General features: G+C 34.2%; 40 protein-coding genes, 7 long non-coding RNA genes and 1 pseudogene across 60 annotated transcripts in view; 11 read left to right on the forward strand and 37 right to left on the reverse strand.

Moving 5' to 3' along the window:
• Nucleotides 1-10,396: 10,396 nt before the first annotated feature.
• On the reverse strand, nucleotides 10,397-17,385 carry LOC124444251. The gene is made up of 3 exons (XR_006947911.1): nucleotides 17,281-17,385; nucleotides 15,467-15,606; nucleotides 10,397-10,843 (listed from the first exon to the last, which is right to left on the reverse strand). It is a non-coding gene; the product is annotated as an uncharacterized LOC124444251 (long non-coding RNA).
• LOC124444247 lies at nucleotides 12,234-13,142 on the forward strand. Its single transcript, XR_006947907.1, has 3 exons — nucleotides 12,234-12,265; nucleotides 12,366-12,539; nucleotides 12,958-13,142. It is a non-coding gene; the product is annotated as an uncharacterized LOC124444247 (long non-coding RNA).
• LOC124444246 lies at nucleotides 14,070-16,240 on the forward strand. Its single transcript, XR_006947906.1, has 4 exons — nucleotides 14,070-14,406; nucleotides 15,103-15,190; nucleotides 15,486-15,575; nucleotides 15,972-16,240. It is a non-coding gene; the product is annotated as an uncharacterized LOC124444246 (long non-coding RNA).
• Nucleotides 17,386-17,737: 352 nt separating the features above from the next.
• Nucleotides 17,738-18,452, forward strand: LOC124444248. Its single transcript, XR_006947908.1, has 2 exons — nucleotides 17,738-17,866; nucleotides 17,972-18,452. It is a non-coding gene; the product is annotated as an uncharacterized LOC124444248 (long non-coding RNA).
• A 12-nt stretch (nucleotides 18,453-18,464) lies between these two features.
• Nucleotides 18,465-19,415, forward strand: LOC124444252. The gene is made up of 3 exons (XR_006947912.1): nucleotides 18,465-18,703; nucleotides 19,142-19,247; nucleotides 19,323-19,415. It is a non-coding gene; the product is annotated as an uncharacterized LOC124444252 (long non-coding RNA).
• Nucleotides 18,836-28,344, reverse strand: LOC124444235 (stress-70 protein, mitochondrial-like). Of its 2 annotated transcripts, XM_046994821.1 has the most exons (21): nucleotides 28,070-28,344; nucleotides 27,743-27,879; nucleotides 27,249-27,334; nucleotides 25,875-26,405; nucleotides 25,674-25,793; nucleotides 25,017-25,154; nucleotides 24,809-24,870; nucleotides 24,147-24,327; nucleotides 23,868-23,953; nucleotides 23,584-23,782; nucleotides 23,366-23,472; nucleotides 23,105-23,267; nucleotides 22,890-22,982; nucleotides 22,546-22,755; nucleotides 21,630-21,857; nucleotides 21,343-21,447; nucleotides 21,144-21,261; nucleotides 20,626-20,720; nucleotides 20,401-20,493; nucleotides 20,010-20,150; nucleotides 18,836-19,923 (listed from the first exon to the last, which is right to left on the reverse strand). In XM_046994821.1, exons 4-21 carry the CDS (start codon nucleotides 25,911-25,913, stop codon nucleotides 19,885-19,887), a joined length of 2,217 nt encoding a protein of 738 aa, XP_046850777.1. In that variant the 5' UTR covers nucleotides 25,914-26,405; nucleotides 27,249-27,334; nucleotides 27,743-27,879; nucleotides 28,070-28,344; the 3' UTR covers nucleotides 18,836-19,884. The 2 variants fall into 2 exon arrangements, with proteins under 2 accessions (XP_046850777.1, XP_046850778.1); XM_046994822.1 differs by lacking the exon at nucleotides 21,343-21,447 and having other exon boundaries at nucleotides 21,144-21,175; nucleotides 21,733-21,857.
• Nucleotides 28,345-33,205: 4,861 nt separating this feature from the next.
• On the reverse strand, nucleotides 33,206-34,818 carry LOC124444249. Its single transcript, XR_006947909.1, has 3 exons — nucleotides 34,347-34,818; nucleotides 34,195-34,264; nucleotides 33,206-33,448 (listed from the first exon to the last, which is right to left on the reverse strand). It is a non-coding gene; the product is annotated as an uncharacterized LOC124444249 (long non-coding RNA).
• Nucleotides 34,819-34,874: 56 nt separating this feature from the next.
• On the forward strand, nucleotides 34,875-37,505 carry LOC124443509 (sialin-like). The gene is made up of 6 exons (XM_046993963.1): nucleotides 34,875-34,916; nucleotides 35,279-35,507; nucleotides 35,803-35,836; nucleotides 36,189-36,388; nucleotides 37,089-37,176; nucleotides 37,471-37,505. Exons 2-6 carry the CDS (start codon nucleotides 35,382-35,384, stop codon nucleotides 37,503-37,505), a joined length of 483 nt encoding a protein of 160 aa, XP_046849919.1. The 5' UTR covers nucleotides 34,875-34,916; nucleotides 35,279-35,381.
• Nucleotides 37,506-40,822: 3,317 nt separating this feature from the next.
• LOC124444242 lies at nucleotides 40,823-46,770 on the reverse strand (annotated as a pseudogene).
• Nucleotides 46,771-55,214: 8,444 nt separating this feature from the next.
• Nucleotides 55,215-62,791, forward strand: LOC124443510 (vesicular glutamate transporter 1-like). The gene is made up of 8 exons (XM_046993964.1): nucleotides 55,215-55,857; nucleotides 56,257-56,487; nucleotides 58,895-59,094; nucleotides 59,780-59,867; nucleotides 60,643-60,761; nucleotides 61,114-61,269; nucleotides 61,994-62,126; nucleotides 62,685-62,791. The coding sequence occupies exons 2-8, from the start codon at nucleotides 56,442-56,444 to the stop codon at nucleotides 62,789-62,791; spliced, it is 849 nt and encodes a 282-aa protein (XP_046849920.1). The 5' UTR covers nucleotides 55,215-55,857; nucleotides 56,257-56,441.
• Nucleotides 62,792-62,818: 27 nt separating this feature from the next.
• Nucleotides 62,819-66,162, forward strand: LOC124444241 (polycomb group RING finger protein 3-like). Its single transcript, XM_046994829.1, has 12 exons — nucleotides 62,819-62,920; nucleotides 63,025-63,747; nucleotides 63,941-64,038; nucleotides 64,109-64,214; nucleotides 64,321-64,426; nucleotides 64,502-64,557; nucleotides 64,649-64,708; nucleotides 64,786-64,966; nucleotides 65,061-65,091; nucleotides 65,332-65,430; nucleotides 65,503-65,583; nucleotides 65,672-66,162. Exons 2-12 carry the CDS (start codon nucleotides 63,642-63,644, stop codon nucleotides 65,720-65,722), a joined length of 975 nt encoding a protein of 324 aa, XP_046850785.1. The 5' UTR covers nucleotides 62,819-62,920; nucleotides 63,025-63,641; the 3' UTR covers nucleotides 65,723-66,162.
• LOC124444237 (stress-70 protein, mitochondrial-like) lies at nucleotides 66,107-73,077 on the reverse strand. The gene is given in 17 exon segments (XM_046994823.1): nucleotides 66,107-66,630; nucleotides 66,718-66,858; nucleotides 67,087-67,179; nucleotides 67,313-67,407; nucleotides 67,834-67,951; nucleotides 68,032-68,136; nucleotides 68,319-68,546; nucleotides 69,168-69,377; nucleotides 69,512-69,604; nucleotides 70,727-70,889; nucleotides 71,080-71,186; nucleotides 71,298-71,496; nucleotides 71,582-71,667; nucleotides 71,861-71,871; nucleotides 71,874-72,040; nucleotides 72,523-72,584; nucleotides 72,731-73,077. Coding segments are annotated over 17 exon segments (2,061 nt in total). The 5' UTR covers nucleotides 72,821-73,077; the 3' UTR covers nucleotides 66,107-66,537.
• A 507-nt stretch (nucleotides 73,078-73,584) lies between these two features.
• Nucleotides 73,585-87,037, forward strand: LOC124443511. The gene is made up of 26 exons (XM_046993965.1): nucleotides 73,585-73,876; nucleotides 73,985-74,072; nucleotides 74,546-74,641; nucleotides 74,715-74,882; nucleotides 75,083-75,200; nucleotides 75,436-75,653; nucleotides 76,022-76,051; nucleotides 76,551-76,891; nucleotides 77,113-77,389; nucleotides 77,630-77,973; nucleotides 78,291-78,447; nucleotides 78,638-79,516; nucleotides 79,782-80,143; nucleotides 80,312-80,471; nucleotides 81,162-81,559; nucleotides 81,667-82,437; nucleotides 82,594-82,735; nucleotides 82,991-83,110; nucleotides 83,216-83,266; nucleotides 83,669-84,018; nucleotides 84,590-84,761; nucleotides 85,494-85,553; nucleotides 85,707-85,778; nucleotides 86,106-86,183; nucleotides 86,264-86,328; nucleotides 86,508-87,037. Exons 1-26 carry the CDS (start codon nucleotides 73,832-73,834, stop codon nucleotides 86,535-86,537), a joined length of 5,592 nt encoding a protein of 1,863 aa, XP_046849921.1. The 5' UTR covers nucleotides 73,585-73,831; the 3' UTR covers nucleotides 86,538-87,037.
• Nucleotides 87,038-87,523: 486 nt separating this feature from the next.
• On the forward strand, nucleotides 87,524-89,837 carry LOC124444240 (keratin-associated protein 4-7-like). Its single transcript, XM_046994828.1, has 3 exons — nucleotides 87,524-87,903; nucleotides 88,128-88,623; nucleotides 89,273-89,837. The coding sequence occupies exons 1-3, from the start codon at nucleotides 87,651-87,653 to the stop codon at nucleotides 89,502-89,504; spliced, it is 981 nt and encodes a 326-aa protein (XP_046850784.1). The 5' UTR covers nucleotides 87,524-87,650; the 3' UTR covers nucleotides 89,505-89,837.
• A 1,186-nt stretch (nucleotides 89,838-91,023) lies between these two features.
• On the forward strand, nucleotides 91,024-93,519 carry LOC124443512. Its single transcript, XM_046993966.1, has 2 exons — nucleotides 91,024-91,286; nucleotides 91,660-93,519. The coding sequence occupies exon 2, from the start codon at nucleotides 91,660-91,662 to the stop codon at nucleotides 93,517-93,519; it is 1,860 nt and encodes a 619-aa protein (XP_046849922.1). The 5' UTR covers nucleotides 91,024-91,286.
• A 2,211-nt stretch (nucleotides 93,520-95,730) lies between these two features.
• Nucleotides 95,731-98,767, reverse strand: LOC124444982 (thioredoxin domain-containing protein 12-like). Its single transcript, XM_046995686.1, has 10 exons — nucleotides 98,681-98,767; nucleotides 98,540-98,609; nucleotides 98,266-98,352; nucleotides 98,070-98,129; nucleotides 97,834-97,894; nucleotides 97,633-97,685; nucleotides 97,049-97,122; nucleotides 96,816-96,885; nucleotides 96,205-96,291; nucleotides 95,731-95,941 (listed from the first exon to the last, which is right to left on the reverse strand). Exons 1-10 carry the CDS (start codon nucleotides 98,693-98,695, stop codon nucleotides 95,877-95,879), a joined length of 642 nt encoding a protein of 213 aa, XP_046851642.1. The 5' UTR covers nucleotides 98,696-98,767; the 3' UTR covers nucleotides 95,731-95,876.
• Nucleotides 98,768-98,783: 16 nt separating this feature from the next.
• On the reverse strand, nucleotides 98,784-106,032 carry LOC124443513. The gene is made up of 31 exons (XM_046993967.1): nucleotides 105,885-106,032; nucleotides 105,741-105,795; nucleotides 105,418-105,470; nucleotides 105,051-105,124; nucleotides 104,708-104,777; nucleotides 104,516-104,596; nucleotides 104,284-104,401; nucleotides 104,114-104,166; nucleotides 103,954-104,027; nucleotides 103,807-103,876; nucleotides 103,596-103,682; nucleotides 103,446-103,505; nucleotides 103,106-103,166; nucleotides 102,971-103,023; nucleotides 102,805-102,878; nucleotides 102,602-102,671; nucleotides 102,455-102,541; nucleotides 102,315-102,374; nucleotides 102,170-102,230; nucleotides 102,025-102,077; nucleotides 101,876-101,949; nucleotides 101,722-101,791; nucleotides 101,448-101,540; nucleotides 101,277-101,339; nucleotides 101,135-101,195; nucleotides 100,957-101,009; nucleotides 100,745-100,818; nucleotides 100,592-100,661; nucleotides 100,248-100,334; nucleotides 100,004-100,060; nucleotides 98,784-98,947 (listed from the first exon to the last, which is right to left on the reverse strand). Exons 1-31 carry the CDS (start codon nucleotides 105,970-105,972, stop codon nucleotides 98,784-98,786), a joined length of 2,268 nt encoding a protein of 755 aa, XP_046849923.1. The 5' UTR covers nucleotides 105,973-106,032.
• Nucleotides 106,033-116,895: 10,863 nt separating this feature from the next.
• Nucleotides 116,896-135,353, reverse strand: LOC124443516 (interferon-induced very large GTPase 1-like). Its single transcript, XM_046993968.1, has 7 exons — nucleotides 135,230-135,353; nucleotides 132,167-132,278; nucleotides 129,861-129,991; nucleotides 124,441-124,584; nucleotides 123,291-123,389; nucleotides 122,009-122,158; nucleotides 116,896-121,658 (listed from the first exon to the last, which is right to left on the reverse strand). Exons 3-7 carry the CDS (start codon nucleotides 129,967-129,969, stop codon nucleotides 116,896-116,898), a joined length of 5,265 nt encoding a protein of 1,754 aa, XP_046849924.1. The 5' UTR covers nucleotides 129,970-129,991; nucleotides 132,167-132,278; nucleotides 135,230-135,353.
• Nucleotides 135,354-136,740: 1,387 nt separating this feature from the next.
• Nucleotides 136,741-182,675, reverse strand: LOC124444980 (interferon-induced very large GTPase 1-like). Of its 6 annotated transcripts, XM_046995682.1 has the most exons (14): nucleotides 182,551-182,675; nucleotides 176,230-176,360; nucleotides 175,320-175,454; nucleotides 175,104-175,226; nucleotides 171,263-171,421; nucleotides 154,787-155,038; nucleotides 153,319-153,363; nucleotides 152,508-152,552; nucleotides 151,500-151,596; nucleotides 149,469-150,508; nucleotides 148,763-148,987; nucleotides 147,892-148,035; nucleotides 147,165-147,215; nucleotides 136,741-142,911 (listed from the first exon to the last, which is right to left on the reverse strand). In XM_046995682.1, the coding sequence occupies exons 2-14, from the start codon at nucleotides 176,336-176,338 to the stop codon at nucleotides 137,999-138,001; spliced, it is 7,338 nt and encodes a 2,445-aa protein (XP_046851638.1). In that variant the 5' UTR covers nucleotides 176,339-176,360; nucleotides 182,551-182,675; the 3' UTR covers nucleotides 136,741-137,998. The 6 variants fall into 6 exon arrangements, with proteins under 6 accessions (XP_046851638.1, XP_046851639.1, XP_046851641.1 ...); XM_046995683.1 differs by lacking the exon at nucleotides 175,104-175,226; XM_046995685.1 differs by lacking the exons at nucleotides 175,104-175,226; nucleotides 175,320-175,454.
• A 1,289-nt stretch (nucleotides 182,676-183,964) lies between these two features.
• On the reverse strand, nucleotides 183,965-191,519 carry LOC124444367 (interferon-induced very large GTPase 1-like). 2 transcript variants are annotated; one of them, XR_006947947.1, is made up of 2 exons: nucleotides 191,287-191,519; nucleotides 183,965-183,977 (listed from the first exon to the last, which is right to left on the reverse strand). XR_006947947.1 is itself a non-coding variant. In XM_046994963.1 (2 exons), the coding sequence occupies exon 2, from the start codon at nucleotides 189,651-189,653 to the stop codon at nucleotides 187,560-187,562; it is 2,094 nt and encodes a 697-aa protein (XP_046850919.1). In that variant the 5' UTR covers nucleotides 189,654-189,908; nucleotides 191,287-191,519; the 3' UTR covers nucleotides 186,541-187,559. The 2 variants fall into 2 exon arrangements, 1 of the variants encoding a protein (XP_046850919.1); XM_046994963.1 differs by lacking the exon at nucleotides 183,965-183,977 and adding an exon at nucleotides 186,541-189,908.
• A 4,426-nt stretch (nucleotides 191,520-195,945) lies between these two features.
• Nucleotides 195,946-211,943, reverse strand: LOC124443517. The gene is made up of 7 exons (XM_046993969.1): nucleotides 208,943-211,943; nucleotides 208,552-208,611; nucleotides 204,428-204,571; nucleotides 203,279-203,377; nucleotides 199,908-200,057; nucleotides 196,493-199,555; nucleotides 195,946-196,223 (listed from the first exon to the last, which is right to left on the reverse strand). Exons 1-7 carry the CDS (start codon nucleotides 211,818-211,820, stop codon nucleotides 195,946-195,948), a joined length of 6,672 nt encoding a protein of 2,223 aa, XP_046849925.1. The 5' UTR covers nucleotides 211,821-211,943.
• Nucleotides 211,944-219,542: 7,599 nt separating this feature from the next.
• Nucleotides 219,543-231,825, reverse strand: LOC124443518 (interferon-induced very large GTPase 1-like). The gene is made up of 8 exons (XM_046993970.1): nucleotides 231,566-231,825; nucleotides 229,620-229,712; nucleotides 228,075-228,110; nucleotides 227,349-227,492; nucleotides 225,523-225,681; nucleotides 221,097-224,462; nucleotides 219,869-220,984; nucleotides 219,543-219,811 (listed from the first exon to the last, which is right to left on the reverse strand). The coding sequence occupies exons 2-8, from the start codon at nucleotides 229,627-229,629 to the stop codon at nucleotides 219,543-219,545; spliced, it is 5,100 nt and encodes a 1,699-aa protein (XP_046849926.1). The 5' UTR covers nucleotides 229,630-229,712; nucleotides 231,566-231,825.
• Nucleotides 231,826-233,214: 1,389 nt separating this feature from the next.
• LOC124444362 (interferon-induced very large GTPase 1-like) lies at nucleotides 233,215-243,980 on the reverse strand. Of its 2 annotated transcripts, XM_046994957.1 has the most exons (3): nucleotides 243,739-243,980; nucleotides 241,531-241,668; nucleotides 233,215-240,098 (listed from the first exon to the last, which is right to left on the reverse strand). In XM_046994957.1, exons 2-3 carry the CDS (start codon nucleotides 241,658-241,660, stop codon nucleotides 235,273-235,275), a joined length of 4,956 nt encoding a protein of 1,651 aa, XP_046850913.1. In that variant the 5' UTR covers nucleotides 241,661-241,668; nucleotides 243,739-243,980; the 3' UTR covers nucleotides 233,215-235,272. The 2 variants fall into 2 exon arrangements, with proteins under 2 accessions (XP_046850913.1, XP_046850912.1); XM_046994956.1 differs by lacking the exon at nucleotides 243,739-243,980 and having other exon boundaries at nucleotides 241,531-241,970.
• A 43-nt stretch (nucleotides 243,981-244,023) lies between these two features.
• On the reverse strand, nucleotides 244,024-269,473 carry LOC124444374 (WD repeat-containing protein 76-like). The gene is made up of 16 exons (XM_046994972.1): nucleotides 269,462-269,473; nucleotides 250,421-250,902; nucleotides 249,955-250,086; nucleotides 249,761-249,874; nucleotides 249,260-249,306; nucleotides 248,807-248,927; nucleotides 247,748-247,855; nucleotides 247,498-247,541; nucleotides 247,231-247,384; nucleotides 246,833-246,991; nucleotides 246,607-246,725; nucleotides 245,975-246,073; nucleotides 245,589-245,738; nucleotides 245,357-245,407; nucleotides 245,047-245,149; nucleotides 244,024-244,484 (listed from the first exon to the last, which is right to left on the reverse strand). The coding sequence occupies exons 2-16, from the start codon at nucleotides 250,442-250,444 to the stop codon at nucleotides 244,326-244,328; spliced, it is 1,584 nt and encodes a 527-aa protein (XP_046850928.1). The 5' UTR covers nucleotides 250,445-250,902; nucleotides 269,462-269,473; the 3' UTR covers nucleotides 244,024-244,325.
• Nucleotides 250,710-268,983, reverse strand: LOC124444375 (NEDD8 ultimate buster 1-like). The gene is made up of 16 exons (XM_046994973.1): nucleotides 268,978-268,983; nucleotides 257,612-257,767; nucleotides 256,756-256,841; nucleotides 256,525-256,631; nucleotides 256,267-256,376; nucleotides 256,120-256,196; nucleotides 255,609-255,716; nucleotides 255,475-255,526; nucleotides 255,285-255,385; nucleotides 254,961-255,049; nucleotides 254,529-254,634; nucleotides 254,249-254,304; nucleotides 254,142-254,172; nucleotides 253,671-253,827; nucleotides 252,955-253,151; nucleotides 250,710-250,992 (listed from the first exon to the last, which is right to left on the reverse strand). The coding sequence occupies exons 2-16, from the start codon at nucleotides 257,721-257,723 to the stop codon at nucleotides 250,903-250,905; spliced, it is 1,479 nt and encodes a 492-aa protein (XP_046850929.1). The 5' UTR covers nucleotides 257,724-257,767; nucleotides 268,978-268,983; the 3' UTR covers nucleotides 250,710-250,902.
• On the reverse strand, nucleotides 261,920-268,264 carry LOC124444380 (WD repeat-containing protein 76-like). Of its 3 annotated transcripts, XM_046994979.1 has the most exons (11): nucleotides 267,796-268,264; nucleotides 266,162-266,582; nucleotides 265,622-265,736; nucleotides 264,968-265,099; nucleotides 264,772-264,878; nucleotides 264,271-264,317; nucleotides 263,773-263,893; nucleotides 262,722-262,829; nucleotides 262,490-262,533; nucleotides 262,222-262,376; nucleotides 261,920-261,985 (listed from the first exon to the last, which is right to left on the reverse strand). In XM_046994979.1, the coding sequence occupies exons 5-10, from the start codon at nucleotides 264,847-264,849 to the stop codon at nucleotides 262,277-262,279; spliced, it is 498 nt and encodes a 165-aa protein (XP_046850935.1). In that variant the 5' UTR covers nucleotides 264,850-264,878; nucleotides 264,968-265,099; nucleotides 265,622-265,736; nucleotides 266,162-266,582; nucleotides 267,796-268,264; the 3' UTR covers nucleotides 261,920-261,985; nucleotides 262,222-262,276. The 3 variants fall into 3 exon arrangements, with proteins under 3 accessions (XP_046850935.1, XP_046850936.1, XP_046850933.1); XM_046994980.1 differs by lacking the exon at nucleotides 267,796-268,264 and having other exon boundaries at nucleotides 266,162-266,639; XM_046994977.1 differs by lacking the exons at nucleotides 264,968-265,099; nucleotides 265,622-265,736; nucleotides 266,162-266,582; nucleotides 267,796-268,264 and having other exon boundaries at nucleotides 264,772-264,957.
• A 9,373-nt stretch (nucleotides 269,474-278,846) lies between the features above and the next one.
• LOC124444365 lies at nucleotides 278,847-291,908 on the reverse strand. Its single transcript, XM_046994961.1, has 35 exons — nucleotides 291,846-291,908; nucleotides 291,702-291,754; nucleotides 291,542-291,615; nucleotides 291,395-291,464; nucleotides 291,184-291,270; nucleotides 291,034-291,093; nucleotides 290,694-290,754; nucleotides 290,559-290,611; nucleotides 290,391-290,464; nucleotides 290,183-290,252; nucleotides 290,031-290,117; nucleotides 289,891-289,950; nucleotides 289,746-289,806; nucleotides 289,601-289,653; nucleotides 289,452-289,525; nucleotides 289,298-289,367; nucleotides 289,024-289,116; nucleotides 288,853-288,915; nucleotides 288,711-288,771; nucleotides 288,531-288,583; nucleotides 288,320-288,393; nucleotides 288,167-288,236; nucleotides 287,823-287,909; nucleotides 287,579-287,635; nucleotides 281,941-282,001; nucleotides 281,733-281,859; nucleotides 281,582-281,651; nucleotides 281,308-281,394; nucleotides 281,131-281,190; nucleotides 280,893-280,953; nucleotides 280,693-280,745; nucleotides 280,107-280,180; nucleotides 279,912-279,981; nucleotides 279,307-279,393; nucleotides 278,847-279,042 (listed from the first exon to the last, which is right to left on the reverse strand). Exons 2-35 carry the CDS (start codon nucleotides 291,739-291,741, stop codon nucleotides 278,978-278,980), a joined length of 2,367 nt encoding a protein of 788 aa, XP_046850917.1. The 5' UTR covers nucleotides 291,742-291,754; nucleotides 291,846-291,908; the 3' UTR covers nucleotides 278,847-278,977.
• On the reverse strand, nucleotides 291,802-301,184 carry LOC124443519 (thioredoxin domain-containing protein 12-like). Its single transcript, XM_046993972.1, has 6 exons — nucleotides 301,174-301,184; nucleotides 293,206-293,353; nucleotides 293,060-293,114; nucleotides 292,737-292,789; nucleotides 292,372-292,445; nucleotides 291,802-292,098 (listed from the first exon to the last, which is right to left on the reverse strand). Exons 2-6 carry the CDS (start codon nucleotides 293,288-293,290, stop codon nucleotides 291,802-291,804), a joined length of 564 nt encoding a protein of 187 aa, XP_046849928.1. The 5' UTR covers nucleotides 293,291-293,353; nucleotides 301,174-301,184.
• Nucleotides 295,560-323,803, reverse strand: LOC124444359. The gene is made up of 17 exons (XM_046994953.1): nucleotides 323,560-323,803; nucleotides 318,947-320,652; nucleotides 318,339-318,398; nucleotides 317,339-317,473; nucleotides 316,162-316,413; nucleotides 314,934-314,978; nucleotides 314,128-314,172; nucleotides 313,114-313,210; nucleotides 310,483-311,516; nucleotides 309,776-310,000; nucleotides 308,526-308,584; nucleotides 306,958-307,226; nucleotides 305,442-305,935; nucleotides 304,915-305,058; nucleotides 304,786-304,836; nucleotides 301,439-301,597; nucleotides 295,560-299,974 (listed from the first exon to the last, which is right to left on the reverse strand). The coding sequence occupies exons 2-17, from the start codon at nucleotides 320,520-320,522 to the stop codon at nucleotides 296,238-296,240; spliced, it is 8,382 nt and encodes a 2,793-aa protein (XP_046850909.1). The 5' UTR covers nucleotides 320,523-320,652; nucleotides 323,560-323,803; the 3' UTR covers nucleotides 295,560-296,237.
• A 3,518-nt stretch (nucleotides 323,804-327,321) lies between these two features.
• Nucleotides 327,322-335,662, reverse strand: LOC124444369. The gene is made up of 31 exons (XM_046994964.1): nucleotides 335,632-335,662; nucleotides 335,482-335,541; nucleotides 335,142-335,202; nucleotides 335,008-335,060; nucleotides 334,842-334,915; nucleotides 334,636-334,705; nucleotides 334,490-334,576; nucleotides 334,350-334,409; nucleotides 334,205-334,265; nucleotides 334,060-334,112; nucleotides 333,911-333,984; nucleotides 333,757-333,826; nucleotides 333,483-333,575; nucleotides 333,312-333,374; nucleotides 333,170-333,230; nucleotides 332,992-333,044; nucleotides 332,780-332,853; nucleotides 332,627-332,696; nucleotides 332,292-332,378; nucleotides 332,034-332,090; nucleotides 330,428-330,488; nucleotides 330,220-330,346; nucleotides 330,069-330,138; nucleotides 329,796-329,882; nucleotides 329,600-329,659; nucleotides 329,362-329,422; nucleotides 329,162-329,214; nucleotides 328,579-328,652; nucleotides 328,386-328,455; nucleotides 327,783-327,869; nucleotides 327,322-327,517 (listed from the first exon to the last, which is right to left on the reverse strand). The coding sequence occupies exons 2-31, from the start codon at nucleotides 335,528-335,530 to the stop codon at nucleotides 327,453-327,455; spliced, it is 2,085 nt and encodes a 694-aa protein (XP_046850920.1). The 5' UTR covers nucleotides 335,531-335,541; nucleotides 335,632-335,662; the 3' UTR covers nucleotides 327,322-327,452.
• An 8-nt stretch (nucleotides 335,663-335,670) lies between these two features.
• Nucleotides 335,671-338,192, reverse strand: LOC124443520 (thioredoxin domain-containing protein 12-like; the record flags this gene model as incomplete). Its single annotated transcript, XM_046993973.1, has 11 exons — nucleotides 337,998-338,192; nucleotides 337,852-337,906; nucleotides 337,529-337,581; nucleotides 337,163-337,236; nucleotides 336,746-336,815; nucleotides 336,555-336,635; nucleotides 336,319-336,436; nucleotides 336,149-336,201; nucleotides 335,989-336,062; nucleotides 335,842-335,911; nucleotides 335,671-335,717 (listed from the first exon to the last, which is right to left on the reverse strand). Coding segments are annotated over exons 1-11 (783 nt in total), but the record flags the coding sequence as incomplete, so codon positions are not given.
• Nucleotides 338,193-344,738: 6,546 nt separating this feature from the next.
• On the reverse strand, nucleotides 344,739-364,577 carry LOC124443521 (interferon-induced very large GTPase 1-like). Its single transcript, XM_046993974.1, has 4 exons — nucleotides 364,085-364,577; nucleotides 353,445-353,588; nucleotides 350,694-350,852; nucleotides 344,739-349,579 (listed from the first exon to the last, which is right to left on the reverse strand). The coding sequence occupies exons 1-4, from the start codon at nucleotides 364,485-364,487 to the stop codon at nucleotides 344,739-344,741; spliced, it is 5,547 nt and encodes a 1,848-aa protein (XP_046849930.1). The 5' UTR covers nucleotides 364,488-364,577.
• Nucleotides 364,578-364,622: 45 nt separating this feature from the next.
• On the reverse strand, nucleotides 364,623-368,145 carry LOC124443522 (interferon-induced very large GTPase 1-like). The gene is made up of 3 exons (XM_046993975.1): nucleotides 368,035-368,145; nucleotides 366,051-367,081; nucleotides 364,623-365,936 (listed from the first exon to the last, which is right to left on the reverse strand). Exons 1-3 carry the CDS (start codon nucleotides 368,141-368,143, stop codon nucleotides 364,623-364,625), a joined length of 2,454 nt encoding a protein of 817 aa, XP_046849931.1. The 5' UTR covers nucleotides 368,144-368,145.
• A 12,016-nt stretch (nucleotides 368,146-380,161) lies between these two features.
• On the reverse strand, nucleotides 380,162-400,305 carry LOC124443523 (interferon-induced very large GTPase 1-like). The gene is made up of 14 exons (XM_046993976.1): nucleotides 400,122-400,305; nucleotides 399,857-399,967; nucleotides 399,591-399,628; nucleotides 399,324-399,434; nucleotides 398,452-398,544; nucleotides 396,909-396,944; nucleotides 396,183-396,326; nucleotides 393,800-393,943; nucleotides 392,234-392,368; nucleotides 390,786-390,929; nucleotides 387,905-388,048; nucleotides 386,304-386,447; nucleotides 384,005-384,163; nucleotides 380,162-382,815 (listed from the first exon to the last, which is right to left on the reverse strand). Exons 5-14 carry the CDS (start codon nucleotides 398,459-398,461, stop codon nucleotides 380,162-380,164), a joined length of 3,714 nt encoding a protein of 1,237 aa, XP_046849932.1. The 5' UTR covers nucleotides 398,462-398,544; nucleotides 399,324-399,434; nucleotides 399,591-399,628; nucleotides 399,857-399,967; nucleotides 400,122-400,305.
• Nucleotides 400,306-407,622: 7,317 nt separating this feature from the next.
• On the reverse strand, nucleotides 407,623-410,475 carry LOC124443524 (interferon-induced very large GTPase 1-like). Its single transcript, XM_046993977.1, has one exon. The coding sequence runs from the start codon at nucleotides 410,473-410,475 to the stop codon at nucleotides 407,623-407,625; it is 2,853 nt and encodes a 950-aa protein (XP_046849933.1).
• Nucleotides 410,476-410,759: 284 nt separating this feature from the next.
• LOC124444371 (interferon-induced very large GTPase 1-like) lies at nucleotides 410,760-418,785 on the reverse strand. 2 transcript variants are annotated; one of them, XM_046994968.1, is made up of 3 exons: nucleotides 418,691-418,785; nucleotides 416,657-416,794; nucleotides 410,760-412,453 (listed from the first exon to the last, which is right to left on the reverse strand). In XM_046994968.1, exons 2-3 carry the CDS (start codon nucleotides 416,784-416,786, stop codon nucleotides 410,760-410,762), a joined length of 1,824 nt encoding a protein of 607 aa, XP_046850924.1. In that variant the 5' UTR covers nucleotides 416,787-416,794; nucleotides 418,691-418,785. The 2 variants fall into 2 exon arrangements, with proteins under 2 accessions (XP_046850924.1, XP_046850923.1); XM_046994967.1 differs by lacking the exon at nucleotides 418,691-418,785 and having other exon boundaries at nucleotides 416,657-417,042.
• A 102-nt stretch (nucleotides 418,786-418,887) lies between these two features.
• LOC124444373 (WD repeat-containing protein 76-like) lies at nucleotides 418,888-427,784 on the reverse strand. 2 transcript variants are annotated; one of them, XM_046994971.1, is made up of 17 exons: nucleotides 427,130-427,531; nucleotides 425,500-425,614; nucleotides 424,853-424,981; nucleotides 424,659-424,772; nucleotides 424,158-424,204; nucleotides 423,701-423,821; nucleotides 422,670-422,777; nucleotides 422,439-422,482; nucleotides 422,172-422,325; nucleotides 421,776-421,934; nucleotides 421,567-421,685; nucleotides 420,896-420,994; nucleotides 420,510-420,659; nucleotides 420,276-420,326; nucleotides 419,966-420,068; nucleotides 419,268-419,416; nucleotides 418,888-418,903 (listed from the first exon to the last, which is right to left on the reverse strand). In XM_046994971.1, coding segments are annotated over exons 2-17 (1,650 nt in total). In that variant the 5' UTR covers nucleotides 425,602-425,614; nucleotides 427,130-427,531; the 3' UTR covers nucleotides 418,888-418,902. The 2 variants fall into 2 exon arrangements, with proteins under 2 accessions (XP_046850927.1, XP_046850926.1); XM_046994970.1 differs by lacking the exon at nucleotides 418,888-418,903 and having other exon boundaries at nucleotides 418,976-419,416; nucleotides 427,130-427,784.
• Nucleotides 427,785-428,530: 746 nt separating this feature from the next.
• On the reverse strand, nucleotides 428,531-435,862 carry LOC124444366. Its single transcript, XM_046994962.1, has 32 exons — nucleotides 435,793-435,862; nucleotides 435,583-435,668; nucleotides 435,443-435,502; nucleotides 435,101-435,161; nucleotides 434,966-435,018; nucleotides 434,799-434,872; nucleotides 434,596-434,665; nucleotides 434,449-434,535; nucleotides 434,309-434,368; nucleotides 434,155-434,215; nucleotides 434,010-434,062; nucleotides 433,861-433,934; nucleotides 433,707-433,776; nucleotides 433,434-433,526; nucleotides 433,263-433,325; nucleotides 433,121-433,181; nucleotides 432,943-432,995; nucleotides 432,731-432,804; nucleotides 432,577-432,646; nucleotides 432,241-432,327; nucleotides 432,054-432,110; nucleotides 431,698-431,758; nucleotides 431,495-431,621; nucleotides 431,347-431,416; nucleotides 431,066-431,152; nucleotides 430,870-430,929; nucleotides 430,632-430,692; nucleotides 430,431-430,483; nucleotides 429,861-429,934; nucleotides 429,628-429,697; nucleotides 428,998-429,084; nucleotides 428,531-428,732 (listed from the first exon to the last, which is right to left on the reverse strand). The coding sequence occupies exons 2-32, from the start codon at nucleotides 435,638-435,640 to the stop codon at nucleotides 428,668-428,670; spliced, it is 2,154 nt and encodes a 717-aa protein (XP_046850918.1). The 5' UTR covers nucleotides 435,641-435,668; nucleotides 435,793-435,862; the 3' UTR covers nucleotides 428,531-428,667.
• Nucleotides 435,863-440,146: 4,284 nt separating this feature from the next.
• LOC124444363 (interferon-induced very large GTPase 1-like) lies at nucleotides 440,147-471,856 on the reverse strand. The gene is made up of 4 exons (XM_046994958.1): nucleotides 471,846-471,856; nucleotides 462,455-462,621; nucleotides 447,699-447,853; nucleotides 440,147-445,085 (listed from the first exon to the last, which is right to left on the reverse strand). The coding sequence occupies exons 3-4, from the start codon at nucleotides 447,832-447,834 to the stop codon at nucleotides 440,422-440,424; spliced, it is 4,800 nt and encodes a 1,599-aa protein (XP_046850914.1). The 5' UTR covers nucleotides 447,835-447,853; nucleotides 462,455-462,621; nucleotides 471,846-471,856; the 3' UTR covers nucleotides 440,147-440,421.
• LOC124443525 (interferon-induced very large GTPase 1-like) lies at nucleotides 468,884-477,436 on the reverse strand. Its single transcript, XM_046993978.1, has 5 exons — nucleotides 476,848-477,436; nucleotides 476,452-476,515; nucleotides 475,066-475,179; nucleotides 474,328-474,378; nucleotides 468,884-471,435 (listed from the first exon to the last, which is right to left on the reverse strand). Exons 1-5 carry the CDS (start codon nucleotides 477,325-477,327, stop codon nucleotides 469,145-469,147), a joined length of 3,000 nt encoding a protein of 999 aa, XP_046849934.1. The 5' UTR covers nucleotides 477,328-477,436; the 3' UTR covers nucleotides 468,884-469,144.
• A 42,316-nt stretch (nucleotides 477,437-519,752) lies between these two features.
• Nucleotides 519,753-536,019, reverse strand: LOC124444360 (interferon-induced very large GTPase 1-like). 2 transcript variants are annotated; one of them, XM_046994954.1, is made up of 6 exons: nucleotides 535,998-536,019; nucleotides 535,764-535,814; nucleotides 535,464-535,566; nucleotides 534,758-534,906; nucleotides 532,221-532,358; nucleotides 519,753-525,610 (listed from the first exon to the last, which is right to left on the reverse strand). In XM_046994954.1, exons 4-6 carry the CDS (start codon nucleotides 534,819-534,821, stop codon nucleotides 520,776-520,778), a joined length of 5,037 nt encoding a protein of 1,678 aa, XP_046850910.1. In that variant the 5' UTR covers nucleotides 534,822-534,906; nucleotides 535,464-535,566; nucleotides 535,764-535,814; nucleotides 535,998-536,019; the 3' UTR covers nucleotides 519,753-520,775. The 2 variants fall into 2 exon arrangements, with proteins under 2 accessions (XP_046850910.1, XP_046850911.1); XM_046994955.1 differs by lacking the exons at nucleotides 534,758-534,906; nucleotides 535,464-535,566; nucleotides 535,764-535,814; nucleotides 535,998-536,019 and adding an exon at nucleotides 534,142-534,751.
• Nucleotides 536,020-536,198: 179 nt separating this feature from the next.
• LOC124443527 (WD repeat-containing protein 76-like) lies at nucleotides 536,199-541,584 on the reverse strand. The gene is made up of 12 exons (XM_046993979.1): nucleotides 540,940-541,584; nucleotides 540,464-540,595; nucleotides 540,268-540,381; nucleotides 539,767-539,813; nucleotides 539,314-539,434; nucleotides 538,289-538,396; nucleotides 538,042-538,085; nucleotides 537,775-537,928; nucleotides 537,380-537,538; nucleotides 537,153-537,271; nucleotides 536,482-536,580; nucleotides 536,199-536,244 (listed from the first exon to the last, which is right to left on the reverse strand). The coding sequence occupies exons 1-12, from the start codon at nucleotides 540,961-540,963 to the stop codon at nucleotides 536,199-536,201; spliced, it is 1,167 nt and encodes a 388-aa protein (XP_046849935.1). The 5' UTR covers nucleotides 540,964-541,584.
• Nucleotides 541,585-543,180: 1,596 nt separating this feature from the next.
• LOC124444378 (NEDD8 ultimate buster 1-like) lies at nucleotides 543,181-548,533 on the reverse strand. The gene is made up of 14 exons (XM_046994975.1): nucleotides 547,986-548,533; nucleotides 547,143-547,228; nucleotides 546,922-546,994; nucleotides 546,664-546,773; nucleotides 546,511-546,587; nucleotides 545,930-546,037; nucleotides 545,796-545,847; nucleotides 545,606-545,706; nucleotides 545,282-545,370; nucleotides 544,853-544,958; nucleotides 544,573-544,628; nucleotides 544,466-544,496; nucleotides 544,206-544,362; nucleotides 543,181-543,687 (listed from the first exon to the last, which is right to left on the reverse strand). Exons 3-14 carry the CDS (start codon nucleotides 546,984-546,986, stop codon nucleotides 543,485-543,487), a joined length of 1,155 nt encoding a protein of 384 aa, XP_046850931.1. The 5' UTR covers nucleotides 546,987-546,994; nucleotides 547,143-547,228; nucleotides 547,986-548,533; the 3' UTR covers nucleotides 543,181-543,484.
• A 3,598-nt stretch (nucleotides 548,534-552,131) lies between these two features.
• LOC124443528 (WD repeat-containing protein 76-like) lies at nucleotides 552,132-554,927 on the reverse strand. The gene is made up of 6 exons (XM_046993980.1): nucleotides 554,580-554,927; nucleotides 554,271-554,390; nucleotides 553,227-553,334; nucleotides 552,973-553,016; nucleotides 552,707-552,860; nucleotides 552,132-552,466 (listed from the first exon to the last, which is right to left on the reverse strand). The coding sequence occupies exons 1-6, from the start codon at nucleotides 554,925-554,927 to the stop codon at nucleotides 552,338-552,340; spliced, it is 903 nt and encodes a 300-aa protein (XP_046849936.1). The 3' UTR covers nucleotides 552,132-552,337.
• Nucleotides 554,928-555,021: 94 nt separating this feature from the next.
• LOC124444383 lies at nucleotides 555,022-556,356 on the reverse strand. Its single transcript, XR_006947949.1, has 5 exons — nucleotides 556,265-556,356; nucleotides 556,018-556,192; nucleotides 555,681-555,875; nucleotides 555,215-555,346; nucleotides 555,022-555,134 (listed from the first exon to the last, which is right to left on the reverse strand). It is a non-coding gene; the product is annotated as an uncharacterized LOC124444383 (long non-coding RNA).
• Nucleotides 556,357-560,920: 4,564 nt separating this feature from the next.
• On the reverse strand, nucleotides 560,921-564,282 carry LOC124444376. The gene is made up of 10 exons (XM_046994974.1): nucleotides 564,151-564,282; nucleotides 563,930-564,079; nucleotides 563,617-563,791; nucleotides 563,356-563,513; nucleotides 563,099-563,272; nucleotides 562,506-562,875; nucleotides 562,068-562,272; nucleotides 561,759-561,961; nucleotides 561,529-561,616; nucleotides 560,921-561,363 (listed from the first exon to the last, which is right to left on the reverse strand). The coding sequence occupies exons 5-10, from the start codon at nucleotides 563,126-563,128 to the stop codon at nucleotides 561,030-561,032; spliced, it is 1,230 nt and encodes a 409-aa protein (XP_046850930.1). The 5' UTR covers nucleotides 563,129-563,272; nucleotides 563,356-563,513; nucleotides 563,617-563,791; nucleotides 563,930-564,079; nucleotides 564,151-564,282; the 3' UTR covers nucleotides 560,921-561,029.
• Nucleotides 564,283-567,572: 3,290 nt separating this feature from the next.
• On the forward strand, nucleotides 567,573-568,699 carry LOC124443529. The gene is made up of 3 exons (XM_046993981.1): nucleotides 567,573-567,612; nucleotides 567,984-568,072; nucleotides 568,235-568,699. Exons 1-3 carry the CDS (start codon nucleotides 567,573-567,575, stop codon nucleotides 568,544-568,546), a joined length of 441 nt encoding a protein of 146 aa, XP_046849937.1. The 3' UTR covers nucleotides 568,547-568,699.
• Nucleotides 568,700-572,124: 3,425 nt separating this feature from the next.
• Nucleotides 572,125-575,617, reverse strand: part of LOC124443530 (interferon-induced very large GTPase 1-like) — a 12,629-nt gene continuing 9,136 nt past the window's right edge. Inside the window, exon 3 of the mRNA XM_046993983.1 lies at nucleotides 572,125-575,617. This exon is cut by the window's right edge and continues 1,291 nt beyond it. Coding sequence (XP_046849939.1) covers nucleotides 572,125-575,617 — 3,493 coding nt within the window.

Below are 575,617 nucleotides of genomic sequence, written 5' to 3' on the forward strand. Positions count from 1 at the left end.
AATTCTTACACAAGCAACACTAAAAATCGCAAACTTGCAGTTTTTATTTGTAGTTAATGAGCGTACTCCGTAATAAAACATTATTACTTACTAAGAGCAGCAAGATATTTTAACTGAAAGACCATGTAATTCAAATATAGACAAGCTTGTATTTTTGCACAATTAAATATTTTAAAGTTGAAGAGAAAAACTTTGATCAAAGTCCAAGTATACGCCCAATAAAATAATTCAAATTTCCAACTATATATTACTTCCATTAATTAGAGATATCGCTTGTTTCGCATGTCTTTATTTTGCATTAGTTTATTTTGGTCTACAAGCAAATACCAAAGAACCATTTAATTTCTTTATTTAACAACTTTACATTAACATTAATGAGTTCTTGGAAGAACCTCCCACTCATACAACTAAGTACACGTCACCAAATTACAACTCCTATTGATATGTAATATATCTTGAAGAGCCTCATGCAGAGTGCTTAACATTAATATTAGTCAATTTTTCTGTGGTATGTTTTGAAATGTTAAAAAGATGTTTAGTTTGAACTTTAAAGTAATGAATTATATATCTGTAAGCAGACTATATTCGTTGTATAGAACTGAAAGTTTCTGTACACGTCTTTATTCTATCTGCATGGACGATTACGTGATTCGCGTTGTTTTTGTCGGTCCTCACACGATTGTTTTGGCGGTTTACTTTAAAGTCTTGACATTCAACAGGGCATAAAATCGACGTAAATTTGTTATTTTAATTTCTCGAGCAAGTTTCGATTAAACATTATATGTTGTTTTCCTAAGTCTTCATACGATCTATGTGCAACATTTTTTTACATTTTAATGAATGTAAATTCAAGTACCATGCAATTCAAATATCGTATCACCCAGACTTTGCAGCATTTTGCTATTTAAATTTATAGTTTATGATTAATCTTTATTGTTAGATTCGTATTAGTTATCATTTCAATAAATTCTTACAGAAGCAACACTAAAAATCGCAAATCTGCAGTTTTTATTTGTAGTTAATGAGCGTACTCCGTAATGAAACATTAATTCTTACTTATAGCAGCAAGATCAACCTAACTGAAAGACCATGCAATTTAAATATAGACAAGCTTGTATTTTTGCACAATTAAATATTTTAAAGTGAAAGTGAAAAACTTTGATCAAAGTCCCAGTATACGCCCAATAATATAATTCAAATTACCAAATATATATTACTTCCAATAATTAGAGATACGCCTTGTTTCTTATGCCTTAAAATTCTACAAACAAGTAAATTTGAAAATCGGTGTTCTAATCATTTGACAAAAACAAGCTTTGATAAATATATAGGTTCTTCTCCAATTAACATAACTACATTTAATTCTTTTCGCGATCTTATCTCTGCGATCTTATCCCTCAACAATTATACTTTTCAAACGAGCTTAGCTACATATGAAGTAGCAACCATCAAACAAGTTTCATTTGAAAGAAAAATTTTGTTATACCTTATGATTTACTCAGCTTAGTCCTAGACCTTTGACACGCTTTAGTAAACTTGTAATGCTTATATAGAAAGGCACCTTGGATATGTCGGGGTTTTAAGGCTGGTTGAAACCAATTTGCCAACTAAAGAACCTAAGTTATAGAATTTAGTCATTGGACTTTGATCAAATGACCTTGTTTAACAAAGGATGTTTGATAAAGCTTTCAAGTCCTAACATAATCAAGAGAAGGCAAGAGATTAAAACGGAGAAGCAACTCGACCATCATCCATACTTTTTTACAGTTTTCCTAACATCATGTATGTAAAACCAGGGAATTATAAGACTGTAACTCATACCTTATGATAGCATTAGTTTATTTTGGTCTACAAGTAAATACTAAAGAACCATTTAAGTTCTTCATTTAACAACCTTTACATTAACATTAATGAGTTCTTGGAAGAACCTCCCACTCATACAACTAAGTACACGTCACCGAATTACAACTCCTATTGATATGTGATATATCTTGAAGAGCCTCATGCAGAGTGCTTAATAACATTAATATTAGTCAATTTTTCTCTGGTATGTTTTGACATGTCAAAAAGATGTTTAGTTTGAACTTTGAAGTAATGAATTTTATATCTGTAAGCAGACTATATTCGTTGTATGATGTCCCTGATATGTTCCTTATCAATTATTCCACTATACCCATGGTCAATAACAACATCTTGAGATGTCAATGGGTCATTTTCTATCTGTTGTAAAAGTTCAGAGTTCTTCATTGTGAAGTGATCATCAGTAAGTTTATTGAGATCAACAGGTTTGGTAAAAAGGTTGTAAATGTTAATTTATTATTAAAGCAGAAGCAAAACGACATATATTTAATAGTTTAAGTTACATAAAGAGCGTTGTTCTAGACCATGTGGTGTCGAGCAGAACAGAAGATAAAGTGTGAGTAAGTGTAAAATTAGCATACAATAAGTAGTGCATACCAGATCATGTGACTAGTACTATGATGAGATATCTTATACTTAGTTTAATACACATATAATGTATCGTCATTCCTAACACTCCCACTTGAGGATATCATTATTAAACAAGACTAAAGTTAATTGATTTCAGAAACTCCCAATTGTTCTCTGAATTTTATAAATTTTTCCTTGGATAGACTTTTGGTCATGATGTCGGCTAACATTTGATCTGTAGGGCAGTACTTCACATCAATTGACCCATTCCCAACTTTCTCTCGAATAAAGTGAAATGCAATGTCAATATGTTTGGTGCAGTTATGAAACTTGGCATTCTTTGATAGTTCGATAGCTCCTTGGTTATCTTCATAAATAACCAATGATTTTTCTGATCTTACATTCACATCTTGTAGGAGCTTCTTCAACCACACAATTTCTTGTGTAGCTAAACTTAGTGCGACGTATTCAGCTTCGGTTGAAGACCTTGCAATACATGTTTGCCTTTTGCTACACCAACTTACGGTGCTTCCTTTGACTTGAAACACATACCCAGATATTGATCTTCTGGTATCCAAATCGTTTCCCCAATCAGCATCAGAATATCCAATATTCATTTGCTTTTCTCCATTAGCTTTAAATACTAGACCATGATTAATAGTCCCTTTAATATATCTTAAAACTCTTTTTACTCCTTTGAAATGTTCCATTCCAGGTCTAGACATGTATCTTGTCAGAATTCCAACTGCACTTGCTAAATCGGGACGTGTTGCAGTAGAAACATATGTAAGGCATCCAATCATCTTTTGGTACTCTTGAACATTAATGGGCTTTTCATCTTCGGGTAATGCACAAAACTGTTTTCCTGCTTCCATTGTTGTACTGACAGGTTTACAATTTTCAATTTTAAATCTCTTGAGAATACCTTCAAGATATTTTGGTTGGCTAATGGTCAGCTTTCTTGACTTCCGGTCACGTTTAACTACCATGTCGAGAACATAGTTCACTTCACCCAAGTCTTGAACTTTAAATCGTTTGCCAATTAATAACTTTTCTTTATTTAACATATCGATATTGTTAGAGAAAAGTAAAATATCATTTACATGAATAGACAGGATGATAAAATTGATTCTTCCATCCATTGCTTTGATCGATTTCATATACAAACATTGGTCTGAATCGGCTTGTTTGTACTCACTTGTCTTCAAGTAATAGTCTATTGAGGAATTCCAGCATCGAGCCGCTTGTTTTAAGCCATACAAGCTCTTTTTCAGTTTGAATACATGATTAGAATTACCTTTATCAACATACCCATCTGGCTGACGCATGTAAATCTCTTCATTAAGATATCCTTGTAGAAACGCTGACTTTACGTCCATCTGATGAACTTCCCAATCCAGAGAGTTAGCCAGACCAAGTAAAGACCTCATTGAAGTGTTGCGTATCACAGGCGAGAATACCTCCTGGAAATAAACTCCCGCAGCTTGCGAGTATCCTTGGGCTACCAGACGCGCTTTGAATTTCTCAATCGATCCATCAGCATTCCGCTTGACTTTGAAAACCCACTTACTTCCAACTACATTCTTTCCACTGGGTAAAGCTACCAGCTCCCACGTTTTATTCTCCATCAGTGAAATTTACTCAGCATCAGTGGCTTCAATCCATTCCTTTTAATGATCACATGACCGTGCTTCATTAATGTTCCTGGGTTCATTAATATCTGCAGTGAGATCATCTGCAACATATACCTCTTCATCGGGGTATCTAACAGGGGGTCTTCGTTCTCTTCGCGAATTCAGATTCTTAACTTGTTGCATAAAAGTTTCTTCATACGTTTCTCCCACTGGATTATTAGGTTCAGGATGAAAAATATTATCTTCTCTTACAGCAAGATCATCATTTTCCACGTTATCATCATCAGTTTGCATAAAAGGTATCTGTATCTCAAATGTATTAGCAGCGTTTGAATTTTTATTGTCAAAGTTGTAAAACTTCCATTCATCAAAAATTACATCTCGGCTCTTGATGAATGACTTTGTTTCTGGATTGTACAATTTGAATCCTTTTGTACCTTCAGGATAACCCACAAATATGCATTTCGACGATTTAGCGTCTAATTTCTTCCGTTTGATATTAGGAATATGGGCATAAGCTAAGCAACCAAATACCTTCATGCTTGACACATCTGGCTTATATCCAAAGAAACATTCAAATGGTGTTACCTCTTTCACAGCAGTAGTAGGACTTCGGTTTCTTATATAGGTTGCTGTACTCACAGCCTCAGCCCAGAAATCAGTGGGAATGTCTGCATGAGCCATCATCGATCGAGCGGCTTCCAATAGTGTCCTGTTCATCCGTTCAGGCACTCCATTTTGTGCTGGATTGTGGGGGACAGTGGTTTGATGTGTTATGCCTTTTTCTTTCAAGTATGAATTGAATTCTTTAGAACAGTATTCACCTCCATTGTCAGTGCGCAAGATATTCACCTTCTTTCCAGAATTCTCAGCATAGTTTACAAATTCCTTGAACTTTTCCAGGACTTGGTTTTTCTGTTTGATGAAATATACTTGTGTATATCGGGAAAGGTCATCAATAAATGTGACAAAATATAAAGATTTTCCAAGAGATGGTATCTCCATTGGACCACACACATCACTGTGAACAATTTCGAATGACTTCTCTTCTCGGTGAGGGACGTTCTTTGGATAGGGAGTCTTATGTTGTTTCCCCACAATACATGATTCACACACAGACTTGATTTCATCTTCTTGAAAATTATTCATTCCTTTAACCATATTACCTTTAGCAAGTTTCGAAATGTTATCATATTCCAAATGCCCAAACCGACAATGCCATAATCCTCCCTGAGACATTTTCTTCGCAACATTGACTTGCTCATCACCGATAGTTTTTAACACAAATAATTTTCCACACATCTCACCTTTTGCCAATAACTTTCCATTTCTTGAGATTAAGCATTCATCTTCTTGAAACTTTACTGAGGCGCCCAATCTTGTCATTGCTCTTACAGATAACAAGTTTTTTCCTAATTCTGGAAGATACAGTACTTCACGAAGACTAATATTTTGGGTACGACCATTGATATCTGCCAAAATATTGTATGATCCTTTTCCATACGCTGATATGGTTCGATCATCTCCTAGGTTTACAATGCATGGCTTCTTGAAATCCACATAATCATATAGACAGTTCTTTTGGTATGTCATGTGCTGAGTCTACAATCCAGTGGACATTATCTCCACAGTTGGATGTAATTAAAGCTTCTTGATCAAGATTAGCTTCATCTTTCTCTGCACAATGGACGGATCCCTTATTTTGATCACCATGTTGTTGCTTATTACCTCTTCTATAACGTTCTGGACAGTCTCTGGCAAAGTGTCCCTTTTTCTTGCAATTGTGACAAACTCCTTGAAATTGTTCCTTATAATCCCTTCGTTCTTTCCCTTTTCCATGAGTTGATTTGTCATTGTTGAATCTACCTCTTTGAACGGAATAGGCATCCTCATCCTTCCTTTCATCACCCATTCTGTCCACATCATTCAACAACATGCCTTTGACTTTTTCAAACGTTAAGCTATCTTCCCCAACACCTAATATACGCAGACAGGAAGCAACACAGAAACAACATCATCGCATTGAAAATACACTAATTGACACTCCACTAAAAACTATTATCCAGTCTGCCCCAACTACTTCGAGACTTAAATCACGAAAACCTTTTTATAACTCCAAGATTTAATCGTTTGACCTCAACAATACATGGAAGGAACAATGGTCCGAAAATAAACCAAGGGGTGCTGATCAAATTAAAGATCCAACAAATGTCCCTCTCCCTGGTTTCAAGAAGCTAACTCGTAAACAATGGAGCACTTGTAACCGAATAAGATCGAAACAGGGCAGAACAGCAAACAACCTGTACCGATGGGACTCACAAACTTGCCCATCATGTAATGCCACCAACCAGAATATGGACCATATCATCCTGCAATGTCCGTTCACACGCATTGAAGGCGGCTACGCAACAGTGCATAAAGCAGATAATGACTTCGTAAGATGGCTTGATGAGACACACATGGAGGTGTGACTACCATACGAAACTACTACTAGTATATCCTTGTATGTTGCCATAGCAGAAACTTATATTATTATCCTTTCTCCTCTAACTGGTTTAAGATAGACATCTTTGTATTGCATTAGGCCAATGTTAATTACTACCTCAACGTCTTTATTTACTTTTTCTTTTCTGGTGACTTTACTTTTCCATTCGCTTCCTTTAGCTTTCATGAAACCTTAAAAACTTTTTACTTTACATTTAGTATCTTGCAGACCTGAAAAACAGATAAACTAAGCAATTGGGATATTATTCTAAATGAAATCAGCAAAAAAGCACAGTAATATTTCATACTATGCTCATGATACAATATCATGTCATAAGCATTAATTACAACATTGAAATGTACTGAGTTTTTGCCAAGCTTTCTTTAGCAGCATATAGCACTTCATCATATGTGAGATATCTTGCACTTTGCCATGCAAAGAATTTTTTCAGTGTTTATAATTAAGTTTATATAACCAAAAGAGATAGAATTGTTACAAGCTAATATGTTTCGAGCTACTGTAGAATTTCTGTGCATATTTCTAAAAAGCTACTTATATCTGTGCTACTAAAAGATAACAAGCTAAAAAAATTCACATTTGACTGCTGCCTATTTGCGCAACAGAGGCACATCTTCCCTCAGAATGGTACATCAGATTTACCTCCATGAAAATATGTAAGTTATCTTGGATAAAAAGAAAAGTAGGAATTAATATGTTCTCTGTAAATCAATAAAATTTGTTCTTTAGTTTCTAGTGAGTGGTAGCTAAATAACTGAAGTTCATTAATAAAATTGCGTCAATTGCTGTTTTCCTAGTTATATACCTTTGTGTTCAGCATAATAAATACACTCAGGGCAAGTGAATGATTCATCCTCAGAATAAGCACTTATGCAACCACTAGCTGAACTGTAAACACCAGCCCTCAAAATCTCACTTTCACAACCACATTGTGGGCAACTCCGTTTATGTGCCACACCAGCACCGTATCTGTCTTTAATCACTACAATAGTGAGTGAAAAGGTATTCTTACATTTTTTACAACTAGATTTTTATAACTTCTCAATATTTAACATATTTAGCGGTTAAGTATCTCTGGTGTATTTAGGCTTTGATCATGAGAGTAACGTTAATAATGATTTTGTTTTACTTTCAACCTTTTAAAATAAAATCAACCTTTTTAGATAAACTTTTTAAAAGAAATAAACATTTTAAAATTATATGAACAAGTGTAAATTAACGTACTCTCAGTTATATATACTTGGAACTAAGCGCGGGCAACATTAATCTCGAATTGCAACGAATTTTGTAACGAGTTTCTCGTGGGAGAGACGAGTAATTATCTTCTGCATATCAATTCTGATTGGACAAATAACATCACGTTTTGAACGATCTAGTCGATGGTGCACTGCTATAGCGTTGACACCAATGAATTGAGACACTCCTTTAGCCAGAAGTTGTAAAAGAGCCTAAGTTCTTGAAGGCAACCTGGGAATCGGGAAACTGAGGAGTAGGAAAACCATTTTAAGGAAACTGAAAAATCAGTGAGCATACAAGATTCAACCATGTTGAAATTAGTGTTAGAAAAGAATTGAGTCACGTCAACAAATTGGTTTATTTTTTATTATTTTCGACGTCCGTTATATCCACAACGACATTAATATAAATAATAATAATTCAAAAGAAAAATGCATTCTTTCTGCACAACATTTTTCTCACCAGAGCTGTGTGATAACTTAATTGTGATGAATAAGAAGCATACTGCAGGGAGTCAACGAGCTCTTCTTTATTCATACTTTGTGTTGCACATGAAAATATTAAAAAAAACTTTTTTGATGTTTTTAATTCCATCCATTTACAATTAACATTGGTACTGAGATGTTTGAAATGATTTGAGCTAGTTGAAAAAAATGGTTATTTACAATTAGAGGAGCAACACAAGTAAGAGTCATGTACAATGCCAATGCTTCCTCCCAGTTTGTTGGTTGTGAAAGTGCAAGTGTTGTTCTTGCATATTCAAAATACTCTTGGTACTCAATACTTGCTGAAGTAAAATATGTTGTTCGACGTATACGATTTCTGCGTTTGGAACTTTAAAAATCAAATTATCGATCCCATTGTGCTGCTCTGGGAGAAAAAAAGTGAATTCGGTCTTCCGGAAACGGTGTCATGTCTTGACCTTATTCCAATGATTCTTAATAAAATTAAGATGCCTCTGTATGACGTCAGCGAAGCAGTACCAAGGGCATTCCATGTGAAGTTCACTTGATTATTCCAAAATTTCCTGTGACTCCATATCAGCAAAGAAATTTCTCCAACAATTGAATGAAGTCTACCATAATACGACCACCGAAATTCAATATGCTGATTTCGCGGTGAAGCAACATAATGATGAGCATCAATCGTCTCTCTAAAATAAGACCAACTAGAAGCCACTAACCTATTTTCAGTCCCTAAATAACTTATTAGTTGAACTAGACAGCCTTCAAATTCTCTAATCGCTGTGACAAACATGCGTGCAACATTGTCAGTTGTTGGAACGGGTGACGTTAAGTCAAAGTATCTTCCTACTGAAACATCAATGGCGCCATGAATCGGAAATACCCAAGGCTTTAATTTATCATATCCGTCAAAGTGCCATGCTTGATTACGTCGAGGATTTTTATATACTCTTCTTTTAAGACGATGTTTCCTTCGAAGCTCTGTTCCTTCAGGATCCATTGTTTAAGCAAGTCTTGTACAATGGCTCGTGGAACGTTCAGTCCTTCCATTGCAGACAACGCCAAACCGCTTTGTAGCTCATGGAATTCTCTGGACCAATAACTAGCTCTCTTATTCTTGTCAGAACCCTCTGAAATGTATTATTGAAGTTGGGAGAATCTTTTACATGTCGACGTTGAAGACCATAATCTTTCAAGCGTCTGAGAAGTGTACTGTAACTCATGTTTCAACCGTGGTGCTTCGATAAAAAGCCAAGGATTTCATTGTACTCATACCCACAACTAAAATAGTAATTTATAGTCGCTTTCTCATTGAATTCTTCTCTTAGCTCTTCAGTAGACGACTCGCTGTTTTCAGATTGCAAATCTTAAAATATAAATGACAGTTCAAGCAATGTTCGAATTTCCTCTCCGGTATAAATGCGGTCCAAAAACATTTTCATTTACTTGAAGTTTTGGTTATTGCCGTGAAGTTTTGTTTGTTGCCGTGAAGTTTTGTTTATTTCCGTGGAGTTTTTGTTGCCGTGAAGTTTTGTTTGTTGCCGTGAAGTTTTGTTTGTTGCCGCGGAGTTTTGTTTGTTGTCGCGAAGTTTGTTTATTGCCGTGGAGTTTTGTTTATTGCCGTGGAGTTTTGTTTATTGCAGTGGAGTTTTGTTTATTGCCGTGAAGTTTTGTTTGTTGACGTGAAGTTTTGTTTGTTGCCGTGAAGTTTTGTTTGTTGCCGTGAAGTTTTGTTTATTGCCGTGGAGTTTTGTTTATTTCGGCGTGAAATTTTGTTTATTGCAGTGAAGTTTTGTTTGTTGCCGTGAAGTGTTGTTTATTGCCGTGAAGTTTTGTTTATTGCCGTGAAGTTTTGTTTATTGCCGTGGAATTTTGTTTGTTGCCGTGAAGTTTTGTTTGTTGCCGTGGAGTGTTGTTTATTGCCGTGAAGTTTTGTTTATTGCCGTGAAGTTTTGTTTATTGCCGTGGAATTTTGTTTGTTGCCGTGAAGTTTTGTTTGTTGCCGTGGAGTGTTGTTTATTGCCGTGAAGTTTTGTTTATTGCCGTGAAGTTTTGTTTATTGCCGTGGAATTTTGTTTATTGCCGTGGAATTTTGTTTGTTGCCGTGGAGTTTTGTTTGTTGCTGTGAAGTTTTGTTTGTTGCCGTGAAGTTTTGTTTATTGCCGTGAAGTTTTGTTTGTTGCCGTTGAGTTTTTGATCACCGTAGTTGATCAAGTGTGGCAGCTTTGTGCCCCACTATCTGGGCAACCACTGCATACCGTGTGGTTAAGAAGAAATTTAACTTTGAAAGAAATTATAATTTCCACATAAAGATGAAAACAATATAAATGGATTGTTTGAAAACCCATTCATCTAACTAACTATACGTAAAAAAATCTCCCTGAGTAATAAGGGATAAAATAAAACAAGGATTATTTTTAATCTGACCATATATAAATTTTGCCACTAGAATTTCCAGCGCCAAGAATGCTCTTTGTCGGATGAAAAACATTTATTGATGTGATTGTGGTGAAGTTTGGATCAAACTTTTCCAACAGTGGGGACGTTTCCATTTGTTCCACATGATAAAATTGAATCTATAATTAGAAAAACATTCATATATGTTTATAAAGTGAATGGTTTGAACTTGGGAATATCGTTACATGTTTGTGGATGTAGATAGTACAGGTTAGTAGAGTTAATACGGCTAAAGTTGTCAAAACGTCAGTCAACAACAACACCAACAGTCTTCTCATAAAGCAACAGTGCTTTTAACAAAAAAATAAAAATGTACCTTAATCCTGTATCGTGAACATTAATGGAAAATACCATTATGGTTGAACAGTATAAAAAAAGCAATGTTCTGGATGCGCAATGAAATGCTACCAAGTTTTTAGACAACGAAGGTGCTAAATAGCTATGAAGTCTTTATCTACGGTACGTCTGCCAACCAAAAGTAAAAGCATTGAAATTTCACGTCTCAAATATCCATCAATACTCGAGGAAAAAAAACTGTTGTTTCTGAATGGATGAAATTATACTTGTTTAACGTTACGAGAGTGTGGTCTATACATGATGACGTCATCATCTAACTTGCTTGCATCCTAAATGAAAAAACCTTTCTATGTACTAACTTGTCAAGCTCTAAATAATGGATAAGTTTTGATGTTTCTAGCAAGTCTTAAACGAAACAAGACTAATATGAACAAAATCCTCAATGGTACCAACAATTATTAGAGAACGGTTTAATTAGAAAACAACACTGCAACTGTTTGTTACTAGAAAAGGCATCAAAAATGGAGAGCAAAGCAACACAAACCAAATCAACGAGTCTCACCACATTTAAAATTCCAATGCTTCTAAATATGTCATCAGCTGCTAAAATTGTTTAATCACAACTTGGATGAAATGGATGAACTCATTTTGAAACATTTTGCAACAAACACACATGATTACAAATGCTAATTAAACTTCAATCAATTAACTATTGATTTGAAAAAAGTAAAAAACTACACCATAGTTGATGGTTCAATATCCAAAATTTAGCACTTTATCTTGACTAGAATTTTAGAAACAATAGAAACACCTTTGAAACTTTGATTATAAAATTTTGGATCCAATAACAATTTTCATTTACAATTTTCAAATGAAACTAGAAGACAATATTGAAGAAATGTTCTATTGATTCATCTGTAATTTCTTCGTTTCTTCGGCATCAATTTCTTCCTTCACTTAAAGCTTAGGTCAGCGAGAGATATCCTCGTCTGTATCGATATTATAATGTAAATCTTTAATAAACTGTATCCTGCTGCAATTGTTGTCAACAAGAAAGACATCGCAGTAAGTAGAGTTTAAAAGATTTGGTTGATTTTCTCAATTCGAAAGGCATTTTATTTCTATTAGAAAGCGTCGATCCCACTTCTAGTTTCATTAAGTATCGTAGCCTCTTTAAATGACTGCATGAAGATAAATCGGTAGAATAATAATATCATATCCAGAAATCAGGTTGATCTCGAATGGTAAGACGATAACAATTTATGACAATCTACAAAAAGTTATATACTTCGCTAAGTCCTGCGCATCTAAAATATTTTCAATTTTGAATTTAACATTGAGCAGTTGATCAAGAATGAATTCTGAAGGTGAAATTGAGGAGGAAAACCAAAATGACTTAACGAAGCTTCTCACGGAGGAATCTTACGAACCATCGAAAAAACTTCATGACAAAATGGGTAGATTTTTAGGTCCACAATCGGATGGCGAGGCACACCACGATGAAGAAATTGAACTTTGGTAAGAACATGCTTATTGTATAATTTGTTCACGATAGACTAAATCATTAGTTTGATGGCTTAAAAACTTGCTACTTCCAACTGAAGACTTCCGTCATAGGCATTATTTATACCCATGTTCTATTCGTCCATTCACATTTGCGATAAGTGAAGTAGACTCGAGTTGAACTGTGTCCCACAAAGCGTGCTTTTTATCAACAAAATTTTCACTTTCTCTATTCATCTACACAATTAAAGCGCTTAGAATCCAATAGAAAATAACTTGATGGTTGATTAACAGCTGAGCATGCGCTGAACCTTTCTTATCCCATCAAATCCTTCCATCCACATGTAAAATGACGATTATTTCACCCTGTTTGAACACCATTCAATCCTTCCATCCACATGTAATAACACAATCGTTTCACCCGTTTCAACAGTGAAATAAGTGACGGAGAAGCGACAACGCAAACTAGGATATCAAGACCAGTCACTGGGATACGGATATTTCGAGCAATCCCTAAACGTTTCATAATTTTAGTTATGATTGCACTGGCTAATTTCAACATGTATTGCATAAGGATGTGTGTGAACGTGACCATTGTAGCAATGACGCACGGAGAAGATGACCAGCAAAACACAACGGAATCTCGTTTATCAAGAGACGAGGCAAGAAAAGAATGCAATGCTTGCTCTTATCCATACGTACATATAGATGAGAAGCTAAAGTTTAGATTTAGACTTCAAATTCGACTTCTTGTTTACTGCTGCAGTTTTTCATCACAGCTTTGGCAATTTTGATTTTCCTTCGCAAATGATACAGTATGTGGCGGCGGTAGTATGTGGTAGTATGTGGTAGTTGATAAACAGCCAAGTACGTTAGTATGTGGCGGCGGTATTGTACGCTCGTAGTTGATACACAGCCAAGTACGTTAGTATGTGGCGGCATGATTGTACGCTGGTAGTTGATACACAGCCAAGTACGTTAGTATGTGGCGGCATGATTGTACGCTGGTAGTTGATACACAGCCAAGTACGTTAGTATGTGGCGGCATGATTGTACGCTGGTAGTTGATACACAGCCAAGCACGTTAGTATGTGGCGGCATGATTGTACGCTGGTAGTTGATACACAGCCAAGTACGTTAGTATGTAGCGGCGGTATTGTACGCTGGTAGTTGATACACAGCCAAGTACGTTTGTAATTCATCTAATAGTCTGTGAAAGTCAGGAAATTTTACAAAGCATTACGGTAAAAACCACCGACTAATGTCCCATTTATCTCTTTAAGGAGCCAGAATTCCACTGGAGCACACAACTTCAAGGTAAGTCGTCTTCGTTGAATGCACGTGAAAAATATATCTGCTGTGGGTAATTGGAGTTTTGTGCACAGATAAATACACGGAGGTGGAGGGGGGAGGGGGGGGGTTGTGTAAAGAAAAGTAAGTGCACAAGAATGGAATGATTTGCTTCAGATCTTAACATTGTGTGGTGGCGAACAATCTATTTGACCTCGTGACAATGTCGCGGAATCATTCGTATGTTGTAATAAGAAATTATTTTTGAAGTTTACTAAATTCATCTAATATTGCTTATGGCAGTACTCTAATGCCGCCAGCATGTATTAGCACCATGTAATAAAATGTCATATCAGATGCAATCAACTGGTAACAATGATAGACGTTTGCAGGTACAATTCTGGCGTCCCTTTACTGGAGCTATACTGCTCTTCAAATACCGGCAGGATTGCTTTGCGCAAAGTATGGCAGTTCATTTCTACTTGGTATTGCAATTTTTGGCTCCTCGGTTCTTACGCTTTTCACACCACTGATCGTTAGGGCGAACGTCAGTGCCTTCATAGTACTACGGGTACTGGAAGGTGCATTCTTGGTAAGGTATAACTTTTTAGCTTTATGAAAGCTTATTTGATAGTGTGTAGCAAACTATAGAGATGAGATTTTAGTCGTTGAATGTGCTATATATACCTTTAAATTGCGACGACTTTAGTCAGTTTTATTCCACAAAACAATTCAGCATGCACATGATAAGACAGTTTTATCTTAAGGAAAATTCCATTCAAGTTTTCATAGTCACCCTAAATGCGTTTTAAACATAGTTAATGCTGGGGCATTTATGTGAAAGTGTGTAGATAGCCACGACAATATCCGCTAAAATTTTTCGTCAATTGTTTGGCCTAAATGTACGACAATCATTAAGTCCAATCGAAAATTGCTCGATTAACCTGGTTTGTCTAACAATTTGGCTGCCCTCCTTGCTTGGTAAGCCTATGGAAGTAGCAAGAAATTTTTTTGCATGTTTGTTGACGTAGATTGTCCAGGTTAGTTGAGTCTCGAGAAAGAATGTTGATGTTGATGTTGACTGTGACAGCACTTGAAGATGATCACCGCTAAGGTTTTTGAAACGTCAGTCAACACCACCAAGAACAGTTCTTCCCAGGACTTTACTAACCTGGATGATCTACGTGTACAAACATGTAACGATACTCCCGGGTTCAAACCATTCATTTTATGAAGAAAAATCTCGATATTTACATGAAGTTGTACATGATGTGATTTTTTTCCACAGGGTTTGGTGGCGAGTTCAAGCATTGATTTAATAAGCAAATGGTCACCTATTTACGAAAGGAGTATTTTCGTCACCTTTTCATATGCAGGTGATTGAATGATCGTAATTTATGAAGTCATTTATGTTGTACATAAATGCTTTCGTAAGATACATATAAAGTATGTGCATCTGATAAATCAATATAATTTTCAATATTATATTAATTTGCAGCGCTAGCTGTTGAGCTTGCACGCGCAACGGAGCTTTAGTTACGTACTTTCGAAATTTGTGATTTCGTCAAAAACATTTAAAGCGCTGTTTTATGAGTAGATTTTGATTTCTACATCTTGCATAAACAAACGTCGTCAACAATTTAAAAACTTACCCATGATCCTCTCATGCAGGTCTTCTGTGGGGAACAGTTTTTGCGAACTCAATAAGTGGTCTTCTGGCCGGTAGTTCATACGGATGGCCGTCCGTTTTTTACTTCTTTGGTAAGTTTTCATTCATCGCTTCTTCAAGGATCTAATGAAAATAAATCATTACGTCATAAATTTACAAAACAATTATCAAAGAATACTAGCATACAGAAGATAATCTTTTATTGCTTTCGTTCAAGTGCCATTAAAACGCCAGTCACACAGTGCAGAAAATAGGAAAATCCCTACCCTTGAGTGGCAGATATTTCATTAGAATATTTTTTCAGCCATTTCGATGGAAGGGGAATTGCCTGTGTTTTCAACACTGACTGTTGAATCATGACGTATTTCGCAAAACAAAACAACTGGAGATAACAAAAGTGATGATTACTTAGCAAACCAAGTTAAAAAGTTGCTCTAGCTGCTGCACCTAAACGAGAAAATATTTTTTCATTTTTGCATTTGTTGAAGGAGCACAAGGAGTACTCTGGTATTTATGTTGGCTGTATCTGGGGGTGGAACAACCAGCCGATCATCCTACTATATCTCGATCTGAGATACAAAAGATTGGAAAACACTGGACAACTAAAGTAAATATCTTAAAATGACTGAACAATATTACTTGAATTTAAATATTTGATTTATTTTCTTTATTTATTTATCATATTCTGTTTCTTCATTCACTAGACAACATAAATTGAAGTGAAACAATACAATACATGTAGTGAAACTAATTAGTTTTAAAGTATGACAGATCAGAAAGAACTATTTATCTGTAACATAACAGTTCATCTGTGTGTATTTACAGTTGAAATTTCGTGAAATTCCATGGAGATGTATGCTCACATCGATAAGAGTTTGGGCAATCATACTTCCCGTCTTCATGGATTGTTGGTGTTTCTACACATTTATGTTTTCATTTCCAAGCTATCTCAAGGATGTTCATAAACTAGATATAACAACGGTTCGTGGACTTTTTATGATTTTTCAGGCTGAATGTATATATAAACAAAGAACTTAACAAATGTACTTTAAACCACTTTTAAAAAAGATGTATTAATGGAAATTTAAACTAGCAACGCTATTTGTAATGCTATGACTTAAAGGAATGCAACAACCCACATCTGTTTCACTGACAGTTGTCTAAACCAATAACAAAGGATTTCATATAAATGTTAGCTTTGCAAATATCTGTTACATCTCCGAGCAAATTTAGGCTACCCACATGTACTCTGTGTACCTATTTTTAAATTTCAATTAAGAGAATAATCTTCTATTATAACCTCAATGAATTTGTTTTGTCATAAGTTCAAATGGTTGGAAATAAGACCTATGCATGCAATAAATTGAACAAAACAAGTTGTAAGATAAGATTAATGAGAAGAGTAAATGAAAACATTTGAAAAACATCATGAACTTATATCGTTTTTTTCTTATACAGATTGGTTTCACTAGTTCCATTCCTTATGTAGTAGCTGGACTTCTCACACCTGCATGGGGATTTTTCATAGATATGTTGAGAAAACGAAAATATTTAAGCACAACAAATGCCAGAAAACTCTCTTATTTGTTTGGTAAGATTTATTTTACCACATGCTTTTTCATAAGTTTGCAACCATAATAATTAGTATGACTCTCTTAAAAAGTGTTGACTCTTGAGAGAAGTGGTTGAGGGAACGAGAATAAAATGTTGCATAAACCATCATTATGAGAAGTAACTGTATTCTTAATATTATACCAACATCATTTCTAAGCTTTATTTAAAATAAATTTTACTCACCCCCTTAGCAGTTGTACTAAAATGGACATGAAACTTCATGGTAACATAATGTTGATTTTAACTTTCTTCTGAAAGAAGTTTGGAACATTCATTTGAACATTAGAATATTCCTACAAACTTTCAAGTGTTTTTTTTAGTTTGCATGTTCAAAACTTACGGAAGATAATCTGATTAGTCAATATCTATATATGTTAGCCAATCAGATCATTTTCTGTAAGTTTAAAGATGCAAACTAACAAACATTTGAATGTTCAAATGAATACTCAAAACTATTTTAGAGATACACAAGGTGAAATTGACAGTATCTATTCTCCAATATTGAATTTTCGTGGTTCTCTTCATACTTTAGGTGCTGGAATAGGTGGAGTCTTTATCTTTGCCATGGTTTATGCATCTAATGCCTCAACTGCTATTGTCATAGCAACCATAGCAATTACAGTATCAAACTTTAGCTAGTGGTCCAGGAGCAAACTTGGTCGAGCTTGCACCAAAGTATTCAAGTGTATTAATGGGTATTTCTAACTTTGCCTGTAATATCACTGGTTTTATTTCACCAGAAGTGGTTGGAAGTCTTACAGAGCACGGGGTAAGAATAAATGAGCTTTTATAACATTTCAATTAAATCCAATAGCATATTAAACATGCAATTAGCCATTAGTAAAAGTATAAAAATAACTTACATTTCTTGTAGAATATTCATCGTCAATGGTCAATTGTATTCTATATCACGGCTGCCATCGAGGTTTTTGGAATGCTCTTGTATCTTGCATTTGGTTCGTCAGAAAAACAACCATGGGCTGATAATTGAGTCGTTCATTCACTTTCTGAAGTCTCTGTGGCCTCCCAGAGCATTTTTATGTTTTATAATTCATCGTTCTTTTATTTTTAATCACTATAACATTCAATATTTAAAAATATTTATTAAATTTTTGTTCCAGTACAGTTGTTTTTCTTTGCACGCATTGTCCCACACCACGTGCACCGCAGTGCAGCAGCAGTCCAGTATCCACTGACTTGGATATGATGTTTTAGTCACGTGATCTAATTCGGTAACTTTGTGACATTCATTTATACTGATCATACACTTCTTCTTGTAGTCATTTCACTCATTTGCAATCTTCAAAACATTTAAAATTTGTAAATAGAGACAGTAATAAAATATCAATGAATGACTTGAGTCTCGACTTAATTTGTCAAAAAAGACAGGTGCATGTCTTGTCAACAACACTAGGTACATGTCATTGTTATCAATGATTAATCCAGGTTCCTTCATCAAATTTACTAAATCATAAAAGCCACTCACTCATGTTATTTAAATCAGTTAAAATGACTGCAAACCTTGGTCAGCCAAGATCTTACAAGCTAAGCCCAAGCATGGCACACATGCAAAATGATGGATATAATGTCAATGACAACCATAGAGGTAAAGAATTGTCATCTTTTTTTCTACTATAGAATAGTTGCTATATATGTTGATATTTTTTAAGTATTTTATACAACACAAACAAACCACTACGTCTGTCTTAAGAGGTCATAGAAAGAAGAATTTGACAAATTAGCACTGGTGAACTATAACCATTTATTTAATAACAGAGGATTTCACGACATTACAAGTTGTCTTTATGTTGTGTTTAGAAACCAAGGTCAATCCAAATGAAATTACTAAATTCACACATCACGTGTCCAGTTTGCCAAGGATATTTAGTTGATGCTACAACAATAACTGAATGTCTACATCAATAACTGAATGTCTGTTAGTATTTCATCAAGTGTTTCACAAACTGCTAGTCCAACACTTATGTTGCCATCATTGGTTAGAGGGTGATAATGGCACAATTTTCACACTTGGCTATGTTTTAAGTTTGTAGAAGTTGTATTGTGAAGCATTTTGAGAGAGTTCGTTGCAACTACAAATGTCCACTATGCCATGAGCTTGTGCATAAAACAAATCCTTGGTATAATCTTAAGTAAGGAGAACCATTTAATTTTCATTTAAGTACCAGAGGTGGGCAAAATTTGATCCTATGCTTTTCAACTTCCAGAACCAATTGTGTTCATCAGGACATAGTTAATAAACTGGTACCTGATTTTGCAGAAGGTTAATGTTTTTACCTCAAATTGGTGACATTGATTTTCAATTTACATGCATACCACTTTAATAGATCAATATTTTATTTCATCCTTCTCAGCTGAAGAAAGACGCCAAATAGTTTTCTACAAAAGCAGGGGACTCGCCATCCCAGACAAAGGTTCGAGAGTGTATTTTCATTCGTTTGTGTTGTTAGATGTCTGATAATTCTAATGATCATAATCCTGATTACTACAGTGATAAAACCAGACATACAGAGACCTCAAATTAATCATACTACAGTTACAAAAGCAGAAAGTACCTACTCTCAATCACACTCACAACAAGTACAAGAAGCACAGAACCTATTGAAAATATACTAGAATACTACATTGAAGATGAGAATGATGATATTACCATGCAACTTGAAATGAAAAGGTTGGTGATCAATACCAAATTCCGTTTATTGAGTGTATGTTACTAATAAAATGGAGACCGTTTTAGTTTTCGCCTTGTTTTTTTTCATGTTCAGGCTGTTAATTTATTTGCGAGCCATCCTCTTCTTCCGAAGCCATCTTGGAAAACGAAGGAAAGTTAAATGGGACAAGTGCAATAATTTAAATAAAGCACCGCACTGACTCGACTTTAAGAAAATACGTACCTTTTTATAAGCCATCTCAAATAATTTGAGTGACTTCTGTTGTAATTCATTACATCGCTCTTTAATTTCTTCCGCAGAAGAATTCTCGGTGTTTGCTAACACCGCGTGTACTTTGGTAATTTCCTCCTTCAAACTGGCAACCTAAGCAATACCATATAAAGTAATAAGCAATACCATATAAGATAACAAGCAATACCATATAAGGTATTAAGCAATACATATAAGGTATTGTCATGGATTCGGAGATTAGTTAAAGTATTTGAACTGTGTCTCTTATTGTTATAGTATTAATCGATGGTCTTTTTCAAAAAATACGTCAAAAACTAGTAGCTCGTAAATGAATTGTTTTGACTTAGATCACAGCTAAAGTTCACGTTGAAGTGAAACTAACCTCGTCTTGTGGCAACTTATCTTTGAACTCTTCAATTTTCGATTCTGTGTCATGTAAAATGCTTTCAGCATGGTTGACTGCTTCAGTTTTTTCCTAGTGAACGTGTAAAAAACATATTGAAAAGGCTGAAGAGAAACTCTATACAAAGACATTTAACATATGGTTAACGAGTAAACTGTAGCTATCCTTCAGTTCAACTACAACGTCAGTTCCTTTCGTGTTCACCTTTCTTTCTCTGTCACTTTCTGCATACATTTCAGCTTGTTTAATCATATTTTCAATCTCATCTTTGTTCAAACCACCAGAAGATTGGATGACAACTGTACAAATAATCAAATAATGCAACAGTAACTCACCTAAACACTATAGCTGTTGAATAACTGATCACAAAACCAAAAAACATGCACACAACAATTGATGATGAGTGTACAACATAAAATAAATTTAAACCAAGGAATGCTGTCAAACATATTAATTAAATGCCTTTAACCCCTCGTTGTCCCTTTAGCAGATCTGCAACAATCACTGAACCAATTGAACTGTGATTTATATAAGATGTGATCCATATTAATGTAGAAATTATGAGTACTTGTATATTAACAAAAAATGAAGAGTGCAAAAATCAGTTAAAACTATTAGTTTTCTTAAAGCCTGACTTTTTCACGTAAATATTTCAGTAGTAAACTCTGCTACGCTGACAAGATTTTCGTAGTCATTCAAACCGTTAGCCATGACGTACTTACTCTGTTGTTCTTTTCCAGTTCCCTTATCACGAGCGAACACGTTGACAATGCCATTAGCATCAATGTCGAACGTGACGTCAATTTGTGGTATACCACGTGGTACAGGTGGGATGCCAATCTAACGGGAACGATGAAGATTAGAAATATCAAATACATTGACGTTGTTCAACAAAAATAAGCAAACATTCGTAATACTCACCAAAGAAAACTGTCCCAAAGTTTTATTATCTGCAGCCATTTCACGTTCACCTTGACAAACCTTAATTTCAACTTGCGTCTGACCATCAGCTGCGGTGGAGAACACCTGCAAATGTATAAAAAGTACAATGCTTAAACTCGATCAAGTCAATGGCAATTGAGCTTCATAGATACACTGCGATGATTTCAATCACATCATACGTATGTAGTGTACAAGAGAAATTTGCTATGTTAAAGTGGTGTAAATTACAAAGGAATCTTGCTGAATTTAATGGTAAAATACTGAACCTGGCTCTTTTTCGTAGGGATAGTCGTGTTTCTCTCTATGAGCTTGGTAAAGACACCACCAAGCGTCTCAATGCCAAGGGATAAAGGTGTAACATCCAACAGAAGAACATCTTTCACATCACCAGCAAGAACTCCACCTTGAATGGCCGCTCCTAAAGCAACAGCTTCGTCCGGATTCACAGCCTTACTTGGCGAACGACCAAATATCTCCTTCACAAGTTCTTGCACCTAATTGATTCATTAACATTCCTTAGTTCTGCTATGGGATCCATTGAAATAAACCAGAGATACAAGGATTGTAAAAGTTTCAAACAAAACACTGCTTTTTGGACACTAATAATTTAGATGAAACTCAATCATCTATCAACAAAAATACCGGTATATAGCTGTGAGATTAACCAAAAATATTGTTTCTTTCTTACGCACGAAAAACTTTCTACGCCAAAGAACCGATATTTTTGGTTTTATTTTTCCACTTTGACGTCCTCCAAACGTCCACCTTCCTTTAAAGTTTCAAAATAGTTCAGTTTCTTCTTTCCATTTAAAACCACAAGAAAAGGGTCCAATTTGGGAATATTTCAAAAAAGAAAACAAAAAACAAATTTGTAGTGTGAGGTCTGTGACAGAATGCAATCAGCACAGTACATAGCAAAACCACAGATCTGTGAAAACACATAGAAAACAAGCACACGTTGACTTATGCTGAACTGGACAACTTTCTGGCGTCTACTCGTCATATTCATAATTCGATCAATGTAGCACTACATATGCATTGTTCTTCCTTTTATTGTTTTTTTTTTGAAATAAAAATGGACCGAAATTCAATAAACTGAAAACCAGATAAAATTCTGGAGTCACACAGCTCAACACATCGACCAAGTCAAAACAAAATATACAGATTAGGTCAAACTGATACCTTAGGCATCCTTGTCATACCACCAACCAACAACACTTCTCCAATATCAGACATTGTACAGTCAGCGTCCTTCATACATTTTTTACAAGGTTCAACAGTTCTTTGAATCAAATCAGCAACAAGTGACTCGAATTTCGCTCTTGTTAATTTCATGTTCATGTGCTGGGGTCCTGACGCTCCAATAGTAATGTAAGGTAGATTGATATCCGTCTATAAAGTATGATAGAAGTGAAGTTACTTTTGCAATGCCATTTAAAATAAACTGTTAATGGATAAATTAATGACTAAACATGCAATCAATCGTTTTCGTGCAAGCAATCAAATCAATTATTGTGTAAACAAACTTGTATGGACGACGATAACTCAATCTTTGCTTTTTCAGCAGCTTCTCTTAATCTTTGAATTGCCATGTTATCCTTCGTAAGATCAATTCCCGACTAAAAATGAGAGCTTAATTTATTCGATTAGTTAACTTAAGTTATAAAAATCAAGGTTCTTTAAAATAATTGTACCATTTGATATTTCTATTTTAATACTGGGCAGATGAAATATTTCATACCTCTCTTTTGAATTCCTTTACAAGATACTGAAGAAGAGCATTATCAAAATCCTCACCACCCAAATAAGTATCACCATTTGTTGCTTTCACTTCAAATACACCCTTTTGGATTTCCAAGATGGACACATCAAATGTACCATCACCAAGATCATAAACAGCTAAGCTAAATAATAAAAGCAGATGTCATTAATACATAATTTTAGAAACCAAAAAATTAACACAACTAGCAATTTTAGTCATATATCATTTCATCCAACATACATTTTATCTTCTGCTCTATCCATTCCATAAGCAAGTGCTGCAGCTGTAGGCTCATTGATGACACGAAGGACATTCAAACCTGCAATCTGGCAGGCATCTTTTGTTGCCTTAAACAAATAATCCATGGTTATCATAGAAACAGCCATTAAACCTGAAGACTTGAACTTTGACATGACTGAGACATGACGATATCTTTGCTTTGACAAATTTTATGTTACCTGTCTTTGAGAATCGTTAAAATACGCAGGTACAGTGACAACTGCATTTTGTACACTTGTGTTCAAGTAACTTTCAGCAGTTTCTTTCATTTTCATCAAAACAAATGCACCAATTTGACTTGGTGAGTACATTTTCCCTTGAACATCAAACCAAGCATCGCCATTTGATGCCTTTACAATTTTAAATGAAAGGTTTTTACTGCAAGAAATATATTAAAGGGAAATTCAGTTACAATAAAAAATATTCTTTTTCATGAAGTGTTTAACAACAAGCATATACATACAGATCTTTTTGAACTTCAGAATCATTAAAGCGTCTTCCTATGTATCTTTTTGTCGCATAAAGGGTATTTTGGGGATTGGTCACTGCCTAAAAGTTCACAATTAAATCCATCACTTTGGCACTTTTTTTGCAATGATTCTGCTGGCTTTTTATCAACAAAGACAATCAAATAAATCAGGCATAAGTCATATAGATTAGGCTAATAAATGTTGCTTATACAAAAGACAGCATCAGTTACAAATCAGAGTCTGTATAAGAACCAATATTGGCTTTTTTATACCTGTCGTTTTGCAGGCTCTCCAACAAGCACCTTTCCATCTGATGAAAATGCTACAACTGATGGAGTTGTCCTTGCTCCCTCAGCATTTTCAATCACCTTAGGTGTTTTGCCTTCCATAACAGCAACACATGAGTTTGTTGTACCAAGATCAATGCCACAAACTGCTCCACGTACATCAGAACTTAAAGTAGATGAAATTTTGAACAAATGAAAAACTAGTTGGACTTGTTACAGAGTGGGTAAAATTAGTTGCTCATTGTACTTTTAACAGAATTGTTAGCACATTTATAAAGTCACTTGAACATCAAAATTAATGAATTGTATTGATAAAGAGAAAATACACGATAAATGTTTTACACTAAGTTTTTGCGAAAAAAAAAAAAATAAATGAAGGGTCATAATCCATACACAGATAATTCATTACATAATTGAATCCAAAAACAAAAGATAAAAATTCTTAAGAAAAAATGCAGCGTCATGTTAGCTCATTCAGTTTAATTTTGTCGAAAACAACTAACTGAAGCAATTTTTTGTAACCATATAATGGAGCACAAACTCCTTTTCAAAAAATTTCAGCTGCAATGGTAAGCTAGTTGTTTTTGCGTTCAACCTTTCAATTTAATATAATTAATTGGTAGTTTTTAAATAAACTTTTTACTTACGCATACGATCTGAATGGTGCATTATGAGTGGAGATTGTTTGACTCAATGTACTTCTATTAATCTAAACAAAAACAAAAAATCTCAGTAGTCAATGATGATTTTGAGGCCATACTTCAAGCACACGAAAACAGAACATGTGCATAAAGTGCCCATCAAGCCAAAACATATTTCAGAATCTATACAATTTTCCAGCAATTCTTTTCTTACCCTCGAAAACGAACGTGTGATATTTGCACACCGCAAAGTACTGAGAGCGTTCTTTGCTGAAAATCTCGATAAACCCATTGCAAAAGACATGATTTCACGCTGTACAAATAACCACAGTAGACTTCGGCAATTTTGGTTCTGATGCAATGAAATTTATGATAGGATATGAACTTGCGTAACCAGTATCACAAACTCGGCCCAGTTTCCCATTTGCAACGACTCTTTCTGACTCTCTTTGCAGTGGTTTTAACTTGAAAAACGTATATTCTCCAGTTTCACCGTTGTATTGACACATGTGTTTGTCTTAGTGAAAAATGGATAAATCTATTGCCGTAATACGAACGTGAAAACTCTACTAAGTAGTATGTAGGTACTAAGTGATGACATGTTTATCACATATCGATTGTAATCACGCTCGCCCCAGGGTGACGTTACAGCTATGAAGTAATTCAATGCAGTACATACTTTACAAACACAGCAAAAGCAGAACTGTTACAGTCCTCGTAGACGACAGTAAAGCATACGAGATTGCGCATTAAAATTGCATGCATGGGCATTTGACAAAATGTGTTATTGAAGTAGATGGATAGATGATGTAGATGCATAGATGAAGTCTTAAAGATTTTCGTTGTCATTCAAAGCGTTAGCCTGACGTACTTTTCTGTTGTTCTTTCCAGTTCCCTTATCACGAGCGGACACGTTGACAATGCCATTAGCATCAATGTCGAACGTGACGTCAATTTGTGGTATACTACGTGGTGCAGGTGGGATGCCAACCTAACGCGAACGATGACGATTAGAAATATCAAATCCATTGACGTTGTTCAACAAAAATAAGTAAACATTTGTAATACTCACCAAAGAAAACTGTCCCAAAGTTTTATTATCTGCAGCCATAATTTCCACCTGCGTCTGACGATCAGCTGCGGTGGAGAACACCTGCAAATGTACAAAAAGTACAATGCTTAAACTGGATCAAGTCAATGGCAATTGAGCTTCATAGATACACTGTGATGATTTCAATCACATCATACGTATGTAGCGTACAAGTGAAATTTGCTATGTTACAGTGGTGTAAATTGCAAAGGAATCTTGCTGAATTTAATGGTAAAATACTGAGCCTGGCTCTTTTTCGTAGGAATATTCGTGTTTCTATCTACGAGCTTGGTAAAGACACCCCCAAGCGTCTCAATGCCAAGGGATAAAGGTGTAACATCCAACAGAAGAACATCTTTCACATCACCAGCAAGAACTCCACCTTGAATGGCCGCTCCTAAAGCAACAGCTTCGTCCGGATTCACAGCCTTACTTGGCGAGCGACCAAATATCTCCTTTACAAGTTCTTGCACCTAATTGATTCATCAACATTCCTTAGTTCTGCTATGGGATCTTTTGAAATAAGCCAGAGGTACAAGGATTGTGAAAGTTTCAAACAAAACACTGTTGTTTGGACACTAATAATTTAGATGAAGCTCAAACATCTATCAACCAAAATACCGGAATATAGCTGTGAGGTTAAGCAAAAATATTGGTTCTTTTTTATGCATAAAAAACTTTCTACGCTAAAGAACCGATATTTTTGGTTTTATTTTTCCACTTTGACGTTCTCCAAACGTCTTTTGCGCAAATTAATTTAAAAACTTAGAAAATAAAATGCAACTATGAATATGCTTATGCGTAATTTCTACTTTGCTAATACATTTTGTCCAATGTTGACAACGATCACCGCGCAGAGACGTAACGACGAAAACCGCTGCTGGACTGCGGCTTCGCATGCATGTACACAATGGCGATCGAACAAGAGGCAAAATACACACATTTAAGGCATTATTTCTTGAGTTAAATTTGAATTGGAAACCTAGGATTTCGCGAATGAGGTAAGAACAATATACACTTTCATATGAGTGATAGTTGTGTTAACGTCTGACTACTCCTTTAAAGTTTCAAAATAGTTCAGTTCCCTCTTTCCATTCAAAACCACACGAAAAGAGACCAAATTGGAAATATTTCAAGTTATTAGGTAAGGAATATATTTTGAACACTTTGTTAGTCATTTTATCAGACATCAGAAACAAAACAATTAAAAAAATTTGTACTTTGAACAAATGTCTCTACTTATATATGGCAAAATTCGTATAAATCAGACGTACCTGTGTCGAGAGGAGTGAAGAACTTGTTCAAATCAGAAATTTGTCAATATACCGTAAAACGTCTTGAGAAAAGTGACGCTACCTGTTCCAATGTAATTGCTTTTAGAATTTGTGAAGCTCCTTATCATAGCAGACGTAGAGTCGCAGTCAAACACTGCAGGTTGCTTTCTAAGATAAAAGAAATGTTGATGAAATAGAAAAAATTTTATTCGTTGGCAAATAATTAGTTATGCTACTAGCAACTGTTGCTACGATGCAAGTAAAATTTTTAATTAAAAACAGTGGATTTCGGTAAATGGACAACTGTTTTTACATTTGTAGTTCACCCATTTGATTTAAACTCTCCGAAATTATGTCTTCTCATTTGTATTTAGCATTTCCTTGACATATAAAATTAGCATATCTTATAAAACTTAAATAGTCTGCAAGTGAAGAATGTCAAGTCACGATAAAACTTTTACGAACATAAACTATTCGTAATGACAGGAGCAATACATACGGTCGTTTCTACAAGAACTAGCTAATGCAAGCCTGAAAATTCAACTAACAATCTTATATTCTATAATAATAAATTACGTCAAAATGGTTTCCATCTTAGTTTTCAGGGTGTTCGCCTCGAAACACTGCTTATTCTTTCACTTTAATATAATAGTGTAAGAAATAAATCAAATTCGTATTCTTTTCTTCCCCGAATGACAACTGACAAATTTGCACTATATAAAATAAAAACAATAAAACGCCTGCGTTGATTGGTTGATAGCTGGCCTCATCAATTAAATCAATCAAAGAGTATTTGCAGATGAATCATGAATACATGTTATAGGAAATATTTAAACCTTTGCTTTGAATTTATCTTTATTACATTATTGTTAGTTTATAAAAGAAACATAAAGATGTTTTTACCCTGATCTGCTTTCGAGTACTCCCAAAGGTCTCCTCGGTTTTAACATTTCCACAATAAACATCTTTTATTTCTTAATTGAACATCTGCAAATCATGCAAAGTACACCGAACGGAAAAATTTGTTTCCTCCTTAGAAACGTACGTCAACTTGAAACCTCCACAGCAGCAAACGTGACTATGGCACTTTAATAAGTTGCCACAAAATGAAAATTTTGCTGATTCAATAGTGTTTTTATTGAATAGTGAACACAAAAGGTCTGTCCATAAGCTAAGAGAGGACGAAAAGTAGTGCGGCAAAACCTGGGCCTTTTTATCGAACACAAACACTAATTATGTTGGTCCTAGCAGCTCCAATTCTTAAGACATAAATGACTTGAATATGGAGCCAAAGAGTTTGGACAACTATATATATATGATAAAATGGTCGAATAAGACATATATAATTAATTGGAACAAAATAAGCATAATCCGTAAAAGGGCATCTTGTAACCTCAAATAGTGTAACCTAGTGTAACTCATAATGTAACCACAAAGTTATAAAACAAACAATTACGCTGCAATATTTCGGTTTTATTTAAAAACCATCATCAGAAAGAATGACATATTTACAAGTTGCCAGTTAATTGTACATATATATACATAGTATGTATATATATACAGGTGTTCCGTTACAATACGAGAAAATTTAGGGGCTGTTTACATCGCGGGTAGCCGGGATTCAGCCAAGCGTCAAATGATTTTCGCAAATGGAAAAGATTTAATACTTATCATCAGATGAATGTTCTTTAGCACTTTCACAATATTCTGATTTAATAACTATACGCATAACATTCAAAATCGAACAACAAATTTGGCCTTATTTGAGATATACAGCAGGCATTACTTGCGGCGCTTAACAAACAGTTGTAATTTTTACGCTTGAAGTTTAGACTCTTTTTTAATGCGTCGAAATGATTTTACGCCTCACTGAACCCGGTTAGCCGGGATCATGTAAACAGCCCCTTATTGGCTAGACTTACGATTGTTAATTATCGAAACCCAAATGTTGTTCTAATTGTTGCTATAAGTTTAGAGAAACGTGTGAAATCCTTGCTAGTAAATTCTAAACTTGATCCCAAATTCAGTTAGCAATAACTGTAAAATTTTAAATTCTTAAAAAATGTGTTTCGCGTGAATTGTCGTGTATGACAACATAAGTTTTCAATATTTAATGATAGAGATTACGATAAATCTTCATCTTCAATGCGAGAACTGAAGCCTGAACTTTTAAGTTTTGGGGAAAGTTTTAGAATTTAGTTCCCCTGACAGTTGAAATGCCAAGGCCCTTATATCGGAGACACTCAGTTAAACCCTGGTCCTTCAAACTTTAGGGGGAAGGTTGTCTTAAAAAAATAGTAACCACGAGGTTGATAAATAATAAATTATCAGCTGAATTTATAAATAATTTATTAATGCAAACTTATACTTTGTAGATTTTACCATTATGTACAGGGTGTATCAAAAAATTCCAAATCAAATTTGGGGTTCAATAACACAGAATACATTTGAAAAGTCGTTTGGTTTTGAGCCTTTGTTAAGTCTATTTATTTACTTTTCAAAAGACATGTTGTACGAATCTTTCAGTTGCGAAATGAAGGAGTATTTCTTTACAAATAAAGTTCATAAAAATTACAATTTTCCGCCATTGGGAATTCCATTTTTTTTCTTTCAAATTTACTCCCATATTGCTTTCAAATGCTAATCATCACTTCAGACTTAATGCAAACTTCTTCTTGTATTGTACACTTTACAAACGCTGTGGCTCCAATTAAGAATGGCAGAAGGCACATTTCTTGTGAAAACGTTTTTGAAACCGGTAGCTCACAAAACACGCAACACGTTCAAACAAAGATTTCCAGAACGACAAACTTTGGCCTCAGTATCATCTGGTACACTGGTAAAACGTGCGTAAATTTGAGCAGAATGGAACAAGCCTAAATCGTAATAAAATTATGTAAATTTTATTCGAAAACGAGTTCTTAAATGCTAAATTGCATTATCTTTTGTCTTAACGTCTCATTTTAAGTTCCATTAGCGGAAAAATCTTATTTCAAGCAACAAATTTGAACAGAAGACTGCGTGGTTAATTTAGATAGAATCGTCAGTAAAGGGTTATAAACAGAAGCCTTCAAGAATTTAAGGTTTTGCAAATGCTTGTCCCTTGCCTAATGCCAGCAACATTATTCGTTTGAATTCTTCTGGATTTTCCATATGACAGACAGGAAAAGTGATGGTCTGGGCACAAGCGCTGACTATAGGGAAGTAAATAGTATGGTGAGGTTCTTTTCCAAGCAATCATGATCGAAGTTAACTAATACAGAAAGCTTCTGGCCATCTTATGGTTAATGCTTTTGACCCGTAAGCAAACCCAAGACTGCACTTGTGGAAATATCAGCAGTTTGACTGCGCTTGCATTCGTTCCATTCATCAGTGCTTTCAATGTCATCCCATGCCACTTCTTCATCGAAGCCTGCAATAAACTCATCTTCGGTCGACATTATGAAATCGTGAAAGTTGTCAAACACAGCTTCCTCTTTGGTTCTTCGACTTGAACCTTGCTCGGAGTAATGTGGGTAGAGAGTGGAAACAACAAAATTGGCATCGACTTTGTTTTGCTAACAGATGAATAAATTTTGCCTATTTCAGTATTATCTTCCAAAGCCTTGCAAAGACCAAATAACTCTATCCCTTTCTTAAATTCCTCAAGATATACCATTCGCCGACTAACTATGTTAACCCGAACAGTGCCAATGATGTCCCTGATATGTTCCTTATCAATTATTCCACTATACCAATGGTCAATAATCAGTCTACTGTAACTCATGTTACAACTGTGGTGCTTCGATAAAAAGCCAAGGATTTCCTTGTACTCATACCCACAACTAAAATAGCAATTTATAGACGCTTCCTCATTGAATTCTTCTCTAAGCTCTTCAGTAGACGACTCGCTGTTTTCAGATTGCAAATCTTAAAATATATATGACTGTTCAAGCAATGTTCGAATTTCCTCTCCTGCATAAATGCGGTCCAAAAACATTTTCATTCATCCTCAAGATATACCATTCGCCGACTAATTATGTTAACACGTACAGTGCCAATGATGTCCCTGATATGTTCCTTATCAATCATTCCACTATATCCATGGTCAATAACAACATCTTGAGATGTCAATGGGTCATTTTCTATCTGTTGTAAAAGTTCAGAGTTCTTCATTGTGAAGTGATCATCAGTAAGTTTATTGAGATCAACAGGTTTGGTAAAAAGGTTGTAAACAGATTAATGGAAAAAATCTGGTGGTGGTCCACCTTGCACAAACACTTACGGCAGCTATTTTGCCAACAGTAAAAAAGTGCCATTGTGCACATTAAGCATAGAGTCTGTGGGACATCCACCAGGAAACAACTCTTCTTTAATAGCATGAACTGCCAAAGTCAAAAATTCTTTGGATATTGCACCGCTATCTGTACCACATTCTCCTGAGAATTGCACAACCAATTTATGTTTAGGTGAAATTTTTTTGCAGCTCTTTTCCATATATTGATAATTCTTGTCAAAGAGGTGCCTCTCCTGATAATGATGAAGAATTGCTCGGTGTCATCAACAGCTTTGCTTAAATGGTTCACAAAACTTTCACTGGTAGGCATTGTGTGTGCCTTGCAGGAGAACTGGTCTGGACGTACGTACTCCTCGTCCAGACTTGTCTGGATTTTATAGCTATCATCTCATCATCACCTATTACACATTGTTTCTTTGCTACTGGTTCGAATGAGCATAGATCGCAATCGTTGAGGTCATCAAGACTCTCTGGTTCTTCATCTTGACTGATATCATGATTCTCACTTTCTTCAAAATCGCTTTCAGTACACAAGTACTAAAAGCTTGTAGTCCAGTGCCGCCGGCAGGCCCGGGGGAGGTGGTTGCTGTTTTCCATCTTCCCTCAGAATGGTACATCAGATTTACCTCCATGAAAATATGTAAGTGATCTTGGATAAAAAGAAAAGTAGGAATTGATATGTTCTCTGTAAATCAATAAAATTTGTTCTTTAGTTTCTAGTGAGTGGTAGCTAAATAACTGAACTTCATTAATAAAATTGCGTCAATTGCTGTTTTCCTAGTTATATACCTTTGTGTTCAGCAGAATAAATACACTCAGGGCAAGTGAAGGTTTCATCCTCTAAGCACTTATGCAACCACTAGCTGAACTGTAAACACCAGCCCTCAAAATCTCACTTTCACAACCACATTGTGGGCAACTCTGTTTATGTGTCACACCAGCACCGTATCTGTCTTTAATCACTACAATTGTGAGTGAAAAGGTATTCTTTCATTTTTTACAACTAGATTTTTACAACTCCTCAATATTTAACATATTTAGCGGTTAAATATCTCTGGTGTATTTAGGCTTTGATCATGAGAGTAGTGATAATAATGATTTTGTTTTACTTTCAACCTTTTAAAATAAAATCAACCTTTTAGATAAACTTTCTATAAGAAATAAACATTTTAAAATTATATCAACAAGTGTAAATTAACGTAGTCTCAGTTATACATACTTGGAACTAAGCGCGGGCAACATTAATCTCGAAATGCAACGAATTTTGTAACGAGTTTCTCGAGGGAGTGAAGAGTAATTATCCTCTGCATATCAATTCCGATTGGACAAATAACATCACGTTTTGAACGATCTAGTCGATGGTGCACTGCTATAGCGTCGGCACCAATGAATTTAGACACTCATTTAGCCAGAAGTTGTAAAAGAGCCTAAGTTCTTGAAGGCAACCTGGGAATCGGGAAACTTAGGAGTAGGAAAACCATTTTAAGGAAACTGAAAAATCATTGAGCATACAAGATTCAACCATGTTGAAATTTGTGTTAAAAAAGAATTGACTCATGTCAACAAATTGGTTTATTTTTTATTATTTTCGACGTCCGTTATATCCACAACGACATTAATATAAGTAACAAGAATTCAAAAGAAAATGCATTCTTTCTGCATAACATTTTTCTCACCAGAGCTGTGTGATAACTTAATCGTGATGAATAAGAAGCATCCTGCAGGAGTCAACGAGCTCTTCTTAAATTCATACTTTGTGTTGCACATGAAAAAATTTAAAAAACGTTTTTGATGTTTTTAAATCCATCTATTTACAATTAACATTGGTACTGAGATGGTTGAAATGATTTGAGCTAGTTCAAAAAAATGGTTATTTACAATTATGCGTCACAAGTAGCAACATAAGTAAGAGTCCTATACAATGCCAATGCTTCCTTCCGTCGCTTTCTCATTGAATTCTTCTCTAAGCTCTTCAGTAAACTACTCACTGTTTTCAGATTGCAAATCTTAAAATATATATGACTGTTCAAGCAATGTTCGAATTTCCTCTCCTGTATAAATGCGGTCCAAAAACATTTTCATTTACTTGAAACTCTTGAGATGTTAACTAACCTTCTTTTTACATTAGGACGAAAAACTTGAGGATAAGGAGTAGCATTGATTTGAGGGCACATTCAAGTGTGCTTTGCATGTTTATGTCAGAATTCTTTTGGTTTTACGCGAATGTTTTACTTTTGACAGAAGTCTTATGATTTTGACTACTATGTTTTGCTTTTGACATAAATATTTTGGTTTTGACACAAATGCTTTGCTTTTCGCGTAAATGCAATTAAAATTTGACTCGAATTATTTGCTGAGGTGAAAATTTCGGGCTACCGTTATGTTACATTTCAATAATCGGAATTGAAAGAATTGCCAGCGAGAAAAATTTTTGAAATTTAATTGTCTGCAGCAAACACGTGGTATACTGTATTGGTGTAAAATCATAAAAATCTCCAAACCTCGCCGATTCTCCGTTCAAACTGTGGTTTGTCCCAATTATAATAATAATAACATTGATAAGCGTATACTGTGCTAAAACAGTACAGCTCCAAGCATTGTCAATAAAACCAGAACAATAAACAATAATGTAAAATATATGCATTTATAAAAATAAAAGAATTTCTTGAGTAATAAATTATTCAAAAACAACACAAGGGACAAAGCTAAGTATAAATAGCCGTTAATGATCAAAATAAATTCAAAACTTTACCTGAATCATTATTACTTTCAAGTGTTATTCTGGTTACTGGACGTCGAAGCGGAAGAGGTCGATGGCGCACCTGAAATGTTGAAAACAAACAAAGAAACGCAAATAAACTTTAAATTATATTAAAATATGAAACATCATCAGCAGAAACTCACAGAAACCACACTTCGAACAAATTCCAAGTGCTTGCGACCTCTTGTCCACAGTTTGAGCAAAACTTTCTTACAAAGCAAAGATAAAAAACGATCACGGCTACGCGATGGCAATATGGCGATGATTTGGTATTTGATCTTGTACTTCCACCGAGATAGCACTTCCGCCGTGACCCGTGGAATTTTGTTTATTGCCGTGGAGTTTTGTTTATTGCCGTGTAGTTTTGTTTATTGCCGTGTAGTTTTGTTTATTGCCGTGAAGTTTTGTTTATTGCCGTGAAGTTTTGTTTATTGTCAAATGGTAAGACGATAACAATTTATGACAATCTACAAAAAGTTATGTACTTCGCTAAGTCCTGCGCATCTAAAATATTTTCAATTTTGAATTTAACATTGAGCAGTTGATCAAAAATGAATTCTGAAGGTGAAATTGAGGAGGAAAACCAAAATGACTTAACGAAGCTTCTCACGGAGGAATCTTACCAACCATCGAAAAACTTCATGACAAAATGGATAGATTTTATCTCCACAATCGGATGGCGAGGCACACCACGATGAAGAAATTGAACTTTGGTAAGAACATGCTTATTGTATAATTTATTCAGGATAAACGAAATCGTTAGTTTGATAGCTTAAAAACTTGCTACTTCCAACTGAAGACTTCCGTCATAGGCATTATTTATACCCATGTTCTATTCGTCCATTTACATTTGCCATAAGTGAAGAAGACTCGAGTAGAACTGTGTCCCACGAAGCGTGCTTTTTATCAACAAAATTTTCACTTTCTCTATTCATCTACACAATTAAAGCGCTTAGAATCCAATAGAAAATAACTTGGTGGTTGATTAACAGCTGAGCATGCGCTGAACCTTTCTTATCCCATCAAACCCTTCCATCCACATGTAATAACACAATCGTTTCACCCGTTTCAACAGTGAAATAAGTGACGGAGAAGCGACAACGCAAACTAGGATATCAAGACCAGTCACTGGGATACGGATATTTCAAGCAATCCCTAAGCGTTTCATAATTTTAGTTATGATTGCACTGGCTAATTTCAACATGTATTGCATAAGGATGTGTGTGAACGTGACCATTGTAGCAATGACGCACGGAGAAGATGACAAGCATAACACAACGGAATCTCGTTTATCAAGAGACGAGGTAAGAAAAGAAAGCAATGCTTGCTCTTATCCATACGTACATATAGATGAGAAGCTAAAGTTTAGATTTAAACTTCAACGTCAACTTCTTGTTTACTGCTGCAGTTTTCATCACAGCTTTGGTAATTTTGATTTTCCTTCGCAAATGATACAGTATGTGGCGGCGGTATTGTACGCTGGTAGTTAATACACAGCCAATTACGTTTGTTATTCATCTAATAATCTGTGAAAGTCAGGAAATTTTACAAAGCATTACGGTAAAAACCACGGACTAATGTCCCATTTATCTCTTTAAGGAGCCAGAATTCCACTGGAGCACACAACTTCAAGGTAAGTCGTCTTCGTTGAATGCACGAAAAATATATCTGCTGTGGGTAATTGGAGTTTTGTGCACAGATAAATACACGGAGGTGGGGAGGTTGTGTAAAGAAAAGTAGAAGTGCACAAGAATGGAATGATTTGCTTCAGATCTTAACATTGTGTGGTGGCGAACAATCTATTTGACCTCATGACAATGTCGCGGAATCATTCGTATGTTGTAATAAGAAATTATTTTGAAGTTTACTAAATTTATCTAATATTGCTTATGGCAGTACTCTAATGCCGCCAGCATGTATTAGCACCATGTAATAAAATGTCATATCAGATGCAATCAACTGGTAACAATGATAGACGTTTGCAGGTACAATTCTGGCGTCCCTTTACTGGAGCTATACTGCTCTTCAAATACCGGCAGGATTGCTTTGCGCAAAGTATGGCAGTTCATTTCTACTTGGTATTGCAATTTTTGGCTCCTCGGTTCTTACGCTTTTCACACCACTGATCGTTAGGGCGAACGTCAGTGCCTTTATAGTACTACGGGTACTGGAAGGTGCATTCTTGGTAAGGTATAACTTTTTAGCTTTATGAAAGCTTATTTGATAGTGTGTAGCAAACTATAGAGATGAGATTTTAGTCATTGAATGTGCTATATATACCTTTAAATTGCGACGACTTAAGTCAGTTTTATTCCACAAAACAATTCAGCATGCACATGATAAGATAGTTTTATCTTAAGCAAAATTCCTATTCAAGTTTTCATAGTCACTCACTAAATGCGTTTTAAACATAGTTAATGCTGGCGCATTTATGTGAAAGTGTGTAGATAGCCACGAGCATATATCCGCTAAAATTTTTCGTCAATTGTTTGGCCTAAATGCACGACAATCATTAAGTCCAATCGAAAATTGCTCGATTAACCTGGTTTTTCTAACAATTTGGCTGCCCTCCTTGCTTGGTAAGCCTATGGAAGTAGCAAGAAATTTTTTTGCATGTTTGTTGACGTAGATTGTCCAGGTTAGTAGAGTCTCGAGAAAGAATGTTGATGTTGATGTTGACTGTGACAGCACTTGATGACTACCGCTAAGGTTTTTGAAACGTCAGTCAACATAACCAACAACAGTTCTTCTCAAGGCTCTACTAACCTGGACGATCTACATGTACAAACATGTAACGATACTCCCGGGTTCAAACCATTCACTTTATCAAGAAAAATCTTGATATTTACATGAAGTCGTACATGATGTGATTTTTTTTTCCACAGGGTTTGGTGGCGAGTTCAAGCATTGATTTAATAAGCAAATGGTCACCTATTTACGAAAGGAGTATTTTCGTCACCGTTTCATATGCAGGTGATTGAATGATCGTAATTTATGATGTCATTTATGTTGTACATAAATGCTTTCGTAAGATACATATAAAGTATGTGCATCTGATAAATCAATATAATTTTCAATATTATATTAATTTGCAGCGCTAGCTGGTGAAACTGCACGCGCAACGGAGCTTTAGCTACGTACTTTCGAAATTTGTGATTTCGTCAAAAACATTTAAAGCGCTGTTTTATGAGTAGATTTTGATTTCTACAGCTTGCATAAACAAACGTCGTCAACAATTTAAAACTTACCCATGATCCTCTCATGCAGGTCTTCTGTGGGGAACAGTTTTGCGAACTCAATAAGTGGTCTTCTGGCCGGTAGTTCATACGGATGGCCGTCCGTTTTACTTCTTTGGTAAGTTTTCGTTCATCGCTTCTTCAAGGATCTAATGAAAATAAATCATTACGTCATAAATTTATAAAACAATTATCAGAGAATACTAGCATACAGAAGATAATCTTTTATTGCTTTCGTTCAAGTGCCATTAAAACGCCAGTCACACAGTGCAGAAAATAGGAAAATCCCTACCCTTGAGTGGCAGATATTTCATTAGAATATTTTTTCAGCCATTTCGATGGAAGGGGTAATTGCCTGTGTTTTCAACACTGACTGTTGAATCATGACGTATTTCGCAAAACAAAACAACTGGAGATAACAAAAGTGATGATTACTTAGCAAACCAAGTTAAAAGTTGCTCTAGCTGTTGCACCTAAACGAGAAAATATTTTTCATTTTTCATTTGTTGAAGGAGCTCAAGGAGTCCTCTGGTATTTATGTTGGCTGTATCTGGGGGTGGAACAACCAGCCGATCATCCTACTATATCTCGGTCTGAGATACAAAAGATTGGAAAACACTGGACAACTAAAGTAAATATCTTAAAATGACTGAACAATATTACTTGAATTTAAATATTTGATTTATTTTCTTTATTTATTTATCATATTCTGTTTCTTCATTCACTAGACAACATAAATTGAAGTGAAACAATACAATACATGTAGTGAAACTAATTAGTTTTAAAGTATGACAGATCAGAAAGAACTATTTATCTGTAACATAACAGTTCATCTGTGTGTATTTACAGTTGAAATTTCGTGAAATTCCATGGAGATGTATGCTCACATCGATAAGAGTTTGGGCAATCATACTTCCGTCTTCATGGATTGTTGGTGTTTCTATACATTTATGTTTTCATTTCCAAGCTATCTCAAGGATGTTCATGAACTAGATATAACAACGGTTCGTGGACTTTTATGATTTTCAGGCTGAATATATATATAAACAAAGAACTTAACAAATGTACTTTAAACCACTTTTAAAAAAGATGTATTAATGGAAATTTAAACTAGCAACGCTATTTGTAATGCTATGACTTAAAGGAATGCAACAACCCACATCTGTTTCACTGACAGTTGTCTAAACCAATAACAAAGGATTTCATATAAATGTTAGCTTTGCAAATATCTGTTACATCTCCGAGCAAATTTAGGCTACCCACATGTACGCTCTGTGTACCTATTTTTAAAATTTCAATTAAGAGAATAATCTTCTATTATAACCTCAATGAATTTGTTTTGTCATAAGTTCAAATGGTTGGAAATAAGACCTATGCATGCAATAAATTGAACAAAACAAGTTGTAAGATAGAATTAATGAGAAGAGTAAATGAAAACATTTGAAAAACATCATGAACTTATATTGTTTTTTTCTTATACAGATTGGTTTCACTAGTTCCATTCCTTATGTAGTAGCTGGACTCTCACACCTGCATGGGGATTTTTCATAGATATGTTGAGAAAACGAAAATATTTAAGCACAACAAATGCCAGAAAACTCTCTTATTTGTTTGGTAAGATTTATTTTACCACATGCTTTTTCATAAGTTTGCAACCATAATAATTAGTATGACTCTCTTAAAAAGTGTTGACTCTTGAGAGAAGTGGTTGAGGGAACGAGAATAAAATGTTGCATAAACCATCATTATGAGAAGTAACTGTATTCTTAATATTATACCAACATCATTTCTAAGCTTTATTTAAAATAAATTTTACTCACCCCCTTAGCAGTTGTACTAAAATGGACATGAAACTTCATGGTAACATAATGTTAATTTTAACTTTCTTCTGAAAGAAGTTTGGAACATTCATTTGAACATTAGAATATTCCTACAAACTTTCAAGTGTTTTCTTTTTAGTTTGCATGTTCAAAACTTACGGAAGATAATCTGATTAGTCAATATCTATATATGTTAGCCAATCAGATCATTTACTGTAAGTTTAAAGATGCAAACTAACAAATAAACATTTGAATGTTCAAATGAATACTCAAAACTATTTTAGAGATACACAAGGTGAAATTGACAGTATCTATTCTCCAATATTGAATTTTCGTGGTTCTCTTCATACTTTAGGTGCTGGAATAGGTGGAGTCTTTATCTTTGCCATGGTTTATGCATCTAATGCCTCAACTGCTATTGTCATAGCAACCATAGCAATTACAGTATCAAACTTTAGCAAGTGGTCCAGGAGCAAACTTGGTGAGCTTGCACCAAAGTATTCAAGTGTATTAATGGGTATTTCTAACTTTGCCTGTAATATCACTGGTTTTATTTCACCAGAAGTGGTTGGAAGTCTTACAGAACACGGGGTAAGAATAAATGAGCTTTTATAACATTTCAATTAAATCCAATAGCATATTAAACATGCAATTAGCCATTAGTAAAAGTATAAAAATAACTTACAATTTCTTGCAGAATATTCATCATCAATGGGCAATTGTATTCTATATCACGGCTGCCATCGAGGTTTTGGAATGCTCTTGTATCTTGTATTTGGTTCGTCAGAAAAACAAACCATGGGCTGATAATTGAGTCGTTCATTGACTTTCTGAAGTCTCTGTGGCCTCCCAGAGCATTTTTATGTTTTATAATTCATCGTTCTTTTATTTTTAATCACTATAACATTCAATATTTAAAACTATTTATTAAATTTTTGTTTCAGTACAGTTGTTTTTCTTTGCACGCGCAGTCGCACACCACGTGCACCGCAGTGCAGCAGCAGTCCAGTATCCACTGACTTGGATATGATGTTTTAGTCACGTGATCTAATTCGGTAACTTTGCGACATTCATTCATACCGACCATACACTTCTTGTACTCATTTCACCCATTTGCAATCTTCAAAACATTTAAAATTTGTAAACAGAGACAGTAATAAAATAATAAAATCAATGAATGACTTAAGTCACTCAACTTAATTTGTCAAAAAAGACAGGTGCATGTCTTGTCAGCAACACTAGGTACATGTCATTGATATCAATGATTAATCCAGGTGCCTTGATCAAATTTACTAAATCATAAAAGCCACTCACTCATGCTATTCAAGTCAGTTAAAATAACTGCAAATGTTGGTCAGTAAAGATCTTACAAGCTAAGCCCAAGCATGGCACACATGCAAAATGATAGATATAATGTCAATGACAACCATAGAGGTAAAGAATTGTCATCTTTTTTTCTACTATAGAATATTTGCTATATATGTTATTTTTTAAGTATTTTATACAACACAAACAAACCACTACTTCTGTCTTAAGAGGTCATAGAAGGAAGAATTTGACAAATTAGCACTGGTGAACTAAAACCATTTATTTAAAAACAGAGGATTTCACCTGATTTTGCAGAAGGTTAATGTTTTTTCCTCAAATTGGTGACATTGATTTTAACTTACATGTATACCACTTCAAAAGATCAATATATTATTTCATCAGTCTCAGTTGAAGAAAGAAGGCAAAAGTTTTCTACAAAGCAGGGGACTCGCCATCCCAGACAAAGGTTCGACAATGTATTTTCATTCATTTGTGTTGTTATATGTCTGATAATTCTGATGATCATAATCCTGATTACTACAGTCATAAAACCAGACATACAGAGACCTCAAATTAATCATACTACAGTTACAAGAGCAGAAAGTGGACTACTCTCAATCACACTCACAACAAGTACAAGAAGCACCTTCAGAACCTATTGAAAATATACCAGAATACTACGCTGAAGATAAGAATGATGAAATAACCATGCAACTTGAAATGAAAAGGTTGGTGATCAATACCAAATTCCGTTTATTGCCTGTATGTTACAAATGAAATGGAGGCCATTTTAGTTTTTGCCTTGTTTTTTTTCATGTTCAGGCTGTTCACTTGTTTGCGAGCTATCTTCTTTATGCGAGCTATCTTCTTCTTCCGAAGCCATCTTGGAAAACGAAGGAAACTTAAATGGAACAAGTGAAATACTTTAAATAAAGCACCGCACTGAATCGACTTTAAGAAAATACGTACCTTTTTATAAGCCATCTCAAATAATTTGAGTGACTTCTGTTGTAATTCGTTACATCGCTCTTTAATTTCTTCCGCAGAAGAATTCTCGGTGTTTGCTAACACCTCGCGTACTTTGGTAATTTCCTCTTTCAAACTGGCAAACTAAGCAATACCATATTATGTGTTAAGCAATTCCATAGAAAGTAATAAGCAAAACCATATAAGGTAACAAGCAATACCATATAAGGTTTTAAGTAATACTATATAAGGTATTGTAATAGATTCGGAGATTAGTTAAAGTATTTGAAATGTGTCTCATATTGTTATAGTATTAATGGATGGTCTTTTTCAAAAAATACGTCAAAAACTAGCAGCTTGTAAATGAATTGTTTTGATTTAGATCACAGCAAAAGTTCACGTTGAAGTGAAACTAACCTCGTCTTGTGGCAACTGATCTTTGAACTCTTCAATTTTCGATTCTTTGTCATGTAAAATGCTTTCAGCATGGTTGACGGCTTCAGTTTTTTCCTACAGAACGTGTAAAAAACATCTTGAAAAGGCTGAAGAGAAAACTCTATACAGAGACATTTAACATATGGTTAACGAGTAAACTGTGGCTATCCTTCAGTTCAACTACAACGTCAGTTCCTTTCGTGCTCACCTTTCTTTCTCTGTCACTTTCTGCATACATTTCAGCTTGTTTAATCATATTTTCAATCTCATCTTTGTTCAAACCACCAGAAGATTGGATGACAACTGTACAAATAATAAATAATGCAACAGTGACTCTCTAAAATACTATAGCTGTTGAATAGCTGATCACAAAATCAAAGAACATGCACACAACAATTGGGGATGAGTGTACAATAGAAAATAAATTTAAACCAAGGAATGCTGTCAAACATATTAATTAAATGCCCTTAACCCCTCGTTGTCCCCTTTAGCAGATCTGCAACAATCACTGAACCAATTGAACTGTGATTTAAAAAAGATGTGGACCATATTAATGTAGAAATTATAAGTACTTGTATATTAACAAAAAAATGAAAAAATCAGTTAAAACTATTAGCTTTCTTAAAGCCTGACTTTTTCAATTAAGTATTTCTGTAGTAAACTCTGCTACGCAGACAAGATTTTCGTTGTCATTCAAACCGTTAGCCATGACGTACTTACTCTGTTGTTCTTTCCAGTTCCCTTATCACGAGCAGACACGTTGACAATGCCATTAGCATCAATGTAGAAAGTGACGTCAATTTGTGGTATACCACGTGGTGCAGGTGGGATGCCAACCTAACGTGAACGATTAAGATTAGAAATATCAAATACACTGACGTCGTTCAACAAAAATAAGTAAACATTCGTAATACTCACCAAAGAAAACTGTCCCAAAGTTTTATTATCTGCAGCCATTTCACGTTCACCTTCACAAACCTTAATTTTAACTTGCGTCTGACCATCAGCTGCGGTGGAGAACACCTACAAAGGTATAAAAAATATAAATGCTTAAACTGGATCAAGTCAATGGCAATTGAGCTTCATAGATACAATGTGATGATTTCAATCACATCATACATATGCAGTGTGCAAGTGAAATTTGCTATGTTTGTTACAGTGGAGTAAATTACAAAGGAATCTTGCTGAATTTAATGGTAAAATACTGAACCTCACTCTTTTTCGTAGGAATAGTCGTGTTTCTCTCTATGAGCTTAGTAAAGACACCACCAAGCGTCTCAATGCCAAGGGATAAAGGTGTAACATCCAACAGAAGAACATCTTTCACATCATCAGCAAGAACTCCACCTTGAATGGCCGCTCCTAAAGCAACAGCTTCGTCCGGATTCACAGCCTTACTTGGCGAACGACCAAATATCTCCTTCACAAGTTCTTGCACCTAATTGATTCATTAACATTCCTTAGTTCTGCTATGGGATCCATTGAAATAAACCAGAGATACAAGGATTGTGAAAGTTTCAAACAAAACACTGCTGTTTGGACACTAATAATTTAGATGAAACTCAAACATCTATCAACAAAAATACCGGTATATAGCTGTGAGATTAACCAAATATATTGGTTCTTTTTTATGCATCAAAAACTTTCTACGCCAAAGAACCGATATTTTTAGTTTTATTTCTCCCCTTTGACGTCCTCCACCTTCCTTTAAAGTTTCAAAATAGTTCAGTTCTTTCTTTCCATTCAAAACCACAAGAAAAGAGTCCAATTTGGGAATATTTCAAAAAAGAAAAAAGGAAACAAATTTGCAGTGTGAGGTCTGTGACAGAATGCAATCAGCACAGTACATAGCAAAACCACAAATCTGTGAAAACACATAGAAAACAAGCACACGTTGACTTATGCTGAAAAGGACAACTTTACAGCGTCTATTCGTCATAATTCTTCCTTTTAAAAAAAATGGGCCAAAATTCAACAAACTGAAAACCAGATAAAATTCTGGAGCCACACAGCTCAACACCAGACCAAGTCAAAACAAAATATACAGATTAGGTCAAACTGATACCTTAGGCATCCTTGTCATACCACCAACCAACAACACTTCTCCAATATCTGACATTGTACAGTCAGCGTCCTTCATACATTTTTTACAAGGTTCAACAGTTCTTTGAATCAAATCAGCAACAAGTGACTCAAATTTTTCTCTTGTTAATTTCATGTTCATGTGCTGGGGTCCTGACGCTCCAATAGTAATGTAAGGTAGATTGATATCCGTCTATAAAGTATGATAGAAGTGAAGTTACTTTTGCAATGTCATTTAAAATAAACTGTTAATGAGATAAATTAATGACTAAACATGCAATCAATCATTTTTGTGCAAGCAATCAAATCAATTATTGTGTAAACAAACTTGTATGGACGACGATAACTCAATCTTTGCTTTTTCAGCAGCTTCTCTTAATCTTTGAATTGCCATTTTGTCCTTCGTAAGATCAAATCCCGACTAAAAATGAGAGCATAATTTATTCGATTAGTTAACTTAAGTTATAAAAATCAAGGTTCCTTAAAATAATTCTGCATTTGATAATTCAATTTTAATGCTGGGCAGATGAAATATTTCATACCTCTCTTTTGAATTCCTTTACAAGATACTGAAGAATAGTATTATCAAAATCCTCACCACCCAAATAAGTATCACCATTTGTTGCTTTCACTTCAAATACACCCTTTTGGATTTCCAAGATGGACACATCAAATGTACCACCACCAAGATCATAAACAGCTAAGCTAAATAATAAAAGCACATTTCAACATTATTCAATATTATCCAATACAATCCAATATACAAAATACCAAATAATATTAGCAATACGATAGTAAATTGATGTGAAATTCTTTTCCATTTATTTAGTTTATTGGCATTCATACATATTATTAGTTACGTATGTCTTCAATACATAATTTTAGAAACCAAAAAAGCAACACAATTGGCAACTTTAGTTGCATCATTTCATCCAACATACATTTTATCTTCTGCTCTATCCATTCCATAAGCAAGCGCAGCAGCTGTAGGGTGATTGATGACACGAAGGACATTCAAACCTGCAATCTGCCCGCATCTTTTGTTGCCTTAAATAAATAATCCATGGTTATCATAGAAACAGTTATTAAACCTGAAGACTTGAACTTTGACATGACTGAGACATGATGATATCTTTGCTTTGACAAATTTTATGTTACCTGTTTTTGATAATCGTTAAAATGGGCAGGTACAGTGAGAACTGCATTTTGTACATCTGTGTTCAAATAACTTTCAGCAGTTTCTTTCATTTTCATCAAAACAAATGCATTAATTTGACTAGGCGAGTACATTTCTCCTTGAACATCAAACCAAGCATCCCCATTTGATGCCTTTACAATTTTGAATAAGAGGTTTTTCCTGCAACAAATATATCAAAGGGAAATTCAGTAACAGCAAGAAACATTATTTTTCATGAAGTGTTTAACAACAAGCATATACATACAGATCTTTTTGAACTTGAATATCATCAAAGTGTCTTCCTATGTATCTTTTTGACGCATGAAGGGTATTTTGAGGATTGGTCACTTCCTAAAAGTTTACAAATAAATCCATTACTTCAGCACTTTTCTTTGCAATGATTCTGCTGGCTTTATATCAGCAAAGACAATCAATTAAATCAGGCATAAGTCATATAGATTAGGCTAATAAATGTTGCTTATATAAAAACAGCATCAGTTACAAATCAGAGTCTGTATAAGCACCAATATTGGCTTTTTTATACCTGTCGTTTTGCAGGTTCCCCAACAAGCACCTTTCCATCTGATGAAAATGCTACAAGTGATGGAGTCGTCCTTGCTCCCTCAGCATTTTCAATCACTTTAGGTGTTTGGCCTTCCATAACAGCAACACATGACTTTGTTGTCCCAATATCAATGCCACAAACTGCTCTACGTACATCAGAACTTAAAGTAGAAAAAATTTTGAACCAATTATCAAAATTAATGAATTGTATTGATAAAGAGGAAATACAATGGTAAGCTAGTTGTTTTGGTGTTGAACCTTTCAATTTAATATAATCAATTTGTATGTTAGCTCATTCAGTTTAATTTTCTCCAAAACAACTAACTGAAGCAATTTTTTGTAACCATATAATGGAGCACAAACTTCTTTTCAAAAAAATTTCAGCTGCAATGGTAAGTTAGTTGTTTTGGTGTTAAGACCATTCAACCGTTCAATTTAATATAATTAATTGGTAGTTTTTAAATAAACTTTTTACTTACGCATAAGATCTGAATGGTGCATTATGAGTGGAGATTGTTTGACTCAAAGTACTTCTTTTAATCTAAAGAAAACAAAAAAAAATCTCAGTCGTCAGCGATGATGTTGAAAAGCCGTACTTACACAGAACACGTGCATCAAAAGTTCATCAAGCCATATTTAAGAATCTATGCAATTTTCCAGCAAATTTTTTCTTACCCTCGAAAACGAACGTTTGATATTTGCACACCGCAAAGTACTGGGAGCGTTCTTTGCTGAAAATCTCGATAAACCCATTGTAAAAGACATGATTTCACGCTGTACAGAAAACCACAGTGGTTTTCCGCAATCTTGGTTCTGACGCAATGAGAATTTATGATAGGATATGAACTTGCGTAAGCAGTATTACCAACTCGGCCCAGTTTCCCCATTTGCAAGGATTCTATCTCGAGTAATCTCTACTCTGCAGATGCTAATAAAATCCCAATGGAACTTCAACTTCAGGTACGTCTCGTTCAATTTCCTAATTTTAAGCAAAAATAATGTTTTAAGAGCACTTCTTATTTACCTAAAAGATGAGTTAGTCGATAGCTTTTATACCTTAAAGATCGATAATTATATGCATTACATAAATCACAGTAAGGTTCTACCAGCAAACGTTTGAAAAATTCCTTCGACAGCTTTCCGCTTCAAGTTGACTCGGATTTACCTCTTAATACGTTATTTTGAAAACGTTTTAATTCCAGTTAACTTTCAAGTTTAAACTTTGTTTTTCATATCAATTTTAATGAAAAGACGTTTAATAATGTAATTTGAGGTAGCTACTGTGTGCGCAATGAACTATAAGGAACTCAAAAAATTTCTAAACAAAATATATATTTGCGATCGGCCACGACTTCAATTGCAAAAGTTGTGATTATTTTTGTAAATCATTCTGTTGAGTGTTGTTGTTCTGATGTTAAATGAAAAACTAAGAGCTTCGTTGTCTTTAAAAACTTAACTATAGCTGGATATACTTAAGGATATATTACAACTGAAGAACTTGTAAAGATTTTAAGTTAAAATTTAAACATTATTCATCAAATGCCTTAAAAATGTTCGAAGGTTTTTGTAACTTATCACCATTAACACATTTTGAAATTCTCAAACATATAAATGTCTATGAATGTATACAAAAGAAACAGTGCAAAACATAATTCTTTGAAAATTTAGTGTTAGACAACATTGAGCCTACAATGTTAGTCTTTTTAAAAAATTAACGTCTACTTGTAGATTTATGACTACGATTACGAAAGTAAAAAACGCACGAAAGATGATGACGATGCCTTTGATAATGTATTACTAATAATAGAAAAAAAGCAAATTAGAGTCACTGCTGCCACGTATCTAAATTCGTCAATTAGATGTATAAAGAAACAAATTCTACACGCAATAAAACGATAAACAACATATCTGATTGTTGTTTTACGTCGTTATACACCAGTATGAGTTTGAATTGCTAGCATATGACAAAAAAAGAATGAAAATAGCAAGAGCAATTGAAGGTCGCTTCGCCCATACAAATTGTTTTGTAAAACACACGTCAATACATGATTGGCTAATGTGTATGCAGTGGTATGCCACGTTTGTCAGGTCACGCTGTGCGTTAACGTTAATATTCAAACATTATTAATCTCACGCCCTCCACAAATGTTCAAATATTTTATAACTTATCCTATCAACACATTTTGACATTCTTAAACATATAAATGTCTATGAATGTATAAAAGAAACAGTGCAAAACATAATTCTATGAAAATTTAATGTTAGATAACATTGAGCCTGCAAATTCGGACTTAAAAATTAATGTTTACTTGTAGATTTATGACAACGATTACGATGACGCACGAACGATGACGACGATGCCTTTGATGATGTATTACTAATCATAGACAAAAATCGCGAAAATAAGCGCCACTGGTGCCACGTATCTATATTTGTCAACTAGAAGAATAAAGAAACAAATTCTACTAGCAATAAAACGATAAACAACATACCTACTTGTTTGTAAATATAGATCGTCCAGGTTGGTATAGTCCTGAGAAGGACTGTGTTTGTTGTTGTTGACTGACGTTTTGACAACCTTAGCGGTAGTCATCTTCAGAGTCAAATGAGGAGTAAACGTCAGGTTAGCTTACTTCATTGTATTGCGTGTACAGGAAATGTTAGGGTGTCAATTGTGTATTGTCATTGTGTATTAGTGTGAAACGTTTCTGTAATGATATGAAAATGAAAAAGACATTAACAACATAGCATTGCATGCATAATTAGAAGATATGACACATGTCAGATTAAGTGATATTCTGTAAAATTAAAATACTTCGATCAGACAACGGTGGTGAGTACACTTGTTAGATGTTTGAAAAATATCTAAGGGATATGGGAATTCAGCATCAGTTTAGTGTTCCAAGAACGCCACAGCAGAACAGAGTTTCTGAAAGAATGAACAAAACCATTCAAGAAGCTGCACGATCTATGCTGAACAATGCAAAACTACCAAAGAAATTCTGGGCTGAAGCAGTTCATACTGCAGTCATCTTAAGAAATCGAAGTCCTACTGTATCCGTGAACGGAGTTACACCTTACGAATGTTTCCATTCTAAGAAACCTGATGTTTCGCATCTGAGAATTTTTGGTTGCACAGCTTACATGCACGTTCCTAAGGAAACGAAAGAAGAAATGGGACTCCAAAACCAAGAAATGCACATTTGTTGGGTACAACCTCACAAGTAAAGGTTATCGACTCTACGACGCTTCAACTGGTAAAACTCACATATCAAGAGACGCGCTCGCCCCAGACCATTTGTCCCAACTCTTGCTAATAGAGGGCTCTGTTGATAATGTATTACTAATCATAGATAAAAAAAAGAAAATAGAGTCACTGCTGCCACGTATCTAAATTCGTCAATTAGATGTATAAAGAAACAAATTCTACACGCAATAAATCGATAAACAACATATCTGATTGTTGTTTTACGTCGTTATACACCAGTATGAGTTTGAATTGCTAGCATATGACAAAAAACGAATGAAAATAGCAAGAGCAATTGAAGGTCGCTTCGCCCATACAAATTGTTTTGTAAAACACACGTCATACATGATTGGCTAATGTGTATGCAGTGGTATGCCACGTTGTCAGGTCACGCTGTGCGTTAAAGTTAATATTCAAACATTATTAATCTCACGCCCTCCACAAATGTTAAAATATTTTTATAACTTATCCTATCAACACATTTTGACATTCTTAAATATATAAATGTCTATGAATGTATAAAAAAGAAACAGTGCAAAACATAATTCTATGAAAATTTAATGTTAGATAACATTGAGCCTACAATTTCGGACTTCTTAAAAATTAATGTTTACTTGTAGATTTATGACAACGATTACGATGACGCACGAACAATGACGACGATGCCTTTGATGATGTTTTACTAATCATAGAAAATCGCGAAAATAAGCACCACTGGTGCCACGTATCTATATTTGTCAACTAGAAGAATAAAGAAACAAATTCTACTAGCAAAAAAACGATAAACAACATACCTACTTGTTTGTAAATATAGATCGTCCAGGTTGGTATAGTCCTGAGAAGGACTGTGTTTGTTGTTGTTGACTGACGTTTTGACAACCTTAGCGGTAGTCATCTTCAGAGTCAAATGAGGAGTAAACGTCAGGTTAGCTTACTTCATTGTATTGCGTGTACAGGAAATGTTAGGGTGTCAATTGTGTATTGTCATTGTGTATTAGTGTGAAACGTTTCTGTAATGATATGAAAATGAAAAAGACATTAACAACATAGCATTGCATGCATAATTAGAAGATATGACACATGTCAGATTAAGTGATATTCTGTAAAATTAAAATACTTCGATCAGACAACGGTGGTGAGTACACTTGTTAGATGTTTGAAAAATATCTAAGGGATATGGGAATTCAGCATCAGTTTAGTGTTCCAAGAACGCCACAGCAGAACAGAGTTTCTGAAAGAATGAACAAAACCATTCAAGAAGCTGCACGATCTATGCTGAACAATGCAAAACTACCAAAGAAATTCTGGGCTGAAGCAGTTCATACTGCAGTCATCTTAAGAAATCGAAGTCCTACTGTATCCGTGAACGGAGTTACACCTTACGAATGTTTCCATTCTAAGAAACCTGATGTTTCGCATCTGAGAATTTTTGGTTGCACAGCTTACATGCACGTTCCTAAGGAAACGAAAGAAGAAATGGGACTCCAAAACCAAGAAATGCACATTTGTTGGGTACAACCTCACAAGTAAAGGTTATCGACTCTACGACGCTTCAACTGGTAAAACTCACATATCAAGAGACGTGTTATTTGACGAAAGCTCATTTAATCGACGAAATAAATCTACCATAGTCAAAAGTGGATATATTAAAGATACCGTGACCGTAAAACTGAATGATGAACTATTAGAAGACAATGAAGAACACGAAGTCAATGAAGAAATGGAAGATAGTTCCAACAACAGTATGATAGATGAACAACAACAACCACGACGATCAGCACGAATACACAAATCTCCTGATAGACATGGTGTGGTGATCATAGGTAATTGGTGGCAGAACAATGTCGCTAGCATTGATGATGAATCTATCCGTCACGATGAACCACTCAATATTAATGAAGCTTTTGATAGTCCAGATAAGGCGAAATGGAAGCAAGCAATGGACAGTGAATATTCTTCCCACACGAAGAAAAATACTTGGACATTGGTTGACTTACCTGAAGATCGTAAAGCTATAGATTCTCGATGGATATTCAAAGTAAAGTACAAAGCAGACGGCTCAATTGAACGGTATAAAGATCGGTTAGTTGCCAAAGGAGACTTACAAGAATATGGCTTGGATTATGAAGAAACATTTTCTCCAGTAGCGAAATATACATCAATTCGCTCTCTCTTGGCAATTGCTAATCAGTTAGATTTGGACGTACACCAAATGGATGTGTCAACGGTGAACTTAAAGAGGAAATATATATGAAGCAACCTGAAGGATATGAGAAAAAGGGACAAGAACAGAAGGTCTGTAAATTAAACAAAAGCATAGACGGCTTGAAGCAATCTTCGAGATGCTGGTTTGATAGCATTGATCAGTTCATAAAGAAATCCGGTTACGTTCAATCCAATTCTGATCCGTGTCTGTACATTAAACGAAAGGGAGATAATATAATGCTTTTAGCGTTATACGTCGATGATTTGATTCTTGCAAGTAACAAGAAAATTCTAGAAGGAGAAAGGTATTTTGAAGAAACGCTTTGAAATGAAAGATCTAGGTGAAATTCATTTCTGTCTGGGGATTCAAATTCAACGAGAAAGGAAAAGAAACAGATGCGACTTCATCAATCAAAGTATTTGACGAATTTATTGAAGAGATTTAGAATGCAAGACTGCAAACCTGTTGCAACTTCCGTTGAGCTAGGAACCAAGTTGTTGAATAATGAAAGAGAGCCAATGAACATAACGAAATATTAAGAATTAATTGGTGCTTTAACGTATGCAGTTACAGCGACAAGACCAGACCTGGCACAAGCACTTTCAACAGTTAATCAATTCTGTGCTAACCCTAGCCAAGACCTTGAATGCTGCCAAACGTATTTTACGTTACATTAAAGGTACGATGAACTACGGCATTTGCTTTGATGGACATAAAGAATTTGAAGTCAAATTAAGTGGATTTGTTGATGCTGATTGGGATGTGATCCAAATAATCGAAAATCACATACAGGATACCTATTCATGATTTGTGGTAGATTGGTAAGTTGGGCAAGCAAAAAGTAAAGTATTTTAGCTCTGTAATCTACTGAAGCTGAGAATGTTGCAGCATCACAAGCATGTCAAGAAGCAACATGGTTAAGAGGCTTACTACATCATTTAAACTTCACTCAAAAGGACCAACTATCATAACAGAGGATAATCAAGGAGCAATAAGTTTGTCAAAAAATCAGAAATACCATCCAAGAACGAAACACATTGACATAAAATATCATTTTATTCGCGACAAAGTACTGAAGAAAGAAATTGCACTTGAGTATTGTACGTCACAACAAATGGTTGCTGATATGTTAACGAAACCATTAGGAAAAACTGTATTTCAACGAATGAGATCTAACATGGGAGTAACAAACATTTAAAGGAATAGTGATCAGTTTATGTTTTTCGAAAGGGAGTGTTAAGATATGAACATCAAACGAAAAGACATAAACAACATAGCATTGCATGCATAATTAAGTAGATATGACACATGTCAGATTAAGTGATATTCTTAACTTGTAATTGTACTATCGTTGTTCACTGATACTTAACTTGTTATTTGTTCCATAATAAAATCATAAATATTTCACGTACAATATGAATGTTATTGCCGAATCACGAATAATTTAACATTTTTTAGTTGTGATGTGTGATTTAGTTGTGATGTTTTTATTTGTAATGTGTGTGTCAATTGTGTATTGTCATTGTGAATTAGTGTGAAGTGTAATGTTTTTAGTTGATCGTTTGTTTGTATTGTGAATAAGTCGTATTTAAGGTGCCGGTAATTGCTGTGATCTGTTCAGGGAGGTTTGTTCCAAGTTGGTATACCAACTTTCTAATGTAAGCCGTTGTTTATAGTCAGTACTGTAAGTAATGCATTTTGCCGAGTCAATGTCAATGTTGTGCTTTGTGATTTGGTGATGTTCGGCAATGTGATTAGTTTTGCCTTGTTTCTTTGTAGCTCGTTTGTGTTCAGTAAGTGTTATGTTTAAGTTCCTGCCAGTTTCCCCGAAGTAGGAGGCGTGGCAGTCGGAGTAGTTTATTTTTTAAACTGCACCTTGTCGTTCGTTGGGTTGTTCTTTGTCCTTTATGTTCGTTAGTACTTGTCGTAACGTTGTGATTGGTTTATGTGCGACACGTATGTTGTATGGTCGTAAGATACGCGAGATAGTCTCAGACGTACCTTTGATGTAACGTATCGTTGCTGTTGTCACCGAGTTGTTCGTTTCTTTGGGTTTGTTGGGTTTGTAAGTGATGCGTTTGATGAAGTCAGAGTTATAGTTGATTTTTGTCAAAAACACGTTTGAAATAGTTGTTTTCGTTGTGTAGAGCGTTCAGTGTATCACATATGATTTGTGCACGTCTTGTTAATGTTCTGATTGTGGTGGCTTTGTGTGATGTAAGGTTGTAAAATGATTGGTCTAAGTCGGTCAGTGTGTTTTGGTTTGCGATAAACTGTTGTTGGTAGTTTTTGACTGTTCTGTTTTACCAAACAGTCGAGAAAGGAAGAGTTCCGTTTTCTTCGACACTTTGGTAAATTGTATGTGGCTGTTCTGTTTGTTCATGTGAGTGTGAAAGTCATCAATCTCGTCCGCATGTAGTGCTGTGATTGTGTCATCTACGTAGCGAAACCAAAAAGGTAGTGCATGTTTGTAAGTCGTGAGCGCCCGTTCCTCTATAGATTGCATTACAATTTCAGCAACTACAACAGAAACGGGTGAGCCCATTGCTGTTCCATGTAATTGTTTGTAGTGAGTACCTTTGTACTGGAAGTAAGTCGAGGAGAGGCAGAGCTCCAGTAGCTCCATAATGTCTTCTGTCGGTAATGGCAGTACGTCTGTAGTGTTTGTATTGAGGGTTTTTGTACAAGTAAGTGCCAGATTAAGTGGAATACTGGTGAACAGTGATTTCACATCAAAAGACACTAGTATATAGTTGTCCGGTATTTGTATAGTGCTCAGTTTTTTAATGAATGTTTCAGTGGATTGTATATTGTGTTTTGATCTGCTTGTAAGTGGTTGCAGTATGTCAGTCAAGTACGTTGAGAGTTCGTAAGTAGGCGAACCACAGAATGATACAATTGTTCGCATGGGTATTTGTGGTTTGTGAAGTTTTGGTAGTCCGTATAGTCTGGGTGGTCGTAGCACTGAACATCTAAGTCGATAGCAAATACGGTCGGATATAATGCTAGATTTTCTCATAGAGAAGATCTTGCTGTTAAGTTTGCGTAATAGTGATGAAGTTGGGTCTCGTTTGAGTTGTTCGCACGTTTGTCTGTCGTTAACATGGGTGTCCATTTTGTCGAAGTAATCATTCCTGTCCATGACCACAGTCACGTGTCCTTTGTCTGCTGGTAAAATGACGATGTTGTTGTCGTGTTTTTAGTCGTTTGAGTGCTTCTTGCTCGTCCTTTGTCAAGTTGTTGTCACGTATAGAGGACGATTGTAAAGCGGAGGCTACCCTGCTTCTGATTCGTCTTTGGTTGTCTCTGACAAGTCTCTTTGATACGCTAGGACAGCCTCGACACTTGATACTATCGTCTCAGTCGGGATTCGTCTAGGTGTTATGGAATGTTTTAGTCCGTCAGATAGTAGTCGTGTTTCAGTTACCACGGACGTACTGCCATTACCGACAGAAGGCATTATGGAGCTACTGGAGCTCCATAATGATGTTTCTAGCAAGTCTTACACAAAACAAGACTAATATGATCAAAATCCTCAATGGGACCAACAATTATTAGAGAACGGTTTAATTAGAAAACAGCACTACAACTGTTTGCTACTACAAAAGGCATCAAAATGAAGTGCAAAGCAACACAAATAAAATCAAAGAGTCTCACCACATTTAAAATTCCAATGCTTCCAAATATGTCATCAGCTGCTACAATTGTTATATCACAACTTGGATGAAATGCCATTGTCATTATTGATTTCGGAACATTTTGCAACAAACACACTTGATTACAAATACTAATTAAACTTTAACCAATTAACAATTGATATGAAAAAAGTAAAAAACTACACCACGGTTGATGGTTCATGATCAAAAACTTAGCACTTTATCTTGACTAGAATTTTAAAAATAATCGAAACACGTTTCAAAATTTGATTATAAAATTTTGAATCAAATAACAATTTTCTTTTACAATTTTTAATTGAAATTAAAAGACAATATTGAAAAGTGTTCTATTGATTCATCTGTAATTTCTTCGTTTCTTCGGCATCAATTTCTTCCTTCACTTAAAGCTTACGTCAGCGAAAAATATCCTCGTCTGTATCGATATTATAATGTAAATCTTTAATAAACTGTATCCTGCTGCGATTGTTGTCAACAAGAAAGACATCGCAGTAAGTAGAGTTTAAAAGATTTGGTTGATTTTCTCAATTCGAAAGGCATTTTATGTCTATTAGAAAGCGTCGATCCCACTTCTAGTTTCATTAAGTATCGTAGCCTCTTCAATGACTGCATGAACATAAATCGGTAGAATCATAATATCATATCCAGAAATCAGGTTGATCTCGTATGGTAAGATGATAACAATGTATGACAATCTACAAAAAGTTATGTACTTCGCTAAGTCCTGCGCATCTAAAATATTTTCAATTTGAGTTTAACATTGAGCAGTTGATCAAGAATGAATTCTGAAGGGATATTGAGTAGGAAAACCAAAATGACTTAACGAAGCTTCTCACAGAGGAATCTTACGAACCATCGAAAAACTTCATGATAAAATGGGTAGATTTTATGTCCACAATCGGATGGCAAGGCAAACCACGATGAAGAAATTGAACTTTGGTAAGAACATGCTTATTGTATAATTTGATAGTTTGATGGCTTAAAAACTTGCTACTTCCAACAGAATACTTCCGTCATAGGCATTATTAATACCCATGTTATATTCGTCCATTCACATTTGCCATAAGTGAAGTAGACTCGAGTTGAACTGTGTCCCACGAAGAGTGCTTTTTATTAACAATATTTTCACTATCTCTTCTCATCTAAACGATTAAAGCGCTTAGAATCCAATAGAAAATAACTTGATGGTTGATTAACAGCTTAGCATGCGCTGAACCTTTCTTATCCCATCAAATCCTTCCATCCACATGTAAAATGACGATTATTTCATCCCGTTTGAACACCATCCTATCCTTCCATCCACATGTAATAACACAATCGTTTCACCCGTTTCAACAGTGAAATAAGTGACGGAGAAGCGACAACGCAAACTAGGATATCAAGACCAGTCACTGGGATACGGATATTGCAAGAAATCCCTAAACGTTTCATAATTTTAGTTATGATTGCACTGGCTAATTTCAACATGTATTGCATAAGGATGTGTGTGAACGTGACCATTGTAGCAATGACGCACGGAGAAGATGACCATGCAGCATATCACAAATGTCACGTTCATAAAGAGACGAGGTAAGAAAAAAATGCAATGCTTGCTTTTATCACTTGCTACATATAGATGACAAACTGAAGTTTAGATTTAAACTTCAAATTCAACTTCTTGTTTCCTGCTGCAGTTTTTCATCACAGCTTTGGCAATTTTGATTTTCCTTCGGAAATGATATAGTATGTGGAGGCGGTATTGTACACTGGTAGTTGATACACAGCCAATTACGTTAGTCTGTGGCGGCGGTATTGTACGCTGGTAGTTGATACACAGCCAAGTACGTTAGTATGTGGCGGTGGTATTGTACGCTGGTAGTTGATACACAGCCAATTACGTTAGTCTGTGGCGGCGGTATTGTACGCTGGTAGTTGATACACAGCCAATTACGTTAGTATGTGGCGGCGGTATTGTACACTGGTAGTTGATACACAGCCAATTACGTTAGTATGTGGCGGCGGTATTGTACACTGGTAGTTGATACACAGCCAAGTACGTTAGTATGTGGCGGCGGTATTGTACACTGGTAGTTGATACACAGCCAAGTACGTTAGTATGTGGCGGCGGTATTGTACGCTGGTAGTTGATACACAGCCAAGTACGTTAGTATGTGACGGCGGTATTGTACACTGGTAGTTGATACACAGCCAAGTACGTTAGTATGTGGCGGCGGTATTGTACACTGGTAGTTGATACACAGCCAAGTACGTTAGCATGTGACGGCGGTATTGTACGCTGGTAGTTGATACACAGCCAAGTACGTTAGTATGTGGCGGCGGTATTGTACACTGGTAGTTGATACACAGCCAAGTACGTTAGTATGTGACGGCAGTATTGTACGCTGGTAGTTGATACACAGCCAAGTACGTTAGTATGTGACGGCGGTATTGTACACTGGTAGTTGATACACAGCCAAGTACGTTAGCATGTGACGGCGGTATTGTACGCTGGTAGTTGATACACAGCCAAGTACGTTAGTATGTGACGGCGGTATTGTACACTGGTAGTTGATACACAGCCAAGTACGTTAGTATGTGACGGCGGTATTGTACACTGGTAGTTGATACACAGCCAAGTACGTTAGTATGTGGCGGCGGTATTGTACACTGGTAGTTGATACACAGCCAAGTACGTTAGCATGTGACGGCGGTATTGTACGCTGGTAGTTGATACACAGCCAAGTACGTTAGTATGTGGCGGCGGTATTGTACACTGGTAGTTGATACACAGCCAAGTACGTTAGTATGTGACGGCGGTATTGTACGCTGGTAGTTGATACACAGCCAAGTACGTTAGTATGTGACGGCGGTATTGTACACTGGTAGTTGATACACAGCCAAGTACGTTAGCATGTGACGGCGGTATTGTACGCTGGTAGTTGATACACAGCCAAGTACGTTAGTATGTGACGGCGGTATTGTACACTGGTAGTTGATACACAGCCAATTACGTTAGTATGTGACGGCGGTATTGTACACTGGTAGTTGATACACAGCCGTACGTTAGTATGTGGCGGCGGTATTGTACGCTGGTAGTTGATACACAGCCAAGTACGTTAGTATGTGGCGGCGGTATTGTACGCTGGTAGTTGATACACAGCCAAGTACGTTAGTATGTGACGGCGGTATTGTACGCTGGTAGTTGATACACAGCCAAGTACGTTAGCATGTGACGGCGGTATTGTACACTGGTAGTTGATACACAGCCAAGTACGTTAGTATGTGACGGCGGTATTGTACGCTGGTAGTTGATACACAGCCAAGTACGTTAGTATGTGACGGCGGTATTGTACACTGGTAGTTGATACACAGCCAAGTACGTTAGTATGTGACGGCGGTATTGTACACTGGTAGTTGATACACAGCCAAGTACGTTAGTATGTGGCGGCGGTATTGTACGCTGGTAGTTGATACACAGCCAAGTACGTTAGTATGTGACGGCGGTATTGTACGCTGGTAGTTGATACACAGCCAAGTACGTTAGTATGTGGGGCGGTATTGTACGCTGGTAGTGGATAAACAGCCAATTACGTTTGTAATTCATCTAATAGTCTATGAAAGTCAGAAAATTTTACAAAGCATTACGGTAAAAACCACGGACTAATGTCCCATTTATCTCTTTAAGGAGCCAGAATAGATCTGCTGTGAGTAATTGGAGTTTTGTGCACAGATAAATACACGGAGGTGGGGGTTGGTTGTGTAGAATGGAATGATTTGCTTCAGATCTTAACATTGTGTGGTGGCGAACAATCTATTTGACCTCGTGACAATGTGCGGAATCAATCATATGTTGTAATAAGAAATTATTTTTGAAGTTTACTAAATTCATCTAATATTGCTTATGGCAGTACTCTAATGCCGCCAGCATGTATTAGCACCATGTAATAAAATGTCATATCAGATGCAATCAACTGGTAACAATGATAGACGTTTGCAGGTACAATTCTGGCGTCCCTTTACTGGAGCTATACTGCTCTTCAAATACCGGCAGGATTGCTTTGTACAAAGTATGGCAGTTCATTTCTACTTGGTATTGCAATTTTTGGCTCCTCGGTTCTTACGCTTTTCACACCACTGATCGTTAGGGCGAACGTCAGTGCCTTCATAGTACTACGGGTACTGGAAGGTGCATTCTTGGTAAGGTATAACTTTTCAGCTTTATGAAAGCTTATTTGATAGTGTGTAGCAAACTATAGAGATGAGATTTTAGTCGTTGAATATGCTATATATACCTTTAAATTGCGACGACTTTAGTCAGTTTTATTCCACAAAACAATTCAGCATGCACATGATAAGATAGTTTTATCTTAAGCAAAATTCCATTCAAGTTTTCATAGTAACTCACTAAATGCGTAGTTAATGCTAGGACATTTATGTGAAAGTGTGTGGATAGCCACGAGAATATCCGCTAAAATTTTTCGTCAATTGTTTGGCCTAAATGTACGACAATCATTAAGTCCAATCGCAAATTGCTCGATTAACCTGGTTTGTCTAACAATTTGGCTGCCCTCCTTGCTTGGTAAGCCCATGGTAGTAACAAGAAATTTTTTGCATGTTTGTTGACGTAGATTGTCCAGGTTAGTAGAGTCTCGAGAAGGAATGTTGATGTTGATGTTGACTGTGACAGCACTTGATGACTACCGCTAAGGTTTTTGAAACGTCAGTCAACACCAACAACAACAGTTCTTCTCAAGAGTCTACTAACCTGGACGATCTACGTGTACAAACATGTAACGATACTCCCGGGTTCAAACCATTCATTTTATCAAGAAAAATCTCCATATTTACATGAAGTCGTACATGATGTGATTGTTTTCCATAGGGTTTGGTGGCGAGTTCAGGCATTGATTTAATAAGCAAATGGTCACCTATTTACGAAAGGAGTATTTTCGTCACCGTTTCATATGCAGGTGATTGAATGATCGTAATTTATGATGTCATTTATGTTGTACATAAATGCTTTCGTAAGACACATATAAAGTACGTGCATCTGATGAATCAATATAATTTTCAATATTATATTAATTTGCAGCGCTAGCTGTTGAAATTGACGCGCAACGGAGCTTTAGCTACGTACTTTCGAAATTTGTGATTTCGTCAAAACATTTAAAGCGCTGTTTTATGAGTAGATTTTGATTTCTACAGCTTGCATAAACAAACGTCGTCAACAATTTAAAACTTACCCATGATCCTCTCATGCAGGTCTTCTGTGGGGAACAGTTTTGCGAACTCAATAAGTGGTCTTCTGGCCGGTAGTTCATACGGATGGCCGTCCGTTTTACTTCTTTGGTAAGTTTTCGTTCATCGCTTTTTCAAGGATCTAATGAAAATAAATCATTACGTCATAAATTTATAAAACAATTATCAGAGAATACTAGCATACAGAAGATAATCTTTTATTGCTTTCGTTCAAGTGCCTTAAAACGCCAGTCATACAGTGCAGAAAACAGGAAAATCCCCTTGCGTGGCAGATATTTCATTAGAATATTTTTTCAGCCATTTCGATGGAAGGGGGTAATTGCCTGTGTTTTCAACACTGACTGTTGAATCATGACGTATTTCGCAAAAACAAAAACAACTGAAGATAACAAAAGTGATGATTCCTTAGCAAACCAAGTTAAAAAGTTGCTCTAGCTGTTGCACCTAAACGAGAAAATATTTTTTCATTTTTTTCATTTGTTGAAGGAGCTCAAGGAGTCCTCTGGTATTTATGTTGGCTGTATCTGGGGGTGGAACAACCAGCCGATCATCCTACTATATCTCGGTCTGAGATACAAAAGATTGGAAAACACTGGACAACTAAAGTAAATATCTTAAAATGATTGAACAATATTACTTGAATTTAAATATTTGATTTATTTTCTTTATTTATTTATCATATTCTATTTCTTCATTCACTAGACAACATAAATTGACGTGAAACAATACAATACATGTAGTGGAACTAATTGGTTCCAAAGTATGACAGATCAAAAAGTACTATTTATTTGCAACACAACATATTTATTTTATTTTCTTTATTTATCATATTCTATTTGTTTATTCACTTGACAACGTAAAACAGTGTAAGTAGTGGAACTAATTGGTTCCAAAGTATGACAGATCAAAAAGAACTATTTATGTGTAACATAACAGTTCATCTGTGTGTATTTACAGTTGAAATTTCGTGAAATTCCATGGAGATATATGCTCACATCGATAAGAGTTTGGGCGATCATACTTCCCGTCTTTATGGATTGTTGGTGTTTCTACACATTTATGCTTTCACTTCCAAGCTATCTCAGTGATGTTCATAAACTAGATATAACAACGGTTCGTGGATTTTTTATGAAAATTGAATTCATTGAAAGCATGATGTTAATGCAAAATCATGATCATGTAGATGTTACGGTAGTTTATACATAGCGCCCTTTCAAAGGAACAAAAAGTTTATTGAGTTGGTACTAATGTGAGTAATGTATAGTTTTAAGCTATACATTACATAACCTATACATTATACAAGTTTTAACCATATAAAAGGAGAGAACAGCTAATCCACCAATCAGCCACCATCTGTATTATTGATCTCTATGTTCAGGCTGAATGTATAAATAAACAAAGAACTTTAACAAATGTACTTTAAACCACTTTTAACAAAGATGTATTAATGGAAATTTAAACTAGCAACGCTATTTGTAATGCTATGACTTAAAGGAATGCAACAACCCACATCTGTTTCACTGACAGTTGTCTAAACCAATAACAAAGGATTTCATATAAATGTTAGCTTTGCAAACATCAGTTACATCTCGAGCAAATTTAGGCTACCCACATGTATGCTCGTGTACCTATTTTTAAATTTCAATTAAGAGAATAATCTTCTATTATAACCTCAATGAATTTGTTTTGTCATAAGCTCAAATGGTTGGAAATAAGACCTATGCATGCAATAAATTGAACAAAAACAAGTTGTAAGATAAGATTAATGAGAAGAGTAAATGAAAACGATTTGAAAAACATCATGAACTTATATCATTGTTTTTTTTTTCTTATACAGATTGGTTTCACTAGTTCCATTCCTTATGTAGTAGCAGGACTACTCACACCTGCATGGGGATTTTTCATAGATATGTTGAGAAAACGAAAATATTTAAGCACAACAAATGCCAGAAAACTCTCTTATTTGTTTGGTAAGATTTATTTTACCACATGCTTTTTCATAAGTTTGCAATCATAATAATTAATATGACTCTCTTAAAAGTGTTGACTCTTGAGAGAAGTGGTTGAGGAACGAGAATAAAATGTTGCATAAACCATCATTATGAGAAGTAACTTTATTGCTTAATATTATACCAACATCATTTCTAAGCTTTATTTAAAATAAATTTTACTCACCCCCTTAGCAGTTGTACTAAAATGGACATGAAACTTCATGGTAACATAATGTTGATTTTAACTTTCTTCTGAAAAAGTTTGGAACATTCATTTGAACATTAGAATATTCCTACAAACTTTCAAGTGTTTTCTTTTTAGTTGCATGTTCAAAACTTACGGAAGATAATCTGATTAGTCAATATCTATATATGTTAGCCAATCAGATCATTTTCTGTAAGTTTGAAGATGCAAACTAACAAATAAACATTTGAATGTTCAAATGAATACTCAAAACTATTTTAGAGATACACAAGGTGAAATTGACAGTATCTATTCTCCAATATTGAATTTTCGTGGTTCTCTTCATACTTTAGGTGCTGGAATAGGTGGAGTCTTTATCTTTGCCATGGTTTATGCATCTAATGCCTCAACTGCTATTGTCATAGCAACCATAGCAATTACAGTATCAAACTTTAGCTAAGTGGTCCAGGAGCAAACTTGGTGAGCTTGCACCAAAGTATTCAAGTGTATTAATGGGTATTTCTAACTTTGCCTGTAATATCACTGGTTTTATTTCACCAGAAGTGGTTGGAAGTCTTACAGAGCACGGGTAAGAATAAATGAGCTTTTATAACATTTCAATTTAATCCAATAGCATATTAAACATGCAATTAGCCATTAGTAAAAGTATAAAAATAACTTACAATTTCTTAGAATATTCATCATCAATGGGCAATTGTATTCTATATCACGGCTGCCATCGAGGTTTTTGGAATGCTCTTGTATCTTGTATTTGGTTCGTCAGAAAAACAACCATGGGCTGATAATTGAGTCGTTCACTCACTTTCTGAAGTCTCTGTGTCCTCCCAGAGCATTTTTATGTTTTATAATTCATCGTTCTTTTATTTTTAATCACTATAACATTCAATATTTAGAAAATATTTATTAAATTTTTGTTGCAGTACAGTTGTTTTTCTTTGCACGCACAGTCGTACACTACGTGCACCGCAGTGCAGCAGCAGTCCAGTATCCACTGACTTGGATATGTGTTTTAGTCACGTGATCTAATTTCGGTAACTTTGTGACATTCATTTATACTGATCATACACTTTATCTTGTAGTCATTTCACCCATTTGCAATTTTCAAAACATTTAAAATTTGTAAATACTGACAGTAATAAAATATCAATGAATGACTTAAGTCACTCGACTTAATTTGTCAAAAATAACAGGTGCATGTCTTGTCAACAACACTAGGTACATGTCATTGATATCAATGATTAATCCAGGTGCCTTGATCAAATTTACTAAATCATAAAAGCCACTCACTCATGCTATTCAAGTCAGTTAAAATAACTGCAAACGTTGGTCAGCCAAGATCTTACAAGCTAGACCCAAGCATGGCACACATGCAAAATGTCAATGACAACCATAGAGGTAAAGAATTGTCATCTTTTATTTTACTATAGAACATTTGCTATATATGTTGATATTTTTTAAGTATTTTATACAACACAAACAAACCACTACGTCCGTCTTAAGAGGAAAGGCATAAATCTGTTCCACAACAACTTATGCTATGTTGCCTAAACTTACCTTTGTATCATATGATGTATTATTTTATGTTAAGTCCTGATGTCCACCAAGCAATTCAGGAGGAAAAGATCAAGGAAACTCATACCGACTGTACCTGAAAAATGGAAGGAAGAATTTGACAAATTAGCACTGGTAACTATAACCATTTATTTAAAAATAGATGATTTCATAACACTACAAGTTGTCTTTGTGTTGTGTTTAGAAACCAAGGTCAATCCAAATCAAATTGCTAAATCCACACATCACGTGTCCAGTTTGTCAAGGATATTTAGTTGATGCTACAACAATAACTGAATGTCTACACTCATGTTAGTATTTTCACATATTTCACAAACTGCTAGTCCAACACTTGTGTTGCCATCATTGGTTAGAGGGTGATTATGACAAAATTTTCACACTTGGCTATGTTTTAAGTTTGTAGAAGTTGTATTGTGAAGCATTTTGAGAGAGTTCGTTGCAACTACAAATGTCCACTATGCCATGAGCTTGTGCATAAAACAAATCCTTGGTATAATCTGAAGTAAGGAGAACCATCTAATTTTGTTTTAAGTACCAGAGGTGGGCAAAATTTGATGCTATGCTTTTCAACTTCCAGAACCGATTGTGTTCTTCAGGACATAGTTAATAAACTGGTACCTGATTTTGCAGAAGGTTAATGTTTTTTCCTCAAATTGGCGACATTGATTTTCAATTTACATGCATACCACTTTAATAGATCAATATTTTATTTCATCCTTCTCAGCTGAAGAAAGATGCCGAAGAGTTTTCTACAAAAGCAGGGGACTTGCCATCCCAGACAAAGGTTCGACAGTGTATTTTCGTTCATTTGTGTTGTTATATGCATGATAATTCTAATGATCATAATCCTGATTACTGCAGTCATAAAACCAGACATACAGAGACCTCAAATTAATCATGCTACAGTTACAAGAGCAGAAAGTACCTACTCTCAATCACACCCACAACAAGTAGAAGCACCTTTGGAACCTATTGAAAATACACCAGAATACTACATTGAAGATGAGAATGATGAAATTACAATGCAACTTGAAATGAAAAGGTTGGTGATCAATACCAAATTTCCTGCAGTTGAAAAATTTATTCATTGACACTTGATCATAATATATTGCAATGGATCATTATGTATATTTTAGTGTTGATGAATTCACACTTGAAGATATAGAGGTAGCAGTTTGGTACAAGAGATTCAATATACAACAGTTCAATAAGACAGTTTAAGGCAAACTTCACTTCTGCACTTAATAAGTCATTCATGGAAACATGAGCATCATATTTTTCACTTCATGTTGACAATTGAAAATACAAATGGTTGCTTAATTTCACTCAAGTAGTTTAGGCGAAGACATGTGCTTGTTTTGATATGCTGCCAATTCTAACATGCTATATGCATTGGTTTTATTGCAGCCATTGAAAAGAAAATTTGTCCGTTGCTCGAATCAGGTGACAATTGGATTACTTCAAGCATTCTTAGCAAAGAAATTGAATCTTGAAGCTGCAAATCAGGTACCAGTATACATCTGAGTATGTTGATCACGTGAGTCAATCAAATATAAAGCTTTTGCACTTTATTTTAAGATTGAAATAATTTGTAATGATATGGAAATGGGATCAGACTTTACTTTGCAGTTTATAAAAGAAACTATTGCCGAGGAAGAAGTGAGTTTCCACCTTAAGAATTATCAATATAATTATTCTGAGAAATCTTCAAAGTTTACTCTGCTTTTCACATGTATTTCGTTTTCAGGACAGCAGTAAACCATTGCTTTTGTATTATGGTCTCAGTGATATATACTGAGCATAAACTAGAGAAGAGTGAGGAAAGTGTTAATAAAAGTGATGTTCAGGCTGACTCTTATCATTTCCGAACTCAAGTAATGTTAACAAGATGAAAGAACAAGAACACTTTACTTAACATTGACCTGTAGGAGAACAGATGAATTAAATCTAAATCAGCATGATAGTATCAGTTGCTCTCGCGACTAAAGTAATTTATTCCTAGTCGTTTTCCACTTATATAAACCAAAGAAAAGAACAAAGAAAAGTTATTATTACATAACTCAAAGGTCTTACGTGCCTTTCACGTTGATTACCACAAGCGAAAGAACTTAAGTGTGCGCTTGAAAACTTTTCATGCAAAGCTTCAACTTGGAACATCAACTCATTTAAACTCTTGCCTGTCTTATTGTATGCCAGAAAAAGTTTAATGTTTATATATGGAATCCATTTATCATACAATTCCTTTTTCATTACTATAAACAGTAAACAATGTGCCCCCGTTTCCAGGAACACGAAAAACAACCCACATTATTTTTCATGAAAAAACGCTACATTACCAGAAAAAAACTAGGTCAGCATTCTTTAACAACACCGAAGCAGCTAAGTTTTGAAACGCACGATAAATTGTTAAGAATGAAAAACGACCGCTGTAAATAAAGAAAGGTTTTACCACAAGTGACATGTGCTATCACTAACTCTGCTCTCAAAACTCTGGCAAACATAACAACATTCTTGCTTTAAGCACGGACGTCTGGATCTTCTTATTCGTTTCGCTGGTTTCATAGCACATCCTTCGTTTATTGAGTGCATGTTACTAATGAAATGGAGGCCGTTTTAGTTTTCGCCTTGTTTTTTTTCATGTTCAGGCTGTTCACTTGTTTGCGAGCTATCTTCTTTGTGCGAGCTATCTTCTTTTTCCGAAGCCATCTTGGAAAAACGAAGGAAAGTTAAATGGAACAAGTGAAATACTTTAAATAAAGCACCGCACTATCTCGACTTTAAGAAAATACTTACCTTTTTATAAGCCATCTCAAATAATTTGAGTGACTTCTGTTGTAATTCGTTACATCGCTCTTTAATTTCTTCCGCAGAAGAATTCTCGGTGTTTGCCAACACCTCGCGTACTTTGGTAATTTCCTCCTTCAAACTGGCAACCTAGCAATACCATATAAGGTGTTAAGCAATACCATATAAGGTTTTAAGTAATACTATATAAGGTATTGTCATAGATTCAGAGATTAGTTAAAGTATTTGAACTGTGTCTGGTATTGTTATAGTATTAATCGATGGTCTTTTGCAAAAAATACGTCAAAAACTAGCAGCTTGTAAATGAATTGTTTTGATTTAGATCACACCAAAGGTTCGCGTTGAAGTGAAACTAACCTCGTCTTGTGGCAACTGATCTTTGAACTCTTCAATTTTCGATTCTGTGTCATGTAAAATGCTTTCAGCATGGTTGACTGCTTCAGTTTTTTCCTAGTGAACGTGTAAAAAACATATTGAAAAGGCTGAAGAGAAAACTCTATACAGAGACATTTAACATATGGTGAACGAGTAAACTGTGGCTATCCTTCACTTCAACTACAACGTCAGTTCCTTTCGTGCTCACCTTTCTTTCTCTGTCACTTTCTGCATACATTTCAGCTTGTTTAATCATATTTTCAATCTCATCTTTGTTCAAACCACCAGAAGATTGGATGACAACTGTACAAATAATCAAATAATGCAACAGTAACTCTCCAAAACACTATAGCTGTTGAATAACTGATCACAAAACCAAAAAACATGCACACAACAATTGGGGATGAGTGTACAACATAAAATAAATTTAAACCAAGGAATGCTGTCAAACATATTAATTAAATGCCTTTAACCCCTCGTTGTCCCTTTAGCAGATCTTCAACAATCACTGAACCAATTGAACTGTGATTTAAAAAAGATGTGATCCATATTAATGTAGAAATTATAAGTACTTGTATATTAACAAAAATGAAGAGTGTAAAATCAGTTAAAACTATTAGTTTTCTTAAAGCCTGACTTTTTCACATAAGTATATTAGTAGTAATCTCTGCTACGCTGACCTGACAAGATTTTCGTTGTCATTCAAACCGTTAGCCATGACGTACTTACTCTGTTGTTCTTTTCCAGTTCCCTTATCACGAGCGGACACGTTGACAATGCCATTAGCATCAATGTCGAACGTGACGTCAATTTGTGGTATACCACGCGGTGCAGGTGGGATGCCAACCTAACGCGAACGATGAAGATTAGAAATATCAAATACATTGACGTTGTCCAAAAAAATAAGTATACATTCGTAATGCTCACCAAAGAAAACTGTCCCAAAGTTTTATTATCTGAAGCCATTTCACGTTCACCTTGACAAACCTTAATTTCCACTTGCGTCTGACCATCAGCTGCGGTGGAGAACACCTACAAAGGTATGAAAAGTACAATGCTTAAACTGGATCAAGTCAATGGCAATTGAGCTTCATAGATACACTGTGATGATTTCAATCACATCATACGTATGTAGTGTACAAGTGAAATTTGCTATGTTACAGTGGTGTAAATTACAAAGGAATCTTGCTGAATTTAATGGTAAAATACTGAACCTGGCTCTTTTTCGTAGGAATAGTCGTGTTTCTCTCTATGAGCTTGGTAAAGACACCACCAAGCGTCTCAATGCCAAGGGATAAAGGTGTAACATCCAACAGAAGAACGTCTTTCACATCACCAGCAAGAACTCCACCTTGAATGGCCGCTCCTAAAGCAACAGCTTCGTCCGGATTTACAGCCTTACTTGGCGAACGACCAAATATCTCCTTCACAAGTTCTTGCACCTAATTGATTCATTAACATTCCTTAGTTCTGCTATGGGATCCATTGAAATAAACCAGAGATACAAGGATTGTGAAAGTTTTAAACAAAACACTGCTGTTTGGACACTAATAATTTAGATGAAGCTCAAACATCTATCAACCAAAATACCGGTATATAGCTGTGAGGTTATAATATTGGTTCTTTTTTATGCATCAAAAACTTTCTACGCCAAAGAACCGATATTTTTGGTTTTATTTTTCCTTAGACGTCCTCCAAACGTCCACCTTCCTTTAAAGTTTCAAAACAGTTCAGTTCCTTCTTTCCATTCAAAACCGCAAGAAAAGAGTCCAATTTGGGAATATTTCAAAAAGAAAACAAAACCAGTTTGCAGTGTGAGGTTTGTGACAGAATGCAATCAGCACAGTACATAGCAAAACCACAGATCTGTGAAAACACATAGAAAACAAGCACACGTTGACTTATGCTGAAATGGACAACTTTACAGCGTCTATTCGTCATAATTTTTCATTTTAAAAATGGGCGAAATTCAACAAACTAAAAACCAGATAAAATTCTGGAGCAACACAGCTCAACACCAGACCAAGTCAAAACAAAATATACAGATTAGGTCAAACTGATACCTTAGGCATCCTTGTCATACCACCAACCAACAACACTTCTCCAATATCTGACATTGTACAATCAGCATCCTTCATACATTTTTTACAAGGTTCAACAGTTCTTTGAATCAAATCAGCAACAAGTGACTCAAATTTTGCTCTTGTTAATTTCATGTTCATGTGCTGGGGTCCTGACGCTCCAATAGTAATGTAAGGTAGATTGATATCCGTCTATAAAGCATGATAGAAGTGAAGTTACTTTTGCAATGTCATTTAAAATAAACTGTTAGGGGATTAATTAATGACTAAACATGCAATCAATCGTTTTTGTGCAAGCAATCAAATCAATTATTGTGTAAACAAACTTGTATCGACGACGATAACTCAATCTTTGCTTTTTCAGCAGCTTCTCTTAATCTTTGAATTGCCATGTTGTCCTTCGTAAGATCAATTCCTGACTAAAAATGAGAGCATAATTTATTCGATTAGTTAACTTAAGTTATATCAATCAAGGTTCTTTAAAACAATTCTATCGTTTGATATTTCAATTTAAATCAGTGTGCGAATTAGTTCCGAAAAAACGATGTGCAATTTTTTTGACAAAAGTGTTTCTTTAGATGCATAATCAAATCGATATTACGTTATTTATTATATAGCGCTAATTGCTAAATTAATATTTTTAAACGTGAAACAAATTCATATGATTTACGACAGTGTTTTTGGTTACAACCGCTGATCCAGTTACAAATGTATGAGAGAAATTTTTTTCGCATGTTATTCTCTCCTCTTTTTTGTGCAAACTTTACAGCGCAATAAATTCACCACTTGAACAAGAAAGACTGGAAAGTGAAAAGAGAATAACGGAATATACTTTTGCTTTCTGATTATTAACAGCAACATTCTTGATATTTACTCACGATAAAAAACATCATATTTATGTTATATTACAAAAAAGTATGGCTGATCAAGGCTGCCAGTTGGGCTTAATATTTTGAGCCAAATTTGGCTTAATATTTGAGCCAAATTTGGCTTCTTTTTCTCACGTTAGGCTTATTTAAACTCAAAATTCCCTTTGGTTTATTTCTTTAAATTTGGCTTATTTAAGTTTTTTTTGTCTTCTTTTAGGAATCAAAATGTTGCGATTTTACTGAAAATACTCAAAACAGCTATGATGCCAAAAACAGTACGTAACGGTTTACAAACAATGCAAATGCAAAAATTGACATTAATAATGTATTACACACCTATTGTCATAAGCATATAAGCACCAAGTATGTTGACTGTTGACAGACTTCTCAGTCTCAGTGACAACATCTTTGAATTTGATGACATTGTGCCAACATACATGGATTTTAATGTCGTGCAGCACACTCGTTTATAAAGTAAAGATCAGTAAAGATTAAGCTTGAAAATTTTTTTCAATTTATGTGGTAGTAATCAATAAATAAGTTTTTTGCATATCGTTTGAAAAAGTGATGTGCAATTGTTTTCATTTTAGCTAAAACGATGTGCAAATTGCACATTGCACACAGTTAATTTGCACACTGATTTAAATACTGGGCAGATGAAATATTTCATACCTCTCTTTTGAATTCTTTTACAAGATACTGAAGAAGAGCATTATCAAAATCTTCACCACCCAAATAAGTATCACCATTTGTTGCTTTCACTTCAAATACACCCTTTTGGATTTCCAAGATGGACACATCAAATGTACCACCACCAAGATCATAAACAGCTAAGCTAAATAATAAAAGCACATTTCAGCATTATTCAGTACGATAGTAAATTGATGTGAAATTCTTTTCCATGTATTTAATTTATTGGCATTTATACATATCATTAATTATGTATGTCATTAATACATAATTTTAGAAACCAAAAAAGCAACACAATTAGCAATTTTAGTCATATATCATTTTATCCAAAATACATTTTATCTTCTGCTCTATCCATTCCATAAGCAAGCGCTGCAGCTGTAGGCTCATTGATGACACGAAGGACATTCAAACCTGCAATCTGGCCGGCATCTTTTGTTGCCTTAAATAAATAATCCATGGTTATCATAGAAACAGCCATTAAACCTAAAGACTTGAACTTTGACATGACTGAGACATGACAATATCTTTGCTTTGACAAATTTTATGTTACCTGTCTTTGAAAATCGTTAAAATAGGCAGGTACAGTGACAACTGCATTTTGTACAGTTGTGTTCAAGAAACTTTCAGCAGTTTCTTTCATTTTCATCAAAACAAATGCACCAATTTGACTAGGTGAGTACATTTTCCCTTGAACATCAAACCAAGCATCGCCATTTGATGCCTTTACAATTTTAAATGAAAGGTTTTTACTGCAAGAAATATATTAAAGGGAAATTCAGTTACAATAAAAAATATTCTTTTTCATGAAGTGTTTAACAACAAGCATATACATACAGATCTTTTTGAACTTCAGAATCATTAAAGCGTCTTCCTATGTATCTTTTTGTTGCATAAAGGGTATTTTGAGGATTGGTCACTGCCTAAAAGTTCACAAATAGATCCATAACTTCAGCACTTTTCTTTGCAATGATTCTGCTGGCTTTTTATCAACAAAGACAATCAAATAAATCAGGCATAAGTCATATAGATTAGGCTAATAAATGTTGCTTATACAAAAGACAGCATCAGTTACAAATCAGAGTCTGCATAAGCACCAATAATGGCTTTTCATACCTGTCGTTTTGCGGTGCTCCAACAAGTCTTTCTCCATCTGATGCAAATGCTACAACTGATGGAGTCGTCCCTGCTCCCTCAGCATTTTCAATCACCTTAGGTGTTTTGCCTTCCATAACAGCAACACATGAGTTTGTTGTACCAAGATCAATGCCACAAACTGCTCCACGTACATCAGAACTTAAAGTAGATGAAATTTTGAACAAATGAAAAACTAGTTGGACTTGTTACAGAGCGGAAAAATTAGTTGCTCATCGTACTTTTAACAGCCTCTTTAGCACATTTATAAACTCACTTGAACATCAAAATTAATGAGTTGTATTGATAAAGAGAAAATACATGATAAATGTTTTACAAGTATTTGGGGAAAAAAAATAAATGAAGGGTGATAATCTATACACAGATAGTTCATTACATATTTGACTTCAAAAACAAAAGATAAAAATTTTTGAGAAAAAATGCAGCGTCATGTTAGCTCATTCAGTTTAATTTTCTCCAAAACAACTAACTGAAGCAATTTTTTGTAATCATATAATGGAGCACAAACTCCTTTTCAAAAAAATTCAGCTGCAATGGTGAGTTAGTTGTTTTGGTGTTAAGACCATTCAACCTTTCAATTTAGTATAATTAATTGGTAGTTTTCAAATAAACTTTTTACTTACGCATAAGATCTGAATGGTGCATTATGAGTGGAGATTGTTTGACTCAATGTACTTCTATTAATCTAAACAAAAACAAAAAATCTCAGTAGTCAATGATAATTTTGAGGCCATACTTCAAGCACACGAAAACAGAACACGTGCATAAAGTGCTCATCAAGCCAAAACATATTTCAGAATCTATGCAATTTTCCAGCAATTCTTTTCTTACCCTCGAAAACGAACGTGTGATATTTGCACACCGCAAAGTATTGAGAGCGTTCTTTGCTGAAAATCTCGATAAACCCATTGCAAAAGACATGATTTCACGCTGTAAAAATAACCACAGTAGACTTCGGCAATGTTGGTTCTGACGCAATGAGAATTTATGATAGGATATGAACTTGCGTAACCAGTATCACAAACTCGGCCCAGTTTCCCCATTTGCAACGACTCTTTCTGACTCTTTCGCGTTTTATACAGTGGTTTTATGGCCCACTGGAAAAACGTATATTCTCCAGTTTCACCGTTGTATTAAGAAGCAGAAAGGCAGACACATGTGTTTGTCTTAGTGAAAAACGGATAAATCTATTGCCGTAATACGAACGTGAAAACTCTACCAAGTAGTATGTAGGTACTAAGTGATGACATGTTTATCACATATCGATTGTAATCACGCTCGCCCCAGGGTGACGTTACAGCTATGAAGTAATTCAATGCAGTACTTACTTTAAAAACACAGCAAAAACAGAACTGTTACAGTCCTCGTAGACGACAGTAAAGCATACGAGATTGAGCATTAAAATTGCATGCATGGGCATTTGACAAAAATGTGTCATTGAAGTAGATGGATAGATGAAGTCTAAAACATTGATACACCATCCCAAATGAAGGGAAGTGAGTAACGATATAAGTTCTCTGAGGCAACTCAAATTTTTGAATTTTCCCTAAACTATTTTTAAGCACAAGACACGCTTTTATGAATCTTTTTTTTTGTTTTTTATAGCGGGTACCAATGTCATGGAGATTATTCGCTTGACTAAACCAACCTTGAAAAACCTATGTGGCAATTTTTTATATATACAACGAAGAAAATCTTTAGTAAATATCTTACGTTTATCGCAAGACACTTTATGAACTTTTACAGAGGGAGCAGGAACTTCAAATGTGTTTTATGATGGGTCAATGGACGATGAGATGAATGAAATAAGACAAACCGTTTCACGATGTTTTAAAGAATCGATCATTAATAATATTCTGAAAAGTTATCAATAATTACTTCATTAGTGTCTTGATAATTACCAAAAACGGATGCATTAATATGAAAAAATGAATGCCAAATTCCGCAGCAAAATTCCTTCTTGAAAGGCGGAATCGTGTAAGTATGATTACATACCTATTTCTTACGTCTTTATTGAAGGAAAAGCAGGTGAACTCTTTGCTACAGCAACTTTCAACAAAAATTATTATTAGTTTCTTTATATAGTTCTTCTTCTCCAAAAAAATGCAAGTTGTCAGAATTCAATCGTTTGGTTTCTTCGCTCTTATGACAGCAAATTTTATTCTATGCAAAGGTAGTAATTTTATGAAAAAACTAGGAGGGTTTGAAAAACCTTTGCGATGTATATTATGAAGCGTTCCCTTACTTTTGTTTCAAATGATACAGACACTGAAACCTGAATGAATTAATCAAGGAGGAAATTACCATAGAATTAACCAATAGAATTACCATGGAATAAACCAATAGATTTATCATGGAATAAACCAATAGAATTACCATAGAATCAACCAATAGATTTACCATGTAATCAACCAATACAATTACCATAAAATTAACCAATACAATTACCATAAAATTAACCAATACAATTATCATATTAGAATTTACCAATTTATCAATGTTGACATAACGCGACATTACTGTCATTTCAAGAATGCCAACTCAAGAATACTAATTAATTGATTTTTCACTCGACTACCAAAAAACCCTAAACCAGAAAGATTTGATTCAAGTTAAAAAATAAAAATGTTTGTGGTTGTTTTTCAGTTGTTAAGGCAGATTATTGGCGACAAGTTCGCTGGCCATGGGCTTACAATTGGCGGAGTAATGTCCTAAGAAGACCAAGCATCACACGTAGCTACGGTAGTGAACATTTAAAAACGGTGATGATATCTTTCACAACATTGAAAAGTTTGTTTCACTTTGATTTATTCAGGTTTAGCAAAAAATATACAACATGGAAAGGCTGATTATGAAAACCAGGCAGAAAAAAACCAGAAGAAAACAGAAACGAATCATTGGACAAACAAAAAAGATATCATTATTAGAAACACAATGCTATGGCCAGATAGAAATGTGTACTTCGCTTTTAGCCCAAGCGTTGGTGAGTGAGGAATTAAAGATGTTATATAAAGAATTCATTTTCACGGCACCAAACACCACAAAACAGTACAATTCAAACACACCTCATTGCTATCAAATGATGCGCATCAACCATATGCACCGATCTCTTGGTTTATAGCATGTGCTCATCTTCTTTTACATTGCACTAGATAATACGCACACAATAAATAATTTTTACAGACAGTGAAAGTCGGCAGGAAGTAAAATCTGTTTTCCGAGAATGGGAGGGCAACTCGTGTATAAAATTCTTTCCAAGAAGAATGGAACCACGATACATTGAGTTTGCATACAATGGAAGGTTTGTGTTGGTTGTTCGTTACGTTTAACGCGTCTTTGATTGTAAGCAACGTGAGATAACATGCTGATATTGTATAAAGAACGTGTAATAAGTTGAAAATAAACTTTCTTTCAAAGATATTTATAGCAAAAAAGCATTTAACACGAAATATTTGCTTTGAAAAACTATTTTAACATCAAGTTGCCACAATTCATGGTTGTGTATAGCATCGTCAACTGATCTGATCCTTTTTAAGATGTCACGTAGGAAAGCAAAAACCAAATGCCAAGCAAGTCATTTCCATTGGAAGCCAAGGTCGCATTTGCTCTCGAGGAGCACTGCTCAAAGGCATAGGACAAGCTGTTGGCGTTCATAATCTACCAGACGCCTACAAGCGATACTTTAGACCGCAGGAAACTAGTCTATTGGCAGAAGAAGTGATTCGTCAAGCGACATATTTATATAAATGCGATGGTAAGATTCGATTTAACAAACCATTATCCATAATAACACACAAACTTTAATACAGTACATATCTGCATGCACCACTATTTAACATAAGCTTGATCTTCACAGTCACAGTTTACTAAAGGTACAAAAAGACACCTGTAACATTTTCTAAGGTAAAAGTGCACTTTACAGGTTACATACAGTTTACAAATGTAAAGTTTACATGTACAGTTACATATGTACAGTTTACATAAAGTTTACACTTGTAAAGTTTACACACAGTTAACACATATGAAAACTTTACATAAATTTATAGACACTTTAAATACCCTGACTAAACAGAAAAATTGGGAAACTCGGCAGTAATTAACTAAATGAATTTGTTTTTATAGATATATCCTCTAATGACCAAGATGAAGGAGGTAAAGATACATTTTAAAAGAAAAGACGAATACACTCACGAATATCAATATGGCTTATATTATATGGTGATTGACTGTCCAAAGTATGGACAGCACCAGTAAAATGAGCTCTTTAGATTTTTGTTCAAATGGTTGACAATAGATCCATAAACCTTCAAATTAACTGTTATGGTATAACAATTGATAAATGTTTTCACAAACATTTTGAAGAAGCAACCAGCGCAATCAACGTTGCTGTTTCTAAATATCCATGCAGAAGATCCTCTTTTTTACTGCCTCTATAGATACACTTGCTGACCCTTTCTATCAAACATGTTTTAACTATCTCGACGTTGCTGTTTCTAACTAAAAATATCCATGCAGAAGGTCCTCTTTCTTACTGTCTCTCTAGATACACCTGCTGACCTTTTTCTATCAAACATGTTTTAACCATCTCAGAGTTGCTGTTTCTAACTTAAAATATCCATTCAGAAGGTCCTCTTTTTTATTGTCTCTACAGATACCCCTCCTGATCCTTTCTATCAAACATGTTTTAACTATCTCAACGAGCAACGCGCACAGGGAAATGTTGAGCCCATAAAGTGGAGAAACGACTTGGCACAAGAAGCTCAGCAATGGGCCCAATATCTTGCTGATACTAATTACTTGATTAAAGATCCTGCCGCAGAGAACATGAACGAGGGAGAGTTGATAAGCTGGTCGAAACCTGCACTCGATAAATGCGAAATGGAAGAGAATGAAAAGTGTTATTCTTGTCGTCAAGCTATCGATACTTGGTACAAGAATCAATGGACATTAAACAGCAAAAGAACAAATGGCATTGAGGACTCGTTCTCCAAGGTAATAAGCAATGACTTTAATGAGATTTGTTGTGAATGTCAGCGTATAATATACTTCCCTGTATTACCTTCAGTTAAAGTTGTAAGTTTTTTGATATTGTTTTGATAGAATATTTCAACTGAAAAAAATTTGTGGATGAACGCATTCTACAGAAACCCAAACACTTCAATAATTCTCATACATGCCGTGATAGTTTGAATTGATTGTGTTGATTGATTTAGATAATTGCATGGTGGACTAAAGATGTTGGATTCGGAAGTGCAGTAAGCAATAAATACGGAAGGATAGTTGTTGCACGATATCGACCGAAAATAAATCCGGAAGAAGATTTACAGTCAATCGGTGTTGAAAATACAGACGAAAATGTTTATGTAAATCCGACGCAGTTTGAAATGCAATCATACACAACAAGGCCATCTGACAGTATGACAGATTTCACAAAACATGCTAACGAATATGATTCGAAGCAATCAGAAGCTGACACAACAGAAGAGCCTGGTATGATGATTATTTCAGTCTAAACTCTACGTAAACAAACGTATGAAAAAGAAGAAAGTCAAAATGTGCATGAGCTTCAAATGAATTAAACTTATCTACATGTTTTGCAGTGTTTGAAGTTCCAAAATTTTTATCATTATGATTTTTTCAGTCCCTTAGAAACACAATCCAATAACATAATTGCATACGTGGCCGTTGAAGGGGAAAAATCTGTCATAATCTTTTGTTTTCTCACCCAAGGTTTCTTTGAAAACGATTGTTTACGAGAGCACAATATGAGGCGAATCAAACACGGATCCCCTCCTTTGGTGTGGAGTTCAGTATTACAAAAGCATGCACAAGAATGGGCAAACAAACTGGCAGCGATGGGTACAGTGAAATCGGATCCTGAGGCAGAAACACTAAACGAAGAGGGGGAAAATCTTGGATGGATTTTACCCACTAAAGCAAAATGTGCATATGAAGGTCAAACGGATTGCTACAACTGTGCAAGTATTGTAAAACATTGGTACGATGAAATGAAGAACTACGATTTCGAAAACGGAATGTCTTCAAACCAAAAACCTGTACGACATTTTGTGCAGGTAATGAGATCACGTGCTTTAAAGAGCATGCCAACAGGAATATTTAAGAGGAAAATATGACTCTTCAACGTTTACATGATACTCCAATAGCAAACCATTGCCATTTGCTTGGCTCAATGTTTCCATAGCATCTCAAGTAATAAAATCTTTTATGATATCGGATTTTGAATAAATCGATTTTGTTTTGAAAAGATATAGTTGATTTTTTTGAATGTAACAAGAGCCTTTGATCTTCTCTCTGCGTCGTTTCATCATTGCATGTCGAAATGTTGAACAAAATATTTAAATGCTATGAACTCTTCAATCAATTATTCCAGATGATATGGAGGAAAACGAAAGAATTGGGTGTGGCTACAGCTGAAAGTCCAACGCGAGGCTTGATTTTCGTGGCACGCTACAATCCGCGTGGAAACGTAGAATCGTCAAATAGCTATGAAGATGAAGAGGAGTACGAGGACAACGTGAGACCAGAGGGTATAAATAATCCTATATTGTATTACAAGTCATATCACCTAAATAAACGATTGAGTAACTGGACAATTTGAGATAGTTTCTAAAGATGGTTCTCCAATCATATTATTTTTAAAAAGGGAGTCTTTCACGAAGTTTTTAGTTGATCAAACATATCATAACAAATGTAAAGCATGGTTTTTTCATTTGTTAGGCACATCTTTAACTAGTTTTGGTGTCATTGGTGGTGAAGCAGTAAAGCCAAACATTATAAGCCTACCACCTGTTAAACGTCCAGGGACGTATTTGTCTGGTGCTCTTGCATCAGCTTTCCCAGCAACAACTTCAGCTCCCCCAGTTACACTTACAGTTCCTTCATCACCTCTAACTCCTACAACAACCAATACATCACCTCCAACTTCTACAACAACCGATGCATCACCTCCAACTTCTACAACAACCGAAGCATCACCTCCAACTTCTACAACAACCGATGCATCACCTCTAACTTCTACAACAACCAATTCATCACCTCCAACTCCTACAACAAACAATGCATCACCTGCAACTCCTACAACAACCAATACATCACCTCCAACTTCTACAACAACCAATGCATCACCTCCAACTTCTACAACAACCGATGCATCACCTGCAACTCCTACAACAACCAATGCATCACCTCCAACTTCTACAACAACCAATGCATCACCTCCAACTTCTACAACAACCGATGCATCACCTGCAACTTCTACAACAAACGATGCATCACCTGCAACTTCTACAACAACCAGTGCATCATCTCTAACTCCTGCAACAACCAATGCATCACCTACAACAAACGATGCTTCACCTCCAACTCCTACAACAAACGATGCATCATCTCCAATTCCTACGATAACCGATGCATCACCTGCAACTCCGACTATAACTGATGCATCACCTACAACTCCAAATATCGATTTGCCTACAACAGCCCCACTTTACCAAACATTACCTAGTCTCGTTTCAAACGCATACTTTCCACCAAATGGAGCAGCATATACTCCTCTACTCGGTGATGCTTTGATAGGAGTTCAACCACAAATCATAGGTAATCTTTATGTCCACCTCACGCTTTAATATTTAAACATTTACAGCTTTCGTCAGCGTTTATGAGAAAAATATCCCAAAAGGGTTAATAGCCTTAAAGAGTTTGCCTTTGATAGAATCGTTGATGAAATACAAACGCCGACCAGGACCATAAATAGAATGTTGATTCATATACTCAGTTGTGCCTGACTGAGTTCTTTTGGAAGTGAATTTGTTGTAAATAAAATAAGCATTTAACAAACATCCAAAATCGTCATCTACTTTAGGTGGGAAGCCTGATGCATTTGTCCAGGGCTGTATTGATGCTCACAACAACTACAGACAAAGGCACGGAGCACCTCCATTAACGTGGAATGTGGATCTACAGATTAGAGCTCAGGCATGGGCGGATCAGATGGCTACAACAGGCATCCTCTCCCACGATATGAAAGGAATAAATAAATTTAACGACGGAGAAAATATCGGCTTTAATAAAAGTGAAATATATAAACCATTATGCCAAGGAGTTCGCTCTCCAAATTGCTACCATTGTAGCGAAACGGTAGATTTGTGGTATTCAGAAAACCAAAACTACGATTATCAGCGAGCGACAAGCACCAATGGCAGAACATATCTTCACTTCACCCAGGTAAGAAAAAAACATAACAATAAAAACAAAATGATGACATATACAATGTAAAGCTAACGGAAATAAGACTATAGCTCTGTTTCTCGTGTAAAGTCACCATTGCGGAAAGTTATGGAATCACTTAAGATAAAGAATTTAAATTTGTCTTTACTGTTGTGACATTTGCAGCTTGAATGGATGGAGACAAGTAAAATGGGTGTCGGCGTAGGAGTACGTAAGGTCTACGGTTTGAATTTAAAGACATCCTTTGATATTTACACGGTTGTAAAATATTCACCAAGAGGAAATTATGGATATACCGATGACTATTTGAAGAATGTAAAGCCAGGTATGGGTTGAATTACTTGATTTCTTTCCCGAAGAATAACTCACAAAACACCATCCACATTCATTGACATGATCTCTGGCTTGCTGGGTATGTTAGTTTCTTTGCGTGCATGATGTTTTGTTTGCACTCACTATCAGGAACGCTTGCTTAAGGAAGGAGTAGTTGGATGGAATGGATTTTAACGGTTCTAGAATCGAATGCTCGATAAAAGTAGCCATTAGACAGCCCGTCATTTTGTAGTGCTGTAAACCTTATCATCAGCTTTAAGATTGAGGATTAGTTGGATGGAGTTGATTTTATAGATTCTAGAATCTACTTCTCCATAAAAGTAGCCATTCGACAGCCCGTAATTTTGTAGTTTTGTAAACCTTGTCATCAGCTTTAAGATTGAGGATTAAGTGGATGAAGTGGATTTTAAAGACTCTACAATCTACTTCTAGATGAAAGTAGCCATTCGATAGCAAGTCATTTTGTAGTTTGGCAAAAACCTTATCACCAGCTTTAAGATTGAAAATTTTGCTTTTATAGTGTTCAATCAAAATTCAGGTATTTCCACCTCAATAAGACGCGATCTAACTTTTGTAATATCTGTGTCTGAAGTTTACTGCAATTATTTACTTGCAAGATGACTTTTAAGTCGACTACACATACTTAAATTGTTTTGTACTATTTTTTCGTCAATAAAACCAGAAAGAGGAGCGCAAGCATTCATGACGTTTATTCAAAAAACTCGCACGCCATATAACTTCAACCGAGATTGCCTTGCAACCCATAATACATTGCGAGCTCAGCATGGTGCACCTTTGCTTACATGGAGTATCGAGTTAGAGCGCCATGCCCAAGAATGGGCAGACAATCTGGCAAAACGAGACGTTCTTGAGCACGACAGAGTTGGTATGAAAAAGTACACGGAAGGTGAAAACATAGCTTGGCTCACGAGTGAAAGAAAAGTCTGTGAGACGGAACTTTCTGGCGACTGCATACCATGCAAAAGGATCGTACTTTCCTGGTACAACGAGGAAGGCAATTACGACTATTCAAAAGGGAGAGCAAAAGCACAAGGACTGCCTGTTCTTCATTTCACTCAGGTATGTTGAAATGCAGCAACTACAAAAGCATTTGAAGATATAGTCGCAGCCTGACAAATCAAAAATAGAGTATGCAATGGAAAATTACACAAGCTTATCTCATTTAGATCGTATGGAAAGCAACAACAAATTTGGGATTAGCTTCAGCTGTCACCCCGACAAAAAAGGTTTTGTTCGTCGCTCGCTATACGACACCAGGAAACAGAGGAAACACGCAGGCATTTTTGGACAATGTCGAGCCAAAAAGTACTTCTGCAAATGCTTCAACCATAACATTCACAGGTGATTTTTTCAAAGCCAACAATGACATTGAAGGCAACGCTAAAGATGTTGCCCAACAAGAAACCATCAATTTACCGACCATTACAGCTTCCATCATTCGTCCTTATGATATTTCTCATTCAACACCAACAACGACTTCCGTCAGCAATTCTTCAACAGTTAATGATGTCAGAGATAACGATAAATTTTTTGGTGAAAGGGATTTTCGGATGCGCGAAGATTTTGCAACTTTTCAAAACAATTTTGCGAATCTAGATTACTTTGCAAATGATTGCCTTTCGACACACAACGAGCTGCGTGCAAAACATGGGGCTCCACCATTGAAATGGTCACGTGAACTGGCCAAGGATGCAAGGAACTGGGCCGAATATCTGGCGTCCACAAATAAAATGGAGCATGACGCCAAGATATATGGCAAAAAACATGAAGGTGAAAGCATTGCCTGGCTTATTCCGGCCAAGCCGAAATGTTCACAAGCAGATGAAAAAAACTGTTTCATGTGCAGTGAAATAATCAAGAAATGGTACAAGGAGGTGGACAATTATGATTTTACATTGGGAGCATCAAAACATGGATCAACTGAGCATTTTGTCCAGGTAATGCAGCAATATAACATTTGTAAAGTAATGTAAAATTCATTATATTTTGATAGATTCTTAGCAATGTGCTTTTAAGCGAATTTTATCTATGTCAACCCTGCTTAAAGCTTCTGTAAAAGTTATTTTTTCATTTTCCAACTCGAATTCCCACAGATAGTATGGAAAAAAACACGCGAAATAGGAGTAGGAACGGCACTTGGCAACGACTACGGACTCATCATTGTCGTAAGATACGCACCTAAGGGAGGAGAAAGCGAGGAAACGCGAGAGTTTATTGATAACGTAAAGCCACAAGGTAGGTAATTTATGCAAACAATGAGAATAATTAATACAAGGATGAAACTCTGTTTAACGACCACAGCTCAAGCTGTCATTGGATACATTTTTCATTTGACTCTTCCCTCTTTATTACCATTGGAATAATGAACGAAAATTAACCATTGAATGAGACATGAACCGATATATTTAATAAGATAAAAACAATAATATGAAGTACAGTTCTTATATCATTTAAAATTATTTCGACAATATGAAACGCTTGTTTCTACAGTCGTGGATTGCGAAGAGGACACGAGGAAGAAAGTCAAATGTAATCATTGGAAAAAAAAAGGATTCTGTGATAATTTCAAAGAAAGTATGAAATTGATATGCCCAGTGACTTGCGCATTGTGTAAGTTCTACGTATTTATCGTAATCAACTACTTTATAGTTTGCTTGTTAGTGACGTAAATCCAAGTGACTAAATTTTCAATATCTTATCGTTGATGGATTTTAGGTCCTTCAGAACATGACAGACAAATGAAATACAACGATTTTTCTGAGAAAGGTAAGCGTTTGCACTTTATACCTTTTTTCTTGATACTTGATGAATCTTTCTATGAAATTGCAACTTCAAGCAAACCTTTCCTTGCTATTTCGAGCAAACCTTTCCTTGCAACTTCAAGCAAACCTGTCCTTGCTATTTCGAGCAAACCTTTCCTTGCAACTTCAAGCAAAACTTTCCTTGCTATTTCGAGCAAACCTTTCCTTGCAACTTCAAGCAAACTTGATTCGAATCACAGCAAGATAAAACACACTCCAAAAAACATAACATTCGAGTTGGCAAGAGACGAGTTTTAAAAGTAATCTTGTCTCTTCTTACTGGAATCTTGAGTTTACAAGATGATGTTTTTTAGACTATGTTCTATCTAATATTGCAAACATATAAGCACTTAATTTTTTTATCAAGATGGTATGGATGAATTTGAGAAGGACTGTCTTGAGGCACATAACGCTTATCGTACAAAACACGGAGTCCCGCCTTTACAATGGTCAAGAAAATTAAAAAACGCTGCTCAGAAATGGGCAAATTATCTTGCTACAAAGGGAGACACATTGCAACATGATGAAGAAAAGCCAATAGATCAAGGGGAAAACTTAGTTCACTTTACTCCACCTTCAGAGAAATGCTACGGAAAAAAAGAGCCCGGATGCGTACAATGCCGTGAGATCGTAAAAGACTGGTACGACGAGGAGCCCGATTTCGACTTCAGACAAGGACACAGGAAACCCGGTACACATGTATTGCATTTCACCCAGGTGAGCATTGGAAACCATAGATATTAACAAACAAATACCTCGGAGATCTTTCAGAGACATCCAAAATGTCTCCTCGGTTTTTATAAGTCAGTGCAAACACAGAAAACATGTTTGATTTCTCAAATGTTAATGTCATTCTCACAAGTACTTCTTACGGACGGCAATCTTTGTTCCCAAGAGCCTGGCTTATCGGTGGCCGTGCACATTTGTTAACGTTTGCGAATGTATCGTAAATACAAAAGACGTCTGTGTCTGTATGATTCTATCTATATAACATTTACAAAAATGCCGCGGCATTTTTACGACCAAATTGGTGACTTAGCTAAAAAAACACTTCAGGCTTTATTTCCATGGAACCGTTTCGTTTTTTCTTAAGTTTGACGGGTCTGCCGGTGATTAGTAACGGTATCGAGAAAAAGCGCAAATACTTAAGAAAACAAAACAGTTTCACGTTCTCAAGCACACAAATCGATAACTTCTAGACACTATATCATAAAATGTTACATGAATACTAAATCATACCATTCATCTTTCCCGGAAATGCGTGTGAAATTCTCTTTCTCGTACCCAGGTCGTCTGGAAAAACACACGATACGTGGGTGTGGCAACTGCAAAAAACAAAGATTGGTCAATAGCAGTAGCAAGATATTCACCAAGGGGGAATGTGATTGGACAGTTCTGGGATAATGTAAACCCTGTAAGTGGCATGGACATCAAAAACATGAACATGAATTCAATTAAAGGTTGGTGCAAACATCGTTTTCTGATAAAAATAGGACTGGATTCCATATTTTAATCTGTTGACTAGTCTGTCTATGAAGGGTTGGGTTATTGTATTGTTTATCCACTTCATCTAGATAGCATGTGTTCCGGCGAAACTTAATATACCAAAAGCCGCAATGATGTTGATTGCTTTATGGTCTGCGACATGACAACTTTTTCTCTTTAAATATGACAGGAATTGAAAAGCATTCACCTTCTAACACACGAAATAAGCAATCTCTTATATTCACCGAAGGTTAAAAGGAACTGGGGGGAACAAAGGACACAGACTGTGTCACACAGTATCAAGCTATAAAAGATTACGACTCACTCAGTCACAATAGTTGAACTTCAAAAGATGTGAATAGTTTTAAGTGTTCATAAATTTTTAACTTGGGTTGTATTAACTTTTTAATTTTAGGTACTCTTAGGTTTAGAATTTTTATAGGAGGTCCTTTTTGAAAATCATACGTTCCATGAAAAAAAGTTTTCTTCAACAAAGATTACTATTTATTATTATTAATATTACTAACCCAGATCAGATATTCTACTTTTTTTTGAGCATGTTGTGTAAAGGATAACTGCAATGAAACGTTGGAGGGGGGAGGGGAGGGGAGGGAGGGGAAGGTATCCACGACCTTGTTCCTGTTGTTCAAGGTAATTTGAATACGAAAGTTTTTACCCTAAAATTTGACACTCATTTTGTGATGTAGATGCTTCTGAGGAAAGTGAGTCCAAGGTTCCATATCAAAGAGTTTATCCTGAAAACATGGGTAAGAAGCAAATGTATTCCATCGAAAACTGCATAAGCCTTTAGATTAATTTTCACGCTACAAACGCGTGTTTTTACTGATGACAACGTGAAAGACGACGTTTCTGACAGCGTAGTCAACATATTGATGTAATTCTTGATTATTTTGATCTAGAAGTAAAGTATTATGCCAAAAATTCTCCATACAGTGACGGCAAGGTGACCATAGTTGTAGATAAGTCACCAGGTACGTGTTGATTTGTGAAGCGCTTTTAACTATATCCCACAATGCCATGCGTCTCTACAAAAAGATTATTACTCTCATAAAATCTTGGCTAATTTGAAAAACGTTTTTTTCGGTTACTTTTCGGTTCCAGACTTCCAAACGTCGTTCTCAAACGTAATTTCCCAAAATTTCTTTTTTTGAACACATCGGTCAACATCCGAGTTAAAACCAGACACCAAATCCTCGCCATATTTTTTGTTGTCTTTTCAAATAAGAAACAAACAGGACAAAAACCCATAACTTCTTTCCTTGAGATACGCTTTAAAATTTAGTTGTTTTTATTTTTAGCCTACGATGATGGACGAGTTCGGGGAACAGGTCCTTATACGGTATTGTCATACGGTCTAGACGATGACAGTTTTACAAGTAGGTTACAGAACTCAAACCATCAGTTTGAGAGACTATGAAACCGTAGAAGTTTAAGCTTCGTCATTGAATATTTTTAGACGATGTCTTAAAGCGTGATGGGAAATTTGAAAAAAAGTTGACTCCAATTCGACGTATAAGTAAGGTTTGTGATGAACATGTTCTTCCCCAATCATATCCTACTAGCTAATATGGACTGTCTTTAGAAAATAAGGAATGACTGAGGACGGGGGGGGACAGAATGGTAAAGAATGCTTTTACTTCTTTCTCGAGACATTCAGTCATTCGTGTAAATAAATGTTTTGGTGTTTTGTATATATATAGAGGAAAGTTCATGATGAAAAAGGACGATGAAAACTCCATTTTGAAAAAAGAAGAAAAATGGTCGAAAAAAATGTGAGGAGAGTTTGATGATGATTACGAAAAGCATTTTGTCAAAACTGACTTCGATGGAAAACATCGCGTCCACCAAAGGTCCACCATTGTTATTTTTCTTACAAAGAAGTCTTTCATAAAAAATCTTTCAATTCGTGCAATGATCATGATCTATCGTAAAAGAACTGCATGGTCATAAAACAGAGCGACCATCGTGGCATTTTGTACATTTGTCTATAGCATCAATATAAAGTATACCACAACAGCAAATACCAAATTACTTTACGCAACTAAACCTCAGTGATATATATCATACATACTTATAGAGTATTTTCTCAGAAGTTTATGAAGCGTATTTTATTCCTACAGTGAGCGCAACAGTTTCTTTCGTAGAACTTCTAGCAAAATTAGATGTTTAGATAATTTTAAAACTTTGTTCAATACTATAAATAAATAAGATGAATAATCAATCAACAATATTTTGTGCTCATTGTTGTATAAGTATATTGCTGCTGAATGATGAGGGCCAAACATGCCTTTATTTCCGTTTAAAATTTCCCACAAAACCACACGACTTGAAGACCATCCCAAGAAGAGCATCGTTTTATTTTATGCAACTATTCAACAAACATTAACATCGTACCCTCAATGCAAGGGAATGCTGAACTACCAAAAAAATTCGTTTGCAAAACGACCCATAAACAACGCGATGATTCAAAATTTGATGACAGGATGCAGAAAGAGAAATGATGAAGCTTTCTAAAGATCAGCATATGTAGCTATTGGCTGTCAGAATAAAACTTACGGCCAAAACTTAGCTGTTGTATAACCATATAAAACCAGAAATCATAAACACTCGGAAACAGCAATGTATGTGTTAAGTTCTATTGTTTGTATAACACATTCTTAAGCCGTGACTTTTGAAGACGAAAATAAACACCATCCTTCTCAGATTACTAGAAAACAAGTGGTCTCTTGTTTCATTGTAAGGGATTAAAGACTATCGATGAAAATCTGCTCGTTGAACAAGACACTGTTAGTCTTCACTTCTTAAGAATTACTCAAATTGTTTGGCTGTCAATTGGTTGGGACATGTCAAAATTCTCGTTAACAGAAATCGTGCTTATGGCGTTCTTTACTGTATGGTGTTTAAAGCCTTCGCTAGAGGCACGCATGTGTAAAAACGCTTACAACGACCCAAACTGTCAAAGACAACATAAAATATGCTGTAATGGCGTTTGTAATGCCACTTGCATCGGGAAACGCTGCCGTTGGGACATTCAGTGTAGTTCCCGTAAAGATGGCCACAAATGTTGTAACGGCATTTGCAGAGCAAGCTGTGAAGGTTAGAACATTTTTTGATGTAATTTATGCCTACAGATTATGAATAATGTCTCACAAATCGGGCACTTGACAAAAATAGCATGTGTCGCTAATTCCCAATTCACAATTTCGTGTTATTTGTAAGAGCTGCAAAAGTTAGATATTGATGTATTCATCTCAATCTTGAAATATAACTCCCCATGGGCATAAATAACCTTTCTTAGCTACAACTTTGCATCCTTCAAGGACATCCTTGCCAATCAAACCAGAACTGCAAGGGCAAGTCGTTGAAATGTTGCAGTAAGGTATGCCGAAAAGATTCTTGTCTTGGTTACAGTTGTAACAAGTATCGACCGTCATATCGAACGTGTCGCAGACACTTTGGTCAGCGGATGTCCTGCTGTAGTGGACGATGCGAGCTCTCTTGTCTCGACAAACCATGTGTACAGAATGAGGACTGTGGGGGATGGGGAAGGAGGAAAATGAGCTGCTGCGATGGCGTTTGTAAGAAAAGTTGCCTCGGATCCCGATGCGACAGACAATATGATTGCAACTCTAATCGACTCGATTGCTGTGGCGTGTTTGGAAGCAAAACTTGCCAGAAATCTTGCCTTGGTCAGCAATGTTCTTTGGATGAAGTAAACGAATGTGGAAGACGAAGGTCGGGAAGGCTCTTCTGCTGTGGAGATGGTACATGTCGAAGAACATGTCTAGGATCCATTTGTTTCTCTGAAACATATAGGTTTGTGTTCCTCTTTGTCTTTGAAAATTTCAGTCTACTTTTCCGCCTTTGTATTTTAGTATGCGGAAGAAGTTTTTCACAATGATCTAGAACCCAATCCCCAATCAAACTTATGTGTCAAGGCGAGGCAAGGACGCCATCTTGAAAGGTGGCAAAAAGCAAAACTCAAAATGAAAAATAGTTAAGAGAAAGTTTAAAAAACCAATCCTATCAAACATTTTAAAAATCAAACCTAGACTATCAACTCTGCCACTCTATACGTATCAACTCAGGAAAAGCAGATATTAGTCGTAAATATCGTCCGTTTTGCCACGTTTTAGGATGGCGACTTGCCTCCCTTGTAACTGTAGAATTTCGGCGGAGTCATATATCTAGAAGATTGGGTTCTAGGTCACTGGTTTTTCACTTTATTGCTCGAGTGGTGTTCATGCCGTGTGAGTTAAATATTTAATTTCCATGAAAAATTATTGTCTGCAAAACTGGCGAAAAATTTTACTGTTAACTGATTTCCAATCATCATTCATTCATTCCAGTTTTCTTGAATAATCGATCTTGGACCACTGGCCAGAACTATTTTCCGTGATCGATTTTCATGAGATATCCTTGATTTTCCTATAATTAATTGTCATTTCATTCAATAATTTTTTAGAGATGACTGTAAATCTACCGGCAAACTTCTCTATTGCTGTGGCATGGGTCAGAAAAGATGTCGTCTCAGTTGCAGTAGTCTGCCGTGCAAGAAAAACGAAGATTGCGGAACGTTGATGTACTACTGCGGCAGCAGGGATCAGCGAAATATTTCCGCTTGTCGTATAACTCAAGTTTCAGACTTGAAAATATTTCATGACGTCAACTTGCAAAATTTATATCTTGACGACTGAAAATTTCACCACTGATTATTTTGTCATGCTTATAGTGCGTTAAGAAGTATTGTATTTGATTTTTATCGTAATGGCTTTAAATTTCATGTGGAAAAGCCGATGGTATGACATTAGTTTCATCTAACTCAGATTACTTGAGTAAGATTAGCTGTAAGTTATCCTGCAAGTACTGTTTTCATTTAACTGTTTACTGGCCAGTTATCTTAATCGTGAAGTAGGTAACGCCCCTTGGAAATGCTCTGTGACCTAAGTTCATTAACAAGTAACCAATTAGCTATATAGAATACCCTTGTACTGAGGAAAAATCTATAATAAAGACTGTAATAAATCGTAGTCGAGTTGCATTCACTGTTCACGGAAGTTTCCCTTTCAAACTGTATGCATTAAAAACCCCAATTATTATCTTTATGTCTCGTAAACCCTTTTTCCTTTCACCCAAACATAATAAAACTGATCTTTGATGTAAAGAAGTGTTCAACGATACTCTGACATCCTCTATCATCCACCCAAACAGAATACATATGACGAAAAGAAGTGGCCATCAATACTCTGACATCCTCTAACATCCTCCCAAACAGAATACATATGACGAAAAGAAATGATCATCAATACTCTCACATCCTCTAACATCCTCCCAAACAGAATACATATGACGAAAAGAAATGATCATCAATACTCTCACATCCTCTAATATCCTCCCAAAAAGAATACATATGACGAAAAGAAATGATCATCAATACTCTCACATCCTCTAACATCCTCCCAAACAGAATACATATGACGAAAAGAAATGATCATCAATACTCTGACATCCTCTAACATCCTCCCAAACAGAATACGTATGACGAAAAGAAGTCATCATCAATACTCTGACATCCTCTATCATCCTCCCAAACAGAATACCAATGACGAAAGAAGTGATCATCAATACTCTGACATCCTCTATCATCCTCCCAAACAGAATACCAATGACGAAAGAAGTGATCATCAATACTCTGACATCCTCTAACATCCTCCCAAACAAAATACATATGATGTAGAGAAGTGATCACCAATACTCAGATATCCTCTAACATCCTACCAAACAAAGCAAAAAAGTTTCTAACGCCCCTAGATATCACAAACTCCCCTTCCAAAAAAATGCACACACAATAGTTAATGGTTAGTTCCATCGCAAACAGTTCATTTTTTAAGAGGAAGCCAACATGAACACATTGTTTTAAATTTCAAGAGTGTCGACTAACATGAAACGAGTGTGGGGTTAAGAAGTAGAGCGATCATATATTCGCACCAAACACACAGCGCCAACAATAGTGTCATTCATGTAATAAAAATCATGAATGCGACAACATGCACGAAATAATCTCAGAAAAAAATGAAACGACAATGCAAACGGATTGTGCTAAACACGTTTATGATTGAACAAAGGCAACAAATTATCTTTTTCGTCTTCACCCTCATCATAAATAGCAGGTCGCAATATCGCTCCATTCAACTATTACACGCGCACGTGGTCATCACCATGGAGACGCACTGGTATGCTATTGAAGCGGGAGAAATAAGACGCTATGTCTGTCACAAGTTTGCCAGCGCGCAACGCAGCAACAGGTAGTGCAATTTTTCACGAGGACATTACATTTATAATCTATTGTTCTCATAAACGTTTGTTTGAGTCGTAAACACATAAGAAAACACAGATAAGTTGACAAAACTGCGTCCAAAACAATCATTTGGAAAGAATAGAATCCCGGTGGTTGGCAAAAAAAAATAGCAACTTGAAAGGTTAGTGACGATCACGCACACAGCACGTTTCCAGTCGGTTTTATCCTGCGATCAATTCATTTGCTAGCAACGTGCGGTGTAGCGTTAAGGTAGAACTAAAACTCAAACGTGGATTTAAATCGTACAGGAAATATGCTTAAACTCGAAAACAGAACTTGCATAAGGAAAACACAAAAACACGACCTTGCTATTTTTCAGAGCTGCATTATACCAAATTTCACGAAGGATAATGATGAACTTTTCATAGAAAATCATCCACAAAAAGCTTCTCTCCATTTACGAAATGAAATTGTTTATCTGACGTCAAACCGTATGCCCAATCGTTAGGGGTTGACTGACACACCTTCAAACAGCAATTTTTATGTATATATAGATGTCCTCGATGTTGGAGTCGACAAGCCACATAAAGCGACCGATGAACGCCTATATGGTTTGGTCTCGTAAGGAGCGTCGACGAATCGCCGAAGAGTGTCCGCGAATGCTGAATTCCGAGATCAGTAAGAGACTAGGAACGGAATGGAATCTTCTCTCGCCCGAGAAGAAAAAACCGTACGTTGAGGAAGCAAAACGACTTCGTTTGGAACACAAGAAAGAACACCCAGAGTACAAGTATCAACCAAAACGTAAACAGAAGGGAAGGAGTAAGATGAACTCCAGAGTTGTAGATCATCCATTTATCGAAGGTTTAACGCCTTATCAGCCAATGAGCATGCCGGGAAAATTTGACATTCCCTCCCCTCCCATGTTGTTTTCTTTAACCCCTTTTACAAAAAACCATTCGTCTCGCAGACTGTCCCCAATGATCCAAGGATATCCATCAATTTTTCCTCCATGTCATCCGGCTCAAATTGTGGACTGCCACGATGCTCATTTCGAATATGATAGCAAAATGATGGAGCAGAGCAGCAGACAAGGGACAATACAACCGCTGCACACAATGCCTGTTGCACCTGAGAAAAATTACCAGATGAGTCAACACCAGGAAGCTGTACATGAAAAAGGTAATCCTGGAAACCATAGGTTTCCTCAACTCAAACAGAACGCTTGTCCGAGTGATTTTGTTAAGCTTGGAAACGAGCACCCCTTACGTGAAAACTGTCACCGTTTACGTGAGAACGAATGTGTCATGCGTGAAAACGAGAGCAACATTCGAGAGCATAAAGACGACAGAGTTCAAAGAACAGAAATGGCATTGCACGCGCCATCCATAAAACAGGTCGAAATCCGTGAAAATACAGTAAACAGTCATTCAAGTTTTTATTTAACAAACCCGAATCCGCGACACAATGCAGTCAGCGGCAGTTACACAGATATGAAACACGAAAATGGCATGGATTACTGTAAAAGTTTTGAAAAACATGGTTTGTCAACAAGTCAGCCGGAAAACGACGACGGAGAGAAAATCAAATTATTCTACAACAATTCAAGAAACAATGGCTCAATCTACCATGACTTTTCAACGTCTATCAACGAAAAAAAGTGTGAGAAACTAACAAATGATGATTTAGCAACAAAATCCGCAGCGCAAGAGCAAACGTCAAGAGGTTTTGAGAGGATTGGAGCAGAGAGCTCATTTCTACAAAGCTCGAACACAGCTCTAAAGCAAAACAGTGGATGGCCACAGGAAAACACAGTTTGCACACAAGCGCTCAACTATGACGTGAATGCAAAGGTTTATAGAGAAGTAAACGAATATTTCCGCTTGGACTGTGAAAATCATCGTATGGTGGGAGATGATGTTGCAGTTAAAAATCAAAAGGGCCGTGACGTCAGCAAAGATTATCGCGTTTTAGGCCAAAACAACGTCAAGAAAATACAGGATAGAGACTTCAACGAAAACGGGGATTATCTGTATGGAAAGGATTTGCGATTAAACGATCAGGATTACCGTGCAGCAATTGAAGGTTATCGTGTAAATGAGCAACATTGTCGAGCGTTGAACGAGATTCAAGGAATCAATGACCAATCAGGAGTCATACATTCGCACTTTAATGGCCACATTCATCCAATCAATTGCCCAAATGATCGTGATATGAACGTTGATTTTCGCACAAAGAATTACCCAATGAACGCGCAAGATTTTCGATTTTACTCTCAAGAATCACGTGGAAAGAGTCGAGAAGAGAGGACCTCCGATCCAAGACAGGATTTTAACGGCATGGGCACGATGTTAGGAATGTCAAATGGGTTTTTTCATTTCGCTAATCAAGACTCGACACAAGTATACCATTGAATAATGCAGTCATATTATTTTGGTCACTCTTTCACAACAATGCGATTTGAAGTTGAATCTTTAGCGTTCGGAGCTTCTACACCATTTCCACAAGAAAAAAAGGGAAAAAACAGCACTGAATACTTTTCCGAACAGTATTACGTATGTCAAACATTAAAACTGTGCTCAAATTATCATTGTGTCTGATCAACTGCAGAGCAACGGTCATATAGTGCATACATGAAGTATCTCCTTTGAAGTAACAATTCCTCTCATTATAGTTATAATTGAATTAAAGATAGCTGAAAATTTGTAGTATTTTTACTCAACAAAACATTGTATAAATCAATACACAATGATTTAGTTAACTTATAAACATGCCTCTGGTAAAGAATTTAACATTTGCACGTTCAAAGAACAACAAAGTCACCCACATCCTCCCTTGCCTGGGACCATTTTCGGAAGCTATTTAAGTCAACAAGTTCTCACCTCACAAACCTAAGCAATAGAGTGTGCAAGGTATTCATGGATTTGGTAATGCATAAAAAATATGTCAGTGGTCAACAAAAAAACATGCATACCGAAAATTTATTTAAGCCCAAATTAGTATTCTTGCTTTATTTTGTCACATGATGAAGTTAATTCAAACTGAGCAGTTTTGAAAGTTTTATAAAGTTAAATTTAAATGAAACATTAATTTTCACAAGGTTTAACTAGTTTAAAGAACTTTAACATTGTGATTGCCTTGTATAAATTAATAATCAATGATATGTATAAAATTAAAGTGATAAAACACGCCAAAGATTTGCCAAGCAGAAAACAAATTTTCATGATGAATATCACAGCCTAACATAAGATTATCAACAGAGCCACAACATAAAAATTAATAAGTAGAAGATTTTTGATGATGTTTTTGTCTTTGACATTTTCATATTTACACGAGGCTTCAAATATAAGCAGATAATTATACACTTATAGGGCATTAACTTACTTTAACAAATTTTCTCTTCTTTTCCTATCTATTAATTTGTATACTTATTTATTTTAAGTGTAATGTCTTGTATCTCCTTCATCTTATCCTGTCATCCAAACTTTCTATCTTTATTTGTAATTTAATACCCTGTAAATATATAATTTGAAGCCTTACCTAAATACATACCACTGTATATGAAAATGTCTTAAGTTAAAGTAAAAACACCTTCATCAATAAAAATCTACTTATTATTTTTTAATAACCTTATGTTGGGCTGTGTAGCTAATATTCAACACAAATTAAAAAAGCATGCAGCTACAAAAAATTAACCAAACAAAGACTTACCATGATTCTTTAGAGTATTTTCAGTTATACCAATCTTAGAATATTGGACAGTCATATGAATGTTAGAACAAAGGACAGTTGTGCCAATTTTAGAAGATTTGACAGTCATGGTAAAGTTGGAACATGAGAATAGTTATACCAACGTGAAAATACAGGGAAGCTATACCAACGATATAATACTGAGCTCTTACACCAATGTTAGAACATTGAACAGTTACACCAATGTTAGAACACAAGGCAGCTACACCAGCTTTAGAATACAGGACTCAACAGGACAGTTACACTTTCTTGGAAAGTCATACCAACGTCCAACCATAGGATACTGTGCAGTTATACCAATGTTATCATGTTCTATCTTTCATGTCATGTCAAGAGGTCGTTGGCGATCCCATAAGAAATTTAGAATAAAGAAACCAAAAAGAAACATGTTTATTCACAGAAATTGAATATGATGAAAATATCACGGAGTTTTTTGCTTACGCGACTTTAATTTCGCGCATTTTTCATAATTCGCGAGAGAATCGAGAAATTTAAGTCGCGTTAAATAACATGAAAACGAAAACGCGGTCAACAACTGTGCCATTCCAACTCCACTCGTGCTAAGCAATTTTTAAATAAACATATTGATTTTAAAATCGTGCGTAGTGTACTTAATGTCTAATTTTTTGTTTTTTTTTCTGTCTCCGTTTATATGTACTTTTTTCTCTATCTTTATGTCTACCTTTATGTCCACCTTTATGTCTACCTTTATGTCTACCTTTGTGTCTACCTTTATGTCTACCTTTATGTCTACCTTTATGTCTACCTTTATGTCTTCCTTTATGTCTACCTTTATGTCTACCTTTAGGTCATCCGACAAGATCAAAGAAAACCGCCTAAATTACATAGATTTGAAATAAAGTTGGAAACAAGAATAAAAATACGAAAAACGTATTGATAAATGTACTTGATAACACAAATGGCTGTTCACACGACTATAAATATCTAAACGAATATAAATGTTAATAAAATTATCGGTCCATCTGAACAAGCAACCGTAAAGAACTGTACGGCTTGTTAATTAAAGTTCGTCTCGTTGCAATTTCATCTTGAATTTGTCCAGTGCTTTTTCCATGGACTGAATAACTAGAATTAGCAACAAAAAAGTCAGCATTCAAAAAAGGTAGAGCGGACTTTTTTGCAAAACAACATTGAGAGGGAGCAAGAGCTGAATTATTTGAAACCATGCTTTCTTGAAATTTGTGGGAAAAAATTAAAATGACATTTGCGTTTTTAAATAAGAAAAATGCTTTGTTAGATCGTCCAACATAGCGGCCGTGACGTACTTCCACACCAAGAATTTTACAAAGGCAGAATTTAAAAGATGTAAAATCAATAAAAGAACTCACGTGTTACGGCATCCCAATAGTAATATTTATTTTCCTTATACATGCTTTCCGTGTTGTAAATGTCTGTCCTGATTTCACCAGATGGATCTATTTGTTTAAAATTTCGAAAATTTTGTTAAAGTACACACAAATCTTTACCAAAGTGTCAATTTTGTAATGCATATATAGTCACAGAGAAAAACTTTTAGAATTGCGCAGTATTATTTTTTTATAGGAAATAAAGGCAACAAAAGGCGTGCGCTGATTGGTTTATTGTTGTGTTTTCATTGGCTTTTGCAAACGGATCCGAGGTCAGTTTATTACATTAACCAATGAAAATTTTCAAAACAATCATGAATTCATGTTGAAGGAAAAATTTAAATATTTGTTTTAAATTTATCTGTTTCGCATTATTATTACTTTATAAAAGAAATAAAAAATGTTTTTCGTGTTTGCGCAGGCTTATGAAAACCTAGGAGACGTTTGTGAGAACTCTCTAGCACGTGTAACTCCCGGCCTTGGATATTTGGTTTGCACTGATCAGCTGTTGAGTTCTCCCAAAGGTCTCTCCCAAACGTCTTTTCATCTTCTTAATTGAAGTGTTAAAATCGAGAGGATTTGAGATAACCTACCGATGAAAAATATCCGTGGTATGTATGATCCATCGATATCAAACTTCTCGTCGATGTATTCCTCTTCGCCCTTTTCAATAAAATAAATAAAATTCTTACCACAACTTACATCTACCAGCTTCTCTTCCTCATCTATTACAACATAACATTTTCTTTATGACCAATGGAATCATGACAGAAAATATTTAACTGACAAAAAAAGGAACTGAATCACTGATGAAGGATAAAATTACCTCTTCATTGACCATGACGAATTTTTCACTCAATTCTGCAAACTTTTCTGATGAGGACAATTTCTTTTTCAATGCTTTGCAAAAGAAGATAAAACATAATTTTTCCAAAACCAAGAGTTAAAAATCTAAGAAAGATGACTGTAAGTGAATATATAATTTTTATCGAGTCGTCTGACAATTTCTAAGAATCCATATCAGCGAAGTAGCTTGCTGCAAATTTTATTCTGCATGAAAATTTTTCTGTTTCCTCACTTCGTGAGTAAAAAACAATAAATTTCTAAATAAATGAACAATAATGATACTTTAAAATTTGTACAGCACGACCTAAACTTGCGGGCTCGCTTCGCTACTGATCGATGTCAAAGATTTACGAATTGCTGTAGTGACATAAAGAACATAATTCAGTTTGTCCATGTTATCATCACAAACGTATTCACACAATCCTGTGATCCGTAAAGTATTCATTTATGAGGGAATACTAAACTTTAAAGATGAATAACAATGATGTCATTTGCCAATATATGAAACCAATTTTTAAAGCAACTTCACAACGCAAAAACAATAAATAACAGAATCTTAGCTACCTTTGCAAGCTTTACACCACGGCTTGTGAATGATCAGCAACATTAGCATATCCCTAGAGTGCACAGAAACATCTCTGTTAAATATCGTGTGTTGGGTTGCATGAGTGATATAAACATAGAAAACATAAAGTAATTTTTCATTATATTTTACATGAAATATTTCTAGGTGAATACAAATTAACATTTAAAATATTTATTTACCTTTTCTTTGAGAGATCAACCCCATCTTTATAGCTCACCCAGTTCACGTTTTTGCCAAAACCTGATTTATTGGTAAAAGCATTATTTGATTTTAGTTTAAAACAAAAGATACTGAATCTTTACAGTTCCATACGACAACTATATCATATTTGAGAAACTAATATACTTATGTCTATATCGAGAAGAAGTGATCGGAAATTTATTCCAACGCTTTTTTATAACAAAAATCCACCTACCATTGTCAATCGATTTTTCTTTACCAAATCGCAGCAGTGCATCGTTCATAAGACGTATGACTAACAAAACGAAAATTTAATTTGTGAACACACACATTCTCTAAAGGATAGAGTAGGACAACTGTAGGATCTAAGAGATCACTGATCATGTTGATTTCTCAATCACGATAAATTATGTGATATAAGATATACTCACTTGAAAGCTCGTTGCCATAAGAAAATTTATACTCAACATAATCTGGTTCCATATTATGAAGATCTTGTTGAACTTTTCCAGTAGGATCTGAGAATACATGATTTGTACAAAATACAACATTTGCCAACTATAAACTATTGAATTGATTTTATGCATTATAGAAATATATAAAATAATAGTTTGTGTGTGTTTAAATTTCCATTTTCAAGTCAGAAACCACTTCATAACAAATGACTACGGACTTTGTCACTACAAATATTGTGCAACCACATACCTAAAATAAATAATCTTGGAAAATATCTTCCATCGACATCAAACTGATCGTCTTCTGGTTCTTCTTCATCCTTTTGGAATAAAACAATCATGTTGACTGCTTTTGTATACGAGAAAATAAAGGATAGAAAATGGCCTTAACCTGTAGGTTTACCATGACAAAATCCTGGGCATATATAGGAAGCTCTTTTGATTGATTGAATACATTTTTAAGTATCCACACGCAGGACAAGACGATTGGTGAATTATGAGAAATATTGGCTTTGCCTAAGTAAAAATAATGCTGCATTGTAATAAAATATAAGATAAAGTTTTGATAGTTTTGACAGTTTTGAAAGAAAGACATACGAAGTTGAAGCTTCACTAAGAGCATTTTCCATGTTAAGCCATTCATACTCCATTCCAAAACCTAATAAGAACAATTTAGATTTTTATGTTCCCATTGTTACATCTACAAACTACTATCTTATATGACAAAATTTCTACGATTTTTCACGGTATAAATAGTACAGTCATGACATTGTACATCATAGTACAGTGATGACAGTGTATATCACAGGACAGTCAAGACAGTGTACATCGGAGTACAGTCATGTTGGTGTACATCGTAGTACAGTCATGATAGTGATACAGGCATGACAGTGTACATCGTTGTACAGGCATGATAGTGTACATCATAGTAAAGTCATGACAGTGTACATCGTAGTACAGTCATGTTGGTGTATATCGTAGTACAGTCATGATAGTGATAAAGGCATGACAGTGTACATCGTTGTACAGGCATGATAGTGTACATCATAGTACAGTAATGACAGTGGACATCGTAGTACAGTAATGATAGTGTACATCATAGTAAAGTCATGACAGTGTATATCGTAGTACAGTCATGATAGTGTACATCGTAGTACAGTCACGATAGTGATACAGGCATGACAGTGTACATCGTTGTACAGGCATGATAGTGTACATCATAGTACAGTAAGGACAGTGGACATCGTAGTACAGTAATGATAGTGTACATCATAGTAAAGTCATGACAGTGTATATCGTAGTACAGTCATGATAGTGTACATCGTAGTACAGTCACGATAGTGATACAGGCATGACAGTGTACATCGTACAGGCATGATAGTGTACATACATCATAGTAAAGTCATGACAGTATACATCTTAGTGCAAGTCATGATAGTGTACATCATAGTAAAGTCATGACAGTGTACATCGTAGTACAGTCATGATAGTGTACATCATAGTAAAGTCATGACAGTGTACATCGTAGTACAGTAATGATAGTGTACATTGCAGTACAGTCACGATAAAGATACAGGCATGACAGTGTACATCGTAGTAGAGTCGTGATAGTGACACAGGCATGACAGTGTACATCGTAGTACAGTCATGATAGTGACACAGTCATCATAGTTATACCAGTCATCATAGTGATACAGTCATGATGTCACTGTACCTCTTTCCAATGAAGGTGCGGGCAATTTAATAACGACCTTTTTCATAGAAGCAACAACTGGAATTTAACATAGCGTTAGTATGATGAATTATAAAATGTACTTAGGTAATCTATATCTACAAGCATGTAACGATGCTCTCGAGCTCAAACAACTGACTTCATTTTTAAGAAAAACATTTTTAACTTTTGCATATTGAGCGAGGTACCACATAGAAAGGACTACTTTTGCGAACTCTTATTTTACCGTCTATTCCATGTTGATAAAAATATTTCGCTTTCTTATCACGTCTGTTCTCATTGATCACCTCTATATCTACATTGCCTCGAGAATCTATGAAACAATCACAAAAGGCAGGGAGATCATTAATGTCGCCGAGTTGTTAGATTTTCTTGTATTTATAAAAATGAAAAGATAAGAAAAATAGTTTTGCATGATACAAGGGAAATCATAAAAACTTCTTATATGCAAAAAATTGCCTAGTGGGGAAACATTGGGACAAAGTGTGACACATTTCAGGTACTCCACCAAAAATTATAATATGTGTGTATTGTACAAAAATCCTTCTCATCAAAATGAAATTCCCTTACCTATAAAGAAAATTCTTGGCACGTACGTTCCATCTATGTTGTACTTCTCATCATTTGGAATTTCATCGTCCTTTAAGAAAGAAAGTAAACAATAAAGAAAGGCAGAGATGCTACTTAGTAATAAGCAATTAAAATAATAAACATTTAAAATACCTCAAGATTGACCATGACAAAATATTTGCTGATTTCTGCAATGTTCAAAGACATTGCAAATTCTTCTTTTAAATCTAGAAATATATTTTAAACCTTGTCACCATTGAAGTAAGACTATAGCATTTGCTTTTGTGACATTTCCCTGTGACATTTTGTTGTTTTTTAATGAAAAAACTGAAATCAATTTTTCATCTTTAAGATTACTCACGTACCTCTGCTGAACTGACACCAGCTTCGATGGAAAATCATCATGATTGGCTTGTTGCTAATAAGATATGTGTGCACATGTATTACAAATTTGGGTGAAAGGTTTTTTCCATTGATAACACAGTGATATGTTTCATTAAAAGAAAACTAAGTCCTGAAAACATACATAGTTTAAGAACTTACAATTCCTCAGCAATGCCATAGCTGTCGTTCAACGATGTCCATTCAATCTTTCCTCCAAAACCTGTGTATTTTTCAGAACGATATGAATGAACCAACAAATACCATCTAACTGATTAATGAAGACAAAAACAGGAACTTTCACCTTTTGTTCGATCATTTTCAACGGTTTCTTGTCTTTTCAAAACTTTTTTCATAGTTGTAACAACTAAAACAGTTTACATGCATGAATATCAAGTCATAACACAAGCTATATCTATTGCTCATGTTAACAGACAAAAGAATGAGGAGATGGAAACTTATTATACATGTGTACCTTGCTCAGCATTTCCATATGAATAAATGAAGTCATCCTTATATTCAGGGCTTTCGTTGTAAAACTCTTCCATTATTTTTCCATTCCGAGGATCTGTTGTAAAAAGAAAAAAAATTGAGTCGTTTGCAATAATAGAAAGAAACCAAAAGTTTGTGTGCTCGCAAAGTACGTTTGAAGACTAGGTTCTAATTCAAAAATTGGCAATACAGTAATGGACTCACAGACATTATAGTATCAATAAAGAAAATTTCAATGAGTAGAAAATTGTACCTACCAAAGAAGTATAGGCGTGGAACATAAGCACCATCAACATCAAAATCATCTCCCAACTTTTCTTCATCATCCTTTATTTAAGAAATTGCAATAACCTAACATCCACAACTAAAAAATATCCTGTTCATGTCCGTGTGAATGTAATTATAACATACCTCGACATTCACCATAACAAATTTGGAACTAAGTTCAAGAATTTTCTTCGACTTGGAAAAATAGGACTTTAGGACTAAAACAACAGAAATAGCTTCATGAATGCAATCCAACGTCAACATAACTCAAATCATTAATTGAATTCACTCACTTTTGCAAGCTTTACACCAAGACTTGTGAATAATCAATAGCATCGGAATATTTCTTAAAGAAGAAAATATCTTCAGTTGAAAATATTGAAGTTTGACTCAGCAATTTTATGTTCTATATAAAAACCATCTTTTGTCTTCGTTAACCTTTCTTTAGACAAAATCAATCCACTTTCCAAATTTTCCCACTTTATTTTCTCTCCCCATCCTACCAGAAAATGAATATTTCAAAAAATATACCCATATATCATTTCATAGGATAATTTAATGCAAAAAATCTAATTGTTCACACCATTGTGCAATTTGGTGGATTTTTCCTCTTTTTCGATAACAATTTTCATACTTCGAACAACTAAAACAAGAGATAAAAGTCAAACCATGTTTTCCAACCATAAACATCAAGAAAGAATGTTAGATAAGTATAACACTAACTCTCATCTGCTTCTCCATAATAATACTTCACGTGAGGATAAGCTGTTCCTTCATTCCATACTTCGTCCATGACACGACCACTTGGTTCTGAGAACAAAAAATCAATTTTGATTTAAAAAATAAAATTTAAAGGTCCACATAACTTACCGACAAACAATATTCTTGGAATGTAAGCACCGTCAATTATAAATTTACTGTCTTTTGGTTCTTCATCATCCTATAAATTGAATTAAGTGAACTAAACATCAAAGTTTAGAGTTTTAAAGATTGAGATTTACAATATATTTACAATGTAGCAATATTTGTCCATTTTTTACGATACAATACAAGAAAAAATACTATGACAGTACCTCAGTGTTAACCATGACAAAATGTTTGCTTAGATTCAGTATTTCATCAGATGCAGCAAATTTTGGTTTTAACTCTACGAAAGAAACACCACAAGTATAACAACAAGTATTAAATTTTTTATATTTTGTTAGTCTTCTTGTTCAAGGTGATGTTACGTTAACTTACGTTTACAAGAACCACACCAAGTTTTATGAATGATAAGCATCATTGGTTTGCCACTATTTGTAAAACATATAAAGAAATACCATTGTGCTACTTCAGTCTTCAAGATAAATTATTCAACTACGTTTTTAATCGCACCTTTTTCTAGATTCCTCTATGCCGTCTTTAAATGTGAACCAGTTAAATTTTTCACCAAGTCCTGCGATTATATGTTGAAAAATTCAGTAAAGACTGTCAAAGTTAAATTGATAAGAAAAGTTACTTAAGATCTTGATGATTGATAAGATTTATTTTTACCAAAAATGTGTTCTTAAATAAATTCCTAAAACTTAGCAAAGATAGTCAACTTGTTGAATAGAAGTGTTTACGATGTTTTATAAAATTATGAGACACTGATCAATCTTGGGTAAAAAGAAGAGACAATTTGTGGCACCTAATACCTCATCCTAAATTATAATAAAGAACAAGATACACTTACCTCTGTGAAGATTGTTGGAACTAAATTCCATTTTCATGACTTCCTTCATACTGCGTACAACTAATAAAATTCATAACATTCAAATATGTAAAATAAATTGATGTAACCAAACATCTTGGTCAAGCAATATTTTCTAAAAGAACTTCATACTGTTTTTTGGTTCTCCATAATAGTATTTGGTGTCGGGGAAGGATGTTCCTTTGTTCCATATATGATCCATCACTTTACCACTAGGTTCTGAAACACAGTAAGCGTGAACTTACAGGAACAAGATAAGAGAAAATTTATCATCCTTTGTCTAAAGTATATTCCATCTAATTGTTGTTGTCATGATTTTATTCATCACAAGTGTTCAACATACCAACGAAATAAATTCTAGGAATATATGCACCATCAACAGCATATGCTTTATCTTTTGGTTCTTCGTCATCCTAAATGAAAGAAAGAACCAAAACACCAAATCACTGCATGCAAAACAAAGAATTCTCTCTCATAACCATTGATATACCTCTGTGTTGACCATAACAAAGTTTTTACTCAGTTCTTCGATTTCTTTTGATGCAGCAAACTGTGGTTTTAAAACTGTAAAAATGGAAAAATTTACACTCCTTATTGTTGCCTTCCTATTTATAACTTCTTCAGTTGTGTTTAAATATAATAATACTTACTTTTGCACGAACTGCACCAGGATTTGTGAATTAAAACCATGATTGGCTTTCCACTTCAAAATTATGAACACATCAAGTTTGTTAAATATATTACTTTTTTTTATAAATTTGACAATTTGTAGAAGTTTTCATAGTTATTCGAGATTATCAATCCCACAAATGTAAAATACCTTTTTCTAGATTCAACTTCGGCGTTAGCCATTGTCGTCCAATTTATGTTTTTATTATAACCTCGGTCAAGTGAAATGTTTTTTTCTTGTTCAATAACAGCCTTCATACTCTCAATAACTAAAAGTAAAGAAAACATTTTGCTAGATACACATTGGTCTTGTTAGATGTATTGCAAAACAGTGCAAGCGACAAACTATGTTTAAACTGAATTATTAGTTGTAATATTCTCACCATCTTCAGCTTTGCTGTAAAAATACTGGTATTTTTCTCGCTTTTCATTCATTATGTTTCTAAGAAATTTTCCATTTTTACCTACAAAAGACGAAGATTTACAATGACCATACAAGCTACCTTTCTGAAAATTACATTTCGCTTCTGGTACGATTTTCCCATATTTACGAAAGGAATATGCATAGTTAATACCATAAAAGAAAATTCTCGGTACATATTTTCCATCAATATCGTACTCTTCTTTTTGGCTTGCTATTTCATCCTAATTAAATAATATTACATGTATAAATGCAAATCTTTACGATATAATTACATATCTTTAACACAACTTTCAACGTTGTATTCAAACAAAAACTTCTTCAAGAATAAAAAACAATGAAATTATTGTATTATTGTATTAAGGACCCCCTGCAACATCACTCTGATGACATTTCTGTTACATCATTTCACATGATTTTTAATCAACGCATATTTTTCCAGAGATACAATACTTAACAAACTTATTTACAAGACGATAAAATAATATAATACATACATTGGTGTTGATCATCACAAACTCACGACTGAGTTCTTCAATTTCGTCTGATGACAAAAACTGCTCTTTTAAACCTGTAAAAATCATCAGTAAAGACCTCTGTAAAACATGCCTTCGGTAACCAATGGGGTAGCTAGCTTGCAAGTTTGGTTGTACTATGTAAATACTTCAGTGTTACTGTCTTTAAAACTCTAGATTTGCCAAAGAAAAAATTGATGCCAATGGTCTGACATTTTAGAACAGCCAAAATAGCCGACTATAGCTACGCCTTAAATGGTAACATTGATGGTGTATGCAATAAATAGTTTGAGCAAACATTTGGAATTCAGCAGAAGTTGAATTTTGACTTTATATATAAACAACCTACCTACGCAAGCTTTACACCAACTTTTATGTATGATCAACATTTTGGGTTTTTTACTAGATGTGAAGAACCATAATTTTTTTAAAACATATTAACGTTCTATTTTAACTAAATACGAGCTCCTTGCTAATCTAAAAGCTCTTTCAAATTTACCATTAAACAGAAAATCCGCAGGAAAAACTTATCTGGATTACTTAGTAATTAAACTGCGTGACGACTTAAGCAATTCAAAATTTTGTGTAAAGATAGTAAACTGGATATTTTTCCTTTGCGGGCCTTGCAGCATTCAAACTTCAAGTGTAAAAATTGTTAATTTGATAATGAACCTTATACGCATCACAGTTTCATCAAGTGACTTCCAGTCGATACTGCTTCCAAAACCTGAAGTAAATGATTGTAAATTACATATACACGGTCATGGAAAATGTTTCAAAGAAAGTATCTTCAATATTCAAACTTTACACACATACCATTGCTAAGAATTTCTCCTGTCACTTTTGTGATTGTAAGAAGAGTGATAATAAACCCTAGTAAGACCTGAATGTTGCTAATCTTCATGTTAAATATAAAATAATTTTAGACGCTGATAACAACAAACATCTAATTCGCCACAGCAAATATCTGTGTTTATATGAAAGGAAATCTGTTAAAGTCAACCCAAACAAAGGTTTGCGTTGAATAAGTAAATAAATCATGTTGCTGGTGGCGTTTTTATCTGAAATTTACATTTCTTAAGAAATACAAAATCATAAGAAGCAAAGCACGTGGCATATATTGTTAATACAGGCCACAAGTTGTTAATATTGAAGAAAGGCCTTTTGTATGTAAACGAACAAATTACAATTGCGTGCGTCCAAGAGAATCAACGAATCGATGTAGTCAGTTGCAGTCCTGTAATCTTGATCTTAAAAAGCTTTTCGTCGTTAGAGTCCTGTTTCAAGCCTATGTGTACATATGAGTAAAAAACATATCCAAAAAATATGTTACGAAGAAGTTGAAAGATGGACTAAAGATGCTGTAGCTACTTGACGCCAACTTTTTACGCTGCCAGTAAATGGATTTTTATAAGTAGTAGTTTGCAGTTTGGATAAGGTTTATTTATTTTCTGATAGTATTATGTGAGATCAACCATTACTTAGACTGATGTCAGTGATGGTAACAACACATAATTAAAGTAATTATAACATATAGTTTTACGGCACTATTTTCTGATTGCCTTAGAAAGATTGTTTAAAGTGACTTAATAACTTTTTCAGTTGAATTGTAATAGTTACTTTTTTCTATAGATATCTAATTTTCTCATTATGCAATGATTTTCACTATGAGATCTCGTTGAATAACAACTAGCTTATAACTTGGTTAAGAAATTTTATTAACAAGTGCAAAATCCTGCTACAGTTGAATACACGTCTTGAAGAATATTTATGTAAGGGTCCCAAAGTTTGCTACTTTACTTAAAATGTCGATAAAGACCTCTTTTCCTAAAGCTTATTATGGAATGTGATGTAACAGCGATGATATTTGCATATAGTTAACTAAGTTAAACATTTCCAAAAAGGAGTAAACTACCACAAAGCAAAAGAAAAAGTTTTTTAAGTGAATTTAAATGTTTACTAGAAACTATATGGTAGCAAAAACTTCCTGTCATGACAACTTTAAATGAATCTTCACATAAATGTTGCATGCGCTTGACCATGCGCATGATCAATAAATCACGCCCCAAATTCTACTAAATATACATATTGAATAACGTCACATGTACTCATGTCAACATGTTTATAATTGTTTATTAAGTAAAGTAAATGACAGGATATATATAATAGTGAAGCTATATACACAAAATTAAAAGTTACAATGTTTATAAACTGACATTATCATATAAAGTCTTACACATTATGTATCATATGTATGCAGTTGAGTAAAAAGTGTTTTAAATTTCTAAATACAATTTACATGTGCAATTTTTTTGATCATACGTATAGCAAGTGTCTGTGCATGTCTATTACATGTCTCAAGGGTCGAAGAACAGCGTTGGTTTAACTTTTTCTACATTTCAATCTGCTATCATATTCCTTTAATCAGCACATATTAAAGTGAAATGATTGAAACATGAAAACATCCGTAAGCATACCAAATTTCAGAAAAGTTGTTAAACTAATTTATATTATGCTCTCAAAATATTTCGGTGTCTTTCAAATCAAAATGTTTATTGTTTAATGATAATTGATGAGCAAACAACTCTGTTGTCACACGAACCTCCAGAGCTTAACACACTTTTGTCTTCTTATTTATCATAAGTTTCCTTTTTTCATTTCAGAATCCATCAAATACATGTTTACCTTTTGAAAAACATTTCATGGACATTTTATAAATCCTCTCTTAAAACATGAGTATGTAGTTCTCAATATATATTGTTTGCCTGTCGACTGGATTTACGATGTCAAATTTCAGCTTTGGTCGTAACAGTTTATCAACTCTTTATCATTAAATAAACGTACATTCGACTTTTATGATGTTGTTGAGGTTTTAAAAAAACTTATTTCCATGGCTTTGTAAGTAAATATGAAGCTCTCTTGAACATCATTCTTTCTTTGACTCCAATAGGTAAATAATTCTGGATAGAATCCTATTGACATTTGTGGAATTATACTTAGTTAAAAGTTAAAATTAGCTTGGAAAAAGTTAAACATCGTTTCCTTTAGCTTCTATGATCTGACTTGTCGTACCTGAGCAACAGTGTCCGGACATTCTACCAATAACAGACGCATCTGTCCTTACTTGAAATGATTGCCTTCAAAAATATCTTGGAATTACTATTCAATCTTTGATTTATCCCAATGTTGCAAATGCATGTTGGTCATTTTTATATTTGTTCTCTCTCTGAACTTTTTTCTTTGTTTAATCAAATGTTATTTGCAGCGTTTTAAATTGGTGCTCTCTGAGTTATGACATATCAATTAAAATAATAAATTTTAGTGATCGTTTTTAGCAAAGGTTTTACTGCCCAAATGTCAACATCAAAATTTTTTGATTAAAGGAATACAACAGCAAATATCAAAGAAGTTTTCTTCAATAGCGCTATCTACTAGGTAATAATTATTCAAACGTTTCAAAAAAATTGTAGGAAAAGATGCGATTTGGCTGTAACAAAAAAATGAAAGAAAACGGTTATTCAAAGATTATAAAATGTCATTTTCGAGATAGAAGTTTTATCCCCATTTACATGTGTTTGAAAATGTTAGCTATTATTCAGTGGAGAGCACTATTTGATTTTTAAGAACCAGACAATGTCAACGAGACTTAAAAATTAGCTGACGATAAGATTGTGATTTATAATACACATAACATAATTTTTGTTCCTCATACAGTAAACTACCGACAGTGATAAGATTAAGACATGGTGTATGGTTAATACAGGTTATAAAATAATTGCAACACTATACATGTGTAGCAGTGATAAATCGCTGGCCGATTGCACAAACCTCGTGCACTTTATACATAACAACTATTATTTCAACTATTCTTTCATTTTCAACATTATTTAAATCTTAAGCCTTATTTACTCGATCTATTGTTCATTATGTAACAATCTCTATATGACAACTTTTTACTCTTGTAAACGGCACAGCAAGTATTTTCCAAATTGCCATGAGTATAACTGAAAAATAAAATTCGCCCTAAAAAGCGGTTGGACGACTATTTCTTAACTTCGCCAAATTTTTTTGACGGCCGTTTATGCGGCCAATTTTTGTGTGTGAAAGTGACACACAGTGTTAGTGACATAAAAGCTTACATGCCTGTTTTTTAACAAATGTATTTGTAACCTAAGAATTGTCAAATTCTTCTAGTTGACACGAGCAAATAAAAGCTGTCCTATAAAAATTGTTCGAGTAAAACGAAGGTTTTAGAAAAGATTTGAGCCAAATTGGCTCACAATCGGTCAAGTTTTTTGTGTAATTTAAAACGAAATTTCAAAAAAATGTTAAGTGTTTAATAATATACATGAAAAATTTCTCAATTCTGATTGGTTAAAAGTAGTGCAATTTTTCCTAAATACCGGTGCAAAAAAGCAAAAAACCAGTGCTGATTTCTCAAAATACTGCTCCTGATTGGTTGTTCAAAGGAAGAAGTAATGTAAGAGCCAATCAAAATAAAACATTTCAAAGGCGGAAAGTTGCATTATTGGAAGCAAAGCAATTAAAATGGCTGGCGTAAGTTTCAAGTAGATTTCTTTTGGCGACCGAGTCAACAATTCATCGTTTGCAAGACGTTTCTGAACAAAAATATGAACGCTGCTAAAAGTAGATTCCTTGTTCTAGCTGCAAGTATGGAAACCATGGTGTTATAAAAAACATTAGCCAACTGAAATAATTGAAAAATGCGAGCCGGTCGATATTAATAACTTGCCCACATTTCTTTCTCCATCTTTATATAAATGTTGAGGAAATAAGTTTCCAGCCTTGGTCTGAGGTTTTTTTCAAGATCCCGTTGAATATCACGTTCTTCAAAGAAACGCTTCTCAATTTCATCAAAAATAGGAAAAGCACGGGCAAATGAGAATAACAAAATGTCACATATCAATGACTTTTTAAAGTTAATGGAATGTTTCTCTGTTTCTGTTTCAATGGTTGAAATGATTACATCATATATTTGGGTAAGGTCATTAAGAGAACATCTAGTTGCACTTCTAGAAACTTGATATTGCTTTATCTTTGATCGTATTTGCACACAAAACAGCCTCGTGTTTGTAATTCAAGAATATATTTACAACCTTTTTATAAAAACCAAAAGTAACCATATCTTCAGCAATGATGGGAGTGGAAATCCACTCCGTTTATAAAAGTGGAAATCTTGTAATCAACCGGTTGCAGTTTCTTTAGCATGTCAGCGTTTAGATCAGATTTTTCTTGAAGAAGAACCGACACCATGAACTCGTTGATGTCATATTTTGTTTCTTTACATTCAGGAACATCCTTGATCCATTGTTTCCATTCTTCTTCAAACTCAGCTTTACATTTTTCCACATCATTTGTATTTTGAACTGATACTAAATTCTTTGCTTTATCCAGAAGTTGCTTTTCATATCTTTGTTTCATCTCTTGAACATTGTGTCGTTGCTGCAGATAATTGAAGGCTGCTTCACAGCTTTCTATGACAGACATTTCTTGATTTCGCTTGTATCTTAAAATTTTACGCGACAAATCTTTTCTCCATTGTTCAAGAGTTGATCTATCTTCACTATTTTCAAAATACGTCTCCATTGCTTGCTCCATTTCCTCCTTCAGTTCGTCTGCCTTTTCGATTATACGTTTTTTACTTTTCATCCAACAATTCTGTTTCAATATTTCTTTCAATTTGAGTCATTTTAATTATCATTAAATTTACCGATTCCTTAAAAAGTTTTTTTGTCTAAACATGTGTAAGCTCTGACTTCGATCACATTTCGAAAACTGAAAATGAAGTTTTCCTTCAGTATGGCTTCCCAAAGAATTTTAACTCGATCACGAAATGAAGAAACAGTGAGGTTACTCACTTCTTTTGAGCACATTAACAGAATTATATTTTCCTTCACCTTTTGTAAAGCATTGCCATAATTTGGGCTTATTGGAGCCATAGGAGGATTTCCTTTAAGTAGATTTGGTATGTAGAACACGTCTTTGTTTTCATCAAATATGATGATATCATCAAACTTTTAAAACTGATCATTGCAGTTTTCTTCTGAATACGTATTGATTATTGACACTGAAGGTCTGACAGCTGACCCAAAACGGAGATAACACGATAATGAATTGGCAACTTTTGCTGTTGGTGTAGCTGATGTCACGATTATCAATAACATGGGTGAAAATAACAATGTAATAAAAGAGTTTTTGGTGACAGCTGTCCATGCTTTCCTGAAAATGAAACTCGTGAAAGAAGAGAAATCTTGTAAAATTGTTCATCAAAATTTTGCTGCTACTAATGTTGCTGGGGCGATGGGGCGGCAAAAACTAAAACAAGATCTAGACGAAATGGCAAAGCTTGCAGCTTCAGAAGAAAACTGCAATGATCAGTTTTAAAAGTTTGATGATATCATCATATTTGATGAAAACAAAGACGTGTTCTACATACCAAGTCTACTTAAAGGAAATCCTCCTATTGCTCCAATAAACCCAAATTATGGCAGTGCTTTACAAAAGATGAAGGAAAGTATATTTTCACCCATGATATTGATAGTCGCTACACCAACAGCAAAAGTTGCCAATTCATTGTCGTGTTATCTCCTTTTTGGGTCAGCTGTCAGACCTTTAGTGTCAATAATCAGTACGTATTCAAAGTTTGAGGTAAATCTAAGTTGATCACTGACAGGAACAAGACTAGAAAAAGCACCACGAGAAATTTTTTGTCGACAAGTTTTAATCTAACACTAGCTAATTTTTCCGTGGTAAATTATCCTACAAGTAAATCACCGCACAAAATAATTTTAAGATCATTCTATGAACTAAATATAGCTAACTCAAAAAAGTAAACTCTTAATTTACAAAGTAATGAAAATGACATAGAATTCTGAATCCTAGATAAGATCTATAAACTGTAATATAGTTTTGGTATGAGGGCACATACTGTAATTTTTAAAAACAATTTGGGCATAATCTACGACAGCCAAAAAGGAGTCACTTTTTTCTTAAGAAAATAAGATCAATAAGGCCACTTATATAAGAATCTGTTTAAGCTAACTTGAAAGATGTATGTTCTTGTATGTGAGGTTGCATACTCAATTTAGTAAGTAAAGAGTTTGTATGAAGTGTGTATGCTAAGTTGACAGGAAGTGAACTGCAGACTTGAACAAACTCTTTAGCTACGTAAACAAATGGCATTGATAAGCATGTTCTCTATTGTCAGTAGCGTTATGAACATTCATGACTCTGGGCAATGTTTGTTTGCTCTACGTATCCCAAAATATATAATGGCTTTAAAGTAAGTCAATATTTCATGAAAATATGCTTATACAGTAGTACCAAACATCAACGTATATCAGCGACACTTTTCTGCATGGGGAATTCGTACGCAGGTCGTAGCATAGACATCGAAGCATTCTCATCCAGTTTACTCAATTTTTCAACTGTGACCTAAGTAGCTGTAAGTTTTTGCAATTTTATAGAAAATGTGTAAAGAGGAAATCCTTCTACTAAAATTAGCGAATTCTACGAATAAAAATAGCTCGATCACACCAACACATTCAAAACCGACCACTAATGGTACTCTAACTCTGTTGAATACGTTTCAAGCTCTCGCCAATGAGAATATATGTCCCTCTCCAGAGAAAGAAAGTCAGATTCAGACTCAATTTGCTGAATATATATCTTTCCACAAATCCAAATCTGAAGTGATACAAAAAAAACCAAGGAGTAGAACACTCCATTTCATCAAAAAAGCCGACTTTAAAAGTAAAATTTAGAACAAAGAATAAGACCTTGATTATTGGGGACTCAATGGTGAAGCACATCAACCAGCCAAAGATTAAAAGAGCAGCGCGTGCACAGTCTACAGTGTTGATAAACAGTGGAGCAAAAGTAGAGGACGTCCATACCAAGATGAATGAAACACTACGCAATAAAAATTAAGATTCAATTATTATCCATGTGGGTACCAACAATCTGGTGAGTGAAGATGCTGAAAGTGCTGCATCCAAAATGAAAGAGCTAATAGTTGATGCCAAAAAACAAGTCAAAAGAGTTGCTGTATCAAGCGCAATTAAAAGGTATGATGGCCGTGTTCAACCAAACAACCTGACTAAATTGACAAAATTGATAAGAACCTGCTAAACAGGTGTAACCTTCATTTAAACATGACTGGTGATAAAGCATTAGGAAGTGCATTTTGCACTTATTTCAAGACAGCAATATAATGCCAAAATAAGCATTTTTTAGACCAAAATTATCGGACAAAAAAGTGAAACGATTACCTGCAGTTTGTACGTCAAACATTAAGACAGGTCTAACTGTTGAAAAACCAAATTCGATTAATGCAAGTAGCAATTTTTCATATGATCATAACAAGATTTCTAGCAAAAGGGTTTTAAATTAGTGTCCTGAAAATAGCCCGTCTCCCATAAATATTGATGAGATAAGGTGCTCCTTATCAACGGGTCATATTGATTTAATAGCCTTTAATGAAACTAGGCTTGACTCAACCATTAGCGATGGTTTGATGCATGTAACTGGATATGATTTATTCCGAAAAGACCGATCAAGGAATGGTGGAGTTTGCATTTATTTACGTAATACCATAAACTACAAAATAAGAAATGACCTTATCACATCAAAAGTAGAAGCAATTTGCATTGAAATCATTTAGCCACAAAGCAAACCATTATTAGTTGCCACAATTTACACCCCACCCCCCCTCCCAGTGCTCCCTCTAAGTTCTTTAATGAATTTGAAAAAATATGCAGTCGATAAATAATGAAAATAGAGAAATGTAATGAAACATAAATCACTTTACGAAACCTATCAGCTTACTCAATTAATCAATCAGGCTACACGAGTCACAAAGTGCTCCAAAAGTCTGATTGATCACATAGTCACAACTGAAAAATACCCGAAACAGGAATTATTCACACAGGTATTAGCGACTATGTTATGAATCTTGCAATCAGGAAAATTTCCATATCGAAAAGTGAAAACATCATGGAAATAAGGAACATGAAAAACTTTAATGAGCAAAAGTTTCTTGATGAACTCAGGGAGCAACCATGGGATTTTATATATTTCTTCCCTCATGATACTAATGCTATGTGGGAAATTTGGAAAGGTCTATTTCTTGAGATTTTTGACAAATATGCACCCATTCGAAATAAAAGATTGGAGGAAAAAATCTTCCGTGGATGACAAAGGACATAAAAGAACTAATGAAAAATTGAGACTATTTGAAGCACAAGGCAATGAAAACAAATTTAGAAACAGACAGGCTGTGTTACAGGAAAAGCAGGAATAAAGTAAGTATTTAACTAAAATATACAAAAAGACTACTACTCTTCAAGGATTGTTGGTCAAAAACAAAACCCTAAACAGGCCTGGAAGACTATTAATAAATTATTAGGAAAACAAATGAATGAAACAGTTATAATTGAATTGATCAGTGGCGTTACCAGGATTTTTCGAGTGGGGGGGCGCAAACTAAAAGCTATTTTTGCAGGGAGGGCATCAAAATTTGTCCTACGTCAGTCGAAAGCGAAATTGCCCTAAAAATTGCCTCTGCACTGAGAAATTTTTGAGACATTAATCACAACATAAATAGTTTTAATTTTTTAACTTCCGAATTAAACATGAGCGCATGTGTAAATTATTGGTGTTATAATGTTATGTAGATTGATTATTCATTCCAATCAAATGTTTTCATAGACTCATAGAACTACAGTATTTCTATGAACCTTAGACTTAGTTAATGCTATATGTACATTTTTGTGTTTACAAGTTTCTGTCTATGTGCGTACTGTCTACAATCTCATACAAGTTTGGTGATGTGGTGTGATTTGGCTCATGACAAGCATCGCAATATCATTCGTTTTTCCCTGCTCACATGAAATATTCTAGAAGTATTATCCTTTTTTTTTCATTTTTAAGCAAGTTAAAAAACTTCACCACGCTGTTAAAAATGCGGAAAGCGTAATTGCAATGCAAACTAGTTTGCAGAGATAATAAAATGCTTCCCTGTACAGCAGTAAAGTTGTGCAAATTCCGTAAGAGTTACATTAATGACATGCGCTTCTTTTTTAAATTTCTAAAATTCTAATGCTGCATCTTAAGACCCTTTTGTAAAATTCAAATGGAAGAGGGGGGCTTGGGGGACACTGGGGGTTTAAACCATTTACTTTAAATTTGTATGATGCTGGACGAACTTGAGTTGCCCCGTTAGTAACAAAATATTTAAGAACCAAGTTTGCATTGTATGCTGCAGATATAAAAGATTTTTCGATTGTTATGCCTTCAAAATAATACAAAGTACAGCAATATATCACCGAAAATTTGATTGCTTACACATGTAAAAAGAAAATTTAACAATAACAAAGTTGTGACCATGGATATACCGGGCGGGAAGCGAATTCTTAATATAAATATTAAAGACAAGCAAAATGCTTTTAAAAGAGCCATTTAATACAAAAATAAAGTATAAAAAAATCTTAATTTAGAAGCGTAACGCGTTTCGCCTTGACTCTCAAGACATCATCAGACAGTATTAAATTACAAGTATAGAGGGATATATATATATAATAGCTACTTACATAATATTAAATTACATGATGGGATGAAAACGTGAAAGTAAATATGGGATAAGATGAAATGACGTGGGATATGTAGAAACACGAAAGAAACAAAAACCACACACAATCATAATGTATACAGACATGAGATTTTAAAAATATATGCATCGAAACGGTCGCTGATCCTTCGCTGATGCTTATTTCACATAAGCAGTGAAATTTGAAGAGCTATTGCGCACAAAAAAATGTCAATTATGCTCTGAAATACGGGGACAAGCTAATTAACATGTTGATTAAAAACGGTCATTTTAAAAATATTGATTTCCATCACTGCTTAAGCGGCTAGATGAATTTATTTAGAAAGTACTTTTCTCAGCTCCATATTCAAGTCGAATGAGGAGCCAGCTCCATATTGACGAATGTTGAGCCACAATGGAGCTGACTAGCTCGTCATATATCCCACCGCCATTATCTTTTGCTATATATTTAAGGAATACTTAATTTAAGTTACATTAAGATCAACTAAAATGTTTTTCAGTACTAAAATTTAGTTCTGTTCTGTTCAGGTGCCATGCATGATGCATGCTTGGGCTACCATGTCTCTCCAACGTTGACGGTTACGAGCACAGGCAAAGATTTCTGCAGTGTTGGCGATTCCGGTAACTTTCTTAACTCTGTCCAAATACGTTATGCGTTGACGGCCTCGTGCTCTTTTCCCTTCGATTTTTCCTTGCAGCGCAACACATTCCAGGCCTTCCTTCCGAACTACGTGGCCAAGAAAACGAAGTTGTCTCTCGATTATTACGGAGAGTAGTTCTCTCTTCACACCGGCTCTTCTCATAACCTCTTCATTTGAGACGTGATCAATAAATGACACTTTCAACATCCTTCTCAAAAACCACATTTCTGCTGCTTCTAAGTTTTTCTCCAGGTCAGCAGTTAGAGTCCAGGCTTCACAGCCGTAAGTCAAGATTGACCAAATGTAGCATTTGAGTAATCGTATTTTGAGTGGCATTGATAAGTTTCGGTTGACAAAGATGGATCGCAAGTCTTGAAATTTCAATTTTGCAACAGCAATTCTCTTCTTCACTTCCTTTTTGCATCTCACATCGGTCGTCAGCAGACTTCCAAGGTAGTTGAAAATTTAGTAACTAAATAAAAACAAAATAAAAGTTACACAGACATTTCTGAGGGAATAGAGTATAAATCACCACTTTAGCAATGTTTTCAACACATGTTTATAGTTTGTATTCCTTCTTCAGTTGTTCTATAGCTTCATCGAACGTCACTTTTTTCCAAGCCCGGGGAATATCGTGTGCTTCTGTTCTCCCATAATGTTTTGCCAGTTCTTTTGAGAACTTTACCATGAACCATTTCCAATATTTGAAGGTTTCAAATGAACGATCGGGAGGAATTGACCAGGATTTGTAATAATTGTTTACTGACTGATAATCTTTATAGAAATACTCTTTATTGTTTGTATCCGAGAGTGTAAATTTCAAGCGTCCCGCTACCCTATTTGGGCAGGTTTCATGAGATAATATCTTAGTTTTTTTGTTGTGAAAACCAATCAAACCTAGAGGACGATGCAATTTTGTCGAGTGCTTTGGTAGAGTGGTCAGATTATGATAATTGTCTGAAGGTTTCGAATGGTCATTAGTTTGATCACACAAAACTTGACAAAATGGGCAAAGAGCTTGACATCCAAATATTGATGTAAAAAGCCTTTCGTAAAGCGGTGGCTGCCAATTAATAATAGTTTCACTATCTAGTTCAACATCAACTAGAGATTGTATAAAGTTAGAAACGAGCTCCGGAACTTTCATGTCAAATAAATAAGGTTCTTTTAAATCTTCATCCATTGTAGCCACACCAAACATTTCTTTCGTGATGGCAAGAGAAGAACACTCTTTCACAAATCTTTCAATCCATTTTGTTATATTCCATTCCCTCTTTTCTTGTTTGAGTTTATCTTTTACGTGTTTGTTTGTGACATCAATGGCAGATAAAATATCTGACTTGAGCTTCTCTCCCTTTTGCTTTAACAACGTTTTGACCAGAGATGATTTTTTGTTCAGGCAAATTTTTTCAACCGATTCCTTCAGTTTTTCTTTTAGAAATTTAACAGGATTCTGAAAATAAGGAACAAACAACTCAAAGTTACCTTTTTTCCCCAGCTCAATTAAAACACTGGCATGGAAAGAGCTTTTATTTTGAAATATGCTTTCTGAAACAAGCTTTTTATGAACTTCAATCGCAATGCCCTCATTAAGCTCCGACTTGATAGGCTCTTGAAGAACATTTACAATTGACGTAGCGGCTGAAACTTCTTTATCTATCTTTTTAAAATGGTTGATAAAATAGATTTCCAACGTTGGTCTCAATTTTTCTTCAAGGTTACTTCGATGATCATGCAGTTTGACGTAGCGCTCCTCCATTTCTTCAAAAATAGGAAGAGCTTGTGCAAATGAGTGTAACAATATATCACATATTAATGATTTTTCAAATTTAATGCTATCTTTCTCTGTTTCTTTTTTGATTACTGAAGTGATTTCATAATACATTAACACAAGATCATTTTTAGAGTATCTATCGGAATTTATGGAAATCTTTTCTGCAAACTGTTGCCCGCTTGTTATAGCTTTATCTTTGATTTTAGTGGCATGAAAGACGGCCTTGCCTTTGTTATGATCAACAACATTTACGATTTTTGCTGAAATACTGAAAGAAAGCATAGTTTCATCAATGGCAAAATCCTGATCCAAAAATGTAGACAATTTACTATTGACAGAACTCAGTTTAGATTCCATATCATCTTTCAATTCAGAATTTTCTTGTAAAAGAACCGTCACCATATGCTCGTCAACTTTTTGTTTTACTTCCTTGCAAGGAGGAATCGTATTGATCCACTTTTGCCATTCTTTTTTAAACATTTCTTTAAATTCTTCTTCATTTTTTATGTTTTGACCGATGACAAAATTTTTTGCTTCATTCAGAAGTTGTTTTTCATACATTTGTTGTTTCTCTGTAATATGCTGGCGTTGCTGCAGATAGTTGAAGATGTCTTGACAACTTGCTAAGAGAGATATTTCTCGATCTCTTTTGTATCTTTTAATTTTAACTAGCACGTCTTTTTTCCATTGTTCAAGTGTGGATCTATCTTCACTATTTTTAAAAAATTCACGAATCGCTTCTTCCATTTTAGTCTCCAGTTCATTCGCTTTGTTAACTATGTCGACTCTACAGATCACCCAACAGTTCTCGAGTTCTTTTTGTGTTGAGCATCGTTTAAATTTTCTATGGATGCTTTGTTCAGTTTCAGCTATTCCATTGATCATCACTTCAACTGATTTTTCAAAGAATTTTTTATCTAAAGCAGCATAAGCTCGGGTTTCGATCGCATTTCGCAAATGGAAGATTAAGTTTTCCTTTAACATGGCTTCCCTAAGGCTTTTAACTCGATTGCAAAAGGAAGAGAGAGTGAAATTGACCATTCTCTTTGAACACATTTCCTTAACTATTTTTTCCTTCACATTTTGTAGGGCTTTGCCATAATCTGGGTTTATTGGAGCCATAGGAGGACTTCCTTTCAAAAGACTTGGTATGTAAAACACATCTTCCTTTTCGTCAAATGCAATGATATCATCCAACTTTTGAAGCTGATCTTCGCAGTTTTCTTGCGCCGCAGCAAGCTTAGCCATTTTATCTAGATCCTGTTTTAGATTGCGCCGATCCATCTTTTCAGCGTCAGTGGCAGCAACATTTTGATGGACGATTTTACAAGATTTCTTCTCCTTAACAAGTTTCATTTTCAGGAAAGCATGAACAGCCATTTCCAAAAACTCTTTCATTTCATTCTGATTTTCACCAAAGATGTTGAGAATAGTTACATCAGCCACACCAATAGCAAAGGTTGCCAATTCATTATCGTGTTCTCTCAATTTGGGATCAACCAATCCTCTCAAACCCTCAGTATCGATGATCAATATATAATCAAAATTTGAGTCGTATTTAAGTTGTTCACTAACTGGAACAAGACTAGCAAAAGCACCACGAGTGCATCTTCGTGCACTTACAGGAAATTCCAAACCAAACATTGTATTCAACATTGTCGACTTTCCTGAACTTTGAATACCTAACACAGAAATTACGTAAATTCTAGCGTTGTTTGTTTTGCGTTCCAATATTTTATAAACAGCATCAAACCAATCTAATGGCAGGTATCTTGAATCACCATCTAATAGTTCCAAAGGCTCTCCTGAAAGAAGAATATTTGCTGCAGCACAAGCATAATCAAATGTTACGTCATTCTTCAATTGATAAAGTTGAGCAAGTTCTCTAAAAATATGCTCTAAACCAAACGAAGTATGCGATATTGATGCTTCCAGTTCCTTTAAACGCTCTTCTTCCTCACATTGCAAATTGTAATTTTTGCCTTTCTTTTGACTATATTGTTGAAGCAGTTTTGTTATCACAGAGAGCGACACCTTATCTAACAAATACTTCACTTGATGTAAACTTCCTACTAGTTCATGCTCATTCATGACAGCAAGAGATTTAAGAAAATTAAGAACATTTTCATCCATTTTGGCCAAAGATTCCATTTGAGCCTCTTTTTCCTTTTCCAAGTCTTCTTTCACTTTAGTAAGATCGGTAACAGTTTTAATGTTGCGACAAAGACTTGGATTGTGCTTCTTTCTTTCCAAATCTGCCAAAGCAGGAACGTGAAGCTGTAGTTTGAACAATTTTTTTGCTTTTTCATTGCCCCAAGGAAACCAAGTTTCAACAGTTTTTCCAAAATCGACATAATCTTTTTCATCATCCAAATAAGCGCCATTTTTTTTTGGCCAGAGTCCAAGGTTTACCAAAGATTTTACTTCAGTTTCATTTATTTTTCTCTGGATGGCATTGCGCATATTTTGTAAAAATTTAAACTCGCTCGACTTTTGCGATTTTGTAAACAATGATAACTTTGCAGAATGTTCATTTTTCAAGCCGTTGTAGAATTTCTTAGCTTCATTCCGTCTTTTTTCGTTAAAAATAAGTATTATTTTACCTTTGCAAAGCAAGGCCTCTTTCAAAAAATTTTTCGTTCGCTCGTCGGGCATTTCTGAGGGCAATAAAATACACAAAATGTTTGATATTTCTCGAAGTATATCAAGTTGCTTCTTAAACTTTTCAGCATCTCCACGTAAATTGGCAAAACAGATCTCATTTTTTAAGGTGTTCTTGTCACATCCACCAGGAAGATACCACACAAGTTCTACCAAACCATTTACGAATTTTCTCTCAACATCGCCACCCTCCATGTTTTTATGAAAGAAGAACTCATGATCACCATTAGCGTCGCTGATGATCTTATTCATCAGAGAAGATTTAGACATGGTCACATTACCCACCCGGATAAACGACACTACAGGAAATGGATGCTCAGTTACGTAGACTTCTTTAGCAGAATCTTCCGATGAAGCACCTTTCCAAGATTTTTTTATTTTTTCTAACGTTGAATGTAAGATTATTATGCGCTCTTCTGGCGTTTCAGGATGAGGTAAAATGAAAGGAATACTAAGCTGACAAGCACTAAGTTTAACAGCTAGATCTTGCCGTAAGAAAATATCAGAGCAATGAAAAATCCCTATTAAAGCATCCACAGGGTTAATCCTTTCCACACTTTCAATTTCATTTCCACTTTCGCTATCGCTGTCTCTCGCATCAGAACCAGTGTCTTCAATGTCTTCATTTAATTCATTGGAAACTTCACCCCTTTCGTTTGAATTTAATGGTTTTAAGGTAAATTCACGCACATGGTAGTCAGCAATCATCAATGTTTTAAGAATATAACCAGGGATTTGGTCAGTAGAGGTTAGATTATCGCCAGTAAACATGTGATTGTCTACAGTGCGTAAATGTTTTAAGGTAAGCTTTGACTCAACATTTAAGTTCAAACTAGCGCAGAGTTGTGATAATGTTTCTCCCAGTTTAGCGTTACTTTCTTCTGACCCTAGTTGAGATAAGAATAAACAAAAAATTGTAATTGCTCTTTATTCTTTGTTTAAATAAAATACAACAACAGAAGACTGGGGTGATTTACGTACAAGCCTGCAAATTAAAATTTGGAATCAATCAACGCTTTTGAAGTAAAGGCAAAAAATGAAAATAATTAAATGGTCAAATTTGAGTGTTTTCAAAACAAAGTGCATATCTTTACATCTTTTAATATAACTCTCCGTTAATATACGTATTGTCAATAAAATCTTCATGTTTAGAATTATTTCCTTTTTCGTCTGCAGCAATTTTATCTGCAACGTAAGATTCGTAAGGCTGCACTAGATAAAATCTCTGAATACGTACCTTCTATACTTTCTCCGGCATCTTTTGTAGAAGGTCCATTTTGCTTCTTAACGCTTTCATCTTCAACATGTTCACCGTGTTTGTCATCCTTGCTTTTATTTTCTTTATTAAAATCATGAGAATTATCTTCCACCATGGATTTACTTTCAACTAAAGACAAAAATATTATTGTGTCTACGGTTGATATATTCATAGGTTGATATATACATATTACATATATAAATAGCCATGGTATCCGTAATAACCATGAGAAGCATACAATTTTAGATAGTACAAAATAACATCCCATTTTCTTGATATTCAAGATGAAGCAAGAGTTTAAACACAGAGTAGGCAATATTTCGTCTTTATTCGGAAGACATGTGCATTATGAAGCAAGCTTATTTTTTCCGCTTATAAATAACTATATAAACGTTTCACAACGCAAAGCCCTCGCCTGCTTAATGTCATGTAGAAAATTTCACATTTACATACATGGCGCACCATTCACATTAATTACTGATCACAAACCACTGGTGATGCACATTTTAAACAACTCAAAAGCCAAACCCTCCAACTCGATTGGAACGTTGGAATCTTCGCTTACAACCATACAACTTAACTATCCACTATTAGACCTGCAAAACCAACCCAGCCGACTACATCTTTCGCCACCCAATACAAAACCAACCGTGAACGTGGCATTTCAGAGGAGTATGTGTCACTTCTAACTACATCTGCATGCCAATCCTACTGCAATGACATCCAAGATGCGACATTAAACAATCCAACGCTTCAGAAGCTCGCTGAACTACTAATGGCACTCAGTTTCTCCTCACGCAGCGTCATTTCTTTAAAATGTTAAATTTTAACGAGAAGTTTAAACCAAGCACTTTAGTATAGTCAATACAAGGTGTAAACTCCACGAGTTTCGCCACCAAATACAAACTTTGAATTTTTTTTTATTTAATTTGCCATTCGTACTCCTAAAAATCAGCTTATCTGCAGTTATTTATCTTTTCAGACATTAATGATCAGAAAGACGCATGCGCATCCAAGCGCGTAAAGAAAAGACGTCCAAGCGCGCGAAAATGACAGTCAGCAATCGGATACGCTGACTTTCAGGGTTTTCCATCCATGCATTACGTTTTTTATAAAGATGAGTTTAAAATCAAGAAACACACAAGTTGTAAGATTTTTATACGTCCCCTATTGTCTTTCCTACCACATGCATATCTATAGAAAAAGACTTAATAGAAGTCATACCACGTTTTAACATTAGAGGGTTTCTACACGCATTTACCTTCAACATTTTTGGTGTTGCAGTCTTGCTCGTTTCTCTTCTTTTCATCAAAATTATTCAAAGTATTTTTCTTTGTGATTTGCATAGATTCTCTCATATCTAGAAACAGAATCCTCATTTTTACTTTTAAGTTGTTGGAGAAACAATGTTGCATAATTTTCTCAGCTTCTCTAACAAATTTCATTCTATTTCAAGAAATAATTAGTTGTAGGGAAAGGAAAAGACTTAAGGTACGTTTACAGACAACAATTTAGCGGGCCGACACTGACGCCATATTACGTGTTCTTTCCATATTTTGGAAAGTAGCCCGACTCAAAAATCGGATGAAAATCTGTAACAAACTACAGATTTGATCCCGATTTTTACTTTGTTACTATAGCATCTGAAACAAGAAAATTATGATTATCGAAAAATGAGTATAGAAATGTCTTCTGTCAACACTGAAAAAGAAAGTGTTAAAAGCGTTGTTGTTTCTTATTGAAAATCAAAAGCTGCAAAGATTCAGAAAACGAAAAAAGTCAATTTTCTTAAAAAAGAAATACGTAAAATTTAAATTTGCTCTCACTCTACCCAATATTTTTTTTCTCTTTATTTGTTGGGGCAATAATAATAATAAACATTTTCTCCGTTGCTGCAATGACAAGTTTTAATTTTGCTTTGATATTGTTCTTTGACCTGTTTTTTTTTCTTTTTCTGCTTTCGAAATTGCGTAAATACATCGGGTGCATTATTGACACCAATGATTTACAAACAGTGATTTGTCTTACACGACAAATGTTCCATACATGGCAAGAGTCACGTAATATGGCGTAGGTGTCGGCCCGACAAATCGTTGTGTGTAAACCTACCTTAAACAATCACAAAGAGTCTAATTCAAATCAATTGCTAACTTAATGCACTTCAAAACTGATATATAATGAGAAAATATATCTTTGTATGGTAAAAAGTTTTCATGTAATATAGGCTTTGGCATTCACATGGTCAAAAAAGTGTGTCCAATGAAAACATCCATGCTGCTTCATATCATAATCCATACTTTATAACATAACAAAAAAAGATTTGCGCTGAATTGAAGCTACTAAATCTTTTAAAATCGAATTCAAATGTTGTGCCTTGTTCAACATTTTGTTTGTTACTCATGAATACGTACACTTCATACACTCTCCGTCATCTTGAAAGGATTTTAAGTTTTCTTCCATGACGCTTTTCTTTTGATTTCTATTGGCGTGAGTGCGTTCCTTGTCTTCTTCATCGAAATCATCCAAATTCTTGCTGTCAATTGTTTGGCTGGATTCTAATTTAACAACATACACAATAAGTCTCTTCTCGTAAGTTTACGAATTCAGACGCGGATCCAGAAGTGCACCCCTTCCTGAGCTCATATGATTTAATAGCTTTTTAAAGAAAATGTCATTGCATTCCAACATTTTCAAATGATGCACCCTTCCCTGGATGAAATTCTGGATTCACCTCTGGAACTGACCAAATCAGCCGAAAAACATTTTTTAAAGTTTTTTCTCAACAAGTTTTAATCTAACACTAGCTAATTTTTCCATGGTAAATTATCCTACAAGTAAATCACCGCACAAAATAATGTTAAGATCATTCTATGAAACTAAATATAGCTAACTCAAAAAAATCAACTTTTAATTTACAAAGTAATGAAAATGACATAGAAGTCTGAATCCTACATAAGACCTATAAACTGTGATATAGTTTTTGTATGAGGGCACATATTGTAATTTTTAAAAACAATTTGGGCATAATCTACGACAGCCAAAAAGGAGTCCCTTTTTTCTTAAGAAAATAAGAACCAATAATGCCACTTATATAAGAATCTGTTCAAGCTAACTTGAAAAATGTATGTTTTTGTATGTGGGGTTGTATACTCAATTTAGTAAGAAAAGAGTTTGTATGAAGTATGTATGCTAAGTTGACAGGAAGTGAACTGCAGACTTGAACAAACTCTTTAGCTACGTAAACAAATGGCATTGATAAGCATGTTTCCTATTGTCAGTAGCATTATGAACGCTCATGACTCTGGGCAATGTGTGTTGGCTCTACGTATCCCAAAAAATATCATGGCTTCAAAGTAAATCATAATTTCATGAAAATATGCTTATACAGTAGTACCAAACATCAACGTATATCAGCGACACTTTTCTGCAATATATTAGGTTTTCAAAAGAAACTTAATATAGAAATAAGCTATATTCAAAACCTCAGCATTTTAACTAAATTTTATTCTTATTGAGCCCGACTACTTTTTCTTTAGTTTTATCAAAGTATTTATGACATTTAGTTTTTTCAACAGGCACATGTGAAGAACATTTCTTATGAATATCAAACATTGTATGAATATGAATAGATCTAATACTTGTTCAAGAGTCGTTGATACTTGTTACATTAACAATACAACATTTTGAAATGGGACAGACTGGCTTTTTAAAACCATAGCAATATGTTCGTGAAATGTCTGACAAATGCTTGAACTTACGGAAAACTTTTTTAGATACTTCCTCCTCATTTGCATTTTGATCTGACATTAAATTGTTATATGAATGTTTTATGCAGTGCGGTGTTTGAAATTAAATGAAGATATGATCTTCGCACTTTGTTGGACAATTTAAGCAATTGTCTCATAAACCTGAAAAAATCAGGTGACTCAACGGGAATCGAACCCATGATCTCTGCGGTGCCGGTGCAGTGCTCTGACCAACTGAGCTATGAAGTCACACAGTGGTGAGCAGGTCAATTTTGTTGGGCTCATGTTTTCTCGTGAAATGAATGTTATATGAATGTTTTATGCAGTGCGGTGTTTGAAATTAAATGAAGATATGATCTTCGCACTTTGTTGGACAATTTGAGCAATTGTCTCATAAACCTGAAAAAATCAGGTGACTCAACGGGAATCGAACCCATGATCTCTGCGGTGCCGGTGCAGTGCTCTGACCAACTGAGCTATGAAGTCACACAGTGGTGAGCAGGTCAATTTTTTTTTTTAAATTGTCCAACAAAGTGCGAAGATCATATCTTCATTTAACATTAAATTGTCTTGGAAAATATTTCGAGCACTAAAGTTAAAATTTTCCTTCAGTATGGCTTTCCAAAAGCTTTTAACTCGTTCACGAAACGAAGAAACAGTAAGTTTGATCAACTTTTCTGAACACATTAACTCAATTATACTCTCCTTTACTTTCTGCACAGCAATACCATAATTTGGATTCGCTGGAGCCATAGGAGGACTTCCTTTCAATAAATTTGGTATGTAAAACGTGTCTTTGTTTTCGTCAAATGCAATGATGTCGTCAAACTTTTGAAACTGATCTTCACAGTTTTCTTGTACAGCTGCAAGCTTTGCCATTTTGTCTAGATCATGCTTTAAATTTTGCCAATTCGCTGTAAAATTTTCCTCGGTGTTCGTAGCAGAAACATTTTGATAAAGGATTTTGCAATGTTTTTTCTCTTTTAGCAGCTTTATTTTAAAAAAAGCGTGAACAACCATGTTTAAAAATTCTATTATTTCATTATGCTTTTCACCAAACATATTGACAATCGTAACATCAGCCACACCAATAACAAAAGTTGCCAATTCAATGGAATGTTCTCTCACTGTTGGATCAACCTGTCTTCTCAGTCCTTCAGTATCGATGATCAATAAGAAGTCCAAGTTTGAGTCCGATTTAAGTCGATCACTAATTGGAACAAGGCAAACAAAAGCGCCTCGAGTGCACTTTCTCCCACTTACAGGAAATTCCAAGCCAAACATTGCATTCAACATTGCCGACTTACCAGAATTTTGAATACCTAATACAGAAATCACGCAGATTCTAGCGTTATTTGTTTCGCGTTCCACTTCCTTATAAACAGCATCAAACCATTTTAAAGGTAGGTAACCTGAATCACCATCTAATAATTCCAAAGGATGACCTGAAAGAAGAATCTTCGCACCAGCACTGGCATAATTATTGATTACAAAATCGGAGAGTTGATGAAGTTGAGCAAGCTCTCTTATGACATTCTCCAAACCAAATAAAGAGTATGATATCAATGCTTCTAAATCTGTTAAACGATTTTCTTCTTGAGATTGTGAATCAAGCATGTCATTGTGTGTTTCTTGTAACTTTGGACGACATTGTTGATGCAAGTTTGCCATCGCAGATAGAGAAGCCTTATCAAATAAATACTTCAATCGTTGCAAATTTCTGTTCAGCATTCGTTCATTCATCACAGCAATGGAATTCAGGAAATGACGAATTTCTGTATCCATCTTCTGAAATGATACCATCTGAGCCTTCTTTTCTTTTTTTATACCTTCATATGGTTCATTTAGATCGTTTTCTCTGCACGTGTTTTCAATGTTGAGACGAAACTTTGGATTATGTTTCTTTCTTTCTAAATCCGCCAGAACAGGTATATGAAGTTGAAGCTTGAACCACTTTTTTGTTTCTTCAATCCCAAAAGAAAGCCAAGTTTTGAAAGTTTTGTCCCACTCAATATTAGCTTGGTCATCATCAACATAAACTCCACTTTTCTTTGATAGTAACCTCACCTTTTCTAAAGATTTCACTTCTGTTTCTTTTATGTTGCTCTGGATTGCTTCGCGAATACTTTTCAAATATCTGTAATCGGATGTCATCAATGATTTAGTGATGGAATATAATTTTGTTGAATGTTGACCTATAACGCCGTCGTAGTAATTTTTCACTTCTTTTCGCATGTTTTCATTAAAAATTAGTATGATTTTGCCATCGAACAGCAGAGCATCATTCAAAAAATTTATCATGCATTTGTCGGGCATTTCCGAGGGCAACAAAATGCACAAAATGTTTGATATTTCACAAAGTATATCAACTTGTTTCTTAAGATTTTGGGCATCTCCCCGTAGATTGGCAAAACAGATTTCATTTTTTAACGTGTTCTTGTCACATCCTCCTGGAAGATACCACACAAGCTCAACCAAACCATCAACGACTCTTCTTACAAAATCACCACCTTCCATGTTTTTATGAAAGAAGAATTCATGATCACCATTACCATCACTGATAATTTTATTCATCAGAGATGATTTGGACATGGTCACATTACCCACCCGGATAAATGACACTATGGGAAAGGGATGTTCTGTTGCGTAGACCTCTTTAGCCGAGTCGTTGATTGAGGCACCTCTCCAAGACTTTGTTATTTTTCCCAACGCTGAAAGCAAGATAGTTTGCTTCTCCACTGGATCATCAGGATCAGGTAAAATAAAAGGAACGCTAAGCTGACATTCGCTAAGTTTAACAGCTATATATTGTCGTAAGAAATTGTCTGAACAATGGAAAATTCCTAACAAAGCATCCATTGGGTTGATTCCTTTCAAAGTAAATTCACGCACATGGTAGTTGGCCATCATTAACATTTGAAGAATATATTTTGGAATTTGGTTACGTGAGGTCAGTTTATCTTCAGTAAACTTTTGCATATCCAAAGTGCGTGCATTTTTTAAGGTAAATTTTGCCTCATGTTTAAAGCTTTGGGAAAGTGTGCCCGGTTCATTGGTTGGTGCATCACTTTCAAAGAATGAATGAAGTTTTTCAACACCTAAATTGAATTAAAATAAATAAAACCACATTTCAAAAATTGAGGGAGTCAGCAATGTTAGGTTTATATCATCAAAGCATTTTTTTTTCCGGCAAACCAATGGGATCAATATCTCTGATTTACTTAACTTGCAACAGTTATCAATTGTGTAACCAATTTCATAACAGTTGGATAGTGGAGTAGGGACAAATTTTATATATGAATGTTATATGATTTATGAAATATCCTTAAAATCAATGAATATAAGCCTTTTTCTTAAATTGTCGAGTCTATCTACGCCATTGACATTTATTTTGAATATCAACCAGCACTTCCATCAATTATTCCGTAAATGTTGACGCAATCAGGCTCTCCGTACAAATAATCAAAAATTACATATGCGCAAAGTTGCAGCAATCTTCATCTTTTCGCTTTTTACTCTTACATATGAGTATAAAGCAGTATTGTCAATGCATATTTCATGAACACAACAAATTTTTAATAAAATACTTAGACATGTTCAACATCTTATGATGCCATCTTTAGTAGATATGATAATGTGTTATAAGCTTTAAATTTGTTACATTTCTTTGAGAAAATTGTTACATTTCTTTGAGATTAATTTCTTTGAGAAAATTGCATATGAAAGTAATCAGTCCGGTACAAATGGCTACAAGTATACCGCTCCCCCCCCTCCTCCCCAAATAAACGTTTGAGTTGCGGCATATCAAATAAATTTGAATCAGAAAACTTGAACGTTAGAAAGTGGCAAACCGGACGAACTACATTTACAAACATGTAAAATTTCATGCCACAACTAAAAGATTGGAGTCAATAAAGGTTACTGTGCTCTTGCTCATATAAACAAGTGATATTTTCTTCAATCAAAGCAAAGAACTGTAATACGTGAATAGTATAAAACAATTATTTAACAAGTATTGTAATAATACTAGACCACGTTATTCATAAAGAAACAGCAACTGCTGCATATTACACGCAACTACATACTTTTTCTAAGCTCTGTGTTATCGTCCAGATTAACTCCGTGTTGTCGTCCAGACGCATCATCTTCTTTCACGCTATCATCTGTGAACTCATCATAATGTTGTTCTTCCATTGTTCATTTGAATATACATTAACTACAAAGACAAAAAATTTTGATGCAATAAATCAATTTAAAGTTCTCGTATAAAACTATCAGTTGCATCTTTTTGCTGAGTTTCAATCCTATACAGTACCTATTAGAACGAACTCAGATTGCAAAATTTTAAGCAATTTGAACATTTCATGAGGCATTCGATATACCGGATTTATTTTAAAACATACCTCGAAAAGGACGCGATTGCGATTATTAAAGTGAGGCATTTCTTAAAGAGAGGCTTTTAACTCAAAAGTTTTTAATAATAACAACAGAAGTACAAAATAGGAACGCAGCAAAATATATATTGAAAAAATATGCATTATAGCAACAATAGTATAGTAGTGAGATATGACCTTATTAATGACTTATTGGAAAAGCACCTCATTTATATTTCATGCATTGATGAAAGCCACACTTTTACGATTAATATGCAATTCAACTCACCAACTATATTAATTAGAGATACGCCCTGTTTCGCAAATATATTAATAACCAGGACAAGCAGACAATTTTAAGTAAAACAAAATAAAACAAATTTGCAATGCTAAAACAGAAATACTCTTTCGATAGTTCGGTTTTTAAGATCTGTTGAAATCAATTTGTCAGTGCAAAACACCCTATCTTTAAAATCTATATAGTCATTGGTCTCTACTCTTAAAGACATTGTTTACCAAAGGAGCCTCTCTTAAGCTTTCAATTCGTATAACTAAGTATACGTCACCAAGTTACAACTACTATTGATACTACTCTGCTCATGAAGAGTGCTTGGAAAGCCTTTGAAACGCTTTAGTAAACTTGTAATGCTTATATAGAAATGAACCTTCGATGTGTCGGGTTTTTAAGGCTGGTTGAAACCAATTTGCCAACAAAAGAACCTAAGTTTTAGAATTTAGTCATTGGACTTTAATCATATGACCTTGTTTAACAAAGGATGTTTGCTAAAGCTTTCAGTTCCTAACATAGTCAAGAGAAGACAAGTGATTAAAATTGAGAAGCAACTCGACCATCATCCATACTTTTTTACAGGTTTCCTAACATCATGTATGTAAAAACAAAGAATTATAAGACTATAACTCATACCTTATGAAAGCATTAGTTTATTTTGGTCTACAAACAAATACTGAAGATCCATTTAAGTTCTTCCTTTAACAACCTTAACATTAACATTAATGAATTCTTGGAAGAACCTCCCACTCATACAACTAAGTACACGTCACCGAATTATAACTCTATTGATATGTGATATATGTTGAAGAGCCTCATGCAGAGTGCTTAATAATATTAATATTAGTCAATTATGCTCTGGTATGTTTTGACATGTCAAAAGGATGTTTAGTTTGAGCTTTGAAGTAATGAATTTTATATCTGTAAACAGACTATATTCGTTGTATAGAACTGAAAGTTTCTGTACACGTCTTTAATATATCTTCATGGAGCATTATGTGATTCACGATGTTCTTCTCGGTACTCACGCGATTGTTTTGGCGGTTTACTTTAAAGTCTACACATTCAACAGGGCATAAAATTGATGTAAATTTGTTACTTTAATTTCTTGAGCAAGTTTCGATTAAACATCATATGTTGTTTTCCAAAGTATTCATACATACTTTGAGCAACAGTTTCTAAACATTTTAATGAATGTAAATTCAAGTAACATGTAATTCAAATATCGTATCACCCAGACTCTGAAGGCATAGTAATATGGAGACGAATTTTGTTCAGAAAGAAAATAAATGAGCTGCTGATTTAATATCCTCTTCATAAAGATGCTTCCATAAACTAGTAATGTTTAGTAATTTAGATTCGAAATTAAGGCTCTTAGGTAATAAAGTAAATGGTTTGAACCCGGGAGTATCGTTACATGTTTGTAAATGTAGATCGTCCAGGTTGGTATAGTCCTGAAAGGACTGTTTGTTGTTGTTGACTGACGTTTCGACAACCTTAGCGGTAGTCATCTTCAGAGTCAAAAGAGTCACAGTCAATTTTTGACTCTGAAGATGACTACCGCTAAGGTTGTCGAAACGTCAGTCAACAACAACAAAAACAGCTCGTAGGTAAGTTGAAATCGTTTTTACAAAAAAGTATTTTAGTTTTAGAATCGGCTAAAAAGAAGCAACCTGATCATTATGCGTCAAACCTTCATATGTAGCATAAAAAAAAACACAAAACATACCTTGTTTTAGCATCGATTCTTAACGATCCATGAGTTATGCTTTACAAATACATATCAAAACTGAAAGTATGGCTCTTCTTCAGCGAATTGATTCATTAAACATTAATGAGTTCTAGGAAGAACATTTCAGTTATGTAACTATAACTATGTCACTAACCAAAAATTTTTACTCATCTAAAGATGTCCGCAAAACAGCCTCATGCTGATGTAGAGCGCATGATTACTTTGAAATTTGTCAATAGAGCTTAAGTGTGCTTTTTGCCATGTTAAAGCAACCACTTTGGTGTGTACTTCAAAGCTCCGACAGTAAACAGAGCATTTATGGTATTAATTGCTTAAATGATCGAGTGATAATGTAAAGCATGGTTTCTACATTGCAAACGCTGTAATATTTGTGAATGTGAATTTAAAATGTACAACTAAATATATGTAAGACTATCATGAGGAATTTCAAACAATTTCTATACTTATACAAGTAACTGTTTATAATGCTTACCTAAAGTTGAATATAACTAATTGTCTTAAGGAAATATTTAAAGTTGCTACACAACGAAGTCTATTTTTGATAAAATTAATTCCTCAAAAAGTTATCCCTTTTATAAATCTTTGAAACAACATTTACTGTCCTACAAAAGAAGTCACCCATAGCTTTTTCCTTGTTCATAGTATCCTTCACGTTGATGTTCGTAAACGCCTATTTAAGATGTTTACTTTATGTCATGTTGTATATGTTGAAGTTTTGTTTCTTACAGCCAACTACCTCAAAAATTTAAAGTTGCTAAAGTTAGGATCATATAAAACTTCAAACTTCTGGCATCAATGATATCTTACATAATTAGTTTAAGCTACAATATAGTATCATCAAAACGGGTTTCATTTAAAATGAAAGTATCCGTTAGCTGTAGATTTGTCATGTTTATATGCCAGAAAATATTTGCGAATGCGATATTGATTTACAAGTAGACAGTAGCAACATTTTTATATAAATGTAGATTTGTTGAATTAAATATCCCTTCATATAAATGTTGCGCGTGCACACGAGAAACAAAAATCGCCATACTAAAGCATCACCATGAACATAAACTGAACATATTTGCATGAACATAAATATGTCGAAACATAAATATGTTCAGTTAATATTCATGGATGCTTCAGTAAACTTGTAATGTCAGAAATGCAAATTCGAAATCTCGTTTGTATTTTTTAAATTACACTTGTTATAGAATTTGGACTTTGTAACAATACACTCAGAGTGACTTTACGCTTAATCGTTTCATTTATCACTGAAACATACCCGATAAAAAGTGAGGCTTCAGTAAACTTGTAATTTCAGGAATGCAGTTTCATAATTTGCATTTTGTAAATTACTTTTCTTCTAGAACTTGGATTTAATTTCAAATCATATCAGCTTTTCTCTTACTCTCTCCCATGCATTAAGATGAATTCATAATAGAAAGCACATGCAGATTTTTATTAAAGATAATTTTAAGAAATGTAAAATGAAACACAAGCTTTCATTGTGGTAATAAAGGTGACTATAATTCAAAAGTCACATATACTATTGGAAAAATGAGTTCAATTTAAGATAAAAACATCTGAACATCGATTTGTAATGGATTTTCTGTCTATCTTCATGGCGATGCTTCGGTAAACTTGTAATGTCAGGAATGCAGTTTCGAAATCTCGTTTGTAATTTTTAAATTACACTCATTTTAGAATTCGGACTTTAAAACTACTGTTAAAAAGACTGCATGCTTAATCTTTTCATTTATCACTGACACACACCCGATAAAAAGTGAAAGATAAAATAAAAGCAACACAACCACATGAATAGCAGGTGAATAATTGCGATTAAATTTCATACCTTAATTCAGTATCAATTTTTTTTACCCATGTGAGTTTCGTTGCATAAGGGCATTTAGATAACGAACAAAGATAAAGCAAAGTACGACTTTCCTTCAACAAACTGTTTCATGAACATTAATGACTTTCACGTAGAACATCTCAATTATATAACCATAAGTATACATCACTGACTAGCAACAATTATCATTTAAATAAAAATACATAACTAAGAACCTTATGCAGAGAGCATGATAATATTGGGACTAGCCAAATGCTGAAAAACAAGTGCATTGATAAAAAAGTCGAGATCTTTTCACTTTCTTCTTGATTGTTGCCTAAAGCTTATTTCTTTTATGCTCGTAGACATCAGCAACATATTCTCTCATAGATATAGGCAATTGAGCCATGTTTGTTGTATGATACAAAAGAATATTTTATCAGTGCTATTGTGAGCACCAAACAATATGAGCGGGTGACATTGTTTATGAGTCTCAAGAGTATGGCGGTGAGTGAAACTTTAATATATCATAATCCTTGTCTTAAATACCAAAGTCTTTGTCAAGGAAATTGTCGACAAAGAAACCGTCGTCATTTTTTACTTCATCATCTGGAGGAAATCCTGTTTTATCACTCTAATCGTTGCACCAGGTGTAAAATCTAAATCTTCCATAACCTTTATTGCACAATCGATGCCTGAAGCTAATTTCAAAAACATTCACAAAATGGTGGCTGGTGTTCAATACATGATGTCTTCATGAAAGAAATTTTATGTTCAGCATTTTTTTAAATATCCTTACAGACATCATCCATTTTTCTCATGTGACGTGTTGGCCTTTCATCACTGCCCCAAAATTCAGCATGACATTTTTGCGCTTCAAATCAGCCAAAACTGGGCCATGTTGTTCTAGCTTTAGAAGTTTTTTCACTTTTTTCACTCTTTATTTAACGAATTTTCAAATTGTCCATCCAAGCAAAAATTTCCAGACTTATCATCATGAAAATTAAATGCTTCTGTAATGGTCCAATACTTCACTAAAACTTTTGGTTCAGCTCCTTGTCACTCTTGTTGGATAATGAAGATAATACATATAAAAATGTATCGGTTGGGTTTGTCATGCTTTGTAGTAAAAGAAAATTTCGGTGGACCTTCATCCTCCTCATCTTTAAAGTTTTTCATCGCTTAATAACCTATTTTCACATCAAAAATCAATGATTTACCTTAATTTGTCAACTTTTGATTAATTGAAAAACTTTATCATCTTTTTGTCTGGAATTTGTAAAAGCAAGGTCTATGATCCAGGAGAGTATTTCCATCTGTTCAGCAAAAAAAACTGGAATATCAAAATTCTACACAGACAATGGGAAAACAAAGTTTACTTTTCAAAATAATCATGTCAGACCACCGGCACAATACCACATACAAGCTCCACAAAGCCATGCATTCATGATTTTGCTTCTAAATTCACCATCTTTCATAATATTTCACTATTGCTATCACTGATAACATTATTCATCAGAAAAGATTTAGAAATGGTCATATTACCCACCCCGACGAAGCGGACTTCGGCAAACGGATGTTTTGCAGCTAAAACTTCGTCGGTACAATGCTTATAGTCAAAGCAACTCTCCAGATTGCAAATTTAGTGAGCTATCTAGTTGAAAAAATTGCTAGACCCCGGACAATCAAAAGTTCTTTTTGTATTACATAAACATGGCATGCGTGCAACAAACACGAAAGATGATTTTATATTATCTAAGATTTTCTATTTTAACTTTAGCTTATGTGACGCTATAGAACATTAAGACTACGAACATTAATTTAGGAAATAATTTGGTACATTTACATAAAAACATTTAACAGACTTGCAAGCTTCTGCAAAGATGAAAATAGAGCTATTTTTTCTCTTCCACAACGCTAAAACAGCTAAAATATAAGATGTTTCAAGAAAGGGCTCAGTACGACCCTCTCATGCAGTGTTTGCTTTGACTAAGAAAAATCCAATCAAAACACGTTGTTTCCTTTGATTTAGGGCCCATTCACACTAACATTTTAAATCGACTCGAAATCGATTCGAGTCCGTTTATGTGGGTTAATGTGAACATTTGCAAGTGATGTGAAAACGAATTCGATCCGAACTAACTTGGGTCACTTGAGAAGGTGGTCTCGAATCGGATTTGTTTAATCTGCATGATAATGTGAACATGCAACACGAATAGAATCAGATCAATCTTGATCAATCACATGTTTTTAGCTTAGTAACTAAACTAAAGTTTTTGGCTGTTTTTTGCGTTCTTTTTGTATTCTCATAAAAGTATGCCCATTGCAGTAATCTCCGCCATTTCTATTCGTTAAATATTGTTATAATCAAATATTCAAAGATGGTCTGAGAAAGGCGCCAAAATTTAATGTCAATCATGTGAAGCAAATGTAAACATTAATTTTACTTAAACTATAGATTCTAAAGTATGTACCCACAATACCCTATAATTAGACTAAAATACCTGCTAATCCATATCCATCCTTTTGAGTTTCTTATAATACTATGCTATCAAGCGAAAAATAACGCGGACAAAACTTTAAATGTGAACACTCACGTTTTTTCATTTAAAAAGAATCGAATTCGAATCAACTAATTCGATTAGCAAATGAATTAAGTGTGAATGGGCCCTTAATCAGTCAATAAGTGATATTATCTTTTTGTGGTTTTTATATCAGCCATACAGGTGTCTCAACAAAAAAAAATCGTAATATTTTATTGTTATCAACCGACATGGTGGATCATTTTCCCGTGAGTTACACATGAAAAATATGAATATGATTCAAATGTTGTACAGGTATTGTGGTTGTATTGTTTCATATTACGACATTTTGCAACGAAAATACCGGTTATGCAATAACACGTATTCGTGTAGATAATAACATGCTTACATTTTATATAAATTTTTACATGTTTAAGAAAAGTAAACGATAATTGATATATAGAAGTATCATCAGAAAAATTAAATATAGTTACAATTAATAATTGACGGTCTCATACGTTATTAAGACTCGTACACAACATACATCATACGAAATTACAATCTAGAGAATTATGCTTAGTTACAAGACTTTAAAATAAAAATTATGTGCAACAAATAACGTTAAGAAGGACTACTTTGCTGCTTTTCTAATTAAATTGAAGCAATTAATTGAAGTCTATAAGATTAAATTATGGGTCATGTTATTAAAGGAATATTTTAGCGACAAAAGAATTTGTTGAACAAGCCACAGCACTTTTTGTGAGAGAAACATATATCACGACAAAATTCCAAATGAAAGTTTAGCAACAAAACATTTTATCGATTTCAATCATAACAATGTTCTCCTTTCACCAATAAGTCAGTATAATATTGCTTTGTCACCACGACCTCCATAAAGAAAAGGGTCTTTGCACGTAATGTTGAAAGCCACAGGTTATTTATCATAAATAAGATGTAAAGTCTATTTTGACTCTCACCATTGCCGTTTGTTGTTTTTTTATGTTGTCAATGTGATTAGTTTTCGTCATAGTGAATATGTTATTCTGTTTGTCTTTCTAACAATTATAGCTAAGACCAAGCACAACAAATTAAATTGTATTTAAAATTGTTATTTATCGTTACATTATTTATTTAATGTTTTGGAAGGTAAATTACTTGTAGTTTATATAGTCACGAAATGAATATTTAACTGGATGTATTTTAATAAGTACAGATTACATAGTTAAGGTTGCTAAATTATATGTAGTGTTCTAAACAAATTGATCGCCATATTTCATGAACGCATTGGTAGGTGTAACAATACAAAAATTTAATCACAACAGTTTTAGTATACTTCTTTAAACATTTATTTAACAAAAAAAACATCAAATGATTCCGGTACTGATCAAATTATATTTCAACAAAAACGAGGTACAAAAAGAGCATTGATTAAAAATCGACTTCAGACGATGTTTTTGATGAAGATTTTTATAAGTCGTATTCCTCCTTCAGTTGTTTTACGGCCTCACTGAAGGCCACACTTTTCCAACTCGAAGGTATTTTTGCTTCCTTTGCTTCATAATGTTTCGCCAGTTGTTTCGAGAACTTTACCATGAACCATTGCCAATACCTAGACGCTTCAAAAGAGAGATCTGGAGGAATTTTCCACGATTTGTAGTAATCGTTTACTGACTGATAATCTTTGTAGGGATGTGGTTTCCAATTTGTGTCAATGTTTTGAAATGTTCCATCTCCAGCTACAAGAAATGTACAAATATCGGAAATCAATATCTTGGTTTCGGAATTGTAATGACCTGCCAAACCCAGAGGACGGTGTAATTTTGTCGAGTATTGCTGGTGTATTTCTGTCACGTGTTCACCATCGTCGGAAAGATTTGACTGCTCCATAGTCTGATCACACAAAGCTTTACAAAATGGACAAACAGCCTGACACCCAAGCAATAATTTTGAAAGCATTTCGTGGGGTGCTGGCTGCCAATTACTTATAGTTTTACTATTCAGTTCAGCATCAGTAAGGGATTGTACAAAGTTTTCGACCAACTCACGAATTTTTTCGTCAAATATATCAGTTTCTTTTAAATCTTCATCCAATGTAGCGACAGCAAACATTTCTTTCGTGATGGCAAGAGAAGAACACTGTTCCACAAACTTTTTAATCCAATTCCTTACTTTCCAAATCTCATTTCCTTGTTCGATTTCATGTCTAGCTTGCTTATTTGCCACTTCAATGGCAGAAAATATATCTGACTTCAGCTTCTCTCCTTCAACTTTTAACAGATATCGTACCAGTTTCGATTCTTTGTTCAAGCAAAAGTCTTCGACGTATTCCTTTAATTTATTTTTCAAAAATTGAACAGGATTCTTCAAATAAGGAATAAACAATTCAAAACTAGGGTTTTCTCCAAGTTGAATCAAAACACTGGCATGAAAGTGAGCCTTGCTTAGAAACATGCTTTTCGTGGAAAGCTTAGTAACAACTGCTTTTACAATGCCTTTGTTAAGTTCTGACATTATAGGCTCACGAAGCACATCAACCAATGACGTGGCCGCCAAAACTTCTTTCTCCATCTCTTTGCAAAGGTTGATAAAATACTTTTCAAGCCTTGGTCTTAAAGTACTTTCAAGATTCCGTCGAGTATCACGCTCTTCAACATAACGCTCTTCCATTTTATCAAAAATAGGAAAGGCACGGGCAAATGTGTATAACAGTATGTCACATACTAATGGTTTTTTAAACTTCACGTTTTGTTTCTCTGTTTCTTTATCAATGGTAGAAATGATTTCATCATACATTGTTATAAGATCATTTTCAGTAAATCTAACAGCAATGTTGGAAACTCTCTCTACAATTTGCTTTCCTTGAGAGATAACTTTATTTTTGATATTACTTGCCCTTGACACATCATCGTGTATGAACCAATTATACACGTTTTGGACCACTTTCAAACCCCTCCCTCCATTAAATGAAAGCACATTTCTATCAATGACAGGATCAGCATTAAAAAAAGCAGAAATTCTATACTCTTTTGGCTTTAGTTTCGTGATCATGTCAGCATTAAGATCAGAATTTTCTGCTAGAAGAATATTAAGCATATATTCATTGACATCACGCTTTACTTCCTCACAAAGGGGAACTTCGCCAATCCATTCTTTCCATTCTTTTTGAAATGCTGCTTTACATTCTTCTTCGTCATTTGTTTTTTGAGATGGCACTAAATTTTTTGCTCTGTCCACAAGTTGTTTTTCATAATTTTTTTTCATTTCTTCAACATCTTGTTTTTGCTGCAGATGGTGGAAGGTTGCCTCACAATTTTCTATAACAGACGCTTCCTGATTTCGTTTGTATCTTTTAATTTTATCCATCACGTCTTCTTTCCATTGTTCAAGTGTTGATCTATCTTCACTACTTTCAAAAAACGTCCGCATTTCTTTCTCCATTTTCGTCTTGAGTTCTTCTGCCTCTGCAATTATACGTTTTTTACTGCTCATCCAACATCTCTCTCTTTCTTCTCGTGTAGTGCATATTTTCAAGTCTCTTTCAATACTTCTCTCAATTTCAGCCATTCCATTTACCATTAGTATTACTGATTCTTTGAACATTTTTTTGTCTAACGATGCATAAGCTCTGATTTCGATCACATTTCGGAAACTAAAAATGAAGTCTTCCTTTAGCATGGCTTGCCATAGACCTTTAACTCGTTCACGGAATGAAGAAACAGTTAGCTTGACCACTTCTTTTGAGCACATAAGTTGAATAATATTCTCCTTTACTTCTTGCAAGTCTCTACCATAATTTGGGTTTATCGGAGCCATGGGAGGACTTCCTTTCAATAGACTTGGTATGTAAAATACGTCTTTATTTTCATCAAATGCCATTATGTCATCTAATTTTTGAAACTGATCTTCACAATTTTCTTGTATTGCTGCAAGCCTTGCCATATGGTTTAGATTTTGTTTTAGATTTCGCCTATCCATCATTAACTTATCTGCAGCGTCATCAGCAGCAACATTTTGATGGACGATCTTGCATGATTTCTTGTCTTTCACAAGTTTCATTTTCAAGAAAGCATGAACAGCCATCGCTAAAAACTCTTTCATTTCATTATAGTTTACACCAAAGATATTGACAATCGTGACATCAGCAACACCAACAGCAAAAGTTGCCAATTCATTATCGTGTTCTCTCACTTCTGGGTCAGCCATTCCTTTCAGACCTTCAGTATCGATGGTCAACACATAATCAAAATTTGTGTCACATTTAAGTTTATCACTAAGTGGAACAAGACAAGCAAAAGAACCACGAGTACATCTTCCTGCACTTACAGGAAACTCTAAACCAAACATTGTATTTAACATTGTCGATTTACCCGAACTTTGAATACCTAACACAGAAATGACGTAAATGCTAGCGTTATTTGTTTGATTTTCTAATTCTTCATAGACAGCATTAAACCATTTCATTGGTATGTAACCTGAATCACCATCCAGCAATTCCAAAGGCTCCCCGGAAAGAAGAATTTTTGCTGCAGCACCTGCATAATCATTTACTGCAATATCAGGAAGCTGATAAAGTTGGGCAACCTCTCTAATGATATGCTCCAAACCAAATGAGGACTTTAATATCAATTCTTCCAGTTTATTTAAATTCTTTTCTCCCTCGGTTTGTGAATCTTGATTATCATTGTGCGTATTTTTGGTAGGTTCTTTAACAGAAAGTAATGCCCGACGATATTTTTGATGTAAATCTGTCATCACAAGTAGAGAAGCTTTGTCTAATAAATACTTCAAATGATGCAAATTTCTATTCAGTTCCTGTTCATTCATTACAGGTATGGAATTAAGGAATTTAATAACACCTTTGTTCATACTATTGAAAGATTCGATCTGAGCCTTTTTTACATTTTCCAGTTCTTTGTATAATTCATTGACAACTTCTTCTTGTTTGATAGTGGGACGAAATTTTGGATTATGTATCTTTTTTTCTAAATCTGCTAAAATTGGTACATGACCTTGTAGCTTAAACAGCTTTTTTGCTTCTTGAATCCCATCAAAAAGCCACGTTTCCACAGTTTCTTCCAATATGATAGAAGCTGGGTCCTCATCAATATAAACACCACTTTCCTTTGAGTGGCATTTGAGATTTTCTAAAGATTTCAGTTTACTTTCTTCAGCATCTTTTGTATTTTTCTGTATGACCTGGCGAATACTTTCGAAAAATTCATATTTGTTTGGCTTAAGTGCTTTTGTAAAGAAAGATAATTTTGTACCATGATACTTCTTTAAATCTTTGTAGTACTTGTTCACTTCTTCTTGCCTTTTTTCGTTAAAAATCAGCAGTGTTTTACCTTTGGATAATATAGCTTCTTCCAAAAAATTCCTCGCTTGTTCGTCAGGTATTTCAGAGGGCAATAAAATACACAAAATGTTTGATATTTCTCGAATTATATTAACTTGTTTCTTGAAACTTTGAGCATCCCCGCGTAGATTGGCAAAACAGATTTCAGTTCTTAAGGTATTCTTCTCACACCTACCTGGAAGATACCACACAAGTTCAACCAAACCATCTACGATTTTCCTTTTAACATCACCACCTTTAATGTTTTTATGAAAGAAGAATTCATGAACACCATTAGCGTCGCTGATAATCTTGTTCATCAGAGATGACTTAGACATGGTCACATTACCCACCCGGATAAATGAAACTATGGGAAAGGGATGTTCTGTTGCGTACACCTCTTTTGCGGAGTCTTTGATTGAGGCACCTCTCCAAGACTTTATTATTTTTCCCAACGCTAAAAGCAAGATAGTTTGCTTCTCCACTGGATCATCAGGATCAGGTAAAATAAAGGGAACGCTGAGCTGACATGCACTAAGTTTTACAGCTAGAATTTGTCGTAAGAAATTATCAGAACAATAGAAAATCCCTAATAAAGCATCCATAGGGTTAACTCCTTTCACAACTTTACTTTCTTTATCACTGTCACTATATTCGGAATCATCTTCATCTTCCAAACTCTTACTTTTGACTTTATCTGATTCAATCTCATCTATATCCTCATCATCGCTATCACTTACATGAGTACCATCATTTGATTTTAAAATAACTTTACTTTTTTTTAATGGTTCCAGTTTAAATTCAAGTGCTTGGTGATTAGCCATCATTAACATTTTAAGAATATAATTGGGAATTTGGTCAGGAGAAGTCAGTTTGTCGTCATTAAACGTTCCAACAGAACGTGCATGTTTTGATGTAAGTTTTGTTTTAAGACCTAAACGTTCGCATAGTTCAGATATTGCCTTTTGTTTTGTTTTATGAGAAGTCTTTTCTGTTTTATTGGAAGTTACGCCCAATTCGAAATCCTGACGAAATTCTTTTGGGCCTAATTGAAGAAATACATAAAGAATGACCTCCAAAAATTTAGCTGTTATATTTATAGTTTGTGTACTACACAGCACACGCCTTACAAATAACGACTAAGATTAATTTTACCAGTAATTTTACCTGTGATTTTGTGTGTTAAAAATCAACCAAAAATTTTCAAAATCTCAAAGCAAGGCGATACTGTATATTGCGCAAGAAAGCAAAACTTTATGCCACAGTTTGACACTGTTTCAAGGACCCAAACCATTAAAATAATAGATTGATCAATCTAAGATAAACACATGAACTTGGGATAAACAAATTATTGTGGCCCACAAATTTTTTTTGCAAAGTTTTCCAATCCAGCTTAATGCGATAGATATTTGCAGCCGCAGGTACAAACAAATTTAGTGCGCACTGATATGCTACTCTCAAATGTTAGCTATTGTAGTTTGCGGTAATCTTCATCAAAAATACAATTCCATTTAAGACACAAACGTTTCTCTTTCATTTTAGCTTTAAGCTGCTTATGTTCATATAGATAAGAGACGTCATTGGTTTCAAATTTTACAAACACGTTTAATTTACTCAGAGAAAGTACGAAATTGTGACCAGGGTTACAAGATGCTATTTAGGGGGAATCTTTCCATGTTTTTACTGGTTTCGGTATAATACTGATGATTAAGCGTAAATCGAAAATTAAACTATTATGGCTATATTCAAGCCTTGATCAACAATTGTTCTAGACAATTCTATCATTTTTATTTCTTTCCTTGTTTTTTTTTTATCTTTTTATCTTGTCTTTTTTGAAAATTGTTGTTGTTATTAACAAAAATTTTCCAAGTAAATTAATGTGAAGTGTTAATGAAGTACCCATATCTCCCTTTCACAATCCACTTGCATTGGCTTTGCAAATAGTTTAAAAAGGCCAGTTTTCATGCCGGTTATAAAACAAGACACTCTGGCACGAAATGGAATTCGGTAGTCATCTTCAGAGTCAAATGAGGAGTAAACGTCTGGTTAGCCGTATTTGTTATCTGGTTCTTACGTCATTGTATAGTGTGTACATGAAATGTGTGGGTGTCAATTGTGTATTTTCATTGTGAATTAGTGTGAAGTGAAATGTTTTTAGTTGTGATGTGTGATTTAGGTGTGATGTTTTTAGTTGTAATGTGTGGGTGTCAATTGTGTATTTTCATAGTGAATTAGTGTGAAGTGTAATGTTTTTAGTTGATCGTCTGCTTGTATTGTGAATAAGTCGTTTGTAAGGTACCGGTAATTGCTGTGAACTGTTCAGAGGGATTGGACATGTCATGGACAGGTATGATTACTGCGAACAATTGGACACCCTTGTTAACGACAGACAAACGTACGAACAACTCAAACGAGACCAAACACCATCATTAGTACGCAAATTTAACAGCAAAATCTTCTCTATGATAAAATCTAACATTATATCTGAACGTATTTACTATCGACGTAGATGTTCAGTACCACGACCACCCAGACTATACGGACTACCAAAACTTCACAAACCACAAATACCCATGCGACTAATTGTATCATTCTGTGGTTCGTCTACTTACGAACTATCAAAGTACTTGACGAACATAATGCAACCACTTACAAGCATATCAAAACACAAGCTACAATCCACTGAACCTTTCTTTAAAAAACTGAGCACTATGCAAATACCGGACAACTATATACTAGTGTCTTTTGATGTGAAATCACTGTTCACCAGTATTCCACTTAATTTGGCACTTACTTGTACAAAAACTTTCATTACAAACACCATGGACATACTTCCATTACCGACAGTAGCCATTATGGAACTACTGGAGCTCTGCCTCACCTCGACTTACTTCCAGTACAAAAGTAATCAATACAAACAACTACGTGGAACAGCAATGGGCTCATTCGTTTCTGCTCAAACCGCTCAAACTGCCACGCCTCCTACATCGGGAAACCTGGCAGGAACTTAAACATAAGACTTACTGAACACAAACGAGTTACTAAGAAACAAGACTAAACTAATCACAATGCCGAACATCACCGAATCACAAAGCACAACATTGACTGGGACTCGGCAAAATGCATTACTTACAGTACTGACGTACAAATTTCCTGTACACACAATACAATGACTTTTATGACTTTTACTGACCTGACTTTTACTCCTCATTTGACTTTGAGATGACTACCTCTAAGGTGGTCGAAACGTCAGTCAACAACAATAAAAACAGTCCTTCTCAAGACTATACCAACCTGGACGATCTACATTTACAAACATGTAATTATCAGCTTTGACAGTAACGTAGCAAGCAAAAAATGGTTGGTCCTACTCTAGAAAAACGATTAGGAAGAACAGTATAGCTGTAATTTTCTTTTGTACAAAGTTTTCTATTTGGTCACTGTTTGGTAAATAATTAGGATAAACGTCTTAATCTTTCTTTACTGTACGTCTCTCTGTATAGCAAAAAGAGGTAATCAGTTGGGCGATAACAAAAACAAAGTCTTAGTCTGTTTAGAAAAATATACGAAAAACAGAATGTAATTTTCGTTTTTTCTGATGGTTAAACGGTGGAGAACATGAGTTAAGTCACAATGCAATTAGCTCTACAACAGCTCAAGCATATCCATGTCAATGACAATCATGCAGTGATTGAAGCAATCCCTTGGAACCACTGAAGTTGTTTATCGTGTTGAGGCTATGATTGTATATACTGCAGGAACAACAGCTGGAGCATATCTATGCCAATGACAATCATGCAGTGATTGAAGCAATCCCTTGGAACCACTGAAGTTGTTTATCATGTTAAGGCACCGATTGTATAAAATGCAGGAACAACTATTGTTACAAATCGCATAGCTCACAGAAGCTGTCTTGGATAGCACAAAATCATATACCAACTACGAAAAATTGCAAGAAAAGACATCTGCCATGATTTTATGTTACTAGCATTTCCCAAGGATGCAGCAAAAACAAAAGCCATTTCCGATAAAAGCCATTTTCTGGGAAATCAAAATTTTTCTAAATTTTACCGTTATCTAAGTTTTTTTAAATAAGAAAACGCTTGTGCAATATCATTTGAATGACATTATTTGCAGTCAAATTCTCTGACGATATTTTGGATATCTGCTTCGACTTTATGCTCCGACGATATTTGGGATATCTGTTTCATGGGAACTATTATTTTTCCAAAACGTAGTGTTTCTGCACAAAATTGAGAGAAAAACAGCTAAGGTACATCGCGAATTGACACCAACTTCAAAATATCCTGCATGTTAGAATAAAAAGCGTCTCCCTCGAAGTGTTTACTACTGAATCAGCTCTTGAAAATGGTTGTCGACTGAAAAGAAACGCCATTTACAGAAATAACTTTAACAATCCTTGCGGCTCTCGGATAAACTTAGCCGAAATGCAGAGACGTTTGTCTGTGGAGCCCAAAGCAAAAAACTGTGGCATAATGACCTCTTCCTGTCGTTTGGCAATTGGTAGGGTATGTCCCTTGAAAGATAATGACTGGATGCGACTTATATTTCTCTCTTTGTTTACTCAATAATACTGACATGAAAAACAGCGTTTGTATAATATATTTCATAACCTCTGGTCGAATTATATAAGCATCAGTCTTAGTGTCATGCAGACCCTTTCATCTTACGGTGAATTCATCTGAGAGGTAAGCAATCGGGTCTGGTCTCCAGCTTATGAAAGTTAGGAGTTAGTGAGTTGATCTCAAGATGAAGAAATCGGTTTTACATTGAGCAAACAAGGGATTAATGATGTTTGATCTAACATCTAGGCGTTGCTACCCGAACAGAAAGAACTCAAGGAAGTCATAATCTGGGCAGCTGTTTCACTTGCCTAAAATACTATCACGAATATGTCTTACTTGATGCACCAAGTTAAATGATCCTGAGCAAGTTGAATGAGTTAAAGAGAATGTGCCCTTCTTATAAGATTCATGTATGAACCGATGTAGTGTTGCACACGTTCAGGAACACAGTTAATGAGGAGCTTGTTTGTCAAAAGAGATTGAATGGCTAAAAAGGCCCATTTCAGTTCAAGAAAATCGATATGAAAACGTTTCTTTATAGTATTTTCATTTGGTTTGTTGTTGGCATCGAACAGACCCATGCATATGCAGCCTTGCTTTGATGCATCCGTGAAATATAATATTTCTTTTACGTATTTCGGGGTACATAAAAGTTGCAGTTCTATTAATTAATTTAGTCGTAAAAAGTTGCTAAAGCAGTAATTAGACTTACCATCAATGTCCTTTTCTTTTTCCAAAAGAACGTTCTTCCGATTTTCTTGACCTATAAACATTTTTTGAAATTTTTTATAATCCAGCTTGATGCAATTGGGATTATTTCCAGCACAAGCAGCAATTAGATTATCTGGTGCACCTTGATAGACCACCTTCAAAATTCAGCCAATGTTGTTTACAGTAATTATCATCAATAACAAAAATGGAATTTAAGGAACAAGAGTTTTGTTGTCTTTTACTTCAACTCAAGCAGTTTATGTTCATATAAAGAATGAAAATTATCGTTCTTTTCAAATTTTACAAGCACTTTTCATTCACTCGGCCAAGGTAGACACAAAATTGTAACCATGTTTAAATAATCCTTTTAAGGCGAGGTCTTTCCCGTGTTTTTACCGATTTGACGTGAGACGTTGGCAATTTTACGTCAGTAGAATGTGAAACTTATAGCAAAGCTTAGTTATAAATTGCTCTTTGACATCATGTTTATTCACTTCATCGTCTTTTCATTCTTTTCTTGACGGTTCTGTGGCTATTATTAATAAAATATGTTCACTTTTTCGAACAAGTGAAATATTGGGATACAAAGATGCAACACTCACACCTCCCTTGCACAAGCGACTTTGGGCCAGGTGTATGATGCAATCCAGCACGAAAAGCAATCTGCTATGTTTTTAAACGCGATAAATTTTCCTATATTTTCTCGTTCATAACAAATGAAAACGTACCCTTTACATGATCAATCCTATCTTTTGAGGTGTTTACGTTTTCCTCTTTGACGATATTATCTGCGACGTTTTCCTCATTTTTCTTTTCTTTGTCAAAATCATTCAAATCATTTTTCTCCGTGGTTTGGTTAGATTCTTTATCAACTAGAAACGGAAATTTTTTTTCTAACTTTAAAAATTTTTCGTGAAACTGTGTTACAAACTAATGGATGTACAACAGGGCCTGGGAACTGTTGTCAAAAACATGGATGCAAAAAAAAAATTTTGGATGAAAAACGTCCACTTGAAAAATTATATTTATTACTCGCTGCCTCCTGATTTTTGAATGTCGTTTCAATACAAAATACAACCAGGATAAACAACCACCGAAAACTAAATTATTAAGATATGCTCTAGCGTTATAAGTAATGCACTCATTTATACGAATTGCAGCCATTATTCCAGCAAGATATTTAGAGCTTTTCACTTGTTTTCAACGACTAAAAAGACACGACGTCATTTCTTATATTGAAATATTTTCCATTTCATTGCGACGAAATGACGTCATGTAATTGGCAAATGAAAACCTTAAATATTTTGCTGGAATGATGGCGGATGTAAGGACGCAGAGCACACTTGAGTGAGCCTTCTGTATAGTTATTATTCTGTGATATTGCAGTGAAAATTTTAGGACATAATAAAATTTATAAAAAGCGCTAATAATGGTTTTCGCTTTGGTATTAAGCAGTTTTTCTCTGCAGATAATAATACAAATTATACAAATTACAGCCGAATAAGGGTTGAAGAGAAAATATTGCTGTGTACTCATATTTATGTCAATGACGACAGTATTCATTTATAACGCTTGAGTATTTCATCAAAAAGGCAATACCTTGTAAAAATTTCTCTAAAAGATCCAAACGACCTATACTGATTAAGGCGTCTGCCAATTTTTTTATAGTAGCATCTTTTCCTTTTTCCTTTTTCCAATGCAACAGCATTTGAAATGCCTGAACATTTGAACGAAATGATTCCAGTTCAGAATCAGTTTGTAATTGTCGAGTGGCATGATGTTCATAACAATTTTCTTCATCTGTTAATTCACCAGGTAAACTATCTAAAAAGTGATAAAAATAGATTAGTGCGGACAATTTATCTACCAAAAAGAAACAAGTCTTGCATATTGGGTCTTAGCCAAAAAAATTGCAACAGTTTCGCTCTACAAAGCATTTATGAAAATTTTTTCTTTCACATTTAGTCAAAGTGTACAAGTGTTCTTGAATCTAGTTCTCATTTCATGCATACTTTGCCAAATAAGTAAATTTACTTATTGTAAACTATCTTAAGGAATTATGGCTTTTGCAAAATACTGATATAAGTGATTGCCATTAAAATTTCAGCATACATCTAAAACGTATTTTCGTGGAAATTGCTTGCTTTCAATTGATTTCAAGTGATTACCCTCCCTCAGTAACGCACCTTCCACCGATTATATCTATTAAGTTATAAAAAATTCAAACATTTTTTGCTATATGACGTTCGATATTAAGGATTATGGAAGCATGAAACATTATAAATGTTTGCATATTATAAATTACTTTTTTCAGACGGAAAGCCACAGTTGCTATTTTTGGGTTCTATAAAGAACTTCCCATCTCTTAGATCAAATATCTCCAATGCTTTATACAATTTTAAGCATATATAGGTTCTCTTGCAGCCTATGATATCATCATCATCATCATCATCATCATCATAATCATCACTATCATCGTCATCATGATCGTCATCGTCTTCGTCATCATTTATTTCGCACACGGCATAAGCAAATGGCTGCCAAACATTTTCTCGATCCTTTAAATAAACAAGACTTCCCGAGTCACCTTCCTTGAGAAAAGAGCCATCACTTTTCACTTTAACAGCATTTTTGAAAATCGGTTCCTTCGAAGTTTTACCAAAATATGAATAACTCCGTTCACTTATGAAGCCCTTGGTGTGATTACTTGTACGAACTTCGACAAAACCCTGGCCATTTCGTAATCTTTCATAAAGCTCTTTGTTCATTTCTTTTAATCTTAACGCAAGATTCTCCATATCATCTCCACCGAGACGCTGAAAATCTTCTTTCTTTCCAACTGGAATAGACATAAAATCGGTCTCATCATTAAACACACTAACCGTATTGCAGGGAAAGGTACCCAGTTGTTTCTCCTCTTCCCAATTGGGCGGTTGGCAGAAATATTTGTTACAATTATTGTTATTTCTGGCATCAACAGTATCAATTATTTTCGAAACATCGCTTTCCTGATCTTCCACTCGGTGACTGACACAACCAATATGTGCACAGGTCAAAGCGAAATAGTTTTTATCTTTACTACTGAGCATTGTTAGCTCACAGCTAATATCTCGAAACGTATTTAATAAACAAAGATGACCATAATATGTTAACTTTAATGGTTTCGATGCTGAACTTCGTAATTCGATGAATCTTGAAGCTTTCCATCCAAATTTAGAATCAATCCTTTTTTTTATATTGTCTTCCAACATTTTTTCCTGTTTATCAACTGTAATAAATAAATGTTCATAAGGTATCTCTTGGTTTGGAACAGATATTCTAACAGCTCCGTTAATCCGCACGAAACTAAATAAGGCAAAATGAATAAATATAAGAAAGAGAAGCTGATTATTTGTCCGTGTTACATATTATGTTGTCGCTCTTTCTAAAAATTTTGAAGAGAAAGAAACGTTTTAGAGTCCTAACATGATTTGTCGTTGTTGCTCTTGTATGACGTAAATGTGTGAGTTTTTTTAGATGTTTTATTCATAAAATGGCGTTGTTTTTGCCAGCATAACGGTAGTTAACACCAGCACGGAGAGGATACGTAAAAACCACTCATTACTTGTAATGAAGAGTGTGATCTGTATTCTTTATTGATAAATCTAAATTTAACATAGACCTTTCAAAAGGGAAAAAACTTTTTATAGAAACCAACGATAAACATTAACTAGCCTAATAATTCTTCATCTTTCAAAAATAATTCTTAAACACGGTTGTGTTGGTGCTGTGTATGTTAAATGTGATTGAATAATTTTTCTGTAGATGACATAATGGTTCATGAGAAAATTGTAAACAAACGTGACAGAATCTCGCTTAAGATTTTCAGGAGTTTACAAACTGTTTTCGCTTGAACTATTGAAAATAAATTCGTAAAAATACACGGGGTGTGTTACATTGTCAGTCAGGAAAGTTGCCATCGAGTGCTTACAGAAAAAGACAAAATGGAACAGAAAAAACTATTGCCAAAGCACAGAAAACTTTATGAAAGCTTCCATATTCATTATTGTATAAAAAAACAACTATTGAATTCGATTTTTGCATGATATAATGAAATATTCAGACCTTGGTCAATGCTTTCCGCCTGAGCTTTGCTTTGGTAGGTAATTTTGACCTCTGTTTGAATAATTCTTGATATCATGCTCAACCTCATCCAATAATTGTGAGCTAATTGTTTGTTAAGATCAAATGCCTAAACAATATGAAGAACTAAATCTCCACCTCGCAAAAGTTGCTATGAATGAAACTTCATCATTTTTTCTTAGTTATGGAAGATAACAAAATATAAAAATTTTACCTTTGGAGGGTATTGACAATTTCATCTCGAATGTTGTAATCGTCGTTGAGGAACTTTTCTTTAAAAACTTCATTGGTGTCCGTCACATTTTCAGGTTCTAGAAGAATATGGAATATTGTCTAAAACGGTCTTAAGATAGAAAATTTTTTGGAAGCAAAATGTTGAGAAAGTTGCAAACAAAAAAAACCACAGTAACTTTAACTGAAAGAAAATGTTCGAGACTTTTTTTTCGCACGAGTTCTACTTTCAGCGTTTGCCTTTGAATCAATGACATAGCAGCCCCCATAATTTTTATCCTGCTATACGTAAGTAAATTGTACATCTTTAGTATTAGTTTTTTCTTTAGAAATTTTTGTTCTTGCAGTGAGTGAACATATATGCATAGCATGACAAAATTTGAGGGCTGAGGGCTTTAAGCATGGAATGCTTTAAATCTTGTGTTATCTGAGTTATATTTTGACTTTACCAATGGCTAGTGATTTTTCCAAAATTCATTTTTCTGTCACACAAAACCCACAATGCGCTCTCCATAGCAGTAATAGATTTTCATAAATCATTATATTAATGAACGTAAAATTGTCATTGAAAATTGTAATTACGTAAATTTCACTATGAATAACAGAGCTGTAGGGGCAGAAATTCACTCCAGGAGACGATGGAGCAAAGCGTTCCAAATTGCCGACCTTTTTTTTGCAGCAGTGTGCCGAAACTTTTGCATGTTTGCAACAGTGAAAGTAGCATATTTTCAATAAGATTAGATCAAAATGCTCTACTGTGTACTTGTAACTCATTCAAATTAGTCGCCACTCATTATTTTATGAAGAAGAAAATAAACTAACTGGATTTTTACACTAGCTGTTGTCTGAATGTTGGGTTGAAAAGCACTTTATTATGAAAAATTAAGTTGGAATGATTTGAGACAACCATTATCAAAATTTGCTTAACCCCAGGTGAATACAAAAAAATTTCCGTTCAGCACAGTTTTGACAAGTTTAGAAAAGACTATACCTGTTGTATGTGTTTGGCTGTCCATATTTGTATTTTTATTTTTATCTATGAAATAGAAAAAATTACATGCTTTTTACTATTGCAATATAAATCATAAATTCTAAACTTAATGCCCATGATTCAACCGAATAATTGATCATGAAACCTAACAATTACAATGTTTATCCTTTATACACCTTGAGTGAGGGAGAAAAATAATATTACTGAAATAATGTTTTTGATATTATTTCTTATTTTCAGAAAAATTTCAAGAAGACATTTTTCCGAGTCCTTATAATGGCACAAAATGATAAATATACAGAAGGATCACTGAGGTGTGCAACGAGTTCTCACGTGCGCCATATTATTCCATCTGGTAAAAGGTTGTTTTTAACCATTTAAGTGACATGATGTCATTTCTGAGTAATGAAATCAAGAATGATATGCGCGGCACAACATGCACATAGACAAAAACATGAAGTGTTCACTCTATAGTGATCTTATCTTTGTCTACAATAGATAAATTTCCCAATGGAACCTGTAACTTTTATTGCTTCTTAAAACTGTCTACATGAGCTTTCAATTTACGTGTATCTTACAATTCATCTAATTAATCCACTGAATTAGCAAGGGTTTCTTAAAAAAGAAGACTCCATATATATTTACTTTGACAAGGAAAGAGGTGGCCCACAATTAATTTATAATACATTGATCAAACCATATATTATCGCAAATTAGAAATTAGTTATAAATTATTATACAAAGTAGATTATTTTGTTTCATATTAAAACTAAACAAAAAAACTTTGATAATAAATATCCCTACATATTACCTTCCAGCTGGCGTGGGAATCCCTGATGAGTTCTTTCGCATTCGTCTAAAATAAGACGGGAAAAATTCAATTCATAGTAAAAAAAACACTTCTTGAATGAACAACGTTAATTAAAATTAGCAATCATTTATCAATCATTTATCTGACATCATGTCATGAATGCTTAGTTTAAAGTTCAAATCACAATGTTTAATATTTATCAATAAAATATACGGATACAAATGTTAAAGTTTTAAGATTCCTTTAATTTAACCAATTTATTGAACAATTACTGTTACAATCTGAATATCGTGCCAGCTTTTTGTAATATCAACAATATCCAGTAAATAACTTGTCTCGGTCCAAAAAGAAAAACTCGCTGAAGTTGTAATTAGGTCTTATAAATAATGGAAATAGTTTTGTACACAGGACTTTCAATGTGGCGTGTCCTAGTTGTACGACTTGTAGAATATGTTTTTTATACATTTTAAGTGAGCGTAAAAGCTGTATAAAGAATTGATCAACAATATTAGCCATTAATAATCAAAAATATAAGTATTGTGGTATAATACGGAATGATTCTGTTTTACATTTGTATTCATGCTTGCGCGTTTTTGATAAACCAATGTATATATATAATAAACCAAGTGAGTTATAATAATTTGAGAAACATATTTCAAAAAGCAAGTATCCTTGACGTATTTCTATTCGCAGTTAATTTTAGATGGCAAACTGTTTAGCTATATAATTTATCAATGTGATGACTGTATTAGAAAGCGAATCCAAAAAGTTCTGCGTAGTGGCGATGGTTTTCAGATTTTATTATGTAATTTTTGGCCTGTAAATGTATGGTTTCGATGCATAGAGAATTTTCTATCGTTAAAATTGAGATGAATATAAAGTCAGCTGATTGACAAACAAACTTTTCACGGGTATGCAGCCAAAGCAAGGTTCCAAAATGTTTTATCATATTTGGAGAAGAGCATCGTATAAATAAACATAAAACAACTTGTTATAAAATGAGAATGTTTATGAGTCAAACATTAGATACGTATTAGTACTTTTTCGATTTTTTATTTTATAAATTTGTTTATTTTCGGAACGATCTTCGTTTCATTATTGGTGAAACTTACTGCAAGCGAAAAAATTTGACAGCTTTTCCTAGCTCACCGTTTAAAAATTGATTATACTTACATCAAAATGCTAATGTTGGTGTTGAGCAGAGTCCTTAAGCGAAGTGACACATATTCTAACGTATACTTTAAAATAGAAACTATCACAACCGATATATAAGATGTATATTTGCTATGTTTATTAAGATACTCTTCACAAATTGAAAATAAGTGCTCCAAACTTCATAAACAGATCAATTATTTTTTCTGAAAATTTAGCACTGAAAGTTTTCTTTGAGCGAAAGAAAAAAGTCATTAAAACATTCTCTGCATTTCTTTTCAATTTCTTTACAATTAGACAACAAAAATAATGCTACCTTGTCGATGGCCAAAGGCATTTAAATTTTTAACTAACATATTCGCGGTGGCATTTTTTCTTTCTGTTATTTTGCACTTCAAAAGCATTTCCAATGGCAATTTATTATTTACAGAGCATATCTTTTGCAAATTTTCTTCTGGTATGTCCAGCATTCTAGCAAGCTCCAGCCATTGAGGATATATCTTTTCAGCAATTTCCCAGAGATCACTATCTTCGGGAACATTACTCACTACTGTAGCATCGGGATGTCCTAGATGTACAACAAGGTAATAGTTAACAATTTATAATGCTACTAATATATGTGATTACTTTCAATGTCGCTGATATCCCTTTCATTGTAAATATAACATTTCGACATGCCTCACGATTTCAAAATTTGCTAAACATACTGGTGACCCTTACTACACCTTGCGCAGAAAGGTTTGTTGACTATCTTAAAATTAACCTGATTACATGAGGCAAACTAGCTCCCAGCCAGCAATGTCGCTGCGATATTTTAACGAAGATTTGTCGTTAATAAAAAATTTAGAACATCTAAAACAGTATAGAGAAATTATTTAATACAACCGTCTTGTGGAGTTGAAAACTAACATCAAACAGAAGAGAAACGAAACATATTTAGTAACTTTTGTGAGAGAACATGACATGTTGGTCACCGGGCTCTTCAAAGCCATGTTTATACGACTTACAGGTTTATAGCTGACCTGGGACCAAGTAGCTGGCGTAAACATTAAACAAATCAAGACTGACCTAGTACAGTGCCACATTAACTAATGGGAACACTGGGATTTTTTTCATCCCAAAAATATTTATTTCAAAATGAGACTGAAATTAAAAAGACAAAGATGCATTGCAAATACAAATGCTGCTGAGATAATCATAATCAATCAGAGAAATGAGTCCTAGGCAGTTGTATAGCAGTCAGTTATTTCAAATGAGTGATCTTTTCGAGATAACAAAAAATGTTTTGGTTTTTCCCCTTAAATATCCATCACTCAAACCTTTCTTCACACTCGAGACTAAATCTGTCTTCAGTTTAGAAATACCTTTCCATTCCAAGCTCACTTCCATGCCATAATGCTCACTGCTCCCTTTGATTATGTAAATTATCCTTTCACTTGAAAGCAAAGCCACCTTTCCATTTGCATGATGAACAAGACGAAACAAACCATCAAATAATTCTGAAAAATATCCTGTATTCATCAGCATTACAGACCATTTTATTTTAATTTCGTTGGTTTCAATGGAAAAAGTTTCAATAACAAGCTGTGATTTGTCCTCTTTAAAATAAAAACCTTTGATAGTGTTGTCAAAGGGAGTGTAAATGACTCGAGTGTATGCATTGATTCCTTTAACCTGTGAATGAAATTTCATCTTTTTAACAAAAGTGTTATCCAACTTAAAAATGATGAGTTCGTAAGATTGGCCTGATGCATTTGTCAAAATTGCTATATTTCCACAGGATGAAATGGACAAACTTTTCACTTCATCATCAACTGGTTTACCTTTAACTTTTCGTACAACAGACTTGATAAAACCACCTTTAACTTTTTGTTCAAAAGACTTAATACGTTTACCTTTACCGTCACACACATATATATTGATTTCACTTCGTTTGCGTCTTGAACTTTTAACTGTAGCAAGGATCACTTTGTCATTGGGCGTGGCAGCTAGAAAAATCTTACTAAATTTTTTATCATTAAGAAAATGCAAAGAACAATTTTGAACAATTCTGTCTTCCAAACAAAGTTTCAACACATAATTGCCATTTGAATGGTCTTTACGATACAAAAGTAGATATACCATGCCATTTTCATCAACGTTCATGCATTTTACTTGTCTATTTTCAACATTCAGACTTTCTTTACACCATGTTTGAAACTTTTCGCTCTTGCTGTCAAGCTTTTGCAATTCATTTCCATCGAAAACAAGTAATTCCCCTTCTCTGTTTACGATCATTTTCTTGTTAAAGAAATCAATATTCTTACGAAGGTCAGTTGTGTACCAAGGTAGTGACGTGGCAGTAATTTCCTTGATGTTTTTGAAATAGAAAGGATGAATCAACTGCTTGCCATATTGAATCAAGGGCCACTCCATAACATACATTCTCTTGTTAGTGTGCTTAAATATGAAATCGGCCAAATTGACGTTGATACGTATTACACTGTCAAAGATTTCGTCTCCTGGGTTATTTTGAGATTCGGCCTTTATTTCCGCGACAACCGATGAGTTTAATTCTTTCAAGCATCGCAACAAATCTCTTGTCGCTGACTCACAGTTATCCAAGTGTTGAAGAATAGCGCTTGCTATGCGAATCGTGCTTGCTGTTATCTTATCTTCGATGCTTAAAGACGCATCCTCAAATGCTTTTTTCGCCCTCTCTCCAGCTAGTTCAAACAACGGTTTAGATTGAGATAACATTGTTGTTAGCAATGTTGACGACGATGGTTGCTTTGCAGCACACCCTTCCAAATGTTTTAGCTTTTCAACTCCGTCTTCAAAGTGCAAAAAACTGTGCCGAAGATTCCTTGGCGAATCCTCGCGAAGATTTCCTGACGAATTTTCGCGTAGTGTCTCCAATTTGTTCTTGAATTCATCAATAAAATATGTTCCATTTTTGCCTTCCCAAACATCCACAACTATGCTCAAAGCGGATTTTATTCTTGCTTCCATCACCATTAGAGACTGAAAGTTGTGCTCAAAGAAAATAATGTATCCTTCACAAAGGATAATAATGTGCAAATGTTTTTTCTTCTACAGAATATTCTAGACAGTCTTCATTACAGTCATTAGTAGATAGCAGGCCAGTCTATAATGTGTTTAAGTATTCATTGTTAGAAAAAAATAGAAACACAACAAAATTTTCTTTACATGTTTAAGTAAAGTCCTAACAGCATTTTTCATCGCAAATTTACGATCGCTTTTATTCAATATTGACTTTACCCCACCATTGATGTAAACATTAACCAATTTGGCTGATAATTTACTCAAAACTAATCAAATGTACACATTTTGTCCTGCATAAAACATAAATAAACATTCAATAACATCTGCAAAAAAACAAAAAACTTTGAAATATTCATAGGAAAGAACGGAAAACAATAAGATTTTGTGAAATTTTAATTAGATCAGTTGATGACTTTGCACCACTCGGCCACAGTATTGAAACAGACAGTAGGTTCATTTTACTGTGTAATCTGCCGTATAATTAATTAGATTACTGGCTGCAGCTAGCCACCTAGCTCACGGCTCCTGTTGGTCCGAAAAAGTAATTTACAGGCTACCACTATATTAATCACATGCGTAATAAGACATGTGTGTAATAAGACACAAAAAATTTCTACAGAATGGGACTACTGTTTGTTTCCATATTGTGGCACGGCAATTATTTTCAATAACTCTTAAAATTGATGCATTATCCTGTGCACAATGATTATGAAGGGATGCACCATAAAAATGGTCACCTTTGAAATCTGCTGACAGTAAGAGTTTGCATGGTTCAACAGTAATTGATCCCCAGCAGTATTGTATACCATTGCATTTACGTCTCCATCGTGGTAAATTGCTGTTGAATCATGCTACTTCTCAATCTTGACTGATATTAAAGATGACCAGTTTTTATACACTCAGAATAACTTGTTTGATCTGTTAGGAATTTTTGAAATACTAAAATTTGTGTTTGCTTCCCCCAAATTGTTATCGTTTCTGCCAAGTCAAGGGAAATCCACAGTGGGGAAACCCCACAAACCGGCGTAAGAATGCAAAAAAAGGTAGAGAAACCTATATCACGAGACTTTATGAACGTTGGATGGCCAGTACGGATATTTTAAACAAGGCAGCCATATTGGCCGGGGATATGGAAGCCCCTAAAGTAATTAAAAGGGTTTAAATTTCATTTATTTCATATAAAGGGTTTAAATTTCGTTTAAATTTCATGACTACTGTGAAAATTGCAAAAGAATAGTGTTAAATTATTTTCTCTACAACTATTCTTGTTGTAAGCGGGCCCCCTTAGGTCAAGATGCTCGTTGGTTCTAGTCTGAGTCTCTAAAGTAATTAGTATTACTATTCCTTACTTACCAATTTTTTCAAAAACTTATCGTTGGCTGCATTTTGTACGATAGAGTCCATAATCCCTTGTCTATTATTATCATTTTTTCTAGATTTATCAGCAAATATTGTAAGAAATCAATATTGAAACGAATAATCTTACATAAAGTGTATCCCATGCTCTAAAATATAAAATTGATTTAAATACGGTGTCTTTGCAGATATCACTTCACACAAAAGAATATTCTATTAAAAGACCACTTATTATAGATATGAAATTTTCTAGTATTTCCAAGCTGTTTTAACTGAACAAAAGGTAAAATAAAGGCATAGAGTGTAAGTAAAATTCAAATGATTAGCCACTGTTTCAAGTTTTCCTGAGCGATCACAACTGTAAATAAGTTAATGCTGATCAAAACCACACTCCACTAGAACAAAACTTTCAAATGTATATTCAACTTCACTGGTCGACTTCAAACAACCTTCCATTAATAAAATGTGTGTGGAAAATCTGTCAACTAAATGATTTTGTTCACATTGGTAAACCCAGTGTGTTCTATTGTTTGCGCTTTGAAGTTTTAAAGTATTAAAATTTGAGTTTGTTTTCGCAAAATTTAGTGGGAAATCATTTGTGAACGTTGTGTGGAGATAACAAAAACATGGCAGCCATATTGGTCGGGGAGGTACAAAGCCATGGGGATTTATGTACGAAGATACTCAAAAGCTGAGTTACTCACACCGGGTCTGGTCTTCAGCTTAGGAAATTGGGAGATAGTAAGTTGATCTCAAGGAGAAGTAATCGGCTTTTTCATTGATCAAACAAGGGATTAATGATGTTTGATCTAGCATCAAGTCATTGCTACCCGAACAGAAAGAACTCAAGGAAGTCATAATCTGGGCAGCTGTTTCACTTGCCTGAAACACTATCACAAATATGTCTCCCTTGATGCACCAAGTCAAACGATCCTGAGCAAGTTGAATGAGTTAAAGAGAATGTGCCACACTTATATGATTCATGTATGAACTGATGTAGTGTTGCACACGTTCAGGAACACAGTTAATGAGGAGCTCGTTTGTCAAAAGAGATTGAATTGCTAAAAAAGCTCCTTGCAGCTCAAGAAAATCGATATGAAAACGTTTCTTTAAAACATTTTCATTTGGTTTATTGTTGGCATCGAACAGACCCATGCATATACAGCCTTGCTTTGATGCATCCGTGAAATACAATCTTTATTGTACGAATTTCGGGGTTCATAAAAGTTGCAGCTCTATTAATTTAGTTAATCGTAAAAAGTTGCTAAAGCAGTAGTTAGACTTACTATCAATGTCCTTTTCTTATTCCAAAAGAACGTTCTTCAGGTTTTTTTTGACCTATAAACAATTTTTGGAATTTTTTTCAATCCAACTTCATGCAATGGGGATTTCTTTGCTGCACCAGCAACAAATAGATTATCTGGTGCTCCTTGATATCTCACAGTCAAAAATCAGCCAGTGTTGTTTGCAGTAATTATCATCAATAACAAAAATGGAATTTAAGGCACGAGAGTTTTGTTGTCTTTCATTTCAGCTTCAAGCTGTTGATGTTCATATAAAGAATGAAATCATCGTTGTTTTCAAATTTTACAAACACTTTTCATTCACTTGTCCAAAGTAGACACAAAATTGTAACCAGGCTTAAATATTCCTTTTGGGGGCAAGGTCTTCCCCGTATTGACGTGAGACGTTGGTGATTTTACGTCAGTAGAATGTAAGACTTATAGCCAAGCCTAATTATAAATTGTTCTATGACATCATTTTTATTAATTTTTTTTGTAAATCACTTTTCTTTCAGAACTTAGATTTAAGCTTATTTTGAAATCATAGAAGCTTTCCTTCTACTCTTTTCAACGCATTAAGATTAATTTTTGATAATAGAATGTACATGCAGATTTTCATTAAAGACAATGTTAAGAAATGTAAAATGAAACACAAGTTTTAGTCGTATTAACAAAATTGACTATAATTCAAAAGGCACTTATAGCTTTAGGAATATGAGTTTAATTTGGGATAAAAACATTGAACATCGACATGTCGTGCATGTTCATTTCATCTTCATGGCGATGCTTCAGTAAACTTGTAATGTCAGGAATGCAGTTTCGAAATCTCGTTTGTATTTTCTAAATTACACTATAGTTTTAGAATTTGGACTTTAAAACTTCAGTTAAAGTGACTGCATGCTTAATCTTTTCATTTATCACTGACACACACCCGATACAAAGTGAAAGATAAAATAAAAGCAACACAACCACTTGAATAGCAGGTGAAAAATTGCGATTAAACTTCATACCTTAATTCAGTATCAATTTCTTTTGATCCATGTGAGTTTCGTTGCATAAGCGCATTCGGATAACGAACGAAGATAAGGCAAATTAAGACTTTTCTTCAACAAACTGTTTCATTAACATTAATGACTTCAACGTAGAACATCTCAGTTATATAACGACGTTTACATCAGTGACTAACAGCAATTATCATTTAAATAAAAATACATGACTAAGAACGTCATGCAGAGTGCATGATAATATTGGAACTAGCCAAATGCTAAAAAACGAGTGCACTGATGCAAAAAATCGAGACGTTTTTACTTTTTACTTAATTTTTGCTTGAAGCTTAATTCTTTCATGCTCATAGATATCAGCAACATATCCTCTCATAGATATACGCAATTAAGCCATGTTTATTGTTTGATACAAAAGAATATTTTATGAGTGTTATTGTGAGCACCAAACAGCATTAGTGGGCGACATTGTTTATGAGTCTCAAGAGTATGGCGGTGAGTGAAACTTTAATGTATCATAATCCTCGTCTTAAATACCATAATCTTTGTCAAGGAAATTGTCGACGAAGAAATCGTCGTCATTTTTTACTTCATCATCTGGAGGAAATCCTGTTTTGTCACTTTGATAGTTGCACCAGTTGTAAAATCTAAATCTTCTATAATCTTCTAATTTCAAAAACAATTACACAATGGTGGCTGATGTTCAATACATAATGTCTTCATGAAAGAAATCTTATGTTCAGCATTTTTTTAAATATCCTTACAGACATCATCCATTTTTCTCATGCTACACGTTGGCCTTTCATCATTGCCCCACAATTCAGCATAATATTTTATCATTCCAAATCAGCCAAAACTGGGCCATGTTGTTGCAACTTTAGAAAATTTTTCACTTCTTTCACTCTTTCTTCAACGAATTTTAAAATTATTCATCCAAGCAAAAATGTCCAGAGACTTATCATCATGAAAATTAAATGCTTCTGTAACGGTTCGATACTTCACTAAAGCTTTTGGTTCAGCTCCTTGTCACTCTTGTAATACAAATAAAAATGTATCGGTTGGGTTTCTTGGACCTTGTAGCAAAAGAAAATTTCGATGGATCTTCATCCTCTTCATCTTTAAAGTTTTTCATCGCTTAATAATCTATTTTCACATGAAAAATCAATGTTTTACCTTAATTTGGCAACTTTGACTGATTGAAAAACTTTATCATCTTTTTGTTTTGAATTTATGAAAGCAATGTCTATGATTAAGCAGAGTATTTCTATCTGTTCAGTAAAAAAACTGGAATAACAAAATTCTACAAGGACATTGGGACAATAAATTTTGCTTTTCAAAATAATCATGTCAGACCAACGGCAAGATACCACATACAAGCTCCACAAAGCCATGCATTTATGATTTTGCCTCTAAATTTACCATCTTTCATATTATTTCACTAATAACATTATTCATCAGAAAAGATTTAGAAATGGTCAAATTATCCACCCCGACGAAGCACACTTCGGCAAACGGATGTCTTGCAGCTAAAACATTTTTGGTAGAATGGTTATAGTCAAAGCAACTCTCCAGATTGCAAAATTAGTGAGCTATCTAGTTGAAAAAATTTCTAGACCCCAGACAATCAAAAGTTCTTTTGGTATTACATAAACACGGCATGCGTGCAACAAACACGAAAGATGATTTTATATTACCTAAGATTTCCTATTTTAACTTTAGCTGATGTGACGCTATGGAACATTAAGACTATGAACATTAATTTAGGAAATCATTTGGTACATTTACATAAAAACATTTAACAGACTTGCAAGCTTCTGCAAAGATGAAATATAGAGCTATTTTTTCTCTTTCACAACGCTAAAACACCTAAAATATAGGATGTTTCAAGAAAGGGCTCAGTACGACCTTCTCATGCAGTGTTTGCTTTGACTAAGAAAAATCCAATAAAAACACGTTGTTTCCTTTGATTTAGGGCCCATTCACACTAACACTTTAAATCAATTCGAAATCGATTCGAGTCCGTATGAGGGCTAATGTGAACACTTGCAAGTGATGCTAAAAAGAATTCGATCCGAACTAACATGGGCCAGTTGAGAAGGTGGTTTCAAATCGGATTAGTTTAGTCTGCATGATAATATAAACATGCAACACGAATAGAATCAGATCAATCTTGATCAATCAAGTTTTTAGCTTTGTAAATAAACTTTTCGTGCGGTCACACATGTCACGTGTTCGTTTTGCTGTGTTTGCTTGCAGTAATATTTTACAATTTTACTTATAAGCAAGAAGTAACGCTATGCGATACCTTGCATCCTTTTGAAATTATTGCAGAATTTTTTTCGTATTACCCTCGATCCTTTGGCTGTTTTTTGCGTTCTTTTGGTATTCTCTTAAAAGTATGCTAATTGCAGTAATCTCCGCCATTTATATTCGTTAAATATTGTTATTATAAGAGATTCAAAGATGGTTTAGGAAATGCGCCAAAATTTAATGTCAATCATGTGAAGCAAATGTAAACATTAATTTTACTTGAACTATAGATTCTAAAGTAAGTACCCACAGTACCCTATAATTAGACTAAAATACCAGCTAATCCATATCTATCCTTTTGAGGTTTTTATAATACTATGTTATCAAGCAAAAAATAATGCGGATAAAACTTTAACTGTGAACACTCGTATTTTTTCATTTAAAAACGAATCGAATTCGAATCAACTAATTCGATTAGCAAACGAATTAAGTGTGAATGGGCCCATAATCAGTTAATAAGTGATATTATCTTTTTGTGGTTTTCATATCAACCATGCAGGTGTCTCAACAAAAAATATTGTAATATTTTATTGTTATCAACCGACATGGTGGATCATTTTCCCGTGAGTTATACATGCAAAGCATGAATATGATTCAAATGTTGTACAGGTATTGTGGTTTTATTGTTTCATATTACGACATTTTGCAACGAAAATACAGTTTATGCAATAACACATATCCGTGTAGATAATAACATGTTTACATTTTATATAAATTTTTACATGTTTAAGAAAAGTAAACGATTATTGGTATATAGAAGTATCGTCAGAAAAATTAAGTATAGTTACAATTAATAATTGACGGTCTCATACGTTATTAAGACTCGTACACAACATACATCATACGAAATTACAATCTAGAGAATGACGCTTAGTTACAAGACTTTAAAATAAAAATTATGTGCAACAAATAACATTAAGAATGACTACTTATGTCGCTTTTCTAATTAAATTGAAGCAATTAATTAAAGTCTATAAGATTAAATTGTGGCTCATGTTATTAAAGGAATATTTTAGCGACAAAAGAATTTGTCGAACAAACCACAGCACTTTTTGTGACAGAAACATGTATCACGACAAAATTCCAAATGAAAGTTTAGCAACAAAACATTTTATCGATTTCAATCATAACAATGTTCTCCTTTCACCAATAAGTCAGTATCATATTGCTTTTCCACCACGACCTCCATAAAGAAAAGATCTTTCCACGTAATGTTGAAAGCCCACTGGATATTTATCATAAATAAGAGGTAAAGTCTATTTCGACTCTCACCATTGCCTTTTGATGGTTTTTTGATGTTGTCAATGTGATTAGTTTTCGTCATAGTGAATATGTTATTCAGTTCGTCTTTCTAGCAATTATAGCTATGACCCAGCACAGCAAAATAAATTGTATTTAAAATTGTTAATTATGGTTACATTATTTATTTGATGTTTTGGAAGGTAAATTACTTGTAGTTTATATAGTCACGAAATGAATATTTAACTGGATGTCTTTTAATAAATACAGATTACATAGTTAAGGTTGCTAAATTATAAGTATAGTTGTAAACGAATTGATCGCCATATTTCAGTAACGCATGGGTAGGTACCAATAACAAAAATTAATCACAACATTTTTAGTCTACTTCTTAAAAAATTTCCGGTACTGATCAAATTATATTTCACCAAAAAGGATCTAAAACAGAGTTTACAAAAGAAAATTGTTTAAAAATCGACTTCCGGTGATGTTTTTGATGAAGATTTTTATAAGTTGTATTTCTCCTTCAGTTGTTTTACGGCCTCGCTAAGGGTCACATTTTTCCAACTCGAAGGTATTTTTGCTTCCGTTACTTCATAATGTTCCGCCAATTGTTTCGAGAACTTTACCATGAACCACTGCCAATATTTAGAAGCTTCAAATGAGGTATCTGGAGGAATTTTCCACGATTTGTAGTAATCGTTTACTGACTGATAATCTTTGTAGGGACGTGGTTCACAATTTGTGTCAATGTTTTGAAATGTTCCATTTCCAGCTACAAGAAATGTACAAATATCGGAAACCAAAATCTTAGTGCTGATATATTGATAACCTGTCAAAGCCAGAGGACGGTGTATTTCTGACGAGTTTTGTTGGTATGTTTCTGTCACGTTTTCACCATTGTCTGAAATGTTTGATTGTTTAATAGTCTGATCACACAAAGCGTTACAAATTGGACAAACAGTCTGACACCCAAACAGTAACTTAAAACGCCTTTCGCAGAGTGCTTGCTGCAAATTACTAATAGTTTCACCATCCAGTTCAGCATCAGTAAGGGATCTTTTAAATCTTCATCCATTGTAGCGACACCAAACATTTCTTTAGTGATGGCAAGAGAAGAACACTTTTTTACAAACTTTTCAATCCAATCCGTTACTTTCCAACTCTCGCTTCCTTGTTTGATTTCATCTCTAGCTTGCACATTTGCATCTTCAATGGCAGAACAAATATCTGATTTTAGCTTTTCTCCTTCATCTTTTATCAGAGATCGCACAAGTTTTGATCCTGTGTTCAAGCAAAAGTCTTCCACGTATTCCTTTAATTTATTTTCCAAAAATTGAATATGATTCTTCAAATAAGGAACTAACAATTCAAAACTAAGGTTTTCTCCAAGTTGAATCAAAACACTGGCATGAAAGTGAGCCTTGCTTAAAAACATGCTTTTTGTCGAAAGCTTAGTATCAACTGCTGCTACAATGCCTTTGTTAAGTTCTGATTTTATAGGCTCACGAAGCACATCAACCAATGACGTGGCAGCTAAAACTTCTATCTTCATCTCTTTGCAAAGGTTGATAAAATATTTTTCCAGCCTTGGTCTTAATGTTTTTTCAAGATTCCATCGAACATCACGCTCTTCAACATAACGCTCTTTCATTTTATCAAAAATAGGAAAGGCACGGGCAAATGTGTATAACAGTATGTCACATACTAATGTTTTTTTAAACTTTATGTATTTTTTCTCTGTCTCTTTATTAATAGTAGAAAGGATTTCCTCATACATTATTTTAACTTCATCATTAGTAAATCTAACAGCAATTTTGGAAAAACTCTTTGCCAACTGCTTTCCTTTAGAAATAACTTTATTTTTGATATCATTTGCCCTTGACACACCATCGTGTATGAACAAATTATACACTTTGTGGACCATATTCGAAACATACCCTCCCGTAAATAAAAGTATATCTATATCAATGACAGGATCAGCATTAAAAAAAGCAGAAATTCTATACTTTTTTGGTTCTAGTTTCGTTATCATGTCAGCATTAAGATCAGAATTTTCTGCTAGAAGAACATTAAGCATATATTCATTGACATCGCGCCTTACTTCCTCACAAAGGGGAACTTTGCCAATCCATTCTTTCCATCCTTTTTGAAATGCTACTTTACATTCTTCTTCGTCATTTGCTTTTTGAGATGACACTAATTTTTTTGCTCTATCCAGAAATTGTTTTTCATGAATTTTGTTCTTTTCTTCAACATTTTGATGTTTCTGCAGATGGTGGAAGGTTGCCTTACAATTTTCAATAACAAACGCTTCCTGATTTCGTTTGTATGTTTTAATTTTAACCATCACGTCTTTATTCCATTGTTCAAGGGTAGTTTTATCTTCACTGCTTTCAAAAAACATCTGAATTTCTTTCTCCCTTTTTGTCTTGATTTCTTCTGCCTTTGTAAATGTACGTTTTTGACTGCTCATCCAACATTCTTTTCGTTCTTCTCGTGTAGTGCATCTTTTCAAGTCTCTTTCAATATTTCTCTCAATTTCAGCCATTCCATTTACCATTAGTCTTACTAATTCTTTGAAAAGTTTTTTGTCTAATGATGCATAAGCTCTGATTTCAATCACATTTCGGAAACTGAAATGAAGTTTTCTTTTAGCATGGATTTCCATAGATCTTTAACTCGTTTACGGAATGAAGATACAGTTGGCTTGACCACTACGTTTGAGCACATTAGTTGAATAATATTCTCCTTTACTTTTTGCAAGTCTCTACCATAATTTGGGTTTATCGGAGCCATGGGAGGACTTCCTTTTAATAGACTTGGTATGTAAAATACGTCTTTATTTTCATCAAATGCAATGATGTCATCTAGCTTTTCAAACTCATCTTCACAATTTTCTTGTATTGCTGCAAGCCTTGTCATATGGTCTAGATTTTGTTTCAGATTTCGCCGATCCATCATTAATTTATCTGCAGCGTCATCAGCAGCAACATTTTGATGGACGATCTTGCATGATTTTTTGTCTTTCACAAGTTTCATTTTCAAGAAAGCATGAACAGCCATCGCCAAAAACTCTTTCATTTCATTATAGTTTTCACCAAAGATATTGACAATCGTGACATCAGCCACACCAACAGCAAAAGTTGCCAATTCATTATCGTGTTCTCTCACTTCTGGGTCAGCCATTCCTTTTAGACCTTCAGTATCAATGATCAACACATAATCAAAATTTGAGTCATATTTAAGTTGATCACTAAGTGGAACAAGACTAGCAAAAGCACCACGAGTACATCTTCCTGCACTTTCAGGAAATTCTAAACCAAACATTGTATTTAACATTGTCGATTTACCGGAACTTTCAATACCTAACACAGAAATTACGTAAATGCTAGCGTTATTTGTTTGCTTTTCTAATTCTTCATAAACAGCATTAAACCATTTCATTGGTATGTAACCTGAATCACCATCCAGCAATTCCAAAGGCTCTCCGGAAAGAAGAATTTTCGCTGCAGCACCAGCATAATTGTTCGTTACAACATTCGGCAAATGACAAAGTTGGGCAATCTCTCTAATGATATGCTCCAAGCCAAATGAAGACTTTAATATCAATTCTTCCAGTTCATTCAAATTCTTTTCTTCCTCGGTTTGTGAATCTGGCTTATCATTGTGCGTATTTTCTGTAGGTTCTTTAACAGAAAGTAATGCCCGACGATATTTTTGATGTAAATCTGTCATCACAGATAGAGAAGCTTTTTCTAATAAACCCTTCAAATGATGCAAATTTCTATTCAGTTCCTGTTCACCCAATACAGCTATAGAATTAAGGAAGTTAATAACACCTTTGTTCATACTATTGAAAGATTCAATCTGAGCCTTTTTTTCATTTTCCCGTTCTTTGCATAATTCATTGATAACGTCTTCTTGTTTTATAGTTGAACCTAATTTTGGATTATGTATCTTTTTTTCTAAATCTGCTAAATTTGGTACATGACCTTGTAGCTTAAACAGTTTTTTTGCTTTTTGAATCCCATCAGAAAGCCAAGTTTCCATATTTTTTTCCAATATGACAGAAACTGGGTCATCATCAATATAAACACCACTTTCCTTTGAGTAGTACTTAAGATTTTCTAAAGATTTCAGTTTACTTTCTGCATCTTCTTTTATATTCTTTTGTATGACTTGGCGAATACTTTCGAAAAATTCATATTTGTTTGGCTTAAGTGCTTTTGTAAAGAAAGATAATTTTGTACCATGATACTTCTTTAAATCTTTGTAGTAATTGTTCACTTCTTCTTGCCTTTTTTCGTTAAAAATCAGCAGTGTTTTACCTTTGGATAATATAGGTTCTTCCAAAAAATTCCTCGCTTGTTCGTCAGGTATTTTAGAGGGCAATAAAACACACAAAATGTTTGATATTTCTCGAATTATATTAACTTGTTTCTTGAAATTTTGAGCATCCCCGCGTAGATTGGCAAAACAGATTTCAGTTTTTAAGGTATTCTTCTCACACCTACCAGGAAGATACCACACAAGTTCAACCAAACCATCTACGATTTTCCTTTTAACATCACCACCTTTAATGTTTTTATGAAAGAAGAATTCATGAACACCATTAGCGTCGCTGATAATCTTGTTCATCAGAGAAGATTTAGACATGGTCACATTACCCACCCGGATAAATGACACTATGGGAAAAGGATGTTCTGTTGCGTAGACCTCTTTTGCCGAGTCGTTGATTGAGGCACCTCTCCAAGACTTTGTTATTTTTCCCAACGCTGAAAGCAAGATAGTTTGCTTCTCCACTGGATCGCCAGGATCAGGTAAAATAAAAGGAACGCTGAGCTGACATGCACTAAGTTTTACAGCTAGAATTTGTTGTAAGAAATTATCAGAACAATAGAAAATCCCTAATAAGGCATCCATAGGGTTAACTCCTTTCACAACTTTACTTTCTTTATCACTATCACTATATTCGGAATCATCTTCATCTTCCAAACTCTTACTTTTGACTTTATCTGATTCAATCTCATCTATATCCTCATCATCGCTGTCACTTACATGAGTACCATCATTTGATTTTAAAATAACTTTACTTTTTTTTAATGGTTCCAGTTTAAATTCAAGTGCTTGGTGATTAGCCATCATTAACATTTTAAGAATATAATTGGGAATTTGGTCATGAGAAGTCAGTTTGTCGTCATTAAACGTTGCAACAGTACGTGCATGTTTCAATGTAAGTTTTGTTTTAAGACCTAAACGTTCGCAGAGTTCAGATAATGCTTTTTGTTTTGTTTTATGAGAAGTCTTTTCTGTTTTATTGGGAGTTACACCAAATTCGAAATCCTGACGAAATTCTTTCGGGCCTAATTGAAAAAAAAACATGTAGACTGACCTCCAAGAATTTAGCGGTTATATTTATAATTTGTGTATTCCACAGCACATGCCTTACAAATAACGACTAGGATTGATTTTACCCGTAATTTAGGTATACCTGTGCTTTTGTTTGTTCAAAATCAACCAAAAATTTACAATAGCTCAAAGCAAGGCGATACTGTATATTGCGACAAGAAAGCGAAACTTTATGCCACAGTGTGACATTGTTTTAAGGAAACCCAAACCATCAAAACAATGATTTGATCTATTTAAGATAAACACAGGCAGTTCGAAAAACAATTTCAAGGAGAAATAGGTCATACTAAATATCGTAAGCTATTGCTTGTGAAAAAGGAAATTTGACTTCAACAAGTTTGCATCATTGCATGTCCATATTTTAACCGCATGTGTTCCAATTGCTGTTTAGCTTTGTCATTTTTGTGCGCAACCTTTTTCCAAAGTCCAAATCTTTTCGGCTCAAAAATTTTCATGCAAAGTTTTTCAATCCGACTTGATGCGATAGATATTTGCAGCCGCAGCTACAAAGAAATTTAGTGTGCCTTGATATGCTACTCTCAAATAGTAGCTAGTGTAGGTTTGCGTTAATCGTCGTCAAAAACACAATTCCATTCAAGACACAAACGTTTCTCTTTCGTTTCAGCTTTAAGCTGCTTATGTTCATAAAGATAAGAGTCGTCATTGGATTCAAATTTTACAAACGCGTTTAATTTACTCAGCGAAAGTACGAAATTGTCACCAGGGTTACAAGATGCTATTTAGGGGGAATCTTTCCATGTTTTTACCGGTTTCGTTATAACGCTGAAGATTTAGCGTAAATTGAATATGACACTATAATGGCTATATTCAGGTCTTAATCAACAATTGTTCTAGACTATACTATCATTTTTATTCGTTTCCTTGTTTTTTTTTTCTGTCTTTTTTGAGAATTGTTGCTACTATTAACGAAAATTGTCCAAGTAAATTGGTAAGAAGTGTTAATGAAGTACCCATACCTCCCTTTCACAATCCACTTGCATTGGCTTAGCACGTAGTTTAAAAAGGCCAGTTTTCGTGCCGGTTATAAAACAAGACACTCTGGCAAGAAATGCAATCCGTCAGCTATGTTGTGAGACCAGCATAAATCATCTCATATCTTATGGCTTATTACAAATGTATACGTACCTTTCACAAAATGGACGCTATTATTTGAGGTGTTTTCCTTTTCCTTCTGAATGATGTTATCTTTGACGTTTTCAACGTTCTTGCTTTTCTTGTTTTTCTCTTTTATGCCAATATCAGCCAAACTGTTTTCCTCCGTAGTTTGCTTAGAGTCTCTCTCATCTGCAGACGAAAAAGCTTTATCTTAATTCCTATTATTTTTTGGCAAAAATAGGTTACATAATATTATCAGCTTTAAAGTAAATAGTTTGAGCCCGGGAATATCGTTACATGTTTGTAAATGTAGATCGTTCAGGTTGGTATAGTCCTGAGAAGGACTGTTTTTGTTGTTGTTGACTGACGTTTCGACAACCTTAGCGGTAGTCATCTTCAGAGTCAAATGAGGAGTAAACGTTAGGTTAGCCGTGTTTGTTATCTGGTTCTTACGTCATTGTATTGTGTGTACAGGAAATGTGTATTGTCATTGTGGATTAGTGTGAAGTGTAATGGTTTTAGTTGATCGTTTGTTTGTATTGTGAAAAAGTCGTTTGTAAGGTGCCGGTAATTGCTGTGATCTGTTCAGGGGGGTTTGTTCCAAGTAGATAGTTTGTCTTGTTTCTTTGTAGCTCGTTTGTGTTCAGCAAGTCTTATGTTTAAGTTCCTGCCAGTTTCCACGATATAGAAGGCGTGGCAGTCGGAGCAGTTTATTTTGTAAACTGCACCTTGTCGTTGGTTGGGTTGTTCTTCGTCTTTTATATTTGTTAGTGCTTGTCGTAACGTTGTGATTGATTTATGTGCGACACGTATGGTTGCAAGATACGCGAGATAGTCTCATACGTGCCTTTGATGTAAAGTGTCGTGGCTGAGTTGTTCGTTTCGTTGGGTTCGTTGGGTTTGTAAGTGTTGCGTTAAAGAAAGTCAGAGTTTTAGTTGCTTTTGTCAAAAACACGTTTGAGATAGTTGTTTTCGTTGTGTAGAGCGTCCGGTGAATCACATATGATTTGTGCACGTCTTGTTAATGTTCTGATTGTGGTGGCTTTGTGTGATGTAGGGCTGTAAGATGATTGGTCTAGTAGTCGGTCAGTGTGTGTTGGACTATACCAACCTGGACGATCTGCTTTTACAAACATGTAATTATCAGCTTTGCCAGTAACGTAGCCAGCAAAAAATGGTTGCTCTTACTCTAGAAAACGATTAGCAAGACTACTATAGTTGTAATTTTCTTTTGTGCGAAAATTTTCTATTTGGTCACTGTTTGGTCAAAAATTTGGACAAACGTCTTAATCTTTCTTTACTGTACGTTTGTCACAAACGTGCAGTTGTCCCAATATTGAGAGAAATACATCTAATATACATCGCGCATTGAGTCTAACTTCAAAATATCCTGCATGTTGGAATAAAAAGCGTCAATGCTTCTAAATCTTTCAAACGATTTTCTTCCTGAGATTGTGAATCAAGCATGTCATTGTGTGTTTCTTGTAACTTTAGACAATATTGTTGATGCAACTTTCCCATCGCAGATAGAGAAGCCTTATCAATTAAATACTTCAATCGTTGCAAATTTCTGTTCAGCATTCGCTCATCCATCACAGCAATGGAGTTCAGGAAATTATGAATTTCTGTATCCATCTTCTGAAATGATTCCATCTGAGCTTCCTTTCCTTTTTTTATATCTTCATTTACATCGTTTTCTCTGCTCGTGTTTTCATTGTTGAGACGAAACTTTGGATTATGTTTCTTTCTTTCTAAATCCGCTAGAACAGGTATATGAAGTTGAAGCTTGAACCACTTTTTTGTTTCTTCAATCCCAAAAGAAAGCCAAGTGTTGAAGGTTTTGTCCCACTCAACATAAGCTTGGTCATCGTCAACATAAACTCCACTTTTCTTTGATATTAACCTCACCTTTTCTAGAGATTTTACTTCTGTTTCTTTTACATTGCTCTGGATTGATTGGCGAATACTTTTTAAAAATCTGTAATCAGATGTCATTAATGATTTAGTGAATGAATATAATTTCGTTGAATGTTGAGCGATAACGCCGTCGTAGTATTTTTTTACTTCTTTTCGCATATTTTCATTAAAAATGAGGATTATTTTACTTTTGGACAGCATAGCCTTTTCTAAAAAATCTTCCACACGTTTGTCAGGCATTTCCGAGGGCAGCAAAATGCACAAAATGCTTGATATTTCACGAAGTATGTTAACTTGCTTCTTAAAATTATGGGCATTTCCACGTAGATTGGCAAAGCAGATTTCATTTTTTAACGTGTTCTTGTCACATCCTCCCGGAAGATACCACACAAGTTCAACCAAACCATCAACGACTCTTCTTATAAAATCACCACCTTCCATGTTTTTATAAAAGAAAAATTCATGATCACCATTGCCATCACTGATTATTTTATTCATCAGAGACGATTTAGACATGATCACATCACCCACTCGGATAAATGACACTATGGGAAAAGGATGTTCTGTTGCGTACACCTCTTTTGACGAGTCATTGATTGAGGCACCTCTCCAAGACTTTGTTATTTTTTCCAACGCTGAAAGCAAGATAGTTTGCTTCTCCACTGGATCATCAGGATCAGGTAAAATAAAAGGAACGCTGAGCTGACATTCGCTAAGTTTAACAGCTATATATTGTCGTAAGAAATTGTCAGAACAATGAAAAATTCGCAACAAAGCATCCATTGGGTTGATTCCTTCCAAAGTAAATTCACGCACATGGTAGTTGGCCATCATTAACATTTGAAGAATATATTTTGGAATTTGGTCATGTGAGGTCAGTTTATCCTCAGTAAACTTTTGCATATCCAAAGTGCGTGCATTTTTTAAGGTAAATTTTGCCTCGTGTTTGAAGCTTTGGGAAGGTGTGCCTGGTTCATTCGTTGGTGCATCACTTTCAAAGAAAGAAAGAAATGTTTCAACACCTAAATTAAAATAAAATAAATAAAACCACATAGCAAAAATGAAGGGCGGCAGCAATGTTAGGTTCATATCATCAAAGCAATTTGTTTTACGGCGAACCAATGGGATCAAAATCTCTGATTTACTTAACTTGCAACATTTATCAATGGTGTAACCAATTTCATAACTGTTGGATGGGGAGAGGGGACAATTTTCATATACGAATGTTATATGATTAATGAAATATCCTTAAAATCAATGAATATAAGCCTCTTTCCATAATTATCGAGTCTATCTACGCCATTGACATTTACTTTGAATATCAACCAGCACTTCCATCAACTGTCCCGCAAATGTTGACGCAATCAGGCTCTCCGTACAAATAACCAAAAATTACATATGCGCAAAGTGCAACAATCTTCATCTTTTCGCTTGTTACTCTTACATATGAGTGTAAAGCGGTATTGTCGATGCCTATTTCATGAACACAACAAACTTTTAATAAAATATTTTGACATGTTCAACATCTTATGATGCCATCTTTAAAAGATATGATAATGTGTTATAAGCTTTAAATTTGTTACAATGAGTAACATTGCATTAACATTGCAAGTATTTAATAATGATTGCATAGAGTATTTTCACTGTCCGCCAATTAACTTTTGACTTCGTTGTTTACTAATTTTACAGCTTTCTCACTTGAGATAAGCTTTCTTATTTCTGCATGGTTACCTAGGTAAAGCTTAATTGCTCTACCCTCTTGTTGTAATTTCATACAACATTAGCCATCGTGCTCTGGGGTGAGAAAACGTTAAGTAAAAAGAATGTATTTTTTTTAAAATTCAAATATTTACCAATAATGTTGGTATTACATTGGCAGAACGACAAAAGCTTAAAATGACAGAGAATTTAAGTACATGGTACAAATTAATCAGTGGGTAATAAATGGTCGTACCCTTCACACTTTCTCTGCCATCTTTTGAAGAACATTTCTTTTTCTCAACGCTTTTATCTCCATTAACATGTTGAAATCTTTTTCTTTCGTCGTTTTTATTTCGTTTATTCACATTGCTGACAACTTTAAAACCAATAAAGTAGGCTTAATTACTTGTGTTTCCAACAAACTGTTCAGCCTGTTTGAAATAATTTTCTACCTACTTATCATACATACCATTCTCAGATTTTCTTTCAAATGATGATAAATTGAAATTGTTCTTCTGGAATATTTTAGTGTGGCTTCTTTCTTCACTTGTTTGTCTTTCGTCCAGGTTATCTGGTCGTTCTCTTCTGATGACTAATTTCCAGACTAAAAGTATAGTTTCTCAATTTCTAAATTTCCGGTAAAATTGTATGTTGCATTAGTTGTAGCATTTACTCAAATTTCTTCTTATAGCACCTCGTCATGGGTTCGAATCCCGTTGAGTCACCTGAATTTTTCAGGTGCATGAGACAATTGCTTAAATTGTCCAGCAAAGTGCGAAGATCATATCTTCGTTTAAATATATAATGTTATAAACTTGAAAACAATTTTCTAATCATTATAAAATAATCAAAAAGTAAAAACAAAATTTTCTCAAGTTTTAAAAGCAAATGAAAACCAACTGCAATATCTTAATGCGCTCGGTCATGCAGTTTAATCTTCATATGATAGAATCCTTCATTTCGGTTTATGACAGTTTAAGCAAATGCTTATTCTTACAGTCACAATCAAAACGCCCAACATCAGCAGAACAGTAACACATTACATCCTTAAATCATGACGTATGAAAACATCCTCTTATGCGTATCAATAAAATGAATATATAACGAATATATAATATTATATCAAAAATTACTAATCAGCTTTTACGAAGTCAACACAAAAATATTTAGTAAGATTTCATGTCACAACTAAAAGACTGAAGTCAATAAAGGTTACTGTGCTCTAGCTCATATAGACAAGTGATATTTTCTTCAGTCAAAGCAAAGAACAGTAATACATGAATAATATAAAACAATTACTTAACAAGTATTGTAATAATACTAGACCACATTATTCATAAAAAAACATCAACTGCTTCATGTTACACGCAACTACATACCTCTTCTAAACTCTGTGTCATCGTCCAGATTAACTCCGTGTTGTCGTCCAGACGCATCATCCTCTTTCACGCTATCATCTGTGAACTTATCATAATGTTGTTTTTCCATTGTTCATTTGAATATACATTAACTACAAAGACAAAAAATTTTAATGCAATAATTCATTTTAAAGTTCTCGTATAAAACTTTCAGTTGTATCTCTTTGCTGAGTTTCAATCCTATACAGTACCTATTAGAACTAACTCAGCTTGCAAAATTTCAAGCAATATGAAAATTCCACGACGCATTCCAGATACCGGATTTATTTTAAAACATGCTTCGAAAGTGACGCGATTGCAATTATTAAAGTGTGGCATTTCTTAGAGAGGCTTTTAACTCAAAAGTTTTCAATAATTGTGTTTGAGTCAAATTATGTTATTGAGTATATTCCAGTGAAATCAATTAATGAATATGATGAACAATTGGTAGGACATTATGCTCCCATTCAGGTTTCATAATTGATTGTAACATTTCTCAATAAAATTTCGCAAGAAAGCAAAGTTTGAGAAGTAGTCTGGGATAAGAATGCTAGAGCCAAAAGTTACAGTTATTTATCAAAGCAGGACCACATCTAAAGCATGAGCGACAATTCTTCCAGACGATTTGACCCGAATTAGAGACAAAAACACTCATTTAAATTCGATTACAAAGAGCCCTTGCTCGCAAAGATATAATGAATAACGCGCAGATTAATATTTCCACTTACTTATTGAAAGAATAAGTAATGTAATATTTTCACATGCTGTTGTTTTACTTGTTTATCTCATAATTTAAAAATATTAGCAGGTTAAACAACCAAGAAATGCCTGAAATTTGCACTTATAGAGTTGCTTACAGCGACTGTGTTATTTAATTAATAATTTATTTATCATGACTGCAGACTGCTGTGAGTTACAATCTAGCATTTATACCTGCTTTGATAAGATTCGTCTTTTCATTAGAATTTACTTATCACGACAAAGCTTTTTTGCTTTAAGAAGCAATACGATCATAAGCGATCCATTTTTTCCCTTTGCAGCGTAATGTACACAAGCTTGAAGAATTAATACCATAGCTCACACCTTGTTGTGTTGCCTTAATCAACCTACAACCTTCGAAAATGTTGCTTCAAGCCCATATCATATTTAATGACTTATTGGAAAAGCAGCTCAATTATTTTTCATATATTGATGAAAGCCACCCTTTTACGATTAATATGCAATTTAACTCACCAACTATATTAATTAGGGATACGCCCTTTTTCGCAACTATGTTAATAACCAGGACAAGCAGACAATTTTAAGTAAAACAAAATAAAACAAATTCCGAAAACGGACATATCGTTTTCTTGATATTCAAGATAAAACAAGAGTTTTAAAAGAAAAGATGGTTTAATATTTCGTTTTTATTTTATAGACATCATCAGACTAATAGTTTACAATGAAGACTATTACACTTCCCTCTTGCACTTAAATCACTTCCCCTTGCTAACATATTATAGGCTTCAAATTTCGTCTAAGGCCTGTGTCTATGGAGCCAAGTTACCCGGCTGAGCGAGTTACTCGCTCAACCGGGTTTGACAAAGTGAAACCGGTGTGTAAGCGAGTTACACAAACCGAGATATCGGCAAGGCAAGTTACTCGGATGTGTCATATAAACGATTCACCGGGAAATGCATTTATTTTATATAAGGGCCGAGTTACCCGGCTAGGTGAGTAACTCGCTCAGCCGGGTAACTCAGCTCCATAGACACAGGCCCTTAGAAGAATTTTGAAGCCTATAATATGTTTGCAAGGGGAAGAATTGTATAGCTTTTACATTAGAATACGTACATTAAATTTATTCAGCGCTCTCATCTTATATCAATAATTAAGAAGATACTTCAAATGCCTTTAAAGTGCACCATAAATCACTTCCGCTTGCAAACATATTATAGGCTTCAAAATTTTTCTAAGGGCCAGTTTCCATGGAGCCAAACTAGAGTGCTTAATAACATTAATTTTAGTGAATTATGCTCTGGTATGTTTTGACATGTCAGAAAGATGTTTAGTTTGAACTTGGAAGTAATTAATTTTATATCTGTAAGCAGACTATACTCGTTGTATAGAACTGAAAGTTTCTGTACACGTCTTTATCTATCTGCATGGAGGATTATATGATTCACGTTGTTCTTCTCGGTCCTCACGTGAATGTTTTGGTGGTTTACTTTAAGGTCTACACATTCAACAGGACATAAGATTGACGTAAATTTGTTATTTTAATTTCTCAAGCAAGTTTCGATTAAACATGAGATGTTGTTTTCCAAAGTATTCATACAATCTTTTTGCAACAGTTTCTAAACATTTTAATGAATTTAAATTCAAGTACCATGCAATTCAAATATCGTATCATCCAGACTTTGCACCATTTTGCTGTGTAATCTTACTTTTTATTATTGATCTTTGTTGTTAGATCCGTATCAGTTATTCTTTCAATAATTTCTTATAGAAAAAACACTAAAAATCGCAAATCTGCAGTTCTTATTTGCAGTTAATGAGCGTACTCCGTAATGAAACATTAATTCTTACTTATAGCAGCAAGATCAACTTAACTGAAAGACCATGTAATTCAAATATAGACAAGCTTGTATTTTTGCACAATTAAATATTTTAAAGTGAAACTGAAAAACTTTGATCAAAGTCTAAGTATACGCCCAATAATATAATTCAAATTTCCAACCACACATTACTTTCATTAATTAGAGATACGCCTTGTTTCCTATGCCTTAAATTTCTACAAACAAGTAAATTTGCAAATTGGTGTTCCAATCATTTGACAAAACAAGCTTTGATAAATATAAAGGTTCTTTACTAATTAACATAACTACATTTAATTGTTTTCGCGATCTTATCTCTGAAATTTTATCCCTCAACAATTATAATTTTCAAATTAACTTAGCTACATATGCAGTTGCAACCATCAAACAAGTTTCGTTTGAAAGAAAAATTTTGAAATATCTTATGATTTACTTAGCTTAGTCCTATATCTTTGAAACGTTTTAGTAAACTTGTAATGCTTATATGGAAATACACCTTCAATATGTCTGTTTTTAAGGCAGGTTGAAATCAATTTGCCAACTAAAGAACCGTCGTTTTAGAATTCAGTCATTGGGTTTTACTCATATGACCTTGTTTAACAAAGAATGTTTGCTAAAGCTTTTAAGTCCTAACATTGTCAAGAGAAGACAAGCGACTAAAACTGAGAAGCAACTCGACCATCATCCATACTTTTTTACAGGTTTCCTAACATCATGTATTTAAAACAAAGAATTATAAGACTATAACTCATACTTTATGAAAGCATTAGTTTATTTTAGTCTACAAGCAAATACTAAAGAACCATTTATGTTCTTCATTTAACAACCTTACATTAACATTAATGAGTTCTTGGAAGAACCTCCCACTCATATAACGACACCGAATACGCGTACTCATATAAGTACACGTCACCGAATTATAACTTCTATTGATATGTGATATATCTTAAAAAGCTTCATGTAGAGTGCTTAATAACATTAATAGTAGTCAATTATGTTCTGGTATGTTTTGACATGTCAAAAAGATGTTTAGTCTGAACTTTGAAGTAATGAACTTTATATCTGTAAGCAGACTATACTCGTTGTATAGAACTGAAAGTTTCTGTACACGTCTTTAATCTATCTTCATGGAGGATTATGTGATTCACGATGTTCTGCTCGGTCCTCACGTGATTGTTTTGGCGGTTTACTTTAAAGTCTACACATTCAACAGGACATAAAATTGACGTTAATTTGTTACTTTAATTTTTCGAGCAAGTTTCGATCAAACATCATATGTTGTTTTCCAAAGTATTCGTACAATCTATGTGCAATCTTTTTTTTACATTTTAATTATTGTGAATTCAAGTACCATGCAATTCAAATATTGCATCACCCAGACTCTGAAGGCATAGTAATATGGAGACGAATTTTGTTCAGAAGGAAAATAAATGAGCTGCTGATTTAATATTCTCTTCATAAAGATGCTTCCATAAACTAGTAATGGTTAGTAATTTAGATTCGAAATTAAGGCTATTAGGTAATAAAGTAAATGGTTTGAACCCGGGAGTATCGTTACATGTTTGTAAATGATGATCGTGCAGGTTGGTATAGTCCTGAGAAGGACTTGTTTTGTTGTTGTTGATTGACGTTTCGATAATCTTAGCGGTAATCATCTTTAGACAGTCAAAAGAGTAAGAGTCAATTTTTGACTCTGAAGATGACTACCGCTAAGGTTGTCGAAACGTCAATCAATAACAACAAAAACAGCTCTAAAGTAAGTTGAACTCGTTTTTGCAAAAAATATTTTAGTTTTAGAATCAACCTGATCATTATGCGTCAAACCTTCTTATATAGCATAAAAACACAAAACATGGCTTGTTGTAGCATCGAATCTTAACGATCCATGAGTTATGCTTTACAAATACATATCAAAACTGAATGTATGGCTCTTCTTTAGCGATTTGATTCATTAAACTTTAATGAGTTCTAGGAAGAACATTTCAGCTATGTAACTATATAATATATATATCACTGACCAAAAATTTATACTCATCTAAAGATGCTCGCAAAACAGGCTCATGCTAATATAGAGCGCATGAATACTTTAAAGTTTGTCACTGGAGCTTAAGTGTGCTTTGATGCCATGTCAAAGCAACCGTTTTGGTGTTTACTTCAAAGTTCCGACAGTAAACAGAGCATGAAATTGATGAATGTTTTGGTATTAATTGCTTATATGATCGAGTGATATTGTAAAGCATGGTTTTTAAATTGCGAACGCTGTAATATTTGTGAATGCGAATTTAAGATGTACAACTAAAAATATACAAGACTATCATGCTGAATTTCAAACAATTTCTATACTTATACAAGTAACTGTTTATAATGCTTATCTAAAGTTGAATAAAACTAATTGCTTTAACACAATATTTAAAGTTGCTACACAACGAAGTCTATTTTAGATAAAATTAACTCCGCAAAAGAGTTATCCCTTTTATAAATCTTTGAAACAACATTTACTGTCCTACAAAATAAGTCACCCATAGCTTTTGCTTTGTTTGTAGTATCCTTCACGTTGATGTTCGTAAACGCCTATTTAAGATGTTTACTTTATGTCATGTTGTATATTTTGAAGTTTTGTTTCTTACAGCCAACTATCTCAAAAATTTAAAGTTACTAAAGTTAGGATCATATAAAACTTCAAACTTCTGGCATCAATGATATCTTACATAATTAGTTTAAGCTACAATATAGTATCATCAAAACGAGTTTCATTTAAAATGAAATTATCCGATAGCTGTAGATTTGTCATGTTTATATGACAGAAAGTGTTTGAGAATCTGATTTTGATTTACAAGTAGACAGTAGCGACATGTTATATAAAAGTAGATTTGTTGAATTAAATATCCCTTCATATAAATGTGGCGCGTGAACACGAGAAACAAAAATCGCCATACTGAAGCATCACCATGAACATAAACTGAACATATTTGCGTGAACATAAATATGTTCAGTTAATGTTCATGGTGATGCTTCAGTAAACTTGTATAGTCAGAAATGCAGTTTCGAAATCTCGTTTGTATTTTTTACATTACACTTGTTTTAGAATTTGGACTTTGAAAATATACACTCAGAGTGACTTTACGTCTTAATCTTTTTACTTATCAGTGATACATACCCGATAAAAAGTGTTGCTTCAGTAAACTTGTAATTTCAGGAATGCAGTTTCATAGTTTGCATTTTGTAAATTACTTTTCTTCTAGAACTTGGATTTAATTTCAAATCATAGCAACTTTTCTCTTTCTCTCTTCCAATGCATTAAGATGAATTCATAATAGGAAGCACATGCAGATTTTTATCAAAGACAATTTTAAGAAATGTAAAATGCAACACATGCTTTAATCGTGGTAATAAAAGTGACTATAATTCAAAAGTCGCATATACTATTTGAAAAATGAGTTTAATTTAAGATAAAAACATCTCAACATCGATTTGTAATGCATTTTCTGTCTATCTTCAAGGCGATGCTTCGGTAAACTTGTAATGTAGGAATGCAGCTTCGAAATCTCGTTTGTATTTTTTAAATTACACTAACTTTAGAATTCGGACTTTAAAACTACTGTTAAAATGACTGCATACTTAATCTTTTCATTTATCACTGACACACACCCGATAAAAAGTGAAAGATAAAATAAAAGCAACACAACCACATGAATAGCAGGTGAATAATTGCGATTAAACTTCATACCTTAGTTCAGTATCAATTTTATTTATCCATGTGAGTTTCGTTGCATAAGCGCATTCAGATAACGGTTAAGATAACGACAAAGTAACACTTTCCTTCAACAAACTGTTTCATGAACATTAATGACATCCACGTAGAACATCTCAGTTATATAACTAAGTATACATCATTGACTAACAACAATTATCATTTAAATAAAAATAAATAACTAAGAAACTCATGCCGAGTGGATGATAATATTGGGACTAGCCAAATGCTGAAAAACGAGTGCATTGATACAAAAAATCGAGACGTTTTTACTTTTTACATGGTTTTTGCATAAAACTTAATTCTTTAATGCTCATAGATATCAGCATCATATCCTCTCATAGATATCAGCAATTGAGCCATGTTCGTTGTATGATACAAAAGCATATTTTATCAGTGCTATTGTGAGCACCAAACAATATGAGCGGGCGACATTGTTTATGAGTCTCAAGAGTATGGTGGTGAGTGAAACTTTAATATACCATAATCCTCGTCTCAAATGTCATAATCTTTGTCAAGGAAATTGTCGACAAAGAAATTGTCGTCATTTTTTACTTCATCATCTGGAGGAAATCCTGTTTTGTCACTTTGATACTTGCACCAGTTGTAAAATCTAAATCTTCCATAATCTTTATTGCACAATCGATGCCTGAAGCTAAATTTAAAAACAATTACTAAATGGTGGCTGGTCTTCAATACATGATGTCTTCATGAAAGAAATCTTATATTCAGCATTTTTTTAATATCCTTACAGACATAATCCATTTTTCTCATGTGACGTGTTGGTCTTTATCATTGCCCCGAAATTCAGCATGATATTTTTGCGTTTCAAATCAGCCAAAACTGGGCCATGTTGTTCTAACTTTAGGAGATTTTTCACATATTTTCACTCTTTATTAAAAACGAATTTTCAAATTATTCCTCAAAGCAAAAGTTGCCAGACTTATCATCATGAAAATTAAATCCTTTTTAACGGTTCGATACTTCATTAAAGCTTTTGGTTCAGCTCCTTGTCACTCTTGTTTGATAATGGAGCTAATACATATAAAATATTGTATTGGTTTGGTTTGTCATACCTTGTGGTAAAGAAAATTTTGGTGGATCTTCATCCTCCTCATTTTTAAAGTATTTCATCGCTTAATAATCTATTTTCTCATCAAAATTCAATGTTTTTCATTAATTTGGCAGCTTTGATTCATTGAAAACTTTTTAATTTTTTTGTGTTGAAATTGTGAAAGCAATGTCGATGATCCAGCAGAGTATTTCCATCTGTTCAGTAAAAAAACTGGAATAAAAAAAAATTCTACACAGACAATAATACAAATTTGGCTTTTCAAAATAATCATGTCAGACCACCGGCAAGATACCACATGCAAGCTCCACAAAACCATTCATGATTTTGCCTCTAAATTCACCATCTTTTATATTATTTCACTATTGCTATCACTGATAACATTATTCATCAGAAAAGATTTAGAAATGGTCATATTACCCACCTCAACGAAGCGCACTTCGGCAAACGGTTGTTTCGCAGCTAAAACTTCTTCGGTAGAATGCTTATACTCAAAGCAACTCTCCAGATTGCAAATTTAGTGAGTATCTAGTTAAAAAAGTTACTAGACCCCAGACAATCACAAGTTCTTTTTGTATTACTTAAACACGGCATGCGTGCAACAAACACGAAAGATGATTTTATATTATCTAAGATTTCCTATTTTAACTTTAGCTGATGTGACGCTATGGAACATTAAGACTATGAACATTAATTTAGGAAATGATTTGGTAACAGTTACATAAACACATTTCACAGATTTGTAAGCTTCTGCAAAGATGAAAAATAGAGCTATTTTTTCTCTTTCACAACGCTAAAACACCTAAAATATAAGATGTTTCAAAAAAGGGCTCAGTAAGACTTTCTCATGCAGTGTTTGCTTTGACTAAGAAAAATTCAATCAAAACACGTTGTTTCCTTTGATTTAGGGCCCATTCACACTAACACTTTAAATCGACTTGAAATCGATTCGAGTCCGTATGAGGGCTAATGTGAACACTTGCAAGTGATGCGAAAATGAATTCGATCCAAACTAACTTGGGGCACTTGAAAAGGTGGTCTCGAATCGGATTAGTTTAATACGCATGATAATGTTAACATGCAACACGAATAGGATCAGATCAGTATTGATCAATCACATGTTTTTAGTTTAGTAACCAGACTTTTCGTGCGGTCATACATGTCACGTGTTCTTTTTACTGTGTTTGCTTGCAGCAATATTTTACAATTTTACTTATAAGCAAAAAGAAACGCGACGCGCCTTGCATTCTTTTGAAAGTATTGCAGCATTTTTTTGTATCACTCTCGATCTTTTGGCTGTTTTTTGCGTTCTTTTGGTATTCTCGTAAAAATATGCCCATTGCAGTAATCTCCGCCATTTATATTCGTTAAATATTTTTATTATCAAAGATTCAATGATAGTTTAGGAAAGGCGCTAAAATGTAATATCAATAATGTGAAGCAAATGTAAACATTAAATTTACTTAAATTATAGATTCTAAAGTATGTACCCACAATACCCTATAATTACACTAAAATACCTGCTGACCCATATCTATCCTTTTGACTTTCTTATGATACTATGTTATCAAGCGAAAAATAATGCGGATAAAACTTAAACTGTGAACACTCGTGTTTTTTCATTTTAATAAGAATCGAATTCGAATCAATTAATTCTATTAGCAAACGAATTAAGTGTGAATGGGTCCTTAATCAGTCAATAAGAGATATTATCTTTTTGTGGTTTTCATATCAACCATGCAGGTGTCTCAAAAAAAAATATATCATATTTTATTGTTATCAACCGACATGGTGGATCACTTTCCCGTGAATTATACATGAAAAATATGAATATGATTCAAATGTTGTACAGGTATTGTGGTTGTATTGTTTCATATTACGACATTTTGCAACGAAAATACAGGTTATGCAATAACACATATCCGTGTAGATAATAAAATGTTTACATTTTATATAAATTTTTACATGTTTAAGAAAAGTAAACGATAATTGATGTACAGAAGTATCGTCAGAAAAATTAACTAATAATTGACGGTCTCATACGTTATTAAGACTCGTGCACAACATACATCTTACGAAATTACAATCTAGAGAATTACCCTTAGTTACAAGACTTTAAAATAAAAATTATGTGCAACAAATAACGTTAAGAATCACTACTTATGCTGCTTTTCTAATTAAATTGAAGCAATTAATTGAAGTCTATAAGATTAAATTATGACTCATGTTATTAAAGGAATAATTTAGCGACAAAAGAATTTGTCGAACAAGCCACAGCACTTTTTGTGACAGAAACATATATCACGACAAAATTCGAAATGAACGTTTAGCAACAAAAAATTTTATCGACTTCGATTATAACAATCGTCTCTTTTCACCAATAAGTCAGTATCATATTGCTTTTCCACCACGACCTCCATAAAGAAAAGATCTTTGCACGTAATGTTGAAAGCCCATTCGATATTTATCATAAATAAGATGTAAAGTGTATCTTGACTCTCACCATTGCCATTTGATGTTCTTTTATGTTGACAATGTGATTAGTTTTCGTCATAGTGAATATGTTATTTTGTTTGTCTTTCTAACAATTATAGCTAAGACCAGCACAACAAAATAAATTGTACTTAAAATTGTTAATTATCGTTACATTATTTATTCGATGTTTTGGAAGGTAACTTACTTGTAGTTTATATAGTCACTAAATGAATATTTAACTGGATGTTTTTTAATAAGTGCAGATTACATAGTTAAATAATAAGTTGTATAATTATAAATTATAAGATTACATAGTTAAATTATAAGGTTGTTAAATTATAAGTATAGTTCTAAACGAATTGATCGCCATTTTTCATTAAAGCATTGGTAGGTAACAATACAAAAATTTAATGACAACATTTTTAGTCTACTTCTTTAAACATTTATTTAACAAAAACACATCAAATGATTCCGGTACTGATCTAATTATATTTCAACAAAAACGAGTTAAAACAGAGTTACAAAAAAGAAAATTGTTTAAAAATCGACTTCAGGTGATGTTTTTGATGAAGATTTTTATAAGTTGTATTTCTCCTTCAGTTGTTTTACGGCCTCATTGAAGGTCACATTTTTCCAGCTCGAAGGTATTTCTGCTTCCTTTGCTCCATAATGTTCCGCCAATTGTTCCGAAAACTTTACCATGAACCATTGCCAATATTTAGAAGCTTCAAATGAGGTATCTGGAGGAATTTTCCACGACTTGTAGTAATCGTTTACTGACTGATAATCTTTGTAGGGACGTGGTTCCCAATTTGTGTCAACGTTTTGAAATGTTTCATTTCCAGCTACTTTAAATGTGCAAATATCGGAAACCAAAATCTTAGTGTTGATATAGCGATAACCTGTCAAAGCCAAAGGACGGTGTATTTCTGTGGAGTATTGTTGGTGTATTTCTGTCTCGTTTTCATCATAGTTTAAAAGGTTTGATTGCTCCATAGTCTTATCACACAAAGCTTTACAAAATGGACAAACAGCCCGACACCCAAACAATAACTTTGAACGCCTTTCGTGGGGTGCTGGCTGCCAATTACTAATAGTTTCACTATTCAATTCAGCATCGGTAAGTTCTTGTACAAAGTTTTCGACTAACTCACGAACTTCTTTGTCAAATAAATCAGTTTCTTTTAAATCTTCATCCATTGTAGCGACACCAAACATTTCTTTCGTGATGGCAAGAGAAGAACACTGTTCCACAAACTTTTTAATCCAGTTCGTTACTTTCCAACTCTCGCTTCCTTGTTCGATTTCATCTCTAGCTTGCTGATTTGCATTTTCAATGGCAGAAAAAATATTTGACTTCAACTTCTCTCCTTCTTTTTTCAACAAAATCGGATGAGATTCGATCCTGTGTTCAAGCAAAAGTCTTCCACGTATTCCTTTAATTTATTTTCCAAAATTGAATAGGATTCTCCAAATAAGGAACAAACACTTCAAAACTAGGGTTTCCTCCAAGTTGAATCAAAACACTGGCGTGAAAATGACCCTTGCTACTAAACATGTTCTTTGTCGAAAGCTTAGTATCAACTGCTGTTATAATGCCTTTGTTAAGTTCTGACATTATTGGGTCACGAAGCACATCAACCAATGACGTGGCAGCCAAAACTTCTTTCTCCATCTCTTTGCAAAGGTTGATAAAATACTTTTCCAGCCTTGGTCTTAATGTTTTTTCAAGATTCTTTTGAATATCACGCTCTTCAACATAACGGTCTTCCATTTTATCAAAAATAGGAAAGGCACGGGCAAATGTGTATAACAGTATGTCACATACTAATGGTTTTTTAAACTTCATTTTCTGTTTCTCTGTTTCTTTATCAATAGTAGAAATGATTTCATCATACATTGTTATAAGATCATTATTGGTAAATCTAACAGCAATGTTGGAAACTCTCTCTGCAAACTGCTCTCCTTTAGAGATAACTTTATTTTTGATAACATTTGCCCTTGACACAGCGTCGTGTATGAACCAATGATACATGTTTTGGACCACTTTCGAACCCCACCCTCCAATAAATGCAAGCATATTTCTATCAATGACAGGATCAACATTAAAAAAAGCAGAAATTCTATATTCTTTTGGTTTTAGTTTCGTTATCATGTCAGCACTAAGATCACAATTTTCTGGTAGAAGAACATAAACCATATATTCATTGACATCACGCTTTACTTCGTCACAAAGGGGAACTTCGCCAATCCATTCTTTCCATCCTTTTTGAAATGCTGCTTTACATTCTTCTTCGTCATTTGTTTTTTGAGATGACACTAAATTTTTTGCTCTGTCCAAAAGTTGTTTTTCATAATTTTTTTTCCTTTCTTCTACATCTTGTTGTTGCTGCAGATGGTGGAAGGTTGCCTCACAATTTTCTATAACAGACGATTCCTGATTTCGTTTGAACCTTTTAATTTTATCCATCACGTCTTCTTTCCATTGGTCAAGGGTAGATTTATCTTCACTGCTTTCAAAAAACATCTGCATTTCTTTCTCCATTTTCGTCTTGAGTTCTTCTGCCTCTGCAAATATACGTCTTTTATTGCTCATCCAACATTTATTTCGTTCTTTTCGTGTTGTGCATCTTTTTAAGTCTCTTTCAATACTTCTTTCAATTTCAGCCATTCCATTTACCATTAGTTTTACTGATTCTTTGAAAAGTTTTTTATCTAATGATGCATAAGCTCTGACTTCGATCACATTTCGGAAACTGAAAATGAAGTTTTCTTTTAGCATGGCTTGCCATAGATCTTTAACTCGTTTACGGAATGAAGAGAGAGTTAGCTTGACCACTTCTTTTGAGCACATTAGCTGAATAATATTTTCCTTTACTTTTTGCAAGTCTCTACCATAATTTGGGTTTATCGGAGCCATGGGAGGACTTCCTTTCAATAGACTTGGTATGTAAAATACGTCTTTATTTTCATCAAATGCCATTATGTCATCTAATTTTTCGAACTGATCTTCACAATTTTCTTGTATTGCTGCAAGCTTTGCCATATTGTCTAGATTTTGTTTTAGATTTCGCCTATCCATCATTAACTTATCTGCAGCGTCATTAGCAGCAACATTTTGATGGACGATCTTGCATGATTTCTTGTCTTTAAGAAGTTTCATTTTCAAGAAAGCATGAACAGCCATCGCCAAAAATTCTTTCATTTCATTATAGTTTTCACCAAAGATATTGACAATCATGACATCAGCCACACCAACAGCAAAAGTTGCCAATTCATTATCGTGTTCTCTCACTATTGGGTCAGCCATTCCTTTCAGACCTTCAGTATCAATGATCAACACATAATCACAATTTGAGTCATATTTAAGTTGTTCACTAAGTGGAACAAGACTAGCAAAAGCACCACGAGTACATCTTCCTGCACTTACAGGAAATTCTAAACCAAATATTGTATTTAACATTGTCGATTTACCGGAACTTTGAATACCTAACACAGAAATGACGTAAATGCTTGCGTTATTTGTTTGCATTTCTAATGTCTCCGTAGTGTCTCCAATTTGTTCTTGAATGCATCAATAAAATATGTTACATTTTTGCCTTCCCAAACATCCACAACTATACTCAAAGCTGATTTTGTTATTGCTTCCATCACCGTTAGAGACTGAAGGTTGTGCTCAAAGAAAATAATGTATCCTTTACAAAGGATAATAATGTGCAAATATTTTTTCTTCTACAGAATATTCTAGACAGTCTTCATTACAGTCATTAGTAGATAGCAGGCCATTCTAGAATGTGTTTAAGTATTCATTGTTAGAAAAAAATACAAACACAACAAAATTCTTTTGACATGTTTAAGTAAGTTCGTACAGCATTTTTCATCGCAAATTTACAATCGCTTTTATTCAATAATGACTTTACCCCACCATTGATGTAAACATTAACCAATTTGGCTGCTAATTTACTCAACACTAATCAAATGTACACATTTTATCTTGCATAAAACAAAAATAACATTCAATAACATCTGCAAAACAACAAAATACTTTAAAATATTCATATAAAAGAACGGAAAATAATAAGATTTTGTGAAATTTTAATTAGATCAGTTGATGACTTTGCGCCACTCGGCCACAGTATTGAAACAAACAGTAGGTTCATTTTACTGTGTAATCCGCTGTGTAATTAATTAGATTACTGGCTGCAGCTAGCCACCTAGCTCACGGCTCCTATTGGTCAGAAAAAGTAATTTACAGGCTACCACTATACTAATCACATGCGTAATAAGACATGTGCTTGATATCTCACAGTCAAAATTCGGCCAGTGTTGTTTGCAGAAATTATCATCAATAACAAAAATGGAATTTAAGGCACAAGAGTTTTGTTGTCTTTCATTTCAGCTTCAAGCTGTTGATGTTCATATAAAGAATGAAAATCATCGTTGTTTTCAAATTTTAGAAACACTTCTCATTCACTCGTCCAAAGTAGACACAAAATTGTAACCAGGTTTAAATAATCCTTTTGGGGGCAAGGTCTTCCCCGTGTTTTTACCGGTTTGACGTGAGACGTTGGCGATTTTACGTCAGTAGAATGTGAAACATACAGCCAAGCCTAGTTATAAATTGTTCTATGACATCATTTTTATTCACTTTTTTTGTAAATTACTTTTCTTTCAGAACTTAGATTTAAGCTTATTTTGAAATCATAGAAGCTTTCCTCCTACTCTTTCCGATGCATTAAGATGAATTTATGATAATAGAAAGCACATGCAGATTTTCATTGAAGACAATGTTAAGAAATGTAAAATGAAAGCTTTAATCGTGGCAACAAAATTGACCATGATTCAAAAAACGCTTATAGTATTAGAAAATATGAGTTTAATTTGGGATAAAAACATTGAACATCGATTTGTCATGCATGTTCATTTTATCTTCATGGCGATGCTTCAGTAAACTTGTAATGTCAGGAATGCAGTTTCGAAATCTCGTTTGTATTTTCTAAATTACACTTAGTTTTAGAACTCGGACTTTAAAACTACTGTTAAAATGACTGCATGCTTAATCTTTTCATTTATCACTGACACATACCCGATAAAAAGTGAAAGATAAAATAAAAGCAGCACAACCACATGAATAGCAGGTAAATAATTGCGATTAAACTTCATACCTTAAATCAGTATCAATTCTTTTGATCCATGCGAGTTTTGTTGCATAAGCGCATTCGGATAACGAACAAAAATAAAGCAAAGTAAGACTTTCCTTCAACAAATTGTTTCATCAACATTAATGACTTCCACGTAGAACATCTCAGTTATAAAACTAAGTATACATCACTGACTAACAACAATTATCATTTAAATAAAAATACATAACTAAGAACCTCATGCAGAGTGCATGATAACATTGGGACTACCTAAATGCTAAAAAACGGGTGCATTGATGCAAAAAATCGAGACGTTTATACTTTTTACTTATTTTTTTCCTGAAGCTTAATTCTTTCATACTCATAGACATCAGCAACATATTCTCTCGTAGATATAGGCAATTGAGCCATGTTCGTTGTTTGATACAAAAGAATATTTTATCAGTGCTATTTTGAGCATCAAACAACATTAGTGGGCGACATTGTTTATGAGTCTCAAGAGTATGGTGGTGAGTCAAACTTTAATATATCATAATACTCGTCTTAAATACCATAATCTTTGTCAAGAAAATTGTCGAAGAAGAAATCGTCGTCATTTTTTACCTCATCATCTGGAGGAAATCATGTTTTCTCACTTTGATAGTTGCACTAGTTGTAAAATTTAAATCTTCTATAATCTTTATTGCACAATCGATGCCAGAAGCTAAATATAAAAACAATTACAAAATGGTGGTTGGTGTTCAATACATGATGTCTTCATGAAAGAAATGTTATGTTCAGCATTTTTTTTAATATCCTTACAGACATCATCCATTTTTCTCATGTGACGTGTTGGTCTTTATCATTGCCCCAAAATTTAGCATGATATTTTTGCGTTTCAAATCAGCCAAAACTGTGCCATGTTATTCTAACTTTAGAAGATTTTTCACCTCTTTCACTCTTTATTAAACGATATTTCAAATTTTTCCTCAAAGCCAAAATTGCCAGACTTATCATCATGAAAATTAAATGCTTTTTTAACGGTTCGATACTTCATTGAAGCTTTTGGTTCAGCTTCTTGTCACTCTTGTTGGATAATCGAGCTATTACATATAAAAAAAATGTATTGGTTTAGCTTAATTTCCTTTTACCATACCTTGTGGTAAAAGGAAATTTCGATGGATCTTCATCCTTCTCATCTTTAAAGTATTTCATATCGCTCACTATTCTTTTTTCTCACCAAAAATCAATAAGTAAACTGCTATAGTGGCGAGAATCTCTCGTCCATACGCAGTTTAAAAGAGATTTGACTCGACTCCAATCCCTGTGGGCTTGGTGTCGAGTCAATCGCCATCCAGTAAACTGCTATAGTGGCGAGAATCTCAAACCGCCATCCAGTAAACTGCTATAGTGGCGAGAATCTCTCGTCCATACGCAGTTTAAAAGAGATTTGACTCGACTCCAATCCCTGTGGGCTTGGTAGCTCAACAGGTAGAACGGCGGACTAGTATGCCGAAGGTGCGAGTTCAAATCTCGTCCAAGTCACATGTTTTTCATGTGCATGTAAAAACCGTGTTAGGATTAATATATTAAGTATATACTCTGATGATGGCTTTGGAATAAAATCAATAATATACTTTGATTTGGCAACTTTGGATTAATTGAAAATCTTTATCATCATTTTGCCTGGAATTTGTGAAAGCAATGTCTATGATCCAGTACAGTATTTCTGCGAAAACAAATTTGATCCGAACTAACTTTGGCCTCTTAAAAAGGTGGTCTCGAATCGGATTAGTTCAGTCTGCATGATAATGTGAACCTGCAACGCGAATAGAATCAAATCAATCTTGAACAATCACATGTTTTTAGTTTAGTAACTAGACTTTTCATGCTGTCACACATGTCACGCGTTCTTTTTGCTGTGTTTGCTTGCAGCAATATTTTACAATTTTACTTATAAGCAAAAAGTAACGCGACGTGACACCTTGCATTCTTTTGAAAGTATTGCAGCATTTTTTTCGTATTACCCTCGATCTTTTCGCTGTTGTTTTTGCGTTCTTTTGGTATTCTCGTAAAAGTATGCCCATTGCAGTAATCTCTGCCATTCATATTCGTTAAATATTGTTATTATCTAAGGTTCAAAGATAGTTTAGGAAAGGCGCCAAAACTTAATGTCAATCATGTGAAGCAAATGTAAACATTAATTTTACTTAAACTTTAGATTCTAAAGTATGTACACACAATACCCTATAATTAGACAAAAATACCTGCTAATACATATCTATCATTTTGAGTTTCTTATGATACTATGTTATCAAGCGAAAAATAATACTGATAAAACTTTAAATGTGAACACTCGTGTTTTTTAATTTTCAAAAAATCGAATTCGAATCAACTAATTCGATTAGCAAACGAATTAAGTGTGAATGGGCCCTTAATCATTAAGTAAGTGATATTACTTTTTTGTGGTTTTTATATCAACCATGCAGGTGTCTCAACAAATAATATCATAATGTTTTATTGTTATAAACCGACATGGTGGATCATTTTCCCGTGAGTTATACATGAAAAGCATAAGTATGATTGAAATGTTGTACAGGTATTGTGGTTGTATTGTTTCATATTACGACATTTTGCAACGAAAATACAGGTTATGCAGCAACACATATCCGTGTAGATAATAACATGTTTACATTTTATATAAATTTTTACATGTTTAAGAAAAGTAAACGATAATTGATATATAGAAGTATCGTCAGAAAAATTAAATATAGTTACAATTAGTACTTGACGGTCTCATACGTTATTAAGACCCGTACACAACATACAACATACGAAATTACAATCTAGAGAATTATGCTTAGTTACAAGACTTTAAAATAAAAATTATGTGCGAAAACTACCATTAAGAATGACTACTTATGTTGCTTTTCTAATTAAAATGAAGCAATTAATTGAAGTCTATAAGATTAAATTATTACTCATGTTATTAAAGGAATATTTTAGCGACAAAAGAATTTGTCAAACAAGCCACAGCACTTTTTGTGCCAGAAACATATATCACGACAAAATTCCAAATGAACGTTTAGCAACAAAAGATTTTATCGACTTCAATCATAACAATCTTCTCTTTTCACCAATAAGTCAGTATCATATTGCTTTTCCACCACGACCTCCATAAAGAAAAGATCTTTGCACGTAGCGTTGAAAGCCCACTCGATATTTATCATGAATAAGATGTAAAGTCTATTTCGACTCTCACCATTGCCGTTTGTTGGTTTTTTTTTATGTTGTCAATGTGATTAGTTTTCGTCATAGTGAACAATATGTTATTTTTTTCGTCTTTGTAACAATTATAGCTAAGACCCAGCACAGCAAAATAAATTGTATTTAAAATTTTTAACTATCGTTACATTATTTATTTAATGTTTTGGAAGGTAAATAACTTGTAGATTATATAGTCACGAAATGAATATTTAACTGGATGTCTTTTAATAAGTACAGATTACATAGTTAAGGTTGTTAAATTATAAGTATAGTTCTAAACGAATTGATCGCCATATTTCATTAACGCATTGGTAGGTAACAATACAAAAAGGTAATCACAACACTTTTAGTCTACTTCTTCAAACATTTATTTAACAAAAAAACATGAAATGATTCCGGTAATGATCAAATTATATTTCAACAAAAACGAGCTCAAACAGAGTTACAAAAAGAAAATTGTTTAAAAATCGAATTCAGGCGATGTTTTTGATGAAGATTTTTATAAGTTGCATTCTTCCTTCAGTTGTTTTACGGTCTCACTGAAGGTCACATTTTTCCAACTCGAAGGTATTTTTGCTTCCTTTGCTTCATGATGTTCTGCCAATTGTTTCGAGAACTTTACCATGAGCCACTGTTAATATTTAGAAGCTTCAAATGAGGGATCTGGAGGAATTTTCCACGATTTATAGTAATCGTTTACTGACTGATAATCTTTGTAGGGATGTGGTTCCCAATTTGTGTCAATGTTTTGAAATGTTTCACTTCCAGCTACTCAAAATGTACAAATATCGTAAACCAAAATCTCAGTTTCAGAATTGCAATGACCTGCCAAACCCAGAGGACGGTGTGATTCTGTCGAGTATTGTTAGTGTATTTCTGTCTCGTTTTCATCATCAACTAAAAGGTTTGATTGCTCCATATTCTGATCACACAAAGCTTTACAAAATGGACAGACAGCCCGACACCTAAACATAACTTTGAATGCCTTTCGTGGGGTGCTGGCTGCCAATTACTAACAGTTTCACTATCCAGTTCAGCATCAGTAAGGGATTGTCTGACATTAGCTTCTCTCTTTGTTTCTTCAACAAAGATCGGATGCGTTTCGATCCTGTGTTCAAACAAAAGTCTTCCACGTATTCCTTTAATTTTTTTCCAAAAATTGAATAGGATTCTTTAAGCAAGGAACATACAATTCAAAACTACCGTTTTCTCAAACTTGAATCAAAACACTGGCATGAAAGTGAGCCTTGCTTAGAAACATGCTTTTGTCGAAAGCTTAGTATAAACTGCTGTTACAATGCCTTTGTTAAGTTTTGATTTTATAGGCTCACGAAGCACATCAACCAATGACGTGGCAGCCAAAATTTCTTTCTCCATCTCTTTGCAAAGGTTGATAAAATACTTTTCCAGCCTTGGTCTTAATGTTTTTTCAAGACTCTATTGAATATCACGCTCTTCAAGATAACGCTCTTCCATTTTATCAAAAATTGGAAAGGCACGAGCAAATGTGTATAACAGTATGTCACATACTAATGGTTTTTTAAATTTCATTTTTTGTTTCTCTGTTTCTTTATCAATAGTAGAAATGATTTCATTATACATCGCTTTAAGATCATTATTAGTAAATCTAACAGCAATGTTGGAAACTCTCTCTGCAAACTGCTGTCCTTTAGAGATAACTATATTTTTGATATCATATGCCTTTGACATATTGTCTATGATAAAAGTATACATAGATTGGGCAATGTCGAAATAAGCCCTACCATAAATGAAGGCATATTTCTATAAAGGACAGGATCAGCATTAAAAAAAGCAGAAATTCTATACTTTTTTGGTTGTAGTTTCGTTAACATCTCAGCACTGAGATCAGAATTTTCTGGTAGAAGAACATAAACCATATATTCATTGACATCACGCCTTACTTCCTCACAAAGGGGAACTTCGTCAATCCATTCTTTCCATTCTTTTTAAAATTTTGCTTTACATTCTTCTTTGTCATTTGTTCTTTGAGTTGACACTAAATATTTTGCTCTTTCTAGAAGTTGTTTTTCATAATTTTTTTTCATTTCTTCAACATCTTGTTGTTGCTGCAGATGGTGGAAGGTTGCCTCACAATTTTCTATAACAGACGCTTCCTGATTTCGTTTGTATGTTTTAATTTTAACCATCACGTCTTCTTTCCATTGTTCAAGGGTAGATTTATCTTCACTGCTTTCAAAAAACGTCTGCATTTCTTTCTCCATTTTCGTTTTGAGTTCTTCTGCTTTTTCAATTATACGACTTTTACTGCTTATCCAACATCCCTTTCGTTCTTGTCGTGTAGTGCATCTTTTCAAGTCTCTTTCAATACTTCTCTCAATTTCAGCCATTCCATTTACCAATAGTTTTACTGATTCTTTGAAAAGTTTTTTGTCTAAAGATGCATAAGCTCTGATTTCGATCACATTTCGGAAACTGAAAATGAAGTTTTCCTTTAGCATGGCTTGCCATAGACCTTTAACTCGATTACGGAATGAAGAAACAGTTAGCTTGACCACTTCTTTTGAGCACATTAGCTGAATAATATTCTCCTTTACTTTTTGCAAGTCTCTACCATAATTTGGGTTTATCGGAGCCATGGGAGGACTTCCTTTCAATAGACTTGGTATGTAAAATACGTCTTTATTTTCATCAAATGCCATTATGTGATCTAACGTTTGAAATTGATCTTCACAATTTTCTTGTATTGCTGCAAGCCTTGCCATATGGTTTAGGTTTTGTTTTAGATTTCGCCTATCCATCATTAACTTATCTGCAGCGTCATTAGCAGCAACATTTTGATGGACGATCTTGCATGATTTCTTGTCTTTTACAAGTTTCATTTTCAAAAAAGCATGAACAGCCATGGCCAAAAATTCTTTCATTTCATTATAGTTTTCCCCAAAGATAGTGACAATCGTGACATCAGCCACACCAACAGCAAAAGTTGCCAATTCATTATCGTGTTCTCTCACTATTGGGTCAGCCATTCCTTTCAGACCTTCAGTATCAATGATCAACACATAATCAAAATTTGAGTCACATTTTAGTTGTTCGCTAAGTGGAACAAGACTAGCAAAAGCACCACGAGTACATCTTCCTGCACTTACAGGAAATTCCAAACCAAACATTGTATTCAACATTGTCGATTTACCGGAACTTTGAATACCTAACACAGAAATGACGTAAATTCTAGCGTTGTTTGTTTTGCGTTCCAATTTCTTATAAACAGCATCAAACCATTCCAATGGCAGGTATCCGGAATCACCATCTAATAGTTCCAAAGGTTCTCCTGAAAGAAGAATATTTGCTGCAGCACCAGTATAATCAATTGTTACGTCATTCTTCAATTGATAAAGTTGAGTAAGTTCTCTAAAAATATGCTCTAAACCAAACGAAGTATGCGATATTGATTCTTCCAGCTCTCTTAAACGCTCTTCTTCTTCACATTGTGAATTGTAATTTTTGCTTTTCTTTTGACGATATTGTTGATGCAGTTTTGTTATCTCAGAGAGCGACACCTTATCTAACAAATACTTCAGTTGATGTAAACGTCTTACTAGTTCATTCTCATTCATGACAGCAAGAGATTTAAGAAAATGAAGAACATTTTCATCCATTTTGGCCAAAGATTCCATCTGAGCCTTTTTTTCCTTTCCAATGTCTTCATACACTTTATTAAGATCGGTAACAGTTTTAATGTTGCGACAAAGACTTGGATTGTGTTTCCTTCTTTCCAAATCTGCCAAAGCAGGAACGTGAAGCTGTAGTTTGAACAACTTTTTTGCTTTTTCATTGCACCAAGGAAACCAAGTTTCAACTGTTTTTCCAAAAGCTTCGACATAAGCTTCTTTATCATCCAAATAAAGGCTTCTTTCTTCCGGCAAAAGTCTAAGGTTTACTAAAGATTTTACTTCACTTTCATTTATGTTGCTCTGGATGGCATTGCGAATAGTTTGTAAAAATATAAACTCGTTTGTCTTTTGCGCTTTTGTAAACAATGATAACTTTTTGGAATGTTGATTTTTCAAGCAGTTGTAGAATTTCTTAGATTCTTCCCGTCTTTTTTTGTTAAAAATAAGAATTATTTTACCTTTGCAAAGCAAGGCCTCTTTCAAAAAATTTTCCATTCGCTCGTCGGGCATTTCCGAGGGCAATAAAATACAAAAAATGTTTGATATTTCTCGAAGTATATCAACTTGTTTCTTGAAGTTTTGAGCATCTCCACGTAAATTGGCAAAACAGATCTCATTTTTTAAGGTGTTCTTGTCACATCGACCAGGAAGATACCACACAAGTTCTACCAAACCATCTACGACTTTTCTCTCAAAATCACCACCCTCTATGTTTTTATGAAAGAAGAACTCATGATCACCATTATTGTCGCTGATAATCTTATTCATCATAGACGATTTAGAGATGGTCACATTACCCAGGCGGATAAAAGACACTACAGGAAACGGATGTTCTGTTGCGTAGACTTCTTTAGCAGTATCTTCCGATGAAGCACCTTTCCAAGATTTTGTTATTTTTTCTAACGTTGAAAGTAAGATTATTACGCGCTCTGCTGGCATTTCAGGATGAGGTAAAATGAAAGGAACGCTAAGCTGACAAGCAGTAAGTTTAACAGCTAGATCTTGCCGTAAAAAAATATCAGAGCAATAAAAAATCCCTATTAAAGCATCCATAGGGTTAATCCTTTCCACACTTTCAATTTCATTTCCACTTTCGCTATCACTGTCACTCGCATCAGAACCAGTGTCTTCATTTAATTCATTGGAAACTTCACCACTTTTGTTTGAATTTAATGGTTTAAAGGTAAGTTCACGGACATGGTAGTCTGCAATCATCAATGTTTTAAGAATATAACCAGGAATTTGGTCAGTAGACGTTAGTTCATCGCCATTAAACATGTGATTGTCTACAGTGCGTGCATGTTTTAAGGTAAGCTTTGACTCAACATTTAAGTTCAACCTAGCGCAGAGTTGTGATAATGTTTCTCCCAGTTTAGCGTTACTTTCTTCTGACCCTAATGGAGATAAGAATAAACAAAAAAATTGTAATTGCTCTTAATTCTTTGTATAAATGAAATAAAACAACAAAGGACTGAGATGATTCACGTACAAGCCTGCAAATTAAAATTTGGAATTAATCAGCGCTTTTGAAGTAAAAGCAAAAAATGAAAATAATTAAATGGTCAAATTTGAGTGTTTTCAAAAACAAAGTGCATATCTTCACATCTTTTAATATAACTCTCCGTTAATATACGTATTGTCAATAAAATCTTCATGTTTAGAATTATTTCCTTTTTCGTTTGCGACAATTTTATCTCCAACGCAAGTTTAGTATGGCTACACTAGATACAAACTCTGAATACGTACCTTCTATACTTTGTCTGGCATCTTTTGTAGAACTAACATTTTCCTCCTTAACGCTTTCATCTTCAACATGTTCACCGTGTTTGTCATCCTCGTTTTTATTTTCTTTATTAAAATCATCAGAATTATCTTCCACCATGGATTCACTTTCAACTAAAGACAAAAATGTTATTGTGTCTACGGTTGATATATTCATAGGTTGATATATACATATTACACATATACATAGTACAAAAATAAGATCCCGTTTTTTTGATATTCAAGATGAAGCAAGAGTTTAGACACAGAGTAGGCAATATTTCGTCTTTATTCGAAAGACATGTGGATTATAAAGCAAGCTTATTTTTTTCTGCTTATAAATAACTATATAAACGTTTCACAGATATTTTAGAATTATAGCAAAAAAAATCTCAGCAAAGTCAAGTTTCACCGTTATTATTGAAAGCAAAGAAAAACAAAATTTTGAGGTAATAATTTCTTTCAGGAATTCCATGGATGACAAGGTGAGTACTGCAAACGTTGGTAAAAATTGAGTACTCTGGGGTGTTTCCCACAATATACTGATTTACCAATCTATTCCACTCCATAAATTGTTAACGATGATTTAAGTAAAACAAATCTATGTTCAGTGGTTACGCTGCTGTTTTATAATAATTTTGTAATATTGTGCAAGGAAGGTGGGTGTCAACAAAGCTGTCGACACAAGAAAAGCTTCCCACATTAAATGATAAAAAAGACTGAGTCACACAGTGAAAGCCTTTTTTCAAAAGTTGCCGAAAATCATCTGCGGAAAACACTGGTGCGACATTACCACATTTAAAGTCGTGAAATGCAAGAAGGGGAAACAGGCGCAACAACGAGTGGATGACGGATTCAAAGTATATCTACGGTAAAGAGCAATCACAGCTAGACTTTGCCAGACAGTGCATGGTTTACCGTCAAAACTGGTTCGTCATGCTCATTTCTTTACGTTGCGTTGTGTTGTTTGAAATGGGAAAATTCCAGAGAGGTATTCAGGCTATCAAGATTTTGTAAGCTTCATCATCAGTCAATAGACTACAGCATTGTAGTGAGAGATGTCATATTTAACACAGTTAGAAAAATGGAAAGAAGTAATTAGCCGCTAAAGCTTGTGGAAAATTTGATGGAAATTAGTGATCGTGTAGTTCAAATGATACATCTCCGAAGTGATCGAGATCAATTAGAACGAAAACAGCAACATTTTTCTCAGCTAGTCGTACTAGTGACAAGAAACAGAACGAGGAAGAGACAGAGGTTCTTGGATACCAAACAAAACTCGGCTTCTATTCGGCTTCGCCAATTAGCGTCTTCATGGGAATTTAATGATGTTGACAAAGAAATCAAAGCTCAAATCATTATGTTGTCAAAGAAGATTATGGATCGTTGCTTAGCTACAAAAACTGCGAAGGAACTCGTTCTCATTACGCTAAACATTAATTCAGTTCACTCAACAACAAACCGCATCTCTTCGAAAGAAGTACCCTCCACCCAACAAACAAAGATTCCCAAAGCACCAACCACATCATACAAATTTATGTGCTTAACTACAAATACATGTCCCAAAACACACGCTCTTGTTGAAAAATGCTCACACGTTTTTCAAGGCATTGGGAAACTACGGAATGTTGAAACAAAAGTGCATATTACCCAGAAACAAACATAATCAAGAACATAATAATAAAACGACATAATCAAAGATGTAACACACCCCACACCATGGGTGAGTTGTTAGGTAGGCACCCCGAAACCTGAAAATCTCAATAAAGACCGTGTTAGTGTGTATATGCAGTTCCTAACTGCGCTATTTGCCGAGAACGCTATCCTTCACCTACCATACATGATATAATTCATTCAATCAATGCCGCCAAATTTTTTAGTAAACTCAATTTACAATCTGGCAACCACCAGCTATTTCTAGTACCAGAATCAAGACACATCACGACGTTTACCACTCACAAGAGGCTGAAGCGATACAAGATGGTGTCTGTGGAGCTTTAAACATAAGTGATTACATCATCATCTTTTGCAAGACAAAAGCAGAACATGACAAAGATCTAGAAGAAAATTTTCATGCAACGTTTGAGTGAAAGTGGACTAACGCTAATTCTAGAAAAATGCGTTTTTGACAAATGTTACCTACACATAAGAACTGCGTAGTTTTCTTGGAACAGTCAACTACGTCTCCCGTTTTATTTATGACTTTTCCACTGTCACAGATCCACTTCGTGCACTCACTTATCACGGAACAAAAAGGAAATGCACACAAAAACATCAGCATTCCATCGATGAATTGAAATGTCGTTTAACAACCACCCCTACAATGGCATACTTCGATCCAAACAATGCCACAGAAGTAATTTTTGATGCCAGTCCTGTTGGCTGAGGAGCTGTTCTAACTCAAAAAACCCCTCCCTCCACAGGTAACAGCGAAAACAAGGTGATAGCCTATGTCAGTCGATCTCTGTCTTCAGTCGAACAACGTTATTCTTATACATAACGCGAAGCCCTCGCCTGCGTAATATCTTGTAGAAAATTTCACATTTACATACATGACGCACCATTCACATTAATTACTGATCACAAACCACTGCTGATGCACATTTGAAACATCCCAAAAGCCAAACCCCCCAACTCGATTGGAACGTTGGAATCTTCGCTTACAACCATACAACTTAACTATTCGCTATTAGACTGGCAAAACCAATCCAGCCGACTCTATCTTTCGCCACCCAATACAAAACCAACCGTGAACATGGCTATACAGAGGAGTATGTGTCACTTCTAACTACATCTGCATGCCAATTCTACTGTAATGACATCCAAGATGCGACATTAAACAATCCGACGCTTCAGAAGCTCGCTGAACTACTAATGGCACTCAGTTTCTCCTCACGCAGCGTCATTTCTTTAAAATCTTAAATGTTAACGAGAAATTTAAACCAAGCACTTTAGTATAATCAATGCAAGCCATAAACTCCACGAGTTTTGCCACCAATTACAAACTTTAAACTTTTTTTATTGAATTTGCCATTCGTACTCCTAAAAATCAGCTTATCTGCAGTTATTTATCTTTTCAGACATTAATGATCAGAAAGATGCATGTCCATTGATCATTACTCAAACGTCCAAGCGCGCGAAAATGACAGTCAGCAATCGGATACGCTGACTTTCAATGATTTCCAGCATTACATTACGTTTTTTATGAAGATAAGAGTTTAAAATCAAGAAACACACAAGTTGTAAGATCTTTATACGTCCCTAATTGGCTTTCCTACCACATGCATATCTATAGAAAAAGACTTAATAGAAGTCATACCACGTTTTAACATTAGAGGGTTTCTACACGCATTTACCTTCAACATTTTTAGTGTTGCTGTCTTCCTCGTTTCTCTTCTTTTCATCAAAATTATCCAAATTATTTTTCTCTGTGATTTGCATAAATTCTCTCATATCTAGAAACAGAATCTTCATTTTTACTTTTAAGTTGTTGGAGAAACAATGTTGCATAATTTTTTCAGCTTCTCCTACAAATTTCATTCTATTTCAAGAAATAATTAGTTCTAGGGAAAGGAAAAGACTCAAGGTACGTTTACACACAACAATTTATCGACACTGACGCCATATGACGTGTTCTTTCCATATTTTGGAAAGTAACCCGACTCAAAAATCGGATGAAAATCTGCAATAAACTACAGATTTGATCCCGATCTTTACTTTGTTGCTATAGCATCTGAAACAAGAAAATTATGATTACCGAAAAATGAGTATAGAAATGTCTTCTGTCAACACTGGAAAAAAAAGTGTTAAAAGCGTTGTTGTTTCTTATTGAAAAAATCAAAAGCTGCAGCGATTCAGAAAACGAAAAAAGTCAAGAATATCTTCTTAAAAAAGAAATACGGCAAAATTTAAATTTGCACTCACTCTACCTAATATTTTTTTTATTTATTTGTTGAGGCAATAATAATAATAAACATTTTCTCCGTTGCTACAATGACAAGTTTTAATTTTGCTTTGATATTGTTCTTTGACCTGTTTTTTTTCTTTTTCTGCTTTCGAAATTGCGTAAATATATCGGGTGCATTATTTACACAAATGATTTTCACACAGCGATTTTTCTTACACGACAAATGTTCCACACATGGCAAGAATCACGTAATATGGCGTAAGTGTCGGCCCGACAAATTGTTGTGTGTAAACGTACCTTAAACAATCACAAAGAGTCTAATTCAAATTAATTGTTAACTTCATGAACTTCAAAACTGATATATAATAAGAAATTATATCTTTGTATGGTAAAAAGTTTTCATGTAAGATGGCTTTGGCATTCACATGGTCAAAAAAGTGTGTCCAATGAAAACATCCATGCTGCTTCACATCATAATCCATACTTTATAACATAACAAGAAAAGATTTGCGTTGAGTTGAAGCTACTAAATCTTTTAAAATCGTATTTAAATGTTGTGCCTTGTTCAACATTTTGTTTGTTACTCATGAATACGTACCCTTCATATACTCTCCATCATCTTGAAAGGATTTTCTGTTTTCTTCCATTACGCTTTCCTTTTGATTTTTTTTGGCGTGAGTGCCTTCCTTGTCTTCTTCATTGAAATCATCCAAATTCTTGCTGTCAATTGTTTGCTTGGATTCTAATTTACCAACATACACAATAAGTCTCTTCTCGTAAGTTTACGAATTCAGAGGCGGATCCAGAAGTGCACCCCTTCCTGAGCTCATATAATTTAATAGATTTTTGAAGAAAATGTCACTGCATTCCAACATTTTCAAATGATGCACCCTTCCCTGGATGAAATTCTGGATTTACCTCTGGAACTGAACAAATCAGCCGAAAAACATTTTTTAAACTTTTTTTCTCAACAAGTTTTAATCTAACACTAGATAGCTTTTCCATGGTAACGTATCCTACAGGTAAATCACCGCACAAAATAATGTGAAGATCATTCTATGAAACTAAATATAGCTAACTCAAAAAAATCAACTTTTAATTTACAAAGTAATGAAAATGACATAGAAGTCTGAATCCTAGATAAGACCTATTAACTGTGATATAGTTTTGGTATGAGGGCACATACTGTAATTTTTAAAAACAATTTGGGCATAATGTACGACAGCCAAAAAGGAGTCACTTTTTTCTTAAGAAAATAAGAACCAATAAGGCCACTTATATAAGAATCTGTTCAAGCTAACTTGAAATATGTATGTTTTTGTATCAGGGGTTGTATACTCAATTTAGTAAGAAAAGAGTTTGTATGAAGTATGTATTCTAAGTTGACTGGAAGTGAACTTCAGACATGAAAAAACTCTTTAGCTACATAAACAAATGGCATTAATAAGCATGTTTCCTATTGTCAGTAGCATTATGAACATTCATGACTCTGGGCAATGTGTGTTGGCTCTACGTATCAAAAAATATCATGGCTTCAAAGTAAATCATAATTTCATGAAAATATGCTTATACAGTAGTACCAAACATCAACGTATATCAGCGACACTTTTTTGCAATATATTAGGTTTTCAAAAGAAACTTAATATAGAAATAAGCTATATTCAAAACCTCAGCATTTTAAATGTGAATGAAAACAATTTCACATAGAACACTAAAGATACAAAAAACACGTATTTATTTCAGGAAATTCTCATTTCATAATATATTCAGCATGCTAACTCTGAGACTCCTTATTGATAACTGATCACCAAAGAAGAATAAAACATTTCAAATATATAAATTTCGACGAGTACAACAACTCGATGGCGAAAGCCGTTGATCAGCTCTGTACTCAAGTCTTAAAGGCAAAAGAGAAAAGAAAGCTGGAAGAAGATATGAACAAAAAATCGGTTAAAACAAAAGAAAGCGGAATCCCATTGACTGGTACATTCTGAAAAACGCTCTCGCTAAAAACGTTGAGAAGAAAATAAACAACCTACTCCATAACCACTGCAAGAAACTTAAAACCCTCACCAGAAACAAAACACTTCCTTTCAATCAAAAACAAACCGTTACGAACTTATCATCACACAAACCCAAGCCTGAAGAACTCGATATACTCAAGAATGGTCTCTATTTTTCCATCAAACTACCGAAGCTCAATGAAGCAGACATCCTTTCAACATTTGATCGCATCCATTTTAACATCGCAAACAACCTGAACAATCAAAAAGACTATACTTACATCCGGAACAAACTAATCTACTTTGCACAAAGCAACACCTCTTCATATCGTCCCTCACCATCTGACCTGAAAAACATTGCATCTTAAAGAACATCAAGAACAACAAGAACCTCATTATACTAAAACCAGATAAAGGCAACGGAGTTGTAATCATGGACAGAACGGTATACAACAACTCTTGCATGGAAATATTAAATGACAAGTCTAAGTACAAAATATTAAAAAATGACTCCACTCATTTAAGAGAACGTAGATTACAGCGTTTCATTAGAAAACTTAAGAGACAAGGATCCATAACAGACTACGTATACTCGAGCATTTTCCCCAGAGAGTCACAACCTGACCGTTTTTACGGTCTTCCTAAACTATACAAACATAAAGATAACAAAACTGCTCTTTCTCTCCGACCTATAGTTTCTTCCATCAATTCTTATAACTACAACCTTGCTAAGTACTTATGCAACCTGCTCAACCTTATCATACCAAACGACTACACGACTAAAGACTCCTTTACTTTTGTTGACGAACTTCATAACCAGGATATTAACAACAATTACATAGTTTCGTTAGACGTCCAAAGCCTATCCACTAACATTCCACTAAATGAAACCATTGACATTGCATTAGACCTTATTTACTTACATCAACCTAACCTCCTCATCAACCGATATGACCTCAAACAACTTTTTCTTATTGCCACAAGCCAAACACACTTTCTACTAAACGGAAACTTTTACGATCAAATCGACGAAGTTGTAATGGGTTCTCCATTAGCACCATTACGAGCCAATATTTTTATGGGTCACCATGAAAGGAATTGGATAAAACACTACAACGGACCAGACGTACTTTTTTACAGACGCTACGTAGACGATATTTTTTGCATTTTTAATAACGAAAACGATGCCTCATCTTTTTTCAGTTACCTGAATCAACAACACAAGAACATTAAATTTACTTTGGACAAAGAACATGACAAGACAATTACCTTTCCTAGACGTACTTATAACTAAAAACTCTAAATCCAAAACCTTAAATACGTCAATTTTCCATAAGAAAACATACATCGGACTTTTATTGAATTTTTTTAGCTTCACTCCACAAACATACAAGACAGGACTCATAAAAACTCTTTTTCATCGTATTAAAAAATCGACAACACACAGACAGGCTATCGACGCGACCAAAAAGAATTTATTGGCATTCTAAAACGTAACTCATACCCCCTGCATTTCATAAACCAAGTAATAAAAACATGACAACGACACTAACTCTAGCACAACTAACAATGAACAAGACCACACACAAGCAAAACCCCAAATCAATTACTTCAAGCTACCTTACATTGGCCACTACTCACAAATCACAAAACAAAAACTACATAACTTGGTCAGACGTTACTGCAATAACTTAGACATAAAACTAGTATTTTCTTCTTTTAAAATCGAAAACTTCTTCCGCTTTAAAGACCCCATCCCTTTCCTCTTGAAATCCAATGTGGTTTACGAATTCTCTTGTGCGGGATGTAATTCTCGCTACATTGGCGAAACCAGCCGCCACCACTCCACACGGATTAAAGAGCATACCACTTCCGATGAAAACTCTCACATAATTAAACACCTCCTCTCATCACCACACTGCAAATCTATATACTCACAATCATGCTTTCGTATATTAGACAGTGCCCACACTCCTTCTTCTTTAAAACTAAAAGAAGCACTGTACATCAAAAAACTCAAGCCTAATCTAAACAAACAAATTCAGCATATCAGTACTATCTTTAACTTGTAAATACTTAACACCTCAAATCACTACAAAATTGTAAATAACTTCCACTTCCATCCCTTACTTCCAATCTGATACAAGACATGTCAATACACCTGTCTTGTATCAAATTTCTTTATATATTAACTCCATTCTAATATTTATTCATTATACTGCACTGAAGATGGCATAAGTTTGCTTAAACATGTCTGCATTAAAAAATTTAAAAAAGTTGTCGTTTGCGTTAAATGCATCATTTCAATCACGCTATTACTAAATTATGGAAGTAAATTTGAATTAACCATTTTAAATTACATCCGGTAGTGTCTCTGAAAGTGAATGATTGGGAATATGTGTTGCAGAAATGGAATAACGCGACTTTTAACTACAGACATATAGCAATTCTATATGTCATAGGCGTACGGGAGCTATAAGTATATAGTCTGTGGCGTTGTAAATATTTTACCCATCTCTAATAAAATTTCCGACGTATTTTCGCCAGACCAAAGTTAAAAAAAATTTTCACAACTTTTCAATCTTCAAACTTTCCCGGTGAGCTGAGCTTCTGCTTAAAACTTATGATATATTTTTTTTATCTTGTCAATTCAACATCTTATCGTCCGCCGTCTCGTTGATATTTACGTTATTTCTCATACGTAGATATAGCTACATACCATTAACAGGTTCTTCTTCACATTTTGTAATATTTACACTTTCCTCAAATATTTTCAAAGCTAAAAACGAAACAAAACTTTTTTAATTTTTGGTCAATCAATCTGTTACATCAATTCGTCAGATTTTGCTAAATTTTATTCTTAATGAGCCCGACTACTTTTTCTTTGGTTTTATCACAGTATTTATAGCATTTAGTTCTTTCAACGGGCACATGTGAAGAACGTTTCTTATGAATATCAAACATTGTATGAATATGAATAGATCTTACACTTGTTCAAGAGTCGTTCATACATGTTACACTAACAATACAACATTTTGAAGAGGGACAGACTGCCTGTTTAAAACCATAGCAATATGTTCGTGAAATGTCTTACAAATGCTTGAACTTACCGAATACCTTTAAGAATTCTTCCTCCTCATTTGCATTTTGATCTGACATTAAATTGTCTGCTTTATCCAAAAGTTGCTTTTCATAACTTTGTTGCATCTCTTCAACATCTTGTCGCTGCTGTAGATAGTTAAAAGTGGCCTCACAACTTGTTATGACAGACATTTCTTGACTTCGTTTTTGCATAAAAATTTTATGCATCATGTCTTTTTTCCATTGTTCAAGAGTTGTTGATCCATCTTCATTATTTAAACAAATTGTCCGCATTTCATCTTCCATTTTTGTCTTGAGTTCTTCAGCCGTGTCCACAATATATTTTTTACTTTTCTTCCAACATGTATCACGTTCCTCTCGTGTTGTACATCTTCGTAATTCTCTTTGGATTTCTTGTTCAACTTCAGCCATTCCATTTACGATTAGTTTAACTGATTTTTCAAAATAGTTTTTCTCCCTTGATATATTGGCTTTGACTTGGAAAATATTTCGAGCACTAAAATTAAAATTTCCCTTGAGTATGGCTTTCCAAAAACTTTTAACTCGTTCACGAAACGAAGAAACAGTAAGTTTGATCAATTTTTCTGACCACATTAACTCAATTATACTCTCTTTTACTTCCTGCACAGCAATACCATAATTTGGATTCACTGGAGCCATAGGAGGACTTCCTTTCAATAAATTTGGTATGTAAAACATGTCTTTGTTTTCGTCAAATGCAATGATGTCGTCAAACTTTTGAAACTGATCTTCACAGTTTTCTTGTGCAGCTGCAAGCTTTGCCATTTTGTCTAGATCATGCTTTAAATTTTGCCAATTCGCTTTAAAATTCTCCTCGGTTTTGGTAGCAGAAACATTTTGATATAGGATTTTGTAATTTTTTTTCTCTTTCAGCAGCTTCATTTTCAAAAAAGCGCGAACAACCATGTTTAAAAATTCTATTATTTCATTATGCTTTTCACCAAAGATATTGACGATCGTGACATCAGCCACACCAATAACAAAAGTTGCCAATTCAATAGAATGTTCTCTCACTGTTGGATCAACCCGTCTTCTCAATCCTTCAGTATCGATGATCAATAAGAAGTCCAAGTTTGAGTCCGATTTAAGTTGATCACTAAGTGGAACAAGACAAACAAAAGCGCCACGAGTGCACTTTCTCCCATTTACAGGAAATTCCAAGCCAAACATTGCATTCAACATTGCCGACTTACCAGAATTTTGAATACCTAACACAGAAATCACGCAGATTCTAGCGTTATTTGTTTCGCGTTCCACTTCCTTATAAACAGCATCAAACCATGTTAAAGGTAGATAACCTGAATCACCATCTAGTAATTCCAAAGGATGACCTGAAAGAAGAATCTTCGCACCAGCACTGGCATAATTATTGATTACAAAATCGGAGAGTTGATGAAGTTGAGCAAGCTCTCTAACGATATGCTCCAAACCAAATAAAGAGTATGATATCAATGCTTCTAAATCTTTCAAACGATTTTCTTCCTGGGATTGTGAATCAAGCATGTCATTGTGTGTTTCTTGTAACTTTAGACGATATTGGTGATGCAACTTTGCCATCGCCGATAGAGAAGCCTTATCAAATAAATACTTCAATCGTTGCAAATTTCTGTTCAGCATTCGTTCATCCATCACAGCAATGGAATTCAGGAAATGACGAATTTCTGTATCCATCTTTTGAAATGATTCCATCTGAGCCTTCTTTTCTTTTCTTATATCTTCATATGGTTCAATTACAACGTTTTCTCTGCTCGTGTTTTCATTGTTGAGAGGAAACTTTGGATTATGTTTCTTTCTTTCTAAATCCGCCAGAACAGGTATATGAAGTTGAAGCTTGAACCACTTTTTTGTTTCTTCAATCCCAAAAGAAAGCCAAGTTTTGAAAGTTTTGTCCCACTCAACATTAGCTTGGTCATAATCAACATAAACTCCACTTTCCTGTGATAGTAACCTCACCTTTTCTAAAGATTTCACTTCAGTTTCTTTTATGTTGCTCTGGATTTTCTGGCGAATACTTTTCAGAAATCTGTAATCGGATGTCATTAACGATTTAGTGAATGAATATAATTTTGTTGAATGTTGATCGATCACGCCGTCGTAGTAATTTTTTACTTCTTTTCGCATGTTTTCATTAAAAATGAGGACTATTTTACTTTTGGACGACATAGCCTTTTCCAAAAAATTTTCCACACGTTTGTCAGGCATTTCCGAGGGCAGCAAAATGCACAAAATGTTTGATATTTCACGAAGTATATTAACTTGCTTCTTAAAATTTTGGGCATTTCCACGTAGATTGGCAAAACAGATTTCATTTTTTAACATGTTCTTGTCACATCCACCAGGAAGATACCACACAAGTTCTACCAAACCATCAACGACTCTTCTTACAAAATCGCCACCTTCCATGTTTTTATGAAAAAAGAATTCATGATCTCCATTACCATCACTGATAATTTTATTCAACAGAGACGATTTGGACATGGTCACATTACCCAGCCGGATAAATGACACTATTGGAAAGGGGTGTTCTGTTGCGTACACCTCTTTTGCCGAGTCGTTGATTGAGGCACCTCTCCAAGACTTTGTTATTTTTCCCAACGCTGAAAGCAAGATAGTTTGCTTCTCCACTGGATCATCAGGATCAGGTAAAATAAAAGGAACGCTAAGCTGACATTCGCTAAGTTTAACAGCTATATATTGTCGTAAGAAATTGTCAGAACAATGGAAAATTCCTAACAAAGCATCCATTGGGTTGATTCCTTCCAAAGTAAATTCACGCACATGGTAGTTGGCCATCATTAACATTTGAAGAATATATTTTGGAATTTGGTCATGTGAGGTCAGTTTATCCTCAGTAAACTTTTGCATATCTAAAGTGCGTGCATTTTTTAAGGTAAATTTTGCCTCGTGTTTGAAGCTTTGGGAAGGTGTGCCCGGTTCGTTGGTTGGTGCTTCACTTTCAAAGAAAGAAAGAAATGTTTCAACACCTAAATTAAAATAAAATAAATAAAACCACATTGAAAAAATGAATGTTGTCAGCAATGTTAGGTTCATATCATCAAAGCAATTTCTTTTACGGCAAACCAATGGGATCGATATCTCTGATTTACTTAACTTGCAACAGTTATCAATGGCGTAACCAATGTCATTGCTGTTGGATGGGTAGAGGGGACAATTTTCATATATGAATGTTATATGATTAATGAAATATCCTTAAAATCAATGAATATAAGCCTCTTTCCCAAATTATCGAGTCTATCTACGCCATGGACATTTACTTTGAATATCAACCAGCATTTCCATCAATTATTCCTTACAAATAATCAAAAATTACATGTGCGCAAAGTTGCAACGATCTTCATTTTTTCGCTTTATACCTTTACATATGAGTTTAAAGCAGTATTGTCAATTCATATTTCATGAACACAACAAATTTTTAATAAAATATTTGGACATGTTCAACATCTTATAATGCCATCTTTAATAGATATGATAATGTGTTATAAGCTTTAAAGTTGTTACATTGAGATTGATTTCTTTGAGGAAATTCGGACATAAAAGTAATGAGTGGGGCACAACTGACTACAAGTGTACCGCTCCCCCCTCCCAAATTAACGTTTGAGTTACGGCAACTCAAATAAATTTAAATCAGAAAACTTGAACATTAAAAAAGGAGATGTAATAAAAGTTGGCATAATATGGGGTTTTAAAATCGTAAATGCGTAAAAGCACTATTGATTTGCGCATTTAATTAAAAGGACAATTTTCTTTAAAATAGGCATGTTTTGACATCTCATGATGCCATCTTCAGTACGAGTGAAATAATAAATAATACAAGGTTTATATAAAAGTAATATGATACATAAATTACAACAATAATAAGGAAATAAGATAAATTAATGGGGAGCGTCCGAGCGTATTACAAACTAAATATTGCATTGAATTTAAAAACTTGAACATTGAGGTCAGGTTTAGTTTTGTTGATTTGGAGTGCTTCTTTGACTTTAAGGGTGAATGAGGTGTCGGCATTGTCGATGATTTTGAAACAAGAGGGTGAATAGTTGGTTTTACATAAGTGAGATTTAAGAAGGTGTCGGTAGATATAAGAGTTTTTGTCTTTTGTGGTATGTTCCCTGATTCTGGTGGATAAATGGCGCGAAGTTTCGCCAATGTATCGGGAATTACATTCCGCGCAGTTGAATTCATATATCACCATTGATTTAATTGAATCAGGGATTGGGTCTTTGAATGAGGTTGAAAGGTTTTTCATTTTGAAAGATGTGAAAATTAGTCGAATGACAATATCTGTACAGAAGCGTTTCATAATGTTTGTACATCTGTGCTGTGTGTGTCGTGAGTAATATCCGATGTATGGTAATTTGAAGTATAGAGTTGTTATTTTGGAATTTTCATTTGTGTTCGTCGGGCCAGATATTTCGGTGTCTAGTTTGAGGTTGTTGCTTAGTTTGTTGTCGAGATATCGTTATACGGTTCTGTTAATAAAGTGTAGTGGGAAAGAGTTTCGTAAAAGAGTGGATGTGATGTTTTTTATGTCTCATTGAAAGCCATTGTTCGTATTGTTAAGTGTGTATGCTCTGTCGATTAGTGTGCGTATCTAAGTCCGGTTTTTTATGAAAGTGGTGTGAAACTAAAACAGTTCATCAGAAGTCCTGTGTATGTTGGTTTGTGATATGTAGATGTTGTACAGCTGTCATGGGATTTTGTTAGTAAAATGTCAAGAATTGGTAGTTGATCTTGTTGTTCAGTTTCAAAAGAAAATTTAATGTTTGCGTGATGTGTGTTAATGTAATAATAAAACTTCATGGCCACAGTTTCGTTCGTAAAAAGACAAAAATATTGTCAACGTATCACTTGTAAACAGTTGTGTGAGGTCTGTCCTGTTTATACTGAACCTGGAGTTGTGAGTTAATATTTCGTCAATTGGTAGGTTGATGGTTTCATTAAGTGGTATGTTAGTAAATAGGCTTTCAACGTCGTAGGAGATGAAGAATTTGTGACAAGAAGTTGATGAGTTGAAAGATGTGAAGTCGCCGAGGAGAGTGAAAGAATCTTTAGTGGAGTGGTCATCTGGTATGAGTGGTGTTAGTGGAAACATGGCCGCCGTTTAAAATACACCGATTCTAGAACTCAAAACAGGGGACACAAACACCAGAGGGTCCAACATCGAGTGGCGCTTCTGTTATGTATCTATTTTGTGCTTGTATTATTTATTATTTCACTTATACTAAAGATGGCATCATGAGATGTCGAAACTCGTCTATTTCAAAAAAAATTTGTCGTTTTTATTAAATGCGCAGGTTTTAAAATCATTTAGCTAAACTATTCCTTATCGTAGTTTTTGAATTAAACCTATTTATTAGTCAAAACATTAAATCATAAATTCCCGGTGTTGTTTTCATTGTGTACTAATTTATCCATATTTATGCCACTATCAACGTATATATTATCACCCAATTATTATAAAGATAATAATATACTCAAGATTATCATTGGCACTTAACTATTTCTGAATTTATTATCATACTTATCATCTATGAATAAATACGTACGTCTTAAATATTCTCTGTCGTCGTTAGAGATATTTGCATTTTCTTCTTTGATGCATTTACCATCTGCGTTTTCAAGATGCTTCTCTTCTTTGTTTTTCTTTTCTTTATTGAAGTCATTTGACATATTTTTATCCATAGTTTGATTAAACAATTAACTGCACAAAGAAAAGTTAGAACACATTTATTGATTTATAAATTGGCGGCCAAAATACATCATAGTATAACTGCCATTATTACAGAACTCTAGGATGCATTAAAGGAAAATCAAGGAATTATAGTATTTACATCTACTGTTTCAGGTCTTGTAGATCTTCTTAAGTCTTTTGATTTACGCAATCGTTTAGCCTCTTGGAATCGGTGACAGCACGTACTTTTTTAGCAGATAATTTAAGAAGTGTAAATCAAATTTGCTTTTAGACTTAGAGAAAAGAGTTTCATTTGGAATGAAATATCTTGAACATTGATTTGTCATACATGTTCGGTCTATTTTCATGGCAATGCTTCAGTAAACTTATAATGTCTGGAATGCAGTTTCATAACTTCGTTTGCATTTTGTAAATTACTTGTCTTTTAGAACTTGGATTTAAACTTGTTTTAAAATCATAGAAGCTTTCCTCCTACTCTTTTCAATGCATTAAGATGTATTTATGATAATAGAAAGCACATGCAAATTTTCATTGAAGACAATGTTAAAAAATGTAAAATGAAACACAAGCTTTAATCGTGGTAACAAAATCGTCTATAATTCAAAAGTCGCTTATAGCATTCGGAATATGAGTTTAATTTGGGATAAAAACATCTGAACATCGATTTGTCATGCATGTTCATTTTATCTTCATGGCGAGGCTTCAGTAAACTTGTAATGTCAGGAATTCAGTTTTGAAATCTCGTTTGTATTTTCTAAATTACCCTATAGTTATAAAATTTGGACTTTAAAACTTCAATCAAAGTGACTGCATGCTTAATCTTTTCATTTATCACTGACACACACCCGATAAAAAGTGAAAGATAAAATAAAGGCAACACAACCACATGAATAGCAGGTAAATAACTGCGATTAAACTTCATACCTTAATTCAGTATCAATTTTCTTTTGATCCTTGTGAGTTTCGTTGCATAAGCGCATTCGGATAACGAACAAAGATAACACAAAGTAAGACTTTCCTTCAACAAACTGTTTCATGAACATTAATGACTTCCACGTAGAACATCTCAGTTATATAACTAAGTATACATCACTGACTAACAACAATTATCATTTAAATAAAAATACATAACTAAGAACCTCATGCAGAGTGCATGATAACATTGGGACTAGCCAAATAATGAAAAACGAGTGCATTGATACAAAAAATCGAGACGTTTTTACTTTTTACTTAATTTTTGCCTGTAGCTTAATTCTTTCATGCTCATAGATATCACCAACATATTCTCTCATAGATATCAGCAATTGAGCCATGTTCGTTGTCTGATACAAAAGAATATTTGATCAGTGCTATTGTGAGCACCAAACAACAAGAGCGGGCGACATTGTTTATGAGTCTCAAGAGTATGGTGGTGAGAGAAACTTTAATATATTATAATCCTCGTCTCAAATGCCATAGTTTTTGTCAAGGAAATTGTCGACGAAGAAATCGTCATCATTCACTTTAATAGTTGCACCAATTGTAGAATCTAAATCTTCCATAATCTTTATTGCACAATCGATGCCTGAAGCTAGATTTAAAAACAATTACAAAATGGTGGCTGGTCTTCATGAAAGAAATCTTATGCTCAGCATTTTTTTAAATATCCTTACAGACATCATCCATTTTTCTCATGCTACATATTGGCCTTTCATCACTGCCCCACAATTCAGCATATAAAACTGGGCCATGTTGTTGTAACTTTAGAAGATTTTTCACCTCTTTCACTCTTTATTTAACGAATTTTTAAATTATTCATCCAAGCGAAAATTTCCAGACTTATCATCATAAAAATTAAATGCTTCTGTAACGGTTCGATACTTCACTAAAGCTTTTGGTTCAGCTCCTTGTGACTCTTGTTGGATAATGAAGCTAATACATATAAAAATGTATCGGTTGGGTTTGTCGTACCTTGTGGTAAAAGAAAATTTCGATGGATCTTCATCCTCCTTATTTTAAAGTTTTTCATCGCTTAATAATCTATTTTCACATGAAAAATCAATGTTTTACCTTAATTTGGCCACTTTTGATTAAAAAAAAAACTTTATCATCTTTTTGTATGGAATTTATGAAAGCAATGTCTATGATCCAGCAGAGTACTTCCATCTGTTCAGTAAAAAAACTGGAATAACAAAATTCTACACAGACATTGGGAAAACAAATTTTGCTTTTCAAAATAATCATGTCAGACCACAGGCAAGATACCACATACAAGCGCTACAAAGCCATGCATTCATGATTTTGCCTCTAAATTCACCATCTTTCATGTTATTTCACTATTGCTATCACTGATAACATTATTCATTAAAAAAGATTTAGAAATGGTCATATTACCATCCCCGACGAAGCACACTTCGGCAAACGGATGTTTTGCTGCTAAAACTTCTTCAGAACAATGCTTATAGTCAAAGCAACTCTCCAGATTGCAAATTCAGTGAGCTATTTAGTTGAAAAAACTACTAGACCCCTAACAATCAAAAGTTCTTTTTGTATTACTTAAGCACGGCATGTGTACAACAAACAAGAAAGATGATTTTATATTATTCAAGATTTCCTTATTTAACTTTAGCAGATTCGAAAGCTTCTGCAAAGATGAAAAATATAGCTATTTTTCTCTTTCACAACGCTAAAACAGCTAAAATATAAGATGTTTCAAGAATGGGCTCAGTACGACCTGCTCATGCAGTGTTTGCTTTGAGTAAGAAAAATTCAATCAAAACACACTGTTTCCTTTGATCCTTTGATTTCGAGCCCATTCACACTAACACTTAATATCGATTTGAAATCGATTCGTGTCTGTATGAGGGCTAATGTGAACACTTGCAAGTGATGCGAAAACGAATTCGATCCGAACTAACTTGGGCCACTTGAAAAGGTGATCTCGAATGATAATGTGAACATGCAACACGAATAGAATCAGGTCAATATTGATCAACCACATGTTTTTGACTTAGTAACTAGACTTTTTATGCGGTCACACATGTGACGCGTTGTTTTTGCCGTGCTTGCTTGCAGCAATATTTTACAATTTTACTTATAAGCATAAAGTAACTCGACGTGCCTTGCATTGTTTTGAAAGTGTTCCAACATTTTTTTTCGTATTACCTTCGATCTTTTGGCTGTTTTTTCGCGTTCTTTTGGTATTCTCGTAAAAGTATGCCCATTGCAGTAATCTCCGCCATTTCTATTGGTTAAATATTGTTATTATCAAAGATTCAAAGATGGTTTAGGAAATGCGCCAAAATTTAATGTCAATAATGTGAAGCAAAAGTAAACATTAATTTTACTTAAACTATAGATTCTAAAGTATGTACCCACAATACCCTATAATTAGACTAAAATACCTGCTGATCCATATCTAACCTTTTGAGTTTCTTATGATACTATGTTATCAAGCAAAAAATAATGCGGATAAAACTTCAACTGTGAACACTCATGTTTTTTCATTTTAAAACGAATCGAATTCGAATCAACTACTTCGATTAGAAAACGAATTAAGTTTGTATGGGCCCTAAATCAGTAAATAAGTGATATTATCTTTTTGTGGTTTTCATATCAACCATACAGGTGTCTCAACAAAAAATATCATAGTATTTTATTGTTATCAACCAACATGGTGGATCATTTTCCCGTGAGATATACATGAAAAGCACGAATATGATTCAAATGTTGTACAGCTATTGTGGTTGTATTGTTTCATATTACGACATTTCGCAACAAAAATACAGGTTACGCAATAACACATATCTGTGTAGATAATAACATGTTTACATTTTATATAAATTTTTACATGTTTAAGAAAAGTAAACGATAGTTGATATATAGAAGTATAGTCAGAAAAATTAAATATAGTTACAATTAATAATTGAAGGTCTCATACGCTATTAAGACCCGCACACAACATACATCATACGAAATTATAATCTAGAGAATTATGCCTAGTTACAAGACTTTAAAATAAAAATTATGTGCAACAAATAACGTTAAGAATGACTACTTTGCTGCTTTTCTAATTAAATTGAAGCAATTAATTGAAGTCTATAAGATTAAATTATGGCTCACGTTATTAAAGGAATATTTTAGAGACAAAAGAATTTGTTGAACAAGCCACAGCACTTTTTGTGACAGAAACATATATCACGACAAAATTCCAAATGAACGTTTAGCAACAAAAGATTTTATCGATTTCAATCATAACAATGTTCTCCTTTCACCAATAAGTCAGTATCATATTGCTTTTCCACCACGACATCCATAAAGATCTTTGCACGTAATGTTGAAATCCCATTCGATATTTATCATAAATGAGATGTAAAGTCTATTTTGACTTTCACCATTGTCGTTTGATGGGTTTTTTTTATGTTGTCAATGTGATTAGTTTTCGTCATAGTGAATATGTTATTTTGTTCGTCTTTCTAACAATTATAGCTAACACCCAGCACAGCAAAATAAATTGTATTTGAAATTGTTAATTATCGTTACATTATTTATTTGATGTTTTTGAAGGTAAATTACTTGTAGTTTATGTAGTCACGAAATGAATATTTCCCTGGATGTCTTTTAATAAGTACAGATTACATGGTTAAGGTTGTTAAATTATAAGTATAGTTCTAAACAAATTGACCGCCATATTTCATTAACGCATTGGTAAGTAACAATACAAAAATTTAATCACAACATTTTTAATCTACTTCTTTAAACATTTATTTAACAAAAAAACATCAAATGATTCTGGTACTGATCAAATTATATTTCAAAAAAAACGAGCTAAAACCGAGTTACAAAAAAAACATTGATTAAAAATTGACTTCAGGTGATGGTTTTGATGAAGATTTTTATAAGTTGTATTCCTCCTTCAGTTGTTTTACGGCCTCACTTAAGGTCACATTTTTCCAACACGAAGGTATTTTTGCTTCCTTTGCTTCATAATGTTCCGCCAATTGTTTCGAGAACTTTACCATGAACCATTGCCAATATTTAGAAGCTTCAAATGAGCGATCTGGAGGAATTTTCCACGATTTGTAGTAATCGTTTACTGACTGATAACTTTTGTAGAGATGCGGTTTCCAATTTGTGTCAATGTTATTAAATGTGTCATTTCCAGCTACAAGAAAAGTACAAATATCGGAAGCCAAAATCGCAGTTCAGACATCGCGATAACCTGCCAAAGCCAGAGGACGGTGTATTTTGGTCGAGTATTGTTGATGTATTTCTGTCACGTTTTTACCATCGTCTGAATGTTTTGATTGCTCCACAGTCTGATCACACAAAGCTTTACAAAATGGACAAACAGCCTGACACCCAAACAGTAACTTTGAACGCCTTTCGTGGGGTGCTGGCTGCCAATTACTAATAGTTTCACTATCCAATTTAGCATCAGTAAGGGATTGCACAAAGTTTTCGACTAACTCACGAACTTCTTTGTCAAATAAATCAGTTTCTTTTAAATCTTCATCCATTGCAGCGACACCAAACATTTCTGTCGTAATGGCAAGAGAAGAACACTGTTCCACAAACTTTTTAATCCAATTCGTTACTTTCCAACTCTCGCTTCCTTGTTCGATTTCATGTCTAGCTTGCTCATTTGCGTCTTCAATGGCAGAAAAAATATTTGACTTCAGCTTCTCTCCTTCATGTTTTAACAGAGATCGCACCAATTTCGATCCTGTGTTCAAGCAAAAGTCTTCCACGTACTCCTTTAATTTGTTTTCCAAAAATTGAATAGGATTCTCCAAATAAGGAACAAACAATTCAAAACTAGGGTTTTCTCCAAGTTGAATCAAAACACTGGCATGAAAGTGAGCCTTGCTTAAAAACATGCTCTTCGTCGAAAGCTTAGTATCAACTGCTGCTACAATGCCTTTGTTAAGTTCTGACATTACAGGCTCACGAAGCACATCAACCAATGACGTGGCAGCCAAAACTTCTTTCTCCATCTCTTTGCAAAGGTTGATAAAATACTTTTCCAGCCTTGGTCTTAATGTTTTTTCAAGATTCTGTCGAATATCACGCTCTTCAACATAACGCTCTTCCATTTTATCAAAAATAGGAAAGGCACGGGCAAATGTGTATAACAGTATGTCACATACTAATGGTTTTTTAAACTTCATGTTTTGTTTCTCTTCTTCTTTATCAATAGTAGAAATGATTTCATAGTACATTGCTTTAAGATCATTTATAGTAAATCTAACAGCTTTGTTGGAAACTCTCTCTGCAAACTGCTTTCCTTGAGAGATAACTTTATTTTTGATATCATATGCCGTTGACACACCATCGTCTATGATAAAAGTATACATGGATTTAGCCAATGTCGAATTAAACCCTCCCGTAAACGAAAACATATTTCTATAAGGGACAGGATCAGCATTAAAAAAGCAGAAATTCCATACTTTTTGGTTCTAGTTTCGCTAACATCTCAGCATTAAGATCAGAATTTTCTGGTAGAAGGACATCAACCATATATGCATTAACATCACGGGGAACATCCTCACAATTGGGAACTTCGCTAATCCATTGTTTCCATCCTTTTTGAAATGCTGCTTTACATTCTTCTTCGTCATTTGTTTTTTGAGTTGACACTAATTTTTTTGCTCTGTCCAGAAGTTGTTTCTCATAATTTTTTTTCATTTCTTCAACATCTTGTTTTTGCTGCAGATGGTGGAAGGTTGCCTCACAATTTTCTATAACAGACGCTTCCTGATTTCGTTTGTATCTTTTAATTTTATCCATCACGTCTTCTTTCCATTGTTCAAGGGTAGATTTATCTTCACTGCTTTCAAAAAACGTCTGCATTTCTTTCTCCATTTTTGTTTTGAGTTCTTCTGCCTTTGCAAATATACGTTTTTTACTGCTCATCCAACATTCCTTTCGTTCTTCTCGTGTAGTGCATCTTTTCATGTCTCTTTCAATATTTCTCTCAATTTCATCCATTCCATTTACCATTAGTTTTACTAATTCTTTGAAAAGTTTTTTGTCTAATGATGCATAAGCTCTGATTTCGATCACATTTCGGAAACTGAAAATGAAGTTTTCCTTTAGCATGGCTTGCCATAGACCTTTAACTCGATTACGGAATGAAGAAACAGTTAGCTTGACCACTTCTTTTGAGCACATTAGCTGAATAATATTCTCCTTTACTTTTTGCAAGTCTCTACCATAATTTGGGTTTATCGGAGCCATGGGAGGACTTCCTTTCAATAGACTTGGTATGTAAAATACGTCTTTATTTTCATCAAATGCAATGATGTCATCTAACTTTTCAAATTGATCTTCACAATTTTCTTGTATTGCTGCAAGCCTTACCATATGGTCTAGATTTTGTTTTAGATTTTGCCTATCCATCATTAACTTATCTGCAGCGTCATCAGCAGCAACATTTTGATGGACGATCTTGCATGATTTCTTGTCTTTCACAAGTTTCATTTTGAAAAAAGCATGAACAGCCATCGCCAAAAATTCTTTCATTTCATTATAGTTTTCACCAAAGATATTGACAATCGTGACATCCGCCATACCAATAGCAAATGTTGCAAGTTCATTATCGTGTTCTCTCACTTTTGGGTCAGCCATTCCTTTCAGACCTTCAGTATCGATGATCAACACATATTCAAAATTTGAGTCACATTGAAGTTGTTGGCTAAGTGGAACAAGACTAGCAAAAGCACCACGAGTACATCTTCCTGCACTTACAGGAAATTGTAAGCCAAACATTGTATTTAACATTGTCGATTTACCGGAACTTTGAATACCTAACACAGAAATGACGTAAATGCTAGCGTTATTTGTTTGCTTTTCTAATTCTTCATAAACATCATTAAACCATTTCATTGGTATGTAACTTGAATCACCATCCAGCAATTCCAAAGGCTCTCCGGAAAGAAGAATTTTTGCTGCAGCACCTGCATAATCATTCACTGGAATATCAGGAAGCTGATAAAGTTGGGCAACCTCTCTAATGATATGCTCCAAACCAAATGAAGACTTTAATATCAATTCTTCCAGTTCATTTAAATTCTTTTCTTCCTCGGTTTGTGAATCTGGCTTATCATTGTGCATATTTTTGGTAGGTTCTTTAACAGAAAGTAATGCCCGACGATATTTTTGATGTAAATCCGCCATCACAGATAAAGAAGCTTTGTCTAATAAATACTTCAAATGATGCAAATTTCTATTCAGTTCCCGTTCTTTCATTGCAGTTATGGAATTAAGAAAATTAATAACATCTTTGTTCATACTATTGAAAGATTCAATCTGAACCTTTTTTTCATTTTCCCGTTCTTTGTACAATTCATTGACAACGTCTTTAATAGTGGGACGAAATTTTGGATTATGTATCTTTTTTTCTAAATCTGCTAAAATAGGTACATGACCTTGTAGCTTAAACAGGTTTTTTGCATTTTGAATCCCATCAGAAATCCAAGTTTCCACAATTTTTTCTAATTTGGCATAAGCTGGGTCGTCATCAAAGTAAACACCACTTTCCTTTGAGTGGCATTTGAAATTTGCTAAAGATTTCAGTTTACTTTCTTGCTTGTTAATGTCTTCAGCCTTTTTTATATTGCTTTGTATAACCTTGCAAATATAATTGAAAAATTCATATTCATTCGATTTAGATGCTTTTGTACAGGAAGACAATCTTGTTCGATGATACTTCTCTAAGTCTTTGTAGTACTTCTTCACTTCTTTTTGCCTTTTTTCGTTAAAAATCAGCAGTGTTTTACCTTCAGACATTATAGCTTCATCCAAAAAAATTTTCGTGCGTTCGTCAGGCATTTTTGAAGGCAATAAGATACACAAAATGTTTGATATCTCTCGAAGTACATTAACTTGCTTCTTGAAACTCTGAGCATCTCCACGTAAATTGGTAAAACAAATTTCATTTTGCAACGAGTTCTTCTTGTTTCCTCCAGGAAGATACCACACAAGTTCCACTAAACCTTGCACGACTTTCCTTTCCACATCGCCACCTTTGATGTTTTTATGAAAAAAGAAATCATGATCACCATTACCATCACTTATAATCTTGTTCATTAGGGACGATTTGGACATGGTCACATTTCCCAGCCGGATAAAAGACACTACAGGAAACGGATGTTCAGTTGCGTAGACAACTTTAGCAGAATCTTCGGAAGTGGCATCTTTCCAAGATTTTGTTATATTTTCCAACGCCGAAAGCAAGACAGTTGGGTTTTTTGCTGGATCATCAGGATAAGGTAAAATGAAAGGAACGCTAAGCTGACATACACTAAGTTTTACAGCTAGATCCCGTCGCAAAAAATCGTCTGAACTATGGAAAAGTCCTATCAAAGCATCCATAGGGTTAATTCCTTCCACAGCTTCACTTTCGTTATCACTATCACTATCATCGGAATCATCTTCATCTTCAAAACTTTTATTTTCGACTTTATCTGATTCAATCTCATCTTCATCCTCGTCATCGCTATCACTTACACCAGTACCATTATTTGATTTTATAATAACTTTACTTTTTTTTAATGGTTCCAGTTTAAATTCACGTGCTTGGTGATTAGCCATCATTAACATTTTAAGAATATAGCTGGGAATTTGGTCATGAGAAGTCAGTTCTTCGTCAGTAAACGTTGCAACAGTACGTGCATGTTTCAATGTAAGTTTTTTTTTAAAACCCAAACGTTCGCAAAGTTCAGATAATGCTTTTTGTTTTGTTTTATGAGAATTCTTTTCTGTTTTATTGGGAGTTACACCCAATATGAAATCCTGACGAAATTCTTTTGGGCCTAGTTGAAAAAAAACCATATAGAATGACCTCCAAAAACTTATCTGTTATATTTATAATTTGTGTACTACACAGCACACGCCTTACAAATAATGACTAGGATTAATTTTACCGTAATTTAGGTATACCTGTGCTTTTGTGTGTTCAAAATGAACCATAAATTTACAATAGCTCAAAGCAAGGCGATACTGTATATTGCGACAAGAAAGCAAAACTTTATACCACAGTTTGACACTGTTTCAAGGAAACCCAAACCACCAAAATAATAATTTGATCTATCTAAGATGAACACAGGCAGTTGGGAAAACAATTTCAAGGAGAGATAGGCTAAACTAAATATCGTAAGCTATTGGTCGTGAAAAAGGGAATTTGGCTTCAACAAGCTTACATCATTGCATGTCCATATTTTAACCCCATGTGCTCCATTCGCTGTTTAGCTTTGTCATTTTTTGCGCAACCTTTTTCAAAAGTGCAAATTTTTTCGGCCACTTTTGATGCCATAGATATTTGCAGCAGAAGCTACAAATAAATCTAGTGCACCTGGATATGCTACCCTCAAATATTAGCTATTGTAGTTTGCGGTAATCGTCGTTAAAAATACAAGCCATTCAAGGCACAAGCGTTTCTCTTTCATTTCAGCTTTAAGCTGCTTATGTTCATATAGAGTCATGATTGGTTTCAAATTTTACAAACACGTTTAATTTACTCAGCGAAAGTACGAAATTGTCACCAGGGTTACAAGATGCTATTTGGGAGGAATCTTTTCATGTTTTTACCCGTTTGGTTATAACACTGATGATTTAGCGTAAATTGAACATGAAAATATTATGGCTATATTCAAACCTTAATCAACAATTGTTCTAGACTATACTATCATTCTTATTCATCATACCTCCCCTTCACAATCCACTTGCATTGGCTTTGAAGGTAGTTTAAAAAGGCCAGTTCTCGTGCCGGTTATAAAACAAGACACTCTGGCACGAAATGCAATCCGGTAGCTATGTTGTGAGACCAGCATAAATCATCTTAAATCGTATGGCTTATTACAAATATATACGTACCCTTCACACAATGGACTCTATTATTGAAGGTGTTTTCTTTTTCGTTCTGACCGATGTTATCTTTGACGTTTTCAACGTTCTTGCTTTTCTCGTTTTTCTTTTTAATGGCAATATCAGCCAAACTGTTTTCCTCCATAGTTTGCTTCGACTCTCTCTCAACTACAGACAAAAAAGCTTTATAGTAAATGGCTTGAACCCGGGAGCATCGTTACATGATTGTAAATGTAGATCGTCCAGATTGGTATAGTCCTGAGAAGAACTGTTTTTGTTGTTGTTGACTGACGTTTCGACAACCTTAGCGGTAGTCATGATCAGAGTCAAATGAGGAGTAAACGTCAGGTTAGCCGTATTCGTTATCTGGTTCCTACGTCATTGTATTGTGCGTACAGGAAATGTGTATTGTCATTGTGAATTAGTGTGAAGTGAAATGTTTGTAGTTGTGAAGTGTGATTTAGGTGTAATGTTTTTAGTTGTAATGTGTGGGTGTCAATTGTGTATTGTCATTGTGAATTAGTTTGAAGTGTAATGTTTTTAGTTGATCGTTTGTTTGTATTGTGAATAAGTCGTTTTTAAGGTGCCGGTAATTGCTGTGATCTGTTCAGGGGGGTTTGTCCCAAGTTGGTGTACCAACTTTCCAATGTAATAGTCAGTACTGTAAGTAATGCATTTTGCCAGTCCCGGTCAATGTTGCGCTTTGTGATTCGGTGATGTTCGGTAATGTGATTAGTTTTGTCTTGTTTCTTAGTAGCTCGTTTGAGTTCAGTAAGTCTTATGTTTAAGTTTCTGTCAGTTTCCCCGATATAGGAGGCGTGGCTGTCGGAGCAGTTTATTTTGTAAACTGCACCTTGTCGTTCGTTGGGTTGTTCTTTGTCCTTTATGTTCGTTGGTACTTGTCGTAACGTTGTGATTGGTTTATGTGCGACACGTATGTTTATGGTCTAAGATACGCGAGATAGTCTCAGACGTACCTTCTCAAACGTGTTTTTTACAAAAACAACTATAACTCTGACTTTATCAAACGCAACACTTACAAACCCAACAAACCCAACGAAACGAAGAACTCAGTGACAACAGCAACGATACCTTACATCAAAGGTACGTCTGAGACTATCTCGCGTATCATACTATACCAACTTGGACGATCTACATTTACAATTATGTAAAAAAGCTTTATCTTAATTCCTATTGTTTTTTGCAAAACTGTGTTACATAATATTATCAGCTTTGCCAGTAACGTAGCCATTAAAAAATGGTTGATCCTACTCTAGAAAAACGATTAGTAAGAATAGTATAGCTGTAAATCAAGTTTACCTGCTACGTTTCTGTTAAAAAACAAGAACACCGAAACAACCAATTTGCCGTCTTTGACTTTGCCTCAAAGACGGCTACGTCATTAAAATTGTCAAATTTACTTCCGCTTCATGTTACAGATTTCAAAACAATGCTAGATTAAGCTCTCTAATGTTAAAGTTCCTCGATATTTTCAAGCAATATAAAATCTTTAAGAATAGGTAAACAATTCAAAAATATCTGGAATAAATGCAATACTAAAGCCGAGCAGAGGGTAACAAACTCATATAAAGAAAAAAGAAAATGTCAGACTGAAATCTCCAGGAACCTATACACGGGAACGTCAAATACTTCACATACTCGTGCACAAAAAATACCACTCCAATTCTTATTTATGCCATTTTGAGATATAAAATGAGAAATCTTGAGAGACAAAATGGCGGAAAAGAGTTAAAGGCACTTTAGAAAATGTCATAGATTTACTTTTATATTTCAATAAGAATCTTAGAATAAATAATTATTATGATTATTTATACCTTGCTTTCGAATCGTCGAGGGTTGTTTGTCCTTAGCTCTTACATCAGGAAGGCTTTCTGCGAGGTCGACTTCATCGTTCTGCTTTTCTTTGTGGAAATTATCCAAGTTCTTATTGTCTATGGTTGGTTGGGATTTTCCTGCATCTAAAGAATGAAGTAATTTTTGATTTTTAAAATTTACTGAAATTTAATATTTTTTATCAAAATTCGAACATCAAAATATTTGCGATCGACAATTTCACTGAGCAATACCTATGTCATTGACATGCACTGCAATTTTCATAATGTTCAGAAATAACGTCGTGCATATATTTATGTTAGACATTCCTTTCATGAGTTAACAAGCTGCAAACAAGCAACATGTAGTTTGGAACTAGAAGGTTTCCAATGAACGGGTGATGTTAAGCTTATAGAACTTTTAAAATCAAAATTTTAGAGTTGGGTTCGAAGTTCTTTATTAATACTTTTTGATTCTTAGTAAAACTACATTACACAAGTAATTTTTTATTACAATTTAACTATTTGCGTAGAACAATTTTCATTAATTAATTTCTTTCATCTATATTATGCATTAAAATTTATTACAATATTTACGTAGACGCACAATGGAAATTAGCAATTATAAAACAAACTTTTTTATTCCAAACATGTTTCGTGCCATTGAAATTGGAAGAAGCTTCCACAACTTTTAAAATCAAAATTAAATGATTATTCATGGATACGTACCGTTTACATCTTTCTTTCCTTTCTCTCTTTTGAAAACTAAAAGCAAAATTCCACATTTCTAAATTCTTATTGAAAATTATCTATTCAGTTTTTTATCAGCTTTTCCTAAATGTCTTTGTACCCGATGAGTTTTTGCGTTATCACGTATGTTTGATTTATTAACTACATGAAATATTACTCAACAAGCAAATTTTGACAGCAGTAGCTACGGGCTAAACACATTATTAACATTATTACCAGCAAGAACAAGAAGAGAAAGACATTCTTCGATCGACATGTCTACTTATAAAAAGCAACATTCTTTCATATAGCTTGTTTTAATTGTTTTTATAAATAGTTAATTGTTGTTTGGAGAACAGCACTTACACTGAAGGCTATATAATATATAAAAATAAAAATAATGATAACAAACCTATTGTTTCTACGAAAATTTTAAAGGCATATTTTTATATCCTTCAATAACGACAAAACTCAAATCGAACACCGGCTTTGTTTGCAATCCATTCTATAAATAGGCTATATAAACAAATGCTATAAAGACTGTCTATGCAACTAATTTGTGTTTATAAAAATCACAGACATTTCCTATCATAAGCGAAAAAAAAGCCGGAGTCAGCACTCCATAAAAACTGCGCGAATTTATTTATCAATGTATATTTTGTTACATATTACATGTTCTTGCTTTATTGAGATGCTTTACTGACTTTGTTATCTTAGGAATGCAACTAAGAATGTTTGGTCTTTAGATGTAAATTATTAACCTAATTATTCAATTCTCGTTAAAATGTGTTTGCTACTCATGTTTACTTTATCTTACGTTGTCTATAGACAACTGCATGTGTATTGATACACCAAAATGTATCGAAACTGAAAGGAAACAATCTTATGAAAGTTAAAATATCTACATTTTATGATTAGCAATTCAAATTATCAATTGCAATACACCAATTAATAACTAGAGATCCACCCTATCTAGGAGGTGTTAAAATTCTTCAAGCTGATGAAATCACAAATTTTTGAGGTTAATAACTTGTAAAGAAAAAACTTCTTCAATTTGGTTATAAAAATCAAAATCCATTTACAATTCATCTTTTATATCGATTTTCAAATAGTGTACCAGCACAGCATTTGGTTTTGAAGCGAGTCCACCTACTTTTCTAACAATGATATATTAATTCAAAATCAATAAGTTACATTTCAGGGTTACTTGTCGCATCATCAAGACGGGTTTCATTATAGAAAAATCTGTATGAGTAACTATTGGTTGGCCATTTTGTTACATTTGATGGAAATTTTCAATATTTAATGGAATGCAATTTTGATATACGTTGAAATCATTGCTTAATCTTCCAGTATTGAAGACATTACATGCACTTTACTGATAAAGACCGTGTGAATCAAAATGATGCTTTCGTTACCTCTCTACCCATCACATACCAAAAAAGACGAAACATTACAAAAAGAAACGCAGTCATTTTCTGTCAACCATTCGCTTTTCGAAAACAATACATATCAGCATTATATTTAAAACATTGTAGTTCATACCTCGGTTCATTGTAGGGTTTTGTCTAACAAGGACAAATTAAAACAGCAAATCAGGATTTCTTTCACCAAGCAGTCTCATAAAACTATTCAGTTCTGAAAGAAAATCCCAGTTATATATAACTAAGTACACTCCAGGTGTGGCGGATGTAGGGTACGTCAAAATACATTATAAAAGCTCATTGTAAATTTAAAATACTTTTTTAACAACGCTGTTGGTTGGAAATCTCTATAGAATATTTATAACTAAAATACTACCAATAGGATTTGCTGTAAACTATTTTAAAATGGAAATATATTTTCATTGATAACAATTGTTTTTGCATTGTAGAAAAATACGTAGGTATAAACTTCACGCTGGGAACATGTTTCACTGAACAGTTTCTTATTTATATGCGTCATCAAAGCAACTATATGTGGGTGGTTTACTTGAAAATTAATTTAATGAAAAGAGTTAAATAGGTACGACGGAATTTTAAATATTTTTCCCTTCTTTAATTATAACTGTTCGACTAATCCTTACAATAAAATTTTTCAAAATTCAATCAGTAAGAAAGTTGTCCTGTTTAGATAAACATAAAATTATTTTCAAGCAAGTTAATTATCGATGATATTGCTTTTTAAATTGGCTTATTGGCAAAAAGAAGCAACCTGATCATTATGCGTCAAACCTTATATAACATAAAAACACAAAACATGCCTTGTTGTAGCATCGATTCTTAACGATCCATGAGTTATGCTTTACAAATACATATCAAAACTGAAAGTATGGTTCTTCTTCAGCGAATTGATTCATTAAACATTAATGAGTTCTAGGAAGAACATTTCAGCTATGTAACTATAACTATATTTATGTCACTGAGCAAAAATTTTTACTCATATAAAGATGTCCGCAAAACAGCCTCATGCTGATGTAGAGCGCATGATTACTTTGAAATTTGTCAATAGACATTAAGTGTGCTTTGATGCCATGTCAAAGCAACCACTTTGGTGTTTGCTTCAAAGTTCCGACAGTAAACAGAGCATGAAATTGATGAATGTTTTGGTATTAGTTGCTTATATGATGGAGTGATATTGTAAAGCATGGTTTTTAAATTGCGAACGCTGTAATATTTTTGAATGCGAATTTAAGATGTACAACTAATTCATTAGTTGATAAAATTAATTCCTCAAAAGAGTTATCACTTTTATAAATCTTTGAAAGAACATTTACTGTCCTACAAAAGAAGTCACCCATAGCTTTTTCCTTGTTCATATTATCCTTCACGTTGATGTTCGTAAACGCCTTTTTAAGATGTTTACTTTTTGTCATGTTGTATATGTTGAAGTTTTGTTTCTTACAGCCAACTACCTCAAAAAGTTAAAGTTGCTAAAGTTAGGATCATATAAAACTTCCAACTTCTGGCATCAATGATACCTTACATAATTAGCTTAAGCTACAATATAGTATCATCAAAACGCGTTTCATTTAAAATATAAATATCCGATAGATGTAGATTTGTCATGTTTGTATGCCAGAAAATATTTGAGAATGCGATATTGATTTACAAGTAGACAGTAGAAACATTTTTATATAAAAGTAGATTTGTTGAATTAAATATCTCTTCATATAAATGTTGCGCGTGAACACGAGAAACAAAAATCGCCATAATGAAGCATCACCATGAACATAAACTGAGCATATTTGTGTGAACATAAATATGTTCGTTAATATTCATGGTGATGCTTCAGTAAACTTGTATAGTCAGAAATGAAGTTTCGAAATCTCGTTTGTGTTTTTTTAAATTACACTAGTTTTAGAATTTGGACTTTGAAACTATACACTCAGAGTAACTTTACGCTAATCTTTTCATTTATCACTGACACATACCCGATAAAAAGTGAAAGATCAAATAAAAGCAACACAACCACATGAATAGCAGGTGAATAATTGCGATTAAACTTCATACCTTAATTCAGTATCAATTTCTTTTGTTCCATGTGAGTTTCGTTGCATAAGCGCATTCGGATAACGAACAAAGATAAAGACAAAGTAAGACTTTCCTTCGACAAACAGTTTCATGAAAATTAATGACTTCCTCGTAGTTATACATCAGTGACTAACAACAATTATCATTTAAATAAAAATACATAACTAAGAACCTCATGCAGAGAGCATGATAACATTGGGACTAGCCAAATGCCAGATTTATTATCATTATAATTAAATGCTTTTTTATGGTTTGATACCAAAGCTCTTGGTTCAGTTCCTTGTCCCTCCCGTTGAATAATGAAGCTAATACATGTAAAAAATGTAGCTATTCGTTGGGTGGTTTGTCGTACCTTGTGGTAAAAGAAAATTTTGGTGGATCTTCATCCTCCTCATCTTTAAAGTATTTCATCGCTTAACAATCTATTTTCTCATCAAAAATCAATATTTTTCATTAATTTGGCATCTTTGATTCATTGAAAACTTTTTCATCTTTTTGTGTGGACTTTGTGAAAGCAATGTCTATGATCCAGCGGAGTATTTCTATCTTTTTAGTAAAAAAAACTGGAATAACAACATTCTACACGGACATTAGCAAAACAGATTTGCTTTTCAAAATAACACCGTCAGACCGAACGGCAAGATACCACATTCAAGCTGTCTAAAAGTTGTCAACTCAAATGCGGCTAACTTTTCATAATTTCATATCGTGATGAAAGAAAATATTCATGATCACTATTGCTTTCATTGATAACATTATTAATCAGAGAACATTTGGATATGGTCACATTACTCACTCGGAGAAAGGACACTACGGGAAAGTGATGTTCTGTAGCGAAAACGTATTTAGTAGAGTGTTTATTCAGAGCAACTCTCCAGGAATTTTTGATATTTTCCAACCTTGATAGCAACATAGTGATTGTTTCCGTTGCAGGTAAAATGAAAGGAACGCTATATAAGCTGACATTACCAAAGTCCTACAGTTACATCTTGTTGTAGAAAACTGTCCGAGCAATGAAAAAATCTCGCTATGATATATGATTAATTGCTATCATCTGAATACATTTTGCTTTCGATCTCCTTGAACAATTTAAATAGCTTTTAAATCAATTTGAAACATAAAATGAAGGAAATCAAAAAATATCACTTTGCATGTATAAATAAAAAAATATAAAGTTGTAATGTAACCTCTTCTGAATTGCAGTTAAACATTTGTTCGTCCAAATGCAGGAAGTGCACGCTTGTCACTTATTCATTAGCTGCATGATTAAACTTTTCCTTTTTTTCATAAGGCGCAATGAAATGCTTCCAAGTTTTAAGACAACGAAGGTGCTAAATAGCTATGAAGTCTTCTTCTACGGTACGTCTGCCAACCAAAAGTACAAGCATTGAAGTCTGCTCGTCTCAAAGAGCCATCGACACTCGAAGAAAAAAGACTGTTGTTTCTGAATGGATGAAATTATACTTGTTTAACGTTACGAGCGTGTGGTCTATATATGATGACGTCATCATCTAACTTGACTATGTACTAACTTGTCAAGCTCCAAATAATGAATAAGTTTTGATGTTTCTAGCAAGTCTTAAACAAAACAAGACTAATATGATCAAAATCCTCAATAAGACCAACAATTATCAGAGAACAGTTTAATTACAAAAAAAAACACAACAATTGTTTGTTACTACATAAGGCATCAAAATGGAGAGCAAAGCAAAACCAAATCAAAGAGTCTCACCACATTTCAAATTCCAATGTTTCCAAATATGTCATCAGCTGCTAAAATTGTTTTATCCCAACTTGGATGAAATGCCATTGCCATTATTCATTTTGGAACATTTTGCAACAAACACACATGATTACAAATACTAATTAAACTTTAACCAATTAACTATTGACATGAAAAAAGTAAAAAACTACACCATGGTTGATGGTTCATTCTTGCAAAAAAAGATTTTGCACGATTACGGCACATATATAACTGTGCATGAAATAATTTACCGAGAACAGTTGCACGATGTTCTTGTATATTGGACAAAACAAACTATCCTTTCATTTTCCACAATTTTTAAACTTTGTCTATGAATTTTCAACTGAGTAGTCGTTGTACGTCTTTTGTTCATTAACTATGCCAAGTAAAATTAGTGGTATTCCCCTCTCTCCTATATTTATTCATAATGCTACGAAAAAAACTTTCCATCTTTACATAACGCATGAAGACGGAAAAACTACACATCCAGTTTTCCACATCTTTCCTTTGAAATTCGTGATTTCTATGTATGCATAGCTTCATGCATTATACAAGCACCAGAATTCTATCTTCATAAGAACAGAATAATTAGCCATATTTTTCATCAAACTACAGTTTTTTAGATTACATTGCCATCCTAATGATGCATATTTAATGCACATCATTAAGGGTACTTTCCACATTGTTTTAATAACGTTTTACATTTATCATTCAATTCGTCATTCTATTGATCTGAAATTCACACAATAAACGTTTGAAAATGAAATCAGACAGAACGCATATCGGTGTTAATAATGACAAATTCGTCAATACGATCCTTAATCTCGCTCGACGATGGAAGTTGATCAAAAAAATTCGATTGTCATGCGGGAGTATATTCTCGCTTGTTTTAGTTGCACATTAGTTTCAATTACAAGTTATATACATGACAATCAAATATTGTATTAGGTAAATCAAATGACAAAATATACGATAATAGCGAAAAAATAAGTGAAATTAATGTTTTTAAAACTTACGAAAGCTAAGTCACATACATCACAATAAATTTATGAAATAATCCTCCCAACAAGTATCGATCTGAATGTGTTTTTTGCATGTCCTAAATCTTGTGTCATCGAAGAGAAGCATTTACATCGACTTTTGCTTATCTATTTCTGTATCAATTACAAACGTTCAATATGCTGTTGTATTCCTTCACTTATGATAATTTTGAAAATTGCTATTTCATATCTCCCGAAAAAGCGGAGATGTGAATTAGCAATTCACTGAATAGGAAATCAAAACACAGTTTACAAGCTTTTCAATGACAAAAAGTAGCTATGAAATTGATTACGCTAACCGCACTTACTTTAAGCATGTCCAACATTAACCTTAACTTTTTAAAGTAAAAAGAAGCTTAGTGCAGCTATCCCCAGTATTTCTTGTCGGTCAATATAACATATCAAACAACGAATAAAAAGAATTTTACAAAGTTAAATAATTAAAAACTGCTTTATGCTTGTGTGTGCCACAGTTTCAAGTCACAGATAGCTGGTATCATTCTTCCTTCGTCCTCACCGATGACTGGTCTTAAACATCTCTTTTGATCAGAATGATTCTCTATGCATAAAGACCTCACTCAATATCCACCAGCACGTTGATGTGTCGTAATCGTGTTCAAAATGTTCTACAAGTTATCGCCACCAATTGAGTCGACAGAAAACAGAAAACAGTAAACAGAAGTCGTCGCAACATCTGTAGATATTGTGTCAACATTTATATACAGTTTATATCATCGTAATGTTCGGGTTACTTATGGCATTTATCTAAATTTAAGTAGACTATTATTTAATGGAAATTTAAGGTTTTTAATACAATAAACTGATGAATAATTCATTGGGTTTTTTATTGACTAAGTTATAAAAGACAAATCAATCTTTAAGCGATGCCTTGAACACAAATTTCAGAGGTTGTAGATCTGCTCGAGTTGTTCTTTGGCGTCCTTGAAGGTCACTTTTCTCCAAGCTGAAGGAATAATTGCTTCCTTTGCTTTATAATGTCCTGCTAGTTCTTTGGAGAATTTCGCCATAAACCATTGCCAATATTTAGAAGCTTCGAATGAAGGATCTGGAGGAATTGTCCAAGATTTGTAGTAATCGTTTACTGACTGATAATCTTTGTAGGGATGTGGTTCCCAATCTGTTGCATGATTTTCAAATGTTCCCTCCCCGTCTACATAGAATGTGCAAATCCCGGAATCTAAAATTTGGCTTTCGACATCACGATAACCTGTCAAGCCCAGGGGACGATGTATTCGTGTTGAGTGGTTACCTGGATGGCCTTTTGTAGTGTGATCACACAAACCTTTACAAAATGGACAAACGCATTGACAGCCAAACATTGCAGGGAAAAGATTTTCATGTGGAGCTGGATCCCATTTCCCAACTGTTTCTTTATCCACATCAGATTCTGCCAACGTTTTCACAAATTCCGAAACTCTTTGACGAATTTTTGTGTCGAATACGTCAATATCTTTCAAATCTTCATTCATTGTGGCCACTCCAAACATCTCCTTTGTGATTGCAAGAGAAGAACATTTTAGCACAAAGTGATTAATCCAGTTTATCACTTTGAACTTTCCACCTCCTAGAACAACTTCATGTCTTGCTAACTTACTAGCAAATTCAATAGCAGATGAAATATTTGACTCAATCTTTTGTGTTTCCTTCTTTACCAACAGTTGAACCAAAGAAAGCTCTTTCTTTAAGCAATAATCTTCCACTGATTCCTGCAACTTACTCTTCAGAAACTTAACGGGATTCTCAAAATACGGAACAAACAATTCAAACATATTTCCTTCTCCAAGTTGAATTAAAACACTGGCATGGTAAGGACCTTTGCTTTGAAAAATGCTCTTTGTTAAAAGTTCACCAGTCACAGCGGGTCCCATGGTCTTGTTAAGCTCTGATTTGATAGGCTCAAATAGCACATCGACCAGCGAATTAGCAGCCAAAACTTCTTTCCCGATGTCCTTGCAAAGATTAACAAAATACGTTTCTAGCCTTGGTCTCAAGTTTAGTTGAAGGTCACGCCTGATATCTCGTTCTTCACAATAGCGCTGTTCCATTTCATCAAAAATTTTAACAGTGAGTGCAAAGGTGTAAATTAAAATATCACAAATCAATTCTTTTTTAAATTTAAAGCGTTCCTTTTCAGTTGCCTTTTCAACAGTGGAGACAATTTCATGGTACATACGTGTTAGGTGATTACGAGAATATCTAACAGCAGTTTCGGAAGTGTCCTTTGCAAAGGCAACTCCTTTAGAGACAGCTTCGTCTTTGATATTCTTTGCAAGAATGACAACAGCCTCATTTTTACCAAATCCCACCCAACTAGCCATCTTCTCTAAAATAGATTGCTGTATAGAAAGCTTATTCGCATCAATGAAAGGATCAACCCCGTGAAAATTCAAAATGTCCCATTTCTTATCGTTAAGTTTTGAATTCATATCAACATTAAATGCACGATTCGTATCACAAAGCACGTCTACCATTTCACTATTTACGTTTTTTTTCGTTTCTTCATAAGCAGGAACCTCGACGATCCATTGATCCCATTCTTGTTGAAATGCTGCATTGCATTTTTCCACATCATCTGCATTCTGAGCAGATGTAATAAAGGTTCGGGCTTTTTGAAGAAGCTGCTTTTCGTATTTTTGTTTCTTTTCTTCGACTTCCTGTCGCTGCTGCAAATGGTTGAAAGTTGCCTCGCAACTTTTTATTACAGTCATTTGATGATTTTCTTTATGCTGCAAAATTCTGCTCATTATGTTTTCCTTCCATTGTTCAAGGGTTGAGCTATCTTCACTGCCCTCAAAAAAGCTCTTCATAGAATTTTTCATTTTTTTCTTGAGATCTTCTGCCCTTTTGCGAATATTTATTTTGCTTTTTCTCCACTGTTCAGAACGTTCCTTTCGCGTTGTGCATCTCTTCAAGTCTACTTGTACTTTTCTTTCAACTTCAGCCATTCCGTTTACCAAATTTTTAACAAATTCCTCAAAATACTTTTTGTCTAAAGATGTAAAAGCTCTAACTTCAATTACATTTCGGAAATTGAAAATGAAATTTTCCTTCAGCATAGCTTTCCAGAGCATGTTTACTCTTTCACGGAATACAGAAATATCGTTTCTACTTACTACCTTCGAGCACATTAATTGAATTATATTATCTTTCACTTCTTGAACAGCTCTGCCATAATTTCGGTTTATTGGAGACATAGGAGGATTTCCTTTCAAAAGACTTGGCATGTAAAAGATGTCTTCGTTTTCGTCAAATGCAATGACATCATCTAATTTTTGAAACTCTTCTTCGCATTTCTCGTCTGCAGCAGCAAGCTTCGCCATTTTGTCCAAATCTTGTTTCAAATTGATCCGATCAGTTGTAAGCTTATCTGCAGCGTTAGTGGCAGCAACATTTTGATGGACGATTTTACAAGTCTTCTTCTCTTTTACAAGTTTCATCTTCAGACAAGCATGAACAACCATTTGCAAAAACTCTTTCATTTCATTGTGGTTTTCACCAAAAATATTGACAATCGTGACATCAGCCACACCAACAGCAAAGGTTACCAATTCATTATCGTGTTCTCCCAATTTTGTATCAACCAATCCTCTCAAACTTTCTGTGTCAATAATTAGAATGTAATCAAAATTTGACTTGGATCGAAGTTGATCACTGACAGGAACAAGACTTGCAAAAGCACCACGAGTGCATCTTCCTGCACTTACAGGAAATTCCAAACCAAACATTGCATTTAACATTGTCGACTTACCAGAACTTTCAATACCTAACACAGAAATTACGTAAATTCGAGCGTTTTTTGTTTTGCGTTCCAACTTTTTAAAAACAGCATTAAACCATTTCATTGGTATGTAACCTGAATCACCATCCAGTAATTCCAAGGGATGACCAGATAGAAGAATCTCTGCTGCAGCACCAGCATAATCATTCGTTACAACATTGGAAAGTTGATAAAGTTGAGAAAGTTCTCTAATGATATGCTCCAAACCAAACGAAGACTGTGATATCGATGCTTCCAATTCCTTTAAACGCTTTTCTTCCTGAGATCGTGACTCTTTCTTTTTCTTTCTTTTTTGAAAGGAAAGTGAAGCCTGGCGATATTGTTGATGCAACTTTGTCATCACAGAAAGCGACGTCTTATCTAACGAATGCTTTACTCGATACAAATTTTTATTTCGTTCAGCTTCATCCAATACAGTAATCCAATTAAGAAAATGAATGACGTCGTCATCCATTCTCTCAAAAGAACACATTTGAGCATCTCTTTCTTTTTCAATTTCTTTATATAATTCATCGGTTTCGTTTTGCCGAGTCGTATTTTCATTGCTACGACGAACTTTTGGATTACGTTTCTTCCTTTCTAAGTCAGCAAAAACTGGTATATGACTTTGTAGCTTAAACAGGTTTTTTGCTTCGTTATACCCCGAAGTTAGCCAAGTTTCCACAGTTTTTCCTAAGTCAACATAAGGCTTGTCATCATCAAAATAAATGCCACTTTCTTTTGACCATTGTCTGAGTTCTACTAAAGACCTCACTTCATCCTTTTTTATATTGCTCATAATAGCCTGGTGAATACTTTGAAGAAAATTATATTCGTTTGGCTTTTGTGCCTTTGTGAAAAATGATAATTTTGTAGAATGTCGATTTCTCAAACTGTTGTAGAATTTCTTTTCTTCTTCTCGCCTTTTTTCGTTAAAAATGAGCATGTTTTTGCCATTGAGCAGCAGAGCATCATTCAAGAAGTTTCTCATGTGTTCGTCAGGCATTTCTGAGGGCAATAAAATACACAAGACGTTTGATATCTGTCTAAGTATATTAACTTGCTTCTTAAAATTTTGGGCATCTCCACGTAGATTGGCAAAACAGATTTCATTTTTTAACGCGTTCTTGTCACATCCACCAGGAAGATACCACACAAGTTCTACCAAACCATCAACGACTTTCCTTTTAACATCACCACCTTTGATGTTTTTATGAAAAAAGAATTCATGATCACCATTACCATCGCTGATGATCTTATTCATCAGAGAAGATTTAGACATGGTCACATTACCCACCCGGATAAATGACACGACAGGAAATGGATGCTCAGTTGCGTACACCTCTTTCGCAGTGTTGTCCGATGAAGCACCTTTCCAAGACTTTGTTATTGTTTCTAACGCTGAAAGTAAGATTGTTACGCTTTCTGTCGGCATGTCAGGATGAGGTAAAATGAAAGGAACGCTGAGTTGACATGCGCTAAGTTTAATTGCTATATTTCGTCGTAAGAAATCATCGGAACAATGAAAAATCCCTAGCAATGCATCCATAGGGTTAACTCCTTCAACACTTTCACTTTTTACTTTATCTGAATTCATCTCATTCTCTTTACCATCGTTATCACTATCACTATCAGAACCATATTCATCGTTTAATGTATTGCAAACTTTGCCAGGCTGGTTTGAATTTAATGGTTTCAATGTGAACTCACGTGCATGGTAGTCAGCAATCATTAGCGTTTTAAGAATATAATTTGGAATTTGACCATGGGAAGTCAGTCTGTCGTCAGTAAACGTTTGATTGTCGACAGTGCGTGCATGTTTCAACGTAAGTTTTGACTCCGGCAAGAAATTTAATTTATTGAATTGTGATAATATTAGACTTCTGATTCTACCAAAGCCATTTTTGAACTCGTCTGCTTTTTCTCTAAAAATCCCATTATTTTCAGAATCTAGAAAAAGAATCATTTCGTAGTCTTGCGTTATTTGTATTTACTTGCAAAGGCAAGGCATCGTACCATCCTCAAAATGAACTAAAACCTGACTCTATATCGTAACTATTGCCACGAACAATTAAAACACTAAAATCAACTTACTTTGATAAGAGATACACAGTTAATGATAATTTTAATCCTATTAACGCACAAATTTACCTGAGTGTATCCAACTGTCGAAGGGTCGCGGGTAAAAAGTCGCAGGTCTAAAAAACACTTTTTTTGCGTGGAAAAGTTTGAAAGAGGTCGATGTTAAATTCTCAGGAATTCTTTATTTCTATTTATGCCCACTGGAATGTGCTCTATTAATCAACGTTCTCTGCTGTGAACATCAAAAAATATGTTACTGGTGCTTTGGATATTTAAGATTTGTGTTTGTTGTACCTATCCAAATATACAAAACGATGCGTTGTTAATAAGTGGAATTATTATTAGTTTTGAGGGCCGTTAAAATTCTCTTACAATTGAAATTGTAAAACCCAGTTCATAAATTATAAAATATGGTTTATTTATATGTATAACTTGCACTTTCACACGACTATAAATTTGCTTTTCTCAAGCAGCTAAGTTCTTCATTACCATTAAAAGAGTTGTATCCAAGTAAATCTTGAAGGGTTAGTGATGCTTGGAATGAAAAGCTAACTATGTTTTCGATTGTGATTAATGCATATAACGTATGTATATTAATATTATATTTGGATACATAGAACAAAGACACATAGCCTATGATTCAGGATTTTACGCAACGCTCATGAGGTATTTCTATTGACAACAGAGAACGTGTGTCGAAACACGTCTGTAATAAAAAAGTTTGTTTTATATATTCAGTTTATTATCCAAATATAATATTAATATACATACGTTAGATCCACTAATCACTATCGAAAACATAGTTAGCTTTTCATTCCAAGCATCACTAACCCTTCAAGATTTACTTGGATTCAACTCTTTTAATGGTAATGAAGAACTTAGCTGCTTGAGAAAAGCAAATTTATAGTCGTGTGAAAGTGCAAGTTATACATATAAAAAAACCATATATTATAATTTATGAACTGGGTTTTACAATTTCAATTGTAAGAGAATTTAACGGCCCTCAAAACTAATAATAATTCCTCGTATTAACAACGCATCATTTTGTATATTTGGATAGGTATGACAAACACAAATCTTAAATATCCAAAGCACCAGTGACATAATTTTAATGTTGACAGCAGAGAACGTTGATTAATAGAGCACATTCAAGTGGACATAAATAGAAATAAAGAATTCCTGAGAATTTAACATCGACTTCTTTCAAACTTGTCCATACAAAAAAAGTATTTTTTAGACCTGCGACTTTACCCATGACACGCGACTTTTTACCCGCGACAGTTAGATACGCTCAATTTACCTTTGTCATATTCTTTGTACTTATTCACATTTTCCTCTTTGATGCTACTAATTGCGACATTATCTGCACGGTTATCTCCTAACTTTCCCTTTTGTTCATTAATGTCATTTGACGGGCTGTTTTTACTCATAGCTTCGCCTATATTGTTGTCGAATACAAGCAAGATTTGTGAGCAATTTATTGTCGCTTTGAGTATATTCATTATGTAAAAGCAACCAGCAATATAAGGAGCTCATATTTAAATCAAATAGTTAGCTAACATTGCTCTTTTTTAGCCATGTGTAGTCATACCAATAAAAACTAAGTATTACGAGCATTATTCTTTACCTGGTACTTGAATGAGTCGATAACTTTAAACGATATAGAAGTAGCTATTAAGATTTACAGATTTACCTAAAGTAAATGGTTTGAGCCCGGGAGTATCGTTATATGTTTGTAAATCATGATCGTCCAGGTTAATAAAGTCCTGAGAAGGACTGTTTTTGTTGTTATTGACTGACGCTTCGACAACCTTAGCGGTAGTCATCTTCAGAGTCAAAAGACGTCAGTCAAGGACAACAAAAACAGTCCTTCTCAAGACTATACCAACCTGGACGATCTACATTTACAAACATGTAAGATTTACCTCTTAATATTTTTTTAATACATCTTTTTCGTTAAAATAAACGTCCAACGCGGCGCATTTTTTCAAAAAAACTCCCTAGCGATTCAAACTGATGTTTGAAATTGACGATAATAACGATATTACGAGTGTACAATGAAGGACAAAGAATTAATGTTTCACTACCATCATCATCAGGGCGCCAAAAAGTTAGGACAAAAAGGCAATTGACAAAATATTTTCTACACATTCAAGACTTTGAACTTCCTATTGAACAGTTAAAAATCAAAGTGAGCGTAAAGCCCAAGCCCCCCGAGCATTTTGACTCAACATGCGCTCGAGACGAGACGAATCAAGTTCAGACCAATTGCACACCTTAATAGGAGTGGTGAGCGGTATTGAGCGGTGTTAAGAAAAGTTTCAACTTGCTCAAACTTTTCACTCAATGGCGCTCAATGGTGATGCATACCTCAGCACTGTCTAGTCAACTTTAGTGCGTTTATTAAACAGCACACTCAACAAAGTTGAGCTAACGCATGCGCACTGTGCATGATCAATAATGGTGACGCGTTTGCTCTTTTTGCTGAACTCAATAAATTGAATATATAAAGCAGTATATACACAGCTGCTCAGCATCGTGGAATATTTTATTCCATGACCCTATGTATTATCATCTTTAAGGCTAAACATGTTGAAAGCGTTTTCACACATTGCTTAACATCACACTACAAGCGCAAGACAATTGTTTAGCGTATGTTGAGAAAACTTGTTGAAACCGTTCCACGGGGCTATAGGTAATGTAAGTGCCATCTGCTGTTTACCATGAGTGAAGAAAAATACTGACCTCAATCGCAAAAGTCATAAAAATCATAAGAGCATATTATTTTGTTGTTATTCAATGATAAACTTCAAAAATGGTCGAATCATTAAACACAATAACATAGCTGTATTTACTTGACACGAACCAAACATGAAATTCCAAAATGTTAAAGGAAAAGTACTACGAATGAAATGGCAGGCTTGACATTCCAGTTTACTTCATACCATAAACATATATCGCATTGTTTCACAAGTTCTCACCTTACGATAGGACAAAGCTTTCTCACGCTTTAAGTGCTCAATTTGTTTTAAAACAAATTATACATCGGTTCGCCAACATGCTGGCACTGCCATGTTTAAGTAGTGAGGTCTTGTATCGCACTGTGCACCAACGATATTATTTGCGCATTATACGTAAGTTTAGCAACATCAACTCATTCTATTGAGGTTAAAATCATTTTAAATAAAAATTATTTTTCCGAAGTAGCTTAACGCAATCAGTACATTTTGAAAATCCTTGCTATAATTTATAAATTCTTAAAAAAAGATACATCACAAAAATTTAGCAGTGCGTTTGAGTCTACAATGTTGGTCTATATCAAGGACTATGCACACACAGACTAGAGCATTAGTAGTCTAAATACGATTACGAAAATAATATACGCAGCATTAATAGATACACTACTACAATCATTCACTTAGGTCAATGAAGCTGCCCACGTATCTATAATCGACATATAGGCATAAAGACATAAATTGTGGTAGCAATAAAACGCTAATTAACATACCTGATTGTTGCTTCAATTCTAGATAAAAAATATGTGTTTCTTTTGCTAGTAGATGTAAAAAAACGATAGAAAATAGCTAAAGCAGTGTAAGACTGCTTCCTCGTAAGTACAATTGCCAATTCTTGGAATATGAACAATTTTGAGGCTGAGACCACATGACCGGAAATATTGAATAACGATCAGTTTACAATCCGTTAACGATCAGTTAACAGTCTGCAAACGATAAAGTTAAAATCGGCTTACAATACAAAGTAATTTACTTTGTCTATAACAAACACTCGAACATTACTATGAACTTTGCAATTCAGATAACACTTTCCCAAAAGAATCTGTTTTCATTTATTTTGTAGCTACATTGTAGCTGTTTATCAAGAGTGGCACCTTTGTGCCCCACTATCTCGGCATATCACTGCATGCCGTATCGTTAAGGAGAAATTCAACATCTTTGAAAGCAATCATAACTTCCAAATAAAGATGAAAACAATGTAAATGGATGGTTTAGAAACCCATCCATCCAACTAACTATACATAAAAAAAGGAAAAAATCTCCCTGAGTAATAAGGGATGAAATAAAACAAGTATTATTTTTAATCTGACCATATATAAATTTTGCCACTAGAATTTCCAGCGCCAAGAATGCTCCTTGTCGGATGAAAAACATTTATCGATGTGATTGTGGTGAAGTTTGGATCAAACTTTTCCAACAGTGGGGACGTTTCCATTTGTTCCACATGATAAAATTGAATCTATAAATAGGAAAACATTCATATATGTTTATAAAGTGAATGGTTTGAACTTGGGAGTATCGTTACATGTTTGTGGATGTATATAGTCCAGGTTAGTAGAGTGACTACCGCTAGGATTGTCGAAACGTCAGTCAACATCAACACCAACAGTCCTTCTCAGGACTATACTAACCTGGACGATCTACATACACAAACATATAACATATGTTTATCTTAATGAAAATTATATCACAATAAAAAATATTGGGAATTGGTAGTTTGATGACTGACTGCATTACGATTGTTTACTATTGCAAAACATCAATGCATAGCGGTTTAAAGAAGTATGTGAACGAGGCTTAACGAGCGCAGAAAAAGATCTGTTATTTAAAGAAATAGACGACGTGTTTGCTATAGAAAGCAGTTTTGGTGTTTAAAGAAGTAGGTGAACGATGCGCAATGAGAACTTGAAGAAAAAGAACGGACTGTTCGAGGATAAATTATTATTTTCAACATTTTAGTTTTATTAACATTGACAAGGTATTCAATTCATTCAATTATGATATTTTTAATTTACACTTACGCGTCGACTATATAAAAGACTACCAATAACAAATCCACGACCTCTGCGTGTATCCCACGAAGCTTTAAAAGGCGTCAACCAACGGTTCGTGTGATTGTAATGTCTAGAATTTGAACAATAACCATTCTTAAACATTATTGTTAGCATTTCTATCAAAGTCGTATACAATACATTTTCTGTCAATGCTTTAAGAGCAGAACGGCTTTATTTGTCATTTTAAAAGTTTGCCTGTTATATGTTAAAATTAGACTCTCCAGTTGAACATTCATTATTTTACTTAATCAATAAAAAAGTAACTTCGTGATCTTACTGAAAATTTCGTTTCATTTCAAGTTTCCATGAGGATGTAACTTCCAACACTCTAAATGATGTAAAAATAATATTATTTATTACAAAATTCTACTGAGATCGAACTGTTAAAGCCGGTTTTAATACATTCTTGATGTGCATTTTTCTGTAGATTTTTAGAATAGTAAGCACAAAAATAAAAAATCTTAAAACAGCTTCACAATAAACAATTGACGAATTTAATATAAACATACTTAACAGTATCATCCCAACAGGTTGTCAAAATGTACTTTCCATCACCTGGAGAAAAATAAGATGACGATATGGAACGACTGTGCTTTTCAAATGTGTCCAAACTTGATTTGATCCCTTTTAGATTTCGTAAGTCCCATAATGCAACAGTCCTGTTAACAAACAAAATGAAAATGTACCTAAGTAGCTACTATTTCGTTAGCATTGATAGACAAAGTATAAAAAGGAAACGTTGCGAAGGCGCAATGAATTGTTTCCACAATTTTAGACAACGAAGATGCTAAATATGAAGTCTTCAAACTACAGCAATGTAAGGCTAGGTACGTAAAGTAATATATAAACATGTCAAGAACTTTATAATTTTGCTTGAGGAAGATTAGCTACTTACGCATCGCTCGACGAAGTGCAGAAGAGATATTCGTTGGAACTGCTTGAATCGATGCACTTGACATTTTTGCCGTGACAAACATGAGTTTTCACTTCATTCCTGTCAAGAAAAAGCAGTTCTTATGTTTATAATACGGTGCTTTATTAAAGAAATAAAAGATGTTTACTGTGTTAAGTGTGTTTGCACAGGCTTATGCAAACCGAGGAGACCTTAGGGAGAACTCGAGAGCAGATCAGTGCAAGCCCAAGACCGAAGGTCGAGGTTTGCATAAGCTTGTGCAAACACGAAAAACATCATTTGTTTGTTTTATAAAATACAATAATGCGAAAAAGACAAACATTTTAATTTTTCCTGTAAAATGTATTCGTGATCGATTTGTAAATTCCCTTTGACTGATTGATTGTTTTGATTGATTTGATTGGTCGAGCTCAAATGTGTTTTTCACAGGTTAATATAAACACGGCTATAGACCAATCACTGCACGCCTTTTATTGTTTTGATTTTATAGTGCAATTTCTCTTGTCCATGCAAGTTCAACTTTACAAAAAAATCGTCTAACGACACAGAAATGCGTGACTACTGAGAATTTGAACTTATCTAACATCAAAAAAGAAAGCTATAGTTAACTGTACTTTGTTTCTCTAGTATCCAAAACTCCCACATAGCCAGCGTCGTGTGCTAATAAAAAAATATCCCGCGAGTTGAGAGGACACGAAAAACCGTTAATCATGTGATCATCTGTTGCATAAATCTACATAACGAATTCATTACGCGTTGAATAAATTAAATACGTCTTATAAATAGTGGCAAAAAATTGCTGATATTGCAATGCACCAAATATCGTGTGTTCAAACTTACTTCTTCAAAAGTACAACTATTGAAGTCTGCTCGTCTCAAAGATCCATCGACACTCGAAGAAAAAAGACTGTTGTTTCTGAATGGATGAAAATATACTTGTCTAACGTTACCAGCATGTGGTCGATACATGATGACGTCATCATCTTCCTTGCTTGCGTCCTAAATGAAAAAGAAGACTTTACTTTGTAATAACATGTAAAGCTACAACAAATGGATAAGTTTTGATGTTTCCTGCCAATGTTGAACATACACAAGACGATAATATGAAGAAAATTCTCAATGGGACAAACCCTTATCAGAGACAAGTATTTGTCTAGAAAAAAACATGTATTTTTGTTACTACTGAAGGCATAAAAATGGAGACCAAAGTAACACAAACAAAACGCAAAGAGTCTTACCACATTCCAAATGCCAATGTTTCCAGCATTGTCACCAGCCGCTACAATCGTTTTATCACAGCATGGATGAAACGCCATCGTCGTTATTCTTTTTGGGACAACTTTTCGTATTCGATCAGACGTCAAAGAAAATTTTGATATTCTCTGCTTGTAACTACACCAATCAAGTAATATCAAGCATCAAAAGTTGACATCATGAAATGTAGTCGCCAATCTATAATCATCATAGATTTACGCGTGCCACTGTTAAAAATTGTGTGTCAGTACCTTTGTGGGAAAGATGCTTCCACTGGAACAACGTTCGTCGTCATCTGCAAGATCGTTAACGGGAATCAAACAGTTGCAGGAAAATTGTATAACTCCGTATTATTTATAAAATTGCTTTGTTTAGTCATTAAATAATCAATGCGATGCCTTTAATAGCAACATTAGCACTATCATAATGTTCAAAATGTGCCCAGTGGGCGTCGAATCGACACATATTGGCGCACAATGATGTTATTTCAACAATACCAACCTTAGTTTCGTTGGAAAGCAATTCTAAGGAATTCATGAATTTCTTATTTGCATCGTCTCCAACATCGTTTATTGGGTTTGCATCGACAGGACCCTTTATCCTTTCTTCCTTTTAAATTTAGAAACATAAAACACTTTACTTCAAAATGATATTTAATAACAATTAGGACGTTAAAAAGACGAAAAAAAGAAACTAGTGATCTAACGATAGTGCATAGTTTCAGAAAATTAAACACTACTTTTTGTCTAGTACTTTGAATCAACCATAAAATATTTTAAAAACTTCTTTTATTTCTTCATTTAATTTTAATTCATGTTTCATTGCGTGGACATCCATTGACTTTATGGCCAATAAAAACATTTTCAATAAAACCTATGACAAGCTACAGTCTAAATAACCAGTTCTTGTCTTGTTGTGCACGTTTTACATGAAATCAGTTTCCTTTTTGTCCACAAAGTAATGTTTATGGTGGTGTATTGCCTACTTTGTTTTTACACATGATGGGAAGACAGCAGGGCCATTACTGCCATTGCTGTAATGAGTCTGAAAATTCATTTGCTTAAAACAGCCAATAATATATGGCAGAGAATGTGGCAGTAGCCACTGATGGAAATAAAATCCAAGGGCAGCAAAACATTGATAATCGGGGGGTTATTATTCATATATGCATGTTTTACTTTATTAGTTTCTAGTGAAATCAATTGTGTTTACGGATGATAACAAATGAATATAAGAATATAGCCCTCCCCCCCCACCCAATTACCAATGTTCTGTATAAATCATCTACATCTGCCACTGTAAAAATCATCTACATCTGCCACTCTAAAAATCATATACATCTCCTTGCACTGGCTTGCTGAATCACATTTATCAAAAAGTAAATTATTCTCACAAGTCACATAAATTGCATTACACCCTCCCTATCCCGTATGAAGTTTAAACCATGTATGATTTTATTTAATTTTAGCAGCTCATTAAAAAACTGCACTAAAATAGAATGTGCGAGATCAAGGCTATCTAAAATGTATGGAAGCAAAAGAAATGCATACATTGCCTTACAACAGCTGGATAAATTCTTAAGTCTGGCAGAGTAATCATTTCAAATTGATTCGAGGCTCGTTCTTTACTGATCCTGGGGGAACGCCGTACTGGTTCCACAACCTTTTTCTTCATAACAGGCCTGAAAGTAAGATAAATACAAATATAAATAACTATATCACTGTCAATGATGTTGAAATAAATAACAAAATTGATGTATTCAAAACTGTAAAGTAATAAAATCCTTGGGATACACATGTACAATAATGGACATAAGCAATCATTACATATAATCTGACAATACATAACACAGGTTAGATGGTGCTCTCACAATATTTTCCAGTGAGTCAAATTCAGATTTAAATATGATACAGTTACCAGAAAAATCTTGATGAAAATATATATAAAACAATCATATATAATCAATGCAAGCAACAGCCAAAAAAAGAGGTGCACCCAAGAAAACAACATTACCTCTTTAACTTTGTTGGCTGTTTACGAGCCCTCAGATGGCTGATTTCCTAAAACATATCATTTATGCACCATAAAGTTAAGTTAAGTGGCAGTATTAAGAGCATTCATTTTATCTGTAAGTTCTAGATAAGTCCGAAACAGCTACATATGGAGAACAATGTCTAGTTACATAGTACTTTTCAACACTTGGAGATAACTAGGAATGATGTCATGTAAAAATAGTAAATGAAAACAATTTTACTTTCCATCAACTGTTTAAAACTACTACATAGTTATGCGGTAGATAGCCCATGTTACAATGTAATTCAAATATATTTTATTCTGGATACTGCAAAGAACAACATTTAAGGCTATATTGGTTGGAAATATTTTCACACTATATTTAATGTTGCTAAAATGATGTTCCATCCATCAAGACCCTTTCCTTTTAGAACTCCCATTCTCCTTATAAAAACATGAACTATAATCCAGCAAAAGTACTACCGCAGAATTACAACTGACCTCGTTAATTTTCAATGAATCCAATAACTCTTTGTTCTTTCTAATGTTGGCAAGTCTCTGTTTCTCGTACTCTGACATTTCATGAACGTCATTGTCATCAGATTGATCTTCACTCTGCAAAGTCATAAAATGGAACAGAGTGAAAAACCTGATACATCATTGGTGTTGTCTTTTATCAAAAAATTTTTCTTTACACTGCTTGAACTTTCACAACTTTCTTCATATTGAGTGTTATCATTGTCTTCATTATCATCAATTTCATCTGAGTTGATTTCTTTGGGTTCAGCATAGTTCACTTCAAGCTTCAATAACTTCCTTTGTTGTAGCTGAAAGAGACACCCTAATTTGACGCACTGATATTCTGCACGAATATATAGGTTATATAGTTGAGGATGTTAATTTTAAATCCTACACAACAGAGCAAAGAACCCCAAGCTATTTTATTTGCATGTTAGTATAGTAATTACACCTCGAATGTAAATATATGAAATATGAAGTAAAAACAGTAAACTATGAAACTTCAACAGTTAAACTCATGGTCCTGGTGGCCATCATTTCAATTTGTACAACTTTTATGTGCAGCCGACACAACATTTCGAATGGTAGTCAAAGCAAGGCATATTTGAAAAGATATTCATGGCTTTTTTCTGTAAGACATACCCTCGTGGAAGTTCTTCGCTTCATTTTAAGTCTCTTCGATGCTCGACATCAAAGTAAAAATAACGACGACTAGGAGTAGCGCGCCATAATTACAGTCTTCCCGCCACTTGTTGTGTAGGAAAGCAAAACTGCAAACAACTTAGTAAAGGGTCAGCAGTTTCTTTTTCCTTGACATTAGTTGACTTTTTAAAGAAAACTCCTAAAAGATGTAACAATTGGAAACCAAAAATGACGAAATGCGTTTACCTGAATCATAACCTATTCGCAAAAATTAGAGGAAAATAGCAAATAATAAGCCTAAATATATGTATTTACTGAGCTAAGCGAAAATTATTCAAATTCTTTTTTTCTACAAGTGAATGAACATAAAATAATCCTTCTACAATCTCACGGAGAATTCGCCACATTCTCGGTTGGTCCTTGTATTATCCCTCATCAGTAGCATTCCTTAGAGTACTCTTCTCCCAATACTCCATCTGTATCTACCAACTTTGCAAAGTCCACTTTGAATCTTCTTGCAAATCTCTTGTGGTGACTGCTTCCTCTTCACTTTCGAAATCATATTCCTCGTCCTAAAGGAAATACGCTGGTAGTTATTTTTACATATCTTCAGCAACATCTTGAACAGTTCGTGTTTTCCATTGGTCAGCGACTGCTCATCTATAACATTCGAGCGTACGCTATGTGCTTCAACTACGTACAACTACGTTCAACTTCATCAAGCTATCTTCAATCTGGCGTCGTTGTTTCTCCTCTGTCATGCTTGATTTTGTTTCAATGTTGGAAGTTTCATTTTCAAGTATTTCTTCTACCTCAATCCATAAATTATAATATCTGTCGCAAAAAATTAGAGCATTGTTTTTGCACAAAATGTGCAGATACAAAGTTATGCAGAAAAACAAAAACATGTCTAACATGGTCACAGATATTACGAGTGGCTTAACAAAGTCTTGATGAGCTTGATTTTCATTTCTCAAAACAAGCTTAAGAGACAAAAAGCATGCCAAATACATATGATTGAAAATTTGCTAAGGGCATATACACAAGCAGTAAATTCGGCGCTCGCTCCGTTTCAAAGTAATTGAGAATCAATCTGAGAATGCGTAATCAACTCCACCTAATCTCCAAGTTTACGGTCATGGCAACGAACAAATGTATGTACTAGTACCGATTATGGAGTAATTAGCTCGCTCAGTCACAAATTTTCAGATAAATCAACTGCGCATGCGCAATATGCTCGAGCATGCGCAGTTGACTGGACCAACTGTCAAAGTTCATGGTCATGGGAACGACCAACTGCATCTATTGGCACCGATTTTAAAGTAAATAGCATGTTTAATAACAATTTATTAGAGAAATCATCTGCGCATGCGCACGAGCATGCGCAGTCCATTCGACTAATTGTTCAGAGTCATGGCAACGACTAACTATATGTACTTGCACTACATTTGTGGCAATTAGATAACTTAGTCGCAAATTATCAAAGAAATAATCTGAGCATGCGCAGTAGTGACTTAAATAATACCACAACTTTCGTAAGCCTTTTAATTTTGTATATAAATATAAAGCTAAATATATGGATAGTAGATGTCAACTAGCAGTGGAAGCCGGGTGCGATATGTATGCAGTGGCTTAGGGGCCCAGACGTTTCGGGTCGCGACCGCACTCTCCTGCGTACCCCGAGCAAAGCCTATCGCAGGTGATCTCGGGGTCTGATGGGCGGAAGCTTGCTATTGCATCTCCCAAGTAGGATAGCGTGGAGGGGCCGAAATCTCCTACCGAAACGTTAACATGCGGCGTTCTAGTGCCTCGGCTTAAGAAGGTATCGGGAAGCATGGACCGAAAACGGGGTTTTTTGCTTTCGAATTTTATCTTTTTGTTCTCATAAAATAAACCAAGCAATGCTTCAAAATAAATTCTTCTGAAACTCTCCCTTTTGACGACACTTACAATTCAAGATAACTTTAAAAATGTTTTATACAATTTTTATTGGTTTATATCTTTCTGACTTAATTCTCTCATTTACTGTTTCTCATGTATCACGAGCAAACCATCCATGGACTTCATGGCAAACAAGATTATCTGGTTCCCTTAACTAACATGCGACGTTCTAGTGCTAAACTATATCGGGGTATCGGGAGGCATAGATCGAACACAGGATGTTTTGTTTTCAAAATTTGTCTTTTTTCTTTACAAGAATTCTTCTCATAAAGGTTCAAACAATTTCTGCCTTTTTGACTTATAATTTAAACCAACTCTAAGCATGTTTATACGTTTTTTACAAAGGATACAGCAAAGAAATTTGGCAAGAAGAAAAATTCAATGTTTCCAGGTTGAATGTCCGACAAATTGTTCACGACATGCATAATGTGTCCAGATCCGCCACACCACAATTATTAACATTTCTATATCGAATAAAAAGGGACACAACATACACTTGTGACAACTCGAACAGATACCACACTTTATCCTTTTTGCCAAGCGTCTGTTTTTGCAAAAGAGTCAAATCAAAACGATAAAAATTCAACTCATACTCGTTTCTCCCACTGATTCTTTGTCATTATCATTTCTCTGTATTGTCTAAGGAAAGTGATTTCTTCTTCTAAAGTCACATCTAAATGAGCCTCGTCGCTTTCAACATCGAATGCAGGAGTGATTTCTTTCAATGCATTCTGAACTACTTCTGGGTCATCACTGTCCGAGTCTGAATTTTCTCCTCCTCTTTGGTCAGCTATGAGAATTTTAAAACGAAATCGCAATCATTGAAGTGTTTGGAGTTTCACAACGATGCAAAAGAAAAGATAATTGTGTCATTACGTTGTAATGTAAACAGGATTTTCAAAAATACTAAACGTAATATTTAGTTGAATCCGTAAATGTGAAAAATGAAAATTCGCACACAAAATCATTAACGTAATTACAGTAACTGCACCAGCAAAAGTGTTCAAACCACGAATTCATCTCAAATGAGGGGAAAGATAATCTCCACAATTAAGAAATGAAAAAGACTTTTTAAAAAAGTTTATGCGTTCAACTACATCCAACATGCATGGAGAATGTTAAAAAAAATTTCCCTGCTGATGAATAGAAGCGGCACAAAAACTTTAAAAAATAAAAGCGAAGGTAATAATGAGAAATAATAGTTCTATATAAACAATTAAGTGTATTCGCCATACCTAAATCTGCGACAATTAGAGTTCTATATAATCAATTATAGTTCTATGTAAACATTTAAGTGTATATGCCATACCTAAATCTGCGACAATTCCATCTTTAATGATCGTGTTTTTACATTCGGGAGGAAGTTCACCGGAAGTTTCCAATAACCGCCCTATTGTTTTGTTTATATCGCCATAATGTTTCAAGACTGAACGCGAAATGTCGACGTTGAATCCCATGGAAGTCACCTGGAGGAAAATTAATAAACGATGAATGTTTGTATTACAATGTATACAAAAATTGTAAAATTTAAATTTATTGTGAATTTGTTTTATAGATTTCAAAAAAAATAGGACGTTAAGATATTATATTTACAAAAGTGTTAAATATAATATCTTGTCTTAACGTCCTATCTATTGTCTGAAAATGTGAGTAAAGAAAACGCACAATAAATTTAAATACAATTCTTTTTCTATTTATATTCTTTTATATTATATTATCAATTATTCTCGGCAAGTCGCTACAATTTTAAATAAGATATGTACATTGTCACAGATCATACCTGCGCAATCAACTCATCAGATATTTCCAAACTGCAGAAAATAACGATTCGATCATTAAATATTTTGCTCCCGTAAATTAAAAGATCAACGCTAACTATCAACTGACCTTGGTCTTCTCTCGGAAACTGCTCGCTCCAACAATTCAGGTCTTTCGATAAGAATCTAACCACAATACGAAAATTGAAACTCTTATCACACGTATTAAAAGCATGGCAAACGACATGAATAAAGCTGTTAAACTGCATGATACATCAATAGATCGGGTTTTGGGGACGCACCATAAAATGTGAGAATTATTTTTCAATTGAGAATTCTACATGAACTAAACATGCCAACACACCGAGCCATTAGATAAACACTGATCAAGGTAATATAGTTATATACACCTGAATGGCTGTATCCATGTCGTTATTTGTTTGACGTAAAGCCTCGCTAGCGTACTCCTGACGATAACCCATCTCACATAATCTGTTGAACAGATCAATTTTCACCCTAAAACATCAACGTTATTTTAAGTTCACATAAACTCTCAACAATAGATGTATATAGGCTCGAAAACCAAAAAGGGTCCCTAAATATTATAAACACATTTTACCATAAATATGATAACCAATATACTGTAATCGAACAACCAGTTACATGGTGTTGATGGTATTTGAGCAACCATGCAAAAAGACTTTGCGAGTGAGCAAAAGAAAACTGTGTAAAAACTACAAGTTTATTCACGTCAGCCGGAAATGAGAAATATTCTGTCGGAAAACAGCAATTTTTATGGCCGCTGTTTCTGTTTCTGCACGAAATGTACAAGTATGCCTTACCATTCGCCATTTGCAGTTTTTCCTAAATTCACCGCCATTTTATGTTTCTTTCTTTTTTCTTTTCGTTCTTTTAACAATTTCCGTTTCGCCTACATGTATTAAAGACGAGTGATGATGACAACACATCAAAGATAGCCTGACAACTAAACTGTCCAACCGCAATATAATTATTTACGCATATAATTATTGACACAATATGAATTGTTGGAATACAGAATTCCGACTCCAGACAACCAACATTCCTTACACTTCTGGAATTAAATTCATCAGCGTTCCCATAACTACACATGACATTAATAAATTCGTCCATATAAAAATGTCTACCTCGCGTTTTTTCGATATATAATCAACAGCTACGGTGACATCACCATTGCATGATCTCAAAGCTAGCCTTGATTCAGATGCACCAAACCCCATAGAGATCACTGTAAAAAATTGCGATGAACACGTGGTTTATAAAAATGAATATCACTGCCGTCATTTACTGACAACATCAATAAACTAAAACACTTACTTTGTGACAGCGATCCATCGTCTATTTTTAACTGATTGACTTCTTGTTCGACCTAATTAAACCAAAAAGACAAAACGTATTTGTCATTAGATGATGGCCTTGAGCTGCCACTGCAACAACAGAAGATATAATACCATAACCAAAAGACGCGAGGCTTGCCTCATATCTCCCTTGTGGAAAGCGGAGATAGCTTGAAGAAGGTTAAGTCGAAGGTACAGGACTTTTTCTTTAGCAGAACCACCCTAAAATTACAACAGTACACATTGTGTGTCATCTGCTAATGAGGCAAATGTAAACCAATTTCTTCATATAACAATCGTCAATTGTCAACTTGCACGTGACAAATATTCATAAAAAATATCCACTTGCACGTGACAAATAATCGTAAAAAAATATCAACTTGCACGTGACAAATAATCATAATAAATATCAACTTGCACGTGACATATAATCATAAAACTACGTCTCTCAAGAAGATGACAAAATAGCCAGTTTCTAAAATCACCTTGCAAAAATACAACTAGCTTAATGGAGATCTGAAGTTTACACATTAAAGACAAACTGGTCTATGGGATACAGCTGTGAATTACAAAAATCTTATAAGAAAATCATGTGCAAGAAACAAGCTTAATTTTATCATCTCACCGTCAAGGAGACAAGTCGTTCGAGGTTTTCCCCGTAACTTTTCTTCAAACATTTTTCACATTTCTTCAGCAATTCGTCTACGAATAAATAAAACATGTTGAAATGGGTAGAAATGATGAATTTCAGTGGAAAAAAAAAGTGGCAAACCTGCATTTGGTAGATCTCTGATGCTCTGCAGTTGAAGATAACACCAAACAACATCCAAACATAGTATGGCGTAATTATCAACTGCATTCAATACTTCAGAACGACATTGCCTGTATAGAAGCAACGATTGACAATGTACAAAAACATTAATAATAGTAACAGAGATTTTGTACTTACATGCAATGAGTGGATTTTTATGTTTTGAAGACACAACAACAACGAGCTGACTATTTCATGCATATCTATGCTTGCACAAACCTGAATTCTTCTTCGGCAGCCAAAAACAAAGGCAAGGCGTCTGCATATTGTCTTTGTTCGGCCATTCTACGCCCTTGTTCGTGAAGTGTCATCGCAAGAACCAACGACTGTTAGAAAAATTTGTATTACATCACTTTGCAACAACATTAATGTGTAAAATACACACTACATGGGAACGAAAGGTTATTTAAAGTATTTTAAAGTATCTGAAAACGATGGCACGTGACAGACCTTGCGTTCATCCTCGGGTAACTGAAGACGCTTTCCATTTTGGTCACTTATCTCCAGTAAATAATCTTGATACGGACTTTTCCCACCTACACGTCAACACAAACGTGTAACTATCTTTCTTGTGTTAAGATAGTAGTAAAAGCCAGCAGCCAGCACGCATATTTACTCCCGTTATGCAAAGTTTAAGTCACTAACGATATTTATTTAAACTTTAGCACAGCCTTAATGAAAAATCGGACTAGCTTACGCATATTCTACCTCATCTTAAACACAAAACTTAGAAAATATTTCATCTTATTAGAAGAAAGACCACAAAAAGCATAGTTATTTCTGAAAAGGTAAGATACTGCACAAACATAGCTACAGCGTTTATAAGGCCTGTTTTATACGTCGCATTTTACATGCGTCAAATGCATTAGAGGAAAAAGAAAATGAGATAAAATTCCTCATTATCTTTTCTTTTGAATGCATTCAACTCATGTAAAATGCGACGTATAAAACAGGCCTAAACAGTGTAAACTCGTGAATTTTGCTACATTCTACTTGTTTTAATTCTATTTATTACAATAATAATACATTCTTTTTGCTACATTCTGAAAAGCGTTTTGGGAAAATTAATAAAGTATAATATATAATAATAATAATAATAATAATAATAATAATAATAATAATAATAATAATTAATCAACGTGCAAATTGAGCATGCTCATTCTATATATTAATCTCCATTGACTTGATGTAGATGAAAACAAAGACTTAAGGAATTATTATTGAAGAACGCTGTTTTACAACCTTTCAAAAATGCCTTCAAGCAGTTGAATTGAGAATTAACTGAGATTTCTTTAAAGTTTCTTACCTTGTGTTTTGTTAGCGAGCACACTCGCTGCATTCCGCGTTTTCGTCACTGGGTTTGCTTGGTTGTTTTGATTGGCTACTTCCACTGATTCACTATGGTTGAATATCGCCATGACAACGCTGTTATGACGAACACCTTGCGCTTCTAGAGTTTGCTCTTAGGTGCATAATGAACAAAAGTTAATCCCCATGACTCTTTTACATCCCTATTTATTCAATTTATCATTATCAACAGATCATCAATAGATCCCATGCATCCCTAGTCTGTAACACAACTCTGTTTATTTAATGCACAATTTACGACTGAACACCAAAACTGTTCAGTTTGTTATTTTTTTGTACACTCTGCCGGCATAGCAATATGGAGACGAATTTTGTTCAGAAAGTAAACAAATGAGCTGCTGATTTAATATCCTCTTCATAGAGATGCTTCCATAAACTAGTAATGTTTAGTAATTTAGATTCGAAATTAAGACTCTTAGGTAAGTTGAAAGCGTTTTAACACATTGCTTAACATCACACTACAAGCGCAAGACAATTGTTTAGCGTATGTTGAGAAAACTTGTTGAAACCGTTCCACGGGGCTATTGGTAATGTAACTTATGTAAGTGCCATCTGATGTTTACCATGGGTGAAGAGAATAACTGAATCGCTAAAGTCATAAAAATCATAAGAGCATATTACTTTGTTGTTATTCAATGACAAACTTCAAAAATGGTCGAATCATTAAACACGATAACAAAGCTTTATTTACTTGACACGAACCAACCATGAAGTTTCAAAATGGTAAAGGAAAAGTACTACGAATGAAATGGCAGGCTTGACATTCCAGTGTACTTTATACCATAAACATGTGATAAAAATTAATGCCCAACATAAAGTTCTGATTAGAGCCATAGAAATCAGAACTTTATGTTGGGCATTAATTTTTATCACACGAATTCGATTTCCGCTCGGCAAGTCTCTCGCTACAACCATAAACATGTATCGCATTGTTTCACAAGTGCTCACCTTACGACAAGACGAAGCATTTCTCACGCTTTAAGTGCTCAATTTGTTTCAAAACAAATCATACACCGGTTTGCCAACATGCTGGCACTGCCATGTTTAAGTAGTCAGGTCTTGTATCGCACTGTGCACCAACGATATTATTTGCGCATTATACGTAAGTTTAGCACCGTCAACTCATTCTTTTGAGGTTAATATAATTTTAAATAAAAATTATTTTTCCGAAGTAGCTTAACGCAATCAGCACATTTTGAAAATCCTTGCTATAATTTATAAATACTTAAAAAAGATACATCACATAAATTTAGCAGTGCGTTTGAGCCTACAATGTTGGTCTATATCAGCAAGGACTAAGCACACACAGACTAGAGCATTAGTAGTCTGAATACGATTACGAAAGTAATATACGCAGCATTAATAGATACACTTCTATAATCATTCACTTAAGTCAATGAAGCTGCCCACGTATCTATAAAATCGGCTTACAGTACAAAGTAATTTACTTTGTCTATAATAAACACTCAAACATTAGTGTGAACTTTGTAATTCAGAGAACACTTTCCCAAAAGAATCTGTTTTCATTTATTTTGTAGCTACATTGTAGCTGTTTATCAAGAGTGGCACCTTTGTGCCCCGCTATATCGGCATATCACTGCATCCCGTATCGTTAAGGAGAAATTCAACATTTTTGAAAGCTTCCATAACTTCCAAATAAGGATGAAAACAATGTAAATGGATGGTTTGAAAACCCATTCATTTAACTAACTATACATAAAAAAATCTCCCTGAGTAATAAGGGATGAAATAAAACAAGTATTATTTTTAATCTGACCATAAGTAAACTTTGCCACTCGAAATTCCAGAGCCAAGAATGCTCCTTGCCGGATGAAAAACATTTATTGATGAAGTTTGGTTCGTGAAGCTAGGATCAAACTTTTCCAACAGTGGGGACGTTTCCATTTGTTCCACATGATAAAACTGAATCTATAAATAGGAAAACATGCATATATGTTTATATAGTGAATGGTTTGAGCTTGGGAGTATCGTTACATGTTTGTGGATGTAGATAGTCCAGGTTAGTAGAGTGACTACCGCTAAGATTGTCGAAACGTCAGTCAACATCAACACCAACAGTCTTTCTCAGGACTATATTAACCAGGGCGATCTACATCCACAAACATATGACATATGTTTATCTTATTGAAAATTACATCACAATAAAAAATATTGGGAATTCATAGTTTGACGACTGACTGCATTACGAACGTGTTTACTATATCAAAACATCCAAGCATAGCGGTTTAAAGAAGTAGGTGAACGAGGCGCAATGAGAACTTGAAGAAAAGGAACGGACTGTTCGCGGATAAATTATTATTTTCAACATTTTAGTTTTATTAACATTGACAAGGTATTCAATTCATTCAATTATAATATTTTTAATTTACACTTACGCGTCAACTATATAAAAGACTACCAATAACAAACCCACGATCATTGCGTGGATCCCACGAAGCTTTAAAAGGCGTCACCCAACGATTATTTCTTTGATTGTAATGTCTAAAATTTGAACAATAACCATTCTTAAACATTATTGTTAGCATTTCTATCAAAGTCTTATACAATACATTATCTGTCAATGCTTTAAGAGTAGAACGGCTTTATTTGTCATTTTAAAAGTTTTCCTGTTATATGTTAACAATAGACTCTCCAGTTGAACATTCATTATTTTAATTAATCAGCAAAAAAGTAACTTCGTGATCTTACTGAAAATTTCGTTTCATTTCAAGTTTCCATGAGGTTGTGACTTCCAACACTCTAAATGATGTAAAAATAATATTATTTTACTACAAAATTCTACTGAGATCGAAATGTTAAAGCTGGGTTTAATGCATTTTTCGTGTACATTTTTCTGTAGATCTTAAGAATTGTAAGCACAAAATTGACGAATTTAATATAAACATACTTAACAGTATCATCCCAACACGTTGTCAAAATGTACTTTCCATCACCAGGAGAAAAATAAGATGACGATATGGAACGACTGTGCTTTTCAAATGTGTCCAAACTTGATTTGATCCCTTTGAGATTTCGTAAATCCCATAATGCAACAGTCCTGTTAACAAAACGAAAATGTACCTAAATAGCTACTATTTCGTTAGCATTAATAGATAATAACAGTATAAAAAGGGAAATGTTCCGAAGACGCAATGAAATGTTTCCACAATTTTAGACATTGAAGATGGTAAATATGAAGTCTTCAAACTTCGGCAATGTAAGGCTAGGTAAGTAAGGTAATATATAAACATGGCAAGAACTTTATAATTTTGCTGGAGGAAGATTGGCTACTTACGCATCGCTCGACGAAGTGCAGAAGAGATATTCGTTGGAACTGCTTGAATCGATGCACTTGACATTTTTGCCGTGACAAACATGAGTTTTCACTTCATTCCTGTCAAGAAAAAGCAGTTCTTATGTTTATAATCCCGTGCTTTATTTAATAAATAAAAGATGTTTACTGTGTTAAGTGTGTTTGCACAGGCTTATGCGAACCGAGGATACCTTTAGGAGAACTCGAGAGCAGATCAGTGCAAGCTCAAGACCGAAGGTCGAGGGTTGCACATGCTCGAGAAACGAAAAACATCTTTTATTTCTTTTATAAAATAAAATAATGCAAAAAAAGAAAAACGTTTTAATTATTCCAGTAAAATGAATTCATGATCGATTTGTAAATTTCCTTTGACTGATTGATTGTTTTGATTGATTTAATTGGTTGAGCTCAAATGTGTTTTGCACAGGCTAACGTAAACACGGCTCTAGACCAATCACTACACGCCTTTTATTGTTTTGATTTTATAATGTAATTTCTCTTATACATGCAAGTTCAACTTTACAAAAAAAATCGTCTCACGACACAGAAATGCGTGACTATTGAGAATTTGAACTTATTCAACATCAAAAAAGAAAGCTATTGTTAACTGTACTTTGTTTCTCTAGTATCCAAAACTCCCACATAGCCAGCGTCGTGTGCTAATAAAAAAATATCCCGCGAGTTGAGAGGACACGAAAAACCGTTAATCACGTGATCATCTGTTGCATAAATGTACATAACGAATTCAATTACGCGTTGAATAAATTGAGCACGTCATATAACTAGTGGCAAAAAATTGCTGATATTGAAGTGCACCAAATATCGTGTGTTCAAACTTACATCTTCAAAAGTACAAACATTGAAGTCTGCTCGTCTCAAACATCCATCGACACTCGAAGAAAAAAGACTGTTGTTTCTAAATGGATGAAAATATACTTGTCGAACGTTACCGGCGTGTGGTCGATACATGATGACATCATCATCTTCCTTGCTTGCGTCCTAAATGAAAAAGAAGACTTTACTTTGTAATAACATGTAAAGCTCCAACAAATGGATAAGTTTTGATGTTTCTAGCAAGTGTTGAACATACACAAGACTATAATACGAGAAAAATTCTCAATGGGACAAACTATTATCAGAGACAAGTTTAGCTAGAAAACAACATGTATTTTTGTTACTAGATAAGGCATCAAAACGGAGAGCAAAGCAACACAAGCCAAATCAAAGAGTCTTACCACATTCCAAATGCTAATGTTTCCAGTATTGTCACCAGCCGCTACATTTGTTTTATCACAGCATGGATGAAACGCCATCGTCGTTATTTTTTTTTGGAACAACTTTTCGTATTCGATCAGACGTCAAAGAAAATTTTGATATTCTCTGCTTGTAACTACACCAATGAAGTAATATCAAGCATTAAAAGTTGACATCGTGAAAGGTAGTCGAAAATCAATAGTCATCATAGCTTTACGCATGCCATTGTTAAAAATTGTGTGTCAGTACCTTTGTGAGGAAGATGCTTCAACTGGAACAACGCTCGTCGCCATCTGCAAGAATGTTAACGCGAATCAAACAGTTGCAGCAAGATTGTATAACTCTATGTTATTAAAATTGTTTTGTTTAGTCATCAAATAATCAATGCGATGCCCTAAATAGCAACATTAGCACTATCTATCAATAGCAACATTGTGCACCATCACTTGGCGCACAATGATGTTATTTCAACAATACCAACCTTAGTTTCGTTGGAAAGCAATTCTAAGGAATTCATGAATTTCTTATTTGCATCGTCTCCAACATCGTTTATTGGGTTTGCATCGACAGGACCCTTTATCCTTTCTTCCTTTTAAATTTAGAAACATAAAACACTTTACTTCAAAATAATATTTAATAACAATTAAGACGTTGAAAAGACGAAACAAAAGAAACAAGTGATCTAAGGATAGTGCAAACTTTCAGAAAAAAAAAACACTGCTTTTTGCCTAGTAATTTGAATCAACCATCAAATATTTTTAAAATTTCTTTTATTTCTTCATTTAATTTTAATTCATGTATCATTGCGTGAACATTCATAGACTTTACGGCCAATATAAACATTTTCAATAAAACGTATGACAAGCTACAGTCTAAATAACCAGTTCTTGTCTTGTTGTGCACGTTTTACATGAAAGTAGTTTCCTTTTCGTCCACGAAGTAATGTTTATGGTTGTGTATTGCTTACTTTGTTTTTACACATGATGGGGGCACTGCAGGGCCATTACTGCCATTGCAGTAATGAGTTTGAAAATTCATTTGCTTAAAACAGCCAATGATATATGGCAGAGAACTTGCGTAGTCAACTTGAGCAACTAATGGAGGTCAAATCCAAGAGCGGCAGAACATTGATAATTGCGGGAGGGGGCTATAATTCATATATGCATGCTTTACTTTATTAGTTTCTATTGAAATCAATTGTGTTTACGGATGATAACAAATGAATATAAGAATATAGCCCCCCCCCTTTATCAATGTTCTGCCGCCACTGTAAAAATCATCTACATACATCTCCTTGCACTGCTCTGGGAGTAATTACGTAACTAGCTTGCTGAATCACATTTATCAAAAAGTAAATTATTCTCACAAGTCACATAAATTGCATTACACCCTCCCTGTCCCGTATGAAGTTTAAACCATGTATGATTTTATTCAATTTTAGCAGCTCATTAAAAAACTGCACTAAAAAGAATGTGGGGGATCAAGGCTATCTAAGATGTATGGAAGCAAAAGAAATACATGCATTGCCTTACATCAGCTGGATAAATTCTTAAGTCTGGCAGAGTAATCATTTCAAATTGATTCGAGGCTCGTTCTTGACTGATCCTGGGGGAACGCCGTACTGGTTCCACAACTTTTTTCTTCATAACGCGCCTGAAAGTAAGATAAAAACAAATATAAATAACTTTATGGCTGTCAATGATATTGAAATAAATAACAAAATTGATGTTTTCAAAACTGTAAAGTAATAAAATCCTTGGGATACGCATGTACAATAATGGACATAAGCAATCATTACATATAATCTGACAATACATAACACAGGTTAGATGGTGCTCTCACAATATTTTCAAGTGAGTCAAATTCAGATTTAAATATGATACAGTCACCAGAAAAATCTTGATGAAAATATATATAAAACAATCACATAAAACAAAATTAAACATACTGTATATGCTAGAAACATGATTATAATCAATGCGCAAGGGCAACAGCCAAAAAATGAGGTGCACCCAAGAAAACAACATTACCTCTTTAACTTTGTTGGCTGTTTACGAGCCCTCAGATGGCTGATTTCCTAAAACATATCATTTATGCACCATAAAGTTAAGTTAAGTGGCGATATTAAGAGCATTCATTTTATCTGTAAGTTCTAGATAAGTCCAAAACAGCTACATATGGAGAACAATGTCTAGTCACATAGTACTTTTCAACACTTGGAGATAACTAGGAATGATGTCATGTAAAAATAGTAAATGAAAACAATTTTACTTTCCATCAACTGTTTAAAACTACTACATATTTATGCGGTAGATAGCCCTTGCTACAATGTAATTCAAATATATCTTATTCTGGATAATGCAAAGAACAACATTTCAGGCTATATTGGTTGGAAATCTTTTCACACTATATTTAATGTTGCTAAAATGATGTTCCATCCATCAAGACCCTTTCCTTTTAGAACTCCCATTCTCCTTATAAAAACATGAACTATAATCTAGCAAAAGTACTACCACAGAGTTTCAACTGACCTCGTTAATTTTCAATGAATCCAATAACTCTTTGTTCTTTCTAATGTTGGCAAGTCTCTGTTTCTCGTACTCTGACATTTCATGCAGGTCATTGTCGTCAGATTGATCTTCACTCAGCAAAGTCATAAAATGGAACAGAGTGAAAAACCTGATACATCATTGGTGTTGACTTTTATCAAAAAAAATTTTTGCTTACACTGCTTGACCTTTCACAACTTTCTTCATATTGAGTGTTATCATTGTCTTCATTACCATCAATTTCATCTGAGCTGATTTCTTTGGGTTCAGCATAGTTCACTTCAAGCTTCAATAACTTCCTTTGTTGTAGCTGAAAGAGACACCCTAATTTGATGCACTGATATTTTGCACGAATATATAGGTTATATAGTTGAGGATTTTAATTCTAAATCCTACACGACAGAGCAGAGAACCCCAAGCCAAAATTAATCAAAATTTTATAACATAAGGTTGAAAGGGAGGTTCAATTTAGAAGATACAAATTGCTTGTCTTAATAAATGTTATCTTTTGTAGAAACTATTATAAATGTTTAGATAATCCCTTTTTTCCATGAATCCCATGGATGCTTTCGTTCATGACGAGAGAGTTATATTGTATAAGGATCAAGGCTCTCTTTCATCACGAGAGAGTTATGAGAAAGTTACATTGTAAATTTCTTTTTACATTGAAATACTTTCATAATTAAATTTAGAAAGTAACTTCTCCTCTCGAGTAATTTTGCGATTAAACAGCACAATTTTCGGATTCAAAGGAATTCTTTGATCGCATAAAGACAGCCGTACAATTTACTACGTACAATCTCTTTAAGCGACGTATGTAATAAAAAGTTACCTTGACAACTGAAGCAAACCCTTCTTTTTCCAAGTATTCACAACATCTCAAATTCATTCCGTATTCTTGAAGTTCTCGCAGCGTAGCCGAAAGATTTTTCATGACTTTTCAACGTCTATCAACGAAAAAAAGTGTGAGAAACTAACAAATGATGATTTAGCAACAAAATCCGCAGCGCAAGAGCAAATGTCAAGACGTTTTGAAAGGATTGGAGCAGAGAGCTTATTTCTACAAAGCTCGAATACAGCTCTAAAGCAAAACAGTGGATGGCCACAGGAAAACACAGTTTCCACACAAGCGCTGAACTATGACGTGAATGCAAAGGGTTATAGAGAAGTAAACGAAAATTTCCGCTTGGACTGTGAAAATCATCGTAAGGTGGAAGAAAATGTTGCAGTTAAAAATCAAAAGGGCCGTGACGTTAGCAAAGATTATCGCGTTTTAGGCCAAAACAACGTCAAGAAAATACAGGATAGAGACTTCAACGAAAACGGGGATTATCTGTATGGAAAGGATTTACGTTTAAACGATCAGGATTACCGTGTTGCAATTGAAGGTTATCGTGTAAATGAGCAACATTGTCGAGCATTGAACGAGATTCAAGGAATTAATGACCAATCAGGAGTCATACATTCGCACTTTAATGGCCACATTCATCCAATCAATTGCCCAAATGATCGTGATATGAACGTTGATTTTCGCACAAAGAATTACCCAATGAACGCGCAAGACTTTCGATTTTACTCTCAAGAATCACGTGGAAAGAGTCGGGAAGAGAGGACCTCCGATCCAAGACAGGATTTTAACGGCATGGGAACGATGTTAGGAATGTCAAATGGTTTGTTTCATTTCGCTAATCAAGACTCGACACAAGTATACCATTGAATAATGCAGTCATATTATTTTGGTCACTCTTTCACAACAATGCGATTTGAAGTTGAATCTTTAGCGTTCGGAGCTTCTACACCATTTCCACAAGAAAAAAAGGGAAAAACAGCACTGAACACTTTTCCGAACAGTATTACGTATGTCAAACATTAAAACTGTGCTCAAATTATCATTGTGTCTATTCAACTGCAGAGCAACGGTCATATAGTGCATACATGAAGTAGTAACAATTGTAGTAACAATTACTCTCATTATAGTTATAATTGAATTAAAGATAGCTGAAAATTTGTAGTATTTTTACTCAACAAAACATTGTACAAATCAATACACAATGATTTAGTTAACTTATAAACATGCCTCTGGTAAAGAATTTAGCATTTGCACGTTCAAAGAACAACAAAGTCACCCACATCCTCCCTCGCCTGGGACCATTTTCGGAAGCTATTTAAGTCAACAAGTTCTCACCTAAGGTATTCATGGATTTGGTAATGCATAAAAAATATGTCAGTGGTCAACAAAATAACATGCATACCGAAAATTTATTTAAGCCCAAATTAATACTCTTGCTTTATTTTGTCACATGACGAAGTTAATTCAAACTGAGCAGTTTTGAAAGTTTTATAAAGTTAAATTTAAATTAAACATTAATTTTCACAAGGTTTAACTACTTTAAAGAACTTTAACATGGTGATTGCCTTGTATAAATGAATAATCAATGAATGCATAAAATTAAAGTGAAAAAACATGGCCAAAGATTTGCCAAGCAGAAAACAAATTTTCATGATGAATATCACAGCCTAACATAAGATTATCAACAGAGCCACAACATAAAAATTAATAAGTAGAAGGTTTTTTTGATGATGTTTTTTCATCTTTGACATTTTCATATTTACACGAGGCTTCAAATATAAGCAGATAATTATACATTTAAAGGGCATTAATTTACTTTAACAAGTTTTCTCTTCTTTTGTTATCTATTTACTTGTATACTTATTTCTTTTAAGTGTAATGTCTTGTTTCTCCTTCATCTTATCCTGTCATCCAAACTTTCTATCTTTATTTGTAATTTAATACCCTGTAAATATATAATTATTTGCTTAAAATTGAAGCCTTACTTAAATACATACCATTGTATCTGAAAATGTCTTAAGTTAAAGAAAAAACACCTTCATCAATAAAAATCTACTTTTTATTTTTCAATAACCTTATGTTGGGCTGTGTAGCTAACATTCAACACAAATTAAAAAAGCATGCAGCTACAAAAAATTAACCAAACAAAGACTTACCATGATTCTTTAGAGTATTTTCAGTTATACAATCTTAGAATGTTGGACAGTCATACGAATGTTAGAACAAAGGACAGTTGTGTCAATTTTAGAAGATTTGACAGTCATGGTAAAGTTGGAACATGAGAATAGTTATACCACCGTTAAATACAGGGAAGCTATACCAACGATGTAATACTGAGCTCTTACGCCAATGTTAGAACATTGAACAGTTACACCAATGTTAGAACACAAGGCAGTTACAACAGCTTTAGAATACAGGACTGGACAGGACAGTTACAATTGCTTGGGAAGTCATACCAACATCCAACCATAGGATACTGTGCAGTTATACCAATGTTATCATGGTCTGATTTTCATGTCGATATTCTTGAGTTGCATAAATGTTTATGCTAGCTCCAACGTCTCTAAAATCAAGAGGTCGTTGGCGATCCCATGAGAAATTTAGAATAAAGAAACCAAAAAAAACATGTTTATTCACAGAAATTAAATATGATGAAAATATCACGGAGTTTTTTGCTTACGAGACTTTAATTTCGCGCATTTTTCACAATTCGCGAGAGAATCGAGAGATTTAAGTCGCGTAAAATATTATGAAAAATGAGAACGCGAAAACAAGCGTGACGATAGTGAACAATGTGGACCGTGCAAAGAAAATAAGAAACAAGTACTGAGCAAAATGCCGACGAAAAAGAAAGAAAAGTACGTACAAAATTCTAGAAAGTTAAACATATATAGCTTTATATCAGTTTATTGGGTTTGTTGAGTTCGTTTATTAAAAACCGCTTCGTAAAAAAGTGTGTAGTCCATACAAGAAACTAATCTAATTTAACCGTGTGTCTCAGAAAAGGTAAATCCAAATTCAACGCGTTCTTGAGTACAAATTATCGAATAAATGACCGCATAGTTGAACTATTAAGAAAGACCAGAGTTCTGTCTATGGAATGTCATGTTTGTTTGTACCAATTAAACATGGTTCTGACTGAAATGGTCTTCACAGTCATTTCAGTCGTCTTTAGAACCAAAATTGTTAGGATAAAGCTCTATGTTGACGACTAAAACGACTCAAAATATACAAACCAATCTTTAGAAAGAAAATACCCTAAATTATAGAATACCCATCCACACACTATCCACTCCTAAAACATGCCTCGTTCTTTATACTTCGTTCTTCATATTGACCATTAAATGATACTTAATAAATAATAAATGAGAACTAAATAAATGATACTTTACTTTAACTTTACTGTTACGTTTTTTAATGTGCATGTGGTTTCCTCAAATTTGTAAGGGTGTCCACAAAAATGGACAAGTATTCTATATTCTATATTTCAAAAGCTTTATCAAATTACTACTGGAGGAATGTTTAAGATACGACTATATTCCTTCATTAAGACAGCAAATTTCACGGTAGACTTTATCCTCTCCTTCTCAGCCATGGTTTCTTGCCGTTCCAGTTTTATAGATAAACATTCATCTCAAAATACTGAGTGGAAGAATTTAGCTGTTATAAGATGCCACTATGTAAAATTATCGTGACAACGTTGTACAAATCTGATCTTTTGGGCTCTGCAGGCACTGGATGTGATAGTTTTCATCCAAATGGCATGCCTTTCAAATGCTTAGTTATGGTAAATAATCTTTATATGATCGACGTCGTTGCAACTCTGCTTTGATATCTTTCAAAGTTAACGTAAAGTTTCGTTGAAAATCGCTTCCGAGGTTCACTTGGTTTATAAACCCTATTTTCTCGCAAAATATCCATACTTGTAAATGAATGGTTTGTCTTGCTATTGATCTGTTTTTGGCAAATTTTTCAACAAGTGTCTTCAATTTTCATTTCTTGTTCAGTTCCAATCACAAATGTCGACGATCTTCATTTTTTATCAACACGTTGAAGTACATTTGCATTCAAATAAGACGTCTTTCGGTGACTAGCAGAAAATTAACGATACTCAGCGTCTACTGCATTTAAGGCACCAACTTTACTTTGCTTTGTTTAGTCTTGTTCAATAACTTCTTGCAAGCAACAAGTGTTGACAGTGTAACAGTGTAGTTCACAAGTGCCAAAAACTAAAGGTGAATAATACCTTTATGCATGGCGTAAGGCACTCATGATGTGTTTATTCTACATGATTGTTTAATATTCATTGTTAGTGTATGAGCAAGTTACACAGGATGTCTATTGAATTTAATTCTGAAGACAATAAATAGTGTTTATCAAACAAAAGATCCAGGTTCTCCTTCATTAAATATACGTAAAATGCAAATGACGATTGACCATTGTTTTATGGTATTATGCAAATCATCAAATGAAATTTATTCACCCTATCAAATAAACCATGTGTTATCCTATTCTGGACGTCACTTAAGTCATGCATTATAAGAGTTTAAAGCATTAAAATGTTGATGGCTTAAAATTTTGGGACTTTTCATTTGCGTTGAGTCGTGTTAGGAACGATTGTTTATCACTATGAACTTGAAGATGGTTATTCAAAGTTAGAAATGGTGAAATAGTACGAATACTGGCGGCTGCGTAAATAAAACTACAAATGATCCTGTGCCTTTATTGAAGAACTGGCAACATAAATTGATCGAAATTTGTAAATCATGTTTGTTAAGTAAGCAGACAATCAGATGCCCAGGTCGATTATAACATGATTTACCATGGATTTCCAAATACACATTTTCTACATAGAAATTCATGGTAAAAAAAGTAAAATAATAGAGATTTATTTTGCTTGCTCACATTTTTATTTGTAGAATAAAATAAAGACATTGGATTTGTTTATATTGCAATAGATATATACCATATGTGTACATACTACATGTTCCTTACATGAAGTATTGAGGTATTTTCTATGATAACATGACAAAAAATATGTAAAAAGTCCCAATTTTTGCTATGCATCATCGACCAGCAGCAAAAGTATGGTGGCTACCGTCCATGCCTTCTCCACCTGACGCCCCGGTTCCAATCCTGCCTGTTACATTGAACGATTGAACGCCTAACCAAGTCCACAACTGCAATATGCAAGGTTCAAGGAAGTCTGAAAGATAGTACGATGGTGAAAGAGAGAAAGAGGTGATGTAAATAGAAAATGGAACATGTGAGTTCTAGATCGTGGGAAGTGAAGAAAATCATATAAATTAAATATCTTTCTAAATTTTTCTTCATAATTTTTCACGAAAAATTTAGGCAGTGCACTTTGAACCTGCTATCAAGTGCACCGAACCCGAGAATACTTTGCTTGAGCTAAATTTTCACGACGCTAAAAAATTTTGGAACTTCTAATTAATCTTTTTCTTTTATGCATTCTTAATAAACAGTAATAGCTGCTCTCACAAATGAACTTATTAAGTGTTATGTTCAAAATTGGAAATTTAAAAAATAAACTTCGCTGTTATGCATTGTTCAAGTTAACGTTTAAAATGAAGATAAATATAAAATTTTAGGGCTTTTCCTTGTAGCATCTCTAACATTTCCTTGTAGCATCTCTAACATTTCCTTGCAGCATCTCTAACATTTCCTCCTACGCGACTGCATTCGATTCTTTGTCATTTTTTTACAGTTTTGTTGATTTTACTATTATGATTTGTGTAATAAAAGAAAGCAACAAAAGCGACGATCAACTTTAGCTGTTTTTAACAAAATCATTTCAACTAGTTTCTTCTAGGATCTAAATTCCATTTCTTGTTCAGTTGCGTTCACAGATGTTGACGATCTTCATTTTATATTGACCAACACGTTCTAATACATCGGCACTCAAAATAAGACGTCTTCAGAGAATGAACCGAAAAGTGACGATAAACGTCTACTCCAGTTAAGATACCAACTTTCCTTTGCTTTACACAATCACAAATCTTTTGAACACGTAGTACTTGTTCTTCTGCGCACTTTTGTTAAACTTTGTACGATAGGCAAGTGTTTACCATGACGCCTTGTAGTTCATAATTGCCAAAAACGTAAAGAGAATAACATCTTAATGCATGGTGATATGCATATTATTATGTATTTGTTCCACATGACTTTTTAACAACAAATTACCAAATATCTATAAAATATAATCCTAAAATACAATAGGTAGTTTCGCGAAACAAAAGAACAATGTTCCCCTTCATTAAGTATACGTAAAATACAAATGTAAATGACTATTGTTCTTTAGTATTACGCAAATCATTAACAATGAAATTTATTCATCCTATCAAATAAAGCAAGCATTGCCGTTGTTTCCTTAGTCATTCATTCGATGTGTTCGAAGAAATAAGGTCGAAGTTATAAAGTTCAAACCTAATTTATTCGATCGCCATTGAATGCGATGTATTGACTAAGGACATTCACGTCATTGCCATGATTCAGCACATGGCAGTGGATGACATTGTTCATACTTTATTTATTTTCATTCTTCATGTGAGAAACATGATTTGCTTTAAAGCAATGCAAAACAAGGCCTTTGTGTTTATAGTTCTATCGTCACTATATTAATGCCGTCAAAGGCATTTTCCAAACATTTTTCAACTGAACGCCATAAGTAATAAAGGGTAATAATTTCAATGTTTTTTATTGGTTTAAATCTCTTTCCAATAAGAAAAAGGTAAAATATGCCAAAAAATCACATGTATTCGTTGTTGAGCTTCTGGCTCAACGGGCTTTGACTGACCTCCAATGCACGAGGTTCTTGGTTCGTTCCGCGGTTGCTGTCGGTATGAGTTGAAGGGTTGAGTGCAAGGTTGAGGTTAGGAGAGAGTTTAAGGGCGATCTGTTTGCCCTGAGGTTCTTGACTATTAAAAATATGACTCCCTAACCTCTAGGGAGTCATAGAGAATTTTGATCAAAAGACTTAGTTTTTTTAGGCCAAAAAATTGTGTGGGTATTCCCTAGATACTTGATTTTTTTCTGAAATATTTCTAAGTGTCGCATTCCATTCTCGAAAAACTTAGCAAGAGAAATACCTATTGCGCACAGTGTGCACAACAGTACATTTCTCAACTGTTCCTATTTCATTACCCTCACATTCACGGCTCTCGTTCGTTGCAAGTCTAATGTCTGTCACACCATGCTCAACAACAACTGACCCTCGAAGGATACGAACCTCACACCTCAACCTGAGAAACCTGTATCAAACCACTCGACCAAGCTGATCGACGGAGACATACCGAAAGTTTTATGTATTTACAATATTTGTTCGTTTTAATATAGCAAATAAAAGAATATGTATTCTGCAAAGTGATAATCAATGAAACAAACCAAAAATTATAGTAGGATCAATCTATAAAATGTTAAGATTTTTATGAGAACTTAATTAGGGTAAATGTTAGGAAGAAAGCATGAGAAATTAGTTGAAAGAAATTATCTTTTATCTTCGTTTTTATCACACAACAACAATACATTCATTGTTCCAGCCATGAGATTTGTATTTTTATACATGAAATCGCAGCACATACAACTGTAGTACAATTCAAAACGGCCATCAGCTGCTATTATTTCATTGTGCGCTTCCCCAAATAGCTGTTGCAAATATTGTATAAGACAACTAGCTAATAACTTTTTGGAAAGTACTGAACAGCTAGCTGCGGGAACGTAAGGAGCATCTTTACAAGGATGTCATCAGTGTAGTCTGCTGCTTCTCTATGAACCGATGCACCATAATATATTATAGATGTTAACAAGAAATGTGAATATTTCACACGTGTTATCAAATTAAAACTTGAGAAATAGTTAAGATACGACTACATTCCTTCCTATAGACAGCAAATTTCAATGTAGACTTTATCCTCTCTTCTCAGTCATGGTTTCTTGTCGTTCCAGTTTTATAGATAAACATTCATCTCTAAGTACTATGTGGATTGAAGAACTTAGCTGTTATAAGATTACCACTTAGTATAATTATCGTAACAACGTTGTACAATCTCTTTTTCGTATGCGCTCTGCAGGCACTCGATGTGATAGTTTTCATCCAAATAGCATGCGTTTCAAATTCTTAGTTATGGTAAATAATCTTCTTATATGTTCGACGTCGTTGCAACTCTACTTTGATATCTTTCAAAGTTAACGTAAAGTTTCGTTGAAAATCGCTTCTGAGGTTTACTTGGTTTATAAACCCTATTTTCTCGCAAAATATCCGTACTTGTGAATAAATGTTTTGTCTTGCTATTGATCTGTTTTCCGCCAATTATTTGCTATTACCAAGTAGTCTTCAAATTATTAGCAAATCTTTTCTTTTTTTTTCGTGTATTTTGATTTCTCACTCTCTCTGTCATTGTGTGTATTGATTTTCCTTGAAATTAAGCGTTTGTATTTTCAACTGTATTTCATATGCTTTTCGACAATTTTCTTCAAGGTCACAATTTTCATTTCTTGTTCAGTTGCAATCACAGATGTCGACGATCTTCATTCTTTATCATCAAGTTCAAATACATTGACACTCAAATAAGACATCTTTCGGTGACCAGCAGAAAATTAACTATAATCGCCGTCTACTAAATACAAGGCACCAACTTTACTTTGCTTTGTTTAGTCTTGTTCAATAACTTCTTAAAAAAAAACAAGTGTTTACCACGAGGCCTTGTATAGTTTACAAGTGCCAAAAACTTAAGGTGAATAATATCTTATGCATGTCGTTAGCCATTCATGATGTGTTTGTTATACATGATTGTTTATCATTGTTAGTGTATGAGCAAGTTACACAAGATGTCTATTGAATTTAATTCTGAAAAACAATAGGTAGTGTTTCTTAAACAAAAGAACTATGTTCAAATATGTAAAATGCAAATGACGATTGACCATTGTTTTATGGTGTTATGCAAATCATTAAATGAAATTTATTCACCCTATGAAATAAAGCATGTGTTATCTTAATCGCTTAGCCATGTATTCTATGAGTTTAAAGCATTAACATGTTGGTGACTTAAAGTTTTGGCAGTTTTTAATATGGTCGACCATTGTTGGAAACGATTGTTTATTACTATGAACTTGAAGATGGTTATTGAAAGTTAGAAATGGGGAAATAGTACAAACACTGGTGGCTTCGTAAATATAACTACAAATGATCCTGTGCGTTTAGTGAGCAAAGGGCAACATAAATTCATTGATTATGTGTAAATCATGTTTCTGATATAAGCAGACGATCAGAAGCGAAGATCAATTATGACTTAACTTACTATGGATTTTTAAATACACTTTTGTATGTAGAAATTCATGGTAAGAGAAAGAAAAATAAAAGAGATCTGTTTTCCTTGCTCACCGTCTTGTTAGTAGAGTAAAATAAAACTTAGGGATTTCTTATGGCAATAAACTTATACCATATGTGTTCACGTTTTATGTTTCTTACATGAAGTATCCCGGTACTTTTTTACTGTGACGTGACAAAAATTAGTAAAAAGTCCCAATTTTTGTTATGCATCATCAACCAGCAGCAAAAGTATGGTGGCTGTCTTCCATGCCTTCTCCGCTTGACGACCCGGCTCGAGTACAACCTGTTACCTTGAAAAATGCAACGCTTAATCAGATCCTTAAATGTCAGTGTACTAGTTAGAAAGACATCTCAACAGTAGTTGATGATGGTGAATGATAGAGGGATGTGATGAAGAGATATGAGGAGATATAAGGAAAGATGTGACGAGAGAGTTAATGGTATATAATTTACATACTTTTTAGATTTTCCTTCATAAATTTTTACGAAAAATTTACGCAGTGCACTTTGAACCAGCAGTTCAGTGCGCCGAAACCGAGAGTATTTCGCTTGAGCTAAGTTTACCCGACACTTAAAAAATTTCAGAACTTCTATTTAATCGTTTTGTTTTATGCATTTTAATAAAGAGAAATTGCAGCTACGCGAAGATGCCAGACAGGTCTTGAACCCCGTTTACATGTGCGCTGTCATCGAGTGTGTTTAGTGAGCACTACACCTTTCAGACACTAGAGCGTCTTTAAAAATTGTATTGAAGCATTTTCTTCCGTTCCTTTTAAGAAGAATTCATTAATGGTAATATACTACATGTTTATAAGAAATGTTTTCCACCAAAACATTGCGACGAGAGGAATATATAAGGCAAAGGTTTGCCTTTTCGAAGATTTCATGTCGAAACTTCGCAATCGTGTTGTATGCCTATGATGCTTTCAAGTAGATGAAAGAAGATGAATAAAGTAGGCATAATGTCATGCATTGCCTTGTGGTGAACCATGGCGATGATGCGCATGTCCTTAGTTAATTTTTCGTATTTAATGGCGTCCTGATTATTTGATTAAACAATTGAACTAATTGAAATTTTTTCTCCAACCGTGTACTGCAATGCCTTCTATCAAACCAATTTATTTTTGCTAACTTTTGCCTTGCCCTTGCTTACTTTTTTACTCTGGTTTCTATCCATTTGTAAGAACCTCGCTCTTTTACCATAACTTCCATTAGAGTACGCTGTTTTTGCTGACTTTTTCTTTGCACATTCTTATTTTTTTACTCTGTAAAAACTAATATTTTAGTATTGACATTTGCAACGTTCTGACACCGTATGACTGAACAATTGTAAAATCATGAATGTGTATTTTATATTTCATATACTACATATGTTTAAAGACGTTATTGTCAGTTACAACATAAATTAACTCACGCTTGGACTATAGCAAATACACTGTACTCTTTTCATTACATTACTTCTAGAAAATACACAGAAATTTAGACCGTTGATTAACATTGTTATCCTTTTAATTTACAATGAGATATATTTCATTTTTCATGTGCTAAATCACGAAGTTATTACTCAAGTTACTCAAATTACTACATTCACTGAATTAGCGCATTTAACATCTGAAAGTAATTTGTATTTTGAACTTTGTCGTTTTTCACAGTTTCAGTGGCGACCTTTTTAAATAACGACTGCTATGAAATGGGGTCGTTGAAAATGTCTACTTCTATCGAATGACGACTTTTCAAAAAGTCGTCTCCAATGATAAGGGGCTTTTCTAATAGAAATGACGACTTTTTGAATACAGATGTTTACATTCGATTGCTACATTCGATTACATTGACTTCATTGATTACGTTCGACAATGGAACTACAACTTTTAAATATGTCATATCCTGTGAAATGATAACTTTATTAAATGTCATCTCCAATGGAATGAGAACTTTCTGAAATGCGGAGTCTTTTTCTTCAGAGAAACTAGAGTAAATTACTGCGTAAATAAGTGAAAATCCGATTTGAGAAAATCTCAGTTTGAGAAAACCTTGTGCTTTCATAATAAGTGGTTGGCGCCGTGTATGATGATGAAAATAATAATATGATGATAAGAGAAGAGCAATAGAATTTTTAAATTAAATCTTGAGTAAAAAAAAGAGGAAAAGAAACAAAACTTTTCTCGTTCATGCTTAATTTGCTCGTTTGAGCCAGGCATTAGTTATGCGTGCTATGGGTTCAAAGCATTAAAATATTGTAACCTTATGTGTTTAGCGAATGTTTATCATGAATACTTGAAGGACCGAACATTTGCGGCTGAGTTAATGTAGCTACAAATTGTTGCTGTACGTTTGGTGAACAACGAGCAACATAAAGTCATCTATCAATTTTTGCATCATGTTTCTGATGTAATCAGACCAACTGATAAGAAGGTCAAATAATACGTACCTTACCATGGATTTAAAATACACATTAATTTGTGTTTGGCGAAGTTTATGGTGTAAGAAAGTAAAATAATGGTGATCGAATTTGCTCGCTGTTTTGTTTGTAAAATGTATAGTAGAATTAAGGTACCTCTTTACATTGAAAGTCTTATGTACAAGAAATACAACTGCATCAAAAATTTTGGCTGCATGACGTGCCATAGTCTGCAGGTGGGATTTGATCTGGAACAGTAGCTCACTTAAGGTCGAGAGAATATCACTTGAGCCAAGGCTACATGACGGCAACCGGGTCAAGAACTACTATTAAACCTTTTTCTTCATAAATATTAGAAAAAACAAACGTTTTACGCAAAAACATCTAATGGATCTTGTACCCAAAGAAAACGATCCTCCGTACCCGTTAATGGCCTTCATGGTAAAGAGTTACTCACATGAAAAAATAAAAGAAGCGACTCAGAATTTATTCCAGCTTTTTTATAGCAATTATTATACGACGCATTGGATGTCGTAACGAAATAACTCTATGGTTTTTGCTTGAAGTGTCTCTTAAAGCATCTTTTGTTAATGCTGCAGCGATGTCACTTCATCTTTTGACGTATCAATACTCATCCTATTATATTTTGATCGTCGTTTGTAAAAATAACAATGTTAAGCAAGTTTCTCTACGATTTTTCTTCTGTCCTTTAGCAAGATGAAGTTCTGTTGTTAAGTCTAGACTGGGATTCGAACATAAGATTGCCTGATCAAAGACAATGGTCAACAACTGTGCCATTCCAACTCCACTTGTGTCAAGCAATTTTTAAATAAACATAATGATTTTAAAATCGTGCGTAGTATAGTTAATGTCTAACTTTTTGTTTTTTTTCTGTCTCCATTTATGTCTACCTTTATATGTCTACCTCTATGTCCACCTTTATATCTACCGTTATGTCTACCTTTATGTCTATCTTTATGTCTAACTTTATGTATAGCTTTATGTCTAGCTTTATGTCTAGCTTTATGTCTAGCTTTATGTCTAGCTTTATGTCCACCTTTATGTCTATCTTTATGTCTACCTTTACGTCTACCTTTACGTCTACCTTTATGTTTACCTTTATGTCTATCTTTATGTCTACCTTTATGTCTACCTTTATGTCTGGCTTTGTGTTTACCTTTATGTCTATCTTTATGTCTACCTTTATGTCTAGCTTTATGTCTACCTTTATGTCTACCTTTATGTCTAGCTTTATGTTCACCTTTATGTCCACCTTTATGTCTATCTTTATGTCTACCTTTAAGTCTACCTTTATGTTTACCTTTGTGTCTATCTTTATGTCTACCTTTATGTCTACCTTTATGTTTACCTTTATGTCATCCGACAAGATCAAAGAAAGCCGCCTAGTCAAATTACATAGATTTGAAAAAGAGTTGGAAACAAGAATAAAAATACGAAAATATATGGATAATTGTACTTGATAACACAAATGGCTGTTCACACGACTATAAATATCTAAACGAATATAAATGTCAATACAATTATCGGTCCGTCTGAACAAGCAACCGTAAAGAACTGTACGGCTTGTTCATTAAAGTTCGTCTCGTTGCAATTTCATCTTGAATTTGTCCAGTGCTTTTTCCATCGACTGAATAACTAGAATTTGCAACAAAAAAATCAGCATTCAAAATTAGTTAAGCAGATTTTTTTGCAAAACAACATTGAGAGGGGGCAAGAGCTGAATTATTTTGAAACCATGCTTTCTTGAAATTTGTGGAAAAAATTAAAATGACATTTGCGTCTTAAATAAGAAAAATGCTTTGTTAAATCGTCCAACATGGCGGCGGTGACGTAACTTCCACACCAAGAATTTTACAAAGGCAGAAATATAAAAGATGTAAAATCAATAAAAGAACTCACGTGTTACGGCATCCCAATAGTAATATTTATGTTCCTTATACATGCTTTCCGTGTTGTAAATGTCTGTTCTGATTTCACCAGATGGATCTATTTGTTGAAAATTTCGAAAATTTTGTTAAAGTACGCACAAATCCTTACCAAAGTGTCAATTTTGTAATGCATATATAGTCACAGAGAAAATAAAACTTTTAGAATTTTGCAGTGATATTTTTTATAGGAAATAAAGACAACAAAATTGATTGGCGTGCGCTGATTGGTTAATTGTTGTGTTTTCATTGGCTTTTGAAAAGGAATCCGAGGTCAGATTATTACATTAACCAATGAAAAATTTCAAAACAATCATGAATTCATGTTAAAGGAAAAATTTAAATATTTGTTTTAAATTTATTACTTTATAAAAGAAATAAAAAATGCTTTTCGTGTTTGCGCAGACTTATGAAAACCTAAGAGACGTTTGTGAGAACTCTTTAGCACGTGTAACGCCCGACCTTGGATATTTGGTTTGCACTGATCAGCTGTCGAGTTCTCCCAAAGATCTCTCCCAAACATCTTTTCATCTTTTCTTTATTGAAGTGTCAAAATCGAGAGGATTTGAGATAACCTACCGATGAAAAATATCCGTGGTATGTATGATCCATCGATATCAAACTTCTCGTCGATGTATTCTTCTTCGCCCTTTTCAATAAAATAAATAAAATTCTTACCACAACTTACATCTACCATCTTCAATGGAATCATGACAGAAAATATTTAACTGAAAAAAAAAAAGGAACTGAATCACTCTTGAAGTATAAAATTACCTCTACATTGACCATGACGAATTTTTCACTCAATTCTGCAAACTTTTCTGATGAGGACAATTTCTTTTTTAATGCTTTGCAAAAGATAATAAAACATATTGTTTACTACTACCCTAGAGTTAAATATCTAAGAAAGATGACTGTAGGTGAATATATAATTTTTATCGAGTCTTCTGACAATTTCTAAGCATCCATATCAGTGAAGTAGCTTGCTGCAAATTTTATTCTGCATGAAAATTTTTCTGTTTCCTCACTTCGTGAGTAAAAAACAATAAATTTCTAAATAAATGAACAATAATGATACTTTAAAATTTGTACAGCACGACCTAAACTTGCGGGCTCGTTTCGCTACTGATCGATGTCAAAGATTTACGAATTGCTGTAGTGACATAACAAACATAATTCAGTTGGTCAATGTTATCATCACAAACGTATTCACACAATCCTGTGATCAATAAAGTATTCATTTATGGGGGAATACTAAACTTTAAAGATAAATAAGAATGATATTATTTGCCAATATAAGAAACCAACTTTTAAAGCAACTTCACAACGCAAAAACAATAAATAACAGAATCTTAGATACCTTTGCAAGCTTTACACCACGGCTTGTGAATGATCAGCAACATTAGCATATCCCTAGAGTACACAGAAACATCTCTGTTAAATATCGTGTGTTGGGTTGCATGAGCGATACAAACATAGAAAACATAAAGTAATTTTTCATTATATTTTGCATGAACTATTTCTAAGTGAATACAAATTGACATTTAAAAGATTGATTACCTTTTCTTTGAGAGATCAACTCCATCTTTATAGCTCACCCAGTTCACGTTTTTGCCAAAACCTGATTTATTGGTAAAAGCATTACTTGATTTTAGTTTAAAAAAAAGATGCTGAAATCTTAACAGTTCCATACGACAACTAAATTAAATTTGAGAAACCTAAAAATACTTATGTCTAAATCGAGAAGAAGTGATCGGAAATTTATCTCAACGCTTATTTATAACAAAAATCCACCTACCATTGTTAATCGATTTTTCTTTACCAAATCGCAGCAGTGCATCGTTCATAAGACGTATGACTAACAGAACGAAAATTTAATTTGTGAACACACACAGGACAACTGTAGGATGTAAGAGATCACTGATTATGTTGATTTCTCCATCACGATAAATTATGTGATATAAGATATACTCACTTGAAAGCTCGTTGCCATAAGAAAATTTATACTCAATATAATCTGGTTCCATATTATGAAGATCTTGTTGAACTTTTCCAGTAGGATCTGAGAATACATGATTTGTACAAAATACAACATTTGCCAACTATAAACTTTTAAATTGATTTTATGCATTATAGAAATATATAAAATAATAGTTTGTGTGCATTTACATTTCCATTTTTAAGTCAGAAACCACTTCATAGCAAACGACTACAGAACTTGTCACTACAAATACTGTGCAACCACATACCTAAAATAAATAATCTTGGAAAATATCTTCCATCAACATCAAACTGATCGTCCTCTGGTTCTTCTTCATCCTTTTTGATATAAAAACAATCATGCTGACTGCTTTTGTATACGAGAAAATAAAGGATACAAAAATGGCCTTTTCTCTTTACCTGTAGGTTCACCATGACAAAATCCTGGGCATATATAGGAAGCTCCTTTGATTGATTGAAGATATTTTTTAAGTATTCACACGCAGGACAAGACGATTGATGAATTATGAGAAATATTGGCTTTTGCCTAAGTAAAAATAATGCTGCATTGTAATAAAAAATAAGATAAAGTTTTGACAGTTTTGACAGTTTTGAAAGAAAGACATACGAAGTTGAAGCTTCACTAAGAGCATTTTCCATGTTAAGCCATTCATACTCCATTCCAAAACCTAATAAGAACAATTTAGATTTTTATGTTCCGATTTTCCATCTACAAACTAGTACCTTATATGACAAAATTTTTCAATTTTTCACGACATAAATAGTACAGTCATGATAATGTACATCTTAGTACAGTCATGATAGTGTGCATCGTAGTACAGTCATGATATTGTACATCGTAGTACAGTCATGATAGTGTACATCTTAGTACAGTCATGATAGTGTACATCGTAGTATAGTCATGATATTGTACATCATAGAACAGTCATGATAGTGTACATCTTAGTACAGTCATGATAGTGTACATCGTAGTACAGTCATGATAGTGTACATCGTAGTACAGTCATGATAGTGTAAATCGTAGTACAGTCATGATAGTAATACTGTCTGGCCATTTGTTATCATCATGATAATGATCAACATTTGCTACTTGTAATGCCGTAGACAGTACTGCCAGCGACGTGCCCAGACAAAGTGATCTCATCTTTCCATCTTTGAGAAGTTATCTCATCCAACCATCTTTGAGAGGTTGACAGCATTGCCAAAACATCCAAGGTAACACATGGTGATTCGTGGCTGTTGTAAGTTAGATACCTGGTCTCTCAAGAGCATCTTGTGAGTTATGTGCCGGCAGGACTTGTTCCTTAAACTGCTGGAGAACAGTGCGGTTAGACCAGGTGCTGTCTGTTCTGGTAGGTTAGTTGGTCCCAGGGTCCATCTGCCATGACCCGCCGTTGTGCTGCCTTCATCCGCCATCCATCTTGTTCCGTTTTGGTATTTTGCTGTCCCAAACTATCCTTGTCTGGTTCCGGGTGGAGCTCCGATGATGGACTGCATAACATCTAGCAGTAACCGAATACTCCTGCATCTGAGGTCACCACCAGTCGTCTCGACACTGTCTTGCCACTGGATCCATGTGATTTCAGAGAAGAGTGAGGTTGATGTCTGCCAGCTTTTCCTCACTATAATAAATTCTTGCAAAAGTCTTGACAACACCACTCAACCTAGAAGTTAAGATTTTTTTTCTTCCTGAAGCCCTGTGGCGATGGGCGAGCGACAAAGCAGCAGGTGTGGATACACTGGGAGCTGTAGTTGCAGACCTGCACACAGGCGGCCCAGGTCTAATGGTCGCTTTCGTACTGACTGAAGCAGCAGTGAACTCGGCGTCTACCTGGGTGTCTGAGCAGCCCTTTTTAGGGATGCACTGCTCACCTCACATGAGGAAGGGACTAGAAAAGGTGTCCTAAAAAAAGCTTGCTTTAACCTTCATCCTGGCCAGCAAGCCGCGGTTGGCGGGAATCCCACACCAGCGGTCGAAATAAAGGAAAGAAAAAATTTAAGGTGACACCGATCACCTTAGGCACATGGAATGTGCGTACATTACTTGACAACCCTTCAACAGACAGACCAGAGAGGAGAACTGCTTTAGTTGCCAGAGAACTTGCTAGATATAACATCGACATTGCAGCACTGAGTGAGACTCGTTTCGCTAATGAGGGGCAGCTGACTGAAAATGTAGGCGGCTACACTTTCTTCTGGAGTGGCCGTTCTGCCGATGAGCGCCGAGAGTCTGGGGTAAGTTTTGCCATCAGGAACCATCTTGTGCAAAAGCTTGCCAATCTCCCTAAAGGTACAAACGATCGTCTCATGTCAATGCAGATTCATCTACATGATGGTAAACGGGCCACACTCATCAGTGCCTATGCACCTACAATGAAAAATCCTGAAGATGTGAAAGACAGATTCTACGAAGATCTGGATACTATGCTTTCATCCGTGCGCAGTACTGATAAGCTGATCCTACTTGGGGATTTTAACGCAAGGGTAGGCCGTGATTCTGCCTGGGATGGAGTCATTGGAAAGAGTGGGGTAGGCAAGTGCAACAGCAATGGCCTGCGCCTGCTGGAGTTATGCTCATCACATGGTCTGCTATTAACGAACACAATATTCCGGTTGTCCAACAGGAACAAAACATCATGGATGCACCCCCGGTCGAAACACTGGCATCTTATCGACTACATCATTGTCAGGAAGAAAGACAGACAGGATGTCAGAATTACCAAGGCCATGTGTGGTGCAGAGTGCTGGACTGACCACAGACTCATCATCTCTAAAATGAACATACGCATCAAACCAAAGAGACGTCCACAGGGATGTATGACCAAAAAGAGGATAAATGTTGCCAAGCTGAAAAACCTTCAAACAAGTGCAGCTCTATCCACAGACCTAGATTCCAAAATTGCCAACTTCAATCCTGGAGGTAACGTCGAAGAAGACTGGCAATCCTTTAGGGACACAGTTCACTCAACTGCAGTTCAAGTGTTGGGCTACCCTTCCCGACATCAGCATGATTGGTTTGATGAGAATGATGAGGAGATTCAGGCCCTACTTGATGAAAAGCACAGACTTCATCGTGCTTACCAAGATGATCCAACTTCAGTCTACAAGAAGAATGCCTTTGCCAGTGCACGGAGAACAGTTCAGTGTAAGCTGCGGGCGATGAGAGACTCCTGGCTCAGTGCTAAGGCTGATGAAATCCAAGCCTATGCCGACAGAAATGATACAAAGCGGTTCTATGAAGCTCTCAACACCATATATGGACCTCGATCGTCAGGAAATTCCCCTCTCTTGAGCTCAGATGGGACTTCACTAATTACCAAGAAGGAAAAGATCTTGCATAGGTGGGCTGAACATTTTGAAGCTGTCCTCAACCGTCCTTCTTCCATCAATGATAAGGCAATAGACAGGTTGCCCCAGGTCAACATCAACACGACCATGGATGTTCCACCTGTTGAATCAGAAGTCAGGAGGCAATAAACAAGCTCTCTAGTGGTAAAGCCCTGGTGCAGATGCTATTCCATCCGAGATATATAAAGTTGGTGGTCCCACATTTATCCAGAAGCTCACTGACCTCTTCCAATCCTTCTGGGCAAAGGATCCATCCCCAGGAATTGAAAGATGCCTCGATTATTCACCTATACAAGAGGAAGGGTAATCGTCAGTCCTGTGATAATCATCGTGGCATCTCACTCCTATCAATAGCTGGGAAAGTTCTTGCCCGAGTGTTACTAAACCGGCTAATAGACCACCTTGAAGAAGGACTGCTACCAGAATCACAGTGTGGTTTTCGTAAGGGCCGTGGAACTGTTGATATGATTTTCGCAGCACGACAACTCCAGGAAAAGTGTCAAGAGCAGAACCAAGATCTGTACACCACCTTTGTTGATTTGACAAAGCTTTTGACACAGTCTCCCGTCAAGGCCTGTGGAGAATTATGTCCAAGTTTGGCTGTCCAGAGAAATTCATCTTGATGGTTCGTCAATTTCACGATGGCATGTTGGCCAGAGTACTAGCTGATGGTGAATACTCCGAACCCTTCCCAGTCACAAATGGTGTCAAACAGGGCTGCGTACTGGCTCCAACATTGTTCAGCATGGTTTTCACTGCCATGTTAACTGATGCTTATCACGATGGTGTAGATGGTATCAGCATCAAATATAGAATGGATGGGAGCGTATTCAACCTACGTAGACTGCAAGCTATCACCAAGGTTAAGGAGACCATCATTCGTGACTTCCTGTTTGCTGATGACTGCGCCCTCAACGCGTCTTCAGAATCGGAGTTGCAGATCAGCATGAATAAATTTTCCGCAGCCTGTGACAACTTTGGTCTAACCATCAGTACCAAGAAGACAGAGGTCATGCATCAGCCTTCTCCTCGTACACACTACACTGAGCCTACCATACTGGTGAATGGACAGCGTCTGCAGACAGTTGACAAATTCACATATTTAGGAGCACTCTTTCCAGAGCCGTGACTATTGATGCAGAGGTGAACAACCGGATCGCCAAAGCCAGCTCCGCATTTGGCAGGTTGCGCACAAACGTTTGGGAGCGTAGAGGGATCACCGCTGCAACGAAACTGAAGGTCTACTCTGCCATAGTATTACCAACTCTCCTTTTTGCATGTGAATCCTGGACTGTTTACCAGAGGCATGCGAGACAGCTGAATCACTACCACACAACCTGTCTCCGTCGGATATTGAGAATCAAGTGGCAAGACAAGGTGCCAGACACAGATGTCCTCTCTCGATCCAACCAGCCATCCATCTACACCTTGCTGATGAGAGCACAGATCCGATGGGCGGGCCACATTGCTCGCATGCCAGATGAGCGGATACCTAAGCAGCTGCTATATGGTGAGCTCTCCAACGGCAAAAGATCAGTCGGAGGCCAGAAGAAGCGGTTCAAGGACACATTAAAGACCTCACTGAAGTCCTTTAACATCAACACCGCAACATGGGATAAACTTGCAGGGAACCGATCAACCTGGCGCGATCTCATCTTTAAGGGCTGTCAAGCATCAGAAGAAAGGCGGACTGTGGATGCCAAACAGAAACGTGAGCTGCGGAAATCAAGAGCAGCCAGTGCTTCAACATCAGATGCATCTCTGGTTTGCCATTCGTGTTCAAGAACATTCCGTGCCAAGATTGGGCTCATTAGCCACCTCAGAACTCACCGTACCCAATCTTCTAGTACTTGAGTTAACTGGTCATGGTCATCATCGCTTGCGATGGACGAACAACAACAGTCATGATAGTGTACATCGTAGTACAGTCATGATAGTGTAAATCGTAGTACAGTCATGATAGTGTAAATCGTAGTACAGTCATGATAGTAATACAGGCATGACAGTGTACATCGTTGTACAGGCATGATAGTGTACATCATAGTACAGTAATGACAGTGGACATCGTAGTACAGTCATGATAGTGTACATCGTAGTACAGTCACGATAGTGATACAGGCATGACAGTGTACACCGTTGTACAGGCATGATAGTGTACATCATAGTACAGTAATGACAGTGGACATCGTAGTACAGTAATGATATTGTACATCATAGTGAAGTCATGACAGTGTATATCGTAGTACAGTCATGATAGTGTACATCGTAGTACAGTCACGATAGTGATACAGGCATGACAGTGTACATCGTTGTACAGGCATGATAGTGTACATCATAGTAAAGTCATGACAGTGTACATCGTAGTACAGTCATGTTGGTGTACATCGTAGTACAGTCATGATAGTGATACAGGCATGACAGTGTACATCGTTGTACAGGCATGATAGTGTACATCATAGTACAGTAATGACAGTGGACATCGTAGTACAGTAATGATAGTGTACATCATAGTAATGTCATGACAGTGTATATCGTAGTACAGTCACGATAGTGATACAGGCATGACAGTGTACATCATAGTAAAGTAATGACAGTGGACATCGTAGTACAGTAATGATAGTGTACATCATAGTAATGTCATGACAGTGTATATCGTAGTACAGTCACGATAGTGATACAGGCATGACAGTGTACATCGTACAGGCATGATAGTGTACATACATCATAGTAAAGTCGTGATAGTATACATCGTAGTGCAGTCATGATACTGTACATCGTAGTACAGTCAGGATAAAGATACAGGCATGACAGTGTACATCGTAGTACAGTCATGATAGTGACACAGTCATCATAGTTATACCAGTCATCATAGTGATACAGTCATGATGTCACTGTACCTCTTTCCAATGAAGGTGCGGGCAATTTAATAACGACCTTTTTCATAGAAGCAACAACTGGAATTTAACATAGCGTTAGTATGATGAATTATAAAATGTACTTAGGTAATCTATATCTACAAACATGTAACGATGCTCTCGAGCTCAAACAACTGACTTCATTTTTAAGAAAAACATTTTTAACTTTTGCATATTGAGCGAGGTACCACATAGAAAGGACTACTTTTGCGAACTCTTATTTTACCGTCTATTCCATGTTGATAAAAATATTTCGCTTTCTTATCACGTCTGTTCTCATTGATCACCTCTATATCTACATTGCCTCGAGAATCTATGAAACAATCACAAAAGGCAGGGAGATCATTAATGTCGCCGAGTTGTTAGATTTTCTTGTATTTATAAAAATGAAAAGATAAGAAAAATAGTTTTGCATGATACAAAGGAAATCATAAAAACTACTCATATGCAAAAGAATGCCTAGTGGGGAAACATTGGGACAAAGTGTGACACATTTCAGGTACTCCACCAAAAATTATAATATGTGTGTATTGTACAAAAATCCTTCTCATCAAAATGAAATTCCCTTACCTATAAAGAAAATTCTTGGCACGTACGTTCCATCTATGTTGTACTTCTCATCATTTGGAATTTCATCGTCCTTTAAGAAAGAAAGTAAACAATAAAGAAAGGCAGAGATGCTACTTAGTAATAAACAATTAAAATAATAAACATTTAAAATACCTCAAGATTGACCATGACAAAATATTTGCTGATTTCTGCAATGTTCAAAGACATTGCAAATTCTTCCTTTAAATCTAGAAATATATTTTACACCTTGTCACCATCGAAGTAAGACTATAGCATTTGCCTTTGTGAAATTTCCCTGTGACATTTTGTTGTTTTTTAATGACAAACTGAAATCAATTTTTCATCTTTAAGATTACTCACGTACCTCTGCTGAACTGACACCAACTTCGATGGAAAATCATCATGATTGGCTTGTTGCTAATAAGATATGTGTGCACATGTATTACAAATTTGGATGAAAGTTTTTTTTTCCATTGATAACACAGAGATATGTTTCATTAAAAGAAAACTAAGTTCTGAAAACACACGTAGTTTAAGAACTTACAATTCCTCAGCAATGCCATAACTGTCGTTCAACGATGTCCATTCAATCTTTCCTCCAAAACCTGTGTATTTTTCAGAACGATATGAATGAACTAACAAATAGCATCTAACTGATTAATGAAGACAAAAACAGAATCTTTCACCTTTTGTTCGATCATTTTCAACGGTTTCTTGTCTTTTCAAAACGTTTTTCATGGTTGTAACAACTAAAACAGCTTACATGCGTGAATATCAAATCATAACACAAGCTATATGTATTGCTCATGTTAACAGACAAAAGAATGAGGAGATGGAAACTTATTATACATGTGTACCTTGCTCAGCATTTCCATATGAATAAATGAAGTCATCCTTATATTCAGGCCTTTCGTTGTAAAACTCTTCCATTATTTTTCCGTTCCGAGGATCTGTTGTAAAAAGAAAAAAAATTGAGTCGTTTGCAATAATAGAAAGAAACCAAACGTTTGTGTGCTCGCAAAGTACGTTTGAAGACTAGGTTCTAATTCAAAAATTGGCAATACAGTAATGGACTCACAGACATTATAGTATCAATAAAGAAAATTTCAATGAGTAGAAAATTGTACCTACCTAAGAAGTATAGGCGTGGAACATAAGCACCATCAACATCAAAATCATCCCCCAACATTTCTTCATCATCCTTTATTTAAGAAATTGCAATAACCTAACATCCACAACTAAAAAATATCCTGTTCATGTCCGTGTGAATGTAATTATAACATACCTCGACATTCACCATAACAAACTTGGAACTAAGTTCAAGAATTTTCTTCGACTTGGAAAAATAGGATTTTAGGACTAAAACAACAGAAATAGCTTCATGAAAGCAATCCAACGTCAACATAACTCAAATCATTAATTGAATTCACTCACTTTTGCAAGCTTTACACCAAGACTTGTGAATAATCAATAGTATCGGAATATTTCTTAAAGAAGAAAATATCTTCAGTTGAAAATATTGAAGTTTGACTCAGCAATTTTATGTTCTATATAAAAACCATCTTTTGTCTTCGTTAACCTTTTTTTCGAGAAAACCAATCCACTATCCAAATTTTCCCACTTTATTTTCTCTCCCCATCCTACCAGAAAATGAATAGCTTAAAAATATACCCATATATCATTTCATAGTATAATTTAATGCAAGAAAATCTATTTATTCACACCATTGTGCAATTTGGTGGATTTTTCCTCTTTTTCGATAACAATCTTCATACTTCGAACAACTAAAACAAGAGATAAAAGTCAAACCATGTTTTCCAACCATAAACATGAAGAAAGAATGTTAGATAAGTATAACACTAACTCTCATCTGCTTCTCCATAGTAATATTTCACGTGAGGATAAGCTGTTCCTTCATTCCATACTTCGTCCATGACACGACCACTTGGTTCTAAGAACAAAATAATTAATTTTGATTTAAAAAATAAAAAGAAAAGAAAGTTTCACAAAACCTACCGACAAACAATATTCTTGGAATATAAGCACCGTCGATTATAAATTTACTGTCTTTCGGTTCTTCATCATCCTATAAATTGAATTAAGTGCACTAAATAATGAATTTGGGAGTTTTAAAGAGTGAGAGTTGCAATACTTTTACAAAGTAGAGTAGCAATGTCTGTCGATTTTTCACGATACAATACTAGAAAAAATATTATGACAATACCTCAGTGTTGACCATGACAAAATGTTTGCTTAGATTCAGTATTTCATCAGATGCAGCAAACTTTGGTTTTAATTCTATGAAGAAAAAACAACACAAGTATAACAACAATTATTAGATTTTTTCTATTTTGTTAGTCTTCTTGTTCAAGGTGATGTTACGTTAACTTACGTTTACAAGAACCACACCAAGTTTTATGAATGATAAGCATCATTGGTCTGCCACTATTTGTAAATCATATGAAGAAATACCATTGTGCTACTTCAGTCTTCAAGATAAATTATTCAACTACGTTTTTAATCGCACCTTTTTCTAGATTCCTCTACGCCGTCTTTAAATGTGAACCAGTTAAATTTTTCACCAAGTCCTGCGATTATATGTCGAAAAAGTCAGTAAAGACTGTCAAAGTTAAATTGATAAGAAAAGTTACTTAAGATCTTGATGATTGATAAGATTTATTTTTACCAAAAATGTGTTCTTAAATAAATTCCTAAAACTTAGCAAAGATAGTCAACTTGTTGAAAAGAAGTGTTTACGATATTTTATAAAATTATAAGACACTGATCAATCTTGGGTAAAAAGAAGAGACAATTTGTGGCACCTAATACCTCATCCTAAATTATAATAAAGAACAAGATACACTTACCTCTGTGAAGATTGTTGGAACTAAATCCTACTTTCATGACTTCCTTCATACTGCGTACAACTAATAAAATTCATAACATTCAAATATGTAAAATAAATTGATGTAACCAAACATCTTGGTCAAGCAATATTTTCTAAAAGAACTTCATACTGTTTTTTGGTTCTCCATAATAGTATTTGGTGTCGGGGAAGGATGTTCCTTTGTTCCATATATGATCCATCACTTTACCACTAGGTTCTGAAACACAGTAAGCGTGAACTTACAGGAACAAGATAAGAGAAAATTTATCATCCTTTGTCTAAAGTATATTCCATCTAATTGTTGCTGTCATGATTTTATTCATCACAAGTGTTCAACATACCAACGAAATAAATTCTAGGAATATATGCACCATCAACAGCATATGCTTTATCTTTTGGTTCTTCATCATCCTTAATGAAAGAAAGAGCCAAAACACCAAATCACTGCATGCAAAACAAAGAATTCTCTCTCATAACCATTGATATACCTCTGTGTTGACCATAACAAAGTTTTTACTCAGTTCTTCGATTTCTTTTGATGCAGCAAACTGTGGTTTTAAAACTGTAAAAATGGAAAAATTTACACTCCTTATTGTTGCCTTCCTATTTATAACTTCTTCAGTTGTGTTTAAATATAATAATACTTACTTTTGCACGAACTGCACCAGGATTTGTGAATTAAAACCATAATTGGCTTTCCGCTGCAAAATTATGAACATATCAAGTTTGTCAAATATGTTACTTTTGTTTATAAATTTGATAATTTGTCGAGGTTTTTATAGTTTTTCTCACCATCTTCAGCTTTGCTGTAAAAATACTGGTATTTTTCTCGCTTTTCATTCATTATGTTTTTAAGAATTTTTCCATTTTTACCTATAAAAGACAAAGATTTACAATGACCATACAAGCTACCATTCTGAAAACTACATTTCCCTTTTGGTAAGATTTTCCCATATTTATATGCGTAGTAAATACCATAAAATAAAATTCTCGGTACATATTTGCCATCAATATCGTACTCTTCTTTTTGGCTTTCTGTTTCATCCTAATTAAATAATATTACATGTATAAATGCAAATCTTTGCGATAAAAGTACATATCTTTATCACAACTTTCAACGTTGTATTCAAACAAAAACTTCTTCAAGAATAAAATACAATGAAATTATTGTATTATTGTATTAAGGATCCCCTACTACATCAATCTGATGACATTTCTTTTATATCATTTCACATGATTTTTAGTCAACTCATATTTTTCCAGAGATACAATACTTTACAAACTTATATACAAGACAATAAAATAATATAATACATACATTGATGTTGATCATCACAAACTCACGACTGAGTTCTTCAATTTCGTCTGATGACAAAAACTGCTCTTTTAAACCTGTAAAAATCATCAGTAAAGCCTCTATAAAACTACCTACGATAACCAATGACGTAGCTAGCTTGCAAGTTTGGTTGTGCTATGTAAATATTTCAGTGTTACTGTCTTTAAAACTCTAGATTTGCTAAAGAAACAATTGATGCCAGTGATCTGACATTTTAGAACAGCCAAAATAGCCGACTATAGTTACGCCTTATATGGTAACATTGATGGTGTATGCAATAAATAGTTTGAGCAAACATTTGGAATTCAGCAGGAGTTGAATTTTGATTTTATATACAAATAACCTACCTACGCAAGCTTTACACCAACTTTTATGTATGATCAACATTTTGGGTTTTTTACTAGATGTGAAGAACCATGAAATTTTTCAAAACATATGAGCGTTCTATTTTAATTAAATAAGAGCTCCATACAAATCTAAAACCTCCTTCAAATTTACCATTTCACAAAAAACCCGCAGGAAAACTTAACTGGATTGTTTAGTAATTACACTGCATGACGACTTAAGTAATTTAAAATTTTGTTTAAAGATAGCAAACTGGATTTTCTTCCTTTGCGGGCCTTGCAGCATTCAAAGTTTGAGTGTAAAAATTGTTAATTTGATAACGTACCTAATATGCATCACAGTTTCATCAAGTGACTTCCAGTCGATATTGCTTCCAAATCCTGAAGAGAATAATTGTAAAATATATAAACACGGTCATATACATGATGCTTCAAACAAATATTCTTCAATATTGAAACTTTACACACATACCTTTGCTAAGAATTTCTCCAGTCACTTGTGTGATCGTTAGAATGTTAATAAACACTAGAAAAACCTGAGTATTGCTAAATTTCATTTTAAAATAATTTTAGACGCAGAAGACAACGCACATCCAATTTGCTACAGAGAAATATCTATACTTTTTATAATAGAAGGAAATCTGTTGAAGTCAACCAAAACAAAGGTTTTGCGTTGAATAAGTAAATAGATCATGTTGCTGGTGGCTTTTTTATTTGAAATTTTCATTTCTTAAGAAACACAAAAAACATAAAAAGAGCGCGTGGCATTTATTGTTAACATAGGCCACAAGTTGTTGAAATTAAAAAAGCCTTTTGTATGTATACAAACCAATGGCGAAGCAAACTCGATAATTGGAATGCACATATTGTTACTTGCATGTTCTGCCGTAAGCTGTCGTATTCCCTTGCTCTACTTTTAAAAATCAATATGAAAGCTTGATATTTTCTGGAATCATACTAAACGTCGAAAGCTCTAAAAAATTCGTATGCCATGTCTAATTATCAAAACGTTTTTATGTTGAAGTTGAATTATCTTTAATCAAACAACACTTATCAGTCATCACACCAATCTACAAACACATTTTCCTAATGCAACATTCAATTGGAATCTTTTGTCTCATAGTTATCCAACACTAATTCCAGAACATCACTCATAGTCATGTTTTCGTCACTGGTAATATAATTTGATAAAGATTTAAGATCTTTTGAATTTTTTCATAAGTTTTTACTGTGTCAATAATTTGAAAGTGTTTAAAAGTAGGCTGAATATTACAAAGAAACAATGTGCTAGTCTTGATGACACAGTTGGTTTTTGCTATTATCGTTTTTAAAAAAATCCAAAATATCATCTTCACAGAAGTTATTGTTTTCCATTATCAGAATCCTCTCTTATTACTTTGGAAAAGGTTGAAGAAGTTTGTCAGAGACTTGCTGCAATATTTCGCCAATGAAAATTCTCTATAGTTTGTCGTGTATGAATTATCGAATCCAAGTTATTTCCATCGTTTAAAAGGAAATATAACTTATTCATTGTCACAATTATGAGTTCGTTAATTGTTTGAGTGGGTGAGAGATTGCAGCATCAAAAGAACTTCTTTAACTAAACATTAGCTAAATATCTTTTATAATAAGTATCCCGAAGTTCCACATACTTCCCTTTATAGTAAAAGTGTAGGCAGATGACATAATGTTTTTTTCTCTCAGTGAATTTCCTTTTCAACTTGACAAGTGTTATACCGTTTTTGTTAATTTGCATTGACGCCGTCGGCTCCGTCGTAAAAATAATAATTTTGAGTTGTCTTTTCTTTTTGATCTCAAGGTGGTTAAGCAGTCCACAGTGTAAAATTAAATGCAATTCGCTGAAAGGAATACGACTTCAAATAATGAAAGGGTTCACATCTATAAAGCTTTAAGGCCGTCTGGAACTTTTTTATAATATTGTTCCAAAAATATAGTGGAAGTTGCAATATTCAGAGCTATCAAAAATTGAGTGAAATATTTGATCGTAAACAACCAAACTCAATTCCCAAAAAGGCGCTTTTTTCAAGTTTTTGATGACTTTTGACAAGGTTGCAATACAGTGGTTTTGCAAATAAGATTTGAAAATTCGTGAAACATCTTGAACAGAACCATACAACTTTAATAAAAAAATTTATGTCCTTCTAAATTACATTATTAAAGAAACTATTATTTAGTATCCCACTTTTTTTAACTTCTTGCCATTAACAATTTTCCAAGTAAACAACTTCGGACCTCCAGCTACAATTTTCGTTTTGACCAGGAAAAACTCATTTTATAAAATATTATTAAAAAACGTCTGACAAAAAAATGAATTATACTTGCTACATCGAACCATTATACCAGATATGTTGCATGCTTCTACCCGTGTCAGTATAGTTACTTTTCCAACATTACGTACCTTAATCAAGCATAAGTATCTTTACAAGTAATGTTCAAAGCTCACTTCATTACGTTGCTGTGTGCATCTGTCAGCTTAAGAACTTTAGTCCTCGAACCTTATCGACGATTATTTTTTTGTCATCTAACGAGCATGAAGATGTATGCACCCACTTAATGCAAGAATTTCACTAAATTCTTACAGACTACAGGCACCTCAGTTGTGCTTTTTCTTGTTGTAATATGTATTGTATATGTATATAAGATGTATGCACCCACTTAATGCATGAATTTCACTAAAGTCTTACAGCCTACAGGCATCTCAGTTGTGCTTTCTCTTGTTGTAATATGTATTGAAACTACATAAGTATATGTAAGTATACATATACTTATGTAGTTTCAGTAAGAAATCAAATAACAAGTCTCTGGTTTATATTTGCTAAGTGAGGATGTATTTACGATTTTTATGGATGTCATTTATAAAATTCAATTGAAGTATTAATATATTAATTGATTGTATTAATATACATAAGTTTAATTGTCTTTACATCTCTAAGATTACATATTTATTTAGCAACTAAAAATTATTTGACACAGCGTTTAATAGCGTACTTAGCTAAATCACGAGAACAATGAGCTAAAAAGGTGAATAGAGAGGTGTTGAATGTTCACTAAACATTCACACAATATACAAAACTGCATAATTCAAATTAACCTTAATACAATGTCTTTCAACGCATATTTTAAAAATTGAGGATCTCCCTCAGATGTTCTATACCCTCTTTCAAGGTCAAATTTTTCCAACGCGAAGGGATTTCTGGTTCTTCATATTATAATAATTTGCAAGTTCTTTCGAGAAATTTACCATAAACCACTGCCAATACTTAGACTGATCAAAAAAAGGATCTGGAGGAATTTTCCAGGACGCGTAAGTTTCGTTTACTAACTGATAATCTTTATAGGGTTGGGGTTTCCAATTTGTGTCCATGTTTTGAAATGTTTCATTTCCAGCTACAAGAAATGTATAAATATCGTAAACCAAAATCACATTGTCGATACTGCGATAACCAGCCAAACACAAAGGACGGTGCATTTTTGTCGCGTGTTTTAATCATCGTCTGAATGTTGTGAATGCTCCATAGTCTTATCACACAAAGCTTTACAAAAGGGACAAACTGCCTGATCCCCAAACAGTGACATAAAAAGTCTTTTGTAGGGTGCTGACTGCCAATTACTAATACTTTCACTATCTAGTTCAGCATCAGTAAGTTCTTGTACAAAGTTTTCGACCAACTCGCGAACTTTTTTGTCAAATAAATCAGTTTCTTTTAAATCTTCATCCATTGTAGCGACACCAAACATTTCATTCGTGATGGCAAGAGAAGAACACTGTTTCACAAACTTTTTAATCCAATTCGTTACTTTCCAAGTCTTGCTTCCTTGTTCCATTTCATCTCTAGCTTGCTTATTTGCGTCTTCAATGGCAGAAAAAATATCCGACTTCAGCATCTCTCCTTCATATTTTAACAGAGATCGCACCAGTTTCGATTCTTTGTGCAAGCAAAAGTCTTCCACGTATTCCTTTAATTTATTTTCCAAAAATTGAATAGGATTCTTCAAATAAGGAACAAACAATTCAAAACTAGGGTTTTCTCCAAGTTGAATCAAAACACTGGCATGAACGTGACCCTTGCTTAGAAACATGCTCTTTGTCGAAAGCTTAGTATAAACTGCTGCTACAATACCCTTGTTAAGTTCTGACGTTATAGGGTCACGAAGCACATCAACCAATGACGTGGCAGCCAAAACTTCTTTTTCCATCTCTTTGCAAAGGTTGATAAAATACTTTTCCAGCCTTGGTCTTAATGTTTTTTCAAGATTCCGTCGCTCTTCAACACAAATCTCAACATAACGCTTTTCCATTTTATCAAAAATAGGAAAGGCACAGGCAAATGTGTATAACAGTATGTCACATACTAATGGTTTTTTAAACTTCATGATTTGTTTCTCTGTTTCTTTATCAATAGTAGAAATGATTTCATCATACATTGTTATAAGATCATTATTAGTAAATCTAACAGCAATGTTGGAAACTCTCTCTGCAAACTGCTTTCCTTTAGAGATAACTTTATTTTTGATATCATATGCCCTTGACACAGCATCGTGTATGAACCAATGATACATGTTTTGGACCACTTTCGAACCCCACCCTCCAATAAATGCAAGCATATTTCTATCAATTACAGGATCAGCATTAGAAAAAGCAGAAATTCTATATCTTTTTGGTTTTAGTTTCGTTGACATGTCAGCATTACGATCAGAATTTTTTGTTAGAAGAACATAAACCATATATTCATTGACATCACGCTTTACTTCCTCACAACGGGGAACTTCGGCAATCCATTGTTTCCATTCTTTTTGAAATGTTGCTTTACATTCTTCTTCGTCATTTGTTTTTTGAGTTGACACCAAGTTTTTTGCTCTGTCCAGAAGTTGTTTTTCATAATATTTTTTCATTTCTTCAACATCTTGTTGTTGCTGCAGATGGTGGAAGGTTGCCTCACAATTTTCTATAACAGACGCTTCCTGATTTCCTTTGTATCTTTTAATTTTATCCATCACGTCTTTTTTCCATCGTTCAAGGGTAGATTTACCTTTGCTTTCAAACAACGTCTGCATTTCTTTCTCCATTTTCGTCTTGAGTTCTTCTGCCTCTGTAAATATACGTTTTTTACTTTTCATCCAACATCTCTTTCGCTCTTCTCGTGTAGTGCATCTTTTCAAATCTTTTTCAATACTTCTTTCAAGTTCAGCCATTCCATTGACCATAAGTTTTACTAATTCTTTAAAAAGTTTTTTGCCTAACGATGCGTAAACTCTGATTTCAATCACATTTCGAAAACTGAAAATGAAGTTTTCCTTTAGCATTGCTTGCCATAGATCTTTAACTCGTTTACGGAATGAAGAAACAGTTAGCTTGACCACTTCTTTTGAGGACATTAGCTGAATTATATTTTCCTTTACTTTTTGCAAGTTTCTACCATAATTTGGGTTTATCGGAGCCATGGGAGGACTTCCTTTCAATAGACTTGGTATGTAAAATACGTCTTTATTTTCATCAAATGCAATGATGTCATCTAACTTTTGAAACTGATCTTCACAATTTTCTTGTATTGCTGCAAGCCTTGCCATATGGTCTAGATTTTGTTTTAGATTTTGCCGATCCATCATTAACTTATCTGCAGCGTCATTAGCAGCAACATTTTGATGGACGATCTTGCATGATTTCTTGTCTTTCACAAGTTTCATTTTTAAGAAAGCATGAGCAGCCATCCCAAAAAACTCTTTCATTTCATTATAGTTTTCACCAAAGATATTGACAATCGTGACATCAGCCACACCAACAGCAAAAGCTGCCAATTTATTATCGTGTTCTCTCACTTTTGGGTCAGCCATTCCTTTTAGACCTTCAGTATCAATGATCAACAAATAATCAAAATTTGAATCATGTTTAAGTTGATCACTAAGTGGAACAAGACTAACAAAAGCACCACGAGTACATCTTCCTGCACTTACAGGAAATTCTAAACCAAACATTGTATTTAACATTGTTGATTTACCGGAACTTTGAATACCTAACACAGAAATGACGAAAATGCTAGCGTTATTTGTTTGCATTTCTAATTCTTCATAAACAGCATCAAACCATTTCATTGGTATGTAAACTGAATCACCATCCAGCAATTCTAAAGGCTCTCCGGAAAGAAGAATTTTTGTTGCAGCACCAACATAATCATTCACTACAATATCAGCAAGCTGATAAAGTTGGGCAACCTCTCTAATGATATGCTCCAAACCAAATGAAGACTTTAATATCAATTCTTCCAGTTCATTTAAATACTTTTCTTCCTCGGTTTGTGAATCTGGCTTATCATTGTGCGTATTTTTGGTAGGTTCTTTTACAGAAAGTAATGCCCGACGATATTTTTGATGTAAATATGTCATCACAGATAGAGAAGCTTTGTCTAATAAATACTTCAAATGATGCAAATTTCTATTCAGTTCCCGTTCATTCATTATAGTTATGGAATTAAGAAAGTTAATAACATCTTTGTTCATATTATTGAAAGATTCAGTCTGAGCCTTTTTTTCATTTTCCAGTTCTTTGTGTAATTCATTGACAACGTCGTCTTGTTTAATAGTGGGACGAAATTTTGGACTATGTATCTGTTTTTCTAAATCTGCTAAAATTGGTACATGACCTTGTAGCTTAAACAGATTTTTTGCATTTTGAATCCCATCAGAAATCCAAGTTTCCACAGTTTTTTCCAATTTGGCATAAGCTGGGTCGTCATCAAAGTAAACACCATTTTCCTTTGAGTGGCATTTGAGATTTGCTAAAGATTTCAGCTTACTTTTTTTGGCCTCTTTTATATTGCTTTGTATGACCTGGCGAATATAATTGAAAAATTCATATTCATTTGATTTAGATGCTTTTGTACATGAAGACAATTTTGTACGATGATCCTTCTCTAAATCTTTGTAGTACGTTTTTACTTCTTTTTCCCTTTTTTCGTTAAAAATCAGCAGTGTTTTACCTTCAGACATTATAGCTTCATCCAAAAAATTTTTCATTTGTTCGTCAGGCATTTTTGAAGGCAATAAAATACACAAAATGTTTGATATCTCTCGAAGTACATTAACTTGCTTCTTGAAACTCGGAGCATCACCGCGTAAATTGGTAAAACAAATTTCATTTTGCAAAGAGTTCTTCTTGTTTCCACCAGGAAGATACCACACAAGTTCAACTAAGCCTTCCACGACTTTCCTTTCCACATCACCACCTTTCATGTTTTTATGAAAAAAGAAATCATGATCACCATTACCATCACTAATAATCTTGTTCATTAGGGACGATTTGGACATGGTCACATTACCCAGCCGGATAAAAGACACTACCGGAAACGGATGTTCAGTTGCGTAAACAACTTTAGCAGAATCTTCGGAAGTGGCATCTTTCCAAGATTTTGTTATTTTTTCCAACGCCGAAAGCAAGACAGTTGGGTTTTTTGCTGCATTATCAGGATCAGGTAAAATGAAAGGCACGCTAAGCTGACATTCGCTAAGTTTAACAGCAATATATTGTCGCAAGAAATCGTCTGAACTATGGAAAAGTCCTATCAAAGCATCCATAGGGTTAATTGCTTCTACAGCTTCACTTTCGTTATCACTATAACTATCATCGGAATCATCATCATCTTCCGAACTCTTACTTTTGACTTTATCTGATTCAATCTCATCTTCATCCGTGTCATCGCTATCACTTACATCAGTACCATTATTTGATTTTGTAATAACTTTACTTTTTTTTAATGATTCCAGTTTAAATTCACGTGCTTGGTGATTAGCCATCATTAACATTTTAAGAATATAACTGGGAATTTGGTCATGAGAAGTCAGTTCGTCGTCAGTAAACGTTGCAACAGTACGTGCATGTTTTAATGTAAGTTTTGTTTTAAGACCTAAACGTTCGCATAGTTGAGATAATGTCTTTTGTTTTGCTTTATGAGAGGTCTTTTCAGTTTTATTGGGAGTTACACCAAATTCGAAATCCTGACGAAATTCTTTTGGGCCTAATTGAAAAAAAACACATAGAATGACCTCCAAAAATTTATTTGTTATATTTATAATTTTTGTACTACACAGCACACGCCTTACAAATAAAGACTTGGATTAATTTTACCCATAGTTTAGGTATACCTGTGCTTTTGTGTGTTCAAAATCAACCAAAAATTTTAAATAGCTCAAAGCAAGGCGATACTCCATATTGCGACAGGAAAGCAAAACTTTATGCTACAGTTTAACACTGTATCAAAGAACCCAAACCATCAAAATATAAATATGATCTATCTAAGACAAACAAAGGCATTTGGGAAAACAATTTCACGGAGAGATAGGCCAAACTAAATATCGCAAGCTACTGATCGTGAAAAAAGGAATTTGGCTTCAACAAGTTTACATCATTGTATGTCCATATTTTAACCCCATGTGCTCCAATTGCTGTTTAGCTTTGTCATTTTTGCGCGCAACCTTTCTCCAAGGTTCAAATCTTTTCGGCCCACAAATTTTTTTTGCAAAAATTTTCAATCCAGCTTAATGCGATGGATATTTGCAGCCGCAGCTACAACTAAATATAGTGCGCCTTGATATGCTACCCTCAAATGATCTCAAATGCAATCCGATAGCTATGTTGTGAGACCAGCATAAATCATCTTATATCTTATGCCTTATTACAAATGTATACATACCTTTCACACAATGGACGCTATTATTTGAGGTGTTTTCCTTTTCCTTCTGGACGATGTTATCTTTGACGTCTTCAACGTTCTTGTTTTTCTCCTTTTTCTCTTTTATGCCAATATCAGCCAAACTGTTTTCCTCCGTAGTTTGCTTCGAGTCTCTCTCAACTACAGACGAAAAAGATTTATCTGTTACATAATATTATCAGCTTTGTCAGTAACGTAGCTAGAAAAAAATGGTTCGTCCTACTCTAGAAAAAACGATTAGTAAGAATAGTATAGCTGTAAATTAAGTTCAAAAATTAATAATTTGGTACTTTTCTTAATGCGAATATAATCAGTACGACGATAACAAAAACAATGTCTTAGTCTGTTTAGAAGAATAAACGAAAAACAGAAGGTAATTCTCGATTGAGAACATGAGACTAGTCATAACGCAATTAGCTCTACAACAGCTCAAGCATATCCATGCCAATGACAATCTTGCAGTGATCGAAGCAGTCCCTTGGAACCACTGAAGTTGTTTATCGTGTTAACGCGACGATTGTATATAATGCAGGAACAACAGCTGGAGAATATCCATGCCACTGACAATCTTGCAGTAATTGAAGCAGTCCCTACGAACCACTGAAGTTGTTTATCGTGTTAAGGCGTCGATTGTATATAATGCAGGAACAACAGCTGGAGAATATCCATGCCAATGACAATCTTGCAGTGATTGAAGCAGTCCCTACGAACCACTGAAGTTGTTTATCGTGTTAAGGCGTCAATTGTGTATAATGCAGGAACAACAGCTCGAGCATATCCATGCCAATGACAATCTTGCAGTGATTGAAGCAGTCCTTAGAACCACTGAAGTTGTTTATCGTGTTAAGGCGACGATTGTATATAATGCAGGAACAACAGCTCGAGCATATCCATGCCAATGACAATCTTGCAGTGGTTGAAGCAGTCCCTTGGAACCACTGAAGTTGTTTATCGTGTTAAGGCGTCGATTGTATATAATGCAGGAACAACAGCTGGAGAATATCCATGCCAATGACAATCTTGCAGTGATTGAAGCAGTCCCTACGAACCACTGATGTTGTTTATCGTGTTAAGGCATCGATTGTATATAAGCAGGAACAACAGCTGGAGAATATCCATGCCAATGACAATCTTGCAGTGATTGAAGCAGTTCCTTGGAACCACTGAAGTTGTTTATTGTGCTAAGGCGTCGATTGTATATAATGCAGGAACAACAGCTGGAGAATATCCATGCCAATGACAATCTTGCAGTGATTGAAGCAGTTCCTTGGAACCACTGAAGTTGTTTATCGTGCTAAGGCGTCGATTGTATATAATGCAGGAACAACAGCTGGAGAATATCCATGCCAATGACAATCTTGCAGTGATTGAAGCAGTCCCTACGAACCACTGATGTTGTTTATCGTGTTAAGGCATCGATTGTATATAAGCAGGAACAACAGCTGGAGAATATCCATGCCAATGACAATCTTGCAGTGATTGAAGCAGTTCCTTGGAACCACTGAAGTTGTTTATCGTGCTAAGGCGCCGATTGTATATAATGCAGGAACAACAGCTCGAGCATATCCATGCCAATGACAATCTTGTAGTGGTTGAAGCAGTCCCTTGGAACCACTGAAGTTGTTTATCGTGTTAAGGCGTCGATTGTATATAATGCAGGAACAACAGCTGGAGAATATCCATGCCAATGACAATCTTGCAGTGATTGAAGCAGTCCCTACGAACCACTGAAGTTGTTTATCGTGTTAAGGCGTCGATTGTATATAATGCAGGAACAACAGCTCGAGCATATCCATGCCAATGACAATCTTGCAGTGATTGAAGCAGTCCCTTAGAACCACTGAAGTTGTTTATCGTGTTAAGGCGACGATTGTATAAAATGCAGGAACAACAACCAGATGTAGTGTTACAAATCGCATTACTCACAGAAATTGTCTTGGATAGCACAAAATCGAATACCAACTTCAAAAGATTGCAAGAAAAGACATCTGCCATAATTTTTAGTGACTAGCATTTCTCAAGGATGCGGCAAAAATTAAAGCCATTTCCGATAAAAGCCATTTTCAGGGAAATCAAAAGTCTTCTAAATTTTACCGTTAACTAAGTTTTTTAAAATATGAAGACGTTTATGCAATACCATTTAAATGGCTTTATTTGCAGTCAAATTCTCCCAAGATATTTTTGATATCTGCTTCGACCTAATGCTGAGAATGACGAAAAAAGTTAAAATCATTTCTTTAGATCATGAGAACTATTATTCTTCCAGAACGTAGTGTTTTTCCAGAAAATTGAGAGAAAAACAGCTAGTGTACATCGCCAACGAGTCCAACTTTAAAATATCCTGCATGTTAGAATAAAAACGACTCCTTCGAAGAGTTTACTACTGAATCAGCTCTTGAAAATGGTTGTCGACTGAAGAGAAACAGCATTTACAGGAATAAATTTAGAAATCAACAAGTCCTTGCTGTTCTCGAAAAATTTAGCCGAAATGCAGAGACGTTTGACCGTGGAGTCCCAAGAAAAAACTGTGGCATAATGACCTCTTCGTGTCGTTTAGCAATTGGTAGGGTATGTCCCTTGAGTGATAATGACTGGATACGACTTACATTACTCCCTTTGTTTACTCAATAATACTGACAGGAAAAACAGCGCTTGTATAATATATTTCATAACCTCCGGTCGAAATATATATCAGTCTTAGTGTCATGCAGACCCTTTCATCTCACCGTGAATTCATCTGAGAGGTAAGCTATCGGGTCTAGTCTCCAGCTTATGAAAGTTAGGAGTTAGTAAGTTGATCTCAAGGTGAAGAAACCGGTTTTACATTGATCAAACAAGGGATTAATGATGTTTGATCTAGCATCCAGTCGTTGCTACCCGAACAGAAAAAACTCAAGGAAGTCATAATCTGGGTGGCTATTTCACTTGCCTGAAACACTATCACGAATATGTCTCACTTTATGCAACAAGTTAAACGACCCTGAGCAAGTTGAATGAGTTAAGGAGAATGTGCCCCTCTTATATGATTCATGTATGAACCGATGTAGTGTTGCACACGTTCAGGAACACAGTTAATGAGGAGCTTGTTGTCAAAAGAGATTGAATTGCTAAAAAAGCCCCTTTCAGTTCAAGAAAATTGATACGAAAACGTTTCTTTATAGTATTTTCATTTGGTTTGTTGGCATCGAAAAGACCCATGCATATGCAGCCTTGCGTTGATACATCCGTGAAGTATAATCTTTCTTGTACGTATTTCGGGGTACATAAAAGTTGCAGTTCTTTCAACTTATTTAATCGTAAAAAGTTGCTAAAGCAGTAATTAGACTCACCATCAATGTCCTTTTCTTTTTCCAAAAGAACGTTCTTCAGATTTTCGTGACCTATAAACAATTTTTGGAAATTTGAGTCTCACGATAAAATATCCTATATTTTCTCGTTCATAAAAAATGAAAGCGTACCCGTTACATGATCAATGCTATCTTTTGAGGTGTTTACGTTTCCCACTTTGACGATATTATCTGCGACGTTTTCCTCGTTTTTCTTTTCTTTGTCAAATTCATTCAAATCATTTTTCTCCGTGGTTTGGTTAGATTCTTTCTGAACTAGAAACAAAAAATTTTTTCTCACTTTATAAGCCTTTCGTGAAACTGTTACAAACTAATGGATGTACAACAGGGCCTGGGAACTGTTGTCAAAACATGGATGCCAAAAAAAAATTGGCATGAAAATTTCCACTTGAAAAATTATATTTATTACTCGCTCCCTCCTGATTTTTGAATGTCGTTTCAATACAAAATATAACCAGGAAAAACAACCTCCGAAAACTAAATCATGAAGATATGCTCTAGCGTTATAAGTAATGCACTCATTTATACAAAGATAATCTGCGGTAAAGAAATTTTGTAATTCAAATTTCGTAAAATATTCGCAAGGGCAATAACGGTGAGCACAGACGGATCTTATGGGATGTAGAAAAATTTGTTACTTTTTAAGTTCCCTCGGCTCGTTGATCCACGATTAATCAGAGATTCTCCACTACTTAAAAGTGAGCCAGGGTGTTTCTTGAAAATTTCATTTTGTGTATGATTAACTTTTCTCGTTTCAAGCGGATTTCCCATTCGTTGTGGAGGTAAAGTAGGCACATCAACCACATCTAGCTCCTCCTCTTCATCGTCACGTTCTGCTAATAATATCGATTTATCCATGATGCATTCCTTGATTGCATCGTAATCGAATTTCTGAATGCGATCCTGGTGTCTGATAAGCAATGGTTCGTAGGTGTTCATAAATTTCACAACATCAAAACGATCATTTAGTTTATTTACAATGTTTTTGTAATGCTTTGCACCATTATCAAAGCCATCAGCAACAACAATCTCGATGTCTATGTCCTTTGGTATTGCAAGACAAAATTTTAACAGCACGTCACTGTTTACTGTAGTGGCAATAACGGTGAGATAAGGACTTGGTTTCATTGAGCTATATGTAAAAAAAGACAAATAAATCCGGGCATGAGACAGATCAACAAAGTTATTCATGGTGGTCCTGAAGAAAATAGGACCTGCATAAATAATTATTTATGCATTAAAATGAAATCTTCATAAAAAATAGCTATATTTGTTCCTCCAGGTTAATTTAGCAACACGCTAGTTTGTCCATGTTCGTTGTAGAAAAGAGTATAATGTTTTGGTGGCTGTTAAAACTCAATTAACGTCGCTTTAATTTCAAAAATTTTTTACTTAGTCAGTGTGTGACGGATTGAAAGTACTTTTAACATGTTTCGCTTTAAGGAATAACAAACAAATCATGAAATCCCCGAGGTGCAGAACTGTCAAGCTCAATAAACTGCTTGTGAATGCTAATTACATCATTGTGCATAATAATTTCAGCGAATACAAAATTATTTTATGTGGGTTTCGTTTTCTTTGGGGGGGGACACGCACCTTGTACGTCATTCAAAGCACCGTCATTCAAAGCAACATAAATAACATGTTTAAAGTTTCAAATTCAAAACAGAAAATAGTACGTAAAGAGTTATTATACTACAGTGAACGACAGATATAATTTAATTAGTCACAATGAATGCAAATTTATCTTTGTGATACATTGACTGTTTAGCGTCCGCGCATTTTATTTTTGTCAATTATTTCTTAATATATGTTTATTTATGATTATATTTTGCCATCACAACAATAGCAACTAGACCTTATCAATAATAGAAAAGAGTTCAAGCTTTTAAACTCTAATTTAATAAGGGAACATAGTGAAAGATTTTTGAGTGTGACGATGCAGTCAGACACATTGATAAAACGCTTAACACAGTATGATTATCTTTTCAAACACGGCCGCCATAAAATCAAACCTGGAGGAGGAAGACTAGAATTTATAGAATTTACTGAGCTCTTTTGCTCCAAGCTACGCTGAAGTACAAAGGGTGGAATCAAAAACTAATCTTAGGAAAGTAGCGCCATGCTTTAGTTTCTAATTCATTAAAAACAAACCTTTCTATTTCGTTATCTTCATCTTGGAGTATCCTTGACTCTCTGATAGCGTGGAGCGTAAGAACATCTCCATAACGGATGCTAGCGCTGTGTTCACCACCATCATAACCACGGATAACTTTCACGACTTGTGGAAGTGAAAAAACTTTAACAAAATCTTGTAAGGAGTATGAATCTTCTGTACATTGTAATCTCCTTTGTTCCTTCGGTATTTCGTATCCACCAGAGTCAACCGTACGATATTTTGGACATCTAACGTGATCATCTTCCTAAAATATGCATGGGAAAAAACACTAAACTCAAATAAAAATGATACTGCGGGCTCTGTCTGCCATGTAGACGACAAAAAAAGCAAAACCCTTATACAGTTAATGAATTTCATAGAAAAAGCAAACAAACGAAATGAAATATTAAGCTATTTACCAGATGAGAGCCAGTACGGAAAAATAGTTTCAAAACGTCTTAAACCCTATTCATTTTTTTTATTTTTATAATAAAGAAATTCGCGTTGTAAAATGACCGATATAGCTTGATGTTGAGACCAAAATTGCATTGTTTTCCACCTATTTCACCTCCTCTGGATAGTAAAATTCACTCTCGCTGTGATAGCTACCATCTGAATACACTTCGTATTCTCTTGGGCAATTTACATTGCTTTTAATATAATTTTAAAAATGTAAAATTCACTTTGTAAACTAATATACATTGAAAAAAAATATCACTTTTGGACCACAGTCGAGATGTCGTAAAAAGTTGCTCGCTGCTTCAGCAAACCAGACTGCAAGGAAATCTAAAAGTGCAATCTCACATGCATTATTAAAAAAGGTAATTAATATCAACTTTCACTTTCAATACCTACCCTCCACCTGCCCTGTGGGGGCGAGGTGCAAACTAGTATAAATTTAACTACGAGCTAAGATTTGTAAAGTGACACAGATTATCAAAAGTCTAAACCCAAGTGTCTGAAGCATATCACACTGAATTTAATTAAGTGCAAAAGTCTAACCCCAAGTGTCCGCAATATATCAAACTGAGTTTAGTTCAGTGGATGTGTAAACAAACTCTCTGCTCTCCAATACAACTTGTAGACAAAAAAGCTTAGTGATAAGCCAGTATGAGCAGCATGCGATGTATGTTCCCTGTTCTAAGTCCAAGCACGCCTTTCTAAGATATTGACCTGGACTACTACGAAATTTCATCACAACAACGTATACTATAATAGCGAAAGAGAAAATACAAAAAAAGACGCGTTTGCTAAAAGCTCGAATGTTGTGCACGGTCTTAAAAGGCCGGTGATGACACCTTTGTATCATTTAAATGTCACCTTTTGATTTAAAAAATGTCACTGTTTGTGTGTGTGGAAGGGGAAGCAGTGGCGGGTGGTTATAATCCTGAAGAACCATTTTCTCATGACTGTTTTTAAACTTTTTATAAACAAAACTCGCGAGGCATTATAGAGGTATAGAAAACGCAAGTGAAATGCGTAATAATTGGATCAAGTAAAATTTAACACAAGTTGGAAACTTGGAATATACTATAACTAATGAGTACGAATTGAAAATACTTACGTTCGAACGTATTTTGCTTAAATATTCCGACCCTTTAAATATCCGTGTTGGATTTGAGCCTGTGAAATGGAAAAATATTTAAATGTAGAAAAAAACTACAACGCAGACTTTGGATTGTCGGTCTAAATGAAGCGAGCAATGTGTATAGAAACTGAACTATATGATTTGATTTACAGCATTTGAAATTTAAGCCGCAGAGAAAGTTGCACTAGAGGAACGTGAGCATTGTGGATGGATATTAAGAGTGCTCAATCTAAAAAGGAAAATCTCTACGTTATTACTATATTTAAGCAGGCCAAAGAGTTAAGAAAGTTTGTGTCCTGATATTTGTAGTCATTATCATTAATGTATAACAACGTAAAAGGCATTCATTTGACGACGCATGTTAGTAAAAAGGATGACTCCCAACACTCCCCTCCTTGACGACCCTATACAAAGAATTCAAACGACTCCGTCTCGTTTTCATTCCGAATGTTGTTTACCGATTTCACACAGTTGTTATATTTTGTCATCAATGAAAAATGCTGACCGAAAAAAAGAACGTAAATAAACGATCTGAGCTGTTTTTTAAGATGCCTTCATTGCTTTAATATCCGCTTAGTAAGTATCTAAAAAACGACCAATCGCACGTTAACTTACAATTACCTTTATTTTGTATCACCTGATGATCGATGCAAACGATCATAAACATAGTGTCCAAGAATATGGATTATACAGAAGGGTCACTCGTGTCGGAGTCTTTGATGTTTTGTCCTCGCTTATGTTGTGCCGTGCATATCGGCAGCCATTATTCCAGCAAGATATTTAGAGCTTTTCACTTGTTTACAACCACTAAAATGACACGACGTCATTTCTTATATTGAAATATTTTCGATTTCATTGTGAAGAACGTCACATATCGACGTCATGTAATTGGAGTCGTTAGAAACAAATGAAAAATCTTCAGTATTTTGCTCGAATGATGGCGGATGTAAGGACGCAGAGCACACTTGAGTGAGACTTCTGTATAGTTATTATTCTGTGATAATGTAGTGAAAATTCCATTTTAGGACATGATAATTTTTTAAAAAAGTGCTAATAACGGCTTTCGCTTTGGTATTAAGCACTTTTTCTCTGCAGATAATAATACAAATTATACAAATTACAGTCGAATAAGGATTCAAGAGAAAATATTGCTGTGTACTCATATTTATGTCAATGACGATAGTATTCATTTATAACGCTTGAGTATTTCATCAAACAAGCAATACCTTGTAAAACTTTCTCTAAAAGATCCAAACGACCTATACTGATTAAGGCGCCTGCCAATTTTTTTATAGTAGCATCTTTTCCTTTTTCCTTTTTCCAATGCAACAGCATTTGAAATGCCTGAACATTTGAACGAAATGATTTCAGTTCAGACTCAGTTGGTAATTGTCGAGTGGCATGATGTTCATAACAATTTTCTTCATCTGTTAATTCACCAGGTAAACTATCTAAAAAGTGATAAAAATAGATTAGTGCGGACGATTTATCTACCAAAAAGAAACAAGTCTTGCATATTGGGTCTTGGCTAAGAAAGCTGCAACAGTTTCGCTCTACAAAGCATTTATGAAAATTTTTTCTTTCACATTTAGTCAAAGTGTATAAGTGTTCTTGAATCTAGTTCTCATTTCTTGCATACTTTGTCAAATAAGTAAATTTACTTATTGTGAGCCACCTTAAGGAATTATGGCTTTTGCAAAATACTGATATAAGTGATTGCCATTAAAATTTCAGCATACACCTAAAACATATTTTCGTGGAAATTGTTTGCTTTCAATGGATCTCAAGTGATTACCCTCCCTCAGTCGCGCACCTGCCACCGATTATATCTATTAAGTTATAAAGAATTCAAACATCTTTTTGCCTTATGACGTTCGATATTATGGTTTATTGAAGCATGAATAGTTATATATCTTTGCATATTGTAAATTACTTTTGTCAGATGGAAAGCCACAGTTGCTATTTTTGGGTTGTATAAAGAACTTCCCATCTCTTAGATCTAATATCTCCAATGCTTTATCCAATTTTAAGCATATATAGGTTCTCTTGCAGCCTATGATATCATCATCATCATCATAATCATAATCATCACTTTCATCGTCATCATTATCGTAATCGTCTTCGTCATCATTTATTTCGCCCACGGCATAAGCAAATGGCTGCCAAACATTTTCTCGATCTTTTAAATAAACAAGACTTCCCGAGTCACCATCCTTGAGAAAAGAGCCATCACTTTTCACTTTAACAGCATTTTTGAAAATCGGTTCCTTAGAAGTTTTACCAAAATATAAATAACTCCGTTCACTTATGAAGCCCTTGGTGTGATTACTTGTACGAACTTCGACAAAACCCTGGCCATTTCGTAATCTTTCATAAAGCTCTTTGTTCATTTCTTTTAATCTTAACGCAAGATTCTCCATATCATCTCCACCGAGACGCTCAAAATCTTCTTTCTTTCCAACTTGAATAAACGTGGAATCGGTCTCATCATTAAACACACTAACCGTATTGCAGGGAAAGGTACCCAGTTGTTTCTCCTCTTCACAGTTGGGCGATTGGTAGAAATATTTGCTACTATCATTGTTATTTCTGGCATCAACAGTATTAATTATTGTCGAAACATCCCTTTCCACATCTTCCACTTGGTGACCGACACAACCAATATGTGTACAGGTCAAAGCGAAATAGTTTTCATTTTTACGACAGAACATTGTCAACTCACAGCTAATAACTCGAAACGTATTTAATAAACGAAGATGACCATAATATGTTAACTTTAATGGTTTCGATGCTGAACTTCGTAATTCGATGAATCTTGAAGCTTCCCATCCAAATTTAGAATCGATCTTTTTTTTTATATTGTCTTCCAACTTTTTTTCCTTTTTATCAACTGTAATAAATAAATGTTCATAAGGTATCTCTTGGTTTGGAACAGCTATTCCAGCAGGTCCGTTAATCCGCACGAGACTAAATAGGGCAAAATAAATAAATATAAGAAAGAGAAACTGATTATTTGTCCGTGTTACATAACATGTTGTCACTCTTCCTTAAAATTTTGAAGAGAAAGAAAAGTTTTGGAGCACTCCAGCAAGGAGAGGATATACTTAAAAACCACACATGACTTGTAATGAAGAGTGGGATCTGTATTCTTTATTGATAAATCTAAATTTAACATAGACCTTTCAAAAGGGAAAAAACTTTTTATAGATACCAACGATAAACATTAACTAGCCTAATAATTCTTCATCTTTCAAAAATAATTCTTAAACACGGTTGTGTTGGTGCTGTGTATGTTAAATGTGATTGAATAATTTTTTGTCTCGTGACTTACAACAAATGCAATGTCCCCTCCCCCCACACACACGGAGACATATGAAAAATGTTTTTCCGCTCAATTTATTATCATAACAAATAAAACAGCTATGGAGCTAAAAACTAAAAAACATTCTTGAGCTATTAAACAACAAAACTCAACTATTAATAGAAAGAAAGCATTTAGAAAACATTCGAAGAAAAATGCTGTGGTCACCTTTACAGCATTTTACTATTGTTGCCAGCTCATTTTGATCTCCCCCTAAAGACGTTGATTAAATTGAAAAGCTGTCGAAAATTTGAAATTTAGTATCTTTGTTCCTATATAACAAAAAATTTAATGCGAGAGCCCTCTAGATTTAATGAGTTTTTTTTTTAATCGAGTCTTAAACAATGTTTTCTTCGACTTCATCTAAGGAAATATTGACACCCTTGGAAAACAAAATTCCCTTTTGTCCAATCACAATCAAGATTGCACTGTCAGTATTTACATATCAAGTGAATGCTGTCTTAATTGTGAATACTGGCTTAATTTCTGTTGCCTTAAAAGGCAATAGAAAATTCTTGATGTTTTGCCACGTGAAAAATATTGAATACTATCTGTAGATAACGTAATGGTTCATGAGATGTTCATGAATGGTTCATGGGTTCGAATCCCGTTGAGTCACCTGAATTTTTCAGGTTCTTGGGACAATTGCTTAAATTGTCCAGCAAAGTGCGAAGATCATATCTTCATTTAGGTTCATGAGAAAATTGTAAACAAAAGTGGCAGAATCTCGCTTAAGATTTTTAGAACTGTTTTCGCTTGAACTATTGAAAATAAATTCGTAAAAATACACGGGGTGTGTTACACTGTCAGTCAGGAAAGTTGTCATCGAGTGCTAACGGGAAAAGACGAAATGGAACAGAAAAAATTATTGTCAAAGCACAGAAAACTTTATGAAAGCTTCTATATTCATTAATGTATAATAAAACAACTATTGAATTCGATTTTTGCATGATATCAAGAAATATTCTGACCTTGGTCAATGCTATCCGCCCGAGCTTTGCTTCCGTAGGTAATATTGACCTCTGTTTGAATAATTCTTGATATCATGCTCAACCTCATCCAATAATTGTGAGCTAATTGTTTGTTAAGATCAAATGCCTAAACAATATGAGGAACTAAATCTCCACCTCGCAAAAGTTGCTATGAATGAAACTGCATCATTTTTCCTTAGTTATGGAAGATAACAAAATATAAAAATTTTACCGTTGGAGGGTATTGACAATTTCATCTCGAATGTTGTAATCGTCGTTAAGGAACTTTTCTTTAAAAACTTCATTATTAGTCGTCACATTTTCAGGTTCTAGAAGAATATGGAATGTTGTCTAAAACGATCTTAAGGTAGAAATTGTTTCGGAAGCAAAATGTTGAGAAAGTTGCAAACTAAAAGACACAGTAACTTTAACTGAAAGAATATGTTCGTGACTTTTTCTTTCGCACGAGTTCTACTTTCATCGTTTGCCTTTGAATCAATGGCATAGGAAACCCCATATTTTTTATCCTGCTATACGTAAGTAAATTGTACATCATTTGTTTTATTTGTTTCTTTAGAAATTTTTGTTCTTGCCGTGAGTGAACACATACGCATAGCATGACCAAATTTGACGGCTGAGGGCTTTAAGCATGGAATGCATATAATCTTGTGTTATCTGAGTTATTTCTTGACTTTACCAATGGCTAATGATTTTTCCAAAATTCATTTTTATGTCACACAAAACCCACAATGCGTTCTCCATAGCAATAATAGAATTTCATAAATCATTATATTAATGAACGTAAAGATGTCATTGAAAATTGTAATTACGTAAATTTCAGTATGAATAACAGTATTGCAGGGGCAGAAATTCACTTCAAGAGACGAAGGAGCAAAGCGTCGTAAATTGCCGACCTTTTTTTTTGCAGGAGTGTGCCAAAATTTTTGCATGTTTGCAACAGTGAAAGCAACATATTTTCAATAAGATTAGATCAAAAATACTCTTCTGTGTTTTTGTAACTCAATCAAATTAATCGCCATTCATTATTTTATGAAGAAGAAAATAAACTAACTGGCTTTTTCACACAAGCTGTTATCTGAATGTTGGGTTGAAAAGCACTTTATGATGAAAAATTAAGTTGGAATGATTTCAGACAACCATTGTCAAAATTTGCTTAGCCCCAGGTGAATAGAAAAAAATTTCCGTTCGGCACAGCTAGTTTTGACAAGTTCAGAAAAGACTATACCTGTTGTATGTGTTTGGCTGTCCATATTTGTGTTTTTATTTTCATCTATAAAATAGATAAAATTACATGCTTTTTACTATTGCAACATAAATCATAAATTCTAAACTTAATGTCCATGATTCAACCGAATAATTGATCATGAAACCTAACAATTACAATGTTTATCATGTATACACCTTGATTGAGGGAGAAAAAAATATTACTGAAATAATGTTTTTGATATTATTTCTTATTTTCAGAAAAATTTCAAGACATTTTTCCGAGTCCTTATAATGGCACAAAATGATAATTATACAGAAGGATCACTGAGGTGTGCAACGAGTTCTCACGTGCGCCATATTATTCCATCTGATAAAAGATTTTTTTAACCATTTAAGTGACATGATGTCATTTCTCAGTAATGAAATCGAGAATGATAAGCCCGGCACAACATGCACATAGACAAAAATATGAAATGTTCACACTATAGTGATCTTATCTTTGTCTATAATAGATGAATTTCCCAATGAATCCTGTAACTTTTATTGCTTCTTAAAACTGTCTACATGAGCTTTCAATTTACGTGGATCTCACAATTCACCTAATCAATCCACTGACATAGCAGGGGGTTCTCAAAAAAGAAGACTCAGTATATATTAACTTTGACAAGGAAAGAGGTGGCCCACAATTAATTTATAATACATTGATCAAACCATATATTATCGCAAATTAGAAATTAGTTATAAATTATTATACAAAGTAAATTATTTTGTTTCATATTAAAACTAAACAAAAAAACTTTGATAATAAATATCCCTACATATTACCTTCCAGCTGGCGTGAGCATCCCTGATCAGTTTTTTCGCATTTGTCTAAAATAAGAAGGGAAAGATTAAATTCATAGTAAAAAAAACACTTCTACAATGAACAACGTTAATTAAAATTAGCAATCATTTATCAATCATTTATCTGACATCATGTCATTAATGCTTAGTTTAAAGTTCAAATCACAATGTTTAATATTTAACAATAAAATAAACGGATACAAATGTTAAAGTTTTAAGATTCCTTTAATTTATGACGACTTCTTTGAATTTATTGAACAATTACTGTTACAATCTGAGTATCGTGCCAGCTTTTTGTAATATCAACAACATCCAGTAAATAACTTTTCTCGGTCCAAAAAAGAAAACTCGCTGAAAGTGTAATTAGGCCTTATAAATAATGGAAATAGTTTTGTACACAGGACTGTCAATGTATGCGTTTCCTAGTTGTACGACTTATAGAATATGTTTTTTATACATTTTAAGTGAGCGTAAAAGCTGTACAAAGAATTGATCAACGATATTAGCCATTAATAATCAAAAATATTGGTATTGTGGTATTATACAGAATGATTCTGTTTTACATTTGTATTCATGCTTGCGCGTTTTTGATAAACCAATGTATATTTATAATAAACCAAGTGAGTTATAATGATTTGAGAAACATATTTCAAGAGGCAAGTATCCTTGACGTATTTCTATTCGCAGTTAATTTTAGATGGCAAACTGTTTAGCTATATAATTTATCAATGTGATGACTGTATTAGAAAGCGAATCCAAACAGTTCTGTGTAGTGGCGATATATATTTGTTTATTTTCGGAACGATCTTTGTTTCATTATTGGTGAAACTCACTGCAAGCGAAAAAATTTGACAGCTTTTCCTAGCTCATTGTTCAAAAATTCATTATACCTACATCAAAATGCTAATGTTGGTGTTAAGCAGAATCCTTAAGCGAAGTGACACATATTCTAAAGTATACTTTAAAATAGAAACTATCACAGTTAAATAAACGAGGATGCGAAACCGATATATAAGATAAATATTTGCTATGTTTATTAATTTACTCTTCACAAATTGAAAATAAGTGCTTCACACTTTATAAATAGATAAATTATTTTTTCTGAAAATTTGGCACTAAAAGTTTCTTTGAGCGAAGGAAAAAAGCCATTAAAACATTCTCCACATTTCTTTACAATTTCTATACAATTAGACAACAAAAGCAATGCTACCTTGTCGACGGCCAAAGGCATTTAAATTTTCAACTAACATATTCGCGGTGGCATTTTTTCCTTTTGTTTTTTTGCACTTCAAAAGCATTTCCAATGGCAATTTATTATTTACAGAGCATATCTTGTGCAAATTTTTTTCAGGTATGCCCAGCATTTTAGCAAGCTCCAGCCATTGAGGATATATCATTTCAGCAATTTCCCAGAGATCACTATCTTCGGGAACATTAATCACTACTGTAGCATCGTGACTTCCTAAATGTACAACAAGGTAGTAATGTTAATAGTTAACCATTCATAATGCTACTAATATATGTGATTACTTTCAATGTCGCTGATATCCCTTTAATTGTAAATATAACATTTCGACATGCCTCACGATTTCAAAATTTACTAAACATACTGGTGACCCTTACTACACCTTGCGCAGAAAGTTTTGTTGACTATCTTAAAATTAACCTGATTACATGAGGCAAACTAGCTTCCAGGTGGCAATGTCGCTGTGATATGCCAACGAACATCAATTCTGTTGATATATCTACAAAACTCTAATTAATTGACGGACATCATTCCCTAAATAGCAGAGCCTATTTGCAGGATAACGTTTGAATGGTTTCTGGGGATTTCTACGTACCAAGGTTCCAGAGGATTCTGGGAAGGTTCATTCGGCTTATACAGACATTCTGATTCGTCGTCTTTGCTACATTTCTTCAATAAAACGCGTAGTGTGTGCACAAATAATTTGGAAACATTCAGCTCAGTGGTGGAGAGGGATCAAGAGAGTTAAGTTAAAATTCAATTCTTTGAAGCGAGTTACCTCATTTACAAAGTTCACCTTTTATACATGGACTGGCCCAGCGCGTTAAACGAGCTATCCCTGCTCTCATGTAATTACGTGTTTATTTAATGTATTTGGGGTCTTAATTAATACGTTTCAATAATCTCTTCAAAATGACCGCCCGCACGCGCGCGAGTATGTAATAAATGACAGACAAGGAGAGTTCTAAAGACTTGAGATAGACAAAATAAAGGCAAACGGGCTTGAAAAACCATGTTAGTAAATTGGGGGCATAGACCAAAACAACAAAACAAGAAAAAAACAAGAATAACTGCTGTTTTCATGATCGATTATAAAAAACCTTCGATGATTTAATAAATAAAGCCAAATCAATACACTTACCGGATAAAGTATATTCAGGTGGTTCATCTTCTTGTTGCTCCTCTAAGAGCTCTTGCTGTCGGTCTTCGCGTCGTTCTTCCTGTACGTTTTCCTGTTCATTATTTCGAGGTTCTTCTTGTCTTATCTCTGTTACCTCTTTATTATACATAATTTAAAAGACAAAAAAATGTTCAAGTTATTATCTATAGCAATCTATGTCCAAATCTATAGCAATCTATGTCCAAATCTATAGCAATCTATGTCCAAATCTATAGAAATCTATGTCCAAATCTATAGCAATCTATGTTGTTAATAGAAACAATGAGGTCGCTATTCTTCCCAAAACTTTCAAGGATATGGACGATACGATTTGTGCCCAGGAGCCCAAAATACCTCAATGTGGCCCTGACCTGGGACTGACTTTTCAAGCCCAGTATTGCACACAGTTTTAGGAACATTGCCCTAATTAGTAAGGGTAGGGTACGTTACTGCATTAGTGTAAATGCATTTACTAGTTTCCATGACAGCTGCTTATAATAGAGCCGACTTTGGCAGCTAGCAAATATTAGTTCTTTTTAATATAAATGTAAACAGTTGACTTGATATTGCTAAATAGTGACAGTCATACAATCAAGAATTGTTAAAAATTTAAAGTACTTAAAAGCATTTTGAAATTTTGGCAGATGTTAAAATTTGGTTCTTGAGTTCTCTGTGGAATGAAAAAAGGATTGAAGCTGAACTTGACGACTTTAATTTTTCAACATTCAAAAATAATGTTATTTATGCCAAACTGGCTACGTTGATGAAATAACTTTTTTAAAACTTCAATGGACATAGTTACAAGCAACTAAATAGCTTTGCATGAGAATATTTAGGCCAGACATTTAGGAGCATTTTGGCCTAGGCTGGTTGCCTTGTAAACTGCTCTAATTCATAGGTCAGTTCTAGGCTAGTACTATAAACAAAGATTAAGAGTATATTCTGAATTGCTTGATTTTTGCAATGTATTGTGATGACTTACCAGATGGCTCTGATTTCATAACTGCTGTGATTGAAGTGTCTGTATGCGAATAATTGGTTTCTAAAGAAATATTAAAATATGTTAACAATCAAACACAAAGAAATAGAGTGGAAACAAATTCATTTAAGTAAAGCATAACCATCCAGTACCATCAGTTTTACTTCATGTCTATAAACTAGGGGGACATAATCCCAAAAAGAAATGATATAAAAATGTCATGTAGACAAATAAAATAATATTTAAGCTAGTAGCGGATGCAGGGTTAGGCAAAAAAAATTGTATCCACTAATATTAAATTTAAAATACCTTTATATAAAATTCATATTGGTTATGAATTTCTAAAGAATAAATATTACCGAATAAATAAGTTGAAGTAATTTATTTTGCCTATAGCTGAATCCGCCCTGGTTTGAGCTGAAAGTTAGATTTGCTAAAGGTGAATATCTGTTCAAAATTCATGAGTCCTAGGCAGTTGCATAGCAGTCAGTTATTTTAAATGAGCGATCTTTTAGAGATAACAAAAAAGGTTTTGGTTTCTCCCCTTAAATATCTATAACTCAAACCTTTCTTCACACTCGAGACTAAATCTGTCTTCAGTTTAGAAATACCTTTCCATTCCAAGTTCACTTCCATGGGATCACGCTCACTGCTCTCTTTGATTATGTAAATTATCCTTTCACTTGAAAGCAAAGCCACCTTTCCATTTGCATGATGAACAAGACGAAACAAACCATCAAATAATTCTGTACAATATCCTGTATTCATCAGCATTACAGACCATTTTGTTTTAATTTGTTTGGTTTCAATGGAAAAAGTTTCAATAACAAGCTGTGATTTGTCCTCTTTAAAATAAAAACCTTTGATAGTGTTGTCAAAGGGAGTGTAAATGACTCGAGTGTATGCATTGATTCCTTTAACCTGTGGATGAAATTTCATTTTTTTAATCAGAGTTTTATCCAACTTAAAAATGGCGAGTTGATATTTTCGGCCATATGCATTTGTCAAAATTGCTATATTTTCAAAGGATGAAATGGACAAACTTTTCACTTCATCAACAACCGGTTTATCTTTAACTTTTGGTACAAAAGACTTGATAAGTTCACCTTTACTGTCACACACATATATATTGATTTCATTGCGTTTGCGTTTTGAGCTTTTAACTGTAGCAAGGATCACTTGGTCATTGGGCGTGGCAGCTAGAAAAATCTTACTAAATTTTTTATCCTTAAGAAAATGCAAAGAACAATTTTGAACAATTCTGTCTTCCAAACAAAGTTTCAACACATAATTGCCATTTGGATGGTCTTTACGATACAAAAGTAGATATACCATGCCATTTTTATCAACGTTCATGCATTTTACTTGTCTATTTTCAACATTAAGACGTTCTTTACACCATGTTTCAAACTTTTCACTCTTGCTGTCAAGCTTTTGCAATTCATTTCCATCGAAAACAAGTAATTTCCCTTCTCTGTTTACAATCATTTTCTTGTTAAAGAAATCAATATTCTTACGAAGGTCAGTTGTGTACCAAGGTAGTGACGTGACAGTAATTTCCTTGATGTTTTTGAAATAGAAAGGATGAATCAACTGCTTGCCATATTGAATCAAGGGCCATTCCATAACATACATTCTCTTGTTAGTGTGCTTAAATATGAAATCGGCCAAATTGACGTTAATACGTATTACACTGTCAAGGATTTCGTCTCCTAAGTTATTTTGAGATTCGGCCATTACTTTCGCGACAACCGATGAGTTTAATTCTTTCAGGAATGGCAACAAATCTCTTGTCGCTGACGCACAGTTATCCAAGTGTTGAAGAATAGTGCTTGCTATGTGAATCTTGCTTGCTGTTATTTTATCTTCGATGCTTAAAGACGCATCCTCAAATGCTTTTTTCGCCTTCTCTCCAGCTAGCTCAAACAACGGTTTAGATTGAGATAACGATGTTGTTGTTTGCGGTGTTGACGACGATGGTTGCTTTGTAGCACACCCTTCCAAATCTTTTAGCTTTACAACTCCGTCATGAAAGAAAAAAAAACTGTGGCGAAGATTTTCTGACGAATTTTCGCGTAGTGTTTTCAATTTGTCCTTGAATGCATCATAAAAATATGTTCCATTTTTGCCTTCCCAAACATCCAGAACTATGCTCAAAGCGGATTTTATTCTTGCTTCCATCACCATTAGAGACTGAAAGTTGTGCTCAAAGAAAATAATGTATCCTTTACAAAGGATAATAATGTACCAATGTTTTTTCTTCTACAGCATATTCTAGACAGTCTTCATTGCAATCATTAGTAGATAGCAAGCCAGTCTATAATGTGTTTAAGTATTCATTGTTAGAATAAAATAAAAACACAACAAAATTCTTTTGACATGTTTAAGTAAGTTCGTACAGCATTTTTCATCACTTTACCCCACCACTGATGTAAACATTAACCAATTTGGCTGCTAATTTACTCAAAACTAATCAAATGTTCACATTTTGTCTTGCATAAAACAAAAATAAACATTCAAAAACATCTTCAAAACAACAAAATACTTTAAAATATTCATATGAAAGAACGGAAAACAATAAGATTTTGTGAAATTTTAATTAGATCAGTTGATGACTTTGCACCACTCGGCCACAGTATTGAAACAGACAGTAGGTTCATTTTACTGTGTAACCTGCCGTATAATTAATTAGATTACTGGCTGCAGCTAGCCACCTAGCTCACGGCTCCTGTTGGTCAGAAAAAGTAATTTACAGGCTACCACTATATTAATCACATGCGTAATAAGACATGTGCTACACAAAAAATTTCTACAGAATGGGACTACTGTTTGTTTCTATATTGTGGCACGGCTATTATTTTCAGTAACTCTTAAAATTGGTGCATTATCCTGTGCACAATGATTATAAAGGATGCACATAAAAATGGTCACCTTTGAAATCTGCTGACAGTAAGAATTTGCCTGGTTCAGCAGTAATTGATTCCCAAAGCGTAAACGCAATTCAACTGAGTTTCTTGCCTGAGATTGTTGTAGCTGCAATATGTGAATTTTATTGTATACCATTGCATTTACGTCTCCATCGTGATAAATTGCTGTTGGATCATGCTACTTCTGAATGTTGACTGATATCAAAGATGACCAGATTTATACACTCAGAATAACTTGTTTGATCTGTTAGGAATTTTTGAAATACTAAAATTTGTGTTTGCTTCCCCCAAATTGTTATCGTTTCTGCCAAGTCAAGGAAAATCCACAATGGGGAAACCCCCCAAACCGGCGTAAGAATGGAAAAATAGATAGAGAAACTTATATCACGAGTCTTTATGAACGTTGGATGGCCAGTACGGATGTTTTAAGCAAGGCAGCCATATTGGCCGGGGATATGGAAGCCCCTAAAGTATTTTAAAGGGTTTAAACTTCATTTATTTCATATAAAGGTTTAAATTTCGTTTAAATTTTATAACTACTGTGAAAATTGCAAAAGAATAGTGTTAAATTATTTTTTCTTTAACTGTTCTTGTTGTCAGTCATCTTAGGTCAAGATGCTCGTTGGCTCTAGTCTAAGTCTCTAAAGTAATTAGTATTAGTCTGCCTTTGTTACCAACTTTTTCAAAAACTTATCGTTGGCTGCATTTTGTACGATAGAGTACATAATCTCTTGTCTATTATTATCATTTTTTCTAGATTTATTAGCAAATATTGTAAGAAATCAATATTGAAACGAATAATCTTACATAAAATGTATCCCTTGCTCTAAAATATAAAATCGATTTAACTACGGTGTCTTTGCAGATATCGCTTCACACAAAAGAATATTCTATTAAAAGACAACTGATTATAAATATGAAATTTTCTAGTATTTCCAAGCTGTTTTAACAGAACAAAAGGTAAAATAAAGGCATAGAATGTAAGTAAAATTCAAATGATTAGCCATTGTTTCAAGTTTTCCTGAGCGATCAAAACTGTGAATACGTTAATGCTGATCAAAACCACACTCCACTAGAACAAAACTTTGAAATGTATATTCAACTTCACTGGTCGACTTCAAACAACCTCCCATTAATTAAATGTGTGTGGAAAATCTGTCAACTAAAATGATTTTGTTCACATTGGTAAACCCAGTGTGTTCTATTGTTTGCGCTTGGAAGTTTTAAAGTATTAAAATTTGAGTTTGTTTTCGAAAAATTTAGTGGGAAATCATTTGTGAACGTTGTGTGGAGATAACAAAAACATGGCAGCCATATTGGTCGGGGAGGTGCAAAGCCATGGGGATTTATGTACGAAGATACTCAAAAGCTGAGCTACTCAGACCGTGTCTGGTCTTCAGCTTATGAAAGTTGGGAATTAGTAAGTTGATCTCAAGGTGAAGTAATCGGTTTTACATTGATCAAACAAGGGATTAATGATGTTTGATCAAGCATCCAGTCTCTGCTACCCGAACAGAAAGAACTCAAGGAAGTCATAATCTGGGCGACTGTTTCACTTGCCTGAAACACTATCACAAACATGTCTCAGTTGATACACCAAGTTAAACGATCCTGAGCACGTTGAATAAGTTAAGGAGAATGTGCCCCTCTTATATGATTCATGTATGAACCGTTTTTACCGGTTTGACGAGAGACGTTGGCGATTTTACGTCATTAGAATGTGAAACATACAGCCAAGCCTAATTATAAATTGTTCTATGACATCATGTTTATTCACTTTTTTTGTAAATTACTTTTCTTTCAGAACTTAGATTTAAGCTTATTTTGAAATCATAGCAGCTTTCCTCCTACTCTTTTTAATGCATTCAGATGAATTTTTGATAATAGAAAGCACATGCAGATTTTCATTGAAGACAATGTTAAGAAATGTAAAATGAAACACAAACTTTAATCGTATTAACAAAATTGACTATAATTCAAAAGTCGCTTATAGCATTAGGAATATGAGTTTAATTTGAGATAAAAACATTGAATATCGATTTGTCATGCATGTTTAGTTTATGTTCATAGCGATGCTTCAGTAAACTTGTAATGTCAGAAATGCAGTTTCGAAATCTCGTTTGCATTTTTTAAATTACACTTGTTTTAGAATTTGGACTTTAAAACTTCAGTCAAAGTGACTGCATACTTCATCTTTTCATTTATCACTGACACATACCCGATAAAAAGTGAAAGATAAAATAGATGCAACACAACTACATGAATAGCAGGTGAAAAATTGCGATTAAATTTCATACCTTAATTCAGTATCAATTTCTTTTGATCCATGTGAGTTTCGTTGCATAAGCGCATTCGGATAACAAACAAAAATAAAGCAAAGTAAGACTTTCCTTCAAAAAACTGTTTCATGAACATTAATGACATCCACGTAGAGCATCTCAGTTATATAACTAAGTATACATCACTGACTAACAACAATTAACATTTAAATAAAAATACATAACTAAGAATCTCATGCAGAGTGCATGATAACATTGGGGCTAGCCAAATGTTGAAAAACGAGTGCATTGATACAAAAAATCGAGACGTTTTTATCTTTTACATGGTTTTTGCATAAAGCCTATCTTTTTAATGCTCATAGATATCAGCAACATATTCTCTCATAGACAATCGAGCGATGTTCGTTGTATGATACAAAAGAATATTTTATGAGTGCTATTGTGAGCGCCAAACAACATGAGCGGGCGACATTGTTTATGAGTCTCAAGAGAATGGCGGTGAGTCAAACTTTAATATATCATAATCCTCGTCTCAAATACCAAAGTCTTTGTCAAGGAAATTGTCGACGAAGAAATTGTCATCATTCACTTTAATAGTTGCACCAATTGTAGAAACAAAATATTCCATAACCTTTATTGCACAATCGATGCCTGAAGCTAAATTTAAAAACAGTTACAAAATTTTCGCTGGTCTTCAATGTATGATGTCTTTATAAAAGCCGCGATTTTATGATTTTATGTATAGAGTGTTTTTACAATATCCTTCTACGTGTGGTCTTTCATCAGGTCTTGAACCCGTTTACATGTACGCTGTCATCGAGTGTGTTCAGCGAGCACTACACCTTTCAGATACTAGAGCGTCTTTAAAAATTGTATTAAAACATTTTCTTCCGTTCCTTTTAAGAAAAATCCACGAATGCTTATATACACATGTTTGCAACAAATGTTTTCCACCAAAACATTGCGATGAGAGGAATATATAAGGCAAAGGTTTATTTTTTCGAAGATTTCATGTCGAAACTTCGCAATCGCATTACATGCCTATGATACTTTCAAGTAGATGAAAGAAGATGAATAAAGTAGGAACAATGTCATTCATTGCCTTGTGGTGAACCATGGCGACGATGCGCATGTCCTTAGTTAATTTTTCGTTTTAATGGCGTCCTGATTATTTGATTAAACAATTGAACTAATTGAAATTTTTTCTCCAACCGCTTACTGCAATGCCTTCTATCAAACCAAATTGTTTTTGCTAACTTTTGCCTTGCCCTTGCTTACGTTTTTACTCTGGTTTCTATAAATTTGTAAGAACCTCGCTCTTTTACCATAACTTCCATTAGAGTACGCTGTTTTTGCTGACTTTTTCTTTGCACATTCTTATTTTTTTACTCTGTAAAAACTAATATTTTAGTATTGACATTTGCAACGTTCTGAAACCGTATGACAGAACAATTGTAAAATCATGAATGTGTATTTTATATTCCATATACTACTTATGTTTAAAGACGTTATTGTCAGTTACAACATAAATTAACTCACGCTTGGACTATAGCAAATATACTGTACTCTTTCCATTACATTACTTCTGGAGAGTACACAGAAATTTAGACCGTTGATTAACATTGTTATCATTTAATTTACAATGAGATATATTTCATTTTTATGTGCTAAATCACGAAGCTATTACTCCAGTTATAAGTGGACATTATACATTCGCTGAATGAAAGCATTTAACATCTGAAAATAATTCATATTTTGAACTTTGTCGTCTTACACAGTTTCAGTGGCGACCTTTTTAAATAACGACTGCTATGAAATGGGGTCGTTGAAAATGTCTACTTCTATCGAATGACGACTTTTCAAAAAGTCGTCTCCAATGATAAGGGGCTTTTCTAATAGAAATGACGACTTTTTGAATACAGATGTTTACATTCGATTGCTACATTCGATTACATTGACTTCATTGATTACGTTCGACAATGGAACTACAACTTTTAAATATGTCATATCCTGTGAAATGATAACTTTATTAAATGTCATCTCCAATGGAATGAGAACTTTCTGAAATGCGGAGTCTTTTTCTTCAGAGAAACTAGAGTAAATTACTGGGTAAATAAGTGAAAATCCGATTTGAGAAAATCTCAGTTTGAGAAAACCTTGTGCTTTCATAATAAGTGGTTGGCGCCGTGTATGATGATGAAAATAATAATATGATGATAAGAGAAGAGCAATAGAATTTTTAAATTAAATCTTGAGTAAAAAAAAGAGGGAAAGAAACAAAACTTTTCTCGTTCATGCTTAATTTGCTCGTTTGAGCCAGGCATTAGTTATGCGTGTTATGGGTTCAAAGCATTAAAATATTGTAACCTTATGTGTTTAGCGAATGTTTATCATGAATACTTGAAGGACCGAACATTTGCGGCTGAGTTAATGTAGCTACAAATTGTTGCTGTACGTTTGGTGAACAACGAGCAACATAAAGTCATCTATCAATTTTTGCATCATGTTTCTGATGTAATCAGACCAACAGATAAGAAGGTCAAATAAGACGTACCTTACCATGGATTTAAAATACACATTAATTTGTGTTTGGCGAAGTTTATGGTGTAAGAAAGTAAAATAATGGTGATCGAATTTGCTCGCTGTTTTGTTTGTAAAATGTATAGTAGAGTTAAGGTACCTCTTTACATTGAAAGTCTTATGTACAAGAAATACAACTGCATCAAAAATTTTGGCTGCATGACGTGCCATAGTCTGCAGGTGAGATTTGATCTGGAACAGTAGCTCACTTAAGGTCGAGAGAATACCACTTGAGCCAAGGCTACATGACGGCAACCGGCTCAGGAACTACTATTAAACCTTTTTCTTCATAAATATTAGAAAAAACAAACGTTTTACGCAAAAACATCTAATGGATCTTGTACCCAAAGAAAACGATCCTCCGTACCCGTTAATGGCCTTCATGGTAAAGAGTTACTCACATGAAAAAATAAAAGAAGCGACTCAGAATTTATTCCAGCTTTTTTGTAGCAATTATTATACGACGCATTGGATGTCGTAACGAAATAACTCTATGGTTTTTGCTTGAAGTGTCTCTTAAAGCATCTTTTGTTAATGCTGCAGCGATGTCACTTCATCTTTTGACGTATCAATACTCATCCTATTATATTTTGATCGTCGTTTGTAAAAATAACAATGTTAAGCAAGTTTCTCTACGATTTTTCTCCTGTCCTTTAGCAAGATGAAGTTCTGTTGTTAAGTCTAGACTGGGATTCGAACATAAGATTGCCTGATCAAAGACAATGGTCAACAACTGTGCCATTCCAACTCCACTTGTGTCAAGCAATTTTTAAATAAACATAATGATTTTAAAATCGTGCGTAGTATTGCTAATGTTTAACTTTTTGTTTTTTTTCTGTCTCCATTTATGTCTACCTTTATATGTCTACCTCTATGTCCACCTTTATATCTACCGTTATGTTTACCTTTATGTCTATCTTTATGTCTACCTTTATGTCTAGCTTTATGTCTACCTTTATGTCTAGCTTTATGTCTAGCTTTATGTCTAGCTTTATGTACACCTTTATGTCCACCTTTATGTCTATCTTTATGTCTACCTTTAAGTCTACCTTTATGTTTACCTTTATGTCTATCTTTATGTCTACCTTTATGTCTACCTTTATGTTTACCTTTAGGTCATCCGACAAGATCAAAGAAAGCCGCCTAGTCAAATTACATAGATTTGAAAAAGAGTTGGAAACAAGAATAAAAATACGAAAATATATGGATAATTGTACTTGATAACACAAATGGCTGTTCACACGACTATAAATATCTAAACGAATATAAATGTCAATACAATTATCGGTCCGTCTGAAAAAGCAACCGTAAAGAACTGTACGGCTTGTTCATTAAAGTTCGTCTCGTTGCAATTTCATCTTGAATTTGTCCAGTGCTTTTTCCATCGACTGAATAACTAGAATTCGCAACAAAAAAATCAGCACTCAAAAAAAGTGAAGCGAATTTTTTTGCAAAACAACACTGAGAAGGCGCAAGAGCTGAATTATTTTGAAATCATACTTTCTTGAAATTTGTGGGAAAAAATTAAAATGACATTTTCGTTTTAAATAAGAAAAATGCTTTGTTAAATCGTTCAACATGGCGGCCGTGACGTAACTTCCACACCAAGAATTTTACTAAGGATGGAATTTAAAAGATGTAAAATCAATAAAAGAACTCACGTGTTACGGCATCCCAATAGTAATATTTATTTTCCTTATACATGCTTTCCGTGTTGTAAATGTCTGTTCTGATTTCACCAGATGGATCTATTTGTTGAAAATTTCGAAAATTTTGTTAAAGTACGCACAAATCCTTACCAAAGTGTCAATTTTGTAATGTATATATAGTCACAGAGAAAATAAACTTTTAGAATTTTGCAGTGATATTTTTTATAGGAAATAAAGACAACAAAATTGATTGGCGTGCGCTGATTGGTTTATTGTTGTGTTTTCATTGGCTTTTGCAAAGGAATCCAAAATCAGATTATTACATAAACCAATGAAAATTTTCAAAACAATCATGAATTCATGTTAAAGGCAAAATTTAAATATTTGTTTCAAATTTATTACTTTATTAAAGAAATAAAAAATGTTTTTCTTGTTTGCGCAGACTTATGAAAACCTAGGAAACGTTTGTGAGAACTCTTCAGCACGTGTAACGCCGACCTTAGATATTTGGTTTGCACTGATCAGCTGTCAAGTTCTCCCAAAGGTCTTTACCAAACATCTTTTCATCTTTTCTTAATTGAAGTGTCAAAATCGAGAGGATTTGAGATAACCTACCGATGAAAAATATCCGTGGTATGTATGATCCATCGATATCAAACTTCTCGTCGATGTATTCTTCTTCGCCCTTTTCAATAAAATAAATAAAATTCATGCCACAACTTACATCTACCATCTTCAATGGAATCATGACAGAAAATATTTAACTGAAAAAAAAAGGAACTGAATCACTCTTGAAGGATAAAATTACCTCTACATTGACCATGAAGAATTTTTCACTCAATTCTGCAAACTTTTCTGATGAGGACAATTTCTTTTTCAATGCTTTGCAAAAGAAGATAAAACATATTGTTTACAAAAACCAAGAGTTAAAAATCTAAGAAAGTTGAATGTAGGTGAATATATCATTTTTAGAGTGGTCTGACAATTTCTAAGCATCCATATCAGTGAAGTAGCTTGCTGCAAATTTAAATCTGCATGAAAATTTTTGTGTTTCCTTACTTCGTGAGTAAAATACAATAAATTTCTAAATAAATAAACAATGACGATACTTTAAAATTTGTACAGTCCGACCTAAATTTGCGGGCTCGCTTCGCTACTGATCGATGTCAAAGATTTACGAATTGCTGTAGTGACATAAAAAACATAATTCAGTTGGTCCATGTTATCATCACAAACGTATTCACACAATCCTGTGATCCGTAAGGTATTCATTTATGGGGGAATACTAAACTTTAAAGATGAATAACAATGATATCATTTGCCAATATAAGAAACCAACTTTTAAAGCAACTTCACAACGCAAAAACAATAAATAACAGAATCTTAGCTACCTTTGCAAGCTTTACACCACGGCTTGTGAATGATCAGCAACATTAGCATATCCCTAGAGTACACAGAAACATCTCTGTTAAATATCGTGTGTTGGTTGCATGAGTGATACAAACATAGAAAACATGAAGTAATTTTTCATTGTATTTTACATGAAATATTTCAAAGTGAATACAAATTAACATTTAAAAGATTTATTTACCTTTTCTTTGAGAGATCAACCCCATCTTTATAGCTCACCCAGTTCACGTTTTTGCCAAAACCTGATTTATTGGTAAAAGCAATATTTGATTTTAGTTTAAACAAAAGATATTGAAATCTTTACACTTCCATACGAAAACTATATTAAATTTGACAAACCTAAATATACTTATGTCTAAATCGAGAGGAAGTGATCGGGAATTTATCTCAACGCTTATTTATAACAAATATCCACCTACCATTGTCAATCGATTTTTCATTACCAAATCGCAGCAGTGCATCGTTCATAAGACGTATGACTAACAGAACGAAAATTTAATTTGTAAACACACACATTCTCTAAAGGATAGAGTAGGACAATTGTAGGATCTAAGAGATCACTGATCATGTTGATTTCTCAATCACGATAAATTATGTGATATAAGATCTACTCACTTGAAAGCTCGTTGCCATAAGAAAATTTATACTCAACATAATCTGGTTCCATATTATGAAGATCTTGTTGAACTTTTCCAGTGGGATCTGAGAATACATGATTTGTACAAAATACAACATATTCCAACTGTAAACTATTGAATTGATTTTATGCATTATAGAAATATATAAAATAATAGTTTGTGTGTGTTTAAATTTCTATTTTCTAGTCAGAAACTACTTATAACAAATGACTACGGACTTTGTCACTACTAATATTGTGCAACCACATACCTAAAATAAATAATCTTGGAAAATATCTTCCATCGACATCAAACTGATCGTCTTCTGGATCTTCTTCATCCTTTTTGGAATAAAAACAATCATGTTGACTGCTTTTGTATACGAGAAAATAAAGGATAGAAAAATGGCCTTTTTTCTTTACCTGTAGGTTCACCATAACAAAATCCTGGGCATATATGGGAAGCTCTTTTGATTGATTGAAGACATTTTTTAAGTATTCACACGCAGGACAAGACGATTGGTGAATTATAAGAAATATTGGCTTTTGCCTAAGTAAAAATAATGCTGCATTGTAATAAAAGATAAGATAAAGTTTTGACAGTTTTGAGAGTCGTGAAAGAAAGACATACGAAGTTGAAGCTTCACTAAGAGCATTTTCCATGTTAAGCCATTCATAATCCGTTCCAAAACCTAATAAGAAAAATTTAGATTTTTATGTTCTGATTGTTCCATTTACAAAGTACTATCTTAGATGACAAACTTTCTACGATTTTTCACAACATAAATAATACAGTCATGATAGTATACGTCATAGTACAGTCATGAGAGTGTACATCGTAGTACAGTAATGATAGTGTACATCAGTACAGTCATGATAGTGTACATCAAAGTACAGTTATGATAGTGTACATCATAGTACAGTCATGATAGTATACATCATAGTACAGTCATGACAGTGTACATCGTAGTACAGTAATGATAGTGTACATCATAGTAAAGTCATGACAGTGTACATCTCAATACTGTAATGATAGTGTACATCGTAGTACAGCAATGATAGTGTACATCAGTACAGTCATGATAGTGTACATCAAAGTACAGTTATGATAGTGTACATCATAGTACAGTCATGATAGTATACATCATAGTACAGTCATGACAGTGTACATCGTAGTACAGTAATGATAGTGTACATCATAGTAAAGTCATGACAGTGTACATCTCAATACAATAATGATAGTGTACATCGTAGTACAGTCATGAAAGTGTACATCGTAGTGCAGTTATTATAGTGTACATCATAGTACAGTTATGATAGTGTATATCATAGTACAGTCATGATAGTATACATCATAGTACAGTCATGACAGTGCACATCGTAGTACAGTAATAATAGTGTACATCTTAGTACAGTCATAATAGTGATACAGTCATGATAGTGCATATCGTAGTACAGTCATGAAAATATACATCGTAGTACATTATTATAATGTACATCGTAGTACAGTCATGATAGTAGGGAGTTTTAGCAGAGCCTACGAGTACGACTACGAGTACGATTTACGTCATTTTGGCGCGAAAACATTGTTGCGACAACAAAAACACGTAGCCGTCATCAATCTGAGTACGATGTTTTGTAAAAAATTCGTAGTCGCGACTACGATGTCTTTTTAAGTAAAGAAAGTAGGTATATTTCTTCATTCTGTAAGAAATTAGTTTACAGTACTATTTTCGAGCATCCAGGCTTTAATATAGAACCCTTTTTGAGCGCAGATGTACATTAAAAAGGAAAATATGACCTGCAAAACTTTCATGTATTTCGTACGCAAAGTGAAAGGTAAACAAATAATGAAATTGTACAAATACATCGTACATAAAACTTAAAATAGTGAAGATTTTTCAGTCTAAAGAGTCCTATATTCTCGCAAAACCAGTATTATCGATTCTTTGATATCATTATTGAAAAATAGAGCCGTAGCTGCTTCGCAAACGTCGGTGTTTTACACAATAAAAAGGCTCGTTCTATTGTTTACAACTAAAGCAAAATTTTGACCAAGCGACAACGACAACAAACTTCCTCATGCCATTCTCTTACACGGTCAAATTTCGTACTCGTAGTCGTAGTCGTACTCTTGCTAAAACTCCCTAGTGTACATCGTAGTACAGTCATGATAGTGACACATTCGTCATAGTTATACCACTCATCATAGTGATACAGTCATGATGTCACTGTACCTCTTTCCAATGAAGGTGCGGGCAATTTAATAACGACCTTTTTCATAGAAGCAACAACTGGAATTTAACATAGCGTTAGTATGATGAATTATAACTATTTATAAAATGTACTTATCTAGATAATCTATATGTACAAACATGTAACGATGCTTTCGGGCTCAAACAACTGACTTCATTTTTACGAAAAAGGTTTTTAACTTTTGCATATTGAGCGAGGTACCACATAGAAAGAACTACTTTTGCGAACTCTTATTTTACCGTCTATTCCATGTTGATAAAAATATTTCGCTTTCTTATCACGTCTGTTCTCATTGATCACCTCTATATCTACATTGCCTCGAGAATCTATAAAACAATAACAAAAGGCAGGGAGATCATTAATGTCGCCGAGTTGTTCGATTTTCTTTTAGTTATAAAAATGAAAAGATAAGAAAACAGTTTTGCATGATACAAAGGAAATCATAAAAACTTCTCATATGCAAAAGATTGCATAGTGGGGAAACATTGGGACAAAGTGTGATACATTTCAGGTACTCAACAAAAAATTATAATATGTGTGTATTATAAAAAAACCTTCCCATCAAAATGCTTACCTATGAAGAAAATTCTTGGCACGTACGTTCCATCTATGTTGTACTTCTCATCATTTGGAATTTCATCGTCCTTTAAGAAAGAAAGTAAAAAATAAAGAAAGGCAGAGATGCTACTTAGTAATAAACAATTAAAATAATAAACATTTAAAATACCTCAAGATTGACCATGACAAAATATTTGCTGATTTCTGCAATGTTCAAAGACATGGCAAATTCTTCCTTTAAATCTAGAAATATATTTTACACCTTGTCACCATTGAAGTAAGACTATAGCATTTGCTTTTGTGACATTTCCCTGTGACATTTTGTTGTTTTTTAATGAAAAAACTGAAATCAATTTTTCATCTTTAAGATTACTTACGTACCTCTGCTGAACTGACACCAACTTCGATGGAAAATCATCATGATTGGCTTGTTGCTAATAAGATATGTGTCCACATGTATTACAAATTTGGGTGAAAGGTTTTTTCCATTGATAACACAGAGATATGTTTCATTAAAAGAAAACTAAGTTCTGAAAACATACATAGTTTAAGAACCTACAATTCCTCAGCAATGCCATAGCTGTCATTCAACGATGTCCATTCAATCTTTCCTCCAAAACCTGTGTATTTTTTAGAACGATATGAATGAACTAACAAATACCATCGAACTGATTAATGAAGACAAAAACAGGATCTTTCACCTTTTGTTCTATCATTTTCAACGGTTTCTTCTCTTTTCAAAACTTTTTTCATAGATGTAACAACTAAAACAGTTTACATGCTTGAATATCAAGTCATAACACAAGCCATATGTATTGCTCATGTTAACAGACAAAAGAATGAGGAGATGGAAACTTATTATACATGTGTACCTTGCTCAGCATTTCCATATGAATAAACGAAGTCATCCTTATATTCAGGGCTTTCGTTGTAAAACTCTTCCATTATTTTTCCATTTCGAGGATCTGTTGTAAAAAGAAAAAAAATTGAGTCGTTTGCATTAATAGAAAGAAACCAAAGGTTTGTGTGCTCACAAAGTACGTTTGAAGACTAGGTTCTAATTCAAAAATTGGCAATACAGTAATGGACTCACTGACATTATAGTATCTATGAAGATAATTTCAATGAGTAGAAAATTGAACCTACCAAAGAAGTATAGGCGTGGAACATAAGCACCATCAACATCAAAATCATCTCCCAACTTTTCTTCATCATCCTTTATTTAAGAAATTGCAATAACCTAACATCCACAACTAAAAAATATCCTGTTCATGTCCGTGTGAATGTAATTATAACATACCTCGACATTCACCATAACAAATTTGGAACTAAGTTCAAGAATTTTCTTCGACTTGGAAAAATAGGACTTTAGGACTAAAACAACAGAAATAGCTTCATGAAAGCAATCCAACGTCAACATAACTCAAATCATTAATTGAATTCACTCACTTTTGCAAGCTTTACACCAAGACTTGTGAATGATCAATAGCATCGGAATATTTCTTAAAGAAGAAAATATCTTCAGTTGAAAATATTGAAGTTTGACTCAGCAATTTTGTGTTCTATATAAAAACCATCTTTTGTCTTCGTTAACCTTTCTTTAGACAAAATCAATCCACTTTCCAAATTTTCCCACTTTATTTTCTCTCCCCATCCTACCAGAAAATGAATATTTCAAAAAATATACCCATATATCATTTCATAGGATAATTTAATGCAAAAAATCTAATTATTCACACCATTGTGCAATTTGGTGGATTTTTCCTCTTTTTTGATAACAATTTTCATACTTCGAGCAACTAAAACAAGAGATAAAAGTCAAACCATGTTTTCCAACCATAAACATGAAGAAAGATTGTTAGATAAGTATAACACTAACTCTCATCAGCTTCTCCATAATAATATTTCACGTGAGGATAAGCTGTTCCTTCATTCCATAATTCGTCCATGACACGACCACTTGGTTCTGAGAACAAAAAATCAATTTTGATTTAAAAAATAAAAAGAAAGGCTCACAAAACTTACCGACAAACAATATTCTTGGAATGTAAGCACCGTCGATTATAAATTTATTATCTTTCGGTTCTTCATCATCCTATAAATTGAATTAAGTGCACTAAACAATGAATTTGGAGTTTTAAAGAGTGAGAGTTGCAATACTTTTACAAAGTAGAGTAGCAATGTCTGTCGATTTTTACGATACAATACTAGAAAAAATATTATGACAATACCTCAGTGTTGACCATGACAAAATGTTTGCTTAGATTCAGTATTTCATCAGATGCAGCAAATTTTGGTTTTAACTCTATGAAGAAAAACAACACAAGTATAACAACAAGTATTAATTTTTTATATTTTGTTAGTCTTCTTGTTCAAGGTGATGTTACGTTAACTTACGTTTACAAGAACCACACCAAGTTTTATGAATGATAAGCATCATTGGTTTGCCACTATTTGTAAACATATAAAGAAATACCATTGTGCTACTTCAGTCTTCAAGATAAATTATTCAACTACGTTTTTAATCGCACCTTTTTCTAGATTCCTCTACGCCGTCTTTAAATGTGAACCAGTTAAATTTTTCACCAAGTCCTGCGATTATATGTCGAAAAAGTCAGTAAAGACTGCCAAAGTTAAATTGATAAGAAAAGTTACTTAAGATCTTGATGATTGATAAGATTTATTTTTACCAAAAATGTGTTCTTAAATAAATTCCTAAAACTTAGCAAAGATAGTCAACTTGTTGAATAGAGGTGTTTACGATGTTTTATAAAATTATGAGACACTGATCAATCTTGGGTAAAAAGAAGAGACAATTTGTGGCACCTAATACCTCATCCTAAATTATAATAAAGAACAAGATACACTTACCTCTGTGAAGATTGTTGGAACTAAATTCCATTTTCATGACTTCCTTCATACTGCGTACAACTAATAAAATTCATAACATTCAAATATGTAAAATAAATTGATGTAACCAAACATCTTGGTCAAGCAATATTTTCTAAAAGAACTTCATACTGTTTTTTGGTTCTCCATAATAGTATTTGGTGTCGGGAAGGATGTTCCTTTGTTCCATATATGATCCATCACTTTACCACTAGGTTCTGAAACACAGTAAGCGTGAACTTACAGGAACAAGATAAGAGAAAATTTATCATCCTTTGTCTAAAGTATATTCCATCTAATTGTTGTTGTCATGATTTTATTCATCACAAGTGTTCAACATACCAACGAAATAAATTCTAGGAATATATGCACCATCAACAGCATATGCTTTATCTTTTGGTTCTTCGTCATCCTTAATGAAAGAAAGAACCAAAACACCAAATCACTGCATGCAAAACAAAGAATTCTCTCTCATAACCATTGATATACCTCTGTGTTGACCATAACAAAGTTTTTACTCAGTTCTTCGATTTCTTTTGATGCAGCAAACTGTGGTTTTAAAACTGTAAAAATGGAAAAATTTACACTCCTTATTGTTGCCTTCCTATTTATAACTTCTTCAGTTGTGTTTAAATATAATAATACTTACTTTTGCACGAACTGCACCAGGATTTGTGAATTAAAACCATAATTGGCTTTCCACTGCAAAATTATGAACATATCAAGTTTGTCAAATATGTTACTTTTGTTTATAAATTTGACAATTTGTCGAGGTTTTTATAGTTTTTCGAGATTATCAATCCTACAAATTTAAAATACCTTTTTCTAGATTCAACTTCGGCGTTAGCCATTGTCGTCCAATTTATGTTTTTATTATAACCTCGGTCAAGGGAAATGTTTTTTTCTTGTTCAATAACAGTCTTCATACTTTTAATAACTAAAAGTAAAGAAAACTATTTGCATCGTAGATACACATTGGTCTTGTTAGATGAATTGCAAAACAGTGCAAGCGACAAACTATGTTTAAACTGAAATATTAGTTGTAATATTCTCACCATCTTCAGCTTTGCTGTAAAAATACTGGTATTTTTCTCGCTTTTCATTCATTATGTTTTTAAGAATTTTTCCATTTTTACCTATAAAAGACGAAGATTTACAATGACCATACAAGCTACCTTTCTGAAAATTACATTTCCTTCTGGTAAGATTTTCCCATATTTACGAAAGAAATATGCATAGTTAATACCATAAAAGAAAATTCTCGGTACATATTTTCCATCAATATCGTACTCTTCTTTTTGGCTTGCTATTTCATCCTAATTAAATAATATTACATGTATATATGCAAATCTTTGCGATATAAGTAGATATCTTTAACACAACTTTCAACTTAAATAAAAATATGATCTTCGCACTTTGCTGGACAATTTAAGCAATAAAACATTCTTTCATACAACTTTCAACGTTGTATTCAAACAAAAACTTCTTGAAGAATAAAATACAATGAAGTTATTGTATTATTGTATTAAGGACCCCCTGAAACATCACTCTGATGACATTTCTTTAATATCATTTCACATGATTTTTAGTCAACTCATATTTTTCAAGAGATACAATACTTTACAAACTTATATACAAGACGATAAAATAAGATAATACATACATTGGTGTTGATCATCACAAACTCACGACTGAGCTCTTCAATTTCGTCTGATGACAAAAACTGCTCTTTTAAACCTACAAAATTCATCAGTAAAGACCTCTGTAAAACAGCCTACGATAACCAAAGACGTAGCAAGCTTGCAAGTTTGGTTGTGCTTTGTAAATACTTCTGTGTTACTGTCTTTAAAACTCTAGACTTGCCAAAGAAAAAATTGATGCCAATAATCTGACATGTAAGAACAGCCAAAATTGCCGACTATAGCTACGCCTTATTTGGTAACATTGATGGTATATGCAATAAATAGTTTGAACAAACATTTGGAATTCAGCAGAAGTTGAATTTTGAATTTATATGTAAACAACGTACCTACGCAAGCTTTACACCAACTTTTATGTATGATCAACATTTTGGGTTTTTTACTAGATGTGAAGAACCATGAAATTTTTTAAAATATATTAACGTTCTATTTTAATTAAATAAGAGCTCCATGCAAATTTAAAAGCTCTTTCAAATTTACCATTAAGCAGAAAAACCTCGGAAAAACTTAAGTGGGTTGCTTAGTAATTACACTGCATGACGACTTAAGTAATTGAAAATTTTGTTTAAAGATAGCAAACTGGATTTTCTTCCTTTGCCGGCCTTGCAGCATTCAAACTTTGAGTGTAAAAATTGTTAATTTGATAATGTACCTTATATGCATCACAGTTTCATCAAGTGACTTCCAGTCGATATTGCTTCCAAATCCTGAAGAGAATAATTATAAAATATATAAACACGGTCATATAGATGATGCTTCAAACAAATATTCTCCAATATTCAAACTTTACACACATACCTTTGCTAAGAATTTCTCCAGTCACTTGTGTGATCGTAAGAAAAATGTTAATAAACACTAGAAAAACCTGAGTATTGTTAAATGTCATTTTAAAATAATTTTAGACGCAGAAGACAACGCACATCCAATTTGCTACAGAGAAATATTTATACTTTTCATAATAAAAGGAAATCTGTTGAAGTCAACCAAAACAAAGGTTTTGCGTTGAATAAATAAATAAATCATGTTGCTGGTGGCTTTTTTATTTGAAATTTTCATTTCTTAAGAAATACAAAAAACATACAAAAGAGCGCGTGGCATTCATTGTTAACATAGGCCACAAGTTGTTGAAATCAAAAAAAGCCTTTTGTATGTATGCAAAATGTTTTTTGTATGGCAAAGCAAACTCGATAATTGGAATGCACATATTGATACTTGCCTGTTCTGCCTTAAGCTGTCGTATTCCCTTGCGCTACTTTTAAAAATCAATATGTTGTTGTTGTTGACTAACGTTTCGACAACCTTAGCGGTATTCATCTTCAGAGTCTTTTGACTCCCGGGCTCAAACCATTTACTTTATTAGTTTCTACTGTGTCAACAGTGTCTAAAAGTGGGCTGAATATTACAAAGAATCGATGTACTAGTCTTCATGACACAATTCGTTTTTGCTATTATCGTTTTTAAAAAAATCCAAAATATCATGTTCACAGAAGTTAAGATGATATATAACAGACGCTTCCTGATTTCGTTTAAACCTTTTAATTTTATCCATCACGCCTTCTTTCCATTGTTCAAGGGTAGATTTATCTTCACTGCTTTCAAAAAACATCTGCATTTCTTTCTCCATTTTCGTCTTGAGTTCTTCTGCCTTTGTAAGTATACGTTTTTTACTGCTCATCCAACATCTCTTTCGTTCTTCTCGTTTAGTGCATCTTTTCAAGTCTCTTTCAACACCTCCTTCAAGTTTAGCCATTCCATTTACCATTACTTTTAGTGATTCTTTGAAAAGTTTTTTGCCTAACGATGCATAAGCTCTGCTTTCGATCACATTTCGGAAACTGAAAATGAAATTTTCCTTTAGCATGGCTTGCCATAGACCATAGAACTCGTTTACGAAATGAAAAAACAGTTAGCTTGATCACTTCTTTTGAGCACATTAGCTGAATAATATTCTCCTTTACTTTTTGCAAGTCTCTACCATAATTTGGGTTTATCGGAACCATGGGAGGACTTCCTTTCAATAAACTTGGTATGTAAAATACGTCAAATGCATCAAATGCAATGATGTAATCTAACTTTTGAAACTGATCTTCACAATTTTCTTGTATTGCTGCAAGCCTTGCCATATGGTCTAGAATTTGTTTTAGATTTCGCCGATCCATCATTAACTTATCTGCAGCGTCATTAGCAGCAACATTTTGATGGACGATCTTGTAAGATTTTGTGTCTTTCACAAGTTTCATTTTCAAGAAAGCATGAACAGCCATCGCCAAAAACTCTTTCATTTCATTGTAGTTTTCACCAAAGATACTGACAATCGTAACATCAGCAACACCAATAACAAAAGTTGCCAATTCAATAGAATGTTCTCTAACTGTTGGATCAACCAGACTTCTCAGTCCTTCAGTATCGATGATCAATAAGAAGTCCAAGTTTGAGTCCAATTTAAGTCGATCACTAAGTGGAACAAGACAAACAAAAGCGCCACGAGTGCACTTTCTCCCACTTACAGGAAATTCCAAGCCAAACATTGCATTCAACATTACCGACTTACCAGAATTTTGAAAACCTAACACAGAAATCACGCATATTCTAGCGTTATTTGTTTCGCGTTCCACTTCCTTATAAACAGCATCAAACCATTTTAAGGGTAGGTAACCTGAATCACCATTTAGTAATTCCAAAATTTGACCTCAAATAAGAATCTTCGCACCAGCACTGACATAATTATTTATTACAAAACCGGAGAGTTGATGAAGTTGAGCAAGCTCCAAACTAAATAAAGAGTATGATATCAATGCTTCTAAATCTTTCAAATGATTTTCTTCCTGAGATTGTGAATCAAGCATTTCATTGTGTGTTTCTTGTAGCTTTAAACGATATTGTTGATGCAACTTTGCCATCGCAGATAGAGAAGCCATATTAAATAATACTTCAATCATTGCAAATTTCTGTTCAGCATTCGTTCATCCATCACAGCAGTGGAATTCAGGAAATGAAGAATTTCTGTATCCATCTTATGGAATGATTCCATATGAGCCTACTTTTCTTTTCTTATATTTTCATCCGGTTCATTTACATTGTTTTCTCAGCCCGTGTTTTCATTGTTGGAACGAAACTTTGGACTATGTTTCTTTCTTTCTAAATCCGCCAGAACAGGTATATAAAGTTGAAGCTTTAACCACTTTTTTGTTTCTTCAATCCCAAAAGAAAGCCAAGTTTTGAAATTTTTGTCCCACTCAACATTACCTTGGTCATCATTAACATAAACTCCCCTTTTTTTAGATAGTAACCTCACCTTTTCTAGAGATTTCACTTCTGTTTCTTTTATGCTTCTCTGGATTGCTTGGCGAATACTTTTCAAAAATCTGTAATAGGATGTCGTTAATGATTTAGTGAAGGAATATAATTTTGTCGAATGCTGATCGACCACGCCGTCGTAGAAATTTTTTACTTCTTTTCGCATGTTTTCATTAAAAATGAGCATGTTTTTGCCATCGAACAGCAGAGCATCATTCAAAAAATTTATCGTGCATTTGTCAGGTATTTCCGAGGGCAATAAAGCACACAAAATAATTGATATTTCTCGAATTATATTAACTTGTTTCTTGAAATTTTGAGCTTCCCCGCGTAGATTAGCAAAACATATTGCAGTTTTTAAGGTATTCTTCTCACACCTACATAGAAGATACCACACAAGTTCAACCAAACCATCAACGACTTTCCTTTTAACATCACCATCTTTAATGTTTTTATTAAAGAAGAATTCATCATCTCCATTACCATCGCTGATAATCTTATTTATCGGAGAAGATTTAGACATGGTCACATTACCCACCCGGATAAATGACACTATGGGAAAGGGATGTTCAGTTGCGTACACCTCTTTTGCTGAGTCGTTGATTGAGGCACCTCTCCAAGACTTTGTTATTTTTCCCAACGCTGAAAGCAAGATAGTTTGCTTCTCCACTGGATCGCCAGGATCAGGTAAAATAAAAGGAACGCTAAGCTGACATTCGCTAAGTTTAACAGCTATATATTGTCGTAAGAAATTTTCAGAACAATGGAAAATTTAATCTTTATTGCACAATCGATGCTTGAAGCTAAATTTAAAAACAATTACAAAATGGTTGCTGGTGTTCAATACATGATGTCATCATGAAAGAAATTTTATGTACAGCGTTTTTTTCAATATCCCTACTGACATCATTAACTTTTCTGATGCTACGTGTTGGCCTTTCATCACTGCCCCACAATTCAGCATGATATTTTATCATCCCAAATCAGCCAAAACTGGGCCATGTTGTTGTAACCTTAGAAGATTTTTAACTTCTTTCACTCTTTATTAAACGAATTTTCAAACTAGTCCTCCACGCAAAAATTGCCAGACTTATCATCATGAAAATTAAATGCTTTTTTAACGTTCGATATTTCATTAAAGCTTTTGGTTCAGCTCCTTGTGACTCTTGTTGGATAATGGAGCTATTACATATAAAAAAAATGTATTGGTTGGGTTTGTCACACCTTGTGGTAAAAGGAAATTTCGATGGATCTTCATCCTCCTTATCTTTAAAGTATTTCATCGCTTATTATTCTTTTTTCTCACCAAAAATCAATGTTTTACCTTAATCTGGATACTTTTGATTAATTGAAAAACTTTATTATCTTTTTGTCTGGAATTTATGAAAGCAATGTCTATGATCCAGCAGAGTATTTCCATATGTTCAGTAAAAAAAAATGGAATAACAAAATTCTACACAGACATTGGGAAAACAAATTTTGCTTTTCAAAATAATCCTGTCAGACCACAGGCAAGATACCACATACAAGCTCCACAAAGCAATGCATTCATGATTTTGCCTCTAAATTCACCATTTTTCATATTTCTTCACTATTGCTATCACTGATAACATTATTCATCAGAAAAGAGTTGGAAATGGTCATATTACCAACCTCGACGAAGCGCACTTCGGCAAACGGAAGTTTTTCAGCTAAAACTTCTTCGGTGGAATCCTTATAGTCAAAGCAACTCTTGAAATTGCAAATTTAGTGAGCTATCTAGTTGAAAAAGTTACTAAACCCCAGGCAATCAAAAGTCCTTTTTGTATTACTTAAACACGGCATGCGTGCAACAAACACGAAAGATGATTTTATATTATCTAAGATTTCCTATTTTTAATTTAGCTTATGTGACGCTATGGAACATTAAAAAAAAGAACATTAATTTAGGAAATCATTTGGTAACATTTACATAAAAACATTTTACAGATTTGCAAGCTTCTGCAAAGATGAAAAATAGAGCTATTTTTTCTCTTTCACAACGCTAAAACACCAAAAATATAAGATGTTTCAAGAAAGGGCTCAGTACGACCCTCTCATGCAGTGTTTGCTTTGACTAAGAAATATCCAATGAAAACACGTTTTTTCCTTTGATTTAGGGTCCATTCACACTAACACTTTAAATCTATTCGAAATCGATTTGAGTCCGTATTAGGGCACTAATGTGAACACTTGCAAGTGATGCAAAAACGAATTCGCTCCGAACTAACTTGGGCCACTTGAGAAGGTGGTCTCGAATCGGGTTAGTTTAGTCTGCATGATAATGTGAACATGCAACACGAATAGAATCAGGTCAATCTTGATCAATCACATGTTTTTAGTTTAGTAAGTAGACTTTTCATGCGGTCACACATGTCACGTGTTCGTTTTGCTGCGTCTGCTTGCAGCAATATTTTACAATTTTACTTATAAGCAAAAAGTAACGCGACGTGACGCCTTGCACTCTTTTGAAAGTGTTGCTGCATTTTTTTTGTATCACCCTCGATCTTTTGGCTGTTTTTTTTTGCGTTCTTTTGGTATTGTCGTAAAAGTATGCCCATTGCAGTAATCTCCGCCATTTCTATTCGTTAAATGTTGTTATTATCAAAGGTTCAAAGATAGTTAAAGAAAGGCGCCAAAATTTAATGTCAATAATGTGAAGCAAATGTAAACATTACTTTTACTTAAACTATAGATTATAAAGTATTTACCCACAATATCCTATAATTAGACTAAAATACCTGCAAAGCCATATCTATCCTTTTGAGTTTCTTTTGATACTATGTTATCAAGCGAAAAATAATGCTGATAAAACTTTAACTGTAAACACTCCTTCTTTTTCATTTTAAAACGAATCATATTCGAATCAACTAACTGCTTAGCAAACGAATTAAGTGTGAATGGGCCCTTAATCAGTAAATAAGTGATATTATCTTTTTATGGTTTTCATATCAACCATGCAGGTGTCTTAACAAAAAATATCATAATAATTTATAGTTATCAACCGACATGGTGGATCATTTTCCCATGAGTTATACATGCAAAGCATGAATATGACTCGAATGTTGTACAGGTGAGTGGTTGTATTGTTTCATATTACGACATTTTGCAACAAAAATACAGGTTATGCAATAGCACATATCTGTGTAGATAATAACATGTTTACATTTTATATAAATTTTTACATGTTTAAGAAAAGTAAACGATAATTGATATATAGAAGTATCGTCAGAAAAATTAAATATAGTTACAATAAATAATTGACGGTCTCATACGTTATTAAGGCTCGTACACAACATACATGATACGAAATTACAATCTAGAGAATTATGCTTAGTTACAAGACTTTAAAATAAAAATTATGTGCAACAAATAAAGTTAAGAATCATTACTTATACCGTTTTTCTAATTAAATTGAAGCAATTCATTGAAGTCTATAAGATTAAATTATGGCTCATGTTATTAAAGGAATATTTTAGCGACAAAATAATTTGTTGAACAAGCCACAGCACTTTTTGTGACAGAAACATATATCACGACAAAATTCCAAATGAACGTTTAGCAGCAAAAGATTTTATCGATTTCAATCATAACAATGTTCTCCTTTCACCAATAAGTCAGTATCATATAGCTTTTCCACCACGACCTCCATAAGTAAAAAGATATTTGCACGTAATGTTACAAGCCCACTCGATATTTATCATAAATAAGATGTAAAGGCCATTTTTACTCTCACCATTGCCATTTGATGGTTTTTTATGTTGTCAATGTGATTAGTTTTCGTCGTAGTGAATATGTTATTTTGTTTGTCTTTCTAACAATTATAGCTAAGATCCAGCACAGCAAAATAAATTGTATTTGAAATTGTTGATTATCGTTATATTATTTATTTAATGTTTTGGAAGGTAAATTACTTGCAGTTTATATAGTCAAGAAATGAATATTTCCTCGATGTCTTTTAATAAATACAGATTACATAGTTAAAGCTGTTAAATTATAAGTAGAGTTCTAAACAAATTGATCGCCATATTTCACTAACGCATTGGTAGGTAACAATACAAAAATTTAATCACAACACTTTTAGTCTACTTCTTTAAACATTTATTCAACAAAAAAAAACATCAAATGATTCCGGTACTGATCAAATTATATTTCAACAAAAACGAGGTACAATAAGAACATTGATTAAAAATCGACTTCAGGCGACGTTTTTGATGAAGATTTTTATAAGTTGTATTGCTCCTTCAGTTGTTTTACGGCCTCACTGAAGGTCACACTTTTCCAACTCGAAGGTATTTTGGCTTCCTTTGCTTCATAATGTTTCGCCAGTTGTTTCGAGAACTTTACCATGAACCACTGCCAATATTTAGAATTTTCATATGAGCGATCTGGAGGAATTTTCCACGATTTGTAGTAATCGTTTACTGACTGATAATCTTTGTATGGATGGGGTTGCCAATTTGTGTCAATGTTTTTAAATGTGTCATTTCCGGCTACAAGAAATGTACAAATATCGGAAATCAAAATCTTAGTTTTGGAATTGTAATGACCTGCCAAACCCAGAGGACGGTGTAAATTTGTCGAGTATTGTTGGTAATCCATAGTCTGATCACACAAAGCTTTACAAAAAGGACAAACAGCCTGACACTCAAGCAGTAACTTTGAAAGCCTTTTGTGGGGTGCTGGCTGCCAATTACTAATAGTTTCACTATCCAGTTCAGCATCAGTAAGGATTTGTACAAAGTCTTCGACAAACTCACGAACTTTTTTGTCAAATAAATCCGTTTCTTTTAAATCTTCATCCAATGTAGCAAAACCAAACATTTCTTTCGTGATGGCAAGAGAAGGACACTGTTCCACAAACTTTTCAATCCAATTCATTACTTTCCAACTCTCGCTTCCTCGTTCGATTTCATTTCTAGCTTTCTTATTTGCGTCTTCAATGGCAGAAAAAATATTTGACTTCAGCCTCTCTCCCTCATCTTTTAACAGAGATCGCACCAGTTTCGATTCTGTGTTCAAGCAAAAGTCTTCCACGTATTCCTTTAATTTATTTTCCAAAAATTGAATAGGATTCTTTAAATAAGGAACAAACAATTCAAAACTAGGGTTTTCTCCAAGTTGAATCAAAACAGTGGCATGAAAGTGAGCCTTGCTAAGAAACATGCTTTTTGTCAAAAGCTTAGTATCAACTGCTGTTACAATGCCTTTGTTAAGTTTTGATTTTATAGGCTCGCGAAGCACGTCAACCAATGATGTAGCAGCCAAAACTTCTTTCTCCATCTCTTTGCAAAGGTTGATAAAATACTTTTCCAGCCTTGGTCTTAATGTTTTTTCAAGATTCCGTAGAATATCACGCTCTTCAACATAACGGTCTTCCATTTTATCAAAAATAGGAAAGGCACGGGCAAATGTGTATAAAAGTATGTCACATACTAATGGTTTTTTAAACTTCATGTTTTGTTTCTCTGTTTCTTTATCAATAGTAGAAATGATTTCATCATACATTGTTATAAGATCATTAGTAGTAAATCTAACAGCAATGTTGGAAACTCTCTCTACAAACATCTTTCCTTGAGAGATAACTTTATTTTTGACAAAATTTGCCCTTGAAATAGCATCGTGTATGAACCACTTATACACGTTTTGGACCACTTTCGAAAAATACCCTCCCTTAAATGAAAGCATACTGTTATCAATGACAGGATCAGCATAAAAAAAAGGAGAAATTCTATACTTTTTTGGTTCTAGTTTCATTAACATGTCAGCTCTGAGATCAGAATTTTCTGGTAGAAGAACATGAACCATATATTGGTTGACATCACGCCTTACTTCCTCACAAGGAGGAACTTCGCCAATCCATTGTTTCCATTCTTTTTGAAATGTTGCTTTACATTCTTCTTCGTCATTTGTTTTTTGAGATGACATTAATTTTTTTGCTCTACACAGAAGTTGCATTTCAAAAATTTTTTTCATTTCTTCAACATCTTGTTGTTGTTGCAGATGGTGGAAGGTTGCCTCACAATTTTCTATAACAGACGCTACCTGATTTCGTTTGTATCTTTTAATTTTCTCCATCACGTCTTCTTTCCATTGCTCGAGTGTAGATTTATCTTCACTGCTTTCAAAAAAAGTCTGCATTTCTTTCTCCATTTTCATCTTGAGTTCTTCTGCCTCTGCAAATATACGTCTTTTATTGCTCATCCAACATTTATTTCGTTCTTGTCGTGTTGTGCATCTTTTTAAGTCTCTTTCAATACTTCTTTCAATTTCAGCCATTCCATTTACCATTAGTTTTACTGATTCTTTGAAAAGTTTTTTATCTAATGATGCATAAGCTCTGATTTCAATCACATTTCGGAAACTGAAAATGAAGTTTTCCTTTAGCATGGCTTGCCATAGATCTTTAACTCGTTTACGGAATGAAGAAACAGTTAGCTTGACCACTTCTTTTGAGCACATTTGCTGAATAACATTCTCTTTTACTTTTTGCAAGTCTCTACCATAATTTGGGTTTATCGGAGCCATGGGAGGACTTCCTTTCAATAGACTTGGTATGTAAAATACGTCTTTATTTTCGTCAAATGCAATGATATCATCTAACTTTTGAAACTGATCATCACAATTTTCTTGTATTGCTGCAAGCCTTGCCATATGGTCTAGATTTTGTTTTAGATTTCGCCTATCCATCATTAACTTATCTGCAGCGTCATTAGCAGCAACATTTTGATGGACGATCTTGCATGATTTCTTGTCTTTAACAAGTTTCATTTTCAAGAAAGCATGAACAGACATCGCCAAAAACTCTTTCATTTCATTATAGTTTTCACCAAAGATATTGACAATCGTGACATCAGCCACACCAACAGCAAAAGTTGCCAATTCATTATCGTGTTCTCTCACTATTGGGTCAGCCATTCCTTTTAGACCTTCAGTATCGATGATCAGCACATAATCAAAATTTGAGTCACATTTAACATGCTCACTAACTGGAACAAGACTAACAAAAGTACCACGAGTAAATCTTCCTGCACTTACAGGGAATTCTAAGCAAAACATTGTATTTAACATTGTCGATTTACCGGAACTTTTAATACCTAACACAGAAATGACGTAAATGCTAGCGTTATTTGTTTGCATTTCTAATTCTTCATAAACAGCATTAAACCATTTCATTGGTATGTAACCTGAATCACCATCCAGCAATTCCAAAGGCTCTCCGGAAAGAAGAATTTTCGCTGCAACACCAGCATAATCATTCACTACAACATCAGTAAGCTGATAAAGTTGGGCAATCTCTCTAATGATATGCTCCAAACCAAATGAAGACTTTAATATCAATTCTTCCAGTTTATTTAAATTCTTTTCTTCCTTGGTTTGTGAATCTGGCCTATCACTTTGCGTGTTTTTGGTAGGTTCTTTAACAGAAAGTAATGCCCGACGATATTCTTTATGTAAATCAGTCATCACAGATAGAGAAACTTTGTCTAACAAATATTTCAAATGATGCAAATTTCTATTCAGTTCCCATTCATTCATTACAGTTAGGGAATAAAGGAATTTAGTAACATCTTTGTTCATACTATTGAACGATTCAATCTGAGCCTTTTCTTCATTTTCCCGTTCTTGGTATAATTCATTGACAACGTCTTCTTGTTTTATAGTGGGACGAAATTTTGGATTCTGTATCTTTTTTTCTAAATCTGCTAAAATTGGTACATGACCTTGTAGCTTAAACAGGTTTTTTGCATTTTGAATCCCATCAGAAATCCAAATTTCCACAGTTTTTTCCAATTTGGCATAAGCTGGGTCGTCATCAAAGTAAACACCACATTCCTTTGATTGGCATTTGAGATTTGCTAAAGATTTCAGTTTACTTTCTTGCTTGTTACTGTCTTCAGCCTCTTTTATATTGCTTTGTATAACCTTGCGAACATAATTGAAAAACTCATATACATTTGATTTAGATGCTTTTGTACAGGAAGACAATTTTGTACGATGATACCTCTCTAAATCTTTGTAGTACTTCTTCACTTCTTTTTGCCTTTTTTCGTTAAAAATCAAAAGTGTTTTACCTTTGGACATTATAGCTTCATCCAAAAAATTTTTCATGCGTTTGTCAGGCATTTTCGAAGGCAATAAAATACACAAAATGTTTGATATCTCTCGAAGTACATTAACTTGCTTTTTGAAACTCTGAGCATTTCCACGTAAATTGGTAAAACAGATTTCATTTTGCAAAGAGTTCTTCTTGTTTCCACCAGGAAGATACCACACAAGCTCTACTAATCCATCAACGACTTTCCTTTCCACATCACCGCCTTTGATATTTTTATGAAAAAAGAAATCATGATCACCATTACCATCACTGATAATCTTATTCATCAGGGACGATTTGGACATGGTCACAATACCCAGCCGAATAAAAGACACTACGGGAAACGGATGTTCCGTTGCGTAGACAACTTTAGAAGAATCTTCGGAAGTGGCATCTTTCCAAGATTTTGTTATTTTTTCCAACGCCGAAAGCAAGACAGTTGGGTTTTTTGCTGGATCATCAGGAACAGGTAAAATAAAAGGAACGCTAAGCTGACATTCACTAAGTTTTACAGCTAGATCCCGTCGCAAGAAATCGTCAGAACAATAGAAAATCCCTAATAAAGCATCCATAGGGTTAATTCCTTCCACAGCTTCACTTTCGTCATCACTATCACTATCATCGGAATCATCTTCATCCGTGTCATCGCTATCACTTACACCAGTACCATCATCATTTGATTTTATAATAACTTTATATTTTTTTAATGGTTCCAGTTTAAATTCACGTGCTTGGTGATTAGCCATCATTAACATTTTAAGAATATAACTGGGAATTTGGTCATGAGAAGTCAGTTCGTCGTCAGTAAACGTTGCAAAAGTACGTGCATGTTTCAATGTAAGTTTTGTTTTAAGACCTAAACGTTCGCAGAGTTCAGATAATGCATCTTGTTTTATCTTATGAGAAATCTTTTCTGTTTTATTGGGAGTTACACCCAATTCGAAATCCTGACGAAATTCTTTTCGGCCTAATTGAAAAAAAAAACATTTATAGAATGATCTCCAAGAATTTAGCTGTTATATTTATAGTTTGTGTACTACACAGCACACGCCTTACAAATAACAACTTGGATTAATTTTACCCGTAATATTGGTATGCCTGTGCTTTTGTGTGTTCAAAATCAACCAAAAATTTACAATAGCTCAAAGCACGGCGATACTATATATTGCGAAAAGAAAGCAAAACTTTATGCCACAGTTTGACACTGTTTCAAGGAAACCCAAACCATCAAAATAATAATTTTATCTATCTAAGATAAACACAGGCAGTTGGGAAAACAATTTAACGGAGGGATAGGCCAAACTAAATATCGCAAGCTATTGATCGTGAAAAAAGAGAATTTGGCTTCAACAAGTTTACATCATTGCATGTCCATATTTTAACCCCATGTGCTCCAATTGCTGTTTAGCTTTGTCATTTTTGTGCGCAACCTTTCTCCAAGGTAGAAATCTCTTCGGCCCACAAATTTTTTTTGCAAAGTTTTTTAATCCAGCTTAATCCGACAGATATTTACAGCCGCAGCTACAACTAAATCTAGTGCGCCTTGATATAATACCCTCAATTAATAGCTAGTGTACATTTGCGGTAATCGTCGTCAAAAATACAATCCATTCAAGGCACAAAGGCTAGTTTATTCAGCGAAAGTACGAAATTGTCACCAGGGTTACAAGATGCTATTTAGGGGGAATCTTTCCATGTTTTTACCGGTTTCGTTATAACACTGATGATTTAGCGTGAATCGAATATGAAACTATTATGGCTATCATCAAGCTTTAATCACTAATTGTTCTAGACTATACTATCATTCTTATTTCTTTCCTTGTGTTTTTTTCTGTCTTATTTGAGAATTGTTACTACTACTAACAAAAATTGTTCTAGTAAATTGATGTGAAGTGCTAATGAAGTATTCATACTTCCCTTTCACAATCCACTTGCATTAGCTTTGCGCGTAATTTAAAAGGCCAGTTTTCGTGCCGGTTATAAAACAAGACACTCTGGCACGAAATGCAATCCGGTAGCTATGTTGTGAGACCAGCATAAATCATCTTATATCTTATGGCTTATTACAAATGTATACGTACCTTTCACACAATGGACGCTAATATTTGAGGCGTTTTCCTTCTCCTTCTGGATGATGTTATCTTTGACGTTTTCAACGTTCTCGCTTTTCTCCTTTTTCTCTTTTATGCAAATATCAGCCAAACTGTTTTCCTCCGTAGTTTGCTTCGAGTCCCTCTCAACTACAGACAAAAAAGATTTATCTTAATTAGCTTTATTTTTTTTTTACAAAACTGTGTTACATAATATTATTAGCTTTGCCAGTAACGTAGCTAGAAAAAAATGGTTGGTCCTACTCTAGAAAAACGATTAGTAAGAATGGTATAGCTGTAAATCAAGTTCATAAATTAAACAGAAGGTAATTCTCGTATTTTCTGATAGTTACACGTTTAAGAACATGAGACTAGTCACAATGCAATTAGCTCTACAACAGCTCGAGCATATCCATGCCAATGATAATCTTGCAGTGATTGAAGCAGTCCCTTGGAACCACTGAAGTTGTTTAACGTGTTAAGGCGCCGATTGTATAAAATTCAGGAACAACAGCTTGAGCATATCTATGCCAATGACTATCTTGCAGTGATTGAAGCAGTCCTTTGGAACCACTGAAGTTGCTTATCGTGTTAAGGCGCCGATTGTATAAAATGCAGGAACAACAGCTGGAGAATATCCATGCCAATGACTATCTTGCAGTGATTGAAGCAGTCCTTTGGAACCACTGAAGTTGCTTATCGTGTTAAGGCGCCGATTGTATATACTGCAGGAACAACAGCTGGAGAATATCCATGCCAATGACAATCTTGCAGTGATTGAAGCAGTCCCTTAGATTCACTGAAGTTGTTTATCGTGTTAATGCGACGATTGTATATAATGCAGGAACAACAGCTGGAGAATATCCATGCCAATGACAATCTTGCAGTGATTGAAGCAATCCCTTAGATTCACTGAAGTTGTTTATCGTGTTAAGGCGACGATTGTATATAATGCAGGAACAACAGCTTGAGCATATCCATGCCAATGACTATCTTGCAGTGATTGAAGCAGTCCTTTGGAACCACTGAAGTAGTTTATCATGTTAAGGCGCCGATAGTATAAAATGCAGGAACAACAGCTCGAGCATATCCATGCCAATGACAATCTTGCAGTGGTTGAAGCAGTCCCTTGGAACCACTGAAGTTGTTTATCGTGTTAAGGCGTCGATTGTATATAATGCAGGAACAACAGCTGGAGAATATCCATGCCAATGACAATCTTGCAGTGATTGAAGCAGTCCCTTAGAACCACTGAAGTTGTTTATCGTGTTAAGGCGACGATTGTATAAAATGCAGGAACAACAACTAGAAGTAGTGTTACAAATCGCATTACTCACAGAAATTGTCTTGGATAGCTCAAAATCGAATACCAACTTCAAAAGATTGCAAGAAAAGACATCTGCCATAATTTTCAGTGACTAGCATTTCTCAAGGATGCGGCAAAAATTAAAGCCATTTCCGATAAAAGCAATTTTCAGGGAAATCAAAAGTCTTCTAAATTTTACCGTTAACTAAGTTTTTTAAAATATGAAGACGTTTATGCAATGCCATTTAAATGGCTTTATTTGCAGTCAAATTCTCCCAAGATATTTTTGATATCTGCTTCGACCTAATGCTGAGAATGACGAAGAAAGTTAAAATCATTTTTTTAGATCATGAGAACTCTTATTCTTCCAGAACGTAGTGTTTTTCCACAAAATTGAGAGAAAAACAGCAAGTGTACATCGCGCATTAAGTGCAACTTCAAAATATCCTGCATGTTAGAATAAAAACTGTGGCATAATGACCTCTTCCTGTCGTTTGGCAATTGGTAGGGGTATGTCCCTTGAATGATAATGACTGGATACGACTTACATTACTCCCTTTGTTTACTCAATAATACTGACAGGAAAAACAGCGCTTGTATAATATATTTCATAACCTCCGGTCGAAATATATATCAGTCTTAGTGTCATGCAGACCCTTTCATCTCACCGTGAATTCATCTGAGAGGTAAGCAATCGGGTCTAGTCTCCAGCTTATGAAAGTTAGGAGTTAGTAAGTTGATCTCAAGATGAAGAAACCGGTTTTACATTGATCAAACAAGGGATTGATGATGTTTGATCTAGCATCCAGTCGTTGCTACCCGAACAGAAAGTACTCAAGGAAGTCATAATCTGGGCGGCTGTTTCACTTGCCTGAAACACTATCACGAATATGTCTTACTTGATGCACCAAGTTAAACGATCCTGAGCAAGTTCAGTGAGTTAAGGAGAATGTGTCCCTCTTATAGGATTCATGTATGAACCGATGTAGTGTTGCACACGTTCAGGAACAAAGTTAATGAGGAGCTTCTTTGTCAAAAGAGATTCAATTGCTAACAAGGTCCCTTTCAGTTCAAGAAAATCGATATGAAAACGTTTCTTTGTAACATTTTCATTTGATTTATTGTAGACATCGAACAGACCCATGCATATGCAGCCTTGCTTTGATGCATCCGTGAAATATAATATTTCTTGTACGTATTTCTGGGTACATAAAAAGTTGACTGTTGTGTTGCTATTTTTAACAAAATTTGTTGACTTTTCAGAGCAAGTGAATTATTGGGATGTAAAGATGCAAACACTCACACCTTCGTTGCACAAACTTCAAACGACTTTGGGCAAGGTGTGCGGTACAATCCAGCACGAAAAGCAATCTAGTATGTTTTTAAACCCGATAAACTATCCTATAGTTTCTCGTTCATAACAAATGAAAACGTACCCGTTACATGATCAATCCTATCTTTTGAGGTGTATACGTTTTCCTCTTTGACGATATTATCTGTGATGTTTTCCTCGTTTTTCTTTTCTTTGTCAAAATCATTCAAATAATTTTTTTCCGTGGTTTGTTTAGATTCTTTCTCAACTAAAGACAAAAAAGTTTTTTGAAACTGTGTTACACAATTTTATCATGCAGCTTTTCCAGTAGCATAGACAGCAAAAAATCAAAATATCTTCTCGTCAACACCCAAGAGAAAGGATGGTGTATGCAGAGCAACCTCGATTGCATACAATTAAAAACACCATTTCCAACCTTCTTTCCAAGATTCAGCCATTCGCTTCTGATAACATATAGTACAATTTGAAGCACAATGCAGAAATGTATTTGCTAAAACGGGGCTGCACAGACAGTGATACGTCAAAATAAACTACTGCAGCTCATTTTAGAAAATATTTAGGTTAGAGGCAATGCCATTAGTAAAAATATATTCTTTAGAAATTCAAAACCAATAGTCTTTTTTTTATAGTATTTTGAATTTGAAATTGAGCAGCTATGATTTATTTTCACAAACACTGGATACGCTAGTGCTAACAAAAAGCGGCCATTATTGTCATTTTCAAAGTATACAAATTCAATACATATAATTTGAATATATAATAACGATCTATTTAGCCATATATTGTACAAGTGAAAGATTAAGTTTCTTTCATAGCTGTAAGCACTTGTTGATCGACAAGAGAACGATATCAACAAATCACTCGAAATATCTATTGTGTTCCTTGGAGTTAACAGTCAAACTACGTAAAGCAATTGTAAACATATGTCATTTCGATTTGATAAACAACTGAAAAACTACATGAATATACACCACACAAAAGGTTAACACTGAATAAGAAAACTGCGTTTTTTTTCGTCATTATTTAAGATAACTTTTCAAAATCTAGTAATTTTTTTAACCTATTCTGCGCAATGTCATTTTAGGAGCCATAAACAGCCCAAAAATCCCATTGTGCATTACCATGTCAAATTATAAAGCCAAAACATTATTGCTTGTCATCGAGCTGAGCGACAATATGCTTGATGACGTCAAGTGCACACCAAGAAATATCCAATAAACACGTTGAATTTATACATGCATTTCTTACATACCTGATTTGTTGGTTTAAAATAGCTGGAGTGAACACAAAACTCGGGTGGTTATTACAGATTTCAAAACATCGCTAGATTAAGCTCTCTAATGTTAAAGTGCTTCGATATTTTCAAGCAATATAAAATCTTCAAAAATAAGTAAACAATTCAAATATTTTTGGAATCAATGGAATACTAAAGCCGAGGAGAGAGTAACAAACACATATAAACAAAAACGAAAAAAGTCAGATTGCAATCACCAGGAACCTATACACAGGTACGTCAAATACTTCACATACTCGTGCGCAAAAAATACCACTCCAATTGTTATTTATGCCATTTTGAGATATAAAATGAGAAATCTTGAGAGATAAAATGGCGGAAAAGAGTTAAAGGCACTTTAGAAAATGTCAAAGATTTAATTTTATATTTAAATAAGAATCTTAGAACAAATAATTATTATGATTATTTATACCTCGTTTTCGAATCTTCGAGGGTTGTTTGTCCTTAGCTCTTACATCAGGAAGGCTTTCTGCAAGGTCGACATCATCGTTTTGCTTTTCTTTGTGGAAGTTATCCAAGTTCTTACTGTCCATGGTTAGTTTGGATTTTCCTGCATCTAAAGAATAAAGTTATTTTTGTTTTTTAAAATTCACTGAAATTTAATTTTTTTATAAAAATTCGAACATCAAAATATTTGCGATCGACAATTTCACTGATCAATACCTATGTCATTGACATGCACTGCAATTTTCATAATTTCAGAAATTACGTCATGTATATATTTATGTTAGACATTCCTTTCACGAGTTAACAAAATGCAGTTTGGAACTAACAGGTTCCCAATAAACGGGTGACGTTAAGCTTATAGAACTTTTGAAATCAAATATTTAGAGTTGGGCTTGAAGTTCCTTATTCATACTTTTTGATTCTTAGTAAAAGTACATTACACAAGTAATTTTTTATTAGAATATAACTATTTGCGTAGGACAATTTTCAGGAAATGGATGTTCTGTTGCGTAGACCACTTTAGCAGAGCCGTTTGTCGTAGTACCTCTCCAAGACATTGTTATTTTTTCAAACGCTGAAAGTAAAACCATTGTGCTTTCCATTGAATAAAAATGATCCGATAAAATAAACGGAACGGTAAGTTTACATGCACTCTGTTTAACAACTATTTCTCGTCGTAGGAAATTATCAGAGCAAGAAAAAATTGCTAACAAAGCATCCATAGGGTTTTCACCTTTAAGAATTTCAGTTGTTAATTTATCTGAGTCAAAGTCATTTTCTTTACTTTCGTCTTCGCTATTACTTGCATCAGAACCATAACCATTTAATTTATTGTATACTTTATCAACTTTCTTTGAATTCTTTGAATGGTTTCAATTTACACTCACGTGCTTGATAGTTGGACATCATTAGCATTATTTGGCATTAGCATAGGATTTGAGATTTGGTCATGAGAAGTCAGTTCATCGTCATTAAACTTTCCAAAAGTACGCGCATGTTTTAATGAAAGTGTTGTTTTAAGACCTAAACGTTCGCAGAGTTCCGATAGTATCTTTCGTTTTGTTTGATGAGAAATCTCTTTTCTTTTATTGGGAGTTACACCTAATTTGAAGGTAGTCTGACAAAATTTTTTTACACCTAATTAAAAAATCATATAAAATTATTTACAAACAAATAACCGTTGCATTTTATTTTGGGTATACTACACGTCCTACAACAAACTACTAAGATTAATACTACCTGTAATTTAAGCTATACATCGACATCCAAGATAATATGATAGTGTTGCAAAAAGATCCAAATCATAAAATTTGATATAACTTGATCTTGCTAAGATAAACTCAGATAGTGGGGAATACGGCCTACATTATTAGACCTTTGAAAATCCAGGTAAGTATGTAATAGCTACAGAGATGTAGCCCCAAGCTAAATATCAGATGCTCTAATGGTTAGGTAAGAAAGGGATTGGCTTAAATGAGCTTAACTCGTTGTGCAAAATTGAAGCAAAAGGAGTAATCAGTTGGGCGATAACAAAAACAATGTCTTAGTCTCTTTAGAAGAATATACGAAAAACAGAAGGTAATTTTTGTATTTTCTGATGGTTAAACGGTTGAGAACATGAGACTAGTCACAATGCAATTAGCTCTACAACAGCTCGAGCATGAAGTTGTTTATCGTGTTAAGGCGCCAAATGTATACAATTCAGGAACAACAGCTCGAGCATATCCATGCCAATGACAATCTTGCAGTGATTGAAGCAGTCCCTTGGAACCACTGAAGTTGTTATCATGTTAAGGTGCCGATTGTATAAAATGCAGGAACAACAACCAGAAATAGTGTTACAAATCGCATTGCTTACAAAAGTTGTCTTGGATAGCATAAAATCGAATACCAACTTCGAAAGATTGCAAGAAAAGACTTCTGCCATGATTTATATGACTAGCATTTCCCAAGAATGCGGCAAAAATAAAAGCCATTTCCGATCTTTTTTGGTTTCAAGGAAATCAAAATTCTTCTAAATTTTACCGTTAACGAAGTTTTTTAAAATATGAAGACGTTTGTGCAATACCATATGAATGGCTTTTTTGAAGTAGAATTCTCCCACGATAATTTGGATATCTGCTTCAACCTAATGATGAGAATGACAAAGAAAGCTAAAATCCTTATTTTAGTAAAGGTCATGAGAACTATTATTCTTCCAGAACGTAGTGTTTCTGCACAAAATTGAGAGAAAAACAGCTAATATAGATCGCACATTAAGTCCAGCTTCAATATATCCTGCGTGTTAGAATTAAAAGCGTCTCCCTAAAGGGTTGACTACTGAATCAGCTCTTGAAAATGGTTGTCGACTGAAAAGAAACGCCATTTACAGAGATTAATTTAAAAATCGACAAGTGCTTGCCACTCTCGGATAAACTTAGCCGAAATGCAGAGACATTTCACCGCGTAGCCCCAAGCAAAAAAACTGTGGCATAATGACCTCTTCCTGTCGTTTGGCAATTGTTAGGGTATATCTCTTAAAGGATAATGACTGGATGCGACTTATATTACTTCCTTTGTTTACTCAATAATACTGACAGGCAAAACAGTGCTTCTATAATATATTTCATAACCTCCGGTCGAAATATATAATTATCGGTCTTAGTGTCATGCAGGCACTTTTATCTTACGGTGAATTCATCTGACAGGTAAGCAATCGGGTCTGGTCTCCAGCTTATAAAAGTTGGGAGTTAGTGAGTTGATCTCAAGATGAAGAAGTCGGTTTTACATTGATCAAACAAGGGATTAATGATGTTTGATCTAGCATACAATCGTTGCTACCCGAACAGAAAGTACTCAAGGAAGTCATAATCTGGGCGGCTGTTTCACTTGCCTGAAACACTATCACGAATATGTCTCACTTGATGCACCAAGTTAAACGATCCTGAACAAGTTGAATGAGTTAAGCAGAATGTGTCCCTCTTATATGATTCATGTATGAACCAATGTAGTGTTGCACACGTTCAGGAACAAAGTTAATGAGGAGCCCACTTGTGTAAAAGAGATTCAATTGCTAAAAAGGCCCCTTTCAGTTCAACAAAATCGATTTGAAAACGTTTCTTTATAGTATTTTCATTTTGTTTATTGTTGGCATTGAACAGACCCATGCATATGCAGCCTTGCTTTGATGCATCCGTGAAATATAATATTTCTTGTACGTATTTTTGGGTACATAAAAAGTTGACTGTTGTGTTGCTATTTTTAACAAAATTTGTTGACTTTTCCGAACAAGTGAATTATTGTGATGCGAAGATGCAAGCACTCACACCTTCCTTGCACAAACTTCAAACGACTTTGGGCAAGGTGTGCGGTACAATCCAGCACGAAAAGCAATCTAGCATGTTTTTAAACCCGATAAACTATCCAATATTTTCTCGTTCATAACAAATGAAAACGTACCCGTTACATGATCAATCCTATCTTTTGAGGTGTATACGTTTTCCTCTTTGACGATATTATCTGCGATGTTTTCCTCGTTTTTCTTTTCTTCTCGTCAACACCCAAGAGAAAGGATGGTGTATGCAGAGCAACCACGATTGCATACAGTAAAAAACACCATTTCCAACCTTTTGATGTATAAAAGAAGGAAGATTCAGCCATTCGCTTCTGATAACATATAGTACAATTTGAAGCACAATGCAGAAATGTATTTGCTAAAACGGGGCTGCACATAGTAGACGGGCTTCCATAGCATGCGTATCGAGCTCAATGCTAGCAAAACTTGGGATATTTACAGTAACCACTGTTTTTTCTTGAGCTATTATTACACCAACATGATCACAAAGGGATAGAAGCCCTTGTAATGCAACGCAACACTGGTCGAAAGAAAGGGCGACAATGAGATAATCATCAAGAATATGAATAATATGTTCAATGCTCAAATGGGTTTTAGCAATCCATTCTAGTGCAGTGCTAAGCTTTTCAAAACTGCGGCAGGACAATGCGCAGCCCATGGGCATTGCCCGATCAAAATAGTAGTTACCTTGCCAAAACATTCCCAAAAGAGGGCAATCCTGAGGACGTATGGGAATGATACGAAATACATTCTTCATATCAGTCTTTGGCCAAAACAGCCTTTCCCCGAGCGTTTAATAATTGCAATGGCATTGTCCACTCGCGAATAAGACACTGTTGTATATGCAGAAGGAATACCATCGTTAATAGACGCACCATGCCGAAAGGTGAATCAACCGAAATTCGCCCTGAACCTTTTTTGGCACTACACCTAAAGGTAATGCATGCAAGTTTGGAAATGGCTCCCCAATTCCACTTGCCGGAATTTCTTTTACAAGCGTAGCGCTGAACACAATCGGATTTTTATTCGCCAAAACTAAATTGTGCGCCCGAAAGGGGCTATAAACACCCTCAAAATGAAAAGGAAAACCATGCGTAAAGCCTTCAAATAACTCTAAAACGCTTTGAGCATTGTATCCTTGTAACAAAGGTAGTAAACAGTTAAGTCTTACGGGGGTTGGAAGCTTGTTTAGTTGTTGCTGATTTTCCAGCCGTGTGAAACTTGCCTGAGGGACGAAACTTACACCCTTTGGCTGGATGCTGCGAACCATATTTAAAACAAGTATGTTTGTAAGAGCAACCTGAACATTTAAATCCTCTGTGAAAGACTTGACAAAAACCCAATTGAACGAAGATGCCCGATGGAGAAGACAGAGATTGTCCTGGACGTGACCGATTTACGATATTACAATTAAAACTTTTCGCTCTGATCCAAAACTCAAAATGAGTTGTCCTCCAAGGCATATCGTGCAACTAAGATTGGCGCATATAACGAAACTGTGTTCATGAAATTACCAATTTGCACCACGCGCGGCTAAATCGCGAACAACCTCAAAATACTTCATCAATGCGGAGGCATCCTGGGGAAACTTACTAGTGTATATCTCAACAAAAATCTGAAAGGCAGAAGTCCACATTTCAATGTTAGTTGGGCTTAACTTTTGTAGTAGGTTCCAAAGAAAGAGTGGGAACGAAGTCATCATTTTGAGTTACTGAGAGTTGACATCGACTATCAGAGCCCCTTGAACTAAGAAGAGAACTGAAGTCAACAAACTCGTTTGCACAGATCTTAGCTTTAATTTTTGAGCTTACTTGAGCATCAATAAGAATCGAAACTGAATCAAAATCTTTACATACTATTAATAGGTACTTTTCTTGTGTCGTTTACTGTCGCAGAGGTCTGCAAACTTTCTTTCACAGCTTGAGCCAACGCTGTGGCAATTTTCGCTATGGTCGCATCGTTCATACTGGTCGCAGTTGACGATGAAATTGAGGATTCGAGCATTGCTGACAACTCATTTTCTGCTGACGTAGGTGTAGAACATGTACGGGTTCGTTGACCCAGAGACCATGGTGTCAATATCTGTGCTCGGCGTTGAATCCTGGTGCTTGGTCTAGTAGCATCATTACACTGATATACTAAATGGAAACTAAAGGAGAAGCTACAAGCTTCAAGGAAACGATAAAATGCAATTGCAAACAAAGGAAAGGAGTAATTACACAATTTAGGACAACACGGTTTTTAATGAATGGCATACAAAAAAGGGAGCCGATATAAATGGGCAAACGTACAAAAACGGTGACTAGCCCCCTGTTTATTGAAACCAGACGAAGCATCTTAAACATTCTATGAAAACCATACTCTGTTACTGACAAAACCGGACAGAGACAAATGAAAGACAACATAAACAAAATAGTCAAAAAGCTATAAGTCTTGAAGGGTCGCCTGGAATTGAAAGAGAATTTCTGATTTCTTAACAGGGTATACGCTTGCCATAACCGTGTGTACAGCCCAAAGACAAATATTCCCGTGGAGTCTCGGGATATAAAATATTTCCAACTCGAAAAATAAACAAATGGATTTTTTGTTAAACTTCACCTGACGATAGCCACTTGCTTAATGACAAGTGATTTTTTGTGCATTACCCAATGAGGCTAACACCTGTGCACGTAAATCACACTATGTGCATTTGAACAAAATGCAAATAACTGTAGCAAACAGCATGTTTGCTCTTGCAGCGTTTGCAATTAACCTTGAACTTCATGACCTTAGCACGCGGACTGCTTTGAGTAAATAAACTAAATAGTAACAAACTTCCCCAGTACTTTTGTATATGTTTAGAGTGTGTCCTACCCTCTCTTCGTTTCTCCCTGATTAACATATCTCCTACAATTTAAACTACAAAATAACGCGCGGAAGCAATAAAATTATTATTCGCTGATGCAAATAACTCCTTTTTGCTTCTTAAATCCCCTCAGAAAGCCAAGATTTCACAGTTTTCCCAATCTAACAGAAGCTTGCTCGTATACTATCAGCTTTACTGAAGGTTTTGAATTAATTCGTTCATGACATAAGTGTTTTTGAAAACGAGATCTATTTTTGTAGAGAGTTGTTTTTAAATCGTTGTAGTCAGGGGCCCTGGACGCTTTTGAAAACTGAGGGTATCCAAATTTTTTGATCATGTTCTCCATGAAAAACAATATTTTTGCCGATTTCAACAACAATTTTTCAACAATATCAATTAAAATAACTTTGCTTTTTTTACTATACGCGAAATCCATCTCAAATGGTACAACGGATAGGAACATGTCATTCAAAGTACTTACTTTAGATAGATCACACTCCCATTCAATGTAAATAATTTATTCATATGTTCCTATACTGTATCATATTTCGTAACACTATCGTTCGTACTAAAGATGGCATTATGTTAATGTCGAAACATGTTTGCTATTAAAAAATTGTTGTTTTAATGAAATGTTTTTTACAAACTTTAGCATAAACCATAAAACATGCTACCTATAAGTGATAAAATTGCGCAGCTTTGTAATGAAATTTCTCAAAAATGGACGAGATTCATCGCTAAAATACGTGAGGCTATTTGTTCAAAGTGCGTTAAAAGAAGTAAAGTTGAATTAAACCATTTTAAACTACATCCGGTAGTGTCTCTGAAAGTGAATGATTGGGAATATGTGTTGCAGATATGGAATAACGCGACTTTTAACTACAGACATATAGAAATTCTATTTGTCATAGGCGTAAGAGAGCTATAAGTATATAGCCTCAGGCGTAGTAAATATTTTACCCATCTCTAATGAAATTTCCGACGTGTTTTTGCAAGACTGAAGTTAAAAATTTTAACAACTTTTCAATCTTCAAACTTTATCGGTGCGCTGAGCTTCTGCTTAAAAGTTATGAAATTTTTTTTATCATGTCAATTCAACACCTTATCGTCTTCCTTCTCGTTGATATTTACGTCATTTCTCATACGTAGATATATCTACATACCATTCGCAGGTTCTTCATCTTTCGTGAAATTTACACTTTCCTCAAATAATTTCCAAGCTAAAAACAAAACATAACTGTCTTAAGTTTTTGTTCAAACAATCTGTTACGTCAATTCGTCAGATTTTGCTAAGTTTTATTCATATTGAGCCCGACTACTTTTTCTTTGGTTTTATCAAAGTATTTATGACATTTAGTTTTTTCAATGGGCACATGTGAAGAACATTTCTTATGAATATCAAACATTGTACGAATATGAATAGATCTAACACTTGTTCAAGAGTCGTTCATACTTGTTACATTAGCAATACAACATTTTGAAGTGGGACAGACTGGCTGTTTAAACCATAGCAATATGTTGGCTAGAGATTTGCCAGGCGGAAAGCGAATTTTGAATATGAACATAATAGCCCAACATAAGACTTTTAAAAAAGCCATCACAAAAATAAAATAAAGAAGGATAAAAGGTTTTTAATAATTACGTTTCGTCTTTAACTTAAGACATCTTCAGACAATTTGAGATAAATTATATACACGAGGTTTTAAATACAAGCATAAATTACAGGGTGTTAAATTACATGTGAGGAGAGTAGGAAATTTAGATGATGGAATGAAATGAGAAGGGCGGCATATTAAAAAAGGTGAAGGGGGATTGTGTTGCCTTGGGTGTTAAGAGAGGGTTTAAGTTTGGATATAAGAAGGCTTTCAAGAATCATAACGTCATAATTGTCGGAGGAGGAAGAGAGAATTGAGAAGTCATTAAAATCGGCAGAGTGGGATGTAATTCTTGTATGGGAAAGAGTTGCAGATGGTGTTGGACATAAGGAAGGTTTCCCTGTTAAAGGAAATATTCTGGTGTGTCGGAACACTTGGGAGTCTCTCCCTTAACAGAAAAACCTTCCTCATGTTCACCACCATCTGCAATTCTTTCCCATGTAAAAAATAAATTTCACTATGCCGATTTTAATGACTTCTCAATTCTCTCTTCCTCCTCCGACAATTATGACGTTATGATTCTTGAAAGCCTTCTTATATCCAAACTTAAACCTTCTCTTAACACCCAAGGCAACACAATCCCCCTTCACCTTCTTTAATATACCGCCCTTCTCATTTAATTCCGTCATCTAAACTTCCTACTCCCCTCACAAGTAATTTAACACCCTGTAATATATGCTTGTATTTAAAACCTGATGTATAAAAGATAAACGTTTCTCCGGATTTTTAAATGATTTTTATTGAGCTTTCGACTCGTTGCTTCGAGTCTTCATCAGAATGAGACGCTCTAAATGAGAATGAGAATGAGAATTAGACGCTCTAAACGTCTCCAAGCTAAAAGCACGTGTAAATATATATCCTCATTCTGATGAAGGCTCGAAGCAACGAGTCGAAAGCTCAATAAAAATCATTTAAAAATCCGGAGAAACGTTTATCTTTTATATATTCAATGCCTGGATTACAAATTTTCAAACTTATAAAACCTGATGTATATAATTTATCTCAAATTATCTGAAGATAACTTAAGTTAAAGACGAAACGTTATTAATGAAAAACCTTTTATCCTTCTTTATTTGATTATTATGATGGCTTTTTTAAAAGTCTTATTTTCGGCTATTATGAACATAGCAATATGTTCGTGAAATGTCTGACAAATGCTTGAACTTACCGAATATCTTTTTAGATTCTTCCTCCTCATTTGCAATTTGATCTGACATTAAATAGTCTGCTTTCTCCATAAGCTGCTTTTCATAACTTTGTTGCATCTCTTCAACATCTTGTCGCTGCTGTAGATAGTTAAAAGTGGCCTCACAACATGCTATGACAGACATTTCTTGACTTCGTTTTTGCATAGAAATTTTATGAATCATGTCTTTTTTCCATTGTTCAAGAGTTGTTGATCCATCTTCATTATTAAAAGAAATTGTTCGCACTTCATCTTCCATTTTTGTCTTGAGTTCTTCAGCCGTGTCCACAATATATTTTTTACTTTTCTTCCAACATGTATCACGTTCCTCTCGTGTTGTACATCTTCGTAATTCTCTTTGGATTTCTTGTTCAACTTCAGCCATTCCGTTTACGATTAGTTTAACTGATTTTTCAAAATAGTTTTTCTCCCTTGATATATTGGCTTTCACTTGGAAAATATTTCGAGCACTAAAGCTAAAATTTCCCTTCAGTATGGCTTTCCAAAAACTTTTAACTCGTTAACAAAACGAAGAAACAGTAAGTTTGATCAGTTTTTCTGAGCACATTAACTCAATTATACTCTCCTTTACTTTCTGCACAGCAATACCATAATTTGGATTCACTGGAGCCATAGGAGGACTTCCTTTCAATAAATTTGGTATGTAAAACATGTCTTTGTTTTCGTCAAATGCAATGATGTCGTCCAACTTTTGATACTGATCTTCACAGTTTTCTTGTACAGCTACAAGCTTTGCCATGTTGTCTAGATCATGCTTTAAATTTTGCCAATTCGCTGTAAAACTCTCATCGGTATTGGTAGCATAAACATTATGATAAAGGATTTTGCAATTTTTTTTCTCTTTCAACAGCTTCATTTTCAAAAAAGCGCGAACAACCATGTTTAAAAATTCTATTATTTCATTATGTTTTTCACCAAAGATATTGACGATCGTGACATCAGCCACACCAATAACAAAAGTTGCCAATTCAATGGAATGTTCTCCCACTGTTGGTTCAACCCATCTTCTCAGTCCTTCAGTATCGATGATCAATAAGAAATCAAAGTTTGATTCCGATTTAAGTCGATCACTAAGTGGAACTAGACAAACAAAAGCGCCACGAGTGCACTTTCTCCCACTTAAAGGAAATTCCAAGCCAAACATTGCATTCAACATTGCCGACTTACCAGAATTTTGAATACCTAACACAGAAATCACGCAGATTCTAGCGTTATTTGTTTCGCGTTCCACTTCCTTATAAACAGCATCAAACCATGTTAAAGGTAGATAACCTGAATCACCATCTAGTAATTCCAAAGGATGACCTGAAAGAAGAATCTTCGCACCAACACTGGCATAATTATTCATTACAAAATCGGAGAGTTGATGAAGTTGAGCAAGCTCTCTAACGATATGCTCCAAACTAAATATAGAGTATGATATCAATGCTTCTACATCTTTCAAACGATTTTCTTCGTGAGATTGTGAATCAAGCATGTCATTTTGTGTTTCTTGTAGCTTTAAACGATATTGTTGATGCAACTTTGCCATCGCAGATAGAGAAGCCCTATCAAATAAATACTTCAATCGTTGCAAATTTCTGTTCAGCATTCCTTCATCCATCACAGCAATCGAATTCAGGAGTAGACGAATTTCTGTATCCATCTTCTGAAACGATTCCATCTGAGCCTTCTTTTCTTTTCTTATATCTTCATATGGTTCATTTACATCGTTTTCTCCTCTCGTGTTTTCATTGTTGGGACGAAACTTTGGATTATGTTTCTTTCTTTCCAAATCCGCCAGAACAGGTATATGAAGTTGAAGCTTGAACCACTTTTTTGTTTCTTCAATCCCAAAAGAAAGCCAAGTTTTGAAAATTTTGTCCCACTCAACGTTGGCTTGGTCATCATCAATATAAACTCCACTTTCCTGTAATAGTAACCTCACCTTTTCCAAAGATTTCACTTCTGTTTCTTTTATGTTGCTCTGGATTGCCTGACGAATACATTTCAAAAATCTGTAATCGGATGCCATTAATGATTTAGTGATGGAATATAATTTTGTTGAATGTTGATCAATCACGCTGTCGTAGTATTTTTTTACTTCTTCTCGTGTGTTTTCATTAAAAATGAGGATAATTTTACTTTTGGACGACATAGCCTTTTCCAAAAAATTTCCCACACGTTTGTCAGGCATTTCCGAGGGCAGCAAAATGCACAAAATGTTTGATATTTCACAAAGTATATTAACTTGCTTCTTAAAATTTTGGGCATCTCCACGTAGATTGGCAAAACAGATTTCATTTTTTAACGTGTTCTTGCCACATCCTCCCGGAAGATACCATACAAGTTCAACCAAACCATCAACGACTCCTCTTACAAAATCTCCCCCTTCCATGTTTTTATGAAAAAAGAATTCATGATCTACATTACCATCACTGATAATTTTATTCATCAGAGACGATTTGGACATGGTCACATTACCCAGCCGGATAAATGACACTATGGGAAAGGGGTGTTCTGTTGCGTACACCTCTTTTGCCGAGTCGTTGATTGAAGCACCTCTCCATGACTTTGTTATTTTTCCCAACGCTGAAAGCAAGATAGTTTGCTTCACCCCTGGATCGCCAGGATCAGGTAAAATAAAAGGAACGCTAAGCTGACATTCGCTAAGTTTAACAGCTATATATTGTCGTAAGAAATTGTCTGAACCATGGAAAATTCCTAACAAAGCATCCATTGGGTTGATTCCTTTCAAAGTAAATTCACGCACGTGGTAGTTGGCCATCATTAACATTTGAAGAATATAGTTTGGAATTTGGTCATGTGAGGTCAGTTTATCTTCAGTAAACGTTTGTATATCCAAAGTGCGTGCGTTTTTTACGGTAAATTTTGCCTTGTATTTGAAACTTTGGGAAGGTGTGCCCGGTTCATTGGTTGGTGCATCACTTTCCAAAAAAGAAAGATGTGTTTTAACACCTAAATTGAAATAAAATAAATAAAACAACATTGCAAAAATGAAGGGCGTCATCAATGTTAGGTTCATATCATCAAAGCAATTTGTTTTACGGCAAACCAATAAGATCAATATCTCTGATTTACTTAACTTGCAACAGTTTAAATGGTGTAGCCAATTTCATTACTGTTAGATTAGGGGGGGGGGCAATTTTCATATATGAATGTTATATGATTTATGAAATATCTATAAAATCAATGAATATAAGCCTCTTTCTCAAATTGTCGAGTCTATCTACGCCATTGACATTTACTTTGAATATCAACCAGCATTCATCAATTATTCCGTAAATGTTGACGCAATCAGGCTCTCCGTACAAATAATCAAAAATTACATATGCGCAAAGTTGCAACGATCTTCCTCTTTTTGCTTTATACTCTTACATATGAGTGTAAAGCAGTATTGTCAATGCATATTTCATGAACACTACATATTTTTAATAAAATATTTAGACATGTTCAACATCTTATGATGCCATCCTTAGTATATATGATAATGTGTTATAAGCTTTAAATTTGTTACAATGAGATTAATTTCTTTGAGAAAATTTGAATATAAAAGTAATCAGTCCGGCACAAATAGCTACAAGTATACCGCTCCCCCCCTTTCTAAATTAACGTTTGAGTTACGGCATATCCAATAAATTTGAATCAGAAAACTTGAACGTTAAAAAAGGACAAACCGGACGATCTAAAATTACAAACATGTAAAATTTCATGTCACAACTAAAAGACTGGAGTCAATAAAGGTTACTGTGCTCTTGCTCATATAAACAATTAATATTTTCTTCAATCAAAGCAAAGAACAGTAATACGTGAATAATATAAAACAATTATTTAACAAGTATTGTAATAATACTAGACCACATTATTCATAAAGAAACAGCAACTGCTGCATATTACACGCAACTACATACTTTTTCTAAGCTCTGTGTCGTCGTCCTGATTAACTCCGTGTTGTCGTCTAGACGCATCATCTTCTTTCACGCTATGATCTGTGAACTTATCATAATGTTGTTTTTCCATTGTTCATTTGAATATACATGAACTACAAAGACAAAAAATTTTGATGCAATAATTCATTTTAAAGTTCTCGTATAAAACTATCAGTTGCATTTTTTTGCTGAGTTTCAATCCTATACAGTCTATTGGAACTAACTCAGATTGCAAAATTTCAAGTGATATGAAAATTTCATGAGGCATTCGACATACCGGATTTATTTAAAAACATACTTCGAAAGGGACGCGATTGCGATTATTAAAGTGAGGCATTTCTTAAAGAGAGGCATTTAACTCAAAAGTTTTAATAATAACAACCGAAGTACAAAATATGAAAACAGCAAAATATATATTGAAAAAATATGTATTATAGCAACAATAGTATAGTAGTGAGATACGACCTTATTAATGACTCATTGGAAAAGCACCTCATTTATATTTCATATATTGTTGAAAGCCACCCTTTTACGATTAATATGCAATTCAACTCACCAACTATATTATTTAGGGATGCGCCCTGTTTCGCAAATATATTAATAACCAGGACAAGCAGACAATTTTAAGTAAAACAAAATGAAACAAATTTGCAATGCTAAAACAGAAATACTCTTTCCATAGTTCGGTTTTTAAGATCTGCTGAAATCAATTTGTCAGTGCAAAACATCCTATCTTTAAAATCTATATAGTCATTGGTCTCTACTCTTAAAGACATTGTTTACCAAAGGATCCTTTCTTAAGCTTTCAAGTACACGTCACCGAATTACAACAACTATTGATAATACTCTGCTCATGCAGAGTGCTTACAAGATACCATTAAGATTTGTCAATTATGCTCACGGTGTGTTCGACATGTCGAAAAGATTATGTGGGTGGCTAAATTTGAAGTAATGAATTTTATTTCTGCAGTCAGACTATATTTGCTGTATAGAATTGAAACTTTCTGTGAACGTCTTTAATATTTCTGCTAGAAGTATTATATCTGGCGGTTTACTTTAAAGTCTTGACAATCAACAGAGCATTAAATCGACGTAAATTTGTTGTTTTAATTTTTCAAGCTCGACTTTCGACTTTGCACCATTTTGCCATGTAATTTTACTGTTTATGTTTAATCTTGTTGTTAGATCCGTATCAGTTATTCTTTCAATTATTTCTTATAGAAACAACACTAAAAATCGTAAATCTGCAGTTCTTACTTGTAGTTAATGATCGTACTCCGTAATGAAACTTTAATTCTTACTTATAACAGCAAGATCAATTTAACTGAAAGACCATGTAATTCAAATGTAGACAAGTTTGTATTTTTAAACAATTAAATATTTTAAAGTGAAAGTGAAAAACTTTGATCAAATTCCAAGTATACGCCCAATAATATAATTCTAATTTCCAACTATATATTACTTCTATTAACAAGAGATACGCCTTGCTTTCTATGCCTTAAAATTCTACAAACAAGTAAATTCAAAAATCGGTGTTCTAATTAGTTGACAAAACAAGCTTTGATAAATATATAGGTTCTTCCCCAATTAACATTACTACATTGAATTCTTTTCGCGATCTTATCTCTGCGATCTTATCCCTCGACAATTATACTTTTCAAACTAGCTTAGCTACATATGCAGTAGCAACCATCAAACAACTTTCGTTTGAAAGAAAAATTTTGTAATACCTTGTGATTTACTCAGTTTAGTCCTAGATCTTTGAAACGCATTACTAAACTTGTAAAGCTTATATAGAAATTCACCTTTAATACGTCGGTTTTTAAGGCTGGTTGAAACCAATTTGCCAACAAAAGAGCCCTCGTTTTGGAATTTTAGAATTCAGTCATTGGACTTTACTCATATGATCTTGTTTTACAAAGGATTTTGCCAAAGCTTTCAAGTCCTAATACAGTCAAAAGAAGACAAGTGATTAAAACGGTGAAGCAACTCGACCATCATTCTTAATTTTTACAGTTATCCTAACGTCATGTATGTAAAAACAAAGAATTATAAGACTGTAACTCATACCTTATGATAGCATTAGTTTATTTTGGTCTACAAGCAAATACTAAAGATCCATTTAAGTTCTTCCTTTAACAACCTTTACATTAACATTAATGAGTTCTTGGAAGAACCTCCCACTCATACAACAGTACACGTCACTGAATTATAATATTTGAAGAGCCTCATGCAGAGTGCTTAATAACATTAATATTAGTCAATTATGCTCTGTTATGTTTTGACATGTCAAAAGGATGTTTAGTTTGAACTTTGAAGCAATGAATTTTATCTGTAAGCAGACTATATTTGTTGTATAGAACTGAAAGTTTCTATACACGTCTTTATCTATTTCAATGGAGCCTTATGTGATTCGCGTTGTTCTTCTCAGTCCTTACCCGATTGTTTTGGCGGTTTACTTTAAAGTCTTCACATTTAACAGCGCATAAAATTTATGTAAATTTGTTATTTTAATTTCTCGAGCAAGTTTCGATTAAACATTATATTTTGTTTTCCTTAATCTTTATACGATCTATGTGCAACATTTTTTTTACATTTTGATGAATGTAAATTCAAGTACCATGCAACTCAAATATCGTATCACCCAGACTTTGCACCATTTTGCTATGTAATTTTACAGTTTATGATTAATCTTTGTTGTTAGATCCGTATCAGTTATCCTTTCAATAAATTCTTACAGAAACAACACAAAAAATCGTAAATCTGCATTTCTTCCTTTTTTCCAAAGAACGAACATCAAAAGAAAACATTAATACCAGCTTATAGCAGCAAGATCAGCCTAACTGAAAGACCATGTAATTCAAATATAGACAAGTTTGTATTTTTGCACAATTAAATATTTTAAAGTGAAAGTGAAAAACGTTGATCAAATTCCAAGTATACGCCCAATAATATAATTCTAATTTCCAACTATATATTACTTCTATTAACAAGAGATACGCCTTGCTTTCTATGCCTTAAAATTCTACAAACAAGTAAATTCAAAAATCGGTGTTCTAATTAGTTGACAAAACAAGCTTTGATAAATATAAAGGTTCTTCACTAATTAACATTACTACATTGAATTCTTTTCGCGATCTTATCTCTGCGATCTTATCCCTCGACAATTATACTTTTCAAACTAGCTTAGCTACATATGCAGTAGCAACCATCAAACAACTTTCGTTTGAAAGAAAAATTTTGTAATACCTTGTGATTTACTCAGTTTAGTCCTAGATCTTTGAAACGCATTACTAAACTTGTAATGCTTATATAGAAATTCACCTTTAATATGTCGGTTTTTAAGGCTGGTTGAAACCAATTTGCCAACAAAAGAGCCCTCGTTTTGGAATTTTAGAATTCAGTCATTGGACTTTACTCATATGATCTTGTTTTACAAAGGATTTTGCCAAAGCTTTCAAGTCCTAATACAGTCAAAAGAAGACAAGTGATTAAAACGGTGAAGCAACTCGACCATCATTCTTAATTTTTACAGTTATCCTAACGTCATGTATGTAAAAACAAAGAATTATAAGACTGTAACTCATACCTTATGATAGCATTAGTTTATTTTGGTCTACAAGCAAATACTAAAGATCCATTTAAGTTCTTCCTTTAACAACCCTTACATTAACATTAATGAGTTCTTGGAAGAACCTCCCACTCATACAACTAAGTACACGTCACTGAATTAAAACTCCAATTGATATGTAATATATCTTGAAGAGCCTCATGCAGAGTGCTTAATAACATTAATATTAGTCAATTATGCTCTGGTCTGTTTTGACATGTCAAAAGGATGTTTAGTTTGAACTTTGAAGCAATGAATTTTATATCTGTAAGCAGACTATATTCGTTGTATAGAACTGAAAGTTTCTATACACATCTTAATCTATTTTAATGGAGCATTATGTGATTTGCGTTGTTCTTCTCGGTCCTCACGCGATTGTTTACTTTAAAGTCTTCACATTTAACAGGGCATAAAATTGATGTAAATTTGTGATTTTAATTTCTCGAGCAAGTTTCGATTAAACATGGTATGTTGTTTTCCTAAGTCTTCATACGATCTACGTGCAATCTTTTTTTACATTTTAATGAGTGTAAATTCAAGTACCATGCAATTCAAATATCGTATCACCCAGACTTTCAAGCATTTTGCTATGTAATTTTATTTTTTATGATTAACCTTTGTTGTTAGATCCGTATCAGTTATCCTTTCAATAAATTCTTACAACACTAAAAATCGTAAACTTGCAGTTCTTACGTTTTTCTAACGAACGTACTCCAGAAGAAAACATTAATTCTTGCTTATAGCAGCAAGATCAATTTAACTGAAAGACCATGTAATTCAAATTACCAACTATATATTGCTTAAACCATTAATAAGGGATACGCCTTGTTTCGTATGTCTTAAAATTCTACAAACGCGCAAATTTGAAAATCGGAGTTCTATAATCATTTGACAAAAGAAGCATTAACAAATACATGGCTTTTTCGCCAATTAACATACCTACATTGAATTCTTTTCACGATCTTATCTCTTATGTATTAAAACTTTTCAAATACTTTATCATTAGACTTTCCAGCATTTTGCTTTGGATTTTACTGTTTATGTTAACAAAGAATGTTTTCATGCCAGTCATTCTTACTTGATCGCACGATAATTTTTACAATCATACTAAATTCCGATCTTCATTTATATCGAATATATGTATATAAATATAATTTACCAAAGATAGTCCGGGTAGAAGAATATTTTACTAAAATCTCAAAAAGAACTGAAGGCTACAGTCAGAGGGACGTACGTAAAATGAGACTTTATTCGTTGAGTGTAGTACGCTTTTATGGTTGAGAGGGAGTGGGGTTATGCTTGCCTGTTATAATCCATAAGATAAATGATAGAGTTAGAAAAGCTTGATCTACAAGAATTTTGGTGTAGAATCAAGTCATGCAGTGAGATGTGGTCAAGAAGATGCGGTAGATAGAATAGATGCATGTATTTTGGTTGCTTAAGGGCAGAAACTGATGTAGACAAAACAGAAATATCTGAATACCACAGTTCAATATGTCAAAATATACATACAATATCCTTGAAAAAATCCTCCCAATACGTCGTTGAAAAACACTTTCTATCAACGTCAGAGACTTCTGGCTTGTCGCCTAATGAGTGGAACACAAAATACCGATCGCAAATAAAGATATTATTCACGTCCTCTTAGTTACATGCAAATCTACTTAAAAATCAAAATGTCAAAAACTGTCTTAAAAAAACTTACCAGGATTGCTCGGAGAGCAACAACAAAACAAGTATTTGTATAGAATCAAAATCTACTTCTTCAACCTCTGTGTGACTCACATTCTTTGAATTCGAACCTACTTTCAATTTGAGCAAATATTTTTCCCAAATACAGGGGTAAAATATTGGATAAAAAATACACGGACATAAATAAAGAACTGAATCATTTAAACTTAGAACTTTGCATACATACCATAGCCAACTATTACTCTCGTCACTGGTGTGATCTTGAAGAAAAAATTTAAACTAAACTCGAAGATTTATTCTTCAATTTCAATTTTGGAAAAATCTTCACCCGCTCATTTCAATGAACATCAAATTTCTCACAAGATAATTTTTGCTTTTTATATAAAAGATTGGTTGAGTTAAATACACCAATAGCTACATATAAATGTTGTGCGTACGCATTAGAAAAAATTCACCATGATGTGGGAGAATTTTCTCCTTTCATCGCCCTTTAAGGAATGGTGAGTTGCATTTGCAACTCAAGCAATAACTCACGTGCATATGACAACAATACTTATAATTGTACAGATAAGACAAATGACAGGATATGTGCATGTTAGTGGTGAAAACCGAAATAAAATAAAGTTTGCTACGTATGGAAGTAATATGTATGTCATGTATCTTTATAAAACAAAAAAAAATATTTTAATCTTTAAATCAAAATCAACGTCTACATTAACATCAAAATTTTAAGTAATACAAAAAACGAAGTGTTAGCACGTGTGTAGGTCGTAAAAATATCGTTACACTAAGAAGCCAATAAATTTTATATTTATAAACGAACATTGAATATATGCTGTCGTATTTCTTTACATTACACGGTTGACGAAAGGATGAAAATACTCGGAACTATGCCATTAAGTTCCTAGGCGATGTTTTGAAAAAGCTAAATAGATGAAAAATAATTTTTACATCCTTAAAATGTAAAAGTTGAAATACATCTTTAACTAGCAAACAACCCTTATCACACCAATCCACAGAGCTGAACACTGTTATGTCATATTTGATTTGACATCTATTTTAAAGGTTTGCATTTTCCTCCCAGAATCTGTCAAAATGTTTCCACTATAAAAAATCTTTTCAAAAATCCTCTAAACAAGACACGTCGAAGAATTTCAATGCTTGCGTGTCGATGTTTCGTTGCTTTTCACGTAACGTTTCTCTCTGATTTAGAGCCATGATGTCATAACATTACTGCAGTAAGTCTGTTATTTAACTCATTCCACACAAGCACGTTTAAGTAGCCGATTGAAGACTCTGCATGAACTTGCTATTGTCTAAAACCTTTCCAAAGACAATTCTTGATTCTCTATAACAGTTCCAAGTTATTTCCTAGGCTTCACAACACCGCATTTGTAAGCAACATCCGTTCGAGGCGATAAAAAACTTTAGCACCAAAAGAGCTTTGTAAGCATCCTTTTCTCTAACATCCGTAATAGCATTTCATTAATTAGAAAGAGAATCCAATCATTCTTCAAATGGCTGTTGCATAATTGTTAACGTTTGACGCAGAAAAAGTTCACCGAAGTACAATTCAATGCTTGCTTCCCTTCATCGCGAAAAGTTAGTTTGTAACATATATTTTGCTTTGTTGATAAACTATCTATTCTCATTAATGATACTTGCAGCGTTTCAACTTTTTTGGATTGATGCTTTTGTTGTTGCAGAAAATCAATTGAAAAGAATAATTTTGAGTAGCCTTTTTGCTTAAAATGGATACACAGCTCAAATGTTATAACATGAAGCATATTTTCTTCAATTTAAAGGAATACGACAACGACCAAAGAATAGTATGCACTTGTGCAGTGCTATCCACTGGAAAATGTTTTTTTAATTGGAACTAGCTAACAAAAAATCAGAGAGCGTTTCGAAATTCACTGACAATAAAAAACTATCTGGGAATATCTTTTTGATAAGCTTAGAAAAATTATTGTCCAGTGGATAACACTATTCTAGTCTGCAAAAACAATATCTAAAATTAGAAAAAGAATCCTATTTATGAAACATAGCTAATACAGCTAAAACAAACACGCAACATGATTACAGCTGTTCCTCATACAGAAATGATTTTCTTATTAAAATTGACATCTATAACAAGGTAATTGATTATTGACATCAAAGAAATAGTAAACTTTAGGATGGTTGATGGTTCATATCTATTTAATGCAAAACGTACGATCACCACAATTACGCATGCTGAAATACCTCATAGCACGACGTTCTTGTTAGTTTCATAATCAATAGAACAAAACTATCCTTTCGCTTTTCACATTTCTTAACCTTTTGGCCATAAATTTCCAAGCTGAATGGTCGTTGTAGCTGCAACGAGCCTCATTGTTTGTTGCGCCAGAGAAAAGCCCATTTAAGACAACAGCTACTTCGCTAAAGTCGTAATTATTGTCACGCACAATTAAAACACACTAAAATCAACTTACTTTGATAACAGATAGACAGTTAATGATAATTTTAATCCTATAAACGCACAAATTTACCAGAGTGTATCTAACTGTCGCGAGTCGCGGGTCTAAAAAACACTTTTTTTGCATGGAAAAGTTTGAAAGAAGTACTTCTATGTATGCCCACTTGAATGTGCTCTATGAATCAAAGCTATCTGCCGTATCATTAAAATACGTCACTGGTGCTTTGGATATTTAAGATTTGTGTTTGTCATACCTATCCAAATATACAAAACGATGCGTTGTTAATACGACGAATTATTCTTAATTTTGTGGACCGTTAAAATTCTCTTACAATTGAAGTTGTAAAACCCAGTTCATAAATTATAAGATGTAGTTTATTTATATGTATAACTTGCACTTTCACACGACTATAAATTTGCTTTTCTCAAGCAGCTATGTTCTTCATTACCATTAAAAGAGTTGTATTCAAGTAAATCTTGAAGGGTTAGTTATGCTTGGAATGAAAAGCTAACTATGTTTTCGATAGTGATTAGTGGATATAATGTATGTATATTAATATTATATTTGGATACATAGAACAAAGACACATTGCCTATGAATCAGGATTTTACGCAACGCTTATGAGGTATTTCTATTGACAACAGAGAACGTGTATCTTATAGACATTGGCTCTAAGTGTAGAGTACAGTCATAACAAATATCAGCCATTAATTCAAGATTTATTTGGATGCAACTCATGCAATGGATATAAAACATGTTATTGCTAAGTACAAAAACTTATCAATCGTGCGCAAGAAAAAATGGAAGCCGGTTTTACTTATATAATCTATCCATAGCTTATGAATTGTGATCCTTAACGAAATGTGTTTACAACTTGAAGTGGATGTACGGAGTTTTTAACGTTAATGTCCGCAAGCCTTGCAGCCTCTAATTATAGAATTCACATACTGGGTACATTGGGTGTAGATAATAACATGTTTACATTTTATATAAATTTTTACTTGTTTAAGAAAAGTAAACGATAATTGATATATAGTAGTAGTCAGAAAAATTAAATATAGTTACAATTAATAATTGACGGTCTCATACGTTATTAAGACTCGTACACAACATACATGATACGAAATTACAATCTAGAGAATTACGCTTAGTTACAAGACTTTAAAATAAAAATTATGTGCAACAAATAACGTTAAGAATGACTACTTATGTTGCTTGTCTCATTAAATTGAAGCAATTAATTGAAGTCTATAAGATTAAATTATGGCTCATGTTATTAAAGGAATATTTTAGCGATAAAAGAATTTGTTGAACAAACCACAGCACTTTTTGTGACAGAAACATATATCACGACAAAATTCCAAATGAACGTTTAGCAACAAAGATTTCATCGATTTCAATTATAACAATCTTCTCTTTTCACCAATAAGTCAGTGCCATATTGCTTTTCCACCACGATCCCCATAAGGAAAAAGATCTTTGCACGTAATGTTGAAAGCCCACTGGATATTTATCACAAATAAGATGTAAAGTGTATCTTGACTCTCACTATTGCCATTTGATGTTTTTTTTTTATGTTGTCAATGTGATTAGTTTTCGTCATAGTGAATATGTTAGTTTGTTCGTCTTTCTAACAATTATAGCTAACACCCAGCACAGCAAAATAAAATGTATTTAAAATTGTTAATTATCGTTACATTATTTGTTTGATGTTTTGGAAGGTAAATTACTTGTAGTTTATATAGTCACGAAATGAATATTTAACTGGATGTCTTTTAATAAGTACAAATTACATAGTTAAGGTTGTTAAATTATAAGTATAGTTCTAAACGAATTGATCGCCATATTTCAGTAACGCATTGGTAGGTAACAATACAAAAATTTAATCACAACACTTTTAGTCTACTTCTTTAAACATTTATTTAACAAAAAAAACATCAAATGATTCCGGTACTGATCAAATTATCTTTCAACAAAAACGAGCTAAAACAGAGTTACAAAAAGAAAATTGTTTAAAAATTGACTTCAGGCGATGTTTTTGATGAAGATTTTTATAAGTTGTATTTCTCCTTCAGTTGTTTTACGGCCTCACTGAAGGTCACATTTTTCCAACTCGAAGGTATTTTTGCTTCCTTTGCTTCATAATGTTCCGCCAACTGTTTCGAGAACTTTACCATAAACCATTGCCAATATTTAGAAGCTTCAAATGTGGGATCTGGAGGAATTTTCCACGATTTGTAGTAATCGTTTACTGACTGATAATCTTTGTAGGGACGTGGTTCCCAATTTGTGTCAACGTTTTGAAATGTTTCATTTCCAGCTACTTTAAATGTGCAAATATCGGAAACCAAAATCTTAGTGTTGATATAGCGATAACCTGTCAAAGCCAAAGGACGGTGTATTTCTGTTGAGTATTGTTGGTGCATTTCTGTCTCATTTTCATCGTCGTCTAAAAGGTTGGATTGCTCCATAGTCTGATCACACAAAGCTTTACAAAATGGACAAACAGCCCGACACCCAAACAATAACTTTGAACGCCTTTCGTGGGGTGCTGGCTGCCAATTACTAATAGTTTCACTATCCAGTTCAGCATCAGTTAGGGATTGTACAAAGTTTTCGACAAACTCACGAACTTTTTTGTCAAATAAATCAGTTTCTTTTAAATCTTCATCCATTGTAGCGACACCAAACATTTCTTTCGTGATGGCAAGAGAAGAACACTGTTCCACAAACTTTTTAATCCAATTCGTTACTTTCCAACTCTCGCTTCCTTGTTCGATTTCATCTCTAGCTTGCTCATTTGCATCTTCAATGGCAGAAAAAATATTTGACTTCAGCTTCTCTCCTTCATCTTTTAATAGAGATCGCACCAGTTTCGATCCTGTGTTCAAGCAAAAGTCTTCCACGTATTCCTTTAATTTATTTTCCAAAAATTGAATAGGATTCTCCAAATAAGGAACAAACAATTCAAAACTAGGGTTTTCTCCAAGTTGTATCAAAACACTGGCATGAAAATGAGCCTTGCTACTAAACATGTTCTTTGTCGAAAGCTTAGTATCAACTGCTGTTATAATGCCTTTGTTAAGTTCTGACATTATTGGGTCACGAAGCACATCAACCAATGACGTCGCAGCCAAAACTTCTTTCTCCATCTCTTTGCAAAGGTTGATAAAATACTTTTCCAGCCTTGGTCTTAATGTTTTTTCAAGATTCTTTTGAATATCACGCTCTTCAAGATAACGGTCTTCCATTTTATCAAAAATAGGAAAGGCACGGGCAAATGTGTATAACAGTATGTCACATACTAATGGTTTTTTAAACTTCATTTTCTGTTTCTCTGTTTCTTTATCAATAGTAGAAATGATTTCATCATACATTGTTATAAGATCATTATTGGTAAATCTAACAGCAATGTTCGAAACTCTCTCTGCAAACTGCTCTCCCTCAGAGATAACTTTATTTCTGATAACATATGCCCTAGACACAGCATCGTGTATGAACCAATGATACATGTTTTGGACCACTTTCGAACCCCACCCACCAATAAATGCAAGCATATTTCTATCAATGACAGGATCAGCATTAAAAAAAGCAGAAATTCTATACTCTTTTGGTTTTAGTTTCGTTGACATCTCAGCACTAAGATCAGAATTTTCTGGTAGAAGAACATAAACCATAAATTCATTGACATCACGCTTTACTTCCTCACAAAGGGGAACTTCGCCAATCCATTCTTTCCATCCTTTTTGAAATGCTGCTTTACATTCTTCTTCGTCATTTGTTTTTTGAGATGATACTAAATTTTTTGCTCTGTCCAAAAGTTGTTTTTCATAATTTTTTTTCCTTTCTTCAATATCTTGTTGTTGCTGCAGATGGTGGAAGGTTGCCTCACAATTTTCTATAACAGACGCTTCCTGATTTCGTTTGAACCTTCTAATTTTATCCATCACGTCTTCTTTCCATTGTTCAAGGGTAGATTTATCTTCACTGCTTTCAAAAAACATCTGCATTTCTTTCTCCATTTTCGTCTTGAGTTCTTCTGCCTCTGCAAATATACGTTTTTACTGCTCATCCAACATTTCTTTCGTTCTTTCGTGTAGTGCATCTTTTCAAGTCTCTTTCAATACTTCTTTCAATTTCAGCCATTCCATTTACCATTAGTTTTACTGATTCTTTGAAAAGTTTTTGTCTAATGATGCATAAGCTCTGATTTCGATCACATTTCGGAAACTGAAAATGAAGTTTTCCTTTAGCATGGCTTGCCATAGATCTTTAACTCGTTTACGGAATGAAGAAACAGTTAGCTTGACCACTTCTTTTGAGCACATTAGCTGAATAATATTCTCCTTTACTTTTGCAAGTCTCTACCATAATTTGGGTTTATCGGAGCCATGGGAGGACTTCCTTTCAATAGACTTGGTATGTAAAATACGTCTTTATTTTCGTCAAATGCAATGATATCATCTAACTTTTGAAACTGATCATCACAATTTTCTTGTATTGCTGCAAGCCTTGCCATATGGTCTAGATTTTGCTTCAGATTTCGCCTATCCATCATTAACTTATCTGCAGCGTCATTAGCAGCAACATTTTGATGGACGATCTTCCATGATTTCTTACTTTTCACAAGTTTCATTTTTAAGAAAGCATGAACAGCCATCGCCAAAAACTCTTTAATTTCATTATAGTTTTCACCAAAGATATTGACAATCGTGACATCAGCCACACCAACAGCAAAAGTTGCCAATTCATTATCGTGTTCTCTCACTATTGGGTCAGCCATTCCTTTCAGACCTTCAGTATCAATGATCAAAACATAATCAAAATTTGAGTCACATTTAAGTTGATCACTAAGTGGAACAAGACTAGCAAAAGCACCACGAGTACATCTTCCTGCACTTACAGGAAATTCTAAACCAAACATTGTATTTAACATTGTCGATTTACCGGAACTTTGAATACCTAACACAGAAATGACGTAAATGCTTGCGTTATTTGTTTGCATTTCTAATTCTTCATAAACAGCATTAAACCATTTCATTGGTATGTAACCTGAATCACCATCCAGCAATTCCAAAGGCTCTCCGGAAAGAAGAATTTTTGCTGCAGCACCAACATAATCATTCACTGCAATATCAGTAATCTGATAAAGTTGAGCAACCTCTCTAATGATATGCTCCAAACCAAATGAAGACTTTAATATCAATTTTTCCAGTTCATTTAAATTCTTTTCTCCCTCGGTTTGTGAATCTGGCTTATCATTGTGCATATTTTCGGTAGGTTCTTTAACAGAAAGTAATGCCCGACGATATTTTTGATGTAAATCTGTCATCACAGATAGAGAAGCTTTGTCTAATAAATACTTCAAATGATGCAAATTTCTAATCAGCTCCTGTTCATTCATTACAGCTATGGAATTAAGGAATTTAATAACACCTTTGTTCATACTTTTGAAAGATTCAATCTGAGCCATTTTTTCATTTTCCCGTTCGTTGCATAATTCATTGACAACGTCTTTTCGTTTAATAGTGGTACGAAATGTTGGATTATGTATCTTTTTTTCTAAATCTGCTAAATTTGGTACATGACCTTGTAGCTTAAACAGTTTTTTTGAATTTTGAATCCCATCAGAAATCCAAGATTCCACAGTTTTTTCCAATTTGGCATAAGCTGGGTCGTCATCAAAGTAAACATCACTTTCCTTTGAATGGCATTTGAGATTTGCTAAAGATTTCAGTTTACTTTCTTGCTTGTTACTGTCCTCAGCCTCTTTTATATTGCTTTGTATAACCTTGCGAATATAATTGAAAAATTCATATTCATTTGCTTTAGATGCTTTTGTACAGGAAGACAATTTTGTTCGATGACACTTCTCTAAATCTTTGTAGTACTTCTTCACTTCTTTTTGCCTTTTTTCGTTAAAAATCAGCAGTGTTTTACCTTCAGACATTATAGCTTTATCCAAAAAATTTCTCATGCGTTCGTCAGGCATTTTCGAAGGCAATAAAATACACAAAATGTTTGATATCTCTCGAAGTACATTAACTTGCTTCTTGAAACTCTGAGCATCTCCGCGTAAATTAGTAAAACAAATTTCCTTTTGCAAAGAGTTCTCCTTGTTTCCACCAGGAAGATACCACACAAGTTCAACTAAACCTTCCACGACTTTCCTTTCCACATCACCACCTTTGATGTTTTTATGAAAAAAGAAATCATGATCACCATTACCATCACTGATAATCTTGTTCATTAGGGACGATTTGGACATGGTCACATTTCCCAGCCGGATAAAAGACACTACGGGAAACGGATGTTCAGTTGCGTAGACAACTTTAGCAGAGTCTTCGGAAGTGGCATCTTTCCAAGATTTTGTTATTTTTTCCAACGCTGAAAGCAAGACAGTTGGGTTTTTTGCTGGATCATCAGGATCAGGTAAAATGAAAGGCACGCTAAGCTGACATACACTAAGTTTTACAGCCAGATCCCGTCGCAAGAAATCGTCTGAACTATGGAAAAGTCCCATCAAAGCATCCATAGGATTAATTCCTTCCACAGCTTCACTTTCATTATCACTATCATCGGACTCATCTTCATCATCGGACTCATCTTCATCATCGGATTTATCTTCATCTTCCAAACTTATATTTTCGACTTCATTGGATTCAATTCCATTTTCATCCTTGTCATCGCTATCACTTACATCAGTACCGTTACTTGATTTTATAACTTTACTTTTTTTTAATGGTTCCAGTTTAAATTCACGTGCTTGGTGATTAGCCATCATTAACATTTTAAGAATATAACTGGGAATTTGGTCATGAGAAGTCAGTTTGTCGTCAGTAAACGTTGCAACAGTACGTGCATGTTTCAATGTAAGTTTTGTTTTAAGACCTAAACGTTCGCATAGTTCAGATAATGCCTTTTGTTTTGTTTTATGAGAAGTCTTTTCTTTTTTATTGGGAGTTACACCCAATTCGAAATCCTGACGAAATTCTTTTGGGCCTAATTGAAAAAAAACATATAGACTGACCTCCAAAAATTTAGCTGCTATATTTAAAATTTGTGTACTACACAGCACACGCCTTAAAAATAACGACTATGATTAATTTTACCCGTAATTTAGGTGTACCTGTGCTTTTGTGTGTTCAAAATCAACCAAAAATTTACAATAGCTCAAAGCAAGGCGATACTGTATATTGCGAAAAGAAAGCAAAACTTTATGCCACAGTTTGACACTGTTTCAAGGAAACCCAAACCATCAAAATAATAATTTGATCTATCTAAGATAAACACAGGCAGTTGGGAAAATAATTTCACAGAGAGATTGGCCAAACTAAATATCGCAAGCTATTGGTCGTGAAAAAGGGAATTTGGTTTCAACAAGTTTACGTCATTGCATGTCCATATTTTAACCGCATGTTCTCCAATTGCTGTCTAGCTTTGGCAATTTTGTGCGCAACCTTTTTTTCAAAGTGCAAATCTTTTCGGCCCGCAAATTTTTTTCCAAAGTTTTTCAATCCAGCTTGATGCGATAGATATTTTCAGCCGCAGCTACAACTAAATCTAGTGCGCCTTGATATAATACCCTCAAATAATAGCTAGTGTACATTTGCGGTAATCGTCGTCAAAAATACAATCCATTCAAGGCGCAAACGTTTCTCTTTCATTTCAGCTTTAAGCTGCTTATGTTCATATAGATAAGAATCGTCATTGGTTTCAAATTTTACAAACACGTTTAATTTACTCAGCGAAAATACGAAATTGTCACCAGGGTTACAAGATGCTATTTACGGAGAATCTTTCCATGTTTTTAACGGTTTCGTTATAACACTGACGATTTAGCGTGAATCGAATATGAAACTATTATGACCATATTCAAGCCTTAATCCAATTGTTCTAGACTATACTATCATTTTCATTCGTTTCCTTGTTTTTTTTTTGTCTTTTTTGAGAATTGTAGCTACTATTAACAAAAATTGTCCAAGTAAATTGTTGTGAAGTGCTAATGAAGTACCCATACCTCCCCCTTTCACAATCCACTTGCATTGGCTTTGGGCGTAGTTTAAAAAGGCCAGTTTCCGTGCCGGTTATAAAACAAAACACTCTGGCACGAAATGCAATCCGGTAGCTATGTTGTGAGACCAGCATAAATCATCTTATATCTTATGGCTCATTACAAATGTATACGTACCCTTCACACAATGGACGCTCTTATTCGAGGCGTTTTCTTTTTCAATCTGGATGATGTTATCTTTGACGTTTTCAACGTTTTTTCTTTTCTCGTTCTTCTCTTTTATGCCAACATCAGCCAAACTGTTTTCCTCCGTAGTTTGCTTCGAGTCTCTCTCAACTACAGACAAAAAAGCTTTATCTTAATTCCTATTTTTTTTGTCAAAACTGTGTTACATAATATTATCGGCTTCGCCAGTAACGTAGCCAGCAAAAAATGGTTGGTCCTACTCTAGAAAAACGATTAGGAAGAATAGTATAGCTGTAAATTAAGTTCAAAAATAATTATTTGGTACTTTTCTTTTGTGAGAAAATTTTCTATTTGGTCACTGTTTGGTCAAAAATCTGGACCAAAGTCTTAATCTTTTTTTACTGTACGTCTCTCTGTATAGCAGAAGTAAGCATGTATTAGCTACAGAGATGTAGCCCAAGCTAAATATCAGATGCTATAATGGTTAGGTAAGAAAGGGATTGGCTTTAATGAGCTTAACTCAATGTGCAAAATTGAAGCAAAAAGAAGTAATCAGTTGGAGGACAACAAAAACAATGCCTTAGTCTGTTTAGAAGAATATAAGAAAAACAGAAGGTAATTCTTGTGTTTTCTGATGGTTAAACGGTTGAGAACATGAGACAAGTCACAATGCAATTAGCTTTACAACAGCTCAAGCATATCCATGCCAATGACAATCGTGCAGTGATTGAAGCAGTCCCTTGGAAACACTGAAGTTATTTATCGTGAAAAGGCGACGATTGTATAAAATGCAAAAACAACAACCAGAAATATTGTTACAAATCGCATTGCTCACAAAAGTTATCTTAGATAGCATAAAATCAAATACCAACTTTGAAACATTGCAAGAAAAGACATCTGCCATGATTTTATGTTACTAGCATTTCCCAAGGATGCGGCAAAAATTAAAACCATTTCCGATCTTTTTTGGTTTCAGGAAAATCAAAAGTCTTCTAAATTTTACCGTTAACAAAGTTTTTTAAAACATGAAGACGTTTGTGCAATACTATTTGAATGGCTTTTTTGAAGTAGAATTCTCCTACGATATTTTGGACATCTGCTTCGACCTAATGTTGAGAATGACGAAGAAAGTTAAAATCCTTATTTTTATAAAGGTTATGAGAACTATTATTCTTCCAGAACGTAGTGTTTTTGCACAAAATTGAGAGAAAAACAGCTAATGTAGATCGCGCATTAAGTCCAACTTCAAAATATCCTGCATGTTAGAATAAAAAGCGTCTCCCTCGAAGAGTTTACTACTGAATCAGCTCTTGAAAATGGTTGTCTAGTGAAAAGAAACGCCATTTACAGAGATTAATTTAGAAATCGACAAGTCCTTGCGGCTCTCGGATAAACTTAGCCGAAATGCAGAGACGCTTCACCGTGTAGCCCCAAGCAAAAAAACTGTGGCATAATGACCTCTTCCTGTCGTTTGGCAATTGGTAGGGTATATCCCTTGAAAGATAATAATGACTGGATGCGACTTATATTACTCCCTTTGTTTACTCAATAATACTGACAGGCAAAACAGTGCTTGTATAATTTATAGTATTTTCATTTTGTTTATTGTTGGCATCGAACAGACCCATGCATATGCAGCCTTGCTTTGATGCATCCGTGAAATATAATCTTTCTTGAGAATGACGAAGAAAGCTAAAACCCTTATTTTTGTAAAGGTCATGAGAACTATTATTTTTCCAGAACGTAGTGTTTTTGCACAAAATGAGAGAAAAACAGCTAATGTAGAAGTTTTTCCAAAACTTAGCCTAAATGCAGAGACATTTGACCGTGGAGTCCCGAGCAAAAGAACTGTGGCATAATGACCTTTTCCCGTCGTTTGGCAAAAGGTAGGGATGTGCCTTGAAGGATAACAAGGCCCCTTTCAGTTCAAGAAAATTGATATGAAAACGTTTCTTTACAATATTTTCATTTTGTTTATTGTTGGCATCGAACAGACCCATGCATATGCAGCCTTGCTTTGATGCATCTGTGAAATATAATCTTTCTTGTACGTATTTCGGAGTACATAAAAGTTGACTGTTGTGTCGCTATTTTTAACAAAATTTGTTGACTTTTCCGAACAAGTGAATTATTGGGATGCAAAGATGCAACACTCACACCTTCCTTGCACAAACTTCAAACGACTTTGTGCCAGGTGTACGATACAATCCAACACAAAAAGCAATCTGGTATGTTTTTAAGCCCGATAAACTATCCTATAGTTTCTCGTTCATAACAAATGAAAACGTACCCGTTACATGATCAATGCTATCATTTGACGTGTTTACGTTTTCCTCTTTGATGATATTATCTGCGATGTTCTCCTCGTTTTTCTTTTCTTTGTCAAAATCATTCAAATAATTTTTCTCCGTGGTTTGGTTAGATTCTTTCTCAACTAAAGACAAAAAAATTTTTTGAAACACAATTTTATCATGCAGCTTTTTTAGTAGCATAGACAGCGAAAAATCAAAATATCTTCTCGTCAGCACCCAAGAGAAAAGGTGGTATATGCAGAGCAACATCGATTGCATACAGTTAAAAACACTATTTCCAACCTTCTGATGTATTAAAGAAGGAAGATTCAGCCATTCGCTTCTGATAACATATAATACAATTTGAAGCACAATGCAGAAATGCATTTGCTAAAACGGGGCTGCACAGACAGTGGTACGTCAAAATAAACTACTGCAGCTCATTTTAGAAAATATTTAGGTTAGAGGCAATGCCATTAGTAAAAATATATTCTTTAGAAATTCAAAACCAATAGTGTTTTTTTTAAAAGTATTTTCACTTTTAAATTGAGCAGCTATAATTTATTTAGACAAACGCTGGATACGCTACTGCTAAAAGCGGCCAGTATTGTCATTTTTAAAGTATACAGATTTAATACATGGAATTTGAATATATAATAACGATCTACTTAGCCATACATTGTACAAGTGAAAGATTAAGTTTCTTTCATAGCCGTAAGCACTTGTTGATCGACAAGAGAACGACATCAACAAATCACCCAAAATATCTATTGTGTCCCTTAGAGTTAACAGTCAAACTACGTAAAGCAATTGTAAACATATGTCATTTCGATTTGATAAACAACTGAAAATCTACATGAATATACGCCACACAAAAGGTTAACACTGAATAAAAAAACTGCGTTTTTTTACGTCATTATTTAAGATCATTTTTCAAAATAGAGAAATTTTTTGAACCTATTCTGCGTAATGTCATTTTCGGAGCCGTAAACACCCCAAAAATCCCATTGTGCATTACCAAGTCAACAAATAAAGCCAAAATATTAGTGCTTGTCATCGAACTGAGCGACAATATGCTTGATGACGTCAAGTGTACACCAAGAATTATCCAATAAACGCGTTGTATTTATACATGCATTTCTTACATACTTGATTTTTGGTTAAAATAGCTGGAGTGAACACAAAATTCGGGTGGTTATTACAGATTTCAAAACATCGCTACATTAAGCTCTCTAATGTTAAAGTGCCACGATATTTTCAAGCAATATAAAATCTTTAAAAATATGTAAACAATTCAAATATTTCTGGAATCAATGCAATACTAAAGCCGAGGAGAGAGTAACAAACTCATATAAACAAAAAAGAAGATGTCAGATTGCATTCACCAGGAACCTATACACAGGCACGTCAAATACGTCACATACTCGTGCACAAAAAATACTACTCCAATTGTTATTTATGCCATTTTGAGATTTAAAATGAGAAGTCTTGTGAGATAAAATGTCGGAAAAGAGTTAAAGGCACTTTAGAAAATGTCAAAGACTTAGTTTTATATTTAAATAAGAATCTTAGAACAAATAATTATTATGATTATTTATACCTCGTTTTCGAATCGTCAAGGTTTGTTTGTCCTTAGCTCTTACATCAGAAAGGCTTTCTGCGTGGTCGACTTCATCGTTTTGCTTTTCTTTGTGGAAATTATCCAAGGTCTTATTGTCCATGTTTAGTTCGGATACTCCTGCATCTAAAGAATGAAGTTATTTTTGATTTTAAAATTTACTGAATTTTAATTTTTCTTATAAAAATTCGAATATCAAAATGATTGCGATCGACAATTTCACTGATCAATTCCTACGTCATTGACATGCACTGCAATTTTAATGTTCAGAAATAACGTCATGCATATATTTATGATAGACATTCCTTTCATGAGTTAACAAGCTGCAAACAAGCAACATGCAGCTCGGAACTAAAAGGTTCCCAATGAACGGGTGATGTTAAGCTTATAGAACTTTTAAAATCAAAATTTTAGAGTTGGGCTTGAAGGTCTTTATTAATACTTTTTGATTCTTAGTAAAACAACATTACACGAGTAATTTTTTATTAGAATATAACTATTTGCATAGGACAATTTTCAGGAAATGGATGTTCTTTCGCGAAGATCACTTTAACAGAGCCGCTTGTCGTAGTATCTCTCGAAGACTTTGTTATTTTTTCCAACGCTGAAAGTAAGACTGTTGGCTTTCCATTGGATCAAAATGATCCGGCAAAATAAACAGAACGTTAAGTTGACATGCACTCAGTTCAACAACTATTTCTCGTCGTAGGAAATTATTAGAGCAACAAAAAATTGCTAACAAAGCATCCACAGGGTTTTCACCTTCAAGAATTTCAGTAATTTATCTGAGTCAAAGTCATTTTCTTTGCTCTCGTCGTCACTATCACTTGCATTAGAACCATAACCATTTAATTTATTGCATACTTTATCAACTTTCTTTGAATTTAATGGTTTCAATTTACATTCACGTGCCTGATAGTTGGCCATCATTAGCATTATTTAGTCATTAGCATAGGATTTGGGATTTGGTCATGAGAAGTCAGTTCATCGTCATTAAACGTTCCAAAAGTACGCGCATGTTTTAATGTAAGTATTGTTTTAAGACCTAAACGTTCGCAGATAATGCCTTTCATTTTGTTTAATAAGAAGTCTCTTTTCTTTTATTGGGAGTTACACCTAATTTGAAGGTAGTCTGACAAATTTTTTTTACACCTAATTGGAAAAACATATAAAATATTTACAAACAAATAACCATTGCATTTTAATTTGGGTATACTACACGTCCTACAACAAACTACTAAGATTAATACTAACTGTAATTTAAGCTAAACATCGACATCCAAGATAATATGATAGTGTTACAAAAAGATCCAAATCATAAAATTTGATATAATTTGATCTTGCTAAGATTAACGAAGATAGTTGTAGAATACGGCCTACATTAGTAGACCTTTGAAAATCCAGGTAAGCATGTAATAGCTACAGAGATGTAGCCCAAGCTAAATATCAGATGCTATAATGGTTAGGTAAGAAAGGGATTGGCTTTAATGAGCTTAACTCAATGTGCATAATTGAAGCAAAAAGAAGTAATCAGTTGGACGATAACAAAAACAATGCCTTAGTCTGTTTAGAAGAATATAAGAAAAACAAAAGGTAATTCTTGTGTTTTCTGATGGTTAAACGGTTGAGAACATGAGACAAGTCACAATACAATTAGCTTTATAAAAGCTCAAGAATACCCATGCCAATGACAATCGTGCAGTGATTGAAGCTGTCCCTTAGAACCACTGAAGTTATTTATCGTGTTAAGGCGACGATTGTATAAAATGCAAAAACAACAACCAGAAATATTGTTACAAATCGCATTGCTCACAAAAGTTATCTTAGATAGCATAAAATCAAATACCAACTTTGAAACATTGCAAGAAAAGACATCTGCCATGATTTTATGTTACTAGCATTTCCCAAGGATGCGGCAAAAATTAAAACCATTTCCGATCTTTTTTGGTTTCATGGAAATCAAAAGTCTTCTAAATTTTACCGTTAACGAAGTTTTTTAAAATATTAAGACGTTTGTGCAATACTATTTGAATGGCTTTTTTGAAGTAGAATTCTCCCACGATATTTTGGATATCTGCTTCGACCTAATGTTGAGAATGACGAAGAAAGCTAAAATCCTTATTTTAGTAAAGGTCATGAGAACTATTATTCTTCCAGAACGTAGTGTTTTTGCACAAAATTGAGAGAAAAACAGCTAATGTAGATCGCGCATTAAGTCCAACTTCAAAATATCCTGCATGTTAGAATAAAAAGCGTCTCCCTCGAAGAGTTTACTACTGAATCAGCTCTTGAAAATGGTTGTCGACTGAAAAGAAACGCCATTTACAGAGATTAATTTAGAAATCGACAAGTCCTTGCGGCTCTCGGATAAACTTAGCCTAAATGCAGAGACGTTTGACCGTGGAGTCCCAAGCAAAAGAACTGTGGCATAATGACCTCTTCCCGTCGTTTGGCAAAAGGTAGGGATGTGCCTTGAAGGATAACAAGGCCCCTTTCAGTTCAAGAAAATCGATATGAAAACGTTTCTTTACAATATTTTCATTTTGTTTATTGTTGGCATCGAACAGACCCATGCATATGCAGCCTTGCTTTGATGCATCTGTGAAATATAATCTTTCTTGTACGTATTTCGGGGTACATAAAAGTTGACTGTTGTGTCGCTATTTTTAACAAAATTTGTTGACTTTTCCGAACAAGTGAATTATTGGGATGTAAAGATGCAACACTCACACCTTCTTTGCACAAACTTCAAACGACTTTGGGCCAGGTGTACGATACAATCCAACACAAAAAGCAATCTGGTATGTTTTTAAACCCGATAAACTATCCTATAGTTTCTCGTTCATAACAAATGAAAACGTACCCGTTACATGATCAATGCTATCATTTGACGTGTTTACGTTTTCCTCTTTGATGATATTATCTGCGATGTTCTCCTCGTTTTTCTTTTCTTTGTCAAAATCATTCAAATAATTTTTCTCCGTGGTTTGGTTAGATTCTTTCTCAACTATAGACAAAAAAATTTTTTGAAACACAATTTTATCATGCAGCTTTTTTAGTAGCATAGACAGCGAAAAATCAAAATATCTTCTCGTCAGCACCCAAGAGAAAAGGTGGTATATGCAGAGCAACATCGATTGCATACAGTTAAAAACACTATTTCCAACCTTCTGATGTATTAAAGAAGGAAGATTCAGCCATTCGCTTCTGATAACATATAATAGAATTTGAAAGCACAATGCAGTGGTACGTCAAAATAAACTACTGCAGCTCATTTTAGAAAATATTTAGGTTAGAGGCAATGCCATTAGTAAAAATATATTCTTTAGAAATTCAAAACCAATAGTGTTTTTTTAAAAGTATTTTCACTTTTAAATTGAGCAGCTATAATTTATTTTGACAAACGCTGGTACGCTAATGCTAAAAGCGGCCAGTATTGTCATTTTTAAAGTATACAGATTTAATACATGGAATTTGAATATATAATAACGATCTACTTAGCCATATATTGTACAAGTGAAAGATTAAGTTTCTTTCATAGCCGTAAGCACTTGTTGATCGACAAGAGAACGATATCAACAAATCACACAAAATATCTATTGTGTTCCATTAGAGTTAACAGTCAAACTACGTAAAGCAATTGTAAACATATGTCATTTCGATTTGATAAACAACTGAAAATCTACATGAATATACGCCACACAAAAGGTTAACACTGAATAAAAAAACTGCGTTTTTTTACGTCATTAGTTAAGATCATTTTTCAAAATAGAGAAATTTTTTGAACCTATTCTGCGTAATGTCATTTTCGGAGCCGTAAACACCCCAAAACTCCCATTGTGCATTACCAAGTCAACAAATAAAGCCAAAATATTAGTGCTTGTCATCGAACTGAGGGACAATATGCTTGATGACGTCAAGTGCACACCAAGAATTATCCAATAAACGCGTTGTATTTATACATGTATTTGATTTGTTGGTTAAAATAGCTGGAGTGAACACAAAATTCGGGTTGTTATTTGTGAAACACGTGATTAGAGGAAGTATATTGAAGACAGCACAGAATTGAGAATTTTTCAAATTGCATCGCTATGTCTCTGAAAGTGAATGATTGGGTTTGTGCTACGCAGAAATAAAAAGTTTACAGATATAATAACACTTATTTGTGTAATTGTCCCTCTGTGTGAGAATAGCAGGACTGCCAGTAATGCCAATATCTTAAACTTCAAACTTAAGAAATATTTCAAACTTTTTCAAGATCTTATCGTCTACCTTCCGTTTATGAGTCATTACTCATAAATAGATACTTACCATTCTTACGCTCGTCTCGATTTTTAGTGGTATTTAAATTTTTCTCCCCCAAGCTTTTATCTTCATAGGCGTCTTTTTCTTTCTTCTTGAGTTTATCTGATTTTTTTCCTCGGAAGGACTTAAATACTGTCCCAGCTAAAGACAAAACATTACTCTATTTTAGTCTGTATTGAAACTTTCTGTTCATCTGTTTATAGATTTTACTAAATTTCGTTCTTATTCAATTCGATCACTTTCTGCAATATCATTATTAGATTTGACATGTAGTTTTGTTTCTAACAGGGAAATGTGAAATCCAAACATTGATAAAAACAGCTAGCTACGAATGTAAATCTATTAATTCAATGAACTCAGTAAAAGGAAATTTAATTAATACATATATGAACTTATAAAAAGTAAAAAACCTAATTTTGATATAAAACATTAATGAATTAAGCTTGCAACGTTTTTGTCAACTCGAACGACATGAGTTACGTTGGGGAACTGGATCTCAGACTGTCGTTTTGATGTAAACATATTAATTATGCTGACTCAAAATGTAAGCTAAGGGGGTGTTTACATGAATCCGGAATGAGTTTCGATCCGGAATGAACTCATTCCACTTTAAAAGAAATCCTATTGCATGTTTACATGAATCCGGAATGAGTCACAACTCGATCGGGATCGAGTTCATTCCTAGTTTCATTCCGGATCGAAATTTCATTCCGGATTGAAATTTACTTTTTATCTCATGTAAACGCGAATTGAGTTTCATTCTGGAATGATATTGTGATTAATGACGAAGCACGCATGTGCCATGGGTATTGTCTTCTGGCAAATTGAAGCTCGTAAGTAAATAAAGAGGCTAAATGGGTTAAAATGAGTGCGAAGAAAAACAACAATTAGTTTCATGTAAACACGGATTGACATCACGTTTCGATCGGGATTGAAAGTCATTCCGGATTCATGTAAACACCCCCTAAGCTTTCTTTTGCCTTTAATTGAATGCACCATTTTTATTTGAATAATATGTCAACATAACACAGTTTAGAGGAAAAAAAATTACGTTTGCCTACTACGTTTCTGTTAAAAAACAAGAACGCCGAAACAACCAATTTGCCGTTTTTGACTTTGCCTCAAAGACGGCTACGTCATCAAAATCATCAAATTTATTTTTGCTTCACAATACAAATTTCAAAACATCGCTACATTAAGCTCTCTAATGTTAAAGTGCCACGATATTTTCAAGCAATATAAAATCTTTAAAAATATGTAAACAATTCAAATATTTCTGGAATCAATGCAATACTAGAGCTGAGCAGAGAGTAACAAACTCATATAAACAAAAAAGAAAATGTCAGATTGCAATCACTAGGAACCTATACACAGGAACGTCAAATACTTCACATACTCGTGCACAAAAAATACCACTCCAATTGTTATTTACGCCATTTTGAGATATAAAATGAAAAATCTTTAGAGATAAAATGGTGCAAAAGAGTTAAAGGCACTTTAGAAAATGTCAAAGATCTAATTTTATATTTAAATAAGAATCTTAGAACAAATAATTATTATGATTATTTATACCTCGTTTTCGAAATGTCGAGGGTTGTTTGTCCTTAGCTCTTACATCAAGAAAGCTTTTTGCGAGGTCGACTTCATCGTTTTGCTTTTCTTTGTGGAAATTATCCAAGTTCTTATTGTCCATGTTTAGTTCGGATACTCCTGCATCTAAAGAATGAAGTTATTTTTGATTTTAAAATTTACTGAAATTTAATTTTTCTTATAAAAATTCGAATATAAAAATATTTGCGATCGACAATTTTACTGATCAATTCCTACGTCAATGACATGCACTGCAATTTTAATAATGATCAGAAATTACGTTATGCATATATTTATGATAGACATTCCTTTCATGAGTTAACAAGCTGCAAGCAAGCAACATGCAGCTCGGAACTAAAAGGTTCCCAATGAACGGGTGGCGTTAAGCTTATAGAACTTTTAAAATCAAAATTTTAGAGTTGGGCTTGAAATTCTTTATTAATACTTTTTGATTCTTAGTAAAACTACATTACACAAGTAATTTTTTATTAGAATATAACTATTTGCGTCGGACAATTTTCATTAATTAATTTCTTTCATCTATAACATGAATTAAAATTTATTACGATATTTACGTATATGCACAATTGAAATTAGCAATGATAAAACAAACTTTTTTACTTCAAACATGTTTCGGGCCAATGAAATTGGAAGAAGCTTACACAACTTTAAAAATCAAAATTTTAAAGATTATTCATGGATACGTGCCCTTTACATCTTTCTTTCTTTTCCCCCTATTCAAAACTAAAAGCAAAATTCCACACTTCTAAATTCTCATTAAAAATTATCTATTCAGTTTTTGATCAGCTTTTGCTAAATGTCTTTGTACCCGATGAATTTTTGCGGTATCACGTATGTTTTGATTTATTACCTACATGAAATATTACTCAACAAGCAAATTTTGACAGCGGTAGTCACGGGCTAAACACTTTATTAACATTATTACCAGCAAGAACAATAAGAGAAAGACATTCTTCGATCGACATGTCTACTTATAAAAAGCAACATTCTTTCATAAGGCTTGTTTTAATTGTTTTTATAAATAGTTAATTGTTGAGGCTACTTAGTTAAATCAATGGTCTTTTGGAGAACAGCAATTACACTGAAGGCTATAGAATATGTAAAAATAAAAATAATAATGACAAAAGCTCTTGTTTCTACGAAAATGTTAAAGGCATATTTTTATACCCTTCAATAACAAAAAACTTAAATCAAACACCGGCTTTGTTTGCACTCCATTCCTTAAATAGGTTATATAAACATATGCTATAGACTGTCTATGCAACTAATTTGTGTTTATAAAAATCACAGACATTTACGATCATAATCGAAAAAAATCGGGAGTCAGCACTCCATAAAAACTGCGCGAATTTATTTAGAGGCAATTCCATTAGTAAAATTATATTCTTTAGAAATTTGAAACCAATGGTGTGTTTTTTAAACTATTTTCAATTTGAAATTGAGCGACTATAATTTATTTTCACAAACGCTGGATCCGCTACTGCTAACTAAAAGCGGCCATTATTGTCATTTTTAATTATACAGATTCAATACATGGAATTTGAATATATAATAACGATCTACTTAGCCATATAATGTACAAGTGAAAGATTAAGTTCCTTTAATAGCCGTAAGCACTTGTTGATCGACAAGAGAACGACATCAACAAATCACCCAAAATATTTATTGTGTTCCATTAGAGTTAACAGTCAAACTACGTAAAGCAATTGTAAACATATGTCATTTCAATTTGATAAGCTAAGCTTTCTTTTGCCTTTAATTTAATGCAGCATTTTTATTTGAATAATATGTCAACATAACACAGTTTAGAGAAAAAAAATTACGTTTACCTGCTACGTTTCTGTTAAAAAACAAAAACGACGAAACAACCAACTTGCCGTTTTTGACTTTGCCTCAAAGACGGCTACGTCATCAAAATCGTCAAATTTACTTTCGCTTCACGTTACAAATTTCAAAACATCGCTACATTAAGCTCTCTAATGTTAAAGTACCACGATATTTTCAAGCAATATAAAATCTTTAAGAATATGTAAACAATTCAAATATTTCTGGAACCAATGCAATACTAGAGCTGAGCAGAGAGTAACAAACTCATATAAACAAAAAAGGAAATGTCAGATTGCAATCACCAGGAACCTATACACAGGAACGTCAAATACTTCACATACTCGTGCACAAAAAATACCACTCCCATTGTTATTTACGCCATTTTGAGATATAAAATGAGAAATCTTGAGAGATAAAATGGTGCGAAAGAGTTAAAGGCACTTTAGAAAATGACAAAGATCTAATTTTATATTTAAATAAGAATCTTAGAACAAATAATTATTAAGATTATTTATACCTCGTTCTCGAAATGTCGAGGGTTGTTTGTCTATAGCTCTTACATCAGGAAGGCTTTCTGCGTGGTCGACTTCATCGTTTTGCTTTTCTTTGTGGAACTGATCCAAGTTCTTATTGTCCATGGTTGGTTGCGATTTTCCTGCATCTAAAGAATGAAGTTATTTTTGATTTTTAAAATTTACTGAAATTTAATTTTTCTTATAAAAATTCGAATATAAAAATATTTGCGATCGACAATTTCACTGATCAATTCCTACGTCATTGACATGCACTGCAATTTTCATAATGTTCAGAAATAACGTCATGTATATATTTATGTTAGACATTGCATTCATGAGTTAACAAGCTGCAAACATGCAACATGCAGCTCGGAACTAAAAGGTTCCCAATGAACGGGTGACGTTAAGCTTATAGAACTTTTAAAATCAAAATTTTAGAGTTGGGCTTAAAGTTCTTTATTAACACTTTTTGATTCTTAGTAAAACTACATTACACGAGTAATTTTTTATTAGAATATAACTATTTGCATAGGACAATTTTCATTAATTAATTTCTTTCATCTATAACATGAATTAAAATTTATTACTTTATTTACGTAGATGCGCAATTGAAATTAGCAATGATAAAACAAACTTTTTATTTTAAACATGTTTCGGGCCAATGAAATTGGAAGAAACTTCCACAACTTTTAAAGTCAAAATATTAAAGATTATTCATGGCTACGTACCCTTTACATCTTTCTTTCCTTTCCCTCTTTTGAAAACTAAAAGCAAAATTACACACTTCTAAATTCTCATTGAAAATTATCTATTCAGTTTTTGATCAGCTTTTGCTAAATATCTTTGTACCCGATGAGTTTTTGCGGTTTCACGTATGCTTGATTAATCAACTACATGAAATATTATTCAACAAGCAATTTTTGACAGCAGTAGCTACGGGCTAAACACATTATTAACATTATTAATAGCAAGAACAAGGAGAGAAAGACATTCTTAAATTGACATGTCTACTTATAAAAAGCAACATTCTTTCATATGGCTTGTTTTAATTGTTTTTATAAATAGTTAATTGTTGAGGCTACTTAGTTAAATTGATGGTCATTTGGAGAACAGTACTTACACTGAAGGCTATATAATATGTAAAAATAAAAATGATAACAAACCTATTGATTCTACGAAAGTGTTAAAGGCATATTTTTATACCCTTCAATAACAAAAAAACTCAAATCAAACACCGGCTTTATTTGCACTTCATTCCTTAAATAGGTTATATAAACATGTGCTATAAGGAATGTCTATGCAACTAATTTGTGTTTATAAAAATCACAGACATTTCCCATCATAAGCGAAAAAAAGCCGGAGTCAGCATTCCATAAAAATTGCGCGAATTTATTTATCAACCTATTTTTTGTTACGTATTACGTGTTCTTGCTTTATTGAGATGCTTCAATGACTTTGTCATCTTAGGAATGCAGCTACGAATGTTTGGTCTTTAGATGTAAATCATTGACCTAATTATTCAATTCTAGTTAAAATGTGTTTGCTACTCATGTTTACTTTACCCTACGTTGTCTATAGACAACTGCATGTGTTTTGATACACCAAAATGTATCGAAACTGAAAGTAAACATTCTTATGATTAGCAATTCAAATTATCAATTGCAATACACCAATTAATAACAAGGGATCCGCCCAATCTAGTAGGTGTTAAAATTCTTCAAGCTGATGAAATCACAAATTTTTGAGATTAATAACTTGTAAAGAGAAAACTTCTTTAATTTGGTTGTAAAAATCAAAATCCATTTACAATTCATCTTTTACACCGATTTTCAAATTGTGTACCAGCACAGCATTTGGTATTGAAGCGAGTCCACCTACTTTTCTAATAATGATATATTAATTCTAAATCGATAAGTTACATTTTACGGTTATTTATCGCCTCATCAAGACGGGTTTCATTATAGAAAAATCTGCATGAGTAACTATTGGTTGGCAATTTTTATTACATTTGATGAAAATTTTCAATATTTAATGGAATCCAATTTTAATATACGTTGAAATCATTGCTTAATCCTCCAGTATTGAAAACATTACATGCACTTTACTGATAACGACCGTGTGAATCAAAATCATGCTTTCGCTATCTCTCTACCCATCACATACCAAAAAATACGAAACATTACAAAAAGAAACGTAGTCCTTTTCTGTCAACCATTCGTATTTCGAAAACATTGCATATCAGCATTATATCTAACACATTATAATTCATACCTCGCTTCATTGTAGAGTTCAGTTTAAGAAGCACAAATCAAAACAGCAAATCAGGATCTCTTTCACCCAGCGGTCTCATAAAACTATTCAGTTCTGAAAGAACATCGCAGTAATATATAACTAAGTATACTTTAGGTGTGGCGGATGTAGGGTAGGTCAAAATACATTATGGAAGCTCATTTTAAATTTAAAATACTTTTTTAACAACGCTGTTGGTTGGAAATTTCTAAAGAATATTTAAGACTAAAATACTACCAATAGGATTTGCTGTAAACTATTTTAAAGTAAAAATATATTTTCATTGATAACAACTGTTATTGCATTGTAGAAAAATGCGTAGGTATAAACTTCACGCTGAGAACATGTTTGACTAAACAGTTTCTTATTTATATGCGTCGTCAAAGCAACTATATGTAGGTGGTTTAATTGAAAAATAATTTAATGAAGAGTTAAATATGTACGACGGAATTTCAAATATTTTTCTCTTCTTTAATTATAACTGTTCGACTAATCCTTACAGTAAAACTTTTCAAAATTCAATCAGTAAGAAAGTTGTCCTGTTTAGATAAACATAAAAATATTTTCAAACAAGTTAATTATCGATGATTAACTGAGCTCTGCCGGCATAGTAATATGGAGACGAATTTTGTTCAGAAAGAAAATAAATGAGCTGCTGATTTAATATCCTCTTCATAGGGATGCTTCCATAAACTAGTAATGTTTAGTAATTTAGATTCGAAATTAAGGCTCTTAGGTACGTTGAAATCGTTTTTGCAATAAAGTATTTTAGTTTTAGAATTGGCCAAAAAGAAGCAACCTGATCATTATGCGTCAAACCTTCATATATAGCATAAAAAAAACACAAAACATACCTTGTTGTAACATCGATTCTTAACGATCATGACTTATGCTTTACAAATACATATCAAAACTGAAAGTATGGTTCTTCTTCAGCGAATTAATTCATTAAACATTAATGAGTTCTAGGAAGAACATTTCAGTTATGTAACTACAACTACACATATAACTGACCAAAAATTTTTACCAATGATCAAAAATTTGGCCATCAGGCCAAAAAGAAGCAACCTGATCATTAAGCGTTAAACCTTCTTATATAGCATAAAAAACACAAAACATACCTTGTTGTAGCATCGATTCTTAACGATCATGACTTATGCTTTACAAATACATATGAAAACTGAAAGTATGGCTCTTCTTCGGCAAATTGATTCATTGCATATTAATGAGTTCTAGGAAGAACATTTCAGTTATGTAATTATAACTATATTTATCACTGACCAAAAATTTTTACCAATAACCAAAAATTTGGCCGTCAGGCCAAAAAGAAGCAACCTGATCAGTATGCGCCAAACCTTATATAGCATAAAAAAAACACAAAACATACCTTGTTGTAGCATCGATTCTTAACGATCATGACTTATGCTTTACAAATACATATCAAAACTGAAAGTATGGCTCTTGTTCAGCGAATTGATTCATTGCACATTAATGAGTTCTAGGAAGAACATTTCAGTTATGTAATTATAACTATATTTATCACTGACCAAAAATTTTTATCAATGACCAAAAATTTGGCCATCTGGCAAAGAAGCAACCTGATCATTATGCGTCAAACCTTCTTATATAGCATAAAAAAACACAAAACATACCTTGTTGTAGCATCGATTCTTAACGATCATGACTTATGCTTTACAAATACATATCAAAACTGAAAGTATGGTTCTTCTTCAGCGAATTAATTCATTAAACATTAATGAGTTCTAGGAAGAACATTTCAGTTATGTAACTATAACTATATTTATCACTAACCAAAAATTTTTACCAATAACCAAAACTTTGGCCATCAGGCCAACCAAAAAGAAACAACCTGATCATTATGCGTCAAACCTTCATATATAGCATAAAAACACAAAACATACCTTGTTGTAGCATGATTCTTAACGATCCATGAGTTATGTTTTACAAATACATATCAAAACTGAAAGTATGGTTCTTCTTCAGCGAATTGATTCATTAAACATTAATGAGTTCTAGGAAGAACATTTCAGTTATGTAACTATAACTATATTTATCACCAACCAAAACTTTTTACTCATCTAAAGATGCCCGCAAAACAGCCTCAAGCTGATGCAGAGCGCAAGATGACTTTGAAAGTTGTCAATAGAGCTTAAATGTGCTTTGCTGCCATGTCAAACTGTAACTACTTCCGACAGTAAACCGAGCATGAAATTGATGAATGTTTTTGGTATTAATTGCTTATATGATCGAGTGATAATGTAAAGCATGGTTTTTAAATTGCGAACGCTGTAATATTTGTGAATGCGAATTTAAGATGTACAACTAAAAATATATAAGACTATCATGCGGAATTTCAAACAATTTTTATACTTATACAAGTAACTGTTTATAATGCTTATCTAAAGATGAATAAAACTAATTGTTTTAACACAATATTTAAATTTGCTACACAACGAAGTCTATTTTTGATAAAATTAATTCTGCAAAAAAACTATCCTTTTTATAAATCTTTGAAAGAACCTTTACTATCCTACAAAAGAAGTCACCCAGAGCTTTTTCCTTGTTGATATTATCCTTCACGTTGATGTTCGTAAACGCCTATTTAAGATGTTTACTTTATGTCATGTTGTACATGTTGAAGTTTTGTTTCATACAGCCAACTGCCTCAAAAATTTAAAGTTGCTAAAGTTAGGATCATATAAAACTTTAAACTTCTGGCATCAATGATATCTTACATAATTAGTTTAAGCTACAATATAGTATCATCAAAACGAGTTTCATTTAAAATGAAAATATCCGATAGCTGTAGATTTGTCATGTTTATATGCCAGAAAATATTTGAGAATACGATATTGATTTAAAAGTAGACAATAGCAACATTTTTATATAAAAGTAGACTAGTTGAATTAAATATCTCTTTATATAAATGTTGCGCGTGAACACGAGAAACAAAAATCGCCATAATGAAGCCTCACCATGAACATAAACTGAACATATTTGTGTGAACATAAATATGTTCAGTTAATGTTCATGGTGATGCTTTAGTAAACTTGTAATGTCGGAAATGCAGTTTCGAAATCTCGTTTGTATTTTTTAAATTACACTTGTTTTAGAATTTGGACTTTGAAACTATACACTCAGAGTGACTTTACGCTTAATCTTTTCATTAATAACTGACACTTCGTTGCATAAGCGCATTCAGATAACGGTTAAGATAAAGACAAGGTAACACTTTCCTTCAAACTGTTTCATGAACATTAATGATTTCCACGTAGAACATCTCAGTTATATAACTAAGTATACATCAGTGACTAACAACAATTATCATTTAAATAAAAATACATAACTAAGAACCTCATGCAGAGTGCATGATAACATCTTCATGAAAGCCGCGATTTTATGATTTTATGTACAGCGTTTTTTTTACAATATCCTTCTACGTGTGGTCTTTTATCTTTGCCTCAAAATTCAGGATTTCTAGCGTTTTAAATCAGCCAAAACTAGGCCATGCTGTTCTAACTTTAGAAGAATTTTCGCTTGCTTCATTCTTTATAAAACAAATTTTTAAAATATCCTTCCAAGCAAAATTGCCATATTTATTATCATGATAATTAAATGCTTTTTTATGGTTTGATACCAAAGCTTTTGGTTTAGCTCCTCGTCCCTCCCGTTGAATAATGGAGCTAATACATGTAAAAAATGTAGCTATTCGTTGGGTTTGTCGTACCTTGTGGTAAAAGAAAAACTTGGTGGATCTTCATATTCCTCATCTTTAAATTATTTCATCGCTTAATAATCTATTTTCTCATCAAAAATTAATGCTTTTCATTAATTTGGCAGCTTTGATTCATTGAAAACTTTTTCATCTCTTTGTGTGGAATTTGTGAAAGCAATGCCTATGATCTAGCGGAGTATTTTTATCTTTTTAGTAAAAAAAATTGGAATAACAACATTCTACACTGACATTGGCAAAACAGATTTGCTTTTCAAAACAACACCGTCAGACCGAACGGCAAGATTAAGGATTTCAAAACTGAAAGTATGGTTCTTCTTCGGCGAATTGATTCATTAAACATTAATGAGTTCTAGGAAGAACATTTCAGTTTTGTATAACTATAACTATATTTATCACTAACCAAAAATTTTTACTCATCTAAAAATGCCCGCCAAACAGCCTCATGCTGATGCAGAGCGCAAGACTACTTTGAAAGTTGTCAATAGAGCTTAAATGTGCTTTGATGCCATGTCAAAGTAACCACTTTGGTGTTTACTTCAAAGTTCCGACAGTAAACAGAGCATGAAATTGATGAATGTTTTTGGTATTAATTGCTTATATGATCGAGTGATAATGTAAAGCATGGTTTTTAAATTGCGAACGCTGTAATATTTGTGAATGCGAATTTAAGATGTACAACTAAAAATATATAAGACTATCATGAGGAATTTCAAACAATTTCTATACTTACAAAAGTAACTGTTTATAATGCTTACCTAAAGTTGAATAAAACTAATTGTTTTAAGACAATATTTAAATTTGCTACACAACGAAGTCTATTTTTGATAAAATCAATTCCGCAAAAAAGCTATCCCTTTTATAAATCTTTGACAGAACATTTACTGTCCTACAAAAGAAGTCACCCATAGCTTTTTCCTTGTTCATAGTATCCTTCACGTTGATGTTCGTAAACGCCTATTTAAGATGTTTACTTTATGTCATGTTATATATGTTGAAGTTTTGTTTCATACAGCCAACTACCTCAAAAATTTAAAGTTGCTAAAGTTAGGATCATATAAATCTTAAAACTTCTGGCATCAATGATATCTTACATAATTAGTTTAAGCTACAATATCATCAAAAATAGTTTCATTTAAAATGAAAATATCCGATAGCTGTAGATTTGTCATGTTTTTATGCCAGAAAATATTTGAGAATGCGATTATGATTTACAAGTAGACAGTAGCAACATTTTTATATAAATGTAGATTTGTTGAATTAAATATCCCTTCATATAAATGTTGCGCGTGGACACGAAAAACAAAAATCGCCATACTGAAGCATCACCATGAACATAAACTGAACATATTTGCGTGAACATAGATATGTTCAGTTAATGTTCATGGTGATGCTTTAGTAAACTTGTAATGTCAGAAATGCAGTTTCGAAATCTCGTTTGCATTTTTTAAATTACACTTGTTTTAGAATTTGGACTTTGAAACAATACACTCAGAGTGACTTTACGCTTAATCTTTTCATCAATAACTGACATTTCGTTGCATAAGCGCATTCAGATAGCGGTTAAGATAAAGACAAAGCAACACTTTCCTTCAACAAACTGTTTCATGAACGTTAATGATTTCCACGTAGAACATCTCAGTTATATAACTAAGTATATATCAGTGACTAACAATTATCATTTAAATAAAAATACATAACTAAGAACCTCATGCAGAGTGCATGATAACATCTTCATGAAAGCCGCGATATAATGATTTTATGTACAGCGTGTTCTTACAATATCCTTCTACGTGTGGTCTTTCATCCTTGCCTCAAAATTCAGGATTTCTAGCGTTTTAAATCAGCCAAAATTAGGCCATGCTGTTCTAACTTTAGAAGAATTTTCGCTTGTTTCATTCTTTATAAAACAATTTTTAAAATATCCCTCCAAGCAAAATTGCCAGATTTATTATCATTATAATTAAATGCTTTTTTATGGTTTAATACCAAAGCTCTTGGTTCAGTTCCTCGTCCCTCCCGTTGAATAATGGAGCCAATACATGTAAAAACTTTAGCTATTCGTTGGGTTTGTCGTACCTTGTGGTAAAAGAAAATTATGGTGGATCTTCATCCTCCTCACCTTTAAAGTATTTCATCGCTTAATAATCTATTTTCTCATCAAAATTCAATGTTTTTCATTAATTTGGCAGCTTTGATTCATTGAAAACTTTTTCATCTTTTTGTGTGGAAATTGTGAAATCAATGTCTATGATCTAGCGGAGTATTTCTATCTTTTTAATAAAAAAAAACTGGAATAACAAAATTCTACACTGACATTAGCATAACAGATTTGCTTTTCAAAATAACACCGTCAGACCGAACGGCAAGGTACCACATTCAAGCTGTCTAAAAGTTGTCAACTCAATTGCGTCTAACTTTACCACCTTTCATATCGTTATGAAAGAAAAAAATTCATGATCACTATCGCTTTCACTAATAACACTATCAATCAGAGAACATTTGGATATGGTCACATTACTCACTCGGAGAAAGGACATTACGGGAAAGTGATGTTCTGTAGCGAAAACATATTTAGTAGAGTGTTTATTCAGAGCAACTCTCCAGGAGTTTTTGATATTTTCCAACCTTGATAGCAACATCGTGATTGTTTCCGTTGCAGGTAAAATGAAAAGAACGCTATATAAGCCGAAATTACCTAAGTCCTACAGTTACATCTTGTTCTAGAAAACTGTCCGAGCAATGAAAAAATCTCGCTATGATATATGATTAATAGCTGCCATCTGAATACATTTTGCTTTCTCCTTGAACAATTTACATGGCTTTTAAATCAATTTGAAACATAAAATGCAGGAAATCAAAAAATATCACTTTGCATGTATAAATAAAAAAGTATAAAATTGTAATGTAACCTCTTCTGAATTGCAGTTAAACATTTGTTCGTCTAAATGCAGGAAGTGCAGGCTTGTCACTTATTCATTAGTTGCCTGATTAAAATTTTCTTTTTTTCATAAGGCGCAATGAAATGCTTATAAGTTTTAAGAAAACGAAGGTGCTAAATAGCTATGAAGTCTTCTTCTACGGTACGTCTGCCAACCGAAAGTACAAGCATTGAAGTTTCCACGTCTCAAAGATCCATCAATACTCGAGGAAAAAAGACTGTTTCTGAATGGATGAAATTATACTTGTCGAACGTAACGGGCGTGTGGTCTATACATGATGACGTCATCATCTTCCTTGACTATGTACTAACTTGTCAGGCTCCAAATAATAAGTTTTGATGTTTCTAGCAAGCCTTAAACAAAACAAGACTAATATGATCAAAATCCTCAATGAGACCAACAATTATCAGAGAACAGTTTAATTACAAAAAAAAACACAACAATTGTTTGTTACTACATAAGGCATCAAAATGGAGAGCAAAGCAACACAAACCAAATCAAAGAGTCTCACCACATTTCAAATTCCAATGTTTCCAAATATGTCATCAGCTGCTAAAATTGTTTTATCCCAACTTGGATGAAATGCCATTGCCATTATTCATTTTGGAACATTTTGCAACAAACACACATGATTACAAATACTAATTAAACTTTAACCAATTAACTATTGACATGAAAAAAGTAAAAAACTACACCATGGTTGATGGTTCATTCTTGCAAAAAAAGATTTTGCACGATTACGGCACATATATAACTGTGCATGAAATAATTTACCGAGAACAGTTGCACGATGTTCTTGTATATTGGACAAAACAAACTATCCTTTCATTTTCCACAATTTTTAAACTTTGTCTATGAATTTTCAAACTGAGTAGTCGTTGTACGTCTTTTGTTCATTAACTATGCCAAGTAAAATTAGTGGTATTCCCCTCTCTCCTATATTTATTCATAATGCTACGAAAAAAACTTTCCATCTTTACATAACGCATGAAGACGGAAAAACTACACATCCAGTTTTCCACATCTTTCCTTTGAAATTCGTGATTTCTATGTATGCATAGCTTCATGCATTATACAAGCACCAGAATTCTATCTTCATAAGAACAGAATAATTAGCCATATTTTTCATCAAACTACAGTTTTTTAGATTACATTGCCATCCTAATGATGCATATTTAATGCACATCATTAAGGGTACTTTCCACATTGTTTTAATAACGTTTTACATTTATCATTCAATTCGTCATTCTATTGATCTGAAATTCACACAATAAACGTTTGAAAATGAAATCAGACAGAACGCATATCGGTGTTAATAATGACAAATTCGTCAATACGATCCTTAATCTCGCCCGACGATGGAAGTTGATCAAAAAATTCGATTGTCATGCGGGAGTATATTCTCGCTTGTTTTAGTTGCACAGTAGTTTCAATTACAAGTTATATACATGACAATCAAATATTGTATTAGGTAAATCAAATGACAAAATATACGATAATAGCGAAAAAATAAGTCAAGTTAATGTTTTTAAAACTTACGAAAGCTAAGTCACATACATCACAATAAATTTATGAAATAATCCTCCCAACGAGTATCGATCTGAATGTGTTTTTTGCATGTCTTAAATCTTGTGTCATCGAAGAGAAGCATTTACATCGACTTTTGCTTATCTATTTCTGTATCAATTACAAACGTTCAATATGCTGTTGTATTCCTTCACTTATGATAATTTTGAAAATTGCTATTTCATATCTCCCGAAAAAGCGGAGATGTGAATTAGCAATTCACTGAATAGGAAATCAAAACACAGTTTACAAGCTTTTCAATGACAAAAAGTAGCTATGAAATTGATTACGCTAACCGCACTTACTTTAAGCATGTCCAACATTAACCTTAACTTTTTAAAGTAAAAAGAAGCTTAGTGCAGCTATCCCCAGTATTTCTTGTCGGTCAATATAACATATCAAACAACGAATAAAAAGAATTTTACAAAGTTAAATAATTAAAAACTGCTTTATGCTTGTGTGTGCCACAGTTTCAAGTCACAGATAGTTGGTATCATTCTTCCTTCGTCCTCACCGATGACTGGTCTTAAAAATCTCTTTCGATCAGAATGATTCTCTCTGCATAAAGACCTCACTCAATATCCACCAGCACGTTGATGTGACGTAATCGTGTTCTAAATGTTCTACAAGTTATCACCACCAATTAAGTCGACAGAAAACAGTAAACAGAAGTCGTTGCAACATCAGTAGATATTGTGTCAACATTTACATACAGTTTATATCATCGTAATGTTCAGGTTACTCATGGCATTTATCTAAATTTAAGTAGACTATTATTTAATGGAAATTTAAGGTTTTTATACAATAAACTGATGAATAATTCATTGGGTTTTTTATTGACTAAGTTATAAAAGACAAATCAATCTTTAAGCGATGCCTTGAACAGAAATTTCAGAGGTTGTAGATCTGCTCGAGTTGTTCTTTTGCGTCCTTGAAGGTTACTTTTCTCCAAGCTGAAGGAATAATTGCTTCCTTTGCTTCATAATGTTCGGCTAGTTCTTTTGAGAACTTTACCATAAACCACTGCCAATACTTAGAAGCTTCAAATGAAGGATCTGGAGGAATTGTCCACGATTTGTAGTAATCGTTTACTGACTGATAATCTTTGTAGGGATGTGGTTTCCAATCTGTTGCATGATTTTGAAATTTACTTTCTCCAGCTACGTAGAATGTGCAAATTCCGCAAGATAAAATTTTGCTTTCGACATCACCATAACCTGTCAGGCCCTGGGGACGATGTATTCGTGTTGAGTGGTTACCTGGATGGCCTTCAATAGTTTGATCACACAAACCTTTACAAAATGGACAAACGCACTGACAGCCAAACATTGCAGGGAACAGATTTTCATGTGGAGCTGGATCCCATTTCCTAACAGTTTCTTTATGCACATCAGATTCTGCCAACGTTTTCACAAATTCCGAAACTCTTTGACGAATTTTTGTGTCGAATACCTCAATATCTTTCAAATCTTCATCCATTGTGGCCACACCAAACATCTCATTCGTGATTGCAAGAGTAGAACATTTTAGCACAAAGTGATTAATCCAGTTTATCACTTTAAACTTTCCACCTTCTAGTTCAACTTCATGTTTTGCTAACTGACTGGCAAATTCAATAGCAGATGAAATATTTGACTCAATCTTTTGCGTTTCCTTCTCTACCAACAATTGAACCAAAGAAGGTTCTTTGTTTAAGCAATAATCTTCCACTGATTCCTGCAATTTACCCTCCAGAAATTGAACTGGATTCTCAAAATACGGAACGAATAATTTAAACATACTTCGTTCTCCAAGTTGAATTAAAACACTGGCATGATAAGGACCTTTGCTTTGGAACATGCTCTTTGTTAAAAGTTCACCAGTCACAGCAGGTCCCATAGTCTTGTTAAGCTCTGATTTGATAGGCTCAAGAAGTATATCGACCAGCGAGTTAGCAGCCAAAACTTCTTTCTCCATTTCGTTGCAAAGATTAACAAAATATGTTTCAAGCCTTGGTCTCAAGTTCAGTTGAAGGTCGCGCCTGATATCTCGTTCTTCACAATAGCGATGTTCCATTTCATCAAAAATTTTAACAGTGCGTGCAAAGGTGTAAATTAAAATATCACAAATCAACTCTTTCTTAAATTTAAAGCATTCTTTTTCAGCTGCTTTTTCTATAGTAGAGGTTACTTCATGGTACATACGTGTTAGGTGATCACGAGAGTATCTAACAGCAGTTTTCGAAGTGTTCTTTGCAAAGACAATTCCTTTAGAGACAGCTTCGTCTTTGATATTTTTTGCAAGAAAAACGGCTTCAGTTTTTCCAAATCCCACCAAACTCCCAACCTTCTGTAAAAAAGATTTCTGTATAGAAAGCTTATTCGCATCAATGAAAGGATCCACCCTGTCAAAATTCACAATATTATACTCCTTATCGTTAAGTTTTGAATTCATATCAACAACAAAAGCGTGATTCGTATCACAAAGCACTTCTACCATTTCACTATTTACGTCTTTTTTTTGTTCTTCGTAAGCAGGAACCTCTTTGATCCATTGTTCCCATTCTTGTTGAAATGCTGCCTTGCACTTTTCCATATCATCTGTATTCTGACCAGACGTAATAAAAGTTCTGGCTTTTTGAAGAAGCTGTTTTTCGTATTTTAGTTTCTTCTCTTCGACTTCTTGTCGCTGCTGCAAATGATTAAAAGTGGCCTCACAACTTTTCATTACAGTCAGTTGATGATTTTCTTTATACTGCAAAATTCTGTTCATTATGTTTTCCTTCCATTGTTCAAGGGTTGAGCTATCTTCACTGCTTTCAAAAAAGCTCTTCATAGAATTTTCCATTTTCTTCTTGAGGTCTTCTGCCTCTTTACGAATATTTATTTTGCTTTGTATCCATTGTTCATAACGTTCCTTTCGCGTTGTGCATCTCTTCAAGTCTACTTGTACTTTTCTTTCAACTTCAGCCATTCCGTTTACCAAATTTTTAACATATTCCTCAAAATACTTTTTGTCTAAAGATGTAAAAGCTCTAACTTCAATTACATTTCGGAAATTGAAAATGAAATTTTCCTTCAGCATAGCTTCCCACAGCATGTTTACCCTTTCACGGAATACAGAAATATCGTTTCTACTTAGTACCTTCGAGCACATTAAATGAATTATATTATCTTTCACTTCTTGAACAGCTCTACCATAATTTGGGTTAATTGGAGCCATGGGAGGGCTTCCTTTCAAAAGACTTGGGATGTAAAAGACGTCTTCGTTTTCGTCAAATGCAATGATATCATCTAATTTTTGAAACTCTTCTTCGCAGTTCTCGTGTTTAGCGGCAAGCTTCGCCATTTTGTCTAAATCTTGTTTCAAGTTGTGCCGATCTGTTATAAGCTTATCTTCAGCGTCTGTGGCAGCAACATTTTGATGGACGATTTTACAAGTCTTCTTCTCCTTCACAAGTTTCATTTTCAGAAAAGCATGAACAGCCATTTGCAAAAACTCTTTCATTTCATTGTGGTTTTCACCAAAGATATTGACAATCGTGACATCAGCCACACCAATAGCAAATGTTGCCAATTCATTATCATGTTCTCTCAATTTTGGATCAACCAATCCTCTCAAACCTTCTGTGTCAATGATCAATATATAATCAAAATTTGACTCAGATCTAACTTGTTCACTAACTGGAATAAGACTAGCAAAAGCACCACGAGTACATCTTCCTGCACTTACCGGAAATTCCAAACCAAACATTGTATTTAACATTGTCGATTTACCGGAACTTTGAATACCTAACACAGAAATTACGTAAATTCTAGAGCTTTTTGTTTTGCGTTCCAACTTTTTAAAAACAGCATCAAACCATTTCATTGGTATGTAACCTGAATCACCATCCAGTAATTCCAAGGGATGACCAGATAGAAGAATCTCAGCTGCAGCACCAGCATAATCAATCGTTACAACATTCGGCAGTTGATAAAGTTGAGAAAGTTCTCTAATGATATGCTCCAAGCCAAACGAAGATCTTGATATTGATGCTTCCAATTCCTTTAAATGCTTTTCTTCCTGAGATGGAGCCTCTGGCTCAAAATCAAATTTTTTCTTTTTTTACGAAAGGAAAGTGAAGCCTGGCGATATTGTTGATGCAACTTTGTCATCACAGAAAGCGACGTCTTATCTAACGAATGCTTTACTCGATACAAATTTCTATTTCGTTCAGCTTCATCCAATACAGTAATCCAATTAAGAAAATGAATGACGTCGTCATCCATCCTCTCAAAAGAACACAATTGAGCATCTCTTTGTTTTTCAATTTCTTTATATAATTCATCGGTTTCGTTTTGCCGAGTCGTATTTTCATTGCTACGACGAACTTTTGGATTAAGTTTCTTCCTTTCTAGGTCAGCAAAAGCTGGTATATGACTTTGTAGCTTAAACAGGTTTTTTGCTTCGTTATACCCCGAAGTTAGCCAAGTTTCCATAGTTTTTCCTAAGTCGACATAAGGCTTGTCATCATCAAAATAAACGCCACTTTCTTTTAACCATTGTCTGAGTTCTACTAAAGACTTCACTTCATCCTTTTTTATATTGCGCATAATAGCCTGGTGAATACTTTGAAGAAAATTATATTCGTTTGGCTTTTGTGCTTTTGTGAAAAATGATAATTTTGTAGAATGTTGATTTTTCAAACCGTTGTAGAATTTCTTTTCTTCTTCTCGCCTTTTTTCGTTGAAAATGAGCATGTTTTTGCCATTGAGCAGCAGAGCATCATTCAAGAAGTTTTTCATGTGTTCGTCACGCATTTCTGAGGGCAATAAAATACACAAGACGTTTGACAACTTTCTAAGTATATTAACTTGCTTCTTAAAATTTTGGGCATCTCCACGTAGATTGGCAAAACAGATTTCATTTTTTAACGCGTTCTTGTCACATCCACCAGGAAGATACCACACAAGTTCAACCAAACCATCAACGACTTTCCTTTTAACATCACCACCTTTGATGTTTTTATGAAAAAAGAATTCATGATCACCATTACCATCGCTGATAATCTTATTCATCAGAGAAGATTTAGACATGGTCACATTACCCACCCGGATAAATGACACTACAGGAAATGGATGTTCTGTTGCGTACACCTCTTTCGCAGTGTTGTCAGATGAAGAACATTTCCAAGACTTTGTTATTGTTTCTAACGCTGAAAGTAAGATTGTTACGCTTTCTGTCGGCATGTCAGGATGAGGTAAAATGAAAGGAACGCTGAGTTGACATGCACTAAGTTTAACTGCTATATCTCGTCGTAAGAATTCATCCGAACAATGAAAAATCCCTAACAATGCATCCATAGGGTTAACCCCTTCAAAACTTTCACTTTTTACTTTATCTGAATTCATCTCATTCTCTTTACCATCGTCATCACTATCACTATCAGAACCATAATCATTTAATGTATTGTAAACTTTGCCAGGCTGGTTTGAATTTAATGGTTTCAATGTGAACTCACGTGCATGGTAGTCAGCAATCATTAGCGTTTTAAGAATATAATTTGGAATTTGATCACGAGAAGTCAGTCTGTCGTCAGTAAACGTTTGATTGTCGACAGTGCGTGCATGTTTCAACGTAAGTTTTGACTCCGGCAAGAAATTTAATTTAATGCATTGTGATAACGTTAGACTTCTGATTCTACCAAAGCCATTTTTTAACTCGTCTACTTTCTCTCTAAAAATCCCATTATTTTCAGAATCTAGAAAAAGAATCATTTCGTAGTTTTGCGTTATTTGTATTTACTTTCAAAAGCAAGGCATCGTACCATCCTCAAAATGAACTAAAACCTGACTCTAAGTCGTAATTATTGTCACGCACAATTAAAACACACTAAAATCAACTTACTTTGATAACAGATAGACAGTTAATGATAATTTTAATCCTATTAACGCACAAATTTACCTGAGTGTATCCAACTGTCGCGGGTAAAAAGTCGCAGGTCTAAAAAACACTTTTTTGCATGGAAAAGTTTGAAAGAAGTCGATGTTAAATTCTCAGGAATTCTTTATTTTTATGTATGCCTACTTCAATGTGCTCTATGAATCAACGTTCTCTGCTGTCAACATTAAAAATATGTCACTGGTGCTTTGGATATTTACGATTTGTGTTTATTATACTTATCCAAATATACAAAACGATGCGTTGTTAATAACAGGAATTATTATTAGTTTTGAGGGCCGCTAAATTCTCTTACAATTGAATTTTTAAAACCCAGTTCATAAATTATAAGATATGGTTTATTTATATGTATAACTTGCACTCTTCCACGACTATAAATTTGCTTTTCTCAAGCAACTAAGTTCTTCATTACCATTAAAAGAGTTGTATCCAAGTAAATCTTAAATGGTTAGTAATGCTTGGAATAAAAGCTAACTATTTTTTCGATAGTGATTAGTGGATATAACGTATGTATATTAATATTATATTTGGATACATAGAACAAAGACACGATGCCTATGAATCAGGATTTTACGCAACGCTTATGAGGTATTTATATTGACAACAGAGAGCATGTATCCTGGTTCTAAGTGTAGAGTACAGTCATAACAAATATCAGCCATTAATTCAAGTTTTATTTGGATACAACTCATGTAAAGGATATAAAACATGTTATTGCTAAGTAAAAAAAACTTGCCAATCGTGCGCAAGGAAAAGTGGAAGCGGTTTTACTTATATAATCTATCCATAGCTTATGAATTATGATCCTTAACGAAATGTGCTTACACCTTGAAGTGGATGTACGGAGTTTTCAACGGCAATGTCCGCAAACCTTGCAGTCTCTAATTATAGAATTACATACTGGGTACATTGGGTATATCATACATGTGTTGGATTTAAACTTTGAAGTACTTCATTGCTGTAATCGTGCATATAGTTGTGCACGTACCGACAGTCAACAAGTCTAGGAATTACTCGTGTACAACTAGACATGTTGTTAACATGACACTCAGAAGCAGGGGCGGATCTAGGAATTTTCAAACATCAGTCATAAAACGTCGGAGGCACTCTGCGCCGGGGGGGGTCTGAGGCATTCTCCCCTGAGAAATTTTGAATTTCAGAACCTCTAAAATGCCATTTTCAGCGTTTTAGAGCAATACAAGATGTATTTTGTGGGCATCGTTTTTCGGTAAAAACAACACATTTTGCTTACGTTTTTTTCAAAAAAAAATGAAGTGAACAATACTTGAATGTTTTGCCAAATATTTAGGCTCATTATCATGCCAAATATATGGCTCATTAGCATGTCTAGGAACGTAAAATTTATTTTACAATAATGCTATTCAAAAACAGATATAGTCTTTAAAAATTTCTACCAAGTTGTCAGGCATAGACCCCCCTAGAGACCCCCATTCAAACCTCTATGTAATAAGTTAAGTTAGAAATTTGGTACTACAAGTGACAGTTCATAAATATAGAAAAGCTCAGACTTCAAACCATGCAAGTTTATTGTAACCCTTTACCCATCTCCACATCAGAGCCAGCAAATTCACTTTTTGAGAAAAAACTCAAAATTTTTTCTGTCAAAGATTAAGAAAATTATCAAAGTGAAAAATTGCAGTTAAGGACAGCTTAATGCCATGAATGTTTCTTAGGCATTTCACTAGACTATTATCTTCTGTAAGTATATGCAAGGTGTGCTATATAGCAATCACTAGTAGCATTGTATTTGCAAATACAAACAGAATGTAACCAACATGTCTTTAATTATATAATTACATGAATGTTAAAATTGGTTCATGTGTCATGCTTACTGGTTATGATAAATATCTTTTCATATGATCAAAGCTCTTTAAATGTAAATCTGAAATAATTTAGTTTAGAAATTATACTGATCATCAGAAAAATTACCTAGTGATCATGAAAAATACTTTGCTGTTTTGCCAAATTTCAAGGTTTATCTGCATACATTGGAAGACATTTTTACTTTATAGAAAATGCTATTCATACATCAATAGCCCTTTGGAATTTATGGCAAACAATCTGGTATGAGCCGTAGATTAACACACCTTTACATCTCTACATGAGGTGTTCAGTTAGAAAAGGGGACAATATGTGACATGGGACAACATTTCATGTATGTGAAATACTCAGGTTTAATACCATTCCAGTCAAATTGTCAAAATAAAAAAGCTTCATGGATCATAAGACTCAAAATCACAGGTTATAGTAAACAGCTTCTCATGTAATCAATGTTAGTTTTCTCAAATCTTAAACAATATGTAGTATAACTGTCCAATGATTGAATGATCAATGATCATAAACTGAAAAGCCCCAAACATTTGTTTATGATAAAGTAAATAATAGTATGGCGCCTTATGGCTACAGATTTTTTTGTCCATTGAAATATATTTGCAGAAATGTAGGATTTCGCTGCCATATAACGGCCACGATTCCCCAAGCATTAAAGAAATCATAGCTAAAAGTCCTTCGGCAACAACAATTTTAGAAGCATCAATCTGCTTACCATACGCCATATTAACATAAATCGCATCACACACTCGCATAAATTGACTTTGATATATTGCATTCATGCATACACTTCACTTGTCCTTTACTTACGATTTTCGATGTAAATTTCTGCTGATAAAACTCAAAACAATGTTGGCTTGCTTTTGAACATCAATGACTGAAATGTCGCTCGCGAGATCGTCTTTGCCAAGCATTTACAATTCATCCATAAATTTTTCACCCTCTTGAAAAAATTCCCAGTTTGGAAAGCAGCATTCATGTCAACATATGAATTTGTGAAAGATTTCCATAAATTCCATCTGATTGTAGTTTAGTTTCTATCATGCTTATAAAAATTACTATGAAACGATCAAACATTCAATTCAGACAGTGAGCTTGACTATGTTAGTTCAGTTGGCTATCAGTCGAAATCGGTCAAACCAATCACAGTAAGACAAAAATTCAAATGAACCAATTGTAAGATAGCAATTGGACTCCTTATAGGTCCGGCCACCCTATTATCGGTCGAGATTATTCCAGACTGTCCACTGATCTGGCCATTGACCAATAAAATAGCGTTTCTGGCGTTCATAGACTCCTTTATAAGTCGAACCAGTCAAGCCACCCCGCTTATCAGTCGGTTATTCCAGGTCAATTAAAATTCAACTGATCTGGTTACCAAGGAGATATTCGTTGCATTAGTCATTAGTTTTCAATAATAAATAAAGCTGGATTTTTATCACGAAGTAAATGCGATAATAAAGTAAGAATAATTAATGAATTTTTAACTAATATGAATAGGTATTTTTGAATTTCAAACATCAGTCGCGCGACGGATTTGACATACTCTAGATCCGCCCCTGCTCAGAAGATATTGAATAGCATTGCTAAATTTAAAAATTCGTATGCATTGGAAATTGAATTATTTATAGTTATAAGGGAAACGCAACTTTCCAATAATCGGAAAGTGTAAGTTATACTTATGATACACACAATGTCCCAGTATGTAAATTCTATAATTAGAGACTGCAAGGTTTGGGGTTGGGGACATTGCCGTTGAAAACTCCGTACATCCACTTCAAGTAGTAAACACATTTCGTTAAGGATCATAATTCATAAGCTATGGATAGATTATACAAGTATAACAGCGGCTTTTTCTTTCCTTGCGCACGATTGGCAAGTTTCTTTTACTTAGCAATAACATGTTTAATATCCTTTACATGAGTTGTATCTAAATAAATCTTGAATTCATGGCTGATATTTGTTATAACTGTACTACACTTAGAGCCAGGGTCTATAAGATACACTTTCTCTGTTGTCAATAGAAATACCTCATTAGCGTTGCGTAAAATCCCGACTTATTGGCAATGTATGTTTGTTCTATGTACAAAAGTTTGTCCTATGTACAGACCTGCGACATTTTACACGCGACAGTTAGATACACTTAATTTACCTTTGCCATATTCTTTGTATTTATTCACATTTTCCTCTTTGATGCTACTAATGGCGACATTATCTGCCCCGTTATCTCCTAACTTTCCCTTTTGTTCATTGATGTCATTTGATGGTTCGTTTTTACTCATGGCTTCGCCTATATTGTTGTCGAATACAAGCAAGATTTGTGAGCAATTTATTGTCGCTTCAAATATATTCATTATGTATAAGGAGCTCATATTGAAATCAAATAGTTAGCTAACATTGCTCTTTTTTAGCCATATATAGTTATACCAAAAAAATTTAAGTATTACGAGCATTATTTTTCACCTGGTACTTGAATGAGCCAATAACTTTAAACGATATAGAAGTAGCTATTAAGATTTACCTCTTGATATTTTTTTAACGCATCTTTTTCATTAAAATAAGCGTCCAACGCGGCGCTTTTTTTCAAAAAAATTCATCAGCGATACACTGATGTTTGAAATTTACGATAATAACGATATTACGAGTGTGCAATGAAGGACAAAGAATTAATGTTTCACTACCATCATCATCATCAATCAGGGCGCCAAAAAGTTAAGGCAAAAAGGCAAATGACAAAATATTTTCTATACATTCAAGACTATGATCTTCATATTGAACAGTTAAAAATTAAAGTAAGCGTAAAGCCCCGAGCCCCCCGAACATTTTGACTAAACATGCGCTCGATACGAGACGAGTCAAGTTCAGGCCAATTGCACACCTTAATAAGAGTGGTGAGCGGTATTGAACGGTGTTAAGAAAAGTTTCAACTAGCTCAAATTTTTCACTCAATGGCGCTAAATATTTTTTTTCTGTCCCGCAGTCCTTGATGCATACCTCAACACTGTCTAGTCAACTTTAGTGCGTTTATTAAACAGCACACTCAACAAATTTGAGCTTACGCATGCGCACTGTGCATTATCAATAATGGTGACGCGTTTGCTCTTTTTGCTGAACTCAATAAATTGAATATATAAAGCAGTATATAAAAAGTTGCTCAGCATCGTGGAATATTTTATTCCATGACCCTATGTATTATCACTTTAAGCCTAAACATGTTGAAAGCGTTTTTGCACATTGCTTAACATCACACTACAAGCACAAGACAATTGTTTAGCACATGTTGAGAAAACTTGTTGAAACCGTTCCACGGGGCTATTGGTAATGTATTATGTAAGTGACATCTGCCGTTTACCATGGATGAAGAAAAATACTGAACTCAATCGGGAAAGTCATAAAAATCATAAGAGCATATTATTTTGTTGTTATTCAATGATAAACTTCAAACATGGTCGCATCATTAAACACGATAACAAAGCTGTATTTACTTGACACGAACCAAACATGAAGTTTCAAAATGTTAAAAGAAAAATATTACGAATGAAATGGCAGGCTTGACATTCCAGTTTACTTCATACCATAAACATGTATCGCATTGTTTCACAAGTGCTCACCTTACGATAGGACAAAGCTTTTCTCACGCTTTAAGTGCTCAATTTGTTTGAAAACAAATTATACATCGGTTTGCTAACATATTAGCACCGCCATGTTTAAGTAGTCAGGTCTTGTATCGCACTGTGCACCAACGATATCATTTGCGCATTATACGTAAGTTTAGCACCATCAACTCATTCTATTGAGGTTAAAATAATTTTAAATAAAAATTATTTTAAATTATTTTTCCGAAGTAGCTTAACGCAATCAGCACATTTTGAAAATCCTTGCTATAATTTATAAATACTTAAAACAAGATACATCACAAAAATTTAGCAGTGCGTTTGAGCCTATAATGTTGGTCTATATCAACAAGAACTAAGCACACACAGACTAGAGCATTAGTAGTCTGAATACGATTACGAAAGTAATATACGCAGCATTAATGCTCCTACATCCATGCCTTAATAGATACATTACTATAATCATTCACTTCAGTCAACAAAATACGCATTGAAGCTGCCCACGTATCTATAATTGACATATAGGCATAAAGACATAAATTGTGATAGCAATAAAACGCTAATAAACATACCTGAAAGCTGCTTCGATTCTAGATAAAAAATATGTGTTTCTTTTGCTAGTAGATGTAAAAAAACGATAGAAAATAGCTAAAGCAGTGTAAGACTGCTTCCTCGTAAGTACAATTGCCAATTCTTGGAATATGAACAATTATGAGGCTGAGACCACATGACCGGAAATATTGAATAACGATCAGTTTACAATCCGTTAACGATCAGTTAACAATCTGCAAACGATACAGTTAAAATCGGCTTACAATACAAAGTAATTTACTTTGTCTATAACAAACACTCGAACATTACTATGAACTTTGCAATTCAGATAACACTTTCCCAAAAGAATCTGTTTTCATTTATTTTGTAGCTACATTGTAGCTGTTTATCAAGAGTGGCACCTTTGTGCCCCACTATCTCGGCATATCACTGCATGCCGTATCGTTAAGGAGAAATTCAACATCTTTGAAAGTAATCATAATTTCGAAAAAAACGGTTTAGAAACCCATCCATCCTACTAACTATACATAAAAAAAAGAAAAAAATCTCCCTGAGTAATAAGGGATGAAATAAAACAAGTATTATTTTTAATCTGACCATATATAAATTTTGCCACTAGAATTTCCAGCGCCAAGAATGCTCCTTGTCGGATGAAAAACATTTATCGATGTGATTGTGGTGAAGTTTGGATCAAACTTTTCCAACAGTGGGGACGTTTCCATTTGTTCCACATGATAAAATTGAATCTACAAATAGAAAAACATGCATATCTGTTTATAAAGTGAATGGTTTGAACTCGGAAGTATCGTTACATGTTTGTGGATGTAGATAGTCAAGGTTAGTAGAACTACCGCTAGGATTGTCGAAGCGTCAGTCAACATCAACACCAACAGTCCTTCTCAGGACTATACAAACCTGGACGATCTACATCCACAAACATATGACATATGTTTATCTTATGAAAATTACATCACAATAAAAAAATATTGGGAATTCATAGTTTGACGACTGACTGCATTACGAACGTGTTTACTATAGCCAAACATCAAAGTATAGCGGTTTAAAGAAGTAGGTGAACGAGGCATAACGAGCACTGAAAAAGATCTGTTATTTAAAGAAAAAGACGACGTGTTTGCTATAGAAAGCAGTTTTGACGTTTAAAGTCGGTGAAAGAGGAGCAATGAGAACTTGAAGAAAAAAAACGGACTGTTCGCGGATAAATTATTATTTTCAGCATTTTGGTTTTATTAACATTGACAAGGTATTCAATTAGGATATTTTTAATTTACACTTACGCGTCGACTATATAAAAGACTACCAATAACAAATCCACGACCTCTGCGTGGATCCCACGAAGCTTTAAAAGGCGTCAACCAACGATTCGTGTGATTGTAATGTCTAAAATTTGAACAATAATCATTCTTAAACATTATTGTTGGCATTTCTATCAAAGTCGTATACAATACGTTTTCTGTCAATACTTTAAGAGTAGAACGGCTTTATTTGTCATTTTAAAAGTTTTCCTGTTATATGTTAACAATAGACTCTCCAGTTGAACATTCATTATTTTAATTAATCAACAAAAAAGTAACTTCATGATCTTACTGAAAATTTCGTTTCATTTCAAGTTTCCATGAGGATGTAACTTCCAACACTCTAAATGATGTAAAAATAATATTATTTATTACAAAATTCTACTGAGATCAAACTGTTAAAGCTGGGTTTTAATGCATTCTTCACATACATTTTTCTGTAGATTTTAAGAATTGTGAAGCGCAATAATAAAAAATCTGAAAACAACTTCACAATAAACAATTGACGAATTTAATATAAACATACTTAACAGTATCATCCCAACACGTTGTCAAAATGTACTTTCCATCACCTGGAGAAAAATAAGATGACGATATGGAACGACTGTGCTTTTCAAATGTGTCCAAACTTGATTTGATCCCTTTGAGATTTCGTAAATCCCATAATGCAACAGTCCTGTTAACAAACAAAATGAAAATGTACCTTAACACTATTTCGTTAGCATTGTCAATAGTTAACAGTATAAAAAGGAAATGTTCCGAAGACGCAATGAATTGTTTCCACAATTTTAGACAACGAAGATGCTAAATATGAAGTCTTCAAACTACGTCAATGTACGGCTAGGTAAGTAAGGTAATATATAAACATGGCAAGAACTCTATAATTTTGCTTGAGGAAGATTAGTTACTTACGCATCGCTCGACGAAGTGCAGAAGAGATATTCGTTTGAACTGCTTGAATCGATGCACTTGACATTTTTGCCGTGACAAACATGAGTTTTCACTTCGTTCCTGTCAAGAAAAAGCAGTTCTTATGTTTATAATCCCATGCTTTATTTAAGAAATAAAAGATGTTTACTGTGTTAAGTGTGTTTGCACAGGCTTATGCGAACATAGGAGACCTTTAGGAGAACTCGAGAGCAGATCAGTGCAAGCCCAAGATCGAAGGTCGAGGGTTGCACAAGCTCGAGAGTTCTCAAAAACGTCTCCGAGGTCTGCATAAGCCTGTGCAAACACGAAAAACATCTTTTATTTCTTTTATAAAATAAAATTTATGCGAAGAAGACAAACATTTTAATTTTTCCTGTAAAATGTATTCATGATCGATTTGTAAATTCCCTTTAGCTGATTGATTGCTTTGATTGATTTGATTGGTTGAGCTCAAATGTGTTTTGCACAAGCTAATGTAAACACGGCTCTAGACCAATCACTGCACGCGTTTTATTGTTTTCATTTAATAATGCAATTTCTCTTATCCATGCAAGTTCAAATTTACAAAAAAATCTTCTCACGACACAGACATGCGTGACTACTGAGAATTGAACTTATCTAACATCAAAAAAGAAAGCTAAGGTTAACTGTACTTTGTTTCTCTAGTATCCAAAACTCCCACATAGCCAGCGTCGTGCGCCAATAAAAAAATATCCCGCGAGTTGAGAGGACACGAAAAACTGTTAATCACGTGATCATCTGTTGCATAAATCTACATAACGAATTCAATTACGCGTTGAATGCGTTAGTGGATAAAATTCCTGATATTGAAGTGCACCAAATATCGTGTGTTCAAACTTACTTCTTCAAAAGTACAACCATTGAAGTCTGCTCGTCTCAAAGATCCATCGACACTCGAAGAAAAAAGACTGTTGTTTCTGAATGGATGAAAATATACTTGTCGAACGTTACCAGCGTGTGGTCGATACATGATGACGTCATCATCTTCCTTGCTTGCGTCCTAAATGAAAAAGAAGACTTTACTTTGTAATAACATGTCAAGGTCCAATAAATGGATAAGTTTTGATGTTTCCAGCCAATGTTGAACATACACAAGACGATAATATGAAGAAAGTTCTCAATGGGACAAACTATTATCAGAGACAAGTATTTGTCTAGAAAAAAACACGTATTTTTTTACTACTGAAGGCATATAAATGGAGAGCAAAGCAACACAAACCAAATCAAAGAGTCTTACCACATTCCAAATGCCAATGTTTCCAGCATTGTCACCAGCCGCTACAATCGTTTTATCACAACATGGATGAAACGCCATCGTCGTTATTCTTTTTGGAACAACTTTTCGTATTCGATCAGACGTCAAAGAAAATTTTGATATTCTCTGCTTGTAACTACACCAATCAAGTAATATCAAGCATTAAAAGTTGACATCGTGAAAGGTAGTCGAAAATCAATAATCATCATAGCTTTACGCGTGCCACTGTTAAAAATTGTGTGTCAGTACCTTTGTGAGGAAGATGCTTCAACTGGAACAACGCTCGTCGCCATCTGCAAGAACGTTAACGCGAATCAAACAGTTGCAGCAAGATTGCATAACTCCGTGTTATTAATAAAATTGTTTTGTTTAGTCATCAAATAATGCAATGCTCTAAATAGCAACATTAGCACTATCTATCAATAGCAACATTGTGCACCATCACTTGGCGCACAATGATGTTATTTCAACAATACCAACCTTAGTTTCGTTGGAAAGCAATTCTAAGGAATTCATGAATTTCTTATTTGCATCGTCTCCAACATCGTTTATTGGGTTTGCATCGACAGGACCCTTTATCCTTTCTTCCTTTTAAATTTAGAAACATAAAACACTTTACTTCAAAATGATATTTAATAACAATTAAGACGTTAAAAAGACAAAACAAAAGAAACAAGTGATCTAAGGATAGTGCATAGTTTCAGAAAATTAAATACTGCTTTTAGTCTAGTAATTTCAATCAACCATATAAAATATTTTAAAATTTCTTTTATTTCTTCATTTAATTTTAATTCATGTTTCATTGCATGAACAATCATTGACTTTATGGCCAATAAAAACATTTTCAATAAAACCCATGACAAACTACAGTCTAAATAACCAGTTGTTTTCTTGTTGTGCACGTTTTACATGAAAGCAGTTTCCTTTTTGTCCATGAAGTAATGTTTATGGTTGTGTATTGCCTACTTTGTTTTTACACATGATGGGAGGACGGCAGGGCCATTACTGCCATTGCTGTAATGAGTTTGAAAATCCATTTGCTTAAACCAGCCAATAATATATGGCAGAGAACTTGCGTAGTCAACTTGAGCGACTGATGGAGGTCAAATCCAAGGGCCGCAGAACATTGATACTGAGGGGGGGCTATTATTCACATATGCATGTTTTACAATGAAATCACTTGTGTTTACGGATGATACTAAATGAATATAAGAATATAGCCCTCCCCCCCCCCAATTATCAATGTTCTGTAAAAATCATCTACATCTGCCACTGTAAAAATCGTCTACATCTCCTTGCACTAGCTTGCTGAATCACATTTATCAAAAAGTAAATTATTCTCACAAGTCACATAAATTGCATTACACCCTCCCTGTCCCATATGAAGTTTAAACCATGTATGATTTTATTTAATTTTAGCAGCTCATTAAAAAATTGCACTAAAATAGAAAGTGGGAGATCAAGGCTATCTAAGATGTATGGAAGCAAAAGAAATGCATGCATTGCCTTACAACAGCTGGATAAATTCTTAAGTCTGGCAGAGTAATCATTTCAAATTGATTCGAGGCTCGTTCTTTACTGATCCTGGGGGAACGCCGTACTGGTTCCACAACCTTTTTCTTCATAACGGGCCTGAAAGTAAGATAAAAACAAATATAAATAACTATATCACTGTCAATGATGTTGAAATAAATAACAAAATTGATGTATTTAAAACTGTAAAGTAATAAAATCCTTGGGATACACATGTAAAATAATGGACATAAGCAATCATTACATATAATCTGACAATACATAACACAGGTTAGATGGTGCTCTCACAATATTTTCCAGTGAGTCAAATTCAGATTTAAATATGATACAGTTACCAGAAAAATCTTGATGAAAATATATATAAAACAATCATATATAATCAATGCGCAAGGGCAACAGCCAAAAAAAGAGGTGCACCCAAGAAAACAACATTACCTCTTTAACTTTGTTGGCTGTTTACGAGCCCTCAGATGGCTGATTTCCTAAAACATATCATTTATGCACCATAAAGTTAAGTTAAGTGGCGGTATTAAGAGCATTCATTTTATCTGTAAGTTCTAGATAAGTCCGAAACAGCTACATATGGAGAACAATGTCTAGTCACATAGTACTTTTCAACACTTGGAGATAACTAGGAATGATGTCATGTAAAAATAGTAAATGAAAACAATTTTACTTTCCATCAACCCTTTAAAACTACTACATATTTATGCAGTAGATAGCCCATGTTACAATGTAATTCAAATATATCTTATTCTGGATACTGCAAAGAACAACATTTCAGGCTATATTGGTTGGAAATATTTTCACACTATATTTAATGTTGCTAAAATGATGTTCCATCCATCAAGACCCTTTCCTTTTAGAACTCCCATTCTCCTTATAAAAACATGAACTATAATCCACCAAAAGTACTACCACAGAGTTACAACTGACCTCGTTAATTTTCAATGAATCCAATAACTCTTTGTTCTTTCTAATGTTGGCAAGTCTCTGTTTCTCGTACTCTGACATTTCATGCACGTCATTGTCGTCAGATTGATCCTCACTCTGCAAAGTCATAAAATGGAACAGAGTGAAAAACCTGATACATCATTGGTGTTGTCTTTTATCAAAAAACTTTTGTTTACACTGCTTGAACTTTCACAACTTTCTTCATATTGAGTGTTATCATTGTCTTCATTACTCAATTTCATCTGAGTTGATTTTTTGGGTTCAGCATAGTTCACTTCAAGCTTCAATAACTTCCTTTGTTGTAGCTGAAAGAGACACCCTAATTTGATGCACTGATATTTTGCACGAATATATAAGTTATATAGTTGAGGATTTTAATTCTAAATCCTACACGACAGAGCAGAGAACCCCAAGCCAAAATTAATCAAAATTTTATAACATAAGGTTGAAAGGGAGGTTCAATTTAGAAGATACAAATTCCTTGGCTTATTAAATGTTATCTTTCGTAGAAACTATTATAAATGTTTAGATAAGCCCTTTTTTCCACGAATCCCATGGATGCTTTCGTTCAAGACGAGAGAGTTATATTGTGTAAGGGTCGAGGCTCTCGTTCATTACGAGAGAGTTTTGGGAAAGTTATTGTAAATTTCTTTTTACATTGAAATACTTTCATAATTCAATTTAGAAAGTAACTTCTCCTCTCGAGTAATTTTGCGATTAAACAGCACAATTTTCGGATTCAAAGGAATTCTTTCATCGCATAAAGACAGCCGTACAATTTACTACGTACAATCTCTTTAAACGACGTATGTAATAAAGTTACCTTGACAACTGAAGCAAACCCTTCTTTTTCCAAGTATTCACAACATCTCAAATTCATTCCGTATTCTTGAATTTCTCGCAGCGTAGCCGAAAGATTTTTCATGACTTTTCAACGTCTATCCACGAAAAAAAGTGTGAGAAACTAACAAATGCTGATTTAGCAACAAAATCCGCAGCGCAAGAGCAAACGTCAAGACGTTTTGAAAGGATTGGAGCAGAGAGCTTATTTCTACAAAGCTGGAATACAGCTCTAAAGCAAAACAGTGGATGGCCACAGGAAAACACAGTTTCCACACAAGCGCTCAACTATGACGTGAATGCAAAGGTTTATAGATGCAGTCATATTATTTTGGTCACTCTTTCAGAACAATGCGATTTGAAGTTGAATCTTTAGCGTTCGGAGCTTCTACACCATTTCCACAAGAAAAAAAGGGAAAAAACAGCACTGAACACTTTTCCGAGCAGTATTACGTATGTCAAACATTAAAAATGTGCTCAAATTATCATTGTGTCTGATCAACTGCAGAGCAACGGTCATATAGTGCATACATGAAGTATCTCCTTTGAAGTAACAATTCCTCTCATTATAGTTATAATTGAATTAAAGATAGCTGAAAATTTGTAGTATTTTTACTCAAGAAAACATTGTATAAATCAATACACAATGATTTAGTTAACTTATAAACATGCCTCTGGTAAAGAATTTAACATTTGCACGTTCAAAGAACAACAAAGTCACCCACATCCTCCCTTGCCTGGGACCATTTTTGGAAGCTATTTAAGTCAACAAGTTCTCACCTCACAAACCTAAGCAGTAGAGTGTGCAAGGTATTCATGGATTTGGTAATGCATAAAAAATATGTCAGTGGTCAACAAAAAAACATGCATACCGAAAATTTATTTAAGCCCAAATTAATACTCTTGCTTTATTTTGTCACATGATGAAGTTAATTCAAACTGAGCAGTTTTGAAAGTTTTATGACGTTAAATTTAAATGGAACATTAATTTTCACAAGGTTTAACTAGTTTAAAGAACTTTAACATTGTGATTGCCTTGTATAAATTAATAATCAATGATATGTATAAAATTAAAGTGATAAAACACGGCCAAAGATTTGCCAAGCAGAAAACAAATTTTCATGATGAATACCACAGCCTAACATAAGATTATCAACAGAGCCACAACATAAAAATTAATAAGTAGAAGATTTTTTGATGATGTTTTTTTGTCTTTGACATTTTCATATTTACACGAGGCTTCAAATATAAGCAGATAATTATACACTTATAGGGCATTAACTTACTTTAACAAATTTTCTCTTCTTTTCCTATCTATTAATTTGTATACTTATTTATTTTAAGTGTAATGTCTTGTATCTCCTTCATCTTATCCTGTCATCCAAACTTTCTATCTTTATTTGTAATTTAATACCCTGTATATATATAATTTGAAGCCTTACCTAAATACATACCACTGTATCTGAAAATGTCTTAAGTTAAAGAAAAAACACCTTCATCAATAAAAATCCACTTATTATTTTTTAATAACCTTATGTTGGGCTGTGTAGCTAATATTCAACACAAATTAAAAAAGCATGCAGCTACAAAAAATTAACCAAACAAAGACTTACCATGATTCTTTAGAGTATTTTCAGTTATACCAATCTTAGAATATTGGACAGTCATATGAATGTTAGAACAAAGGACAGTTGTGCCAATTTTAGAAGATTTGACAGTCATGGTAAAGTTGGAACATGAGAATAGTTATACCAACGTCAAAATACAGGGAAGCTATACCAACGATGTAATACTGAGCTCTTACACCAATGTTAGAACATTGAACAGTTACACCAATGTTAGAACACAAGGCAGCTACACCAGCTTTAGAATACAGGACTGAACAGGACAGTTACACTTTCTTCGAAAGTCATACCAACGTCCAACCATAGGATACTGTGCAGTTATACCAATGTTATCATGTTCTGTCTTTCATGTCATGTCAAGAGGTCGTTGGCGATCCCATAAGAAATTTAGAATAAAGAAACCAAAAAGAAACATGTTTATTCACAGAAATTGATTATGATGAAAATATCACGGAGTTTTTTGCTTACGCGACTTTAATTTCGCGCATTTTTCATAATTCGCGAGAGAATCGAGAAATTTAAGTCGCGTTAAATAACATGAAAAATGAAAACGCGGTCAACAACTGTGCCATTCCAACTCCACTCGTGCCAAGCAATTTTTAAATAAACATAGTGATTTTAAAATCGTGCGTAGTGTGCTTAATGTCTAACTTTTTGCGTTTTTTTTCTTTCTCCGTTTACATGTACTTTTTTCTCTATCTTTATGTCTACCTTTATGTCCACCTTTATGTCTACCTTTATGTCTACCTTTATGTCTACCTTTATGTCTACCTTTATGTCTACCTTTATGTCCACCTTTATGTCTACCTTTATGTCTACCTTTGTGCCTACCTTTATGTCTACCTTTATGTCACCTTTATGTCTACCTTTTGTCTACCTTTATGTCTACCTTTATGTCTACCTTATTTATGTCTACCTTTATGTCTACCTTTATGTCTATTTTGTCCTTTATGTCTACCTTTGTTACCTTTATGTCTACCATAACCTTTATGTTACCTTTATGTCTACCTTTATGTACCTTTATGTCTACCTTTATGTCCTTTATGTCTATTTATGTATGTCCCTTCATTTATGTCTTTATGTCTACCTTTATGTTCAACCTTTATGTCTACCTTTATGTCTACCTTTATGTCTACCTTTATGTCTACCTTTATGTCTACCTTTATGTCTACCTTTATGTCTACCTTTATGTCTACCTTTATGTCTACCTTTATGTCTACCTTTATGTCTACCTTTATGTCTACCTTTATGTCTACCTTTATGTCTACCTTTATGTCTACCTTTATGTCTACCTTTATGTCTACCTTTATGTCTACCTTTAGGTCATCCGACAAGATCAAAGAAAGCCGCCTAAATTACATAGATTTGAAATAAAGTTGGAAACAAGAATAAAAATACGAAAAACGTATTGATAAATGTACTTGATAACACAAATGGCTGTTCACACGACTATAAATATCCAAACGAATATAAATGTTAATAAAATTATCGGTCCGTCTGAACAAGGAACCGTGATTGCTTGTTAATTAAAGTTCGTCTCGTTGCAATTTCATCTTGAATTTGTCCAGTGCTTTTTCCATCGACTGAATAACTAGAATTAGCAACAAAAAAGTCAGCATTCAAAAAAGGTAGAGTGGACTTTTTTGCAAAACAACATTGAGAGGGAGCAAGAGCTGAATTATTTGGAAACCATGCTTTCTTGAAATTTGTGGGAAAAAATTAAAATGACATTTGCGTTTTTAAATAAGAAAAATGCTTTGTTAGATCGTCCAACATAGCGGCCGTGACGTACTTCCACACCAAGAATTTTACAAAGGCAGGAATTTAAAAGATGTAAAATCAATAAAAGAACTCACGTGTTACGGCATCCCAATAGTAATATTTATTTTCCTTATACATGCTTTCCGTGTTGTAAATGTCTGTCCTGATTTCACCAGATGGATCTATTTGTTGAAAATTTCGAAAATTTTGTTAAAGTACACACAAATCCTTACCAAAGTGTCAATTTTGTAATGCATATATAGTCACAAAGAAAAAACTTTTAGAGTAAAACTCTAAACAAAGAGTAAAAATTATTTTTTTATAGGAAATAAAGGCAACAAAAGGCGTGCGCTGATTGGTTTATTGTTGTGTTTTCATTGGCTTTTGCAAACGGATCCGAGGTCAGTTTATTACATTAACCAATGAAAATTTTCAAAACAATCATGAATTCATGTTAAAGGAAAAATTCAAATATTTGTTTTAAATTTAGCTGTTTTGCATTATTATTACTTTATAAAAGAAACAAAAAATGTTTTTCGTGTTTGCGCAGACTTATGAAAACCTAGGAGACGTTTGTGAGAACTCTTCAGCACGTGTAACTCTCGACCTTGGATATTTGGTTTGCACTGATCAGCTGTCGAGTTCTCCCAAAGGTCTCTCCCAAACATCTTTTCATCCCTTTCTTAATTGAATTGTCAAAATCGAGAAGATTTGAGATAACCTACCGATGAAAAATATCCGTGGTATGTATGATCCATTGATATCAAACTTCTCGTCGATGTATTCTTCTTCGCCCTTTTCAATAAAATAAATAAAATTGTTACCACGACTTACATCTACCAGCTTCTCTTCCTCATCTATTACAACATAACATTTTCTTTATAACCAATGGAGTCATGACAGAAAATATTTAACTGACAAAAAAAGGAACTGAATCACTGTTGAAGGATAAAATTACCTCTACATTGACCATGATGAATTTTTCACTCAATTCTGCAAACTTTTCTGATGAGGACAATTTCTTTTTCAATGCTTTGCAAAAGAAGATAAAACAAAAACCAAGAGTTAAAAATCTAAGAAAAATGAATGTAGGTGAATATATAATTTTTACAGAGTCGTCTAACAATTTCTAAGCATCCATATCAGTGAAGTAGCTTGCTGCAAATTTAAATCTGCATGAAAATTTTTCTGTTTCCTCACTTCGTGAGTAAAAACAATAAATTTCTAAATAAATAAACAATGATACTTTAAAATTTGTACAGCACGACCTAAATTTGCGGGCTCGCTTCGCTACTGATCGATGTCAAAGATTTACGAATTGCTGTAGTGACATAAAAAACATAATTCAGTTGGTCAATGTTATCATCACAAACGTATTCACACAATCCTGTGATGCGTATTGTATTCATTTATAGGGGAATACTAAACTTTAAAGATGAATAACAATGATATCATTTGCCAATATATGAAACCGACTTTTGAAGCAACTTCACAACGCAAAAACTATAAATAACAGAATCTTAGCTACCTTTGCAAGCTTTACACCACGGCTTGTGAATGATCAGCAACATTAGCATATCCCTAGAGTACACAGAAACATCTCTGTTAAATATCGTTTGTTGGGTTGCATGAGTCATACAAACATAGAAAACATAAAGTATTTGTTCATTATATTTTACATGAAATATTTCTAAGTGAATACAAATTGACATTTAAAAGATTTCTTAACCTTTTCTTTGAGAGATCAACCCCATCTTTATAGCTCACCCAGTTCACGTTTTTGCCAAAACCTGATTTATTGGTAAAAGCAATATTTGATTTTAGTTTAAACAAAAGATATTGAAATCTTTCCACTTCCATAAGAAAACTATACTAAATTTGACAAACCTAAATATACTTATGTCTAAATCGAGAGGAAGTGATCGGGAATTTATCTCAACGCTTATTTATAACAAAAATCCACCTACCATTGTCAAACGATTTTTCATTACCAAATCGCAGCAGTGCATCGTTCATAAGACGTATGACTAACAGAACGAAAATTTAATTTGTAAACACACACATTCTCTAAAGGATAGAGTAGGACAATTGTAGGATCTAAGAGATCACTGATCATGTTGATTTCTCAATCACGATAAATTATGTGATATAAGATCTACTCACTTGAAAGCTCGTTGCCATAAGAAAATTTATACTCAACATAATCTGGTTCCATATTATGAAGATCTTGTTGAACTTTTCCAGTGGGATCTGAGAATGCATGATTTGTACAAAATACAACATTTTCCAACTGTAAACTATTGGATTGATTTTATGCATTATAGAGATTGGCATTATATAAAATAATAGTTTGTGTGTATTTAAATTTCCATTTTCAAGTCAGAAACCACTTCATAACAAATGACTACGGAACTTGTCACTACAAATATTGTGCAACCACATACCTAAAATAAATAACCTTGGAAAATATCTTCCATCAACATCAAACTGATCGTCCTCTGGTTCTTCTTCATCCTTTTGGGGATAAAAACAATCACGTAGACTGCTTTTGTATACGAGAAAATGAAGGATAGATAAATGGCCTTTCTTTACCTGTAGGTTCACCATGACAAAATCCTGGGCATATATAGGAAGCTCTTTCGATTGATTGAAGACATTTTTTAAGTATTCACACGCAGGACAAGACGATTGGTGAATTATGAGAAATATTGGCTTTTGCCTAAGTAAAAATAATACTGCATTGTAATAAAAGATAGGATAAAGTTTTGACAGTTTTTCATAGGAGAAAGACATACGAAATTGAAGCTTCACTAAGAGCATTTTCCATATTAAGCCATTCATACTCCATTCCAAAACCTAATAAGAACAATTTAGATAGTACAGTCATGATAGTGTACGTCATAGTACAGTCATGACAGTGTACCTCATAGTACAGTAATGATAGTGTACATCGTAGTACAGTCATGATAGTGATACAGGCATGACAGTGCACATCGTAGTACAGTCATGAAAGTGTACATCGTAGTACAGTAATTATAGTGTACATTGTAGTACAGTCATGATAGTGTACATCGTAGTACAGTCATGATAGTGACACATTCATCATAGTTATACCAGTCATCATAGTGATACAGTCATGATGTCACTGTACCTCTTTCCAATGAAGGTGAAGGCAATTTAATAACGACCTTTTTCATAGAAGCAACAACTGAAATTTAACATAGCGTTAGTATGATGAATTATAACTATTTATAAAATCTATTTATCTAGATAATGTATAACTACAAACATGTAACGATGCTCTCGATAAGAACTACTTTTGCGAACTCTTATTTTACCTTCTATTCCATGTTGATAGAAATATTTTGCTTTCTTATCACGTCTGTTCTCGTTGATCACCTCTATATCTACATTGCCTCGAGAATCTATGAAACAATAACAAAAGGCAGGGAGATCATTAATGTCGCCGAGTTGTTAGATTTTCTTGTAGTTATAAAAATGAAAAGATAAGAAAAACAGTTTTGCATGATACAAGGGAAATCATAAAAACTTCTCATATGCAAGAGATTGCCTAGTGGAGAAACGTTGGGACAAAGTGTGGTACATTTCAGGTACTCAACAAAAAATTATAATATGTGTGTATTGTAAAAAAACCTTCCCATCAAAATGCTTACCTATAAAGAGTATTCTTGGCACGTACGTTCCATCTATGTTGTACTTCTCATCACTTGGAATTTCATCGTCCTTTAAGTAAGAAAGTAAAAAAATAAAGAAGGGCAGAGATGCTACTTAGTAATAAACAATTAAAATAATAAAAATTTAAAATACCTCAAGATTGACCATGACAAAATATTTGCTGATTTCTGCAATGTTCAAATACATTGCAAATTCTTCCTTTAAATCTAGAAAAATATTTTACATCTTGTCACCATCGGAGTAAGACTATAACATTTGCTTTTGTGACATTTCCCTGTGACATTTTGTTGTTTTTTAATGAAAAAACTTAAATCAATTTTTCATCTTTAGGATTACTCACGTACCTCTGCTGAACTGACACCAACTTCGATGAAAAATCATCATGATTGGCTTGTTGCTAATAAGATATGTGTGCACATGTATTACAAATTTGGGTGAAAGGTTTTTTCCATTGATAACACAGAGATATGTTTCATTAAAAGAAAACTAAGTTCTGAAAACATACATAGTTTAAGAACTTACAATTCCTCAGCAATGCCATAGCTGTCATTCAACGATGTCCATTCAATCTTTCCTCCAAAACCTGTGTATTTTTCAGAACGATATGAATGAAACAACAAATACCATCTAACTGATTAATGAAGAGAAAAACAGGATCTTTCACCTTTCGTTCGATCATTTTCAACGGTTTCTTGTCTTTTCAAAACTTTTTTCATAGTTGTAACAACTAAAACAGTTTACATGCGTGAATATCAAGTCATAACATAAGCCATATGTATTACTCATGTTAACAGACAAAAGAATGAGGAGATGGAAACATATTATATATGTGTACCTTGCTCAGCATTTCCATATGAATAAACGAAGTCATCCTTATATTCAGGGCTTTCGTTGTAAAACTCTTCCATTATTTTTCCATTTCGAGGATCTGTTGTAAAAAGAAGAAGATTGAGTCGTTTGCAATAATAGAAAGAAACCAAAGGTTTGTGTGCTCACAAAGTACATTTGAAAACTAGGTTCTAATTCAAAAATTGGCAATACAGTTATGGACTCACAGACATTATAGTATCAATAAAGAAAATTTCAATGAGTAGAAAATTTTACCTACCAAAGAAGTATAGGCGTGGAACATAAGCACCATCAACATCAAAATCATCTCCCAACTTTTCTTCATCATCCTTTATTTAAGAAATTGCAATAACCTAGCATCCACAACTAAAAAATATCCTGTTCATGTCCGTGTGAATGTAATTATAACATACCTCGACATTCACCATAACAAATTTGGAACTAAGTTCAAGAATTTTCTTCGACTTGGAAAAATAGGACTTTAGGACTAAAACAACAGAAATAGCTTCATGAAAGCAATCCAACGTCAACATAACTCAAATCATTAATTGAATTCACTCACTTTTGCAAGCTTTACACCAAGACTTGTGAATAACCAATAGCATCGGAATATTTCTTAAAAAAGAAAATATCTTCAGTTGAAAATATTGAAGTTTGACTCAGCAAATTTATGTTCTATATAAAAACCATCTTTTGTCATCGTTAACCTTTCTTTCGACAAAATCAATCCACTTTCCAAATTTTCCCACTTTATTTTCTCTCCCCATCCTACCAGAAAATGAATAGCTTAAAAAATATACTCATCTATCATTCTATCATTTCATAGGATAATATAATGCAAGAAAATCTATTTATTCACACCATTGTGCAATTTGGTGGATTTTTCCACTTTTTCAATAACAATCTTCATACTTCCAACAACTAAAACAAGAGATAAAAGTTAAACCATGTTTTCCTACCATAAACATGAAAAAAGAATGTTAGATAAGTATAACACCAACTCTCATCTGCTTCTCCATAATAATATTTCACGTGAGGATAAGCTGTTCCTTCATTCCATACTTCATCCATGACACGACCACTTGGTTCTGAGAACAAAAAAATCAATTTTGATTTAAAAAATAAAAAGAAAGATTCACAAAACTTACCGGCAAACAATATTCTTGGAATGTAAGCACCGTCGATTATAAATTTACTGTCTTTTGGTTCTTCATCATCCTATAAATTGAATTAAGTGAACTAAACATCAAAGTTTAGAGTTTTAAAGATTGAGAGTTACGATATATTTACAAAGTAGCAATATTTGTCTAGTTTTTACGATACAATACAAGAAAAAATACTATGACAGTACCTCAGTGTTAACCATGACAAAATGTTTGCTTAGATTCAGTATTTCATCAGATGCAGCAAATTTTGGTTTTAACTCTACGAAAAAAAACAACACAAGTATAACAACAAGTATTAAATTTTTTATATTTTGTTAGTCTTCTTGTTCAAGGTGATGTTACGTTAACTTACGTTTACAAGAACCACACCAAGTTTTATGAATGATAAGCATCATTGGTTTGCCACTATTTGTAAAACATATAAAGAAATATCATTGTGCTACTTCAGTCTTCAAGATAAATTATTCAACTACGTTTTTCATCGTACCTTTTTCTAGATTCCTCTACGCCGTCTTTAAATGTGAACCAGTTAAATTTTTCACCAAGTCCTGCGATTATATGTCGAAAAAGTCATTAAAGACTGTCAAAGTTAAATTGATAAGAAAAGTTACTTAAAATCTTGATGATTGATAAGATTTATTTTTACCAAAAATATGTTCTTAAATGAATTCCTAAAACTTAGCAAAGATAGTCAACTTGTTGAATTTAGAAGTGTCTACGATGTTTTATGAAATTATGAGACACTGATCAATCTTGGGTAAAAAGAAGAGACAATTTGTGGCACCTAATACCTCATCCTAAATTATAATAAAGAACAAGATACACTTACCTCTGTGAAGATTGTTGGAACTAAATTCCATTTTCATGACTTCCTTCATACTGCGTACAACTAATAACATTCATAACATTCAAATATGTAAAATAAATTGATGTAACCACACATCAATATTTTCTAAAAGAACTTCATACTGTTATCTGGTTCTCCATAATAGTATTTGGTGCGGGGAAGGATGTTCCTTTGCTCCATATATGATCCATCACTTTACCACTAGGTTCTGAAACACAGTAAACGTGAACTTACAGGAACAAGATAAGAGAAAATTTATCATCCTTTGTCTAAAGTATACTCCATCTAATTGTTGTTGTCATAATTTTATTCATCACAAGTGTTCAACATACCAACGAAATAAATTCTAGGAATATATGCACCATCAACAGCATATGCTTTATCTTTTGGTTCTTCGTCATCCTTAATGAAAGAAAGCACCAAAACACTAAATCACTGGATGCAAAACAAAGAATTCTCTCTCATAACCATTGATATACCTCTGTGTTGACCATAACAAAGTTTTTACTGAGTTCTTCGATTTCTTTTGATACAGCAAACTGTGGTTTCAAAACTGTAAAAATGGAAAAATTCATGTTCTTTATTTTTGCCTTCGTATTTATAACTTCGTCAGTTGTGCTTAAATATAATAATACTTACTTTTGCACGAACTGCACCAGGATTTGTGAATTAAAACCATAATTGGCTTTCCACTGCAAAATTATGAACACATCAAGTTTGTCAAATATGTTACTTTTGTTTATAAATTTGACAATTTGTTGAGGTTTTTATAGCTTTTCGAGATTATCAATCCTACAAATGTAAAATACCTTTTTCTAGATTCAACTTCGGCGTTAGCCATTGTCGTCCAATTTATGTTTTTATTATAACCTCGGTCAAGTGAAATGTTTTTTTCTTGTTCAATAACAGCCTTCATTTTCTCAATAACTAAAAGTAAAGAAAACTATTTGCGTCGTAGATAAACATTGGTCCCGTTGGATGTATTGCAAAACAGTGCAAGTGACAAACTATGTTTTGACTAAAATATTAGTTGTAATATTCGCACCATCCTCAGCTTTGCTGTAAAAATACTGGTATTTTTCTCGCTTTTCATTCATTATGTTTTTAAGAAATTTTCCATTTTTACCTACAAAAAAACGAAGATTTACAATGACCATACAAACTACCTTTCTGAAAATTACATTTCCCTTCTGGTACGATTCTCCCATAATTACGAAAGAAATATGCATAGTTAATACCATAAAATAAAATTCTCGGTACATATTTTCCATCAATATCGTACTCTTCTTTTTGGCTTTCTGTTTCATCCTAATTAAATAATATTACATGTATAAATGCAAATCTTTGCGATATAAGTACATATCTTTAACACAACTTTCAACGTTATATTCAAAAAAAACTTTTTCAAGAATAAAATACGATAAAATTATTGTATCATTGTATTAAGGACCCCCTACAACATCACTCTGATGACATTTCTGTTGACACTCTGAATATAATTTCATATGATTTTTAATTAACGCATATTTTTCCAGAGGTACAATACTTTACATACTTATTTACAAGACAATAAAATAATATAATACATACATTGGTGTTGATCATCACAAACTCACGGCTGAGTTCTTCAATTTCGTCTGATGACAAAAACTGCTCTTTTAAACCTGTAAAAATCATCAGAAAATACTCTGTAAAACATGCCTTCGATAACCAATGGCGTAGCTAGCTTGCAAGTTTGTTTGTACTATGTAAATACTTCAGTGTTACTGTCATTAAAACTCTAGATTTGCTAAAGAAATAATTAATGCCAATAATCTGACATATAAGAACAGCCGAAATTGCCGACTATTGCTACGCCTTAAATGGTAACATCGATGGTGTATGCAATAAATAGTTTAAGCAAACATTTGGAATTCAGCAGAAGTTGAATTTTGATTTTATATATAAACAACCTACCTACGCAAGCTTTACACCAACTTTTATATATAATCAACATTTTGGGTTTTTTACTAAATGTGAAGAACCATGAAATTTTTTAAAATATATTAACGTTCTATTTTAATTAAATACGAGCTCCATGCAAATCTAAAAGCTCTTTCAAATTTACCATTAAACAGAAAACCCGCGGGAAAAACTTAACTGGATTGCTTGGTAATTAAACTGCATGACGACTTAAGTAATTCAAAATTTTGTGTAAAGATAGAAAACTGGATTTTCTTCCTTTTCGGGCCTTGCAGCATTCAAACTTTGAATGTAAAAATTGTTAATTTGATAATGCACCTTATATGCATCACAGTTTCATCAAGTGACTTCCAGTCGATATTGCTGCCAAATCCTAAAGAGAATAATTGTAAAATATATAAACACGGTCATATAGATGATGCTTAAAACAAATATTCTTCAATATTCAAACTTTACACACATACCTTTGCTAAGAAGTTCTCCAGTCACTTGTGTGATCGTAAGAAGAATGTTAATAAACACTAGAATAACCTGAGTATTGCTAAATTTCATTTCAAAATAATTTTAGACGCAGAAGACAACGCACATCCAATTTGCTACAGAGAAATATCTATACTTTTATAATAGAAGGAAATCTGTTGAAGTCAACCAAAACAAAGGTTTTGCGTTGAATAAGTAAATAGATCATGTTGCTGGTGGCTTTTTTATTTGAAATTTTCATTTCTTAAGAAACACAAAAAACATAAAAGGAGCGCGTGGCATTTATTGTAAACATAGGCCACAAGTTGTTGAAATTAAAAAAGCCTTTTGTATGTATATAAACCAATGGCGAAGCAAACTCGATAATTGCAATACGCATATTGATACTTGCATGTTCTGCCGTAAGCTGTCGTATTCCCTTGCTCTACTTTGGAACCATACTAAACGTCGAAAGCTCTAAAAAATTCGTATGCCATGTCTAATTATCAAAACGTTTTTATGTTGAAGTAAAATTATCTTTAATCAAACAACACTTATCAGTCATCACACTAATCTACAAACACATTTTCTTAATGCAACATTCAATTGAAATCTTTTGTGTTATAGATATCCAATACTAATTCCAGAATCACTCAGTCATGCCTTCGTCACTGGTAATATAATTTGATAAATATTAAAGATCTTTTTAATTTTTTCATCAGTTTTTACTGTGTCAATAATCTGAAAGTGTCTAAAAGTGGGCTAAAAGAGTCAATGTACTAGTCTTGATGACACAGTTGGTTTTTGCTATTATCGTTTTTATAAAAAATCCAAAATATCATCTTCACAGAAGTTATTGTTTTCCATTACAACAATCCTCTGTTATTACTTTGCAAAAGTTCGAAGAAGTTTGTCAGAGACTTGCTGCAATATTTCGCCTATAAAAATTCTCTATAGTTTGTCGTGTTTAAATTATTGAATTTAAGTTATTTCCATCGTTTAAAAGGAAATATAACTTATTCATTGTCACAATTATAAGTTTCTTAATTGTTTGAGTGGGTGAGAGATTGCAGCATCAAAAGAACTTAAAATCTTTAAATAAACTTGTTATAAACTTCTTTAACTAAACATTAGCTAAATATCTTTTATAAAAAGAATCCCGAAATTCCACATACTTCCCTTTATCGTAAAAGTGTAGGCAGATGACATAATGTTTTTTTTTCTCTCAGTGAATTTCCTTTTCAACTTGACAAGTGTTACACCGTTTCTGTTAATTTGCATTGACGCCGTCGGTTCCGTCGTAAAAATAATAATTTTGAGTTGTCTTTCTTTTTGATCTCAAGGTGGTTAAGCAGTCCACAGTTTAAAATCAAATGCATTTCGCTTAAAGGAATACGACTTCAAATAATGAAAGGGTTCACATCTATACAGCGTTAAGGCCGCCTGGAACTTTTTTATAATATTGTTCCAAAAATATAGTGGAAGTTGCAATATACAGAGCTAACAAAAATTGAGTGAAATACTTGATCGTAAACAACTAAACTCAATTCTCAAAAAGGCACTTTTTTTCAAGTTTTTGATGGGTTTTTAGAAAGGTTGCAATCCAGTGGTTTTGAAAATAAGGTTTGAAAATTCGTGAAACATTTTGAACAGAACCACAAAACTTTAATAAAAAAATTTATGTCTTTCTAAATTACATTACTAAAAAACTATAATTTGTATCCCAAATTTTTTCAACTTCTTGCCATTGGCAATTTTCCAAGTAAACAATGTCGTATCTCCAGCTACAATTTTCGTTTTGACAAAGAAAAACTCATTTTAGAAAATATTATAAAAAACGTCTGACACAAAAATGAATTATACTTCCTATAACGAACCATTATACCAGAATTGTTGCATGCTTCTACCCGTGTCAGTATAATTACTTTTCCAACATTACGTACCTTAGTCAAGTATAAGTATCTTTACAAGTAATGTTTAAAGCTCACTTCATTACATTGTTGTGTGCATTTGCCAGCTAAAGAACTTTAGTCCTCGAACCTTATTGACGATTAGTTTTTTGTCATCTAACGAGCATGAAGATGTATTTACCCACTTAATGCATGAATTTCACTAAATTCTTACAGACTACAGGCACCTCAGTTGTGCTTTCTCTTGTTGTAATATGTATTGTATATGTAAGTATACATATACTTACATAGTTTCAGTAAGAAATCAAATAACCAGCCTATGGTTTATATTTGCTAAGTGAGGATGTATTTACGATTTTTATGGATGTCATTTATGAAATTCAATTGAACTTTAATCAGTGATTGTACTAATATACTTAAGTTTTATTGTCTATGCATCTCTACGTCTAAATATTTATTTAGCAATTAAAAATTATTTGACAGAGCGTTTAATAGCGTACTTAGCTAAATCACGAGAACAATGAGCTAAAAAGGTGAACAGAGAGGTGTTGAATGTTCACTAAAAATTCACACAGTATACAAAACTGCATGCTTCAAATTAACCTTAAACAATGTTTTTCAACGTATATTTTAAAAATTGAGGATCTCCTTTAAATGTTCTATAGCCTCTTTCAAGGTCAAATTTTTCCAACTCGAAGGGATTTCTGGTTCCTTCATATTATAATAATTTGCAAGTTCTTTCGAGAAATTTACCATAAACCACTGCCAATATTTAGATTGTTCAAAAGAAGGATCTAGAGGAATTTTCCAGGACGCATAATTTTCGTTTACTAACTGATAGCTTTCATAGGAATGAGGTTTCCAATTTGTGTCCATGTTTTGAAATGCTTCATTTCCAGCTACAAGAAATGTACAAATATCGTAAATCAAAATCTCATTGTCGATACTGCGATAACCAGCCAAACACAGAGGACGGTGCATTTTTGTCCCGTAATGACTCAGGTTTTCACCATTGTCTGAAAGGTTTGATTGCTCCATAGTCTTATCATACAAAGCTTTGCAAAATGGACAAACTGCCTGACCTCCAAAGAGAGACTTAAAAAGCCTTTCGTGGGGTGCTGGCTGCCAATTACCAATAGTTTCGCTATCCAGTTCAGCATCAGTAAGTTCTTGTACAAAGTTTTCGACAAACTCACGAACTTTTTTGTCAAATAAATCAGTTTCTTTTAAATCTTCATTCATTGTAGCAACACCAAACATTTCTTTTGTGATGGCAAGAGAAGAACACTGCTCTACAAACTTTTTAATCCAATTCGTTACTTTCCAACTCTCGCTTCCTTGTTCGATTTCATCTTTAGCTTGCTCATTTGCGTCTTCAATGGCAGAAAAAATATCTGATTTCAACTTCTCTCCTTCATCTTTTAACAGAGATTGCACCAGTTTTGATCCTGTGTTCAAGCAAAAGTCTTCCACGTATTCCTTTAATTTATTTTTCAAAAATTGAATAGGATTCTTCAAATAAGGAACAAACAATTCAAAACTAAGGTTTTCTCCAAGTTGAATCAAAACACTGGCATGAAAGTGAGCCTTACTTACAAACATGCTTTTTGTCGAAAGCTTAGTATCAACTGCTGCTACAATGCCTTTGTTAAGTTCTGATTTTATAGGCTCACGAAGCACATCAACCAATGACGTGGCCGCCAAAACTTCTTTCTCCATCTCTTTGCAAAGGTTGATAAAATACTTTTCCAGCCTTGGTCTTAATGTTTTTTCAAGATTCTGTCGAATATCACGTTCTTCAACATAACGCTCTTCCATTTTATCAAAAATAGGAAAGGCACGGGCAAATGTGTATAGCAGTATGTCACATACTAATGGTTTTTTAAACTTCATGTTTTGTTTCTCTGTTTCTTTATCAATAGTAGAAATGATTTCATCATACATTGCTTTAAGATCATTATGAGTAAATCTAACAGCTTTGTTGGAAACTCTCTCTGCAAACTGCTCTCCTTTAGAGATAACTTTATTTTTGATATTGTTTGCCCTTGACACATCGTCTTGTATGAACCAATTATACACGTTTTGGACCACTTTCAAACCACTCCCTCCATTAAATGAAAGCATATCTCTATCAATGACAGGATCAGCATTAAAAAAAGCAGAAATTCTATACTCTTTTGGTTTTAGTTTCGTTAGCAAGTCAGCTCTAAGATCAGAATTTTCTGGTAGAAGAACAAAAACCATATATTCATTGATATCACGCTTTACTTCCTCAAAAGGGGGAACTTCGCCAATCCATTGTTTCCATTCTCTTTGAAATGTTGCTTTACATTCTTCTTCGTCATTTGTTTTTTGAGTTGACACTAAATTTTTTGCTCTGCTCAGAAGTTGTTTTTCATAAACTTTTTTCCTTTCTTCAACATCTTGTTGTTGCTGCAGATGGTGGAAGGTTGCCTCACTATTTTCTATAACAGACGCTTCCTGATTTCGTTTGTATCTTTTAATTTTATCCATTACGCCTTTTTTCCATTGTTCAAGGGTAGATTTATCTTCACTGCTTTGAAAAAACGTCTGCATTTCTTTCTCCATTTTCGTCTTGAGTTGTTCTGCCTTTGCAAATATACGTTTTTTACTGCTCATCCAACATCTCTTTCGTTTTTCTCGTGTAGTGCATCTTTTCAAGTCTCTTTCAATACTTCTCTCAATTTCAGCCATTCCATTTACCATTATTTCTACTGATTCTTTGAAAATTTTTTTGCCTAACGATGCGTAAACTCTGATTTCGATCACATTTCGGAAACTGAAAATGACATTTTCCTTTAGCATGGCTTGCCATACACCTTTAACTCGTTCACGGAATGAAGAAACAGTTAGCTTGACCACTTCTTTTGAGCACATTAGCTGAATAATATTTTCCTTTACTTTTTGCAGGTCTCTACCATAATTTGGGTTTATCGGAGCCATGGGAGGACTTCCTTTCAATAGACTTGGTATGTAAAATACGTCTTTATTTTCATGAAATGTAATGATGTCACCTAACTTTTTATACTGATCTTCACAATTTTCTTGTATTGCTGCAAGCCTTACCATATGGTCTAGATTTTGTTTTAGATTTCGCCTATCCATCATTAGCTTATTTGCAACGTCATTAGCGGAAACATTTTGATGGACAATCTTGCATGATTTCTTGTCTTTCACAAGTTTCATTTTCAGGAAAGCGTGAACAGCCATCGCCAAAAACTCTTTCATTTCATTGTAGTTTTCACCAAAGATATTGACAATCGTGACATCAGCCACACCAATAACAAAAGTTGCCAATTCAATGGAATGTTCTCTCACTGTTGGATCAAGTCCTTCAGTATCGATGATCATTAAGAAGTCCAAGTTTGAGTCCGATTTGAGTCGATCACTAAGTGGAACAAGACAAACAAAAGAACCACGAGTGCACTTTCTCCGACTTACAGGAAATTCCAAGCCAAACATTGCATTCAACATTGCCGACTTACCAGAATTTTGAATACCTAACACAGAAATCACGCAGATTCTAGCGTTATTTGTTTCGCGTTCTACTTCCTTATAAACAGCATCAAACCATTTTAAAGGTAGGTAACCTGAATCACCATCTAATAATTCCAAAGGATGACCTGAAAGAAGAATCTTCGCACCAACACTGGCATAATTATTTATTACAAGATCGGAGAGTTGATGAAGTTGAGCAAGCTCTCTAATGACATGCTCCAAACCAAATAAAGAGTATGATATCAATGCTTCTAAATCTTTCAAACGATTTTCTTCCTGAGATTGTGAATCAAGCATGTCATTGTGTGTTTCTTGTACCTTTAAACGATATTGTTGTTGCAACTTTGCCATCGCAGATAGAGAAGCCTTATCAAATAAATACTTCAATCGTTGCAAGTTTCTGTTCAGCATTCGTTCATCCATCACAGCAATGGAATTCAGGAAATGACGAATTTCTGTATTCATCTTTTGAAATGATTCCATCTGAGCCTTCTTTTCTTTTGTTATATCTTCATCATATGGTTCAATTACAACGTTTTCTCTGCTCGTGTTTTCATTGTTGGGACGAAACTTTGGATTATGTTTCTTTCTTTCTAAATCCGCCAGAACAGGTATATGAAGTTGAAGCTTGAACCACGTTTTTGTGTTTTCAATCCCAAAAGAAAGCCAAGTTTTGAAAGTTTTGTTCCACTCAACATTAGCTTGATCATCATCAACATAAACTCCACTTTTCTTTGATAGAAACGTTTCTAGCGATTTCACTTCTTTTTCTTTTATGTTGCTCTGGATTGCTTGACGAATACTTTTCAAAAATCTGTAATCGGATGTCATTGATGATTTAGTGAAGGAATATAATTTTGTTGAATGTTGATCGATCACGCTGTCGTAGTAATTTTTTACTTCTTCTTGCATGTTTTCTTTAAAAATAAGGATTATTTTACTTTTGGACGACATGGCCTTTTCCAAAAAATTTTCCACAGGTTTGTCAGGCATTTCCGAGGGCAGCAAAACGCACAAAATGTGTGATATTTCACGAAGTATTTTAACTTGCTTTTTAAAATTTTGGGCATTTCCACGTAGATTGGCAAAACAGATTTCATTTTTTAACATGTTCTTGTCACATCCACCAGGAAGATACCACACAATTTCAACCAAACCATCAACGACTCTTCTTACAAAATCGCCACCTTCCATGTTTTTATGAAAGAAGAATTCATGATCTCCATTACCATCACTGATAATTTTATTCATCAGAGACGATTTGGACATGGTCACATTACCCACCCGGATAAATGACACTATGGGAAAGGGGTGTTCTGTTGCGTACACCTCTTTTGCCGAGTCGTTGATTGAGGCACCTCTCCAAGACTTTGTAATTTTTCCCAACGTTGAAAGCAAGATAGTTTGCTTCTCCACTGGATCATCAGGATCAGGTAAAATAAAAGGAACGCTAAGCTGACATTCGCTAAGTTTAACAGCTATATATTGTCGTAAGAAATTGTCAGAACAATGAAAAATTCCTAACAAAGCATCCATTGGGTTGATTCCTTCCAAAGTAAATTCACGCACATGGTAGTTGGCCATCATTAACATTTGAAGAATATATTTTGGAATTTGGTCATGTGAGGTCAGTTTATCCTCAGTAAACTTTTGCATATCTAAAGTGCGTGCATTTTTTAAGGTAAATTTTGCCTCGTGTTTGAAGCTTTGGGAAGGTGTGCCCGGTTCATTGGTTGGTGCATCACTTTCAAAGAAAGAAAGAAATGTTTCAACACCTAAATTAAAATAAAATAAATAAAACCACATTGCAAAAATGAATGTTGTCAGCAATGTTAGGTTTATATCATCAAAGCAATTTGTTTTACGGCAAACCAATGGGATCGATATCTCTGATTTACTCAACTTGCAACAGTTATCAATGGTGTAACCAATTTCATCACTGTTGGATGGGGAGATGGGACAATTTTCATATATGAATGTTATATGATTAATGAAATATCCTTAAAATCAATGAATATAAGCCTCTTTCCCAAATTATCGAGTCTATCTACGCCATTGACATTTACTTTGAATATCAATCAGCATTCAATTATTCCGCAAATGTTGACGCAATCAGGCTCTCCGTACAAATAATCAAAAATTACATATGCGCAAAGTTGCAGCAATGTTCGTTAGATCTTCATCTTTTTGCTTGTTACTCTTACATATGAGTTTAAAGCAGTATTGTCAATGAATATTTCATGAACACAACAAACTTTTAACAAAATATTTAGACATGTTCAACAACTTATAAAGCCATCTTTAATAGATATGATAATGTGTTATAAGCTTTAAAGTTGTTACATTGAGATTGATTTCTTTGAGGAAATTCGGATGTAAAAGTAATGAGTGGTGCACAACTGACTACAAGTGTACCGCTCCCTCCTCCCCAAATTAACGTTTGAGTTACGGCAACTCAAATAAATTTAAATCAGAAAATTTGAACATTAAAAAAGGAGATGTAATAAAATTTGGCATAATAAGAGGTTTTAAAATCGTAACTGCGTATAACACTGTTGATTTACGCATTTAATTAAAAGGACAACTTTCTTTAAAATAGACATGTTTCGACATCTCATGATGCCATCTTCAGTATAAGTGAAATAAAAAGTAATACAAGGCTTATATAATAGTAATATGATACATAAATTACAAGAATAATAAGGAAATAAGATGAATTAATGGGGAGCGTCCGAGCGTATTACAAACTAAATATTGTATTGAATTTAAAAACTTGAATATTCAGGTCAAGATTAGTTTTGTTAGTTTGGAGTGCTTCTTTAACTTTAAGGGTGAAAGAGGTGTCGGCATTGTCGATGATTTTGAAACAAGAGGGTGAATAGTTGGTTTTACACAAGTGAGATTTAAGAAGGTGTCGGTAGATATAAGAGTTTTTGTCTGTTGTGGTATGTTCCCTAGTTTTGGTAGATAAATGGTGTGAAGTTTCGCCAAAATATCGGGAATTACATTCCGCGCAGTTGAATTCATATACCACCATTGATTTAATTGAATCAGGGATTGGGTCTTTGAATGAGGTTGAAAAGGTTTTTCATTTTGAATGATGTGAAAATTAGTCAAATGTCAATATCTGTACAGAAGCGTTTCATAATGTTTGTACATCTGTGCTGTGTGTGTCGTGAGTAATGTCCGAATGTAATTTGAAGTATAGAGTTGTTATTTTGGAATTTTCATTTGTGTTCGTCGCGTCAGATATTTCGGTGTCTACTTTGAGGTTGTTGCTTTGTTTGTTGTCGAGATATCGTTTTACGGTTCTGTTAATAAAGTGTAGTGGGAAAGAGTTTCGTAAAAGAGTGGATGTGATGTTTTTTGTGTCTCGTTGAAAGCCATTGTTCGTATTGTTAAGTTTGTATGCTCTGTCGATTAGTGTGCGTGTATACGTCCGGTTTTGTATGAAAGTGGTGTGAAACTAAAATAGTTCATCAGAAGTCCTGTGTATGTTGGTTTGTGATATGTAGATGTTGTACAGCTGTCATGGGATTTTGTTAGTAAAATGTCAAGAATTGGTAGTTGATCTTGTTGTTCAGTTTCAAATGAAAATCTAATGTTTGCGTGATATGTGTTAATGTAATAATAAAACTTCATGGCCTCAGTTTCGTTAGTAAAAACACAAAAATATTGTCAACGTATCACTTGTAAACAGTTGTGTGAGGTCTGTCCTGTTTATGCTGAACCTGGGGTTGTGAGTGAATATTACGTCAATTGCTAGGTTGATGGTTTCATTAAGTGGTATGTTAGTAAATAGGCTTTCCACGTCGTGGGAGATGAAGAATTTGTGACAAGAAGTTGATGAGTTGAAAGATGAGAAGTCGCCGAGGAGAGTGAAAAAATCTTTAGTGGAGTGGTCATCTGGTATGAGTGGTGTTAGTGGAAACATGGCCGCCGTTTAAAATACACCGATTCTAGAACTCAAAACAGGGGACACAAACACCAGAGGGTCCGACATCGAGTGGCGCCTCTGTTATGTATCTATTTTGTGCTTGTATTAATTATTATTTAACTTATACTGAAGATGCCATCATGAGATGTCGAAACTCGTCTATTTCAAAAAAAAATTGTTGTTTTTATTAAATGCGCAGGTTTTAAAATCATTGAGCTGAACTATTCCTTATCGTAGTTTTTGAATTAAACCTATTTAGTAGTCAAAACATTAAATCATAAATTCCCGGTGTTGTTTTCATTGTGTACTAATTTATCCATATTTATGCCATTATCAACGTATATATTATCACCCAATTATTATAAAGATAATAATATACTCAAGATTATCATTGGCACTCAACTATTTATGAATTTATTATCATACTTATCATCTATGAATAAATACGTACTGTTTAAATATTCTCTGTCGTCGATAGAGATGTTTGCATCTTCTTCTTTGATGCCTTTACCATCTCCGTTTTCTAGATGCTTCTCTTCTTTGTTTTTCGTTTCTTTATTAAAGTCATTTGACATATTTTTATCCATAGTTTGATTGAACAATTAACTGCATAAAGAAAAGTTAGAACACATTTATTGATTTATCAATTGGCGACCGAACTACATCACAGTATAACTGCCATTACTACAGAACTCTAGGATGCATTAAAGGAAAATCAAGGAATTATATTATTTACATCTACTGTTTCAGGTCTTGTAGATCTTCTTAAGTCTTTTGATTTACGCAATCGTTTAGCCTTTTGGAAACGGTGACAGCACGTACTTTTATAGCAGATAAGTTAAGAAGTGTAAATCAAATTTGCTTTTAGACTTAGAGAAAATAGTTTCATTTGGAATCTAATATCTTGAACATTGATTTATGGAGGGTGATCTCCGCCAAAATTAAAAGCCATATTTTCAATTACTAATGCTCATTTTGTCCTTTGCAATGTGCATTTTGTCTTGATCATATTCCATTCTGGAATTTCATAATTGGATTTTGTCCTGTACAATTTCCGTTAAAACCATTGAGTTCTATAAGACCTGGAGGTGAAACGTCAACAAAATTACTATAAATTATTAGCGCGCGGCCGCGTGGTCAAAAACATGGCGCATTTTGGTGGTCAAAGTCAACGGAGAGACGCGGGCTCTTGAAAAGAAAATTTTTGTCGCCCACCCTGATTTGACCACCACGATTGCGAGTATAGAAAATATCAAAACTATTTATTTTCCTAACATAAACACTTTTTTAAAATTTTATTTATTAAACTGCCAACTTCTGTGGTTTGTGGATGCTGAAATAGCGACAGAAAAGGGAACATTTCTTGACTCCGGTAAGTAGCACAGTATTACTTTTACTATTTTGTTTTTAACACGATACTTGAAGTGTGTTTCTACTACTAAGTTTTAATTTAAAGTTATTTTGGTCCAGTCTTGTTTGTTCTTCACTTTATCGCTAACCAGACGTGGCAAAGCTGTCAATTTTATCGAGTTTTGCATCCATCTTGTATCATGATCAAGGATTCAAGCTAAACTCTCTTGATTTGAATTGAGTTTACCTCCCAAAAATGGGGCAGAATTTGTTCATGTTTTTTATGACAAGATGAAGGGAAAGTTTACAACAGAGTTGTGTTGAAATTGAATGCAGTGCTATGCAAAATTAATGAGAACAATGGTATATGTTGTATAATAAAAATAACTATTAAACTGCTTGCCTGCTTAATTTGACCGACTGTATAGTGTAGACAATTATAATGGGATTGGAAAGTTGGATTTATGCAAACAGCTTTAAAGTACTACTTAGCGTTTCTGTAAATGAAGTATTTATTGTTATAGTAAACAGGTTACTACTTCAAAACCAAGATAAAAGTATTGTGTTGAACAATGTGCTAAATTTGTTTCTATCTTGAAATTTTTGTTCAACAGTAGCTTATGATTATATCATTAATATGCATAAAAAATTAAACATATTATTATCTCATCTCACCAAATCCATACTTGGTACAATTCCAGGTGATCCACAAATTCACATCGGATGCATTGGTTACAATGAAGTTGAATGTAGAAGAAGCAAAAATAGATGGCAAAGAAATTCTTTGTATCTTATGAAGAATTAGTAGAAATCAATAAAAAGAATTCTTTAAACAAATTGTAAACAAATTTAAATAGTCCAGGCGGTGAGTGAGGTAGGTATCACCTGAACTTGTAATTTACGGGAGTAGGACTATCTAGACCAGTTTTTGGCGTAGAACACGAATCCGCATGTTATTCAGTCCGACAAGGCTGCTTTTAAGAGTTATTTCCAGATATTGCGCAATTCAGCCTCATTTTCATGCAAAATCAAACGTTTTTAAGATTTAGCTATTATTATTAATAAAAACACAGACGTGATACCTACCATTAATAATAATAATAAAAAGACGTATACAGGACCAGTTTTAAAATTAGAAGTGCAGTATAATTCAATGGGCAAGACACCCTCCCCAATATAGCCTAGTTTTCATGCAAACAAATTGTAATTTGATATAAATCTTAACATTAAATTTAAATCAACACTACTAGTTTTGATGTAGTTTCTTAAATAATTCAAATCACATACAGTACCTATAGCTGTATCATTCGTCGTCGTCTGAACTGCAGCTGTCTTCTTGGTCATCACTTTCCTCATCGCTTTCCTCATCACGTTCGACAAGTAGCTCGGCAACGTCGTCAGGATATGCTTCCGCGATCCAATCAATGTTCAAGTTAGGGAGCCAACCATGAAACTGGGGATCCTCCAATACCATAATTGGATGCTGTGCTTTTCTCAAAAGCCTGGCCACATAGTTAGCTCTGGTCACGGGCTTTCGTAGGCTGCTGCTACATAGTGGTAAGAGAGAAAGGTCAACTACTTCCAGAAAATAGCTGACCTTGCCTCGTTAACGTGTTCGATTTTCTTCTCTCCATACAAGAAGCACACAAATCTTTCCATGGCAATAAACATCTCTTCAGGAACATGCATTTCCATTCCCAACCGGCAAAAAATGTTCAAGAACTCTGGATCTTTGCTCACTTGTTTCCAACAAAAAGGCTTGCCTTTACGCAGAAAGCTTGCCACATAATCATTTCCGGTAAATGCATGGAGGCCAACTAATGCTTTCTTTTGTTGATTAGCTAGACTACACACGTTCAAGTGAAGGAGCTTTGCGTCTTTCCAGAACCGTTGTCGATGTAGATTGCCACATTGCTGATTGGCTCCATTCCAAGTAGAATTATGGGAATATCGATGTCGCCGGATTTTGATCGTACCACACAGGCTATTTGTTGACCATCGCTGTGGTAGGATGCATGCTGAGTAAAATACACAATCTTAGTATCAGCCTCTTCGTGGTCTGTTGCTAGTTCTCTTACACAAGAAGAACCGTTTTCTGTTATCTTGTGGCAGGCGTTCCCCCTAGCGAAGTATACAACACGTTGTCCTAGTTGGTTCCTATTTCGAACCCACACTTCTTCGAGAAGCTCAAAAAGTCGCTTCTTGTTGTCTCCGTTACCAAGGAACTTCTTGAAATCAGCTGGTACGCGCACATTCGCACTTCTAATTACAAACTTGTCGCCATCACCTCGAAGGTCTCGTTCACTGTTGTTTATCGAACGATCCCTGTATGTATCACATGCAACGTAAACGATGTTATACCGCATTGGAAGATCTGACAACAGTCGTAAAGCAACATCTTTAAACGTGTTCCGTACCTTCACCATACTTCGAATAATAGCTGCGATATCTAGAATATAGATTCTATGAGCATATTGATCGTCGGGAAATTGCGCGTCGTTTTCAATCAATGATCGTAACGCTGCATCGAACAACATGCTTTTAGCGGTCTTTCTCCTAATGCCATCGCATGTTGCCTTGGATAGTGGGACTGGTGCAAGGGGGTAACACAGAGCTTTGTCGATATTGATCGCAGCATTCTGTTGTTGGGACTTGGCAGCAAGAATACCAAGAATGTTCCGCTGAACAGTTATTTCCTTAGATTTACCTTTCGTCGAAACTTTTAGCTTCTTACTTACGTCCGTAAAACTCTTCCATTCCACTAGTTTTATGGGACTGAAATAAAGGGTTTCATTGGCACTTTCTGAGTTTAGTCGCTCAAAGAATGTGTCTCTCGACAATGTTCCACGCTCTTTAACAGACAAGAGGCACTCTGCTACGTCATCAGGTAAATAGCTACAGGAGGCAATAGCTACAGGAAACAACTTATCGTGGTCCAAGTCAGTGCTGAAAGGATCGATAAAGTCATTCTTTAACACATTTATAATGGCCTTGACGTTGTTCTCCGCGTAATTTGCGAACGACGTAAACACTTTCGCGGGTTATTTTGGACCTTGTTTACCCCTGCTTGATTGAGAAGTGCGTCGACATATTCAGCTTTGCATGGTCGTGTGAGAACCCACTTCTTGTAAGCACTATCCAGGGTTGTGAAGTTCTTGATACCACCTATAAAGAGAATGAACAAATATGGTTAACATAAACTTCAATAATATGCACATGTACATATAACAAAATATTAATTAAATATATTAATGTCATGGAGAAAAAGTACCTGTGGCTTTTGAGCTCTTCATAAACGTCTGCTCTCCTGCACCATCAATACTTTGTCTGATGTTTAGATCATTACGGCATACCAACAATCCCTTGTCCTCCAGCTCTTTAAGTATACCTGGATGGGTCTTGTCCAAATTCTCAAACTGAAGGCAATAATATGCGCCATAACGTGCATAGTTCTGCTTGTTGGTAGAAAAGCAGAGCGAGATTCAGCAGACTCTCTCCAGCGAGACTCTCTCCAGCAGTGAAGTCTCAGTTGAAAGTAATTCGTGTTAACTGAGAAGTGCAGTTCGTGTAGCCTTTCGATTAGATCCAAGTAGCTCATCCAGAATTGTGCAGTTTTCCCGTGGTGGCCCCGAAGAGATTCCATCTTTTTCTTCATGTATTCTTCTTCGTACGCTCTGAATGGTCTTTGGGAAATAATATCTTTGAAATCCACGTCTGTTACGATCTCCTTAATCATTGTATCCAATTCATCTGGACAACTACTGACTAGAGCTTCGCAAAACAGTCTCTCAATTGTCTCCGCAAAACATTCATGAATCCTCCAGCTCCGATTGTAATGTTTCCCAGACAAAACACCTTTGTTTCCTCCGGAGGTACAGAGTCCTGCTTGGTACACAACTTCTTCGAAACCAGCATCTTGCACTATTTTTCCAATGACAGAGAAAAATTCCATCATCCCGTGAAAGTCACCTAAATGTATCAAGACTTTATCAAATTCCTTTGGATTGTTCCATAGTATGTGGTAGAACTTCGCTGCAGCACCAGCATCTACAGTTATATGCGTGTAAATCATATTCGATGCCTTTGCTAAATTCTGCGACTGAACAATGCATTCTAGTACTGTGCTGTACCCGGTTATTGGATTGCGAATTGGAGGTAAGAATGTTATCCTTGTTCGTTTGGAGTTAATTCTTCCAAATATTAGACTAATCCAACCAACGAATCTTGAAATGGATTGACTAGTAGCACTGTGTGCTCGCCTTAGAAGGTTCCAACACAACAGTATTCGCCAAGTATCCGTATCGTCGTACTCGTAGATGGAGGGTCCGTGAAAGGACGCTGGCTCTTCGTGCGGAGTTACTTTTCTTCTTGGCAAATCAACCGAAACTACAGAAATAGTCCTTTTCTTTGATTTTGGCACTTGGAATACTAGATTTCTTTCTATGCTTTTATCAGACTCTTCTTGAAAAGCAACTCCATGGCAAGTGTGTACGCTACCTTCGATTGTTTCTTTGTTGCAGTCAAAGTTATCCCACCAGAAGAAGGTATTAACCTTGCTAGTAGAATCTGCTGGAAGCAGTGGCAAGGGGTGTTGTAGCGATCTCACTCCTTGAACAAGTTCTGCTTGTGCTGTTTGAATTTCTTGGACTTTGTTATAGTTACAAGAATGGCCTAGCCTTGCTAAAATGGTTATAGGATTCTTCAAGCCAGTGATGCTGTGCAATCCATTTCCAAGTAGTATGTGCTTTCGGGTAAGAAACTTTCTTTTGGACACAGCGTAAAGAATGTCCTGAGAAAACGAGTCAACGTATCGGATGACTTCCTCACTAGGACTGTGGTCTGTTGAATGTAGTAAAGTTGTAAGAATCATTCGCAAGCTTTCTGGAGGTTGTCTGTCTTCCGATTGCAGCGACTCTACAGTGGGTGGCCATGGTAACTCTGGAGCAGTCTGAATTAGCAAGTCGATATCATCTTTAATAACTTTCGCGGATTCTTTCAAAAGAAAATCATCATTCTGCTTCAAAACACTAACCTTCTTTGTATTGGTTAGAACATTCTTGCTAAGAACAACTTGAGCCTCGTTAGTAGCAACGGTAACAAACAGAAGTTCACCTTCAAAATGTTTCATAAGCATTTGCTTTACTTTGCCCCTTATTCTACAGTCTTCTTCATCGAGCCCATATACCTCAGTTAGAAGTTTAATCGATAGTGATTGCTCTCCGTCAATAATGTGATTTTGCACAAACTGGCATAGGTATTCAAATCGCTTTTTGCTGTCTTCGTTTTCATCATTGGTCGATGTACAATTACTTTCAACATTAGTGTTCTGTTTCGTACATATGCGTGTGTAATCTCTGTAACACTTCTCGTGCATTTTGAACTCCCTGGCAATGAGGTCTTCGTCGGCAACAAGTACAAGTAAGTCCTTATCGTTGTGGAGTTTAGCAGCGCGTTTTATAGAATCGCATGCAGAAATCGTTAGGATATTCTTTGGAAAATACTTCTTACCCTTGACAGTTATTGGCTTCGAAGACTTGCATTTCATGTAGATGTCTGGAAAAAAAGTAGCTGGAAGTTGACCAGACCGCCGTTGGCTCTTATCTGGGGCATCATTCAAAACTTTTTTTCGTTTTAAAACGGAAACAGTCGATGGAAACTGTTTACACTGCCGATGGAAACCTTGCGTTTCAGCATTAAATGAACTTGGCAAATTCTCAATTTGTTCTTTGTGAATATATTCACCACCTAAAGAAAGCCGAGCACCTTTACTTTCTTTTAATTTTTTATAAGTATCTTCATTCACTCCAGTAATTATTTCATTTGTAGTATCAAGATGTTTGTAGTGTATAATACACTTCAAATTACTCATAATTTATTCATGTATTCCAACTTATTAAGCATGGCCGCCATTTTGAAAACGAATAATATTATAGCGGGTAAGTACTTTATCTTTTATTAGGATATGGTGAATCCATAGTAAAACAAAATTTGTAAGTCTATAACAAGCCTTTCAAGTTTGTTTTCAGTTTAATTTTTTAAGCATCACAATGAACTAAAGACTATATTTACACGAAAACGAGGCTATATACTGGAAATATAGTCAAACACAGGTTTTTGGATAATTTTTTTGAATAAAAACGTCTTTCCAGTTACAAAATTGTTCCAGTAGACGTGTTTTTGTTTAATTATTAATAATAATAGCTAAATCTTAAAAACGTTTGATCTTGCATGAAAATGAGGCTGAATTGCGCAATATCTGGAAATAACTCTTAAAAGCAGCCTTGTCGGACTGAATAACATGCGGATTCGTGTTCTACGCCAAAAACTGGTCTAGATAGTCCTACTCCCGTAAATTACCCGCTCAGGTGATACCTACCTCACTTACCGCCTGGACTAAAATTTGCTCATGGTCAAGCAACATAGTCAAAGAAGCATAGTCTGTCTTCAACATGTGACCTTTCCAATCATTTAGTTTCTTTGTACAAAATACTATTTTCGAGAAACTTGATTTGTAAGTCTTTCATTAATATTTTTTCACCAATAAATGAAAGAAACAAATTCAAAGGCTTGATGGAAAATACAAAGATTTGTCAAGTTGTTTATCATTTAAATCCCAATTGTTAGTTTGCACATATAAATAATTAGTATTGGTAGCTGTAAGTTGTTCAAGCAAAACAGAAGAGTAATAGTGCTTGAAGGGGTTGGCATTTTTGAAAACTTATATCTTGTTCTTGACATACATTACACAATTCCAAAAGACCGTAAGTAATACCGAATAATATCTATAGAACTTGATAAATTTCTTTGCCTACACTGTCAATTAACTATTTTGCCTTCATGCAGCAATAGACAGAGTGTTTTTGTCAGAGAAACCAATGCACTTTAGTTTCCAAGTTTGTAATTTCAATGGAAAATTAATGTAGTTCTGTTCAGTAATAGACCCAAGGTTCTGCGCCAAGCAGTTTACAAAATATAAATTTCCAACCAACATATCATGGTGTTTTGACTTTTTTTCTTTTTTGTAGCTCTACTAGTTCAACATACTTTCTTTATGAGTTTTCAGTAGATTTATCAGGTAATGACTATACACTTATGATACTTATCCATGGTAAATTTTCAGTTGACTTATGTCGTAGGACTGATACAAACATTTTCTCGCTTCCTTACGAGCATTTTTACACAGATTTATCCATTTGAGCAAGAAAAATAGTTGCACCAAACTGTTTACAAACAGTCAAGCACACAGAAGCATGAAATAATGTATACGTTTGACGATATTGACAGGTCTACTAAAGAATCCCGTTTGATTTTTACTTTTGAAAGGTTAAAATGTCATAAAATAACTTAAGTGTTACAGCCAAAATATGCGTTTTTCTACCGTCAATTTTCTTTATTTTGATGTACGTGTGTACTGTGTTTTCACGCAATGATGAAGCATTATTTTCACATGATACGCTGTCGGTATCGTATTTGTTTTTTTTTTTCACTTGTTATCATTCATATGAACAGTATTGGAAATCAGGAGGGAGTGAATATTGAAAAAATATTTTAAAGTGGAAGTTTTGACCACCAAAATCTGCCATTACCGCCATGTTTTTGACCACGGGGTCCAGGCCCCTTTTCCCCTCCAGGTCTTATAGAACCAATGAACTCCATAACAATAATAGCAATAATAACAATAGCAATAACAATAGAATAACAATAGAATAACAATAGCATAATAACAATAGCAATAATAACTCAATGTTTAAAACGCATTTTGTTGTTAAACATTCATTATGATAACGTAACATTGTTCGTGACTCGCAAAACATCAAATTTTACTCGATCACATTATAATTTATTTATAATTATTTACCGCCAAAAATTGTTAATATTAAATTATACTGTTGCAATATTTTATCGCACAAAAAAAGAGAGAATACCATGCGGAAAAAATTCTCTATATATTTGTAACTGGATCAGCGGTTGTAACGAAAAACACTATCGTAAATCATATGAATTTGTGCACGTTTAAAAATATTAATCAGCAATTAGCGCTGTATAGTAATTAACGTAATATCGATTTGATTATGCCTCTAAAGAAACACTTTTGTCAAAAAAAATTGCACATCGTTTTTTCTGTACTAATTCGCACACTGGATATATCTATTGGACCAACAGTGAAATGCTTAAATTGCTCAGTGCAGATTCCAATGAATTCAATCAGGAATCATATGGTTGAATGTGGAATGGACAATCACCATAAACAATTTAAGAAGGTCAAGATCAATGTATGCTATAGGCTTGCATTAATTCCTATTACATATTTACTGTGAAAATGTTACACTGTTTTTTGTTTACTTACTTATTTTGAAAATTGAATGAATAATTTTTTATCAGGCAAGTTTTTATGGAGCTCCATTAATGTCTGAACTGCATGAAATGTTTCCTGACCTTCATGATACTGCCATAGAAGAAGCTGTAAGAGTTTGTGAGGGAGACATTTAAGTAACAGTTTCATCATTTTTAGATCACAGTAAGTACTTACATCATTATATCAATTTCCATGTATGGAATTATCAATATATTTTGGTCGTAGCATAGACTCCATTAAGGCTGAATGGCGGATGTGAAAAGACAAATATTTTTTTAATAACTACCTCCAGATAATGAATGAATTAATGTGTTTATACATGTAACTTCAATTATAAAGGCAAAAGAATATTACTTAAAGAGGAGATGCGTAATTATGGTGCTGTTGATAGCGCAAAGTCAGATTCAGAAAGTCTTTAACAGGCAACAGAAGTTCGTCTGCAAGAAGGTACGAAGCAATTAATAGGTACATACATGCTGCTAAACACTCATAAATGCATTATAATTGCAGCATTTATCTTAATTATTTTCAAAAGAAAGGAGTTGTAAATGATTTGACATAGTTTTCTTGATTGGTTAAAAATGATGTTTTGCTTCATGCATGACTTTTAGCTTGTTGTTTTAACTTGCATTATGCTCCTGCAGCACAATTTAGTCTCAATATGAATAAAGTTGAACATGCTTATTGTGATTTTTGCATGTTGTGTTTAGGTGTAGAAGTTGTGATATTGGTAAGCTTAGTCTAGCAAATACTTGCTGGGTTGTATTGCTACACTAAACATTTGACTGGATTTCTTTTTAAGAACAAAAGAATACAGTCATTGAAGAGTATCGAGATGCTACAGATGTCAGTGACAGTCCAGTTTTTCGAGTTTATGTCAACCGCATGGCAAGTGACTTTTCCAATGACATTTTGGGAATTTACAAAAATCACAGTAGTAAGTTGTGTGCTTGGATCAGTGTAAAGTTTGAAAACAAAACTTCAGTTGGCAGTGGTCATATGCGAGGATTTTTCAGCCTAGTAATGAAAATGATTCTTGATGTTTTTCCATTGGATGGTGAAGAAAGACCCAACACTTTTGTTTTTGAAGGAGAAAATGACCATAAAGTTCTTGTAGCCAACTCACTATTGAGAAGTACAGGATAAGTAACATCATAAGTAACATGATATTTACGTCTGTGCACTGCTCTAAGAGACAAAGCACGAAACAATGTACCCTGTGGATCAACTCTTCGCATCATTTCACGAATCCTGTCCTGCTGAATTCGCAAACCTCTTGCTAACAGCAATCCTGATAAACGTTTGTAGCCAAGATTGTTAAACTCGTTCGTTAAGTTTCTTATGACCAACTCGAGATCTGAATCGTTAACGTCAGAATAACAATTAGAAACTGATAAACCAAACTCATTCATCCTCCTTTCAATGGTTCTTTTGCTGACTTCCAGAAGATTTGCCGTATCTTTCACTGTAAAACGCTTATCCAAAAAATAACGCAGAATATCTTCGTTTACTTCATACATTGGTCGCCCTGGTGTGCCACTGAAAACTTGAGGGCAGTTCAATGAAGAAGATGGATTAATATCATGACGAACATTGACATTTAAAAGTTCTATTGCGTTTGAGATTAACTGCAGAACAGCCTCTTCAAGTTTGAATACTTCAGCAAATCGCAACGTAGTATGGTAAAGAGAATCAATACGAAAAACGCAAAAATCCCGATCTGGACTTCCTTCGAGGTCAGCAATACAACCCAAAATAGAGTTGCGAAGGAGTCTTACAAAGTATAACCTGTCTGCCATGTTTTAGGGTTGTAGACTTGTACGTAAAACAATTAGTTAATTTTGTTTTCATTATTACCGCATGACAAAAATAAATTATAAATAAATTATAATGTGATCGAGCAAAATTTGATGTTTTGTGCATTGAGTTCTATAATAACTGGAGCGGCTATCTCAAACGCGGCCTTAGATATCTGATCACGCCAAAAAAATGGCGGATTTAGTCCGTTGCCGCTGAGATTTACCGAAATTGACCGCTTTTCCGAAAATTTCACAATTTCCCACTCCCTCCTGAGGAAAGAGTGAGGGAAATGTATGTGTGTATTTGGGATTCGGCAAGCAATTTTTTGATGAAAATCAAGGTAAAAACTTTAAATTCATAACAGCGAGTCAACTGTGGTTGTCAGTTATCTGTTCCTACGAGAATGCATTTATAACTATCGACGAAAGAGCTATATGTCGGCTACACATGTATGAATGCAGATGTTCGTCGTTTTCTTACCAGCGTCAAACTTGTTTGATCGATTTAACTCTTTAGTCTATACAAAAAAGTATATCATAGTTCATGTCCAGGGTTCACGAGAGAGAAGTTAGCTTGTTTGTTATCATTGCTGTTTTGCTTCTTTTCATGCAATGGGCAATGGCTTTCTTCGCCACAATTGTAGGATGTATACTTGTTTCTTTAAAAAAGTACATAATAAATTTCTGGATATTTACGGATTTTCTGTAATTGAGTTTCATATTAAATTTCAAAAAGACTCAAGTCTGCATAGGTTTGGTAAATGAAAACAAACAATATTGTATAGAAATTACTTTAAGTAACCTTTTTATGATGTTCTGAAGTGCAACTGCATCAAATACTTGTAAAGTTGTAGCACATTTTGATTTTGTTGTATTGATATATGAATTGGGCAAAATGCAAATAATCATCAAAACATTTATGCTTCCAATGGTGTTTATAATTCATTTTTAGTTTTAATCTTGTACCCTTCTTTTTCACTTTGTTTTGTTTTTCCTATATTTGCAATATAAGTGCACAATTTGAATGATTAACACAATTTTCACCTCAAAAATAAATTTCATAAGCAGTTGGTAGTGCATTTTGTTCTCTGAGTATCCACATCTGGTGTTTTGTTCATACAAGAATGATGAAGTGGAAGTAGATATGTCATAGCAAGGCAATAAAACCAAATGAATTACATACCTATAGTGTACTTTTATGCTAGAAGCTTGAAAGCTTTTTAGAAATTATAAAGTTATTGGATTATATTACCTCTATATCATCAATCTCATGAAAAGAAATAAGAAGCAAAAAATTTGTAGAAAAGCTTTGAAAAGTGAAAAACTTTTCTTTAAAAAAGCAGCAATAATGCATATGATAAATCTCCATTCTGTACTCTAATAGGTAAATAAGCTCAAACTGTTTCTTAAAGAAACATAAGAAATATATACGAAATATACAGTACAGTAACTCTAAAGGTTTCATTACTGAATCTTTAATGTTTCAGTATAGTGCATTAGATATTAGTAACATTTAAACAACACTCAACCAAAATATTTTGATAAATATATGACATGATTTAAACATTAAGTTATATAAAACCCAATGGCTTATACAGTTTGATGCTTCACATCTGCATCGAGTCATCATCAATCTCAGTACAAATGTTTACATAGACACAAACTTTATGGCCTTCCCCTTTTATATGTTTGTGAATTGACATTTCATTAAGCATCAAAACACACAAAACCTTCTTGCCATCTTTCTTTGGTTCATGAACTTTAACTTCAAAGCATTCAAGGCATCCTTAGTGAATCCTTTGTCTCCATCCAAAGAATTTGACCATGATCAAATTAAATAACTCTGGATAGGGCAGACAATAAATCACAACAAAATGTGTGCAGGGTCTTTTTTGGTTTAGGGAAACTATTTTGCAAATAGATGGGTAATTTAACGATTTCATGCATTAAGAAATGACTGAAAAGTATGCAGAATTTTCTAAACAAAAACAGGAAAACATCATTATATTTGGCGTTAAAGTCAGTCTAAAAAAATACGATCTTTAATATGTATTTTTAAAATACAATTTTATGGCTTTTCAAGTGCATGTATAATCGCTTTTCAATCGTTGACGGACTAAAAAAACAAGCAACTATCTCACCTGTGAGAAGCGATATGTTCCTTTTGTGTAAACTACGGCTTCCAACAATTGAACGATTGTAGTGTTGGCATTATAAAAGAAATGCCAAAAAAGATATCATCACAGAATATGGAACTAACGATATCCATATTCTGTGATATCGTGTTTGTTTTTGAAAAACTCTTTATAATTTACTATGGACACCAGGGGGAGGTCGAGAATATTATTTTTCTACAAAGCGATCATTTCAGCGGAAATACGTCCGTTGGCCGCCATTTTTTTGGCGTCCTCGCCCCAGTAAAGTTAGCCGCTTATTGTAGAACTCGCACCTCGCCAGTTATTGTAGAACTCGATGGTTTTGCGAGTCACGAATAATGTTACGTCATCATAATGGAATCGTGTTTCGACTTTATTCCAAAGCCATCATCAGAGTATATACATAATATATTAATCCTAACGCGGTTTTTAATATGCACATGAAAAACATGTGACTTGGACGAGATTTGAACTCGCACCTTCGGGATACTAGTCCGCCGCTCTAGTTGTTGCGCTACCAAGCCCACAGAGATTGGAGACGAGTCAAATCTCTTTTAAATTGCGTATGGAAGAGAGATTCTCGCCACTATAACAGTTTACTGGATGGCACCGTGTTTCGACTTTATTCCAAAGCCATCGTCAGAGTATATACATAATATATTAATCCTAAAACGGTATCCCGAAGGTGCGAGTTCAAATCTCGTTCAAGTCACATGTTTCTCATGTGCATATTAAAAACCGTGTTAGGATAATATATTTGCATAATGGAATCTTCAACAACAAAATGCGTTTTAACGGAAAATGTACAGGACAAAATCCGATTGTGAAATTCCAGAATTGAATATGATCAAGAACAAATGCACAATGCAAAGGAAAAAATGCGCATTAGTAATTGGAAAATGTAGCTATTAATTTTGGCGGAAATCACCCTCCATATTGATTTGTCATACATGTTCGGTCTATCTTCATGGCAATGCTTCAGTAAACTTATAATGTCTGTAATGCAGTTTCATAACCTTCTTTGCATTTTGTAAATTACTTTTCTTTTAGAACTTGGATTTGAACTTGTTTTGAAATCATAGAAGCTTTCCTCCTACTCTTTTTTAATGCATTAAGATAAATTTTTGATAATAGAAAGCACATGCAGATTTTCATTGAAGTCAATGTTAAGAAATGTAAAATGAAACACAAACTTTAATCGTGGTAACAAAATTGACTATAATTCAAAAGTCGCTTATAGCATTAGGAATATGAGTTTAATTTGGGATAAAAACATCTGAACATCGATTTGTCATGCATGTTCAGTTTATCTTCATGGCGATGCTTCAGTAAACTTGTAATGTCAGAAATGCAGTTTCGAAATCTCGTTTGTATTTTTTAAATTACACTAGTTTTAGAATTTGGACTTTAAAACTTCAGTCAAAGTGACTGCATGCTTAATCTTTTCATTTATCACTGACACACACCCGATAAAAAGTGAAAGATAAAATAAAAGCAACACCAACCAAATGAATAGCAGGTGAATAATTGCGATTAAACTTCATACCTTAATTCAGTATCAATTTCTTTTGATCCATGTGAGTTTCGTTGCATAAGCGCATTCGGATAACGAACAAAGATAAAGCAAAGTAAAACTTTCCTTCACCAAACTGCTTCATCAACATTAATGACTTCCACGTAGAACATCTCAGTTATATAATTAAGTATACATCACTGACTAACAACAATTATCATTTAAATAAAAATACATAACTAAGGACCTCATGCAGAGTGCATGATAACATTGGGACTAGCCAAATGCTGAAAAACGAGTGCATTGATACAAAAAATTGAGACATTTTTACTTTTTACTTAATTTTTGCCTCAAGCTTAATTCTTTTATGCTCAGATATCAGCGACATATTCTCTCAGATATAGGCAATTGAGCCATGTTCGTTGTCTGATACAAAAGCATATTTTATCAGTGCTATTGTGAGCACCAAACAACAAGAGCCGGCGATATTGTTTACAAGTCTCAAGTGAATGGCGGTGAGTCAAACTTTAGTATATCATAATCCTTGTCTTAAATACCAAAGTCTTTGTCAAGGAAATTGTCGACGAAGAAATTGTCATCATTCACTTTGATAGTTGCACCAGTTGGGAAATCAAAATCTTCCATAATCTTTATTGCACAATTGATGCCTGAAGCTAAATTTAAAAACAATTACAAAATGGTGGCTGGTGTTCAATACATGATGTCTTCATGAAAGAAATTTTATGTACAGCGTTTTTTTCAATATCCCTACAGACATCATCAACTTTTCTAATGCTACTTGTTGGCCTTTCATCACTGCCCCACATTTCAGCATGATATTTTGTCACCCCAAATCAGCCAAAACTGGGCCATGTTGTTGTAACATTAGAAGTTTTTTCACTTCTTTTACTCTTTATTAAACGAATTTTCAAATTATTCCTCAAAGCAAAAATTGCCAGACTTATCATCATGAAAATTAAATGCTGTTTTAACGGTTCGATACTTCATTGAAGCATTTGGTTCAGCTTCTTGTCACTCTTGTTGGATAATGGAGCTAATACATATAAAAAAAATGTATTGGTTGGGTTTGTCATAACTTGTGGTAAAAGAAAATTTTGGTGGATCTTCATCCTCCTCATTTTTAAAGTATTTCATCGCTTACTAATCTATTTTCTCACCAAAACTCAATGTGTTATCTTAATTTGGCAACTTTTGATTAAATGAAAAACTTTTTGTCTGGAATTTGTAAAAGCAATGTCTATCATCCAGCAGAGTATTTCCATCAGTTCAGTAAAAAAACTGGAATAACAAAATTCTACACAGACATTGGAAAACAAATTTTGCTTTTCAAAATAATCATGTCAGACCACAGGCAAGATACCACATACAACCTCCACAAAGCAATGCATTCATGATTTTGCTCTAAATTCACCATCTTTCATATTGCTTCACTATTAACATTATCATCAGAAAAGATTTAGAAATGGCCATATTACCCACTCCGACGAAGCGCACTTCGGCAAACGGATGTCTTGCTGCTAAAACATTTTTGGTAGAATGCTTATAGTCAAAGCAACTCTCCAGATTGCAAATTTAGTAAGCTATCTAGTTGAAAAAACTACTAGACCCCTAACAATCAAAAGTTCTTTTTGTATTACTTAAACACGGCATGCGTGCAACAAACACGAAAGATGATTTTATATTATCTAATATTTCCTATTTTAACTTTAGCTTATGTGACGCTATGGAACATTAAGACTATGAACATTAATTTAGGAAATGATTTGGTACATTTACATAAAAACATTTAACAGATTTGCAAGCTTCTGCAAAGATGAAAAATAGAGCTATTTTTTCTCTTCCACAACGCTAAAACACCTAAAATATAAGATGTTTCAAGAAAGGGCTCAGTACGACCCTCTCATGCAGTGTTTGCTTTGACTAAGAAAAATCCAATAAAAACAAACTGTTTCCTTTGATTTAGGGCCCATTCACACTAACACTTTAAATCGATTCGAAATCGATTGGAGTCCGTATGATGGCTAATGTGAACACTTGCAAGTGATGCGAAAAAGAATTCGATCCGAACTAATTTGGGCCACTTGAGAAGGTGGTCTCAAATCGGATTAGTTTAGTCTGCATGATAATGTGAACATGCAACACGAATAGAATCAGGTCAATCTTGATCAAGCATATGTTTTTGATTTAGTAAGTAGACTTTTCATGCGATCACACATGTCACGCGTTGTTTTTACTGTGTTTGCTTGCAGCAATATTTTACAGTTCTACTTATAAGTAAAAAGTAACTCGACGCGCCTTGCATTCGTTTGAAAGTATTGCAGCATTTTTTTTCGTATCACTCTCGATCTTTTGGCTGTTTTTTGCGTTCTTTTGGTATTCTCGTAAAGGTATGCCTCTTGCAGTAATCTCCGCCGTTTATATTCGCTAAATATTGTTATTATCAAATATTCAAAGATAGTATAAGAAAGGCACAAAAAATTTAATGTCAATCATTTAAAGCAAATGTAAACATTAATTTTACTTAAACTATAGATACTAAAGTATGTACCCACAATACCCTATAATTACACTAAAACACCTGCTGACCCATATCTATCCTTTTGAGTTTCTTTTTATACTATGTTATCAAGCGAAAAATGATGCAGATAAAACCTTAACTGTGAACACTCGTACTTTTTCATTTTAAAACAAATCAAATTCGAATCCACTAATTCGATTAGCAAACAAATTAAGTGTGAATGGGCCCTTAATCAGTCAATAAGTGATATTATCTTTTTGTGGTTTTCATATCAACCATGCAGGTGTCTCAACAAAAAATATCATAATATTTTATTGTTATCAACCGACATGGTGGATCATTTTCCCGTAAGTTAAACATGAAAAACATGAATACGATTCAAATGTTGTACAGGTATTGTGGTTGTATTCTTTCATATTACGACATTATTCAACAAAAATAAAGGTTATGCAATAACACATATCTGTGTAGATAATAACATGTTTACATTTTATATAAATTTTTACATGTTTAAAAAAAGTAAACGATAATTGATATACAGAAGTATAGTCAGAAAAATTAAATATAGTTACAATTAATAATTGACGGTCTCATACGTTATTAAGACTCGTACACAACATACATCATACGAAATTACAATCTAGAGAATTACGCTTAGTTACAAGACTTTAAAATAAAAATTATGTGCAACAAATAACGTTAAGAATGACTACTTATGTTGCTTTTCTAATTAAATTGAAGCAATTAATTGAAGTCTATAAGATTAAATTATGGCTCACGTTATTAAAGGAATATTTTAGAGACAAAAGAATTTGTTGAACAAGCCACAGCACTTTTTGTGACAGAAACATATATCACGACAAAATTCCAAATGAACGTTTAGCAACAAAAGATTTTATCGATTTCAATCATGACAATCTTCTCTTTTCAACAATAAGTCAGTATCATATTGCTTTTGCACCACGACCTCCATAAAGAAAAAGGTCTTCGCGCGTAATGTTGAAAGCCCACTCGATATTTATCATAAATGAGATGTAAAGTCTATTTTGACTTTCACCATTGTCGTTTGATGGTGTTTTTTTTTATGTTGTCAATGTGATTAATTTTCATCATAGTGAATATGTTATTTTGTTCGTCTTTCTAACATTTATAGCTAAGACCCAGCACAGCAAAATAAATTGTATTTGAAATTGTTAATTATCGTTAAATTGTTTATTTGATGTTTTTGAAGGTAAATTATTTGTAGTTTATGTAGTCACGAAATGAATATTTCCCTTGATGTCTTTTAATAAGTACATATTACATAGTTAAGGTTGTTAAATTGTAAGTATAGTTCTAAACGAATTGATCCTAATATTTCATTAACGCATTGGTAGGTAACAATACAAAAATTTAATCACAACACTTTTAGTCTACTTCTTTAAACATTTATTTAACAAAAAAAACATTAAATGATTCCGGTACTGATCAAAGTATATTTCAACAAAAACGAGCTAAAACCGAGTTACAAAAAAAACATTGTTTAAAAATCGACTTCAGCGGATGGTTTTGATGAAGATTTTTATAAGTTGTATTCCTCCTTCAGTTGTTTTACGGCCTCACTGAAGGTCACATTTTTCCAAATTGAAGGTATTTTTGCTTCCTTTGCTTCATAATGTTCCGCCAGTTGTTTCGAGAACTTTACCATAAACCACTGCCAATATTTAGAAGCTTCAAATGAGCGATCTGGAGGAATTTTCCACGATTTGTAGTAATCGTTTACTGACTGATAATTTTTGTAGAGATGCGGTTTCCAATTCGTGTCAATGTTATTAAATGTGTCATTTCCAGATACAAGAAAAGTACAAATATCGGAAGCCAAAATCGCAGTTCGGACATCGCGATAACCTGCCAAACCCAGAGGACGGTGTATTTTGGTCGAGTATTGTTGATGTATTTCTGTCACGTTTTCACCATCGTCTGAATGTTTTGATTGCTCCACAGTCTGATCACACAAAGCTTTACAAAATGGACAAACAGCCTGACACCCAAACAGTAATTTTGAACGCCTTTCGTCGGGTGCTGGCTGCCAATTACTAAGAGTTTCACTATCCAATTTAGCATCAGTAAGGGATTGCACAAAGTTTTCGACCAACTCACGAACTTTTGCGTCAAATAAATCAGTTTCTTTTAAATCTTCATCCATTGTAGCGACACCAAACATTTCTGTCGTAATGGCAAGAAAAGAACACTGTTCCACAAACTTTTTAATCCAATTCGTTACTTTCCAACTCTCGCTTCCTTGTTCGATTTCATGTCTAGCTTGCTCATTTGCGTCTTCAATGGCAGAAAAAATATTTGACTTCAGCTTCTCTCCTTCATCTTTTAACAGAGATTGCACCAGTTTCGATCCTGTGTTCAAGCAAAAGTCTTCCACGTATTCCTTTAATTTTTTTTCCAAAAATTGAATAGGATTCTTCAAATACGGAACAAACAATTCAAAACTAGGGTTTTCTCCAAGTTGAATCAAAACACTGGCATGAAAGTGAGCCTTGCTTAGAAACATGCTCTTCGTCGAAAGTTTAGTATCAATTACTGTTACAATGCCTTTGTTAAGTTCTGACATTATAGGCTCACGAAGCACATCAACCAATGACGTGGCAGCCAAAACTTCTTTCTCCATCTCTTTGCAAAGGTTGATAAAATACTTTTCCAGCCTTGGTCTTAAAGTATTTTCAAGATTACGTCGAATATCACGCTCTTCAACATAAAGCTCTTCCATTTTATCAAAAATAGGAAAGGCACGGGCAAATGTGTATAACAGTATGTCACATACCAATGGTTTTTTAAACTTCATGTTTTGTTTCTCTGTTTCTTTATCAATGGTAGAAATGATTTCATCATACATTGTTATAAGATCATTTTCAGTAAATCTAACAGCAATGTTGGAAACTCTCTCTGCAAACTGCTTTCCTTGAGAGATAACTTTATTTTTGATATCATATGCCCTTGACACACCATCGTCTATGATAAAAGTATACATGGATTTGGACCAATTTCGAATTAAACCCTCCCGTAAATGAAAGCATATTTCTATCAATGACAGGATCAGCATTAAAAAGCAGAAATTCTATACTTTTTGGTTCTAGTTTCGTTAACATCTCAGCACTAAGATCAGAATTTTCTGGTAGAAGAACATCAACCATATATTCATTGACATCACGCTTTACTTCCTCACAATTAGGAACTTCGCTAATCCATTGTTTCTATCCTTTTTGAAATGCTGCTTTACATTCTTCTTCGTCATTTATTTTTTGAGTTGACACTAAGTTTTTTGCTTTGTCCAGAAGTTGTTTTTCATAATTTTTTTTCATTTCTTCAACATCTTGTTGTTGCTGCAGATGGTGGAAGGTTGCCTCACAATTTTCTATAACAGACGCTTCCTGATTTCGTTTGTATCTTTTAATTTTAACCATCACGTGTTCTTTCCATTGTTCAAGGGTAGATTTATCTTCACTGCTTTCAAAAAACGTCTGCATTTCTTTCTCCATTTTTGTCTTGAGTTCTTCTGCCTTTGCAAATATACGTTTTTACTGCTCATCCAACATTCCTTTCGTTCTTCTCGTGTAGTGCATCTTTTCAAGTCTCTTTCAATACTTCTCTCAATTTCATCCATTCCATTTACCATTAGTTTTACTAATTCTTTGAAAAGTTTTTTGTCTAATGATGCATAAGCTCTGATTTCGATCACATTTCGGAAACTGAAAATGAAGTTTTCCTTTAGCATGGCTTGCCATAGATCTTTAACTCGTTTACGGAATGAAGATACAGTTAGCTTGACCACTTCTTTTGAGCACATTAGTTGAATAATATTCTCCTTTACTTTTTGCAAGTCTCTACCATAATTTGGGTTTATCGGAGCCATGGGAGGACTTCCTTTCAATAGACTCGGTATGTAAATACGTCTTTATTTTCATCAAATGCAATGATGTCATCTAACTTTTGAAACTGATCTTCACAATTTTCTTGTATTGCTGCAAGCCTTGCCATATGGTCTAGATTTTGCTTTAGATTTCGCCTATCCATCATTAACTTATCTGCAGCGTCATTAGCAGCAACATTTTGATGGACGATCTTGCATGATTTCTTGTCTTTCACAAGTTTCATTTTGAAAAAAGCATGAACAGCCATCGCCAAAAATTCTTTCATTTCATTGTAGTTTTCACCAAAGATATTGACAATCGTGACATCAGCCACACCAACAGCAAAGTTGCCAATTCATTATCGTGTTCTCTCACTTTTGGGTCAGCCATTCCTTTCAGACCTTCAGTATCGATGATCAACACATAATCAAAATTTGAGTCACATTTAAGTTGATGACTAAGTGGAACAAGACTAGCAAAAGCACCACGAGTACATCTTCCTGCACTTACAGGAAACTGTAAGCCAAACATTGTATTTAACATTGTCGATTTACCGGAACTTTGAATACCTAACACAGAAATGACGTAAATGCTAGCGTTATTTGTTCGCTTTTCTAATTCTTCATAAACATCATTAAACCATTTCATTGGTATGTAACTTGAATTACCATCCAGCAATTCCAAAGGCTCTCCGGAAAGAAGAATTTTTGCTGCAGCACCTGCATAATCATTCACTGGAATATCAGGAAGCTGATAAAGTTGGGCAACCTCTCTAATGATATGCTCCAAACCAAATGAAGACTTTAATATCAATTCTTCAAGTTCATTTAAATTCTTTTCTTCCTCGGTTTGTGAATCTGGCTTATCATTGTGCATATTTTTGGTAGGTTCTTTAACAGAAAGTAATGCCCGACGATATTTTTGATGTAAATCTGTCATCACAGATAGAGAAGCTTTGTCTAATAAATACTTCAAATGATGCAAATTTCTATTAAGTTCCCGTTCATTCATTGCAGTTATTGAATTAAGAAAGTTAATAACATCTTTGTTCATACTATTGAAAGAGTCAATCTGAGCCTTTTTTTCATTTTCCCGTTCTTTGTACAATTCATTGACAACGTCTTTATTAGTGGGACGAAATTTTGGATTATGTATCTTTTTTTCTAAATCTGCTAAAGTTGGTACATGACCTTGTAGCTTAAACAGGTTTTTTGCATTTTGAATCCCATCAGAAATCCAAGTTTCCACAATTTTTTCTAATTTGGCATAAGCTGGGTCGTCATCAAAGTAAACACCAATTTCCTTTGAGTGGCATTTGAAATTTGCTAAAGATTTCAGTGTACTTTCTTGCTTGTTAATGTCTTCAGCCTTTTTTATATTGCTTTGTATAACCTTGCGAATATAATTGAAAAATTCATATTCATTTGATTTAGATGCTTTTGTACAGGAAGACAATTTTGTTCGATGATACTTGTCTAAGTCTTTGTAGTACTTCACTTCTTTTTGCCTTTTTTCGTTAAAAATCAGCAGTGTTTTACCTTCAGACATTATAGCTTCATTCAAAAAATTTTTCATGCGTTCGTCAGGCATTTTCGACGGCAATAAAATACACAAAATGTTTGATATCTCTCGAAGTACATTAACTTGCTTCTTGAAACTCCGAGCATTGCCGCGTAAATTGGTAAAACAAATTTCATTTTGCAAAGAGTTCTTCTTGTTTACACCAGGAAGATACCACACAAGTTCAACTAAACCTTCCACGACTTTCCTTTCCACATCACCACCATTGATGTTTTTATGAAAAAAGAAATCATGATCACCATTACCATCACTGATAATCTTGTTCATTAGGGACGATTTGGACATGGTCACATTACCCAGCCGGATAAAAGACACTACAGGAAACGGATGTTCAGTTGCGTAAACAACTTTAACAGAATCTTCGGAAGTGGCATCTTTCCAAGATTTTGTTATTTTTTCCAACGCTGAAAGCAAGACAGTTGGGTTTTTTGCTGGATTATCAGGATAAGGTAAAATGAAAGGAACGCTAAGCTGACATACACTAAGTTTAACAGCTAGATCCCGTCGCAAGAAATCGTCTGAACTATAGAAAAGTCCTATCAAAGCATCCATAGGGTTAATTCCTTCCACAGCTTCACTTTCGTTATCACTATCACTATCATCGGAATCATCTTCATCTTCAAAACTTTTATTTTCGACTTTATTGGATTCAATCTCATCTTCCTCCTGGTCATCACTATCACTTACATCAGTACCATCATTTGATTTGATATTAACTTTATTTTTTTTTAATGGTTCCAGTTTAAATTCACGTGCATGGTGATTAGCCATCATTAACATTTTAAGAATATAACTGGGAATTTGGTCATGAGAAGTCAGTTCGTCGTCAGTAAACGTTGCAACAGTACGTGCATGTTTTAATGTAAGTTTTGTTTTAAGACCTAAACGTTCGCATAGTTGAGATAATGTCTTTTGTTTTGTGTTATGAGAGGTCTTTTCAGTTTTATTGGGAGTTACACCAAATTCGAAATCCTGACGAAATTCTTTTGGGCCTAATTGAAAAAAAACACATAGAATGACCTCCAAAAATTTATTTGTTATATTTATAATTTTTGTACTACACAGCACACGCCTTACAAATAAAGACTTGGATTAATTTTACCCATAATTTAGGTATACCTGTGCTATTGTGTGTTCAAAATCAACCAAAAATTTTAAATAGCTCAAAGCAAGGCGATACTGTATACTGCGACAAGAAAGCAAAACTTTATGCCACAGTTTGACACTGTTTCAAGGAACCCAAACCATCAAAATAATAATTTGATCTATCTAAGATAAACAAAGGCATTTGGGAAAACAATTTCAGGAAGATATAAGTCAAACTAAATATCGTAAGCTATTGGCCGTGAAAAAGAGAATTTGGCTTCAACAAGTTTACATCATTGCATGTCCATCTTTTGACCCCATGTGCTCCAATTGCTGTTTAGCTTCGTCATTCTTGTGCGCAACCTTTTTCCAAAGTGCAAATCTTTTCGTCCCACAAATTTTTTGCAAAGTTTTTCAATCCAGCTTAATGCGATAGATATTTGCAGCCGCAGCTACAAATAAATCTAGTGCGCCTTGATATGCTACCCTCAAATGTTAGCTAGTGTAGTTTGCGGTAATCGTCGTCGAAAATACTATTCCATTCAAGGCACAAACATTCTCTTTCATTTCAGCTTTAAGCTGCTTACGTTCATATAGATAAGAGTCACTGGTTTCAAATTTTACAAACACGCTTAAATGGCTTAATTTACACAGCGAAAGTGCGAAATTCTCACTAGGGTTACAAGATGCTATTTAGGGGGAATCTTTCCATGTTTTTGCCGGTTTCGTTATAACACTGACGATTTAGCGTACATCGAATATGAATCTATTATTGCTATATTCATGCCTTAATCAACAATTTTTCTAGACTATACTATCATGTTTATTCGTTTCCTTGGTTTTGTTCTGTCTTTTTTGAGAATTGTTGCTACTGTTAACCAAAGTTGTCCAAGTAAATTGATGTGAAGTGCTAATGAAGTATCCATATCTCCTTTTCACAATCCACTTGCATTGGCTTTGCACGTAGTTTAAAAAGGCCAGTTTTCGTGTCGGTTATAAAACAAGACACTCTAGCACTAGCTAGGATACCGAATTTACAAAATTACCGCGATTACAAAAACAATGTCGTAGTCTGTTTAGAAAAATATACGAAAAACAGAATGTCGATTGGATAAAATGCAAAAAGAACAACCAGAAATAGTGTTACAAATCGCATTGCTCACAGAAGTTGTCTTGGATAGCATAAAATCGAATACCTACTTCAAAAGATTGCGAGAAAAGACATCTGCCATGATGTCTTTTATGTTACTAGCATTTCCCAAGGATGCGGCAAAAACAAAAGCCATTTCCAATGAAAGCCATTTTCTGGGAAATCAAAAGTCTTCTACCGTTAACTTAGTTTTTTAAAATATGAAGACGTTTGTGCAAAACCATTTGAATGGCTTTATTTGCAGTCAAATTCACCCACGATATTTTGGATGTCTGCTTTGACGTAATGTTGAGAATGACGAAGAAAGCTAAAATCCTTATTTTTGTAAAGGTCATGAGAACTATTATTCTCAGAACGTAGTGTTTCTGCACAAAATTGAGGGAAAAACAGCTAATGTACATCGCGCATTAAGTCCAACTTCAAAATATCCTGCATGTTAGAATAAAAAGCGTCTCCCTCGAAGTGTTTACTACTGAATCAGCTCTTGAAAATGGTTGTCGACTGAAAAGAAACGCCATTTAAAGAGATAAATTTAGAAATCGACAAGTCCTTGCGGCTCTCGGATAAACATAGCCGAAATAAAAAGATGTTTGAATGTGGAGCCCGGGGAAAAAAACTTTGGCATAATGACCTTTTCCTGTCGTTTGGTAATTGGTAGGGTATGTCCCTTGATGGATACGACTAATATTACTTCCTTTGTTTACTCAATAATAATGACAGGAAAAACAGCGCTTGTATAGTATATTTCATAACCTCCGGTCGAAATATATAAGTATCAGTCTTAGTGTCATGGAGACCCTTTCATCTCACGGTGAATTTATCTGAGAGGTAAGCAATCGGATCTGGTCTCCAGCTTATGAAAGGTGCGAGTTAGTAAGTTGATCTCAAGGTGAAGAAATCGGTTTTACATTGATCAAACAAGGGATTAATGATGTTTGATCTAGCATCTAGTCGTTGCTACCCGAACAGAAAGAACTCAAGGAAGTCATAATCTGGGCGGCTGTTTCACTTGCCTGAAACACTATGACGAATATGTCTAACTTGATGCACCAAGTTAAACGATCCAGAGCAAGTTAAATGAGTTAAGGAGTATGTGCTCCTCTTATATGATTCATGTATGAACCGATGTAGTATGAAAGAATGTTATATGCAGTGCGGTGTTTGAAATTAAATGAAGATATGATCTTCGCACTTTTGCTGGACAATTTAAGCAATTGTCTCATGAACCTGAAAAATTCAGGTGACTCAACGGGACTCGAACCCATGACCTCGCATTCGTTGACTCAGGTTCATGAGACAATTCTTAAATTGTCCAGCAAAAGTGCGAAGATCATATCTTCATTTAATTTAAACCGATGTAGTGTTGCAAACGTTCAGCAACACAGTTAATGAGGAGTTCGTTTGCCAAAAGAGATTGAATTGCTAAAAAGGCCCCCTTTCAGTTCAAGAAAATCGATATGAAAACGTTTCTTTATAATATTTTAATTTTGTTTATTGTTTGCATCGAACAGACCCATGCATATGTAGCCTTGCTTTGATGCATCCGTAAAATATAATCTTTCTTATACGTGTTTCGAGGTAGATAAAAGTTGCAGTTCTATTAATTTATTTAATCGTAAAAAGTTGCTAAAGCAGTAATTAGACTTACCATCAATGTCCTTTTCTTTTTCCAAAAGAACGTTCTTCCTATTTTCTTGACCTATAAACATTTTTTGGAACTTTTTTCAATCCAGCTTGACGAAATGGGGATTTTTTTTTGCAGCAGCAACAAATAGTTTATCTGGTGCTCCTTGATATGCCACCCTCAAAATTCAGCCAGTGTTGTTTGCAGTAATTATCATCAATAACAAAATGGAATTTAAGGCACAAGAGTTTTTTTGTCTTTCATTTCAGCTTCAATCTGCTGATGTTCATATAAAGAATGAAAATCGTCGTTTTTTTTAAAATTTTACAAATACCTTTCATTCACTCTGCTAAAGTAGACACAAAATTGTAACCAGGTTTAAAATAATCCTTTTAAGGTGAGGTCTTCCCCGTCTTTTTACCGGTTTGACGTGAGACGTTGGCGATTTTACGTCAGTAGAATGTTAAACTTATAGCCAAGCCTAATTATAAAGTGTTCTATGACATTATTTTTATTCACTTCATCGTTTTTTCACTCTTTTTTTGACAGTCGTGTCGCTATTATTAACAAAATTTGTTGACTTTTCCGAACAAATGAATTATTGGGATGCAAAGATGTAACACTCACACCTCCCTAGCACAAACATCAAATGACTTTAAGCCAGGTGTACAATACAATCTAGCACGAAAAGCAATCTGGTATGTTTTTTACACCCCGATAAACTATCATATATTTTCTCGTTCATAACAAATGAAAACGTACCCGTTACATGATCATTGCTATCTTTTGAGGTGTTTACGTTTTCCTCTTTTTTCTTTTCTTCGTCAAAATCATTCAAATCATTTTTCTCCGTGGTTTGGTTAGACTCTTTCTCAACTAAAGACAAAAATTTTTTTTCTCACTTTATAAATTTTTCGTGAAACAGTGTTACACAATTTTCTCATGCAGCTTTTCCAGTAGCACAGACAGCGAAACATCAAAATATCTTCTCGTCAACACCGAAGAGAAAGAGTGGTATATGCAGAGCAACCTCGATTGCATGCAGTTAAAAACACCATTTCCAACATTACGATGTATAAAAGAAGGCAGATTCAGCCATTCGCCTCTGATAACATATAATACAATTTGAAGCGCAATACAGAAATGTATTTGCTTAAAGGGGGCTTCACAGACGGTGGCGGATCTAAGGTTTGTCAAAATAAGCTACTGCAGCTCATTTTGGAAAATATTTAGGTTAGAGGCAATAAATAAACTCAGATCTGTCGATGAAATGGTAAGTGAAACTAAAGCTCCTTGAAGAGCCTTGTGCGAAAATTGTTGGTATAATTTCGAAGCACGACCATAAGTGGGGACTGACGATGGCTACAAACTAGATTGTAGGAAAATAGAAGTTACAGCTTCCAATTGTGCGGTAGTAGTTGTTCGGGACGGTAAAGTGTAAACGTTCGCCGGGGCTAGCTCTTTGAATTTTGAAACCTGAAAACGCGACAAGGATCAGCTAGATGGTTATAAACACCTGAGATATGTTTGGCACGGAACAAAATGTTAAATTTTAAAGAAACTAGCAAGAGGCGACGAACAAATATCATCACTGTCGGGTTCCGAGAGGTAGATCTATTTATAATTTCGACCAATGCTGCGTTATCTGTGTGAAATAGTACGCGTTGATCACGCAAAAGGTGACCCCATAACAATACGCTTAGAACGATTGGGTAAAATTCCAAAAAAACGATGTTTAATTTTTTGCAGTGCTCAGGCCAGGGCTCGCAACACCAAAATTTACCGAAAATAGCTCCAAATCAAAAACTTGCAGAAGCGTCTGTGTGTAAATTCAAAACATTAGATGGAAGCCAATAGTCGGAAAGAAAAAATGACGGACCGATAAAATCATCTATAACTATAGAGCTATAAGTATATAGTCTGGGGGCGTAGTAAATGTTTTACCCATCCCTAATAAAATTTCAGACGTATTTTCGCAACACAGAAGTTAAAAATTTTAACAACTTTTCAATCTTCAAACTTTCTCGGTGAGCTGAGCTTCTGCTTAAAACTTATGAAATATTTTTTCATCTTGTCAATTAAACATCTTATCGTCCGCCGTCTTGTTAAAATTTACGTTATTTCTCTTACGTAGATAAAGCTACATACCATTCGCAGGCTCTTCTTCATTTTTTGTGAAATTCACACTTTCCTCAAATATTTTCCAAGAGAAAAACAAAACATAACTGTCTTAAATTTTTGGTCAAACACTCTTTTACGTCAATTCGTCAGATTTTGCTAAATTTTATTCTTAATGAGCCCGACTACTTTTTCTTTGGTTTTATCATAGTATTTATGACATTTAGTCTTTTCAACGGAAACATGTGAAGAACATTTCTTATGAATATCAAACATTGTATGAATATGAACAGATTTAACAATTGTTCAAGAGTCGTTGAAACTTGTTACATTAACAATACAACATTTTCAAGTGGGACAGACTGGCTTTTTAAAACCATAGCAATATGTTCGTGAAATGTCTGACAAATGCTTGAACTTACCAAATACCTTTTTAGATTCTTCCTCCTCATTTGCATGTTGATCTGACATTAAATTGTCTTGGAAAATATTTCGAGAACTAGAGTTAAAACTTTCTTTCAGTATGGCTTTCCAAAAACTTTTAACTCGTTCACGAAACGAAGAAACAGTAAGTTTGATCAATTTTTCTGAGCACATTAACTCAATTATACTTTCCTTTACTTTCTGCAAGGTAATACCATAATTTGGATTCACTGGAGCCATAGGGGGACCTCCTTTCAATAAATTTGGTATGTAAAACATGTCTTTGTTTTCGTCAAATGCAATGATGTCGTCCAACTTTTGAATCTGATCTTTACAGTTTTCTTGTACAGCTGCAAGCTTTGCCATTTTTTCTAGATCTTGCTTTAAATTTTGCCAATTCGCTGTAAAATTCTCCTCGGTGTTGGTAGCAGAAACATTTTGATAAACGATTTTGCAATTTTTTTTCTCTTTCAGCAGCTTCATTTTAAAAAAAGCGCGAACAACTATGTTTAAAAATTCTATTATTTCATTATGCTTTTCACCAAAGATATTGACAATCGTAACATCAGCCACACCAATAACAAAAGTTGTCAGTTCAATAGAATGTTCTCTCACTGTTGGATCAACCAGTCTTCTCAGTCTTCAGTATCGACGATCAATAAGAAGTCCAAGTTTGAGTCCAATTTAAGTCGATCACTAAGTGGTACAAGACAAACAAAAGCGCCACGAGTGCACTTTCTCCGACTTACAGGAAATTCCAAGCCAAACATTGCATTCAACATTGAAGACTTACCAGAACTTTGAATACCTATTACAGAAATCACGCAGATTCTAGCGTTATTTGTTTCGCGTTCCACTTCCTTATAAACAGCATCAAACCATTTTAAAGGTAGATAACCTGAATCACCATCTAGTAATTCCAAAGGAAGACCTGAAAGAAGAATCTTCGCACCAACACTGGCATAATTATTTCTTACAAAATCGGAGAGTTGATGAAGTTGAGCAAGCTCTCTAATTATATGCTCCAAACCAAATAAAGAGTATGATATCAATGCTTCTAAATCTTTCAAACGATTTTCTTCCTGAGATTGTGAATCAAACATGTCGTTATGTGTTTCTTGTAGCTTTAGACGATATTGGTGATGCAATTTTGCCATCGCAGATAGAGAAGCCTTATCAAATAAATACTTCAATCATTGCAAATTTCTGTTCAGCGTTCGTTCATCCATCACAGCAATGGAATTCAGGAAATGAAGAATTTCAGTATTCATCTTTTGAAATGATTCCATCTGAGCCTTCTTTTCTTTGTTTATATCTTCATATATTTCATTTACATCGTTTTCTCTTCTCGTGTTTTCATTGTTGGGACGAAACTTTGGACTATGTTTCTTTCTTTCTAAATCCGCCAGAACAGGTATATGAAGTTGAAGCTTGAACCACTTTTTTGTTTCTTCAATCCCAAAAGAAAGCTAAGTTTTGAAAGTTTTGTCCCACTCAACATAAGCTTGGTCATCATCAACATAAACTCCACTTTTCTTTGATAGTAACGTTTCTAAAGATTTCGCTTCTTTTTCTTTTATGTTGCTCTGGATTGCTTGGCGAATGCTTTTCAAAAATCTGTAATCGGATGTCATTAATGATTTAGTGAAGGAATATAATTTTGTTGAATGTTGATCGATCACGCTGTCGTAGTAATTTTTTACTTCTTTTCGTGTGTTTTCATTAAAAATGAGGATTATTTTACTTTTGGACGAAATAGCCTTTTCCAAAAAATTTTCCACATGTTTGTCAGGCGTTTCCGAGGACAGCAAAATGCACATAATGTTTGATATTTCACGAAGTATATTAACTTGCTTCTTAAAATTTTGGGCATTTCCACGTAGATTGGCAAAACAGATTTCATTTTTTAACATGTTCTTATCACATCCACCAGATAGATACCACACAAGTTCAATCAAACCATCAACGACTCTTCTTACAAAATCGCCACCTTCCATGTTTTTATGAAAAAAGAATTCATGATCTCCATTACCATCACTGATAATTTTATTCATCAGAGACGATTTGGACATGGTCACATTACCCATCCGGATAAATGACACTATGGGAAAGGGGTGTTCTGTTGCGTACACCTCTTTTGCCGAGTCGTTGATTGAGGCACCTCTCCAAGACTTTGTTATTTTTCCCAACGCTGAAAGCAAGATAGTTTGCTTCTCTATTGGATCATCAGGATCAGGTAAAATGAAAGGAACGCTAAGCTGACATACACTAAGTTTAACAACTATATATTGTCGTAAGAAATTGTCTGAACAATGGAGAATTCCAAACAAAGCATCCATTGGGTTGATTTCTTCCAAAGTAATTTCGCGCACATGGTAGTTGGCCATCATTAACATTTGAAGAATATATTTTGGAATTTGGTCATGTGAGGTCAGTTTATCCTCAGTAAACGTTTGCATATCCAAAGTGCGTGCATTTTTTACGGTAAATTTTGCCTTGTGTTTGAAACTTTGGGAAGGTGTGCCCGGTTCATTGGTTGGTGCATCACTTTCCAAAAAAGAAAGATGTGTTTTAACACCTAAATTAAATTAAAATAAATAAAACCACATTGCAAAAATGAATGTTGTCAGCAATGTTAGGTTTATATCATCAAAGCAATTTGTTTTACGGCAAACCAATGGGATCAATATCTTTGATTTACTTAACTTGCAACAGTTATCAATGGTGTAACCGATTTCATAACTGTTGGATGGGGAGAGGGGACAATTTTCATATATGAATGTTATATGATTTATGAAATATCCTTAAAATCAATGAATATAAGCCTCTTTCCCAAATTATCGAGTCTATCCACGCTATTGACATTTACTTTGAATATCAACCAGCATTCATCAATTATTCCGCAAATGTTGACGCAATTAGGCTCTCCTTACAAATAATCAAAAATTACATATGCGCAAAGTTGCAACATTCTTCATCTTTTTGCTTTATACTCTTACATATGAGAGTAAAGCAGTATTGACAATGCATATTTCATGAACACAACAAATTTTTTACAAAATATTTAGACATGTTGAGTTACGGCAACTCAAATAAGTTTAAATCAGAAAACTTGAACATTAAAAAAGGACATGTAATAAAAGTTGGCATAATATGAGGTAAAAGCACTAAAAGCACTATTGATTTGCGCATTTAACTAAAAGGACAATTTTCTTTAAAATAAACATGTTTCGACATGTCATGTTTACATAAAAGTATTATGATACATAAATTATAGCAATAATAAGGAAATAAGATAAATTAACGGGGAGCGTCCGAGCGTATTACAAACTAAATATTGTATTAAATTTAAAAACTTGAATCAGGGTTAGTTTTGTTAATGTGGAGTGTTTCTTTGACTTCAAGGGTGAATGAGGTGTCGGCAGTGTCGATGATTTTGAAGCAAGAGGGTGAATAGTTGGTTTTACATGAGTGAGATTAAATAAAGTGTCGGTAGATATAAGAGTTTTTGTCTGTTGGGGTATGTCCCTAATTTTGGTGAATAAATGGTGTGAAGTTTCGCCAAAATATCGGGAATTACATCCCGCGCAGTTGAATTCATATACCACCATAGATTTAATTGAATCAGGGATTGGGTCTTTGAATGAGGTTGAAAAGGTTTTTGATTTTGAATGATGCGAAAATTAGTCGAATGTCAGTATCTGTACAGAAGCGTTTCATAATGTTTGTAAGTCTGCGTTGTATGTGTCGTGAGTAATATCCGATGTATGGTACTTTGAAGTATAGAATTGTTATTTTGGAATTTTCATTTGTATTAGTCATGATCGTCGTGTCAGGAGTTTCAGTGTCTAGTTTGAGGTTGTTGCTTTGTTTGTTGTCAAGATATCGTTTTACGGTTCTGTTAATAAAGTGTAGTGGGAAAGAGTTTCGTAAAAGAGTGGATGTGATGTTTTTTATGTCTCGTTGAAAGCCGTTGTTCGTATTGTTAGGTTTGTATGATCTGTCGATTAGTGTGCGTATAAGTCCGGTTTTGTATGAAAGTGGTGTGAAAGTAGTGAAACTAAAATAGTTCATCAGAAATCCTGTGTATGTTGGTTTGTGATACGTTGATGTTGTACAGCTGTCATGGGATTTTGTTAGTAAAATGTCAAGAAATGGCAGTTGATCTTGTTGTTCAGTTTCAAATGAAAATCTAATGTTTACGTGTTATATGTTAATATAATTATAAAACTTCATGGCCTCAGTTTCGTTAGTAAAAACACAAAAATATCGTCAACGTATCCGCGGTAAAATAATGGTTTAGTGTCGATGTAGTTGTTTAGCCAGTTTCGTTCATGTGAACCCATGAAAATGTTAGCAAGTATGGGTTCTAAGGGAGAGCCGATCGCAACACAGTCTGGTCATAAAATTTTCCATTAAATAAAAAATGCGTCTGTGCTGTTGCTATTAAAAACAGTTTTCTAAAAACAATTCTCTTTTTAGAATACATCAACCATCAACACCCCAACATCACTTTTACCTCTGAGACGGATAATAATGGACGACTACCGTTTTTAGACATTGACATATACCGCTCAAACGACAAATTCACCACCTCTGTATATTGTAAACCCACATTCACGGGTCTTTTCACAAACTTTAAGAGCTTTATCCCACTTTCTTACAAACGCAACTTAATATCTGGCCTATTACACGGCTTTTTCAAATTCTGCTCTAGTTATGAGACTTTTCATGCCCAAATTGAAACTACCAGAAAACTACTCAAACTCAATTGCTATCCAACTAATATGTTCGAACACATTGTCCGTCGTTTCTTTGACACAAAATTCGTACAGAAACCACCTGTCCTTAGTGTCCCAAAGAAAATAGTGTATTTCTGTCTCCCAAGCACCGGCTGTCACTCGTTATAAATCCGCACACAAATCAATCGTCTCTACAACGCTGCTTTCCCTCATCTCAATTTCAGATCCGTCTTTCGTACCCCCACACGAATCTCTTCATTTTTTCCCGTTAAGGATAAAATTCCCAAGTCTCTGAGATCTGATGTTATTTATTTATACACGTGTCGATGCTGTTCCGCATCGTATGTGGGTCAAATCACACGCCACTTACACATCAGAATCTCGGAACAGTTGGGGACCTCTCCTTTGACTGGAAAACGCTATACGAACCCATTAATGTCAAGTATTCTTTCTCATAGTAACTCCTCCAACCACCCTGCTTCGCCAGACGATTTTAAAATCATCTCATCCTGCTCCGACACATTCGACCTCATGATCCACGAAGCCTCCTCATCTCCAAACTAAAACCTTCACTTAACACCCAAGGCAGCTCCATCCCTTTTAAGCTTTTCTAGTCTCAACACCTCACCCTAGCAATACATCACACAATACATCACATAACACTTACACATTCACAGTAGCCTGATGCCTTAAACTATGTAAATAGCTCTATATATATCTATATTCTTGTTAACTTCCTAATTGATCTGAAGATGTCTTGAGTGAAGACGAAACGTCACTCTTTTAATAAATTTCATAAAACCAAATTGTTTATGACTATGTTTAAAATTATTTGTTGGGCTCTAATATTTATATTGATAATCCGTTTTCCGCCTGGCACCTCATTGGCAACAATAATTTATCCATATTTATGTCACTATCAACGTATATATTATCACCCAATTATTATAAAGATTATAATATACTCAAGATTATCATTGGCACTCAACTATTTATGAATTTATTATCATACTTATCATCTATGAATAAATACGTACTGTTTAAATATTCTCTGTCGTCGTTAGAGATGTTTGCATTTTCTTTTTTGATGCCTTTACCATCTCCGTTTTCTAGATGCTTCTCTTCTTTGTTTTTCTTTTCTTTATTGAAGTAATTTGACATATTTTTATCCATAGTTTGATTGAACAATTAACTGCACAAAGAAAAGTTAGAAAACATTTATTGATTTATAAATTGGCGGCCAAACTACACCACAGCATAACTGCCATTACTACAGAACTCTAGGATATAATCAAGGAAAATTAAGGAATTATATTATTTACATCTACTGTTTCAGGTTTTGTAGATCTTCTTAAGTCTTTTGATTTACGTAATCGTTTAGCCTCTTGGAAACGGTGACAGCACGTACTCTTATAGCAGATAATTTAAGAAGTGTAAATCAAATTTGCTTTTAGACTTAGAGAAAAGAGTTTCATTTGGAATGAAATATCTTGAACATTGAGTTGTTATACATGTTCGGTCTATCTTCATTGCAATGCTTCAGTAAACTTATAATGTCTGTTATGCAGTTTTATAACCTCGTTTGCATTTTGTAAATTATTTTTTTTAGAGCTTGAATTTAAACTTGTTGTGAAATCATAGCAGCTTTCCTTCTACTCTTTCCAATGCATTAAGATGAATTTATAATAATAGAAAGCACATGCAGATTTTCATTCAAGACAATGTTAAGAAATGTAAAATGAAACACAAGCTTGAACAAAATTGACCATAATACAAAAGCCGCTTATAGTGTTAGAAAAAATGAGTTTAATTTGGGATAAAAACATCTGAACAGCGATTTGTCATGCATGTTCAGTTTATCTTCATGGTGATGCTTCAGTAAACTTGTAATGTCAGAAATGCAGTTTCGAAATCTCGTTTGTATTTTTTAAATTACACTAGTTTTAGAATTTGGACTTTAAAACTTCAGTCAAAGTGACTGCGTGCTTAATCTTTTCATTTATCACTGACACATACCCGATAAAAAGTGAAAGATAAAATAAAAGCAACACAACCACATGAATAGCAGGTAAATAATTGCGATTAAACTTCATACCTTAATTCAGTATCAATTTCTTTTGATTTATGTGAGTTTCGTTGCATAAGGGCATTTAGATAACGAACAAAGATAAAGCAAAGTAAGACTTTCCTTCAACAAACTGTTTCATGAACATTAATGACTTTCATGTAGAACATCTCAGTTATATAACTAAGTATACATCAGTGACTAACAACAATTATCATTTAAATAAAAATACATAACTAAGTACTTCGAGTGCATTGATACAAATAATAGAGACTTTTTTATTTTTTTCTTATTTTTTGTCTGAAGCTTAATTCTTTCATGCTCATAGATATCAGCAACATATTCTCTCATAGATATAGGCAATTGATCCATGTTCTTTGTCTGATACAAAAGAATATTTTATCAGTGCTATTGTGAGCACCAAACAATATGAGCGGGCGACATTGTTTATGAGTCTCAAGAGAATGGCGGTGAGTCAAACTTTAATATATCATAATCCTCGTCTCAAATGCCATAATCTTTGTCATGGAAATTGTCGACGAAGAAATCGTCGTCATTTTTTACTTCATCATCTGGAGGAAGTCCTGTTTTGTCACTTCGATAGTTGCACCAGTTGCAAAATCTAAATCTTCCATAATCTTTATTGCACAATCGATTCCTGAAGCTAATTTCAAAAACAATTACAAAATGGTGGCTGGTCTTCAATACATGATGTCTTCATGAAAAAAATTTTATGTTCAGCATTTTTTTAATATCCTTACAGACATCATTCATTTTTCTCATGTGACGTGTTGGTCTTTATCATTGCCCAAAATTTAGCATGATATTTTTGCGCTTCAAATCAGCCAAAACTGTGCCATGTTGTTCTAACTTTAGAAGATTTTTCACCTCTTTCACTCTTTATTAAACGATATTTCAAATTGTTTCTCAAAGCAAAAATTGCCAGACTTATCATCATGAAAATAAATGCTTTTTTAACGGTTTGATATTTCATTAAAGCTTTTGGTTCAGCTTCTTATCACTCTTGTTGGATAATGTAGCTAATGCATATAAAAAAATGTATTGGTTTGGTTTGCCATACCTCGTGGAAAAAGAAAATTTTGGTAGATCTTCATCCACCTCATTTTTAAAGTATTTCATCGTTTACTAATCTATTTTTTCACCAAAAATCAATGTTTTACCTTGCTTTGGCAACTTTTGATTAATTGAAAACTTTTTCATGTTTTTGCCTGGAATTTTTGTAGGCAATGTCTATGATCTAGCAGAGTATTTCCACCTTTTTAGTAAAAAACCCCTGCAATGACAAAAGTCTACACACACATTCGAAATACAGATTTCGCTTTTTATAATAATTCTGTAAGACTGCAAGATATCACATAATGGCTCCAAAAAGCCATACATTTATGATTTTGCGTCTAACTTCACCATCTTTCATGCTATGAAAGAAAAAATCATAATCCTTATTGCTATGACTGATAACAGTTATTCATCATAGAAGATGAATAAATGTTATCAGCGAAAACACACTACGGCAAAAGGATGTTTTGAAGCTAAAACGTCTTCGGTAGAATGCTTGTAGTCAAAGCAACTCTCCAGATTGCAAATTTAGTGAGTATCTAGTTGAAAAAACTACTAAGCCCAAGACAATCAAAAGTTATTTTTGTATTACTTGAACATGACATGCGTGCATCAAACACGAACGATGATTTTATATTTACTATAATTTTCTGTTTTAACTTTAGCTGATGCGACGCTATGGAATATTAACATTATGAACAATAATTTAGGAAATGATTTGGTAACATTTACATAAAAACAATTAAAAGATTGCAAAAAGCGCCTGTAGTTTCTGCAAATATGAAAATAGAGCTATTTTTTCCCTTTAACAACGCTAAAACACCTAAAATATAACATGTTTCAAGAAAAGACTCAGTATAACCTGCTCATGCAGTGTTTTATTTGACTGAGTAAAATTCAATCAAAACACGCTGTTTCCTTCGATTTAATCAGTCAATAAGTGATATTATCTTTTTATGGTTTTCATATAAACCATGCACGTGGACTCTCAACAAAAAATATCGTAATATCTTTTTATTATCAACCGACATGGTGGATCATTCTCCCGTGAGTTATACATGAAAAGCATGAATATGATTCATATGTTGTACAGCTATTGTGGGTGTAGTGTTTAATATTACGACATTTTACTACGAAAATACAGGTTATGCAATAACACATATCCGTGTAGATAAGAACATGTTTACATTTTATATAAATTTTCACATGTTTAAGAAAAGTAAACGATAATTGATAGATAGTTGTATAGTCAGAAAAATTAAATATATTTACAATTAGTAATTGACGGTTTCATACGTTATCAAGACTAGTACACAAGATACATCATACGCATCAAAAGTATTTTATACAAACTACGTCTACAGTCATATTAAAATTATTTCAACAGAACAACATTTATATTACTTTTAGGTTGATTATATTTCTAGTCTATTATTACCATTATTCCTACTTATTAAGGACATTTAAGACGTTGCCGTATTCTTTTTGCTGTGAGCAATTGAAAATGAAAATGAAAGCACATCCTAAACCATTAAAAAACTCTGAAATATTCGAAGCAAAAAGTCAGAATATTTTCATGTGTTTCAACTCAAAAATTGAAAAATCATTGACTATCAATCAACACTTCACACCAATTCATAGAGTTAAACAGACTTTCTCAATATTACATTTAACTTGGTTTCAATTAATTCACAGGCTTCCATTATTCATGTCAGAATCAATGAAATCATATGATCTTATTACAGGGAACAATAAGCTTCTTCACAAGACACACCATGATTTTAATTGTTGCTATAATGTTGGGGTGTCGATGTTGCATTCATTTTAATCTTTTTCTTCTTGGGCGCATCATAGAACACGTCAACTGTCCGTGGTTCTTTTTCTCGTTACATTACACTGTTTTTTTTAGTATCACCAAATTAAAACCAGATCTTTCCAAGTTTTTCTGTTTCTTTTTTTAAGCACCACTCGACGTCGGTAGATAGTTTGAAGGAAATATATGACTGGATTTGTAAATTGAGTAATCTTCAGTTATGTTTCGACACAGCGATAACAATCTTTCAGAAACATCATCCCTTATTCCTTTACTATATCCACATACAAACGTACAAGTTGGCCGCTTGCTAACTTGTTCTTTCGTCGAATTGTTAAATTTCATTGACAAGCCCCATTTTCAGCGCATTTAAACTATTTTGGTTTGGTGCTATCATGCAGTGTTGTGAAAAAACAATGAAAATTCATTTCGCTTTTGTTTCTTAAAGTTAACCGGTATAGCAAACACGTCAAAGGAATACGACAACAAAAAAAGCGTTGTTCACTGGATATTTTTTCAATTATTTGTCACAAAAACCATAAAGCTGCGATATAGACGAAACAAGAAAATGAACAAAACGTTAATTCAAAAACAACCAATTACATTTTCAAGAAGATCGCTCTATGTACTTTTTGTTGAGCTTGAAAAAATTACAATCTAGTGGATGACGCTTCGAATTCACAAAACTTTAAATAAAATAAAAAATTACATGCCAGAAATAAACATTAAGAATAACCTCATGCTGCTTTCTAATTAAACTGAAGCAATTGAACTCTAAGATTAAATTATGGTTCATGCAAATTCGTTGAACTATCTGAAGTTATTTTAGTGATTGGAAAGAGCATAACATCCCAATATTCCAAAAGGACGAATAGCATTAAACACATTTCATCAACTTCAATGAAAGCAATCTTCTTTTGCCACCAATAAGTCATAATCATTGCTCCTTCACCACGACCTCCATGGAGCAAAAAGATCTTTGCATCGTTAATGTTAAAAGCTCACTCGATATTTGACATGTGATGTAAAATAATTTTTGACTCTAACCATACCGTTTGATGTTTTTTTTATATTGTCAATGTGAATGGTTTTTGTCAGAGTGAATTTTGTTCTGTTTGAATTTCTAACAATTAAGACCCAGCCCAGCAAACAAAGTTCTGTCTAAAATCATTGATTACGGTGACATTATTTATTTTATGTTTTGGAAGGTAAATCATCTGCTTGAAGTTTATGTTGTGACTAAGTGAATTTTTCTCTAGAGAGTTATTTGGATGCCTTTTAACATGTACAGTTTTAATAATTAAGGTTTTTATATTGCAATGAAAATATGAATTGATCGCCAAGTTTTGACTATCCATTGCAGCTAACAATACACATGCAATGATACTAGTCTATAGATATGAATACTTATTTTCGAAACAAAATATAAAATGACTCAGTTAAAAATCAAACTATATCTAAAAAAACTTGAGATAGTTACAAAAAGAATATTGCGATGAAATAAATTCGAAATCAGATTTTAGGTGATGCTATTGACGTAAATATTTATAAGTTGTATTCCTCCTGTAACTGCTCTACGGCCTCTTTGAAGGTCACAGTTTTCCAGGACCGGGGTATGTTTGGTTCCTTCGCTTCATAATGTTTTGCAAGTTCTTTTGAAAATTTCGCCATAAACCACTGCCAATATTTGGAAGATTCAAATGAAGGATATAGAGGAATTGTCCAGGATTTGTAATAATCGCTTACGGACTGATAGTCTTTACAATTACGCCATTTCCCATTGGTTATTATGTTTCTAAATCTTTCTCCTCTAGCTAGGGATAATGTGCAAATGTTGCAAGATAAAATCTTGGTTTTGGCATTATGATAACCTGTCAAGCCCGTGGGACGATGTATTTGTGTTGAGTGGTTACTTGGATGGCCTTCAATAGTCTGATCACACAAAGCTTTACAAAATGGACAAACGCACCGACAGGCAAACATTGCAGGCAAAAGATGTTCATGTGGAGCTGGATCCCATTTCCGAATAGTTTCACTATCAACATCGGCTAGTTCCAACGTTTCCACAAATTCCGAAATACGTTTACGGATTGTTGTTTCGAATACGTCAATAAATTTTAAATCTTCATTTATTGTCGCAACACCAAACATCTCATTCCTGATGGTAAGCGTGGAACATTTTTGCACAAAATATCTAATCCAGTTTATAACTTTATACTTTCCACTTTCTTTTTCCATTTCACGTCTTGCTTCTTGACTGGCAAATTCAATCGCAGCGGAAATATTTGACTCAATCTTTTTCGTTTCCTTCGTCACCAACAATCGAACGATAGAAGGTTCTCTCTTCAAGCAATAATCTTCCACTGATTCTTGCAATTTTTCTTTCAGAAATTTAACTGGATTCTCGAAATACGGAATAAACAAATTAAACATACCTTTCTCTCCAAGTTGAATCAAAACACTGGCATGGTAAGGACCATTGCTTCGAAACATGCTCTTAGTTAAAAGTTCACGAGTCACAGCAGGTCCCATGGTCTTGTTAAGCACTGATTTGATAGGCTCAAGAAGCACATCGACCAGCGAATTGGCAGCCAAAACTTCTTTCCCCATTTCGTTGCAAAGCTTAACAAAATACGTTTCTAGCCTTGGTCTCAAGTTTAGTTGAAGGTCACGCCTGATATCTCGTTCTTTACAATAGCGCTGTTCCATTTCATCAAAAATTTTAACAGTGCGTGCAAAGGTGTAAATTAAAATATCACAAATCAATTCTTTCTTAAATTTAAAGCGTTCTTTTTCAGCTGCTTTTTCTATAGTAGAGGTTACTTCATGGTACATACGTGTTAGGTGATCACGAGAGTATCTAACAGCAGTTTTCGAAGTATTCTTTGCAAAGGCAATTCCTTTAGAGACAGCTTCGTCTTTGATATTTTTTGCAAGAACGACGGCTTCATTTTTTCCAAATCCAATCCAACTCTCAACCTTCTGTAAAATAGATTGCTGAAGAGAAAGCTTATTCGCATCAATGAAAGGATCAACCCCGTGAAAATTCAAAATATCCCATTTCTTATTGTTAAGTTTTAATACCATAACAACATTAAAAGCGCGATTCGTATCACAAAGCACTTCTACCATTTCACTATTTACGTTTTTTTTCGTTTCTTCATAAACAGGAACCTCGACGATCCATTGTTCCCATTCTTGTTGAAATGCTACCTTGCATTTTTCCACATCATCTGTATTCTGACCACAAGTAATAAAAGTTCTGGCTCTTTGAAGAAGCTGTTTTTCGTATTTTAGTTTCTTCTCTTCGACTTCTTGTCGCTGCTGCAAATGATTAAAATTGGCCTCGCAACTTTTCATTACATTCATTTGATGATTTTCTTTATACTGCAAAATTCTGTTCATTATGTTTTCCTTCCATTGTTCAAGGGTTGAGCTATCTTCACTGCTTTCAAAAAAGCTCTTCATAGAATTTTCCATTTTCTTCTTGAGGTCTTCTGCCTCTTTCCGAATATTTATTTTGCTTAGTATCCATTGTTCATAACGTTCCTTTCGCGTTGTGCATCTCTTCAAGTCTACTTGTACTTTTCTTTCTACTTCAGCCATTCCGTTTACCAAATTTTTAACATATTCCTCAAAATACTTTTTGTCTAAAGATGTAAAAGCTCTGACTTCAATTACATTTCGGAAATTAAAAATGAAATTTTCCTCCAGCATAGCTTTCCAGAGCATGTTTACCCTTTCACGGAATACAGAAATATTGTTTCTACTTACTACCTTCGAGCACATTAAATGAATTATATTATCTTTCACTTCTTGAACAGCGCTACCATAATTTGGGTTAATTGGAGCCATAGGAGGGCTTCCTTTCAAAAGACTTGGAATGTAAAAGACGTCTTCGTTTTCGTCAAATGCAATGATATCATCTAATTTTTGAAATTCTTCTTCGCAGTTCTCGTGTTTAGCAGCAAGCTTCGCCATTTTGTCTAAATCTTGTTTCAAGTTGTGCCGATCTGTTATAAACTTATCTTCAGCGTCTGTGGCAGCAACATTTTGATGGACGAATTTACAAGTCTTCTTCTCCTTCACAAGTTTCATTTTCAGAAAAGCATGAACAGCCATTTGCAAAAACTCTTTCATTTCATTGTGGTTTTCTCCAAAGATATTGACAATCGTGGCATCAGCCACACCAATAGCAAATGTTGCCAATTCATTATCGTGTTCTCTCAATTTTGGATCAACCAATCCTCTCAAACCTTCTGTGTCAATGATCAATATATAATCAAAATTTGACTCGGATCGAAGTTGTTCACTAACTGGAATAAGACTAGCAAAAGCACCACGAGTACATCTTCCTGCACTTACAGGAAATTCCAAACCAAACATTGTATTTAGCATTGTCGATTTACCAGAACTTTGAATACCCAACACAGAAATTACGTAAATTCGAGCATTTTTTGTTTTGCGTTCCAATTTTTTAAAAACAGCATTAAACCATTTCATCGGTATGTAACCTGAATCGCCATCCAGTAATTCCAAGGAATGACCAGAAAGAAGAATATCTGCTGCAGCACCAGCATAATCATTCGTTACATCATTCGACAGTTGATAAAGTTGAGCAAGTTCTCTAATAATATGCTCTAAACCAAACGAAGACTTTGATATTGATGCTTCCAGTTCTTTTAAACGCTTTTCCTCTTGAGATAGTGCCTCTGAGTCATCATTTAATTCTTTGCTTTTCTTTCGAAAAGAAAGTGAAGCCTGGTGATATTCTTGATGCAACTTTGTCATCACAGATTGCGACGTCTTATCTAAAAAATGTTTTACACGATGTAAAATTGTATTTCGTTCAGCTTCATCCATCACAGCGATTGAATTAAGAAAATGAAGGACATCTTCTCTAATGTTATCAAAAGAGCACAGTTGAGCGTCTTTTTCATTTTCAATTTGTTGGTATAGTTCATCAACATCATTTTGTCTTCTCGTAATTTCATTGCTACGATGAAATTTTGGATTAAATTTCTTTCTTTCCAACTCCGCCAGTACTGGTACGTGAACTTGTAGCTTAAAAAGGTTTTTTGCAACTTCAGTTCCTGAATCTAGCCAAGTTTCCACAGTTTTCAACAAGTCTACCCAGACCTTGTCATCATCAAAATAAACACCAACTTCTTTTGAGTATTGCCTCAGGCTTACTAAAGATTTAACTTCGGTCTCTTGTAATCTTCTCTGGATGACCTGGCGAATACTTTCAAAAAAATTATAATCGTTTCTCTTACGTGCTTTTGTATACGTAGAAAATGTTTTTGAATGCTGATTTTTCAAGCCGTCGTAGTAATTCTTCACTTCGTCTTGCCTTTCCTCGTCAAAAATAAGCATTGCTTTTCCTTTGAACAGCATCGTTTCTTTCAAAAAACTTGCCATGTGTTCGTCAGGCATTTCCGATGGCAACAAAATAAATAAAATATTTGATATTTCTCGAAGTATTTTTACTTGCTTCTCGAGATTTTGAGCATCTCCGCGCAGATTGGCAAAACAGATTTCGTTTTTTAACGTGTTTTTATACCTTCCACCAGGAAGATACCACACAAGTTCAACCAAACCGTCAACGACCTTCCTTTTAACATCACCTCCTTTGATGTTTTTGTGAAAAAAGAACTCATGATCACCATTACCATCACTGATTACTTTATTCATCAGAGATGATTTAGACATGGTCACATTACCCACCCGGATAAAAGACACTATGGGAAACGGATGTTCTGTTGCGTAGACTTCTTTAGCTAAGTCATCGGAAGAGGCCCTTTTCCAAGACTTTGTTATTTTTTCCAATGCTGAAAGTAAGATTGTTACACGCTCTGTCGGCCTGTCAGGATCAGGTAAAATAAATGGAACGCTAAGCTGACATGCACTAAGTTTTACAGCTAAATCCCGTCGTAAGAAATCATCAGAACAATGAAATATCCCTAACAAAGCATCCATAGGGTTAATTTCTTCCTCACAAACATTTTTTAATTTATCTAAATTAATCTCACTTTTTTCACTGTTGCCATCATCATCACTATCAGAACAATCATCATCACCATCATAACCAAAATCATCATGTAATTTAATGCAAACGTCGCCCCCTTTAAATGAATGTAAGGGTTTTAAGGTAAACTCACGTGCCCGGTAGTCGCCCATCATTAATGTTTTAAGAATATACTTTGGAATTTGTTCATGAGAGGTCAGTTTATCGTCAGTAAACGTGTGTTTATCTACAGTGCGTGCATGTTTTAAGGTCAATTTGGACTCTGGCGAGAGCTTTAATTCATGATTGAGTGACAATACCAGACTATTGGTATCATTCCAGATATCTCCTTGTTTTCCCATTTGGTCATTGAAATCATTTGTTGGGTTATTTTTGTTCATGGCTTCACCTACATTTTTTAAATACAAACAAGATCATTAGATTAATTGAAAAAAGTGATAAATGTTAGATCTGTATATGAGCAATTACGAGAAGCTGGACAATTAGGAATGCAATTTTAAACAAAAAACAACAACATGGTTTCAAGAGCACTTCTGTTTACCTGAAAGATGAATTAGTCAATAGCTTTTACACCTTAAAGATCGATAACTACAATGCACTAGACAAATCACAGTAAGGTTCTACCAGTAAACGTTTGAAAAGCTCGTTTGACAGCTTTCCAGCTTCAAGTTGACTCGGATTTACCTCTTAATACGTTATTTTGAAAACTTTTCAATTATAGTTAACGTTCAAGTTTAAGCTTTGTTTTTCATTACAATTTTAATGAAAAGATGTTTAATAATGTAATTCGAAGTAGTTACAACGTGCGCAATGAACTATAAGGAATTCAAAAAATTTCTAAACAAAATATATATTTGCGATCGGCCACGACTTCAATTGCAAAAGTTGTGATTATTTTTGTAAATCGTTCTGTTGAGTGTTGTTGTTCTGATGTTAAATGAAAAACTAAGAGCTTCGTTGTCTTTAGAAACTTAACTATAACTGGATATATTTAAGGATATATTACAACTGAAGAACTTGTAAAGATTTTAACACGTTAACAAACATTGAAGATAAACGAGCCGCGAATGAGAATTGCAAAGTAAATATTCAAATACTCCATGCCGTAAGTTGGTAAATTTTTAAAAGAAAATATCTTTTCTCGCACTCAAATTCCACGCATTTGTTTTAAAACATGTCATACATAATTAACTAATGTATATGCAGTGGTATACACTGACACATTTGTCTGGTCATATCACGCTGTGCGCTAAAGTTAATATTCAAACATCATTAATCTGACGCCCTCCACAAACGTTCAAATATTTTTGTAACTTTTCCTATCAACACATTTTGACATTCTTAAACATATAAATGTCTATGAATGTATAAAAAAAAACAGTGCAAAACATAAATCTATGAAAATTTAGTGTTGGATAACATTGAGCATTTTAATCTTTTTAAAAAATCAACGTCTACTTGTAGATTTATGATTACGATAACGAAAGTAAAAAACGCACGAACAATGATGACGATGCCTTTGATGATGTATTACTAATCATAGATAAAAATCGCAAAAATAAGCATCACCGCTGCCACGTATTTATCTTTGTCAATTAGATGAATAAAGAAACAAATTCTACTAGCAATAAACGATAAACAACATACCTACTTGTTTTATCAAAATCGTGGCCAGAGATTTGCCGGGCAGAAAGCGAATTTTCAATATGAACAAAATAGCCCAACATTAGACTTTAAAAAGCCATCACAACAATAGAATAAGGAAAGATAAAAGGTTTTTTAATAATAACGTTTCGTCTTTAACTTAAGACATGTTCAGATTATTTGAGATAAATTATATACAAGAGGTTTTAAATACAGGGTGTTAAATTACATGTGAGGGGAGTAGGAAGTTTAGATAACGGAATGAAATGAGAAGGGCGGTATATTAAAGAAGGTGAAAGGGGATTGAGCTGCCTTGGGTGTTAAGAGAGGGTTTAAGTTTGGATATAAGAAGGCTTTCATGAATCATAAGGTCATAATTGTCGGAGGAAGAAGAGAGAATTGAGAATTCATTAAAATCGGCAGAGTGAGATGTATTTCTTGTATGGAAAGAATTGCAGATGCTAGTGCACATAAGGAAGGTTTCCCTATTAAGGGAGAGATTCCCAAGAGTTTCGATCTTCTGGTGTGTAAATGACGCGTGGTTTGACCCACATACGATGCAGAGCGGCATCGACACATCAATGAGTATACAACACCAGATCTCAGGAGCTTGGGAACCCTATATTTAAAAGGAAAGAAAGAGGAGAGAGAAACAAAAAAGAAAGCGAACGTTGATATGAGTAAAGGCAGCATTGCTGAGTCGAGTGATTTGGGTGCGAGTCTGAAGACAGTGTAGGCCAGTGAAAGGGAGACAGAAGTACATGATTTTCTAAGGAGCAGTGTGAATAAGATCTTTGGGTTCAAATATATTGTTGAGGAAGCGGTGAACAAGATTGTCAAATATGTATGATGGGAGGTTGTTTAAGGTGAACAATTTTCTAACAACTTCGAGTTCAGTATGAGAGTGTTCATTGCTGGAACAGAGGTTGAAAATTCTGTGAAGTAAAGAGGAGATTAAGGAGCGTTTCTATTGAATGGGAATGAAACTATGGAAATTGGCGGGGATACCAGTGAAAGTGGGTTTACGATACACGGAGGTGGAAAACTTGCCGTTTGAGCGAGTTAATTTTACGTCACGAAAAGGGGAGGGTGCCGTCTTTTTTAAGTTCAGATGTATAGGAAATGTTAGGATGTTGGTGGTTAAGATAGGTAAGGAAAAGAGGTATATGATCCAATGATCGGAAGAGTAGAAAGCAATCATCAACCTAATGTAGGTAGAGAAGGGGTTTGAAAGTGGAGGGACAGTTGTAAAGCCATGAAATCTCGCTGAAAGACATAAAGATGTTAGCAAATAGAGGACCTAGGGGGTTGCCCATAGCCACACTATCTATCTGTTGATAAACTTGACCATTAAAGAAGAAATGACAGTTTTTGACGGAGAAGGAGAGAAGTTGAGTGAATTATGAACGGTCAAGGCCTTGAAAGGACGTGTTATTGGAGAAGAGATGATTAGTTATTATAGCGATTGTTTCATCAACTGGGATGTTGGTGAACAATGATTTAACATCAAAGCTCGCCATCACAACGCTATTGGCGTTAATGTCACTGAGTAAAAGATCTTAAAGAAAAGAGAAAGAGTCCTTGATAACATGAGAGCAGGCAGAGATTTGTGTAAGGAAAGGAATAAAGAATAAATTTAAGATAAGATGGGTCTTAGAAGGATGGAGGATTTATGAACTTTAGGGAGTATATATAGTATGCCGATACGTGTACCAGTGGCATGAAGCTCGTTGTATGTTTTTCATTTATGCACTTTTCTGCCTTTAGTTTTCTCAGCAAACGCCTTAACTTGGCTCTCGCCTTTTAGTGTGATTTTGATGGCATCATCATTTAGAAGTTTGAATTTCGATGTGTTTGCTAGAATTTCCATCATCTTTTTATGGTAGTTGTTTTTATTCAGAATAACAACTCCGTTGCCTTTATCCGGTTTAAGAATGACGATGTTGTTGTCATTTCTCAGGTAATATAACGCGTTTAGTTCATTCTCCGTGTATAAGACATTCGGTCGGCTGTAACTGCGAAAACCCGAGTAAGATATGTCCTTTAGTCTAGCTTTAATTGACTCAGGAACAATACAGAATATCGGAACTCTTGGGAATCTCTCCCTTAACAGGGAAACCTTCCTTATGTGCACTACCATCTGCAATTCTTTCCCATATTAGAAATACATCTCACTCTGCCGATTTTAATGACTTCTCAATTCTCTCTTCTTCCTCCGACAATTATGACCCTATGATTCATGAAAGCCTTTTTTATCCAAACTTAAACTCTCTCTTAACACACAAGGCAACTCAATCCCCCTTCTTTGATATACCGCCCTTCTCATTTAATTCCGTTATCTAAATTTCCTACTCCCCTCACATGTAATTTAACACCCTGTAATATATGCTTGTATTTAAAACCTCATGTATATAATTTATCTCAAATAATCTGAACATGTCTTAAGTTAAAGACGAAACGTTATTATTAAAAAATCTTTTATCTTTCTTTATTTTATTATTGTGATGGCTTTTTTAATAGTCTTACGTTGGGCTATTATGTTCATATTGAAAATACCTACTGTTGTTTTAATTTGTTATACATAAGTATGAGTTCATATTGCCAGCATATGACAAAAAACGAATGAAAATAGCAAGAGCAATTGAAGGTTGCTTCGCCCATGCAAATTGTTTTGTAAAACAATTACCAATTATTGAAGGAATTTGAATTAATTATAAAACATAATGATACAAAACCGGAAATGTTCAATAACGATGTTTAAAGGGCGCACAGAAACTTGTAATGATTTTAACATGTTAAAAAGCATGTTTTAAAAGAACGACGAGTTTTTTTATCGTAAACATGTTTCGGCATGCTTATGCCATCTTCAGTACATAGAGTGAAAGTAATTATGTTATATAATAATATAATAATAATAATAATATTTACATGGTATATATATATATATGTTAATGATAAGGATTCTCTGGATTTGTTTTAAATTTTTATTAAGCTTTCAACTCGGTGCTTCGAGCCTTCGTCAGAATGTGCGAATATATTATTTACAAAGATTTTGTAGGCGTTTGGAGCGTCTGATTGGTTGGTTAGTTGTTGAGTTGATATTATTGGATGGTATAAGATGCGTTGTCATGGTTTCGGGTGTATGGATTGCGTTAATGAAATTTGAGTGTTTTATTTTAGTCGTTGTGTTATTAGTTTGTTGTTTTGGTATCCAAGCTTAATAAAATTTAAAACAAATCCAGAGAATCCTTATCATTATCATAACATGCCTGGGTTACCAATTTTGAAATATATATATATGTGTATGTGATATTATATTACAGGTTAAATATTGTATTAATGTGGTATATTTGTTTGTTAAGGTCTGGTTTGAGCTTTTTGATGTAGAGCGCTTCTTTCAGTTTAAGAGAAAAAGGAGAGTAGGCGGTGTCTAAGATGCGAAAACATGAACGGTTGTATTTTGATTTGCAATGTGGTGAACTGTGAAGGTGTTTATAAATATGAGACAACTACGAAATGGATTGAATGACAAGATCGCAACATTGAAAGTCCTTGATGACGTGATTATCGATATGCCGAGCGAAAGCAATGAGGAAATTGCGGAAGAAAAATTGGGAAAAGAAATTGAAGATGCAGACGAGATACGGGCAGAATTCGACCGAGCAATTTTGGATTTGAACGACATTTTCAAGTAGTCTAATGTCCCAGTTCAAATGGCAACAACGACATTAAATGGCACGCTGAGCAGCTGTTTGAGTAGTGAGACGCGCAGAGTTATAAGAGCAAAACTCCCAAAGTTGGAAGTAAAGAAATTTAGCTGACGGCTGCAAGAATGGCAAGAGTTTTGGGATTCGTTTGATTGTGTGGTGAATAATAATGACGGATTGGCTGACGTAGACAAACTTTTACTCGAACCTGCAAGATCGACAATATCGGGATTTGCCCTAACTTCAGCGAACTATAACGAAGCCGTAGAATTGTTAAAACGAAGATATGGGAAAAAGAAAGTGATCCAGAAAGCGCATATCCAGGAGTTAATGAACGTAAAACCTGTAACGGACAAAGGAGACATCGACAAGCTTCGGCGGCTATACGACACCTGCGAGACAAACTACCGAGGCTTAAAGGCCTTAGGAGTGGACGAAGCCGTATATTCTTCAATCGTAGTACCGGAAGTCATTGCGAAGTTGCCGGACGCTTTTCGATTGACAATAACAAGAGGATTCGTTTCACGGAATGGTCAATGAAACATGCGTTGAACGCAAGTCTTAAAGAGTTGGAGCTTCGAGAAGCTCACACACCGATCGGCGAGAAAACCAAGAGACAGGATGGAGAGAAACAACGAGGAACGTCGCGACAAAGACATATGAGGTCAGCATCAGCACTGCACGCGAAGCACGAGAGTTGCAACGAGGAGTCAACAAATGGTAAAGCGAAAAGAAAATGCGTTTATTGTCTCGGGGAACACAATCCATAGGAATGTAAGAAAATAACAAATGTAACTGAGAGAAAGCTACTCATTCGTAAGTACGGAAGATATTTTATTTGTTTGAAGAAAGGACATGTCAGTAAGAATTGTAATTTTAAAGTAAATGGTTTGAACCCGGGAGTATCGTTTCATGTTTGTAAATATACCAACCTGGACGATCTACAATTACAAAGATGCAATTGTAATTTTAATTATAAATGTAATGCATTTGGGAAGGCACACCATAGGTCAATTTGTGAAGCCAATGTGATTCTTACAGGCGATATTCAAACGAACCATTCTATTCTGGGATCTCTTTGTTGGGTAGCATTACAGACAGCACAGGCTTTTGTTAAGGGAGATAAGGTACGTGTTGGGGTCAGAGTGTTGTTTGATTCAGGAAGTCACAAGTCATTTGTGAATAGAAAGATTATATAGGGTGCAGGTATTTAGGCTAGTAGAAAGGAATGGATAGAAATCAAGTTGTTTGGCCAAGAGAAGGCTAAAGGTAAAGGTAAGTTGCGAGAGGTATTTCAATTAGAGTTGTCGTCAGTTACGGGTGGAGAGAGTGTAAGCATCAAAGCATACAGTGTAGACTGTATATCTCAAATTAGGAATGAACATGTAGAGTTGAGAAAGAGGGATTATTCACATTTAAAGTGTTAATGGTTTTCAGATATTTGCAAGGATAAGGAAGTTTTAGATATAGTATCTTTGGTGGTTTCAGAAAGGCTATGTTGTTCGGGGACAGGTAGATGAACCAGTTGCGGTGTCTTCTAAGTTAGGTTGCTTGTTGTCCGGCCCCATGAAAGCGAGAAATGACTTGGATAACATGCACACTCAGTGTGCGAATTAACGGTGTGCAATGTGCAATTTGCACATCGTTTTGGCTAGAATAAAAACAATTGCAGGTTACTTTTTCAAACGATATGCAAAAACGTCTTTATTGATTACTACCACATAAATTGAAAAAGGTTTTCAAGCTTAATCTTTACAGATCTTTACTTTATAATGAGTGACATTAAAATCGTTGGCCATTTTGACACAACGTCATCAAATTCAAAGACGTTGTCACTTTGAGACTGGGAAGTCTATCCACAGTCAACATACATGTTGCTTTTATGCTTATGACAATAGGGGTGCAATACATTATTGTCAATTTTTGTATTTGCGTCGTTTTGTACAGCATTACGTACTTTTTTTGACATCATAGCTATTTTGAGTATTTTCAATAAAATCAAGAATTACTTTCAATTTGATTATTAAAAGAAGACAAAAAAACTTAAATATGCCAAATTTGAAAACAAAACCAAAGAGAATTTCGATTTTAAATAAGCCTAACGTGAGAAAAAAGAAGCCAAATTTACCTCAAAATATTAAGCCAAACTGGCAACCTTGATCAGCCATACTTTTTGCTTTTACATATTGTTTGTAATATGACATAAATATGATGTTTTTAGCGTAAGTAAACATCAAGGATGTTACTGTTCATAATCAGAAGGCAAAAGTATATTTGGTGTTTATATTTTCACTTTTGTCTTTCTTGATATCTTTGTCGAACGTTTGTAGCTACCAGAAAAGTTAATACAGTAAAAAATGGATTGAAGCATTAAATGCTGACTCGCTTAAGTACTAGGATGATGGTCAAGTGGTGAATTTATTGCGCTGAAACGTTTGCACAAAAAAAGAGAAGAGAGTAACACGCGCTAAAAATTTCTCTCATACATTTGTAATTGGATCAGCGGTTGCAAAGAAAAACACTGTGGTAAATCATGTGAAGTTGTGCACTTTTAAAAATATTAATTTAGCAATTAGTGGTGTGTAATAAATAAGTAAATATCGATTTGATTATGCCTCTAAAGAAACATTTTTGTCGAAAAAATGCACATCGTTTTTACTCAACTAATTCGCACAACGGGCACACTCAAGTAAGCTTCATTGCGCATGAAAGTTCAGGAAATTTAGGTTTAGATAAGAATGTCAACCATTAGTGGATTTTGAGACTTTAGGAATAGCAGAGGAGGTTAAATTCATGAATCGTTAAGGGATTCTATTGTGTTTAATGGTAAAAGATACAGTGTCAAATTGCCTTGGAAAGAAGGACATAGTTTAGATTATACAAATTACAGCATAAGCTTAAGAAGATTAAAGGGTCAGTTAGTACGGCTGAAAAGGAAACCGGAAATTCTAGAAGAGTATGATAAGACAATCAAAGATCAATTGAGGAGGGGTATTATAGAACCAGTGATAGAACTAGAGAAAGCTGACAAAATACATTATTTACTACATCATGCAGTTATTCACAGGGAAACGAAAACAACTAAGGTAAGAGTTGTTTATGATGCGTTGTGTAAAGAGTTACCCAAGGCTTCCTCGCTCAATGACTGTTTGCATGTGGGACCCAAATTAGCACCATTGCTCTTTCATATTTAGATAAGGCTTAAAGAAAAGAGAGTCGCTTTCGTGGCAGATATTGAAAAGGCATTTTTGAATATAGAAGTTGATACTTTGGGCAGGAACTTCCTAAGATTTTTATGGGTTGATGATGTAAACAATGAGAGGGTGAAACCTGTAGAATACTGGTTTTGTAGAGTAGTGTTTGGGGTTAACTACTCTCCATTTTTGTTGAATGCAACACTGCAGTATCATTTGGACTCATAGAGATAGATAAGGAATTTGTTAAAAAACTCAAAGATAGCTTTTATGTCAATGATCTAGTGTCCGGTAAACAGTCCAAGAAGAAAGTAATGAGGTTGTATGAGTCAACAAGTGAGCGATTGGCTGCGGGAGGATTTAGGCTAAGGAAGTAGCTAAGTAATGATGAGAATATTTTGAAAGAAATAGAAAATAGAGAAAGAAGCATTTTGGAGGAAAGAAGGGTAGAATTTAGTAATTTGAAAGTGTTTGTAAATGTAGATCGTCCAGGTTGGTATAGTCCTGAGAAGGACTGTTTTTGTTGTTGTTGACTTACGTTTCTACAACATTAGCGGTAGTCATCTTCAGAGTCAAATGAGGAGTAAACGTCAGGTTAGCCGTATTTGTTATCTGGTTCTTACGTCATTGTATTGTGTGTACAGGAAAAGTGTGGGTGTCAATTGTGTATTAGTGTGAAGTGAAATGTTTTTAGTTGTGATGTGGGATTTAAGTGTGATGTTTTTAGTTGTAATGTGTGGGTGTCAATTGTGTATTGTCATTGTGAATTAGTATGAAGTGTAATGTTTTTAGTTGATCGTTTGTTAGTATTGTGAATAAGTCGTTTGTAAGGTGCCGGTAAATGCTGTGATCTGTTCAGGGGGGTTTGTTTTGAGTTAGTATACCAACTTTCTAATGAAAGCCGCCGTCTATAGTCAATACTGCCAGTAATGCATTTTGCTGAGTCCCAGTGAATGTTGTGCTTTGTGATTCGGTGATGTTCGGCAATGTGATTAGTTTTGTCTTGAACATCTAAGTCGATAGTAAATACGTTCAGATATAATGTTAGATTTTCTCATGGAGAAGATCTTGCTGTTACGTTTGCGTACTAGTGATTGTGTTGGGTCTAGAGTTGTTCGTACGTTTGTCTGTCATTAACAAGGGTGTCGATTTTGTCGAAGTAATCATTCCTGTTCATGACTACAGTCACGCGTCCTTTGTCTGCTGGTAAAATGACGATGTTGTTGTCGTGTTTTAGTCGTTTGAGTGCTTGTTGTTCGTCCTTAGTCAAGTTGTTGTCACGTATAGAGGACGATTGTAAAGGGGAGGCTACCTGCTTCTGATCTCGTCTTTGGTTGTCTCTGACAAGTCTCTTTGATACGCTAGGACAGCCTCGACACTTGATACTATCGTCTCAGTCGGGATTCGTCTAGGTGTTATGGAATGTATTAGTTCGTAAGATAGTAGTCGTGTTTAAGTTTCGTCTAATGAGCGGGAAGAAATATTCCTCACCCAGTTATCGTTTTGTTTATGTCTTGTACGTGTTTTAGTGCGTTTTAAACGTTCAAGTTTTTGTTGTTGTTTGATTTGGTGTTGTGTCTCTGTCTTGTTTGCTCGTTTCTCTGCAATAGTTTGTATCCTAGAAAGTAAAGTATCACTTATTGTCGTTGGTATGAGTTCCTTCAGTTTGTTCAGTCTTTGTTCTTGTTGCTTGATGTAATAGTTGATTGGTCTGTGACAGTCGTTAATCCATGCTCGTATCAGTCGTTGTGTGTTCAACGGAGACTTAATTCTAAGTCCTGCCGGAACGAGACCAAAATCCTAGCAGCGGTGGTTGAACCAGAGTTGTTGTGCGTATGCGTCTGACGTTGCTTGCAAATGTCTATGTAGTCGTTAGAAAGTTGTTCGCTCTGTCGTCCAAATGATCGTAATAAAGTAAATGGTTTCAAAAATAATCATTTGGTACTTTTCTTTTGTGCAAAAATTTTCTATTTGGTCACTGGTGGGTCAAAAATCTGGACAAACGTCTTAATTTTTTTTTACTGTACGTCTCTCTGGATAGCAAAAAGAAGTAATCCGTTGGGCGATAACAAAAACAATGTCTTAGTCTGTTTAGAAAAATATACGAAAAACAGAAGACAATTTTTGTATTTTCTGATGGTCAAACGGTTGAGAACATGAATGGCTTTATTTGCAGACAAATTCTCCTACGATGTTTTGAATATCTGCTTCAATCTAATGTTGAGAATGACAAAGAAGCTAAAATCCTTATTTTAGTAAAGGTCATGAGAACTATTATTCTTCCAGAACGTAGTGTTTCTGCACAAAACTGAGAGAAAAACAGCTAATGTACATCGCGCATTGAGTCTAACTTCAAAATTTCCTGCATGTTAGAATGAAAAGCGACTCCCTCGAAGAGTTTACTACTGAATCAGCTCTTAAAAATGGTTTTCAACTGAAAAGAAACGCCATTTACAGAGATAAATTTAGTAATCGACAAGTCCTTGCGGCTCTCGGATAAACTTAGCCGAAATGCAGAGACGTTTGAATGTGGAGCCCGAAGCAAAAAACTTTGTCATAATGACCTCTTCCTTTCGTTTGGCAATTGGTAGGGGATGTCCCTTAAAGGATAATGACTGGATGTGACTTATATTACTCCCTTTGTTTACTCAATAATACTGACAGGCAAAACAGCGCTTGTATAATATATTTCATAATCTCCGGTCGAAAAATATAAGTATCAGTCTTAATGTCATGCAGACCCTTTCATCTCACCGTGAATTTTGTCTGAGAGGTAAGCAATCGGGTCTGGTCTCCAGCTTATGAAAGGTGGGAGTTAGTAAGTTGATCTCAAGGTGAAGAAACCGGTTTTACATTGATCAAACAAGGAATTAATGACGTTTGATCTACCATCCAATCGTTGCTACCCGAACAGAAAGGACTCAAGGAAATCATAATCTTGGCGGCTGTTTCACTTGCCTGAAACGCTATCACGAATATGTCTCATTTGAGGCACCAAGTTGAACGATCCTGAGCAAGTTGAATGAGTTAAGGAGAATGTGCCCCTCTTATATGATTCATGTATGAGCCGATGTAGTGTTGCACACGTTCAGGAACACAGTTAATGAGGAGCTTGTTTGTCAAAAGAGATTGAATTGCAAAAAAGGCCCCTTTCAGTTCAAGAAAATCGATATGAAAACGTTTCTTTGAAACATTTTCATTTGGTTTATTGTTGGCATCGAAAAGACCCATGCATATGCAGCTTTCCTTTGAAGCATCCGTAAAATATAATCTTTCTTTTGCGTATTTCGGGGTACATAAAAGTTGCAGTTCTATTAATTTATTTAATCGTAAAAAGCTTCTAAAGAAGTAATTAGACTTACCATCAATGTCCTTTTCTTTTTCCAAAAGAACGCTCTTCCTATTTTCTTGACCTATAAACATTTTTTGGAACTTTTTTCAATCCAGCTTGATGAAATGGGGATTTTTTTTTGCAGCAGCAACAAATAGTTTATCTGGTGCTCCTTGATATGCCACCCTCAAAATTCAGCCAGTGTTGTTTGCAGTAATTATCATCAATAAAAAAAATGGAATTTAAGGCACAAGAGTTTTGTTGTCTTTTATTTCAACTCAAGCAGTTGATGTTCATATAAAGAATGAAAATCATCGTTGTTTTCAAGTTTTACAAACACTTTTCATTCACTCGTCCAAAGTAGACACAAAATTGTAACCCGGCTTGGATAATCTTGTGGGGGCGAGGGCTTCCCCTTGTTTTTACCAGTTTGACGTGAGACATTGGCGATTTTACGTCAGTAGAATGTAAGACTTATAGCCAAGCCTAATTATAAATTGCTCCATGACATCATTTTTAATCACTTCATCGTTTTTTCACCCTTGTTTTGACGGTTGTGTCGCTACTATTACTAAAATTTGTTGACTTTTCCGAACAAGTGAATTATTGGGATGCAAAGATGCAACACTCACACCTCCCTTGCACAAACGACATTGGGCCAGGTGTACGATGCAATCCAACACGAAAAGCAATCTGCTATGTTTTTAAACCCGATAAATTATCCTATATTTTTCCGTTTATAACAAATGAAAACGTACCCGTTACATGATCAATGCTATCATTTGACGTGTTTACGTTTTCCTCTTTGACGATATTATCTGCTACGTTTTCCTCGTTTTCCTTTTCTTTGTCAAAATCATTCAAATCATTTTGCTCCGTGGTTTGGTTAGATTCTTTCTCAACTAAAGACAAATTATTTTTTTTCTCACTTTATAAATTTTTCGTGAAACTGTGTGACACAATTTTATCATGCAGCTTTTCCAGTAGTACAGACAGCGAAAAATCAAAATATCTTCTCTTCAACACCCAAGAAAAAGGGTGGTATATGCAGGGCAACCTCGATTGCATACAATTAAAAACACTATTTCCAACCTTCTGATGTATAAAAGAAGGCAGATTCAGCCATTCGCTTCTGATAACATATAATACATATTAAAGCGCAATGCAGAAATGTATCTGCTAAAAGGGGCGGATCTAGGCAGTGCTGTAGAAGTGGGGGGGGGGCACTTGGGGGAGGAGCCCCCATTTACCTTTGAAATGGGTAATTTTGAAAGGTCACTATTGACAAAAACGTCAAGAGAGGCCCATCTGATAAATTTACTTCTACAGCACTGGATCTAGGGTACGTCAAAATGAACTACTGCAGCTCATTTTAGAAAATATTTAGGTTAGAGGTAATAAATAAACTCAGATCTGTCAATGAAATGGTAAGTGAAACTAAAGCTCTTTAAAGAGCCTCATGCGAAAATTGTTGGTATAATTTCCAAGCACGACGATAAGTGTGGACTGACGATGGCTGAAAACTAGATTGTAGTAAAATAGAAGTCACAGCTCCCAATTGTGTGGTAGTAGTTGTTTAGGCACAACCGACGATAAAATGTGAACGTTCGCGGGGGATAGCTCTTTGAATTTTAAGACGTGAAAACGTGACAAGGCATCAGCTAGATGGTTATAAACACAAGGGATATATTTGGCACGGAACAAAATTTTAAATTTTAAACAAACTAGCACCAGGCAACAAACAAATATCATCACTGTCGGGTCCCGAGAGGTAGTCTATTTATAATTTTGACCTAAGCTGTTTTGCCCGTGTGAAATAGTACGCTTTGATCACGCAAAATTTGACCCCATAACAACACGCTTAGAACGATTGGGTAAAATTCCAAAATAACAATGTTTAATTTTTTGCAGTGCTCAGGCCAGGCCCCGTAACACCAAAATTTACCGAAAATGGCTCCAAAGCCAAAGCTTGCAGAAGCGTCCGTGTATATTTTCAAAACATTAGATGGAAGCCAATAGTCGGAAAGGAAAAATGACCGAACGTTAAATTCATCGATAAAAGATTTCCAAAGATTCAAACCTTTTACAGACCGTGTTAAACGAATATAGTAATGAGTTATCCTAACTCCTTTGGTGATGTCAATTAACCGACGAAGAAATTCTCTGCCTGGTACGACGACCATGTATGAAAAGTTTAATAAGCCAATCAAAGTCTGGATTTCTTTTAACGTGGCCATTTTCCTTTTGAGGAATTCTCCGAGAAGCATGCCTGTTTTGAGGATTTTGTCCTCTGGTAAGCGGGCTTCCATAGCATGCGTATCGAGCTCAATGCCAGCAAAAATTAGGATATTTACAGGAACCACCGTTTTTTCTGGAGCTATTGGTACACCGACATGATCACAAAGGGATATAACCCTTGTAATGCAACCCAACACTGGTCGAAAGTAAGGGCAAAAATAAGATAATCATCAAGAATATAAATAATATGTTCAATGCTCAAATGGGTTTTAGCGATCCATTGTAATGCAGTGCTAAACATTTCAAAAGTGCGGCAGGACGATGCGCAACCCATGGCTATTGCCCGATCAAAATAGTAGTTACCTTGCCAAAACATTCCCAAAAGAGGGTAATCCTAAGGACGTATGGGAATGATACGAAATGCATTCTTAATATCAGTCTTTGGCACAAAAAAGCCTTTCTCGAAGCGTTTAATAATTGCAATGGCATTGTGCACTCGCGAATAAGAAACTGTTGTAAAGTAAATGTTTTGAACAACAAAAACAGTCCTTCTCAGGACTATACCAACCTGGACGATCCACATTTACAAACATGTAAAGAAACTGTTGTATATGCAGAAGGAATACCATCGTTAATAGACGCCCCATGCAGAAAGGGCAAATGGCGAATCAACCGAAGTTCGCCCGTAACCCTTTTTGGCACTACACCTAAAGGTGATACATGCAGGTTTGGAGATGGAATTTGAGGAAATGGCCCCACAATTCTACCTGCCGCAATTTCTTTTACAAGCTTAGCGCTGACCACATCCGGATTTTGATTCGCCGAAACTAAATTGTGCGCTCGAAAGGGGCTATAAACACCCTTAAAATGAAGAGGAAAACCACGCGTAAAGCCTTCAAATAACTCTAAAACGCTTTGGGCATTGTATCCTTGTAACAATGGTCAAATACTCAATGGTCCTACCCTCTCTTCGTTTTTCCCTGATTAACATATCTCCTACAATTTTAACTACAAAATAACGCGTGGAAGCAATAAAATTTTTATTCGCTTATGCAAATAACTCCTTTTTGCTTCTTGAATCCCCTCAGAAACCCAAGTTTTCACAGTTTTTCTAATCTAACAGAAGCTTGCTCGTATACTATCAGCTTTACTGAAGGTTTTGATTTTATTCGTTCATGACATAAGTGTTTTTGAAAACGAGATATAATTTTGTAGAGAACTGTTTTTAAATCCTTGTAGTCAAGGGCCCTGGACGCTTTTGAAAACTGAGGGTATCCAAATTTTTTGATCATGTTCTCCCTGAAAAACAACATTTTTGCCGATTTCAACAACAATTTTTCAACAATATCAATTAAAATAACTTTGCTTTTTTTACTATACGCGAAATCCATCTCAAATGGTACAACGGATAGGAACATGTCATTCAATGTACTTACTTTAGATAGATCACACTCCCATTCAATGTAAAATAATTCATTCATATCTTCGTATACTATATCATATTTCGTAACACTATCATTCGCACTGAAGATGGCATTATGTTAATGTCAAAACATGTTTGCTATTAAAAAAATCGCCGTTTTAATGAAATGTTTTTTATAAACTTTAGCATAAACCATACAACATGCTATCTATAAGTGATAAAATTGCGCAGCTTTGTAATGAAATTTCTCGAAAATGGACGAGATTCATCGCTAAAATACGTGAGGCTATTTGTTCAAAGTGCGTTTAGAGGAAGTAAATTTGAATTAAACCATTTTAAACTACATCCGGTAGTGTCTCTGAAAGTGAATGTTTGGGAATATGTGTTGTAGATATGAAATAACGCAACTTTTAACTACAGACATATAGAAATTCTATTTGTCATAGGCGTACGGGAGCTATAAGAATATAGTCTCGGGCGTAGTAAATATTTTACCCATCTCTAATGAAATTTCCGACGTATTTTTGCAAGACTGAAGTTAAAAATTTTAACAACTTTTCAATCTTCAAACTTTCTCGGTGCGCTGAGCTTCTGCTTAAAAGTTATGAAATATTTTTTTATCATGTCAATTCAACATCTTATCGTCTTCCTTCTCGTTGATATTTACGTTATTTCTCATACGTAGATACAGCTACATACCATTTGCAGGTTCTTCTTCATCTTTCGTGAAATTTACACTTTCCTCAAATATTTTCCAAGCTAAAAACAGAACATAACTGTCTTAAATTTTTAGTCAAAGAATCTTTTACGTTAATTAGTCATATTTTTCTAAATTTTATTCTTATTGAGCCCGACTACTTTTCTTTGGTTTTATCAAAGTATTTATGACATTTAGTTTTTTCAACGGGCACGTGTGAAGAACATTTCTTATGAATATCAAACATTGTATGAATATGAATAGATCTAACATTTGTTCAAGAGTCGTTGATACTTGTTACATTAACAATACAATATTTTGAAGTGTGACAGACTGGCTGTTTAAACCATAGCAATATGTTGGCTAGAGATTTGCCAGGCGGAAAGCGAATTTTAAATATGAACATAATAGCCCAACATAAGATTTTTAAAAAAGCCATTACAATAATAAAATAAAGAAGGATAAAAGGTTTTTTAATAATAACGCTTCGTCTTCAACTTAAGACATCTTCAGACAATTTGAGATAAATTATATGCATGAGCTTTTAAATACAAGCATAAATTACAGGGTGTTAAATTACATGTAAGGGGAGTAGGAAGTTTAGATGACGGAATTAAATGAAAAGGGCGGCATACTAAAAAAGGTGAAGGGGGATTGTGTTGCCTTGGGTGTTAAGAGAAGGTTTAAGTTTGGATATAAGAAGGCTTTCAAGAATCATAACGTCATAATTGTCGGAGGGGGAAGAGAGAATTGAGAAGTCATTAAAATCGGCAGAGTGGGATGTATTTCTTATGTGGGAAAGAATTGCAGATGCTGGTGGACATAAGGAAGGTTTCCCTGTTAAAGGAAATATTCTGGTGTGTCGGAACACTTGAGAATCTCTCCCTTAACAGAAAAACCTTCCTTATGTTCACAACCATCTGCAATTCTTTCCCATGTAAAAAATACATTTCACTATGCCGATTTTAATGACTTCTCAATTCTCTCTTCCTCCTCCGACAATTATGACCTTATGATTCAGAAAGCCTTCTTATATCCAAACTTAAACTCTCTCTTAACACCCAAGGCAACACAATCCCCCTTCACATTTTTAATATGCCGCCCTTCTCATTTACTTCCGTCATCTAAACTTCCTACTCCCCTCACATGTAATTACACCTTGTAATATATGCTTGTATTTAAAACCTGATGTATATAATTCATCTCAAATTATCTGAAGATAACTTAAGTTAAAGACGAAACGTTATTAATAAAAAAACCTTTTATCCTTCTTTATTTGATTATTATGATGGCTTTTTTAAAAGTCTTATTTTGGGCTATTATAAACATAGCAATATGTTCGTGAAATGTCTGACAAATGCTTGAACTTACCGAATATCTTTTTAGATTCTTCCTCCTCATTTGCATTTTGATCCGACATTAAATTGTCTGCTTTCTCCAAAAGCTGCTTTTCATAACTTTGTTGCATTTCTTCAACATCTTGTCGTCGCTGTAGATAGTTAAAAGTGGCCTCACAACATGCTATGACAGACACTTCTTGACTTCGTTTTTGCATAAAAATTTTATGCATCATGTCTTCTTTCCATTGTTCAAGAGTTGTTGATCCATCTTCATTCTTAAAAGAAATTGTTCGCATTTCATCTTCCATTTTTGTCTTGAGTTCTTCAGCAGTGTCCACAATATATTTTTTACTTTTCTTCCAACATGTATCACGTTCCTCTCGTGTTGTACATCTTCGTAAATCTCTTTGGATTTCTTCTTCAACTTCAGCCAATCCATTTACGATTAGTTTAACTGATTTTTCAAAATAGTTTTTCTCCCTTGATATATTGGCTTTGACTTGGAAAATATTTCGAGCACTAAAGTTGAAATTTCCCTTCAGTACGGCTTTCCAAAAACTTTTAACTCGTTCACGAAACGAAGAAACAGTAAGTTTGATCAATTTTTCTGAGCACATTAACTCAATTATACTCTCCTTTACTTTCTGCAAAGCAATACCATAATTTGGATTCACTGGAGCCATAGGGGGACTTCCTTTCAATAAATTTGGTATGTAAAACATGTCTTTGTTTTCGTCAAATGCTATGATGTCGTCCAACTTTTGAAACTGATCTTCACAGGTTTCTTTTACAGCTGCAAGCTCTGTCATTTTGTCTAGATCATGCTTTAAGTTTTGCCAATTCGCTGTAAAACTCTCCTCGGTGTTGGTAGCGTAAACATTATGATAAAGGATTTTGCAATTTTTTTTCTCTTTCAACAGCATCACTTTCAAAAAAGCGCAAACAACCATGCTTAAAAATTCTATTATTTCATTATGCTTTTCTCCAAAGATATTGACGATCGTGACATCAGCCACACCAATAACAAAAGTTGCCAATTCAATAGAATGTTCTCTCACTGTTGGATCAACCCGTCTTCTCAGTCCTTCAGTATCGATGATCAATAAGAAATCAAAGTTTGATTCCGATTTAAGTCGATCACTAAGTGGAACAAGACAAACAAAAGCGCCACGAGTGCACTTTCTCCCTCTTACAGGAAATTCCAAGCCAAACATTGCATTCAACATTGCCGACTTACCAGAATTTTGAATACCTAACACAGAAATCACGCAGATTCTAGCGTTATTTGTTTCGCGTTCCACTTCCTTATAAACAGCATCAAACCATGTTAAAGGTAGATAACCTGAATCACCATCTAATAATTCCAAAGGATGACCTGAAAGAAGAATCTTCGCACCAGCACTGGCATAATTATTCATTACAAAATCGGAGAGTTGATGAAGTTGAGCAAGCTCTCTAACGATATGCTCCAAACCAAATAAAGAGTATGATATCAATGCTTCTAAATCTTTCAAACGATTTTCTTCCTGGGATTGTAAATCAAGAATGTTATTGTGTGTTTCTTGTAACTTTAGACGATATTGTTGACGCAACTTTGCCATCGCAGATAGAGAAGCCTTATCAAATAAATACTTCAATCGTTGCAAATTTCTGTTCAGCGTTCGTTCATCCATCACAGCAATGTAATTCAGGAAATGACGAATTTCTGTGTCCATCTTATGAAATGATTCCATCTGAGCCTTCTTTTCTTTTCTTATATCTTCATATGGTTCATTTACATCGTTTTCTCTGCTCGTGTTTTCATTGCTGGGACGAAACTTTGGATTATGTTTCTTTCTTTCTAAATCCGCCAGAACAGGTATATGAAGTTGAAGCTTGAACCACTTTTTTGTTTCTTCAATCCCAAAAGAAAGCCAAGTTTTGAAAATTTTGTCCCACTCAACATTAGCTTGGTCATCATCAACATAAACTCCACTTTCCTGTGATAGTAACCTCACCTTTTCTAAAGATTTCACTTCTGTTTCTTTTATGTTGCTCTGGATTGCCTGGCGAATACTTTTCAAAAATCTGTAATCGGATGCCATTAATGATTTTGTGAAGGAATATAATTTTGTTGAATGTTGATCAATCACGCTGTCGTAGTAATTTTTTACTTCTTCTCGTGTGTTTTCATTAAAAATGAGGATTATTTTACTTTTGGATGACATAGCCTTTTCCAAAAAATTTTCCACACGTTTGTCAGGCATTTCCGAGGGCAGCAAAATGCACAAAATGTTTGATATTTCACGAAGTATATTAACTTGCTTCTTAAAATTTTGGGCGTCTCCGCGTAGATTCGCAAAACAGATTTCATTTTTTAACGTGTTCTTGCCATATCCACCAGGAAGATACCACACAAGCTCAACCAAACCATCAACGACTCCTCTTACAAAATCTCCTCCTTCCATGTTTTTATGATAGAAGAATTCATGATCTCCATTACAATCACTGATAATTTTATTCATCAGAGATGACTTAGACATGGTCACATTACCCACCCGGATAAATGACACTATGGGAAAGGGATGTTCTGTTGCGTACACCTCTTTTGCGGAGTCGTTGATCGAGGCACCTCTCCAAGACTTTGTTATTTTTCCCAACGCTGAAAGCAAAATAGTTTGCTTCTCCACTGGATCACCAGGATCAGGTAAAATAAAAGGAACGCTAAGCTGACATTCGCTAAGTTTAACAGCTATATATTGTCGTAAGAAATTGTCTGAACCATGGAAAATTCCTAACAAAGCATCCATTGGGTTGATTCCTTTCAAAGTAAATTCACGCACGTGGTAGTTGGCCATCATTAACATTTGAAGAATATATTTTGGAATTTGGTCATGTGAGGTCAGTTTATCTTCAATAAACGTTTGTATATCCAAAGTGCGTGCATTTTTTACGGTAAATTTTGCCTTGTATTTGAAACTTTGGGAAAGTGTGCCCGGTTCATTGGTTGGTGCATCACTTTCCAAAAAAGAAAGATGTGTTTTAACACCTAAATTAAAATAAAATAAATAAAACATAATTGCAAAAATGAACGGCGTCAGCAATGTTAGGTTCATATCATCAAAGCAATTTGTTTTACGGCAAACCAATGGGATCAACATCTCTGATTTACTTAACTTGCAACAGTTTAAATGGTGTAACCAATTTCATTACTGTTAGATTAAGGGGGGGGGGCAATTTTCATATATGAATGTTATATGATTTATGAAATATCTATAAAATCAATGAATATAAGCCTCTTTCCCAAATTATCGAGTCTATCTACGCCATTGACATTTACTTTGAATATCAACCAGCATTCATCAATTATTCCGTATATGTTGACGCAATCAGGCTCTCCGTACAAATAATCAAAAATTACATATGCGCAAAGTTGCAACAATCTTCATCTTTTTGCTTTATACTCTTACATATGAGAGTAAAGCAGTATTGTCAATGCATATTTCATGAACACAACAAATTTTTAATAAAATATTTAGACATGTTCAACATCTTATGATGCCATCCTTAGTATATATGATAATGTGTTATAAGCTTTAAATTTGTTACAATGAGATTGATTTCTTTGAGAAAATTTGCATATAAAAGTAATCAGTCCGGCACAAATGGCTACAAGTATACTGTTCCCCCTCCCCTCCTTCTCAAATTAACGTTTGAGTTACGGCATATCCAATAAATTTGAATCAGAAAACTTGAACGTTGAAAAAGGAAAAACCGGACGATCTACATTTACAAACATGTAAAATTTTATGTCACAACTAAAAGACTGGAGTCAATAAAGGTTACTGTGCTCTTGCTCATATAAACAAGTGATATTTTCTTCAATCAAAGCAAAGAGCAGTAATACGTGAATAATATAAAACAATTATTTAACAAGTATTGTAATAATACTAGACCACATTATTTATAAAGAAACAGCAACTGCTGCATATTACACGCAACTACATACTTTTTCTAAACTCTGTGTCGTCGTTCAGATTAACTCCGTGTTGTCGTCCAGACGCATCATCCTCTTTCACGCTATGATCTGTGAACTTATCATCATGTTGTTTTTCCATTGTTCATTTGAATATACATGAACTATAACGACAAAAAATTTTGATGCAATAATTTATTTTAAAGTTCTAGTATAAAACTATCAGTTGTACTTTTCGCTGAGTTTCAAATCTATACAGTACCTATTAGAACTAACTCAGATTGCAAAATTTCAAGTAATATGAAAATTTCATGAGGCATTCGATATACCGGATTTATTTTAAAACATACTTCGAAAGGGACGCGATTGCGATTATTAAAGTGAGGCATATCTTAAAGAGAGGCTTTTAACACAAAAGTTTTTAATAATAACAACAGAAGTGCAAACTATGAACACAGCAAAATATATATTGAAAAAATATGTATTATAGGAACAATAGTATAGTAGTGAGATACGACCTTATTAATGACTCATTGGAAAAGCACCTCATTTATATTTCATATATTGATGAAAGCCACCCTTTTACGATTAATATGCAATTCAACTCACCAACTATATTAATTAGAGATACGCTCTGTTTCGCAAATATATTAATAACCAGACAATTTTAAGTAAAACAAAATAAAACAAATTCCAAAAACGGACATCTCGTTTTCTTGATATTTAAGATAATAATTCTGCAGACAGACTATATTTGCTGTATAGAATTGCAACTTTCTGTGCACGTCTTTAATATTTCTGCTAGAAGTATTATATCTGGCGGTTTACTTTAAAGTCTTGACAATCAACAGAGCATTAAATCGACGTAAATTTGTTGTTTTAATTTTTCAAGCTCGACTTTCGACTTTGCACCATTTTGCCATGTAATTTTACTGTTTATGTTTAATCTTGTTGTTAGATCGGTATCAGTTATTCTTTCAATTATTTCTTACAGAAACAACACTAAAAATCGTAAATCTGCAGTTCTTACTTGTAGTTAATGAGCGTACTCCGTAATGAAACATTAATTCTTACTTATAACAGCAAGATCAATTTAACTGAAAGACCATGTAATTCAAATGTAGACAAGCTTGTATTTTTAAACAATTAAATATTTTAAAGTGAAAGTGAAAAACTTTGATCAAATTCCAAGTATACGCCCAATAATATAATTCTAATTTCCAACTATATATTACTTCTATTAACAAGAGATACGCCTTGCTTTGTATGCCTTAAAATTCTACAAGCAAGTAAATTCAAAAATCGGTGTTCTAATTAGTTGACAAAACAAGCTTTGATAAATATAAAGGTTCTTCACTAATTAACATAACTACATTGAATTCTTTTCGCGATCTTATCTCTGCGATCTTATCCCTCGACAATTATACTTTTCAAACTAGCTTAGCTACATATGCAGTAGCAACCATCAAACAACTTTCGTTTGAAAGAAAAATTTTGTAATACCTTATGATTTACTCAGCTTAGTCCTACATCTTTGAAACGCATTAGTAAACTTGTAATGCTTATATAGAAATTCACCTTTAATATGTCGGTTTTTAAGGCTGGTTGAAACCAATTTGCCAACAAAAGAGCCCTCGTTTTGGAATTTTAGAATTCAGTCATTGGACTTTACTCATATGATCTTGTTTTACAAAGGATTTTGCCAAAGCTTTCAAGTCCTAATACAGTCAAAAGAAGACAACTGATTAAAACGGAGAAGCAACTCGACCATCATTCTTAATTTTTACAGTTATCCTAACGTCATGTATGTAAAAACAAAGAATTATAAGACTGTAACTCATACCTTATGATAGCATTAGTTTATTTTGGTCTACAAGCAAATACTAAAGATCCATTTAAGTTCTTCCTTTAACAACCTTTACATTAACATTAATGAGTTCTTGGAAGAACCTCCCACTCATACAACTAAGTACACGTCACTGAATTATAACTCTATTGATATGTAATATATCTTGAAGAGCCTCATGCAGAGTGCTTAATAACATTAATATTAGTCAATTATGCTCTGGTATGTTTTGACATGTCAAAAGGATGTTTAGTTTGAACTTTGAAGCAATGAATTTTATATCTGTAAGCAGACTATATTCGTTGTATAGAACTGAAAGTTTCTATACACATCTTCATCTATTTTAAAGGAGCATTATGTGACTCGCGTTGTTCTTCTCGGTCATCACGCGATTGTTTTGGCGGTTTACTTTAAAGTCTTCACATTTAACAGGGCATAAAATGGACGTAAATTTGTTATTTTAATTTTTCGAGCAAGTTTCGATTAAACATTATATGTTGTTTTCCTAAGTATTCATACGATCTATGTGCAACATTTTTTTTACATTTTAATGAGTGTAAACTCAAGTACCATGCAATTCAAATATCGTATCACCGGACTTTGAAGCATTTTGCTATGTAATTTTACTTTTTATAATTAATCTTTGTTGTTAGATCCGTATCAGTTATCCTTTCAATAAATTCTTACAACACTAAAAATCGTAAACTTGCAGTTCTTACGTTTTTCTAACGAACGTACTCCAGAAGAAAACATTAATTCTTGCTTATAGCAGCAAGATCAATTTAACTGAAAGACCATGTAATTCAAATTACCAACTATATATTGCTTAAACCATTAATAAGGGATACGCCTTGTTTCGTATGTCTTAAAATTCTACAAACGCGCAAATTTGAAAATCGGAGTTCTATAATCATTTGACAAAATAAGCATTAACAAATACATGGCTTTTTCGCCAATTAACATACCTACATTGAATTCTTTTCACGATCTTATCTCTTATGTATTAAAACTTTTCAATTACTTTATCATCAGACTTTCCAGCATTTTGCTTTGGATTTTACTGTTTATGTTAACAAAGAATGTTTTCATGCCAGTCATTCTTACTTGATCGCACGATAATTTTTACAATCATACTAAATTCCGATCTTCGTTTATATCGAATATATGTATATAAATATAATTTACCAAAGATAGTCCGGGTAGAAGAATATTTTACTAAAATCTCAAAAAGAACTGAAGGCTACAGTCAGAGGGACGTACGTAAAATGAGACTTTATTCGTTGAGTGTAGTACGCTTTTATGGTGGAGAGGAAGTGGGGTTATGCGTGCCTGTTATAATCCATAAGATAAATGATAGAGTTAGAAAAGCTAGATCTACAAGAATTTTGGTGTAGAATCAAGGCATGCAGTAAGATGTGGTCAAGAAGATGCGGTAGATAGGATAGATGCACGTAATTTGGCTGCATAAGAGCAGAAACTGAAGTAGACAAAACAGAATATCTGAATACCATAGTTCAATATGTCAAAATATACATACAATATCCTTGAAAAAATCCTCCCAATAAGTCGTTGAAAAACACTTTCTATCAACGTCAGACACTTCTGGCTTGTCGCCTAATGAGTGGAACACAAAATACCGGTCACAAATAAAGATATTATTCACGTCCTCTTAGCTACATGCAAATCTACTTAAAAATCAAAATACCAAAAACTGTCTTAAAAATACTTACCAGGATTGCTCGGAAAGCAACAACATAACAAGCTACAACTATTTGTATAGAATCAAAATCTACTTTCACAACTTCTGTGTGACTCACATTCCGTGAATTCGGACCTACTTTCAATTCGAGCAAATATTTTCCAAAATACAGGGGTAAAATATTGGATAAAAAATACACAGACATAAATAGAGAACTGAATCATTTAAACTTAGAACTTTGCATACATACCATAGCCAACTATTACTCTCGTCACTGGTGTGATCTTGAAGAAAAAATTTAAACTAAACTCGAAGATTTATTCTTCAGTTTCATTTTTGGAAAAATCTTTACCCGCTCATTTCAATGAACATCAAATTTCTTACCAGATAATTTTTGCTTTTTATATAAAAGATTGGTTGAGTTAAATACAGCAATAGCTACATATAAATGTTGTGCGTACGAATTAGAAAAAATTCACCATGATGTGGGAGAATTTTCTCCTTTCATCGCCCTTTAAGGAATGGTGAGTTTCATTTGCAACTCAAGCAATAAGTCACGTGCATATGACAACAATACTTATAATTGTATAGATAAGACAAATGACAGGATATGTGCATGTTAATGGTGAAAAAAGAAATAAAATAAAGTTTGCTACGTATGGAAGTAATATGTATGTCATGTATCCTTATAAAACAAAAAAATATTTTAATCTTTAAATCAAAATCAACGTCTACATTAACATCAAAATTTTAAGTAATACAAAAAACAAAGTGTTAGCACGTGTGTAGGTCGTAAAAATATAGTTACACTAAGAAGCCAATAAATTTTATATTTATTAACGAACATTAAATATATGCTGTCGTATTTCTTTACATTGTACGGTTGACGAAAGCATGAAAATATTCGGAACTATGCCATTAAGTTCCTATGTGATGTTTTGAAAAAGCTAAATACATAAAAAATAATTTTTATATCCTTAAAACGTAAAAGTTGAAATACATCTTTAAATAGCAAACAACACTTATCACACCAATCCACAGAGCTGAACGCTGTTATGTCACATTTGATTTGACTTCATTTATTTCAAAGGTTTGCATTTTCATCTCAGAACCTGTCAAAATGTTTCCACTATAAAAAATTTTTTGATAAATCCTCTAAACAAGACACGTCGAAGAATTTCAATGCTTACGTGTCGATGTTTCGTTGCTTTTCACGTAATGATCCTCTCTGATTTGGAGCCATGATGTCATAGCATTACTGCACTAAGTCTGTTCTTTAACTCATTCCACACAAGCACGTTTAATTAGCTGATTGAAGACTCTGTATGAACTTGCTATTGTCTAAAACCTTTCCAAAGACAATTCTTGATTCTCTATAATAGTTCCAAGTTGTTTCCTAGGCTTCACAACGCCGCATTCGTAAGCAACATCCGTTCGTTGACTAAGAGGCGATAAAAACTTTAGCACCAAAAGAACTTTGTAAACATCCTTCTCTCTAACATCCGCTATAGCTTTTCATTAATTAGAAACAGAATCCAATCATTCTACAAATGGCTGTTGCATTATTGTTAACGTTTGACGCAGAAAAATTTCACCGAAGTACAATTCAATGCTTGCTTCCCCTCATCGCAGAAAGTTAGTTGGTAACTTATCTTTTGCTTTGTTGATAAACTATCTATTCTCATTAATGTTACTTGCAGCGTTTCAACTTTTTTGGATTGGTGCTTTTGTTATTGCAGAAAATCAATTGAGAAGAATAATTTCGAGTGGCCTTTTTTGCTTAAAATGGATGTACAGCTCAAATGTTATATTATGAAGCACATTTTCTTCAATTTAAAGGAATACGACAACAAACAAAGAATAGGATGCACTTGTGCAGTGCTATCCACTGGAAAATGATTTTTTATGGGAATTAGCTAACAAAAAATCAGAGAGCGTTTCGAAATTCACTGATAATAAAAGAATTATCTTGGAATATCTTTTTGATAAGCTTAGAAAAATTATTGTTCAGTGGATAACACTATTCTAGTTTGCAAAAACAATATCTGAAATTAGAAAAAGAAACCTATTTATGAAACATAGCTAATATACAACAAACACACAACATGATTACAGCTGTTCCTCATACAGAAATAATTTTCTTATTAAAATTTATATCTATAACAATTTAATTATCGACATCAAAGAAATAGTAAACTTTACGATGGTTGATGGTTCATATCTATTTAATGCAAAACGTACGATCACCACAATTACGCATGCCCAAATACCTCATAGCACGACGTTCTTGTTAGTTTCATAATCAACAGAACAAAACTATCCTTTCGCTTTTCACATTTCTTAACCTTTTAGCCATTAATTTCCAAGCTGAATGGTCGTTGTAGCTGCAACGAGCCTAATTGTTTGTTTCGCCAGAGAAAAGCCTATTTAAGACAATAGCTACTTCGAAAATGGAAAAGTTTTGCATGTAAAGGATTTGTTAAAGTCAAACCAAAACAAGCAATGCTATACACGTCTGCCTCCGACGACATAATCACCTCTTGCTCACCATTATCAACTTTACCAATCAGATCCTCGATATTCACCAAAAAAGGCGATGTTAAATTAGTTGATTCCCAGCATAGGCAGAACGCTTGATGTGTCATGGTTGTGATAATTGTGATAGTTAATTGCCTTGTTTAAAATAGTTTTTTTCGTCTTTTGAGCACAGGACAGTAAATAACGACTTATTATCGGCATTGGGAAGGTGTGATTCATTTTTAGTTCTGGTCAGTTTTGGGAAGTTACTTGTCTGTAGTTGACAGAGTTTTGAAATGTGAAAAAAGTTTAACGAAGATTTTAATATTCATTTATCATATTGAAGTACGTTATACATACTGATTGGACTTGAACTGTATGATGTACGGAAAAAATACTCACTACTTAATGCACGCTTCTCTATTTTTAGTAAAATGTCGTGTTTACTTAGAGTTTTGTACGTTCTACAGTGTGATTTATCATATGAAATCAACAAGTTAATATCCTTCCTAAACAGAGTTTAATAAGACACGGTAATTTTGCAATGCGAAAAATGAAGCTTATCGTACAATACAATTACAAATTGGTTGTTACAAAATGGCCGAAATCTACATTTTATAAGTTGTAAGTTTCCTGCAGCTGCTCTTTAGCCTCTTTGAAGGTCACATCTTTCCAAGCTGAGGGGATGTCAGGTTCTTTTTTCTTATAATGTTCTGCAAGTTTTTTTGAGAATTTTACTATAAACCACTGCCAATATTTAGAGGGTTCAAATGAAGGATCTGGAGGAATTGTCCAGGATTTGTAATAATCGTTTACGGACTGATAGTCTTTATATTTACACCATTCCCAATTGGTCTCTGTGTTTTTAAATCTTCTTTCTCCAGCTACGCATAATGTGCAAATCTCGGAAATTAAAACTTTGCTTTCGATATCATGATAACCTGTCAAGCCCTGGGGACGATGTATTCGTGTTGAGTGATTACCTGGATGGCCTTCAATAGTCTGATCACACAAACCTTTGCAAAATGGACAAACGCACTTACAGCCAAACATTGCAGGGAACAGATTTTCATGGGGAGCTGGATCCCATTTCCCAACAGTTTCTTTATCTACATCAGATTCTGCCAACGTTTTCACAAATTCCGAAACACTTTGACGAATTTTTGTGTCGAATACGTCAATATCTTTCAAATCTTCATCCATTGTGGCCACACCAAACATCTCCTTTGTGATTGCAAGAGTAGAACATTTTAGCACAAAGTGATTAATCCAGTTTATCACTTTAAACTTTCCACCTCCTAGAACAATTTCTTGTTTTGCTAACTTACTGGCAAATTCAATCGCAGATGAAATATTTGACTCAATCTTTTGCGTTTCCTTCTTTACCAACAATTGAACCAAAGAAGGTTCTTTCTTTAAGCAATAATCTTCCACTGATTCCTGCAATTTACCCTCCAGAAATTTAACGGGATTCTCAAAATACGGAACGAACAATTCAAACATACTTTGTTCTCCAAGTTGAATTAAAACACTGGCATGATAAGGACCTTTGCTTTGGAACATGCTCTTTGTTAAAAGTTCACCAGTCACAGCAGGTCCCATGGTCTTGTTAAGCTCTGATTTGATAGGCTCAAGAAGCACATCGACCAGCGAATTAGCAGCCAAAACTTCTTTCTCCATTTCGTTGCAAAGATTAACAAAATATGTTTCAAGCCTTGGTCTCAAGTTTAGTTCGAGGTCACGCCTGATATCTCGTTCTTCACAATAGCGCTGTTCCATTTCATCAAAAATTTTAACAGTGAGTGCAAAGGTGTAAATTAAAATATCACAAATCAATTCTTTCTTAAATTTAAAGCGTTCGTTTTCTGCTGCTTTTTCTATAGTAGAGGTTACTTCATGGTACATACGTGTTAGGTGATCACGAGAGTATCTAACAGCAGTTTTCGAAGTATTCTTTGCAAAGACATATCCTTTAGAGACAGCTTCGTCTTTGATATTTTTTGCAAGAACGACGGTTTCATTTTTTCCAAATCCCACCAAACTACCAAACTTCTGTAAAATAGATTGCTGTAGAGAAAGCTTATTCACGTCAATGAAAGGATCAACCCCGTGAAAATTCAAAATATCCCATTTCTTATTGCTAAGTTTTGATACCATATCAACATTAAAAGCGGGATTCGTATCACAAAGCACTTCTACCATTTCACTATTTACGTCTTTTTTTTGTTCTTCGTAAGCAGGAACCTCTTTGATACATTGTTCCCATTCTTGTTGAAATGCTGCCTTGCACTTTTCCATATCATCTGTATTCTGACCAGACGTAATAAAAGCTCTGGCTCTTTGAAGAAGCTGTTTTTCGTATTTTAGTTTCTTCTCTTCGACTTCTTGTCGCTGCTGCAAATGATTAAAAGTGGCCTCGCAACTTTTCATTACAGTCATTTGATGATTTTCTTTATACTGCAAAATTCTGTTCATTATGTTTTCCTTCCATTGTTCAAGGGTTGAGCTATCTTCACTGCTTTCAAAAAAGCTCTTCATAGAATTTTCCATTTTCTTCTTGAGGTCTTCTGCCTCTTTCCGAATATTTAGTTTGCTTTGTATCCATTGTTCATAACGTTCCTCTCGCGTTGTGCATCTCTTCAAGTCTACTTGTACTTTTCTTTCAACTTCAGCCATTCCGTTTACCAAATTTTTAACATATTCCTCAAAATACTTTTTGTCTAAAGATGTAAAAGCTCTAACTTCAATTACATTTCGGAAACTAAAAATGAAATTTTCCTTCAGCATAGCTTTCCAGAGCATGTTTACCCTTTCACGGAATACAGAAATATTGTTTCTACTTACTACCTTCGAGCACATTAAATGAATTATATTATCTTTCACTTCTTGAACAGCTCTACCATAATTTGGGTTAATTGGAGCCATGGGAGGGCTTCCTTTCAAAAGACTTGGGATGTAAAAGACGTCTTCGTTTTCGTCAAATGCAATGATATCATCTAATTTTTGAAACTCTTCTTCGCAGTTCTCGTGTTTAGCAGCAAGCTTCGCCATTTTGTCCAAATCTTGTTTCAAGTTGTGCCGATCTGTTATAAGCTTATCTTCAGCGTCTGTTGCAGCAACATTTTGATGGACGATTTTACAAGTCTTCTTCTCCTTCACAAGTTTCATTTTCAGAAAAGCATGAACAGCCATTTGCAAAAACTCTTTCATTTCATTGTGGTTTTCCCCAAAGATATTGACAATCGTGACATCAGCCACACCAATAGCAAATGTTGCCAATTCATTATCGTGTTCTCTCAATTTTGGATCAACCAATCCTCTCAAACCTTCTGTGTCAATGATTAATATATAATCAAAATTTGACTCGGATCTGACTTGTTCACTAACTGGAATAAGACTAGCAAAAGCACCACAAGTACATCTTCCTGCACTAGCAGGAAATTCCAAGCCAAACATTGTATTCAACATTGTCGATTTACCGGAACTTTGAATACCTAACACAGAAATTACGTAAATTCGAGCGTTTTTTGTTTTGCGTTCCAACTTTTTAAAAACAGCATTAAACCATTTCATTGGTATGTAACCTGAATCACCATCCAGTAATTCCAAGGGATGACCAGATAGAAGAATCTCTGCTGCAGCACCAGCATAATCAATCGTTACAACATTCGGCAGTTGATAAAGTTGAGAAAGTTCTCTAATGATATGCTCCAAACCAAACGAAGATCTTGATATTGATGCTTCCAATTCCTTTAAATGCTTTTCTTCCTGAGATGGTACCTCTGGGTCAAAATCAAAATTTTTCTTTCTTTTTCGAAAGGAAAGTGAAGCCTGGCGATATTGTTGATGCAACTTTGTCATTACAGAAAGCGACGTCTTATCTAACGAATGCTTTACTCGATACAAATTTCTATTTCGTTCAGCTTCATCCAATACAGTAATCCAATTAAGAAAATGAACGACGTCGTCATCCATTCTCTCAAAAGACCACATTTGAGCATCTCTTTCTTTTTCAATTTCTTTATATAATTCATCGGCTTCGTTTTGCCGAGTCGTATTTTCATTGCTACGACGAACTTTTGGATTAAGTTTCTTCCTTTCTAAGTCAGCAAAAACTGGTATATGACTTTGTAGCTTAAACAAGTTTTTTGCTTTGTTATACCCCGAAGTTAGCCATGTTTCCACAGTTTTTCCTAAGTCGACATAAGGCTTGTCGTCATCAAAACAAGCGCCACTTTCTTTTGACCATTCTCTGAGTTCTACTAAAGACTTTACTTCATCCTTTTTTATATTGCGCATAATAGCCTGGTGAATACTTTGAAGAAAATTATATTCGTTTGGCTTTTGTGCTTTTGTGAAAAATGATAATTTTGTAGAATGTTGATTTTTCAAACCGTTGTAGAATTTCCTTTCTTCTTCTCGCCTTTTTTCGTTGAAAATGAGAATGTTTTTGCCATTGAGCAGCAGAGCATCATTCAAGAAGTTTTTCATGTGTTCGTCAGGCATTTCTGAGGGCAATAAAATACACAAGACGTTTGATAAATTTTTAAGTATATTAACTTGCTTCTTAAAATTTTGGGCATCTCCACGAAGATTGGCAAAACAGATTTCATTTTTTAACGCGTTCTTGTCACATCCACCAGGAAGATACCACACAAGTTCAACCAAACCATCAACGACTTTCCTTTTAACATCACCACCTTTGATGTTTTTATGAAAAAAGAATTCGTGATCACCATTACCATCACTGATAATCTTGTTCATCAGAGACGATTTAGACATGGTCACATTACCCACCCGGATAAATGACACTATAGGAAATGGATGTTCTGTTGCGTAGACCTCTTTCGCAGTGTTGTCCGATGAAGAACCTTTCCAAGACTTTGTTATTGTTTCTAACGCTGAAAGTAAGATTGTTACGCTTTCTGTCGGCATGTCAGGATGAGGTAAAATGAAAGGAACGCTGAGTTGACATGCACTAAGTTTAACTGCTATATCTCGTCGTAAGAAATCATCCGAACAATGAAAAATCCCTAACAATGCATCCATAGGGTTAACCCCTTCAACACTTTCACTTTTTAATTTATCTGAATTCATCTCATTCTCTTTACCATCGTCATCACTATCACTATCAGAACCATATTCATCATTTAATGTATTGCAAACTTTACCAGGCTGGTTTGAATTTAATGGTTTCAATGTGAACTCACGTGCATGGTAGTCAGCAATCATTAGCGTTTTAAGAATATAATTTGGAATTTGATCATGGGAATTCAGTCTGTCGTCAGTAAACGTTTGATTGTCGACAGTGCGTGCGTGTTTCAACGTAAGTTTTGACTCCGGCAAGAATTTTAATTTATTGAAATGTGATAACGTTAGACTTCTGATTCTACCAAAGCCATTTTTGAACTCGTCTGCATTTTCTCTAAATATCCCATATTTTTCAGAATCTAGAAAAAGAATCATTTCGTAGTCTTGCGTTATTTGTATTTACTTGCAAAAGCAAGGCATCGTACCATCCTCAAAATGAACTAAAACCTGACTCTAAGTCGTTATTATTGTCACGCACAATTAAAACACACTAAAATAAACTTACTTTGATAACAGATAGACAGTTAATGATAATTTTAATTTATTAACGCACAAATTTACCTGAGTGTATCTAACTGTCGCGGGTAGCGGGTAAAATGTCGCGGGTCTAAAAAACACATTTTTCGCATGGAAAAATTTGAAAGAAGTCGATGTTAAATTCTCAGGAATTCTTTATTTTTATTTATACACTTGAATGTGCTCTATGAATCAAAGCTCTCTGCTGTCAACACTAAAATATGTCACTGGTGCTTTAGATATTTAAGATTTGTGTTTGTTATACCTATCCAAATATACAAAGCGATGAGTTGTTAATAAGAGGAATTATTATTAGTTTTGAGGGCCGTTAAAATTCTCTTACAATTGAAATTATAAAACCCAGTTCATAAATTATAAGATATGGTTTACTTATATATATATAAATTGCACTTTCACACGACTATAAATTTGCTTTTCTCAAGTAACTAAGTTCTTCATTACCATTAAAAGAGTTATATCCAAGTAAATCTTGAATGGTTAGTGATGCTTGGAATGAAAAGCTAACTATGTTTTCGATAGTGATTAGTGGATATAACGTATGTATATTAATATTATATTTGGATACATAGAACAAAGACACATTGCCTATGAATCAGGATTTTACCCAACGCTTATGAGGTTTTAGCGTTATATAAGTCTTTCGTATGAGCTCCGAACGTGAGTTCAATGCACTAGAAAGCTATTAAATTTTGTGATTATTTTATTCACTAGCGAAGAATTTATTTACAAAAGTCGTGAGTATTCTCTATGTTACAATTTTTTTACAGGCTTTTTATATATTTGGCTAAACAAGGAGCAGTTATTACAAGACGGATAATGTACTTGAAATTTGAGTAGTTATACGTAATTACAAAGTTAAGTGCGTAAGTTTAAGTAGCGCGTTTAAATAAGAGTAGGATTGGCTATTTCCTCTATTGCTAATACATAAATCTAGATGAATAATATACGCACATTATCTACGTCACTACAGGAGCCCCCGGCTAGTGTCAATATTAATGAAATTAATGAGAAACGATAGAAATATAGCGTTGAGGTAAACTGACACAGCGACCAGATCGTGTTTTTTTATTTGTGGTGCTGTAGTTTTACAGTTCTCTATGTCTTTTTTGCAGCTTCTTCCGTATGGGTGTGTCCTGGGGCACTGGGCGTAGGAGTAGCGAGATGTGCAGGCTTGAGACGATCTATGGATATGTTATCGGTGCGATTTCCGAGATCAACAAATGTTTGTCTGAGCGGTAGAGAATTTTGAATGGACCGTCGGTAAGGTGGCTGTAAAGGTTTTCGGACTGCATCGCGTCGGACAAACACCTGTGTTGTGGTGTGAAGATCGCTCGGAATGTGATGAGGTATTGTTGGATGACGATCCGGAGGTGGTTGTAAATCGCAGAGAATGCGTTTAAGACGGTCAACGTAGGAGTTAGGATCAAGGAGTGAGGTACGAGAATTATGGTGGAAAAATTCACCTGGTAAACAAATAGTTGTGCCGTATACGCGTTCAGCAACACTGTGTCCAAGATCAGTTTTTAGAGGGGTGCGAATGCCAAGGAGGACAATAGGTAGACGTTTACTCCAGTGCTTTTCAATGAAGCTTTGAGTTGACGATGAAAGCGTTCAACCAGACCATTAGCGATGAGGTGATAAGCGGTGGTGCGTATACGTGTAGACCCAAGACGTGAGAGAAGAGAACAGTTGGCTTTCAAATTGTGCACCTCGATCGGTGGTGATAATTTTAGGAACACCAAAACGGGAGATCCAGTGGGTGACAAAAGCTGTGGCGACAGTGGTGGCGGTGATGTCAGAAATGGGAATGGCTTCAGGCCAACGAGTGAAACGGTCAATGCATGTAAGTAGATAAGTAGAACCATTTGATGGCAGCAGGGGACCAACTATGTCGAGATGAACATGGGAAAAACGGTCAGTAGGTATTGCAAAAGTGGAAAGTGGGGCACAGGTGTGCCGATGGATCTTGCTGCGTTGATAAGACAGACAAGTTCGGGTCATTTGCCGTACATCACGGTTCATGTTGGGCCAGAAATACCGATCGGTGATCAAGCGTTGAGTGGCTTTTATTCCTGGATGAGAAAGGTTGTGAAAGGCATTAAATATGGTTTGTCGGAACGGCGAAGGAATAAAAGGGCGTGGCCTGCCAGTGGAAACTTCACAAATGATAGTCTTGTCGGAAGCGGGTATCGGACAAGTTTCGAATACCAACGAAGAAGAAGTTTTGCTTCGATACTGTGTAAGCTCAGCATCGTCTTGTTGAGCCACGGCTATATCTTCTATGTAGATCTGGTCAGAAGAAGTGACAGAGGAAACGCGGGAAAGGGCATCGGCCACCGGATTCTGCTCACCTTGGACATGACGGAGGTATGTGGTAAATTGGGAGATGAAATCGAGGTGACGAATTTCTTTGGGAGAGTTAGTTTGGTATTGTTATGCAAGGCATAGCACAGAGGTTTGTGATCAGTGAGAACATAAAAAGGTCGTCCTTCAAGGTGGTGACAAAAATGGCGTATGGCGAGATAGATGGCAAGAAGCTCTCGACCAAAAGCACTGTAGCGAGTTTCTGCTGGTTGTAAGCGTTTAGAAAAGAAGCCGAGTGGTTGCCACATGTTGTTCACTTTTTGTCGTAGAACAGCGCCTACAGCGACGTCTGAAGCATCGGTCATAAGGAAAAGTGCGGCGTTGGATTGTGGATGAGCCAAGAGTGCCGTACCTGCCAATGCTGTTTTGATCTTCTTGAATGCTGATGTAGCAGAATCAGACCAGTCAAGCTTGGAAGGTTGGGATACCTTAGGAGAATCCGATGTGCCAAGCATGTCGGTGAGAAGCTGAACAATACCAGAGCAGTGCGGAATAAAACGTCGGTAGAAATTTACGTGACCTAGAAATTCGCGGAGCTTGCGGAGAGAGTCCGGTTGAGGATAATTGCGGATAGCTTCTACTTTTGAGAGAAGAGGTTGGATGCCGTTAGCACTAACCATGTGACCAAGAAATTCAAGAGATGTTGCTCCAAAAACAGATTTTTGAGGATTGATGATAACACCATACTGACGAAGACGAGTAAAGAGAAGGCGGAGGTGTTTTTCGTGTTCGGAGGTGTTAGAGGTAGCAATTAGTATGTCATCAATGTAGACAAATACAAAGTCAAGGCCACGAGTGGCTTCGTCCATGAAACGTTGAAATGTTTGAGCTGCATTACGGAGACCAAAAGGCATATGGGTAAATTCGAAAAGACCAAATGGTATCGTCACAGCTGTTTTGCAGATGTCTTCTTTTGCGGACGTCAGCAATGGTGAAGATCAATTGAAAATGGCGTCGGCGGAATCCAAAATTGAGGGTGATTGACCTCTTGCCGTAGGTAGCAATTGTAGAGGAATTGGCTGCCTGAAGGTCATAAGCTTGGCGTTGTCGTCGATCTGCGGAAAGGGGTGGGATGACGCTTACTTCGGCACCTGTATCGATGAGAAATCGTCGTTTGGTGGTCTGATCAGTAATGAAGAATAAGCGGCTTTGTGTTGAAGCGCCAGACGATGCTGCCGCGTCTATTGTCTGGCGTTGTAGTTTGACGGTAGCGATGTATGGAAATGTACAAGGTTGAATACATTTGTGGGCAGTGGCGCCGAATTTGGAGTGATACCAGGAATAACCATTATTGGATGGTCTGTGAGTGGGATCATTCGGTTGCCGATTACGAGAGCGAGGTGGACGGTTATTGACATCGGACGATAAAAGGAAACGAAGATTGAGAGCCTGTACTCATGATCAGAAACGGTCTTGCGAAGTTGATGAAGCTCTCCAGATTTGGCAGATGTGTCAACAATAGGTCTTTTGTAACGGTCGAAAGGGGGGTGTGGGTTGTTCAATGTTGTTGACTTCTCTAATTTTATCGGCTACCTTGGCAAGGTTGTTGAGGGCAAAAGTCTCCTGTGTAGGTGCCAGAATAGCCTGCACATTGGTAGGGAGACGTTGTATAAATAATTGTTTCATGATGGATGAGAGCAATGTCTAGGTACCAAGTAGTTGTTCCATCTTGCGAAGGAGTTGGGAAGGTTTCCGATCTCCTAGTTCTTCGCATGTAAGCAGTTAGTGAAGTCTCTGTTGCTCAGATGGTGAGGTACGGTGGAATAACTCGCGTCGCAGGGGTCATATGGATCAAGAGCAGGGGTATGAAGGATGATATCGCGAGCCTCCTGAGCGATTTCAGGTTGAAGGCAACCAACAACGTAAGAGTATTTTGTTTTTTGTGAGGTGATATTGCGCGTCGTAAATTGAGCGTCAATTTGAGAAAACCACAAATGGGTCGTTAGGCCAGTATGGTGGAAGTTTGATGCTAATCATAGAAGCGGTTGGTGTGACAGATGAAGAATCTGTCGTGGAAGAGGTGTTGAGTTCATCAGTTGTAGCCATTTCGCCAGTCAAGAATATCGTTCGGGGTCACCAATTTAGCGTTATATAAGTCTTTCGTATGAGCTCCGAACGTGAGTTCAATGCACTAGAACGCTATTAAATTTTGTGATTATTTTATTCACTAGCGAAGAATTTATTTACAAAAGTCGTGAGTATTCTCTATGTTACAATTTTTTTACAGGCTTTTTATATATTTGGCTAAACAAGATGCAATTATTACATAACGGATAATGTACTTGAAAATTGAGTAGTTTACGTAATTACAAAGTTAAGTGCGTAAGTTTAAGTAGCGCGTTTAAGTAAGTGTAGGATTGGCTATTTCCTCTTTTGCTAATACATAAAACTAGATTAATAATATACGCACGTTATCTACGTCACTCACTACAAGGTATTTCTATTGACAACAGAGAATGTGTATCTTACAGACCCTGGCTCTAAATGTAGTACAGTCATAACAATTATCAGCCAATAATTCAAGATTTATTTGGATACAACTCCTGTAATGGATATAAAACATGTTATTGCTAAGTAAAAGAACCTTACCAATTGTGCGCGAGGAAAAGTGGAAGCCGCAGTTTTACTTATATAATCAACCCATAGCTTATGAATTATGATCCTAAACGAAATGTGTTTACAAATTGAAGTGGATGTACGGAGTTTTCAACGGCTATGTCCCCAACCCCAAACCTTGCAGTCTCTAATTATAGAATTTCCATACTGGGTACATTGGGTGTATCATAAGTATAAAAAGACATTAAAACATGTCACCAGTGCTTTGGTTTGTGTAAATGTGTTTGTTATAACTATCATACATGTGTTGGATTTAAACTTTAAACTACTTTATTGCTCTAATCGTGCATACAGTTGTGCACTTACCAACAGTCAACAAGTCAAGGAATTACTCGTGTGCAACTAGACATGTTGTTAACATGACACTAAGAAGATATTGAATAGCATTGCTAAATGTAATAATTTGCATGCATTGGAAATTGAATTACTTATAGTTATAAGGGAAACGCAACTTTCCAATAGTCGAAAAGTGTGAGTTAAACTTATGATACACACAATGTACACAGTATGTAAATTTTATAATTAGAGACTGCAAGGTTTGGGGTTGGGGACATTACCGTTGAAAACTCCGTACATCCACTTCAAGTTGCAAACACATTTCGTTTAGGATCATAATTCAAAAGCTATGGATAGATTATATAAGTTAAACCGGTTTCCACTTTTCCTTGCGCACGATTGGTAAGTTTCTTTTATTTAGCAATAATATGTTTTATATCCATTGCGTGAGTTGTAACCAAATAAATCTTGAATTAATGGCTGATATTTGTTATGACTGTACTACACTTAGAGTCTATAAGATACACTTTCTCTGTTGTCAATAGAAATACCTCATAATCGTTGCGTAAAATCCTGATTTATTGGCAATGTGCCTTTGTTCTATGTATCCAAATATAATACTTATATACATACGTTATATCCACAAATCACTATCAAAAACATAGCTTTTCATTCCAAGCATCACTAACCATTCAAGATTTACTTGGATACAACTCTTTCAATGGTAATGAAGCACTTCGTTGCTTGAGAAAAGCAAATTTATAAGCGTGAGAAAGTGCAAGTTACAATATAAATAAACCATATCTTATAATTTATGAACTGGGTTTTACAACTTCAATTGTAAAAGAATTTAACGACCCTCAAAACTAATAATAATTCCTCTTTTATTAACAATGCATCGTTTTGTATATTTGGATAGGTATGACAAACATAAATCTTAAATATCCAAAGCACCAGTGACATATTTTAACGTTGACAGTAGAGAGCGTTGACTCATAGAGCACATTCAAGTGGGCATACATAGGAATAAAGAATTCCTGAAAATTTAACATCGACATCTTTCAAACTTCCATGCAAAAAAGTGTTTTTTAGACCCGCAATTTTACCCGCGACACGCGACATTTTACCCGCGACACGCGACTTTTTGCCCGCGACAGTTAGATACGCTCAATTTACCTTTGCCATATTCTTTGTAGTTATCCACATTTTCCTCTTTGATGCTACTATTTGCGACATTATTTTCCTCATTATCTCCTAACTTTCCCTTTTGTTCATTGATGTCATTTGATGGGTTGTTTTTACTCATGGCTTCGCCTATATTGTTGTCGAATACAAGCAAGATTTGTGAGCAATTTATTGTCGCTTCAAATATATTCATTATGTATAAGCAACCAGCAATATAAGGAGCTCATATTGAAATCAAATAGTTAGCTAACATTGCTCTTTTTTAGCCATATAAAGTTATACCAAAAAAAATTAAGTATTACGAGCATTATTTTTTACATGGTACTTGAATGAGTCGATAACCTTAAACGATATAGAAGTAGCTATTAACATTTACCTCTTAATATTTTTTTAACACATCTTTTTCATTAAAATAAGCGTCCAACGCGGCGCTTTTTTTCAAAAAAATTCACTAGCGATACACTGATGTTTGAAATTGACGATAATAACGATATTACGAATGTGCAATGAAGGACAAAGAATTAATGTTTCACTACCATTATTATCAGGGCGCCAAAAAGTTAAGACAAAAAGGCAATTGACAAAATATTTTCTATACGTTCAAGACTATGATCTTCATATTGAACAGTTACAAAATTAAAGTGAGCGTAAAGCCCCGAGCCCCCCGAGCATTTTGACTCAACATGCGCTTGATACGAGACGAGTCAAGTTCAGACCAATGGCACACCTTAGTAAGGAGTGGTGAGCGGTATTGAGCGGTGTTAAGAAAAAGTTTCAACTTGCTCAAACTTTTCACTCAATAGCGCTCAATATTTTTTTTGAAACAGAGACTTTGTCGTGGTGACAAACTTAAAGATGGATTTCAAAATAGCAAATACCATGGTGAATGGTGATAAGAACAATGTAATAGTCTTAAAAGAACTGTTTTAACCAGAACACTAACCCAACAATTCAAAGGAACCGTTATTTACAGCTAGAAAGAGACACTATGCATTTCGGCAGACTACTCGTCAGGTGTCAACGTCTGCTAAATGAGAACCTCCTTATAAATATAGCATGGTTTGGAGGTTCTCATTTAGCAGAACTTTGACAATATCATAGTCTCTCTTTCTAATAATAACTTCATTCATTGTGTTAGTGGTCTGGTTAAAACAGTTCTTTTAAGAACTATTACATTGTTCTTATCACCATTCACCATGGTATTTGCTATTTTGAAATCCATCTTTAAATATTTTTTTTGTTCGCAGTCCTTGATGCATGCCTCAACACTGTCTAGTCAACTTCAGTGCGTTTATTAAACAGCACACTCAACAAAGTTGAGCTAACGCATGCGCACGGTGCATGATCAATAATAGTGACGCGTTTGATCTTTTTGCTGAACTCGATAAATTGAATATACAAAGCAGTATATAAACAGTTGCTCAGTATCGTGGAATATTTTATTCCATGACCCTATGCATTATCACTTTAAGCCTAAACATGTTGAAAGCGTTTTCACACATTGCTTAACATCACACTACAAGCACAAGACAATTGTTCAGCGTATGTTGAGAAAACTTGTTAAAACCGTTCCACGGGGCTATTGGTAATGTAACTTATGTAAGTGCCATCTGCCGTTTACCATGGGTGAAGAAAAATACTGACCTCAATCGCAAAGTACATCACAAAAATTTAGCAGTGCGTTTGAGTCTACAATGTTGGTCTATATCAACAAGGACTAAACACACAAAGGCTAGAGCATTAGTAGTCTGAATACGATTACGAAAGTAATAAACGAAGCATTAATAGATACACTACTATAATCATTCACTTAAGTCAACAAAATAAGCATTGAAGCTGCCCACGTATCTATAATCGACATATAGGCATAAAGACATAAATTGTGGTAGCAATAAAACGCTAATAAACATACCTGATTGCTGCTTCGATTCTAGATAAAAAATACGTGTTTGTTTTGCTAGTTGATGTAAAAAAACGATAGAAAACAGCTAAAGCAGTGTAAGACTGTTTCCGCGTAAGAAACTGCTTCATTAAACAATTACCAATTCTTGGAAGAATATGAACAATTATGAGACTGAGATCACATGACCGGAAATATTGAATAACGATCAGTTCAAAATCTGCAAACAATACAGTTAAAATCGGCAAACGATACAGTTAAAAGCGGCTTACAATACAAAATAATTTACTTTGTCTATAATAAACACTCGAACATTACAATGAACTTTATAATTCAGAGAACACTTTCCCAAAAGAATCTGTTTTCATTTATTTTGTAGCTACATTGTAGCTGTTTATCAAGAGTGGCACCTTTGTGCCCCTCTATCTTGGCATATCACTGCATGCCGTATCGTTAAGGAGAAATTCAACATCTTTGAAAGCAATCATAATTTAAAAAAAAAAGATGAAAACAATGTAAACGGATGGTTTAGAAACCCATACATCCTACTAACTATACATAAAAAAAGAAAAAAAATCTCCCTGAGTAATAAGGGATAAAATAAAACAAGTATTATTTTTAATCTGACCATATATAAATTTTGCCACTAGAATTTCCAGCGCCAAGAATGCTCCTTGTCGGATGAAAAACATTTATTGATGTGATTGTGGTGAAGTTTGGATCAAACTTTTCCAACAGTGGGGATGTTTCCATTTGTTCCACATGATAAAATTGAATCTATAAATAGGAAAACATGTATATATGTTTATAAAGTGAACGGTTTGAACTCGGGAGTATCGTTACATGTTTGTGGATGTAGATAGTCAAGGTTAGTAGAACTACCGCTAGGATTGTCGAAACGTCAGTCAACATCAACACCAACAGTCCTTCCCAGGACTATACTAACCTGGACGATCTACATCCACAAACATATGACATATGTTTATCTTATGAAAATTACATCACAATAAAAAATATTGGGAATTCATAGTTTGACGACTGACTGCATTACGAACGTGTTTACTATAGCCAAACATCAAAGTATAGCGGTTTAAAGAAGTATGTGAACGAGGCATAACGAGCACTGAAAAAGATCTGTTATTTAAAGAAAAAGACGACGTGTTTGCTATAGAAAGCAGTTTTGGTGTTTAAAGTCGGTGAAAGAGGAGCAATGAGAACTTGAAGAAAAAAAACGGACTGTTCGCGGATAAATTATTATTTTCAGCATTTTGGTTTTATTAACATTGACAAGGTATTCAATTTATTCAATTATGATATTTTTAATTTACACTTACGCGTCGACTATATAAAAGACTACCAATAACAAATCCACGACTTCTGCGTGGATCCCACGAAGCTTTAAAAGGCGTCAACCAACGATTCGTGTGATTGTAATGTCTAAAATTTGAACAATAATCATTCTTGTTAGCATTTCTACCAACGTCGTATACAATACATTATCTGTCAATGCTTTAAGAGTAGAACGGCTTTATTTGTCATTTTAAAAGTTTTCCTGTTATATGTTTACAATAGACTCTCCAGTCGAACATTCATTAGTTTAATTGATCAATAAAAAAGTAACTTCATGATCTTACTGAAAATTTCGTTTCATTTCAAGTTTCCATGAGGATGTGACTTCCAACACTCTAAATGATGTAAAAATAATATTATTTATTACAAAATTCTACTGAGATCGAACTGTTAAAGCTGGGTTTTAATGCAATCTTCACGTACATTTTTCTGTAGATTTAGAGAATTGTGAAGCCCAATAATAAAAAATCTTAAAACAGCTTCACTATAAGCAATTGACGAATTCAATATAAACATACTTAACAGTATCATCCCAACACGTTGTCAAAATGTACTTTCCATCACCAGGAGAAAAATAAGATGACGATATGGAACGACTGTGCTTTTCAAATGTGTCCAAACTTGATTTGATCCCTTTGAGATTTCGTAAATCCCATAATGCAACAATTCTTTTAAAAGACAAAATGAAAATGTACCTTAACACTATTTCGTTAGCATGGTCAATTATGCACTTTTATGGGACGTAAATCCCATAATGCAACAGTCCTGTTAACAAACAAAATGAAAATGCACCTTAACACTATTTCGTTAGCATTGTCAATAATTTACAGTGTAAAAAAGGAAATGTTCCGAAGGCGCAATGAATTGTTTCCACAAATTTAGACATTGAAGATGGTAAATATGAAGTCTTCAAACTACAGCAATGTACGGCTAGGTACGTAAGGTAATATATAAACATGGCAAGAACTCTATAATTTTGCTTGAGGAAGATTAGTTACTTACGCATCGCTCGACGAAGTGCAGAAGAGATATTCGTTTGAACTGCTTGAATCGATGCACTTGACATTTTTGCCGTGACAGACATGAGTTTTCACCTCATTCCTATCAAGAAAAAGCAGTTCTTATGTTTATAATCCCGTGCTTTATTTAATAAATAAAAGATGTTTACTGTGTTAAGTGTGTTTGCACAGGCTTATGCGAACCGAGGATACCTTTGGGAGAACTCGAGAGCAGATCAGTGCAAGCTCAAGACCGAAGGTCGAGGGCTGTACATGCTCGAGAGTTCTCACAAACGTCTCCTCGGTTTGCATAAGCCTGTGCAAACACAATGAACATCTTTTATTTCTTTTATAAAATAAAATAATGCAAAAAAGACAAACATTTTAAATTTTCTTGTAAAATGTATTCATGATCGATTTGTAAATTCCCTTTGACTGATTGATTGTTTTGATTGATTTGATTGGTTGAGCTCAAATGTGTTTTGCACAGGCTAATGTAAACACGGTTCTAGACCAATCACTGCACGCGTTTTATTGTTTTGATTTTATAATGCAATTTCTTTTTCCCATGCAAGTTCAACTTTACAAAAAAATCGTCTCACGACACAGAAATGCGTGACTATTGAGAATTTGAACTTATCTAACATCAAAAATGAAAGCTATTGTTAACTGTACTTTGTTTCTCTAGTATCCAAAACTCCCACATAGCCAGCGTCGTGTGCTAATAAAAAAATATCCCGCGAGTTGAGAGGACACGAAAAACCGTTAATCATGTGATCATCTGTTGCATAAATCTACATAACGAATTCAATTACGCGTTGAATAAATTGAACACGTTTTATAACTAGTGGCAAAAAATTGCTGATATTGAAGTGCACCAAATATCGTGTGTTCAAACTTACTTCTTCAAAAGTACAACCATTAAAGTCTGCTCGTCTTAAAGAGCCATCGACACTCGAAGAAAAAAGACTATTGTTTCTGAATGGATGAAAATATACTTGTCTAACGTTACCGGCGTGTGGTCGATACATGATGACATCATCATCTTCCTTGCTTGCGTCCTAAATGAAAAAGAAGACTTTTCTATGTACTAACATGTAAAGCTCCAACAAATGAATAAGTTTTGATGTTTCTAGCAAGTGTTGAACATACACAAGACTATAATACGAGCAAAATTCTCAATGGGACAAACTATTATCAGAGACAAGTTTAGCTAGAAAACAACACTTATTTTTGTTACTACTGAAGGCATCAACACGGAGAGCAAAGCAACACCAACCAAATCAAAGAGTCTCACCACATTCCAAATGCCAATGTTTCCAGCATTGTCACCGGCCGCCACAATCGTTTTATCGCAACATGGATGAAACGCCAAGGTCGTTATTCTTTTTGGAACAACTTTTCGTATTCGATCAGACGTCAAAAAAAATTTTGATATTCTCTGCTTGTAACTACACGAATCAAGTAATATCAAGCATCAAAAGTTGACATCATGAAATGTAGTCGCCAATCTATAATCATCGTAGCTTTACGCATGCCACTGTTAAAAATTATGTGTCAGTACCTTTGTGGGGAAGATGCTTCAACTGGAACAACGTTCGTCGTCATCTGCAAGAACGTTAACGGGAATCAAACAGTTGCAGGAAAATTGTATAACTCCGTGTTATTCATAAAATTTGTTTAGTCATCAAATAATCAATGCGATGCCTTTAATAGCAACATTAGCACTATCTATAATGTTCAAAATGTGCCCAGTGGGCGTCGAATCGACACATATTGGCGCACAATTATGTTATTTCAACAATCCCAACCTTAGTTTCGTTGGAAAGCAATTCTAAGGAATTCATGAATTTCTTATTTGCATCGTCTCCAACATCGTTTATTGGGTTTGCATCGACAGGACCCTTTATCCTTTCTTCCTTTTAAATTTAGAAACATAAAACACTTTACTTCAAAATGATATTTAATAACAATTAAGACGTTAAAAAGACGAAAAAAAGAAACAAGTGATCTAAGGATAGTGCATAGTTTCAGAAAATTAAACACTGCTTTTAGTCTAGAAATTTCAATCAACCATAAAATATTTTAAAATTTCTTTTATTTCTTCATTTAATTTTAATTCATGTATCATTGCATAAACAATCATTGACTTTATGGCCAATAAAAACATTTTCAATAAAATCTATGACAAGCTACAGTCTAAATAACCAGTTGTTGTCTTGTGCACGTTTAACATGAAAGCAGTTTCCTCTTTGTCCATGAAGTAATGTTTATGGTTGTGTATTGCTTACTTTGTTTTTACACATGATGGGAGGACGGCAGGGCCATTACTACCATTGCTGTAATGAGTTTGAAAATCCATTTGCTTAAACCAGCCAATAATATATGGCAGAGAACTTGCGTAGTCAACTTGAGCGACTGATGGAGGTCAAATCCAAGGGCCGCAGAACATTGATACTGAGGGGGGGCTATTATTCACATATGCATGTTTTACAATTGAAATCACTTGTGTTTACGGATGATACTAAATGAATATAAGAATATAGCCCTCCCCCCCCCAATTATCAATGTTCTGTAAAAATCATCTACATCTGCCACTGTAAAAATGATCTACATCTCCTTGCACTAGCTTGCTGAATCACATTTATCAAAAAGTAAATTATTCTCACAAGTCACATAAATTGCATTACACCCTCCCTGTCCCATATGAAGTTTAAACCATGTATGATTTTATTTAATTTTAGCAGCTCATTAAAAAACTGCACTAAAATAGAATGTGGGAGATCAAGGCTATCTAAGATGTATGGAAGCAAAAGAAATGCATGCATTGCCTTACATCAGCTGGATAAATTCTTAAGTCTGGCAGAGTAATCATTTCAAATTGATTCGAGGCTCGTTCTTTACTGATCCTGGGGGAACGCCGTACTGGTTCCACAACCTTTTTCTTCATAACAGGCCTGAAAGTAAGATAAAAACAAATATAAATAACTATATCACTGTCAATGATGTTGAAATAAATAACAAAATTGATGTATTCAAAACTGTAAAGTAATAAAATCCTTGGGATACACATGTACAATAATGGACATAAGCAATCATTACATATAATCTGACAATACATAACACAGGTTAGATGGTGCTCTCACAATATTTTCCAGTGAGTCAAATTCAGATTTAAATATGATACAGTTACCAGAAAAATCTTGATGAAAATATATATAAAACAATCATATATAATCAATGCAAGGGCAACAGCCAAAAAGAGGTGCACCCAAGAAAACAACATTACCTCTTTAACTTTGTTGGCTGTTTACGAGCCCTCAGATGGCTGATTTCCTAAAACATATCATTTATGCACCATAAAGTTAAGTTAAGTGGCGGTATTAAGAGCATTCATTTTATCTGTAAGTTCTAGATAAGTCCGAAACAGCTACATATGGAGAACAATGTCTAGTCACATAGTACTTTTCAACACTTGGAGATAACTAGGAATGATGTCATGTAAAAATAGTAAATGAAAACAATTTTACTTTCCATCAACTGTTTAAAACTACTACATATTTATGCGGTAGATAGCCCATGTTACAATGTAATTTTAATATATCTTATTCTGGATACTGCAAAGAACAACATTTAAGGCTATATTGGTTGGAAATATTTTTACACTATATTTAATGTTGTTAAAATGATGTTCCGTCCATCAAGACCCTTTCCTTTTAGAACTCCCATTCTCCTTATAAAAACATGAACTATAATCCAGCAAAAGTACTAACACAGAGTTACAACTGACCTCGTTAATTTTCAATGAATCCAATAACTCTTTGTTCTTTCTAATGTTGGCAAGTCTCTGTTTCTCGTACTCTGACATTTCATGCACGTCATTGTCGTCAGATTGATCTTCACTCTGCAAAATCATAAAATGGAACAGAGTGAAAAACCTGATACATCACTTGTGTTGTCTTTTATCAAAAAAAATTTTTCTTTACACTGCTTGAACTTTCACAATTTTCTTCATATTGAGTGTTATCATTGTCTTCATTATCATCAATTTCATCTGAGCTGATATCTTTGGGTTCAGCATAGTTCACTTCAAGCTTCAATAATTTCCTTTGTTGTAGCTGAAAGAGACACCCTAATTTGATGCACTGATATTTTGCACGAATATATAGGTTATATAGTTGAGGATTTTAATTCTACATCCTACACGACAGAGCAGAGAACCCCAAGCTATTTTATTTGCATGTTAGTATAGTAATTACACCTCGAATGTAAATAAATGAAATATGAAGTAAAAACAGTAAACTATGAAACTTCAACAGTTAAACTAACGGCTTTTCATGGTCCTGGTTGCCATCATTTCAATTTGTCTAACTAATATGTGCAGCCGACACAACATTTCGAATGGTAGTCAAAGCAAGGCATATTTGATATAATATTCATGGCTTTTTTCTGTAAGACATACCCTCGTGGAAGTTCTTCGCTTCATTTTAAGTCTCTTCGATGCTCGACATCGTAGTAAAAATAAGGACGACTAGGAATAGCGCGCCATAATTACAGTCTTCCCGCCACTTGTTGTGTAGGAAAGCAAAACTGCAAACAACTTAGTAAAGGGTCAGCGGTTTCTTTTTGCTTGACATTAGTTGACTTTTTAAAGAAAACTCCTAAAAGATGTAACAATAGGAAACCAAAAATGACGAAATGCGTTTACCTGAATCATAACCTATTGGCAAAAATTAGAGGAAAATAGCAAATAATAAGCCTAAATATATATATTTACTGAGCTAAACGAAAATTATTCACATTTTTATCTACAAGTGAAAGAACATAAAATAATCCTTCTACAATCTCACGGAGAATTCGCCACATTCTCGGTTGGTCCTTGTTTTATCCCTCATCAATAGCATTCCTTAGAGTACTCTTCTCCCAATACTCCATCTGTATCTACCAACTTTGGAGAGTCCACTATGAATTTTCTTGCAAATCTCTAGTGGTGACTGCTTCCTCTTCACTTTTGAAATCATATTCCTCGTCCTAAAGGAAAGACGCTGGTAGTTATTTTTACATATCTTCAGCAACATCTTGAACAGTTCGTGTTTTCCATTGGTCAGCGAGTCCTCATCTAAAACTCTAGAGCGTACCCTATGTGCTTCAATTACGTACAACTACGTTCAACTTCATCAAGCTATCTTCAATCTGGCGTCGTTGTTTCTCCTCTGTCATGCTTGATTTTGTTTCAATGTTGGAAGTTTCATTTTCAAGTATTTCTTCTACCTCAATCTACGAATTATGATATGTCATAAATATTAGAGCATTGTTTATGCACAAAATATGCAGATACAAAGTTATGCAGAAAAACAAAAACATCTCTAACATGGTCACAGATATTACGAGTGGCTTGACAAAGTCTTGATGAGCTTGATATTCATTTGTCAAAACAAGCTTAAGAGACAAAAAGAATGACAAATACATATGATTGAAAATTTGCTAAGGGCATATACACAAGCAGTAAATTCGGCGCTCGCTCCGTCACAAAGTAATTGAGAATCAATCTGAGAATGCCTAATCAACTCCACCTAATCTCCAAGTTTACGACCAAATGTATGTACTAGTACCGATTATGGAGTAATTAGCTCGCTCAGTCACAAATTTTCAGATAAATCATTTGCGCATGCGCAATATGCTCGAGCATGCGCAGTTGACTGGACCAACTGTCAAAGTTCATGGTCATGGCAACGACAAACTGCATCTATTGGCACCGATTTTAAAGTAAATAGCATGTTTAATAACAATTTATTAGAGAAATCATCTGCGCATGCGCACGAGCATGCGCAGTCTATTCGACTAATTGTTCAGAGTCATGGCAACGACTAACTATATGTACTTGCACTACATTTGTGGCAATTAGATAACTTAGTCGCAAATTATCAAAGAAATAATCTGAGCATGCGCAGTAGTGACTTAAATAATACAACAACTTTCGTAAGCCTTTGAATTTTTGTATATAAATATAAAGCTAAATATATGGATAGTAGATGTCAACTAGCAGTGGAAGCCGGGTGCGATATGTATGCAGTGGCTTAGGGGCCCAGACGTTTCGGGTCGCGACCGCACTCTCCCTGCGTACCCCGAGCAAAGCCTATCGCAGGTGATCTCGGGGTCTGATGGGCGGAAGCTTGCTATTGCATCTCCCAAGTAGGATAGCGTGGAGGGGCCGAAATCTCCTACCGAAACGTTAACATGCGGCGTTCTAGTGCCTCGGCTTAAGAAGGTATCGGGAAGCATGGCCCGAAAACGGGGTTTTTTGCTTTCGAATTTTATCTTTTTGTTCGCATAAAATAAACCAAGCAATGCTTCAAATTAAATTCTTCTGAAACTGTCCCTTTTGATGACACTTAAAATTCAAGATAACTTTAAAAATGTTTTATATAATTTTTATTGGTTTATATCTTTCTGACTTAATTCTCTCATTTACTGTTTCTCATGTATCACGAGCAAACCATCCATGGACTTCATGGCAAACAAGATTATCTGCTTCCCTTAACTAACATGCGACGCTCTAGCGCTAAACTATCTCGGGGTATCGGGAGGCATGGATCGAACACAGGATTTTTTGTTTTCAAAATTTGTCTTTTTTCTTTACAAGAATTCTTCTCATAAAAGGAACTTCAACATCCAAGGATACTGCAAAGGTTCAAACAATTTCTGCCTTTTTTGACTTATAATTTAAACCAACTCTTAAGCATGTTTATACGTTTTTTACAAAGGATACAGCAAAGAAATTTGGCAAGAAGAAAAATTCAATGTTTCCAGGTTGAATGTCCGACAAATTGTTCACGACATGCATAATGTGTCCAGATCCGCCACACCACAATTATTAACAATTCTATATCGAATCACAAAGGGACACAACATACACTTGTGACAACTCGAACAGATACCACACTTCATCCTTTTTGCCAAGCGTCTGATTTTGAAAAAGAGTCAAATCAAAACGATAAAAATTCAACTCATACTCGTTTCTCCCACTGATTCTTTGTCATTATCATTTCTCTGTATTGTCTAAGGAAAGTGATTTCTTCTTCTAAAGTCACATCTAAATGAGCCTCGTCGCTTTCAACATCGAATGCAGAAGTGATTTCTTTCAATGCATTCTGAACTACTTCTGGGTCATCACTGTCCGAGTCTGAATTTTCTCCTCCTCTTTGGTCAGCTATGAGAAATTTACAATGAAATCGCAATCATTGAAGTGCTTGGAGTTTCACAACGATGCAAAAGAAAAGATAATTGTGTCATTACGTTGTAATGTAAACAGGATTTTCAAAAATACTAAACGTAATATTTAGTTGAATCCGTAAATGTGAAAAATGAAAACTCGCACACAAAATCATTAACGTAATTACAGTAACTGCACCAGCAAAAGTGTTCAAACCACGAATTCATCTCAAATGAGGGGAAAGATAATCTCCACAATTAAGAAATGAAAAAGACTTTTAAATAAGTTTATGCGTTCAACTATATCCAACATGCATGGAGAATGTTAAAAAAAATTTCCCTGCTGATGAATAGAAGCGGCACAAAAACTTTAAAAAATAAAAGCGAAGGTAATAATGGGAAATAATAGTTCTATATAAACAATTAAGTGTATTCGCCATTCCTAAATCTGCGACAATTAGAGTTCTATATAATCAATTATAGTTCTATATAAACATTTAAGTGTGTATGCCATACCTAAATCTGGGACAATTCCATCTTTCATGATCGTGTTTTTACATTCGGGAGGAAGTTCACCGGAAGTTTCTAATAATCGCCCTATTGTTTTGCTTATATCGCCATAATGTTTCAAGACTGAACGCGAAACGTCGACGTTGAATCCCATGGAAGTCACCTGGAGGGGAGAAATTACCAAAAATATAAATAAACGATGTATTATCAATGTTTGTACAAGAAAAACAATATAAATAAGATATGTACATTGCCACAGATCATACCTGCGCAATCAACTCATCAGATATTTCCAAACTGCAGAAAATAACGATTCGATCATCAAATATTTTGTTCCCGTAAATTAAAAGATCAACGCTAACTATCAACTGACCTTGGTCTTCTCTCGGAAACTGCTCGCTCCAACAATTCAGGTCTTTCGATAAGAATCTAACCACAATACGAAAATTGAAACTCTTATCACACGTATTGAAAGCATAGCAAACGACATGAATAAAGCTGTTAAACTGCATGATACATCAATAGATCGGGTTTTTGGGACGCACAATAAAATGTGAGAATTATTTTTCAATTGAGAATTCTACATGAACTATACATGCCAATACACCGAGCCATTAGATAAACACCGATCAAGGTAATATAGTTATATACACCTGAATGGCTGTATCCATGTCGTTATTTGTTTGACGTAAAGCCTCGCTAGCGTACTCCTGACGATAACCCATCTCACATAATCTGTTGAACAGATCAATTTTCACCCTAAAACATCAACGTCATTTTAAGTTCACAAAACCTCTCAACAATAGATGTATATAGGCTCAACAACCAAAAAGGATCTCTAAATAATAAAACACATTTTACCATAAATATGGTAACCAATATACTGTAATCGAACAACCAGTTACATGGTGATTATGGTATCTGAGCAACCATGCAAAAAGACTTTGCGAGTGAGCAATGGAAAACTGTGTGAAAACTACAAGTTTATTCACGTCAGCCGGAAATGGGAAATATTCAGTCGGAACAGCAATTTTTATGGCCGCTGTTTCTGCTTCTGTACGAAATGGACAAGTATGCCTTACCATTCGCCATTTGCAGTTTTTCCTAAATTCACAGCCATTTTATGTTTCTTTCTTTTTTCTTTTCGTTCTTTCAACAATTTCCGTTTCGCCTACATGTATTAAAGACGAGTGATGATGACTACACATCAAAGATAGCCTGACAACCAAACTGTCCAACCGCAATATAATGATTTACGCATATAATTATTGACACAATATGAATTGTTGGAATACAGAATTCCGACTACAGACAACTGACATTCCTTACGCTTCTGGAATTACATTCATCAGCGTTCCCATAACTACACAGAATATTAATAAATTCGTCCATATAAAAATGTCTACCTCCCGTTTTTTCGATATATAATCAACAGCTACGGTGACATCACCATTGCATGATCTCAAAGCTAGCCTTGATTCAGATGCACCGAACCCCATAGAGATCACTGTAAAAAATTGTGATGAACACGTGGTTTATAAAAATGAATATCACTGCCGTCATCTACTGACAACATCAATCACCTAAAACACTTACTTTGTGACAGCGATCCATCGTCTATTTTTAACTGATTGACTTCTTGTTCGACCTAATTGAACCAAAAAGAGAAAACGTATTCGTCATTAGATGATGGCCTTGAGCTGCCACTGCAACAACAGAAGATATAATACCATATCCAAAAGACGCGAGGCTTGTCTCATATCTCCCTTGTGGAAAGCGGAGATAGCTTGAAGAAGGTTAAGTCGAAGGTATAGGACTTTTTCTTTAGAAAAACCACCCTAAAATTACAACAGTAAACATGGTGTGTCAAGTGCTAATGAGGCAAATGTAAACCAATTTCTTCAAACAACAATCGTCATTTGTCAACTTACACACATGACAAATATTCATAAAAAATATCAACTTACACGTGATAAATATTCATAAAAAATATCAACTTGCACGTGACAAATATTCATAAAAAATATCAACTTACACGTGATAAATATTCATAAAAAATATCAACTTGCACGTGACAAATATTCATAAAAAAGATCAACTTGCACGTGACATATATTCATAAAAACTACGTCTCTCAAGCAGATGACAAAATACCCAGTTTCTAAAATCACCTTGCAAAAATACAACTAGCTTAATGGCGATCTGAAGTTTACACATTAAAGACAAATTGGTCAATGGGATACAGCTGTGAATTACAAAAATCTTATAAGAAAATCATGTGCAAGAAACAAGTTTCATTTTATCATCTCACCGTCAAGGAGACAAGTCGTTCGAGGTTTTCCCCGTAACTTTTCTTCAAACATTTTTCACATTTCTTCAGCAATTCGTCTACGAATAAATAAAACATGTTGCATCGGGTAGAAATGATGAAATTCAGTGGAAAAACCCAAAGAAAGTGGCGAACCTGCATTTGGTAGATCTCTGATGCTCTGCAGTTGAAGATAACACCAAACAACATCCAAACATAGTATGGCGTAATTATCAACTGCATTCAATACTTCAGAACGACATTGCCTGTATAGAAACAACGATTGACAATGCAGAAAAACATCAATAATAGTAACAGAGATTTTGTACTTACATGTAATGAGTGAATTTTTATTTTTTGAAGACACAACAACAACGAGCTGACTATTTCATGCATAGCTATGTTTGCACAAACCTAAATTCTTCTTCGGCAGCCAAAAACAAAGGCAAGGCGTCTGCATATTGTCTTTGTTCGGCCATTCTACGCCCTTGTTCGTGAAGTGTCATCGCAAGAACCAACGACCGTTAGAAAAATTTGTATTACATCACTTTACAACAACATTAATGTATAAAATACACATTACATGGGAACGAAAGTTTATTTAAAGTATCTGAAAACGATGGCACGTGACCGACCTTGCGTTCATCCTCGAGTAACTGAAGAGGCTTTCCATTTTGGTCACTTATCTCCAGTAAATAATCTTGATACGGACTTTTCCCACCTACACGTCAACATAAACGTGTAACTATCTTACTTGTGTTAAGACATTAGTAAAAGCCAGCAGCCAGCACGCATATTTACTCCCGTTGTGCAAAGTTTAAGTCACTAACGATATTTATTTGAACTTTAGCACAGCCTTAATGAAAAATCGGACTAGCTTACGCATATTCTACATCATCTTAAACACAAAACTTTGAAAATATTTGATCTTATTAGAAGAAAGACCACAAAAAGCATAATTATTTCTGAAAAGGAAAGATACTGCACGAACATAGCTACAGCGTTTAAAAGGCCTGTTTTATACGTCGCATTTTACATGCGTCGAACGCATTAGAGACAAAAGAAAATGAGATAAAATTCCTCATTATCGTTTCTTTTGAATGCATTCAACTCATGTAAAATGCGACGTATAAAACAGGCCTAAACAGTCTAAACTAGTGAATTTTGCTACATTCAACGTTCTACTTGTTCTAATTCTATTTATTACAATAATAATACATTCTTTTTGCTACATTCTGAAAAGCGCTTTGGGAGAATTAATAAAGTATAGTATTTTTAATAATAATAATAATAATAATAATTCTAATCAACGTGCAAATTGAGCATGCTCATTCTATATACTAATCTCTATTGACTTGATGTAGATGAAAATAAAGACTTGAGGAATTATTATTGAAGAACGTTGTCTCACTACCTTTCAAAAATGCATTCAAGCAGTTGAAATGAGAGTTAACTGAGATCTCTTTAACGTTCCCTACCTTGTGTTTTGTTAGCGAGCAAACTCGCTGCATTCCGCGTTTTCGTCACTGGGTTTATTGGTTGTTTTGATTGGCTACTTCCACTGATTCACTATGGTTGAATATCGCCATGACAACGCTGTTATGACGAACACCTTGCGCTTCTAGAGTTTGCTCTTAGGTGCATAATGAACAAAAGTTAATCCCCATGACTCTTTTACATCCCTATTTATTCAATTTATCAATATCAACAGAGATCATCAATAGATCCCATGCATCTCTAGTCTGTAACACAACTCTGTTTATTTAATGCACAATTCACAACTGAACACCTCGTTAGATGTTCATTTATCCCCTTGCCTCTTTTACATCCCTGTTTATTCAATCCATCATTAACAACAGATCATCAACAGACCCCCTGCATCTCTAGTCTGTAACACAACCTTGTTTATTTAATGCACAATTTACGACTGAACACCAAAACTGTTCAGTTTGTTATTTTTTTGTACACTCTGCCGGCATAGCAATATGGAGACGAATTTTGTTCAGAAAGAAAATAAATGAGCTGCTGATTTAATATCCTCTTCATAGAGATGCTTCCATAAACTAGTAATGTTTAGTAATTTAGATTCGAAATTAAGACTCTTAGGTAAGTTGAAAGCGTTTTTACACATTGCTTAACATCACACTACAAGCACAAGACAATTGTTCAGCGTATGTTGAGAAAACTTGTTGAAACCGTTCCACGGGGCTATTGGTAATGTAACTTATGTAAGTGCCATCTGATGTTTACCATGGGTGAAGAGAAATACTGACCTCAATCGCAAAAGTCATAAAAATCATAAGAGCATATTATTTTGTTGTTATTCAATGATAAACTTCAAAAATGGTCGAATCATTAAACACGATAACAAAGCTGTATTTACTTGACACGAACCAAACATGAAGTTTCAAAATGTTAAAGGAAAAGTACTACGAATGAAATGGCAGGCTTGACATTCCAGTGTACTTCATACCATAAACATGTATCGCATTGTTTCGCAAGTGCTCACCTTACGATAAGACAAAGCTTTTCTCACGCTTTAAGTGCTCAATTTGTTTCAAAACAAACCATACATCGGTTTGCCAACATGCTGGCACTGCCATGTTTAAGTAGTGAGGTCTTGTATCGCACTGTGCACCAACGATATTATTTGCGCATTATACGTAAGTTTAGCACCATCAACTCATTCTATTGAGGTTAAAATCATTTTAAATAAAAATTATTTTTCCGAAGTAGCTTAACGCAATCAGCACATTTTGAAAATCCTTGCTATAATTTATAAATACTTAAAAAAGATACATCACAAAAATTTAGCAGTGCGTTTGAGCCTACAATGTTGGTCTATATCAACAAGGACTAAGCACACACAGACTAGAGCATTAGTAGTCTGAATACGATTACGAAAGTAATATACGCAGCATTAATAGATACACTTCTATAATCATTCACTTAAGTCAATGAAGCTGCCCACGTATCTATAAAATCGGCTTACAGTACAAAGTAATTTACTTTGTCTATAATAAACACTCAAACATTAGTGTGAACTTTGTAATTCAGAGAACATTTTTCCAAAAGAATCTGTTTTCATTTGTTTTGTAGCTACATTGTAGCTGTTTATCAAGAGTGGCACCTTTGTGCCCCGCTATCTCAGCATATCACTGCATGCCGTATCGTTAAGGAGAAATTTAACATTTTTGAAAGCTTCCATAACTTCCAAATAAGGATGAAAACAATGTAAATGGATGGTTTGAAAACCCATTCATTTAACTAACTATACATAAAAAAAATCTCCCTGAGTAATAAGGGATGAAATAAAACAAGCATTATTTTTAATCTGACCATAAGTAAATTTTGCCACTCGAAATTCCAGAGCCAAGAATGCTCCTTGTCGGATGAAAAACATTTATTGATGAAGTTTGGATCGTGAAGCTAGGATCAAACTTTTCCAACAGTGGGGACGTTTCCATTTGTTCCACATGATAAAACTGAATCTATAAATAGGAAAACATGCATATATGTTTATATAGTGAATGGTTTGAGCTTGGGAGTATCGTTACATGTTTGTGGATGTAGATAGTCCAGGTTAGTAGAGTGACTACCGCTAAGATTGTCGAAACGTCAGTCTACATCAACACCAACAGTCTTTCTCAGGACTATATTAACCAGGGCGATCTACATCCACAAACATATAACATATGTTTATCTTAACGAAAATTACATCACAATAAAAAACATTGGGAATTGGTAGTTTGATGACTGACTGCATTACGAACGTGTTTACTATACCAAAACATCCAAGCATAGCGGTTTAAAGAAGTAGGTGAATGAGGCTCAAAGATCACTGAAAAAATCTGTTATTTGAAGCAAAATACGTGTTTACTATAGCAAAACATCAAAGCAGTTTAGCGGTTTAAAGAAGTAGGTGAAAGAGGAGCAATGAGAACTTGAAGAAAAAAACGGACTGTTAGAGGATAAATTATTATTTTCAACATTTTAGTTTTATTAACATTGACAAGGTATTCAATTCATTCAATTATGACATTTTCAATTTACACTTACGCGTCGCCTATATAAAAGACTACCAATAACAAATCCACGACCATTGCGTGGATCCCACGAAGCTTTAAAAGGCGTCAACCAACGATTATTCGTGCGATTGTAATGTCTAAAATTTGAACAATTACCATTCTTAAACAATATTGTTAGCATTTCTATCAAAGTCGTATACATTATCTGTCAATGCTTTAAGAGTAGAACGGCTTTATTTGTCATTTTAAAAGTTTTCCTGTTATATGTTAACAATAGACTCTCCAGTTGAACATTCATTAGTTTACTTAATCAATAAAAAAGTAACTTCATGATCTTACTGAAAATTTCGTTTCATTTCAAGTTTCCATGAGGATGTGACTTCCAACACTCTAAATGATGTAAAAATATTATTTTACTACAAAATTCTACTGAGATCGAAATGTTAAAGCTGGGTTTAATGCATTTTTCGTGTACATTTTTCTGTAGATTTTGAGAATTGTGAAGCGCAATAATAGAAAATCTGAAAACAACTTTAAAATAAGCAATTGACGAATTTAATATAAACATACTTAACAGTATCATCCCAACACGTTGTCAAAATGTACTTTCCATCACCAGGAGAAAAATAAGATGACGATATGGAACGACTGTGCTTTTCAAATGTGTCCAAACTTGATTTGATCCCTTTGAGATTTCGTAAATCCCATAATGCAACAGTCCTGTTAACAAACAAAACGAAAATGTACCTAAATAGCTACTATTTCGTTAGCATTGTCAATAATTAACAGTGTAAAAATGGAAATGTTCCGAAGGCGCAATGAAATGTTTCCACAATTTTAGACAACGAAGATGCTAAAATGAAGTCTTCAAACTACGGCAATGTACGCCTAGGTACGTAAGGTAATATATAAACTTGGCAAAAACTCTATAATTTTGCTTGAAGAAGATTAGCTACTTACGCATCGCTCGACGAAGTGCAGAAGAGATATTCGTTTGAACTGCTTGAATCGATGCACTTGACATTTTTGCCGTGACAAACATGACTTTTCACTTCATTCCTGTCAAGAAAAAGCAGTTCTTATGTTTATAATCCTATACTTTGTTTAAGAAATAAAACATGTTTACTGTATTAAGTGTGTTTGCACAGGCTTATGTAAACCAAGGAAACGCCTCCGAGGTTTGCTAAAGTCTGTGCGAACACGAAAAACATCATTTGTTTGTTTTATAAAATAAAATAATGCGAAAAAGACAAACATTTTAATTTTTCCTGTAAAATGTATTCATGATCGATTTGTAAATTCTCTTTGACTGATTGATTGTTTTGATTTGATTGGTCGAGCTCAAATGTGTTTTGCACAGACTAATGTAAACACGGCTCTAGACCAATCACTGCACGCGTTTTATTCTTTTGATTCTATAATGCAATTTCTCTTATCCATGCAAGTTCAACTTTACAACAAAATCGTCTCACGACACAAACATGCGTGACTACTGAGAATTTGAACTTATCTAACATCAAAAAAGAAAGCTATTGTTAACTGTACTTTGCTTCTCTAGTATCCAAAACTCCCACATAGTCAGCGTCGTGTGCTAATAAAAAAATATTCCGCGAGTTGAGAGGACACGAAAAACCGTTAATCACGTGATCATCTGTTGCATAAATCTACATAACGAATTCAATTACGCGTTAAATAAATTGATTACGTCATATAACTAGTGGCAAAAAATTGCTGATATTGCAGTGCACCAAATATCGTATATTCAAAGTTACTTCTTCAAAAGTACAAACATTGAAGTCTGCTCATCTCAAAGAGCCATCGACACTCGAGGAAAAAAGACTGTTGTTTCTCAATGGATGAAAATATACTTGTCTAACGTTACCAGCGTGTGGTCGATACATGATGACGTCATCATCTTCCTTGCTAGCGTCCTAAATGAAAAAGAAGACTTTACTATGTACTAACATGTAAAGCTCCAACAAATGGATAAGTTTTGATGTTTCTAGCAAGTGTTGAACATACACAAGACGATAATATGAACAAAATTCTCAATCAATGGGACAAACTATTATCAGAGACAAGTTTAGCCAGAAAACAACATGTATTTTTGTTACTACTGAAGGCATATAAATGGAGAGCAAAGCAACACAAACTAAATCAAAGAGTCTTACCACATTCCAAATACCAATGTTTCCAGCATTGTCACCAGCCGCTACAATTGTTTTATCACAACATGGATGAAACGCCATCGTCGTTATTCTTTTTGGAACAACTTTTCGTATTCGATCAGACGTCAAAGAAAATTTTGATATTCTCTGCTTGTAACTACACCAATGAAGTAATTTCAAGCATCAAAAACTGCATCGTGAAATGTAGTCGAAAATCTATAATCATCATAGCTTTACGCGTGCCACTGTTAAACCTTGTGTGTCAGTACCTTTGTGGGGAAGATGCTTCAACTGGAACAACGCTCGTCGTCATCTGCAAGAACGTTAACGGGAATCAAACAGTTGCAGGAAAATTGTATAACTCATTGAAGATTGTAGGAAGATTGCTTTGTTTAGTCATCAAATAATCAATGCGATGCCTTTAATAGCAACATTAGCACTATCTATAATGTTCAAAATGTGCCCAGTGGGCGTCGAATCGACACATATTGGCGCACAATGATGTTATTTCAACAATACCAACCTTAGTTTCGTTGGAAAGCAATTCTAAGGAATTCATGAATTTCTTATTTGCATCGTCTCCAACATCGTTTATTGGGTTTGCATCGATAGGACCCTTTATCCTTTCTTCCTTTTGAATTTAGAAACATAAAATACTTTACTTCAAAATGATATTTAATAACAATTAAGACGATAAAAAGACGAAACAAAAGAAACTAGTAATCTAAGGATAGTGCAAAGTTTCAGAAAAAAAAACAATGCTCTTAGTCTAGTAATTTGAATCAACCATAAAATGTTTTAAAAATTTCTTTTGTCAATTTCTTCATTTAATTTTAATTCATGTATCATTGCGTGAACATTCAATGACTTTATGGCCAATAAAAACATATTCAATAAAACCTATGACAAGCTACAGTCTAAAAATAAAGTTAATTGTTGTCTTGTATTAATGTTTTACACGAAAACAGTTTCCTTTTTGTCCACAAAGTAATGTTTATGGTTGTGTAGTGCTTACTTTGTTTTTACACATGATGGGAGGACGGCAGGGCCATTACTGCCATTGCGGAAAAGAGTTTGAAAACCCATTTGCTTAAACCAGCCAATAATATATGGCAGAGAACTTGCGTAGTCAACTTGAGCAATTAATGGAGGTCAAATCCAAGGGCGACAGAGCATTGACACTGAGGGGGCTATTATTTATATATATGCATGTTTTACTTTATTAGTTTCTATTGAAATCAATTGTGTTTACGGATGATAACAAATGAATATAAGAATAAAGCCCTCCTTCTCAATTATCAATGTTCGGTAAAAATCATCTACATCTCCTTGCACTTCTCTGGGAGTAATTACCTAACTAGCATGCTGAATCACATTTATCAAAAAGTAAATTACTCTCACAAGTCACATTAATTGCATTACACCCTCCTGTCCCATATGAAGTTTAAACCATGTATGATTTTATTTAATTTTAGCAGCTCATTAAAAAACTGCACTAAAATAGAATGTGGGAGATCAAGGCTATCTAAGACGTATGGAAGCAAAAGAAATGCATGCATTGCCTTACATCAGCTGGATAAATTCTTAAGTCTGGCAGAGTAATCATTTCAAATTGATTTGAGGCTCGTTCTTGACTGACCCTGGGGGAACGCCGTGCTGGTTCCACAACCTTTTTCTTCATAACGGCCTGAAAGTAAGATAAAAACAAATATAAATAACTATATCGCTGTCAATGATATTGAAATAAATAAAAAAATTGATGTTTTCAAAACTGTATAGAAATAAAATCCTTGGGATACGCATGTACAATAATGGGCATAAGCAATCATTACATATAATCTGACAATACATAACACAGGTTAGATGGTGCTCTCACAATATTTTCCAGTGAGTCAAATTCAGATTTAAATATGATACAGTTACCAGAAAAATCTTGATGAAAATATATATGAACATGAATTGGCCCATTAAAGTGCGAATGTATGACTCCTGATTGGTCATTAATTCCTTGAATCTCGTTCAACGCTCGACAATGTTGCTCATTTACACGATAATCTTCAATTGCTACACGGTAATCCTGATCGTTTAAACGTAAATCCTTTCCATATAGATAATCCCCGTTTTCGTTGAAGTCTCTATCCTGTATTTTCTTGACGTTGTTTTGGCCTAAAACGCGATAATCTTTGCTGACGTCACGGCCCATCCATCCATCAAGATGTTCCATCCATCAAGACCCTTTCCTTTTAGAACTACCATTCTCCTTATAAAAACATGAACTTTAATCCAGCAAAAGTACTACCACAGAGTTACAACTGACCTCGTTAATTTTCAATGAATCCAATAACTCTTTGTTCTTTCTAATGTTGGCAAGTCTCTGTTTCTCGTACTCTGACATTTCATGCACGTCATTGTCGTCAGATTGATCTTCACTCTGCAAAATCATAAAATGGAACAGAGTGAAAAACCTGATACATCACTTGTGTTGTCTTTTATCAAAAAATTTTTCTTTACACTGCTTGAACTTTCACAACTTTCTTCATATTGAGTGTTATCATTGTCTTCATTACCATCAATTTCATCTGATCTGATTTCTTTGGGTTCAGCATAGTTCACTTCAAGCTTCAATAACTTCCTTTGTTGTAGCTGAAAGAGACGCCCTAATTTGACGCACTGATATTTTGCACGAATATATAGGTTATATAGTTGAGGATTTTAATTCTAAATTCTACACGACAGAGCAGAGAACCCCAAGCTATTTTATTTGCATGTTAGTATAGTAATTACACCTCGAATGTAAATGTATGAAATATGAAGTAAAAACAGTAAACTATGAAACTTCAACAGTTAAACTCATGGTCCTGGTGGCCATCATTTCAATTTGTGTAACTTATATGTGCAGCCGACACAACACTCCGAATGGTAGTCAAAGCAAGGCATATTTAATAAGATATTCATGGCTTTTTTCTGTAAGACATACCCTTGTGGAAGTTCTTCGCTTCATTTTAAGTGTCTTCGATGCTCGACATCGTAGTAAAAATAAGGACGACTGGAATAGCGCGCCATAATTACAGTCTTCCCCCCACTTGTGTAGGAAAGCAAAACTGCAAACAACTTAGTAAAGGGTCAGCGGTTTCTTTTTCCTTGACATTAGTTGACTTTTTAAAGAAAACACCTAAAAATGTAACAATAGGAAACCAAAAATGACGAAATGCGTTTAACTGAATCATAACTTATTGGCAAAAATTAGAGGAAAATAGCAAATAATAAGCCTAAATCTATGTATTTACTGAGCTAAGCGAAAATTATTCACAAACTTTTCTAAAAGTGAATGAACATAAAATAATCCTTCTACAATCTCATGGAGAATTCGCCACATTCTCGGTTGGTCCTTGTATTATCCCTCATCAATAACATTCCTTAGCATCTGTATATACCAACTCCATCTTATTACGCTCCAAGATAAATTTTTGTTGAGCACTCTACGATAATCTGCAATGGAGAAATTCAACTTCAACTACAGCATCAAGAACATTCCTCTACCATCACCGAATGAATACTTACAACGACTTATTGAAAAATCTGAGACCTTCCTTCGTAATATGCGCTGGAAAGCTTACTTCTTCCTTAACCCGAATAAGAAAAATTCTTCATCCTCTACCAACCATCCAAATCATCCCTCAATAAACGCAACGAACTTGTTTCCTCTTGTCGCCATAGATCCAAAACACTCCTATGTAATTTGTAACCATACACCTTAATTAATACTCTAACTTCCGTCATCTAACTTGAAACTATACACCTTGATTAATACACTAACTTCCGTCATCTTGTATATATATTTTAAGCATTTAAGTATTTTATTCATTAAATCCCCTGAAGAGTGAGCAATCACAAAACAGGCTTGTCGGGATGAATCTGTAGTTTTGTGATTTTTCTCAACACCACTACACATACCAACTACATCTGTATATACCAACTTTGCAGAGTCCACTTTGAATCTTCTTGCAAATCTCTTGTGGTGACTGCTTCCTCTTCACTTTCGAAATCATATTCCTCGTCCTAAAGGAAAGACGCTGGTAGTTATTTTTACATATCTTCAGCAACATCATAAACAGTTCGTGTTTTCCATTGGTCAGCGAGTCCTCATCTAAAACTCTAGAGCGTACGCTATTTGCCTCAACTACGTATAACTAAGTTCAACTTCAACAAGCTAACTTCAATCTGGCGTCATTGTTTCTCCTCTGTCATGCTTGGATTTTGTTTCCCTGTTGGAATTTTCATTTTCAAGTATTTCTTCTACCTCAATCCATAAATTATAATATCTGTCGCAAAAAATTAGAGCATTGTTTATGCACAAAATATGCAGATACAAAGTTATGCAGAAAAACAACATGGTCACAGATATTACGAGTGGCCTAACAAAGTGTTGATGAATTTGATATGCATTTGTCAAAACAAGTTTAAAAAGACAAAGAGCATGCCAAATACATATGATTGAAAATTTGCTAAGGGCATATACACAAGCAGTAAATTCAGCATTTGCTCCATTACAAATTGATTGAGATTTAATCTGAGAATGCGTAATCAACTCCACCCGATCTCCAAGTTTACTGTTATGGCAACGACCAAATGTATGTACTAGTACCGATTATGGAGTAATTAGCTCGCTCAGTCACAAATTTTCAGATAAATCATTTGCGCATGCGCAGTCTGCTAGAGCATGCGCAATCGATTGGACCAAATTTTTAAGTTCATGGTCATGGCAACGACTAACTGCATCTATTGGCACCGATTTTAAAGTAAATAGCATGTTTAATAATAATTTAGTAGAGAAATCATCTACGCATGCGCTCCAGCATGCACAATCCACTTGTATAATTGTTCGCAGTCACGGCGACAACTAACTAGATGCATTTGCACTACATCTGTGGAAATTAGCTCACTTAGTAGAAAATTATCAAAGAAATCATCTGAGAATGCGAACTAGTGACTTTAATAATACCACAACTTTCGTAAGCCTTTGAATTTTTGTATATATATATATAAAGCTAAAACTTAGTATAGTAGATGTCAACTAGCAGTGGAAGCTGGGTGCGATTAGGTATGCAGTGGCTTACGGGCCCACACTTCGGTGGTGACCGCACTCTCCCTGCCTACCCCGAGCAAAGCTTATCGCAGTTGATCTCGTGGTCTGATGGGCGGAAGCTTGCTATTGCATCTGCCAAGTAGGATAGCGTGGAGGGGCCGAAATCTCCTACCGAAACGTTAACATGCGGCGTTCTAGTGCCTTGAGATTAAGAAGGTATCGGGAAGCATGGACCGAAAACGGGGTTTTTTACTTTCGAATTTTATCTTATTAAAATAAAATAAACCAAGCAATACTTCAACTAAATTCTTCTGAAACTGTCCCATTTTATGACACTTACAATTCAAGATAACTTAAAACATGTTTTATACAATTTTTATTGGTTTATATATCTTTCTGATTTAATTCTCTCATTTACTGTTTCTCATGTATCACGAGCAAACCGTCCATGGACTTCATGGCAAACATGATTATCTGCTTCCCTTAACTAACATACGACGCTCTAGTGCTAAACTATCTCGGGGTATTGGAAGGCATGGATCGAACACGGGATTTTTTGTTTTTGAAATTTTTCTTTTTTCTTTACAAGAATTCTTCTCATAAAGAAACTAGAACATCCACGGACACTGCAAAGGTTCAAACAACTTCTGCCTTTTTGACTTATAATTCAAACCAACTCCAAGCAAGTTTATACGTTTTTTACTAGTTACGTTTTACAATGTACCTTCTCATAACTGTCTCGTGATGAAAGAGAGCCTCAATCCTTATATAATATAACTCTCTCGTGATGAACGAAAGCATCCATGGGATTCATGTAAAAAAGGGATTATCTAAACATTTATAATAGTTTCTACAAAAGATAACATTTAATAAGCCAAGGAATTTGTATCTTCTAAATTGAACCTCCCTTTCAAACTTATGTTATAAAATTTTGATTAATTTTGGATTGTAAATTTCTTTTTACCTTAAAATATGTTCATGATTCAATCTAAAAAGTAACTTCTCCTCTCGAGTAATTTTGCAATTAAACAGCACAATTTTCGGATTCAAAGGAATTCTTTGATCGCATAAAGACAGCCGTACAATTTATTACGAACCTAAGCGTATATAAAGCATTTTCAAACCACAAAAAAAATTTCCTTCACATGACCAAATTACCGTCTCTTCAAACGATGAATGTAATACAAAGTTACCTTGACAACTGAAGCAAACCCTCCTTTTTCCAAGCATTCTCAACATCTCAAATTCATTCCGAATTCTTGAATTTCTCGCAGCGTAGCCGAAAGATTTTTCATGACTTTCCAACTTCTATTAACGAAAAAAGGTGTGAGAAAATAACAAATGATGATTTAGCAACAAAATCCGCAGCGCAAGAATAAACGTCAAGAAATTTTGAGAGGATTGGAGCAGAGAGCTCAATTCTACAAAGCTCGAATGCAGCTCTAAAGCAAAACAGTGGATGGCCACAGGAAAACACAGTTTGCACACAAGCGCTCAACTATGACGTGAATGCAAAGGTTTATAGAGAAGTAAACGAATATTTCCGCTTGGACTGCGAAAATCATCGTAACTTGGAAAAAAATGTTGCAGTTAAAAATCAAAAGGGTCGTGACGTCACAAAGATTATCGCGTTTTAGGCCAAAACAACATCAAGAAAATACAGGATAGAGACTTCAACGAAAACGGGGATTATCTGTATGGAAAGGATTTACGTTTAAACGATCAGGATTACCGTGTAGCAATTGAAGATTATCGTGTAAATGAGCAACATTGTCGAGCTTTGAACGAGATTCAAGGAATCAATGATCAATCAGGAGTCATACATTCGCACTTTAATGGGCACATTCATCCAATCATAAGATTATCAACAGAGCCACTGTTACATGATAGCAACTACTATCATTTATAAACTATTATTATATCATATTATAATTTCATATTTTTATATTTTAACTATAACATTACTATAAGACTGTAACTCATACCTTATGATAGCAATAGTTTATTTTGGTCTACAAGCAAATACTAAAGAACCATTTAAGTTCTTTATTTAACAACCTTTACATTAACATTAATGAGTTCTTGGAAGAACCTCCCACTCATACAACTAAGTACACGTCGCTGAATTACAACACCTATTGATATGTAAAAATGTTGAAGAGCCTCATGCAGAGTGCTTAATAACATTAATATTAGTCAATTATGCTCTGGTATGTTTTGACATGTCAAAAAGATGTTTAGTTTGAGCTTTGAAGTAATGAATTTTTTATCTGTAAGCAGGCTATATTCGTTGTATAGAACTGAAAGTTTCTTTACACGTCTTTATCTATTTTAATGGAGCATTATGTGATTCGCGTTGTTTTTCTCGATCCTCACGTGATTGTTTTTGCGGTTTACTTTAAAGTCTTCACATTTAACAAGGCATAAATTGACGTACATTTGTCATTTTAATTTTTCGAGCAAGTTTCGATTAAACATTTTATGTTGTTTTCCTAAGTCTTCATACGATCTATGTGTGACATTTTTTTTACATTTTTTAATACCTTAATGTAAACTAAAATTTACACACATAAAAATAGTTGACAGCATCATCCTAGAACTTTGGTAAAATACACTTTCCATCGACACGAGAGACCTAAGTGCCGCCTAATTAGTGAAACCCAAAATACAGTTTGTTTGATAATAGCTATACTGTTATTTTTGAGGTGTTGAACTAGCACTTTCTCTAGTGCTAAACTGACACCCACCGGTGGTGTTAAATAAAAGGTGTTATTATAACACCAATATTGGTGTTGATTTAACAACATATGACCTTAAACATATTGTAGCGTGTCAAATTTACACCTCAACACTTTAACACCTAATTAATAGTGCTGAAATAGCACCTTGTTCTGCCACAAAGGTGCTAAAGTAACACTGTTTTTTGGTGTTAAGTGGTTGGTGTTAAATTAACACCATTAGCAAGAGTTACAATAATTTATAAAGGGCGTTATTTCTGCACCACTCTCCTTGTAAAATCATGGGTGTCAAAATAACACTTATTTTAACTGTTTTTTTAACTTATTTTTATACTTATATCAAAACTTTTATACTAACCCCTATAAATCATTCACTGATGATAAGTACACAGGTTAAACAGTAAATAGAATAATTTATACCAAAGATAATCAGCTTTTTTGAAAGGCCATAATATATACATTACGATAATGCATGAATATGCTTTGTTCAGGAAAGTAGAATTTATTCTACATCTATTTCATATCTATGGCAAATGTATTTTGTGTTACACCCAAATGGCTTTATCAAGTTAAATGGCAAATGTGAGGTTAACTCTTTAAAATATTTAATTTTAATTTCCTTCTGTTTTGACTGAGCAACTTCATAAGCCTGATAATGTTCAGAAAACCTGACAGTCTGTTTTCTTGAAACAACAAACATGGCATTTGCAACATTTTGGTTAATGATATAAATACCAATAACTCCCCAAAACTGGGGAAATTCAACATAATCATAACCAATGTGGACAGTAGCTCCTACTTTATATTTTGTTCCATTGATAGTAATCCATTTGGTACTAAAATTATAATAGGAAAAATATTAATATTATTTAGTTCACAGCAATTAATTGTGTACATAAACTTTACTGAAAAGCAAGTAAATAAAGAGCAATTTCAAGCAATTTCATCATTCACAATGAAGATATTTCAGTCACCCGACTAATTACATCAATCTGACTTACCTATACAATGGTGTTTGTCTGTTCACTTCAGGAGATTCTGTTCGAATGAGCCCACTCTCTTCAACATCACCAACATATATTGTTTTACCTTCAGAAAGACGAACATAAGTTTCTCTAATTACTGTAGCTGTAGCTTACATAAAAAATAAAACCAACTCAGGATAATGGATGCACCATTGAGCTATAACTATATATTGTATCTGAATGAAAGAAATCATTAAGAAATGCACCTGGCCCAATTTCAGTGCCTTTGCAAATAAACGTGCTATTTCCACCTTCAGCAGACTGTAGGCGATAACAAACTCCTTCTTGGTGCCTCTTTGCCAACGAGTATGGTAGGTTTATAAAATTACCAATCACTATTGCCAACCTCTTAAAGTAATGGTGTTTTGCTTCGTAGCGCATGCACCAACTTCGCACAAGAGGCCCAAATCTGTTAATTGATACAGAATACAAGCAAGAATTGTAAATTAGTTTTGAAAACTGCAGGTTTTTGAAGCCACATGGTTTGTAATTGTAAATCAGAATTCTAAACTTACTGAAGTATTGCTCTTGGCATATGAACCATGTAGTGCATCTTTGGAATGATACTGCATTCTGGAAACAATTCTTTAAAATTTTGTAATAACTTTTGAATGAGTATTTGAAGATATGAAACTTGCTCTCTGCTCACAATTGGAGTAAAACTTATACGAACAATTTGAAGTAAGGTACAGAGTAACCCCCAGTGCTGATCATCTACTTCTATAAGGTCACCAATAAGAAATGGCAAATGTAGGCCAAGACACCACATCTGATTTGCTAATAGGACGGAAAAGCGTCACAAATTATCTTCCTGAGGGAACGTGTGCTTATTACTTCATTTTTAGGGATCCCCTGACCTTAGAATACCTTATGGTATCAAATAGTTACATACTGTATATAGATCTATATAGAATTTAAGGATTCTTAAAATAGTGGAAAGGACATTAATGTACCGTGCTGCTTTAAACTATTGTCTGATGAAAGAAGTCTTTGGGCTTGAATTGGAGCAGGTTTATTGGTATCATTATGATAACCAAAATCAAATGCCTGCATCCTTTTATTAAGGTCGTCTAGTTTGAAGTATCTCTTTTCAAAGATGAATTCTTTTAATAATTCTTTAACAATGTATTGTAGCACACCTTCCAGTATATCATGCATAGCATCTGGGGGGAGTCCTCCAATGACATGATAGTACTTTGAGTTGTTAAGTAAAGAAAACTGATTCAGGCCATAAGTTTTTTTGAAATGCTCTCCTTGGTCCAGTTTTTGACACTGCTCATTGTAACCTTGCACTGTTCGCAAAACAAAGTCATCCTCATGAAACTAAACAAATAAGTTAAATTAAGTCACCCTAAACACAAACAGTATCTACCACTGAAACCATTTAAATTAATTAAACCAACACATTGTCTGAAGTAAAGCACTTTTATATGAGCTAAGTACTTTTTATTTTTCAAAGTTTACATACTATGGAGAAAGCATAAACCATGCAATAGATGCAGTGGCAAGTGTCAATTAAGCATTACTGTAGCTACATTATATATACCATTTCAGTTATTTCTGTAGCATTTCCCATACAGACTCTGCATTTTCTGTAAGACTGTGATCCTTGCTTAAACCCACCAAGATATTGTGAACCAAGATTATCTCCAGATATAAATGCAATTGTTCCTGCAAAGCATCTTCGCTGATTATTTATTATAAACTCATAGCCACCAACCTAAAAAGTTAATTTATTCCTTAATTTATTAGAGTTCTTAAAAGAACAAAACATGAAAACATGCATCAACACTAGTCCAATACCTGTTCTAATTTTTGAAGGTCTCTAAGAAATGCTCTTAGCACAGGTTCCACACCATATATCTTGAGATGCTTACTAGACACTAGTCCAAGTAGTTGAATGGAATTGAGGTGAGACCGGTGTTCAGGGCGTATATTGCCCAATGTATAATAAAAAGCGGCTATATGAAATGCAAAAGGTAACCGGAAAATTTAATGAAATAGACATTTTTAAACCTACAGTATGGGAATTACTAGCACATTAAATTAAATTATGGTACTAACCTAATTTAAGTTTGTTAGCTCTTGATCCTAATGGGTTACAAACTTCTACTTCATCAAAATAAATAAGAAGTTGCAATGCCAAGGGATCTTTACTGAATAGTGGGTGCTCTTTAAAGCCTTCACCATCACAATAATCAGACAAAAAATCACTGTTGCAAAAATGAGGATTTTCCACCTACACAAAATTGGATCGGATACTGTCATGTGCAGAACAAAGCTAAGGCAATGGTAATATTAAAATTTTCTATATTCAGCATTGTGTTCAATGGACAATTATATACATACATCACATGCACATGTAATCAACACAAACCTCGTTAAGAATTGACTCATCATTAAGAAGCTGTTGCAGACTTTCCAACAAGGGAATATAGTATGCATCATCTGTTTTTTCGACATCTCTCAATCTATTTCCTCTTCTTTTCTTTGTGTGGTATTTTCCAAGAACAATCTTTTGTGGTTCCTAAAAGTGAAATATTGATTGTAAAATTTTGATTACTTTTTATAAATTTCTAAACCAATTTTACAACTTACCACAAGATTAAACTCCTTCTTGTAGTATTCATATTGGAGATACTCTTGGTCAATACCAGCAAAAGGATTTGAGATTGGGTTGTCTTCATCAAATAACTCATTCACCTCTGGTAGGTTGTTTAAGTCAATCCCAGCGTTTTAAGGCAGCTAGTTATACCAGAATTTAAAAGGTTAATGCTTGTTTGAGTAACCTTCGTAGCATTCTCAACGAAGGAATCAACAACAGTTTGAGGTACACGTCCTCTGTCTTTGAAATTTAACAAACATAAAGCATTCGCTCTAGATAAATTGTCCTGGTCAGCCATAATGTCAAACTCTTCTCCCTGTTCAGGGTCTGTATTATCAATCTCATGATTTTGATTAGCATCGTCGTTTCCCTATCAGTATTCAACTCTGCGCTGTTCCTCGTATTGCGCACGATGTTATGTTTTCGAATAAGGTGATTTCTCAATGATAAAAATTTCTTAAACGTCCTGGCACAACCATCGATGCCACAAACAACATGAAAATTTGGTTCATCACGATGAACACGGCCAATATGTGTTATTAGTAATTGAAGAGAATCTGAAACGAATTCTAGGCAAATATTACATCGATATAGACGCTCCATGACATAATTCACTTCAAGAATACAATTCACTTCTGAAGAGAGTGCCGGCTCAACTCTGTTACCATATATGGTGTGAAATGTGATATTAGCGACTATATGCAAAAACGCGGTAAAATGCTTAAAGCCAACTGTCACTGTCAAACTGTTTCATATTTCATTTCATGCTTTTCATCGTGATTTCACCTGTTTGTGCAGCGTTGTCAAATTATATTTTATTGTGAACTAAACGTAAAACTCAATATTACCAGGCTAAAAGAGCCATTGGATTTAAGTTATTTGCTTTCGACGTTCTCCCTTCTTTTAAAAAGGTAAATACAAAGCTTTTTTGAATGTATTTTCTTATGAAATTTCTTGTGACACATACTTCTCCTCGTGCTTATATTTCATGTAGAAATTTTTGTATTTGTATTGTACAAATTTTTATACGTTTAAGGTCGGATGGATTCCACGTTGCTTGATAATCTTAAGAAGGCAGGGGTAAAGGACAGTGTAATTTCTATTCTTGAAGATGAAGAGGTATGTGTATAAAATTAAATTTAGCACGAGTGCATGAATTTTGCGTGTTGACGTTGTGACTAGACGACTTTTGTTGCTTTTGTTAACACTGCTTGGTAAATATGGACTCCATACCGAAAAAACAATACTTGAATTTAGTGGGGAAAATTATTGAGGGAAATAAAATGTAAAGATAAAAAATGACTAAGTAATCTAAGACGTCAAGCATTATGAGTGAAAGTTCAACTGCTGTGGCTCCAAACTACATTAGACTATAAGTAAAAATACCAAATCAATATTATTGCAGCATGCTAAGTTGATGTTCGAATAAATTACTTCATTTTTTTTACTCCGGTCCGCGGAATCCTGGCAAATGTTAAAGCCAATAAATTAAGCTGTTTTAGTAATTTAAAAAAGTTATTTGGAAAACGTTTTTGACAATGGATTTGAATGATAGTTCTCACTCGGAAAGCGAGTTTTACTACGACGAGCTTGGAAATATCGTGGAAAATGTTAGCGAAAATATAGCAGAAAACTTAAACATGGATGAAAGGGACGAAAGTTTTACGCATGAAATTCAAGATTACATTATGGCACAACGGCCATAACCGCTTGACAAGAAATAAATACGTTATTTACCGTTTATATTTCGGTCCGAATAGAAAAATAGTTCCTCTCGACATAAAAAACGGCCTTTGGCCTCTGGCCGTTTGGGACCTCTGGAAAACATTTTTACATTTATTTCACGCGCGTTCTGATTGGTCAAAGCCCAATCCAAACATCAAATGGCTGTTCTTTTTTCGCTTGAAGCGAAAAAACAACTCGACCAGTATCCTCCTGTACGAACCTCTCGCTCAGTCATTAACATATATATATCTTTTTAATTTAATTTTGATTTTTTGTACTTAAATAGTTTGATTCAGCTGGTATTTTAAACAATACATCTGATGAGCTGTTGAAGGCATGTGGCTTAAAAGGAGGGCAAGTTATACGAATCAAAAATGCATTGGCAACGATTAACAGCTTGGACAAGTTTCTACCATTAAGAAATGTTCCATCCACCATTGAACCATCCACCCAGAAGATCGCTTTATCCACTAGTCATTCCTTCGCCATAAATGACAATGTCAGCAATTCTTCAGCTTCAATTGAAGAAGCTCATTCGTCAACAGGCACACCGTCACCTACAACATCCAGTACACCTTGACATACCATAGCATCTGAAAAGAGTGATCAACCTTCACCAAGCTTTGTACTTGTGGAAGAAAGGAAACCGAACAAGAACTGGATAAAAGATTTTAAACTTCCTATTTCTGTATGTTAAATAATATACCTCATAATAGGTCACATTCTGATGTTAAAATTTATCTTTTGTATTTTACAGTTTTCTCCAAGAGTGAATGAAGCACTGCAAGCAGGAAAACTTAATGGAAACCTTAGGGATGAGTTTACTAGGGACATTTGTTCTTCTATTAAAGCTCATACAATGTTTCCATCCAGAGAAGAAAAACAAAGAGTGGCGTCCATGATTGTAGAAAAATATACTTTTCTTGTCGATTCACTTGGAGCTGGTACAGTAAGTCATATTCATATTACTTAATGCATATGATAATCTTTAGAAGAAATCCTATAGCTTTTCTCGCTATCTCTTATAATGTACAGCATGAACTTTCTTCGTTACAGGGGTCATGGTTGAAAGCAATCACTAATCGATTCAAAAACATGCGTAGAAAGAAGACAAATTCAACAACAAGATCTGTTTGTGTGTCTCAAACTACACAAAAGCAGCCAGAAGCAAAAATGAAAAGACGTAAGCTGTATGATGTTTATGATATGGATAATGGTGAGACTGCAGAAACGTGCGAAGAACATAAAAAAGCCATGGTAACCGAGATGAAGAAAACAAAAAGATATAGACTAATTAATGAGCTCATGGAGTTGACCTACCCCTACCGGCGCCAACAATTTATAAATGAACCAAAAGTGTTGAATGAGCTACTGACTGAGTATCCAGCTCTTCAGCTTGTTTCAGAGGTAAGAATAAATATTTTTTGAGCAGAACTATTGCATAGAACTATCCTCAAAATCATGGGGCAGCTAATTTTACCAGTTGTAGTTGACATCTTTTGCAGTAAACTTGCTTTTTTGGTAACTTGTATTTTTGCAACTGGAATAGGTAAAAGCAGAATTTGGTCGAATTTTGGCAGACCAAAATGCAGCCAGCAACATGGTTATCCATTACAATAATATGGTTCAAAATGTAATAAAATGGGCAGGCAATAGTGACAACAAACACATAAAAATATTGATGTCAGACATGGAGGCCATGCTGTTGAAAAAACCTAATAAGGAAGCTGGTATGTGTATTCAATTAAGTCTGTCCATTTACAGAGTTCCACCGGTGTATTTATGGGAGGGGTGCACAGGGGTGCTCACTTCTCTAAGCTCTCGTCAACAGCGTAGTGCATAGAGGGATAAAAAATGGCATTTTTCATGACTTAAGTTTTAATTAACGCGGAACATTTACTATTATTATATATAAAATATTTAGCGAATTTATTTGTTTCTAACATTTGGATTTTAGTCGCTCATAAAAACCAAGCCCCCCCTAAAAACTCTATGCTCGATCCACCACTGTAGAGTTTCATCTTAAAGCATGAGCACTTAAATCTACAATGGAAAAATGCGTATACTGTAAATATTAATCAGTTGGTTGTATATTTTGCAGATATAAGGAGTGCAGTTACAGCATTGATTATTCAGGTTGTGTTGAATGAAAAATCCACGGCAAATTGCTTAGTTTTCAAGATCTGCTGCGTAAGTAATAGATATCGAAACTATATAAAAACTGCATGGATTAAATTTTATGTATGCTTTAATAAAAATACAATTATATTACTGTCATGACATGACAATATTGTGTCTCACTTTCAATGTCCTAATAATTCTAATTGTGTTTATGTTTATGCTGTTGTTTAGGAAGATGACTCTTTTGATGATGAAATAGCAAACACCACCTACCCACGACTAATTGGATCAGGAGAATTAGGGAGTCTGGACCCCCTTGTAATTGCTACCGAAGGGCAAATTTTTTTAGATCTGTCAAAAAAAAATATAGAAATTTCATTGTCTATAGTACTACTTCTAGGTACATTTTACGTACTTAATATGGAGTATACACCAAAGGCCTGTAACATTTATGCCCTTTTGGAAGTAGTTTTGATGGGTAAGCCCGCAAATGCAAAGAAAAGGGTTTCAGTTCAAAAGTTTGTGAAAAGTTTGGGGCTTTAGAGATTATAAGATAGTAGTATTTCTAAGATGTTTTATATATTTAGTTATATATATATACATTTAACTTTACTTGTTTCATATATTGACTTGTTTATAGTATGTTTTATGTTTTGTATATATTTATATGTGTGAATACATGCATATAAATCATTTGATTTTTTTAAATATATTTAATGCTTAGCATTTTTGTGTCGCGTGTTTAACTGGCCTTACATAAAACAATAAGAAAAGGGGTTACAAAATAACACCGAATTTAAGTGTCATTTTGACACCGGACGCTAAGGGCTAAATTAGCACTTAAACAAGTGCTATAATAAGACCAAGAATAGGCGCTATTTTAGCACCAAACTCGGTGTTAATTTAACACCAGTAAGAAAATAACACCCGAAATGATGTTATTCTGTACCTTTTAATTTAACACGACTTTTTAGTGTTAAATTAACACCTTAAAATTTACAGTATATGTCTTCTTTAGTGACATAGTATGAAAATCTACTTTAAAATAAAAATGCCAAAAGCCATTCTAAAAAACTCTTCGAATTTCAAGCTTCTTTCATTACGATACTTCCAGCAAAAAATGTTTGCATGTAAATCCTAGAGTGAAATATATTGAGTAAAACAAATACACGGACACGAATAAAGAATTGAATAATTTAACCAAATATTCTTGAATACCTAGAACTTAGCATTCATACCTTATATTACTCCGGTCACTGGTGTGATCATCAGGAAAGATTTTAAGATATAAGCTTCCATAATTTCATTTCAAAAAATCTTAACACGCTCATTTCAATGAACGTTAAATTTCTCACAAAAAGATTTTTGCCTTTTATATAAAAGTAGATTTGTTGAATTAAATATCCCTTCATATAAATGTTGCGCGTGCACACGAGAAACAAAAATCGCCATCATGTCTGCGAATTTTCACCTACATCGATCTTTTAAAAATGATAAATTGCACACATATCAACTCAAGCATCAATACATGAGCATATGACAACAACACATACAAATGTACACCCATGACAAATAACAGGATATATGTTAATAGTAAAAACTGAAAGTTACATGTGGAAGTCTTGTACACTGTATCGCCCTATGTACTACAATAATTATTTCAATCTTTAAATTGAAATCAACGTCTACAATAACATCAAAATTTAAATTAATACATAAAACGAAGTGAATTGTCAGCGTGTGTTTGTTGCATATGTCTTAGACATTGTTTCACTAAGAAGCCAATTAATTTTGGTTTGATCTATCTTATATTCATTAAAGGGCATTCGATATGCTGTCGTATTTCTTTACAACGCACTGTTGACGAAAGCATGAAAATATTCGGAACTATGTCCAACTTACAAAACCTACAAAAAATTCCTGCTACGTCCTGAAACGGCTAAATACCTCAAAAATAATTTTTATTTTAAAACTAAAAAGTTAAAATGTATTTTAACCTGCCAACAAGCCTTTTCACCAATCCGCATAGCTGTTATGTCAAATTTTTTTTGACTTCATTTCTTTCAAGGTTTCTGTTTTCATCCCAGAATTTATCAAATAGCTTCATGTTTCCAATACAAAAAAATCTTTTGATAAATCCTCTGAACAAGACACGTTGAAGAATTTCAATGTCTTTTTTGTGTCAATCTTTCGTTGCTTTTTACAAAACGCTCCTCGATGTAGAGCAACAACGTCATAACAGATAGTCAGCTATTTAACTGATTTCATACAAACAAATTCGATCAGCCAATTGAGGACTCTGCATGAGCTTGATAGCGTCTTAAACCTTTCCATTAATAATTCTTCACTTCATAATTCTTCCAAATTTATGTCTTGGACTTCACAACGCCGCATTCTTGAACCAGATCTGTTCGTTGACTTAGGTGGTAAAGAACTTTAGTATCAAAAAGAACTTTGTAAACATCCTTTCCTCTATTACACAAAAGCATATCATAAATTAGAAACAGAGTTCATATCTTTTACAAATAGCCTTTCCTTTTTCCACATTGTTGGTGACGGCTGACACAAAAAAGTTTACCGAAGTATAATCCAATTTTTGTTTGACATCAACGCAGAAAGTGCAAATTGGTAACTCATCTTATGCTTTCTCGTTGAACTTTCTATGCCCATTGTGCCATTTGCAGCGTTTCCGCTATTTCGGATTGGTGCTATCGGTGTTGCACAAAGTCAGTAACAAATAATAATTTTGAGATTTAACTTAATATCACGAATATTTTCTTCAATTTAAAGGAATACGACAACAAACCTGCAGTGCTACCTGCTGGAAAATGATTGTTAATCGTTTCAAAAATCCTATCAAAGGTGGGATTTATAACAAACAAAAAAAGGAGGGAAATGTTTGAGAATTCACATATAATAAAAAGAATGGCCTTCGAATAGCACGTTTCACTGTATTTCTAATGAGCCTAAAGCAATTATTGTTCAGTGAAACACTATTCTAGCTTCGCAAAAACAATACCTGAAATTAGCTACAAAAAGAACCCTATTTATGAAACTTAAATATGCAACAAGCACACAACATGATTACAGCTGTTCCTCATAAGAAATCATTTGCTTAATAAACTTCATAACTATAGAAACTAAATTATTTACACCAAAAAAACAGAAAACTGTACAAGGCATGGTTGATTGTTCATATTTGTAGCATATGTACAATCCCAACACTTATACACATGCGCTCATATAGCTCATTGCACAACATTCTTCTTTGTTTCACAATAAACAAAACAAAATTATCCTTTAACTTTCCACATTTCTAAAACTATAGCCGTGAATTTTCAAGCTGAATGAACGTTGTAGCTAATACGGACCTCTTAATTTCTTGCGCCAGAGAAGTTCGTTTAAGACAATAGCTACTTCGAAAATGGATTGGATGAAAATGATTTGTACAAGGTCAAACCATAACGAGCAATGTTGTACAAGTCTGCCACTGATATAATCAACTCTTGTTCACCATTACCAACTTCACCAATCATACCCTCGATAGATAACAATAATGGAGATGGAAAGTCAATTCTGACTCACAGTATCGCCAGCACGCTTGATATGTCGTTGTTGTGTAAATTCCTGTGATAGGTTGGTTGTCGTGTTTAACAAAGTTTTTTCCGTCTTTCTATCACTGGACGGTATATAAATGACGACTTAGCAACGGTACGAGCACGGTAAAATTTATTTTCATTTTGGAAAGTTTTGGGTACGTTTTTGTAATTAAATCACTTGTCAGTAGTTTATAACTTTACATAGTTTTGAAAAGTGACAAAAGCTTCAAGAGGTATTCATTACTCATTTATCCTATTAAATACGTCATTTTAAATACTAATTGATTTGAACTATCAAAAATTCTCACTACTTAATGCTTCCATATTTTTAATAAAAAGTCGTGTTTGATGATTAATGATTTCAGTGGGTTCTGCAGTGTATTTTATAATATACCATGAGCGAGTTAATATCTATCGTAAACAAAGTTAAAGAAGATATAATGATATTGCAAAGCAAAAAATTAAACATATCACTCTATACAATTACATATCAGTTATTACACGATGCCTGAAATTTACATTTTATAATTTGTAAGTTTCCTGCAGCTGCTCTTTAGCATCTTTGAAGGTCACATTTTTCCAAGCTGAAGGGATGTAAGGTTCTTTTGCCTCATAATGTTCAGCTAGTTCTTTTGAGAACTTTACCATAAACCACTGCCAATATTTAGAAGGTTCAAATGAAGGATCTGGAGGAATTGTCCAGGATTTGTAGTAATCGTTTACTGACTGATAATCTTTACACTCATACCATTTACCACCGGTGTTAAAGTTTCGAAATGATGAATTTCCAGCTACCAAAGATGTGCACATATTAGAAGACAAAATCTGAGTGTCTTGATAGCGATAACCTGTCAAGCCCGGGGGACGGTGTATTCGTGTTGAGTGGTTACCTGGATGGCCTTCAATAGTCTGATCACACAAACCTTTACAAAATGGACAGACGCACTGACAGCCAAATATTGCAGGGAAAAGAATTTCATGTGGAGCTGGATCCCATTTCCCAATAGTTTCACTATCAACATCAGCTAGTTCCAACGTTTTCACAAATTCCGAAATACGTTTACGAATTTTTGTTTCGAATACGTCAATATTTTTTAAATCTTCATTTATTGTCGCAACACCAAACATCTCATTCGTGATGGCAAGCGTGGAACATTTTTGCACAAAATATCTAATCCAGTTTATCACTTTAAACTTTCCACTTTCTTTTTCCATTTCACGTCTTGCTTCTTGACTGGCAAATTCAATCGCAGTGGTGATATTTGACTTGATCTTTTGCGTTTCCTTCCTCACCAGCAATCGAACCATAGAAGGTTGTCTCTTCAAGCAATAATCTTCCACTGATTCTTGCAATTTTTTCTTCAGAAATTTAACTGGATTCTCAAAATACGGAACAAACAAATCAAACATACCTTTCTCTCCAAGTTGAATTAAAACACTGGCATGATAAGGGCCTTTGCTTTGGAACATGCTCTTTGTTAAAAGTTCACCAGTCACAGCAGGTCCCATGGTCTTGTTAAGCTCTGATTTGATAGGCTCAAGAAGCACATCGACCAGCGAGTTAGCAGCCAAAACTTCTTTCTCCATTTCGTTGACAAGATTAACGAAATATGTTTCTAACCTCGGCCTAAAGTTTTGCTGCAGGTCGCGCCTGATATCTCGTTCCTCAACGTAATGCTTCTCCATTTCATCAAAAATTTTAACAGTGCATGCAAAGGTGTATATTAAAATATCACAAATCAATTCTTTCTTAAATTTAAAGCGTTCGTTTTCAGATGCTTTTTCTATAGTAGAGGTTACTTCATGGTACATACGTGTTAGGTGATCACGAGAGTATCTAACAGCAGTTTTCGAAGTGTCCTTTGCAAAGGCAATTCCTTTAGAGACTGCTTCGTCTTTGATATTTTTTGCGCGAACGACGGCTTCATTTTTTCCAAATCCCATCAAACTACCAAACTTCTGTAAAATAGATTGCTGTATAGAAATCTTATTCGCATCAATGAAAGGATCCATCCTGTCAAAACTCACAATTATATATTCCTTATCTTTAAGTTTTGATTCCATAACAACATTAAAAGCGCGATTCGTATCACAAAGCACGTCTACCATTTCACTATTTACGTCTTTTTTTTGTTCTTCGTAAGCAGGGACCTCGTCGATCCAAGGTTCCCATAATTGTTGAAACGCTGCTTTGCATTTTTTTAAATCACCTGTATTCTGAACAGATGCAATGAAGGTTCGGGCTCTTTCAAGTAGCTGTTTTTTGTATTTCTGTTTCTTATCCTCGACTTCTTGTAGCTGCTGCAAATGGTTGAAAGTGGCCTGGCAACTTCTCATTGCAGTCGTTTGATGATTTTCCTTATGTTGCTCAATTCTGTTCATGACGTTTTCCTCCCACTGTTCAAGAGTTGATCTATCTTCACTGTTTTCAATAAAACTCTTTATAGAATTTTCCATTTTTCTCTGAAACTCTTTTGCACTTTCACGAATCTTTATTTTGCCTTTTAACCATTGCTGAGAGCGCTCTTCAAGCGTTGAGCATCTTGTCAAGCTTAGTTGGATTATTCTTTCAATTTCAGCCATTCCATTCACCAAATTTTTAACATATTCCTCAAAATACATCTTGTCTAAAGATGTAAAAGCTATCACTTCAATTACATTTTGGAAACTAAAAATAAAATTTTCCTTTAGCATTGCTTCCCAGAGAATCTTTACTCTATCACGAAATTCAGAAATACTGTTTTTACAAACATCCTTTGAGCACATGAATTTAATTATATTTTTCTTTAGTTCTAGCACAGCACTGCCGTAATCTGGGTTAATTGGAGTCATAGGGGGACTTCCTTTTAGAAGACTTGGCATGTAAAACACGTCTTCGTTTTCGTCAAATGCAATAATGTCGTCGAACTTTTGAAACTTATCTTCGCAGTTTTCATATATTGCAGCAAGCTTGGCCATTTTGTCTAGATCTTGTTTTAAATTGTGCCGATCTGTCATTAGCTTCTCATTAGCATCAGCTGCAGCAACATTTTGATGGACGATTTTACAAAACTTTTTCTTATTTACAAGTTTCATTTTCAGGAAAGCATGAACAGCAATCTGCAAAAACTCCTTCATTTCATTCTGATTTTCACCAAAGACATTGATAATCGTGATATCAGCAACACCAATAGCAAAAGTTGCCAATTCATTATCGTGTTCTCTCAATTTTGGGTCAGACGTTCCTCTCAGACCTTCAGTGTCAATAATCAATAAGAATCCAACGTTTGACACGGTTTTAAGCTGATAACTGACTGGAACAAGACTAGCAAAAGCACCACGAGTACATCTTCCTACACTTACAGGAAATTCTAAACCAAACATTGTATTTAACATTGTCGATTTCCCTGAACTTTGAATACCAAACACAGAAACAACGAAAATTCTAGAGTTATTTGTTTTGCATTCCAATTCTTTATAAACAGCATCAAACCATTGTAAAGGTATGTAACCGGCATCACCATCTAATAATTCCAAGGGATGACCAGACAGAAGAATATCAGCTGCAGCACCAGCATAGTTATTCGTTACATCATTTGACAATAGATAAAGTTGAGCAAGTTCTCTAATGATATGCTCCAAACTGAATGAAGACTTTGAAATTAATGCTTCCAGTTTCTTCAAACGATTTTCTGCGTGCGATCGTTCTGGGTCTTCATTAAATTCTTTACTTTTCTTTTGAAGAGAAAGAGTGGCCTGGCGATATTCTTGATGCAACTTCGCCATCACAGAAAGAGACGTCTTATCTAAAAAATGCTTTACTTGATGTAAATTTTCATTTCGTTGAACTTCCTTTAACTCAACGATTGAATTAAGAAAACTAAGAACATCTTTGTTCATTGTATAAAAAGAACACCTCTGAGAATCTTTTTCGTCTTCAATTTGTTTGTATAGTTCAGCAATGTCGTTTTGCCTAGTCGATTTTTCATTGCTTCGACGAAATTTTGGATTATATTTCTTTCTTTCTAAGTCTGCC

Source organism: Xenia sp. Carnegie-2017, unplaced genomic scaffold (assembly GCF_021976095.1).
Source record: "Xenia sp. Carnegie-2017 unplaced genomic scaffold, XeniaSp_v1 HiC_scaffold_21, whole genome shotgun sequence".
NCBI lineage: Eukaryota > Metazoa > Cnidaria > Anthozoa > Malacalcyonacea > Xeniidae > Xenia > Xenia sp. Carnegie-2017.

Excerpts from the sequence above, each read along its gene's own strand:
- LOC124444235 (XM_046994821.1), bottom strand. The coding sequence starts at position 25,913 with ATGGCTGCAGATAATAAAACTTTGGGACAGTTTTCTTTG. Across the intron at positions 25,794-25,874 it reads CTTTGGGACAGTTTTCTTTG|GTTGGCATCCCACCTGCACC; the intron begins GTGAGTATTACA and ends CGTTCGCGTTAG. Across the intron at positions 23,783-23,867 it reads TCTGAAGTTCAAAAAGATCT|TAAAAACCTTTCATTTAAAA; the intron begins GTATGTATATGC and ends TATTTCTTGCAG.
- LOC124443509 (XM_046993963.1), top strand. The coding sequence starts at position 35,382 with ATGATTGCACTGGCTAATTTCAACATGTATTGCATAAGGATGTGTGTG. Across the intron at positions 35,508-35,802 it reads CTCGTTTATCAAGAGACGAG|GAGCCAGAATTCCACTGGAG; the intron begins GTAAGAAAAGAA and ends TATCTCTTTAAG. Across the intron at positions 37,177-37,470 it reads CGTCACCGTTTCATATGCAG|GTCTTCTGTGGGGAACAGTT; the intron begins GTGATTGAATGA and ends CCTCTCATGCAG.
- LOC124443510 (XM_046993964.1), top strand. The coding sequence starts at position 56,442 with ATGACCATGCAGCATATCACAAATGTCACGTTCATAAAGAGACGAG. Across the intron at positions 59,868-60,642 it reads CGTCACCGTTTCATATGCAG|GAGCTCAAGGAGTCCTCTGG; the intron begins GTGATTGAATGA and ends CATTTGTTGAAG. Across the intron at positions 62,127-62,684 it reads AAAACTCTCTTATTTGTTTG|GTGCTGGAATAGGTGGAGTC; the intron begins GTAAGATTTATT and ends TTCATACTTTAG.
- LOC124444241 (XM_046994829.1), top strand. The coding sequence starts at position 63,642 with ATGCTATTCAAGTCAGTTAAAATAACTGCAAACGTTGGTCAGCCAAGA. Across the intron at positions 64,709-64,785 it reads ACTTGCCATCCCAGACAAAG|TCATAAAACCAGACATACAG; the intron begins GTTCGACAGTGT and ends TGATTACTGCAG. Across the intron at positions 65,092-65,331 it reads TCACACTTGAAGATATAGAG|CCATTGAAAAGAAAATTTGT; the intron begins GTAGCAGTTTGG and ends GTTTTATTGCAG.
- LOC124443511 (XM_046993965.1), top strand. The coding sequence starts at position 73,832 with ATGCCAAATTCCGCAGCAAAATTCCTTCTTGAAAGGCGGAATCGT. Across the intron at positions 77,390-77,629 it reads TGACACAACAGAAGAGCCTG|GTTTCTTTGAAAACGATTGT; the intron begins GTATGATGATTA and ends TTCTCACCCAAG. Across the intron at positions 78,448-78,637 it reads GGACAACGTGAGACCAGAGG|GCACATCTTTAACTAGTTTT; the intron begins GTATAAATAATC and ends TTCATTTGTTAG.
- LOC124444240 (XM_046994828.1), top strand. The coding sequence starts at position 87,651 with ATGTCAAAATTCTCGTTAACAGAAATCGTGCTTATGGCGTTCTTTACT. Across the intron at positions 87,904-88,127 it reads TTGCAGAGCAAGCTGTGAAG|GACATCCTTGCCAATCAAAC; the intron begins GTTAGAACATTT and ends GCATCCTTCAAG. Across the intron at positions 88,624-89,272 it reads TGTTTCTCTGAAACATATAG|AGATGACTGTAAATCTACCG; the intron begins GTTTGTGTTCCT and ends ATAATTTTTTAG.
- LOC124443512 (XM_046993966.1), top strand. The coding sequence starts at position 91,660 with ATGTCCTCGATGTTGGAGTCGACAAGCCACATAAAGCGACCGATGAAC.
- LOC124444982 (XM_046995686.1), bottom strand. Across the intron at positions 98,130-98,265 it reads TTATGGCAACGAGCTTTCAA|TCATACGTCTTATGAACGAT; the intron begins GTGAGTATATCT and ends TCGTTTTGTTAG. Across the intron at positions 96,292-96,815 it reads ACCACGGATATTTTTCATCG|ATCCATCTGGTGAAATCAGG; the intron begins GTAGGTTATCTC and ends TTAAACAAATAG.
- LOC124443513 (XM_046993967.1), bottom strand. The coding sequence starts at position 105,972 with ATGAAGATTAGCAACATTCAGGTCTTACTAGGGTTTATTATCACTCTT. Across the intron at positions 103,877-103,953 it reads TTGTTATGGTCAACACAGAG|GATGACGAAGAACCAAAAGA; the intron begins GTATATCAATGG and ends TCTTTCATTTAG. Across the intron at positions 100,061-100,247 it reads TTATCAACATGGAATAGACG|TTGTTGCTTCTATGAAAAAG; the intron begins GTAAAATAAGAG and ends GTTAAATTCCAG.
- LOC124443516 (XM_046993968.1), bottom strand. The coding sequence starts at position 129,969 with ATGGAAGAACAACATTATGATGAGTTCACAGATGATAGCGTGAAAGAA. Across the intron at positions 122,159-123,290 it reads CAACACCAAAAATGTTGAAG|TTGAAAGTAAATCCATGGTG; the intron begins GTAAATGCGTGT and ends TTTTGTCTTTAG. Across the intron at positions 121,659-122,008 it reads TGCCGGAGAAAGTATAGAAG|GGTCAGAAGAAAGTAACGCT; the intron begins GTACGTATTCAG and ends TATCTCAACTAG.
- LOC124444980 (XM_046995681.1), bottom strand. The coding sequence starts at position 157,467 with ATGGTGATGGAAGCAAGAATAAAATCCGCTTTGAGCATAGTTGTGGAT. Across the intron at positions 153,364-154,786 it reads TGCCTTTGGCCATCGACAAG|ACGAATGCGAAAGAACTCAT; the intron begins GTAGCATTATTT and ends GTCTTATTTTAG. Across the intron at positions 147,216-147,891 it reads TAGGATTGATCATGTAAAGG|GTCAAGAAAATCGGAAGAAC; the intron begins GTACGTTTTCAT and ends AAATGTTTATAG.
- LOC124444367 (XM_046994963.1), bottom strand. The coding sequence starts at position 189,653 with ATGCAAACAAATAACGCAAGCATTTACGTCATTTCTGTGTTAGGTATT.
- LOC124443517 (XM_046993969.1), bottom strand. The coding sequence starts at position 211,820 with ATGCAAAAGTTTACTGAGGATAAACTGACCTCACATGACCAAATTCCA. Across the intron at positions 208,612-208,942 it reads AGAATTCTTAAAGGTATTCG|CTTTGAAAATATTTGAGGAA; the intron begins GTAAGTTCAAGC and ends TTTCGTTTTTAG. Across the intron at positions 200,058-203,278 it reads CAACACTAAAAATGTTGAAG|TTGAAAGTGAATCCATGGTG; the intron begins GTAAATGCGTGT and ends TTTTGTCTTTAG.
- LOC124443518 (XM_046993970.1), bottom strand. Across the intron at positions 225,682-227,348 it reads CTCGACGATTCGAAAGCAAG|TTGAGAGAGAGTCGAAGCAA; the intron begins GTATAAATAATC and ends TTTTGTCTGTAG. Across the intron at positions 224,463-225,522 it reads TAGAGTCCATTGTGTGAAGG|GCCCAAAAGAATTTCGTCAG; the intron begins GTACGTATATAT and ends TTTTTCAACTAG.
- LOC124444362 (XM_046994956.1), bottom strand. The coding sequence starts at position 241,732 with ATGAATATACTCAAAGCGACAATAAATTGCTCACAAATCTTGCTTGTA. Across the intron at positions 240,099-241,530 it reads GTACAAAGAATATGACAAAG|ATTCTGAAAATAATGGGATT; the intron begins GTAAATTGAGCG and ends TTCTTTTTCTAG.
- LOC124444374 (XM_046994972.1), bottom strand. The coding sequence starts at position 250,444 with ATGAAGCGAAGAACTTCCACGAGG. Across the intron at positions 245,739-245,974 it reads TGCACTTCGTCGAGCGATGC|GACTGTTGCATTATGGGACT; the intron begins GTAAGTAGCTAA and ends GTTTGTTAACAG. Across the intron at positions 244,485-245,046 it reads GTCTTTTATATAGTCGACGC|ATTCAATTTTATCATGTGGA; the intron begins GTAAGTGTAAAT and ends TCCTATTTATAG.
- LOC124444375 (XM_046994973.1), bottom strand. The coding sequence starts at position 257,723 with ATGGCGATATTCAACCATAGTGAATCAGTGGAAGTAGCCAATCAAAAC. Across the intron at positions 256,632-256,755 it reads TACCCGAGGATGAACGCAAG|TCGTTGGTTCTTGCGATGAC; the intron begins GTCTGTCACGTG and ends TTTTTCTAACAG. Across the intron at positions 255,386-255,474 it reads CGATGGATCGCTGTCACAAA|TGATCTCTATGGGGTTTGGT; the intron begins GTAAGTGTTTTA and ends AATTTTTTACAG.
- LOC124444380 (XM_046994977.1), bottom strand. The coding sequence starts at position 264,897 with ATGACTTTGCTGAGTGAAGATCAATCTGACGACAATGACCTGCATGAA. Across the intron at positions 263,894-264,270 it reads CAGCCAACAAAGTTAAAGAG|GCGCGTTATGAAGAAAAAAG; the intron begins GTAATGTTGTTT and ends TCTTACTTTCAG. Across the intron at positions 262,534-262,721 it reads TGCTTTCCAACGAAACTAAG|ATGGCGACGAGCGTTGTTCC; the intron begins GTTGGTATTGTT and ends ACATTCTTGCAG.
- LOC124444365 (XM_046994961.1), bottom strand. The coding sequence starts at position 291,741 with ATGGTTTTAATTCACAAATCCTGGTGCAGTTCGTGCAAAA. Across the intron at positions 291,094-291,183 it reads TTATGGAGAACCAAAAAACA|TTGTACGCAGTATGAAGGAA; the intron begins GTATGAAGTTCT and ends GAATTTTATTAG. Across the intron at positions 288,772-288,852 it reads TGAAAATGATCGAACAAAAG|GTTTTGGAGGAAAGATTGAA; the intron begins GTGAAAGATTCT and ends AAAAATACACAG.
- LOC124443519 (XM_046993972.1), bottom strand. The coding sequence starts at position 293,290 with ATGAAATTTAGCAATACTCAGGTTTTTCTAGTGTTTATTAACATTCTA. Across the intron at positions 293,115-293,205 it reads TGGAGAAATTCTTAGCAAAG|GATTTGGAAGCAATATCGAC; the intron begins GTATGTGTGTAA and ends TATTCTCTTCAG. Across the intron at positions 292,446-292,736 it reads TTGGTGTAAAGCTTGCGTAG|GTTTAAAAGAGCAGTTTTTG; the intron begins GTAGGTTATTTG and ends TGATTTTTACAG.
- LOC124444359 (XM_046994953.1), bottom strand. The coding sequence starts at position 320,522 with ATGGTGATGGAAGCAAGAATAAAATCCGCTTTGAGCATAGTTCTGGAT. Across the intron at positions 305,936-306,957 it reads GAAGATAACGAAATAGAAAG|CTCAATGAAACCAAGTCCTT; the intron begins GTTTGTTTTTAA and ends TTTTACATATAG. Across the intron at positions 301,598-304,785 it reads AAAAGAAAAGGACATTGATG|TTGAGAGAGACTCGAAGCAA; the intron begins GTGAGTCTAATT and ends TTTCGTCTGTAG.
- LOC124444369 (XM_046994964.1), bottom strand. The coding sequence starts at position 335,530 with ATGAAGGAAGTCATGAAAATGGAATTTAGTTCCAACAATCTTCACAGA. Across the intron at positions 334,916-335,007 it reads TTGGTGTGGTTCTTGTAAAC|AGTTAAAACCAAAATTTGCT; the intron begins GTAAGTTAACGT and ends TTTTCTTCATAG. Across the intron at positions 333,985-334,059 it reads TTGGTGTAAAGCTTGCAAAA|TCCTAAAGTCCTATTTTTCC; the intron begins GTGAGTGAATTC and ends CTGTTGTTTTAG.
- LOC124443521 (XM_046993974.1), bottom strand. The coding sequence starts at position 364,487 with ATGGCTGAAGTTGAACAAGAAATCCAAAGAGAATTACGAAGATGTACA. Across the intron at positions 350,853-353,444 it reads TAGGATTGATCATGTAACGG|TTGAGAGGGACTCGAAGCAA; the intron begins GTACGTTTTCAT and ends TTTTGTCTGTAG. Across the intron at positions 349,580-350,693 it reads TAGCGTCCATTGTGTGAAAG|GCCGAAAAGAATTTCGTCAG; the intron begins GTACGTATACAT and ends TTTTTCAATTAG.
- LOC124443522 (XM_046993975.1), bottom strand. The coding sequence starts at position 368,143 with ATGGAAAAACAACATTATGATAAGTTCACAGATCATAGCGTGAAAGAA. Across the intron at positions 367,082-368,034 it reads CGACACAGAGCTTAGAAAAA|GTGTTAAAACACATCTTTCT; the intron begins GTATGTAGTTGC and ends ATTTCAATTTAG. Across the intron at positions 365,937-366,050 it reads AAGTGAAATCTTTGGAAAAG|TGGTTCAAGCTTCAACTTCA; the intron begins GTGAGGTTACTA and ends GAAACAAAAAAG.
- LOC124443523 (XM_046993976.1), bottom strand. Across the intron at positions 388,049-390,785 it reads TAGCATTGATCATGTAACGG|ATGCAGGAGTATCCGAACTA; the intron begins GTACGTTTTCAT and ends TTCATTCTTTAG. Across the intron at positions 382,816-384,004 it reads GAGCGTCCATTGTGTGAAGG|GCCCAAAAGAATTTCGTCAG; the intron begins GTACGTATACAT and ends TTTTTCAATTAG.
- LOC124443524 (XM_046993977.1), bottom strand. The coding sequence starts at position 410,475 with ATGTTAAATACAATGTTTGGTTTGGAATTTCCGGTAAGTGCAGGAAGA.
- LOC124444371 (XM_046994967.1), bottom strand. The coding sequence starts at position 416,876 with ATGAGCTCCTTATACATAATGAATATATTTGAAGCGACAATAAATTGC. Across the intron at positions 412,454-416,656 it reads ATACAAAGAATATGGCAAAG|ATTCTGAAAATAATGGGATT; the intron begins GTAAATTAAGTG and ends TTCTTTTTCTAG.
- LOC124444373 (XM_046994970.1), bottom strand. The coding sequence starts at position 425,601 with ATGAAAAATCTTTCGGCTACGCTGCGAGAAATTCAAGAATACGGAATG. Across the intron at positions 424,205-424,658 it reads ATTCATTGAAAATTAACGAG|GAAATCAGCCATCTGAGGGC; the intron begins GTCAGTTGTAAC and ends GATATGTTTTAG. Across the intron at positions 420,660-420,895 it reads TGCACTTCGTCGAGCGATGC|GACTGTTGCATTATGGGATT; the intron begins GTAAGTAACTAA and ends GTTTGTTAACAG.
- LOC124444366 (XM_046994962.1), bottom strand. The coding sequence starts at position 435,640 with ATGGAGCAAAGGAACATCCTTCCCCGCACCAAATACTATTATGGAGAA. Across the intron at positions 434,063-434,154 it reads TTGATTTTGTCGAAAGAAAG|AAATATTCCGATGCTATTGG; the intron begins GTTAACGATGAC and ends TTCTTTTTTAAG. Across the intron at positions 429,935-430,430 it reads GTGGTGTAAAGCTTGCAAAG|CATTGAAAAAGAAATTGTCC; the intron begins GTAGCTAAGATT and ends TCTTTTGCAAAG.
- LOC124444363 (XM_046994958.1), bottom strand. The coding sequence starts at position 447,834 with ATGGATAAAAATATGTCAAATGACTTTAATAAAGAAACGAAAAACAAA. Across the intron at positions 445,086-447,698 it reads CGACAGAGAATATTTAAACA|GTGTTGAAACATTTCTTTCT; the intron begins GTACGTATTTAT and ends ATTTTAATTTAG.
- LOC124443525 (XM_046993978.1), bottom strand. The coding sequence starts at position 477,327 with ATGAAGCTGCTGAAAGAGAAAAAAAATTGCAAAATCGTTTATCAAAAT. Across the intron at positions 475,180-476,451 it reads TGAAGAAGAGCCTGCGAATG|TTGAGAAAGAGTCTAACCAA; the intron begins GTATGTAGCTTT and ends TTTTGTCTTTAG. Across the intron at positions 471,436-474,327 it reads AAAAGAAAAGGACATTGATG|GCCCAAAAGAATTTCGTCAG; the intron begins GTAAGTCTAATT and ends TTTTTCAATTAG.
- LOC124444360 (XM_046994954.1), bottom strand. The coding sequence starts at position 534,821 with ATGTTTTTCATCCGACAAGGAGCATTCTTGGCGCTGGAAATTCTAGTG. Across the intron at positions 532,359-534,757 it reads AGTGGCAAAATTTATATATG|GCGAAGCCATGAGTAAAAAC; the intron begins GTCAGATTAAAA and ends ACAACAATATAG. Across the intron at positions 525,611-532,220 it reads CTACAAAGAATATGGCAAAG|ATTCTGAAAAATATGGGATA; the intron begins GTAAATTGAGCG and ends TTCTTTTTCTAG.
- LOC124443527 (XM_046993979.1), bottom strand. The coding sequence starts at position 540,963 with ATGAAGCGAAGAACTTCCACGAGG. Across the intron at positions 540,382-540,463 it reads ATTGTGAAAGTTCAAGCAGT|AGTGAAGATCAATCTGACGA; the intron begins GTAAAGAAAAAT and ends ATGATTTTGCAG. Across the intron at positions 537,929-538,041 it reads GAAGCATCTTCCCCACAAAG|TTACAAGCAGAGAATATCAA; the intron begins GTACTGACACAT and ends TGATTCGTGTAG.
- LOC124444378 (XM_046994975.1), bottom strand. The coding sequence starts at position 546,986 with ATGGCCGAACAAAGACAATATGCAGACGCCTTGCCTTTGTTTTTGGCT. Across the intron at positions 546,038-546,510 it reads AACGACTTGTCTCCTTGACG|GGTGGTTTTTCTAAAGAAAA; the intron begins GTGAGATGATAA and ends TTGTAATTTTAG. Across the intron at positions 545,371-545,605 it reads ATATATCGAAAAAACGGGAG|GCGAAACGGAAATTGTTGAA; the intron begins GTAGACATTTTT and ends TAATACATGTAG.
- LOC124443528 (XM_046993980.1), bottom strand. The coding sequence starts at position 554,927 with ATGGAACATCTTGATGGATGGATGGGCCGTGACGTCAGCAAAGATTAT. Across the intron at positions 553,335-554,270 it reads TAAGAATTTATCCAGCTGAT|GAAGAAAGGATAAAGGGTCC; the intron begins GTAAGGCAATGC and ends TAAATTCAAAAG. Across the intron at positions 553,017-553,226 it reads TGCTTTCCAACGAAACTAAG|ATGACGACGAGCGTTGTTCC; the intron begins GTTGGTATTGTT and ends ACGTTCTTGCAG.
- LOC124444376 (XM_046994974.1), bottom strand. The coding sequence starts at position 563,128 with ATGGGAAATGCTACAGAAATAACTGAAATG. Across the intron at positions 562,273-562,505 it reads CAATAGTTTAAAGCAGCACG|AAGTAGATGATCAGCACTGG; the intron begins GTACATTAATGT and ends GTGACCTTATAG. Across the intron at positions 561,617-561,758 it reads AGGCACTGAAATTGGGCCAG|GTAAAACAATATATGTTGGT; the intron begins GTGCATTTCTTA and ends GTCTTTCTGAAG.
- LOC124443529 (XM_046993981.1), top strand. The coding sequence starts at position 567,573 with ATGGAGGCCATGCTGTTGAAAAAACCTAATAAGGAAGCTG. Across the intron at positions 567,613-567,983 it reads AAAACCTAATAAGGAAGCTG|ATATAAGGAGTGCAGTTACA; the intron begins GTATGTGTATTC and ends TATATTTTGCAG. Across the intron at positions 568,073-568,234 it reads TAGTTTTCAAGATCTGCTGC|GAAGATGACTCTTTTGATGA; the intron begins GTAAGTAATAGA and ends GCTGTTGTTTAG.